We start from the raw sequence: 528,488 nt of genomic DNA on the forward strand, positions 1-528,488 counted from the left end.
AGAGAGTCTACTTATAAAGACTTAAAACACATGTAACAATAAAAAAAACACTTTTAAGAAAACATTGGAAGGCCATGCAAATTCAATTCAGGATAGAAGGGATTTTTACTCTATTGTTGTATTGGTTTGCACTATAGTATAGGAGCATGATTATATCAGACTGAATAGATTACTCAGTGAGTGAGCAGATGAAGTATGTATGATAAATCTGATGGAGGAAATGGGTAGGAAGTGGGGGATGAATAAGAAGAACAGAGTGGCAATCTCCAATAATCAAAAGATGAAAGGCCTCAGCATGAGCCTATGTAGAACGCAATCAACCCGTCCATCAGCGGGTCATCAGGAGGGTTTATGCAACTGATTCTATTATCCTCAGGAAACGTTTGCATAACCAAAAAATGAGGGTTTTGCAGCGTAATGACTTTCCACATTGAAACACATGATTTACAGCTGTCCTCCTACAATTCTACTTCAGCCTAAACTCAGAACACAAAACAGACAAACAGAAAAGAAACAAGACAGACACAATACAGCTGCGGCTGTGGCGTAGTGGAGAGCAAGGTAGTTCTCCAATCAGAGGATCGGTGGTTCGATACCCGGCCTCGGCAGTCGATGTGTCCTTGGGCAAGACACTTAACCCCAAGTTGCTCCTGAAGGCTTGCCATTGGTGTGGACTGGATGTTGCATGAATGTTAGTTAGAGTCTGATGGTGGCACCTTGCATGGTAGCCTGTCATCAGTGTGTGAATGGGTGAATGATATGTAATATACTACTGATTGTAAGTCGCTTTGGATAAAAGCGTCTGCTAAATGACTGTAATGTAATGTAATACATGTAAGCGGGGCTTATAGAATAACACAGGCACATTTGACATAACATGGTCCAAATAAGTGGACCTTATAACTTGGAGGTGTTTGTGTTAAAATGATTTATTTCTAGGAGCATTGGATAAGGTTTCTATGTTTCTTGGAAGAGAGAGAGAGAGACAGAGAGAGGTAGAGGGAGGTAGGGAGAGAGGTGATTGGCTCGTCCCCCGGTGGGCGGGGACACAGAGGGCTGCTACATATACAGACAATCCGCCACCGGATTATCACAGACCACAGGATTAACTACTGGGGGGGAAAAGAAAAGAAAAACCCCGGACGGACTTTACGTTGGTTTTTATTCTAAAGGTAATGTCGACTCTAATGAAACTTCATCGAGTTTTAGCGGCCACAGAAAGAGACCTGAGAGTTAAACTACTATGAAGCTGGTTAACAGCCTCGTGTAGCAGCTGATGACGTCGCGGGCTTTGTTTCATCATCTTTATAAGACAAATGACACAGTTTTTAGGGGCCGTTGATTGGGTCCGAGTCAGTTTCACTTTACTCAGCGGGGGACTTGGATACACACACACGTTGGACAGACAGTACAGTTGGATAGTTTTTGTAAAAAAAAAGAATATTAAATTTAACGTCCGAGAAGAAAACTATACTTCCGGGATGATGACGGCCGCTGTCCCATCAGTCACCTGTCACACGGACGTGTGTTAGAGCAAAGATGTAGAGTTAATAGTATAAAAGTACAAAGTGCAATATAAATTCCTAACATAACTTTCCAGTTATGATCATTACTTGCTCTAAAAAAACTAAGCCAGCTGGTTTAACCGGCTGTTTAATCAGCAACACACCCTTTTAGTTTCTGCTGTAGGATATTTAATTGTAGCATTTGTCTTCACACCTTAACTGGGAGGCTCTGGATGTAAAAGGTGTTGGACTAAACAGTTCAAGTGTCTGTTCTCCAGTGCAGTCTTGCTTCACTGGGGAAATGGTATGTGACTAAACATATGACCAAGAAAGAAAAGAGATCAATATATTAACCCCCCTCCCCCTCTTTCTGCTCTTCTTCCATCTCTAAAGAAATCATCAGATTTGAGAATATGAGTAAGGACACGGCGGTCGACATGAAGGAAGTGGAGCTCAATGAGCTGGACCCAGAGAAGCAGCCCATGACAGGTGATGGCCAGGCTGCAGGAGGGGAGAAAAATGGCAGCGTCAAGCTGAAGGTCCCAGAGGACGAGGTTACATTCACCGGCCTGTCCAAAGACGAGCTGATGAAGGTAGCTGGCACCCCAGGGTAAGAGCCACACCAGAAGAGTTGCTATAAACACCTTTTTTCTTCTTTTTTTAAATACAGGTCCTAGATTGGTTAGTGACTTAAGAAACAGGGGTCATCTTAACTTTTTTTTCTTTGTGTCTAGATGGGTGCGAACCCGTTGGGTGCTCCTCGTCCTGTTTTGGCTGGGCTGGTTGGGCATGCTGGCTGGAGCCATAGTGATCATAGTCCAGGCCCCTCGCTGCAAACCCATCCCTGAGATGAACTGGTGGAACGAAGGACCTCTGTACCAGATCTCTGATGTTAATGCTTTCTCTGACGGAATTGCAGGTAGAACACCTTTTCTTTTACTGAATGTGTATTTTCAGGGTTCATTTTAGACTTTTAATATAATGGTGGCACCCTTTCTTGTTGCTGTTTTTTTGCTTTTGGTGTCATCTGTACTCCAGAAATAAGGATATGAGACTATCTTTACAAAGGGTCTGGTCTGTGGTAACCCACGCTTATTCACATGGGAGAAGTCTTGTGACAAAGTCTTGGATTTCCTTATTTCGGCGTGGCTTATTTCAGCTGGCCAGATACCAAAACTGCTGACAAGGCTGACAATGTGTGACTCAAGGTCTAAAGGACTTACAAAGTCTACGAGTCACTTCTTTCATATCTCTCCTGCTCAGATTTGAAGTCAAAGTTGAGCAACCCTGTACAATTTTTTTTTTTTTTTTTTTTTTTTTTTCTCCCAGTAGTTTGCAGAATCCAATAGAAGTTTTTTCTTTCAGACATTTATTTTTTCCAAATGCCACTTAACACAGTTGTTACAATTATAAGCCTTCATTGTCCTATTTAGCTTTTAACCATATATGTTTTTCAAGAGGCAGACACGAAGGACAGGTTGTACTGCGGTTCTTAAAGTGAATTACTCGGGAGCACTCAGGTTTCCAACAGGCCTTGGGCAGAATTCCAACAACCACACGTGACTTGGTGCTGTTTTCACATGAAGGACCTCCTTGTGCTCAGACTTGAAATAACCAGCAGAGGGGGGAGGGGGGGAGTCATTCACAAGTTCTTGCCTTGAGTCAATGCCAAGCTAAAAGAGCAGCATTTCTTACTTCACTATCTCTAAACCATCAGTATGTCTCTCCAGCTGGTTGCCCTCTCTCTCCCTCCCCCTCTGACCATGTTACTTTTCAGACATCAACTCTCTGTTGTCTCTCACTGATGTGACATTTTACGCTGACACTGCCTCCCCCGTCTCTCCCTGTTTGTCTCTAGGTGTTGAAGCAAGGCTGGACGAAATCAACAAGCTGAAAGTTAAAGGCCTGGTACTGGGCCCTTTTCACACCGTTCAGGCCGGAAAACCGGACACCCTGAATCTTAAAGAGATCGACCCGACCCAGGGGAATGAGAAAGCCCTTGTCGCCGTGCTGGAAAAGGCCCACAAGAAGGGTAAGTCTTCATAGAACTCAGCCCAGTTATTTGGGTGTAAAAGCTCAAACCAGTGTTTTTATGAATCACAAATGTTGGGAAACATTCTCAGTATATAGTAAGAGAGTAGTATGTAAAGTTTAATGGTGTTATTTTGGACTGCTCAAGCCCAGATGTTGTTTGCTTACCATTTTTGTTTATTTCTCCTCTCAGGCATTTCTGTTGTGCTTGACCTGACTCCAAACTACCAGGAAGCTTCTTCCTGGTTCAACACTGGTGATGTTGGAGCTGTGATGGAGGAAGTCATGGTAGGACACATACACTTATGTTCTGTGATCCTTAATTAATTCACAAACTTTTAGTGGCTAAAGCGCTCATGTTCTCTTCCAGGCTGGAGCAGAGTATTGGATGGAACGGGATGTTGATGGCATCAAGGTGTCTGACATTACTGTTGCCACCAGCTCTGTGGATTGGTCAAAGCTGCAGTCTGCTGTCCAGATCAATAGTACTGAAAACCCCAAGAAGAGGTAACTATGGCTGAAGTTTTCTGACTTGCTTTTGTTCTGCATAAGTAGACACCTGTGCAGGATTTGCCAGGATTCTTAATATATGTAGCCATTGCCTGCAGATGTAGGGAAAGACATTGTTATGACATATGAATATTCATTCAAATGTATCTGAATATTTGTTTTTACCAGCTCAATTTGGCAAAAAAAGAATTACCAAAAGGGATTCCACCTCAAAATTTGGACAGACCAGATTTCTTTTTTAAGAAATGATCTTTTTTGGGAATGTAATTTTCAGTAAAATGTCAGGATAAATAACCGTCAATGTTTTCTGAGAGACGGGGGAGATTAAAAGCATTCCAGTGCTCCAGGGGGCTGTGGGTGGGGTCAGGGAAAGCAACAAGAAAGGCACCCAGGTTTATGGTACTTTTACAATGTCTCATGGTGAAGCGACATCTTGTGGAGAGGTTGAGGAAGGACACTATCAACTTTTTAAAAATTATAGTTTCAACATCTGAGGGAGAATTCCAAGATGCTGATCAGAATTCGATGCTATTCCCGAAACAACTCAATGTACTTCCAAAAGCTAAAACCAATGTCAGCAGAGTAATCCTACCACATTCTCTTTCTTTCAGGTTGCTGATGGGTGTGGTTGAAAGTACTTCTGCTCAGGCGGTGTCTCAGCTCGTGAACACAACGGGTGTCGATCTGATTCTGTCCAACCTGCTCAGCAGCGAAAAAGGAGGTAGGCTGATGTGCCCTGTAATTTTGCCATACTTGCATGTGCATTAGGTGTTTGCCTTCAGTTTTTTGGCTGTTTTCTATTATTTTGAACACAGTAGCAAAATATTTTGGACAGAATACATCCATTATTTTAAATTTTTACCTCATCCCTCCTTAGTCTGTGTTTATTCATCTTTACTTTCTAAGTGTCTAAATCTGGAGTCAACAATTGTCTATTCTTTTGTGAAAACTAACCAGTTGGTCCAAAACTGTGCATTGCATGACATTATTTTACTTGTATGTGCAGGTGTGGAGCGCATCATGGCCATGGACACCCTTAACTCTCAGCAGAGGAGCCTCGGCTGGGGTCTGGGCGCCGCCCAGCGCGACCAGCTGTCTAAACAGGCATCGACTCCAGCCCTGATCCGCCTCTACCAGCTCCTGCTGTTCACCATGCCCGGAACCCCTGTGTTTACCTACGGAGATGAAATCGGCCTTCAGGCAGTGGTAAGCTACGAAACTGATACAATTTTTCAAATGTTTCAGTGATCTCACAGCTGTTACAGAGTGTAACCGTTTGTCTCTACCCTGCTTTCTTTCCTTATCAGGGTTCAGAATCTCCTAAAATGGTTTGGGACATAGAGAAGGAACCTGAAGAAGGAGCTGCTGTCAACGAGACTGCTGAGGTAAGAGTGTGTCCACGGTAACTGTTAGTGTAGAAAAGGAGTCCTTGAGAAAAGGATAATGTTTTCTAAAATATATCCTTACATTTTCAGGCTGAGCGGACGGAGCGCGTCGCTGTAAAGAAGTGGTTCAAATCCCTCAGCGAACTGCGAGGAAAGGAGCGCTCCCTCCTTCACGGAGACTACTACTCTCTCTTCTCCTCCAACTCCTCCCTCTCTTTCCTCCGTGTGTGGGACCAGAGCGAAAGATACATAACAGCCGTAAACTGGGGATCAGCATCAGAGTTGCTCGCACTCAAACTGGCACCAACAGGCAAGTTGAAACAGACAGATGATGTTCACTAACAGTAGTTGGGTTGTTTTTTAACACCGTGATCTTTGTTCCTGCAGAAGGAGTAGAGCTTCCAGAGAAGGCCATAGTGAAGCTGTCAACTGATCCAGACCTGGTGGTGGAATCCAAAATCATCCTGGACAAAATCACCCTAAAACCGGGACAAGCAATCCTTCTGCAGTTCCCCTATTTAGGCTAAAGATGGAGCCAGAGTATAAGGAAAGCTACTTACAGATTAGACTTGGTTTTAATGCAAAGAAACTACAGTCAGTCCTAATCCTTAGGAATAAAGTGGCATATTCAAAAGATACAGGATTTATTTGAACAGAAAGGACTTTTCAGATTATTTAGTCAGAAAATAAATTAATTAGGTCGAATTAAATCTGCCATACAAATACAGAATGTTGGCCAGTACCATCTCCGTTCAATTCTTTTTTGGTTTACTTTTTGTTTAGTTTTTTTGTGCAAGAAAGAGACACAGCCACCTCAGACACACTTTCATGTTCATTTGTGATCTTTTATTGTTGACTATCTGTGCATTGTCCAAATATGTGAAAGACATTCCATTTTTATTTGTTGAGCATTTCATTAGCAGTCCTTATTCATTTTTTTTTTTTCATATGATTTTATTTATCATAACTTTTAAGGTTATGTTTTAGTGAAAATTTTACTCTCGCGTGGACTATTTTTTTTATTTTATTTTTTCCTCACTAAAAGACATTTCAGTTTTAATTTCAAGTTAACTCTGAAAATGTGTGTTGACTCAGTCTTTTGAGAAGTTTAGTAAACCAAAATAGTTGCGAATGGCATCAAGTCCGTCAGGTGAACTGGATTGGAAATGAATAAATGGAAAGTTCTGTACTGACTCCTGTGCTCGCCTCGTGTTTTTGTGTGTGACAACATTCTTATAAGAGTGGGTTCTGTGTTTAAGGATGTTCTGAAGATAATATCAGATGAGACATTCACTATTCTCAGTACGTACAGGTGTGTGTAAGTGTGTCACAGATGGTGACAGAGGAAGCACGTCTATATTTTATCAACGTTTTATCGGCTCATGATACTTGACTAAACTGTACGCTGTGCACATACCTACGAGTTTCTCTAAATGGGTCATACACTGTCTTGAAGTACCTACTATCATAAACCTCCATCATTATGTCACGTTTAAAAAAAAGAAAATGACAGAGGATGTGTTCATTTTTAACGCTTAGCGACCCCACCGCTTGTTTCACAGTGGTCCCTGAGAACGTTCTCGTTAATATAGTGATTTATAAAAACAAAACTTCCTGTAAGGTGAATCAGCATTGACAAAATCAGGTAGATGAATGTGCAATTTCAGACACATAAATATTTCCTCTCTGACGGTACTGAATTTCTCACAATTGCTTTTTAAATATCAATAATTTATCTTGTGTATAATGGGCGTAATTCACAGGGGCACTTTTTTTTTCCAGAGAAATTGCGTGCATCTGATTGAATACCTGCCATCTTTCCTCAACATTATTGTTGCTCTAAGATGCTTTAGTTGTTGGTTTAAGAGTTGGGTTCATATAGAGTAGACTTAATTGGACTGAAACATTGCCTTACATACGTCTTAAGAATTTTTTTCTGTATTGACATGTCAGAGTGGTACAGAAGGAGAGCAAATAAGGGAAACAAGAAAAGCACTTACTGTAAAGTATCACGTTTTTATCTTCATCAACCAACAGTCTGGGGTTTGCTCTTTACACTGGCTGGCAAACTTTGCTTGACCTGATTTTACAATTTTACTTTAGAAAAACGCCAGATTACAATATAACTCTTCCTTTTAATCCTGTATGAACTGGAGCTCAGATTGATGTCTTTGGCATGCCGTTGACATTAAACAGAAATTCTGCTTTTATTCAGCCAAGGAAAAAAGCAATTAAGTACATTTACTTAAGTATTGTATTTAAGGACAATTTTGAGGTACGTACTTGAGTTTTTTTTATGCTTCTTCTTATACTTCCACTGCATTTTAGAGAGTACTATACTAATGTACTTAATGTGGCCGCTGCAGTTACTATTTATTTTGTATATTATCATTTTTTGATAGAAATCCACTTTATTTAAACAACCTAACCGTATATAAATCAGGTAAAACTAGCTCCACCTCAACCAGCTACAACATTAAATTGTTAAGTAACACATTCAGTAATAAAAGATCCATAAATATGATGATAATATAACGCTCTAAAAGGAGCATTTCTGTCTAATGAGTACTTTTAATTTCAATATAGTATGTACGTAATTTACATATATTTCTATAATTTTCTTTTTTATGGTTTCTTTTGGTTGTAAAAATGTTCTTGTTTCATCTTTAATCGTGTCTTGTAATCCCATGTCGGATGGGATTTAAACGTTCAATCATGAAATGCTGAAATCTTATGCTGTATCTTTTCAGTTTATAAAGTGTTCATTTCGGAACCAGCTTTATTATACTGCAAATGTAATCTCAAGCAAACCTGGCAATTTCTCATTCAAGAACATTGATTCGCAAAATATTATTTTGATGAAAATGTCAAACGGTCCCCATCACAGCTGAAAGTCATGTTAATTCTCAGGGTCTTGGTACAATACAGAGCCGCTGTGGTATCACAGGGGAGGTTTGAAGTTGATGATACCGGGAATCAGAGCCCGTCTCAGCACCTCTCCTCACACCCCACGCCGCTGCGAAACCCAACCACCGTCTCACCCACCGCCATGCACACTCATGACTGACTCTCAGTCTGAGTCTGACACACACATAAGCGCCGTTTACATCTAGGAGACATGAAGCTACATGACCTTTTCATCAGCTTTCATAGAAATAAATGAAAAAATTGTTTTACACTGAGATACAGCAGTGTAATCTACTCAAACCTGACACTTTATAATGGAAAGCCCTGTGAGTTAAAGCAAGATACTACTCATCCACAAAGCGAATCCCTCCTCTCAATATACGGACATTAACTTAACCATCTAATATACCACCAGGTCTTTTTGATGAAGCGAATGAAAAATGCTAGTTTCTAAAGCTTATTTTGGTGAGCTTCATATTGAGGTTTTGTGAGTCAGTCAAGAGTATTTCAAGTCTATAGCTCTAAAGACATTGGAGAGTTAAATGTTGTTTTAGAACTTCCAGACCTCTCCTCTGTCAGTTACTCTCACTCTGTTTTAACAGGTTACCAAAACACTAAAGAAACGGGTATGCTCTGAAGGACAGACATGAGGATTTTAGAAAAAGTTGGAGTATTTTCTGTAAGAGGTTTGTATAAATTAGAATGATAATTCTCTTTTTCCACCAGACAGCTCTTAGAGGATCAGTCCAGAGTAGCAACTCGCTGTGTTTTCCTCTCCTGAATTCATCAAACATATAAACTTTTCTTTCTTTTTGTTTTGTCAGCTTGAGCACTCTTATGTTCATCATGTGTTCTTGTGGGTTTAACGTGTTCGGTGTTCTTTTTAATTGAGTACAGATTCATTATGCTTGAACACTATCTGGTGTCGGATTTGCTTTGTGGTTATTATAACGTCTATGTAAAATATAGGCATAAAACTGAAATAGCCTAATTAATGTCTTTCGACACAATAACTTGCTTCAGGTCAAGTCCTTAAATTCAGATGAAGCATTAATGCAGAAAACCTTCCTTGCAGCAATTGATACAATTGATAACATTTTGGGGTAAATTCTCATTTTCGTCCTCGTCAAAAGTAAGATCAGATCTGAAAGCACTCTCATCTCGAGGCTATAGCTTCCGGCTTTCTAGCTTAGCTTAGCATGAAGACTTGAAACAGGTGAAAATAGCTAGCCTGGGTCCGTACCTCCCACTAATAGACTGTTCCTTCTGTCCAAACATCTGTCCAATCCAGACATCCACCTCTCCTGCTAACTGCTTCTCCGACCTAGAGCCTAAGCTTACGGTATTTCCAACTTTAAATGAACTTTTCTTGCTGGGACATTGATGAGAAGCTTAGCATGAGAAGCTAACATCTTCAGCATAAAGACTGGATACAGTTTAACAGCTAGCCTGGCTCCATCCAAAGGAAACAGCATGTTCCTATCAGCACCACTGAGGCTCACTTATTAACATAGTTTGCTTGTGGAGGAAGCCAGGTTAGATTTGTGCTAAGCTAAACTACCCACCACCTTACTGTAGCTACATATTAACTGTATTAGCCACCACGAAAGTGGTTTCGATCTTCTCATCTAACTTTCAGCAAGGATTCAAATACGTGTTCAATTTTCCCCAAAGCTAGAACAGGACTCCACAACAACAGTGTCCGAGACTGCAAATGTACACTTTACATTCCAAATTTTCCAAATGATATGCTGGATATGAGCAATGTTCTGTGTGTGTGTGTGTGTGTGTGTGTGTGAATGTGCATGGCCCTTTAAATACAATCAGACCATAAGAGAAAATGAGGGATGAGAGGGGAGAAAAAACCCCACTCAAACTGAAAGTGTGTGTATATGTGCATGTACTGTATGTGTGTGTGAGCGTGAGGTTGAAGCCGCACACTAGGGTGTTTTTCTCTTGTTTCCAGCATCACTATGACACAGCTTGTAACACACACACACACACACACACACACACACACACACACACACACACACACACACACACACACACACACACACACACACACACACACACACACAGTGCCATTATGACAAAGTTGATGAAAGGCTGAAAGATCAACTGAAAGAGCGACAGCGGCCGATCATCTTTGGTGAAACTACATCTGTCCCTCTCTCTTGTTCACCGTCTCTCTCTCTCCTCCCCCTTTTCTCACACACATGTCTACCTACAAGCAGACCGTACCTACATGCACTTCACTGGCACATCTCTCATCGTAATGACAACTTAACAGGTAAAGAGACATTTCTGTTTGATTTTCTTTTTCTGTTCAAGACCACTATAAGGCAGGAGCTTTTTGAATGAGTTTAGAGAGGGTTTAACCCAACATTAGCATCATTTGCATACTCTCACACTTCTAAAACACACTTCTTTGTTGTTTTTATTCAACGGAGCTCACTTTTTGAGGGATTAAATGATTAGTTGCTTTGGATACAAATGTCTGCCAAATGAATAAATACAAATGTAGATATATCCAATCAAAGAAACCAAAGCTAGTTTAAGTCACACGTATCAAATCAATCTATTGAAGGTGTTATTTTGATTTGAAAATGTGCTCCCAATGAATATGTAATAAGTGGGATTGTTAAGTCCATGTACAGATGCATACTGTAATGCTTGTGAAGCTACAAAATCATGTTTTTGTCTATAGTGACAAACAATATTGAGTTCTGAGCCTCAGCGTTTCTTGTTGCATTACAGTCTTGTTACCCGCAACATGTTGGTGTTCACTTGCTCTTACACAGAGAGAGGCTTAAAACCACATGCTCGACTTTCTTCATTGCGAACACTTAAGATTTCATAATTTGATATGACAGGACCCGGGTACGCTTCAATATATTAAGGTGATTTGAAGTGTTGGCTGAAACGATGGAGGCCATTTATTTGCTGAGCTTTGATAGGAATGTAAATCTACACTAAGTTAGCGTTGTATCTGTGACTACTAACTAAAACTAATGTAACATCCCTGTACTTACTTATAAGGGTCAGTTTTTATCGAAATAGTCTGAGATGTTCATTCAAATTCACAGCCATTTTTAAAGCTTTAGTTTGTGCTGCAGTTGTAGTGTGTAAAAAAGAGGTGTTTTACGATATAGTCCATCCAAACATAAGAAGAAGATGTTGTATTGTTGTTGCTATTTTTGACCTCCTTCGAGTTTGTGACCTCCTTTGACATCTGCAGACAGAACGGGGGCAACGACCGCTTTTTTCGTTTTTTTGCCGTGTAGTAAAACTTCTGCTTCCGTGCCAACAAAGGCCCCGAATGAAAAGACATCTGTATTGAACATTTTCAACCTGAAAATCAAGGACCGAAGAAAGACAATGAAGTCCCTTTCTTGTTGCAGCTGAGTTCATCTTTACACGGCTTCAGCATTGTTCATGGATTTCCACTCTCTATGTGGAAGAAGAGGTGAGATGAGGAAACGGAAGAAGATTGCAGTACATTTCAGGAAGATCCAGAAACGTATTATGATCAAAGAAATATTCCACTGTTTATTGTTATATCAAGTTATTGGGCCTCTGATATACATTGCTTATAAGTGTTTAAAACACCGCAATGAAATTCACCCCACTTAAGTACTGCCTCAAGCAGTACAGGCGCCTTTGGCATCAATGACAGACTTCAGTCTTGATGCTGCAATCTTTCCCCTATCCATCTCTGCAGAAGTGCATAAGGTCTGGTAAACAGCATTAAGGCCGTTTCCATTTCCACATATTCTGGATTGGACTGAGGTGTGAATTAAGCTTTATGTTTCACAGGGCTTACTATAGAGAAGAATCGACCGCAGTATGATGCGATAAACCATGCGTCAGGGTGAAGATGGTGTCTTTCTGCTGACGTGCAGCGTTTCGTATTCAGTGTGATGGCCAAAAGCTACCTTTTAGTCCCATCAGGCCATGAATCTTTTTCCTGCTTCGTTTTCCCAACATGCTTTTTTTTTTTAAATGTCACATGACATTTTTTTCAACTATGCTTTTTGCTTTGCGAAGAATTAGTGTCTCCATTCTCAACCATGTAAAGCAGTTGTTTTCTCATAGTTGCTGTGGGCCTCTAAGTGGTCTCCCTCACTCCTTAGCTTGAATATGTTCTGATATTCTTCCCCTGAATGGGTAACGTCATTGCTGACGAGCCTAGAGTGTTCCTTCATCTTTATGGTGCAATTTTTGCAAGAACACTGAGTGTGTGTAAACTAAAATCGCTTCCTTTATTGACTACAAACATTTGATCGCCATTCAAATTACAATGCATTTCCGATCAATCGGATGCACCAGTGATGAATTAGACGTGACAAAGCAAAGGGGGTGGATATTTGTTGAATGTTGTGTTTTGTGCGTTATATTTGCATTTAATTAAGATCACTTTGTGCTACATCCAGTTTATCGCTGTATAAAAAATGTAGGCACTCTATATTAACTTAATATTTCTTTCTTTTTTGCCTTGTTCATATTTGCATTGTGGTGTTAGTCCCAGTCGACAGCAGGACAACTGTAGTGTAGAACGCTACAGTAAAGTGGAGGACAGGGGTCAATGATATATAATATAAGATATTCAAATAATTAGCAGCAGTGTAGAGGTGAGAATAGGGTGCTTAGCATCCAAACCGTTGATCTTATTCTTATTGATCAAATTTTTAAGAAATTCTTCTGGGCTGAATTTGTTGCAGTACATTTGGATGGATTAACTCTTTCAAATTAAGCATAATTTCCTCATTATAATAAAGAGATTAAGAGAGGCAAAAAAAAGTTTCCTCAAGTAAATCACTTTTTACATTTTTATTTTCTTTTATAGTAAAGTAGTATGGAATACATTTTTCCGACAGATTTTTGCTGCTTTTGTTAGTAGGAGTATTGTATGTGTTTGTGTGCATGTATGAAAGTGTTTCATATAAATCAATATATGAAAAACTGCGACAAGAGGAATGTGCAGATTGGTCTGAGGAGAAGGAGGAGGTATAAATAATAAATAAATAAATAAATAAATAAATAAATAAATAAATAAATAAATGGTAAAAATAATAATAAGTTCAATAACCGCATAAATACGTACAATAATAATAACAATGATACATAAAGTAAAACGACTATATAAATATTATCTTTTATCCTTTTTAAAAAAATATTTTATAGTATCTTATCTTTAGCTCATAGGTGTCATTGACTGTTGCCGCCCACAGACCCTTAGGAGGTAGATGGCCCACTGCAGGTTATGGAATAATGTTAAGGGTTTAGTTCATCTGCAGGTTTAGTGTAGCTGTCTTTTAACATTAAATAAAAAAACTTAATGATCCTTATGGGAAACTCGGTTATAAATATGTGATGGCCCCGCACGGTGAATATACTAATAATCGCATAAATCAGGATGTGTGCAGCTTCTTTTTACGTAAACTGTGATTTGGTTTATCTTTAAATAATATAATTTTATAAAGTTTTTCGAGTTGATACATCAAAACCAAAAGGACAAAAATGTGTTACAACTTTCAACACTGAAACTAGCGTTAAGTGTTGATCTCTGTTGTTTAGAAGTGCATCAGCGTCCAATTCATTTAGCATTAAGGAAATATGTTTTCTCGAGCGCAAAAACACCTAATACCGTTTCGATGACATACTGTACATCAAAATCCAAGAGAAGAAGAAACCCTCTAATGGTGATATCACATTCATCTGTTTATATTTTCTTAAAATGTGCTGATGACTTCTTTCGGTTCACCTTCGGTTGAACTCTTTGATCTAAATTGGAATAATGTATTTGGAATTCAGCACTTTGCGTTTATGAAATAGAATTACAATTGTTAGTATTTTCATCCTTATACGGAGAAAATAAAATAATGAAAAATATTATATTATCAGTATCACTGTAACTTTTTTGTATAACTTTACTAGCAGTCTGTGATTACAGACTTTAACCAAATAGATGGACGTGATCAGAAAGTTGCCATTCATTTGTACTATACTTATTCAGATAACAAGATGCTGCAGAAAATTTAAAGTTGCTTATGAATAGTATTATGTAGAGTTGTTTTGTCACCCTCAAACTGAGCTTGATAACTTTCTCAGGTGACTCGTGAGTCATGTGAGACTACAGTAAACAGCTTTGGACCATTTTAGTTGTTCAGTTACTTTTGAAGTTGCATCTTGAACACTGTTGTCTCTTTTGCACTAGGCTTCCATAGGAACGCATACCCAGCTTTTGGCACATTTTAACACGTGTTTTGATAAATAAAAGTCCATCATGTGAAATTGACACCATTAGAATGTCCTTTGATATCCACCGTGGAAGCACACATTTTATAACAAAACCAAAAAGTTACCGTATTTCATCATTTTTATAAAAATTTTTTTTTTTTACAAATGCTTTCAGGTGGGCCCTCCTGTGGTGAAGACTGTTGATTTTACATGAAAGAAGCCTGTAGCAGTCTTTAGAAGTGTAGCATTGCAGTCACATGTGTGCACAGCGGGGTCTCTGAACATTGTTTGGCCTGTGATCTTGTTTTAGATGCAATAGCTCTTGTCAAGCTGTCATGTGATTTTCAGGCCCGCATTTAGTCCTTTGTAAGAGCATCAAATGCACTGAAAGGCACGCTCCAAATATTTCCAAAGTCATTATTTCTTACACATCAAATATCAATATAGCCGTTTTAGAACTATTTTTGCATTCCATGTCTTTGCTTATGTTTGCATGTGTGCAGACTGAAATACTGATCCTAAATTACAAAAAAAGCACCAGATGCAGAATGAGATTTTTACTGCATTCAAGCTTTAGACAGATATAAATTCAGCAAGTGTACAAAAAACTTTTGGTCCACTATGAAGCTGGTATAGAATGTTACTAGACTGTCTGAAACAGTATCGTCCTGAACACACGTTTCATGACACGCTGTATTTGGAGAAAATCTTTTAGCTTCGAATGTTTGTACAAAAAAAGGCATTAAAGGGACAAACTACTTTTTGGGAACATGATTTATTTCACCTGCTTCTTGTGTGAAGAGCAGTTTCGTAGCAGCTTCACTTCTTTGTGTTCACATAAACCATCATGCTAACAGAGTTATTGTTATTTTAAGTCATATGCTGATAGCCAACGAGGCTAACCTTAGCAAATTAGCCTGTTTTTCGAAGTTTTTTACGATACACAATGATTCATATTGTTTCAAGGTTTAAATTTGTCCCTCTTCCATTCAGTTACTCTCTTCCCGCCAGTCATCACTTCTTTTCTCAGTGACGAAAGACAGACGGAGAGACTGTTCAGAGAAAAAAAAAAGTCCCGAAGCAAATCTCTCGTTCCCCCTCCTCTGCTCCCGTAACTTTTTATGGTGAATTTGAGAGAAAACTAGAGAAGCGTCTCCCCCGTACACACTCCTCCGCACTCCCCTTCCATCCTCTCGCATCCTTTCATTCACACATTTCTTCATTCGCCCGTTTTCTCAAGTTTTAGTGCACGCAAAACACGCATGTGGGAAAATGCGTACACGCAGGGGACACAGACAAATAAGCAGAGCATGTCTGAATCACTGGTAGAAAAAAGATTGGATGTGCTGAGTTTTAGATGTTTTACCAAAACGTCAAAAAACTGTAGACTTTTGAAGGGTAAACTGAACGCCTTATTGGTTGCAGAAGCCGTGCAAGAATGCATTTGAAGACTTTTTTTTGTCTTCCTTGCGTTTAATTATCAAATATCTTGAAAGGACAACATTTTTAACTAAATTATAATGAGAAGGATTAAAGCCAACATCAAATTCCATGTTTTTTGAATGACGTTAAAAGCGTCTAAGAAATATGCTGTGTTAATTCACTTTCACTGTACATTTTCTCAGGAATCTCACTTATTTTGGTAAAACTCAGGCTCAGCAGAATCTCACTCCACGCTGTCAGAAAACCACAGGTTGTTTGGCTTGAAGTGTAAGGATTGAAAATACAGAATAAACCATCTTCCTGGTTTTCGAGTCCTTCCGCAGAAATGTAAAGATGACTCAGATATTAACATTGATAATATTTCTTTATATTAATGTTGCTGAAAATCCTCGCATTGACCATGGACCCTTTAGATTTTAAAATATTTGCATGAGGTGTAATGTAACGTAGTGCGGTTATCTGTACGAGCATAAATCGGTCAATAGATTATTGCCAAAGTTATCCCGTATGCTAATGTTGAGGTTATTGGTTCAGGTTATATAGATATCACATTATTGTCTACTCTCCATGCTAATGCTGAGGTTTCCAGCTATGAGAAGTAGTCATACTGTATCAGTGACCTCAGCATTAACATGATCACCTACACACACCGACACACCGACACACTTCTCTTTGTACGATCTCTGGCAGGTGATGATAAAGCAAACTGATTCCATGCTCTACTTGTAACAGTTGTTGTTAATTTAACATCTATACATGATCTGTTGGAGGATTGTACACGTTTTTATATGCAAACAGGTCAGTTTCTCAAAAGCAGTTTGCGAGCACTGCTGGAACGCAGATCACTAATGATGGCAGATTCACGTTTCATAAATTGCATACACATTTGTGAGTCCTGCAGGGTCTTGCATGCATGGTGTTTGTTTCGATGAGACATGTGTCAAGAGGATAATGATCTCATGTTGCAGTTATAATCTGTTATCAGAGTTATAATCTGTTATCAGAAATATATGTACGTCCCTGAATTCACGCGTGATGCAATTATTTAGATGTTGTCATTTCAGGTATAATTTCATATAGTTTTTCAGATTTATAAAGTGATGAGGCAAATGAATTCAAGTGGTTTGCATGCAATTGGAAGGCAGTGGCAGTTTCTTTGAGTTGCTATTTTGTAAGATTTTATACATTTACCTTGTATATTTTAAAGTTGAACAGCATAGTATTATGATACTAAATAGAGAATTCATATTATAGATTTACTCCTCTACATTTCAGAGGGGAATAATGTTGTTTTGACTTCCTTGCATTTACTTTTTACTGATCTGATAACAATAAGTTTGCAGGTAATCTTCCAGATAAAGATGCTCATAAAATAGGCTGAATTGCTCACGTTTTTTAACTGCACAAGAAGAATGCTGCGTGAAGGAGTAATACCTAGCATCAAGATTACAAAATAAAAATACTGCCTTATGTAAATGAATAATTCATGTACCATTCTTTGGGGTGAGTTTTGATTTTCACGGATGGCATATATTACATTTAGATGCTGAATGTTGACGCGGAGAATTAGTCTTCTCTTTAATTTAGTACCACTAATGTTATTTTAAATGAATGATTACTTCCTGTCTTGTCTATACATAACAGCCGTGTGGGTTTGTGTGTGTGGCAGAGGTTATTGAAGTTACACACAGACTTGTGGACCTGCCAGCGAACGTGTTTGAGGTTACATATAAATGTGTGAGTAGGTGTTTTTAAATATATATGACATAGCAAAGGTAAAACAGGCCCGTTATAGGTGCATGCTATATGTGTGTGTGTGTGTGTGTGTGTGTGGGTGGGTGAGGAGGTGGGGCTGCAGGGTGATTAGAGGGTTCCCTGAACATCATCGCATGTCGCCGTTTTCCTTCCTGTTTCATTCTCTCTCATTTCCTGTCAGCTGACTCAGCCGGAGAATCTTGATCTGGTAAACATCTACGCTACCGCTTATGCAGTCGTACACACACACACACACACACACACACACACACACACACACACACACACACACACACACACACACACACACACACACACACACACACACACACACACACACACACACACACACACACACTTACTTACTTGTGCTCTAGCCATACAAGGATGTACGCATTTACATTCACACATTTAGCACTAATGCACAGGCACACATACAAAAGTATATATATTTCAACTCTTGATTGGAAAGTTTCTAAGATTTTAAATATCCCTAAGTGGTTTAGTAACTCAACATCAGCATAAATATATTTAAAAGGAAAGGAGCAGAAAAAGAAGTACAAAAAAGTAGGAGAGCACCACAAAGGCAGTAAGACCCTAGAAAATAAACCTAGATGTATACCTAAAAGCAGTGAGTGCACAAAGACTGGGGGAAGCAGAGAGATAAAAAGCAAGGAGGGGACATAAGAAGAAAGGTAGGACAAGAGAGAGACAGAAAGCAAAGTTCGGCGAATGATGAGAGAGAGACACACACAGAGTCAGACAAGGACGGGCAAAGAGACGGAAAGAGAGATTGGGGGGGGGCATAGAGATAAAGATAGCTGAAAGGAGGGAGATCCGTCAGCGTTTGTTTCCTCAGGATGTGGTTACCACGACGACGAAAAGGCAGAGAGGCAACATCACTCCTTGCTGGTCCCCACTGACACCTGCAAGAGTGTTTGTGTGCATGTGTGTGTGTGTGAAAGTCTGTGTGTGCGTGTGTGTGTGTTTGAAAGTCAGAGTGTGTGTGTTTGTGTGTGTGCGTGAAAAAGACAGTCTATCTGAGTGTTATTGGTTATGTGTGTGTGTGTGTGTGTGTGTGTGTGTGTGTGTGTGTGTGTGTGTGTCCATTTTGCTTAAGGTATGTACGAGAGACAGTGGGAGTATGTTTGTGAGTATGTGTGTGTGTGTGTGTGTGTTTGTGTGTGTTGTCAAAAGAGAGAGAAAGAGAGAGAGAGAGAGACAGATAGGAAGGACTAGGTAAGGGGCAGAAAATCTGAAAGGGGAAATAATTATACAAACACTTGAGATGAAGCAAAAGGAGCAAAATAGAAGTCAGAGAGAACGACGAAGACAAACAGAAGAACCAGGACCCGAAAACATGAACAACAGATGAGGAACATATGTGAAAAGGAAATTAAGCGCCAAGGACTGGTAAAAAAACTAAAAAAACAACCCTCAGAACGTATACAGTGTATTTGTCTCTTCATCTCGTCTTCCTCCGTGCTTTCTCTTTCTGACTCACTCGGCGTCTTATTTAGAGCGGAATGTGGTTTCAAGAAATAGAGAACGAGAAAACCAATGAAGATTTCAAGATTTGATGCAACACAATGTACAAGTCTGTACTTTAAGTGATTTTCTAACACGCTAACTTGTCTTTTAATCTGTTTTAATCCAACGGGAAACCAAAATGAAATGGCATAAATCGAGGCAGACTCTGCAAGCATGCTCTACAGGAATACGCATGCTAAAAACTGCTGATCGGAGCGTGATTCGGAATAAAAAAGGCGCCATTACTTTTGAACTACCTACTAGCCATCATTGTTAAATTCAGGTGAAGACATGACAGGATAATATGAAATACAAAGAAAAGTTAATAATAAGCACGGCTTATCCCCCAAACCCTGTACAAGGGCCCTGTACAAACTATTTGTGGACAGGGGATTTTGGAGACATGACAACTCTTGCCTACTCTCGTTACCTGAATCCGGTTTTCTGTCGGTATGTGCTCCCTATCAAGATGTGCTACTTAGCGGTTCTGCACACAGGTGGGCAGCGGTTTTTCGATTGGGCGTATTGTTCTGTCAGAATACAATAACTCGTAAAACCTTTGAAGGGTCTGGGGCTGCGGTAGCATTTTTCAATAAGGCTGCTTTAATGGTCAGCACACCGGCCTATGTTATGTTATGATCAACATAATTAACTACATCATATCCACAGCCATTAGCAAGTGGCCTTTCACAGTAAGGAGTTAGGTACTCAGAAGATCTAACATGCAAGTATTATTATTCACTTCCTGGGTCACTTATTCTTTGACCCAGTTAGACATTTTAGCTATACTACCACTGTGAACATGAGCACAAATATCGCACCTGTCAGGAACTGGTGGATGCTCTTTGTCACGTAGTTAATCCTCTACTGTCACAGAGTCTTATGGGTCATTTCCTTACACTGAAATCACAGCTGTGAAACTTTGTGAGCCCATCTAAACACTATGGAAGTGCTAATCTGTACTGTTGAGTAGATACTAGTTAAAGTGAAACTGCTAATGTTGTGCCCGGATTTAAATATTATTCATTTTTAATTACATTGTGTTTCTGTCTGTCACATTAAGGCACTCTAGCTACACCCAGCAAGCCATCATGGACGATCCTCCATCCACCCAATCCTTCCCAAACCTCAACCACCATCGCCACCGCCCGTCATTTTACCTCACCCTGCCCAGCCTCGAAAGCCCTGAAGTGGGATACCCGTCCTCTCAGCCTGCCCTGGACCCTCTGGAGCGATATGGAAGTAGAGGGGAAGAGTCCACAAACTCCTTCCCAACTTCAAGCACCTCCTCTGGGGGGAGGAGGGGGAGTAGTGGGGGTGACAGAGGCTTCCTAAACACAAGTGGTAGCTGCTTGGACGGAGATGCTAACTTGGGAGGCCATCTCGATGGAGAAAGCCGGTTGGGCAGCCATTTTTCCGACACTTGGTATGGCGGTAGCAAAAAAGAGGAAGTTTGGGAGGACGGGGAAAGCGTTGCAGACAATTTTTTTAGAAGAGATGATTGCTACAGCAACGCAAATGATGTCTTTTACACCATGAATTGTGGAAGCGAGGAGGGAGTCAGGCGTAAAGTCAGAGTGAACTACAATAACTATACCCATGTTAGCTGTGAAGCTAAAGGCGATACAGTTTACAATAGGGAGGCTAACGTTAGCCACCTTACTAATCAAACTACTTCCTACCCCAGAACTGCGGCGGGAAGCTTTAGCGACAGCAGTGTTGATTATTCAAGAGTGAGTGATAATTATTTGGGAAGAGAAGAAGATTATGGGTCCAGCTGTGGCTCAGGTGAGGATCAGCTTCAACCAGCAGAGGTGGAGGGACCCTGGCTCAGTGCCTCCCCCTCGAGTCAGACCGGAGAGGGCAGGTGGAGAGGAACAGTGGACGCCCTCAGTTTTGCCCCAGGTTGCCTACCGCAGAGATCACCTATCGGCCTCAGTGGTGGGACCTACACTCAGAAACTGGACTCTTTCTCTGAGGCTTTCTTCTCCCAGCGAAAAAGAAGATTCCCGATGATTCCAGGTGGAGATTCTTCTGGACAGATGCTTGAATTAGGCGTAGTAAAAAAGGAAAACCCATCGGTCAAGTCGAGGCACAGCTGCGCTTTTGATCAAGACTCCTACCTGCCTCCCTCCTCCTCTTCCCCACCCACTCACCCCTCTCTTGCATCCTTCCCGTCTCCCCCCACGTCATCTCACATCATGTCTTCAGTTCTTAGTCCTCCTCCCACGCCTCTACCTCCTCCTTCCCACTCGCCCTCCAAAATGGACTCCCCCAGTGCATATGGGGGCACCGGACATTCAGTGTCCCAGGGGGCAGAATCACATGGTGCGCTCCAGTTTTTCGCTTCGCACCTCCAGTCAGTCCCATCCATCCATTCCTCCGGGATGATATGGAAGTTTCCACTGCTGTCACACAGCTTTTCACAGTCGTCAGGCGACCCCAGCATGATCGAGGGCAACCTGAGACCTTCTCATGGCAGTGACTATGGCAACATCACAGGTAAGGCATAGTGTGCAGTTTTGTGAATGAAAATATGATAGAAAGAATTAAACTGATACAAGCTTATTCAGAGGCTGTCATGACTGTTTGAGAAAGAAGAAAACTACCTGAAATGGACTAGAGTAACATGTAAATGATTTAAATGAACTTAATTCCCCCCCCTTGCACAAAAAACCACAGGTTTAAACCCACATGTAAATTTACGGGACATGTGGGTTTTTTGTAGGTGAACTTGTGACATTTCCCATTTCCCGTATGCAAATTGCATTTTCACTGCTCACCTTTTGTATCAGACCTCCTTGCGCTATTGTACACCATGTGAAGAATGACATGTTCACATGTGACAACCAGCATACAATCCAGACTTTCCGTATGCTTTGAGTTTATATGTGGGTTTTCACGAGAATAAAAAGTGTTTCCAAAAAAATAACGATTATGTCAGTGTGTGGTGTAACACTTTCCTGTCTGCACAGATAAAGGGGACGTTTCTGTCTTGTTTTGTCTGACTGTCTGTTAGACTCAGAATGATCGAGCAGTTTAACAGTTCATCATGGAGCATTGACTCTCACTGTTTATTGTCCTTCCCCCTCTCATTTTTCCAGCCTCCCACGTTCAGTCTCCAGAAGCTACATTCCTCTCTTCCACATCCCATCCTTCATCTCTCCATCCATCCAGAGCCCAATGTTCCTCCAGCACTCCATCCCATCATCCCTCCTTCCATCTTCCCTCTCGTCCATCTCAACAACATTATGCGCCAGCTGAAAAGATAGTCCCTTACATTGTTACCCAGAATGTAAAGAATGGACTAACCGATCTGAACCAATCACAGCTACAGGTAAATAAATGTTTTTTCACCACTGGAAACAATTTGGGGATATCAGATTGTCTATTTCCTCCTGGTGAGTTTGGGTTAAGAAAAGTTATAGCAGGTTTGTGTTTATGCATCCAGGATAGTGAGGTCAACCTTCGGTTAAATTATAGATCGAGTTGCAACTTTAAAGAGTAGAAAACCTTTAGTTGATGCATTTTGTTGATTTTGATTTGATTTAAATGATTTTAGCCAAAAAAACAAAAAAAATCCTGTACTTTGGTTAATAATCAAATAACAATTTGGTATTTGGTGCTAATTAGGAAATATTTGCATGCTAATACGCTAAACTAAGATTGTGAATATGGTAAACAAAATAACTGTCAGAAGCCCTAAACAGACGTGATTCCAAAAAAAAATGTATCCGGCAAATTGATCTTCTTATGGACCTATCTCTGAATTTGATGCACAGAAATTAAATGGAAAAGTGGGTTTCAGTTTGGTTTTGGTTGGCTAAGAATACATTTTTGAGGACTTGCAACGTGTGCAAATTCAAAAGACCAATATTTTTTTAGGTCCCTGACTCAATACTTCAGCTTTGAGAACCTTAATTGTTCATACACCACATTTCGCTTTCTGACTTGTTTTCCTTGTTCACTTACAGCAACAAGCCTCTCCAAACTACACTGGAACTCCATTTTCCAGTCGCCTTCACTCCAGCAGAGGTCAGAAGAGGGGTCGGTACACTCCTCTACCTCTCCTCAATCCCGTTCGCAGGGGGGCGGGGCTCTACTCCTCCTTATCAGCTCTCCATCACAGAGAGGAGGAAAAGACATGTGGAAAAGAGGAAGATGAGTGTGTTGTGTTACCGTAAGTAAAATGTTGAAGCAAGAATTTCTTTACGGCTGGATTGTTTATTACCTTAGCATTACTTTTTATGGTATGGTACATGGTGAAGAGTTAAGCTATGGGCCAAGGAATTTTGTCAACATTTTTTTTGTTGTAAACCTAGATCCACGGTTGGTTATGACCCTTCCCTCCCTCCTCTCTCCTTCTCTCCAGGTATGTCAATGTGGGTCATGAGTTCCAGGCAGAGCTTCCTCCATGCTTTGTGAATTTGGAAGGGTCAAGGGTGTGTTCACCAGAGGAGGAATCTCCTAGGGAACAGTTGCTCTGGAAACCGTGGGACAAGCTGCAGGAGACTACCAACTTACAAGACCAAGGTAACCGGCATGCTAAAATATACTTTTCCAAACCCAAATCGCTTTTAACAAACCAGCTTTGGAGTAATAACTCCACCAAAAATGCCAGTGAATTCTAGGTTCATCAACATTACAATGGACTGATAAGTTTAAGAGTCAAAGCTTCAGCGACCTGATGGAAAATGAATCACATATTCTGGTGTAGCCTGCAATAAAGTGTATAATGGAGAAATTTGTAACCCAAGATTGAGGATAGACCCTGAAAATATAAATAAAAAATCAGTTCATTGTCTATAATGCTCCCTGCTTAAAATGCTCATGTGTTTTGTGTGTGTGTGTATGTGCATGCACAGTGGAGCGGCTGTTGTCCATGTGTAGTTCCAGCTGCGTACCAGGAGGGGGCAGTAACACAGAGCTGACTCTGCACTGTCTACACATCTGTCAGGGGAACACAATGGTAAGATTTGCAGAGGATATTTAGTATTGTCTTCCTTTCTTTCTTTAATCTTTACTAATGATTTTACTATGCACTCATTCAGTCACTTTTATCAATCCTCCATCCATCGCTACTCACTTCCATGCATCACTACTCACCGACTACTCACGTACTTTGTCATTTATTTCTACTTGCCCTTCTGTCTCACTCATCAATATCTAGTTAATTCTCTATAGAGCCATTGGATGCCTCATCTGTCTGTTCTGTGCCTCCTCCATCCCTCTCTCCTGCTCAGGTCACACTGGACATGCTGCTCTTCTCACAGCCCTCACCAGCAGGAGACTACCACTACTCTGGTAACCTTTCACCTTTGGCCTCACTCTAACTCTTTGGTTTCCTATGCATGTTTAGGGATCACTCCTTAAGAATCAACTGCAGTTCAGACAACTCTTTGGCTTGATTATGGTTATTCAAACTGAGTTAACACCACTAGCAACATTGTCAAATACAAACAGGACATAAATAGTAAGGGAAGTGAAATAAACTAAAATGTTCTGCAGTGGAGGCAGATTGGTGTTTCTCTACAACAGCAACAGTAGTATGAATCTTTAAATGTGAGTCAGCAAAGGAGGAGCCATTCCTTATGCTCTGTATGTACAATAGTAGCCTTTGTAGAAAGCCCAAACCACCTGCCACTTTCATCACATGCAAACTCTACTCACTCTCTCTCTCTCTCTCTCTCTCTCTCTCTCTCTCTCTCTCTCTCTCTCTCTCTCTCTCTCTCTTTGTTTCTTTGGTGCATTTAAGTCCACCAAGAACCATGTAAAGTACAGAGTAGACATTGTTCTGCATACAGTGTTCACTCAGATGGCTGTATTCCTGTAGACAGGGGTACTGTTAAAGGTCTTTGCCCTCCCGACAACTTTTTAACAACTTTCTAGATGTCTTAAGTCCTGGGTATGTCTTTGTAGTCCCCTCCAGCTATCGGCTCCCTAAATAAGTCCAGGTTGTTTGTCTGTTTGATGTTTGGGTGTCCTCAAACAACCTATGTATCTGTATTTATTAACTCTTCCCTTCACCCACCCTTTTCTCTCTATTTAGGAAGTGATTTTTGGACAGACAGTGAAAAGAGTCTCTTCAGTGCAGCTCTGGGAACTTATGGAAAAGACTTTTCCCTCATACGGAAAATGGTATATCTATCATTCACTGCTTGTTCTTACGCAGCATTCTTTTAATGGTGGTCAGCCATATAGCACGTTTTAAAAAACTTTTAAATCAACATATGAAATAGAAAATAGAAAGCCAAGCATTCACATACATTTGGTCCTCCACTGCACCACTTAGTGGTTGTTGTCTTTTTGTGTGCAGGATCATTACAGACAGTTTAAATAGTATCTTCCTAAGGCGCAGTGAGTGCAGGGTTCTTTGTTTTTTGCCTGCACCTCTTTGGTTTGTGATGACTAACGGTGCACTGTGACACATATAACTGCACAGTAAAAAGTTACTGTTTTGATTAAATCTTATGCAATTATGAGATTACCAAAAGTGCATGACAACCTCCATTGCACACGGTGCAGCTAACCCAGTGAAAAAGTCTGCATGTTGCAACCTGTTTTACGAAAATTTGCGCTGAAAACTCACTGCCTAAAAAATTCTGACATGTCAGATTATACTTGATATGTTAGTGCAACAGAACGTGTGAGCTTGATTATATTTTCTGAAATATGTTGGCTAATATATTTGGACTTAAGCTGAGGGAGACATGTGCAAAGTCAGGTCAGGTTGCTTTTTGAGTGCCAAGTATTCACTTTGTGTGTGTATGTTGCAGGTGAGGACTAAGACCGTGTGCCAGTGTGTTGAATTTTACTACCTGAGCAAAAAGCTCCAGGACAAGCAGAAGAAACAGAAGGAGGAAGAGAACAGAGATGCATTGATGGAGCAGCAGAAAAATGTAAGAAACATCTGAAAGAAGTGTTCAAATCGTTTTTGCCTCTTGTCAAGATGTTCCAGCTGATCCAGGGAGTCCGATTCCCCTGATGTTTCTTTTAGTTTGTGTTTTAATATCAGCCTTTTACTTTATCTCTCATCGTCTTTCTATCGGTCTCTTTTTTCCTGTTTGTTGTCCTGCAGTTATTTTTCTATTCCCATGATACTCTGTGGGTTCTACTGTGCTATACATCCGGATCTCTGACTTATACAGCTAATAGATCAGAAACAAGTGAAACAGAACAGTGTGCTATTGGGGTATTTGGGATCATGTGTAACCAGTTAAATGCTTTAAATGTTTATCCGGCGAGGAATGCAGCTCAGCAGCATAGATTCTTAAAGTTGGTCTTGTTCTCATAGATGACGCCCATCTGTCAGCCATTGGATAGACAGTTTGGCCTGGAGGAGGCGGTTCCTGTGCCCTCATTGGCCAGCTTCTTCCCCTGCAAGCTGTGTGGCAAGTGAGTATAGGACCAATGAGATAATATACTACGCTCCAACACAAACTCTGCGTTTGGCTTCAGAGCAAGTCAACAGATGGTTTAGGGTTATGGTTTAAGTCTTCTTTTCAAAACCAGTTTTTCCTCTCTCCTCGCTTCAGAATGTTCTATAAAATCAAGTCCCGTAACGCTCACATGAAGATCCACCGCCAGCCTCAGGAGGATTGGACCGACAGGCGGCTGCAGCACCAGCTCCTCACCCAGCGTCTGGCTCTGAGTCGACCCAACAACCTCATGCCCTCCCCAGGCAGTACCCTGCTCCTGCCCCAGGCAGCCGCTATGACCTTTCCCTCTTCTGGCCTTGCTGGAATGACAAGCAACAACACAAATGGAGACAATGTCCTCAACCTTGTAACCAATAGCAACGCCATCACTCCCAGTAATGCCAGTGTCCTAGATCCCAGCGCTGTGTTAACATATAGCAACCTCTCTGCTTCAAACTGTCGCGTAATCACCAATATCGATGGCGGTGACTCAAACGAAAGAGAGCCCACCACTGTCTTACCTCTCCACCAGTCATGGGGCTCATACGGACATGGCCCCGACCCCACTATCTTCTACTGCAACACAGAAGTGAAAGACACCGTGGGAGCTGGGACAGTGGGGGGAAAAGAGCCAATCAACTGGTAGTAGTGTTTAACTCTCCCAAAGGCATTACCACCAATGAGACTCACTAAAGATGTGTGTGGGTTGTTTTTTTTTTTTTTACTTCAAACTGAATATAAACTCAAACTTTTTTTAATATTTCAAGGAAACATCATCACAATTAACGGGTTTTGTTGTAAATTGTGTATTTAGATGTGTTGCATATTTAAGTGTTTCTTGTGCAAATGACATTTGAATAAAAACTGTAACCTCATGGTAGTTTTTGGTGTTTCTGACTTCTATAAAACAACAATAACAGGGATTAAACAAACAAGACATAACAGGTTAATTTGTGGGCTTTAGAGGTGCTGGTAGGCATGTTTTTTGGTTATGTTCGGAGAGAGACAGGCCCGGTTCCCAGTCTTTTTGCTAACCTAAGCTAACTATCTTCTGGGCCGTATAGCTTCAAACTGTTTTTTTGCATTTGCTAAATCACAATTCCTGAAATTACGGCTTTCTTTGTCAAAACTCTGCACACAAAATTCAAAAACATATGCAAAAATATATAACATCTCTAGCAAAAGCAAACACATCATTCAGACAAATATTAGAATGCTTCTCATCTATCTTTCAGGAAGAAGGTGAAAGCGTATTTTCCAAAACATGGAGGTATTCTTTAAACTGTCACACAGCCCTTTAGATATGTGAGGATGAGCCAAATTGTCCTCACTTTTCAGTCATGTCCTTGCTCGGAAAATGGCCCTCACAAAGGTAAAAAAACATGTGCACACACACCTTCACAAACACACTTACGTAGTTGGCACAGCGATTTCAACACACAGCTTGTTGAAAGCTTTTGATATAACACCATAATGGGCTAATATTGACCTTGGTAGACCATCTCCTCTCTTACAGCTGTCCGTGTACTCGTGTGCCCAGGATTGACCTGTTGATGGTTAACTACAGTGATTGTAGTTAACCATCAAGGCAATATTTTGGCAGCCTCTACAGCGTCTGCTCAGAGAGTAGGCCTGCTAAGTTCAGAGTTGAGGTTAATATAGAAAATACAGAAGATAAACAAAAGCACACCTAAGGATGATTTGTGAAGACAAAAAACAGAAACAAAACAATCCTAAAAGATGCATAAACTGCATCCTGTCCAATCATTATTTAGGTAGTTTCAATTTCCAGTACTGACTGCAGAGTATGTCCTCTGTTCTCTGTCATGTTTACTTGCAATTAACCTGCACTATTTATTCGGTTATACTTCCATCTGCCTGCTCAGGTGCATTTCTCAAGGCGGTGCAAACTCTTTTGTTCGATATCTTTATGAGTGTTACTGCCACTGTGATAGTGATAGCAGTGTTTGTATGTGTGTGTGTGTGTAGTGTATACGTCTCTTTGTTCATGCTCATAATGTGCCACATGTCCTTCAAGGTATCCTTTTTTCAAAACCTGTGAGTAAGCAGGTCTGTGAGGTCTGTGAGTGTATGCAGGTCGCTGATAAAAGTTCACAACGGCCTATAAATGGATCCTCCCTCTGACAAAAGTCCACCATGTCTGGAACAGTTTTTCAAAGGATTATTTTATTATATAGAGCCTGAGGTGTGTCTAGATAATAAACATGCTCAAAGAATATCAGATTTACCGTCTTTTCTTGTTCTGGCGTCCACATCCTCCTGTTTTACTAGTTTTAACTTCCCATAGCTATGATACACTTTTAAGATATTGTTTACATGCTTTAATTCGAAAGTTTTTGCTTTGCACTGAGCAGGAAGAAATCAGAGGGGGATTGGCAGCCAGCTCCAGCCCCGAATGCTGGGCTTTTTTCAGTGAGCACAAGCACGTAGATAAAGGGGGAGAGGGAGAACAGACCAATGGGGTGAGGGAAAGAGGGGAACGGCCAGAGAATAAACAGAGAAGTGACTGAGCAGTGGCCATTCACCTATTCATGGAGAGCAGCTCTTTGCCAGTTCACTGAGCTCATGCCCTCCACCACAACCCATCCCCACTTTCTCTCATTTGCTGCTTTTCCTTTTTTTCCCCCACAAGGCAAGAGTGGTACAATTAAACAAAAACAGCTTTTTCAGTTATTCCACTGTCGGACAAGAGTATAACGCTTAGGAAACAACACTTTTTACCGTCATAAGGGGAAGTATTGTTGACAATGACTGTGTCTAACTGGTTGGACAGCTAATGTAAATTCTAATCCAATATATTATCTTATTCCTTCCAGGAAACTCAAACTTAAGTAATACCAGACTGCATGTCCAATTTCAGGAATGTCCTCTTTTGGCACATTACTGCACAAATACGAGGCTAGCAGCACGTTTGTCCTCATCTCTCTGAGAGGTAGCCTACTATGTAAAGACTGCTAAGAGAACAAACTAGCGGTCATTTAGGGACACAAAGAAAAATTGCTGAACTGGAAAAGAAAGCAGTTCGGAGTGACATGAAATTACTGTGAGACTTGACGTAATGATTAACTCTCTTTTTACTTTTGGATGACAGGACTTCATCTCCCGGAGAAGAAAGTCGGATGATATGAGAACTCGCTTTGCCCTCCTTGGACAAATGAGTGTGTAAATGAGGTTTTGTCGCTCGTGAGATACTGTACATGGGGGCCCACTGCTGTCATTGACACAGTTGGAGGTTGGGCCCTGTTATGTAATAGTTGGCACAGCCGTTACATTATTATAGGAAACCTGGAACTTTAAAGTGTATTCACAATGCCTCTGCTGCGGACACTTGATGTCTTGTCGCGTGGATAGCATCTGCAGAGGCTATGCAAGGCTTAATATGTGGTAGTAGCTGCACTCATAGTTTGGTACATGCAGGAGCCTCTATGGTGGTGTTCTCAGCTGACTTATTTGCATTACCAGGTCAGGCACTGATTGCTTTTGTTTTAGTTTATATAGTGGCTTGTTTTGCATTTGTATTTCTTATTCAGGAACAGGCAGCAAAGCTACATTAGCTTTTTAGAAATCAGTGTCATAGGTGAACACTGTTTTAAGGGCCCCTGGAAGAGCGAAAGGTCACTTGGATGGTAAATATTGACCCTCACCAAATACCCTCTGACAATTGTGCACCCTTTTAAGTATGTGAAATGACAACGGTATTAATGTTGAGAGTCTGTTATGTGGGGAAGGTGCCCCATAAAAAATCTTATTAGCTGGGTCGATTGTGGCCTAGCTACACTCCCACTGGTGATGGGACACATGCTCATGGTGGTTGGCCCACTTGGCATGACTGAGAGCACATTCTGTGCTTCTACAGGAGGTGTGTGAGAAACTATGTGAGTATGGTAGTTATCACAACCTTTAAGAAAGAAGAGGTGTGTCAGCGGCAGGGAAGGAGAGAGAGAGCAGTATGATAAAACTTCACTGAAAGAGCGAGTGTGAGGTGATAGGAAAATAAATAGGTCAAAGTAAAGGGAAATCAAAGGACATTTGAACTTCTCCCAATCCTACTGCAACTAAGGTTAGGTGTACGTGTCCAACTAACTCTTTTGAATACACAACCGACCCCTGCAATAATTCTGCTTGATTTAAACACGTCCTCTTAGGAATGTCATTGACACAGACTCTGTTATCTCAAAGCGATAAGGGAACACACAAGGGTTGAGAAACAATGAGTGTGTACCTGTGTTGTGTGTGATTGCGTCTGCGCTTGTTATTAACTATTGTCAAAGAAAATTGATGTTCTGTTTTCCAGCTTCATGATGTGCAAATGTCTTCCTGACTTAACTGTCAACTTCATTGAAATATTATTCCTGATAATAAAGTGTTATAGGGTGTATTTCCCCTTTAAATGAGGGCAGGTTCGAGTGCTTATTTGCAGGTTAGAATCAGTATAAGAGTAAGGAGGTAATAAAATAATTGCTTTAATGCAATGTTCTCACAGTTTTGTCTGTGTAGTTGCATGGTTCTTGCGATGAAAGAACAGTAAACTATTGTCCACTTTACAAAGCAGGACTACAAAGAAGCATTTTGAGAGCCGGTAATCAAATCCCTTCCTTTTTAGCTGTTCCCTTTTTTTTTTCTTCCATACTGTGCACCACAATATTTACTTTAACCCCTCACTTCTCATCTCTCCTTTTCCTTTTCTTTTCATTGCGTTTCACTTTAAGTCTCTTAATGAGGAGTTTACACAGTCCAGGATAAATGTTTAGAATCAAGTTAATATCGGCCATTCTGTGCACAAAAGTATGAACTCAACAAATATAGTTTTATGAACCCCAAGTAAATATTAATTCATTATTCATCTGTTATTGTTAAATGTATGCTTCTTGTTTTGAACTGCATGCTTCTCTGTAGAAAAAAATCCACAGTATTGCATATTCAACTGACCTGATATGCACTGAATAAAAGACTCACTATTTAGCAATGGATTGAAATCATGGAAGGGTGCCAACTGAACACTGCCTTTCCCCCTTTAATCAATAGCAGACATTTAGACTCATCAAAACATAAAAAGCACAAGTTTGACTTACACTATTGATGGTGCTGTATACGAGATTTGAGCATTTCTTATGCCTTGCAATGGATCTCAACATGGCGACAGCTGAGCCAGCGGGTCTGAGTTAACAGTGCTAATCGGGCTAACAGTGCAAACCATGTCAACAGTGCTGACAGACCTAACAATGTTTACTTGGGGGTCAACCGGAGAATGGGTGCTATGCTTCGTCGCCAACGTCGTCTGTCGGGATGGCAGTATCAGCTGTAGTCGCCGAATGAGCGCAGGGTTGCGGTGGGGCAGTGGGGCATGCTGACATGCACTGACAATGTACACACAGCCTGCCCAGCTATGTCAATAATACAAGAAGGTTGGAATACGAAACACACAGAGGGAGAGTGACTTCATTCCCTGCTCAGGTTTACATTAGTCCACTATGTCTTTACATAGCTGATAGTTATTTGCTGCTATATCAATGCTCTCAATCTCATTTGCACCTTTAATGAATAATAATAATAATAATTCCAAAAGTCTTAAATGATAATTGTCAACAGTAAAAAACATCATTGTGGATATCTATTTTCTTTATCACTGAGGACAAATTTAATTACAGAAATCTGAAAGATATCAAGCTATTTAATGTTTAAGTTTATTTTTTAGTAGTACAATCAAAGTTGTAGATATCTTGATATGCAATAAAATGTCTAAGTAAGAATGTGGATATCTTTAAATACCATACTAGAGACACATTACATTACAGTCATTTAGCAGACGCTTTTATCCAAAGCGACTTACAATCAGTAGTATATTACATATCATTCACCCATTCACACACTGATGACAGGCTACCATGCAAGGTGCCACCATCAGACTCTAACTAACATTCATGCAACATCCAGTCCACACCGATGGCAAGCCTTCGGGAGCAACTTGGGGTTAAGTGTCTTGCCCAAGGACACATCGACTGCCGAAGCCAGGTATCGAACCACCAACCCTCTGATTGGAGAACTACCTTGCTCTCCACTACACCACAGCCGCCCCACAGACACAATGGAGCATACAAATATGACAGAAATACAAATATGACAGAAATGCTAGTATGGATATCTAAAATATAATTAGTGTGTATGGAATAAATGTTGGCCTAGCTCTCCCTAAATGGTGTGTTGTTGATTCTCCAGCTCTTTAAATAGTGGCGCTCTTTGCGCGCTGTCGTGCTCTCTTCTGTGATTGGCTGAGAGCAAAGGGGGGCGTGTCTGATTGCGTCATGTCAGAGAGAGGGATGAAAGCTTATGTGTGCGATAGAGAGAGAGAGAGAGATTATTAGGGAGTATGAGGCAGGCGCAGTAGAAGACTTCCATATCCACCAGACGGAGACAGACGGCGCCTGCTGCTAGCTCAGTTAGCCATAGTAGAAGACAGTTAGCAACTAGCTTCACAGTCCTAGCGCCTTTGCGTCATATGAGGGACTGAGCTAGTGCGTTTGACAGCGTGCGTGTCGACGCTTCCAGCTTCCGCTCGGCCGTCCCGAAGTCACTCCGTGTGTGTACCACTGTGTGTGTGTGTGTGTGTGTGTGTATATATAAACTCCCCTATCTCCCTCTTCGGAGCAGCAGCGTGTCCGTGTGTGTGGGGTTTTTAGCAAACGCACACATAAACACTCTGACAATCCACTGTTTACATTCGGTGTCCGGTTACCTGCCAGCGGATCCACAGCATTGACTGACCGCGACAGAGCACCAGCATGTGAGTATGTGATGGATGACATGTGTGCGTACGAGTATGAATGAGTCTTGTGTGTGTGTGTGTGTGTGTGTGTGGGGCTGTCATTGAGTGTCATTTGACTTAAAGACAAACTGTTCCCTTTTTCTTCCGGGACTGTCTGGATGGCTGCATGCGTGTTCTTACTTGTGTCTTTCTGTCAACGTGGTAGAAGATGTTCCTGGTGAGTCCTGTCATTGAAGCACCTTTTGCTACAGATAAAACAATCACAACATGTGTGTCTACCTGAACCAAATTGTGTGCATTGAAAACTTGTTAGGAAAGTGGTTTATTAACTTTGCTAGGTCCACTTTTGCTAAATTGTCCACATGAAAACTTTTTACTCCTCCATAGTAGAAGTAACCTAAGTGAGGTCAAAAGGCTCTTAGATTTATGATAAGCTTTTTCCAATGGAGTTTTGTATTAGTGTGAGCCTGCAGCGTGCTTCTGTCACGGATAACCTACTGTTACATTCACAACTTCGGAATGGATGATGAGGTAAAATCAAATGCAGATGTACATAGAAATCCTGGTATTTAAAAGAGTAGAAGGCACCGTAACAGGAACAACATTTCTCTTTTTATAGAAAGTCATAAATGTTTTTTTACATGTTGGAACTTGTACTTTGCTCAACAGGATTGTTTTATTGTAAGATTCACACCCAAGGAGCTTGTAACTGTGTGTGACATGGCCTGATTTCTCCCACGTGTTTTTCTGTATTGCAAAGATTCAGTCTTCACCTTTGAACTGCGCGCATGTGTATCTGTTGTGTCTGAATTTTTTGACTGTACAGTTTGTTCATCCTCAAAGCAACCTTTACTCTGCTTCAATGAGGGGTACATGCAGACCACCTGTACCATCCCGGAGCTGGTGGAGGCCAAGTGGGAGCGCTGAAGTGATGAAGCAAAGGACAGTTATTTACAGTTTGACACTAAATCCTACAGCAGGGATGTGATCAGCAGGTAGAAAGAGGCTGTAGTCTGCTTTTTGTTGTGGCCCCATTAAAGTGACTGTATTGGCCTTGGGTGCTTGATGGACATGTGCCATTCACTCATTCACCTTGATGTTATTACTTGTTGCAGAAGTGCCAAGGTAATGGACTGAAAATGTTCAAGGCAACTGGGACACATCCATCATAGTTTGATGACAATGATACAGAGGATTCGGTGCTCCCTTTTTCATGAACTTACATTCCACATCATAAATCTCTAAAGATGGCCTTTTGTGTTTTTTTCCCCCACAAATTTCTTACCTGAATACTTGGATTAAAAAAATGACAGCCTTAAATTCCGGAGAAGCAATCGGACAGTTGAGCTGTTGCGATCGCAACAAAGGAATAAGACAAAAAGTATGCATGCTGCAAAATGTATTACAGCCCCCTTTGAGGTTACAGATAGATATTTTGACATGGACTCGCCATCCTCTCTCAGCAGTTTTTGTTCCCTCAGGGCCGTCAGCTAATTGGTTACCTGACCCCTTGTTATGTTTACCATGAAATGAAGGGTTGAAAAAAGAATGAATGCTTCCTGGGAAACACTGGACCTTCTCCTTTTCATACTGCCAGGGCACCATCCAACAAATATCTGATGAGTGGTGTAAGAGTTAAGAGTTGAGCGGCAGGTGTTAAACACAGACAGGGGGTACCAGGGGTGAGAATTTATAGCTGTGTGCTTGGCACTTTCACTCCAAAATTTACTTTCTAAAGGGCACGACATAAAGATTTTTGTATACTTTGTCAGAGCTTTGCTGAAGTGTTCGGTCGTGTTTGGGTGAAGCACTGCCAGTAGTGCATCTTTCTATGCTTGTAGGCATGAATAAAATGACTTCTCCATTACATAAAACCTTCAGCTTCTGCTTCTCTCAAGGTTTTGTGAGGTCAAAGCAGTGATATGAAACTTGAGAAGCTCCCATGCTCTTTGCAGCCCCTCACCTACATTAGCATACAAGAACTACAACCTATACAAGAAATGTCCAAGTGTTTAAAACCAAGTACACATGACCCCTCTTGGTAACCTCCAGTTATCAAGAGAGCAAAAGTTTTCACAGGCAATTTCATATGCAGGCAGGTGAATCCAAAGCAAGCATTTTAATCAAAAATTGACATTTTAAGATTTTCCTTTTTTACAGAGGAAGTAGGATTTGGCAAAATGTAGCCCATAGACTGGTGTAAGGGTTTTATGGGACATTGCCCTCTCACCCTTTTCCTTTACAGTCAATAACTTTCTCCTTTACAAAATGTAAAGACTTTTCTTGAGCAGAGAATCTTTATATACATCACAAAAAAGACAAAGAAATGTCCACGTTAAAAAAAGAAATACTTTCCTGATTTCTGTTTTACTATGCAAAAGCACAGTAAATATGTGAAAAAGGCTCTAGGGCAACAGCATGCACTTTCAAATTCTGTAGGAAATCTTGTGTTTCTCCTAAAGGAGCAGCCTGCAGCAGCAGCAGCAGCAGGAGGCTGGGGCATCTTGTTGACGCAGCTGGTAAAGGGGCTGTGTGACAGTGAAAGTCAAGAGCAGGATGCAGCAAGTTCATTTGGCTCCAATAACCCTGTCAATGTACCAGGAATTGGAGTTTGTTACAATTATTGTTGTATTTGTTAATGTTGCTTGGTTCAAATAAGTAACATCTACTGTTTATTTCTATTGAGAGAGTTAAAACTTGGGAAATCAGGGAAATGTCTTTTGAATGATTGATGATTTAAGGAAACTTGGTGAGTTTCCCAGACTGCTTGTGAATTCGAACCCACGTTCTACCTTTCGACTAGCTCGATAGTCTAACCTCAATGCCACCGCTCCCACTATTTAGTCACAAGCATCTGTTTTGTCTACACCAACCTTGTTCCTGCTGTCTGAGCATGTCTTGTTGTTGATAACTGGCAGCTCAAACCAAACTCTTCTGTGCAAGTAATGCACAGAACAGATTTCTTGTTACTGACAATCTGGCTTGTACTATTTGACTCAGTCTATTACGGCATAGTCTTGGAAAGGCTGTGACTTAAGTCATTTTTAAATAGGACCTTTAAGAGAATGACATGAGAGCAGAAGCTGATCGTTGCTGATGTACCGTTTTGGTTTGTTAACATTTTAAACTTTTTAATGGAAACACTGGAAATGATTGCAAACAGCAGAGAAGGAATGATGCTGTTTGGCTGCAGTGAGTGTAAGGACAGTGATGGAGGTTAATGACAGTAAACTGTTTGATGAAACACTATAATTAGCTTAGTCCACAGCTTGGTGGACTACTGTTGTTTGCCCGCTCTTACAGTTTATGTTTACAACCCTGCCCATGCTATCTCTCCTGGCTGCCCCTCCCTGCCCTCAGGTGTCTTATCAAAGCAATCTGCACTGTATTTTCTGTATCCTGTATGTCTAACCTAACCTGAATATATGTCAAAATAGTAAAAATGCCTCGTCATTCAAACAGGAAATTTTGTGATGTTAAAAATTGTACTAGCTTTAAAGCAATTTTATTTATTTATTTTCCTGCATTTTTCCGTGTGGCAAAGCTTTTCTGTTTATCGTGATATATTCTTCTCCCGGCTCCAGTTTTAATGTTGGACAAGGAATACCAATTATCCCAGGGATAAAGTTTAAAGTGACAGATGCATCTCTAGAAAGCCATTGTGTGCTCCCTGCTCTTATGCATGATGCAGGGGACATCACAGCGAAGGGGCCACCTCGATAGAATATCAATGTACATTTATCTTAACTCCTTGACAGTCCTGTGTTTTCGGAAGGCTGTTCCGTGCCCAACACTATAATACTCACCCTTAGTCATAGAGATAGTGTCATACACTAAATGAAGGCTTTTCTCTGAATGATCCGACGGTTGCTGCAAAGGATGAGAAAAGGTAGATCCTCTGTTATTGCAAAAATACTGTCAGATAGCCATTTGCTGTTTTTGCCCCATGATCAGTCAATTAGGGCAAAGTTAATGCAAGACTTATGTGTGTCTGTGTGTCACAATATCAGCGGCCGTGTGCGTCAAAACAGAACAGAACTTTGATCTCCAGGTTAATGTATGAACCAGAAATCACTTCTGTTCTTTCAAGCCTCCCAACACACAGGCTGTGCTCAGTGACCTATGACCTTTAAGGTTAGACAGAGGATTGTCTGATGTGTGTTGTGATTTAGCTGTGCTGTCAGACAGATATACACGTGAGTGTGAGTGTGAGTGTGAGTGTGAGTGTGAGTGTGAGTGTGAGTGTGAGTGTGAGTGTGAGTGTGAGTGTGATTTAGAGACAGGACAACAGAGAGAGAGAGGGGTCAGAGAGTTAATTTGGCGTAAAACGTCTACATTCCATTTACCGGTAGTCTTCCCAACTATAATTTAATTCAGTGCTTGTTTTGTGTTCCAGCAGATTGGAAACTGATCGTAGTATTTAGGATTGAGACGGGGAGAGAGGTTGTACAGTAAAGTCACAGTGGTCTGCCCGTAAGAAGATAGTCAAACATAGTGTGGTTTGTGTCAAATAGCATATTGTTGAGAAACAGCCAAGCCTTGAACAGAAATTAAATTTAGTGTGCCTCTAGGACCAAAATATAGATTTTTGTCCTTCTGAGTTGATACAACAAATATGACAAATATTTGACTTTTTCTCACCGCTGAAAAGGAGATTTCAGATTAAGTCCTAAACATTTGCAACAATGAGGGGTCTGTAACTGCCTTCCAGCCTCCAGATTGAATCTTGTGTAACTAAATGTTACTGCTGAATAACTTCAACCAGACTTCTGCCCCCCTGGATTGAATAGTTTCTGTTTCCTGGGAAGCAGCCGGAGCTGTGGAGCTCCATGATCACAGCTACATAACTCTTTCAAAGAGATATTTTAGTACCTGTGTGGTATCTTCTGTGAAACTGAGGTGAATTATTGTCTGAATAGAGCAGGTTTGATGTGGGATGGATTGTTCATATCTGAAAAAGAAGACAACCCCTACTATCCCTATTTATTCTTTTTTAGACTCAGACAAAGACAAAGGTCACATTCTGTTACACAGACAATAGGGACCTTTTGTAGGGTCTGTTAGGGAAACTTTGCCACAAGGTTGTAGCTTTAACATATCAGATAGATGCTACTTGACAGATATTTATGCTTAGGATTAGTTTGTCCTTTTTTATCAGGAATTCTTGATGCTCGTCACGTAAAACAAGTGCCTTACATTCAGATAAGCTGCGATATTCATCTGATAAAACTGCTCAGTAAAACTGATGCCTTTCAAAATATATATATATATAAAAAAACCTTCTATAAAAGGGGATGTGTAAAGCATTTCTGATTATACCAAAATGAATAGGGACCTGCATGAATAATGCCCGTGTAGCTCACTGTGAAGCACGGGACCTGATCCCGATGTAATCCATCTGAGAGAGCTTTCCTTTGTGAGAGTTGTGTGTGGATAAAGCCAGAACAGTTATTTGGATGACTTTGATTTTCTGTTACTGTTGATGTAGCTTTTTTCTGCAAAAAAAAAAATACAGTGAACACAATAATGCAATCCATGAATCAATCACCTTTTGTATCTATGTATCAGTGAAGGTTACACTGCTGTTTGTGTATCAGCAGTTTGAACAGAGTGATTGAGTCATGTCGATCATCAACTGATATCCTCTCTGTGTGTTTGTCAACAGTCACAATTTAGAGCCGTAAACTTATCAGTCTTATCAGATAGCATATCAGGATTAAAATACATTGACTGGTCAAGCTGTGTCTGCTCAGCACTACATATTATAGCCACTGTCGTTGAAGTGGCAGTCACTAAAGCGGATGATAAGGTGGATATTGATGGCAGTAATTACTATCACTACTATCTTTTACAGTTGAAATGTGGCGCGTGATAACATAATGTTCATTCCTGCTTTATCAAGCAGAGCCACATGGATTGCAATTGATGCGTTATTGCATTTTTTTAAGTAATATTGAGTTTTCTTGTAGTAAAAATACGTGATGCTGATGTGGACTGTGACGTGATCATCTGAGAGCATGAGCACTGAACTGTGAGTGGAGCCTGTTATTGATTGTCCATAGTCGTCCCCACTTCTGTTTGCTTTGTCTTTGGGAAAGATGATAGGATCAAACCTTTTTTTTTGCTGTTCCCTCATCATGTGACTGTGCTTGCCATGAGTCAACAACAAATGGAGATGTTTCACTGATCACATGGTCATTTGTTGTGGCTTAGTCAGAATATTTAGCCAAACTTTTCATGTGAAGGCCAAGGTAGGAGGGTGTTATTATGAGAAGCGTTTATCTTCTTTACTTTATTTCTTAGGCTAAATCCTGATGAAGAACAGTTCTATTTCTGAAGCATTCACCAAATACACAAAAGGAGATGAACCAGCAAACTGACAATTTGGCGCAAAAACAAAATAGGCCACAAATTGTACTGCCACCGTGCAAATTTGACATTCCTTTCATTCCACAATTTAGACTCAAGTTTTGCCTCACTGCATTTTGGCAATGCGAGTCCGGTTAACAATTCTTATGGATAAGTAAGATGGGGATGAGATGACAGATACATATAGAGAGACGAAAGTGTTTGAAAAGGATGACCTCTGCTTTCTCTCTTTTCAAATCCAGTGATTTTAAACTGCTGTTTTTGTCTTATTCCTTTCTCGAAGTCTAACCTTTTACTATTTGGTACAGAAATTAGAGAGATAATTATCTGTCGCAATGACTTATTTGTAGTTAAAAAAACAACTATTAAATATTTTTTAAATATGATTCTTAGAATTTCTTATTTGTGGTCCTCTAGTCAGGATGTAACACCATTAGTGTAGCACCAAAGGTAGTATAAAGAGAAGTACAGAGAGTTTAATGTTAAGCTTCAAGTCGCCTGTTTGACATCATCACTGCAACTTTGCATAGAGAAATATCCCTGTCCCCAACATTCATTGAACTTTAGGAATGGCATCCTTCATGGTTTTGGGTTGTTTTTCAGTCTTCAGATCAGCTGTTTACAACATTGCACATGGATGGGACAATCATAACTGCCCACTATTTCAGGTCAGGAAGTTTCTCTCCACTGCAGGCCACAGTGTCTGGAAGATTTTCCATCTTTCAGGAGATCAAAGAGCATTTTAGATTACAGGCCACATCTTAAGTTAACCATCATCAGCCTCCATGCTGGTAATAGCTGAATTACATTTTCTGTAGATATCATTTATTACTTAAATCAACCCATGCTGGTGCTGTGACTTTATTTGTTATTGGACAGGTTTTTGCAAAATGTCACCTTTTTAAGGAAACGGATTAAAGGCTTGCTAGTTTCAATTTGACACCCAAAAATAATTTCTGCTTTATTGTAGTAAAGCAGATCAGCATTCATCTTGTGGTAGAACACAAGGTTATTGGCCAACATATCCACCTGCTTATACAGTATGTATTTATCAAAGACCATACCACTCATCCCCAGTTTAAAACAGATATACTTCACTGGTAAGAAGTTGTACCTCGGCTTTATTGGAGAGGTAAGTTTAATGTAGGACAAAGGTGTATGACCTGTTTTCCCCCTTTGTCTTGGCCTGCCCCTTTTCTGGTCTGCTGTTGTCTTCCTGTCTTATTCAGGCCTTGCGGAAACTGTATCTGTTTCAAAGAGTGACGCTGTTGCTTTTGTGTAGACGCAAGATACTGTTTCAGCCTGAGCTTCCACTGCACACAGTCTTCAGACGCTCATTAACAGTCTCAAAGAGGGTATTTGTTGCTTTTCGGTTCGCAGCTTATTCTTCATTCATTCAATTTACCAAGATGATAAGACACACATAATCATATAAAACTCACCTATCTACATTTTAGAAAGTTCTCACTGTAAAGGACATTTTGAGGAAAAAGATTACCTATGCCATCCAATCTGGGTGATCTGGTCTCTCATCAGTCTGTCCACATTCTTTACCCAAGTCCACCTATTCACCTGTTGCAATGTGAGGTATTGAAAATGCTTTGGCAGACATGTTTTTATTAGGTAATGAATAGTAGCTTTTTTAAAATTTTATTTATGCAGCTAAATTAGACTGAATTGTTTCACTTGTTGTTGTAATTAATTCCCCCATTATGCACTGAATAAACATTTAAAGCAGACCACCTGCTTCACACACATGAAACGGGTCAATTGAGCTATGCTGTTGTCTTTCGAATGCCATCATGTAGGTCATTGTATGGCTAGTTACTGTAACAGTTTGTACCGCACAGACATCACTGTTCATTATCTTTACATCTATTTAGGACACGTGTGGTAATTCACCTTGAAGTGAAACCCTGCAACCACAAGCAAGCAGGAAGTAGTTGTATAGAATGGGACTTCACTTTGGTCAAAGCATTATTCTTTTAGTTTGGTCCACTTTACCATGAAAAGTTCGGAGAAGACGCCGGCACTTGTTGTGATCAGATGCTCTTTAGATTAATGTCCAATTAAGTTCAAGTTTAGCATATGGCATTGGCAGTTAGTTGTGGTCACCATTGGCTGCACTGCTGTTGTTTGACCACAGTGTGGCAGCAAAGGACTGTCAGTGAGGTGTTGCCTCGTCATCAGACTAGAAGAAGAAGCCTCCACCTCTGCAGGCTCACTTATCAAACAGCTCCCACCAGTAAAGCTGTCTGTTTCCACAGAGTGAACGAGCCACTTGCCAGCTGGTTGGGAAGGAAGATAGGTGTGAATGTACGTGTGTACCTTTTGTGTTCTTGTGCCATTCACATGTGCTTATGGTGTTGGGAGCAGTCCATGTTTTGTTTGTGTGTTTTGTTGCCTCCGTCATGCGATATTTTGTTTGAGTGCAGTCCTTAAAATCAAGTGAGGGCACAGATTCTCAACTGAGACAGACTTTGGAGGATCTGGTTCAGTATGTAACATTAATACAGCCTGTTCCACTTTAATCACCATAGTTGCCGTCCCTGGTGACATTTATTTTGCGTTTTTGCATACATTTTTTTTTCTCTCTCCTACAATTGAATGTGCAAATGGGACTAATGGGGGCAGTCTGTATTTCTCAATCATAGTTTGTATGTTTGTATTTCTGTAGTAGTTATAAACTGTGCCTTCACTTCATTGTTTGAAGAAAAAAACCCCCACCACAAACACACCAGAAACTTGCTGTCTTTAATTGGACACAGCTGCAGCTGATTGTCAGCTGTTTAGCAGAGCAGCATGATTGGCTTTCTAACTCCCTCCTTCCATTAATGGAAATCATATCTTTTTTGGAATATGTTTTGATCTGACAGCTGTGAGCTGTTATTCCAAGATTTGTGTGACTTTACACTTTTTTTTGTTAGTTTCACTAAAATGGATATAAATGTGTGTTGAATGTGTAAACAAATCTATGTGCTATATTTATTATCAGAGACTACTTGTTTATCTTCTCCTTTTTATAATCAGATAATCATCATTGTTTTTTTATAAAAAATACAATATTTTACCAAAAGCTTGTATATCTAATAGCTTCTGACTCATATGTGGTTGAGTCATATTAATATATTGAACATCTTCTATACTCCCATTTTCCAAGTTACTAATCTGCAGATTTTATTTAAATTCTCTCTTTCCACACACTGTTATAGCAAAAGAAGTCAAGGACACAGTTCTCGAATTTTTCACTCATAATACATTTTCTTCCCGAGTACTGGAATTATCTAGGATTCCTACTAAATATCAGCAACCCCAATTAAACATTTCGAATAAAACCCCATGAAAGGTGCACGCAACCCACGGCAACAACTTAATGGGGCATGGCGCTTTAGTAGATTGAATCTCTCTAAACAGGGCTCACTCCTCTTGTTTAATCACTTTCAAAGCATTATCATCTTTTTCTAATTTTCCTTTAAGCGTTTTTCTTTTTTCACCTGAGAAACTAAACTAAGCAGATGGTTTCTTAACGGAGATATGAGTTTGAGGTTTTGGATGAGGCATTTTAGTTTAGTTTTTTTACTGGATTTAATGAGTTTAAGATAAATTGTTTACATATTTGACTGTTGGACATGATGTCACAAAAAAAATCTTTGTGTGTTTGTGCGAGTCTGTGAAAATTCACTTAAGTATTCCTCGCTCTGTCGCCTCTTCCCTTCTCTTAATGCTGTTGGGTGTATAAAGACATTGTGTATGTTTAACATTTTCTTTCTTTTTGGCTAGGATGTTGAGGTACACGGTAGTCCGAGGTGGCCTCGGCCTCCTGGCTGTGAGGAGGGCGTGTCTCTCCCCCCGCTTCAGCCACTCTGCCCCGCGGAGCGAGTATCGACCAATCAAGAAAGTCATGGTGGCCAATAGAGGTAAGACCACGTCCAGACAGAACTAATTCACCACTGAATAAGACGAGCAACTCTGACAGCACCATTAAACTCAAAACTGTTTCTTTTAATATGTTAGAAGAAAAAGTTAATACATTTACAATCTTCCCCAGGAAAAAGAAGAGACTCTCAGACTTTTTAATATTTAATGGCAATCATTTTACTTGGCACATGCTAATATTTAAGCACACATTGTATGTGGGTGGCTGCACAAGCTAGCTTTGTTTGCTTTGATCCTAAAGCACTCATTTCTTTTTTTAAATATTGGAATAAGAGGTGGAACTGCACCCACATCCTCACTGTATGCTAGGAAAATTTAGTTTAAGGCTGTATGTATTAATCAATTTAAATTTGTATGCATACATAACGTCACAGATGTTTTGTATTTATTTAAATATTACTTTTTTTGAAGGCTAAAAAAAAAATCATTGTGACCTGTTTTATTATTATAAAAAATATATAAAATTTTACCTCACAGAGCAAATTGAACTCACCAATATGCAAATATGTTTGTTTGTTCCTTTTCTAAGCTGCTAAAAAATGACCATCAGTTGGGTCTGGCATTGAGGTCTGAATGGAAGTTTAATTATAGAGAAGCAGAGTTTTCTAAACACTAAGCAGTCACCAGCACAGTTGTTACACGCCACGTCAGCATGACTAACGTGCTTTGGTAATCCATGTAATCAACAGAACACTGCCCATTAATGCTAATGCTGTCCAGAGAGGCTGTCAATGGGCAATTAAAGGGACTCTGCCAGGTGACGTCCAGGATTAGAGTTACAAATAAATGCATTGTATTTTAAATGCCTTTTCAGAGCCTCCCATTATGTTCATACCTGCGGACACATTGAAAGTAGTTGATTTGGTTCAGTGTTTCATTATTTCAGATTGATTGGTGCGTGGGTTTTCCAATACGATGCTAATTCTCCACACATGTGGTACTTCGTAGGTCTCCTGCTGCACACGAGTCCGCATTGTGAATAGGCATGCATACATTCATCTCTACCTTCCAATAAACGCTCTTTATAACTGCTTTCATCCATCAATGTGATTCAAATAGATTGTGTTCTATGACACACACACACACACACACACACACACACACACACACACACACACACACACACACACACACTCTGAGACACAGCAGGGCTTTCCGTCAATCTCCCTCCTTCACATCGGCGTGACGCGATATCAACACCACATTAGATTACATTCATCACACTGCAGGGCACTGGACCATGCTTGGCTTCAGTGCGTGCATGTATGCGCGTGTGTGTTCGTGTGTGTGTGTGTGTGATGAAAAGAGAGACTGGACCAGCACATCATATCAGCCCAGATTCCACTCCACCAAGCACATCTCCTCTCTTGCCACTGCTTCTCTGCTCTTCCACTAATATTCTCCTTTCCTTTCTGCTCTCCTCGTCTCCTCTTACCTCCTCTCCTCTCTTCTCATCTCCTCTCCTTCCTCCCTTTGCACTCCCTGTCTTTTTTAGCACTTGTCAGATGTGATTTTCCTCTGAGCCCCTTGCTGTCTTCCTTTTTGACTTGGCTCCTTTTTTGCATTCCTTACTTCGTATGACTTTTCTTTTTTTTTCTTTCCCTCTTCCTGTCTCCTCTCGACTTATGTCATGTTGTTAAACTTGCCAAACTGTGTTTATTTTGGTACCTCAATTCTTTAAAATGTCCTTTTTCTCTTCTTGCATTGTTTTTTTTCTAAACTTTTTGTTTTTCCTCACCTTCCATTCCCTAGATTTCTCACCTTTTAATCCATTACATTTTATCAGCATGGCGGCGTCCTCTCCTTTTCTGTCCTCTCCAACGATTCCATCCTTTTTATGTCACTACTGTCGTCTCCAGAATTCACTTTCCTTCTCGCTCGCTCTCTCTGTTTGCAACGCTCCTCAAATGTTTGAATGCTGTCCTCCCTTTCAAGCAACACATCTTACTAGTTTTCAGTGACAAAACTTTTTTTTTTTCTCTCTCCCCCGAAATGTGTGTCTCTTAATAAAACCAGTGTTTGGCTCCTGTGACAGCAAGATGAAAGGCATGCAGTGTTTTGGCTGTCTAGAGCTGAGATTTTACACTGTGTGTTCTCAAACTTTAGGAAAAAAACACTAGACTTATTGCAGTGTCTGTTGATATTTTGCACAGTGTGATGAAGCACACCAGATGAATTAGTCTTGTTTTCACATCTCGTGTTTGGCATGAAGAAAAATCAAAGTTTATTGTATTCTCTCAGCAGACACGTTTGTTGTGAAATGGGGCCAATGCCACAGGATGTTGATAACATCATGTAAAGTGTGCGTTTATGAAAAATAGATGAAAGAACTCCAACCTCCCACTACACACAATCTGTTAAACTGTGGATCAAAAGTAAAGATGCATTGGAACAATAAAGAGAATAAAAGTGAAAGAGAGGAAGAGCGACATTTAGGGAGGAAGGGAAAGAACAGAAACTGGTTGGCAAAATGAAGCAAAGCAAATTGGTAAAATAACCACATCCTGCACACTTCTCACACCACTTTTGTCCTCCTCTTTTCTTCCAGGTGAAATCGCCATCCGTGTGTTCAGAGCCTGCACTGAACTGGGGATTCGAACCGTGGCTGTCTACTCCGAGCAAGACATCGGACAAATGCACAGGTGCTAAGCTCTGCTACATTGGAGCCAAATGGGTCCGCACAGGTTTAAGTAAAGGAAGCGTAACCGACAGATGTCTCGGTAAACTGCTGCTGCTGCCACTGCAGGATATCGACCAGTTGATTAGAGCCGGCAGCAATTAACGGAAGCTTGGGGAGCATTTTCTCTCCTCTTTAGCTCTTTGGGCCGGTTCTCTGCTTTCATGCTCGGTATTAAGTAGGGACATAAGTATATTTGTATTGACATTCCAAACATTCAGGTAATCACGCTGCTTAGTTTACATGCACGACATCCTAATCTGCCTTGCTGTCGGCTTTCTCTATTCCAACCTGACTTTTTTTTTTAATGCCTCCGTCTTTTAAAATGGCTTTCATCGACTAATAAAGCCTGTTATACCACCTGTTCTGCCTACCCTTCCTTCTTCATATATATAACATAAGCCTAAAGAAGGCTGAATGGAGGACTCGTTTGAGTAATTAAAACAGGCTCCATTTCACTAAGTACCGGTGCCCACTCTCTACTGAGCTTGGATATGCTGCCGTAGAATACATAATGGTTGTGTGCTTGAGGGCTGGTGCACATCTGTGTGTTTTGTTTGCTTTGCCCCCCCCCCCCCCCCCATCACACTGAAATTAAATCCTTTGCCCTTGTCTTCACAGGCAGAAGGCGGACGAGGCTTACCTGATTGGAAAAGGTCTGCCACCTGTTGCGGCATACCTGGACATTCCCAACATCATCCAAGTAGCCAAGGTAACAGATGGTGAAAGATGGTATCAAGAAGTGTTTTTTTTTTTTTTTCCCAACTGAAGTATGACCTTTCCGCGTTTGCTTTACGGGCAAACTGATTCATCTTTTTTTTAAAGGGGAAACATGGATTTTACATTTCAACTTTAGCTTCCTTGTCATGGTTACTACTCGGCCTGTGCGAGTAGTTTTAATGCTTAATGACCTCTGCAGCCCTTGAAGAGCTTTCTAAAGTCTGAGAAAATATCCCTAGTGATGTCATTAGGGTTTTCCCCGGCTTGGGCTTTGAAGACTGCAAATTGTTATCGGACAGCCAGCGTTAAGAACTGGGGGTGTGCACTTTGAGACATGTGCATGGAACATCTAACCAAAAAGAATATATATATATTTTTGAATGCCCTTGCCACGTCCCCCAAGCCTTTTAACACTCATCTCTTGAATGGAAAAATGGGTTTCAAGTATTCAAGGGATTTATAATGCAATGCATTTTCATACAATGAGGAGCTTGTGCGTTGGCTGATCTCAGGACAACATATAGGCAGTGAGAGTCATGAGAGTAGCTTTCAGTCCATCATCGGCTCCATCTTGCACGTAAGTGGTGCCAATTGTAGCTTTCAGATGTGTTTCTCTCCAAATTCAAAAATTTAGCCAAGATAAAATATAATATGTCTTGAATTAGCATTAAAGGTCAACATTTTGCTAATTTGCTTTCTTTCGGCGAGAGAAATGAGAAAAAGATGTCAATAACTTGTCTGTGCACTAAGTGCAGAGCTGGTGGGCAATTAACTTAACTTCGCATAATCATACAATATATTAATAGGCTTTATTTACACAGCACTTTTCAAAACAGGCTTTTTAAGTGCTTTTATGTGGTTGAACTAGGAATATGGACTGGAATCAGGGGATAACAGCTTGCCTGAGTCTTTTTTTTCTCAAACTAGGTTTTTACAATAGGTAATTGAAAAATATATTCTCAGCTGGTTCAGCTTACGTTTGATCTTTAGGAAAACCCAGCTACCTTTGTAAAGTTGGAAGCTGTCATTGATGGGCAAAACTTTTTGTACTTCAACGGAATAGAAAGTAGACAGACAAGTGACAGGCAGGCCGCTTTTATTGCTTTCTGTTCACCCTATGTCTATATTTCACTTGGTAGGAAGGAAGGAAAAGAAAACGGCGTCCATCCCTCGAACATTGTTCATCTCTTCCTTGTTTCCTTCCCTTTGCCCATCGTTCCTTGGCCCCTCTTTTCCCTTTCCTCCTGTTCCTTGGTGCAAACTCCCTCTTCCCCCCTTCTTCCATCATTTAATCTCCATCAATCGCTCTCCTTCTCTTCCCTCTGCCTCTTTTCCCTGTGTTAAATCAGATTCTAGTCCCCTGTTACCTCCAGTACTTTACCTCCCATCTTCCCTCCATCCTCCAGGACCAGCTGCCAGTTGTTCATTATCATTTCTCAGATCGATTTCTCATGGTTTATCATTTTCTGCGTGGGCATGTGGTCAGCCAGCCAAGTCGGGAGCCATCCGCCATCCAACTCATTTCTCAAAAATCCTTCTGCCTATCTGGGAGCCCAGCCACCCCATGCCAGCAAAGTGTCTGGTGTGTGTGTGTGTGTGTGTGTGTGTGTGTGCGGTTTCTGTGTGTGTTCTATCTCTCCTGCTCTCACTCTTTCACATTCAGTGTATGTGTACCTCTTCTTCACACCGTCTATCATTCTGTAACTGTTGGACCAAAACATCCACCCATGCCTTTCCCACTACCTTCTGTGTGTGGCCTTGTATGTGAAAATGTGTGTGTCTGCCTGCAACTGTGAAAGCGCAAGGTGTATAATCTAGCTTCATATACTATCCGTGTCTCTTCGCATTCGTGTGTGTGACTGGGTGTACCTGCTTGTATGCATGCACTTGCTGCATTTTGTTGTGTGTGTGTGGCTCCATGCCTCCTCTGGCCTGCCAGTAACAGCTCCCCTAACAACGGGACAGCCCATAATTATAGTCCGCCTCGTATCCAAGAGCAGATGGCACATACTGATCTAGAGATGGCTCTATCTGTCAAGCTCGGCAGCTACTGTATCTGTCTGCTACCCCGTGTGTGTGTGTGTGTGTGTGTGTGTGTGTGTGTGTGTGTGTGTGTGTGTGTGTGTGTGTGTTCCTCTCACTACCTTCTCCCTGACCCTCCGATTATGTGTGCCTGTCTACTCGCTCAGTTTCCTGCTGGTGTCCATTGAGTAGATGATGATTAAGGCAATTGCAACAAAGATGAAATGAGAATAAAGCGTGTCATTAGCTCACAGTCCCCCTTTTTGCCGTGAGTGATGCATACATCCTTTTTACTGGGCAGCAGACAGCGTGTGGTAAAGCATGCAGGTTAGTGTATGTATGATGACTCCTCATTTCCCTCACCGGTAGTCAGCCAAGTGTTAACTGGGGTCCCGCGGTGGCTCTGTATTTAACAGAACTCCTGTTGCTTAGCTGGGCCACATTTCCTTTCTCTGGGTTCTGCTGGCAAATAGTTTTGCACAAGCCTGAGAATAAATGTGAATTAAAAAAATGATGTGTTAAAGCAAGTAGTTGGTGGATAAACGACTTGGTTCTTTCTCAGTTACATTAGCATCAGTGGGATGTGTTTATAAGCGGTAATGCCTAAGCCAAAAGGGACAAAGCAATAAAATGAATCTGAGTAACCTTCCCTACATGTATCCCTCTCTCACTTCTTAGGACAACAATGTGGACGCCATCCACCCAGGCTACGGTTTCCTCTCTGAGCGGGCAGACTTTGCCCAGGCCTGCTCGGACGCGGGGGTGAGGTTTATTGGACCAAGCCCAGAAACGGTGCGCAAGATGGGAGACAAGGTGGAGGCTCGGTCCCTGGCCATCAGTGCAGGTACAGTAGGGGGAATGAGAAGGGGAACACCTGCTACAATACTGGGTCGTATTTTGGAAACATAAAATAATTGTAGCACTGAGACCAAAGACAAGATGATTGCTGGAGTCGGATGCCTGAAGCCTTTTACTCTCCAAGCATTAATTATGTCTGTGGGGGGATGAACATTTTTAGAACATATTTTTTCATCCTTTTAACTCGTTCCATCTGCTACTGCAACCAACGGTGAAAAATAAAGCTCTCTTCATATTCACTGTTCAGTGTCCTCCTACTATTTTGTGCTATAAAGCATTTTCCTGCTCCCAGAAAGCATTTATCGCTATAAAGTACATCATTCAGTATCTTTAAAGTAAAATGTTTCTCACTTATGTTTCCTTTTACTTTGCCGTCATCTGTCTAGGTGTACCTGTGGTTCCTGGAACAAATGCCCCCATCTCCTGCCTGCAGGATGCGCAGGTGTTCGCCGAAACATACGGCTTCCCCATCATCTTTAAAGCAGCCTACGGAGGAGGCGGTCGTGGCATGAGGGTGGTCAAAGAGTACGAGGTGAGCCGGCACCATTATCACTTCTGTGAGAGATGTAATGTATCAGCTTGCTCTCATGACACAAATCCTGTCCTGACACGTGTCCAGCAAATGGAAAAGAAACCTAATTTGACGTCCTGCCGGCCTCGCGACAAGTCTTCCTTCCCATATTCATTAGTTTTCTGTTTATTTTGAGTGAACGTGAAATGTCTTGGAAATTTCCACCTGGTCATTTATCTATCTGGCTGCCAATCATCTTGTGTGTGTGTGTGTGTGTGTGTGTGTACTCTGGCTTCGCTGGATGACAGAAGCAATTTCAGAGTGATTTCTGTGTGATGGAGGCTCATTCTCAGAGGACGTTAAGAAAATAATGTCTTTCAATATTGTAGCTGTCCAGGGGCCACTTTTCTAATACGCGTCTCAATATAAATGATCATTAAAAACCCATCTGATGCAGCTTACATGTGCGTCAAGTATCCCGCATGAGCAATATTTATATGGTAAAAAAACCCTGACACACAAAATACATAGCACTGCATAAATAAATACAATCAGGAGATGGAAAGCAGTAGGGAGGAAAATCTCCATCACCATCCTCCTCATCTCCTTCCTCTCGGCCATGTAGCGATGCCATCACCCAGACAGCAATGATGGGCTGTCACAATAGCTGTCACAGTGATGACTGCAATGCACTCTGTGACTGGACTATAGGCCAAAACTGGACCTTTTGGGTCATGTTACTCTAGAATTGATGAAGTATTCATTTTGTTTTGGTGTTAAATGATGCTAATATGAAATTTGATGAATTCTCTGGTCCTCATGACACTTTTAATACCAACTTCTTAAGTCAAATTATCTTATTAATTTGCTAGTTATAGTTTGCATATGAAGTCTTGGTTTTCTAGTGAAAGTGTCTCATGGAAATACCGATTTAATGGCTGACTCACACACTCACAAACCTCCAGATTGTCTCTTTAAACTGAAAACACTGTTTAAGAGGCTACCTCATTTATTATATTATATCATTTTCGTAAGTGTGCTGATGTTCTGCACATAATGCTTTATGTTTCATCTATGTCAAGTGAGCTGTGCGTTGATATCTAATTCTAATGTATACAGACAGTTAGATAAATGGTGTGTTGGGGGAAGCTTGTGAAAAGTAAAGAATAGTGGAATACTTAAAACCCTGAAGGAAAACACTCTTTACCTCTGATTGTTATTGGGAAACCGGGCCAAGCATGTCCAATAATACTATTTTATTTTTTCTTTCTTTTTCCTATTACAAAATATTGTAAATTATTAATGGTAAAATAAAACCAACAGAAAGTCTCCCCTGAACACCAACACATGAGACGGGGTTTAATGTCCTTTTGGTGGATGATTTAATCCAAAATATGTGTCCCGGAGGTAAAATGAACTGCCGTAGGCTCAGAGACACCAGGATGTGGCAAGTTGTCACCTATGTTTATTTCAGCGGAGGCCTGGAGGCAGCTCTGCTACTCATGCCAGCAGTGGTGGAGGGTGTAAGTGTTTGGTCTCGGCCCCACGTGTTTGCGCACAGCTTCCTCCTATGTCGGCCTCTCAAGCTTGACCATGTCAAACTTTTTAGTCCAATCAGATGGAAGAGGGCACAGATCAGCGGTGAATCAGAGCTGCAGACAGCTTTGCCACCTCCTCATCCTTATGGCTGCTTGTATTTAAAAAAAAAAAAAAAAAAAAAAAAAAAAAAAAAAGAATAAATGAGGTCATGCAAATCATCACCGTAACCTTTTTCTGACACAAAATACCATATTCATATATTCAAGAATTTGGAGCACTAAGAAAAAGGCTGGATGTAGTGCTTTTTAATGCAATTACATACGTTTGCTCCTTATTGGAAGGATTGAAATAAAAGATGCTAATGCTCAGAAAAAAACCGCCATATGGACACGCCTTACTCACTGATCTACGCCAGGAATAGCTATGTTGTACTGTAGCCATTGAGCCACACAAGTCAGCAAACCATTGTAAAGTATGACCTTTTCCAAGTTGTACCCCAGTCTAATTAATTAGTTGTTGACATTTCTAGTTATTCAGTTGAGTCACAGGAGCCTCGGCGGCTCCAGATGATATGATGTGAGGAAATTGTAAAGAGGTTTCTCTGTACTGCTGGGACCCCGAGCAACAATGCGTAGGTTTCATTTTTTTAATCCATTACGGCCAGCTCGTGGGTCATTTGTATGCTGAACTAACAGAGTGAGCCTAACTATCCTCGCCATATTGTAGGATGGGATAAGTATGTTTACTGATAAGCAAGGCGTAATTAAAGTGCCAGATTTCTGTTTCACGTTTGACGTGATGTGCTTTCTCAAAGAGTAGGGGAACAAAAGAACAGCACGTATCAGAGCTCCAGTGGCCAAAGCTGACAGACGGCCTGAGCGGATGTGGAGGGAGTGCAAATGGAATTCAGCTAACTTTAGTCTTTCAAAAGTAAATTACAAAAATATAGAGGCGTCAATGCTTTGACAAGTTTGCTAGGTGTGTGACTTTAAATTCCTTCTCCAACACTTATAATGTTGAAGTTGTGAGTACTATTTTAAGTAGCTTATTATGCTTTTTACAAATGGGAATTTTGTTTATATGGTTTATTTCTTTAACAGTTGTAGAAGCCATTGTTTTCTGACCATAAACTGACAGTTCCAGACATTCTACTTCGTCAAGTACTTATGAAACTAATGTAGTTTATTTTGTTTTAGGTAGCACTTTGCAACTGATTCAACCATGAATCCAGACAATGGGAGAAAGGAACATAGGTGTTAAGATTGCATAGTTGGCAGGTTTATTTAGTATCTTCAAATGCATGACACATGATCAGAAAGAGGTTAAATATATAGAGAGCCCCGATGGACTGCTCTTCTTGTGTTAATAGACCTAGAATTATGATATAAAATCATGATTACTTACTATGAGCCAATGAATATACCCCTGTGAGTGGAATGCACGTTACATGGACTGCATTTTATGAGTTATACTTGGCAGAATGAAGCCAATGGGCCGACCCAGATGGCAAAACTCCTTCTTACTGGTATCCTTCATCTGGTCTGATAAGATGTATTGTTTAGGCATGGACTTTTTCTTTTTTTTCTTCTTTACAAAGTGGTAGAATTTCTGGTCAATCTGTGAGATCCACGCTTTCTTTTCACGCCAGTTTTTTGTAGAGTTCTGTAAGAAGCTTGTTTTGCCTCCAAGAGCGTCTTCTCTCAAGGCTCTGAGATGACAGATGAAGACGGACTCTTGTCTCCTCTCCTGGGGCATCGTGGTGACTCAGGCTTCCCCCAATAGAGGAGGCTGGATGGGCTTGCAGGACGTCGCAGGACGTCACAGACTGACAAAAACAGATTGTATCATGACCCCCAGCATGCTCGCTCGTGACCTCCGAAAACCTGGTCCCAGAGATGTCATGTAGAATGTTCCTCCCATAGGGGGTGTATACATTTGTGTCAAAAGAAAGGCGCAAAATAAAAACTAAAGGAACCTGCCAATATCATGAAATGGAATGGGGGAAAAAAAAAATATATATATATATATATATATGACAACAGAAGTGGAAATATAAGCTATAATAAATAAATGCAAATTTCCCCACTGCGGGACTAATAAAGGATTATCTTATCTTAAAACGAACTGACCTGATGCAGAGATTTTTAACGATCTTCAAATGCAGTCCGTGCTTCTCCAAAAAATCCCTTGAAAACCCTTCCAATCCTTTGCTGTGACACTCTTGCTTCTTGAATAGCAGCACTAACTCAGACATGTATGGATTTTCTCTCGTCCGTTTGTCAGGAACTTGAGGAGAATTACCAGCGGGCCTACTCTGAAGCCCTGACGGCTTTTGGGAATGGATCCCTGTTTGTTGAGAAGTTTATTGAGAAGCCAAGACACATTGAAGTACAGATCCTCGGTAAGTGCATTTACGACTTCCTTTGTGTTTGCTTTTAACTATACGTCCGTTTTGTTGTTGTTGTTTATGTGAATTGATCTAAGTTGTAAGGGGAAAGAAGGAAGAGAGACGGATGAACAATGAGAGTGAACGAGCTTCATTGGCCAGCAGAGGATTCTCCAGCCATTATTTCTTCTCAATAAAGCCAACGTAACTCTGATACCACTCAATATTCTAGGACTGAAATTCAACACTGACACTTAGAGGAAGTGTATCTGCACTTTGAACATTACTGTACAGGGCACGTGAATGCGTATTTGCACGTTCATGTTTGTTTGTTATTGAGCAAACATCTGTCCGTGGCTTCCCACGGATGTTTGTGTGTTTACGTCTGTGCATGGTTCAGCGTTTACCGTGTTGGAGTTCTCTGTGTGTGTGTTTACTGTGATGAATTACTGTCTTTAGGGCATATCATGGATTTTGTGAATTTTGTGAATTGCCTGTTTAAAAAGCCATGTCAATGCCAGCCTGCTGTGTTTTTTTCCCCCTCCCTCTTATCATTCCTCCCTCCTTCACATTCAGTTCAGTGTTTTTCAGTATTCCTCCCTTAAATCTTCCCACTTTTTCCTTTTGCCCTTCTCCTTTCTCGACCTCCAACTGTCTCATTTAGCCTCTTATACCTTTGGGTTTTCTCTCAACGTTCCCTCAGCCTCTTCTTCTTTTCAGGCCGTTAACCACAGTGCGATATAGGCGATCTTTCAGGTCACTCTGTGTGAGATGAGTCTAATAGGTTCCTGGTCGCAATCTGTGTTTGACTATATGATATCAATTTTGATGCATGTTAGATTGAGCGTTGAATTGTAGCGCTACAAAATAAAGGGGAAAAATGGACATGTCATTAACTCGCATAATCACTTTGCCATGCTCTCATATTCAAAATTCAGGATTTGGTTATAGTGCCGGCACTGTTTAAGTCATAAATGGGACTTGGCATGGTTTATAATTGTTAGTGCCTCTTCCAATGTGAGGTTTGGCTATTTTGGGGTTTTGGACTGTATTGATAAGAAAAAAAGCAGACATTTGGAGACATCATCTTGAAAATGTTTCAATTATTTTCTAATGTTTCATAGAGTAAACAATTAATTTATTAATTAACAGATTATATGACAACAAAAATAAATGTAAGTTGCAACCCACCTATAGATCACCTTTTGGCTGTGAGTTTTCATAAGAAGTTTTACAGTTTGCTGTAAAATGCTAAGAAGGTAATTTTAAATAAACACTATTTTGTGGGGGCTGTTTTTTTTTTTTTTTATAAAAAAAATAAAAATAAAGAATTATCACACATTTTACTACATCAAAGCACTTAAGGGAAACATCTATGATAGTAGAATAAATGTAGGTAGGCTATTGAAGGGAGCCTTAACTGTGACTTTTAAAACATGAAGAACATGTGGTCCAGCTAGCAAGAATGCTAACAAAAAGAAGCCTACCGATGCCTCTGTCTATCACATGAAAATTGCCTTGCAGGCCACAGCAGACCCCTGAGATTCTACCATCTGTCTTTTCACACTTAATGTGTCTTTTCATGCTCTATACAGATTGTTTGGTTTAAAGCTATCATTTGTGAATTGGTGATGCTGGCGGTCTTGATTTGACAAAGCTCTAAAGCGGCCATCGATTAGACGTGTATCAGAGTGATTTTAGCACCAAATAATGTTTATTTCACTCCCCCCCTTTCTTATATTTAACCACTCATTTTCTAAACACACCTGATTATCATCTAATAGTATTTGTTATTCTCATTTTCCTACCTACTTCTCTCTTTGTCTCCCTCCCTAGGCGATAAATACGGTAATGTCATCCACCTCTACGAGAGAGACTGCTCCATTCAGCGCAGGCATCAAAAGGTGAAGTCCCCGTTTTATTCATCCAACCCTACTTAATTTTTGAATTTACTTAAGATTATCTTCATGGCATTTCTGAAGTGTTGCGTAGATTAGCATGAAGTGGATGATTAAACAAAGGTCATAGGGAGGAATCACACCCTCAAGCACTGCAATCGACTGAATATACAAAGAGCCGTAGTGTTTATTTCCCTTTTCATATTTAGGGAAACAAGCCAATTAAGCAACACATTAATAAATACGCTAGTCCTGATTATAGCAATGATTATTATGGCACTGGTGGCCCTGGCTATCATAAATGTCCTCAGCAGCAGGGAGTGTTATGTCCCAATAACAATTAGCTACTGCTGTGGATTGGGAGTTTTAGCAAAAACTGCAGCAGCTAAATAATTCATCACCAAATCAACTTGGATCAACAAAAAATCTTTCTTTAATAGCATATAATATAAAATTGATTGTCATTTATTAGCTGGGGCTTTTTTGGGCTAGTAAAATGAAAAGAAATGAGGTATTACAGCATCACCTGATTGTCAAAATAACAAAAAGGTCTGAATACCAAATGAGAGGGGAAAATTGTCATCCTTGTCACTGAATATAACAATGCTTTCATCAGAGGAGGTTGATTAACATGTGTAATATTTCATTACATATTGTCACCTCAAAGCAGTTCCAATCATGTGTTTTCATCACTTTCTTCCTTTCCTTTTAATCAAATTATAGATGATAATCATATTAGCGGCTCTGTTCATGCCAGAGCTGCTGCTCTTTGATTCTGTGAGACTTAATCTGCCTTTGCCCTTAATCTAAGATCTTTTTGAATCTCAGAAACAAGAATAGTTGCCTGTTGAGATAGATTAGGGTTGGTAGAGAAAAGCTAAAAATATCTGCGCTCTATGTCTTGGAAGTGCTATTCATACTTGGAGAGGTTTTATTGGGGGGGAGATATGATTTGATAAAACTCTTAATGGAGTTATTGTGATTTATTATAAAAAAAAATGTAATCAGATCACATTGTTTTGAACTGGATTCAGTTATCTCCTTTTGGATGGGTTAACTTGTTTTGATGCAGTGGGATGAAACAGAGCTGCCTCCAACATGGCGAACCCCACCCACCCAGCAGCCGTGTCAAGACCAAATGAAAGCCTAAATGTGACTTCAGATGATTTACTCCATCTGTTTTTCTGAAGCTAAAGTGACACGTACTGTATCAAACTGATGGTTACTTTAGGGAAAATGAAAACAAATTATGGTAATTACTTAGTGTTAGTAGGAAGCCAACTGTAAGTCTGTGGTACTTTCTCTCTCAGTTTTAATGATCAGTTGTAAACTCTGAGACATTTTAAATAGTTTGCTATATATATGGTAAATATGGATTAAGTAATGCGCTGAAACAAAAAGAGAATTAGCACTTCACTCTGCAGTTCCCAGCAGATCTACACGGCAGTTTAGCTTCTTTCAGTTCATTGTTTTGGTTTTATGGCCTGCAACTTTATTCTTTTGGTTCAATCATTCATTGCTCACCCAAAAATCTCTAATACAGCCCCTCTACAGGAGCTGCCCAGTGCCAAATGGCAAACCGAGCAGGTGAACATAATGGATCATGTTCTTCTATGGAAGGGAAAATGCACTCTGTGATCATTTTCCAAATTGCAGTTACTAATGGCAGGGAGCCCTCAAAGAATGTCACATCAATTAAAGCAAAGGGATACAGGGAGTCTTAATACGCTGTCTATAAGTGATGCAGGTCGGGAGAGTTCCTTGCCAAGCTTGCTAGTAAATACTACAAGTTCAGACGAGCGGGTCAAGAATTGACAAAACTCGTCGGGTTTAGGTGGCTGATTAACGCTTATTTTGTGTGTTCTGTTCGGATTGGCTCTCATGAAGTGGGTGGGTGAGGGTAATAAAAAGCGCTGCCCACGCATCATTACTGTCCGTGCCTTTTTAAAATGAAAGTTTTCCTTCAATGATCGTTTGAGGTCTGATGTGTAAAAAGCAGTACTAACGTGTGCAAGTGCGAATAAAAACTGACAAAACTGTTTTACCCAGATGCTACCATTAAATATGGGTCTTGGCGTGGTTTATGATTGTTGTTGCCACGTCCAATGTGAGGTTTGGCTCGTCTTTCCTTTTTTATTAATTTTTTTTCTATCATTTAAAACCGAATATCTTTGGGTTCTAGACTTCTGTGTTGGTCAGACAAAACTAGAGATTTGGAGACATCACCTTGAAAGTGATACACTTTTTTCTAATGTTTTATAGATTAAACGATTAATAAAAGAAATTGTGATATGACAGCGAAAATAAATGTAATGTGTGTTTACAGTTTGAGTGTCAGAATGACTTAATAAAGCTGTCAAGGTGCAGCATTTGTAGGTGTTGAAATATGAACGTCTTTCTATTGTGTATTCTAAATAAAATCCTGTTGTTTGGAAGGTGGTGGAGATTGCACCGGCTTTCCAACTGGACCCTCATCTGAGAAATCGACTTCACGCTGATGCTGTCAACCTAGCCAAACAGGTACGTTTGTGTGTTGTTGTTTTTTTGTGTTGAGGCCAAAACCAGTCGGCCACAAAGCTCTTGTGATTTCTGCTGTCTCTCTTTTCCATTTTTCAAATTTCAATGTCAATCAGGCATTTCCACAAGGTTCAGGTTAACACCATTTCATTACATTAGGGAAAATGCTCCTAAATGAATAGAGTGGATTTTTTTTTTTTTTTTTTTTTTAGGACACAACCCCAACTTAATCACTTTTTTATCATTAAGCATACGAATGAATAGCTGTGTATTTAAATATTCATGTGGCTGCGGCATGATGTTAAGGGAGCTTTTTCACTAGGATGCAATCTTTCCACTAAGTTGTCGAGGCAGGTGTCAGCACGTTGACTTTGCAGTGTTGGTGTTTTGACCACTTGTTAAAAAAAAGTTGTCAGACTGGTGGAAAAATGGCTCACTGAAACTGAAAAAGGTTCTCTGGCGAGGATGCTCAAGCGTCGGGTTGTATTTAGTAAGTCTGAGCAAACTCCCCAATGTTATTCATTTTTCTGTTTGTAATTGGTCTGCAAAACAACTGGATTCTCCCCAAGAATTTTAATGTGCCATCTACCTGTGATCCAAATGAAGGAGACATTAGTGCTGTGCAAAACTGTGGAAATGAAAATGCAATTTGAGAATGGGTGGAAATAGATGTCAACAGGGCAGACAGTGATGCAATTCTGGAAATGAGTGTTTTAACAGTTTTTGAGTGCATCTGTTGGGACCAATTTTATGATTATTCTCACCAATTGTGCACTCCGCTTAGGTAAAAAAAGACAAAAAACATTCCCAGCAACATGAAAGCTCACCTTGTGTATATATAGCGTTCTGAAAACCGTTATATCACAGTTGGTCTGGCTTTGGTATTGCCGAAAAAGTTGGCTCAACTACCGTATGACAGCATCGCTTAAAAGTCAAGCCTCATCTCTCAGAGGAGATTTCAGGTAATGACCTTTTCAGGTAATTGCCCAGTTGAGGGATGGATAGAGGTAAAGAGGGAACAGTGGAAGAAGAGGAGGCTGGAGACAAAGATGGTACTTTGCTAAAGAAATGACCTTGAAGATACTGATGGTAATATGAGAGAAAGCGATACAGAAGCTTTATGTGACACTCATGATGTGACCTCCAATCTGTAGTTTACTTTGTTTCAGAGTGGCAGCAGCTTGCCATGACTTTTCTCCCTGCGTATTTTCATGTTGCTCCTTAGACGATGATGTGTGGATGACTGGTACGAACAAGAGTGAAGCATGCATGCACGCTCACGCACACACCTGTTTAGTATTCTTGAGAGGACCTCGATTGACTCGGTACAAGGACGCATTTCAGCTCCAACAAAACTCTACAACATGCTGTCTATGTGAGAGTGTTTACTGTTGATTGCAGGAGGAGGATTGTCTTCTGTTGATTTCAGATTCAAGCTCTATTTGTTGTCAGATTTCAGTGTTTACTTCATGTGTCATATGTATAAACCAGCCACAATTGCCTGTATCAGTAACGTATCTCGGCTTCTTTCAGGAAGCCTTGTTTCAGGAAGCCTTGTTTGCAATTACTAGAGTATTTATCAAAAATGTAAATGCACCCGCATTACCAAACAGATGATAAACAGAGGCTGGGATTAGACAGCAACATTTTTCAAGCTCATTGCTTTAATACAGAGGAAATGATAAAAGACCCTAAATACAAAGTGGGAGGAGAAAGTGTGAAAGATACTTGAAGTTACCTGCTACAGATCAATTCATAGATATAGATATACACCCGTCATTAGTAGTAAGAAGATGATAGTCTTATTAACAACCATAATTATAGAAAGTATTTTGATGGCATGATTATGAGCCTGTACCTTGTTTTATTGTCTGAGTTCAAATTTTATTAGGATTGAAGAACACAGACGGCAGTCAGTATCAGTCTCATCCTGTCCTTGTCCCTCTGCCAATGTGATTCACCGCCTGCAGGTAATGTTGTTAGAGTGAGGAGGGCTGCTTTGTCTCAGCCAGGAGAGAAGTTTACTAGAATTTTGCCAAATTTGAACATATGTGCCAACCCAGCTAAACAGTAAAACTACTTTCAGACCGCTATTGTTAGAGCTTGTTTGTAAAAATTCGCTATTGGCTGAGCTAGCGCGCTGTGGTTGTGTAAAACATTGGGATGGTGGATGAGAGACTGCGGGACAGTACAGATTAAAATATTGCTTTTTCTACATGTTTACATCATGTTTTTATTGTCGGAGCTCAGCCCCGACACAGAGAGCAGAGGAGATGCTGATAAAACAACTGATCATTTCACAGCTTATCAATACTCTTGTCTTTAATACCTGATTTCAGTACTCATCTCTTCTAACATTATAGCGTACACAGACATTTATAAGAAGTCAAAGACACAACTGAAGGATCAAACCTGCAACATTGGCAGATTATCACCAGGGGTCTCACTTTCTCACTGCCTCATCCTCACCCCCCCCCCTTTCCTCTCCACCCCCTCCCTCCCTCCTGTCCTTGCATTTCCCTGCTAGGTGTTGTGATTGCATTTCACATTGTGCCAGGCCACACAGTGAAGGCTTTCACTGCAGGTATAGAAACCTGCTCCCTAAGCAACGCTGAGGCTGAACTTTGGTACTTAGTTGGGTATTATTACTGCGTGTGTGTTTGTCACGGCCCGCCTGTTTATGCGTGTGAGAGTCAGAGACATCTATTTTTAATGTGTTCTGCGGCCCTTATAGAACAGGAAATGATGGAGAAGGTGCTGCGGTTATTCACTGTACACACACACACACACACACACACACACATATATTAACAGGAACATATTGTTTTTGTCTCTCAAGCGGGCCAGTTTCCCACAGTGTGCTATTCTTCTGAAGACACTCAGTTTCCAGCTCTTTCCATGCGCAACTCAAAGGTAGGCACTCCGACACCTTAATGCGTGGAGTCCGATTCGCGGTGTAATTAGAGCCTTTTAATTTTAATTAGCAGCTCATTGGAATGTAATGGCAAAGCGTTCCGGACATTAAACCCCTATTGTATCACGTACAGTCTGCACACATTCAGTCTCTCCTGCTTTTGCTTGCACCCACACAAAAAGTCTCCCACTCTTGTAAAAACACATTTGATGTACACATAGACAGATATTCTATTTAAGTAGAAAGACACACTGGATGATATACCGGCCCCACTCTGATCCCACAAACACACACACCCGTATATACACATCTTTCTCCTACACCCCCAAACGCACCTGCAATTTCTCGGCTCTTATGTGGCCTTAATAGGCGGCTCCGTAGTGCTGGCGCTCTGTCCCCCTTCATCTCGCCGTCTGCTGGTATCGCCCATCTTCCATTATCGGCAGCCCCCATCTGAGAAGCGGCACTGTCTTTGAACTCACCGCAGGCCGAAGCATTTCCTGATGGACTGTCCTAAAGATCAAAGTTGCCTGGCAACACTGACGGCTGCAGGAAGTTACTTCAGCTCATGGTTGAAAGGGTTTTAGCTCAGAGAGGCTATCAAGCCAGAGCTCACAGGCAATTCAGAGATATTGTCAAACTGCCACCTTATGTGCTATACGCTGCTCAAACAGCTGATTTTTGTAAACTCTGATTGTCTGGCTGCCATGTCTTTGCTTTGTTGTCCTTGTGTCTTCAGGAGAGAGGACTATGTCCGAAATTTCATTTAACCAACACATGCAATATCCCAGCCAGTCCTTGGTTCATTTAATTAATGATGCATCTTACTATTGCAGTGTGAAGCTCTCATAATCAGTGATTGGACCACTGATTGGGGCGCCTCATTGCCTGTTCATTCATCCATGATTTCAGCTTTTCTTAATGCCTCTGATATCTGTGCTGCTTTGCAGCAGTTGTATCGGATATTTTTGCATCTGCAGTGGTTTGAGAAGGTGTGACTGCAGATTAAGCTTCCGGTAGCAGAGGCCCCCCTGAGCTTTGTATTTGCTTTGAGAGCATTAGTTTTGATGAAGGGAAGTGAGGTTGAGTACGTACTCAAGGCATTAATCCCCCTTTCTCAACCATCAAGTTATCCATGCTGTCTATGAAGCATACAACATCTGTGCCCACATGGGCTGTGGCTTGCCCTCCCAACGCATATGCTGCACAATCCTATGATAGACTATAACCAGACAGTTATTAAATACCATGCCTCAGATATTATATTAGAAAAAATCCCAGGGCTCCACAGTAAGGGTTGCCAGGTTCCCAATTATTTACACTTGTTAACATAGAAAATGGGGACAGCAAACTGTAAATCATGCATCCCACAATAAACACATTTTTAAAATAAGAAGGGACATTATTTTTCCAGATTTTGCCAATAAGTGAAATCTACAACTACCCATAATGCCATTGTAGTTCTGTGCTGTAAAACTCAAGCCACCTGCTGCAGCTGTTATCATTCCATGCCATCAAACAGTGTTTACAGGTACTATTTTTTTCCGTAAGCAGAGAGTTTCAAGATGCATGTCTAAGAAATCGGTTTCATTCCACCCTGGGAGCAGGGACATTTAAATCACCAGGACGTCAGTTGCCTGATGATATTCAGATTTTTTTCAGTTGGACAATGTTTTTTCTTCCAGATGCTTTTATAGTTTATTTTGTGCATAAAATGTAAAGCGCTACATCATAATGTAGCCCTTTATGTTTTAGCTAGCTAATGCATTTGGGTCAGTTAGATCATTTGCTTAATTATTCACCCTTCTGTAGTAATGAGACAAACCGTATAATGGCAGCAGATTATGCAAAAGGGCTTTTTTTGGGGGCCAGATCAAACAAATGGGTCTGCCTAAGTGCTAGATCCGTTTCTTTCAATATGGTAGTGTGATTATGTCTTTAACTTGGTTGGTTCTTGTGGATTTCCTTTGTTGTGGAAACATTTTTTTTTTATACTCAATCTCAATGTCCAGATATAGTAATACAACCCTGCCTTTGGCCGTATTTATACCCTTAACATTTTCTTCCTGTGCTGTGTTTCACCGTCTCACCCACACTTTGGGCCTCTTCCAGTGAATCTTGGAGCTGTCTTTAATGTTGTCGTTTGGCAACAAGTTTCTGCAAAATGTCCAAGATATCATGATCGGGATTTGGCAGAGGTAGCTGCAGTGGAGGATTATAAGCAAGAAGGAAAACGTGAGTCTGTGATCCAAAATGATTTAGCTTTTTGAGCTGATGTAATGAATGTTGTTCTTTATGATGGTTTGAACATGCCTGAAGACGCACTGGCTCATTAGCATGTCTGAAGGACAAAAAGTGTTTCGCACAGGATGTCATCAGAATGAGATCAGCATTTAGCACACCTTGGAATGGTTGCAAGCATGCATGGTAGCTCACCTTAGTGATGGCCCTCTTCTCATTTTTCCAGTCCCTCGCTGTTTCTCCTCATGTCTCTCTCTCCCTCTCACCCTCTCTCTGTCATCGCCCTCTCTCTCTGTCATCTCTGTCATCGCTCTCTCTCTCTCTCTCTCATCGCCCTCTCTCTCTGTCATCTCTGTCATCGCTCTCTCTCTCTCTCTCTCTGTCTCTCTCTCTCTCTCTCTCTCTCTCTGTCTCTGTCTCTCTCTGTCTCTCTGTCTCTGTCTCTCTCTGTCTGTGTGTGTGTGTGCGCCCGCGCGCACATGCTTATAGGTGACTTTAAGCCTCACCTACTCAGTTTTGTCAGTGTTTTTTTTTTTTTTTTTGTGGGTGGGGAGGAGAAAGGTGTACTTTTCTTTTTTTTGTCAGAAATTAGCAGAGAACATTGAAGCTGGGCTAGAAAGCGACGCTTGTAGCCTTTTCTTCCGCGCTCTCGCAAAGCGAGCGGAGCGCAGAGGGCATGAAATTCAAATTATTGCTGCTGTGTTTTAAGTGTGGGATGGAGAGAGGAGAACAGGAGACGGAGGTTTGAAATCTGTGCGCCTGATGATTTGAGGGGAAGAATCATTTCTGGTTGAGTGTTTTTCGAGAACAGGGGAGAAATAATTTGTTGTACATTTTCAGTCCTTTGCTCGTGTGTCTGCCGGCTCTTTTTCCCCATCATCCCCTGAGAGCTGCTACTCAAAAGCGCCCTAATATGTCTGCAGCTCATCAGCACTCTCAACAAAGCAGGTGTGTGCATGTCTGTGTGCAAGTGGGCTTGCACAGTGCTGTACATTAACGTCACTCATTACTAAGCCTATTTATTCTTACTAAAGATGTAGATCTTTTTAAATCAGACACAAATATAAAGTTTGATATCTTAAAACTACTGGACATTGTAGTTTTTTTGTAAACATTGGTCAACGGGACTGAATTGAGTTCAGTTTGGCTGCACAAAAAGTACTTCATTAGAATTTAATTAATTAAACGTGGGTGTGGTTGGGTTTAGAAATCATTGTGAAATAAAAATCTAATTAAATATATCAAGTTGGGAATTGAGTGCTTACATAATGCATTTGTTGACGTAGATGTCGACAACCTTAGATGCAAAGTGCTTTCCTGTGACCTTGAAGCACTTGGAAAAAAGGGACTTACGAGAATATGGAAAGAGTCTGTCTTCTTGATGTGTATATTTATTCAAGAAAAATTGCATTGAAATTCGGGTGAAAGTGTCTCCAGCCTGACATTATTGAAATAGCACTTACTGTGTGTTTGTGAGTGTTTAAGGCAAAACGTTAGACATCAGACGCTGCTTTTGGGAGTATATCCGTCTTTGCTGCCGTCTTGTGTGGTGTTTCTGTAAGCTCTGTTTGTGTGTGTGTGCAACACACACATCTGTCAATCCACCAAGGGTGATAAACGTGGAATTAGTTCTGCTGTCAATCACCTTGGTAACGGTGAGTGCAGAGAGGACACGGTGAGCGCTCAGACGAGTCGTGTCCCCAGTAGACACACACACACACACACACACACACACACACACACACACACACACACACACACACACACACACACACACACACACACTATATATACACAGATTGACACTTGGTCCCTGGAGGTGGTCAGTGTACTGTAAACATTATTACTACTTACAGACTTATAAACACCCTGTGACTGTATGTGTGTTCCCATTGTTGACTTCGAAACTACACCATCACTTTTTGCCCTGAAAGCATATTTTAATATTCCATCAGGAAAACCAGCATTTGGAAATGGGCTAGACGAAAAATGTTCCTCTCCTTTTCTCATGAATCAGTCAGTTTTATTTTCTCTAATTTACTTATTTATTTTCTGCATCTCATGTTTTTCAATCCCTCACTATTTATCTTGACTTCTTTTTCGGTGTCTTCATCTTGTCTCTCTCTGTTCTGTCTCCTTCCGTGGTTCTTCTTTGTAATGTCTCCCTCTCCTCTTTCATATTCAGTACTTTTTAGTATCTAAACTTAAAATTGGCTCCTTTTTTTTGGTGTGCTCTGCTGATCAACTTGTATGTTCCCATTTGTCATCCATTTCCTCTGAAATATTTTAGTTACAATTAATATTGGAAGGTCAACCATTCCAAATTTTTTTTAATGTTAAGTGCAAACATTAAGTAATAATTGAATTCGTATACTGCCGTCTTATATAAAATGCAGCTCAAGGTGCTTTAGAGTATGGCAGTAAAAGCAACTTACACCAGAAATACAAAGAATAAAATAAGTTCATAAAAAGTGACTAAAGGCTCCAAAAAGAAGGCAGAGAAATAAAAGTAGAAATGATAGTAGTAGAAAAAAAGATTCAAAAGCACCACATAAACTAAATGCCTGCATGAATAAGTAGGTCTTCAGTTTTTTTTTTTCGTTGTGTCAGCAGAGCTTGCATATCTGACGTAGCTGGTCCACAGTCTGAGGGGAGAAGCTTAAAGCACCTCCCCATCTTATTTTGTGGGCTACTTCAGGAATAGTTTAAGTACCAGCATCAGAACCTATAAGGGCTATTGTTGGTTGATAAGGAGTTAAAAAATCAGAAATTTAAGAAGGTTGCAATATCATTAAAAGCTTTCTCTGAAATGGGGCGCCAGTGCAGGAAAGCTAAAACGGGCATCATGTGTGCTCTTTGTTAAAAGTCTATGTTCTTAACTAGTTCACATATTTCCTATCAGTTGGTAGGCCAGTGAAGAGGGCATTACAATAATCCAACCTGCCAGTAATGAATGCATTAATCAACTTCTCACCATCCTGCTTTACTTTGGTAACATTCCTCAGGTAGAAGACTGCTGTCTTGGTCACTGCTGATATCTTAGCTTAAGTCAAAATGACACCTGGGGCAGCATGATGTGTAACATCTCCACATCATTGAGATAGGGTTATTACCATTCTAATGAGTGCTTCCTTACCTCAGGTTTGTGTGCGTGTTTGTGTGTGCGTGTACGTTTGTCTGTCAAAAGCAAACAGAGAGATTCTGCTGTGACATGTGTAATGTAGGATGCATAAAGTAGTGCGGGAGTCTGGCATCTCAGGGTGACATTGGCGCTTGGTGATTGGATGGGTGCTATTTCGAGCATCCGTGGCATGTATCCTCATGCCTGCAGAATCCTCATGCCTGTGTGTGCTGCATGTGTTTGTCGATTCAAGCCCAGGACTAAGTGTGATATTGAAATTGGCAGTGCTGTTTTGACTAGTGCTGACTATGAGCTTGTAGAAGGGTATGTGAGGGAGTTTTAAGATGAGCATGTGAGGCATGTTGGGGATGGAATCCTCTTGGCACGAAAGGAAGCCATATGAGACTAGCTAAAAGGAAGGCAAAGATGGAGATATGGATGGAGGATGAGAGAGGAGAAGAACATAAAGCAGAGGGAAATGGATGGAGGGAGGAGAAAGCAAGTAAAGAAAAGAAGACCAACTTGCTGTTAATGAAATGAGACTTGAAGAAAGAGACTGAGTTTACAGAAACCAAGTGAGGTGGTCAGAGGATGCAGGAACCGAGACAAAAGAAAGTGAGGCAAAGACAAAAGAGAGAAAGGGGAGGTATTGATCCTTTCTGCCAGCTGGGGGGAAACTAAAGCCAACTGTGCTTTCTGAAATTAGAGCCAAGGGAAAGGTGGAAGGATGGAGGAGAAAATGGTGGGAGAGAGTGCAGCAAGCAAGCACAGCCACTGTTTGTATCACATTGTGCAGCAAAGAACAGTGAAAAGTGCACGCTTATGAATAATAAATGGTCACAGCGGTGGTTGGTACAGAAGCAGGATAACTGTACTCAAACTGCAAAAATGATCCAGCTCTTCAGACGTCGCTCTTTTGATTTTTGATGAGCTGTATTTTCACCGTGTTGTGTTACAGCATTGGGGGGGAAAAAATGCGATGTGAAAATGGTGATAAAACGAACAGATGTGCATAATTTATGCGGGCGAGATCAATGAAAACATCACGGCCGTGTAAACAATCGCAGCACGTCAGATGCCAGACAGAGACACAAATTATTTGGGTAACATTGTCTAAATCACCCACACAATAACAGCGGGAATAGAAATGGCGGGTTGAAATGGCCCTGAAGGCAATCATGGGTCAAATGATCGTAGTAACACGTTGGAGAGGGGTAAAAACAAACAAACTAAGTGCTTTAAACGGGGAAGGTAACATCATGCTTTATTTTGTAGTCCACTCCTTTTTTTTTTATAGTCCCCCTTTTCACGTCAGTAAAACACAGATGTGAATAATAATGGCTGTGTTTAAGTGAGCTTACTGGGAGACTTAATGAAACGGAGTCTTTGTAAATGTTATGAGCCACACCTGCACTTTCCAAGTAGCTTTGTTGCAATTTTTGGGGAACATATTTTTGGTTTTTGCTGTGCTTTCATATATATATATATATATATATATATATATATATATATATATATTGCAGTCTTAAGCTTAAGTTGTAAGTAAAATCACAAGCTTCCAATTTAGCCACATTGTTTTACTGAATATATTATAGTATTTTGAGATCTGTTCTTCCAGCACAGTGACCCATAATTTGACATTAAACTCTTCAGTCAGGGCGTCCGGCCTGTTTTTTTTTTTTTTTTTTTAAACTTCCAATTGGATTAATGAGTGATGGCTTCTGCTCTTTCTCTGAAATGTATGTCAAGATTTTTCTCTATTTTTTTTTTAGGGGAGAACTATAGCTTTGCTGCATCTTCCTAAAACAAGCTGTTTCAATTCAAATTACAAGTGTGAATGAAACAATCAAAACATGTTACGCCTGTATAATATATTCCAAATGGCGTGTGTGGTAGTTAATTAGACGCCTTCTGGATGATTTATTTTTCCCAGACTTAATGAAACAGAGTCTCTGTAAATGTTACGAGCCACACCTGTGCTTTTTTTAAATTTATTTTTGTTTCTGCTGCTCCATTGCTGCACTTTAGCCACGTACGCCAGACATGAACATTATTTTCATATGGTTGCAGTCTGTGAATATGGTTGCAGTCTCTGAATACTTTATTTTGAGATCTGTTATTCAAGCGTAGTGACCCATAATTTGACATTAAACTCTGCAGTCAGGGCGTCCGGTCCGTTTTGTTAATTTCTAATTGGATTAACGAGTGATGGCTTCTGCCCAAAAGACATTAGTCCCTGACTACTGACTGGCGCGCTGGGCTACTTTTTTGGCAGAAGGCTTACAAATTGCTCTGCAGCTTGTAATGAAATCATCGGCGTCACATCGGGGTGTTGATTCCCCGTCAGGCCTCATTTTGCAACGCTGACGAGCTTCCACTCCATTATTCCCTATATGGCGTCCTAATGATGTACAGTATATCTAGATGGGTCTGCTGTAGTTCACAAGTGCCCTGCTTCCTGCCAGCGGCTCTGCCTTCTGAGGACCGAGAGAAGATATGAGGAACACATATTTCCAAAGACATCCTCCAACGCTGGCAGAAGAATTGCGGGCCATAATGTGCTGCTGCATGCAGTAAAATGTGGAATCTCTCTGACGAGGAGAGATGGAAGAAAGACAATTTGCCCATGGGGAAATTAAATTGGAAAGATGGGCCTTTTTTTTTTTTGTGTGTGTGTGTGTTCTGACTGTACAAGCGGTTCACTGGAGCACTTTCTCTCTGTTCTCACCACAAAGTGTGAGCACTGAGTGAATGAAACCCAAAACGGCAACGCTTATGTTGCATCGAAGAGAAGGAAGAGAAGGATGGGAGATGCCCTTCCTCCCCCCCTACTTGCTCTCTCCTCCCTCACCCTATCCTTTTAACTTGTATAAGAAAGCAAGAGCTGTTAATGAAACTGGCTTGGACACACACGCACACGCACACACACACACACACACACACACACACACACACACACACACACACACACACACACACACACACACACAAGCATGCATTAACAGACTCACTGGCATCAGCATTTGGTGTAGCTCCCTGATTATGCACATGGGAGAAGACTTCAGTCAACGTACTTCACCTTCATCCCTCCCCTCTTGTCTCTCTCTTACCCCCTCTCTCTTGCCTGTCTTAAGTTAACCATCTCTGTATTATTCTATTTTTATCACCACATGTACACTCTTATTTCTTTCCTCAAGACATCTTTCATTCTTTCTGTCGCTTTTATGTAATTCTACCCCCCTATTTTTCTCTTATTTGCCCTTTTCAATTCTGTCTCAGTCTGAATGGCACTCTCTCTGTGCACACACAATACTCATCAGCGCTCCATCTTTCCCATCCAATCATCCACCCTCTCAGTCATTCTGTTGTGCTCTTTCTCTGAAATGTATGTCAAGATTTTTATTTATTTTTTTAGGGGAGAACTATAGCTTTGCTGCATTTTCCTAAAACAAGCTAACAAGCTATTTCAATTCAAATTATAAGTGTGAAAGAGTGTGAATAAAACAATCAAAACATGTTACGCCTGCAAATGTGTTCCAAATGGCGTGTGTGGTAGTTAATTAGACGCCTTCCGGATGATTTATTTTCCTATGAAACATTTAGGGAGCAAAATTGAAATGAATATTGGAAATAATTTAAATTCTAAACCATTAAAGACTTTCACTGTATATTGTGATTATATGATCATATGTGTTCATTGTTTCTCAAAATAACATTGTTTACATACATTGGCAATGTTGGGCTATTTAGCCTCCATAAAGTGTAGTGGAAAGAAATCCTCCGAAATACAAATTGACATGTTTATTTTTCTGCTGTTTCTATTTGTGTCTGAGGACTTTACTTAAATTCACCAATATTGTTTTTTAGATAATGCCCCATGTGCATACTAAACATAAAATCCCAGAAAACGTTTAATACAAAAAGTAATTATCCCAATGAAAGGAATCAACAGGAGGTTCGTGATGATATCTTTTAGTTTATTTTATACCCTTTTCACCTGAAGTGTCTTCAAAATGTATTTCATTTTACAATGTATATGTTTTAAGGCCATTTTCCTCAAAATATTTTTTTTTCTCAGACAGAGAGAGAGAGAGAGAAAGCTCCACTTCAGTAGTTCTTGCATACACCAAACTTTCCAGTCTTATTCCAATCTACATTCTGAAGTTTTTTTTTCTGAGGGGTTTGTTTATATATCCTTCTTAGACTGATTTATACAATATATTATTCCCAATGCATAGCCAAAAATGGATTTTGTTTTATGGCGGTTGACAGTATTTTATGACTTATGGATATCCCCTTAATAACAGATTTTTTTTGTGTGCAAAAATGCATAAGAGTGAAATACAATTAAATGCATCAAAGCACGTTGACATCACATAAACATTTATCCACATCTGAAAATATCTTTATCATAAATTTCATTAGTCATATTTTCCAGCCCTAATGGAATTTCAGTTATCATGGGCTTTAAAAACAAACACGCACGTATAGGGGACAAAAACTGATGCATTAATGCACATGTATTCGCACAACTGCTCTACCAAAGAGCTGGAGCATGAACGTATATTTACAGTCTGAGCTCGCCTAGGGGCACACAACGTGAATTCAGTGAACGACACAAATGCAAATGAACACATGCATTCTGTACACATGCAGGATACATTACGCTGATGTATTTTTAAGCGACACATTAAAAAAAAAAAGGATACACATTCTGACTTGGAAAGGGATTGAAACAAGGCAAACACACGTAGGTCACGTATGCATGAGGAACAAACACAATATCATCCCATGTTTTTTTATTTTGCCACTCTTGTGTGCTCTTGTCTCTCTCTCTCTCTCTCTCTCTCTCTCTCTCTCTCTCTCTCTCTCTCTCTCTTCCCCCCCCAGTTCCCTGCTCCCTCTGGCTGTGTCAAATGCTGCAGTGTGGGTGTCTTAGCTCAGAATACATCCAAATCTTAGTCTGACACACACTCTCACAAGCACACACCAAGCAATGTGCGGACACATGCACGCCACTGCAGTCTTATGAAGTAAAAAAAAAAAAAAAAACCCAAAACATTTCTACCCTGACTACCTTTTGGCAGGAGTGAGAACGAGGGAGTGAAACAGGGAGATAGAGAAGGGCGGGGGCGTGATGGAGGAAGGAGTGAGATGGAGGGAGGTGTGCTCGGAGTGAGGAAGCCTTGGCGAGAGCACGGGAAGAAAAATAGCATTTGGCCTGATTTTGGCTCCAAGTTACTAATCGTGTAGCTCCGCAGAGAAAAGATTCAAGTGCGTTTGAGTGTCTGTGATTCAGCAGATGACACCTCTGTGCGTGGGCCGACGTTAATCTTTATCTGTGTGTGTGTGTGTGTGTGTGTGTGTGTGTGTTGTCATAGCTTGTATTTGTGTATCGGCATGTTTGCACCCGCCTTTGTCCAGCTGTGTGTGTTTCTGGATGCTCTTTGATCATTAGGCAGCTGTATTCACTTCTGCTTCTCATCATTTCACAGACAACAAGCTCATTATGCTTCCATTAACTGCTGACAGAGCGAAGGGTGAAAGAGGGCGAGAGGGGACAGAGAAAGAGAGAGAGAGAAATGAAAGCAAAGTGGAAAAAGAAAGGGGAGGCATGACTGGCTGGCTTACCCAAAAAATGAGCAATAATGCCCTATATTAAGAGAGATTTGGAAGGAGGGATGAGCGGAGAATGGGAGAGGGTGGACGAGGTGAAAAGACGGATTTAAGATCAGGAGGAGCGTTGGAGAGAGGGGGGGCCTTAAAACGAAGCAGGGCCTAAGTGAGATGTGAAAAGAAGGGATTTAGGAACAGTAGGTGCAGTCAAATGGATTGCTAATGGGAAAAATGGCAGAATGAGACCTCCTGACAGAAGTAGTCTCGACGTTTTGACTGGCAGCTTGTGTGATTATTGAAATTCACCACACACTTATCAAGTCAAGGCCATATTTACTTTCACTCAACAGAATCAGCAATTGGCAAGCAATGTTTAGGATTTTTTTTTTTTTTTTTTTTTTTTTAAACGTAATTTACCACAGATTCTTGATTACGTGATGGTTAGAGCAATCACAAACTTAATTTGAACGGCCTCAGCATCCCTGAATGTGGAAGTTATTAGATTTAAGGACGCAACAGGAAAAGGTACACTCAGTGGAGTACAGATTTGATTGAATGAACACAACCCACAGTTGGCTGAGCTGTGGCGTTGCAGTCAGCTGTGTGTGTGTGTGTAGTTCCATTAGCTGTTAGCTGACACACTATCCAAAACAAAACAAAAAGTGTGCAAACTGTTATATCCATAGACATACAGTCCATGGATTTCCCCTACTGTGTCTTTGGGGGTCACTGATGCACTCGGCTCAGCAAGCAGACAATTGCAGTATAAAAACAGGCAAAAAAAGGTGTTTTGAGAAAGTGTGAGTCACAGCGACCACAAGATGTCCTTGAGTGAGCAGTAATAACTGGGCAACCCAAATATTGTGCAGTTTGCTGCAGCTGAATGTGACATTGGCTGTGGACGGACACACAGGTACCCCATCACTCACTGACGGAAAACGCACACGCCCGAGTGGCCGCAAGATTCTCCTGGCAGAGATTCTAAAGAAAGGGCATCTATACTAAGCAATAGACCTTGTTCACAGACATAATGGTGTGTCGGAGCACAAAAAGCCTCCTTCATAACATTAACGGTGGCTGCATACCATTTTCACTAGTTTTGATGGTATGGGGCCTTGAATTGTGCTTACTGGCCTGGCTTATTGGTTCCTCTTTTAGATCTGGTAGTTGGTTGATAACATAACAATAATAATGTCTTTTAATCTTTGTTGATTTAATAGATGTGGCAATAAGTCAGTTATACACTAATATATTCCCAGTGTTGGCTAATGTCAGCCACTGTACGCTACTTTTTATACCAGAACAAGTAAGAGGGTAGCGAGTAGAGTAAGTAAAGTTGTGTTACATAAGCTTTTCATTTAAAAAGAGGGACAATGTTTATTTTATTTTATTTCAAAAGCTTTATAGACTTTCTTTCAGAGGGTGCCAAAATATAGATGCCCTTTTCAGAGATTGTTCTCAGTTTACCCCAAAAAGCGTTTGTAATCCTTTTACCACGCACGTGTGGTTTAGTGTACCTGCACTGTAACAGAAATTAAATCAGATTACTGTAATACAATTATATGTAACCTTACACTGTGGGGCGTCCATAGTGGCACTTTGCCTCAGGAAAATTGGTAATACCAGCATGAAAGCACCACTTTTCAATGTAGGAAAAGAGAGGTGGCAGATTGAACAGTGGGCGGAGGAGTAGATTTGGGGATGGAGGCTGAGGCCAGCAGACGGAGAAGGAGAGAAGGCTTGTGCAGTAAAGGGGCAGAGAATCCCAAAGACTCTCAAAAAACATTGTGGTCTCAGATCGCAGAGGTGAGGGAGAGAGATGAGGAATAGGGCGGGAATGAAATATGGATGCTGGAGCTAGTTGGTAGAAATTTTAAAGCTGTAAAACTTGACGTGTAAGTGTCCTTTGTTAGTTGTCACTAGCTTTGATTAACTGGGGAGTGGAGTTGAAAGAAAATTCATAAAACAAAATATGATGGCACCCAACTTTTCCTGAACAGATTTGTTTTTTTTTTCAATTTTGACCTTTTGGGCCTGGTTGCAGGGATATAAACCCAACATTTTTCACACATGGAAGTCAGCTGTCAGTGACATTTCATTAAAGGCCAAAGTTGAGGACATGAGATTTCTGCAGGAAACTCAGGGGAAACTTGAAGGTAAAAGAGACGGGAAGCACAGACTTGATGGTAAAGGTTACGGGACCAAGGAAAAGTAAAGTAAAAGTAGAGAAACCACACATACACACACACTTATACTCTCACAGTATAGCAGTTTATTTCAAGTCATAAAATGTGACAGTCTGGGTTGCCTTGCTGACAGTGAATCAGCCAACAGAAACTTTCTCTGAACTGTGTGGTGTTATTTTGGGATGATTCTCGCTTTCTGTCCCTGTCCCTTCAGTACATCTAAAGTTATGGCTGCACTTTGCACTTGATGTCTCTCTTTTCTTTTCAAATTAATTGATAGTAAACATCAGATTTTATGAGCCCACAATTCCGCGTGTCCACGCGTGGACTGTAAATTCCCATTAGGTGTCTTCTGTGGCTGTATTGATTTAAAATCTGTCTGCGCTGCCTTACCTCTTTCTCTCCCTCTCCATCGCTCTCCCTTCTCTCTGTGTGTGCACTTTACGGCTGCACTGCTGTACAACTCCCATTACACTGCTGCCTGATGGCCTTGCAGCTTCCATTTGGTTCCCAGGATATCTCAGTAATGTGAGAAAAATCGACTGAACGATATATTCCTTTTTTGTGTCATTGTTGATGTGTCACACGCAGGTGTTTGTCTGCAGCGACAGATTTGTTTGTCATGCAAATGGCTGCTTGAAAGCACAGAAATAATGCCGCGCACAATAATGTTTATTGCAAATCTCCATCAGTGCATTTAAAATTCATTTTTATGGCCCTTTTTGTCTGATGCCAATTTTGATGGTCCATAGCAGCCCTCTTAAAAGAATATCGATTAGCTCTTAGTCCTTAAGATATCCTCAAGTAGAAAAAAACCATCCATGTCTATTTAGTATTTAGACAGACATGCACCTCGTTGCATAAATGTGATTTTCATTAGAACAGGAATACTGTGAGTTTGAAATCTTAAGTTTCATGTCTAAAGTAAGATAGATAGGAAAAAATACAACAATGGTAATCATCAGAAAGTCTGTCCACATTTTGTACAAATTATGAATATCCTTTATGTGCAGCATCTGAGCAAATAGTAATCAGACAAAATCCATCAGTTAAACAGATGAAAACAGTATGAAACCACCAGTGTCACATATTCAATGTCTCCAAATGGGCTATTGTTGCTCCGCACTGCCATCACTGTCTGCAGTCGGCTGACATCAGTCGTGTACTGTACCGCTTTTAAACCTTTCAACTCTGCTGCTTCTTATCGCTCGTCCTTTCATCACTCTTACATCAGTAGTTTCAGTCATTATTCATCCTCGGGCTCGCTACTAACACCCCGTCAGGTTCCCCTCGCTCTAAATCTTGATGTACTTTGATTTTGCTCGTAGCTCTTCTCGGCCATTCTCTATTTATCTCCATGTCTTTCTCTCAATCTCTTGCTCCATGTAGTTTCCCCTCGCTTTGTCTGCGTTCCCCTACAGCCATCTGCTCCATTCACCATCTACCTTCCATTCTTCTTTTTTCTTTTTCTTTCTGTCACTCTGTCCCATCGATGAATCGCGGCTCCTCCATCTGTGACCTTCGTCTCTTTTCTTTTTTTTAATTCCTTAATTTTTTCAGATAAAAGGACTTATTATCTAAAGGCTTGTCAAACCTGAAGGTAGAGAAAAAGTGTTGAAGTGTTGAATGTGGAGCAAAGGCCAACTGCCACTTACGGAAGAGATGGTGGTGGGGGGGGGGGGGGGGACTGTTTTGATATGTAGCTGTGTCGAGGAAGAGTGGGGGGGGAGGATGAAGGGAGAAAAAGCTGAGGGAAGGATCAGAGAGCACTGAAGAGAGAGGGAAGTGAACGGCTGTCACCTCAGAAAGAAGTGTTTTTTTTGTAGAATATAGGATTTTACCTTTTTATCGGTGGTCCAGACAGGGTTGCCATCTTTGCAAGCGAAGATGTACATCCTCATCGCCCACTGAAGGTTTCCAGACGGTGGTTGGTATTATATGATGTAATGAGTAAGGATGCATCTTTACAAGTGAAAGGCCGGGGTCTGACCTTCTGTGTTGGCATTGATTCAGGCCGCTAAAGTGCCCTTAGGAATAACGTTAAGTCTGCACAAGTGTTTGCTAAGTCTGACCTCTGACCTCTCAGTCTACGGGTAAACGCGACAACGCTACACTAAAACGAATAACTTTTTGAGGAGCTTGAGGAGGTGCTAAAATTGAAATGATCACCTATAGCTTTAGTAGTTCATATTTATGAGCCGCGCTCATTAGCATGGCTCTAGGGATGGCGATGATGCTAATGTCAATCTGCCACTTTGGTGCAGACTGAAATATCTAAGTAGAACCTAACAGATCTGCTATCCAAAAGATTCTGACGTCCTCCAATAAGACGTACCCATCTGTCAATCATTTTATCAGATTTGGCACGCTATCTTCTTTCCTCATCAGTATGTGTGCTGTGGTTGAGACCCTTTTTGACAGTTTAAGAAGCGAGGGGAAGAGTGCAAGATTCCCAGAATTTAAATATCACATAGGAAGGCCACAGCTGCAAACACATTTTAAGCAAAGCTTGGGTGTTCTGGTCCCCAAATTGAGAATCTGTGCATCATGTACTAATGACCATGCTCAGCACACACTTTTTTGGGCATCGATTCCGGAGGGAGTCTAATCCCGTCTCAATACTCCAGCAGAATTAACGGCATAATAAGCTATAATACAGGATCCTCTTGAGTAAAACCTCTCCTTTAAGAATAACACGTGGTAATGTATTGTTGATGCAGACTTTTATCACTGCATCTCTTCCTGAAGTATTTGCATGGGATTGCTTTCCTATTACAAATTTGATGACCAAGCATGTTGTCCTCAAATCATTCGGCATGAAAAGGAACCCCTAAGAGTAGAAAAACGGGAAATGGAGAAGGCGGTAGGATGACCTGAATCTTTAATTACAGAGGCAAAGGGTTGAAGTGAACAGTATGGAAAGGTAGGACGGTAGGGAAAAAAGAAATAAGTGATGGACTTAAAGCCTGGAGAAGAACTGAGATGAAGGGATAAATACATGAATCGGTAAACTGGTGGAGGGATTCCGGTCAAGCTCCTTTTCCCATTACAGCTGGGATGAATATGAACGTGTGGGCACCTACGGGCCTGCCAGTGTCTGTTTGTGTATGTGTGGGCGCTCACATGATTGTGTTTATTATGATCGTGTGTTTTTATTTTATTTTTGTTTGTTTTTTGTGCCTCTAGGCCCTTATGTGATATGTGTGCATTACTGCTTGTGCGTGCGTTGGTGCGTGTGTGTGTGTGTGTGTCGGTTTGTTTACAAAATGTGCGCAGTGTGCTCGGGTAGGTGAGCGCCGGTGCTTTGGCAGCTCCCTGCAGCAAAAGGATTACAGAGGTGGCGCCACGGAAAAGCCGATCTATTTGCGAGTGTGCGTGCGTGTTTGTGTTATTCTGAGGTTGTATCAGCAGTGAATCGGATGAGAGTTATGTGTGTGTGTTTTGTGTGTGTTTGTTGGGAGTCTGAAAGGGAATGGGATCAGATTGCAGAGCGTCTTGGGACCAGATTAACTCCAATCCCCACAAGAGAGGAAAGAAATGAAAGACTAGGGAAGAAATGAGCTGCAGTTAAAGGGAGGAAGCAACGGTGATGTCTAGATGGGGGGGGGGGTAAGATGTACTGTAGGATCTGGTTATGTAATAACTGCTGGATGATGGGACTATACACCTCTAAAGTTGCTGCACGAAGCACCTTTTTAAAACAGCTTTTCATTTTTAAGACCGTGATCCCCTTGTGTATTTTACCAAAAGAAAAGCAGAAATAAAAGAATCCGAGTTTATGTGATCAGCCTCGATCTCGTGGCAGCGACTGTTCTCAAAATGAAGGCCACATCTGCCATAAACTCTGTTTGTTGCTCCCATAAAGATGGAAGGACTACTCCCTCCCCTCCTCCCCCCCTTGTGACTGTGTGCAGTTTTCCCTTGGGCTTTACTGAAAATTTAGATGTAGTGATATTTCCCCCCATCTGTGTTTTTACTCATTCCAGCCCTTAGCTGTGTCAGAAGCTTTGTTTTGGCATATTTTGTTTGCGTGCTGTAAAGCAAACCAGTTGATTCCTTTACAAAAAAATATGTTGCATTTTTTTCTTTTTCAGTGTATGTATAGTACATGTGAGTATTGTATAATATTATATTTTCATGCAAAGAGGCAAAAAGATAAAGTGAAACCAGACTGGAGAGACAATGTGCCACATAACACAACAATACCATAACTTGTTTATTTCTTGTGAAACCTTGCTTACCTGGAGGCACAAATACCCATCATTCAATGTCCCATCATTAATGTGTATTTATAAACCTAGAGCTTTGACTATGTGTTCAAAACAATTAAGTTGACTAACAGAATAATTTAAACTCCTGGTGTCAGTCCACTGGTTCTTAATGTCACTCTGTAAACTGCCAAGCTTTGCTGTGACACACACACACACACACACACACACACACACACACACACACACACACACACACACACACACACACACACACACACACACTCTAATGTGACCACCAGACAAAGCCACTCAACAAGTCAGTACCATCGATAGAAGGATTGATTTGTTTGGTTCCCTCTCCTCTCTGATGCACATCACACCTCAAGCTGGGGAGCATGTACCACATTACTCTGACTGCCCCTGGACTTTTCATGACCCAGCATGCACTGCTTTCTGGCTGGCGGCTGTGGAGAATTCAGGGAATTGGCATTGGACTGGAGTAATTGGTAGGCTTTACGTGTGATATGCGATGAATCATCAATGTTGTATTTATTTTTTCCTCGCAGGATTTGCATGTAGTGATGGCAATCTGGCATCAACAACCTTGAGTAGAAATCTTTTCTTTTTTTTTTTTTTTTTAGAATCTGAGTGTAGTACGAGTGCCGGCCGTATGACCTCTGAGAGGGTGTGTGTGGTATTTTGGTAGAATTTGACTATTTCCCCGACAGTGCTGAATTGAAAATCTCAAAGAATATCTTGCAAGTGTCTATTTATTCTCTCCATGTCTAATCAAAGATTTTCTTTTTTTAATGTAATTACTGGTTTCTGTACTTAGAGTTCAAAGACTAAAATCATTGTTATGCTTAGCACCAAGCCTCTGCTAGGATTCTTTGTGTCCTTGCAGAGATGAAACTGCAGAAAGGCCGTCACATAAATAAGGTGCTCGACACAGAATGAAATCATTTTTGCAGTGTCAGACTCATGCAAACTTAGTCAGAGCTAACCTGATGCAATATTTTGCTGGCGTGAGCAAAACACGGTCTAATAATAATTAATATGTAGAACACCTGTGCACACCTTGGTGCTATTTTTTTTTTTTAATTTTCTATGATGCATCAAAGGAAGACTGTGTTCTAAAGTGGGGTGAAACAGTGTCATCTATGACATGCTTTCACATCATGTGTCTTTCTTGTGCACCATTAACATAGCGATGGGCTGACGTGGCACTCAGTCAAGACACATTGAGGCTAATCACAAATTGCTGATTCAACGATGCCGAGGCTCCAGAAGCCAAATGGGATCCCGTTGGTAGTGTTGCTGCACTTACAAGAGTCAGTGGAGCTTAAATCCCAAACATCACTCAGCTTAGGCGGAGAAGATAAAGATTAGACAACGCGCAGTGCCAGCAAGAAAACATGGCTACGCGCACACAAAACACACTATCGCAAACAAAAGGGAAGTGGGAGCGCTTCTCTAAACTGCCATGTTAAGTCTTTTCAGGGTTACAAGAAGGCGATTGTGAAAGTAGCCCTCGGCAATGGACGCAATGCAAGTACGCTTAGAAACTCAAATGCGCTCTGTCTCTATACTATCAGACACATTTATCAAGTGTGGAAAATGTCTTTTCTCAGGGCTGCTAATGTTACAATCATGTAAACATGACTGAAATGCTCCAGAATCAGATTTTGGTGGGAACATCGTTGTATTTTTTTCAACTAAAAATTCAAATGTATAAAGGTTGGAAGAGAATATCAAGCACAGACAGATACAGCTACTGTAAGGCAGCATCCTGTTTTTGCTTTCAGATAAGCTGAAACTCCTTGCCTGCTTGAAGGTTTCCACCGCAGTCTCTCCCAAAATGAATGACAGTGTTTTATTGTTGTATTTTTTTTGCATTGAAATGAAGTCACAATCATCCCATTCAACCTCTTGTCAGGGTAGCTGTTTTGTACGTTCCACCTCAGAGGTGTCAGTCTGTGTGGGCAGCTCGGCTGACCCAACCTCACTGAATCATCCTCTCTACTTTCTTCATGATAATTATCCTCAAGGAAATAATTACCTGACAAGCTTGTGGCTGTGAAAGAAGCTCTAGTCAGCAGCAGCATTTTCTGGCCTTAATATACAGTGGGTACGGAAAGTATTCAGACCCCTTTAAATTTTCCACCCTTTGTTTCATTGCAGCCATTTGCTAAAATCGAAAAAGTTCATTTTTTTTCGCATTAATGTACACTCAGCAACCCATCTTGACAGAAAAAAACAGAAATGTAGAAATTTTTGCAAATTTATTAAAAAAGAAAAACTGAAATATCACATGGTCATAAGTATTCAGACCCTTTGCTCAGTATTGAGTAGAAGCACCCTTTTGAGCTAGTACAGCCATGAGTCTTCTTGGGAATGATGCAACAAGTTTCTTCAAAAAAAAACCTCCCCTCCTCCACATCATCTCACTGCCTTTACCTTCCTTTGACTGTAAGTTCTGACCTTGCCATCAGAAACAACAGAGACTGCTATTGGATTTTTTTTTTAACATCAAGCAGAATTCTTATATTTTTCTGCCCAGTACTGTTTGTGTTCTTGCTGCAGCCTCACCTTGTATAGACAGGAGTAAAATCTGTTGTGTGCCGTCAAAGTGTCTCTCCCAAATGTCTTCTACTTTATGCGGACTGCCTCTTCACTGACCTGTTTCCTCCACTCCTCTTAACTGTCCTCCTTAGACATCAACAATGTGTTTTAGCCCTGAGGATTACAAGCAGCTTGGCGAGCACGCAAGAGGAGAAAAAAAAAAAAAAAATGACCACTCTTTGAAATCTGGGTCTTTATGCCGTCTCTTCTTTGCTCCATCGTGTTGATGAACATTGTCACCCAACCTCGCTCTACTATTATGAAGTCATTTTTGGCACTGTGAGGCGCTGTAGAGCAAAGGTAGGGAAAAAAAAACCTATCAAGAGTCTTTATTGAATTTTTGACATCCTGTAACAACATAGCATGCATTTGATTTCAAGCTGAAGTGCTTGGAGAGAGAGAGAGAGAACCAGAGAGAGTGACAGTCTCTCAATCATTGAAGCTCCCTTCTATTCTTCCCCTTCCTGATTTACTCCATCTAATCCTCTCTTTCACTCCCTACGTCTCTTTGTCCTCTCTCTCCACCCCTAACGAACACTGTGCTGCCTCACGTCTGTCCTCATGTGATTCATCTTCATGAGGACATATTCTATACTCACCCATTCCTTTTTCTCTTCCACTACTCTTGAGCTGTTCTTAATGCACTTTTTGTTTCACTCTCTCCGTGCCGCACAGTACCAGCTATCGGTCTCTGTCACTTCCTATTCAAAGCCATACACCGGTGCACATTCATCAGCGCTGGGATCGTTTAAGCACAATCACTCACCCACATTGTGATCCGCTGCAGGGAGCTAAATGTGTGAATGCACATTATGCTTTTTAAAAAAAATACTGTATAGTAGGGTATGATTTGTGACCTCACCCTGTGCTAATACAGCCCATTGACTCTGTCAGACCTTCCAAAACACTGACCACTCAATCTGTTACACTGGCTGCTACTTCACTCACTGACTGAATGTGTGTGACCGAGAGAGAGGGAGAGGGAGAGAGGGAGAGGGAGTGCAATATGGAGTGACACACATTTTGGTATCCGTGTGAATTTATGGGCGCTCATTAAAGTCTGTGTGTGCGTGTGCGTGTGCAGGAGCTGGCTTTCACTGCTACCAGTTCATCAATGAGGCCTTGGGTACCAGCTGCATGTGTTTGTCATCACACACATACGCACACACAAGCGTAAATGAAAAATGTGGCTGCACACAGAGAAGGTGAGGAGAGATGTGACCCAGGCTTAAAGTTAGGTGTGTGTGTGTGTGTGTGTCCGCTAATGAGTCTCTCTGGTAAAACCTGTGGGGAGCTACAGATGCCATAAATGGGATTAATCTCTCTCTGCAGAGGAAACTCTGCTGAGTGCTTCTGAATATTTTCACACAGATGATGTTTTACAAGGTTGCGGCAAATATGAATACATGTGTTGCATGTGGGTGTGTGCGCCTCGCTCAAGATCTGTCTTAATTCCCTCTCGCGAAGATTTTCTTTCCAACAAACTTAATTATACCAACTATGTGTTTTGATGAGTGGCTGACAAGCTCTGAGCAGGTGTAGCTTTACTCAGGTGAAACACTTTTATCTAACCTGTGTATTATGCATCATGGATTCTATGTGGTAATTACATCCTCAAAACAATTTTGAGCTTTTTTGAGGTTGTTTTGCTTTGGTTTAGTTGCCAAACTCTAATTGCTGCAGTTTAAGCTTAGGGCCATCTTTCTCTCTGCAATCCATCCCGCTCTCTTCGTCTGCCCATTTGATTGTCTTGACATTTATGCTCTCCAAATGTTGGAAATGAAAGCAACGCCGAAGGCACTCGGCTGATTTAACAATTGAAGAGTAAACATGCATTTTTCTCTTTTAAGACTGGTGTGAAGGAATTGGTTTAGATCGTTCATTTCCCTGTTTGTTCACTCGAATGCTCAGGACTAGAGAGGGAGGGAAAGAACATAGCAAAAACACACAAACTGTCCGTTCGACAAAGACATAGTTTGATATGTACAGACCTAGGTGGTGCTGTTGCCTTTTCTTGGGTTGTTCACATCTGTGCCTCCTGGGGAAATTAGATTTCCTGTTTTGCAGCTTGTGTTTGGGAGATTTGATTGCTTGCAGCCCTCTAATTTCATTGTAATGTTTGGATGTTATTTTCCTCACTCAAAATGGGTTGTATTTCATTTTATGGCAACTGATTATAGGAATAATCAGTGATTTGTCTGGGTCTGTTCTGAAGAACTTTAGCTGCTCTGATTGGTTAAATTGATGAAAATGGTTGGAGCACGAATCCGATTGCTTTGCTTGAATCATCTGTGTAACCTGTGTAAACTCGGCCAGTCTCAAAATTCTAATGATACATTTTATTTATATAGCTTTTACATGGCAATTACACTCCGCTTGCATCTCCCACTGGGCAAAATTAAACCGGAGCTGAGAAGAGCAAAAGTGGAGTTTTGAAGAATGAGAATGGAAAGTGCTGGCGTTGGTCTACTAACATGCTAATATTCCTCATAATTTACTCTGAATGGCATGTTCAACTTCTAACAGAAAATTAGAGAGAGAGACTATGACTGTAACAGCCCTATGTAAAAGCAAAAATGGAAATGTCCAGTTGTCGGTACATGATGAATAATGTAATATGTATAATTAAAACTGAAAGGAATATAGTCAGTTAAAAAGAAAGCATGCCTGAAGAGGGGACTAGGTATGCCATTATGTGTCGTTATAGCCTCTTAAAGGAAAAAATAAGTAATAAAGAAAGATATTGAATTGTTTTAAAAGGTATAAAGAACATTTCATTGCATTTTAAATGGTACATTTGCACATTGCGGTGCTGATTAAAATGAGAACATTTCTGTTCCAAAAATGAAAAAAACGTCTTTTGGCAGACGAAATGGAAGTCCTCCAACAAGGATTGAGAGTTGTTACAAACTGACAACAAAAATATATGCATTCTTCATATTTACCAGCTGCGACACCAACGCTGGTATTGTTTTCACCTTTTGTGAGTCTGTGTGTGAATCATCATGGCAGAATCTGGTCCTGGAGATGAGGTCCCGTTTTACGCCCCTGGCCCGATTTTGACGTTGTGGCTGGTGTGATTACAGTCTCATGATATGTAGTGTAATTTTACATTGCTATATGTAATATTTATTGCAAAATGACCTGCTGGGTGAGGGTCAAGACTGTGAAATGTGGTTGTAAGCTCAGAAAAAGTTGGAAGCTGTTGAGATTATTTTGTCATGCAATTTTTCCGATTCGTTCACAGGAAATATTTTCTGCTTCATGTTGATTTAGACACAGTGACACTTACAGTACAGTCATATCTCCATTGATGTGTGCTTGTTATTATGTGTAAATATAAGGCCCAGTCTTTAGAGGACATATCATAGTCTCAGTAACACGGACGAGACAAAATTTCTGAATATTTATTGAACCTGACACTGATTGTGATTCTGATTTGTGAAAATGGGCTTTTTATGAGGATGAGTTTTCAATAAATCCCCTCTGATTAATGATCCAATTATTGCAGTGCAGGAAACTGATGAGAAATGCCCTTTTCCCTCTATACAAATAAAACTTGAAGCTAATTTTTTTTTCACCTCATTTTATGTAGTCATATTTACACGGAGAGAAGACCGTTTTTTTTTTGTGCTTTCGGTTTCACGGCTCATTAAGATGAGTGAGTGCTCCTTCTTGAATGTTTACACAACTAACATCATTACTTAGATAATTCAGAGCTGTAAAACTGCTTTCCTAAAATGTTTTTTTTTTTTTTTTTTTTTTTGTTTTTTTGCTGCAGGTTGGCTACGAGAACGCGGGGACCGTGGAGTTCCTGGTTGACAGACACAACAAACACTACTTCATTGAGGTCAACTCTCGACTCCAGGTGGAGCACACGGTGACCGAAGAAATCACTGAGTAAGTAGCAGATGTTTACGTGTGCCGATGGGTTTCGGCCGGCGGGCAGCTGGATGGTCACAGCGGTTGTCATTTTGTGTGTGTGTTTGTTTCGTATCATCTCTTCGCAGACAGGTGGGCAGCTTCAAGGTGTTTTAGATGGTTCCCACTCTGTAAAGTTGCGGAAGTAGAGAGAGTTTTAGAGCATGATCGAGGCACAGAAAGGAGGGGACAAAAAGAAAGACAAAAAAAGAAAGAAACATGTTGAAATTGAGAGGGTGAAAAAGGAGGGGAAAGAAGGGGTTGATAGAAAGTACAAAGAGGCGGGTGTAGGAGAGGAAGATTGAGAAAGAAATTAGAGCCAGAACAGGTGGGATCAGTGAAGAGAAAAGCAGAGAGATGAGGTCAGAGCGAGGGCGAGAGACAATGGGGAGTGAAGGAGAGGGGTGAGAGAGAGAGAGAGAGGATAGTGAAAGGTATAAATAGCATTCCGCTTCACTGATGACCTGTGAGATTTTCTCGGGCTGAAACAACACAGATGGGTCTCAAACTAATACACACACAGGACATAAACACACAAAAAAACACACACAGGTACAAGTATGAAGGCCCTCCAGACACACCAGAAAGCTACAATTAAGCTAATTCATATTGGATTTCCTGCATAATTAACTCAATTAATGAATTAAGCTGACAGACTAACAAATCAGTGCAAGAAGTTATGAGCAGGGGGAGAGATTTGCATGGGGAAAAAAAAATTCCTCCTGTTCCTATGGCAACCAAACATGACTGATAATTTTGTTAGCTGCACTCGGCTCGCCGTCTCAATCATCAGTCTGCTGTTTGGCTTCTTTCGTCTCGTCTGTCTCTCCGTCTTTGTGTAAAAGAAAAAAACAAAACAAAGAGGCGCTTTATTCATCTTGCTGTATTTGCATTACATCAGAGTGAACTGAATCGGCTCGGGATGTGTGGAAAAACTCATCGGTAAACATTGACGTCCCCGGCGATCATTAAGTCAAACAACCACCGCTCACAACAAAAAGTCGATTTTTGTTTTTCCCAAACCGTTAATTTGTGTTATTTTGATTAAAGCGGTGTCCACTTTTTCAGTACACCCTGTCAGTTAAGGTCTTAAATCTTCATGCTTGCCTTAAAACGCGGGTAATGTGACTAGATAATAATGATCCAAAGGACAAATGTGACGCAATAAAATTTGTCTTCAATAGTTTAGGTCTTTTATTTCTTTCTTTTTCTTTGTAGGACTGTAGTTTTCCATGTTTTCTGATTTTTATAGGAGCTTGTACACCTGCCATATGTTCTTCATTTGAGTTTTAAAAGTTCTGCGTTCACACACTTGCTTCATACAGTGTACCCAGAGCTGAGCTCAGTTAAGGCAAGATGTTATTATCTTAATTGTTGGTGGATTAAAGCCCCTTGACACTCTTAGTTTAACCACACACGGTCACTTCCTTTGGCTGATACAACATCTTCCAATGACTGTGTGGGCTTGTATGGACCCTCTCTGACTCTCCTGATAGCTTTGTTTCTCCTGTTATGATGGGTCATATTTCACCTTTATGATTCCATAAAGAGTAAATGAAGCACCTCAGCAAATTCCCAGAATAGCTCCACCCAATTTTTAAGTAGCCTTAATAACTGGAAACACCTGTGTGTGGGTGTGCAGGGGCAGTGAGTGTGGAGTTTACTTGTAAACAAAGGTACGTGCACATCCAGTGCTTCTCATGAAAACATTGAGGCCTAAAACTATTCCATTTTCTTCCTCAAAACATTTATGCAATAATTGTCAGACATTAAAACGGTGAAAGTGGTATTTATATATATTTTTTGCTTTATGGGTATCATACAAGCAAATCAAGACTCCTGTCGCAAGGGCTCATGGGTGTTTGGCATGCAGGAAATGGTAAATCATTATTACCATTTAGCTTTAATTTATACATCACTATGTTCTCTCTCTTTTTAATCCATTCTTTTGATTCTATTTCTATTTTTCCAGCATGATTTTTGTGTCTTTCATTTTCCCTAGCTTTATTTTTATCTCGTGGTATATGAAACCTTAAAATGTGCTTAGCTCTTCTGTGTTTTTTGGGGAGCAACAATGTTGGAAGAAGATGGGATATTTAACTATCATAAATCATTTATTTCATGTCCACAGAGCAGATAATCTTAAATGTAAACCTCCCGGAATTGCTTTTTTTTTCTCTTTTTTTTTTCTAGCACTGCTATGAAATGCAATGTCATATTTAATACATTTAACAATGAAAAAAGGACTGAAATGGCTGATAAAGGACGCCGGAGAACTCGGGCAATATCCTACTCACATTTTCATCTTGCAACTCACTGAGGATGTCGTGCTTGATTATGCGTGAGGAGAAAATGAGATGGAAAATATCTTGACTTCACAACGTGTGTCAGTTGTCGTTTCTTTCTTCTGCCTTTGTAGCACCAGCACCTCCGCCCACCCTCCTTTTGTTCTTTTATAACTCTCCTCCTCCTCTTTATACACCTTTTATTCAACGTAAACAGCTTTTGTACCTGCGTGGTAACTCTCAGGGACACCCTTACCCTGCCTTGTTGTACTCCCATAAGTGAGACAATACGTTAATAGAAAGTCTTAATTTTTCGATCCCCTCCAGTTTAGCACCAGTTTGTCATTTTCCTCTTTGTCCTGCAGATTAAACCTTATACTACTAAGGAAATTTGACGTTTTGGGGAATTGGGGTCATTTGAATTGGCAGGGGTGCAGTAATTACTTAAATCTGGGCGGCGTCCTGCATGAAACTGCAAATGTTAAAAGTTTCAGCTGTCACAAGCAACACTTTTAATATGCGCAGCTTTCAATTCAAGCTGAGCTTGAGCTCTAAGCAGCAGCCACTGAAGTATATGATGGCTGCAAAGAGAACGAGTCTTTCCAGCCGAAACTCAACGTGCATCAATCTAAATTGTAGGGGACATGTACCCTTTTTACAAGGGGACATATTACATTTGAGTGTAAATGACTGTTGTGGTTTTATTGCGACATTATATCCATTAGTCTTTCAGCTTTCCCTCTTCACGCGGCTGCACTCCCAATCTCTGAGGTGTGAGCACATTCATTCTTGTTTTGTGGCGGGTTTGAAACTGACCGTGTTACTAATAGACTTGTCAGCCAGATATATTTCATACCGAGCTGTGAAACTCCCCTTTTTTTTTTTTTTTTTTTAAACTTGCCGTTCATTCCCCAAACTCTCCAACCCTCTCTGTCTTTCATCACTTTCATCTCTCCTGCCTAATTCCTTTCTCATAAATCATTCCCTATTCCATTTGCTAGCTTTCTCAACTCCGGCTGCCGTTGAGCCGTGGCTGCTTTGTATTTTATCTTCATTCCATCTTTCTCTTTGCATTCACTTTTTCTCCTCCTTTTGTGTCACATACATTTAAATGCAATTTCTTTATGTACGCATCTCCACTGGCTGCCATGACAGGAAGCCTGGCTATAGTGTACGTTTGAGTAACTGGATTTGAAATACCCATTCAGTCTCTTCAGCACTCCCTTAACTTGTTGTTTATTCTTCACTCCTCCTTTCTCTTTCACTCCCTCAGCCCTGCTTTGTGTTTGAGATCTGTCTTTTGGAATTTATTCCCGGCTCTCTCCCTTGCTATGGATGCATAATGTATTGTTCATTTCTTAGCCTCTCTCTCTTCTTATTCTTCTTGGTCTTTCCTTCTAACTCTTTATTTCTCACCTCTTGTTTTAAGCCACATTAGAAGTGTTACTCTTGGCGGGACAATGTTTGTGAGTCTGCCTGTTGGTCCCCCACTTTATTCTCTCTTTGAGTGTATTGAAATCTTTGAAACGTTTGGAGCAGACATTCCTGCTTCCCATATGATTAATCCCAAGGACGGTGGTGATCCCCTGACTTTTACATTAGCGCCACCAGCAGATTGACATTTTAGGTTCAGAGTAAAATGTCTGGACAACTATTCGATTGCCGTGACATTTAGTACAGATGTTCACGTTCCCCACAGGCTGAAATCATCATCGGCTCTATTGACTTTGTTGCATGCTTGCTAGGACTTGAAACGCAAAGCTTTGGACTTAACTTGGGTGGTGAATTGGGACTTGTTGGTCCTGACTCGAGGCTTGGGACTTTTTAGGCAAGACTTGACAAAAACAATGACTTTGTTCCACCTCCGTAAGAAGCGTAGGCAGCATTGTGAGAACGCTTGGAAACTACCACAAGGAACTTTCATTTTGTGTTGATTTTGCGGCCCCTGTGGAAAAACGCGGTAGTGTTTCCAAGCACCAGAGTCCCTTTACAAACCTCTCATTTTACTGCAGTAGAGTCTGACAATTTGCTTCAAGCAGTCCTGTTGCTGGAGAAACCTTTGAGCTGTAAATCTGTCGGAGGACTGTTTCATAATCAGTTAAAAGTTCCTTGTGGCTACTTTGATACCAGGTTTAAACGCAAAAGGGCTGTGATCAAATCTAATTATGCGGAAGAGATATCCGGATACAGTTTGCATGTTAGCACCACCGGTCAATGGGCTCTTAGCCTTGATTTCCCCTCAATTAGATGCTCTCTGGAACAGATTCCCTCACTTTGATATATATATATATGTGTGTGTGTGTGTGTGTGTGTGTGTGTGTGTGAGAGTCTGCTTGATATGCAGTTTGAACTAACTGTCACTAATAGGGTGCTGTCTGTACTGAGGGGTCAATGTACCACGCACCCGGATATCAAAGTCCCTTCTCTCTCTCCTTAATCCATCCCTTCTTCCCTCCCACCCACCTACACCCACATCTCATCCTTCATTTCTCCCTCAGGTTCTCCCCTTCATGCGTCTGTCCTCAGCTGACTCCCTGCATCCGTCTCTCCACCTCCGTCCACCCCCCCTCCTCCTCCGTTGCTCCCTCTCTCTTCCTCGCGCCATTGCCTCCTGTTCTGTCTCCCCCTTTTCTCTTCCGTCCTTTCAGCCCTGTCAGTTTTCTCCGTCTATGTGTCGACCGCTCTCTCCCATCACTCCGTCTGGGTCTCTCTCCTCTCTCCTCCCTCTAATCCGTCTCATCTTTGTCATATATTCCTCTCATTCACATTCATCCTCTCTTCTCCCCTTCCATCCCCCATCTTTGATATCTGTCTAATCATTCGTCTCTCCCTCTCTGCGTCCTTTACCTCACCTTTGCCTCATCCACTCCTCATCTTTACTTTGTCCCTTTATGAGCTTGCCCTTCTTAGTACTCGCTCCCTCCATCTGCCCTCTCTTATCCAGCTGTCTCGTCGCTCTCCACCTCCGTCTGTCTCTCTTGCTCCATCCTTTCATGCATTTGTACAATGTGGAAGGCAAAATGAAAGCAACCTCACAGAAGGACTTTGAGGACAGCTACACAGGAAAGCAATAAAGTTAAATTCTTGAACTATTTGCTTTGAATAGCGGCTTTATCAAAATCAAGGGGAGAGTTTTACATAATGAAAAAAACACACTTCAAATGGAATCTGGCAGATACTTGATTTTTGACTCAAGAAAGTCAGTATGTATACTAAATAAAAAAAAAAATGAAAGCAGTGTAGATTGATTAGTTGGCAATGACATGTTGAAGTTGCAGTTTGATAAACATCTGTTGGTGCAAGTATAATTTCATGATGGTTTGTAACAGTAAAGTATGTTTTCCTCCACGCCAGAGAACATTACTATAAAGACTAGTATGTCGTACATACTCTAGCCAATTGGCGTGCTTTGCAAAAATTGGGATGCAGCCACACATTGCTCCTCCTGGGTATGATTATGAGACACTGTGAGATCAGAGCTGACAGTCTGTTCAGATCGACTCAGGTGTAAGACATAGTGACAGAGTTATTGCAATGCAACTGGACCCCACCCGATTAGAGTCTATTTCTTTCTGATACTAGTTGGAGACATTTACTTCCGAGATTAGTTTGGTATTTACATACACCAATACTGATGAATCTGTGATAATGTTGCCAATACTGTTGTAGTCGAGCTCTAATTCCAAACACAACCTGCCTTTGTTAGAACTTACCACCTCAAACTTTACGCCAAAACCATCTTAACGTTTCTTTTTCTCTCTTTCATCAAATGTCCTCCCACCTCTCCCTCTCATCCTCTCCCCTGCCACTGTCCCTTACCCTCACCCCCACCCCCACCCTTCACTGGTACTGTTTCTTCTTCCTCTGCCACTCTCCTTCCTCCACCTTCTCTTAATATTTCTTTGATTGTTGTGTCATACCTCTCGCTTTTTCTTACTGTGCCTTGACAAGGTGGTATCTTTTTGACTGAGAAGGCATCCACTCACTCTTCTTTGCTTCTGTCGCTCCCAGCTGTGGTAATGGGTGCATATTCAAGTGTCAGTGAGGAGGCGGAATAGCACAATATATAATCAGAATGAATGCACCCACACACACCCGCACACATACTCTCATTCACAGACACATACAAAAATACGCCCCCAAAAATGTGATGTGCAAAGGCATCAACGCTGACACGTACACAGTTGCACAAAGACTATTATTCGAATACCTTTTCCTGCCTCACTGAATTCCTGCACAATAGTGGCAATTCTGTCTGACTGAATGTGTATGCAACAGGCACAATGTGAGATACATGTAAGATATATTTTGTCTGGGAGGCACACCCTGTGTGTGTGTGGGGGGGGGGTGCTTGTGTGTGAGACGCTCGGCTGTCTGAAAAAGGGATAAGAGTGAGTGTTTGTTTGAGACGGGGAGACTGCCTCAGCATTCAACTCCAGCTCTGCCTTTGAACTTCTCTTCTCTCAAGGTTCAATTTGTCCATAATTTAGCTGTAAACGATGCGTCCTTTGTGAGTAGAGTGTGTGACGCTCGGCAGCAGCGTGCATTTTCCCTAGTGTATGTGCGTCTGTTACCGACGGGGGACGTTGCAAATTTAGTTAGATTGGTGGACAGGAGTCCTTATGATCTGAAAGTGGAATAATTATACCCCTGGCTCATGGTGTGTGTGTGTGCGTGTCTCTGTGTGTGTGTGTGTGTGTGTGTGTCTCTGTGTGACTTTATGCTGAAAAAAAAGCGTTGGGCCAAATGTCAGGATGCAAACAGTTCCTCACTTGTGGATGTGTCAAAGTCAAAACTTACATATGTGGTCCACCAGGAAATCACAATGTATAAAACTGATTCCAACACATCTAAGATTATTTGCAGATCTTCCCAGTTTTTTTTTTTAACAATATTTTGTCAAAAACACAGAAAAAAACAAGTCTGACAAGCCAACCATTTTAACATCTAAGAAACATTTTCTTTTCCCTTCAGTCTATTCATTTCTCAGGCAGTGTTTTCTTCCAGGCTGTGCATCGCCCCATCAAATTCCATCAATTCAAATCTCAGCAAACAATTTCTAAGCGAACACCTAACCTGAACCATGTCTCGACTCTAGTACCTTAAACCGACTCCTAGATTTATGTATTTTTGGAAACACAGGAAGCACAGGCTGTTATGTTTAACATGGAAAAAACATTCCCACTTGTCCAGCTATTGTAGCTGCACAGACTTATGACTACTGACGAATACAGGAATGCTCAACAACTGCTCACATTCTTACCAAAAACTCAATTTTACAAGATTATATTTGATAGTGTTTTAATTTACTTCCGCCAAATAGTCATTTGAACTAATTAGAGCTTGAAACATCATAATGCAAGTCAATGCAATTTCTTTCAATCGTAATGGGTCATTGCTGATCAGTAGGAAAACTGGCCAGTATTAATGGTCAGCTATTCGATTGGTGCATCTCATTATTGCTCAGGTAATTACATTTTTGCATGGAATCTGATAAAATCTGCTTTACATGTTGACTGTTATTCGTGAGGAATCTACTAGTTGAAAGTTGATTTTCAAAGATCATTTAGTTTTTTGAGTGAGAGTTACTTTTTTGGAGTTAATAAAGAAAACTTTGACAAGGACAAATAACCTCTGCTAACTAGCCTTTTTTTAAATGCCACAGGCTTTGTCAATGGACTGCAAAATAGCCCTAAGCTGTTTTTGAGACCAGCTGCTACAAAGTCAGTCACTTTTGGTTGCAATAATCTAAAGAAATGCTGCAAGACTCTGCTGGGTCTGCTCACCAGTCCTTTGACGTTTTTTCCACTAAAACAACAAAAGCAAAGGCTCGCTCAGCTCGAACTGGCCCGTCCAATTAAAGGATTTGGCTCATGATTTTTGACATCAGATTCCATACCCTCCAGCAAACCAAAGCAGTGTACCTTTCAATACTGCATACACTTTATACAGCACAGTATAGAGGTTGTTTGCACTCTTAACTATACAGGGTATCAGGCACATGATGAGCTATAAAAGGTTGTCGGCACTTGTGTGTATTATATTTCAAATGAGAGTGACATGACATGATTTACTAACATACCCAGTCTTGGATAGCAGCAATACAATTTGACTGACCAGGGTTTTTGAGGAAAGATGATGAATTATGGATTGAAGCCATGATATTTTGTGCAGCATCTTTATCGCAGCACCAGTTTGTTTTCCATTCTTGGCAGGAAAATAAATTCCTCTGAAGCAGCTTTTAACCCACAGGAAAGACAATAATAACGCCCCCCCCCACACACACACACACACTGCACTAAATAACATGTTCCCATGGACAATCAGCACGGCATTGAAAACAAAACCACCAAGGTTATTATACAAAGTGCATCAAATCCATCATAGGGTGACAGTGTGACTGGGCGATGCTCATTTGAAAACAGAAATCCAATAGTGTGCAGATGCTGTATTGACGGACTGATGACAGACTTAACGCACAATAAAACAGTACCTCCGAAGAGCAGATAATAAACCTCTTTCATGTATGCCTGCATTGAATGTGATTAAATATCACATTTGAATCATTTCAGGTTAAGCGCTTCGTATTGACATCCAGTATTGATCGCTTTAACCGTGTAATATTGACCGTCTGAATGGTAATATTAGCAAATAAACTGCGTGTAATCCATCATAGTGAGGCTTTATCACACTTAACGCGTCATGTTTTTATTGTTTTGAAAGCCGACCCAGTACAATAGAATGGTTAATATCTGATTCAAATTTGTAATAAAAAAAAAAAGTCATTATCTCTGTTTTGGTTTTAGTGATGATAAACAAATTCCCCGAACTATTGCACAATGTTGGAACTGGAAGTGTGGAACACAATTTGGACTTGATATTGTCTTATACTTCATGTTTAATACTGTGATTTGATGCTGGTTAAGAAAAACATTCCTATCATTACATCCTTGGTATGAGGCAAGTGAATAGCCTGCCATGTAATATTGCTGTTTGGAAATGCGTTTGTGTGTGTTTGAGAGAGAGAGAAGCCGTTCTTTAGAGAGATGCCTTCATTGCATTTAGCTGTAATATGAAACAACCAGATGATCAGATAAACAAGCTGCCATAAAGTTCTGTGTCTTTCTAAAATGGAAAACAAGAGCATTCTCTTGCTTTTATTTTGACAACACTGCAGACAAAAGGCGAGAATTAGACATAGCGTGTGTGAATACATATTTCCATGTGTGTCAGAGAAACTGAAAGAGCATTGTTTTGGGCTTTATTGCTTTTGGTACGTGTGCACCCCTGTGTGTGTGTGTGTGTGCATCACCTATTTTCTTGCCTCTTTAGTGTGGCGCGTGCAGATGCATTAATATACAAGGGCCTGAGAGAAAATGGGTATGCTGCACCTGGTTATTTGTCTGTTTACGCTGCTAATTAGTCTTAAATGACCACTCTCCATCTTCATCAGGCTGGGAAAGAGTGACAGAGGGGGGAGCGGGAGTGAGAAAGACGGGGGAAAAAAAAAACAATGCCTCGCGTTAATTGGCAGAGTGTCTGACAAACGAGGGGGTGGAAATGGAGAGAGGGAAGGGACATGAGGTGAATAAAAGAAAAGAGAGAGTGGAGCGACCCAGAGCTGCAGGAGGAATAAAAGCAGCGCAGCCTGCCGGACCTAAGTTTCAGGCCTGCAGTGGTTAGATATGTTTGAGTCCATAGAGGATTCCTGCATTAATATATTTCACTGTGAAAACCATATGAGGTGCTGCATTGTCATGCTTTGTCTGGATCCCTCAATTTGTCATGGAGCGCCTCTCTCTTTTTTTTCTCTTTCCGCTTTCAATTCCTCCACCGTCTTTCATTCCTTCCTTTCTTAATCTTCCTTCCCTTTCGTTCCCTCCTCGTTGAACGTCGGATGCAGCAGCCAGCATCTCCCGCTCTGTTTCTGGCTTTTGATGTCCTTCTTTGAACGTGGGAGTTGCTGCCACATCAGCGATTATTCCCCCTCTCCAGTTTTTCCCTGACCCTTTCACACTTTATTCATGTTTCTTGGCAGCGCAGAGTATGAAAAGATACTCAAGAAAAAGGTCAAGTCTGTATTAATATACACTTGTTAATGATTAACATGCTAGAATCTACTTGTGTGCTTGTTTGAAAAATTGCCACTATGCTTTCTCTCCCTCCATACTATCTTCTCTCCCCCTCCTCCACCTTGTGCAGAAATTCTCTTCATCTTATTGTCTGGCATCCTTCCCTTTCATCCCTTCCTCCTTCTGCTCATCCTCCCTTAACCTCTCTCTCTCTCCTCCTGCTCTTTGCTCCTCTAGACTTTCCCCCCCTTATATTTTATTTATTTATTGTGCTCATTGGTTATTGAATTTGTTATCCCACTCCCCCCTCTCCTCCTCCTCCCTGCATGCTCCTGTCCATTTTCGTCAACTTCAAGGAAACGTATTGCGGCAGTAAACAATCCGCATCTTCTCCTCTGGCCAAATACATGTCTGTATAAGTGCGTGTGTGTGTTCATAGAATAACCATTGAGAAGGAAATGGTGCTGAGCTGCACAGACCTCATGCCTGGTCACTCTGCAATAAGCTAGATAATGCTTCTAATGACTGAATTGTGCGTAAAATAGTGATGACCTGAGTCAGCCTTTGTATTACAGTACGCTTTGATGTTTTTTTTTTGTGTATAAATTCTGATGAATGCGTGTCTGTAAGCACTGCGGTGTAGAACTGAGCACAGCATTAAAACCATTTTGTGTAGTTTGCCTGTTTGTGTGTGTTACAGTGTACACCTGGGCTTTGGTGTTTGTGTGCGTGCGGGCACTCTGAGGAGCTTTGTTTGGTTCTGTGAGCATGTCATAAAATCATTTTAAGGTGATTATAATTGTGCAGCGAAGCGTACAGTGAGTGAGTGATTGAGAAGTAAGCAGATGAATAAGAATGAGGGATGTAGCTTCGTGTGTATGTGTGTCAAGATAGCAGGGGAGCAGCTAATTTGTGTGTGTGCGTGCGTGCGCGTGAGAGAGAGAGTGTTGAGGCTATTTATGATAATGGGAAGGATGCTCATCATGATTATAATCACAGCAGTCATTGTTACTGGTTGTATGAAATGTGTTTATTTTTTTATTTAATTTTTTTTTAGGACACATGGCCAAACTTTACTCTCTTCTTCTTTATGACATTTACTTGACTCATACTGTACAATTAGATCCTACATACGCAGACAGGGACACATTACTCATCATTTCTGGATGGAGATGTTATTGGACATTTGCAGTGACGCAAGACAATGCAAACTCTTTTCCTTTTGACCACTACGCTTTTTTTGTTCCATTTTGACTCACCGTTTTTTCCGGCTGTTGGCAGGCACTACTTGTTTCGCTGTAGAATGGCATGTCACAAATTGTTATTTTTCAGAAAAAGGTAAGCTGCTCAGAAATTCCATCAATTTGCACCTTGGTGGTAAAGTATTAAACATGTGCTAGGACAGTTTTCCTCACATCACAAAAATCTGAATATGAATGGATAGAGGAGAATGTCAGTGTTCCAGGGATATATACAGTAGGAGACATTCTTAGTCTTCATAATATCAAAACAAGTCTTCTGCAGCCATGGTGAAGCACAGCAGCAGCTCTGTGAGACTGTATTATGCCCAGCGTTGCTTTGAGCTAAATGCTAACATGTTTCTATGGCGATGACCTTTTCTGTTGAGGTTTTCTATGAAATACTATATTTTCCTGTGACACCACACTGACGTGATCCTGACAGGACTGCGCACCCACCACAAGAGGACCACCATTTAAACCCAAGGCCGGAATTAATGAAATCCTAATTTGCATGAATTACCATGACCTAAATGATAAATTACAGTGTAATTTCCATACGTTCCGTCCAGTAATCCCCTTTGGACTCCTAAGCCTTTTTTCCCCGCAGGCCTTGGGGCTTCCCAGCTAAGTCGTATCAAAGACTTGACGAAAAGCAGAGGATTCAGCATCAAGAGGTGATGGATCACGGGGAAGGCCCTGGGACAGATATGCGTTTGGGGATAGCAACAGACAGGGGGATACATTAGTCTTCTCCCAAGCTGAAAACAGAAGAAGTGGATCGCTCTTTTTCTTTTTATTAACTTCAAATGTCAAGTCTGCCTCCAATGAGGAGGCGCAAAAGCAGCTTGGATCTAGCTGAAGAATCACTAATAGACATGTCAGTTTCATTTCTGACTTGAGTGCGCCTTCTTGCACCACAAGGGATTTGTCATGCGAGATCCCCTTTGCGTGATGACATTCTGTACATTCGAGCCACTGAAGCCTGCGAAAAGAAAAGGTGCTGGAGCACCGTCTGTTCCGATCGACCAATCGCAGGTCATGTTTGTCAATATTGTTAGGTTGTCACCCCCAACACAGCGACTGGATGCCAGTGTGCTGCTTGCATCAGAATGATTCACCAGCCTTTTTTTAGTCAGAGAGATGTGAGGGGAATACAATGGGGTGGAGTGACAGACGAAATCCCTCCCCGGCTAGACCGTAAGGAATCTTTGCATGTGCTGTCCCGCACTCAGCAGGGCCTGCCTGCCGGTGCTTCACGCTGGGAACCATGACGACAAAAACATTCTGAATATCTGTAAATGATATTGTGTGCCCCTCTTTCTCCCAGACTGTGTTTGGGATAAACTCTCACATGCTAACGCAAGCACACCTATACATTCATCATCAAAGACTCATCTGCAGTCTGCTGAGAGCAAAGGGTTTAATTAGGACGGTTTCCTGCTGAGTTTCTGTTTATGAAGAGGAAGACCCATTGACTCCATCCCGCTGCACGTACAGTTATGTTGCATTGTGCATTTGTGTAAAACCTGTAAATGAAAAAAATACAGTAGCGAGTTGCACGGCAATATATATGTTAATTTATCACTGTTTGTTTACATGTATAAGCAATCATTTGCACAGGTCCTTGAATGCATCAGTGTGTGCAAGCATTGTTTCCATGAAGCATTCAACTCTTTTTCTGCCAATGCTTGTGCAGAATTACAGAGCTGTGGAAGTGGAGGTCATGATGCCAGCAGTGTATTCCAAGTAAAGACTGTATATAACAGGTTGACGTAGTCATGGTGATGTCACCAATTGGTTTGTTGACTGCTGTTTTGAAGCCACAAGTACAATATTTTGGCAACGGCTGGATTTTATCAACAACAAATCCCATAAAAAGACCAGGACCAGTTGATTCTGCTAACATTTATTGCTTGTTTTATTTTTGCCAGACCTTACTATTAGTAAAACATCATGAGCCACACCGTAGCATTGGTTGACATATTACTTCATTATGATGATTATAGATGCTGCTTTTATTTTGTCAGTCCCACATCACTGTCCCCATACAATACACACTAGATCATCAAATATGCATTATTCTGCGGCTGAAAATAGTCTACAACAAATGCACTACTTACTCCTGTAGGACTAACATTTGCTAAAAACTGCAATCCCTAATGTATATAAAAATATATATTTGTGAGCTGTTTTTTAAGCCCACAGTTGGAACCAATGGGCTTGGGGCTATGTGCCTCAGAAAGGGTAGGTAAAGTTACAAAAAACATCAACGGACTAAGGACTTGTTGGTTTGGATCTTTTCATGTGATTTGTTTTTAACTCTAAGAATATAAAATAACACAAAGCCCTATCCTTTAACACTGCCGTTCAAACTTGTCAGTCACGATTTTTTTATTCATATTTCAGATTGATGACTTTTAATTTTTGTAATTACAAAATGTGTAATTGTAGACTATTGTTGAGACAAAGGGCTTCCCAATTAACTTGGCTTGTGTTTAATTGGTTTTCCCTGCAGTGCATGAGAAATTAGTATGCTTTATTCTTTAAAAAAAACGTTTTAAAAGGAGTTTCAATGTTAACGGAACATCTCTTTCTTATCCTCTTTTCTTTTATATCCTTTACTTCCTCTAACACGGCCCTCTTCTCTATCATCCTAGTTAACCCTGCTTCTACACAACTTTTAATTGCTCTACTCTAGTTTGCCTTTTGAAGTTTAATTTGTAAGAGCAAGAACATTCTCATACATATACATTGTCATACATATACATTGTCACACATACGCACATACTTAGCCTCATTCGCTAGTTATTTGTAGGGAGGCTGGATGAATTATCTCCTCCAGTTATCTGTTTCTCGTGTTCTTCCTCTCACAGTCTTCCTCTCTGCTCACTCCTGTACTTGTGCTCCCCTCTCATTCTTCTCTTTCACATTGTATTTATTGCATACCATCTCTCTTTCTCCCAGCTGTGCTCCCTCTTCATTGTTGCCTCCATTTTGTTCCGCCACAGCTCATATAGTCCACTTCATCATGTTATCTGGGCTGGTCTGTGACTCATACATAGGCTTGCGTCTTTATAAGTGCATATCTATCTTTATCTCCATGTTTGTATTTCTGTCTCTGCCCATGTATATAACAGGCATGTTGTGTTTTTTCACGCTTTACATATGTGCCCTGCTTGTTGGGTATGTTTTCTGTAGGTATGCCAAATGTGCAGTGTGTTTGCTGATGCATTTTTAACTTCATGTGTACCTATGTGTGTGGATGCACAAATGATTGTGTGTGTGTGTGTGTGTGTGTGTGTGTGTGTGTGTGTGTGTGTGTGTGTGTGTGTGTGTGTGTGTGTGTGTGTGTGTGTGTGTGTGTGTGTGTGTGTGTGTGTGTGTGTGTGTGTGTGTGTGTGTGTGTGTGTGTGTGTGTGTGTGTGTGTGTGTGTGTGTGGGCCTATTTATCTGGCTCCCTCTCTCTTTCTCTATTTGTGATTTCCACTGTGCAATTTTCCGAATGAGAGAACTTGGATTGCATTTTGCATCAGGCCTATATGGGCTTCTGCATTTTTTTTTTTTTTTGTGTGTGTGTATGTGTGTTTGTCTACTAGTGTGCATTTGAGAGTTTTGTTGAGTTGTTGTTGTATGTGGACCTTCTTGCAGACTTGTGCTACACATAAACGTCATCCTTTAAAATTCAAATCCTGATTTAAATAGTACGCCCCTCTAACTGAGCTGTAGATCACCTGATCTTGAGGGCCGGTGAATATATATATTTTTAATTAAGTTCCGCATGATTGCTGCAGTTTCATTCAAAACGTGTATATGTTTTTCTTAAATTTAAACAAATTCCTAAACCAGTTATCTTTTTTTTTTTTTTTTTTTTTTTAAAGGCAGACAAATCCTCCAGTAACAAATATTATGAAGTTTGAACATTACAGTTGATTATTAGTTAATGAGTGGTTATGCATTTTGTGTTGTAAAGGGCATTTCTGCTACAAGGAGAACTTGATTTTTTTTCAAGAACCCTCAACTACAGTGCAGTAGAATATACTCTGCAAGGTCACAAGAAAAACATACAAATGCTGTTATATGCTGGGCTTTTGCTCAGATACATTACCTGGAAAACACAGATAAGACTGAAGCACATAAAAAGAAGATACATTTATTAAGTGTAGTTGAGGGTTTGGTTATTTAGGGTTCAAGGGGACTTCTGGGACTTGACAGTTTATCACTGTGCTCACTGTAGATTCAGGCTTCCACTTTAATCGTACCATAAGAAAGCACTGTAATGTATCAAAACAGGTATGTGTCAATGCAGTTTTCTATTTTAAAGAGTTATAATCAAATGATTCTAAGAGTTTGAGGCCAGGTTTCGTTTTCAACCAGGCTCTGAATCGGGAACACCAACCCAGGTTAGTCAATAAGGAGCTGTTGAGACTGACATTGGGTCAACATCTTAAATTTAATCATCCAGCATGGTGTCTTCGAACGCACCCCGGCACATCAATTTTACACACCAATCTAGCCCTTTGTGTGCGAGAGTCCTCACTCAAGCTGGAACCCAAGATGGCCTTGAAACACGGTGCACTGCAGACGCAAGCCACGAGACACAAGTCAAACGTAAACGGAGGAGCGAATCACACGGGACGTATATCTGCTGCCGATATGCGGTTGAAACTTTAAAGGTCACACCTCAGGCGGTGATCTCGAATCGGGTGTTTAGCCTCCCACAGTTAATGATGAAAACACTGCTGATGTGTAGTCGCTAGATATAAACACACAACTGTGAAATAAATACAAACACACAACTGTGAAATAAATAGCGGAGAGGAGAGCAAGGCCCAATTTTATTGTTGTGTTGTAATCCCCGCCCGCCAGTCGCCCCCCAGATTTTTTAGCACCAGCCGCCACTGTCCAGCATGACACTAGTGTTAAGTTGATTTTCATTGATTACTCGATCGCCATAGAATCATTCCACAGTTTCAAATAATTGATTATTCCAACTGTGGCCAACCATGTGGCGTTGTAAACAGATGGAGAATGTTTTTCATTCCAACTCACCTCAGCAGGTCCTTTCACTCATGAGTTACTAGCCCTCTACTTGAAGGAGTGCTATTCAGCAGGTGGAGGCTTTGGTTGCATTGAAAACCCTCCAGACATGAATGGGAGTAATTGTCGGTTGTGGATGATTCATGATAGATCTGTATGAGGCAGTGGAATGAATGGACTGTTTTTTTTTATGTCTCGACTGGTACACGAAAGGTTATTTATTCTGCTGTACTTTTTCTAGTGGAGGACATGACGGAGAAGTTTTGAGAACCACTGGTATGAAGAATCTCGTCGCAGTGATTAGCAGTTCATGTCGTCCTTGCATTAGACGGGAGCTGTCAGAGAATCTCAGAAACTATATTAAGACTGCTCCAAATCTTTTGTTATGTTAATATTTGCTGTGCTTCCACGAGAAAGCCAAGATGGCACATCATTTAAAATGCAGCGCTAAAGAAACGTCTTAGCAAAGCTCTCGTTTGTTTGTGGCAATTATCTCTTTATGTCTCACAGTTGATGTGACAGTGACTTATTGATACTAGGTGATCATTAGTGATTATAGCATCACAATGATATGTTTAGAATATGTATTGTAAATATTGGAATTAGAGGGCTTTTTGTCTCATTGGAAATATGGTATGCATTTTTACTGTGATTATTTTATCTGTTCTTCTTCGTGTTTAATTCCTGTCTCCCTCTTCCTTCTGTCCGTCTCCTTCCTCCTCTTCTTATCTACACTCACTCACTTCTCTCTCGCGCGCTCCTTTCGGCCTTTCTCATCTCGTTTCTCGTTCCTGGACGCCGGAGTCACTTTGCATTCCTCTCCTCACTCTTCCATCTGCTTCATAACAAGGGAAGCAGGAATTAATTAATAGGCTGATAGTGAGGCCTGAGAAAATGAGGGGGGAAAGTGGGCTGAAAAGGAGAGGAAATCTAATCAAATCGGCTAGTGTGTGTTGTGTGCTGTGTGCTGTGCATATCCCCACCACACACACACTGCCTCCTTGACTTGTCTTTTTCCACTTATGCCCTCCAACTGTTTCTCTTCTGTTCATTTCTCTGTTTACCTAAAACAATTCTTTAAACACATATTAAACTCTAGCCATTTCCCACCCTAATTGGATTTTTTTTTTTTGAGTCTCTTATGCATCCTATTTCGACTTCCGTCCTCTCTCCTCTCCATCCATCCCTCCTCCTCACCATTCCTCACTCCCTTTTGATGAATTGTGATTAATACCTCCCCCTCTCTTCATCCCGTTCTCCCCCTCCATCTCCTCCTCTGTTTGCACTGGCGTATCCAACATGTAGCGTAGGCTTTTTTTGCGCTGGCAGCTAAATTGATGTCAAAATGCCATCCACATGCCACAATGATTCAAAATTCCTATTTCCTCCCCTCTCTCTCATGCAGACGACTCATCTGTCTCTCCATTCCTCACCAGGCTCGTTCTTTTTTCTTCTGTTTGCTGTCTAAAAGCGTCTAATGAAATTCATACAAAACAAGATGGGAGGCTCAACATCGTCCTCTCCGCCTCTCACTGCCCGTCTTCTGCGTCATATTCGTTTGTTTTTTGTTTCATATTTTCTCTCGCTCCATTTACCAGTCTTTATTGTCCTTTCCATCTGTCCTTGAAACTTTACTCCAACTCCATTTGCCTTCATATTTTACTCTCTGAGCCTCTTTTTCTTCCAGGTCTAAATCTTCCATCTATCCCTTTTGATTTCTACTGTTGTCTTTGTTTGTGTTTATCCTTCCTTCCTATTCCCTAGCCTTCCACCGCTAACACTTTCTCTGTTATCCTCCGTTTTTCTGCATTTCCATTCCTGCAGGCCCCACTTGGAAGCACGTTGGCTATATTTCCATTTGTTTAGGCAAGAGTTTGTGTGTGTGTGTGAGTGTGTGTGGTGTGTGTGAGTGTGTGTGTGGTACTTGCGCCCACATTTGGTGGACAAGAGTCTGCATTAGTTTGACTGAAATGAGAAAATACATTTCAGCCTTGCTCTTTACCACTAGCCCTGGAGCCATCTTGAAAAATGTATTTACCGGAGACGCGTTTTATGTGAACAAGAACAAACTTGAATGCCGAGGAAACACGCACGCACGCACGCACGCACGCACGCACACACCCTGATACTGTGCGGACTAACACTCAAATGAAGTAATACAATTGTGAAGTGTTCACTTCAAAAGGGGTAAATGTTTTGCATTTGGAGGCCACGGGGAGGGGGAGCTGGAGACAATGGAAGATGAAAGGAGAGAACATGGATGGAGAGGATGAGGAAGAGAAGCAATGCATGGAAGGAGGGTTTTTAGGAGAAGGTGGGAGTGAAATTAAAAGGCAATTTCGGGGAGTAGGATAGGATTGATCATATTTTTAATTTACGGGTTGTTTGTGCTCCTCTTTCCATCCCTCGCTGTATGAGTCATGTCTTCTTGGCTCTCACCTTTTCCTGCAATACACCCCCCTTCCTCTCTTCCTTCCCCATCTTCACTCATTCCATGTTGCCAGTCTCTATGCTAACCAAAGCTAACTGTCTCCAGGACAGGACAGAGTTTAAGCATATGTCCCTTGATGTTGAACTATTGCCTTAAGCTCCTCCTCCTCCTCCTCCCTAATGTCTCTCAAAAGTCCTTCCTAAAGATGAACCTGCTTCCTGCAGTCCCGCCTCCTCTCCTCCCTTTCTTCCCTCTGTTAGCATGTCATTCCAGTCTTACCCTGAGTCATGCCGTCTTCCTCACTCCCTCCTCAATTCATATCCCCTTCTGTCCCACTCTCCCGTTTATCTTTTCTCATCCTTCCATCCCTCCTTCCCACTCCCATCCCAACTCCCCCTCTTTGTCGTTGCCTCGGTTTCTTTTGTCCTTTTTAGCGAGGCCAAATCAAATCTCTTCCACGCTCTCACTTTTCCCACTCACCCTCTCACTTTTGGCATCCAGCTGTTTATCCACCTCCACACTCCCACTCCCTGTGCTTCCTCTCACATACAGCTGTCATCTTGTCTCTTCTCTTCACTTATCCCTCAATCTCCTCCATTCTTTAGGATCTCAATAGTTCCATATCATATGTACTTTAACTCGCTGCCTGTTAGTCATATTTCTTCATCTTTTGTAGCCATGACAAGCTGCCTTCCTCTCCTCCATCTATCCTTTTCTCACTCTTTCCTTCACTCTCCCCCTGTTAGTTCTGGGCGCACAGCCACCCTCTTCTCCCTTGCTAACGAGCTCTGAGTGAAACGACTGAAAATGATATGCAATTAGTACTCAGCCTTCATGGTCTCGGTGTGTGTGCGCGTACACACATGTGACAGATTGAGACAAAGTTTGTGTGCTTGCCTCTCAATGTGACTGTATGAGTCCTCAGGTTCTGGTGTGTATCGAGCTAATGTGTTTCCATGTTCTTTGATAATGTAGGGACGGCTCCAGTGAGCTCAATCTTGCGTGTCTGCGCATGCATGTGTGTAATTTGCAGATATCATGAGTGCTTTCTCAGGTATTTTTTTATATGCATATTATATTATGTATATTATGGATATACGTTTTTGTGAACATCTTTCAGAAGAGTCTGCAGGTGCTCAACCTTCTGTCAGAGGTCAGGACATTATACATCCTCCGCTCTGATCTCCTCAACCCTGGCAATCTCACCTCCTGCATAACTCGGGGTGGACATGATAATTCATTTTAATAGTTTTGAATTTTAATGAAACCTTCATTGTGTTCTTGACTCTGGAGATGACCTGAAGTAATTCTGCCATCCTCTTTTTTTTTTTTTTTTTTTTTTTTTTTTTTTTTTTTAAAGGGGAATGTACATTTTTGCTTTGAAGTGCATATGAGCCCTTTTGACATAAGCATACCATCTGTTTTGATTGACATATATTAACACCAATTACATTTTTTTTTTTTTTTTTTTGTCAGGAATATGCATGTTGGTTAAATACAATATATATTTTAGTGGGTTGGTCCAGACAGGCTAACTGCATTTTAATAATTAATAAACTGAAGCTGAACTCTTATTTTTCGTATAGAAGGCTTAGTTCATTTTTGTAAGTTTATTTGGTATATTCTTTAAACCAATGGTTCCCAAAGTAGGTGCTCTGACCCATTTGTTGCCCAAAAGACAAAGCCAAGGTGTGTTTTCATAAACCTTTCATCAAAATAAACGGGGAAAAATGGCAAATGGACTGTACTTGTATAGCGCCTTTGTAGTTTTCCAACCACTCAAAGCCCTTTAACACTACGTGTGATCATTCACCAATTCACACCCATTCATACACTGATGGCAGTGGCTACCATGCAAGGTGCCACCTGCCCATCATGACTATTTAATCATCCATACCCATTAGTACACGGATACACCAATTCGGGGTTAATTGCCCAAGGACACATAGGCATGGACTAACGGAACCGTCGATCCTCTGATTAAAGGATGACCCGCTCTACCACTGAGCCACAGTGAGTAAACAAAGAAGCCAACATTTACATAATGATGCTACATTTTATACATATCAGACAAATCAAAGCTAAAGAAATACACAATACATATTCATCACCATATTAAAACCCCAGCCCATGTTTGGTGGTTATTATAGAAACACAAATAATTTTTTTTGTGGTTTTCCTATTTGTTAGGCAGTTTGTGACATCAAATGGCATGGGTTAACTACAATTCCCTTGTTACCTCAACTGTACATGTTCAGGTTTAATGGTTTTCATAATATGGGTTAACATAGCCAAGCCTTACTCACATTTATAGAGATCGATGTCTTTATACAAAAGAGAGGCGGTTACATCGTCTTTGATGGTAATTTTTTATGTTATCTAACATGACATGTTGATAATAAGATGGTAATGTTGGGTCATAATGTGCTGCTCCGTCTGGCTTTAGAGTGTTATGCGTGGCGTTGACCTGGACTTCAGATGAAAGGGTTTCCCTCATCTTTGAAGCTTCTTAGAGGGGAAACCTGTTAAGTTCAATCGGCGTTTACACTTTTGCCAGGACCATGAGATCTGATTTGACTTGGTGTCCTTTTAAAGTGGTGCTTTAGTGCAGACGTTTTTTTCCAACCATGTCCTTTCTCCAAAAATATACCTCCAACTGAAGACAGACTTTGACATTTAAACTAGCTGTAATATAAGATGTGATGCAGAGGTGTGTGTATATACTTTATGCCCTAGCCTTACTTAGTTTCAGCTGTCTGTGGCGTCTATGGTAATATGTTTTATCAATGTAAGAAATATGTGTCAGTTGGGAAGGATTCAAGCTGCTTATTCCACAAAATACTTTTCAGGTGCTGCTATAAAATGTTGCTAATATAGTGCTCACGGAAATATAGCCAATGCCGAGCTGTAAATAATTTGAGCCTCCATGTGGTTCTGCCGTCAAATACATATGCATCTCTAGGCGGATTGGTGATTTCATCAGAGAGCAAATGCAAGAGATTCATAAGGTTGTTGCATAGACAGGAGCACCAAATGCAAAATGATGTACTCGGCACTGACAGAATTTCACACAACGGACTCAGTGTGTAGACTTATATTCTATGACACTTGCGAGGGTTTCTTTCCCTTTTTCTTTTAAATTGTCAGAGATCAAATATCAACTTGGCAGCTATTGAGAAGCCGAAAGAAAGGCAGAGGCAGGCAGGCAGTCAGATATGCCAGGCAGGAAAGTAGACATGCCATGTTATTATGCTTGGCATCTTAAAACAGTTGAGCATACTTTAGCATTGTCAGAAAAATAAAGAATAAGTTCACACCTTTGACACATCAGGACCTCTAAGTGAGCCAAAATGATGCCTCAGTAGGAGACATTAAAAAAAAAAGTTGAAGGAAAAGAATTGACACTATTTTGTCTGACATTTTTGGATGATTTATCTTTTTTAAGTGCAAAATGAAAGTTTGGAGAGATATGTAGGGATGCAGATGATGTGAATGTGTGAAAAGGACAAGCACTCGTGACAAATTACCAAACAATTTTTCCTGTAAATTAATTTAATGGTGCTATTAACAACAAGGAAAGCAAGGACTTATTACAATGTTTATTTCCTTGACTTTCTTGGACTCTGAACATACCAGAAAAAGGACTCTGTTTTTCATGTTCTTCCACCTGGCTTGCTGTAATGTGATTATTTGCTCATTTTGGTTAATATGCACTACTAAACCTCAATATCACCTGAAATGACATGGTCCTTAATGAAGGTCCTGCATTTGTACGTAATTGTAACCTAGAGGCCCTGTACTGTAGTGGGGGGCCTTATTTATAATCGAGTTTTAAGACCTTATTATTTCAGTTTATATTGTGCTTACGTGCTGCATATTCCCAAATAAATTTCTGTTTAATTAAATTTCCACAAACTAATTGACACGGAGCAAACCGCGGGCCAGTAGCCATGCAGCTCAGGAGGACTTCTTGGTTGTTGGGGCTCGAGGCAAAATATAATTAAACTGCCATGTAGTCTGCTGTGTGCCCAGTGCTTGATGCGTATTTACATGACCGGATAAGCACACAACAAGGACAGAGTTGAAAGACGTGGAGGCCAACAACTTTAAGATTAGATTTAAGAATCAGCAGGGGGGCAAGTTACATTTTGTTTTGGTCATGGGTAAATACTTTAGAATTAATCTGAAATTGTCCTATTTAAATGTTGAACGCACTTTTTGTGCATAGGGCACATTTTTTGATCAGTTAGTTGCACATTTAAAATAACCTTTAAAAACTATCTTTTTGGAACAGTTTCCCAGCATAATGTATATCTGTCTAAGATCTGTATAATAATAAATGTGAGAAAACTTTAGCTTGTAGTTTTTGGAATTTTATTTTTGTCTGTTTTTCATTACTTGTGAGTTTTTCACAGGTAGTGTGCATAAAAATATCAGTTTGCCTCCCAATCCAATAAAACTTTTCTTCACCTTCAGTTTTCATGATGGAATTCCTTTTTAAGTTTTGCCTTACCCCTCTATTTTATTCAAAATAGTTTACTTCAATAACTGCGCACATACCCAAAAAAACATGTTTTTAATATGGTGACTTCTTGTGTCTCCACCAAAATATCCAATTAAAATGCTGATTCTCAGACATGGTAATGTATTTGAAAGTATCCTCGCTGATGGCAATGTTGTCTGGCAGATGTTTCAGGTCAATACTCGATTAATTAATCCTCTCTGTTCTCTAACACACAGTTTCTGCAGCCTCTATACACTCGTATTGAGATTGTGAATGTGCTGTAGTACATGTTCCAACCCTTCCGCTGAAGGCATTCCACCCTCATCCTCTTCTTGTGCAGCTCGGCCTTTTTGTGGAACTTGCTAATGATACAAGGGACTTTTATTCTGTAGCTGGATGCACTGAGGGACATATGTTGCCGCAGGCTCTTTAATTTGTCTGAGTGAAATTAGTATACAATGAATTCCATAAACCCTCGAGGGTCCTCATTCAATCAGTGTTGCCTTATGTTTTCAAAGTAGAAGAATTATGCCAGGAAAAGAAAAAAAAACTAGGCCAAACTTGATTTATATGTAATAAAAACAAGTCCATGGATGGATGCAGAGTGTTCAGGAAATGTTCAGTTGGTCTCGTTTGCCACTGCAATGTGTTTATTTACAAAGTACTAAAGGAGTTCCATCTTTGGGAAAATGGAGCTTTTAGTGCACACCAATATGTCATCCCATAAGTTTGTGTTTTCAAATGTGTGGTTCAATATGCAAAGTCATGAAAGAGAAGTGTGACCCAAATTAATACTAAATTCAAGTGTTTAGTGTAAATGAAAACATCTTAAAGATGGCGTAAAAGCATAAGGGAATGATTGAGCCGAGCACATCAGGTTACTTGATCTTTAAACATTTAACTCTTGGAAACAGTACATTTCACTCAGGAGAGAAGTAGTGTCTTTTTCCTTGCGGTGTCCTTGAAGGGCTGTAGCCTCGGGGAGCTGACAATGTGTTGGACCCCACAAAGACAAGAAACTAATCTGGAAGTCTGGAAACAAGCTGGCGTCTTAATTAAACGATAAAGTGCTGGGAAACTGAGAATGATTCCCAGAACTGCTGTTGGGGACATCGCTCATAATGTGACTCATTTGGTCTCGTCCTTTTTTTATTCTTTAAAGGACGCGAGCAGAGCTGTCCAATTTCAAAAATACCAACATATTCATGAGAGTGTAACAGAAAACATGACGTTAGCGCCTCTCCAAGTTATCAAGATTGGGTCTGCTTATTCCACCAACACATTTCACACCAGGCTGATGCATAATTGTCCTTCTGTTTGGGCCAGAATGTGGATACCAGCTAATTGAGACATTAAGGAGACAGAAGCCAAGACGGCGGCCAAAATCCGAGCTTGATTACTAATGTGTGGGCCTCCTGTCTCTCGTTCACCCTTCAAGGCGCCGAGGCTTCCCATGTTGTCTTGAGTGCGTTTATGTTTGGCAGTGGATCGAGTGCAGGGACACAGCCATTTGAGGAAATATGTGTCCCCACCCACTTTGTCCGTCCACTGCTGCATTTAAAAATGTGCCCAAAAAACAATGATGACAAAGTACTTTCATACAGTTTTGGCTGTGCGTTTGATTCTGCAAGGTCATGAAACTTAACCCAGCATGTCTCATCTGAGCTTTACATTTAAATAAATACATACAGATGAGCTTACAACTCATGGAAATGGAAGAAAATAACTTCTCTATGTCCCTCTCACATTTGAATTCTTTCTTATATTGGGTAATTGCTGAATAAAAATTTGCGTAATGTCATCCTATTTGTGTGTGTGTTTGTGTGTGTGCGATGTGTTATATATGTGAATGAAATGTACCTGCACATATGTAACTATTGTGTATGTTAGTTGATTTGACAGCACAAATAATAGTGTATTTGTCATGTTTTCCACTTAGTCATGCTGAACCTTCATCACAGAGCTTATCAGTACCACACAAGCAGAGGTTTACTTGGTTCAACTGAGTCACACAATGTTGATTTATTTGCCCAGTCACATTTGCATGGTACTGACTGAAAACACTGGTCTACATATCCTTGGACCTTGTTTACTGAGCACAGGCACAAATCTCTAATGAAACAAATGCTGTGTTGTTCATGTATTCGTTGTTTTCTCCCTTATCGATGAGGTCTGGTACCTGAAAGATTTTTCAGGTCAGGTCCTCTTGCCCCTCACCCTAGACTGTACACCAACCACCTCTTCTTCTCTTGCTTTTTGATGCCTCTGTGCTGGCGAGAGACGCAAGATTTATGTTTTTAGGTTGTCCGTCCGTCCGAACATCCGTCTGTACATCCGTCCATCCGTCCATTCCTGTGAATGCCAGATCTGTCACAAATGTCCCTCTGGACTCAAGTATGACCCCATTCAATTTTTGTGGTCAAAGGTCAAGGTCACTGTGACTTCACGTGTGGTCCATTCCTGTAAACGTGATATAGATTTTGGTGTCCAAAGGCACCTGTGACCCCTTGGCTATACCAAATAAATTCATATGCTACTTATGACAATTTCATACCAACATCTATAGGATAAAATAATGACATTTTGTACTGACATGGATGCAAACTGCCACTTGACTGGTCTGCATACAACCGTGAGATGGTAATTCTAGTTTCTCCCCATCATCCTCTGTTCTCTGCCTTTTTTTTTTTTTTTTTTTTTTTTTTTTTTTTTTTTTTAAATGTGTTTATTTTTGCTTAATCTTTATTAGCTTTTTTTTAGCCCTTAATGGTGTCACAAAGTGCTTTACGAATAATTAAATGATAATGAAAGCCAGTTTAATTTAATTCAAGCAAAACTGTTAGTCATTGAGATCAGAAAACACAGGTCTTTGGCTTTGTTACATATCCTAGGAGCTTAATTGAGTTTCTCAATGCTGATGCACACTTTTCAATCTCTAATCAAACAACAATTATGTTGCTAATTAATTAGTTGTTTTATATATATATATATATATATGTAGAACTGTATTTTTGTATATTGCTCGTTTTCCCAGGAGCCATTGTTTCAGAAACATCAAATTACAACCCAAGTTTTGTTTTAATCGACTTTGTTTTTGCTATTAAGAGGTATCCATGAGGGATTGTTTTCTTGTCACGCATCGCAGATTCATTTGTTCAACTGAGTATTGCTGAATAAAAAAAAATCCTCACATCCACTGCAGACCCACAACCTGCTTATTCTGGTTTGAGGCCAAGAATAGCTCAAGATGTTTATATTGGATGAATGGCCTTGCTGATCTTTTACACATTTTTGTAAGCAGAAAAAGTATTCTCATCAAGGGAAATTAAGGGCTGATCACACCATGTTCAGGGCTTCAATCAATTTATTCACCTCATCGCCTCTCTCTCTCTCTCTCTCTCTAACAGTGTGGACCTGGTCCATGCCCAGCTGCATGTGTGTGAGGGCCGCAGCCTGCCAGAACTGGGCCTCAAGCAAGACAAGATCAGGGTGAACGGCTGCGCGATCCAGTGCAGAGTGACGACCGAAGATCCGGCCAGAGGCTTCCAACCAGACACAGGAAGGATTGAGGTAGGGTTCATCTTTAAATGATTTTAAGACCTTAGCTATACAGAGGTCAGGGAGACCACATGTGGACAGTAGAGACACTTCTCCTCTTCACATGCTGCGTACAAAGTCTGGAGAAAGTCTGCTGGCTGAGATGATGTGGCAAAAATATGTATTTACAAGTAGTTTTTGAGTTATATTTGATTGATGGGGGAGGGGGGGGAAGGAAACACAGAATAATCAAGCCTTGATACTTTATACAGTTTGTTTTTATTGCCGTGTCATGCCAAACATGTAGCCCATTCATATTGGAATGACAGGTCAAAGCTTCATGTCAAACATCAAAAATAGTAGAAATAATACCATCAAAAACACAATATAAGTGCAAACTTTTGAATTGTGCACATAATTAAGGGCTTTTCATTGTCTACCAAGTGACTTGCTAACTTCACTGCTTTTGTAAATGAATAGCCAAGCAATACATTTCTGACATAACTTACTAAACAACACACTGCTGTTCCCAGTGAAAATGACCATAATAACACCAAAGGCTCAAACCACTTTTTCACATCACTGAGAATGTTGCAATGAACACATTCTTGGCACACTCTTCCTCTAGACTGAGATACTGTCCAGTTTCAACATTGAGTGGTGAAATGCCACGTCCCAACTGGGCACATGAGGCTCTTTGCTTCCAAGATTATCTCTACAATGTAACTCTTCTCTTCACTTCTTCCATTGAGAGCTTGGTTTTGATTGGCTATGTATCAACCATCATACCAGGCAAATGAAAGCAACAAACTAAATAGTTTTAAAAAGCAAAGGATTTGATTTGTCAGTGCTATTTCTAGTACTATCACCTCCTTCACATCACAAACTGTTGTTTCATTCTGTGTTTATCACAAATATCAGTTATGGAGCTTTATGGTAATGAGAGATAACAGAGCGTCCTCATCAAAGTGTGGTTGCCCATGTGTTCACAGTCCCAGCTGCAGAGATCCACCAGTGCTTGAATTATAGCTCTGTCACACTGATCAATATAGTAGCTTTCATGGCTGTAATTAGAAACGCACATTTCCATGTGGGGTCTGCAACTGGGATGACATGATTTCCCTTTGTTCATGTGTGTGCATGACGGAATGAGTGTGTTCATCTTTATTTCTTGTGCGGAGATGTATATGTAAGGGCTAAACCTCGACAAGGTGTCCATTGTCGAGACTTAATGGACGACTTATGGTCCGTGAAGTCAATCATTTCTGATAACTGGACCCCATAGGGCATTATCCTGCTTATAACATGGTCACACAAAATAAGACTGTTCTTTTTTTATTTTTTTTATTTTTTGCAACCAAAATCAACACTTTCACTTTGTCTGATAACCCTGACGGTTGCTAATACCCAATATGTTTAACAACAAGACAAACTAGCTATCCAGCAATGTCCTTTTCTCCAAATCAATATCCATATTTTCACGAAATCTGGATTAATATAAGACTAGCATAAAGCTAACGTTATGCCAGCAAATTTCAAAGTCAATAAAATTGCGTACAGTTGACGAACAGTAAATATCATTTTATGTTTACCATCAAGACTAGCTAACTATCCAGTCATGTTATTGTCCCCAAATCCAGTTTCACAAACTCTGGATATTATGATAGGAGGCCATGTGAACTGTCGGCCACAGCCTGAAGTAGCGAGTTTAATAGCGAATGGGATGTGAGGTGATGCAAAGTATCAGTAATTTGAAATGGGCAGTGCAACTTACTACTTGCAGCTTGTGTGAGGCCCTGAAGGATGAAAATAAGAAATTATAAATAAAAAAAAAATGTATTTATTTCTGATTTAATACTGCTGGCACATTATTTGAGGATGGTGAACAGACAGTTTAACTGGAACAACTTAGCAGACAGCCTGCAGTCAATCGAACTTGAGTAATCACCCAGACCATGGTACAAGAACATTTATTTGTATTTAGTTTATAATTTTATATATCTTCAGGTTTTTTTTTTGAAAATGCTTTGTCTGGTGGGATTCAGAGCGTGTGTCCATGTGCCTTTGTGTGAGATGACCAGTGATTTTCTTTGACAGTGTTCACACATGAGAGGACACACTTCCTTATATGAGCGCTGTGTGTATCCATCCACAGGCACATGTCCTGTATATCTACACACCGTGTGCCATTTCTCATCGTGTCTCTACAAATCTCTCTTTCGTTGATGAGGTCTGATCCTTTGATGCTTTTTGCTGTCAAGTCCTTTTGCCCTTCACCCTGGACTGTACACACAGCCCCCCTTGTTCTCTTGCTTTTTTCCCACTCTACCCTCCTCCATCCTCCTTCTACTTAAGTGTGTTTCTTTTTCCCGAATCTCTATTAGCTTTTTTTGGGCCTTAACGGTGACAGAAAGTGCTTTACAAATAATTAAATGGAAATGAAAGGCAGTTTGAAACAATAAAAATGGCACATTAGTTAAAACAAGGTTAAACGAGAATTAAGCGGCCGTTTATCAGAAAGAATACGAATAAAAGCGTGTGTTGAAGATAATGTTAAGTTAATGGTGATTCTGACCTCAGCAGAGCACCGTGCTTAAAAAGCCTTGGGGGCTCAATGGCTATGGTTGAGTTATGTTTGGTCTGTAGCCTAGACTCAGTAGCTAAACGTGGGAGGATTCTGCTTGAGGGGAAAAAAAGTGAAATTAATTCTTTAACAGTGCAGATAAGCTTAAAAAAACATTTTTACGACGTTATGTGCACACTGTGTTCTTCAGTATCCTGTCAGAAATCTGCAATGAGCAGTGCACACAAGTAGACCAGGGAAGTTGATCAATGATATTATAAAAATTTACTGCAATTGGCAAACTATAAATTTCCAAGAGACCCTCTGGTTTCTCACCTTTTCTCGCCTTCTTATGGCTTGTGATGGATGCCGTGAGTAAAATACTGCCATCGCTGCCTGGTCGACGATGTTGTTTGAGTCCTTGGAGGTGATTGGATTCGAGGTGCACCGGTGACTTTTCCAATCAAACAAATCATCTGTCTGTTGGTTCTGAGCGAGGGAGAGAAAAACAAATGGTTGTGTTGTGCACACACATTAATTTCAATTGAATTTGAGTCCATTAATTTACCCCCCCTAGGGTATAGTTATTTTAGTTCATTAACAGTTTATGTGGCTCAGTGATCAGACCAAATGTTTTATTTGAACATTAACCTGATGAATTAGCATTATTCAGATGAAACATCTATGTTACAATTTAGCTTTTTGAGCTGTATTCAAGTCAGCAGCATACGTTTCAAATTCCAACCTGATTTGGAGATGCAAAAAAACATAAGGTATTCAGATAACATTCCCATTATGTGGCATTCTCACTTTCAGGGTGCATTATTAGTCACTGTGAAAATAGCTACTTGCACTCTATAGTCCTTTATCAACAAATCTGAGCAGTGCAGCGGTGGAATAGCTTGTGACCTTTCCATTTCAAGGAGTTTATGCCTCGTTTCCGCCCCACATTGTCTCACTTCAGCTCCGCCTGCATCACTCGACTCATCCCTCCCAATGTTACCACGCATATTAAAATAATATACTCCCCCCCCCCCCCCCCATCCTCCCCCCTGCTTCAAACCCTGCTTCTACCCTTCTTCCACACACTCCCATCTCACTTTACTCTTTTTAATCATCTCCTCCCATCTCTTTTCCCCATCTCTCTACCCCGGCTCCCTCTTTTTTTCTCTGCCCTCCCACACCATTTAGCCACGCAGTTGAGCTATGAAACATGTCAACAGAGCGATAAGCGCCCCCCACCACCACCACCACCACCACCATTACCATGCAATATGAATGAACCAAACACAATCAACACGGAAAAAGCCGGGATGGAAGAACGCAATGAGGGACAGATGAATAAATTATTACCCAAGGGCTGTGACAAGGTCGGCGACTGAGCGACGCGGTGAAAAGGTGAACGGCAGGAGGGTGGGATAGCCGTCACGCTACGGGCGTCTGGTCACTTGAGGTGCAACTTTTGATAATTCCCTTTGACGAGTGGAGATGGAGTCAATCCTCACATATCAGATACCCCGCAACAGGACGCCCACATGGGAAGCAAATAGCCCGGCTGGCTGCAGTTTGAAGGATGCTGCAGTGGCATCAACATTTTGACTAAAACTCAAGCGGTGACAGCGCTGTAGAGAACTGCTGTCACTTTACTCAGTGTGTTCAACACTCTGCTGTGTGTCAACAGGAGAGGGCAGGGAGTCGTACACTGAAGTAGAAAGGCTACTTTTTCCCCACAAAAGTCAGCTATCTTGCACATGGCACTATAGAGAGTATCAAAAGCTTTTCCATCCTCATGAAGACACAAGGAAGACAACAGAGCAGAAGGCGAGATGGGAAATGGGGTCTTAAGGTTAGAACTAAGGAGGAAGAAATGGACAGAAATGGAAGAGGAACACGTTTTAGACTGATGGCTGTTTGTGACCGAAACAGAAACAAAGATCCAACAGGTCCAACCAGTAATGGGTCCATCCTTATTTTGCATCTTCTTAACTTTATTTTCACCTCTGGGGAGAGAATATACAAAGGGAACATGGAAAATTAGAGCTTTTTATCTCTTTATTTCTCTTTTAATGGAGCTTCCAAAGCAGGTAAAAGAAATAAGCGAGGAGAGATACAGAGATACAGAGAGCAACAGAAGCAAACCAGACAGGATAGATTGTGTGCACTGAGAGAAGTAGAGCAGCATTAAAAACAACCATTATTCAGCTTTTATTTAAAGGTCTGACCCACAATTGCAGTGTCGCGCCCCCCCCTGCTGTTTCACTGTGTCAGTTCACACTCTGAAGGCACTGTGTTTAAGTAACATTAAGGTGGTGAAGAAAAGAAAACATAACTTTCAAATTAGGACTGAACCTGCTGCAGACAGATGGTTTGAGTATTGCCCTGTAACTGACATCAACATTTTTTGCATCTCCTCAATCATTCCAATGAGGGAACAATACTGGCACAGTTGAGGTGCCAACAAAGAGAACAGAGTTTTTAAAATAATACCATATTGTTTTATAAATCGCTGGGGGTGTTTGGCATCTGAAAGGTCCATAATGGAATTATGACTCAACCCTCTTTCCTGACTTGATCCTCCCACCAGGACAGAACCTGAACACACCCCTACCATTACAGTCCTTGGCACGCCCGTCTCCGCTGCCCCTAGTGGCGGACCAATCTGTCTGCCAAAGAATAATAGATATGCTGTTTTCAATCAATTTTTGCATAAAATACGGGCTACGAAGAAAAATGCTAGTCACATAATCACAACAAAAAGTTTTATTTTTAGGATTCTTTTCACTTAAGAATTACATTTAAAGATGACATGATAAATAATGAATGTATCTAAATTATCCATGCTCATATAAATATTAATCATACCTTCATGCAATACTGGGAAGTCTGAAGGAAGAGTAGTTTTTTTAATTGGCAGCTCGGTAACTGAAAGCTTTGCTGCTGCTGTGGGAGCAAAACAACGTCTGGTAAAACACTGGAGAAAGATTTGCAATTGGTGTAATCATATTTGAATATCTTGACTTATAAGTGACTAATATTTTTAATGTCTTCGCCGCTGTGAATGAAAAGTGTATTCAATTATTGCCTATTTTGTCTGCATTTTCCTTAAATTCAGACCTTTTTAAGTTGCAATTAAATTCAGGTGAAACTGCTATGAAACAGGCCCTATTTTGCTATTTTCCGGGTGCAAATTTTTATCTGAAGTTACAGTTACAACATGTTTACATGCGTTAATGCTCATAACCCGCCTTGTTTTTCTCATCCTTGCTGTCCTGCAGCACCTCTTCTCACCCTCTCTCTGAAACGCTCCATTATAACGCTTGCTCCTCCCTCCAGAAAGCAAAGTCTGCTCTGATTGGTCAGCTAGCCGCTCTGTTGTGATTGGTCAACGTTTCACATTTCCAAAAACTTCAGCTCCGTCTCTCTCTTTTGTTGTTTGAGGGCCAAACTAGCCGGAAGGAGTTTTACGTCACATCCGTAACATTATGACCTCATAAAGTTAAGGAGAGAATTCAATCGAGCCGTTTCAGGCAGCTCAGGAGCAGTGTTTCTGAGGGGGAGGGTAACTCCTTTAATGCGTGGACTTCAGGTTTTACACTCTACAGAATTTTTTCCTGTAAAAAAAGATATATAACACACTAAAGGAGAGGGGAAAAGCATAATAGGGCCACGTTAAAAAGCTGAAATGTGTGGCATCATACGTGTTTAGGTAAAGGAGAAAGGGTTCATAGAGGGAAAATAATAAGACTAAGGTGTGAAGCAAGGGACGAAGGGGGAGACGAGGATGAGGAGTGATGGATGTCATAGCATGTAGCGGCGGCTCTGTCGACAGAATGACAGGGAGGGATGGACTACGTGCTTTGGGATGAAGCAAGCAGGGAGTGAAGGAGAGGAGGAGGGAGGGGGGGGGGGGTATTAAAGCAGCACCGTGACATTTTGTATTTTGATCTATTTGTCTTCGGGACACACTCGCATTCAGTGTATCCGCCAACCTTTCAACACATAAGCTCTGTGATCAGTTTAGCCTGGTGAGGTGTGAAGCGGATGCCAACAAGCACGAGTGGAAAAAGCCTTTCCTCCCGTCGTGCGATAAGTGGATAATGAAGACAATTTGCCGAAGCCCAAAATCATGTTACCCCTGTAAAGTAAAGAGAGGGAAATATGGCTTTGTTGTACACTGCGAAAAAAACCCAAAAAAAACCGTGTAATCTGATACTCATACTAGAGAAGTAAAGGGATGAATGAAGAGGGCATGTGTGCGCTATTTGTCTTTGTCTATAACTGATAGCATCAACAAGCAGCGATCTCACTTTTTTCTTCTGCTGATCTACCCATCAATCTCTTTTCACACATCTGTCTGCAGTGAATCACTCGATCATGGCTGACCATTTCATCCATCCTCTGTCCGTCTCCTCTTCTCCTATCCATCCTACCAAACTTATCCTTTTTTTCTCCAAAGTCACTGCTGCTCTTTCCTCCTAACTTCTCCTTATTTATAACCTTTCAGATTATTTCTCTCCATCCTTTCGTCCATCTGTTGATCATGTCCTCTCAGCCTCTTTCAAACAATCCTACTATGTCTCCTTTCCTCCTCCTCACCTTCTGTTTCTCTTCCACCTTTTTTCTCTCACCCCCCTCCATCCCACCTTCTCAGTCTCCACAAAAGGACCGCAAGTAATAAGACCAAATCCTGCTGTTCCCCTCTCCTCCCCGTATTCCTATTATCCACCTCCTCCTGTTACCCAGCACCTCATTTCACTTCCTCCTTTTCCTCTTCCCCACTTTGCCATCTCGCTGTCCTCTGTCATGTACTATGCAGTGGATTTGTTTGAATAATCCAAAGCAACCCAGAAGGATTGAAACCCTTACCCAATAATATTTGTAGCCTGGAAGGAGCTACAAGTCTAAAGCTCATCACCCCCTTTTATTCCTTGTCAGTCTGGATTTGAATATCAGAAAAGGATTAAACTGTCATCCCATAATTCATCACATATATTAATTGTCTCTTTTCCACTTTGTGTCAACCAGTGGCACTCACATCAGCCTCTTTATTTCCTACCCCCATACTCCAACATGCAGCCTTCTCTTGTTTGTTTCTTTTATGGAATCCATTTGCATTCGTCACTCAGTGTATTAATAATTTGTTTTACAATGCCGCCGCGTGTGTGTATGGGTATGCAAGCTTGTCTGTTTCTTTGTTGGCGAATGTGTGCGTGTGTGCCACATCTTCAGCAGAACAACTTTGAGTTTGAAATGTCCCAATTAGTTCCAATTAAAGAAAGCGAGTTTGTCTTGCATCCCACATCATAAACACCTTTATTTTCACAGCATAAACACCCTGCTACCAAGTCCACAGTGTCATGATTTGTTGCCATTATCTTTCATTTTCTTCATTGCCAAGAACAAAGCAGCAAGTCGCCTATTTAATGGGTGGGAACATTTATGAGTTTATCTAACACAGCAAGATGGGTTGTTCTTTCATTCCAAATTTTGTTGCATATTGATTTTTTTTTTTTTTCATGTTTCCTTTCAGCAAAATCTGTAAAAAAAAGTTTGAATTTCTGCAACAATACCTCTTAATTATTACCTTACATTTTTATTTAATTTTCCTGTTCTCAGTGATGCAAGACCACCACAACTATCCAATGAATTAGTTTCCATGACTTTATTCAATCTCTTGGTTGGTTTGTAAAAAGCCAGTGTGCGCATGAACCAGACCAGAACGTAAAGGCAACAATATATATTTTATTCCCCCCTTGATCTGAACCAAATGAACCGAACTACAAGAGTGCAAGCACACTAAAACTTGTGACGTGTGACAAATAGGCAGAAATGAAAAATCTCGAGAGCATGAGGGACACACACACACACTGTTTCACACACACACCATGCTGCCTTGTTAACTCTACTGACACCCAAGACCCCTGACCAGGTGTTTGAACGCCAGAAACAAACACCTGTAGCAGGGCAAACCACCAGCGCTGCGGGTACAGACACACGCCGTGGTACAGGGTGTCATTTCCAAAGAAAACCACCTTTGACCTTGAGGGGTCATGCATGCAACAGCCTCAAACGTGAGCTGACTTACTCCAGCAGTGTTTGTGTGTCTCTGTATGTGTGTGTGTGTGTGTGTACATTGTGCTAGTGTGTGACAGAGAAAGAATCCGTCACCATGTGTCCTCCTGGTGGGTTTTTTTTTCCACATAATCTCTGGTCAAATCTCATATATTTCAGAGTGCGATACAATGTTCCCCTCTCCCCTCTGCCACTCATCGCCATGGTAATTATAGGCTCAAATTAGCCTGATATTTTATGGAGTGACATTTCTATTGCACCCTCCACTCACTTCTCTGCTCATGCATTTGGTGGTATTGTCCAATTACTGTCTCACTTTCTTTTCCCTCTACTCTGCCTCTCTGATGCCTCTCCACCCCCCCTCCCAGTGTGCAGTCCTGTCATTTGCAATTACATTTATCAAAATAGCCAGACAAAAATCATTACTAATAATATACAACCTGCACAGAAATCATGACTAATAAAATTGAGTCCAAAACATTTTAATCACAGTTTTTTACAATCGAAAGTGCAGAGGAATGTTTGTTGTCTGATTGCATTGTCTTTTTTTTAATTTTTTAAATAGCTTTGCACATATGTGTCAATACAGCAAGACTAGTTTTTCACCCTGTTCCTGCAGCTCATCCAGGTACATCTAATGTGCTGGAACGTTAAATCTATTGTCGTTCAAAGACAAAAGCTTATTGAGTATTGGGGAAACATGCATGAGCACACTCTCTGAAATGCTCTGTCACACTCTTAATTTTCAGATGAACCGCTCCTGGTTTCACACGTTGTAAGGGAAATCCTAAATCCATCACAGACAATCCATGCAATAGATTTTTGGGATCATTTCTGTTACTCAGTCTTTATTTGCTTACAGTGATACAGATCTCCCAATTCCGAGAGTTCTAATGGTTACCTGTTTCATTTTTTAGGTGGGAATAATTGAGAGAAGTTAAATAATTTCTGGAGAAATTGGTCTGTTGCAGAATGAATAGTGAATAGATGGCTGCATCTCACATTGGAATACAATAGAAAATCAAATAAAGCAAATGAGTTTCGTGACATTTTCAAACAAACTCCAAAACTTAAACATCATTAGTGTAAAAGGAAAGATAAGTTGGAAGACAAAGCATGAATTCAAAAATGAGCTCTCTGTGCAGAAAAGCAGCAAGACCATATTCTAACCTAGCTTAGTTAGCTTAGTACAAACCTGTTGCACCAGGCAGGTTAGTCGCAGTGTAGAGTTAAGTTTGATCTTCAAATTTACACCTTATCCCATTAGTTTAACTGGTGACGTTATGGAATGGTTAGAAATATTGCAGGGTCTAATAATAAAAATTGATTTATTTTTTTTATATTTGCAACCGGGGCGTATTGTTATGGTATACATATTTTACATTCATGATGACTCTGTTATGCAACTTGATTTTGGGCTATACATTTACCGTTATGCTGCTTTAACTTCACAAAATAGGAATTGCTGTTTTGCAGGTTGTTTGTAAAAGAAAAACTTTTGAAGACACTTTAGTTGCTGTTATAATTAATGGCCATTGTTATGTATGATACAGCCATCCTGGCCTTGAGTGAAAAAAACATCAAAGTACAAATGATCATTGAAGTATTAATAAGATCATGTTAGAAGAACAAACACGGTTTCTTAAATTGTGCATAAAGATACTTTGTCTAGTATTTTAGTTGGAAACTGTAAATCCAGAAATCTTCAGTGTTGCAACTTCACTGCTTATGACTAACAGCCTGAAGGTCATTTCTGCAGCACTTTGTATTTCCATATGTCCTCTTCAATTGTTCACAGGCAGACACAAATTTAAGCCCAGTTTTGAAAAAGCAAACAGCGTTTCCAACCTAATATACATCCTAAATATCAAAAAGAAGTGTGTTCCCATCCACTCCAGATCACCTTATCTTTTTTTGGGTTTCTCTCCTTGTGAATAATCTAAATCCGATCATACTACCGTTTCCGTTTGCCCTGGCCTGTATTTTTAAGATGCCACAGTAAAAGATGTCTCTTTACCTTCACACACTATCACTTTTCTGTCTGGCATTAAATTCAAAGGACACAACTTGCCCTATTCTCAGCCGCATAGAAAGTAGTGACACGTTGTTTTCATATACATCTCCCCAGGAACACCAACTACATCTCTGCTCGTATGTTATCCCAGTATAACTCCATGTTCTGTAATGGGTGACCTATTCTCGTCTCCCTCTACCCTACTATATCCTTCTTTTTCCTCCTATTATAGCTCTCACCCTTTCCTCCGGAGCCGTTTCCATCTGCCCTCCTCACTTCCTATGTTGTTGTGTGTCTGCATGCATACAGGTGTGTTTGTAATTGAATGTCCACGCCGTCGACGAGGCCTCCTCCAGTCTCATATTCCTGTCGTTTATGTTGTTTTCCCATCCGATCCGCTCCCCCCCCCCCAACTCTTCTCATTTATCATTCCTCCTCTGTTTTCACTTTCTGTCTGTTCCGTCGCTATCCCCTTTCCCATCTCACCTCTTCCATTTCATACTTCCCTCCGCTCTTTCTAGTTATTATTCACTCTTTTCTCTCTCTCCGTCATTTCTCATCTCTCCCCCGTGTGCCTTCGTCGCAGTTTTCTCCCTCCGCTCTGTTAGTTGATTTGTTTTTGCGGCTTCATATTTCTTGCCATGTCTACTTTCACCCTGTTCTCGCATTGTCTCCTTTTCTATTTTTTGCCCCTCGTACTCTCTCTCTCTCCTCCCCGACTCCTGCCTCTCTTGTTCTTTCTGCTCTTTTTTCCGCTTGCCTCTCTCTCGTGTTGCTGATGAGTTTTTTTTGCAGGTATCCCTTCACTTTCTGCTTTCTTTCCCCCTCATCTAATTTTCAGGTTGTTTTCTTGCTCGGTCCTTCCATCTCCATTTATTTGTGTATCTCCTATTGTCTTCCCTTCTTACTTCCTTCCCCTCTCTCTCATTCTCCCTCTTCCGTTGCTCTCTATGGAAATCTTCTTCTTATTTGTCGCTTCTTAGTCTCACATTCTCCCTGCTGCCCCTCCCTAACTCGTTTATTTTTAAATCGGATTCCTTCCTTTTCTTCCTCCTCCTCCTCCTCCTCCTCTTTATTTACACCTGGTCCCCTGTTTCCTCTTTTCACAATATGCCTCCCTCTTGCTTTTGCTAACGCTGTCTTATTTGTCATTCTCTCTCTCTCCTTTTCATACCTGGATGTCATTTCCTCCTTGGTTTGCCTCGTTTCTTCTTTCTCTTTTCTCTATATAAAGTCTCTTTTTGTCTGCACTGTCCTCATATCTTCAGGGTTCCTGTTTGTCTTTTCCAAGGTGTTTCACAGAGACACTCACTCTTTATTCTGTAATTATTTTCATTTCTCCAATCTCTCGGTTGGTTGTTTACCAATCTTATTGTGTGTGTGTGTGCGTGTGTGTGTGTGTGTGCGTGTGCGTGCGTTGCAGGTATGTGTTCACCTTTGAGTACTGTGTGTTTAAATTAGTGCGTTCCCATGTCTACACAGTCTGTCAGTTTTAATCAGGTCCCTTGTACATTAGCGAAGGCGACTCAGCGTTTTTTTGCGCACAGTGTGCAAAAAGTCTGTGCTTAATTTAGGAACATTTTCGTGTGTGTGCGCGTGCCACCCAATCGCTGGCTGGAGGGAGGGAGCCACTGCATTCCCTGCCTCCTGCATTCAATCCAGTGTGTTCTTAAAATGACTGTATATTCTTGGATGCATTTCTCCAAAAGTGTTTTAGTTTTTCTTAAAAAGAATCCTGGTCCCCCACATTTGCCGGTCTCTCAGCACAGAATTGTTTGAAAACCAACCTGATAACTTACAAAGTCTGAGGTCATGATTGAGTAACTGCAGTGTTTTATATGGGTTTCCTAATTTAGATCAAATAAAATAAAAATTAGAGATCTCTTCATGAATTTTTCAGAAACAGTTTTTCTACTCCACATACATGTTCGAGTTGGAGGGATTTAGCATAAAGAATAAAAAAACCATCATTTTGCAGCATTGTTTATGATCACACTCCTGCAAAGAGACAAAAAAGAGAGAGAGAATGAGTATGTGAGGATGAGACGAGGCTCGACAGAGAGAAAAAAGCATGAGATGAGAAATGACACCTCCACTTCAAAGGTTTAAAATTGACTGTATTAATTCCCTATATCAAATGAGCATTGCTCTCAGAATCATCTGGACTAGAATTTTCTGGTAAACATGTTGGATTTGAACAATATAAATCATGCTTGTAAACAAGGTCATACTGTTATAATTCAAATGAAATACTGTAGGATACTACTTTTGTAGAATCCCAATGCAGTATAGCACAGCTTGCCAAAACTGGCACATTGGTACTTTGTACAAGTAAACCGACCAAGTTGGCTCCTTTCAAGTCGTCCCTCTGGAGGTTGATTTTACAATCTGCGACCCTCCGTTGCCAAGGCAGCGCGGAGGAAAAAGCCCAATCACAAGATGTATCTGACCTCATCTTCTTAGGCAAAGTCATAACTTTTAATTGGTATGAGTGACAGCAGCCGCGCGTTTCCTCCGAGAGCGCGGCCACTCAGTTGGACTGGCAGACGAGCGATTCTCTGCATGTTAATGGGAAAAACAAAACGACTGAGCAAAGGCCTCCTGGCTGAATTTGCACTGGTAACCATTGTTAAAGTCCCGTCCCCCGTCCCCCAGCATTAGTATGACAGGAGCCACAGCAGGCCTTTGTTTCTCAAACTTTGAAATGAGCCGGCGTATTATAATGCAGAGCTGGTCTCTATCGGTGCACTCGCTTACACATCAGTCGGTGATCCTTTTTTGAGGGCGGAAAAGGAGAACCACCATGAATTAATGGAGCGTTTGACCTGTTTTAAGCGGGAATCCTCATGTTGGCAAAAAAAATGGGACTCAAGTTGACCACTGATTTCCCAAAACACATGACCTCCATAGATTTCAATTAGCTGCATTGTGCAGAATATATTATTAATTGATAGATGCGTGTATAGATACAGCGTTTGTACTGCTAATGAGCATTGTTCAGTTTTCTGACACCAAAGCAGTTAGTTCTTCTTTGTAATCAAATAATTCTGTGTTTTCACCAAAGACGTCATCTTCCAAACCAACTTGCAGACCAACCTTCCCTTCACCTCATCTCTCCTTCTAATCTCTCTCTCTCTCTCTTTGCATAATCTGTCCTTCAGGCATTTTCGTGTGCATCCCTCGTTTTCATCCTGCCTCTCCTCCCCTCTACATCTTCATCACCCACTCTTCTTCGCCGCCTTCCATCTCTCGCACATTTTTTATTTTCTCTCCCTCCTGACCTCCACGTTTCCTGAACTCTTTCCCCTGCTCATCTTTATTCCAGCTCTCATCTAGTTAATTTTACACTTTTTTTTGGCAACGCCTTTCATCTCAACTCCCTCTTTTTCTTTTATTTCTTTCCCTCTTGACATGCAGAAGAGGTTTCAGCGCGTGTGTCCTACATAACCACAGTTTGGCTGTAGTTGGTGTGTGTGTGTGTGTGTGTGTGTGTGTGTGTGTGTGTGTGTGTGTGTGTGTGTGTGTGTGTGTGTGTGTGTGTGTGTGTGTGTGTGTGTGTGTGTGTGTGTGTGTGTGTGTGTGTGTGTGTGTGTGTGTGTGTGTGTGATCACTGGAGTGCGTCCGCATCGTGTTGTGTTCTTGAACTGTGCGTGCGCTTACCGGTTTAGTGATGCATCTGCATCTCTGTATGCGTTTGTCTCCTTGTTTCTGCATCTGTATGTATGTCAGTATCTGCGAGTGTGTGTGTGTGTGAGGGTGGTTTTATCAGCTCTTGCAGATGGCCCCAGCCTCTCATCCATCGTTCCAGTGAAATGAAGAGCCCTCTGAAGAGTGAAGGCAGAGAAGAAAGGAATGGACAGACAGACATGGAGAGAGAGAGAGAGAGAGGGGGCGATGACAGAGAGAGAGGGTGAGAGGGAGAGAGAGACATGAGGAGAAACAGCGAGGGACTGGAAAAATGAGAAGAGGGCCATCAAAAGATGGAGAGATTGAGAGGAATGATGGGGGGGAGAGAGAGAGAGAGAGATACCACCAGAAGGGTCTGTTTACAAGAAACACTGTGGGGTGTGTGGAGTGTGTTTCACTGTGTGTGGGGGTCTTTACACGAGTGCTTCAGACCTGACGGCAATACGAATTTAAGTTTTTTGATATCGCACCAGTAAACATAACAGGCCTGTCAGCTTTAAGTGACACTTAATGTGTGTGTTTTTATCCCCGCAAGTGAATTCTTCTACGCCGATGTACAGCTCGCCGTAAAGGTTTGGTCACATAGCTGGAGGTGTGCGAGCGATTTGTGTGTGACAGTTGGCTTGCATTTAAAAAAGAGGCTCCTTGAGTCGCCGCGGGGTAGGAGGGAAAACAAAACAGAAAATAGACGAAGAGCGAGAGGAGAGAAAAGGTGAAGGAAGCAGTTGCAGCGGGCGTTTGGAGAGGTGAATGACGGACAAAGCGTAATTCTGAAAACGGCAAGGGAAAAAAGAAAATTGTCTCTGGGATGGTGGGGGGAAACGTAAGTGACAAAGGGAGGGATGAGGGGTTGCTGCCAGGTCGAAGTGGAAAGAAAGAAGGGTGACCAGGGGTAACAGAGAGGTTTTGGTTAACCGCTTAAGGGAGAGTTAGAGGGGAGAACAAAAGGAGGTCTGTGTTAGCATTTTGTCCTTTTTGATTATTTCTCCCTGTTGGGCTGTGAAATGTCACTTCCCACAGGCCTACTATTTTATTGTGGAAAAAAGACCGTCATTGAGATAAGATAAGATAATCCTTTATTAGTCCCGCAGCAGGGAAATTTGCAATGCATTGCATGCAGAGATAGATGAAAAAGTTGCAACAAAACAGAAATAGTCAACTTAAACCATGACGGTATTATCGAACCTGCTATTTCTTTTCAGTGTGCTAATGATTTTAACATTCTGTTACGGTCAATAAAAGTGGTAATTGTGAGAGAGAGCAGAGATTTATCTAAAAACTAGTTAAGTTTAGACAACACGGGATAAAAGGAAGGCTTAAAAAGCAAAATAATTACAAAAGGTTTGCTTATGTTAAAGGGTTTAGAAGAGGTGGACTTGATCTCTTCAGGTTGGTCATTCCAAAGTCCAGACAAGGCAATGGAAGGAAAGGAAAAAAGAGTAGATACATAGGAAACACCATATAATAGATGAAAATAAAATAAATGTAGTAGAGATGATAAAAAGCAAACATAAGAGTTTTAAGCCTTTTAGTCGTCTGGTGGACACCAATTTTCCTTTGTGTAGAATTTTGAACGCGCATAAAAGCAGCAGCCGAGGATTTCAGGGAAGTCAAGTGGTAAATAAATGAGACAGGAGAAGGAAGAAGAATAAACCGTGACCGGCTCGGTCCGTCAGGCGCTAGGACCAGCGTGAGCAGCACTGGGGGAGTACTGCCACTTCTTTCATGGCTGTGGATTAGAGCTGGTCTTACTGGTTCAACTGATTTTTCAGTGGTCATCACTGGGAAAAGGGCAATTAGAATACGATTAGAGGGAACATTAGCAATCGAGAGAGAATTGGATTTTGACTAAAGCTATCTAATCCATATGCTGCATGTGAAACCATGTGATTTATTGAGCTGTTCAGCAGATCCAGCTGTTCCCTCATCTTATTCACCACTTTGGACCCCATGTGAATGTGTGGGTGTGCGTGTTTGTTTGTTTACGCGCTGTTTGCAGACAACCAATGTAGAGTTAAGTCTCGCCTCTCTGCGCTCCAGCAGAACCATTGATCAAGCGTTTATAATGTCAGAACTATAATGAACTCACCTGTTGACACCAGATGAATCGAAGCTAGAAATCAATTGGCGCTTCTGTCCGTTGGTTGACTTAAGAATTATGAGGTCTACAAATAGCTTTCACAAACATAATCTATCATTTTTGTTAATTGTTTTCATTATTCAGTTAAATAATGGGGGAACTAAGTGATCTATTAAGTAGTGAAAGTCTTTAAGTTTCAAGTTCGCCCGACAGTCTGTGAACTAGACAGGATTTCAGCGCCGAAATAAAAACAGCGTATTCATCTTGTAATAGACAGCTAGGGTTTTTTGGGCTGCAGCCCTACAGCGGTACCATTTGTTTCTCATCTCCATATTATCCCCATTAGGTCCCATTCAAATTCTTGTCTCTATCTTTCCCTGTCTGCTCTGCCTGTGTAATGTACTCGCTTCAGGCTCACACAGGTTGCTGAGTGTCCATTCCTCATCACACAAATGCCTTTCCACTTCGGGGCGTGCCATGGAAAGATCCTTAGTCTAGTTTTTGGCCTTTCCTCTGCTAGAAATGTCCTGAGGTCACATATAATCTGAATGCATGGTATGACCCTTGGCCTTTTACCCCCAAAATGGTGCTTAATAATATTATCTTTTTTCCTTGAAATTCCTGAAAAGCTGTCTTTTTTTCCCTGTAGCAGCAATGGGATATTTCGTCCGGCTGTGTAGGTCAGAAGCTAGACGGTGTCCGGTGGCCTGATGTTGGGTCATGCTGAAGCCAGCCAGCTGTGCAGCAGAGCGTTATGGCCGATGTACAATAATAGCTCAGCTGAATGGTGATGTGGGAGTGATGTGGGAGTAATGTGATCGACGCTGCCTGGGACGAAGCCTCTAAACTGACAATATCCCAACATTCAGCACACGGTGGATTATTGACTGTTGGGCCCAGAAATGTCACACTAAGCCTAGTGTTGTCATTTAATAATATATTTTTCACCTTTGCAAATCCATAAGAAAAAACCCCAAATGCATTGCAGCAGAGTAGATGTTTTATTCACTATTTGATGGTTGTTAGCATGTTTTATGGCTCAAAATGCATAAAATCTTGTAAATAACTTTATTATTTCTTAGCAGATGTTGTCGTTTAGCTATAAATGGAAGTCTGGTATGTACCACCAACTTGTTTTTAATTGAAAATGAAGGGACTAAAAGGCACTCACTGATTTGGAGCCTTTAATTGTGCAAACGGGCTCAAGTGTCTTCATCTGAGTGGAGATAAACAAAGGCATAAAAGGCAAAGACGTATATTATTGACATACAACAGGTGAGCAATTCTCAATGGATAATTGGTTGTACAGGATTTCAAATCTATTGATGGAGATCAAAAAGTGGGAGTTGCCTTTGTCCAAGTGTCACTTCCCATACACCACAAACACATCAGGAACAACAGAACGCATAAAGTCAGTAACTTAAAGATCACAGAGATAGAAATACCAAAGGTACAGGTACTGTATCCATCACCTTTAACACCTTAAAGGAAACATGACAAATTCAGTTCTTTATTTAAGCCAAAGGGCAAGTTTTGATCAAATATGCCTTACTTTGAGTTGTTTGTGTCACCACCTCCAGGAGAGGGTGATTGTTTTTTTAATCCTCCAAAGAGTAAAGCAATACCATCACCCTCGTTATGTGTGCAAATGTAACTTTGTATATCTGTAAAGCTCTTTTAGTTTGTCCAACATACACCAAACCACAGGGACTTTTCAGCATGTATAGACAAACCTTGAGCTGCTGTAGTTTATAGAGGATTTAATGGTACGTGGATGTGTAAAGTACCTGATGTCTGCCCAGTTAGAACACAGTGCACAATAAGTTGTCTGTCCTCTGAGAGGCTCCTCATTCAGCTGCACTCTGCTGGAACACACGCGGGGAAACCTGTTTGAACTATTTTTCTACTTAGATCCTAAGACAAAACTATGTTTTGGATCTAATAATTAGATTGATTAGTTTAGCATGTAGAGGGCGTGTAATACCTTTTATTAAAAGACAGCATGAAACAGATGCCAGCATTAACCATAGGCCACCACGAAACCCTAATTGATACATCTAATAAGAAATCTATTATAAACTGATTGATGAAATTATGATTGAAATGATATTTAAAAAAGTGTAGGAAATACAAATTTCCAATGTACTGCACATTGATATTTCTATGGCCTTATTCCTTCTTTATATGATGATTTAAAACCAGATTTTTTTTAATTTGAATTATCGTTATTCAGTTCACAGACAGTACCTATAATAATATTCCATCTCACAATTAATTTGTTTGGCCCATGACATTTACAATTTCCATTTCTTGATGGCTCTATTTTGGAGTGGCTCTGTTAAATGGATAGATTGTGTATGCAGTCAGTATGCCACCATAAAAAGTAAATGAGTTTCAACCCGCCGAATGGCTGCACATATATACATTTAAATTGATTAATTAATTGATAACAACTACATACCGAAAAGGTTTATTATTACTTTTGGTATCATGCTCCAGACTCCATATGGTAGGGAAGGTGTCAAAACATGAATTATAAAAATGTTTCACCCCAGGTTATAAATATCCATGCTAGGGGCACAGTCCAGCTTTCAGCCAGCGCTGCACTAACAAGGTGGGTCTCTCTATCACAGACACTCGTGTTCTCTCTCCATGCACCTCTCCTCACTCTGGCGTCTTTGAAACCAGCTCAGTAGGGGGGCGAGGACCTCAGCAGTGGTATTACACTTCAATAAAATTCTCTTTGACCTGTCCTTTTTAATATAATGCAAAATCTCAATACGCCCGAGTTCTCTCAGTACCACGTAAGCCTAAAGCCAAGGTGAAGTCCGCTGGAGTTCTCAGTGGTGTGCTTTGACAGAGGATGTCTGGTGTTAGCCTGGGTTGGATGGTGGCGATTCATAGGACTGTGGAGAAAGGGATTTTCTTTTTCACAAAGCTAAGACAAATCTCCAACCAGTGTCCATAGCACTAAAGAATTTAGGTTTTCCTAGCATGTGCTGCACTTTCAATTTGGACTTTTAGGCTTTTAGTCTCTTAACAAAAATAACCTGCATTAAGCTTTAAAGAATACATTTCAAAAACCTGCAGTGCACCTTTTATTTCCTTCAATGTCTAAATGATGGAGTGCAGACGGGGGTGACTCAGCGTTAATGCAATTCATCGCTCCCTTTGGTGCCATCGCCATCATTATCCTGCTCAGGTTGGATACTCCGGGCTTTAGAGTCTCAGCAGGGTTGTGTGTGTAAAGGACAGGGCTGAATCATATGTAGTGCGCTTGTGATTACAAATATATAGAAGACTGTTTAACAATTTGTGGATGTGAGCATTGTTGGGTCTGAGACATTTGATTGGAAAGAGCCTGAGGGCCTGTGTGCAGGGGGTTTGTTAAAGAAATTCATCAAGAGACATTTTGTCGGGATGGAAAGACTGAATGTAATTAATGTGAGCCGTGTAGACACCTTGGCAGGACTCTCTGCCAGAGCCACTCATAAATCTAGCATGCTACAGAGAGGAGTAAGGGTCAGCCGAGACCAGTAGGGAGAGAGGGCTGTGAAAAAGAGGGACAGAGAGAGAGAGAGAGAGAGAGAGAGAGAGAGAGAGAATGCTCGACGGATGCTGAGAGACAGAGAGGGCAGCTTTCCTCTTCTCCCTTTCTCTCCCGGTGTGGCCATCTGTACAGAGTGCGATTAATCATCCCGTATCCCCAGACATGGCAAGCCGATGCTGCGACACTCAAAGCCTGTGCGTGTGTGTGTGTGTGTGTGTGTGTGTGTCCGAATTCTCCAGCCATTTATTTGTCTCTGTGTGTGCGTCTGTTTCTACAGCCATGTGTATGCTTGTCTGCTTGCCCCTGTGTGTATGTGTGTGTGTCAAGGGGGAAGAAGTACACAGAAAACATGTGCATTGGCATTCATGACACATTCTATTTGTTTACCGTTGTGCCGCCAACGTTTCCGTCCAGTCCCCGTAGCAACCAGGCATCGCTGATGGTGTTAATTAGCGACATGTGTCCCAAACGGTCTGCTTAGAGAGTGGTGTGTGTGTGTGTGTGTGTGTGTGTGTGTGTGTGTGTGTGTGTGTGTGTGTGTGTGTGTGTGTGTGTGTGTGTGTGTGTGTGTGTGTGTGTGTGTGTGTGTGTGTGTGTGTGTGTGTGTGTGTGTGTGTGTGTGTGTGTGTGTGTGTGTGTGTGTGTACAGACAACAGACAACTTTATCTCTTAAGAATGATGTGTATGTACAGATAATTTGCATGAGTAAATCAGTTTTGTGGGAAATGCAATGCAGCTCATTTACACTTTTTTAAATTACCATTTGTGTTGAATGTATCTGCAAATACTGTTTTACCCGTGTTCTGTTGTTTTTGTGCCTGTGTTAACGCAACTCAAGGCACTTGGTAAAGGTTACGGAAAGATATTGAAATGGTCAACTCTAACGTGAAGCATGAGATGGGACTCATTTTCTCCTGCAATATTTAACCAAACACCACAACCTCCTGTGCTTTGTGCGCCAATCTATTCAACTGACCTTTTCCCAGTGACTTCTGTGCAGTACAATAATGTCACACTTTCTAGACTGGAGGAAAAAAAGAAAAATGTTCCAAGTGCAGCATTTACTTTTCCTCCTCGACGTATCTGGCAAAAGCCAATTAGTAGTACATAAACGTATTTGGTAGGAGACGGGGCTGAGAGAGAGAGAGAGTAGAGAAGTGGAGAGGGGTAAATAGAGTAAGAGAATTAATTTTATAGTTGGTAAATGCCTGATTATTTTGCATGATGGGAATTGAAGGCAGAGATGAGGGATTAAGTAACTGATGATTCCCATTGAGGATTTGAGGGATGAAAGGGTAGGACAGAAAAGAGGAGGGTGAGAAGGAGAGATTTTGAGGAAGGAGGATGGACATTGAAAGGCTGACTGCATGGGAAATACTGCAAAACGCTTATCTTTCCCTAAACGATCACTTTAAAATGCTCCGTTTGTCCGACCAACAGTCCACCCTAAAGACATTCCAATTAAAACGATGAAAAGACGATAAAGCGCCAAATCCTCACGTTTGCCAATGCCCCTCTGTTATCACTTGGTTACATTCCTCCTTTAGGGCTTACTTTATTTTCTCACTTACTATTGTCCAAGAAGAGGAGAAGAGAAGGACGACAGATGGGAGGAGAAAAGGCAGTTAAAGGTCAAGTAAACATCAAGTGTTCAATTTCAGGTTTTGAGGCTTAATTCATGCACTAGTAACTAGTCACTGCAGATAACAAGGTTGAGCTTTTAGAGTAAAAGTGCTATTATAAAAGCATAACCATTGGGGTCTTTGGACAGTTATTGTTCCTTACTAGACAGTTGGAGGCCGATATGAGACAAGGAAGACGGTGATTCTGGATGCAACATATGAGACGCATAATGATAAGATGAAGAACTTTGACACACTTAGCTTTATTACTTTAAGAAAAACAAAGCAGCTGTGTGCAAATGGTTAAATCCCCTCTACTGTTGATCATCTAGTGATTAAAGAAAAAGGGTCACCATGTCAGTCAAACTTTTTTCATTAACTGAGAAGCAGGGAATACCTGAGAGGAATGAAGAAAGAGCTGAATCTAGAGAAAATGAGCTGTGCTGGGAACCAAAGGAAGGATGCAAGAAGGAAACACGGATTAGTGACTTGCAGGAAGCAGAGTAAAAATGAAGATAACAATGATAGAAAAAGGATATCAAGAGCCCAACAAAGAATCAAGAGAAGCAGGCAACTAAGGAAGGAGTCGAGCAAAAGGAGAAAAACATTTTTCCAGTTGTGTGTAACAAAGCGCTCATGATGGAGCGAGGGAGGAAGTTGGAGAGAGGGAAGAAAGGCAGAGAAGCCATAGAAGACATTTATAGATATTTTAGGGGTGAGTAGAGAATAGAAACACAGATGGGAGGGAGGGTGAAAAGTTTGCCCAAATGTCACAAAGACACCGTCGGGAGAAGGGAAAAAAGAAAACGGACGAGGGGGATGAAACAAGGGATAGAGAAGTGGCAGCGAGGACGGGCAGGAGGAAACTCACAAGGGTCGTAAAATGCTTTCCAGGAAAGAAATAGATCAGGTCGCTGGAGTTAAGATATTGGCAGAGGAAGAAGCATTAACAAGTACAGGAAAACTTCTGGTTCTACCAAACGAAAAAAGATAGCAGGGAGCAACTTTTTACTTTTTGGGAAAGATGGAGGAGTGGAACGAGGATGAAGGGAGCAGAAAATGAGGACAGCTGAGTGATCTTTGAGAGGTCGGCCGGAGTGGTACCCAGAGTGATAAAGAGTGATGGATGAGACCTGAGAATTAGGACAGATATTGGGGTTTCTGGCAAAACTATAGTTCTTCAGCTCTTCCACTTGAGTGGGTTGATTATAAGCTTTTTCAAAAAGTATGGCCTTCACCACTAGTAAACCTTTGGTAAGGGATAACACTGTCACTGGTGATGTTGCGTTTTGTCCTTTAGGCTTAAACAAAGAGCAACAAAGCAACGCAAAGCGATTGGCGGTAATAAGACTGGTGGAGAGGGATGATTTGAATGGACGGAGGAGAAATTGCTCCACAGGTAGAAGGTGGCGGTGTAGGGATGGGAGTGCTAATGTCACAAACACTCGTGGCAGGACCATGTCTCCCATCTTCACCCACTGGCAGAGAGAGACAAGGAAGAGGGGGGGAGAGGTTAGTAGTGAGGATGATCCAGAGATTTTGGGAGGGACTGGAAGCCAAAGTGGATGTTTGTCACTACGACAGGCTGATGCATGACGTGTCAACACGCAGCCATTTTTCCCAAGCCAAATTTATCACTTCCCCCTGCTGGCGATGCAGTTCGGGTTGAGGATGGGGAAGAAGGGATCAGACGCCTGTTTATGCTGGTGCCCCACATAATAGTGCTAATATGTTTTAATCAGTCTGAGCCCGCCGGTGTCGGCGAATACATTTAGTCATTTTGGGTTCCAATGTAAGAGGAATGCTAATATATTTTAAAGATCCTGAGCCTCGGGGTGTCGAGACTGGATTGACTCAGTTTGGGTCCTAACTTACCATATATTTAAAAGGAGACACCAGACGTTTAAATGTTCGTGGGAGGGTTGGTGGGTTGTTGGATGAGAGGAGATAATCTGCTGTTGCAGTAAACACTATGAAATGAGAGCAGGATCAACGGATAGTGTATTAAAGTGACTGTACATGCAACTAACTTACTCAAATATTTTACTCTTTTAATCAGTAGTCATGCAACAATACAATTAGAGGCATAATTACCTTCACAAGAAAGCACCACACCATCCAATTTTGTCCTCCGTCCCGTTGTGTGTGTGTTTGTGTGTGTGTGTGTGTGTGTGTGTGTGTGTGTGTGTGTGTGTGTGTGTGTGTGTGTGTGTGTGTGTGCGTGTGTGTGTGTGTGTGTGTGTGTGTGTGTGTGACCCTGAGCAAAAATGGAGTACCGGTCTTGTTTTTTAATTACACGGATTCATTAATAAAGGCTTTAAATATATTATTTTAATAAAGCAATGTGCCTTGAAGTTTTTAGGAATTTGCTAAATTTTTCTTGTGTATATAATTTAGAGGATCAATGCACCAGGTGAACGCTCTCATGCTGGATTCACATCTAAGGAGCAAAATAAATCTAAGTCCACAGTGAGACAGTGGCACAACATTCCACAGTACAAAGCAGCTCATTGGGACGCTGCAAGATGTAAACAGTCAGTTAGTGATAATAATTCATAATCATTTTCTAACCTGCTTTTTTTTTCATCCTTTCTATCTTCTGCCGTGTCCCTGTCGGATCCGACAGAAGAGTTTTTCAAAGGTGTTTAACTCCCCCCCCATCTAGAAATGGCAGCCATAACTTCCACCACTGTCAATAGCACAATCTTATTGGACTGACTTTGTGCAGTTCAGCCTATTTGGAGTCGAATCAATTGAATTGAATTTCAGCCTCAAAACCTGGCATTAGAAACCTCAGCGCAGTGCGTGCTGCTCGGGTTCGTTCGATGCCGGAGAGAGCACCGCCTCTCTCTCCATCGAGCTCACAGCCCGGCGCCGTTGTCCGTAAGTCGGCCATGATTTAGGTCTGTCCCCATCCGAAGCTGTCACGGACTAAATTGACTTGATGCTAGTTTTAATAAGACAAAAGTACTAATACATTTTTAAGCAACAGCAGTGTGTTTTATGAACCCGGCCCTCTGGGTGAGAGTCAACATTCACTCTGTGTGTGTGTGTCCATGTGAAAGCTGTATCATGTCTTAAATAGGCTGGCTCTCATAGTGTTGGAGACTCGCTGTATTAAGTTTAGTGTTTCCCAACGTAACATGAGCATTAGGTTTTAATTAGTCTGGGCTCCAGGGCAAAAGAGACACTCTATTTGCATTGTTTTGCCAGTCAGCTGATGTAAAACATGCTTTTAAAAATAAAAATTCTGGTAGGGCCTGCAAGCTAAAAACAACAGATTTAGAATTTCAAAGCAACATTTATGGCAACAACAACCACGATAGTCGCTGGCAGAAGATGGAGAGAGGGACACGAAGAAGGAAGGATGAATAATGGATAGCATACAGGGAGGTTGGGGTAATGAGGGCAACTGTGCTGTAGGGGAATTAAATCCACACATGATTTTGGAGTTTAATAGCACTCCTGGCAGTGACCATCTCATTGGTTGGGGTAAAGACACGGAGGGAGTCGTGGATGGAAGAATAGATGGGGACAAATTCTAGAGGAAGTTAAGAGGAGGTGATGGTGTCAGTGCTCTTCATGCGGCACATCAAAAATTCTACAAAACAGGAAGTAAATAATGAGGAATTGGAGTCAAACTATAATTTTAGAAATACACACACCAACAAAGGCCTGTTTCAGCTGGCGTCCTGCAGTGCTGCCGTCTAATGATGGTGGCTAACCTTCGTCAATAGCAATTTGTTGGAAACCTTGTTCCAAAATTTGGGATCAAGAACCATTTTTTGACTTGAAAATTAGTATAATGACGAATACTCTTCTCCGGCTCATCTACTGGTACAGTATATGTGAAACAACTACCATTTTTGTAGCCGAACAAAACATGGCTGCTTGACTTACTTGGGAATGCTGGACTCTGGGCAGGACAGAGATCAGACCTCTGTCCATCCAGAGTAAAGCTCTTTTTTGATGTGAGATTGAGGTTGGCCTTTGATGTGCTCAGTGCTCAGCAACAACCTGTGCCTGTCTGAGCGTACCTGCAGGCAGTCAAACAGACAGTACTGGCTGAATCTTTTATTTTTTTAATTATTTTTCTCCACTGCTGACCAACTGGGCATATTATCAGCCAAGAAACTGCATTCCTCTGGCAAGAATACTTTCCTAAACCTTAACAATTATTAAACAAGTCTTCAACTGTGAAAAGTTAATCTATTGATTGCTGTAATATTTAATATACCAACTGAGACGTTAGAAAATTATAAACCCGATACTCTTTGGTGCAAAAAATTAAGGTAATGAACTTGACTTCGTCATACAAACTCAAATTATTTTATTTAAAATATCATCAAAATCATTGTTTCTTTTATTAAGATCATAAACAAAAGGGAAACAGTGACAAAGAAGTGAGTGCCTATAAAGATACTTATAAATCAAGGCCCAGATTTCTTTGTTTATGCACACAGGAAATCAAAACATATACCTAACAAATACATCACACATTGTTGCTATGACTGTGAGAGCGAGAGAATGAGAAAAGAGGAAAACACTGAGATGAAAACAGGGTGAAATTGATCAGGGATGAAAAAAGGTATTGTGTTCTAGCAGATGTGCACAGCTGCACCTCTGGACGGATGTGCTTGTGGTTTTGATTAGAGAACAAAAATGAATATGGGCGGACACATGAAGTAAGAAGACTTGAGGAGGATGTGTGTGATGCATGATACATAACTGCAGTGGTAGATCAAGGCTCTGGCATGATGATCAAAGTGCTTTTGTCCTTGTTAGAAAATAAAGAGACTTGCGCACACACACACACACACACACACACACACACACTCATGCACAAGGACACACATTTACATCGCTGCAGATGCACACACATCCAGGGCTTTATTATTTTACGCTCACACGAACGCACTTATCCATCACATCATCCATATCCAGTTTCCTATTATTCCTCACAGGCTAATTCATTAGTTTCACTGATAAAAAATGTTGCTCATTAATTTACCGCTCTTTGTAGTGTGTGTGTTGGAGCGGGGGGGAGCCAGACGGAGGGGTCATGAGCAAAATTAGACAGATCGAAAATAAATTTTTGCGGTGTGCATAGGTATGAATATAACGCCGTGCAATTTTGTGTACAAGCGCACATGTAAAGTCATCCATTTTCAGGTGGATATGCTGCTTTGGCATCTTATAAAGAGGACAGATGGGTGGAGAGGAGATAGAGAATCATACTGTTGAAATGGAGCAGAGATGATTGATTAAAGAGTGTTTTGCAGTAGTATGTTTACACTATGAGCAGAATGCAAGTCGAGAGGGTTGAGGCAGAGTTCGAGCTGAAAAGGTTCCATGTGGTAACGCAGGAAGGCCAAGTTGGAGGCGAACTAGAGGCAACATGGCAAAGAAACGGCTAGAATTCACCAACATGTTGTGGATGCTAGACATAGTGAGGCAAAGAGTTAGATGAAAGAGGATTAAAGCAGTACCTGAGGACACGGGAGCATTGTTGAGGAGAATGGCAGACAAAGAGATATTTAAAAGTGGAGAAAGGTAAAGAGAGAGACCGAGGAACAGGAATACCTGACAAAAGGCTTAAACAGCAAGATTACCCCCTGTTTTTGTCCCAGTTTAATTATAGCATATCCATACCATGGTGAAAATGTGTTTCAATCTATTCTGATGATTCATCAGGTTATGTGACGTTTTTTTTTTTAAAAGTATTCCGAACTGACATAGGATGGGAAAATATATTTTTATGGGATCAGGAGTTCTATTGCAAGAAGAGCATTGTTATTAATAAAACAGAGAAAGGTGCTGAAGCTGCAAAATCACCCCTCCTTTTGTCAATGATGAATTATATTTCCATCCCACGGAAGAACTAGAAACTTTTGCCGATATTTGAACGATCAACTTTCAGTGGTGTTTTGTGCAGCTGAAATCCTTTTGTTTTAATAAAGTGTCTTTAAAAGTGAAGGACATTTTTGCACTGTTTGTCTGGCAGCTTTTTTCTTTCATTGTGACAGTTCCCTTGAAACATAATTGAATGTGCAGTTTAGTTGTATGCTAACCTAACTTTGCAGGAGAAAGGGTTGCTGGTAAACGCATGTAGACTTAAGGGAGCTTGGCCTTGTCATTTTGTATTGTCATCTGTCATTATCTGCCCTTTCCCTGACCTACTACCATGTCCTTTTACATTTTCCTTGACATACTAGTGAAACCCAAGGGTGGGCATTAATGTAGTCTTGTTAAAAATAGATCTAGAGGCTTACATGTTGGCTCAAAGCCCAACATTAATTCTTGGTATAGGCAGGGTGGAAGCATTTTCCTGCTCTCTCTCTCTCTCTCTCTCTCTCTCTCTCTCTCTCTCTCTCTCTCTCTCTCTCTCTCTCTCTCTACCTCTACCTACTTTTCCCACCTGTTCAATCCCACTGGGTGCTCTGATTTAATGAAGGGGATGGCAAGCAGTTGCATGGCTCGTACAGAAATTTCCCCCGAAACCGTACCAGTCCCGCCCATGCCTTACCCATTCTCTCTTAACCTGCTTTCTTTTCCTTGAAGTCCTCTTCCTTGACCTTCGCTTGTCAAACATCAGTTTTCACTCTCCTTTGTATGTCTCCTCTTCCACGCATGATTTGAATTCCTCCCTGAACTCAATCTTCTTGTATTTTTCTGCAGCTCCCATGTCACCCCCCTCTAAGTATCTCTTGCTCTCACCCCATTGCTTGTCAACTTCTATTGCTTTGGCTCCCACTATTTGAGTTCCAACTGGGCTGCATTGCATTCCGCCTCTGTGTGTTGTTTTTTTTGTCAATTCCCCACACGCCTCCCTCAACTTTGCTCTGTTTCTCTGTCTGTCATGTATTTTTTTTAATGCCTTTAAGACTCCAGAAGTCTTTGCCAGTTCAGCTTGGCTTGACAATAAAAAAACAGTTGAACTCTGCGTGTGGGGGGAGGGGGAGGGAGGGGGAGGAGGAGAAGAGGGGAGATAAGTGATGAGGTGACAAACGCAGGTTCAGTCGTGGAGGGAAAATGAAAAGCGATCACTTGGGATCAGGGGTGTTTTGGAAAGGGAGAATGAGACCAAAGATGGGGAGTGAATTTAAAATATGATAATGAAAAGGTAAAACCGGGACACACTAAGGACGTCAACAAACCTGAGTCGGGGAGTAAAGCCAACAGTAGATCTGCCAACACTTTTTTACCACAGATTGTAGAGCTACAATTTCATTCACAATGCTGCAAGATCATTTTACAACTGCATGTGGTAACTGCAGCCTTTCATCATTCATCAACTGAAGTACCCATACTTTAGTGGGGGAATAATGTCAATACATTGGCCTGATTTATAATGGTCAGCACCTGAACTTGGAGAAAAGTAAATCGTATTAAGATTAGCATGTACGGCGCAAAAAAACCCCTCCTCTGATATGTTCTTTTATCGCAGGCTTTATATGTAGCTACATAGGATTCAAATAATGATGGAATTGTAATAAGCAAAATGGCAAATAGGCAGAAAATGAAGTAGGTAGGAACGGGAGGCTGGCAGAGACGTGGAGGGCGAATAAAGATGGTGCAGTGGAGGAAGGGAAGTGAAACAAGGAGGGAGGGAGCAGTAGAGGTGTAGTGACCTACTTAGCAAGAAAGGGATGCTGTCTTTCGTATGTACTGTACAGAGAGGAGGAAGAGGAGGAGGAAAAGATGCATGGGGAGTGATGGCAGCCAGCAGAGGGACGAAGGATGGAAAGAGCTAGAGAGAGAGAGAGAGAGAGAAAATGATTGGCAGTCGGCCATGTTGTATTGTCCTGTTGCTATGAGGACACTAAACACCTAGAAAATGCTAAAACCACACACAACTCAAATCCATGTTTTCGTTTCCAAAACTATTTCATTTTCTCCGTTCTGCTGCAGTCATTCTGTCTGCTTCTCTAGTTCCTCACCCCTCCTCCCCTGCCACCTCCTCCCTCCCTCCCTCCCTAATTGTCTCACATTGGTATTACTTCTGCCTGCTTGGGCTAACGACAACATGAGTGTATTCCCGCAGGCCAAAGTTGGCAGGTGTACAACACGTTTCACTGACCACATGTCATCTCAGCTCTGTGAGTGTTTACGGTCCTATTTACCTCCTGTGATAGAGAGTATGTGACAGAAAATGAAGGCTGAGTTTGGGTGAAGTTACCTCAGATGTCCCATAAGAGATCATGATTAAATGATTAATGTGCATTCACATGGTTCAGAATGAATCCGTATCATGCAGCAGCCTCTGATCTTCAACTCCACTTGATTGTGTTGATTGAGTCTTTGATAGTTTCCCCCTTATCTGAAAATGTATCTTGACCTCTGGGTCTAGCTTTGGCAGTGTCTAATTTTAAGCACAGTTCAATCAAATAGAAAATGACGAGCTGCCCGTGTCCCTAGCATCGATTAAAGAGGAACACCCTTGAAATGTGGAATTTCAATATGTTCTTTCCATGGCCTAGGAAAGTTCAATATTTGCGTACACGAGCTACTTTTTCTCAAAGCCAAAAATCCAGAGAAGTGAGTCTCAAACTTGTGATGTCATCGAGTATAAAGTCTGGAGCTGCTCCGTAGACAATGGATTGGAGACAGATTATGTGGATCCACAGAATGTTTACTTTTGTACACCCATTTGAGCTTTATTCTGTCCAGGACTGCCCTCTGAAAGTCTGAGTCAAATCATCAGTAGGTGAACCCTCAGTCGACTTGAAATTCAAGCCGTCCTTTTCTTTTTGATGAGTTTATATAAGAGTTTACGCTTGTAAACAATTTAATCATTGGGCTGGATTACATTGTCACCCTTACCCAAGGCATTTCCAAGATTACATATTGTTGGTCGCGTTGCACGGCCACAGAGGAAGTTTGACTGGTAGGATGAGTGTGCCACGGAGGGGTCCCATGAAGGGATCCTCCCACAATAAAACAATATTTCTGATTCTTTATGAGATTGTGGTGGGCTGCTCATGATCGCATTTGACTTTTGATATGTTTCAAATCATCACTGAAAGTCATGTTAATGGTTTTCTGATTGACAGATAGTCTTTATGAAAAAAGACACAAATATTCTGATTGAACAGCCAAATCTGATTCAAATTCAGGGTTCAACCCTGATTCTGCTGCAGTGTTCTCAGTTCTGCAACCGAAATGTAGGCTTCCCATATACTCGTGGGTGCTCTCATTGTCATCTATCTTGTTTGTTTGTTTATTTGATTGTCACTTGTTATTTCATTTTGTTTCTTATGCACTGTTTTGCTGGCTTGTCTGTCGAAGCACTTTGTAAACCTTGTTTTTAAAAGGTGCTATATAAATATATATAGATATATATAAATTAAGTTATTATTATTATTATTATAACATCATTACCCAATTCATTTTCTCATGATCTCTTCTAGACTTTATACTCGATAAAGTCGCAAATGAGATATTTTAGCACTCAAATATTTGGAAAAAAATGGAGTTCATGTCAACAAATATTGTTCTTAGACTTTAGAAATAAAAGGTTTGAAGTCTGAAAATGGGCATAGTACCCCTTTTAAGTTTAGAAAATCCACCATCAGAAACGTCCGTCAAGCAATAAGTGTTTTAAAGTATTTTAAAATGGTAATACACAATGCAGTTGTATAACAAAAAACTACACAATGCACAGTAGTTGAAACCGTATTACCACTTCAAAGACTGTCAGTTTGCAGTTAAAAAATTGTATGTTGAATCATCAAAAATCATTGTTTATGGTATTTGTTATATGGAATTGGTATTGTTAATTAATGTTGTTATGAAAGTTGTCTTTTTGGGTCAGACCATTAAGCAATGTGATTTATAATTAAGGGGAAATGGCTTAACTTGTCTTTTATTCTGTCTGTTGACCTTTAGCCCTGCACTGTTATATTTTTTTATATTGTACCAACAACACCATGCCATTGATTTTTAATAAGCTTTTAACAAATTGCTGCAAATGAAAATATTCTGTTTACAGCCACTTTACAGTTTCATATTCATATTGAAAGACCTTGAGTAATGGCTTTGTGTTGAGTTTCATTGCCTGTGCCCTTTTTCAAGGCTGTATTCTATAGATTTATACATACACAAGGTTTATTTATAGATGATTTATATGAAAAGCAGATAAGAAGTAATAATTCCTTATGCTAAACATTCATTTCATAAATACCCTCAATGGTTTCACACATGAATATTGATCATGGAGTGTGGGCTGTTAATTAATCCAGGATCGCTGAAGCTCTATTCACCATCAAAAGGTGTTCTGCATCACATGTAATTATTTGATGTTACATTGTATATTGCATATTTAAATAAGGCATTTGGCAGCTGGATCCATATTTTGCAATTTACAACACACGGAAGCAACAGGTAGTTCAAAGAACTGAGAGGAAATGGTGATTTGAGAAAAAACGTTGGAATTAAAGAAGCAGCACTTCTGGAGTAAGGTGAGGAATAGTGGTAGCCTCGAGAAATGTTTGGCGTCACAGTGAGGAAGATAGGGAGTGACTTGGCAGCGTTGATGAAAGTTGGAAGATGGTTTGAACTTTCGGGTGAGCCAGAAGGGAGAGCGAGACGAGACGAGCCCGAGCAATGGCAAAGGTATCCACCGCGGGGGAAGAAATGCCAGGCACATGTTTTTTTTTGTAAAAAGAAAACATTTCTTCAATATCGCACTAGCAGTGAAAAATAAGGCACACTGCATGAAAGTCCAAATTACAGCCTCTGACATGTAACATTAATGCTGTGTATAATTTTGGGGATAACATAGTACTCAATGTATGATAGAGAATAATAGAGCCTTACACACAAGAATCTACAGCAATGCTAGAGCGCTGTGGCCATTTGACCTGAATTATGCACACAATGGCAATGCTTAGATATGCAGGTATAAAGCAAATTATGGGGCAAATTAAAAATTTCCTCCAGTAATGGAGCTGGATAATAGTCAGGGGAGATCCCAGTTACCATTCATCTTGTGGAGAGCATGAATGTCTCTACTACATTTTGTGGCAATCCATTGAGTGGTTGGCGATGCAATTCCCTCAAAACCACAAATGTCAACCTCCTGGAAGTGAGAGAAGGAATGTCAAGTAATAACAAGCCTCAGTAGGAGCCATCCTCTGGGGACCATGAATATATGAACAAGAGTTCATTGCAATAGCTGGTGAGATATTTCAACCTGGACAAAAGTGGTGGGTAATTTCCCCGCTGTGGGACTAATAAAGGATTATCTTATCTTAATAGACCGTAGACTGACTGGCTATCATGAAAATGTGTTATTATCTAACAGCTGTGAGTATGTTCTGCACAGGTTGTATTGCTGCTGTGGAATTTTAATATTGCAGTATTTATGCGTTAAATGCTAAAAGCTTATAAAGATGTAAAAAACAGAATGGAGGAGCAGTTATGAAGGTCGAATGCGGACATCACAGTACTTCTAAGGTTTTTTTTAAGCTCTATGAGGACACTCAACAAGCTTTCTATATTTAAAGATTGAGACAGCAGTCAAAATTCATCATTTTCCCCGAGGTGATGGAGCTTTGAGACCTTTCCTTAGATGTAGCGCTGTCATGTTTGAGGTTATCCTCTCACGACTGTACTCAGACTCTATTTAGACTGTTGAGAACATCACTAGTTGTCTTCCGAACCGTGTTCAAGTAGACATCTGGTGTGCGTTTAAACTGTCGAGACGTCTGTGAGTGGGATTTGTTTGTGCCCATTCATCCATATCTAGACATTTTGTACACTCAAACCACAAGTATGTATCTAATCTTGAATCAGGTGGTATGCGGCACGGATGGAGGTCTCTTTGAATTTGGACAGCTTGTTTATCGTGTGTGTGTGTGTGTGTGTGTGTGTGTGTGTGTGTGTGTGTGTGTGTGTGTGTGTGTGTGTGTGTGTGTGTGTGTGTGTGTGTGTGTGTGTGTGTGTGTGTGTGTGTGTGTGTGTGTGTGTGTGTGTGTGTGTGTGTGTCCCACCTCCAAAGCCCCAAACAGCTTGTACTGTGGTCACAGACATCTGGTTTCCACTGACTCTAATGGCTGCACTGTTGTTTGATACTGTATGAGAGATGATGGTGACTGTGTGTACTGCATGAAAGTGGACAGGCATGTATTTCTTCCAGAGTGTATGGTGGTTATTCTGTGTATGTGTGTTTTTGGCTCTGCTTAGTGTGCTAGACAAAACCTTAAGATCTTAGACTAACCTTTTTTTAGCAGCTGGGCACTTACAGCTGTGCTTTTTTTATTTTTTCTCATTTCTTAATTATGAACATGAGGGAGGGTAGAAGAGTGGAGTATATATGTAAGAAGGAAATTAGAAGGGAATGTGTAATGAGAGAAATTGCAGAAAAATGGGGAAATATATGAGATTTATGAAGGAAAAGAGAGGTTTCAAGCGATGGCAGGTGAAAAGCTCGGCGATGTGAGAGGGGAGGACTGGAGAGGAGACATGAGGAGGGAACGGGAGAGGAAATTAAAGGAGACGAGAGGATAAGCAAGGAGAGTGTGAACGGAGAGGAAGATTAGAGAGTGTTCAGAGAAGGAGTGGAGGCAAGGCAAAATTAACGATAATTGATAGAAAACTCAAAAAAAAGGGATAAAATGAAAAAGGGGGAAAAAAGGAGAGCAGCGGAGATCCTCTATCGCTCATTAGTGTCATTATACCTCCGTCTGGAACACACACATGCACACACTGAGGATTGAAAGGAGAAGCCAATTTAGTCGGGTATCAAAAAATGAGCCTTTTGATGAAAGCCGTCGAGGGACTGAAAGGAGGGCTTGTGTGCGTGTGTGTGTGTGTGTGTGTGTGTGTGTGTGTGTGTATGTATGTGTGTGTCTCTTACCCCCTTAGAGTGTCAAAGTAGTTAGTACTTAATCATGAATATGTTTTTGTTATGAAGGACGCACACATGCAAACATATTTTTGGCCTCGGCCTGTAATTGCACTAGTGGTGGTCTAAGATGCCAAAAAAAGATAATGATGAGAGGAGTCAGAAGGAGAAATAAACACTCAAGTCAGGTAACGGAAGGCAGACAGGAAGGAAATGGGTTTTAAATGAAGTAAGAATGAAGGGATAAATACAGTCAGGGATGCCCTAGGGACTCAGACAGAGGAAAAGGGGGGAGTGAGGTAGATAATGGTTTTGTCAAATGAAGAAAAAAAAAAATTGAGCCTGTATAGAGACAGGAAATGTGGGTGAAATTGAAAGGATAGGAGGAAAATTGAAAAAGAACGAGAGAGGGGTGGAGTGGTTGTATTTTGGATTCAGGTACTCGAGCGACGGATGTGGACTGCCGGGGGGAGCACACATCGAGTGCAGCCGCAGAGAATGAGGAGTCAGCAGAATTTGAGAGGTGCTGAAAACAGGGGCGACATGGCTCAAGTGTTGCAGTCTGAAAGTTTATTTGACCACGTCAATACATCCACATTCCCTTGTGATAGAAAGTGCATCATGTATAGATGGCGTGGTTGGGTTTTATTTTCCATAATAAAACCTAGGGCAGAAAAACATGACAAAATAAAACTAACTGAGCTAAAAAAGGCTCTAAAATCACACCTAAATTGAGTCCTTTTATTACACCACCAATACAAAACATCTCCTGTCTGTTAATGAAATCGGATTGGTCATGGCTCCCTTGTTTCTAGCTTTGCGAGCGACTTGGGGCTGGGTTAGAAGAGATAGAGAATGACTTTTAATTAAAGCGAGACCAATAAGCCCAGCTGTCAGTATATTGGTCACCAGTCAGGACGGTAACGATTCAAAACAAAGGGGGGAACTGCTTGGGTGTCCGTGCTCTGGTGAGGAGGTCACTGTAATGATCCACTATAGCCAGCGGTTCTCCAATCAATGTTATCAGTGTTCAATATAAAAGTGTATCAATCCAAGGCGCCCCTTGCTCAGATTCAATAGTATCACCTGGGTGACCCTTTGGCGTCCTGAATAATCCAGTAGGAATGGACGGATGATCAACATGAAGCACTAATGCAAATAAAAAATATGTATATATCCCATGCATACTGTATATTTATACTTTGTACACATTTCTAGCATTCTCACACTTTAAGAGAAGATAATTTATTTTAAATTTAAAAAAAAAACTATTAGTCCCACAGTGGGGAAATTTGCAGAATTACAGCAGCAGAGAGTATAGTGCAAACAAGAGTAAAAAAGTTAAAAAACAAGATCAAAACAAGTATTATAAATAAGTAATCACACAGTAAAGAATAATAAATAAGTAAAAACTCCACAGTAACTAAAATATTATATGAACAGACAGAGTAATTTTGGTATTGCACAGATTGTTTATATTGCAAAGATTTATATTGTCAGTTTTTTGGGATGACACTAGTTGATGGTCAAAATTCTAAATTCTCTCCCACCTATTGGTTAGATTTACAGTCACATGGGTTGAGCCAAGCCAATGCATGACTAAAAAAACTGACATCCAACCAGTTTATCTCCCCTGATAACAATCAACTTTCCGGATACAAAAGGATTCCACAGAACCCTTGTGTGAGTGGGCTGCTTCAGTAACATGTCAATTCCCAATGGCTGCAAAATGAGTCCTTATTCCAGCTCTTTTCACACAAGCCACTCTGGAAAAAAAACAAAAAAAAACACGCACACATTTTATTTGTGCAGTTGTCTAAAAAGTAGGTAATATCTGTCTCACAAGGACTCACAACACTGTAGAAATGCTGCCTTACCAGTCAAGAATAATCACCGTAAACAGTAAATTGCTAGAAAAGCAATCATATTTTGAAAGGTAGCATTCAGTGTTGTTAAATTGTTTCACTCATGCTGCATTGCGGATTTTCTATATGTTGTATACAATTGAGAGTAATTGCAATATCCAGCAGAAGAAAACTGCCTGTATAGCAATTACAGTGTTGTGTAACGTGCTGTTTCCTCTGCAGCTTTGTTGTACATGGATCCACTTTGGTTTGTCGGATATCAATGTTTTCTTTTCAATTCAATTCAGTTTATTTTGTATAGCCCAGAATTACAAATTTGCCTCAGAGGGCTTTACAATCTGTACACATGCGACATCCTCTGTCCTGGGACCCTCACATCGGCACAGGAAAAACTCCCCTAAAAAAACCCTTTAACAGGGAGTGTTAAAGGGGTTTTTCCCTTCACAATTTCCTTCATATACATTCAAGGAAATTGTGCTAATAGTGCACTGGTTTTTCAAAGCGCTTATGTGCCTGTTTTTGAGTAGCTGTGAGAGCGTGAAAAAGCAGATGTGAGAGACGGTATTCTTCGAAGACATCAGCCTGTTAAGCCATTTTGCATCCCCGTGCTGCATACAAACATTTCTGCTTCTCCTCACATTATCACAGATTTCCTTAAACCCTTGGGTTGTTTTCACTTTACTACCCTATTGGAAGCTTTAAGATTTTATTTTGCCAGACCATAAGTCTTATTTGTCATGAGGGCCAAATAATATTAAATTGTAATATGATTATTTGGAACATCAGTCCTATTAAGACCCCTTTTTTAATCCTGGATGAAATTAAATAGAATATCAATTACCTGATTGAAATTGCGGTGAACACACTGGCTCATGGGGCTTGTGACAACATACCCAAACATCAAATTCATTCAGCACGTTGTAGTTACATGCAGACGGACATCCTAGTCAACTGAGACGGCAAAACACCCAGTTTTGAAGGAATTTAATTCTGGAGATGGGCAGATTTTTCAGGGGCTGCCCATAAACTGTCACCAAATTCCTTGGGAGTCAACCCACTTACGCATTTAGCCGTGGAGGGAACTAGTGACCAAGTTGTGAAGTTTGCAACAGTTTCTGTGTCAAATGAGTAAAAATGTTATCAAGAGTGGGATTTTATTTTGGTGTGCTTTTCAACCCCTAAGACTCGTAAGACCAACAACATAAAAATTCCATGATGTTGATTCTGAAGCACTAGTTTTTCAAGCATCAGGTTGTTTTTCCCAAAAAACAAATACCAGCAATCAAACTTTATTCTCTCTGTCCTCCCGTCTGTCTTCCCCGTCTCGCTTCTCTTCCCTCACCTCTCACCTCACAATCACTCTCCCTGCCTCGACTCACCAACACAGCCCGACTCCAAACATTAACATGGCACTTATATTATTATATTATCTTCTCCCCTCATCTTCTGTCTCTTTCCCTTTATTACTCTCTTTACCTCTCCATGCCGCTGCCTCGCTGTCTGCTCCTCTGCCTCTCTAATTGGTACGCTATCAGTCGGCGCTCCAATATTGCTGTCACTTTCTGTCTCTGTGCTTCATACAGGCAGCGTATGTTGTCTCGCTCCTTCCTCTCCATACATTAGCATCAAGTGCAAAGCATGCTTTGTCTTTGCAGCTCAGTGCATAAACAACACCCGACAACAAGGGATGGAGAGGTGGAGATAAATGAGGCTTGGGGAGTCTATAAAGTGGACATTCAGAGCAAAGGGGATAGGAGAAATGAACTCAGTGGTAAATGGCTCGGATAGTGTCTTTGAGAGTGTCTCAGTGTTGTTACAAAAAGCAAACTAACTGTGAAATCTGGTCTTGGGTCCACTTAAGGTGCTGCTGGACTAGGGCCATTAATATCTAACGGCTCCTTTTATGAGTTTTTAAAAAGTAGCAAAGATCTTGCTCAGTGATTGCTGGAAACCACCGAAGACCCATATTCAAGGTTATTATACCTCCCTATTTTTCTAAGTTATTTAATTTAATGAATAAGCAAGCAGCAATGTGGTGAAATATTTAAGAACACATTTTATTTCCACAGCATGCTGCTGAGTTAGGCGAGGCAGCGAGTCTCTATCATCTAAACAGTCACTGATTGGTCCAGTACAAACCTGCCAGAGCTGAATCAATTTTCAATTGGATGTTTCCAAACTTCAATCTCGCAGTAAAAGCTGAGCCTGAGAGATTTATTCTGACCCTTTGAGATAAGTAAGAACAAACTATCTTATCACAGAAGGTAATACGATCTGTGATATGGATGTGGAGACATTCCATATCAGTCCTGAAAGGAGTGGAGATCTGAGAGAACCAAAAGTAATGTAAATCGACCAAAGAGCGAATCAGGAGGTAAGCGTTGTTTTTCAGTCGATGCCTTAGAGCAACAACACAATTGAGTCACCTTAAAGCTGCACTGATCAATATTTATATAATGACAATAGATAGAAAAAGGTTGCTCATTATGACGGACCCACAGAGAATTACCATCCATCCTCCAGCATGACTCCAAATGAATGCTAATGTTGCTCTCTGTCTGCTGGATGTGTAAGTAGGCTTTTGTTTGCTAACTGGTAAGCCATAACAACTCTATATGTAAAGTGAGGCTTTAAATGTGCTGACATGCTTGTATTTTAAATACTGTATGCATCCTTTCCTGTGAACTGGTATTGTAGTTGGTAAAAATGAAAGGAAGCCATGAACGATTATTGAAGCAATTTCAGGAGTTGAGCCCTTTGGATAAATGCACTGTAAGGAAATTCTACTCTTTTGGCTAAAGGTAGCCATTTATCTTGTTCTGATGTAAGTCACAGTGACGAGTGCGATATCTATCTCCACGATAAATAGCGAGGCACTGTGACAAATGCAAACACATTTCACATATCTAGTTATCTCACAAGTTTCCAACATGTCAAACGTTCTGACATCAGAATAAAGCTCTTACTTTCCTAAAATAAACGTTAAAATACACTTATAGGGCACTAACACTTTTTTTTGTCTTTCTTTTCTTATTATTTATCAAATGTTCTTTTGCCTTATAAGGCATATCAGTATTATCAGTTGGAACCATAAAACTCCATATTTCATGGCTCTGGCATTTTCTTTTTGTTGCGATTTTTCCCTTTTCCAACACACACTCTATGTTTTATAACTTTTGACATTTTTGAAAATACATGGGCATCAGTGGGTAAATGGATTTTTTTTCTAAATTTGAGATATATGTATAGTTTTTAAAATCACAATAGCAAGCTGGGCAGGGGAGAATTTATGTGCCCATGGCAGCCCAACGCTCTTTCATACAATAGCAGCGAAATACACCTCTGACCTTCTGAGTGATATGGTTCTGAGAAATGGAAGCAAGATGCTGAAGGATAAATAAAAAGTAGGAAAACAGTAGAAAGAAAGACTCACAATAAACTCTCAGCATGAGAAATGGACAAACTGCAGAGTCAAAGGGGAGAATCCAGTGAAAAGTCAAAACTGATGCATGCAAATGACTAGTTTATAATCATGGAAATTATTATAACAAGTAAGCAGGTAATGAGCTGGAAATCCTGACATGGGTTTGTGTTCTTGTGTTGGTGTGATGTTACTGATGAACAGGAAATAACAGAAAAACAGAGAGGATGATACTGCATTTTTTATCAACGAGGGCCAGGACACCATCATCTTGTGAGCCTGTATGACATTAGGGGGCTAAATCAGTGCAAGCAAGTGTCAGCGAGACCATTTCAATGCCTTTAAATTATTAGTATCCTCGGCTATCCAGAGAGCGTGAGAGAAAGGGAGCAAAGGAGGAGAGAGACAATGACACAGAGAGAGAGAGTGAGAGAAGAAAGTGAGGTTTTCATGCTAGACAGCGCCCTTGGCTGAATGAAGCTGACACCTTGACTTCAATTATTAACATGGTATTTGGCTCTTCATTCAATTCTGCCTGTACAGTATCTCTATCCTTCTGTCTTTATCTGGCAACAAGATCTTAGTGGCCCTGCTCTGGTGTGAGATGAAGGCACGTTCTCCTCTCTGTGGGGAGTTGTTGTGGCACCATTCATCTCCTATATCTATATCTATATATCTATATATATAGATATATATATATATATATCTAGATATATATATATATAGATATATATATATATCTAGATCTAGATATATATAGATATATCTATATATCTATAGAGATATAGATATAGATATATCTATATATAGATAGATAGAGATAGATATATAGATAATAATAATAATCAATCCTTTATTAGTCCCACAATGGGGAAATTATTTCTCTGCATTTAACCCATCCCGGAGGAGCAGTGGGCTGCAATGAAGCGCCCGGGGAGCAACTTGGGGTTAGGTGTCTTGCTCAAGGACACCTCGGCATGTTGCCGGTAGAGGGGTTTGAACCACCAACCTTGTGGTTACGGGACAAGCGCTCTACCTCATGTGCCACAGCCGCCCCATATATATATAGATATATATATATATATACACACACACACACACACACACACACACACACACACACACACACACACACACACACACACACACACTCCTGAGGCCAAAATTAATATGCTTAATATTCACAAAGGCACGTGCATAGAAGCGTAGCATAAAAGTGCATTGTCCCTCATAAGCAGATGGTTTAGAAAAGTAAATATGGAAAAAAGGTTCTGCACACAATATTTATTATATTAGATACAAATGTTGGAAATTCACTCACTTGACTGAGTTTCAGGTCATGCATGACACACTGAAAGCTCTCTGTAATAAAAATTCATCAGTTTTAATATTTTCCATTTGTTTATCCCTGCAAAACAACCTCCCTATGAGTGGTTCCAATAACCGAGGCTCCCACTGTGCTAGTTTTATGGTGTTCCAGTTGGAACACATATCCCCATTTATATATGTTTGTGCAGTGAAGTGGAACCCCAAACATCTGTCTTGCTGCATGTTTGATTAGTCTCCTGACACAAGCAGGGCAGGAACGTTTACAGTCAGGAATTCAATTAGGAATAATATTAGCCCATATTTAAGGGCAACGTGTTGTCAGCGTGGATATTTGTTTGTGCACGTGTAGTTACTGTACGTCTGCCTGACTTATTGCTGTCCCAATGCATTTTAAGAAATGTATGCTCATGCAAATGTATTCACTATATTGTTGTTTCTTTGTCTGGATCCAGTTCACTTAGACTCGGTCACTGTCAGAGTTTGCTTGTGGTCAGCTGACACTAAACAATATAATTAATCAGATCTGTTTTAAACAGTAGGACAAAATATTACAACACATTTCACTGTGTCTTCTGCCTTTTATACACAGATACATATTGGCAGTATTAGAACACAACACTTTACAGAATCTCATCTTCCAATTAATCACATTCACTGATTTAATGCCATCGCGATCATTGGTCCAATATCACTGTTTTTTTTTTTCTTCTATCTATTAGCTACTTAAACTGAGAGATTACACATAAAAGACCCTGCAAAATGCCACAATTTACCTCTATGACAACCCATTTAAGAGGTTATTCATTACATCTTACCTTTTGCGTTTCGGTTTCATTTGGCATTTTACCTTTTTAAAATTCCTGATGCGTCTTAAATTGCTTTGGTGTGCGGCTTGAACGAATAGATTAGAAAACACATTTCACCCTCACACCTGCTAAAAAATGCCTACCAGTACACAGAACAGGCAACTGCCGTTGTCACCGACCACCTGGCCTTGCCACAGGATGGCAGCCAGATTACAAGCCCTCTGTAGTTTGTTTTATGTGGTCACAAAAGAGGATGGGTGGCCAGGCAACAATCACCCGTTCAAAATCTGATTCTGACACGCTTGCTTGCAAACGCCTGCTTTTTAACTGTTCGGCTATTAGTTTGTTGCATGTAATCACAACTGACAGCATATGAAGCACAATCACCCTGTTGGGCTTTTAGGAAATAATCTCAAGAACACCAATCTGATTTGTTTAAATTCATTTTCTCCAATACAGATTGGCAACCAATCAGTCGACCCATCCCTAGTTGGCATGGAGCTCCCAGATCTGAAACTGAAACACTGTCAGGAAACTGTAATGATTTCAAAAACTTTACTGCCGCTCTACTGGGAACAGAAGTGCCTTTGAGCGACTCACTCATCCTCCATCTCCTCCTTTTATCACTGCAAATTGTTCTGGATGAAAGTGTTAGCCAAATGCCTAAACGGTGTGATTATTGAAGTAATGCTCATTCATCTTATGTGGATGAGCATTACTGAATAAGTTTAAGCTAAGAGCAGCATCAGTCTCAATGTGAGCAGTGTTTGGTGTTTCACCGTATATGTCCCCCGTCCCCCCCCCGGGGGATGTAGCAGTTTGATATGAAGCACAACAATGTGAAAAGAAACCCTGGGCAGCTGCCCGACAGCCACTCTGTCACTTTAACACAGTGGTCAATGCTAACAGCTGCATTGGTCTTGTGTGTGCAGTATGCTTGGCCTGCTGTGTTAACTGGAGATAGAGCGATGGTAAAAAAAATGGTTTGTTCACAGAAAGGAACGATTTAATGAATAGAGAGAAAAAACCAGTGTGGATTTTCCAAGGGGGCATTTTCACAGAGGAGGTTTGGCAACTGCCTCAATATTACTGTGGAAACAAAGTGCCCTAGAGTTGGCGCAGTATGGCTCAAAAGCTATGTTGGATGTTTCGGTCATGACTTCAAGCTTACAAAAGAGAAAAATCCAGGAGGAGGAGAAATTGGGTTGTTAGACGTAATGTCATTTCTTTCTTTTTTTTGCTCCATGCTTCAATAACTTTTTTTTATAACTCTTTTGTGTGTCAGATTTATTTGGATCCCTCTTTTAGAAAATGCACAATTTAAGTGTTGAAGTTTCATTTTTGGAAATCTCAATCATTCATCATTTTGTCATTATTTTTTTCACCATGGTAATTGCACAGACAATATTTGATATTCTGTGGAAAATGGCCTCCTGTGGAGATTGGGATTGCATTCGAGAATGCTATAAGTCTATTTTGAACAATTGTCCCCACCTTAACTGTAGTAGTCAATATGAAATAGAAAATCATTCTTTTGTGTAAGCACAGCTGTTGAAGCTCGTTAAATTACACACTGCAGTGGCATGAATGCAATATTTTCAAAACCATGTTCCTTATATATACTTACCTTAACCAACTCGTCTTTGAATTCAAAACAAATGCATTATATGCAGAACAGCTTGCAATGTTGTATGCAGAGTTATTTACGTGCACACCATAAATAGCGTGGAGTGCCTTGGTAGCCGAGTTGTTTTAGCCCATGCCATATATTGTGCAGGTTGATTCTGGCCTGGGGAACTTTGTTGCAAGCAGGCGGCCACCTCCAGGTATGAAAAGTTAAGCCAATGCGGAAGTGCTTTAAACTTGCATTCTTTCTAATGGCCAGTAGGGGGCAAGTCCTCTGGTTGCACAAAGAAGTCTGATTGTATTGAAGTCTATGAAAAAAATGACTCTGCTTCTCACTTGATTTATTACTTCAGTAAAGATTGTAAACATGAGTTTATAGTCTCAATTGCTAGTTTTAAGTGTTCTTCAACACAGCAAGATGTTCATTTAGTAAATGATGGTCCCATTTAGAGTAAAATAGGGGATAAAATATTTGGTTGCCAAAAAAAATAATTATATTCCGTGTTTGGTTGAAATTAGCACAACCCTCTTGGCTCACTTCTGGTTACTAAAAAAAACGAGATAGCGCTTGCCATAATGCCGAACTTGAGGCTTCAACACTGCAGTCTCCAAACAAATTGGTAACTTCCCTTCTATGGTTGCATGTCATAAATCTCGCTCCCTCTCCTCCCCATTTCTACACTGTCCTCTGTCAAGAAAAGGTGGAAAAAAAGTCCCCCAAAAAATAAGAGGAAAGTGCCAGTGTGGAACATTGAAATCTATTTCAGCATCACATGAAGTGCCAATGACCACCTCAAGCCTTTAAAATCAAAGGGTAGTGCTTTGCTTTATGAAAATCACAACCTGGAAATTTGGGCTCTGAACCTTGAAACAGCATATTGCACAGGTGTAGAGGCAGTGTGCGGGGGCAGTCATACTGGTGGCAATTCCCTCTGCCTCAGCATCTCATTCATTTACAGCTTTATAAAGGCAATCCCTTTCAACTCTGCCTCAATTTAATGTTAAAAAAGATCAAGACTCCTTCCTGTGAAGGACATTTCTGTGAATATTTTAAATATTAAATTCAAATTGAAAAATACATTAATATCCACTCATAGCAGTAATCTAGCATTCTGCTTCATGTTCAGGTATATTGATGTGTGAATTATAACAGCATTCCCTGCTGTCGCGCTACATTTTGTTTAGGTGTTGTATATAAGTGTTTGTTCATTTGGCTTCTGCTTCAATATAATATGGTTTTACAGCGACATAGTTATTAGTGGTCCATTCATTTTGGCTGCTTGTCAGTCAGCTATCTGCCATCATACAGCACTATTGTAGCACATTTCGCTTACAGGCTTTATGGGGGAAATGAAACATTTTTTTTGATGATTCTGAGCCATTGGAGGTGAAAAAAATTGCATTAAATTAAAAAAAAAAAACACTCAAGATAAAATGGTGAGTTGTAAAAAGGATAATGAAAAAATACTTAATATTGTTGGCAGCTCAGCATATCTACATTGTCTGAAAATATGACCAGCATATCATCAGTGTGGCCCAACATTGTTATAATTATAATTTCCACTCATCTTTCTCTTCCAGCCCTCGAGGGGCTCCATATGTTGTAGTGTTGGACAGTCCTCTCCTCCCTCTCTCTGCTCTTTTGCCAAGTGGTTTGGAACAGTCCACCATTTCCCTTTCTAACTCATCTCATGCTTGTCTTCGCCCCTCTCATCTCCTTATTTTGCTCTTCTCTTACGTCCGTCTGCCATCGTGTTCCAAGTGCAGGTTGATTTACGCTTGCGTTTTAAGCCTCTAACCGAGATGTTTTACATCCACATTACAATCCACTAACATGCCACCAACAAATTATGTTAATGGTGTTGCGATATTAGAACAATTAGGGAATACAAATAAATCTTTTCAGAATATTCAACCGACAGAAGCAAAGAAAACCGTTTGACGTTGCATCTTGCACGTTTGGGAAGGATGCAAAGTCAGCAATTTATTTTAGGCAGCTTCTGGTGTTTAAACCACTTTCTTTGACAAAGTGCTGGGTGATAGTAGTAACTGAGCTCTTTTGACTTCTGAAGCAGTGAGTGCCTGCACTTAACAGTTGATCTTATACCCTCCAGTTTGCTCAGGCAGTGGATTGCAATTACTGTTAGCATTATGTACGAAGTATTGTGAATAATACTGATAACTGAGGAGGAGCAGTTGCACGTACATGACACAAATATAAGTATTTTCTCCAAAAAGTATCTGAATATTGAGATTACTGGACCATGTAAGGTGAAACAATAATAACCCAAATGAAAACACTACATTTCATTTGACAAGTGTATTTCCAGTGCAAAACCCACCTGAATAAAATCCACAGGAATATTGTATATCTATCTATATATATATATTTTATTATATTCTTATTACCTCTGATTGAATTCACTCCGCGTTAATGAACAATTATTTACTGCAATTTGCAGAAGTTCTGTTTCGAATGTTAAATAAGTATTTTTGATAAATATTTTGCAGATCATCTGTAATCTTATTCTTAGAATTGTAACATATCATTTATATTTCTTTTCATATGAAGTCGTTCACTGTCCCCTCCTCTGCTCCGTTCCTGTCAGGTCTTCCGAAGCGGCGAGGGCATGGGCATCCGTCTGGACAGTGCCTCGGCCTTCCAGGGTGCCGTCATCTCGCCCCACTATGACTCCCTGTTGGTGAAAGTCATCGCCAGTGGGAAGGACCTGCAGACGGCAGCTTCCAAGATGAGTCGAGCCCTGGCCGAGTTCAGAGTGCGAGGGGTCAAGGTAGGACACTCCTCTGTGTGTGCTTGACGGAGCTGGTGCTTTTTGTGCAGCGTTCTTCCTCTAGTGCTCATTGTTTCCTGTTGCAGAGAGAAAATGATGACCCCGTGAGTTGGTGAAAAACTCAGTGGATAATTTACAAATTCGTCAAGCCATAGAAAAAGCAGTTGTCATAGACCCACAATGTTTGACATAAGGAGAAATAAGTGACAGCCTAGATGTAAATTAGATGGTCTCACTGTATTGGTCGGCTGTGAATGGATTCATAAGAGCCCTTCTCGACTACTCAAGCCAGTCGAGCATGGTTTATTCATGCAGTGAAAACTAGAATAGTAAGAGAAGGACCCTGTGTACTGAATCAGCTGCAGTGTACGAGTTACTGTGAAGTGGTGCTCCAGCGTTCTTGGAGACTTCTTGCATCTCTTTGTGAGTTATCTGCTCTATATATTCTTTATTTCTTGTTTTTTCAGACTGAAAACTTACACTCTGTGTCTTAAGCTACCTCATCAAACATCTCTGCAAAAAGACAGAGGCCTCTAGTTTTATCAGCAGGTGCAAAACGCTTTTTGACAAAAGGCAGCAATCTCAGCAAAAACAGAGAAGATAGGGGTTATTAAAAATAATGAGCTGCATGTACAAGTCATGTAGAGTATATTGGCACAGTCATAAACACCTTCCATACACCTTTTTAATGGGCTCATGTTCTGTGTTTTGCTTCTAAAATGGCTTATTTGATCAATTCAACTCTTGATTTACACCAGAAAGACAAGAAAAAAAGCATATCAATAAAATATTAGGTTTCTCTTATGGTTATTATTTAGATTCCTCCTTTCTTCTATTAACTCAAAGGTAATTTGTACGTTTGCATTCTAAATATTTGAACCCTGTATTTGAAGGGAAATGAACAATGTGCTATCTGGATGACTGAAGTAACACATGCAGGTGGCCCACAACATGTTAACTCATTTTTGCTCAGCACCTTGCGGCGCAATGTGTTATAGCTATTAAGTTGCAACGTGAAACAGTGCATGGGGTAGACAAATTCTTAGACTTTTTATTTTTTTTTAACTGTAGAAAATGAAGCATTTCATTTAAGCTTAGTCAGTTATCACGGGGAACATGTCTTCTTTGCTGTTATTTTTCTGTGCGGAACGGCTGTCGAGCTGAAAAGTCGAGTAAATCATTCTTATAAATACAACATTTTTGTTGCAGCAAAGTGAGACGACACATTCCAGTCATTAAGTCTAAGTACGGTGTAATTCAAAGCTGAAACGTCATTGATGACCTTTTAAAAGGTTTTCTTTATAAATCCGTTAGCAGTGTCAGAAAAGAAATACTGACGCTCGTTCGTCAAAAAAGCTTTTCATGTCTTCTTTTGTTCAACAACTAAGAATGTATGTCAGCAGTGGTGGAATTAACTTTCTTTTTGAGTAATTAATTAATACATTACCATTTGCGTTGCTGTTTTTCATACAGGGTTTCTGACCTGTAGCGAGGTGAAAAGGAGGTCCATGAGAATAAAGGGATTCCTTTTGCTCAGCAGCTCAGCTCATAGTCATTCCTCAATTTGTTTAGAATTAGTTTTGATGAGGTGAAATTGGTCTTATCAACTCTAATTTCTCATTTGCCTTGAAGTGCACTTTTGCAAACTATCACCACACATCTAATAGATTAATTGTCCCTTCTGATGGAGTGTTTGACGTTAGCCAGGACCTGATGAGCTTGTGGACACTGTCCTTTGTCCTCGTCTCGGTATGCCAGCAGTAAACACATACCGAGGCGAGTAGTTGACCTAATGTGCCTTTCTTACAGTCGCTGCAATTGAGGACAGTGTGCCGCAGACAAGCTACAGTGAGCAACCTTGGTGCTGACGTGCTGAGCAGACTTGAAATGGAGTACTTTCTACTCTGCATCAGCAATCTAATACAAAAAGCATTGTGGCGCATTTACACCGACAGAGAACTTTAAAGAACACAGTTTAACTCTCACACATTTTAATTAAACAAGTTTCTCTTAAGACTGCTGGTGGCAGACTGAAACCTTGGCAGAAGATCTAAGTACTTCTAAATCCAAGTACTTCTGTCCTTGCCAACACACATTAGGATATCAGGTTTTCTATCTCACCAGCTAGTTAACCCCAGCCACCTGGCATCACATGTTAAATCCATCAGTGATGAGCTTTCTGCAGTGAAAACCACATGGCCTTTGGTTCCCACGAAACTGGATCATATACCATAGACTAGAACTAATGAATATATAATCCACTCCTGGAGATACTTTGTTTTTTGTTGAAGTCATTAGTTTGTGTTGTCAGTTTGATGTGGGCACCTAATGCCAACTTGAGTCATTCCCAAATTCCTAGCCTCTTATCTGTCTTCAAAGCTAATTAATTTCATTTAGCTGATATATCTTTTGTATTAATCAGCATACACACTTGGCCAAATGGAGTCTTGATGACCCAGTGCAGCATATGTCTCATGCCACATAAGTCCACTCCCGTGGGTCCAAAAGTGACCAATTAAATGTGCAGAACAAGAATTTGGGTTCAGCCGTTCTTTGTGAGCTGACTTTGAGAGTGGCTTCTTACTGCTGGCATTCCAACTCAGCAATAGCAGCAGAGTGTTGGCAACAAATCCAAGGACTATTAATGCTTTGGTCGGCTCACAGATATAATGCTGAGGGCTGACATCCTCATAACTCCAAGGCTTTTTTTTTTTTTTTTTTTTTTTTTTTGTCTTCTTTCTCCCAGCGAAGAAAATGCGGCTAAAGTAAATCTGAGACACACTTAACTTTGATTTTCATGTCATGTTTTGAGTTTGGTGGCTCCTATAGACATGATTGTTCCTCACACCGTCAGGTGTAGTATAACCTTTAAATTCCAGTGAAAGCCAGAATGCACCAACTGCAGTTTGAATGACTCGGTTGACACTCAACAACATGCCGCTCTCCTCTGTTGTGTGGAATTATGTTTGACATTTCACAAAAGCTTTGTTTATCTCTTGCTTCTGTGTATGTTCGCGTGTCTGTCAGCATGTGCACACATTTGTGTGTTTGTGCGAAACGATGAGCCACGTGTTTTAAGCATTAAAATGTCACACATCCAGCAGGGAGAGAGATAGAGAGAGGGGGGAGAGAGTGATGGGCAGGAAAGTGAGGGGACATGTGGTAGGAGGGTAAATATAGATGGTAGAAGAGATGGAGGCAAATAGGCTAAAAGGGCTATCAAGATGGAGAGAGTGTAACATAAAACGACAAGGTGGTCCAACCCGTAGAGGCCAGTAGACCTGTGGCTGTTGTGTTTGTGTCTGCAATGCGTATAGCTGGTTAAATTTAGGACACGTGTTGAAGATTGAATTTGCATGAGTGTTCTTAAAGTGACAAAACAAACACACGAGGGTTCGTTAACTAGTCTTAAGGTAACTGACATTGGGTGATGAATTCCAATAATTCAGTTTGTCCTCAACACCAAGATCACAGCAAAAACTAAATGCAGTGCTCTTCAGGAATACACTTATATCCGCCTCCCTTAATTGCTAAAGTAGTCATGCTATCAGTTAGCAACTGTAACTAGGCATACAAAAGCTCATGCTGAGCTCATGCTGAGGTAATGTGCATGGGGCTGTGGTGGGAGCGATTGTAGACACTTAAAGAGTGAAGGCTGTTCTTTTATTTTGCTCTGGCTTATGCTTTGAGATGCTTGTTTAAGAAAGGAGATGCACTTATGACTTCTGGTGACTAGTAGTTCTCTTGAATACCTATGTTGAATACACTTCCTGTAAGTCGCTTTGGATAAAAGCGTCTGCTAAATGACTGTAATGTAATGTAATGTATTACATCGGCCAAGGAAGTTTCCCAAAACTGTATTTTTCCCGAAAAAATACTGGCCTGATTTTTAGGAAACTCAGAATAGTGTAGCATGGGCCAAGGACCCATTACATTTTGGAGCAGAGCCGAATCACAGAGCAGAAATGCACATTATTTTTCACTTCTGGAAGCGGCCTTGGTGGAGCTCTGACTGAGTACCGAATGCCTTTCTAGTTATTTATTTTGATCATTTCCAGAAAAAAAACTATAGCAAAAGTGTAAGAAATGGATCAAGCATAGCTGCAACTGTTTTTATACATCACCCCTGCAGAACTCCATAGGGTTGTCATTTTAAAATTAGACAACTGGAAGTTAGCTAAAGTCTTAATTTGTAACCAAATCATAGAGCTGACATTAGCTAGGTTAACTAGCTAGCTGTAGGTTAAAAATGTCTGCCAGTGACAGTTGTCATTTCAACTGACTATATTAACAGTTGGAAGGCTGTTTTTGCTACCTTTGTCTAAAACCAAGGGCTCAAACCACACAAGGACCTTTGTCTCCTCGCTAAATTATACACACTGATTTGTACAAGTGCTTCATGTCCATGCGAGTAAGGGAGCATCTGTCCTGTGCAGATTGCTCATCACACAGGTTGATGGTTTGTCATGTGAAACCCACTAATGACTGAATAACTAATGAGCTCGGGAACAGACACATACTCCCCTGCTGCAGAACATCAGATGGTCCGATTTTGAATCCTGGAACTGTTTGTGTGTGAGTGTGTGTATGAGACAGAGAGGGGATAGCTGATGCAAAAACAGAGAAGACACATGAAAAGTTGCCTGACCGAGCGAGACGTCAAAATAGAGACAACATGAAATAAATCAGGTTAGATGTTTCTCCTCATGGCACTTCCAGACTCAATATTCTGTCCAGTTTGGTGGATACTTCAACAAACTAAATTTGTGCGTGTGTTTGTGTGGGTGTGTATGTGGGACTCTACACAGTTTGTTTCTTCAGAAGTCATGTTTGAGTCACCGGGGGCTCTGCTTTGGGCGGTGTGGTTTCATCGCTGTTTATCTTGACACCTCGTCTGTAAGAGTGATCCAGTTTGATGCGACCTGAGGTTGTTTGACGTGTGTGTGTGTGTGTGTGTGTGTGTGTGTGTGTGTGTGTGTGTGTGTGTGTGTGTGTGTGTGTGTGTGTGTGTGTGTGTGTGTGTGTGTGTGTGGGTGATCCCCATCTAGGGAGGCTCTTTGAAGAATCTTTCGCTTCGTGATAGCCCGCCATATCACAGGCTAGTTTCCACCGTAAGGTAACGACGAACATGTCCTCCTGTTACCTCTCTAAATTTCAATCATAGATTAAGCTCTTTATTTATTTCATTTTTTAATTTAGCACTTCTGTCGTACACAATTTCACCAGGGTCACTTTGGACCACGTCACAGTGGCTTTGACCAGAGTTCATTTAACAAGTGTTCTTATTGCGCTGCCACACTGCTTCCCGCTAAATGGATCCTTTTATTGTTTACTCCCCTGTGCCTGTTTTTTTTCTTTTTTCACAATTCAATTCATGTTTGAATCATCACATGAATAACACTGGCAAAACATGTACATACAGCTGGAGTCATCATGTAGGAAACATTGTTGCATTTTCTTCTAGATAAAGGATCTGTGTGGCCGGTCATTCATTATAGGGGGAATAATGATCCAAATAAATCAACTCGCATATCTTTTCAATGCAATGACATTTTAGCGCACTCGGTTTTCCTTCATCTGGTGGCGGTTAAGATAGTGTAGTGTTGACTGGGCTGTATTTGGGACATCAGGACACCAGTAATCCATCCTCACTTTTTCTGTTTGCCTGTATGTCTAAAGTGTGTCTATGTGTTTGCTAACCTGTGTCAGGGTGTATTTGTGATTACGTCTGTCTGGCCAAGCTCTCCATTTCCCAGTGCCTGTACTGTCATGTCGAACTCTTTTCATTTCTGTTTCTACCTGCCGAGTAAACAACTCCCCTACTGTTTTTTCTTCTTCTGTCAAGCTTTCCTACTTTCTCACCCGTTTGGCCTCTGTCTCCTTTCATGAGAAAACTTGTCTTCTTGTTCTCTCATGTGTAGCTCTTTTTTTTTTTTTTTTTTTTTTCAGATCCCTGAACCTCCAGTTAATGGTTCACTGACTTGGTTACATGTGTTTTTTTTCCCAATATCTCAATATTTCATATCTGCATTCTGGATTTAGAACCCATATTTTTGGGGGGCATTTTTAAAGCTGTTATTCTTATTAATAAATTGTGATGTGTCAAATCAACAACGGTTATTGTTTAATCCGCGCACTGAATACTGCTTCATTTGCATCCAAATTGAGCTAAAACATAAATCACCCAAAACATTTTTTAGTACAAATAAATCAGCTGTTCGTGCATGCTTCATCAATCAAAGCTTTTCTTATTTTTTCTCAAATTCTCCTCTAATAAACGTTAGAGAAACAAAAAAAAAATGTAGGATGAATTAGATCAATTGTGCAGAGTGGTAAACATCAAGCAATTAGTTTGAGTACGGCAAAAGGCAACTGCATTGCAAATGGCTTTACAAGGTTTTTAAAAGCAACATGCACACAACACTGCCTTCCCTGAAGAATGGGTGTTATTGCAGAGCTCTCCATCATTTCAGACCAGACTATGCAACGTACAACAGCAGCATGAGGTAAAAGAATATAGCCTATAAAAGCATTGCTGAAAAGATTCATCCGGCCTTTTTTTTTCTCGGTTCTCACTGCCTTGCTTTCTTTCGTTATTGCCAGTCCCATCCCTATAGTCACAGCAATATCAGTGTTAACCTCATTTCATTTATTCACATCTTGGAAAGATCATTGACGGCAGGCAAAAAAAAAAAGGCAGCACAAAAGAGGTGGTAAAAACAAATAAAAGTCTAATAAACAAAACAAATGAATCCTTTAAACATTTAATATATTGATTAAACAATAAATTAACTTAAATAATTACACAGGGGCTAGTAACAGGATGAAGTAAAAGGATCAATCCTTCTTGCAGCTGATCTGGAGTTGGCCTCATGTGACATTTGCGTCATGTTCCAAGGCAGGAGGAGCCATAAGCACTGATCCAGGATCACTCACTCAGCATTAACAAAAAGGAGGGGAGAGAAGGGAAAATCCATCTCATCTCTGACTTATCAGCGGGAGGAATAAAGGGTTTAGACCCACTCTGACAACACACACTCTTTTTGTCACAAATAGTCACACGCACACACTAATATTATACGGGGAGGGGGCTGGGTTATCTGTCGATCTGTTCTTCATTTCACACCTTTAACAACCACTTGCATGGCACTTAATTACAAGAACAGTCTTGTAATTATCTCTCTCTGTGTCTCTCTGTGTGTGTGTGTGTGTGTGTGTGTGTGTGTGTGTGTGTGTGTGTGTGTGTGTGTGTGTGTGTGTGTGTGTGTGTGTGTGTGGTGATTGCGCGCATGTTTGTGTGTATACTAAAGTCCTGGAAAAGCCTTATTTCAGGACATCAAATAAATGATCAAGAACATGCTAATCCAATTGGTGAAAGTAAATAAATAAGAGAAGTTGTGTGAAAAGAAACCTGAGAAGGACAAAGGAGAAAGTAGTTGCTGCGCTGATAAAAAAACATTGTTTACACTAATGGGAAAAGAAAAATAACTGGCAGCAAAACAGAGGAAATGACAGGCGGACTTGTTTACCACTTGTTTAGTGGTGTGGGCAGAGAGACAGGCGGACTCCTAAAAAGTCTGAGGAGACGCACGCAGTCCGACGTAAAATGACTTAATTTAATGGCCCTAAAGGCATTAAAATTTCAGATACACTCAGGAGAAGTCTGTTTTTCACCCTGCACTGACAGGTGTATGTACTGCATGACTGCTCAACACAGAATGGATGTGCGTCGAACAAAATGTGAAAAAAGCATCTTTCATTATCAATTTATAATAAGCAGGTACCTGTCCTTTAACAATAAATGACATGTTTTTTTGGCGGCCCATTTGAAGCGTCACAACTTTTAACAACTGTAATCACTTGGGAAGAGGCAGAATGTGTCTTTTATGTGAGTTGAAAGGTGTGCTATTTGTTTGTCAGTACAGTAATCCAACGTTGTATGTAAAAACAGTGCTTTAATATCAAAAACCACTGCTTCAAAACATACCATAGAGTATAGGAGCATTATCAGATTTTCCATTGGATTGGTTTAGACTATACAGGTGTTTGTGTTATGTAGTCAACCTCCTTTTCTATTCTGGAAATGGAAGTTTGAACTCTCCTCAGAGTTAGGACATATAAAGTGTATTGATACTGCATATTTTCCCCTGTTTCAAATAGGATAAAAACATGTTGGGACATATTTGGGGGAAAACTGTCTAACCTCCAAGCCTTTAGGTGTAAGCGCTTCTCATTGCATCAGTTGACTGACATCTGAGAGACGGCCTGCTGGACGCACGTCAACAGCGCCACGCTGCACTTTGATTGGAGCACTTCATAGCCCTGTAGCCTACAAACGCCCCCCCCTTCAATTTTCAACAACTCAACAAAGTGCTAGTTATGTCACTCCATTTACTCCAGTTATTTACTGCTAGCACTTTAAGACGTCTTTCCCTCTACAACATTGAATGTCTGTGAGGTCCAATTGTGCTCTTAAGTTTGTATCTTACTCTCAAAGTTAAAGTTTGTTAGCTTAGCTTGCGAACTTTATCACTCATTTCCATTAGATCAAGATAAATGTACTGATCTCTTGGTGAATTGGTGCAACCAAAAAACTGCATTAATGCTGTGTTCTTAAAGGATTTTACAACAAAGGTGAGTTTCATGAACTCAGGAAAAAAAAAAGGTTTTGGCAGGTGAAATCAGGACAGAGATTCATGAGAAGGTAAGACAGGAAAAGAGGCGAAGTCGTTGAGATGACGGCGCCAATTGAGCCTAGGAGAATAAAGCCACTCAGCACTAAGCTATTTACTTCAACACATAAGCCTGATACACAAACAATCACTCAGAAAACAGCTGTTTCATGGGGGAAAACAATGTCACACAAGCATATTCACCCAAACATGACTTACCGACTGAAACTGCCACTCCAGCTTAAGAGCCTGCTATCATGTAGCAAACACACGCACGCTCGCAGTGTGTTGCAGCCAAGGAGGAGACAGACACGCGACAGATGTACTCAATGTTGGAACCGGCATCTCGCCGCCGTTTGTGCACATGTTCACACACAGCAAGTTGGAGCTGCTTGGTGTCAACTGGGACTTTGAAGCCATAATCGGGATTAAACGGCTGTAAATCTGCTGTGACAAAGCTAAGGGGTGGGGGACGGGAGGCAGAGACGGAGGGAAGGGAGGGAGGGAGGAAGTGTGGATGGAGAAATGATGGTAGTTGGATGATGCTGGAGAAGAAAATTTGACCTAAAGTAAAGACAAACGTGCAAAGAGGGAGATGAAGTTCCCATTCGTATGGGATTTAGTAAAACTTTGCGAAATAAACGTGTGAATCAGTTGCTTTCATCACCTACTCTTAATCCAATCCTCTCAAGACAAACCAAAACAGTTACCAAGTGTTGTTACTTCCTGTCTGATTTGGCACCTTTGTCAGCAGTGGGTGGGCAGAAGAGGGCACTCATCCCCTCTTCTGGATTCAGATAATGTGAGACGTTTTTTCTCTGCCACGTTTTTTCGCCATCCTTGAATCCAGCGTGTCGTAAATTATTCAGGGACTCGAAAACCTTTTTTGTAATATTTTCTTTTCAGGCTCGGGTTGAACACTTTGACATTCTCATTCTGTTTTTTTTTCCATTATCACAAAAATTCAAAGTACATGGCATATCGCAGAATTGACACCTGGAAGATGTGGATATAATATATAAGTATCACTAAAATGATATTTCCTATGAATAGATGTACCTTTTTTCAGTTGTTTCAGCAGGGTTTTCACCATATAACATATAGCCATCTTCAAAGCACAAGGACACAATGTTTCCACAGCAGCTACTTGCCCCCACCCCACCCCATCTTTTCTCTCAATCTGCCATCTCGTCTGCCGTAACAACAGGGCTTGTGTTCAAAAGAACTCAACACACTCTCCCCCCAGTAGCTGCCTGGACGTCTGTGTGAATATTAATTTATAATCAGAATGAGAGCTGGAGATGGAGGAGATACGGGGTGAGGAGAAGGCGATGACCTTGCTGGTGTAAAATCTGATTAGTTGGGTGAGTGATTTACTTTCCTCAGACGGCCTATCTGTCATGGTGTCTAAGGTTTGGGTCACCTGCAGTTCACTTCCTGATCGTGAAGTATGTGTGTTCAGTTGACTGTAAGGGGATAACAAAAGAAATACTCCTGAAGTTCTGTGTTTAGTTGCAGATAATGTAGGCGAGGAATAAAAAAAATTAAAAAAGCCTGGCTTTTATCCCTTTTTAATATCACACCTTGAATGGTTGGGAAAGTAGTCGAGGCTGAGTAAGAATGGGAACTGCAGAATTCAAAAGACCAGGTGTGGGCAGCAAGTACGAATGAAAACCAAAGAGAGCAATAAAGGGTTGAGAGTAGGCGGCAGAACATCCAATGTAGAGATGAAACATCGTTAACATGTGGACACTACGTGTCATTTATGTTAGTCATCATCTCTGGTATGTTGCCTTGAAGCACAACCCAAAATATGTTTAGCGTAAATGACCATTGCACTCTCAGGAAACCACATTGACCTCAGGCTCGGTCGGGAAAACAGGTTACTCTGGGAAAAGAACAGCATGTTAATTAAGATTAAACCCACGCTGTCACTTCCTGTAGAGCAGTACGTCTACAGTGATACCCGAGGGCAGCAAAAAAAAAGCAGATGATTACCTGTTTCTGAAATCACAGCAGGACGTGTTTGTTAAAAAGCGGAGGAAGAAGAAAAAAATACCACGGTTAAATGTGCCTTTTGAGTTTGAGAAGTGGTGTTGTGCGAGTTCCAATGCACTGCTGTGTTTTTATGTATGTGCATGTGCTGTTTTCTTCTCACACAGCAGCCCCTTTGATCAAAGGATGTATTTGCTGAAAAGTTAGCTGCTTCCTGGAGCCTCGGAGGAGAAATGCTATGCTAAAGGAAATGTGACACTGTAGCACAGGGTTTGCGAGTTCCAATGCAGCACGCATAGTCATGAATATTGAGATTCAGCGGTGGCGGCGTGCATACCAATGCGGACATACTTCCTCACGCATTTTGCACACAGGAGTAGTGCTGGGGTCCAGGGGAGGTGGGAGTTTTTTTAATTAAGGGTTGGTACACATGCTGATTAATTGATGTGTTCTAATACTCTCTCACACGTGCACACAGAGATTAATGCAATCTGCCTACAGGACAATTAAGACACACTCAAACACGCTCATTGTAATAGCTTAAACAACAAACATTATAAAAGGCTTTAGCACCGTGTTGGAATGAATAGTTCTATTCATGTCCCCATCATGGTTTCTTAGGTCTCTGGTAGATTGTGTGATTGAAAATTAACTAATTGGGGAATTAATATCTGAGCTTTGGGTGTTAGATGTTTATTCCCTTTGTGCTATAATTAAGAGTTTTTAGAGGACAGGAGGGCTTTGATTGGCTCTAAACCTGCTTTTTATTGAATCAGGATTCCTGAAATGTGATCGAACATCCAGCGGCTTGCTAATCATGTAGCTCACCATGTGAACACAAGTCAGGCTGTCTTCGTGGCAACAGTATCATCGGTATACAAGTTGAACTGCGGTGGCTGTGCATCCGTCACGCAGGCCTCCGTTTCTTTTTCTCAGACGTTTTCGAGTCTAATTGAACGGGCATGATTGTACTGCCGAACTCGATTCCTCCCGAACCGGCTGGTCGCCTCATTATTCCAGTCACACTCGCAGAGAGAACAGAATGCTTTCCAAACAGTTCATCTCCAGGGCAGCGTTAACTGCGGCGGTGGTTTATTGTTATGTGCAGTAAAATGTGGACGACTACACCTGTGTATGAATCTGTTTTTTCCCAATGTTTTACTAAAGGCGTGGATACCTTGAAGGCTAATCCGATCACTCATATCTGCCAATTTTGCTCATTAAAAGCAGAGCAGTTTTCCTATTTGTTATGTACCAGCAATACTGGAGCTGGAGGTTGTTTCATTTACACAAAAAATGCCATCAAATACCTCCTTATGAGTTGTTCTGGCTATTTGACAGCTGGCTTTGAGTTTTTTTTCCGTTGCAACATCTGGCAACCCAGTAGCACTGACAGTTTTAAGGATTTCTTATTTTTTGTCTCAGAGCCTTAGGTTAACTTGCTCACTGTGCTCTTCTTAATAAACATTGCAACGCTGCACTCTTTCAGCCTTGGTCTGGAAGTGTCTGTTTAGCTCGTAAGGCTAAATGATGTGCTTTCATCAATACGTTAATTTTGACTCTAGACACTCATCCCCTTCTCTTCTGCTTGTTCTTCCTCTTGTTCTCTCCTCCATAATACCTCCAAATGCCAAGCTCAGTTCCACAGTACAATTACTGTACAGTGAGTATGCACACATAAGCATGTATGAACACATGTATCATAGGGGGTTCTAGCCGTACTCTACAAGTACACATAAATGGGTTTGATGGAAAAAGTGGACAGTGAAGTGGAGGTACACTTAATTGTAATTTTTGAGCCAAAGTAGAGTTCTTGTTGGCTATAAAACCAACCCATAATAGCCCTCTAGTTTAGACATTTACAAAGACCTCGTTGAAGCCCTGCAGAAAGGCAGAAAGCCGGCAGAGGTGACATGTTTACAGCCGTGTTGGACAAAGCCTTTCAGAGTGGCATTTCATCTCAAAGTCTAGACCGCTAGATCGATATGGAGAGAGAAAAAAACAAAAACAAGACTAAAAAGTCTTAAGTTCTGTTAGTGGCCCCTCGAGGCTGCATTATTCATTGAGCTTCCAGTCTGAAAGTGTTGGACTGCACAAACAAAATGCTGAATAATATCCTGTTTTTAAACCAAATACATGCTGAATATGTAAAGTCTGACTTCACTATGTTGAGGTGGAACATGCTCAGCAAATGTCATGATGGTCTGTCAGCAAATCTCTCTGCAGTTCTTCCATTAGATAAGTTGAATTTCAAAATGTTTTGTTCACAAGTGGATCATTTTGCCTGGTTACAGGGTCACAAAAAACAAGTAACAAGTTGTTTTTTTTAGCAAAAATCAATACCTACAGTAATATATTCTACAGTACTGCTGTGTTTTTATGTATGTGCATGTGCTGTTTTAAGTGGAGGAAATGAGTACCAGTCTTCTTCTCACACAGCAGCCCCTTTGATCAAAGGATGTATTTGCTGAAAAGTTAGCTGCTTCCTGGAGCCTCGGAGGAGAAATGCTATGCTAAAGGAAATGTGACACTGTAGCACAGGGTTTGGCATGGGATTATTTACAATTATGAGTGTTTTTTTGCCCGTGGGGCACAATGAATCAGACTGGTCAGAAAAGGCAGAGTCATTCCCCGTCCTCAGTTATAAGCTGAAGCCCCATTGCTTCAAGAATCACCTTCTCTACGCTGACTCATGTTCCTCTCCACGTCATCCACCTCAGCTCACTCTAATTCGCTCTTGACTTTTTCAAATGTTCTCCCTTCTACCTCCAATTTTTTTAAAAATATATATATTTATATAGTTTTTCGAGTAGTGTGGTAGATCTAGGAACTAAAGCTCATTCTACCACGTCCTTCACTCTAAGTGGCTCTGCATAAAATATGAAATGAAAAACGGTCCCGAAATGTTCTGCGATATCTTTTTTTTTTTTTTTTTTTCGTAGCTGTCAAGCAACTGTCTGTCAAAAGAACTTAAATCATCCTAACAGATATAATTGGATAAGTACTTTGCTCTCCTGTCAGCGGACTGGAAGAAAATAATTTAAACGGATTGATATGATCTCATTAAATCACAGCGAGTCTGGCGGCAATGCTGGACTTAAAGTATTTGACTGAGCAACAATAGTTTAAGACGCGTGGCAGTTTGGGAAACAAATACGCCATGTGCCTGATTTATTCATCAGGAATCAACTGTTCTGCCTGAACAATCAAAGATTTCTTTGCCAGACTCTTCAGAAAAAAAAATGCTCATCTGTTGATTGGGTTTGCATTGGGCTCTCTGCTATTTCAACAAATCAAACAAGGCAATTCCATTCAGATTAACGGATAGAAACAATACAAACATGTCCAGCATTAGAATCAATGATTATGTCCAAAGATTTGCACTTGTTTACTTCTGGAGAGGCGGCCAATGATTTGAGATACTTGGACAACTTGGACAATAGGAAAAAAGCACAGAGATAGAAGAACAAATGGAGTGATTAGGGGGAAATAAAGTGTTTAAAGATGGAGGAAAACAAAGGAAAGAGTTCCATTAAGAGGGTTGGTAAAATATTTAAAAGAACAGGGGGGATGAGGAGAAAGACAGACATTACTTTGGTAGAGTGCCTCCTGTTTTAGCTGCTTTAATGGCTGATTGAGAACAAAAGTCTCTTTTCTAATTCTAATGAGTTTAATTATGGCCTGCCCTTTGCCAGGTGTCTGGATCAGCTAATGTCTGGATTCATTAATTGTCAATTAAAACCGCATCAGGTGCAGGCTCCCCATCTCAGCCAGCTCTCAGTGCAAACATTAAAAAAAATAAAAAAAGCAGAATAACAGTTTATTGTGTTCAGTCGTTTGATGACAGTCCACATACAGAATGAGATAAGCGCGGGTGGTAAAGTTTTAATAAGAACTGAAGATGGATTTAGGATAAGACACTCAAGGCAAAAGCTGCATTTTTCTTATCTGTGCTTTTCTGTGACAGGATTGGCAGTTTGCATTTTCGTTCTGTAATGCGGCGCCTGCTATCGAAGCAAAGTGGAGCGAGAGTGGGGATGAGTGAACGACGGCGGGAGAGAAAGAGAGGATGCATAAACAGTGCTCAGATCGATAGCAAAGCGAGGGCGTGTTGTTCAGAGGACCCAGACTTTTTATTCCCAAAGATTTAAGTAATAAGGTGTGTGTTTCCATGTCTGTGTGCACCAGCCCAAGAGTGTTTTTTGAGAGAAAAAGGGGGATTTGTCTCATTTTAAGTTGACAATGAATTTGAGCTTAATACTCGACTCAGACGGGTGAGGACAAGGGAGGGGTTGTTGACTGCCATCTCTACCTTTCTTTTCTCATTCTCTGTTCTCTCATCTTCTTCTTCTTCATGTTTGATTATCTTCTTCTAATCAGCAGAAAAAGGACTGTACGACTACTTTTGGGGCCACATAATGATCTCATTTTATTGATGACACTGTCATTTTTATTTTTCATTAATTACTTTATCTATCACTCATAACCGTGCTACAATATTATTAATATTAGGATAACGATGATGATTGAAATTACCGCCACAACTTTTTTTTTCACCGCCATTTAAAGCCAGTGCTAAGTTTGACATTTGGGCTTTTACCATGAAGATGTCCAGATGAAGGATAAAAGGTAAATGAGTACTTATCAGGCCACATTCAGCTCAAGGGGTTCAGCTTTTGTGATCCTTAAGTCTAGTTACTTTGGCATTTTGCCCTCAGACACAAGTGGTTTTAAACGATATGGCTGCCATGAAAAATACTTACTGTACTCATCCTTTGTTCAGTTCCACAGAGGGGTCTTATTATTTTAAAGACACATTTTTTTTTGTTTATTAGTGCTTATTTTACTATATGATGTTGTCTAGTGGTTGGTTATTGTATCTTAATCTCTCTCTAGACAACATTTAAGATATATCTCAGTATTACAAAAACAAAACAGGACAATATTGACTCTTATGCACAGCTCTACGGTTGGAACGATTAAATTGGCAGCCATTGCTTGGCACATATCAGTAATTGTATGCCTCTACTGACGGATTGTCATATGTCTAAAAGTCGGTGCCAGAGAGAATAATGTGGAGGCAGAAGCAGCAGTGTGGTCTGTAAAGTTTTAGAGGAGGCAGACACGCTTAAAGGTCCTCCGTACAAATGTTCTCTTTTTGTTCGTTCCTTTGGGGCTCTTTAAGGGGAAAATTATGTTCAGTCAGGACTTTTAAAGACTACAATGAGCATCCCAGTATAGTGCCGGACTGTGTAATGAAATTGGTCAAGCGGCGATATTTGGGTGGTGTGCAGCACCAACTTACCAATACCGCTGGGGTTTATTCTATTTAAAACACACTTGAACTACCAGAATGGTGACTGTGTGCATGCAGATAAAGGGCTGTGCAATTTAACTGTCATTCCGCTGTTTCTCCTTTCTACTCCTATGCTCATTTTATTGTCCTGTCATTCACTGTCTTCTTCTAAAGGTATTATTTATTTTTGGTTTGTTCTTTTTAATTCATTGGCTCTCCTTTTGTCTGTTCTTAAATCTCAGCAGAATTGTATTTCTTGGTTACCAGTCACGACAGCGTTGTTTTCATGTCTGATGCCCATTGACCTCCATGTTTGTGTGTTGGTGTTTGTGTGGGTGTCCAGGCGATTGGGAGGCTGATCTTGGCTCACCTTGTGTAAAACTCACATAAGCTAACGTTGTTTGCATCCCTTCACATGTGTGTATAGTTTCATTATGCATCTATTTGTGTGCATACATACATTTACACTTCTCTGAATGATTGCACACAGCTGCAGCGCATCCACTTCTGAGCCTCTGTGTGGTCGGAAGGTTCAATTATATTCACTATAACTCAATGATGCGAGTGCTGCAAGAGCAAACCCCAGGTGCATAAAGGGGACAGGGTCAACGGCTTTGTGGGCGTACAGTATAGCTTGCAAGGTTACGAAGGTTGTGTGTGTGTGTGTGTGTGTGTGTGTGTGTGTGTGTGTGTGTGTGTGTGTGTGTGTGTGTGTGGTGTGTGTGTGTGTGTGTGTGTGTGTGTGTGTGTGTGTGTGTGTGTGTGTGTGTGTGTGTGCGTGTGAACCTTGTTGCTGTCCTTTTAGTAGAATGAAACACCCTGCAGGTGTTTGTTGACCCACAGTTCACTGGAGTTTTTTTAATGATAGGATTACTTGCAGTAGACCAGCAGGCGAGTGACATGCTAGTATTGAATCTTACTATTATACATTCATCAAATCGCTCATGCTTTAGTTACAAATGCAACCCTTACTGTTGTGTGTGTGTGTGTGTGTGTGTAGGAGTTGCTGCCTTTTATATGGCAATGGCGGTAGAATTGTTTGTTTTTAACACCATCTCATTTTTATTTGTTGTTCCTGGCACAAACGCTGCTGTGCTTAAGGGTTTGATTCCCTCTAGAGACAATCTTTAAGATGTTTTGGCTAAATATCCACCAACTGTCTCCACAAATACACACAGCAGAAGTCTCTCTTATCAAACTGCGAGCATCTTTCAGCCGAGGTGACGCTTTGTGGTAGTCGCTGTGACCCCCTTCCACAGATCGGAGCGAGCTGTGACATCTGTTTTCAGTCACAGAATAAATATTTCATAATTCATTTCTAGTACAAGCGGCGGCACACAAAAGGACGCTGATTAAACCTCACCTTGTATTGAACCCTGCATAGATTTTAGAGACTAATCAGTTATTGCCCATGTAGGTGACTGACCTAAACACTGGGTGTATGATATTATGTTGGGAGCCTTTATCACATGCGAACAACTAAGAACCAATAAGATCACTGCAAAATTAGTTAGTGATTCATTATTTCATCGCCTGTTGATTTGAGCTGAGTCATCATTGACAAATTGCTGTCTGAGGCTGCTGCCATTTTCTCCAAAATAAAACCAGTCAGGGACCTGAAATTTGTTTTTGAATATCTTTAGAGTGTACTGACATCTTTAAATGCAATCTTTTTTTGAATAGGTAGGTCTTTCACAGTAGCAAATGGGTCCGATTGTTGATAGAACGCTGTGCTGCATGTTTTTAAGGAGCGGACGTGCAGCATCCAAGATTTTTCTTTCCCTCTCTGTGGCGTTATCATTTTCACAGAGATTTGAAGTTTGTGGCTGAAGAAGATTAGAATGTGTTTTGTGCAATGATAGCAAGAGACCTCATTTAATTTATTGAACTCTACCAGCTCCTAGTTGAGTGGTATTCTTTCCTTACATTGCAAATGAATTTTATTGCAGCAAGTGGCAGTGATCGTCCTGGAAAGAGAGTGCTATGATCAGTGCTGAGCAACGTGCCAAGGTCTGACATCTGTGTGCAGTCAAACTCTGAATATTTCATGGAAGTTAAAGTAAAACATTAGCTTCAGCGTGGTTGAGCTGGTGCTGAGAAGCAACAGGACATTTTTAAAGCTTCACTGTTCCCCTCGTAGTCCCAATGCTGCGGCTGTTTGACAGCACTTTGATCTTAAGCAACTATGAGCTAAGTTGCGGCTTAATATGCAACGTATAATAATAATAATAGTAATAATAACTTTATTTCTATAGCACAATAGAAGAAACATTAAGAACAATCGTTAGGATAAAACTAAACAAAGAAACTAAATGAAATAACAAGTGACAATCAAAGAAACGAACAAAATAAATAAAATCAAGTGAAATAGGTCAAATATAGTAAACCAATATAAGATAAAATACTAAAACCAAATGAAAACGAAACATTAAAACGACGACATCACATAAAAGCTATTCTGTAAAAATGTGTTTTAAGAAGTGATTTAAAAGAGATTACTGATTTTGCAAGCCGAGGGGCCCTTATGGCGGAAGCACAGTCGCCTTTGGTTTTCAGTCTTGACTTTGGAACAGCCAGAAGGGCCCCACCTGAGGATCTAAGGCTGCGAGCTGGCTCATACGGGGTCAACATTTCTCCTATGTATGTCGGGGCCAGACACAGACGTGCTTTAAAAGTGATCAGCAAAATCTTAAAATCAATTCTAAAACGAACAGGGAGCCAGTGAAGAGAAGCCAGGATTGGGGTGATGTGATGTCTGTTACAACCAGTAAGAAGCCTAGCTGCGGAGTTCTGAACCAGTTGGAGGCGAGAGAGTGACTTGTGGTTAATGCCAGAGAAGGAGTTACAGTAGTCCAGTCTTGAAAAGACAAATGCATGTATGATTTTTTCCAGGTCTGTCGGAGTGAGGATAGGTTTTATTTTGGAGATGGTTCTGATTTGGAGGAAACAGGACTGGACTATTTTTGTGATGTGGGGTCTGAAAGTGAAGTCAGAATCAAATGGAACTCCTAAGTTCCTTGCAGTGGATTTTATATCCACTGCATAGGACCAAGTGCATTTACAATAGGAGTGATGGGGTTTGGGGACTAAATAAAATGATCTCAGATTTCGAATTATTGAGTTGAAGAAAGTTTTGTGCCATCCAACAGTTGATATCCTTAAGACAGTCCATAATAGCAGCTAGGCTTCTTGGGTCGTCGGGTTTCGGTGCAATGAAAAGAGACATTATGACGTTGGATGATTTGACCTAGGGGGAGCATGTATATGGAAAATAAAATTGGACCTAAAATAGAACCTTGGGGTACACCACAGGTAATGTTGGAAGTAGAAGATAAGTAATTACCTATGGTGACCGAGTGGGTTCTGTCAGTGAGGTAAGAATAAAACCAACTAAGTGCAGAGTCCTTGATGCCAACCCAGTTCTTAAGACGGTTGATTAAAATGGCATGGTCTACCGTGTCAAAGGCCGCACTTAGGTCAAAAAGGATTAAAATCGAGCTCTCCCCCCGTCAGCTGTTAAAAGGAGGTCATTGGATACCTTGAGGAGGGCGGCTTCTGTACTTTGTAAAGCTCTAAAACCTGACTGAAACTTCTCAAACACATCATTAAGACACATAAAAGCTAGAAGTTGGGTTGAAACAACTTTATCTAAAACTTTTGATAAAAACGGAAGTTTAGAAATAGGCCTGAAATTGTTAAGAACCGAGGGATCAAGATTCGGTTTCTTTAAAAGAGGTTGGACCTCAGCATGTTTAAGACTGGATGGAATAGTTCCTGTTGCTACGTATGACAATATGCAGCCCACAAAGCTGCAGATATTTTATATGCAGTCCTCATCTCGAGAGACGTGAGTGACAGGACGTTGTGTCAGACATCAATTCTATTTTATCTAACCATTTGCTTTTTATGATAAGTTCTTCCCCCAAACATCTGCAAAGTTTCTCTGCTGTAGAATTTCTGCTTGTATGGTTTGTTTTCCACAAGTCTTACATTATTAAATGAATCCATTACACCTTCTGCTTGCAATTTCACATGAAAATTGGGTCTTATATTAGATCTAATTGTTGCCAGCTGCCTAAACAAACATTTTTGACTGCCTCATTTTTTATCATACCTTATGGGATCTCTTCTCACATTTATCTAGAAAAAGTCATGCACACGTCCACAAAACCTCATTGTGATAAAGTGCTGGATACCAAAACAAATTGGGGAAAAAAAAATCAACCAGCATTCTGAGTACCGACACTGGAATCAGAGCTTGTCTATCTTTTATTTACCACGTTTCAACCCAACACAGGTATTCCTCAGGCCAAGGAGCAATGCAGCTAAATGTTTTTGAATCATAGTAATAGGGCCAGGGGCAAAGTTGTACTGGTAGACAAGCAGCTGAACCATATTTACTTTCAGTAATAAGTATGACAATCATCTTTTCCCTCCAGAAGGACGGAATGGAAGCATTGAGCGATTCATTGAAACATTGCTGAGGCTGTTGGTATAACTCATTTTGTGTAGGTATTTAGGAGATTTACACACAACTCTTTTAGGTTTTTGGTGATGTTAAGTGGTGTTGGTTCAGAGATGGGAGTGGATTTGTGGGGCTTTAGCCTCCCTAATTTAGCATCCACAAAAGGCTAATGTAAGCTGCTTGTTTACAATTTTGTTTATTTACAAAGTGAGCTTGTGTTTGTCGCAGTCATTCAGCAAGAATGAGCTGAACAATAGAGATGCCGAGGGGTGTAAGGCAAGCATTTATGGAAGCTATGAAACCTCTCATTGACATGTGACTTTCTCCTTTTCTTTTATTTCGTCTCTCTCTTCTCCTCTCTCGCTCCCTATTCTTGTCTCCCCCATGTTGCTTCCTCTCTAGAAAGATGACACCCCATTGTATCCGTCTCTTATTCCCTGCCAAGTCTCTCACACACAAGCACACACACTCCAAGATCTCCTGCCGTCGCCCTCTCGGAAAAGTGAAACCGCCGAACCTCTCAAGATGAGAAGAGTTACAAAATTCCACTCCCTCCCTCTGATCAGGGGTCTGTAGGGAGCCCGCGGGGAAGATGAGTCCGAGGAGTAGGTGGTAGCATCGCCACATGGAGGATGGAAGGAGGGAGTGAGAAATGATGAAAAGAGGGCAAGCAGGGGAAAAGTGAAGAAGATGGGCAGTGGGCGGGAATGGTTAAAGAGAGGCACTGATGAGCAGTGGAGGCCCTGCGGTGCAGTAAGAAAGAACAGTTGGGAAAAGGCAAAATTGCATCTGGGACAAAATACGATAAAAAGAAAAGATGCCAGGTCTAAAATAAGTGAGGGTGGAAAAAAAATAGAGCATACTGAAAGGAAATGGGGAAGAAAACATGAGTGGTGGAGAGGTGGAGGGGTGAGCGGAAAAGACACGGAGTGAAAGTTTTCTGAGAGAACCTGTCAGTGAAGTGACGTGCTCCCCCAGTTGCAACGGAAGACACGAGTTAAACGAGGGAGGTTGGCAGAGGTGAAAGAGATCGAGGGAGGGGGAGTGAGAAGAAACAACCGCAAACAATCACAGGACCATAGACAGCGAGCCACTGAAAGAGCAGAACGGGGAGAGGGTCGGAAATTGGATAAACGGCAAGACGGAGAGAGGTTTTAGAGTGGCGGCCAAGAGAGGCCAAGATGCAAGTACCTCTGTGCTGTTGCAGTTTTGAAATGTTACTTTAAAAATATTATTTGGTTTATTGCACTAATGGGAATCTTGATCCTAAATTGAACGTATGCTACCCTTCTATACTGCTCTCTAACAAATACAGTTCATATTCTTTCAATGGTAGACTCCACAGCTCCCTCTGAGCCCGTCCCTTTCAGCCGTGTGGAAAACGGATCACCTCATGCCGCTCGATCGGTAAAACATTTACTGACACTGCCAATAGCTAGGTTAAAAGGGTAAGGGGACACCAATACTGCTGGAGGGCTTCTGCTCCCACTGGGATAAAAGGCGTCCAACTAAAGTCACATCTTTTGTTCCTGAATCTTCTTGTTCTTTTTTGCTGGCAAACTAACTAAAATACCATTTAGATTTTTTTTATGCCTCTTAGACTGATCACAGAAACATGTTTAAACACTATACAGAGACAGAGAGAGAAAGCTGGAGAGGATAAGGAGGGAAGATAATCGGCTGAATGAGGAGTGGGCTGAAGAGGGAGAAGAAAAATATTGTGCGGAGTGAGGGCAGAGGTGAAGGAGAGAGCTGCTGAATGGAAAATATTTAGTTTTTTCAGCATGTTTGAAAGCAAATTACCTCATTAGGTTTGTGCGATAGGATTTTTGCATTAAAATCTGAATTTTGTATACATTCTGAATCAGATATCTGCCCCACATTTACCATCTCATGCATATATCCATTTACGTAGTCAAACCAAATAATTACAGCCAAGGATGTAGGTTTTCGTTTCAGCGTGGGGAAATATTGAGGGTCAAACACGTTCATTTCCTGCATTCTGAATAATATGTTTGCACCAATTTATGGTGGAAACATGTTTATTAAGGTGAAGAAAACACAAAATTCAGGTACCAGTTGACGATTTAAAATATAATGCAGTAAGGCTTTCAGGGTTAGGTTAGGGTCGTTTTGTTTTCAAATATTTATTCTTTTGTAGAACAACTTCTCTCATTTGATATTCTCCCTGCTGGGTAAACACACTTTTAGTTAAGATTTACTTTTACCTCCTCTTTGTGTCTTTTCTTTGGGGAAAGTAACCCCTTTAAATGCGCTTGTAGCACTCATTCACCTCAATGATTCATTCATTCATCTTAATTCATTTATAAACCTCTGGAATTGTATAGCGCATATGTGTTTCTGCACGATTTTAGCTTGTGTTCAAAACATCTTGCTCATTCCAAAACATTTCAACATAACTTTGGAGGCTTAAGTCGTAATATTTTGAGACAAAGGTTGTAATATTTTCCAGAAAGTCCCAATTTAATGAGAATTCGGTCATAATATTCCAACAAATAATCTACATGCCCTAGAAAACGGAAACTAATTTATGGAAAACACTTATGATCAGGCATAAATATCATCACCGTGTGTCTTAAAGTTCACAAAATTGTGCTCGAGAGCCATAGCTATTCTATAAGCACCTGTTCAACTGTAAAAGATATGTCATGTCAAATCTCTGGCACGCAGCACAGCTGATGAAATTACCTGAAATCCAAGATTACCTTAAACAGAGCGTCAAAAGTTTTCAATAATATCTTCTAAAATCGCTGCACTGAACACGTCTGTGTGATCATCACGGCTGCGGCCAAAGATAATTAAAAGTAGTTCACTCAAATATCAGTATGGACAATTCTGTCCTCCTGAAATATTGGTAGGTCCTTATGCAATCCTGCGCCCTTCATTACAGACAGACTCTGGGAAGTCAGTCTAAAAACTTTTTTCAATATGCAGCTGTTTAGCGAGAGAAATGAAAGGGGAACTAAGGTAGAGGCACTAGTGGGGGGAGTAAGGAGGAGATATACCAAAGAATGAAATAGAGAAGGACAAGGTCAGAGGAACAAAGATGAAATGCCAAAATATATTTGGGTGAAACAACGAAAGTGGAGAGAGGAATTTTAATATTAAAGTGTATGAGTGGGTAGGTGGGGCAGCACTGATATGGGAAGCAAAAGAGGGAGTGACAGGCAAAGACATTAAATTATAGAGAAAAAGGAAACGAATCAGGGAGAAAGCGAAGAATGTTAATATTCTGCAAGTGGGAGAATGATACAGAGAGACAACCAATATTTTCTTACAGTCATAAAATGGAGAATGAAATGAGTGAAAGAGGGTGAAAGCAAAACTGGCAAAACAATGAGATATTGAAGCAAAAGTTCAGGTCAGGGAGAGGTGTAGATTAGGAGCGAATGCAGTTAACAATGGATTGAATGAGGAGTCAGTGGAGGAGAAGGAGAGATCAAATTAGACGGTGAATGGAAGGAAAAAGGGAGGAAATGATGCGTTAAGGAGACTAAGTTTGAGCATTGTTACTCCTCCTCCATAGTCCCTCTTTGTCGGCTTTATTTTTCTTCAATTTCCCTTCACATCTGTTCCTTTTTTTAAGGTGCTCCTTGTAGCATGTCATTATGAAATTAACTCCGCTACCTTGCCATAATTAAACACACTGAGACTGATTGTGTCTGTGGTATTGCTAATGCTAGTGTATTGAAATTCAGCACATTTCCAATAAATCCTAACTTCAGGGTCTAAATCTTTACACAAATTGAACACAGGTTTCCTTTTACCAATGTCTGTCAGCAGTTCTGAGAACCCCAAAAAACCAACAAAGTGGATCGTGATAAGAAGCTGGTTATCATGGATTGAGATGAGGCAAGCGATAATTTCCCTATTTTCTGCTGCCGTTGTACTCCAGCTCTCTTCCGCCGCTTCCTCCATCGACCTTTCACTTTGCAGCTTCTCCCGTCTCTCCTCCTTCTCTTTGCTCTTCTGGATCCAATCAATCTTTTTCTTTACTGTCTCTCTACTGTATCTCCTCATCTTTCAATCCCTCTCTCTCACATCGTCTCCATCCTATGCTGAGTCGCCGAGGAGTCGAGTTGAAGAGTCACTGCCAGCATATGATGAAGTGGTGTAGAGAGAAACAGCTTTTGTATGTCTTTAAGTGAAAAATGCTTTGAATTAGCACATCAAATCTGAAAGTAAGGTAATATCCCCACATAGACTGGCATTGTAACACATGCTGCATATGTATAAATGTTCATCATTAGCTGTACAGACGATCCGTAGTCATCATCCAAGCCTCATTTCACCTGAGCCCGGTTAACCAGATTAAAGCAGTCAGTAACAGTGATTAGTGTCTGGGTATTCATGGATCTACATGTTCCAAGATGGCTAATTAATTTGAAGTATCCTGTCAAAATGGCACCATTACCATCAGAATTTCCAACAATAGAGGTGCACAATGGTTAATTAGCTCATACAGGGGAAACGGAGCTGTCAACTCAGAAAGAACAGTGTAGTTAAAAGTGGTGAAATGGTATTTTATCACACAGGTAATATCTGAAAATGGAATCTCTGGAATTCAGGAACATGGCAAAAAAAATCTTCAGAGTGAACTTAAAGTGACAGCGGTGCAGCTGTAATGTACTCGTAGCCAGACGACACGCACATATGGTAGAAGAAGCATCTTGTATTAGCGCGAGTCTGTTGTGGTACAGAAGGTCACATGTGAAATAGCTTCATTACATTTTACACAAGTAGAGGAAAATATTGTTTTTTAGCCTCTCGGATAAAAACAGTTCTTAAGTTTTGTATATCATTAGCTGCCGTTGATTTAACAATAGCCATCTAGCTCCCTCACACTACTTCATATTCATTAAATCTTGATGAAAATTTTGGTTAAAGCATCCATTTAGATGTGAAGCATTGTGTGACTCCCACTGCCGCTCCGTCTCTGGAGGGGTTGTAATCACTCCAAATGCTAAACGCTAACTCTTAGCTTCACATTTCTAATCTGTTGCTTACAGTTGCTAATGCACTTTTAATTTGAGGTAGTTGATGCAAGCGAGTTTACAATAGATCTGTCTAAGTATTGTCCAAGATGATTAAGTTATTAAAAAACTGTCAATGTTAAATATCCAAGTGGTATCGCTGTCACAATATCAGGTTTTCACTACAACAATATAAATATTAATAATAATAATGCTAACAGCCAAATACATCTTGAACTTTATTTATTGTGAATGTTGTCTCTTTTTTTTTTGGCGAATGAGTTAGTCAAAATACGAGTGTAGGGAGGTAGAGAGAGAGAGTCTGTCTCCATAACTGTGCAAAAGAGCGATTTCAGAGGCTCTGCAGACATATCAACATATGAGTATTAAAAACATGATATCGAAGTTTCATTTTTGGTTACAACCATACCAAGTTGATATGGAGCTTAATTTACACTAGGGCTGGGCCATAATTCAATGTGAGCATTTATTCTCTTTCAATAGAATCATTTGGTGATGAAATCAAAGCTGCGAAGATGAATTGAGTAGTTTTCAACTATTAAATTAATTGCCAACTATATTTGAATTATTTAAGATTAAAAAGTCTTAATTATCTAATTCCAGCATCTTAGATGTGAATATTTTCTGCTTTCTTTACTCTGACAGTAAACTGTAAACCTTTTGTGATGTGGACAAAACAAGACGTTTGAAGACATCATCCGGGGCTTTGGGAATCACGTTTTTCCCTTTTTAAAGACCAAACAACTAATCAATTCATAGAGAAAATATTCAATGGATTAGTTGTCAATGAAAATAATCCTAGATTTAATGACGTTGTCTAAATTGATTACAGCAAGCACAGACTAACTCAAATCCCTAACCCGAACGTTGCTAATTAAATGAGATAATACAAAACCATTCGGTTATTTCATTTGGACTGTTTATTTATTGAATGCAGAGAAAACATCCCATGTTGTGATATATATACAGCTATCGAGAAATATGAAATGACCTATATCGGGATAGAAGATTTTGTCCATACAGCCCAGCCCTAATTACCATGATTTAAGTTAACAACACACTAGTAATAATTAACTCTATATTCAACTGAAAGCTACATTTATTCTTTTGGGATGTCAGAGCATTAAACATGAGAGCTTAAATATCATCTTCTTTCTTCTACCAGATATGCACATTAATTCATACAAATCTGTTTTTTGGTGTCAGATTATTACTTCTACAATAATACTCATCTCTCCTCTCAGCTAAATCGTGTCCCTGAAAGTTACCATGTCTTCACTTATTAAATCAGTTTGTGCCTCGGCCAAGTTTTAAAGGGTTGAGTCATGTTTTAAAGGAACTCTGGGATTATCTGTTAGACCTTTATTCAGCTGTTCTGCATTTTTCATCAAAGAGTACCACTAATATTTCCACACTGTATTGGCGACACTGCTGCATAGTTGCCATGGAAATGTCATTGGTTCGTAACCGTAATGGGATGTGACGATAGTGGCACCTTTTTGACTGTGCAACAGAGCTGTTAACACTGAGGTCTGCCCAGTTTCTATCAGCGTGCTGCAGAACTGGTCCAAATGGTTCTATAGTGCAAGACGGTGCTGAGTCTTGATGCACCCTGAGTCAGCAGTTACCCAGCATGACTGCAGGGGAAATGCATCATACCTTGATCATGACTGCAAATGTCAGGCCAAGTTTGACTACAGGCAGCCATGGCCTTTCAGGACACACACACGTGCATGCGTACACAACATGAGACACCACTGCCACAAGGTTATCTCGTAGTGCTTGTATACGCACATTTGTGTATGCTTGTGTTCAAAGGTGAGTTTGTGTGGGTCTGTTACTCAGCATTTTTTTAATTAGTCAAATTGGGTCAGGGTTCTGCCTTGGGCACAGGGAGCAAGGGGGGAGGGGTCGGTGTTGTTGGTGCACTGTGTTGTTCTTGCCCGTCACGCATAAGTACACACACACACACACACACACACACACACACACACACACACACACACACACACACACACACACACACTCACATTGACTCTAATTTTTAAAAGGTGACTGAAGCACAGACTCAGCTCTGCTTTTAATGTGGCCACTTATGAGCTTCAAATCAAATTGTCCTCTAACCTGATGTCCTGGGACACGCACTCGTTCCCTCCCCTCTCGCTTCTTTATTTCCTCTGGTGTCACAGTTGATGGCCTTGAATTAGGACACATAGTCTACCGCTCTGGTGATGTCTGGCGTCTAAAGCTCAAGAGAGCACGTTAACCTTTTTTTTTTTTTTTTTGCACATTCAACACCACAGACACACCAGTTTACCCCCCCCCCCCGTCTCATTTGATCCTCTCGTGGTTAAAGGATCTTTTATCTTCCTGGTAATAAATTGTGGCAAAGTACTTACATTACAAAAATAACAGCCACTCACAGGCAGTGGCGAGCGCACTCAGCCGCAAAAACACACACACACACACACACACACACACACACACACACACACACACACACACACTGAAAACACAATGAAACACAATGACCTTCCTTCACTTCCCTCCCTCTCTCCCCTCGCTCATCATCGTCTATTTGTCCATTTATAGTCGTGTCAGCATTCTCATGTTTCTCTCTCTCTCTCTCTCTCTCTCTCTCTCTCTCTCTCTCTCCCCCCCACATATTTTACACACTCCAATTTGGGCAGCGGTCTGCAGAGGGCTTCATTGGAAATGAAAACATGCGAGAGGCGAGGTGCATGAAAACAGTTTGGCCAATTTCCATTCCATCTCTTTTTATGCCTCCCTCTCTCTCTCTCTCTCTCTCTCTCTCTCCCTCTCCACAGATGTGACCCTTAATTTTCCATAAGCGCTACTTTTGATATTTAAATGAAATGACTCTCCGTAACGCTGATACAGCTGATCCCACTGAGAATAAACAGCAGCTCTGCAGCATTCAGCCAGCCTTTCAGCTCCCTGTTTTTTGGTTCCTGCCTCCCAGTCACATCCCTGTGGGACACACCCACTTGGATGGGAACCAGAGTCAAACTGTGAACATGCTGGTGGGATTACATTTCCTATCTAGATATGGAAAATCCCAGGAATCCCCCAGTGAGCGGTTGATGACGTGGCTGTGCTACCATGTTTCACCTGTTACAACCCTGACCTTGAGAAAATGAATAAATGTGTGGATGTTTTCTTCTGCTAGTTCATGTTTTCAAATTTACTGCTGTCTCTCCTTCTGCTCATCTATATTTTTAGAAGTTTAATTAGCTCTGTTTAGTTGCAGATTGCTGCCAGCGCATGCCTTTGCTGTGCTGCTAAATTAGAGTTTAACTCTAAGGCCCTTGTAATGTTTTACATTAGAAACCAGCAGATATGGTCCGTAATAACAAAGCATCACGATCCATTATCTGACAGCTTTTAGTTCTCCCTCTATCTGTTTGTTGTCACTTCAGCTCTCTTTCCTATTCTGTGTCTCATATCAAATCTGTTCCGTTTTTAGTCTTTTGTTTACTCGCGCCTTTTTCTCTTTTCTAAATGTGTTTCCATCTGTTCCTGGAACTATTGATCTTCCTCTTCCCCTCAGTTTGCTTCTCCTTTATCCTCTGTTTTTACCATGCCGTCTTTCTTCTATCGTGCTGCTTTTAATTACCTCAAGGGGGTTTATTTCACCCTTACCTTCTAATCAACTCTATTGACTGACAAGTAAACAACAACTCACAAGTTTGACTCACAAGTTTGCCTTGGGCTCAAAACATTTTCATCACGACTGAGTCATCCTCACATTTCTCTCCTAATTCAAACCAAACCAAGGAGCTAGCTTTTTTTTGTTCATCTATATCAAAGTAAACTAGTAAATAGCAATAAAATGTCTTTAAAACTGGCTTAGGCACTTGCTCATAAACTAAACTACAATGACTCATACGAATAATGTGATACTGTTAATTATTTTTACACACACAGTATTCTTTTGTGCCAAATGCATGTAAAGTATACATCTGTGAACACACACACATGAAACACAACTTACTCTATTGTGTTAATGAGTCCATCTCTGTTCCATACATGTCATTTTTATTATTTATATCAAGTCCAGAGAACAATATTGACTTTGGCAAAATGAAATCAAAACAGAAAGGAAACAACAGTAATGGTTAAAAGTCATTATTATTATTATTATTAACTATGTAGTTTGCTCTGTTTTGTAGGCATCTGCGTGTGTGTGTGTGTGTGTAGGTGCGTGTATGTGTCTTTTTGGGTGTTTGTGCTTCCCGGTTTGTGTGTTTTGTGCTGTGTGTGCTTCTTCAATAGGTCTTTTTCAGTCTTGTTATGATCACATTTTTTTTTTGTTCTAATCTGGAAGATTTTTTGTCTAAAACAAAAAAATCACACATTTGATTGGTTTTGATCCTAACATCATTCCCCAGAAAACTTTTGAAAAACAGAAACACATGGTGCGACAAGTAACATCGTTTTATATATATACTATATATATATGTACTTTCAAGTTTTTCTCTTTTTGTATTTTCTCTTTAATAGACATTTTTAAGAGTCTCTGTCTGTGCCATTGGATCAGTTGTCCCATAATGAGTCTTGAAGAAGAGTTTATATCATGAGTGGCTTCCATGATGTTTCTGTCATTTTTTTTTATATATATATATATCTGCTTCCTTTCTGAAAACATTCACTGTTTGGATTTAAAGTGAATCCATGTGGCACAAAGGAGTCTGAAGTCACAAAAAATGAATTTAAAATCCCACCCCTTAACGTTTGCCGCTTTCTGACCATGCTACATTGCTGGAAATAATGATTTATTCCGGTTTTGGTGAAAACGTCTTCAAACATTTTGCTCTTCCTTCCCTTTGGGTGGACGGCCGCTAATCTTAATTTTTTCTTTAAACATTTATTCCGTTCACAGCATTACCAGAAAGCGCTAAACATTCTTAAAACACAAATGGAGTCTGGTTGACTGGATTTCCCCCTCACAAACATTCATATACATGTGCGCACATGAACACACACACACACACACACACACACACACACACACACACACACACACACACACACACACACACACACACACACACACATCCTGTCCCTGATCCGTCAATGCATGCATACTTATGCATCCATTAGCATTGTTCATTTGTTTGGTCCATTATGATTCGACATCCAATACGATCTGGCCTTTCAGAAATGCACACGTGTAGATGTTCCATCATGCACCCCTGTCGCCTCCACTTTGTAATCCATATCGACTCCATTGTAATCCCAATGTCTTTCTTTTAATAATGTCTGTGCTGCACACGCTTTTTTCCAGCCAGTATCGATTGATCATGTCCAATGCACCCAGGCTCTGTATTTATGCTCCCATAATCCACAGGCACGGCAAGCCAAAAAATCATTGCCCAGCCACAGAGGACACATAAAAGTCACAATCATTGTGTTTTGGAAAAGAGTTTCAAAATGGCCGTCAGTGTCGGAATCAAAAAAACATGACAAAGCGGGGCGATGTCGTCTAAATCTCTATCACTGTTGTCTTTTTTGTCAGAGAAGAGCGTTTCTCCCTTAGCACTGGTTGTGTTGTTGTTTTTGATCCAGTTTAAACCCGTGTGCTGTTGATGGGGGTGCTGAAGGCCCTGGAGAGTTGAAGTGTTAGCAAGAGTATGTTTCTATTAGTGTTTAGGCTTTACTGAGATCCACGCTGAGCTCACGCCATCTCTGTCGCTGCTATATAACCTTTGTTCTGTTGCTCGACTGATGTGTTCCTCTGTTTGATTGTGTCTCACTCTGTGACTATATATATCACTCCCATTGTCTGTTCTAACATCTGTCACTCTCTTTGTCTAGATTTCTCTCAGATTTGTTTTTGTGTTCCTGCTTTCTTTTCGATCTTGTATCACTTCATTTTTAATGATACAGCTTGAGCTCGGCCTTAAGTACTGAAAGACCATTTTGAAGCCGTTCTTTGTCTCCCGCTCTCCCTTTTTTCTTGTCACAGCTCTCTCCCCACTTATTTTTTTCCACCCATCAATCTTCAGATCAGCTCAAAATAGCCTCTTAAAAAGTCTTCAACTGACACCCAGGTACACTTTCCCCTCTCCTTTTTAACTTCTTCCTTGGCTAATCAAGTGGCTGCACAAGTGAGACTCAGTGTTACTCGTCTCCCTTCCATCTTAACTCACGACCCTCCCCTCCTCATCCGCAATCACTTCATCTTACCTGTCCCGCTCTCTCAATTCCAACTATTTGCCCCCCTCAAATCAAAATCCCATTCAGAGTGTCTCACAGACCCTTTATCCCTCTTAGCTTTTTTTATTTTTTATTATTACATTCCACAACCACCTACACAACACTTTCCTCCAGTTCCTCAGCACTCCTTCCATCCTTTCCAGTTTGCTTCCCCCTGTCTTTGACACTGCTTGCTTTCCCAGTATTGATCCCAGTGTTAGAGTTGGAGTTGGTGGTGTTATAGGCGTGGATGTATCCCCGTTTGAACTCGCAGCGGGCCCCAAAGACACCGCTACTTTCCTCGTCGCTGGTCGTCGAAGACGTTGTGCTTGTCGTCGAGGCGCACTGCACCAGCATTCCATGGAGAGACTGGCTCCGCCTCGTCCAGATCACGCTCAGCCGCTTGGCGTAATTGACAGCACCGTAGCGCTTGGCAACAGTGGTGGCTGCATCGGTCGCTAGGGCGACAGAGGAGCCCATATCCAGCGAGTGCCGCCGTTTGCTAACGGTCCCACTAGCGGTCCCACTAGCGGGGCTTAGAGGGGACAGAGGGCTCTGATAAGCCTGTGACGAGTTCCATTTGTCCCTGCCTCGGGGAGTCATTCTCCAGTCCAACAGTTCTGGGTCACCCAGGGGTGCCGCCAGAGAGAAACTGGCACGATTGGTCAGTTCTCGCTCCAGACGGGGTCTCGGGCGCTCCCTGGAGTGTGATTGACGGGGTAGGGTGGATGAAGGGGAGTAGTAGAGGGGAGTTCTGTCACTTTCAGGGGAGTACGCCAACGCCTTTTCCAACTTTCTTTGCCTCACCACTAATGCCATCTCACATCCTGCCCCTGTTGTCGTGGAAACAACCCCCCCAGCTGAAAGAAACTGCTCCAGGTTGACTTTAGGCTTGGGCCTGGGCTTAGGAGGGAGTTTTGGAGGCAAAGAAGAAGCAGGATCCACTTCATCCTTCTCCTTGTCCTTGTCTTTCTCCTTCTCCTTCTCCTTTTCCTTCTCCCCTCCTCTCTTGGACGGCAGGCCATTGGGCAGGACCACCATCATCACGTCCCCAGCACCATTCGACTGGTAGCACCCGCTGCCGTTTCCCCCTTTGTCCCCGCCCCCTCCACCTCCACTCTGACAGCAGGCCCCGCCTCCTGCCTCAGTGTTGCCGTTGTGGCATATCATGTGGTCGCCGTGGTTGCAAACACGGTGGCGAACCATGAGCGCAACGGTGAACACGAGTAGGGTGACGACAACAACACCGCCAACCAATATGGTGAGTGTCCCGCCCAGGAAATGGGCTTGGAGAGAGCGGCAAGCTGGGTATACATCCTTGGTGGAGAACGTGGCACAGCCCAGGACTTTTGTTGCCGCTAGCGATGTGATTGTGTCATCAAAAATGGCCAGCACACACAGGTTATAGTCTGCCCCGGAAACCAAGTTCTTCAACAGGAAACGGTCACTGGTCGATGGTAGGATTCTAGAGGGGGATAACAGACAAAACAGTAATGGTCAGTTAAATAAAAGTGAAATTTAATAAATCTGTAGTAATTCGAAGCCTAGCCTGAATATTCTGACAATTTCGGAACTCAGGAGTAAGGGTTGAATATTGGAAAAAGAAGCAGAGGAAAGGAGGGGTGAAAAGATGGCTAGAAACAGCGCAGGAGAGGATACTGCATGAAGGGGGGAGAGAGGGAAAATGAGGCTATTGATGGAGAGCGCGCCCAGGGAACATGAAAAGAGAACTCTGTCTTCTCATTCCGACTGCAGGGCTGTGTGTGCATGTGTGCGTGCGCATACTTGAATCCCTGCGAGAAGCAATCGTCGAGCCATTTTGTGGGACCTCACATTTGTAAAAAAAAATAAATAAGAAAGAGGCCATTTTAGGTTTTAACGGTCAAGGCTAGGATTCCACTCAAGCTTGGACATTTTGTGGTTTTGATTAGAGAACATAATGTGGCGTTGTATTGTCATCACAAGTGAGGGTGTGATTGTTATATTTTGAGTGGCAATGAGTTCCTGCGTGTCGTCTGCAAAGAGTGAGTGCTCGCGTGGGATAATAAAGAGAGGAGTGCTTTGAATGTGTCCTCATTTGAAGTGTTCCAGCAGCGGTTACAACCAACTACCAGGGGAGAGGTGAACAATGGAGAGACGGAGAGAAAAACAGTGGCGGGAGGTGGTGATGGGAACGGAGGGGTGCAAGCTTTTTTTTATGTAACTTGTATGTGCTCGCCTCAGTGTGGGCTTGTTTGTATTTAGGACACGCTAGAAAAAGTGTGCGTGCGCGTGCGCGTGCGCGTGTGTGTGTGTGTGTGTGTGTGTGTGTGTGTGTGTGTGTGTGTGTGTGTGTGTGTGTGTGTGTGTGTGTGTGTGTGTGTGTGTGTGTGTGTGTGTGTGTGTGTGTGTGTGTGTGTGTGTGTGTGTGTGACTGAAGCACAACTCAAACTCAAGTGTCTGTAGCTGATGGGTATGACTTTGCCCTCTGTTGTCCAATCCTCTTGTGTGGGCAAGTGTGTTTGTGCGTTTTTGTGTCGCTACCATGAATATTTTGGCAGTTATTTTTATTTTGTTGTTCTCCGTTTTCTCCTCTCCCTCCTCTCTCTACATCAAAGGGCTTATTTGTATCTTCTGTTGCTAACCGTTCCAGCTCCCTTCAGTCTTGAGCTACATCCTATAAATGCCATATAGTGTGACTCAGACACCAGGGGAGCCACTACAGATGTCCCTAACCTTAATCTGTTTAAAATGGGCTCAAAATAAAGAGACCAAGGACGGCAACAAGTCAGCCTAGTTTTGTTTTCTTAAGTTTTGAATTGGGTATAATTTGGCTGCTATTTCTTAAGCAAGTAATGTTGAAGAAATAATGGGATTAGGTATCTTGAATAATGCTAAATTATCTGGGAAAAGAAAGAGGCGGCGTACTCATGGATTTGGGTTACGGTACAGCCAAGTGGGAATATTGATCGCTAATTTTCAAGGCCTTCTCGAGGCTTACACGTGAACTAACTCCAAATTTTCTGAACAAAAGCCAAGTATTTCAACTGTTGCACAGGTATGATTTAGGATTAAAAGGGATTTGGCTTTTTTGCAAAGACCAGCGTGTTGGGAAAACAAATTTGTGCTATTTAGCAAGCACTGGCACAGAGATGCCTCCAAACTCCTAATTTCCAACAGAGGCTCAGTATGTTTTGATAAGGAATTTCAATGCACTGTCTGAAAATTCAAGTACCAATATAATCAGAGCGGACACATGGAGTTTTCTCATTAATATCATCCAGTGGTCGTTAGCTGGCCATAGATTGCTTCCTAACACTGTCACAAATTTGCGATACAAACTCATTCTGAGTGCTGCAGCCCTTTATGAACCAGGTGTGTGTGTTGCCATGGCAAAGGCTGGCTAAACTGTACCAAGCATCTCACCCTGCAATATCCACACATTAAAACATTATTCTTCCAAGACGAGACCGCTTCCCTGAATTAACTTTTTGAAGAGTAAACCCTGACATGAAAATCGTCTCATTGGATTAAAGCAAACTCCAAGCAAGAGTAAAGAATTGAGAAATAAACTATTGGGCATGCTGCTATCCTTTCTTACCATACTTAAATATAGTTGAATAAGTCTCCTTCAACTAATATCTTCACTCAAAGAACTGTAATTCTTCAAAGTGTCACGTCGCTTTGTGAAATGATGGACCGACTGTTTTTCAAAGCCTGAAACTTCAGAGCAATGACTAAAATTGGCAAAGAAAGAAGCAAAAAATTAAGTTAATTGAGTAAGGTCTTTTTTTATGCATCATAGAAGCATTATTACTAAATATCTCAGGAATGAAAACCCCAAAATGAAAGCCTGTCTTGGACAATCGGTCACACGGGGAGATATTGAAATGCCCCTGTAAAGTCCAATTAGTCCTCAATCAGATTTCCTGCAAGAAATATGCAAGAAGCAGCCCTTCTAATGCTGCCTCTGTTTCTGAATTAAAGGCCATGGTCATATTCTAGGCTTGTAAAAGGGCCCTGGTGTCAGTTCATCCAGAGCCTTTATGTGTCTGTGTATAATTGATGGAACCCGCCAAGTGGATAGACCATCAGTAGGGGGTGGTGCGTTAGACTGAGGGGCCGATTCCTGTAACAAAGGTTACATTACAATGGGGTTCTGATTCACTGTCGTATTGACGTGCACCTGTTTCTCTCGTCTTTTTTCTCTTTTCTCCTCTTTACCCATGACGCCCAGTGTCTCAGTTTGATTAATAGCACCGATATACTATTGCAAGCTTTATTGGATTCAGAGCTGAGAAAGAAAATGTATTGCCAAAGCCTTATGCAAGCAATAATCGCGCTGATTCCCTTTCGACTTCCACATATATAGGGTTGCATTATGAATTTCACTGCACCAAATGAATCGGTGTGTATATGCGGATTCAAACAACTGAAAGCTCTTTTTTTAAGTCAATTCTAGGGCTGGCAATATGGAAAAAATCTAATATCAATATATTTTTCACCATATACCTCAATGTCGATATTGTGGGGTTGACCAACAAAATATTTACACTATATCTCGTCTCATATCAAAATATCAATATGATAATGATATATTACCCAGTCCTAGTCTATAGTACTGTATGTATGATAAACTGGTGCACAGAATCAAGCTATTCAATTGGTTCTCCTTTGTGACCATGAAACACACACACACACACACACACACACACACACACACACACACACACACACACACACACACACACACACACACACACACACACACACACACACACACACCTTGTGGGAAGCCTTGAGTCATTTTTCTAATCCTGCCATTCAATACCACTTCTTTTATTCACTGTATCCTCCATCCCTCCCTCTATCCGTCTTTTCAGCTCCTTTTCGGTCCTCCCTCCCTCGATCTATCCATCTTTCCATACTTCTTTTATGAACAGATTTCCCCATTTTCGCTGATCAGTCCCTCACTCTTATCTCCCCAGATCCTCTGCCCTTTTCAACGCTTTGTAATCGCCCATCCTGTCTTTCCCTCCACCTAAATCTGCAGTTGGTGCACTCCTTTTTCTTTTTTCTTTTCATTCCATTTCCGACCTCTTTCTTTGCACCTTACATTTTCAGTCGTGTTCGCTCCCTCTGCACCTCCTCTCCTTCTTTTGTCTCTCTCTCTCTCTCTCTCTCTCTTTCTGTGTCTTACCTTCGCTGTAGTTCAGCAGCCAATCAGCTTTGCTCACTGCAAATCCCTCTGCTATTCTCACAGGCTCCACCTGACCCCCTAGCCTCTCTCATCTTGCAGTCTCTGTATTATGTCTCTATTAGCCACAGCTATAACCATGTACCATTATTTAGCATCCAAGGTCACTCCTCCTCTCCTCTCCAACATTTCCTCTTTAGCTGCCTCTGCTCCTCCCGCCTCCTCATCCTCTCCCCTCCTCGCTTCCTTCATCGCTGCCACCTCTCCATTTGCCCACATCTTATATTTCTCCCTTCTTCCCTTCCTCACCCCCTCTTCCTATATCACCACTCTTCCTCTTCACCGCCACACCATGAGATTAAGAATCACCTCTCTAGTTGTTTTGTTTTTTTGCAGAAGAAACATTCAAGCAAATCTGCTGAAATATACATGGCATTGACAAACAAATGCATCTTTGATATGCTGATTCTCTCCCACACCCTGCATTATGCATTTTTAACTATGTTAACCTCCCCGTTGTCACACGTGCATGCGAATGTGCAGCCCTGTGGTGCGCCGCACGCATTGTGGGCACATGGAAAAATAGTCCCCCTAAATCCTCAGCACTCTCGATACAGATACGTTCATGAATATAAAGTGCTCCCCTTATGACTTGGAATACTGCTCCAGAATAAAATGAGTTGATTGAACGGTGATGTCGAAGGAGGCAGGGCTGTTGTTCTCATCAGCAATCCCTTTATTTGCAGACACTGGCGTTGCGCTCCGTAAACCCAACATGCCAAATGTGTGTGTGTGTGTGTGTCGTCTGTCTCTGTGCTTCTAATTATGGATAAAACCCCTGCATAGGCACGCACGCACACACAGATGCAGGGAGAAAGTGGAGGAGACAAGGGAGTGCTTTGTTCAAGCTGGTGACACAGAAACGAGTAATTATTAGTACCCGGGAGAGAGGGAGAGAGGGAGAAAGAAAAGAGTGATAGCAAGGGGATAAAGGAGTGCTAGAATCATGTCCCCTTTTCCCTCATCTTTTTCTTCCACTTCTTTCCTCTCTCGTCTTTCTTTCTTTTCTTTTTTTTCTGCTTTACCAAGTCTGGTGGTCTGATAACAGACAAGAATTGGCACAGAGAGCAAGAGAGACAGAGGGTGAGAGAGAGAGAGAGAGAGAGACGGAATGAAAGACGAGGAGGAACAACAAAGCAATTATCTCCTCTTCTGGCTGACATCTATACTGCTCTCATTTCCTTATTTCACCCGTGTCATGTCTTTTGTTCGTTCACCCTTTCTGATATTTTTTGGTCTTGATTCGTTGGACTGTTTACTCTCTCATCGGCCGTCTCCCTCAATTTTATCTGATCTCTCCTTCTGTTTTCCTTGATCGGTCTTTCCGTCAATCTCTTTTTTTTTTTTTTTTTTTTTTCCCCTCCCCTTCGCATTTTATTTCATCCCTCCTTCGCTTTCCTTAATCTATCCTTCTCACTTGGCCCTCCCTCATTTGGCATGACTTTCCCGCGCAGCTTCATTCACTTCTCTCTCGTTCCCACTACTTTTTTTGTTTTTTTGATGAACTCCTTCTCCCAAATCCCCCCATGTTCCTCATTTCTAACATAATCAAAGGTAGTATCTCCCGGTCTCTCTCTCTCTCCCCCTTCCTCTGACCCTACAGTATAATATAGGTTGACATATGTATTGAGTGCTGACCCTTTTCTCTTATCCTTCCCTCCTCCTCCTCTGATGTGAGCTGACACGTGTATTGACACAGTAGTTTAACACTTAATTACATTTTCCCCTTGGGGTACATCCTTCAACCCCATTCCGTCCCTCCCCTATCCTCGCCTCCATCTGTAGGGCCTTCCTTTATCTGCCTTCCTTTTCTCTCCCTCTTTCCACATCTGTGTCTCTGCGTGCCTCCCTGATGCCCCGCTGTTACATCTCTCCTTACATCCTTATCCATTCCCTGCCTCGGCAGATGCACTTATCTTCTTTGTTGTATGATGTATTGTAATGGTTACCAGGCACATACAGGGCTAAAATAGCATGCTGCTATTAGTTTCCTCAGCAATATCATATTTTGCAACACAAAGAGCCATATGCAGCATGGCAGAAACTCAGAGCATCTCTGGATGTTTGATTTCTCCAGTGGAGGAAACTAGTTCATACATTATACAGCATATAGTGCAGCTAGTCTCTGTGTATTTTCAAATATATTTAGAGATCTGCATTCCGTTTGAAATATTACTCAAACACGCAGCGTAATTGATTGGTATTGCAATGTGCGATTTCCAGGTTCTATGTCCTTAATCTTTTCATTCCCCTCCTTCATTCTCTTTGTTGCTCATTAACAATGTTCTCATCTGTCCGTGTCCCAGCATGCTCCTTTCCTATGTCTGTCAGACTCTCAGCCCGGTGTCATTTTGAACTGTGGGTCTCATTTTCAGAGGCTTTTACTCTCATTATGCTCATTATTTCTTAAACTCTGCATGATTTTCGCTCCAACTTCCTCCTCTCTCTGTCCCCGTGATCGTTTCTGTTCTCATTAAATTTTGTGTCAAACTTGGCACAAAATTGCCAAGCCAAGCCGGTTGGGCCTGTGGTGATTTGGGGGCAGAAATTGTGAAGATTGTCAAAGCCCCTAACACTCCTGCCTGCACACTTAAAAGCCTCCTAAACTCAATAAGAAACTTTTGGCTCCGACATATACAAGTGTCATACAAGTACCCCCGCCGACATACCTTATGTACCAGTGATTCATAAGGTATTGCCAACTTCGAACCCAACAGATTACCAATGCGTGTAAAAGGTTGGTAGCACAATAGAGAGCAACAGACTGCATCTTTTGTAGTTCAGAGAATAATGCATGTCAGATTCTCCCAGTTACACCTGAACAGATAATATTGATGCAAAGCTTTGAGCGGTATTATGAGCTATTTACTTCATGCCAGATGGTTTGGGAAGTATTTGTATTTGTAGTTAGGCTTTCGGATTGTGTCCACCCCTGTATGTTATGTGGTGGTTTACAACTGAACTTCAGCTAGCGCCCTTATTTGTGGCCCTGGAAAAGGAGAAATTTCTGCACAGAAACTAAAAATCCTGCTGAAAAAAGACACCGAATCTGCTAACAGATGGTACCAGAGGTCGCTGCCTCATTAACATGATGGGACATTCTTCTCCTGTTCTTTGTCCTTCAGGTAGGCTGTGCCCATGTGGTGGCCAAAGAAACGCATGCCAATTTGATAATTGCCCACATTCAACCGGCAACCGTGGTAAATCCTTGGCTATTGTATTGCCGGCCTTTTTTTTTTTTTTTTTTTTTACACCATGTCTGAACGCCATCAAAGGACATTTCCTCGCGATGGAATCGAAGTGTGGCACTGTAACATTGTGGAAAAGCTCCAGTAGAGGCGGCTGAGCTGACGGTGTCGGGAGCTGAGGGTGACGGGGTTAGCGGTGCCCAGCGGACGCCACGTGGACGACATCCCACCTGGCACTGTCGCACAGATGCCATTGGAATTAGACAAGCCATGCTAAAATGGAGGCTGGTGTTGTATAGCATGTGGCTGACCTTTTTAAAGACGATTAAGTCTGGCAGCCACACAACGCGCTCTACTTTTTCTGTAATGAATATTTAGGTATAAACCTTTTTGTTCCCTATCTTTCCTTGCTTTTCTTTCCTAAATCCTCTCTGCTTTCTTCTCGTTCTGTCTCGATCCGTCCCCCTTCCTCAATTCAACTCAGCTGGGCCGGCGTGTATTATTTTTTTTTTTTTTTGGCTTATTCACAACAGCAGCAACAACAATGACGACAACAAAATACGAAGACAAATCCCCGATAGAAAGCATGAATCTGACTTGTCCATTCTCTCTTTTTGAATTCAAAAGCCAGACTCCCTTTGGCCGACTCCTCTCTTCTCTCAGTCTCCCTAGCTGGTGTGATATATTGTGGCTGGCACTGGCACGTTGATGGCATGATAGAATCTAAGCAGTGTGGTATGCTTCCTTTTCAAATGCCGCTCCCCCCCCTTCCATTTTCTCTTTATCTTTCCTTTGAGACCGATATCCCTGCTTCCTCCCTTAAAGCCCTCAGACTTCTCGTCTCTTCTTTCAACCCCTTTCTCTTCTCTCTTTTTCTAATCCGTTCAAATTTATATCTCAATTTCACCTTTAAGATAGCCGCTACCTTCTCTATCTCTCCTCTGAGACAGTTATCCCCTTCCCCCCTGTTTTGTTTGGGCAGCGTGATTTGTTTAGGGTTTAGTCAAACTTCAGATCGCTTACTCCCTTCCCCGCTGAATTTCGGCATCTCTCCTATGACGCCGCTTTCCCTTGGCTCGGCCGTTCGCGCTTATCTCCCCTCTATTTTGCTTCTGTGTGAGTCTCTGTGTCTATCAGCATTTTCTTGTCTGGAGCTGCACAGCTGAGCCCTCACCTCTATCGATGCTGCCGCTCCATTATTTCTTAAAAGTTAGTTTCCTCTGAGAAGGACATTTTTGACTTTTTGTTTGCAAGAGCTAAATTCAACCAGGGCAACTGGGAATTTAAAGTAATATCATAAACGGCTGTACAACTGACAGCAATCCAATACTACCTTTTATCAATCTCAATGTTCAGTTTTTATTTAAATGTGTCAAAGGTGGTCCCATCCCTGTTTGTCTCTCTATTAAAGAGATGCTTTGCTTGCTACTTAGAGACACCTTTACTTGATGTTAAGTAGCAAGACAGCTCTCCTATTAAAAGAGTATTTTCCTTGGAGTTAATGCAGCTGATCAGCGAGGGAGCTAAGATCTCATTCGGTTCATTCAATTCAATCTAGTAATTAGTTCTCCATGTGTAATTGCCACAAATGTGTCATGGGACTGCACAGAATCTGCACTTGTCTGTTTTGATATGGCATTTTGGTTTGATACCTCTTCGCTACAGGACTTTCACTGCACCGTGCCGTCTCCATTTCTTTTTTGATTCCTACTCACTTGTGACATTATTCCTTTGTGTTCTTTTTTCTATTTGTTTTTTAAGGGATCCTGTCCATCTCTGTCTTTTATCCCAAATTTCTGAGGGCTATTTACCCATTTGCTACATTGGTCCTCCCACTTCTTCACTCTTTCTTCCCCATTTTCACACCTGGGTGTATTTCGATTTTCTCTCTTACTCTATTTCAGTGATGGATTTAAATACTTCCCCTTCCTTTCTCCACCCTTGTGTCATTGCTTCTTTCCTTGAGGGTCATTTTATCCCACCCCTCTCTCTTCTCCCCCTCATTGTCTTGTCATTCTCTCTCCTCACACCCATCCTTCTTTCATCTCAATCTCTCCCAAGGTGATTGGGGTAGAGCCCATCTCCTATCTTCCCCTTTCTCCCTCAATCTCTTTCTTCCTCCTTCTGAAATCTCCTAGGCCTCATTCCTACCTTAAAATTTGCCTGCTCCTCCCTTCTGGCTCGATTCATCACTCAAACTATTAGTTCCTCCTACCCATCCATCTTTTTTTTCTCCCCCATTCACCCATGGCCGCTTTCTTCCTCAATCCTTCAGATTACACCCGCACACAGTTTTTCATATTTCCAATCATCCATCTGCCTGTCTTCCCTGTTCTCATCCTGTCATACGGCTGGCTCCCTTCACCCCTTCTCAATACCACTTACAGCTTAATACCATCTTATTTGAGGCCAACAACATTCCGACCCTGCATTACTTCAGAGTGTAAAACAAACAAATAGTGCCATGATGGCAGTCGGCCCCCAACATCTGCTCCCCTTCTCTTATTCCCTCTTACTGACACTATTTCACGCAATGCTTTGCTGCAGCAACCTCACCCAGCAACACATGCATGTTTCATCAGCATATGCTGCTAAATAGAGAGACAGTAAACTTTGGATTCATGTCGGCATCATTCGGGAACAGCACAGTAGTATTGTACATGCAAGTACACCAAGTAGCCTAAACCCAAGCCATACTGTCATATTAACAAAAAACACAAGACTCCATTTTTGAATCCATCGATCTCAGACTCATTCCCTCCTTGGTTTCTTTCATACTTCCTGTCTCTGGTCCTTTAGACCGAAAGCTAAAATAAAGTGTTCTCTGCATAGATTTAAGTGTGCGGATGTCTATTCTACCAGTTTGCGCTTTTTTGATACTTGCAGCACCTTATCTAAGATAAAGCTGGGTGAGGCGGTGGTTTTCCTGAATTATACTTCCTGTCTCTACCCTTGTTTCTGTTGATGTTTTAGTAGTTTCACAGTACTAGCAAAAACTTTAAAACTTGTCAAACAATGAGGGTTGTTTAAAAGGAACTCTGTGCTTTGACTTGTTTCTCCTCCTACCTTTTTTTGGCTGTTCCAAGTGTACTGTTACAGTAGTACTCCTTTTTCTTTTTGCTAGGCCTGCAGCTACTGCTTACAAATAGAAACAGTGAGCAAAGATTGGGCAGCTCTTCACCTCTGTTCACCTCATTTTCTAATTTATAAGCTAGGGCGTGGTAGTGTTCTCCTGAATAATTTGTGATTACTAGAACACCATTGCAGCCCTTAACCTCCAGTCCTGGCTTCATAAAAGTTTGATTATGTTTCTTCGTCCTCGAGTGTGGTGAGTTAACACAGACAGCCAAGTGTGAAGGGATCTCATCATAAATGCAAAATAACATGGCTTACTGAAGGTATAAAAGCTTCAAATTAAAAATGACAAATCCCATCAAGATGTTGTGGTACTTTATCAGACGTGTACATTAATGCTGAACACAATGCTGTGTTCAGAGTCAAACACTATTTACTAGATGTGTTTTTTGAAAGCTCCCCTCCCACAAAACCCGCTGTATCTCCCCAATGTTCATCCGCTCGTCCTCCTGTGTGCGCTGACTGTACACCTGTTGGATTTAAGTGTCATACTAGAGATGGAGATAAATTATTAACTACCCTCGCCCCTCTACCCCTTCATCCGTCTCCCCATTCATCCTTCCCTTGAGCTATCTACCCGTCCATGTACAAGGTGAACAGTTACACTACTGAAGTCTTATGCTGTAAAGGATAAATATTTAAGCAGTTTTGCATAAAAAACAGCATATCCACCTTTTGAGTGAAGAAATGAAATGACTTGCGGTTGAATTTAGAGGAGAAGATAAGAGATACTAACTGACAAGTATCTAGGGTACTGTAAAAGTATAATTTCCTCACATTGGTTCCTAATGAGAAATGTGTATTACATAGGAAAAGATGAACTGACCTGTAGATGAGGGTCTCGTCGGCGGTGCAGTTGTACTGTATCTGATACATCCAGACGACGTAAGCTGCAGACAAACGCCCCAAATCCCATCGGACCTGAGCTGAGGTCGAAGTAACACCTTGTACTCCAACCATCCTCTCTTCCTCCTCGTCGTCCTCCATGCTCCCTCCATCGGTTCTCTCCCCTTCGGAGGCCCTGCCACTGTCGCCCCGTCGTCCTCGCCTTCTCTTCTCCCATCCTCCGCCTCTCCTCCACGTCCCGCTCCGTTGTTAATCCCTCCGTTTTTCCCCGTGCTGATATCAGAGGAGCCCGGATCGGTCCGTAAAATCCCATTGGTCACGTTCCTGTTGTTTTTGGTGTTCACGTTGTTATTCCCTGTGTTTCCGCCTGCTCCTCCCCGATGAGGCAGGGGGATTATTTTCAAGTCCACAGTGGCAGTCGCTTCGCCCGCCGCGTTTATTGCAATACAAGTGTACGCCCCGTCGTCCCGGGCCACTGTCACCAAGATATCCAAGGTCCCGTTGCTGAAGGAGCTGGTCCGGGATGAATTGGCAATGATGCGGTCGTCTGGTGAAACCCAGTGGACGACTGGCTCAGGGTCGCCAATGGAACGGCATTTTAGCGTGGCCCGCTGGCCCTCCAGCACCCACAGCTTGTGAGTGTGACGGGTGATGAGAGGGGGTTCACAGGTGAACTCCTCCTCAGGAATCGACCAGAAATATCTGAGAGACAAAGAGGGATGGAGCCAATGAGTCAGAGAGAGAGAGAGCAGGATCACCTTTTTGGCTCAGTACAGGAATCTGTCTTCCTTTATCCCTCCGAGGTTGGTTTGGCAGATTAATGTGGTACATTAACCTAAAGATCTATGTGCTCTTGTCTATCAATTTGAGGGTAAAGTTCAGTAACGCACAACACTCTGTACAATTTCCCATGCTGCTCCGCACAAAAGACCACCAAGCAAAGAGTAATTAATTGTGACAGCGATGACCGACGACAACAACAGATGCTCATTTTCTTCCTGAATCCTTTGTTTTCACGCCATAATGTTAGTTACAGGTTTAGACCGGAAAATTCTGGCAGGGTGGAGAGTATGAGGTAAATCACTTATTGTTTCAAAGCTCACACCTTAAGGCCTACCTATTCTTGCACACATGACGATCAAAGGACAGATTGACCCTGAGACAAGGTTGGACAGCATTGATGAATGATGTTCAGTTAGTCATAGTCGGTTAGACAGACAATACGTTGACCAAATGATGGCGCTTACCTTGCAGCCAAGTGAGGAGGAGTGGCACACGTCTCCATGTCGTCCCCACGGATAAGCCGCCGTAACCATAGCAGTTCACAGTTGCAGTGCAGCGGGTTCCCACCAAAGTTCAAGCTTATGACGGCATTGTAGGGGGTGGGACTTATTGCACCTGTCTGGGACCTGAAGTCGATAGAAGAAAGGGCCATCAGTTCACTTTCACAAATTGGAAGCATTAAGTTAAAATGAAATAGTATATTCTTGATCAGTTTGACTTGTAGAGGGACACCAATCTATTTTGAACTAACTCTATAAGCGTATCTTATCTCATGCTTTACAATTAAAAAATGTGAGTGTCAATCAGTTTGCGCAACAGATCCATATGGCAGATATAGCTTGAGATTTTAATCAACTTTTTTTCCCCACCTCATCAAGGTTTAGCTTCTTCGTCATGTTTCCCTTGATTTATTAAATTGCATATTTTTTTTGCTTCATTGCTATTTAATTAAGGATTCAAATGAGGAGTTTATAGGAAAGTAAATCATTTTACCACTGAGTGGGTTCTTGGATTTAGCAAGTTAACAAGAGCTTGCTGCTCAATATGAGGGAAACAAGCAATTTTGAAAATGAATCCAAATTAGGCGGTCCAATCCTACCCATGAGCAGTACTAAGCAGCAGTGCTGCTATAAGCTACTAGCATTTGGCCTGTGCAAATAAAAAATAGAATAATTTGCAAAAACCAGGGAAGAAAACAGGACTTGGTTAAGATACTTCCTAAGTAGGTTTCTAAAGACTATGGTTGTATTAAAGTATCACTGTATAATAGCTTGAAGTCTGTATAATTTAGTGAGCAAAGGCACATTGTTTGTAAATACAGCAGAAGTGTAATGCTGCAGTATTTTCCATGGCTACATACGGAGATAAAAAGCACAGACAGGTAAATGTAGATAACAGTGTTTTGTGAAACTCTCTTTAGCACAGTCAGTGTAAACTGTAATGAAAAACCAAATCGAAAGAGAAGGAGAAAGCAATCTGAACTGAAGAATAGCACACTTAAGAAGCTTTCTTTTAGAAGTAGTCAGGTTTGAATTTAAATTAGAATGCTTTGAGCTGTGTGGGAAAGAGTAAAAAATAAAAAACAAAGACGATGAAAGAATACATTTTTTTTTAACAGCAGGCCTTATTGGAAAAAAAAACCTCATTATGGTACAGTGTTGATCTTCACTATATGCGTCAACATATTCACTGGACATGTACTGTACAAGTAACACTGTACAACCCTTAGCAATGTGATTTAAATCTGAGGTGTGCTGAAGTCGTGTCACAGCTGGACTCTCTACTTGTGAGATCTTCTGAGTTAGCTGGAGCTTAGTTGGCACCTCCATGACCTCTGTGATTTTCTTTACTTTGCCTCCCTCATTACTTGCTATCACTCTGTTTCAAAAGTTTAAAATGTACTGTATGACTAGCCGGTAAGTGGCCACTAGAGATCTGTTATGGCCTTATTATTTCACTTTGCAGCCACTTGCCCTTGTGGCTTCTTTGCCACTGCCTAGTTTTTATATAACAGAATAAAAATAGGTAATAATAGCTAACACACTGTTAGGCTTCCTTACATTTCCCAGTCTGTGGACTGTACATGTTTGGTTAAATAGCATAAAGAAAAGTGAATGGAGTCACTAAAGATTTTACAGGATGTCTGAAGTGTCATCTGCCATAGAATATTTCCACAAAGCCACGTCTTAGAGAAGCATAAAAGAAAAAGCTTATGAGCTACCTTGCAAAGAATGGATCAGGAGGCAGAGTTCGGAGCCTGTTGGAGGTCATATCCAGCCTTGCAAGCTTGTACAGCTCTCCAAAGACTCCCTCTGCTATGTGATCTATCAGGTTATGGTCAAGGTTGAGAGTGTGCAGACTGGCCATGTTCTGAATGGACTCCCATGGTACCCTGCAGCAATGAAATAAAGGATTTGTTTTAGAGATTCATTGAATAAAAAGACTTTGTGCCAAGATGGGTTATTAATTCTTGGATGTGGATACATTGACACTCAATGAGAAATCAACCCGATTAAAGTATTTATGCGTCACTATTATCAGTCAAAGGTACTCTGCAGCAAATACAGATGAGCAAAGACTGATTATCGGTGACATCAATGACAGACTACAACAACAGATGCTCATTTTCCTTCTCAATCTTTCTCTCTTTCTGGATGTCACTAGTCCCATCTGTGACCCAGTGCTGTTGTCATTCAGTTTTCCCTTTTGTGCAGGCATTCACTGAAGCACTGCTTTGGTCAAAACCACCGGCTGAGAACCAGCGACATAGGGTAAATGTGAAGGGATGCATTTATTTTGGGGCGGTGGGGGTCATAGCTACACTGTTGATTTCATCTTGTGGCCTGTCTTTGTAGATGTAACCCTTCATTTTGAACACAGTATATGTTTGGCAGAGTATACATTTGCTTGGCGTTATCTGATAAACATCTATCAGTGCTGAGTGCAAAGTAAACCTGCTAGCACTCGATATCCCACAAGCAAGTCGAATTTAAAGCTCATTTGGGCAGAATTGAATGCTTTGTGTATTGAAATAGATGGAATTGATTAGTTAAATCACTTTAAGGGGAGAGGAAAAGTTTCTCAATTATTGACTGCTATAGCGAGTAACGGATGGTCAATATCTTTGCATATGAAGTAAAATGTCACTGCACAATAGGCATGTGAGAAGGAAGTACTAAGCTTGAAAGAATGTAATAATCTTGTGAGTGGTGTAGACTAGAGAGAAAAAGAAAAATGCCTTGTTGGTATGGTCTAAACTATTGCCCACAAACACTTTCATATTGTACTAGAGGAGAAAACGCAGGGAAAAACATGGCAATATCGATTAGTTACATACTGTACCCTAGTCAACTGGAGTGTCCCTTAAACTTTTCTCACAAACAGATCTTGATACATAACAGGTGTCAGATGAAGGTAGTGCAGAAGCCAACCAAGTTTTAGGTCAAAATGTCTCTAGTTGGCAGTTGCCATCCTTGCTGCATTGTTTAACACTAGTGTTCCAGAAAGTTAACACCATGTTCAGTTCAAGCTCCAGAGTTGCTCTATAAAAGCCTTCTAAAAGCAGTATTTGAACAAATCTAAGCTGCAGGAGACACCAAGCATACAGAAGTTCCCTCCGCAGTTTAATTGCGTAGTTGGGCCTCCCCTACTGGATAAGCTCTTCCCCTGCATAAGAAGAGCTTTCATATGAAATTATGAGTCTTTTTAAACTCAATAAGAAAGAATCAGCAATGGAGGCTCACAACAAAGGGCAAACAGCAGCTACTAATGTATATATCATTACAACTCTTTGCACTTTTCTTTATGGTCGGTGGAGGTTGGAGAGAGGCCAGAGATCTCCAGTAGAGGAGACAAACGAAAAATCCTAATCAGAACTGACAGCCAAAAGCTGCTGAATTCAACAATGCAGTAAGGGGATGTGAAGAGAGTGAATAGGGGTTTGCTAGAGAATATCATCATTGTTCTGACTTATTATTTAGTGCAGAGGAATACATAGTGATGGTGTCTCCATTGTGCTAGCTAGACGAGTGGAATATTACACAATACACTAGGACGAACCGTATAGAGTAGCTGAAGAAATGCACTCTGATACACATTGGAGTGAGCTCAGGCGTGCGCTCATCAAATCTTAACAAAATCGAAGTCAAAAGAAAATAAGGACCTCATCAAAATTGATTCGCTTTCAATTTCCTGAGCTTTTAGTCCTCACCGCCCAGCCTCAGCAGTTTGAGCTGGTTCCTCTTCATTGTGTTTGCTGACTCTTGCAAGATCATACACAGGGTTTACACTCTGTCTTAAAAATGTTTTGTAGCTGAGCTGTGCGTCCGCAGTACACGCTTGAGACCGACACCCGAGTATTACAGTGCGTTTCTACTTAACGAAGCAGGTCGGAGTACATTCTGTGATCACAATAGAGGCAAGAGCTTACTTCCTGAGGTTATTGTAGGACATGTCGAGGTCTTCCAGTGTGAGCAGGAAGTCGTCAAACGCCTGGACAGAGACTTTGACCAGCTGGTTGTTGTTGACGATCAGGTGTTGCAGATTGACCAAACCTGCCAGGTCCCTGGGTCCAAGTGTTGTCAAGCGATTACCTGGACACACAAATATGAATATTACAATTTAAAGGTTTTATTTCAGTGTTTGGATTGTCAAATCCAAGTACTTTATACCAGCAGGATTGCAGTTATTTTAGAATGGGATTACTGTCTCGGCTCACCATCCAGATGCAGCGAGCGCAAACTCTCCAGGTCACCAAAGGTCATTGGGCGGATCAGGTTGATGGTGTTCCTGGACAGAGTCAGATCGACCAGTCCGCTCATGTTGACAAAGTCGATCCCTCCCACTTCCGTGATGAAGTTGTCGGCCAGCCGCAGCTCCACGGTGCGGCGGTCGACGTGCGGGGGGACGAACAGGAGGCCCTTGTCGGCGCAGAGCGTGCTGAGCGACTCGGAGAGGTTCCGACACACGCAGTGGAAGGGACAGGCCGAGACCATGCCCCACGTCTCCCCTGCTCCAATCAGAGAGGGCAGCAGGCAGCATGTGACCAGAGTCAGCCAGTGGAACGCCGGGAAAGGGGCCGAGCTGGGAAGGGTTCTTTTGGTAGCCCTGGGGCATGCGCAGTGGACGAGATGGGATGAGGAGGGCAAAGATGAGATGAGGAGAGGAGGGGGAAGAGGGAGAGAGAGGATGGATGGAGGGAAGAGGGAGGGGGAGGCGGACCGTTCTGCCCTCTGTTCGGGGTGGAGGTGCGTGTGGGGCAGGTGTCTTTGTCTACGGGGATTGGAGAATGGGGGGACAGGCATGGTAGAACGCCTGGCGATCCACAGACCTGGAGAGAGACAAAAAAAAGAGCAGAAATGTGTTTAAGACTCGTTCCCTGGTCAGAGATTGTTGTATAAGAGATGTCTGAAGTGTGTTTTTTGTCTCTGCTTTGCTGTCTTCCACCCACTCTGACTAGACAGAGCTGGAACGAGAGCCTGTTCTACACACATGTATCCTTGTGTGGGCTAAGGCCTCCTCTTAAATAAGTACCACTCTGCACCAAAGCCCACTTTGTGCTTCATAGCATAAAAAGAATCCATATTGAGAAATGGTGGACGCCCCTGCAACAAAATACTTTCTTGCTGTACCTCTTATATTATACACTTCGCCAGCACCTCTTCACCACTACAGCTTATCGCCTAGCAACAACATGTCAAAGGGACCGAACACAGCCAGTCCCCATAGTAACAGCTACCTAGAAACCCATAGGAGCGGATTATTGTTATATCATCGAAACCCTCTTGAGACTGTGGGTCAGAGAATCAAATTGGGTCACCAGCCTATCAGCCTTCATTCCGCAGGACAACATAAGTCCAGCACATTGTAGGTTTCAGTAGGCTCAGTGGAGTACAACACACACACACACACCCTCACTCACACACACACACACACACACACACACACACACACACACACACACACACACACACACACACACACACACACACACACACACACACAGGGGCCCCTTTGTAATCTCAAACATGCAGAAAATCTCCCAATAAACACATGGCTAAATCCAGCTACACGTCGGTGAGGTATCGAGATGAGTCACCGCCACTGATTGGCATGCATAGTAGTTGTCATAGTAACTGTAACATAGATACAGAGAGAGTGACAGGGGAGAGTTGATAACAGTCACAGGCACGGTGACTAGGGAGAGGAGACGGAGAATGAGACGGTGAGTCAGAGACAGACAGACAGAGACACCAGCATCATGGGAGGAGGACGGGTGTAGCTCTATGTGGAGCTCTCTGGAAACTTGTGGAGTGGAGGCTGGAGCGTGGTGATTACACAGAGGTATATAATGCATGCAACCCAATACTTTGAGTAACGTGAAGACAAGACCGTACATCATGCTGACTTTACAGGTTGACGCAAATTGCCGGCTCAATATTTTCCATTAGGTGTTAGCTTTGGCCTTTCTGCGTGGAACCAGAAGAGGGGTTTTATAACGTTTAGCTCACATATTGAAGCGGTGTGGATATCAAAGCGCGGGGGGAATTCCGCCAGTGTTTTGCACTCTCCTCCCTACTACATGGTTTGCTTTGGTCTACATCCAAAAATGTGAGCTCTATTAAGCAGACTACAGCGTCCCAATTTTTGAAAGCTTCAGTCATGATGAAGAAACCCGGTGCTTGAAATTATGTATTTCAGCTCAGCCTATAAATGTTTTCACCGTTAAAGCAAAGAGAAGGAAGGAAATAAGCAGTATCGCTCTCAGATGATGGGAATACATTACTTATGGATTACTATACACTCCAATGAATGGTATCATTACTTCCTTAATGCCGTGCATTTCCTTGTGGAACAGGATCTTTGGGCAGAACATAAAAGCAATGGGCTATTAGTTAAGGAGAGAACGGCAGTTTGACTGCAGAAAGGCAAGTTCGTGCCCGCGCATATGATCTTTAATAGGCTACAATGACTGAAGTGTTAGGAAACACTGCTGTAGTTGTCGATTTTTTTCCTACTTAGCTCTCAATACTTGAGCGGCGCTTGGTCTCTCTAGGGAGCTGTAATGACTACCAGGAACCTGTTACCCTTTTTCAAACCAAACTTTAAAAAAATAAATAAAAAAAAAACTAACTCCAACTTATGTCTGGTCTCATCGGTTCCCCCCCCAAAAAATCGCTTACAGCAGGAGAAAGTTGGTGTGTGTGTGGGTGGAGGGTGGGGGGGGACGGACGACAAAGTCACGAATGCCTGCAGTGACAGCCAGTCCCCAGGGCAGTCGACTCTGGAAGTCGCCAGCTCCTGAGCTCCCATGGAGTCGTGCATACTAAAATGTAAAAAAAAAAAAAAATGCTCTCGAAAGGGCGCTTTAAAATGTGTCTACTCTGCGGCGGCCCTGAATAAAACCCCTAACGTCAGGTCCAGCACGGCGCTCCGGTCCTGGCTCCACTGACTCAACCCCCCCCTCCCCTTGCTCCCCTTAATGCCCGCTCCACAGACAGCTTACTTTAGCCCTGCGGCTTGCTGAATGTCAATACGCTCACACGCTCTCCTGTTGCGGCGGCCATTGTCTCTCCACTCCTACGTTTGACCTTTATCGTTCCTTCACCCCCCCCCCATTTCTTTCCTCTTTCCCCCTTCTTTACTCCGCTGCCCTCCTGCTCTTTCTCACTCTCGTATTAACTTCCTCTCCTCTCTCTTTCATTTTCACCTTCTCTTTCTCTTTGGAAAAAGCCTTCACATCATTTTCCTCGTGTCATGCCTACCCACACCATAACCCTCCCCCCCCCACTGCTCTCTTACCTACCTCTCCTCTTCATCCTCGGACTCTATTGCTAGGGATTGCTCTTTTTGTTTCCCTCCCATCCATCCCCTACCATTCATCTCTTGCCGTCGTTCTCCTCCCCGTGCTTTCTATCCGTTTCCAACCGGCCTCTCCATCCTTGCTCACCTACACTCTTAGAAACCTTTCCGCCTCTGGGTGCACTGTAAATTTCCCCATTTTCTTTCTTTATGTCTCATTCCCTCTCTTTCTCTCTCTCTCTCTCTGTCTTGTCTGCCCTTGAGGCAACCTGAGTACGACAATATTATCAGTCACAGCTCTACCCCACCACCCCCCCCCCACTCCTCCACCCCCCCCCCCCCCACTCCTCCACCTCCTCTGCCGTCTTTTTCGTCTTGTCTCTCTATCGCTTGCTGACTCTGCTGCCCTCCATGACACCTTGCCTCTCCTGCTCAGTAGCAAAGTATGCACACACACACACACACACACACACACACACACACACACACACACACACACACACACACACACACACACACACACACGCTCAGATCCTACGTGCCGCACACATGTTTTTGTTTAAACTTCTACATCTCCCTCCCTTCTTGCTCTCCTTTCCACTTCTACATCTCCCTCTCCCCTTCATGTCTTGCTCTTCCTCTATTAGGGAGCCGATCTCATTTGCAACTGGAGCTCTCTGACACACACACACACACACACACACACACACACACACACACACACACACATACTGATTAGTCGTGTGTAACCGATCCGTCCACTTGGTGATCGATCTGACCCAGAGAGATGGATAGCGCCCTGTCCCATTCATTTACACTCCTCCTCGTGCTCTTTCTCTTCTCTAAACCTTGTCTTCATGCACTCTCGAGTAATTGATTTGTACAGGTATGTGGAATATTTGTTAGGGGGTTTTCACTTTGTACACTGAGGCCTTGGTGTGTGTGTGTTCCCTCATTTGGACACAGTATTTACTTGCTAGCTGCTCAGCTATTGCAGTAGCTTCCACTAAACTGTCGTACACATGTTAATCAAAAGTTGAAATTGTGGAAAAACAAAATGTGAATCGGCTCGTTTTATGGAAATGTATTCAAGAGGATGTGACACTGATATCTACAGGAGTAGATACCTCAACATCAAATATTTATTTTTCAATTTGGGTGTACGTATCTGTTGTTTTCTATTATTCTTTCATCTTATAAAATGTCAAAAATAGAAAAAACATTCCAAGGTGATGTCTTCACATATCTTGGTTTGAAATATTCAGTTTGCCTTGATATAAAACAGAAGAAATTTAGATTACTCAACTAACTGACTATTTTATATACTGGATATTGGATATTAGTACATCAGATGACTTAAAGTAACACATTGCTGCTTTCAATTTTCTCAGGCATCTATGGAACTGCGCTACTACTTTGCACATAGTACTTATGTGCTGTAAAATAGGGTGTTGATTATATATTTTTAATTCAGATTTTATCTTGAATAAGTTTTTCTTTTCCTTATCTTTCCTGCCTTTTTGGCCTGTTTTTTGTTTTACTGCGTTGAATTTCCCCTCTGGGGATCAATAAGTCTTACACATTGCACTGATGCAGATACAGGTGTATGTGTATGTGTGAGTTAACCATCAGCTTGTATCTACGACTGCTGTATATGGTTAGCTCCACCATGCCTCTCTAGTGTGTGTGTGTTCCTGTTTGTGAATTATGTGACTTTCCTTCTGCACTTAAGAAGCCTCCACTTGCTCTTAAGAGTTGGCTGCTGAATTTGCAAGAAAGGGATCCACACACACACACACACCATTACGCACACACGCACACACACACACACACACACACACACACACACACACACACACACACACACACACACACACACACACACACACACACACACACACACAGCCTAGAGCAATAAGGCCAATAACGCTTTGGTATCAAGTCTGACTGACTTTTTGGGAAGGATAGAATAAAGAGAGCCTGTCAATGAAAGATAGATGATAGAGAGACAATTCACAAAGGAGGAGAGGACAGAAAGATGACGTGAAAGGAGATCAGACAAAGAACAGATGAAACTTACGAAGAGAGTGTGTTTGAGAGGGAGAAAATCCCATCACATAAAAATACATGTGCATTTGGCTTGATGTATGTGTATTGAGACTGCTCTTAGGCACAGGTTATGTATAACTGTTGGCAACCGCTTAGCTTTTTTTGTATGTTATTGTTCTTCTCTTTGCTCCCTCTATTTTGGGAAGCCGCTTGCTTGGCTACCCTGCTTGAACCCCTCCACCCTCCAGAGAGCAAGAAAAACAGACGGGTGGAGAGAGCAGAGAGGCTGCATGGAGTGAGAGTGAGAACATGAGCTAAAAGCATCCGTGGAAGGTACTACTCAGTGTGGCCCCAGTGTTGGAGCACGACTCCGAGCTGCAGGGCTGGACCTAACCTCACCTTAGCTGGCAGAGGATTCAGTTTGAACGCCCACCACAGAAGGTGGAGGGCGCTGCTTCCTTTTTTCAGGCTATGCTCTGCTTAATATGACTCTGCTAAATAGCTTTGAAAAGATGAATATACATTAACTGTGTGTTTTTTTTTTTTTTTTCTTCGTTGTTACTTTTTTGAACCTGTAACCTGTGCAATTAATAGAAGCTTCAGGCGTGACTTAAAAGCTCTGTGTCTGTTTTGAAGTATCTCCGTTATTTCACGGGGAAGATCTATTGCACTCAAAGGCTTAATTCCCTTTTTTGGTCTCAGTCTTTAATTCTCTGTGGACTATTATAAATGTCAGGGCCTCTTAAATGCCAGCCACAATGATGGTGATAAATAGTGTGTGTGTGTGTGTTTGTATGTATATATCCAAATCTGCATATCGCCGTATGTGCTTGTGCATTCTCTCCGGCATGTGCAAAATGCCATTAGCCCGTAATCGACTTAAATCGACTTAGGTAATGTTGCAGTGTTTATAAACAAGGGGATTTGCATTAGCTCTCAAAAGCCACTTATCACAAGCACAGTAATCCACCGATCTGATTGGAGTGCGAAGAGGCGCACATCAAGGCCCTCTGTCAAAATCACTGCCAGCCAGTTGCCGCGGCGACATGAAGGGGTTAAAGTTTGACTAGCTGGCGTGCGAAAAAGTTGCAGGCAAAAATGAATGAAAACGAATGGACATTTTTAAGAGCGAGAACGTCATTTGACTAAAAATACGTATTGCTCCGCTGCATTGTTTGATGTGAAAATACACACGAGCTCTACTGGTACAAATGCAAGGATCAAATATGGAGGCAGATACGCACACACACACACACACACACACACACACACACACACACACACACACACACACACACACAGAAATTCTTTCATTCGCTTCCTAGTATGCACTCTTACTCATAATCCAGGCCCTTGATATTAGGTGAGCTCTTGCATCCAGAAACAACTGCCAGCATACCAAAACAGTCTTCCCACACAATCATAATTATAGGGAGGCCGACAAATACACACACTCTCTCTATGTCTCTCTCTCTGTCTCTCTCGCTCTCTCTCGCTCTCTCTCTAGGCAAGGAAGAAAAGAACGCCCACATAGCCGCTCCGTGCGGCAGTCGTGTGTACTGTAAGCCCACTCATCCTTTTGATACCAACACTCCTCTGTCATTCCTCTGTCGTATTCGGTCCTCTTCAGTCATCCAGCATATAGAAAGCACAGGGAGAGGGGTACAACATTGGATATGGAAACTAACAGCAAATGAAGGACGCCGATAGATACTAACTGCGTGAAATACATTGAGAGGTGTGGAGGCATAAAATAAAGAAAGTGGGAGTAGGGTGCACAAGATGGTGAAGTGGAGTGGAAGACGAAGGAGGGAATATGAAGGAGTTTGAGGGAGATGGAAAGAAAGGGGGATGGAGAGTCGGTGTGTATGAATGTGTGGCGTTAAGCGGATGGGCAGAGAAATATGTAAAGGCGATAAACGGGTGAAGGCCGCCATCCATCACTGTCGGAGAGAGGGATGAGGGAGGGAGGAGTGGATTTGATTAGGGAAAGGCAGAGCTGTGTTAAAACTGAGTTTGTAAGGCAGCAGAGGGAAGAAGGCATGGCTGAAAGATGGGAGTGAAAAGGTGAAAGGGTTTAAAGTGAGAGGAGAAGGAAAGAGGTCACCGGTCAAAAGAATGAGTTAAGTTCATAAGAATTGGCTTGGGACATATTATACACCACTGAAACTGCCACCATTTGGCCGTCATAATGGTCTAAAATCTTTTGTCTAGGCATTAAACTCTTATCAGAGGTCAGACATTAAAAGTTAGAGTTAAGTAATTCTACAAGTCTGGGTTAGAGCATGTCTAGCTGCTGTACTGTGAGTTTTCCCCAATGAAATGGAATATTTGAGAGTTGTACAGTTCCATCTGGGGTTTAAATCAAATCCTTCCCACATGATTGGACTGCTAAAAAGTGGGCGGGCTTACAATGAAGCATAGCGACAGAGGATTGTGACACACACACACCTTCATTGAAGCTAAAAGCAGATTGGTTAATGGATAATATTATGATGTTATTGGTTGGTACTAGTTTATGTTAGCCCACTTCATAAATGGTTTTGCAAATAAATAAGTGCACTATATGACCGGGAATAGTTTAAAAAAAAAGGCTCTCAACTTTAATGACAAACCGTACCCATAGTTCAATTTAGATGTATTCTCCTGACCATCAGGTGTATAATTTGAATATCCTCAGTATGAGTGGCAATATGATACCAGCGTTTCAGGACAAATACAAAAATTGTGTTGCAAAAAACATTGGCTTGATAGGTTACAACCTGGAATTTGTGAGATTTTGAGTTAGACCAGGATCTAGCTGGTTAAAGAATAAGTAAACAAGACTCAAAAACTAAGCAGATGTTCAATGCCAATTTGGGTTGAATAATCCCTGCACTGACAAGCACCTTAGCAGGAAGTCTTCAAAGAGAACTATTCAATCCTCATATCTGATTTGGGTCTTTGGTTGTAAAAGTCATGGCTGAAGATCGATAGCTTTTAGACACGGATAGCTTGTAGTCCTAGTCTTCTTGTTGAGTCTTTGCCTCTCGAAAAAGAAAAGATCTGCAAATGTCAGGCTTTAGGTGTTTGATGTCTTGTTCTTTTTTCAATCTCTACAGTCATAGTGGATTTTTTTCCCTGTCTATATAGGTAGGGGATATTGATGGAAAAAGCCCACAGAACCCCTGAGGTAAATGGTAGGAGTGAAGCAAGAAAAATGGGAAATCGGAGAAAAGAACTGAAGTGTATTCTCTTTAAAAATAAGAGGACTGCAGTCTCCTCACAGCAGGGCTCCAAAATAATAGTTCTTGTGAAATACTCCACTCAACTAATTCCTCCCAAACCTCTATGTTGTCTTTGAGAGAGAAAAAGAAACAGCCTGTGTGTGGAGAGCACAGTATACCCATCTGTATGCACGACCCTCTCTGACTAAATCCTGTTGGAATCCATCCTATTTGGAAGATTTTGATAATTGTTTCTATTCTTGGAACATTGCACCGTCAGGTTTTTAAAATGTTTTTGTTTGGGCTGTTTTTTAACATCTTTGGAAAAGTTCCACCTCTGCATCAGTTTAGGAATTACATGCTTATGTAAAGACCTTGTTTTTGTCTCGCTGATGCACATTTCACAGCTCTTGCAAGGAGACTGTAACTGCTCAAGTTCTGGTGATTTTCTTTCTTTTTTCAGCAGTCTGAAAATCACACGTTTGCGCCTTTATGTCCAGAAAATTCACTTTTTTGGGGACATGAGAGTTTCATCAGAACCGAGGGAAATTGAGAAGAGTGCTTTTGATTACAGCACCTTATCTTAAGTAAGGAGTTCTTAAAAGTATCTATAATCTTTTAACATGGCAATACTTCAGAGGGGGTGCAAGCCACTCTGCTGTTTGGAGTAAAAACATCATAATAGTATTGGTGAAAGCTTTAAAGTTCTGCTTTATAAAGGCTGCCTACTTATCAACTTTGCACAGATAAGCAACCCAGCCTTTAATAACATTGAAGTTTAAAAGGTCAAAAAAAAGTTGAGAACCCAGTGCAACCTTGGATTCTTTGAAGGTATTTCTGTTTAAGATGTCAGACCTCCCCTCTCTGATGCGTAGAAGAAACGCAACACTGCCAGAAGATTCTGTTCTTGTGAAAAACCCGGATCCAATAGTTCCACCCTCGTACCCAATCCACATTTGTCTCTAATTATTTGTGGAGATCACTAGTGCTTCAGCTGAGGAACGTACAAGTGCGGTCTGGTACTGTCCATCCATTTTCTTGCAAATATTTTATGTAACAATGGGGACCAAGTAAGTAAGAGCAGCCAAACAAAGGCTATGATTTATTTTGCAGTTTTGGCAAAGTCATGAGTCAATTTCTAATAGTTGTCTATCATGAAGCTAAAACAAGATTTAAAAAAAACAAAAAAACTCAATATCTTAAAACCCCATCTAACTATTACTAAAACAACCTAGGCTCATGTTTCCTCCACCTCCGCGACCGAACAGCTCAGAAACTTTTTCTCAGCAATTCTGTTGCAGTGTTGTGTTGTATCTGTGGCAGCCAATCTCCCACTCCTTGCTGAGCTTTTTGTAATTTTGTTTCCTCCACTTGAAAAACCCGCACGACTGCACAGCTTGGGGATCAAATTTTCTGGGAGGTAAATTGAATTGGCAAACCATGGAGGTGACAATGATTTTCCTTGGCACTTCATTGGCTCAGATTGTGCCAGGGAGCGGTCTTAACATAATCTGTTATGAATCTCTATGAAAGTTTTATCCAATATCTAGTCTTTAACTGCTTGAAAATCAGTATTTTTGTACGTATTTATAAAAGTATACTGTACTGGCACAGAATTGCTTGGTTAGCATTTTCTTTCACAGGATTTTTCTTTTTCTTTCCCTTGTAATGCTTCAATGCCACTCCAAACGGACTGCAAATTGACATCTCAGCATTATTTGTTTTGAAAGTCCCTCTGTTAACTGTAGCAAAGCTTCCATTCTATACATCTGCATCAGTCTTATAGATGGATCCAGTTGAGCAGCTGAAATGGCCGGTGAGCTGAGCAAATAAGGGACATAAAGTGCTTTAAAAAAGCTCCGGCAGCTCTGTCTCACTGCTCTACCGAGATGCCTTTTTTAACTTGGAGAGGACTCGTGTTTCATTGGTGGGAGAGCTGTCACGGTGGTGCCAGAGCGACGGCTCAATACCCCTCTGTTGTGATGCTCCCTTACTCCAGATGGCAATAGCACAGTTGCATCTAATTAAATTGCAAAGTAACATGGTTTAAGATGGGGGCTGATAAAGCCTTTAATTAATAGTTGACAGTCTTTGTTTGCCACATGCTCATATTTTGATGCACATTCCACACTGTGCTGAATATGAAGGGGGAAATTAATCATGGAATCTGTATGGATTGGCATCCTCTATGTGCACGCAAGCTTTTTATTTGAAAGCGGCCATTAACAGGATTTTAACAACGCAAAGAACGAAAATGTGAGAGGGGTCACTGATCCTACTAAGATAATTTCCTCTCAAGTTGATAAAGGCTAAATATTGGACGTGTATCACGCTATACTTTCAATCTGCAATTTATTACGAATGCATGTCGTCAAACTCAAGTCAGACTTCCGTGGAAACGGCTATGGACTCGGTCCAAACTCATGACAGTCTCACCTGTAAGAGCTTGGTGTCTGTCCCACTCTCTGCAGCAGCCTGTGTCTGATTAGAAAAATGAACGCTGCTCAGATTTTTGTAATTATGTCCCCGTCCCGGAAAATGTGATGTGCCATAGCCTGCAGTTTGGGCCCGGCTCCAAACACTTGGAGTATAAAGCTTCCAATCTATTTGAGTTCAGTCTCACTAAATATTCTTATGCAGTTTGATGCTTCAGGATTATGTTGGCTTTATGTGAAAGGGGTGGTTGTGTGTCTGATTTTGTGTCTGTGTGTGTGTGTGTGGGTGCGCTGCAGTCAACCAAGGGTCAATGCTTCAACTTGAACTCACTTTCTAATCCTCATTCACAAACTTGCGCACATTCAAGTACTTAAACACAGTTCTGCTCACACACACAGATTTGCCTTTGCATAATGCACACTATAACAAGCAAAATAACCAACCTGCCACTCACCCTGAACATCATGCGCTTGTACTTTCCTCTGTAACTCTCATACTCCGCTCATCCCTTCTGTTTCTACCTCGCTCTCTCTGTGTCTTCCTAGCTAAACATTTTTGTCCATACATTTCTTTCCAATTCCATCCTGTCCCTCATCATTCTCACGTATCAGCCTGTCCTGCATCGCTGCCATATTTCGTGTGTGTGTGTGTGTGTGTGTGTGTGTGTGTGTGTGTGTGTGTGTGTGTGTGTGTGTGTGTGTGTGTGTGTGTGTGTGTGTGTGTGTGTGTGTGTGTGTGTGTGTGTGTGTGTGTGTGTGTGTGTGTGTGTGTGTGTGTGTGTGTGTGTGTGTGTGTGTGTGTGTGTGCACCTGTCTATGTTTACATAGCTGAGAATAATCAACAACCCCCCCAAAAAACATTGCAATCCACCGCAAACGCCGGTCGAAGAAGCCACACACAAAAACATCACTTCTGAGCTGTCAACATCTCCCGCCCAATCAGAAACCCTGCAGCATCAATTATATTTACCCCGATTGGCTGACACCGCAGGATGTATCCGTACGTGTGTGTGTGTGTGTGTTGGCATGTGGCAGATTGATGATCCAGCAGGGCTCCTAGCTTTCTATGGGGGAATCCTGAGTAATAGAACAGTTGGCCAATCAGCGCTCTGCATCCGGCACAGTGGGAAAAGGACATTCCAACCTGGCCTCTGAATCAAAGCGATGGATGTTGATTAATGCTAAACAAGCGTACACAAATACAAATCTTTACACATATCTTTAATTTCTGCATTGCATTCCATCCCTCTATCTCTCCCCCTCTAAGGGTGTAGGGTGGTCTAGGGATAAGAACTAATAATAGCGTGGTAAGGCCTATTAGTATCAGGCATGTTTGATCACAGAGGCTTACTCTCAACCGTAATGAATCACAAACTGCTCTGTAACTCACCACAAAGAGCTTTCCCCCCCCCTGACGTGAGACGCCAATAAAGGCTGCACAGCGCTGCAATGAGCCTGCAAGGGGAAAACCGCTTTCCCTTGAGTTTGTTGCTACATCTCATATTCTAAAGCTAAGCACTGCTGATACAGGCGGGGACGCTCTGTGCTTCGCTGTCAAACTTAGACTTCTACATGTTGCAGACGAGGTACAAGCCGCTTTTTCTTTTTTTTCTTCCGACAGCCGTCGCCCACGCAGTATTCTGCATCATGATTCACTCGTACATCTACAACCTACTGCATCTGTTGAGCATAGTTGTAATGCAGACAAACACCTGTGAGTTTGCAGAGTCACAGAAGTGGTAGGTTTGTCTGCTGGTACGCAGCTGTCGGTGAGGTGTTGCCGACATGCGTAGCAAAGGGTCTTACAAACCACCTTTGGAAGCTTTCTTGCAAATGTTCCGAAATTGACTCTTGACGGTTTTATATCTAAATAACTCTATTAACTCTTTCGTGCCTCTCTCAATGCATGATTTGCTGCTTTTCTCCGTTTTATGTAATTAGAAACTAAATATGTTTGTTAAGGACTGTTGGTCCAGAAAATATTGATTTGAACGCATCATATTGTTAATTTGTCACAATTCTCTGACATTTTATTGATTCAGAATGACAAATGATTCAGAAAAAAAATGATTAACAGATCAATGAATAATGAAGCTAATCGGGTTGTACAGTCTTGAGTGTGATAAAAGCTCCTCCATCTGCTCCCCCATCCAGATTAAAATAAATCCATTGCATGATACATTTCACATGTAGAATGGCAAAGCTGTGAGTGTGTAGTTGGTGCTCGGATAGGGCACATGGCTGCTGGTGTTCACTTTCTCTGATATGACTGAACACATCAAAGTTTAGTGTAAATCCATTTCCTCTTTTCCCCCTCCATCTCCAGAGGCGGGTTTTCACAAAGCAGGATTAGGAAGTTAGCCAGATAACTTTAAAAGTACTTTGGATTTTGTGAGCGCACACTCTTTCACAGTTGGCTCTACCCCATTTCCCCCTCCATCCCCAAAACCATCCCTCCATCTGTCTCCAGCGGTTGCCGTGGTTACAGTTTGTTCTGCTCATCAGGCGCCCGCTGTGCCTAAACAGACTGTCAACAGTTTAATTACTCATCCTTTCATCCTTCCATCTTTCCATACTTCTGTACTACGCCTGTGCTTGTTGCTTCCACCTCTTAGTCACTCCTCCCCTCCGCGACAAACGCTTTATCTCTCCTTTCATCATTTTCTTCCTCTCATCCTTTCGCTTATCATTCCTCTCCCGTCCATCTTTGCCACTATGTCTGAGTACTAACTGTCTAATTACTCATCCTTTCAACATTCAATCGCTTTGCAGTTTTATTCCATTCAGTCATCCATCTCTCTATCCGTCAGCGTGCCAGTGCTTTATTAGGGTAGTTTTCTCTTTCAGACATTGTTATTCTTCTATTCCCTGATCCCCACCCCCTCTTATCATCCACCTCTCAAGTGTCATCGCTTGGCTTTTCATTCTTCATTACTCAGTCTCTGTCCTCCGAGTGTTCCTCCCTATCTTAAGCAGCCGTCTTGTAATTACTCCTCTTCATGATGCCATCGTTCCATATCCCTCTGTCCATCATGCACCATACGGTTCCTTAGCTGTTGACAGCAGGCTGATGTCTCATCCTTATAGCCTCCCTCCTTCTCACTTCTCTCCCTCCACCGTTTCTCTTTCATCCATCAAGTGCCACCTTTCTGACAGTGACCACGTCTTCCTTGTTTCTGGGTTTTCAAATCTTGCGCTCCTCGCCCTGATTGAGAGCTGGTTGAATCAGAAGGGTGAGTGACAACGTACATCTATCATTCATCATCGTCTTTGATGTCTTTTCATGTGTCTGTCTTTCTCTGTTTCATTCATCCTTAATCCCAGCAGCTATCGCTCTTGGGATTCGGTTGATCACCATTTTCTGAACACTTCATGAATCTGTCTCTCTCTCATCTGTTCATTTTAACTTTTTATTCCTTAACTGGCCTTCGCTAAACCCCCTGACCCAAGAGCTAATGGTCAATCAGAGCTTAGCAACCGTAAGTAGGTGAACCAGGTCTGTCAAGCCTTTTCTGATCTCTGCATGTTGGATCTCCAGTAAGAGCAGTACTTTGCATTTTTTGAAGGTTTGTTTGATGTTTTTTTTAAAACCTTCAAAAACTAGAGCAAAAGTAGTTTGATGGATTCTGTTTGTCTGCAAAACTTAGTTTGTCGGACTAACTAGTTTATTATGGTAGCAACCAGACTTACTTCCATGGCCAGAATCAGGAAGTAACATTTTTTTTGCGGTTAACATGTTTCATAGGCGTCTGAAGAGAGGGTTTACAACCAACACTGGGAGCTAACCTAATTAGTTCACCAATTCTGAAAGAATATGCCAATGACAGTTGTGAAAGCTGCAAAACCGGCAAGAAATGAGAAGCCTTCCTGTGACTGAAATCAAGGACCGATTATTTCCAAAGAAAGTCCATGATAAATTTGCTCTCTGCCTAACAAGCGTTAGCGACAGTAACTAGGGAGGGAGGGGCTTAGAGAAGGGTCAACTCATTGATCTGCAATCTTGTTTACTGACTTTCAATACGTAGTTCATTGTCTGCTTTTCTTTCTTAAGTCCTTCATTCAATGCCAGTCTGCTCCTTCTGGCAAGGCCCCTTCTTTGAACAGTGATCATCCCATCTGTTCATGCATCTCCCTCACTGTAGCCTCAGAATGACAACACACCCGTGCTAACAACAACATGATTAGGAGACTGTTGTTTTATTCTTGCATTTGTTTCACTGTTTGAACCATTTGACATTCACTTGCTCTGTATTGTTTTGACTATCACTAGCAGGAGAGCAAATCCAATTATAGAATTCTGATTTGGTTAATGGATTTCAAAAGGCCCTCTTTGTTGCACTTTAAAAAAAAAGAAAAAAAATCAGTTGTCATTTTTTGCGTGTTTTTTTTCCTCAGAAATAGAGCTGCCCCTGTTCAAAGCCAGAGTCAAAACTGCTCTTAACGATCAACAGAGCAAGTAATGAGCCCCGTCTCAATTATTTAAAAACACTAATTGTTCATAGAAATAGTTTCACGTGGTGTATTGTTTTTAAGCTGAATACCTCTCGTTTCCAGGGTAATTAATGTTCCTCTAAGGTAAAATTTCACTTTTCCCCCAAGTTGGGCCTCATAATTGGCAAGTCTATTACATGAAAAAAGCCCAGTGGTACACCATAGTCCCTCTTGTAGTTCTATCTCTAAATAGCTCATTACTGATGTTGGTGATCTTTTACAGAGTTTTTTGGGGTCATGTAAGACTAATTGTAGCCAATGGTAACAGTAGAAGGCTACATAATGATGGCCATCTGTCATTTTTAATTATTTCCTCCTCATCCAAGTTTCTATTTTTATCCCCCTATTGTAAATCACCATTCATTTATCATGTCAACCTCTTTCCAACCTAGATTTTTATCATTTTTTCACCACTCTGAATTTCTATCTGGCTTATCATTTAATCAATCAAACCTTCAGTCTTTTTTATTTTCTTCTCAATGTTATTTCTTGCTCTTCAAACTCTATGACTAAATATTTTCTATGTAATCCTCTGCTCCTCCTTATCTCTCCATTTTTCTAAATCCTGTCGCCTTGTTATTCCTCCCCAAACTCTCTTTTTTTTGCCCCCAGTCTATATGACTTTTCCTGGTTCTTCCATTAACCTGTCTCTCTTTTCCTCATCACTTGAAGAAGTCAATCAATGCTTCTCACTTCACGTCTTCTTTCTACAATCCCTTCATCTGACCTCTCTAAGCCCTCGGTGCCCATCACTGTGTCACGTGTCACCCATCCCTCCCCTTCTCCCCTTTCCATTTCCTCCTCCCTCTTCCTCCCTACTTGCACTTTCCCTCTCCTCCCGTCTCCATTTCCTTATCATCGCCCTCTTATCCTCCCATATATCCACTCAGTCAGTCTGATCTCCTGTGTCAGTGTGCCAAATCTGTGTATGTGTGCACGCTCAGGCACAGCTTACGTAAAAAGCCTCAAACGATGGGAGGTTAGCACTGTTCTTTGCTGCTGCTGCTGCTGCTGCTGCCACACAAACACTCGCAGCCCTGCATCCACACACACACAGTCTCACAGTGATGCGCACATAGACACACACTCACTCACACACGCACACACGCACACACACGACACGCCAGGTGAGATTACATAAAGGCGAGGTGATGAAAGCCAAGCTAAAACGCACCTCGCGAGTAATCTGATACGGGACAGCTGGCTGACACTCACACACAGAAACACTCTCGGAAAGAGAGATTCTAAGTAGGAGAGGGGAATGTAGAGCAAAAAGAAGAAATGGGGACTTGGAGGGTTAGAAGGATTAGACTAGAGGGATAAGAAAAGAAAATCATACAATCGTGTAGGAGGTTTGAGTGTGTGCGTTCTTCTCTGTGTGAACTCTGACAGTTGCCTCCTATGTTTTGTTGTCATGAATGGTCATCTGTATATTATTTATAGGCCTGAGAGTGTGTGTGTGTGTGTGTATGTGTGTGTGTGTGTGTGTGTGTGTGTGTGTGTGTGTGTGTGTGTGTGTGTGTGTGTGTGAGTGTGTGTGTGTGTGTGTGAGAGAGAACACAGAGTTCCCAGTCCAATGGGTGCTGGTGTTCACTGCACTGATGTGCTAAATGATTCAGCACAAGAGAGCTAACCATGCAAACATGGAATCACCTTTACTGTCGACGTATGCCAACTGTGTTAGTGTGTTGTGTGTGTGTGTGTGTGTGTGTGTGTGTGTGTGTGTGTGTGTGTGTGTGTGTGTGTGTGTGTGTGTGTGTGTGTGTGTGTGTGTGTGTGTGTGTTACCTTTTCCGTCTGTGCGGCTCTATAATCCGAATCAGCTCCACATGTTATCCAGGTATTTTTTATGTGTGGGTGCGTTTTGTGTGTGTGTGTCAGTGTTTAGCACAGATCTCGCCCCAGGTGTTTTTTCTCCTTGTGTTGGGCCAACAGGAGAGGGGTGAGGGTTTGGGGGGTTGGGGGCGGGGGAGATTGTGTGTTTGTACTGAAACCTGTCCTACTCCCCTTCAGACACACACGCCCCCACACACATCAAAAGGAGGGGGATGTAGGTCAGTGTCAGAGGGAAAAAGAAAACCAGAGAGTTGCAGGAATTCCAATCCGACAATATCCTCTTAGGCTTCTATAGATGAAGAAAACCTGGAAAATCCAGAATTACTCGCTCGATCCCGGTGTGGTATTCCGAAGTAGAGACCTCAGTTTGAGAATAAAAAAGATATCCAAGGATCCACTTGGCCTGAAATCCTATTTATGGTGTTTTGTGATGATTTCCGCATGGCTGTATTGAACTTCCCCTTCATAAGTGGAGCAGTTCAATCAACGGAGAATAGGGAATCCTGGAGTCGGCGTTGATCCTCACCTCCCCCTGCTCACCTTCTCTCCTTTTTGTGCCTCCCCCACCTCACACATACAGCTCTATCTCTTCTTATTTGTTCATCTAGTTGTCTAGCTTCCTCCCCTATTGCTTCATTCTTTCACACAGTTTCTCCCCCCCCCTCCCCCCATCCTCTTTCTCTCTCTCTCTCATCCCTCACCTCCCGGAGTGATTTCCAGGGTGTGTCACTGTCGATCACGGTGCGATCTGTGTTCGTCCCCCCACCCCCTTAGATTGAATTAGTTGTTCATTGGTGACCTTGGAGGGAGGTGCAGAGAGTGGAGGTTTTGTAGAGTAAGCTGCAGAGATGGAGGGATGGCTAGAAACCTGCAAAAGAGGAGAAACAAGGCGAGTGTGAAGAGAACGAAGTCACTGCACTGTACATGTGTCCCTCTAATGTCGTCTTTACCCTCTGACGGTGCACTCACATGAATCACACAAACATTGGATGGAGTCCATTATCACTTTTATGTCCCATCCCTCTTTCTCTCCTCCACCCATCTGACCTTCTCTTCCCCGACATATCTACCGGTACATCCATCCGCCTTTTCACCACTTACGTTGTATCATTCACTCCTCCCATATGGCTTTTTTTTTTTTTTTTTTTTTTTTAAACCCACCCCACCTTGCTTTTTTTCACCTCTCTTTCTCCCCCCTGCCTCCCTCCCTCTCACCTGTCTGTCAAAGAGAATCAATAGTTCTGAGACCCTCTTATTGATCACAGCAGGCTGAATTGTCTTGTTCATGCACACATACACAAACAATCTCAGGACCACCAAGCACACACACACACACACACACACACACACACACACACACACACACACACACACACACACACACACACACACACACACACACACACATTTTGCATGTGCTTGAACACACACACCACCTCCACCGTTGCTGCCACCACCACCACACACACACACACACACACACACACACACATCCACTAAGTAGTCATGCAGTGATACTCTCCTGCGAGCGCACACAGCCTCTGCATCCCTCTCTCGCTCTCTTTTCCAGTCACACACACACACACACACACACACACACACACACACACACACACACACACACACACACACACACACACACACACACACACACAGTCTAATGAAACAACTGGGCTATTGATCAGCGCAATGAATGTCAGACAGTTCAAAAGTCTAACCCACACACACACACTACACTCGCTGGCCTGTCAATCAAACTCCAAAAGCCGACACCTTTAAGAAGACAATCTCATTATCTTGCTCTAAAGCTGTGCACTCGCTGTGTGTCTGTGTGTGTTTCTTTGCGAGAGCGTTCTTCTGAGTGTGTATATGTGCATTAGTGCAGCAGCTACATATATGCAGCCTCTCTGCCCAATTTTTTTTTTTCTTCCTGAAAATCCGTGATTACATTTTTTTCTTCTGTTCATTCCTGTTTCTCTGCCTCTCCTCCTCCGGTGTTCACTTTGCCACTTCAAAAAGCCCAATACAGCTACTTGGTGTCCTTTTATTCATTTTTTAAAGTCTCCCTCTGGTTCTTTTATCATTACATTTTTTTTATTTGCCCTTCGCTACATGAAAAGATGGAATTACTAACCTTGTTTTGTGGAGCACTCCATCGCGACTCCTGGAACCGTCACATCTCCCTGTCTACGCGTCTCTCTCTATCTCAGCTCTGTGGAAAAACACCCATCTCTCTCTCTCTGTCTCTCTCTGTCTCTCTCCCTCTATCGCACACTGTCTATCCCCCTTTCTACCTCTCTCTCTCTCTCTCTCCTCCTGCCGGTCGTCCCCTTGCTCGGTCTCGACAGCTGCAGCGCTCTGTCTGCCTCCTCTGTCGCTCTTCCGTCAGGCTGTAGGCTGATTGAATTTTAAGTCATGTTAATCCCACAGAACAGGTACTGAATGAAGGAGGGGACGCTACAAAAAAGAGAAGGGAGAAAGAGAGAAAATAGCAGAACGCAGGGAGTAAGCTGCCTTGTATTTTTAGAAATCTCCTCCCGCCTTAAGGGTGGTTTTTCTCCAGTTTTCTTTTTTCACCCTCTACTTGTCCTGCCTCCACCCAGTCACTTCACTTCATTTATCCATGTCATCCTCTTGCTATTCCCTTGATTGTCTTGGCTTTTTTTGTCCTTTTCTTGTGGAGAAGAGTGGTGTGATTCCCGCCAAGGAGCATAAGAGAGGATTGTGATCCGGCTCTGTCCGTGGCAAGAAACGGACTGAAAGAGAGGGAGCGAGAGAGAGAGAGAGAGACATGAAGATGAGGAGCCGGATAGAGAAAAAGGGGTGGGAGCGGAGGGGGGGGTTTGATGTAGGAGAGAGCGCTTTACTCAAGTGCTTTACTTGAGCATTTCCATCTTATACAAATACATAATTACTAACCCCTTCTTACAAATTCAACCTGAAACATTTTGGCCAGCTTTTAATGATTGATGTCTGCAGTAGGGCCAAATTGGCTCGTGGTCGAATGCCAAAATCAAAGTAGGAAAGGCGCAAAGCATCGAGAGGCAGACAAAGATATTCAAGTATCCCGGGGTCTTGTTCAGGGGTGAGGGTCAAATGGAGCGGGAGATGGACAGGCGGTTTGGTGCGGCGCCAGCAGTGATGCAGGACCGTTTTGGCTCGAGAAGGAGCTGAGCCGGAAGGCAAAGCTCTCGATTTACCAGTCCATTTTGTCCCGACCCTCACCAATGGTCATGAGCTCTGGGTAGTGACTGAAAGAATTACATCTCGGCTACAAGCGGCCAAAATGAGCTTCCTTGGTAGACCGGCTGGGTTCAGCGTTAGTGATAGGGTGAGGAGCTCAGGCATCCAGAGGGAGCTCAGAGTAGAGCCGATGTTCATTCACGTCTAAAGGGGCCAGTTGAGGTAGTTCAGGCACCTGATCAAGATCCTCCTGATCACCTACCTTTAGAGGTTTTCGGGCATCCCCAGGTTGGTAAGAGACATTGGGGAACAAAGTGGAGATATTATACATCTCATCTGAGATGGGAACTTTTTGGGGGTTCCCCGGAAAGAGCCCCTGAAAAGACAAAATCTTTCTGGAGAGAAGGATGTGTTGAATCCCCTGCTTAGTCTGCTGTTCCCACGATGATTATGATAAGTGGATGAAAATGGATATAAAATGAGTTGTGTGAAAAGAGCTTGAGAAAGAAGTAGTATAAAATAATGTAACCCTCTTTAAGGGGCCATTCTGCATATTGAATACTGTTACTTTTGATACATTAAGAACATTTTTGTGGTAATGCTTCTTTTAACTTTTGAATTCAGAATTTTACTTGTAAGAGTATTTTTACTCTGTGAAAATACCTCTCTTGCTTCAGTAAAGGATGTAATCACGTCTTCACCACAGATGGAGGGTCGGGTGCGGGGGGAGGGCAGAAGGAAGGAGAGATGTAGGAAGAGGAGGAGATAAAAGTCTGCTGGTGTGACAAGGGGAAGCGAAGCTCTCGGTGCCTCGGGCGACTCTGGGGCGGGGGGGAGCAAAAAGGGTTGATTAAGAGAGAGCGTGTGAGCACATGAGTGGCAACGTGTGAGGAACGGGAGGCCAAGGATCTCTGCGGCGTGAGGGAGATAAGTGAGGAAGAGAGGGGGACAGAGGGGAGGAGTGGATGGAGTGATAGCGCGGTGATAGGGACGAGTGTAGCTGATACGACTTCAAACAGTGGTCGAGCACTTGATTCCCCCCAACGCGCCGATGGCTGCTGGGAAATAGGCGTTTAATGGGAACCGAGTGCGTGTGCGTGCGCGTGCGTCCCGTTACTGAGGCGGAACCTCTGGCGTTGGAGATATTGGATGTTGGAATTAAGTCGTTTCCTACATTCACATATGTGCAGGTCCATTTCTGTCAACACAACCACACACCAGAGATGAAAGATCGGAGAGAAAAGAGGGCCGGGACGGGGATTTGCTTGTGTTATGGATGAATTGGTTTTTCATGTATCACAATTTCCACCCAGGAGTTCATTTTTGTCTTTCTATCACTCCTTGATCTTCTCACTCCCTATTTATCCCTCCCTGAAGCATCCCATGCCTTGCTTTCTCTCTCTTAACTCTCACTCCATTTTTCCACTGCTGTTGGCCAGCGTATTTTTTTTAACCTAGCCAGAGCCAGACCTCCCTAATAGCAAGGTCCAGCAGGGAGAAGTTTGATATATCCTTTCACCCAAACGTATTCCGTTTAACAGCGCATGGCTTTATGGATCGTTGCTTCACGATTAATCAAACGTCTAGTGGTTTGGAGCCCACTCCTCTCGTCAGGGAGAGTGACCTTGCTGAATGGAATAAACTAACATGACCTACCGCTGGGTGATGGATGAAGTGAGTTCACCAGTGAGGAGAAAATGTCATTACTGACTTGCTCGTTAAGGAGTGCATCTGCCACTTTAATTTAGGTCAACTCACAATCAGTTTATCTGAAGATATGATTATAATTAGATCAATTAAGCAACCATGAATCCATAGGGCAAAGGTCAAAGATTTTGTGTCCTTTAAAACATTTCCTGTGACCACAGATCAATCGTGTTTAAGTAAAAAAAAAAAAAAAAAAAAAAAAAAAAAAAAAAAAATCCTGAGTCCTGCTGCAAAAAAGTTAAAACACTCAGACTGAGAACTAAGCAGGGAGACTGGCAGGATCTTTTTTAGTTCATCCTGAGTCCTGCTGCACTTCAGAAGGAGGGCAGACCTGTTCTGGTTTGGTCAGGCCAAATTAGCCCTCAAAGTGAAAACAGTTGCAGGGGAGTCGGCCTACTGACCCTGGGCTGAACGAATCTATATTATATTTATATTCTGTTGCAAATTGGTTCACTGGTCAACCCACTGGTATTATAGCAAATTTACAAATACCTCAATAATAAGTCCTGCTTCTCCCACTTAAAACTTCAGAAATGGAGGGCAGACCTGTTCTGGGCACCTGTTTGAACTTGTTATCAGGCCAAATTCAAACAGTCACTCAAAGTGAAAACAGTTGCACCAGGCTGGGAAGACTGAATCTGCAATACTGACCAACTGGGCAATTATTAGAAAATGGAAGACATCAAGACCATATTATATTTATATTCTGATTGCAAATTGGTTCACTGGTCAACCCACTGGTATTATAGCAAATTTACAAATACCTCAATAATAAGTATGTACAGTGGGATGAAACAAAAAACTTTTTGTATTTAGTCAGCCACACAATTGTGCAAGTTCTCCCACTTAAAAAGATGAGAGACTAAATACTTTTTGCCCCACTGTATGTGAGTGTGTGTATATAAATAAGTTGCATTGGGTTTGTTGGACACGGTGGCTAAACATCAGCAACCCTAGAACACACAAGAACAAACACAGACTCAAAAAGCACCTGACCCGTGCGCACAAACCTGTCACACATAATGACCGGTGTGTCAAAGGCTTCCATTAACACACACCCAGAACCACACGGGGGACCTAGTGAATGACCACACACATTGGTTTCACACGTGCAACATACACTCCCCATAAATCTCTCTGACGAGCCACACATGGCTAGCTCACACACAGAGCATGATTGCACACACACACACCATAATTTGCACAGATGTGATTTTCTTCTCATTTTGTCTCTCATAGTTTAGGTATACACATGAAAATTACAGGCGTCTCATCTTTTTAAGTGGGAGAACTTGCACAATTGGTGGCTGACTAAATACTTTTTTGCCCCACTGTATGTGAGTGTGTGTATATAAATAAGTTGCATTGGGTTTGTTGGACACAAACATCAGCAACCCTAGAACACACAAGAACAAACACAGACTCTCCCTAAAGAGATTGGCATGATCACATGAGTGCACATGCAATAATATCGCACAAATCAGGACTTGGCGGGCGCACCCTGCAGTTAGACACACACACACACCTCTTACAAGGCTAAGTGAAACACGCACACACAGACGCACACTTGCTCAGCTGTGATGTCAGGGCTAAATGGCGCGGAGGTTTAGATGGAAGGGCAGATCCCCCTCTATTTGTCTCAATCTGGGGATAATGAGAGACAAGGACAGACGCACACGGTCACACACACAGCAGCTACATGACCCCGCCTCCTCATTTTGCTCTTGAAGCCATTAACATGTCATTGTGCTTTTATTTCTTTCCTCTGCATGAGTGTGTCCACAACAATGATTTCCCTGTAACTGCTGGCAGGCCGTTACGTCAACCATCGTCGGCAGTCAATGACGTACGAGGAAAGCGTGCTGGGCCTCATTTGTCCATATTGCTTTAAGTGTAAAACCTTGACATATACACTTAAAGACGTACAGTGAAGACACGGGGCTGAAATTACTTCAGGGATATGTTTGTTAAAGAAAATAAGCAAACATGCAAGCTTAATGTTTCTGAGGATGAGTTCCTTTAATGCATTGTGTTCTGCTGGAATTTCCAGTGGAAATTACGAGCAATGTATAAGAGAAAACTAATAAAATGTTCTCTTTCTGTGTGGGGGCTGGAACCTAAATGAATCCATACATAAATGCAATGGGCTGTGCAGGAGAGAAAAAAAAAAAGGCTGTTTAATGTCGGAAATAGAAAGCTGGGAGGTGCAAATGAAAAGATTGCAAATTAGATTTGCTTGTTTGATTGTTTTGCCTTAAACAAGCAGAAGTTTCTTGGCATTAGTTCTCTGTGTTTCTTGGCATTAGTTAGAGTTGCGTGCGTGCGTGTGCGTGTGTGTGTGTGTGTGTGTGTGTGTGTGTGTGTATTTAACAGTACACTGATGAATTTACATGCACATAATTATCAGATTATAGGCTATAATCTGCTTGAAGAACTACTCCAATGAAGATCCTTTTATGGCTTGCATATTGAAGTGTTCCATTAATACCACTGTCTCTGTTCTACAATGCACATTTTTAATTCTAGGCATTGTAGTGCCTTGGTTTACCTTTGCCATCTTTGTGTGAACATTGCACTTAAACATGCTTTGAGTCGTTCTTTTAACATTATTGAGCACGTTCACTTTGAATTGAACTCTGAGCAAAGAAATGTTTTCTTTGTAGCCTGGAGATTGCTCTTCAAGACAATGCTTTGGAGGAGCGCACTCAAGTGTCTCACCAGCTGACATCTTTGGCTTGTGACAACAAGCAGTTGGAGCGCCATGTGTCGAGAAATGCTGCTAAAATTTCAAAAGAGAGTCATGGCTGGATTAAGGTGTTTACACTGACTGAAAACCCCTTAAATAATACATCTAAAATTGCACTGCTCTTTTCTATTATTAAGCTCATTCTGATTATGAGAAGAATTGCATTATCAGAATGCTGTTGACATGGGCGCCACCTCAGTCACATTGCCACTGTAATCGCATTATGATTGGATTATTGGCTGGGGGAGTAAACACAGCTAATAGACATTTCTCACAGTGGGACACTTTGACTTGTTAAATCCAGGTGTAACTAATAACATTAATAAATGACTGCGTTCAGTTTAGGTGTGCCAGCGCCAGAGCCTCGGTGTCGCTCACAACCGGCTCACTGCCATGGCTTACTGGTAAACCAGACTGGATTGTCATTAGATGGAAGGACCATTTCAGCACCACGGACAGCGCACATGATAAGAACACACATACAGAGTAGCAGGTGGAGGATCAGGAGCCAGGATCACACAGCATTAAAGAATGAAATGTGAAAACCTGTAAGAAAAGTCAACAGGCAACCAAGATAAGGCTGTGAAACATTCAAATAAATAATGCATGATGTTCTGTGCTGACAAAATCCAGATGGTTATAGTACATTCTGTAAATAAGTGGCGGATATTAGTCATTTGGTGTCGTGGGCTCAGCCCTGGTCCCTGAAAATAGGTACTATGGATGTTTTGGGATTAAAGGCATCATGCTGAGCCATAGATGGAACGGAAGGATTAAATATGGTCCTGTTGGTCGAGTCAACAGGTCTATATTGGTTTAGCTTTTTATAGCTGGAGTCCAGCTATCACTGCTCAATACCTATTAGTGCGGCGTGGATGAATCACCTTCTGACAGGAGTCATAGATACAAAGAGCCAATTAGATGAGATGCATTACTTTGATGATGATGGCAAATGGAGGCTGTTTTGAATTGAATGCGATATGGGTGCTGCGTCACTTTGATCTCTAATTTAAATCATAATTCTCTGAATCCTGTTTTGCGTTCCCTCGTAGCCAGTCACCTAAAGTAATGACATGCGAGGCAGATGCTTGTTTTAATGCACATGAAATATTAACTAAGATGAAGGATATATGAGCAGAACCTGGTGAAACTACTTTTTCAAAATGGAAAATGACATTTTTACTGAAAATTACAACAATTTGCTTAAAGTCCACAAAAAAATGTAGGCTATTGTGTCATGGAAATTATGAGAAAGTATTAACTGTAAAAAAAAAAAAAAAAAAAAAAAAAAAGTAGCCTTATTATCTATGAATAATATTACCCATTTTAAGATATTTATCTTCTGGTTTTAGCTCTATTTGTTTTGTAACTGTTTTTACCAGAAAAATATTCCACCCGACCTTTAACCTATTTAGCTGCCGTCATCATGATGCTCAACTAGGTCTTTGTTTTTCCTTTGTTTCATTAACACCCCTATCTGCTCTAGTGTGGAAAAGTAATTGTGACTGAGCTACTTCGCAAACATTTTGTAACAGTCGCAGCTCAAACCCGACACAAAAATGTGTTTGGAGTGATACACTGTATAGTTTTCGAGTGTGCAGTCTGTACTTGCTAATTAGACTGGCAAAGGCTTGTTCAGTGTGCAGCTGCAGTTCTTCTATAGGGCTTGAAATTGAAGGTCACACCTTGAGTGTTCATCTCCAGCGCGATGGTTACCTTCATGTGACTCTGGAACCAAAATGAGTCACAGGCATTGTTGGGAGGATGCCAAGTCGAAGTAATTACATGTCAAAGGGAAGCAGTCAGATAACGAATGGTAACATTATGTCGATTATTTACCTGAAGTGAGATAAAAATAAGGTTTTAGGCTAAAATGTCCATAACATCCTATAGTTTGTGTATGTTGTAACACAGTGATTATAGGTGATGGTTAATTGAAGTAGTATTTAAATTAGGAATTACCACTGCTTTAATTTTGTGTCATGTCATTAGTAATGAGCTTCATGTTGGTGTTGTTCAACCCTGTGTTTACACACAATGTGGGGTCTCACAGCAAGAGTTTCCTGAGTTTAAAACATTTTTCCCAAAACTTTATCATGCTGTGAGTCTGGTCATTATAAATAACCCAACGACTCTCGTCGGGGGAGTTAGCATTCATAGCACATCAATGCAACCCGCTGCTGAGCTGTTGGTAGATAAAATATAAAACTACGCATCAGCCCTGAAACAAAAAGATTATGTCTCACTTTTGACAGGTCAACAAGTATCCAGTGACATGAGTAACAGTCGACCAAAAGAGCTGCCATTAGAAACTGCTGTCATCAAAAGCCATTGCCTGAAGCTTATCTGCTGGCGATGATCTGAAACAGTGGACTAAAACCACTCGGCATGATCGTCCAAATTAAATCAATCGTACTGCCGATGGTTTGGAGCACGAGAGATGCTCTCATCCCTGTTTAAAGGACAATCTGTCTAGCAGATCTTCTGTTTTTGTTGAAGAAAACCAGCAATATTAATATTTTTTGCCCAAATCCGCTCCAGCTCTGCTTCTGGTGTGAATCTATGTGGTAGCTGTAGTAATAGGGTTTATTGAGCTGGGACCCCGGAGTGATACTATGAATTCCCAATGTTTTCCTCAGGCTCTAAAAGGTTGAAGATCTCCTGCTGCTTTATGCTATCTCAAACCTCTCTGCAGGAGCCCTGGTTCAGTTTATATTTTTCAGCAGGGAGTTGTTGATTTTTCAGAAATATGTAAACTTAACGATGGAAGATCTGTTGGTGCATCGAAGAAATAAGGTGTCTGTATAGATCAAAAAATTTCAACATTAGATGTAAAAGCATTACGGTGTCCCATATGGTCTCAGCACTGAATGAGAAATGATATGAATAGTGAGTAGTGATATGAAACATACAAAGGGTGAGATGATCATTCACAAGTACAAGTATAATTAACACACAGGACCAACCACCCGCTAACAGAGTCTGAGACGACTCCCGCTGTGGTTTTGGAGTTCATCACGAGCAGTTTAATGCGTCACAGTCCTACTGCTTAAGGATTCCCAAAATACCACTAAGTAGCTATCTGTTTTAATAAGCCTGCGTCTCAGGGTCCCTGAAAGAGGCCTCCTTTTAGCTGGTTCAGCACAGTCTGAGTCACTCTGTTTAAAAGATGACACAGCACACTCTGGTTTTGATTCCTTGTGAAAGCATCTCCCCAGGTAGTAAAGAATCCGTCATCTCGCAAAGTCAATTATGTTTAGTCATTCTGTGACATGAAAAACTTTCAGTGGCGTATTTTGTGTATGAATCTACCTTTTATCCACTTTCCTTTACCCTGCTTCTCCTTCTGCTTCAAGTTGTAATTCCCTACATTACTTTTAGCAGTTTGAACTTAGCAACATCTTTGAATCGGCTGGGACATGGAAGTTGTTAGAGCTATAGTCATATTTAAGAGATCTTGAGGAAAAAAACATCAGTCAAAACAGAACTATTTTGTAGCTCCAAGCATTTGCTTTTTAGACCGCTGACACATTGACTAGTGCTTTTACTGTAGATGTGTTCTCTCTAAGATGTTGAACATCAGGTCAAATTGGTGAGTTTAGAGATGTGCAGCTCACTCCAAAAAACATTTACTGTTCATTCTTTAGATCTTTAAATTTAGTTTTCTTATTGAAAACTAGAGTTATCTTAGAAATTTCTTGACAACACTGCGATAGTTGGTGCATTTCCCCTTTGACATCCATATTCTAGGATGTCTGGCAAGTTCAGCACCATGGACAGCGCCCTATTCAACTCAGTGAGGCAACTTTAAGTACGTTAAGCAGGTCCTCCTATTACTGAGTTTTAAAGTCTGTTTCTGACAGATTCTCAAAGCTTCCTCCTTTTGTTCCTTTACATTTTTGTAGTCCTTTTGAAATAAAATAGGGAATCATAACTGGACTGTAGCTATATTTTGGCAGATTTCTTCATACCCTATGACCTTATTTAAAATGGAAATATGTCTGGCCAAAGCTCCCCTGAGTAACTCCAGGGCTTAACACTTCTCTGCTGTGAGCGGTGATAGGAGTTATTACCGGAAAGATCACCAATCAGATTTTTCATTTCACAGAGGAAAAAGCCCCCTGGCAAATGTCAAATACTGATGCTAGATTTTTTAAGGCGCAGCCATGAAATAGTCCTGCACGAATCTGTTATCTGTGTAATGGGACAGGTTGTGAGACAGGGTTGAGATGAGAGGTATTCAGACTGCTGCTTTTCCTTTGGCATTAAAAACATTTTCCCTTATTTCATGGTTGTAAAGGATTGGATGAAGATGGTTGTCATGGTGAATAGTCATTGGTTGCTTACTGAGGAAGCAGGGAAGAGGTGAGGAATAAAGAGCAAATTAGTGAGCAACGAAACCAAGCGGAGAATTAAAAGCATGACCTTGGGAGTTAGAGGAGGAGAGGAAATCAAAAAGACGCACACAGGTGAGAAGTGTTAACAGTTTTATTTTGTCACATTAGCACAGTGAGTGATCATCGGTGCTGTCACCTTCCCTTTTTCATTCTTCCTCGGGACACAAAAACAGATTCAATAGCGCGCGGATACGCATGCAAAGACGAGAGTTGCAACTAATTTTGTCACTGTGTGCTTGTTTCTCTATGCGTGTTGCCTTAGGTTCCTTAGAGTCCCCAAATTTAATATTTGCTTTAGTGTGTATGTGCGTGTGTGGGTGGGTGGTTGGGTGGGCGGGGGGGGGGGCATGCCTTGTCTGCTTGAGTAAACGTGTAGCTGATATAAGTGCGAGAGGCCCACACGTGTCTATGCGAGTGTACATTCAGTGTGTTGATCTTGTTTATGTGCCCGGCCCAGTGGTTAAGCCGTGACAGATGGGGATAGGGGGAGACAGAGGAGGAGAGCAGAGAGAAGACGAATGACCTGACAGCTCCCCTATTCAACTCCTAATCACTGAGGGAGCGTGGAGGTTCTGTGTGACAGAGAGACGCTGTGTTTGTGTTGGGAAGAGAAGGAGATCAGGCGTGTGTTGTGCATTTGTGTGCAAAGCCGAGCACTGCTTGAAATTTTGCAAAAAAATCCAAACTCAAAATCTGCACCTGTAACCATCTCTGATGCTTTTTGCATCCAGTTTTGTATAAAGCAACTCTATATGTGTCTCTATAAATGTACAAAATACAACTGACAAAACAGTCTGTTTTCATTGAGGCAATAGAAAGCAGAATGTGCTTATGTGATAAAGAGAAAGGAAAATGTTTGACATCTATTGATGACTGAGAAATTCTAAGAAAACATGACACATTTAGTCCAGATGCTTTTTTGAAGAGGTGGGGTCTATTGTCTGCATTTGAAGATGGAAAAAACACACTGATCTCTACCAGGAGCGAGAACAGAGCAGACTTGTTTACAACGGACCTTTGGGTGTGGGTGGATCCAGGTGAGCTGTGGATCAGAGACACCCCGCCAACACAGGATTTCACCAAGCATGCTCTTGGCTTTCGAGGCAAGAATCCGGATTTGTAACGTGACGTAAACCAATCCAAGGAGACACTGGAGGGGAGTGCAGGAGTACAATGCCATCCATTTCTGGGTTCAGTTAGACAAGACTGATGACAAGTCTGTGTTCCTGGGCTGCCACAAATCAATGGTCTGTCAGTTAAAGGTCTGTGTTACGACCATGGTCTTATATATGTCAGCTCATAGGCCTCTGCGGTGTCAACAGTGGCCAGAGGCTTTATGTTTTCAGGTTGTCAGTCCATCTGGTCCATTCTCCTTGTTGTTTTCTAGTTCACTCTGTTTGATTATGTTGTGCTCAGCCAATCCCAGTTTATCTATTATGTCGCATTTAAATCAACACGCAAAAAAACACAGCTGTTAAAATTCAACAATCTGTCTTGGTGGTTTCTTGGTCAGCATTCGTCTTTTCATGTTATGCCAGACATAGTGAACATTAATGGATGGGTCTTGCCAGCTCTGTGATCCCCTTGGTGGTTAGTAAGTAGCCCACACTGAAGACATTCCTTTATTCTAGTGACTATTTACAGTCATCTGAAGGCTGCAGGTATCTGGTCCATCTGCGGTCTCTAATTGGAGTGATGTTGCACGTCAGTAACGTCAGAGAAACAGCTGTGCTACATTCTATTCCTCAGTTCCTAAACTGTAAATCAACATGTATGTAGGTGGCTGAGGCATTGGAAACAGTTCACACAGTCCCATAAAAATATTAAATTAAATCTTCTCTCTCCACTAATAACTCCTCAGGGCCATGTGTCTCTATCAAAACCAGTGGGTAACCAGGGCAACAACTGTGAGCATGACCTTCTTTATAACGAGCCTGGCCAAAGTGTTACCTGGAGCTCTCCTTTTTTTATTTTATTTCACAATATAGGTAGAAGTGTTATCAGCATGATGTGTCAGAGAGAGCCCTGTGTTTAAAGAATAAGAGTATAAAATGTGACTGATAATGTATTGTTTCTGGCACCACCTTGGTTCCATGTGCTCCACAGGAAAACAAAAGTGTTTGGCACGCCCCCACACACACTAGGCAGTGAGCACTTGACTGCGATGTGTTCCACACTTTGTTGTTCACAAAAATCTTCAACTTTCCTATTACCACAGTTCTTCTTTTATGTCACATTTGCAGGAAGCTGTGGGGCTCCAATGAACGTGATTCAGGGCTTTGACCGGGCCCCTGGCCTTGATCATGACCAGGGAGTCCCATGTGTGCATTTTAACTCCCAGAGTCAGCCCAAAGGTTTCTTAAAAACAACTTACTGTTGTGAAAAAAAAAGCACAATATGTGAGTATGTGTGGGAAAATATGTCTGAAATGATGGAGGTCTTTCTATTTTTGCTCCTCTACCTCAGGTTGTTGTCCTTACAGTATTTTGGTGCATACAATTGCAGGAGTACAGGGGGTCCAGAAGACGTGGAGTACAGATTAGTGTTGGTAAAGGGGCAGACTTGACCTCAGGCTTGAATATGAAATATAACAGGTTTATATCGGCGCCCTCAAAGCAAAGGCAAAGAGTAGAGTGTAGCTATTAACATCATGTTTTTTTAATTATATTTATTAGGAAAAACATGGCATGTGCAAATATACACATTACAGTCAGAATTTGAAATGATCTGGTCAACCACCGTCACATTTTAATTGATTTTCAGCCATGTTTAAACCTCTTCTGTCTTAGCATCAGGGACAGAGATTATTGTACGATGACCACATGCTGAGCAGCTCCAACATGACTCTAATTTAAATTTCCCTGCTACTTGAGAGTATTTAAAAGTTATATACATGGAAAAGTTAGGAGCAGTCTGGACAGTAACACCTGGTTGTTGTTTGTTCCGTTCATCCCACCTACTCCTCTGCTTTGCGTAATGAAAATATGGCATCCAATCTCAGTGCAAACAGATTGCAGACAACGAGAAGGACATTTTTTTTAGACTTTTTAGTGGCAGTTGTAAATTCAGTCTATATTAAAACATTTGGATGTTGGTAGATATTTTTTGCATGTCTTCTTAAGCAAACAGTTGCAAGAAGTAATGTTAGCTATGCAGTACATTGCTATTTTCTTAATGTCAAACTTAAAGGGACAGTTCACCCCCAAATTAAAAATATACATAGGTTCCTCCTAACTGCAGTTCTATTAATCAATGTTTTTAATTTAATTAATCAACTTGTTTTTCAACCATAGTTCTTACTTGAAGCTGCTCACAACAAGGTCTCTGGATTATCTTGAGTTACAGGGTCAGGATTGAGAGGAGACATTGCTGTTGAGTTTTTCAAATGTAATATGTTGGCACGTTGAGCACCACAAGTCCCATTATGTTTGATACAACTAGGCAACTTACACCAAAATAATCTAGATTGAAAAATAGCACTGCAGGTATGAGGGAAAACACAAGAAAAACAAAAGAAAATATTAGCCAACAAGCCAAACGCCCTGCAACCAAAGTCAGGGTGTTTTTAAGGTGGTGTTTTGCTGAGCTGACTTTTGTTTGCAGTCAAGCCAGCGGCCCGGGACATCAATACTCACCTCACTACGTGGCTTTGGAAATCAAAGAGCGATAACGACCGTCTGTGAGAGAAGTAGCATTAAAACCGACTAGCTGTTTGATAAACGGAACACTGTGAGAATAAAAGGGAGGTTATCCGAATCCAGTGTCATTTGTCTGGGAGGAAAGAAGAGTACAGAGTGTATTCTTTTGCACCAAATAAGGAAGTGACTGTGTGTGTATGTATGTTCATGTGCATGAGTGTGTGTGAGTTAAATTGCTAAGGCGTGGGTGTCTGTAAAGGTATTCCTGTGCAGGCATTAATTACCATTTAGACATGTTAACTTTCCCTCTGAAACTAATGTAGTTCTCAAAGGTGTGTGTAGATGCTTGTGTTTGCAATCTGAAAAGCATCGGGGCCCGAAATCATTACTGCCGAGAGAGCATGTGCACATGTGCGTTTTGCATGCTGTGCGCATAGCTCCGAGAGCTTCAGCCAAGTGGTTGTTACAGAGCATCTAAATCTCTGTGTGTGTGTGTGTGTGTGTGTGTGTGTGTGTGTGTGTGTGTGTGTGTGTGTGTGTGTGTGTGTGTGTGTGTGTGTGTGTGTGTGTGTGTGTGTGTGTGTGTGTGTGTGTGTGTGTGTGTGTGTGTGTGTGTGTGTTATCGCCGAGAGCTAGGTGAAGAGTGAGAGAAAAAATGCCGCATAGATACTGAGCTGGGTGAAGAGAAGGACGTGTGTCATTTCTAGGGAGTGTGTTTCTCATCATTAGGGGAAACATGGAGGAAGAGTGAAGGGACTGTGTGTTGTGTGTGTGGTAGCCACAGGCTCTCAGAGCAGTCTGATAATGAACACATTGGTCTGCTACAGCAGAGAGGGGAAGGACAAACCTCCATGTATTAACAGAGTCTGTCGTCCCTCTCCATTATTTTTAGAGTCCTTGGTTAATAGCGACTGTTTGTGTTATTTATCTCTCTGTCTCTGCGACTCCATGTTGTTTTATTTTATTCATACATTCTTTTGATCACACACCCACCCCCAATGCCCACTTATTAGGTTTGCTTACATGTATAAATAATAGATGAAGTTTACATCAAACATTCAAAAATGAGGGGAAATTCCAAACAGGTGAAACTTCAAAATGTCCCAAGGCCAATAAAAAAAAAAAACTCTCATCCTCAGAAATTTATAACAAATAAAAACAGAACTTTTACCTCTTCCTCTTTTCCATTTTTCTACTTTTTTCTTTTTGTTGATCTTTTGCAATTGGACCTTGTCTGAATTGGGAAAATATTTGCCATCATATTGGGTTTTTTCCTTTCTTGCCAAGAGTTTGATTACGATGTTGATACTTCTCTCAAGCCTGTACAGTGAATATGATGCCACTGCCAGTAGCTGGTTAGCTTAGCTTAGCACAAAGTCTTGAAATGACAATGCGCAACATTCCCCTCCCGGCACTTTTCACTAAAGTATGGATTAATCGAGCAATATATATAGTGTTAATTCGTTAGCTTGGATCTGCTGCTTGTAGGCACATTTATTACTTTTTGGATGGGTTTTATTACCAGTCTTGATGCTAAGCTAAACCTAACAAGTTTGCTTTTACCAGTCTACATTTGGCTGAAGTCCACGCTTCAATTTTGATTGTATAGCAATGTAAAATATAACAACATCCAGATTTAATATTTTCCCCAAGTACAAGGGAATGTATGGCAGCTGCATATATTGTATTACGGTTATCCTCTCAGATGCTATAAATGGATGAAAATATGACATCCACTGGTCTCTGAAGTCATATTGCAGTTACTGTGTTGGTCCGCAGCCCAAAGCACGGTATTGTGCAGTATGGCTGTACAAATCCCTCGGCTCTCCTCTGTTTCTGCTGTCCAGCTCCCCTCCCTGTAGCAGGACGCTGAAGATACAGTGCCATTTTGTGTGTGTTTGCCTGTTTACAGTTTTGTTTTCTCAATATTAATGGTACTTTATTGGCTCTAAACATTGACAAAGTGGAGGATGTCTCCTTCTTCTGCTGTATATTCCTCTCTCTGGAATTAGACTATTCTTTGTCAGCTGAAATATAGATGTTGCTGTTGTCTCTTTGTTCTCTGTCTCTTTCTCCTCTCTACTCCTTATAAAAGGCATAGATGTAAAGACCTCAGGCCCTCTGTTACTAAACATCTCATTTTGACTCTATCTGTATGACCAACATGCTCTTTATCCACCCGGGCACATTGATCTTTCCACTAAATATCCCTCTCTCTCAGTGCTGGTAATGAGGTATGTGTAAGTGCGGTTTGTTTATTGCTCAACTAGCCTCACCCAATTGAGGGATTCCTGAGTGACTGAGCTGCAACAATTATTTCAAGCCACTCTGGGTTCGAGTGGGTGGGCTAAACATCCAAATTGTTGTTGTGAATTCTGTCCGTCTGTGGGTTATACTCAATGAGTGCCCTTTGTATCCTTACATCTATTTGTGGACTATACATATGTAGATAGTGAGGCAAATGTTGCATTTTGTGGGCTTAGAAGGAGCTGCTTTAAACCAAATACCCAGGAGGTCCTTGGGGATTCTGCTTCTCTCTTGTTTCTAAGCTCTGCTTGTGTGTGTTTTATAAATAAAAAGGATACTTGGATGCAGGGTCATGTGGCAAAGGTTTACTTCTTTTTAAACGCCGCTTGAGACTCTGATGACATTTTGGGTCTCTGCAAAGACACTCTTGGCAAACTTAAAAAAGAAACGGGGCAATAATCTTTCCACCCAGTTTACATTCCTTCACTCTCCACCTTCCCTTGGGGACATTAAACAGCGATAAACACATCTAAAGACCATATTACCATATGCTCCTTTCACTGAATCCTTCCAACCAGCATTTCTGCTTTTCTCTCTACTACTCTCTCCCCCTTCCCTTTTTTTTTTCTGTCAATCTCCCCCCTCTTTTACCTCCCCCTTTTCACTGTCTTCGCCTTACAACTAGTCAAAGCAGTGTACTCGTATTATAAAGATGGGCTTACAAAATTGGAAAAAAATAAGCAACAAATGTAGTAATGAAATTAACTCCTAACAATTACATCTCTTCTCTCTCATCCACTCCCCCCTCCTCTGTTAATTTAGCGAGCTTAATTGGCGTGATAATACTTTTGAGGCAAACAAACAACAACAAAATAGAAGCGGAATGTAATTACTTTCAACAGTTGACTTTCTCGCTCTGTGTGTGTGTGTGTGTGCGTGTGCGTGTGTGTGTGTGTGTGTGTGTGTGTGTGCGTGTGTGTGGCTGAGATTGTGCAGCGTTTAGCGTTCTCTGTTATTTGAATGTGGCTCTTTAGCAGAATCTTGTCTTCAAAAGAGCTGCTCTCTTTTCTTTCATGTGATTCATTTGCAGAACAGGACTTGAGCTGAGCGATTGCTTTCTAGACTTTCTTGTCTCTCTAGACTATGCATTTTGTTTTTGTGTGTGGTTTCATCTATCTTAGCACACTCACAAAGCCTTTGTGTAAAACGCTCAAATAAAGACGGCAAGGAATTGAAAACCTCCCCCCCTCTTCTTCATCCATTTGTCTCTCCATCTCTAGACCAACATCCCGTTCCTCCAGAATGTTTTCAACAACCACCAGTTCCTCCACTCCACCGTGGACACCCAGTTCATCGACGAGAACCAGGAACTCTTCAACCTCAAACCCACCCAGAACCGAGCCCAGAAGCTACTGCACTACCTTGGTGAGTGTGTACGCAGCACGCACACACACATTCAATTGTTGTGACGTTAAAGCTGTGTTTCTGACTGCCTTGTATATATAATGGTGTGTTCAGATTGTTTGAAACTGTTACGTTTCATTCAACTAGATAGCCTACATAGAATCAGCAGTGATTATAGGGTTAACAGCTCTGAAATATCCTATGAGCTATTGTGTCATGATTGATCTAACAGTACTTTATCAATTGTTTAACCAGGAGGTTACACTGTAATTAGGAAGTAACTATATATTAACTGGGCTGATTGTGGTAAGGGCTGCATGATGGTGTGGTGGCTAGCACTGTCGCCTCACAGCAAGAGGGGCCCGGGTTAGTTTGGCCTTCTGTGTGGGTTCTGTCCGGGTTCTCCAGGTGTACCCTGTCTTCTCCCCAATGACAGGAAAAGGTGTCATGCTCTACTGTGTACACTGTATCAGCTTTTGAGACCTTAAGGTGAAACGTGGTCTGGAAAATCCAGATTTCTTTAGTAACATACATTTAAGGGACTATTTTGTCAGAGAGGTGAGGACGGGCCTACACATTGATATGAATTATATAATTAAAATGACTGTGTCTGCACAGTATAACCAGGGGAAGCAGTGGAAGGTCAATGCGAATAAACAAAGTGGCAAATCGTGGATGAAGAAATGGTAAAAGATGTAATTCAACAATGTTTCTCTTCAGTTCAGCTTGAGGATTGGTGTGAAAGATTTGTTGGTACAGCCCGTGTACTAAATACCTCTAAATCACAAATATAAGATACAAAGGAGGAAAAACATGTTCTATAAACATGTGACCATGATTCTTACTCGGCTCAGTGCTGTTGTTTTATAACCCTCATTGATTTTTTTCTCCCTTTTCTTTCTTTTCTTCACTGGATGTTAGAAATGTTACAGAACTGCATCTGACTTGTAATCCCCTTTTCTTTTTCTTTTTTTTTTTCATACTTCAGGTCATGTGATGGTAAATGGACCAACCACACCCATCCCCGTCAAGGCCAAGCCCTCCTCCATAGACCCTGTCATCCCTCCTGGCACCATGGGTATGTCAATCACATGCAGTTCAGCCAATCGCAATGCAGAATTCACACTCTATCACATTCTATCACAGATTACTATACCAACCCAGTTATAACACCTAAATCAATTTGTCAACAAGAACAGCAACTGATCATTTAATACTGTCTTTACTCAATTTTTTTGACTGTCACTGGACAATGTTACCATAAAAATGCCAAAATGCATCACCCTTATTGCATGTATTACATTTGGACTAATTTAGCAAGGCACTGCCAATTCAAGGGTTAGGGGTTTCATTTCTCCTGGGACCCCCATTCTAAAGCCGTAAACACTTGTGGATCCGTAGGGCACTTTGGATGAAAGCCCCTGCCCGAATGACAAATGAGCTGTCGAACAGGCCGATAGCTGTAGGCGGAAAGGCCTTCCTAAATGGCTCAGTTCAGCACTCAGGGAGGAAAAGGGTTTCAGCCCAGAGTGCTCTGCTGAGCTGTGAGTACAGTGATGAGAGGGTGCAGTTCATTGTTGGTGAAGGCAGAAGTTCTTTGCTTCTCACCCTGCTCTGCACCAGCACCCCTGGAGTCACGCAAGAAAGGCCCAAGGCCAAGCTGGGCTCTTTGACGAGCTTGTTGAGCCACTTAGAGTCTCTAGAGTCGAGCTCTGTTGGTTTTTTCTTCTTTTTTTTTTTTTTTTTTGTTGCTCCTTTCACTAACTAGTGTCTGCATGAGTTTTGAAAGAAATCTAAAAATACTCATTTTGTAATAATGATTAGAAGAACTCGTTTTTGTACAAGTAAATAGGCTTGTGAAGAAAATATGTCTTCTCCGTGGCAATTCTGCAAAGAAGCCCTTTTTGTCCTTTTCCACTGCGCTCCTAGGTATTTTTTTTGTGAGGGGTACAAACTTGAATACATTTCTGCAGCTGCTCCTTTTGACAGCAACTAAATAGTGAGCTGTATCAATCTGACATGTTTATCAGCACCCTGTATTGCCTCGGCGCATACCCCAGCGTGCCCAGTAAACACGAATTTATAACAAAATAATGTGAATAATATGAATCCTAATCGCGCATAACTAATCATATCTGACATCTAAAAACCACGCACAGTGGAACGGAGTGGAGTAGAATAGGACAATAAAATCTGCCGTGTTTGTGTAAGTCTGCCACTTGTCTACTTATGGAAATCTTGTGTTGACGCCTATCATTACCCGTCCCTCTTCTTTTACCAAGCACCCATGCATTTACTCTTTAAAATCACACTCTTGCACATACATGTGCTGTACTGAGCAGGTACTCTATATCCATAGACTTACTGTAAGCAGCTGATGAAGTAGTTGTATGCAGTACAGGCACGCACCGAGGCATACCTAAAGCCTAGTAATGAGATTTGTAACGTGCTTATATCCTTTCTTTTATTCGGCGGAGGGATTGGGAGAAGAGAGGGATTAGGCCTGCATTATCACACTCTGTGGATGGAGGGAGGGAGGGAGGGAGAAAGGGGTTATGAAAGGAGAGGAGGGGGTTTGGGCAGTGTATAATCCCTATAGGTAGAGAAAATCATCATAGTTATAGGTAGGGGAGATATGGATAGATACACTGACATGAGATAAATACATGGGGAAAGAGAGGGAGGAAGAGGAATAAGGTAGTGAGGAGTATTACTGTGGACCACCCGCAGAAAAAAAGAGAGGGGCAAAGATCAGAACTTTGTCAAATCTCAAAACATCACACCTACAGATAAGGAGAAAGCGAGAAATCTAATCTCGAGGTGTTCCCTCCACACCGAGGAGAAAAGGAGTAAAAGATGTTCCTGAAAGACGGGTCGAGGGTGTCCTGACACAACATGTTAAGTACTGAAAGGCCATTATTTTCTAATTAGGATTCGTAGTCTAAAACGTTCCCTGTGCTGGCTGATTGCTGGTGCTTCATCGATGGTGTAGAAGTACACCTTGTTCCAATTATTGTCTGGATTTATTTAATGGAGGACATCTAGAGGTTAATCACCAGATGCCTGTGAGCTAGCTTTAGGAAGTATGACTAATAAAAATGACGGACTGCGTTCCTCCTCCCAGTTGTGCGTTGTATTTCCTCTCTTAGGGATTACAGTAGAAGGGTAGTTTGTAGCACCATATGCAAGATTTGTGCACAAATGGACTTAATGTCTTAAATCATTTCCCGTTTCTATTTTTTTGATGCTTTCATTAGCCATCTTCAAACAGAAAGGGCTGTGTTTATTTCTTTGTTTTGCTTTTGTGTAGCTCCAAAACTAATTTCCAGGTAGCTTAAAAGGAATCATAAAGAGTTTTGAATGTGGATTTCTGAAACCTCAAGATACTCTGCACGTGTGTACTGCAAGGTAACTTTTTTCTTCTTCTTTGTTCTTAAAACATTTCTTTCAGTTTGTTTGTTTCCCACCTCCCATAGAGCTATTTTGAGGAAAACAAATCATGTTCTTGAAGCTTGTGTCAGTCAAAAGTTTTCCAACAGGCAGTATTTTAAAAGTTATGGCAAATGGGGAACAATAAATAAATGCAAATTTAACCTAAATATTTGGTTACAGTATAAAGAAGGGTATATTTTGTGAAACCAGAACTATTAAACCATGAACAAGTCCGCTTTTAACATTTTCCGGCTTTATTGATTGGACACCTGACTGTAATAAAGCACTGATTAGCACTCCCACCAGGATGTGCCAATTAAAAGTTTCCTAAACACAAAGATACAAGACACTTAACAGTCTTCTCGGGAGGCAGATGCCAGCACAGGAAGACGACCACTCAAGTTTTTATTACACTGAGATTATCTTCTACACAAATTGCAAATAAAGAAGTTCCTCTGTGCATTGTAGCTCGCTCTGCCTGGTCATATCAGCTGGTGTTGAGTTGAGTTTGAAGATAGGGCCAGACAAGTGAAGAGGTAAGAGGGTGGCTGTGGCGTAGTGGAGAGCAAGGTAGTTCTCCAATCAGAGGGTCGGTGGTTCGATACCCGGCTTCGGCAGTCGATGTGTCCTTGGGCAAGACACTTAACCCCAAGTTGCTCCCGAAGGACTGGATGTTGCATGAATGTTAGTTAGAGTCTGATGGTGGCACCTTGCATGGTAGCCTGTCATCAGTGTGTGAATAAAAGCGTCTGCTAAATGACTGTAATGTAATGTAATGTAAGAAATGACACCAGCCTGGGATAAAGAGGAGAGAAGTGAGGGCAGTGGAAGCCGGGTGTTTTCAATGCAAAGAAAAGTGTGTGTGTGTGTGTGTGTGTGTGTGTGTGTGTGTGTGTGTGTGTGTGTGTAAGTGGGTCAATTGTCAAGCACAGCATCCACTTGGGACTTATATCTCTTTACTCCTTTTTGTTTCTGCAGTGTACCAACGACACACCCACACAAATCCACTCAAACACTGTGACTACCTCTCTCTTGGAGACTTATCACATGCAGAGACCATTGTATGGTCACAGTAGTCCCAGTACACAAGCCTATAATTTCCTCTCTGTTATGTCGAAGAGTGGTAAAAAACATAGAAAGCATGTTTCTGTGAGAAATGGAAGGAGGACTTTTAGCATGAATAATTTCTTTCTGTTTGTGTAGGTGTGTGGGGTGTTCTCCAGTCAGCCGTATTATACGCAGATCTTGATGAGTTCAAAGTGTCTGTATCTATTTGCTACGGCAGCGTGATTTCACAGAGCTCATCTAGTCCTGCGAATATTAAGCGGCGCAGAGATAGAGAGAAAGTAAGATTGGGTAGAGAGAGGGACAGAGGGTTGGAGGACAACTAAGCCGGCAGATAGTACCTCATTAACTAATCTAATTGATTGATTATCGTACACACTGCTGCAAAAATAGATCCCGATTCCACCTCCAATATTTGATTGCTTCTGGCTGTGCTTGTGTTAAATTGCAAGGCATGGAGAGGAAAGAGTAGGATTAGAATAAGAGGGTTAGTTAAGGCAGAGCCCATAGGGCGAGGTTTCTGCACTGTTTAACTTGTTTGTTTTGAGAACTATTTCGTTTTTATGAACTGGAAATTACAGCATTTGTCTTGGGGATTCCACAGCGATAGATTATATTCCTCCTTTGTGGAAGCTTATAGCAGCGGATAGCGGTTAGATGAGAAACAACTCATCTAATGCCAACATGTCCGGCAGTCTTCATCCTGGGTTTAGTGGATACTAAAAGGTTTCTGAAAACCTCTAATTGGATATTGCGTCATGTGATATACCTGTTTCTAGCTCATTTACAAGCTTGCATGGCTATCGTCTTTTTTTTTTCTTTAAGCAACGCCAGCAGCATGGCTCACTGGATGGCAATATTGATCCACCACTTTGGTCCAGGCTATAGGATCGATTACTATGGAATTATGCATAAGACATTAATGGTCTACAGGGGAAAAACCTGACATTGTATATAATGACAACCAGCAGGTCAACATTTTCACTTGCACATTAAAATATTTCAACATCAATGGGATGGATTGGCAGTTATTCTTGTACTGACATTCATGGTCTCCAGAAGATGGATCATAATAACTTTCATGTTTACCTGACTTTTTGTGCTATTGTGAGTTTTACTTTTGTGGTTTTGAGTGTAATATCTCGACAACTATTGGATGGATTGCCATGACATTTGATAAATACAAGCGTGCCCCTCGGCAAGAATCCTAATGACTTTTCCTCTAGTGCCATCATCAGGTCTAAATGTTATTTGTGCGATTCCAAGTACCTGCAAAGCTAATGACCACCCCATGTATACTTTGTGTTAAGTGCCAATAACGAGCTCTTGGCGTGCATTAACTAAGATGGTGAACATGGTATACCTTAGGCTGGCCAAACATCAGCATGTTTGCGTTTGTCATTGTGATCATATTAGCATCCTGACGTTAGCATTTAGCTCAAAGTACAGCCTCACCGGGCCCTAGCATTGCTGTAGACTTTCGGTCTGGGGAAATTATGTCTGTTGGATAAGCAGACATAATTGTTAAAGAGTTGATATAATTGTTAAAGAGCTGATATGTTTTATATAAAACATAGCAGTATGCCAAAGAACATTGATTCAAAAAGGGTAAAAATATAGAATTCTAATCTAATCCATGTGAAGCTGCCTCCACACTTAAAAAATAGAACATAAACATATGACATGCTCAGTTATGGTCATCATGGCAGCTCACTGAATGCTGGTAAATTTTAGGACCTGAAGACAGGGACACAGGCCTGATAAGGCTTAAAAAATTAGAGATGCATGAAAAGTGCAATAGCAGCCATTCTGGATCCAGTTTGCCTTCGGGTGGCAACCATACAGTACAGAGCTCAGTCACTGGGATCTCTTGTTTCACTCAACAGTGGCTGCTTACTTTATATAGAAAATCATGGCCGAATGAGTCACTGTCAGCAGGAGGAATCCATTTTTACAAATCGGTGGGTAGTGTGTCTAATAAGATGGCTGCTGGGCTTAAATTATTGTTTTCTTTTCTAGTTGACCTACTTGAGCTGAGGGCGATTGGAGCAGCTATGAGAGGAGGCCACATCCAACTCATTAGCAGAAGTTATGAAAAGTGGCAAACTTCTTAAAAAAGCAAAACTTAAGAGAGAACACTGTGTAAATACCATCAGCTTAGCTGCTCGCCTGGTGTTTGGTTGTATTGGTATTTCTTTGTCTGATCTCACTGAAATTGGAAAACAAAGGGATGCTCGAACATCTGGTGCACTTAATCAGAAAATGTATTCACAAAATCTTGTAGAATTTGGTTTAACATTTTTTAAGTATTCCCCCAGCATCGCATAAGCCTATTGATTTCTCACAAGCTGCTATTTCACATATAACCTATTTCCCTTCCTTACCCCCTGTATCATCCATCTCTACATGAATTCTTCTTTCTCTCCCTCCTTCACCAACAGGCGACCCTCCAATAGGTTTCCGGGATGTGTTGCTGCGTGACGGTCCTGAGGGATTTGCCAAGGCCGTCCGTGCCCACCAAGGCCTGTTGCTAATGGATACCACCTTCAGGGATGCCCACCAATCGCTCCTGGCAACTAGGGTTCGGACCCACGACCTGAAGAAGATCTCGCCGTTCGTCAGTCACAACTTCAGCAACCTTTTCAGCCTGGAGAACTGGGGAGGTGAGTGTCTTTGTGCTCAATGACTATATATGGAATCTTTTCATTACTGTAAAATAGTCCCACAAATTATTGTTTTGGTACTGATAAAACAGATATAAATTAATAACGTGCTGGTTTTTAGGCTAGGCTAACTGTCTCCTTGTTCCAGCTTTATTTTTTGTGAAGAAACATAAGAGTGATATAAGACTTGCATATATCCAAAATACTACATTAACCACTATTTGGCACTCTGAAGATTCATAGTAATGAGGAAATACCCATAATATGTGATCTCATCCAAGCAGTCATGTAAGATAGGCCTGAATTTCCCTTTTCTGATGGTTATCATTTTAATTAAACTCTTTCTGTACAGCCATGGCGGTTCTCTCCTTTCTCTTGCCGCTCTTGCTGTAGATCCTTTCCGTGTTTCGTTGATGATAGTGATTGTACCTCTTTGTTTTTCTTGCTTGAGCTATGCAAATCATGTGCCATTGAAAACGTATGTCATGCCCCCATCTCCTCTCCCACAAGTCAGTCTTCAGTGAGTTCCCTCAATAGACAATGAAGGTACTTTTTGCCTGCTCTCGAATGAATGGAGGAAAATTATCCGTTATTGAAACTTCTTGAGGCATGAACAGTCCAATAGTGTCCCTTGATAATACGCAATTACTCTGAAATTGGCTGGAGAACAAAAACTACGTGCCTCACGTTTGAACAGTCGGCGACAAGACCAATTATTAACACTCCTTGATAATAGTCCTATGCGGAGTGCAATCGTTACGAACTGGTTTCAAAGAGTAAATTCTGTTTTCCTGTTTGAACATTTAGGATATGCACATTTGTGAGAGAGTTATGCCCAGTGAACCTCTTGAGGTTGAAACATTTCATTTAATGCTCAATTATAGCAAACCACTCAGAGTGATTATGCTTATTTTACTTGGAGTGCTTTCAGTAGATCACAAGAACAAACATAAAAAATGAACAACAAAGGCCTGAAGTAAAAAGGGTTTCTGTTTCAGTGACTGTGCTCATCGTTAGAGCAAAATGAGAAAACAATTAAATGCACCAACACAGACTCTCCAGTGATCCTTTTTGGGTGCATTAAACCATTTATAAGATTAAACTCCTCCTGGGAGCTGATCATGGTGCACCAATTGGGGTAAAACACTATTTCATTGCTGTGGGAGAGCACTTTGAGCTCTCCCACATCAAGTAACTGTCTACTTATCTCATGTTTGAACAGATAAAAGGTTCTTGCAAAAGTAAAACATTGAGGAGATATTTGGATAGACGGGGCTTAAACTCTCCCCTGACTGCCATCTTTCAGTTTATCGTGATGTGATTACGACAGTGACCAGAGAAAGATAACACAAGTTTTGCTTAGCCATGTTTGAGGAGTTACATTAAAAGTAAATCTTTGAAGAGAGCCTGTGAAACCTCTCAGTGAACTCAGTTCTTCACACTGCAGGATATTGTTAAAAAGGTGCCAGGGAAGCCCCTTCTCTACTCTCTTTGTCTCATTAGACTGTGTGAGCCAGTTCTGAAAGGGGAAAGGGCTTTCATTAAGGGACATACATTCCTTTTTAACAGTCCGTTATCTTATATGTGAAGACTTTAAAAAAGACTTGCGTCCAGCATTCTTCAGCACACTTTAAAATGTTGTTTACCATCATTCCGCAATAACAGAACCGCTCTGATGGCTTTACTCCTTAGGATCCTACCACTCTCCTACAGCGTCTCACTGGGTCTATACACAGTCCAATGGGGCGATACTTAAGGCCTTGAAATTATAGTGATAAATCTCCTTTTTAGGGAACGGGAAGCTCATTACACAGTCAGACATGTCTACATGTTTAACTAATGAAAGAGCACAAACTGAGCTTTCGATCAGGTTTTTCATCTGTGTGAGAAACAGGAAGCTGTGCAAAACAGTCAACAAAAACCTGATAGAAAGCATGCTTTCAGACCCTTCAATGGTTGAGCGTTCAAGATGTTAGTTTAGTATGAGCTTCCTGTTTTCTAAACTGAGCCTTCTCATGGTTTTTGAAAGCCTAAACCATTGGCACATTAAACTGTCTAAAAGCCAGAGAGAAGCAGTGGGGTAGGATTTTTCTAAATGAAAACTATTGCTGGGGTTCTATTATACTTCAATAACATTGTATAGATATACATTTAATATGTTTGGCCAAAAACAGTGAACTTTTCCTTTTTAAATAATTTATAGTAACATGACATAATGTCATCACTTCCCTGTACTGACGATTTTCTTCTTTAAAACACATGACTATTCTAAGCTGAGCTGACAATATGGTAAGCACTCCTAATGTGGGCTTTTGCTGCAGTAAAAGCTCAAAGTAAACACCCTAGAAGAGTCTGGCCTCTGAATCAAATCCAGTTATGATAAAACAACAAGAGAAAGGTGAATGCATCTTTCTTCGTGTCTTTTTCCTAAACTCTCTCATAAAGCGTGGATGTATGAATTGCAGTGGGAGTAGAGTTTCGAAAATCTCTTGTCGATTAAAGCTCTTGAAGTTCAAACAGTGTTCTGTCTACATAAAAAAGAGTCGGGGCAAGTGAATATATGCGTGTCTCTCTCCTATTTATGCAACGACAGCAATAGTACATCATTTAAATCAAATGAGGAACAGGACTGAGACGTTTTAACACCTCCTGACATGATGGTTCTGTAAATGAGCTGATGTTGTGAGCTGAGGAGATTGTCTCTCTCTGTTAAGAAAAGTTGCAGAGAAAGAATGTGTGAATAAGCCAAGAGAAATGTATTACGCTAGAGGATCCTCTTGAGATGTCAGTAGTTCCTGCATGATATGATTATGAGTCAGAGAGCACAGAATAGTATTTTTCATAATTATTTAAACACTGAAAGGCAGAATAAATTCTTGATATAGATATCATCCCCCTGAATCTCTCCTGCAACTTAACCGTATGATAATTTGCTTCCTGTGCATGTTAATTTGACTTGTGAAGCAGGAACTACAAAGCATTTCGAAAACAGAGGGATGCATCTGCCAACAAACCTTTTAACACAAAGTGTCATCTCTCATGACACTGAAAGTTCAATTCAGTTGGCTGTTTTTGCTTTTCTTACACACAAACATAATCTGTATTGTAACTTATTTTATTACAGCAGTTCTTCAACTCTGAAAGAGCCAAACCAGTGTTCCTTTTTTACAAAATACACTGTTTCTTTGCAGGTTATTTCTTTATTTTATATATTGCCTTTTCTGACTCTTCTATCTACTTCTTTCTCTGTTTATATTTGAAGTCTCAGTCCCAATCGGACACACCATCATGTGTTATTTTCTTACACTTTATGAGGCTCCTCCAGAGCCACACACGGCATTATAATACTGTTTTCACAGGATGAGTAGTACTCTCCTTGAGAAGTGTACTTTGTGAGGAAAATGATAGGAGAGCCTCTTTGATAAGACAATGTTGAAATATTTTACAATATGTCAAGATAATGTGTGAATATCAGACAGTTTGTTTTCCCATCCCCGCTGTTAAATGTCCTTCATTCACTCAGCTTTCAGTGCCCAAAAGTTCCAAGAGTCACTAGTTGCCAGCCTCGCTCTCGCCTGATATTGATTTAGGCTGTGAAACACAAATCACACTCGTATGATGCCGCAGTAAAAAAAGTTCAGCTCTAGCACACACTGTCCCACAAGGACAGCTTGTAATTGTACCTTTAAACAGCTCCTCATAAATCACTCAAAGGCCATAGGAGGAATAACTACCGTGCCTCTCTTGATATGAAGTCCCTATACAATACACTTTTATTACAAAGTGATCAGAGATAGAGAATATTACACTCCGCTGTGCTTGAATCACTTCACCGAAATAAATCGCTAAGGCAGATGACCATGCGAGTATTGAACACAGTTACCCTGACACATTGTACCTATGCAAGCACGTTTTTCTTCTTTTTAATATGAAATACAGTATTACTTTCACATGTTTCAGCTGCTTAGAAGCAGAATGAATCATTGGAGGTATTAAGCCTGCGAAAGCCCTTTTAGAAATTAAGTCCCTTCCTGATATAGTGATCCTCCCTACATGATAGAAGATACAGTAAAATTAATTGGGTCACATAATGGATCTATAGGGTTCCTAACATCTATATTCCAGTTGGCAAATTTATCTGATGGTAATGCGGCAGATTCCTAATTACATGTTGGTGTGTGCCCTGCCGTTGTATAACCAGTTTTTCAGAGAACCTTTGCATGATTTAAGAAATATGTGCTGTTTCCTGGTAAGGCAGAGGCAGTAGACACACACACACACACACACACACACACACACACACACACACACACACACACACACACACACACACACACACACACACACACACACACACACACACACACGAAGCCCGACCAGCATAGGCAGCAACGGCAAATCAACCAATCCAGAGCGATTGACTGGGATCGCAGAGACATAAAAATTGATCTGACAGGATAAACTGTCTGATGCACCAGGGCCATACTTGCAGACTTAAGCGAAAAATGCTGATAACTGCAGCGTGTGTGTGCAACTCAATTATTCAAATGATAGATATTAATCATTTTTATTCATCATGGGCTTTCCTTTATTGGCTCAAGAGATGTATTATAGAACTTTATTTTTCCACTAGGGGGAATCTGGATGAAGTAAAGAGTTTGTCAATATGACAGCAGAGTGTTTATGATTATTGAGTTCTGTATCAAGTCTACTCTTAGCTACCATACCTACAGAATATGTTACAGGCCCAAATAAGTATTTTTTTCTTTTCTTTCTTTAAAGATTTCATTGGGTGTTGAATACATTGCAATTGTGGGCATTGAGTAACAAGCTTTTTTCCATCTTTCTCCCTGATTAATTACAGCTCATCTCCATATTTGGGGCCAGCTGTCGGTCCTTATTCCTCTTATCAAATTATTAGTCAATTCTGCTGTCCCCAATGAATTCCTCATTCAGCATCACGTTTTGATATCTCACATGCTATAATACATTAAAAGTTATATGTTTCACATCAGATAGGATAGCTTGGAGTCATTTCTGCTCCAAATCGGTATTTTAACAGAGGCTGACGCAGGCTAAAGTCCAAATCAGGGGGAAGGAAATGATAATTGATTAGGGGGAGGGTATCCAGGCTAGGGCATTCCTGCTCCTCCCAGAGAAGGGAAAAAGCAACTGCGCTTAGTATTCTCCCTGTGTCCAAATGTATGAGTGCACAGAAAATGAAATTTAATGATGACAGTGTTGGATCAGCAGAAAACCACCGGAGGCTTCAATATTTCTGGCTGATATGATAAACTGGTATGAGATTCGCTAATCTACTCCCCCTAGAAAGGGAAATGAGAGATTGCTATCTCCTTTTTTTTCGTCTCTCCCACTGAAAGATTTCCTAGATTTTAAAGTGACTTTAGAATAAAATGATAAAAGTGCTAGAATGAACAATGAATGTGCAAGTATCATCAGACATTTCATCTGAGCACCCATTAGTGTGGATTAGGTGTGCCATCTGTGTGTGTGTGTGTGTGTGTGTGTGTGTGTGTGTGTGTGTGTGTGTGTGTGTGTGTGTGTGTGTGTGTGTGTGTGTGTGTGTGTGTGTGTGTGTGTGTGTGTGTGTGTGTGTGTGTGTGTGTGTGTGTGTTGGTAACGTGATCGGTTTGAAATATTCTTTTTGAAGTCTAACATTTAGATCAGAGTTGGGAAGACAGATGAGACTTCACATGACAGCTGATAATAAACTGCTACCCGTTTGTGTGTCTGTGTGTGTGTGTAGGTGCTACCTTTGATGTGGCCATGCGTTTCCTGTCAGAATGTCCATGGAAGAGACTTCAGGAGCTGAGAGCTTTGGTACCAAATGTTCCTTTCCAGATGCTGCTGCGAGGGGCCAACGCTGTGGGCTACACCAACTACCCTGACAACGCTGTCTTTAAGTGAGTCATTCATACACACACATTTCATACTTCCATTTTTTTCAATCTTAATTCAGTTATTAAACAATCAAATGTTTAAGGTGCTAACAGGCATCATACCAAAAGTCATATCATGAATAGGTACACATTCTTTTGTATTTGCTTTCAAATCCACTATCTCCAATAATGCTACTGAAGTCAACACGCTGACACACACAAAGCAGGGCTGTAAATATAGGTCGATGCACACTATGTATGCATTGCATACTATGTACACTGAGTGTAGTGTTTATTATGTATTATGTATTATCATATAACTTCATCATTCTTTATTACTATTATTTAACCTTTATTTAACTAGGATAGTTACCTTTGAGATTAAAAACATCTTTGTCAAATAACAAACAAAAGACTTAAAACAAAACAGCAAAAAAGTTTATTTAAGTTTGTAATTTTCCGATTTAACAATTTTTTGGTTGTAAAGCATCTATTTAATAAAATGTTATTGAAGGCAGCTTCTGCAAATTGTTAACCCTCCTGCATTCACCTGTATTATCTTGACAGTCCAGCAGCAATCTAACAGCACCAAATATAACATTTACATAAGCTCAGTAACACAAAATCACTTTTTCTCCATTGTTTTAGGGTAATACTGTCATAAAATACTATGACAGATATTCAAAGCTTCATTCAAAAACTTCCACAGAAGCTTTGCATGTAAAAACATGACATTTAATGAAGCCCTAATGTGAATAATGTACACATTTGTTCCTTGAAATAACTGTGGTCTGAAGGTAATACGTGGAGTTGTTGTTTTGATGAGGTGATTTGGCAAAATGCATTTAAAAAGCCATTTATGGAGAGTAATAATGATGTACACATTATCATAATGGTGTTTGTTGTTGTCTATTGATGTGATGTAAGCTCATATGTGCTGGACACCATGTGGTATAGGATACTTCAATCAGTCAATCCTGATATTGACTCTAGTAAATGAAGTACTTATTTCCCCTCTCCCTTCCATTCCAACTATGTTTTAATGATAAATGTTCTATTCATACAAAGCATGAAGCTCACACGGCTGCTTTGTCTTTAAATATATCTAAATGGATGTTCTGAAAAGCAGCTACCCACAAACCACACATTTAGTCAGGTCAATTTGGTTGATGTTTTCCTGTTGCCTCTCACCACGCTCAGTGAGTTCCACACATTTCACACACACACAAGCACACACAAATAATTGATACAGATGTACACCAATACATGTCTTTGGGGCCATAAATACTCCTGTGCCGACACACATGCATACACACGCCTCTAACACTTTTCCAAATGGATTCACAAGTTACCTCGATGATGTGGATGACTCACGATACAAAAGCACACGCACCTGCATGCAGTTCCACAGTCAAGCACACAACACACATGCACAGTGCAATTCCCCTCACCTCAAATAAATTAGGAGTGGCTTAATGACTTATTCAGCTGTCCCCTTCTCCCTCTTTCTCATTGAATCACACACATGCACACAGGCCTCCCCCATCCTCCCTATTTTGTTATTCCCCCTCTCCTATCATATAGTCATTATTTATCCCACTCTTATAACTCCCTTTTTATGCCTCCATTCATCTCTCCGCATTACGAACTACCTCCCCTCTTTTTAACTCCCTCTCTCTAACCCGACTGCTCTTCATCACCCTGCCCCCCCCCCCCCCCCAATCTCACTCTCAGTGTCCCGTTGGGGGCGTGCCATTGAAAATGTGCACATGATTGTGATTAATGGCTTTGATCTGCTGGCCCGGCCCTCTCTCTCTCCCTCCTCCCTTTTTTCCGTCACTCTCTCACCCTCGACGTTTTCAGTGCAGCAACCAAGTGGCCCAAGTGTCTTCATTAACTAAATCAAGTCAAAGTGTAATTTCATTTATTTTTATTGATTTAAAATGCATGTCACAGGGTCACAGTACAGTATACTCTACAGCAAGGGGGGTCAAACGTCTAAAACGACTGGTCGATTGCTAACTATATCATCTTGTCACTTAATTTGACAGAAAAACATCTTTATGATAAACATGATTCACATAATGATTACATCAGCTCTGAGTCAGATATGTAGATTTGGTGCCAAACAGCATCCACTAGACACCACTTGCATTGTAGTGCTAAATAAATAAATACAGGACACGCAAACGTTGGACTGGTAATCCTCTCGTGGCAGATTATTAAGTGTGTCTGTATATTTGCCAAAACAAAAGCTCTGTGTGTGGGTAAATATTGTATTCACAGTAACACAGCTACAGTAAGCACTCACCCCAGTTATGAAAAACCTGATTAAGATACCAAGGCCAAGGCAATAATAGCAGGGATTTACCACTAGCAGCTTGGATAATGAGGCGGGTATACATTTATCTCCAGTCATTGTGGGCTCCTGCAGGCTGCTGTTAGCTCACTTTTCATGGAAAATAGCGAGGATGTTGTATTAACGCAGGTACAGCGATATTCATGAGTGGCGATATGGAGATGGATATAAACCGCTTATCCCAACCCCGGATATACGCTATTATCAGGGATACACTGTGCATGGAGACAAACTCATTATATGTGTGAGAGTGAGAGAGATTATGTGACTATCTTGCCGTGTACATTACGTCTCAGCATTCTCACTAACCTATTTCTGTCTCTGATTTGAGTGTGGATTTTATGAACACAACTTTTTCTTGCTTTTGGCCAACATCGTTTTGCTCTCACTCCAACCCCTCCTCCAGGTTCTGCGAGGTGGCCAAGGAGAACGGCATGGACATCTTCCGCGTGTTCGATTCCCTGAACTACCTGCCGAACATGCTGCTGGGCATGGAGGCTGCTGGAGCAGCAGGTGGCGTGGTGGAGGCTGCCATCTCGTACACAGGCGACGTCTCTGACCCAATGAGGCAGAAGTACTCTCTGGACTACTACATGAACCTGGCAGACGAGCTTGTCAAAGCCGGAACCCACATCCTCTGTATCAAGGTTAGGACATGAAGATAGGACCCAGTGTTTTTAGTGTCTGCTCTGAGAGTTGTTTACTACGAGTTCTACATTAAGCCAATGTTTTCCTTCCCCTGTGATAATCTAAAGATTCTGGCACTTATTGTTTGCTTCTGAAATCCCTGCCCATCTGCCACCAGAATAACATAGAACCAGCTGGAAGCGATCTTTGCAAGTGTTTTTTCGCTCAGGCTTGAATATGCAGTCTTCTACTCATGTATGTCATCAGAATCAGGGCCTGCACTGACAGACTGGCTGTCTGACTTTTTGGCTGTGTACACTCTTATGTGGCATACGGAAGCAACTTTCTTGTTTGAGGTTGGTTTAATCTAAGGTGAAACATTATTGAAAGGTAGGACATTCAAATTGACTAATGAAATTCCTGATGCAATCAAGGGTATTTAATCATGTAAGAAGGCTGCAGTGTGTGGCTACTCGTACTGCAACAACTAGTACTTGTTCTTTTTCTGTTTAAATTATCACCTTATTTGCTACTGCTGTTGAAATGCCAGAGTGTTAGCTGATGTTCAGGTATAAAGACAAACACAAAGCACATAGTATTTTGATAAGCATTTTAATTATAAACCTCAGGTTTTAACTGTTGAACAGGGAGGGAAAGGTTAATTAAATATTCTATTAATATATATAAATATACATATGCATATATATATATATATATATATATATATATGCATATATATATATATATATTCTTTGTAAGGTCCTTCATAAGAGGCAGTTTCTGATAGGGCTGTGAACCACTCAGAGTAGGTCTGGTTGTTCCCTGTATCGAGTGCCTCAGTATGACCCTCTTAGCTGTGGCAAAAGCTACCTTTAAGCCTTCTTCCCACCTATTCTCTCATTTCCTTTTAGGCTCTTAAGAAGCATAGAGCAGGGAGCAACACCAATACCCAACATTTATTTCATGCCAACAGGTGTCTAGGCTTTGACAGTTGAGGAACATGAACAGTGTCACCTTGTTCCATTTGTTATGACTAGCAGAGGTTTCAGTGACTCAGTCCTGCCCTGTTCTTTCTCACAGGTCTCCAGCAGAGTATTTTAAATTGAATAAGTTTAGACCTAGGCATTGCTCATTGGACGAACACCGCCAAAGTTTCTGGACCTGCTCCCATCGAAATAACTTGGATACTTGAGCCTCTTATCTAAATGAATAGACTGATAATACTCACATTGAATTAATTTCCCTATTCAAGCATGGCAGCATATTTTCAAACGTGAAATGATAAACTCCCGCTCTACAGCGGTTGGAACCATCGCACACACAGCAGTTGCAATCTCATAAAAGGCCTGCACAGCTAATGAGGTTAACATTTTAAAGAGGAAATGAGCATGAATTATAACTTCATGGAGTGCAATGATCACCAAAGGGAGCGCAACTAAACATCTAAGCTCTCTCTGTGAATTTCTGTTGATATCGTTTAAGCTTTATTTTCCTAATCATCCTCACACAAGTGTGTCTGCAAAAAACCTCCATTTGTGACATTATTTTGTTGTTCTAAGTTATCTATTCCCAGTAGACATAAGGTAAGTTTTAGTAACATTTTTGTACGATTTGATTAAACGTATTTTCAGAAAGAAGATTTTAGTTACTAGGGCTAAACCGCTTCAAAATAAAACAAAAAGGCGGGAGTTTAACTTCATGTTTATGCTTTTATAAGCAGACACATACTGATTATTTGAAGCTTTTTTCAATAGTAAGTAGTCCTTTACAAGTTCTCATCACTTAAATGAATTTGGTGTTGTATCTGTGAACATGTTCCTTTCTGCTTCCACTGTTTTGGCTGTTTGTACTCCAAATTATCGGTACACTGTGGTCTGTTCCAGCTTTCATGAGGAGGCCTCAGGCCAGTGCAGTGTGCGCTCTGTCTCACTAATGCACACTAAGACAGGTGGTTGAAATCAATCTTGTTCAACTAAGTCCAGGACTCCATATCTGAAATTTAGATGAGTTATGGAAACCCACTTATAACAAGAATAAGGCATCTGGATAAAGGTCTACTCCTGGGTTAAATTATTATTATTGTGTTTTAACATGTTTAAATAATGGGAAAGAGAAAATACTTGGTAACTCATAACAGTCATATGTTAGGATATTAAGCTAAATAGGAACCACTAGCATATGTATGTAACAAATCATGTCAAATGTCAATGTCAAACTTCTCATTTAATTTTTCCTTCAATACTCCCCCCCCCCCACCCCGTTATGTCTCCCCCTCAATCTCTCTGGATGATCAGGATATGGCCGGTCTTCTGAAGCCACAGTCCAGCAAGCTACTGATTGGCTCTCTGAGGGACCGTTTCCCAGATGTGCCCATCCATGTTCACACCCACGACACAGCTGGCGCTGGTGTAGCCGCCATGTTGGCCTGTGCTGAGGCTGGAGCTGACGTAGTGGATGTGGCGGTGAGTACTCACTGTTTTGTTCTACAGATGCCTTGCAATACTACCAGACAAGGTTGCTTAAGATGTCTTGATGATAAAGTTTTGTATAATATGTGTGTATACAACATTATTTTAAAGGCTCTGAGAGGTTTAATGTTTATTCATCATCATAAAACTATCAAAAGTAATGCAAAGTGAGACCTAGCTGCTATGTGATCAGTACAAACAACCATATACGTTCACAAGTTATCCTGACAACATAAACAGATATTTTCAACCAGTTGCTGCAGTTTGCATTGTGAAATGTCACTGAAACTAAGACGGAACAACTGTTGAAGCCAGGAACAATTCTCTTACTGTGTTCACTGACGCATGCAGCCGGCATTAGGAGTTCATTAAAACAATTGGCTGCTGTTTGCAGTTTGGGGCCATTTTGCTGTTCATTTCTTTGTAGTCCAGCATTGATCAGACACCAAAAATATATTTGTGTATCAGCCCCATTTGTTGTCTTTTCACTCCGTCAAGTTATAAAACATTTATGCTTAAATACAAAATCACAAGGCTTTTTTCCCATTAATCATCATCAACCATGTATATAATATTGATCCACCGAGCTGTGGACCCACATAACTCAGGTTTATAATGATTAAGGCTCTTGGTCAAACAGTATGCATATTGAATATCACCCTCTAGGTCGACTCTATGGCCGGGATGACCTCTCAGCCCAGCATGGGAGCCATGGTGGCCTGCACCAAGGGGACCAAGCTTGACACCGGTAAGCAACGTGTTCACCATCCTTTCAGCATCAACAGTCACAACAGACATGTTTGTTTCAAAAGTATTACAAGGCCTCATTGACGAAAGGATTTGTATTAGCGTACGCATAAATGGAATTTGACTCCGGTTACTTACACTCACTAATACACAGAAACAGACAGAGAATAAACAAAAAAATCAAGGAGGTCCAAGAAGAAAAAAGGATAAACAATAACTATTTTGTACACAGAAATATAAAAATGCAATAGTATATATAAGAACATAAAAACACAAAAAACAACGACAATGAAGTATAGATAAAAGTGCAAATATGCAGAGTGCAAGGCTGCTTGAATAAATATGTAAACAATTTGAATTTAAAGTTACCGGGTTATATGGATTTGTACCATACAGAGGATGAATGAGTAATTGTTCATGAGAGTGATAGGAAGAAAGCTGTTCCGGTGTCTGGTTGTTTTGGCGTACAGTGCTCTGTAGCGCCTACCAGGGGGGAGGAGTTGGAAATGGTTGTGTCCAGGGTGTGATGGGTCTGCAGAGATGTTTCCTGCCCGTTTCCTGACTCTGGAAATGTACAAGTCCTGTATGGAGGGCAGGCTGGCACCAATGAGTCTGAGTCATGAGTCAGAGTATTGGATACATTGTTGGTACTTAAGGGGCTAAAGAATGCTATGAAGTGTTATTTCATTAGCCTCATCAGTTTAATTTAGTAAACACAATAGTAAAGAGCAGATTCGAAAGACTTGTTGGAATAAACACCTTCATATATCCTCTGTGAAAGTAAAGTAAGAATCAATATGCAAGTTGATCAATTGGCACAACACCACACAGTGATTTTATTGCAGTATCTAACTGTTAATGAGACAGAACATCTCTTAAATCACAAGATCTCCTGCTTAACATGAGAAAGAAAAAAAAAATCAATAAACAAATCAATAAATGACAGAGCGCAATCACTAATTATGGCCCTCAGTCAGAAAGGCCGGCGCATTCTGCTCAGTGATAATGTACACAGCCAATTATGAGAGGAAGATGAAAACTGGAGGGAGACAGACCAAAAAAACAGAGGCCGGCGTGGTCAATAAAATCTGATGCTATGTTAAACAAAACATTCTTGATCTATTAAATGATGAACATTTCAGATAGTGGTGAGGGAGAGGTGGGATTCATTTAATGCTTACAAACCCATAAAAATATTGGTTGTTGCCATGAATAATGTGGTCTTATGATCATCAAAGCATGCTAAAAAACACATTTTGACTAATGAGCAGTTCTTCCTGGAGCATTTAGGGTCTTTTCCCAAGGCATCCTTGACATGGTTGTTGGTTATTCAATTGCTTCCCCAACCCACATTCCTGTCAGCTCTGCTCCTCCACAGCTTTATTCTATCTTCATAGGAGGTCGACAGATAAGTGGGAGATTGATTCATAATATGTGCATCCCCCTTTGGGTTTTCTGTTGTCCAGTGTGTTCTGCTCAATGTAATTTTCAAGGACCGCCTCTCCCACCTCTGATAGCCAACTGGGCTTAGGGTGCAAACTATATTAAAGCAGCCTGATGAAAAAACGCTGTTAGAAATTGAAGGAACATGAAATGGGCTAAAGGAATTAAAACTGATATGAGGTTTGCTTCATAGTTATGTAGAGTAATACTTTTGGGAAAACCGACTCAGCTCTACTAACTAGGTCTGATAGCTCATTTACATTACTCGGGAATAGCATCCTGCTAATTTTGTGCACGCTATATGCACACTGCACAGCTAATGCACAGTCTGCTGCTGTAGTGCAGGACACTGTTTGTATTATAAGCTGTTTGTTATCATCTAAATGCAGATGATTTTTTTTAATGGACAATGCAGTGTGTGCCAAGTCCTCCTTGTGTTCCGATTTGATGATGTACTCACAGACAGTTTCCTGCCTCTGGGCATCAGAGAGACATTATTTTACATCGGCTCGGTTTTTGATTATCATGTGGTCTTCAGAGAAAACCCTCACTAATGCCTATCAATGATTGGCTGTGTCCCATGGTAAAATGATTAGCCCTGATGCTTATGTGCTGTGACACAGAACGATCACTCTGTAGGGAAACTCATGCTCACATTCTCTTTACACCCTCTGCATGTTTATTCATGCATACTCATAGAAGCCACGTCACATGGTCTGCAGTGCTTTCTGCAGGTCCTGTATTAAATGGGAAAATTGGTGTCCGTCATTGTTAAACTGCTTTGAAAGGGAGCATGCTTTTTGTTAAGCTGTGTCTGCAAGCTTGCATGTAGTGCTGTAAAGTACATGCTCTAACTTTGAGATTGTTTCTGCATCTTTATGGAAAATTCCACCTTAGAATATTTAAACAGTTTAAATACCAGGATGATGTGATGAAATGGAGTCAAAAGTTTCTCCTGTTGCACCACCTGTAACCACACCCAACATTGTTGTCATAGTGCCCTGACTAACTCCGTAGTACAATTCTACCTCACCGGAACCAACACATTCTCACTCCCGACTTTTCAAATAGTGATGCTTGGTCAGCGGCCCTACGCTTCAAACTATGACCTCTAGTGACAGTTTTGGACGTGTCAGTTTAAGCTCCTTACACTCTAGTCTCTTTTCAAAATAAACTTCCAATATGGGTGTACTAAGTTTTTACATATGCAACAAAACTATTGGTTAGGTTTTAGGTAACAAAAGTTACTGACGCATATGGTTTTACATTAGAGTAAGTTGAGAACCTTGTGCATCTCATCAAGAAGCTAAGGGGTGCGTCTGTATCAGGAGATGTGAAGTTAATCCGCTGGTCAACAAAAACAAGATTTCTCAGCAGGTGTTTCTCTTTAAAAAAATTATTTATAAATGTATTTTTGGGTCAGTTTAGTTGTGAGCACCTAATATTCATAGATGAGGGGCCAAACAGACATGACGTCAAACAGTGCAGCTACAGTGGTGTTGGAAAAGCAGAGGATGACAGTAAACATCAGTGTTGATAGCTTCTCAGCGCATCCTTAAGAGCGATTTGGTTTCTTCTCTAGGCTCATTGTTAAATACTTCTGCAGAAACAATCATACAGGGGGAAATGTGGCATTGAGGAGAAAGACAATTCAACACAACAAGGAAGCCAAAAAGACATGTTGTGTTTTGAGTATGATGTGTGAGGTGTGCTATGAAATCTAAACTACTTCACTGCTGCTCTCTTTACGTCTAAACATTTAACCCACAGGTGAATGCAGCACGTTAACGTCCACTCTCTCGAGCTGGCGAATATTGTTCTGGGCAATGTATGAAGTAACTAGGAAGCATCAAAGTAACAGAGGGAGAGAAACTCCCCAATCATTTAACCGCTGTCCAAGTTAGTGACAGAATATCAATTTGTGAGCATACAGTTCTCCGTGAAAAAAACAAAACAGTAGAGAGTGAGAGAAAGACAAGGTCATTACTCAAGAGCGAGAGGTTTTCAAGTGTCAGTTTATTCATGGAATTTCAATTTAACTCACTTGAGACTGAGATTGGGATTCAGAATGTCTCTCAAACACACTCACACACATGTTTGCATATTTATAGTGTATCTTGTTGTGACCTTGGTACACGGATTATGTATACACATGCAGACAAACTCCTTCTCACTTCCAAATTTTTTTCCACCTGTAACTTTGTGCTCGTCTCTTCTTTCCATCTCTGCCTGTCTTTATGCCCCCCCCCCCTTTCCATCTCCGTCTGCCTGTTGCACTACTATTGCAATCAAGCACAGCACTAGGATACTTCCCAACCTTCCTGACCTTAGTCCGTTTACTGCTTTCCCTCCCAACTTTCTCCCATCTCTGTTACAAAGCAGTAATCAGTGCTGTGCAGTGTGCTCTGCCTTCTCCTATCACCCCCGCTTCTCTCCCATTGTCTCTCCGTCCTCCTCCTCTTCCCTCCCTCTCACTCAGAGACAAAGCAATTAACAGCACTTTACATGCCTATTTCACTCCCTCCCTCGTTGCTCTTTCCCTTCCACTCCCTCAGTGTCTCCCACAATACCCCTTTGTCCCGAAGAAACGTCGCCTCTCCCGTTAAGTCATTTATCTTTAAGCTGTCGTTTTTATTTATTCAGTCAGCCCCAGTGTGCGTGCACACAATCATGCATTTTAAAAGCCATACATATTCACAATCACTCATGCTCTTGAATGATGACACACATTTAATTGGTCCTTCTGTTTATTTGAGACAGCGTTTACTGCCTTTTCTCATGCATCATGAATGGATTCAATTTAGGAGGAATTTTCAGCTGACACAACGATGTAGCAGTCTGAGATGCAGCGGTCATCAGACACCCAGAAGGCTGTACAAACACCACACAAAGCATAGATATTACTATATGTAGGCGCACAGGCACTGAACCCAGACAGCGGGGCAGGCCAACAAACTAAGCTTCTTGTTCACCTCCCTCATCTCTCCCTTTTCTTCATCTGTCTGCGTTCAATTTTCCCTTATTTTCCCCCTGAATCCTACCGTGCTCATCTGTCTTCATCTATTCGTCTTGGTTAGCTCTCATCGTCTCATCAACCACAAACTGTCTGTCTCTCTCTCTCTCTCTCTCTGTGTGTGTGTGTGTGTGTGTGTGTGTGTGTGTGTGTGTGTGTGTGTGTGTGTGTGTGTGTGTGTGTGTGTGTGTGTGTGTGTGTGTGTGTGTGTGTGTGTGTGTGTGTGTGTGTGTGTGTGTGTGTGCTGTCTTTCTACAACTGTGTGCATCTGTGTCGGTGTAAAGAATGCAAGATAGCACTTTGTTACTGCCAAGCAGCCATCTAAATTACTGATATATGTGTGTGCTTCTGTGTCTGTGGTGTATATACACATGGTATAGTGGTGTAGTGCTTGATGTTTATTGGAGCATGACCAGCAGTCCAGAAAAAACAATGCTGTATTTACCTCCAGCGTGATTTAGCAAAGGCCAAATCCACAGCTTTTGTAGCTGTTCTCCATATTTATAGGATACAGGGTGAAATAAACCTTTAAATTGCAGAAGGCAAGTTAGGTCATCACAATAACAGAAATTATGTCGATAAAATACAGTGTTGTTGTGTTCCCTTCAAATTATGGCCAACTTTCCGGTTGGTTGAAAAAGATGCACTTCCTATCAATTCTCGCCAAAGCACTTTCCTGATAATTGAGGTTTGTTGATTCAACTTCACTTTATGCTTTTGCTTTTTGCTTGAGAAAAGTCTTCAGACAGATGTTGTAGGCCAGCTGCCTCCCCACCAGAAGGCCTGGGTTCCAAACCACATTCTAGGATACATTTACAAGCAGGATCTGAAATAATGTTTTTTTTCCTTACCTGCCACTGTGGCAGGTCACTGAACATTTCTGCCGCCCACTCAGTTTTTTTGTCTGCCGCTTCTGAAATCTCTGTAAATCGCTTTAGAAAGGTAAACATTGAGTCAGTGGTAGCAGACAGTAGAAATATGGAACATATCATGTAAGCTTAATATCCAACTCATTTTAATTAAGGGATGACTTTAAAAAAGAAAAGTATTCTTCATATAAGGAAAACATATCTACATCTATCATGTAGGCACAAACCTGAAAGTTTTACCTGCCACAGCCAACATTCACCCTTTATTTTGCAGGGGTTCATTCCCTGTTTACAACTCCTTTACCACAGTAAAAGTATCAATACGACAATCTAAATATACTCAGTTACAAGAAAAAGTTCTGCATTAAAATGTTACCTAAGTAAATGTACAGCAGAAAGCACTTTAAGTAAAGGTACATCTACTGCTAAAAAATGGCCCCTTTGACTGACATATGACATTATTATATAATAAAATTTAAAAACGTTTTTTTTTGTTTAACTTAAGACATTTTAAAGGGAATATCTCATAGTCTAATTACGGTCACAGTAATTATTGCTTTGCACTGTGGGGCAATTAGAGAGATATGAGGAGACTGCAGGTCACACTAAACAGGGCAAGAATGGTCTTAAGGTGTGTGGAAGACGGATGGTCTCTACTCAGGCTTCATCCAGCTGTACAGCTTTAGAGGACAGACTGCTGTCTCTGCATGTTACAGACAAAAACTGTAACCCACAAGGTTCAGCTTTTCAGTTCAACAATTTTAATGTCACCAGAAATGTGGTGGTGAAATGTCTTGCAGATATATCAAATATGAAAAGGGTCCTCAAATAGAAATTTCTGTTTTGTAAGAGGGCACAAGCCAAAATGTTTGTGAACCACCGGTTTAATCTTTAACAATTTATTGTATATTATAAGTTTAGCAATTTTTTTTAATGTAAAATCCCCTGCCACATAAATGTGAGAAAGTAAAAAGTACATTTTACTTTGAAATGTAGCAAAGTAAAAGTAAAAAGTAGCATAAAATGGATATACTAGAGTAAAATAGAAGTTTTTCAAACCTGTACTTGAGTACAGTACTTGAGAAAACTTGAAGTAAACGAGAGTAACCTTCCACCACTGACAAATATTGTGCACTGTGATATGCTGTTAAGTACCGTCGTTCAGCATAAGCTAAAAGACAGAAAAGCTACAGTATGTCTTATTTAAATGAATTTCTAACTTTACACATGTATTTACCAATCCATCACAAAACAATCCCACATTAGCATTTTGTTTTACAAGTCAGTGACAGTTGTTGTCAGCTGAGAGAACTCAGTCACTGCTGCGACTACATACTTCATAGAAGCTTGCAAATATTTGTTTTGTCCACAAACTCAAAGCTATTGGTAAAGGAAGTGAAGTACAAGGTGGTCAGCTGGTACTGGAAAGGGGTGACACTTCATCAAAGCTGATATTTGAATCAACAGTGGATGCTGTCACATTGAATATGCCATCACTTCCCATGGTAAATTGAGGCTATAATTTCACAATGGACACATAAATGAAAGCTGCAAAATTGGTTCTCAAACAGAGAAGGAAATGGACCTAATTACTGACTTTGCTTGGCAGGCAGCTGAGTTTGAGGAGCAACAACATGCACATTAGTTTCACATTAATATCACAGTAGCTCCATTTCCCCGGCAAGATCACAGTGGAAGCACACAAACACTTTTTGGAGTGCGTACTTTCTTTGAATCTCTGGAAATTCATGCTTGTCACACTGTTGTTGTGGATGTAAGGAGCTAAGTCAGTCTCATTAACATGGCTGATTTTGTTGTCATCACTAGCCAAAAGCTCAGTGTACTGCCATTTCTGTCATGGCTTTGAAACAGATTTTTCCTTTGAAGGTAATGCGCTTTAGCACACCTTAACTGGCTGCAGCAGAATGTCATAAATATGAGCAAAATATGTTTTTTTTTTGTTGTCTTTAGGATCACAAAATATCAGAGGGTTTTAATAAGTGCCAAAGGCAAGATGTCAATGCACTCTTACAGGCTAATAAGTGAGCTTTACACTTTACCAACTCTGCATCTCAGGCTTGTTCAAGCTTTTCTGTCCTGTAACCCATTTATAGTCCCACATTTTTACTGACTTAATGCAATTTTTATGAGTTGTCAAAAAGTGAGCTCCTGGCAGATTATGAATGTCTCTGCTGACAAGTTTGATAAATAGGACCCTGGTATAGTAGAACATAAAAAGACCCATATGTAGGACTTGTTCTCGTGGACAAAGTAGTGTGTGTTTATAAAAAAATATATAAAAAATCAGGAAACTGTGACAAGTTTCACATCATGTTTATATTTCCATACATCAAAATCATCAGCATAAACCTGCTGTCACAATTTTCTTGCTGGCACAAGGTCTGAGACAACTAATTTGGATAAATGGCAGGTTGCCACATGAACTGCCAAAACAATTCCACTAAGTTTGTATTGAATATCACATCAATACACTCTTTTCAATAGAAGGGGCAAACATTATCAGAGAATTACAGACTTTGGCTTCAAGGCTAATTGGGCAATGAGTCATTTCTATCCAGACATAAATCGCGGCCACTCCAGTATATTATTAAATTCCCACAATAATCTGTCTCCCCATATCCCATGCTTTACATTCCTATTCAGAAAACAAAAAAATGTTACCAAAATGAATTTGCACTGTATTTTGCACCTTGCTAAATTGTTGTCTTCAGACAAATAAGAAGCTCTGTAGATCAGTGATGGCAAGTCTAATTTAAATAAAATGTGCATTGTGGCCATTGATGTTATGTCATTGTGCTCTGCTCTGCTGCAGGCATTGCTCTGGAGAAGGTATTTGACTACAGTGAATATTGGGAAGTAGCCAGAGGCCTGTACGCTCCATTCGACTGCACTGCCACCATGAAATCTGGCAACGCTGATGTCTATGAGAACGAGATACCCGGAGGACAGTACACCAACCTTCACTTCCAGGTACAGTGACCTTTTGTGGACATTTTTATTGTATTTTATTTAAGTGATTGATTTTGCAACTTAACAAGCTAAATGCATTTCACAAAGCTCTTTTTGCTACATTTTAGCTCCTTAGGGACGAAATGATGTAAACAGATTAGCTCAGTGAAACATTACATTTATGTTTACTGTTGCGTCAAACTCCGCCTCAGTGCAATTCTGATATGACTGTTTCATCTATGGACTGTTGACATAAAAAATGTGGTTTATTCAGATGTGTACAAGTCATATTCTGGTGAAAAATACTTATTTTCCCTTACTTCTGTCAAGAGTATGTATAAAACATTATTTTTAGACATATTTGCAAGAAATGTGACTAATAACTGAGGAAGTGCAGTCATCAGATGCCCTGTTTTAGAAACTAGTTTGTTAATGCTGTATCATACATTAAGTAGTAATAGAATCCACAGTGCATTGTGCAGCTTTGCACTCTTGAAAAGTGTCATGGACTATTTAAAAGTGACACAGTGCTGTTTACCCATTGGAATAAAAGTGAGTCATCATCCCGAACCCAGTGGTGACCCGTTGATATTAACGAGTTTTAAACAAATGCACTATGTGCTAAGTAAGAGTTAGCAGTGGCTCATCATACTGGCCCATTCTGGCCTTTGCTTGACAAGCCTTGGCCATAAATTATAGCCTTAAATCCCAGGTTGACACTCAATGACTCAAAATGCCTTGACTCTTGCCTTGAATGGAGTAATAAAAAGGCAATTTATACTGTTATTTCTTTCACCGTGGCTCATTGCAGGCTCACAGCATGGGACTCGGAAACAAGTTCAAAGAGGTGAAGAAGGCCTATACGGAAGCCAACAAACTACTAGGGGACCTCATTAAGGTGAGACATGAAGATAAAGCGCCTTTGTTCATGTTCAGGTGTGTATCCAAGTCTGCAAATTAGCTGCTTGCATTAGATAACATCAGTTCGTTTTACCAATATTCACTGCTGGTGTGTACTACAGGCTGAAGTACAAAGCTGTGTCTGGCATGTATTTGATATCCATCCATTAGCATCTCTCAAACTGACTGTTTCTGCTTAGCTGGTCCTCTTTCTTTGCTTGGCGGAGTCAAACAATCCCATACTAAGGTTTGGTGCATTCACCATTCGGTGCTGTCTAGATTCACTTTCAGCCTCACTGTCTGTTTGACCTTCCCTGGATTCCTCAACCTCTGTGGGTAATTTCTTATCCACATATGGTTTCACAGTTTTGCCCTTTCCTTATACATTTTTACTGTAAGTTGGCAATTTTTTACACATTTTGTATTAGGTTTTTTCCCTGGTGATTTACTGTGGAGTTGTAACTTGACTTTTGTTTCAGCAGGATATTTTTATTCAGCACTGATACTGGGTTTCATTCTTTGTATTACCCTACTCTATGTAAATTTTGGATAGAAACTCCAGTGGACTACTTTTGGGTTGATTTCCTGAAGGGCACATTAATCGTGCTCGTGGAGAGGAAGCTCTATTGGCAATTTTGCAGTCAACAATTTCATTCTCAGCCCAAATTCACCTGCATCCTGCTTCTTTGTTTTTCATTATCTTTCATTAATTCCTATGTTTTTCTCCCTTCATTATTTACCATCACAGCTTAGTAATAGATTCATCCCTCTTTCACCGTGTTCACACTCACTTCGTAATTATTTTGCTCTCTACTTTGCATTCTCCTCCTTTATCAAGCCGCTTTTTCATTCCATTGCTACTTTACACACATCTGTTCCCCAGCCATTTTTCTTATTTTGCTATCTCTGGATTGGGATTTTCTATTACTCTATACCGTCTCCTTCTCTATCCTTCTCATTTTTAAAATTCCCTTTTGTGTCTCTTTCTCATTTTTCCTTCCCTGGTCCCCTCTCCCTTATTTTCTTTGCCCCTCTCAGTTTTCCCCCATCAATTCCTGTCCCCAAACTCTATCAATTCAATTAACACTCACTCGGTGGGCTTCACTGCACAAGCCAATGTTAGTTTAATGTGCCTACGGGTCCTGCTATGCTCTCTGTTGTATCCTTTTAGCTTGACAATGGCTGCCTCTCTCACACAGCTGGCTTGTTGATAAGGGAGAGGGGGTGTGCTCGTCAGATAGAGATATAAAGTCGACACGCCACTCACTGCGCAAGCGCTAAGCAGAGCAACCAAGATATATACATTAACCATGCTCTCCCTCACATGCACGCACGCATCCACAGCACTGCAAAGGCTCAATCTTTGAAGCTCAGAGCTGTGGGTGAAGGACATTGCATTGCTTTGCAGCCAGTGCAAATCCACCCGATCTGCTAGAATCCAGGAACAAGATGCACAATTGTTCAGAGAAATGAAGGGATAAAAAAAACAATCCATAGTCTCTGGAGTTTTCCTCAGCATTGATGCTAATTTGATATGAAAGAAAGTTTGAGGTCAGAAAACGGTCCTGTGTGCCTCTCACCTATCATGTAGACATGAAGTGTGCATGTACTGTAGCTGTGCAAAATGACTGGTGACTGTGAATGTTTGTCACACTGCTACAGTAAATAAGGTACAGATGTACAGGGCTATGTGTGGCTAGAAGAATTTGGGATGAGAAAGTTTACGGCTATATTATATTATAGAACTCTATTATGATAATATAGCAAAAATAATTGTTAAATATAACATATTTTAATCCTAAATGTGTCAATGTAATATTAGGCTTATTCTGTATTCTATCCCATCCCAGATCTCTATTTAAAATGGATGAGTGGGGGGAAATGCAGCACTATTCACTGGATGAGTGGAATGCTAAATACAAAAAGAAAACATTGAATAGTCTCTCCGGTAAAGGAACTTTTGAAAATTAGAAGTGAGCCACTGAAAGTGGTGAGCTACAGACAGGGACGGGATTCGATTTCGTCTTCATACAAATGTTCTGTAACACCACGTTGTGTATTCTGCACCCATCGGCTGATGCACACCTCCCAGTCCTTTTTTCCCCTTCATCGTCCTCCTGGTCACGTCGTGATGCTCTTGCACAGACATACACTGTTGTTATATCAACCAGTATGACCCCCAATCTGATGAACTCTTTTCAAGATGAAAATCATAATAAGTCATCCCTTCTAATTCTAAAAGTGACTTATTATTTCTCTCTGATGTTCTTGATGGCTATCTGTCCTTCCGGTGATGCCATCTCCCCTTGATTGCTACACAAAACTTCTGCAGCCACTCTCAATATGCGCACATATATATATATATGTGTATATATATATTTTATTTTTAGTTTAGTGCCGCAAGCAATGATTATTTTCCCTATTTTGATATCTGTTTCATCATCAGGTAGTCTACAGATTATTTTCGTCATCATCGTTAGCTCTATAAAATGTCAGCATATAGTGAAAAATATCTCACAAGCCCATGATGATATCTTTAAAGGAATAGTTCGACATTTTGGGATATGCGCTTATTCGCCACCCTGCTGTGAGTAAGATAAGAACATTGATACCACTCTCTTATGTGTCAGAAGTTTAGCTGCCTCGAGATTGCCAGGCAAACAGGGAAGTCACCAGCCAAGAAATGATCCGGCACTTAACGTCCCATAAAACCATCATTTGTTATTTTTCACTTTTCACAACGGTCTTTTTTATGAATTAACAAACTAGATATGAAGTGTAAATTATTCAGTTTTAGAGGTGCTGGTAAGGGGATTTTGTTTTTCTTGGATAGAGCCAAGCTGTTTCCCCATGTGTTCAGTCTTTGCTAATTGATGTTGTTGATGTGTGAGGGTTGAAGCAGCAGCTCAAATTCCAAAGATATTCAGTTTACCTTCATTTAAGACTGAGGAAACAAAAAAAGATTCAAGTTTGAGGGGCTGGAAACTGACTTTTGGCCGTTTTTGCTAAAAAGAAATTACTTCAATCAAAATGTTCCATTTTAATTTGATACCGATTGACTTATTGGACTCATCTATATGTATTTGACCAGTCTAATCTTAAGGAGGCAGTGTAGTTTAGTAAAAGAAAAGACCTGAAACCTTCATTGACTCGCTCACAGCTGGAACTGAAGCTTTTCTGACTCTCCAATGCCTCTTTCTCTCTCTTTCGCATTTATCTCATGCTCCTTTTTGTTTTCCTTCCCTCTTCTCTCTCGCCCCGTTACATCTGTCGCAAAATGCTCTTTGATATAAGGACAAGTTGTATTTGTGTGTGTATTCTGTCTCTCTCCATTACCTAACTCACTCTGTCACTTTGCTTTTGCAATTACAGACACGTACTCACTCACCTCCACAGTCCTAACACACACACACTCTGTGTCTCTTACTTGGAGGTGGAGCACCTCCTTGTATTGCCTGTGGGGCTGCAGATGTCCATTCCTCTTGTCGGTTCGCCTCTATCCATCCTCCCCTCGGTTCATCTGTCCATTCCTTTCTCTCTCATTCTCTCTCACTCTTCCTGTCTTTCTCTTAATCACCCTGTCTGCTTTCTCCCCCCTGCTCTCCCTCTTCACTTTAATTTTGTGTCTTCTCCTCCTTCATCACTCCCTCCCACCATCCATCCCTCGTTTCGATTAGCCTTCCTTCGTGTATCCCTAATCTTCTATCGTGTCTCCACTCCTCCTCCCCCCTCTCTGAGCCTCTTGTTATCGCTCCTCTCTCCTGTCTCCTCCTCTCCTGACAGGTACCATTCTTCACTCTGCTCCTGGCTTTGCTGGCTAGCATTATAGAGTGTGTACATGTGTGTCTTTATTGTATTTGCCTTCTCTCTCACACACACACACACACACACACACACACACACACACACACACACACACACACACACACACACACACACACACACACACACACACACTCACACAGATGCACACACACTGTTCCAGATGATATAATCCTTTGCCCATTAGGGGTGTTCAGGTTTGGATAGGGTTGCATTTTCAAAGCAAATTCAAGCAAAGTACACAGACAAATGACAAACGCAAGCATACGAGCACACATAGAAACACTGGCATGCTTTCACACACACACACACACACACACACACACACACACACACACACACACACACACACACACACACACACACACACACACACACACACACACTCCAGTGTACCAGATTTCTGTTGCCAGGAGTATGGAGTTATGCAGGACCACTTAGCTAAAGCTTTACATTAGTGAAAGTGAGAAAGATGGACAGAAGGCAGAAGAAGAGTAGTGTGATAGAGCTAAAGAACATGAAGGGAGTAAGAATAGAAAGAGCCGGTCAAAGTGGGGAGATGGAGCTGGAAGAGGCACGAACAGGTCTTGTGTGTCAAGTGTGATAATATGAGCCTGTGTGAGGAACCACATAAGGTTACAGATGAGTTTAAGTGGTGGTGAGAGAGACACAGAGAGATCAGAGTGCTCAGTGCTGCTGCACGCTGAGGGGAACAAGCAACATCACTGATCCTAAAAAGGTATTTGATGATTCTGTCCTGTATTCATACGTGAATTATGTCATATCAAATTAGTAAAGCTGAGTTGAAATGAGACATTTTGATAAATTACTCAGTATCTTTGTCTTCTTCAACGATGATTTGTCCATTCATTTTTTTTTGAGAAACAGATAATGACACTGAGTAGTTTAATGTTATTATTTTAGAAATTCAAAAGTAGCTTTGAATATTCTATATTAATGAAAAAATATTTATTGTCTCCCACCAGGAAGTGAAAATGTTCTCTCATTTGGTCAAATATCCCTTCATCTATGGATTTGCACAAACTTTGGTAAAGAAATTCACGTTCCCCAGAGGATGAACCCTACTAAAGTCGGGGTTCCCTTGACTCTTCCTCTAGTGCCATCACCAGGTCAAAATGTCAAGTTGTACAATAGTTTGATGAAAAAACACTGATATTTTACATTTTATAACTAGTTTAGTATTGTAAGTAATGTATTTATGACATTTCTCATTTTCTCTCACATCTTTGCTAACACAACACTACATAAAAAGATCTAACAAGTTATATCTTTACCTTTCTGCTTACATCATCTTCACGCAAATTAACCACCTCACCCAGCCCGATCTCATGAGAAGGCGAATAAATAGAGCAACATTTCTGCATGTTATTGTTACACATTTTATGCTTTCGGCGGGTCATTTAACTCCACATTGTTGTTGTGAAAATATCAGGGTAACATTTAAGTTGTACGTCTACTAAGTAAAATACATAATGTAACAACGTAAGAATACAAGTCACAAAAAAGTCACCTACCTCCTACTATAGGCATAGCACATTCATACACATATATTTACAATGCAATCACTACAAACTCCATGCAAAAAGCAAGAAGCGTGTTCTTATTGCAGGCCAAAATTACTTACAAATTGTGGTGTAATTCATGCGCAAAGTGGAAAAGTGGACTGAACACAATCGAGAAGGATATGGGTTGCCGAAACCTCTATTCTGACACTGACCTCAAGCCAATTATTTCTCTTCACTGTGTCTGCTAAAGAGCAGACGGTATTGGTTTTGTTCAAGAAGCAGCTTACTTTGTCCGACTGATGAAAACACACCAAATTGAGCAATTATTTTGTGCTGCACCAATATTTACAAGCATCGCTGTTGTAGAGATAAAAAGCATCTACATCACACATTTCCAGAGCTTAACTTCAAAACTTCAAAGTGTAATTACATGATTAACAGTGTGTTCTGTGTATAAAAGACAGAGGTGTGAACTTCTGACATAATGACACTATCTGCGTGGTTAGACTGAGAGGGATCAGCAGGTAAGAGTGAAGAGTCTGAGCTCAGCTACACACGGGAACAGAGAAAATCTGATTTTCTAACCCTTCGCGACCAGGATGTGATTTACCTCACTCCTCGTCTAAAAATATAGAAAAGCTCACTCATCATGTACCGCTCACACATTGTGGGAAATGAGATTTCCTTCCTTTCTTGAGTGTGAGGCATCCAGAGAAAGTTGGTGGTGGGAGATTCATCAACTTAGATTGATAATGAGAGTAGCACTCTTGATGCTACCCTGGATCAAGGAAAAAATAAATATTGGCAGAGGATAAGAGAGATGGTCACAGGATAGAGGTAATTCATGAGGAACGAGTGAGGGCTCAGCACCTTATCTGTTAGTATGAAGACAGAAGATAGAAGTTACGCAAATTAGAGTGGGATGGAGTAAGAAGAATCGTTCATGAAGATAGATGATAAAGAGAAAAGTAACTATCTTAATTTTGCAGCAAAAAGTTGAAAAATGTACTTTGGAGACAGAGGAAACAATAGAGATCAGGAGACAGGCTAAAGGTAGACAAGGAATGCACAGTCATGCTGCTTTCTTGTGTTTAAGATAGATTTCGGGTAACTCAGCAGTGAGCTTTTGTTCCACCGCTATCCCAAGTTAATGTTCTCTCCAGGGATTCCAACAGCCGATTCAAATCCCTTAAGCTTTTCTGTAAACAGTCATTCTGTTAAAGCAATGGATCATTATCGCCCCTTTCCACAAAGCCAATCAAACTGAGCTTTGGGTGTTGTGGCAGGGACATGCTGAAGGGAAGTGCTCACTTGTTTCAATCAGCAGGGATGCATTCCTGTCTTGAATCTTGCTGCTCATTTGCTTGTAAGGCCCCTTTGAAAATTAGTGGTTGTGGACTTTAACACGTACCCTGGGCTGTTTTTAAAAGCCTGCTTGAATGGTTCTGAAATCCTCCCTGTTACGTCATCAGTGCACATATCAGATTTTTTTGATTTAAGAAACAGAAATAAAGGAAGGCACACCTCCTTAGGTGCATTTGGTGAGACAAATTGAATCATCAAACTTAAAACTCAGTTTTGGCTGACTGGAAGCTAAAGATTGTGACATTGAGAATTGTTAAAAATAATCTACAGCTTAAACAATTCAGTTTTGACTTCTGGGTCAATGTCAGATGAATGCAGAAACTATGGCACAGTGTTTCATACACACTATGCTCATGCCAAGGTTCATGGGCGGTTCAATGGAGAAGCAAAAATGCAGTAAAATGTGTCCCCCTTATAGACCTGCTGACCTGCCCCTAGTAGCAGAGAGAGTGTTCGCAGAGGGGTTGAAGCCTAACTGTGCTGTGTATCACTACATCTGTGGTGCTGAAGTAGTAGATGGATTTGGAATTGTGACTTTTTCTCTGAGTCTGTCCTTCTCTAAATTACGTCTTAGATCTATGATATTCTCTAAACTCTTTAGATGGGGAAGGTTATGAACAAGGTCTGTCCCCCCTGTAAAAAAAAAAAGGCCTACTGCTCACGGGTAATTTAGTAGTTACAGCTGTCCACAATGCCAAAGTGACAGAGATAATTTGATTTTTTCAGAAACAAAATAATTCAAACTGGAGACCATAACATACCTAGATGTTACCTACCCATCCAAGTAGTCTTGTGTTATTATGTCATTAGTGAGATTCTTTTCCTCTGGAATGATCAAAACAAGGGGAAGTAATAAAATCTGATGAGTTTAAGGAACACAATGTTGACGTCAGCATTAAAGGCCAAGTGATCGGTCACATCCTCTGGAAATCCCTGCACCAAAAATTGCTTTGTTCATGGGCAGCCGCCAGTATTCAATATAGAATCAGTTTCCCAGGTCTACAAGGGAACACAAATCTCTACAGTCCTTCCAAATTAAAGTATGGACACAAGTACACAAACATTTCTGAATGAATAAAGTTTTTATCATTCGAAAAAAAATAAACTTCACGCACTAATAGCTTATGTTCTCTTTTAGTGGATTAAGAGGGGCAGTATGCTGCACTTTTACTTTCATGACAAATCACAATAATATACTATATATAGAAAATGCTTTAGTACACACTTTATCTTACAGGGTAGCATTAAACTAATTATTACTTAAGTGTTAGCACTGATGGCACTTACAGTTTACAACGGGGACAGAAGGAGGTGGTTGGTAGTCCTGTCATCTTTAAAGACCAAAGGAACTTACAAGAACACACACACAAGTTAGACTGCGCTTGTTCAAAGACTAAAGTGATCTCAGGAGATCAGCCTCACCAACATCCAAGCCCCAGGGGGGGTTTTGGTAGTCTCAGAGTGGTGTTTGTGAATGAGCACATGTGTGTGTGCGTCCTGTCCCATGCTTTTTTTTTGCATCATATCTCTTAGAAATATGTGTCAAGTTCTGTGTTGGGAAATTCTGTGGGGAATATAAATTTGATCTATATTTTTTTAGCAGAGTGCACTAACTGCCACATAAATAGGTGTCTTGTAGTATGGGCCCACTCTTTGTTTTCTCTAGCGCTTTAGCTGTCAATGCTTAAGTTTACAGCTCCTTCAAACCATGAGTCAGGCTAATATACCAAACATGGGACTCTCAATGGGTCATGTTTCTTGACCTCTCTCACTTTAATGGTCTGAATAGCAACTTGAGTTGAACAGGAAGCCTTAAATCTGTGTCTCCATTCATTAAAAATCAAAGACTAATGTGTGCAATTTGATATTCGCTTCAGTGTCCTGTTCACAGTCAAAAAAAGACTCAACTTATCACCATTATGCTAAAAGGGATCGCCTTTTCCATAATTATGTGCCATTATAAATAATGAAAGAATGATTATCTGTGACTTAAATAAATGTTTTCCGCATTTCTACTTCTTCCTTATTCATTTTTCCGGTTCACTATGTTTTCACAGAGAAAACCTGTGTGGTTCAATTCATGGCTGCCAAATCAAATGATTAAAGAGACTGTATAGATTCAAACATCTAATCATTTCTCATTTTGCTGTCCAAACCCCCTTTCTTCACTGGGTCAGTCTGTACTTAATCTTCACAGACAGCATATTCATTAAAACAACGACTTTGTCACCACTCGTCTCTGTTGGTGAAATCATTGTGGAGGTGCATTCCTACCTGCACGCTGCTGACATGAAACAACACAGCAGGACTTTATAGAGAATAATGGTGCAGCCTGTCAAACAGCTACTGCAACTTTATTTTTTTAATTAAAAGCAAGATTACACCATGAAAAACTGTAATATTATCTTGAATATATTTTCTGTCTGCTTGTTTGATGTTGGTTGGATTAAAAGGCCAGTGGTCATGTTCGAGAGAGAAACAAAAAAAAAACTCTCCTCCACCAAACCAAACTGAGATATCATCTGCATGCAGAAGCTTCACTCTAATATCTTCTGCTGAATCTGAGGTGAAATACAAATAGATTAGCTGTTCTATTTATCCTCCACTTCCTTCCTTTTCCTAAACAAAAGTAAGGATTTAACAAGTTTGGTACTCACACTTCTATCTCTTTCTCTTTTAGGTGACACCATCCTCAAAGATTGTGGGTGACTTGGCCCAGTTCATGGTGCAGAACAACCTGACCAGGGCAGAAGTGGAGGAACGGGCGGATGAGTTGTCCTTCCCCCTGTCTGTGGTCGAGTTCCTGCAGGGATACATTGGGATACCACATGGAGGATTCCCAGAGCCGTTCAGATCTAAGGTACAGTAGTGTGTCCTCTATACACACATACATGCCATTCTTTTCCTCCTGTAGTTAAATTGCTCACATGGATTTCTGATGATTTTCATTCAGGTTTTTATGAGCATCAATTTGACTTTTAAGGGTAGTTTAAGACCCCTTAAATTGGTTTAACACCTAGAAAGGTTAATACAACCACAACATTCATTTAGAACCAACTCTTTCACAATTCCGTGAACTTGTACTTTTCATCTCACCAACACATTAAACATGCAGGAGAGCCCATTTAACCTTTGTGCTTCCTTTAAAACGTTGCTCTGATGTGACAAAAATGTCTTTGTCAGAAAACCTGCCATAATATTAATTATCGATATTATTTTACACTTTCTGAGTTATGTTTATACCAAGATCATTCCTGACCATAACTATGAAATATTTATTAATTTTCTACATAATTCCACTGTGATTATAAAGGGAAAATTATATTTTGTATAATATTATACTAATAATACTAAATGCTAGAGGAAATTATCTTTTTTTTTTGCAGTCTGTGATATTTCAGAATAAGCAACAGCATTGAATTTGATGCTGGGTTTTTTTTTTAACTGGAAACCTGAAAGAAATGTGTTTTTGCCCCGGTGGTAAACATGAGAAGATATATCAATTTTGAGGAAATGAGTCAAAACTATAATTTTGAAGCCAGGGCTCTAGACTGAAACCTGATATAATAGAATGCATGCTGTAATGGCCGTGGGTTCAATGTGGTTTTGATGGATCTCAATAGGGGCATTTTTGTCCTTAAGGGCCTGAGTGCCTCTATTTTGGCTACAGAGTTTATTATAGACTTATTAAAGGAGCTGGTGTCAAAGCCATATGCATGACCTCAGCCAAAATGATCCATTTTTAAATAAAAAAGGCAAACATGTCCCTCTAGGGGCACAGTGGTTAAAGGCACAAGTGGATGCAAGTGAGCGTGCACACACACTTAAACTCTGTCAAATGCTTGGTTACATCTGACAGTTGCAAACGGGGAAGAAAACCGTGATATTGCTCTGTCCTCTCATCTCCTGGCTCTTCTCTTGACGACTGCAGAGAGAGACTCTCCTCTGCATCATGGGCCAACACCTTCAAGTCTCCTAGAGAGAGGCGCACAAACACATACACACACGCTTGACTGAAGGCAAATTTGCCACATTCTCCCCAAAAACCTGCTGACATATTGGCATACTTGACATTTCTGCCCAAAAGTGTTTTTTTCCCTTTAAAGAAGGAAAAAAAAACTCAAGGACTTTTTTCCCCCTAGTCACAGCCACAGATTTTTCATAATGTATTAACACTGAGCTGGCAGGTGCCCAAAAATGTGAAACATTCGGCGTGAAACCCTATTTGCACTTTGCCACAGGACACTCATTATGTCACCATGTGTGGCTGAGAATGTAACACTTTGTGTCTGCGTGTGCACTCATGCAGCTACAGAGCATTTGCTAACATTGCAGAGCCTGAAATATAATCAAAGGATGGATCGAATACATTAGGCATCTATTTTCTGCCCTATTATTTTGATCAACTAATAAAATTTATCTCATGTTCATTTTCTCCTGCTCTGTCAAGTTCATCTTTTTTTTTTTACTTTCTGCTCCTTTCATAACTTAGTTGTTGGTTTCTGAAATGATCCTTCTATTTACTCTCTAAATAGAAAGACAGGTTTCAATCTTTCCTCTAATTTAGCTTCCCAGTGCAGGCCCAACCTTGCCAATTAATGTTAGATTTCATTTTCGACATACACTATACAACCGCTGTGACCACTACCTCTCTATTAGTGTCTCGATCTGTATCTGTGTTTCTCAAAACTGTGGCATGGGTGTCAGTCTTATTAAACAAAAAGCAGTGTGGATAACTTCTGCCTTTATTCAAATGATCTTCTTTTATTTTCAGTCAGCACTGGAATACTTTATGCAGAGAGAGGCTCGTTTCTTCTGCAACCCACCCTCGATATTTAATGCACAAACACCAAGAGGCTTTTCACACACAATTTACCGAATAACTCATTCTCTCCATCACTTTAATTCAGTTAAATCCAGATCTCAGCTTTGGTCCAAATGGTTTTTGCTTTCCTTTCACAATGTTTTTATTCTTGCTTATTGTGTGCGCCTCTGTTTACATGCAAGCTGTGAGCTTGAGATGAATCTGATACATTTAACTGTCACCCACTGAATATCTCAGAGTACTTTCAGAGTGTAAATCAAAGTAATTGGTGTCAAGCTCATGTGAGTTGGTTGAAGAAAATGTTGTTTAAAGGGAAGAAAGTAAACCACTGCTTTATTCATTGAATTATTTTCCTAAAACAGAGCTGTGTTTGTTGGAGTAGTTTGCCTTATGTCAGGCATTGACCATCCTTTGCTGTTACTTCAATGATCAGTTCATCTCAGCCATGGTGGATTGTTTGTGTGTGTATGCGGCTATAATTGCAACTCCCTGAGTAATTAGCTTATTAGTTAGCTGCTGTAAATGTTCTTGCATGCAAGCATAGACGTATACATCCTATTGCAGTGCTGCATGCAAGACCCATGAGATATATGTGTTCTGTAGCTGAAGCTTATTTTTTGCCTGCTAGCAGCATGGAAGCAGTCACGATTCTTTGATGGAGCTTTTGGTGGCATTAATTAGTTAGAACGCATTATATCACATGCTCTCAAATGCATTCATTGCAGTCCCATACTGGTTTAAATGCACATTTGTATGCATGGGGAAAACGTTTTCTCGTCTAAGTTCTGTCACACTCAGTTCATTTGCAGTTTGGTTGGACAGAGTGGAGGAAAACAAGGAAGACAGGAGGGAAAAGGAGGGAAAGAGGGAGACTGTGGGAGGATAGATTGGGAGACGCTGCTAGAGGGAGAAGATAAGGAGGCCATCAGAAACAAAGTGAATTTGAGAAATACGATTGTCAAAAAATCCAGCACATCCCTCAGAGGCAGTGCACTCGCAAAGAAAAGAAGTGAAAAAAATCAGTAACAGTAAAAAAAAAAAAAGAGTGGGAGTGTGTTTTTGAGAGAAATGTGGAGAAAGAGCAAATAACCTTGAACCTTGTCTTTCCTTCATTCCTTAATGCAGACACACTCTCTCTCACGCACGCACACACAAACACACACAGAGTCACTATTTGTCCGTGTCTCACACTTAAACAATGAAGCAGTTTAAGTGTAAGATATCCTCAGAGGAAGCAATGTTAATGAGCGGGGGACTCAAATGAGCCTGCCATCTTTGAAGTGCCTCTCTCTAACACACAAGTGAGTCAGCTATCTTTGAACTGTTAGCTCTGTGACTAATAGCATTGCACCGGGCCCTTTGTCTGGAGATTTCCGCAAGGCACACATGCACCCATCAATGTGCCGATGTGTTACACATACACATAGACTAGAATACGGTAGGGCACACACATATTTGCAGACAGTATGCACAGTATGTTTGCAAACAGGAGACATGATCAACTGAATATTAATTTGGTTCACACAGTGCTTGTGTTAGAGACAAAAAATGGGCAGATTACCTAAAAGAATCAAAGGAACACACACTCAGAGGTAGGTAACACAAGAAGCTTTGTTATTCACTTTTTCTGTTTGTATACTTCCAAGAAACACTTGCTGAAGCAGACTACAAAGGCTAATTGTGTAGACTACGCCTGTGTAGACTGTGTCATCAAAAGCGGAAGAAAATCAGGGAATATTAAAAACAGAGCCGCAGCCCTGAGGTGAAATGCCAGTCTTGACATCATCATGGCCGCACCTCGACGTGTCTACAAGTTGTGTCAGATACCAACAACTGTGTGGGCAGATATAATGTCATATCATTGGCGATATAGCGGCCTCTAGGATGATGTGTCACATGTGCGGCAACACTGCAGTCATCTGTGATGACACTTAAATTAAGAGAAATAGAGGAGTTGTATAAAAATGGATATAACTGCGGATCTTAATCCAATAGCGTTTACACTTTTATGCAAATTTTGATATAAATATAACTTGCATTAGGTTTGATATTCTCTCCAAATCAAGTGTTTCTCTCCCTCCCTTTCTCCCTCCCCCACAACAGCTCCCCATGTATCTTTATCTTCCTCCTCCTCTCAGCCAAAGTCTCTGTCACTTTAGTGCCTTGACAGTTTACAGCTTTTATCCAGACCTAGAGTTGTGAAGGTTTTACCAGCACTTTAAACATCCCATATGGTTCAGAGTCCCATGGGGAAACTAAGACTGGTGAAACATTCATGAAGATATGAAGACTTTTAGTAATCTGTTTGTTTCCCCCTTCTCTCGCACCCACATACATCTTCTTTTCTCCTATTCTCTCTCCTTTCTCACTTCTTTTCTCTTTTTACCTCCTGTCCCAGGTGCTGAAGTCCCTCTCTCGTATCGAGGGTCGTCCCGGCGCTTCTCTGCCACCCATGGACTTCAAAGCCCTGGAAGAGGGGCTCCGATCTGCACACGGTGATGAGATCACCCCTGAGGATGTGATGTCAGCAGCCATGTACCCGAAGGTGTTCCAGGAGTTCAAGGACTTCACTGGTGAGTGGGCAGACTCCATAATGGATATTTGTTTTCAGATACTTGGATTAAGAAGAGGTATCAAGAAATTGTTTATTAGAATTTTGTTGTTTTGCATTTGATCTAATTGTATCTGTTATTTTTTCGTTCTCACACACACAGACTCACATTCTCATTTGTGTTATTACTGGGGCTTCAAATTAGCAGCAAATCTTAACTCAAGAACATTCAAGTTCAACCATCAAGTAGAAAAAGTTTTCAGTTGCTGTATTTGGCAGTTCGGGGGGAGGGGGGCGGCAACACACTCACCTGTCTCGGGTGGTGAATTTGCATAATGCACATGTAAGAAACCAGAACAGCAAGAGCTGGAGCCAGGGGGAGAAATCAGCATAAGCAGTAACAGCATTTTTCAACAGGTTTGAAGTAAATGCAGTCAGCAGCACAGCATGAATCAGGAGGAGGCTGTGATGTTGGAAGTTTAATAGGAATGTTTCTAGAGGAGTCACATTTTAAAACTTGACTGGGAGTTGTTTAAAGGAGCTACAGTAACATTCAGCTGCCTGGATTTACAAAGGCTTAATTGCTGCTGACTGAGGAAATTTCTCAGGAGCTTTAATTGTGTACAGCTGTTCCTTCACTACTTCAGCTTAAGAGTGAACAAACCCCTGAACCCAGTTAATCCTCAGTCTTATTTTCTATTTCTTTTAATAAATATTGGTCCAAAGCTATCCCCCTTTTAAAGCTGGCTGACCCTGATGTGTCCAGGTCTTAGTTTTGTTTCCATGCACTTTCATATACAGTGTCATAACCATAAAGTAACATTTGCTGATATTTAGACCATCTCTGTTTCTCTTCCACCAGCTAACTTTGGTCCGGTGGACTGTCTCAGCACCAGGCTGTTCCTAGATGGACCCAAGATCGCCGAGGAGTTTGAGGTACACATCTAAATATTACACACCATTTAACATCATTAGAACAGAATTTAAGATGGAATCTCTGCTGCTTTCTTCGATCAGTGACGTTTCTAACAGAAATGACTTAGATGAAAAACATGGGCATCTACCAGACAGAGAGGGTCACTTAAAAAGCTGTTGCATTATTATTTTTTTGCTCCAGAAAGATGAAAAAACTGATTGAACAGTGTCCAGCAGTTCATACATGTACTGCAGAATATCTGCACTTTTACAGTGCAGATTTGTAATTATGTAAATCGGGTTTTAAAAAGTAATTAGATTATTCTTTTTTTATAAAAAAATAATAATCTAATTATAAAATAGAATAAAATATTCAACAATACTATGACAGAAAAAAAACTTGGACAATAGGGGATCTGTAAATCACAATCAATGGTGTGATAACCTGTGTGTATCAGTCAAAAACTTTCACAAATACTATGAAATTATAATTTATAATATTAATAATGTAATAATCCATTTGCTGCTTTATTAGCTGTGATATAACAACAGTTCCATAAAGAACAGACTTTATGAGCAGGAAATTATTTTTCCGTCACTGCAGGTGGATGAGGTTTGATGCAGTGTGGTGCAGAGTCACATTGAAGTGGGGAGAACAGAGATATTAACACTGTATCAAGGGAACAACAAAGTGCATTTCTAATCCCTCCGGCCATCATATTGGCCTTCCCGCACAGAAATAACAGATTCATTTTGTCGTATGATGTTTGAGAGCTGGCCAGTGAAAGGCACCGAGGGCCCGTATCTCGGACCAAATATAACCATTACACATTTCTGAAGCTTGTAGCATTTTTTATTTCCCAACAGGGAGGCAACTGAACATGCAGTCCAATGACAGAATAAAACAAAAAAGTTGAATTGCTTTGCATGCAATCAAATTGGTGGGACACAGAAATGTAACAATCTGTTGGTGAGAGGATATGATAATTGGCTCCCACTTGTAACTGCAAAGTCACAGAACCCGAAAGTGAAATATTCCTGTGTAAAATTGACGTTTAAGTAGCAAACCATTTTCTTTCAACTTTTACATATGTGAATAAACAGAAAGCAGAAATCGTTCAAGATGTCTGCTGTGCTACTTAAAAGTTTCTCTCAGAACATGAGACAGAAGGTTTGGAAACCCTGTTTTTATTGACAAAGCGAGCACGAACAAAATATTTCAGGAGGATGACAGCAGTTGCCACTTTGATGAACAGAACTCATTATTATAGTTATTGTTCAAGTCCAGATTGAATTCCAAAGAGATTGTTGAAACTACTGACGGTAACCTTTGCGACAGATGTCAGAATCCAACGTCGGATCAAAGAGACATTTTTCTTTGCTACTGAAGAAGCTGTTGGAAGAGTCTGTCACTATACTGTATATGTGATCAGGTAAAGACATGTGTCTTAGTAAATACTTAAGTAGTTATCTTAAAGGGTCTTCCAGTTTTTTTGTAGATTTGAGCTTTATTTGTCCCTGGATTGGTAAGATGTTTTTTTTAACCCGACAAATGTTTGTCTGTTTGTTTGTGAGAAACACCTGGTAGTGTTCTTGGTGGAAACATGCAGAATGTGAGGTAATGATGATGGGTATGGTGGTGACATTCTGTTTTGTAACTGAGTTGAACTTTATTCACCTTGGTGAATTGAAGCTGAGGATAAATTGAAGTTAGCTTAACGGAAAATGGGTCACATCCATTTGCACTTAACACTCATTTCTGCTGTTAAACCCCTTCAATTAGTTGTTGTAGCTAACTGCACAATAATTAATTGGCCTTAGAGGCAGCTGAATGTGTGCCAACTAGCAAACTACCTACAGTATTCATCCACAGTATATACTGGAATTTATCTGTAAATCAATTTTCATTTATATGAAATCGCATTTATGAAAAGCAAGGAAAGCAAGTATGGAATACATAATTGAAGTTGAAACTGTGGTACATCATGTGCCTGAAACCGTTTTCCTTTCCAGAGAGGGAAAAACCTTCATGGTTACTGTCCATAGAGGATTTCAGCTTTGTAGTAATTGTCAAGACCATAGGAGCGTTTTTAGACAAAATTCAACCTTTGTAAAGCCCTCTCCCTGACAGTAGAACTCAATACTTTCAAGGTGTTTTGAAATCCACTTCCACAAAGACATTTCAAGTTCTGTATTGAAAGATAAACAGTGTTGTGCTTTTACAGGGACAGCTGATTCATCGCTTTAGTATCCCCTAAGCTTTCATTTATCTTCAATAATGTTTTTTTGCGTAGCTTCAATTAAACAATTCCCTCGAGCCCTTTTGTGCATTAATGAAATAAACCATTTGTATGACAACATGAAAGGGAATCTCAATTTCCTCCAGCCATCTGTTACCTTCAACATTTTCACTAAAGCTATACACTCCGCATTAGGAATGTATGTCACAATAGCAATTTTTTACTACACTATTCAAGTCGGCAAAAGAACTCATGATAACAATATTTTTGTAAAAAATTATAATGACAACAGTCAAACTCAAGTCAAATTTTCATTTTTGTCTCTTTTTTTAACAAATAATTTATAATCACAATACAAGCGTAGGGAGGTGGAAATAGTCTGTTACCAAAACTGTATAAATACAATGATTTAAGAGTCGCTAGATTAATTACCCGCCAATATCATGTGTATAATTAACATGGTATCAATATTTGATTTTTAAAAATCACAATTATTGTCAATATGAATATATTTTGTGACACCCCTACCCTGAATCATTCACTCTCCTCCTTCCACCAGTTTAAATTATAATCCCAGTAAAACCCTAATGCACATCATCTATTGTAAATTAGCTTTTCATTCTACATCCCTCTTCCTTTGATCCTTTCAATACTTTCTCCTGATTCTCTCATTACGAGAAACACACAGATTTAAATGACAGTGATTCAGAGCAGTCAAAGGCAAACATGTTTAATTACTGTTTCATTTCACTGCAGCAAAATGGTTCGAGGCTGTTGTTAATTGATTTTATATTACGAGGGACATGGGGAGCACTACTACTCTGCTGTTGTATTATTATCAAAGAATCAGGAGCTGCATCGATTGTGCTGATCTAGTATTGACCCCAAGACAGGCAGACCCCCCCACTCTCCTTTCTAGTTAATCACCCTAGTGGTGTATAATTTGATGCAGTAGTCAGTAATGTGGCAGGAAAACCTTCAGTCAGTCCACAAGCCACTGATTTTAAATAAGTCCTTTATATATTTTGATTAAGACTCATGGCAGCTTCAGCAGTTTGTTTTAGCATATTTATTTGTTTAGAAGCCAACGTTTGGTCTGTGCTGCTCTTTTCTTATTCCTTCAACATACTAAATTGTTTACTCCGAAAAAATCGTTCTTGATTTCTAGTCCAAACAATATTTATCAACAAAAATGGCTAAATAACCAACAAAACACTGAATCGTAGAGCAGGATAAATAGATTTAATATCCATCTTCCAATATGGCAGTAGAAGCTTTTCTTGCAGTAAAGTAGATTTCACTTATTTAAAATGAGTAACCTTGTATTTAACCCGGCTTTCAGTGACTCAATTTTCTTTTTTCTCTCTAAGTGGAAAACTCATCATTCAACCATTTCCCAAATGCAGAACAGTTGTTTTGTTTTCCCACCTTCACTATTCCCCTCCCTCACTGCTCTTTATCTAATCTACACTCCATCAGAACTGTTGTCATTTTAAGAACTTTCAGACTCTCTGATTCATGCTCAACATCATTCATCCCCACAGAAACAAACTCCCCCCTGTTGTCATGACGATGGGTACTCCCACCAGATCAGTGCGATTAGCGGGACCAAGCGAGAGATGGAATGAAAACACGTCAAAAAAATGACCTGTCACATGCAGCATGAGGTTTCTGTTGGATGTCATTTTTCTTTTACTGAGTAGAATTCCTCAAGGGAAAAAAGAAGCTGCTGTATTAATATAAAAATACATATTATATTAAACTATATTCATCCATCACTTTGAAAGACTGCAATGAGGCAAATTAAATCTGAAAAAAATAATATTTATGAAATGGAATAAAATATCCAACAATACTATGAGATAAAAAACAACAATTAAACCAGTTAAAATAGTGTTCCAGCACTAGTACAAAGCCTTTATTTTCAAAGATACGTTTTGAGAAGTGATCTGCCTCCTCAGATCTTCAGGCAGTGAGTTCCACAGTCCTGACTGCAAAGCCCAGTCTCCTTTAGTCTTTGGGACTAAGGAACAGCCAGCAGAGCCCTTCTTGAGGATTTGAGGCTGTGCTCTGGCTCATAGTGGAGCAGCAATACAGCTATTTATCTTGGAGATACGCCACAAAGTGCTTTTAAGGGTGATCTGTAAAATCTGAAAATCAATTGTGAAACTTACTGGTAACCAGTGAAATGAGACTAAAACAGGGCTGATACCTTGTCTTCTAGTATTTGTTAAAAGCTGAGCATCTGTGTTTTGTATCTTAACCTTGAATACAATGAATTAGAATAATACAACCGAGACGATATAATGGCATGAATGACATTCTTTACATCAGGCTGAGATAGAAAAGATTGATCGAGATGCTACTCGATTGATTAAAAAATGATTGACTGACTTCGTTTTTCAAATGAAAGGTCAAATATAACACCTAGGTTTCTGGCTGCATGATTGACATTTGTACAAAATGTTAGTTTTTTTACATTTGTAGGGAAACATTTTGTGTAAAGTTTGTCTGGACTTTGGATGACCAAAAAGAATGATTTCAGATTTGTTTTCATTTAGCTGGAGAAGGTTTAAGGACATCCGGCACTTTATTTCTGACAGACAAGATGCTAACTGATTGCCTAATTCACTGATTTATTTAATAGAGAGAAATGTGTGTGCCATCCACATAATAATAGTGCTGAATTTTGTGTTTATGTATTACGTGTCCCAGTGGCAGCTGTATACACAGATGAACAGGATGCCGCCTATTACTGTAGGAGCAATGATTGATTTTGCTGTTGTCATTTCTATTCCAATTTATTTTTAATAGTGATGTTCATGAAAGTAAGCTGAGGCAGAAGCATTTATTTCATTGTAGTTTATATAATTAAGGAGCATGGCATGTTTGAATCAGTATTTATTTCTAATCAAAGAAGCAATTTATATAACTGTATTGTGGTAATTACTTATTTTGTATTAATAGAGAGATGACCCACAGAACATATGGGAACACTCCCACACATAATCACAGCATAAAGGCTCACAACAGTTCAGATCTGAGGCCTTTAATGTTTGACTCGGAATCAATACTTTATTTTGTAGGTATAGACAGTGTTGAGAAATGTTGCTTTCTTAAAACTAATAATGTCTCTGCCCACAATAAGAAAACACAATGGGATGCATGTTGCATCATTGTCCTCGGGTCTTACATTTTCTTTGTATTTGATAACTGAGTTTTTAAAACATCACTGGGGGAAATTGAGTTGCCTCAATTCCCGACAAGTTGACTTTTTGGTGATATGAGGTGTGGGCTTGTGATACCCAGGCCAATTTGATGTAAAATATGAAAGATGCAGGTTGACTGTTGGCCAGATGAGTGACAGCTGCTGCAAGGCTTTGAGATATAATTCACAAGGAAACTGCTGTTATCAAATATATGGACAGATAGTGCGGGTGTTGTAGGGTGTTGTAGGGTGTCGGCCTGTCTCAGGACCTTCACAAATGGTAATTAGTTGGTGATCATAGGAAGTGTTTATTGTTGTGCTCATTCTGATTGCTTTGTAGAATAATAGTCAACACTGTTAAGGCAAAGAAGAGCCCTGAGGTAAATAGCGAGTGCAATTTGGTGAGTTTTAAACTCAGGGAAGTCTCACGCAGTCCATCATGCATACCCCACCCCAGGCAGCTAGAAAGCTCTGGTACACCTTTGTTTGCAGAATGCAAGTGTATGGAGGTATACAAGTGGCCACTTTATAGACACATACCTGTTAAAAGCCCTAAATAAACAGAAAATATTAATTAACCAGGTTTTGTAAAGGACGGATGCAACATATAGATGAGCACTCCATAGTTTTAGAAAAAAGTAAATGTACTTTTTTATGTTAGATTAGCTACAATAAAAGAATAATCGGCCATCAGATGATAAGGCAAAATAAAAGCCTTTAAGCTTGTGGTTGTGAGCGTTTGTGGCGACAACAGTGACAGCAGCAGTTGACGGCCAGTGTCCAATACAGATGACTTTGGCATCCCCACTATTACCTTAATGTTTGGAACAAAATCTGTTTATGAGCTCTTGGCAGCTATTGTGTGAAGCACACATCGGAAATCTTTATCAAAACCGATTTGACCACCAAATCTTTTTGAGCGCTGACTTAGACCTAAAGCCCTAAGTTGTTGATGTTGTGGGAAGTAGATATTAAGTCTGTCACAGTAATCATTTGGTTTTGTTAAGCTCTTCATTTCAAGCCTCTTGCAAATCCAGTTGGAGTGCCTTATTAGCCAAAAAGGGAACAGCGAGCCTGGAAGATCTCTTTGTGCAGTGAATGTGGTGGGAGGACACATTTTGTTTTTTCACACTTTTTTTTATTTGGTATCATTTCATTTTTATTTATTATATCAGTCCTATATAATTGTTTTTGAGCTTTTTTAAATCAAAAGACCACTTTGGTAAAAAGCATCTGAAGACTTTTTAGAGTGCATTCATATACACAAATATACACTTAGGCCTACACATGGGTGACGGCTCCGTCCATAGCCCATGTCCTACACCCACACATGAATACTGTTCAGCACAAACGAGGCAAAAAAAGACATCGACCTTTATGGCATGTGCTGATGACTCAGTTTGGTATTAATCATGTTTGATGGAAATATAAACACAGATTTACACAAACATGGAGCCAGTCATCCACACACCCTGTCAGAGCTAATGTGCACAGACACCAACACACGGAGCTGTGTTCACCGCAGTAATCTCATTACTGTCATTAATAAAGTCATATCTGAGACATGATGTGAAGCATACTGTGAAACCTGTTTCTGTGTCAGAGATAATTTTGCACCAAATGCGTTAGCAGTTCAATTTTACACAAGAAGCTCTGTCCTTGAGGGTGCTGTGTGAATAAATGTGAGTTAATGTTCAACCAGGCAGTGCTTTGGCATAAATATATTTCATAGTGGATGCAGCGGGACAGCTTGAGGAAGATCTCCGAGAACAAAAAAAATAATTCTTGAGAAAAACTTTAAGCTCTTTTTTGTGAAATTGAATTGACATTCAATCCAAAATCATAATTTGATTATTGTATCACAGTGCATGTATTGCATAATTTTCAGTAATTACAAAACAGTATAGTACAAGTTTTTATACACTTACTGTAACAATATGCAATGAGAATATATAGTTCATACTGTACTGTATAAAATCGGGGTGGTAGTGTGGAATTGGGACAAGTGTTGGAAACAAAGATAATAAGCTCTGGTATATTACCTGGAATTGGATTAACAATGAAAGCAAATAATCGAAGCCCGTCGGTGAGGAGGTCAGTGTGTAGCAGGTAGGAGTTAGCAGTGTGTGAGCTTGTCTGATTAATCTGTGAACGTCTTAATGCACTTCTAGTGTTTCCGATATCGACCCAGTGCACTGAATCCTAACATCTGTATCAAACTGGCAAACACACGCAGTTACATTTTAGTCAAAATCCTCTTCAAAAGGTTCTATAAAAATCTCGTGCAACTCTTCAAAAAGACGGATACTATATTTTTCATGGGAACAGTTGTGAGGAGATGTAGTGTTGGGGTCAGTTAGAAAGGGGAAGGCAATTGTTTATTGCAAAGTGCTGCCAAGAGCCTGACAAAATGGCACAAGCAGGAGAGAAGTTCACCGTATAGGAGGGTGGAGGGAGAAACGGAGAGGTGAAGATTGAGTGCCTGGGAGAAGCAAAGGCATGCAAAGAAAGGGAGTGAGGGAAATAGATGAAGAGTCAGAACAGCCGGAGAAAGACAGAGGCAGAATGAAATTGAGATCAATACATACCTGCAGCCGCGCATATTTCCGTCTTCCTACTGACTTAGTTTGAAATATCAATGGAGGCTCAACAGTCGAGATGGTAATGAGAGGAACAAAAAGGATGAGAGGGGAAGGGTCGAGTAAAAGCGGTGGATAGACACGGAAGAGGAAAGACTCAGAGCCATGGATAAATTAAAGGGAATATAAAAGAGGCAGATGAGGGATATTTACAACGACATGAGAGACGGAGCTAGGCCCCAGGAATGGGTTGCAAAAATAACAATACAAAATTTAAAGCTGTGACACATGGGAAGACTGACAAAGAGAGAGATTGAAAACCAGACAGAGGAAGTTGGACAAATGGAAAGAAGGGGGGGAAAAAAAAAATTCTGACCGGTGAGATGAGATATTTCAGAAGAGGCGTGATATAAATGAAGAAGTACAGTTTGCCGGTGTCGAGGGAAGGACTAGAGAGAGAGAACGCAGCAGTGACCAGAATGGATATGAGAAGGAAAGAGTACGTCTGGAGATAAAGTGAGATAGAGTAATGTCTTTGTCTTAAAGTGACACTTAACAGGTAGTAGGTAAGCCACAGAGTGTACAGTTATGCTAAAGGTGCACTTTATATCCAACATTATCATTCTGTCTATGCTGCTTCTCTGTTTGATGGAAACACACAGATAGAGATACAGCATAGACCCATACGTGTCTTGTTTTTTAGTCCTCTGAGGTAGTACCCTGGTGCTTACACATATAGTACAGTCAGAGTGTTTGTCCGAGTATTTACACATATTTCCTTCTTGTGTTTTTATTTCTTTCCTCAATATCCATTTTGAGCCAATAACGTGTCAAAATAAATGTCAAATGCCCGTTTAGCGGGACTTTGCAGCCCCTGAAGTCATGTCTTAAAAATCAAGGGCTAGTGTTAGGTGACACTATTAGGCCGCTTTCATCCCCCGACCTGTTTGGTGTGTTTCAAACGAACTCTGCTTCATTTGTCCGTTAAGTTTGGTTTGTTTAGGCTGGTGTGAAAGCCGTCGGTCGAACTCTGGTGGTCTTGATCCATTTCCAACCTGACTGGTGACGTTTGTTTGTGGCATGTAGGCTAAACAGGTCATTTAAGGGCATTAGTAAGATCAGGTGCATGTCACCACGGAGTGTCTGGATTTTCCCAGATACACTAGAAGACGCATCACAGTAGAAAAGGCACATTTGTAAATAATGAAATGATAATGATTCGCTGAATTCCAATTGGCTACTTCAGTATCAGGATCTTGGTGTTGTTCATGCTGGTTTATTCTGAGTTCATGTCATATCAGAGTTATTGTAATTAAAAGTCGGAAGACTTGTATGTTGCATTTATATCAACCTATCCAAGTCATAATTGCAACTGGGAGACACTGATATATCAGACTTGGCACTTCTGTATGCAGAAGCCTGAAACCAAACATGTATTGAAGCCTCACGGCAGCCAAAATACTGTTGTTTATGTTTTTAAACCCAAATAAATGGATATGTAGTCATATTGTTAATGCACAGTACATCTTCTCCATCTCTGCCATCAATCTCATATGAAAGCAGCATCACAGTCAGGTCTTACTAATGTTATGTTAACACCAATGCTTTTCCTACTCTGAGAAGTAAATATGTCTGCTGTGACATTTAACACATTACAGTCGCATAAAATAAATTATATTTGCAAACACAGTAAAACACAAATGTACACTGCTTACAGTTGCTAATGTAGATAGATGTAGAGTATATGAAATAGTTGTATATTGGTGTAAAATACAAAGTTCACAAGATTAAGCCACGCTATTTGATTTATCTTTTAAGCTGTTTGATTACAATGAGGCTTAATGAGTCTCCTCTCATGAATCTCTCCATGTGTCTCTGCCCTCCACCAAGTGCATGCTTAGAAAAATTCCAGCTCGGCGTGGGCTAAAAAAAATCAAGGAAGAGAGAGAAACATGGTGCATTTTTCGCTCCACTAACTTTTTACTTTTTTACATTAAACCAAGCTCTGCAAATTTATTTTATGCTTAAGCTGGATTTGTGAGCTAGGCACCCATGTATAAATTTCAATTTTCTAGCATAACCTTAATTTCTGTCCCATCCTCCTTCACATTTTCCCTCCAATTCCATTCTTTCTCTTCTGTCCTTCCCTCTTGTTTCAATCCTCTACTTGTCTCTGGCTTTGATTCTTCTCAGGTGGAGCTGGAGAGGGGGAAGATCCTCCACATCAAGGCGCTGGCACTGGGTGACCTGAACAAGGCAGGCCAGAGAGAGGTGTTCTTTGAGCTGAATGGGCAGCTGAGATCGGTCCTGGTTAAAGACACCGTCGCCATGAAGGTACACAGAAGGGAATGAGGGAGGTGTAGATCAATTATGGATAAGGGATAGATGGGATGGTGAGAGAGAGAGAGATATGTCTGCAGGTTAACAATGAATAGATGGATAATGGGAAAGTTCCTGAAAAACTGATGTTGGATCTAAGGGTAAAAAAAAATGCGGATGACTTGCATCGATGATCGACTAAACAGATGGATGCATGAAATTTCTCTTTTTTCCTTCCACACAGGAAATGAAGTTCCATCCTAAGGCTCAGAAGTCTATCAAGGGTCAGGTGGGAGCACCCATGCCTGGAAAAGTCCTGGAGGTCAAAGTGGAAGTGGGATCCAAGGTCAATTTACTGTTAACCTGTTAACCTTTTTTTCCTAATCAGATTTGATTACCTTACACTGCAGATAGTTTTGCTTTTATGTGACCTCTATTCTTTGATCAAATTTCCTTATTTAGATAATGTTGCCACTTTATGAATAAAAGGTGTTTCTATTCAGGAAAAACCTGTTCATAGTAGCACTAAAATAGAAAGATATCTACACCATTGCAGTGGAGGTGTGGGCTGGCTATTATTTCAAAAAGTATGTATATAAATATACAAGAACTCTGCCTAAACAAAATGCTAATGTTTGAATCAGAAACTGTCTGATAGATTCATTCTCTTCTCTACTTTGATCAGTCATATTTTAAATTGAAACTCACATTGACAGTTAGTGTTATTGTCTGTATTAGTTACTCTGTTAATTAAGCTCTTGCCTAACAAGCTTTTATGTCCTATGCTTTGGGTGTAGTTTTTCTGTTATCCTTTGACTACAGTGCTTGTTCAGTGGTCTGCACATTTGACTCCTGTTTTTAATGCTCTGTGAACTCTCTCTATAATCATGAAAGGTGGAGAAGGGCCAGCCGCTGTGTGTCCTTTCGGCCATGAAGATGGAGACGGTGGTCAACTCCCCGGTGGCCGGTACCATTAAGGCTGTTCATGTCACGGCTGACTCCTCCCTGGAGGGAGATGACCTGATACTGGAAATCGAGGAGTAGAGTGAGAGGGCGGAGGGAGGGAGGGGGGAGTAGTAGTCATAGTAGGGAGTTAAATCATCTGATTCTGTAAATGGTGAGTTGGAGGAGTAGGGAAGGTTAAAAGAGGAGGAAAAAAACAGGAATCCTTTTCGTTAAAGACGACTCCTATTTTTGGCAAGACATGTTTGCCCCTGATTTGTACATACTGATGGTTACAGAGGGGAAACATTATGAAGCACAGCTCCACACATATCCAGACACCAGAGGGTGTAAATAGAAGTTAATGTGATAATCCTCAATAATGTGTTCATTTGATGGTAATCCTTATTGAATTGTACCACTAATCTCCCAAAAGGGAAGTTATTCCCATAGATCTGGTGATTAGGTCTAAAATCAGTACATCTCAATACATATCTTAATGTCCTGTCAACTTGTGAAAAATAAGATTTTTTAGAAAGACATTATACATATTAATGGTGATACATTCCATTACTTAAGTGCTAGTCTTAAATGTGATGTACTACAAAATAACAATGTGTAACAGTAACAGGGCCCTAACATCTACTTGCAATTAAATGCCACAATTTCCATTTCTATGCTGTTGATGTTGCCTCATATATTCAAAGTGAGTAGGTGAGACTTTATATTAATGACTACTAAATGTTTTTCCTAGGAGCCAGTGGGAGCTCAGACAAAGAAGGATAGATTTGATGTCTTACCAAATCATTTTATCATATAGGAGAAATATTTTCATTTTTTAGAATGCTCGCCTTTCCATACATTATCGATCTGACATTAGTCACAGGGGAGTGGTAGCAATTTCGTTAGTAAAAAAAATATATATATTGTTTTTGGAAAGACAGCAAAGCACACTGGGGTTTACAGAGGGGCTGAAGGAAAGAAATCACACTATTTTGTCCAACCTCTTTTAGATATGTATGTGATAAAACTTTTCACAATAAGAGAAGCACAACAAAGCAAGTGGCACTGTTTGAGGGTTGACGGGAACACAAATATTCACGCCAGAGACGTCCAATGTTGCACCAAAGTGAAAGATGTCTTCTGTTACTGTATCAGTAAAAGTAGATGGTTTATTTTTTTAAAGATCTGTCCTGATGTTGAAAATGTTTTCCCATGCACACCTTTCTTTAAAATCCCAAAGCCATAAGCAGGCTATAGAGAAGCTTTAGGCCAGGTTGGAAACACCCAAATAGGATTAGGGATGTGATTTTTGCCCGACCAAACAATTGAGCTCTATCCGCTAAATCTTTTTAGAGGCCTAAAGCCAATAGAGTCTTAAGACGGCATTTTAGGCCTTTTTTTAGTCTCTGGTTTAATATTGTAATGTTGGAAAAATTGTCAGAGGAGCATCTCCACCCCTCCTTTTCTAAACCAGGCATAGCTTATGGCGAATGGTCTTCTTGACTTCATGGGGATTTTAATGCTAGGTGTAAATGGGATTACATGAAGGCATGTGGTGTTATTTTCTAAGTCTCTGCTGATTAAATATATGAATTAATTATCTGTCAAATGATGTGAAATTAGCCGGACTAATAAGAGACTCTGGAGACTCCCAGTAGCAGCACTCGGCTTTGTTTCTAATGCGCGTGTGTGTTTGCATAAATGAGTCATAAGTGTGTGGGTGTGTGTGCCAGTGTGTATGTGTGTGTTAGCAAATTTTAAGACCAAGAGTCAACCAGTATCCATAATGTTGCACCTCCTGAGCTGAAACCACATTCTAAAAGAAATGATGTATTCATACACACGCATTGATGCAAAAAATATTCACGCTAACACTCCCAGCCCCCGAGTGCCGCCAGGATAAAAAGAAAAACCAAGTACAACTCACAGTGGTATGGCTACATCTCCATAGTAACGCTGTATACTAAAAATTGAACAGCGATGCAGCAACGAGGGTACTCAGCTACCAGATGATGTGAGTGAATTAAACTTACAAGATTCAACTGTGTTTTAACTCAGTTTTCCACTAATGTCTGGCCTTTTAATGATTTGAAGGTCTTGAACCTGAAAGTGATCTATGCTGAATTGAATGTTTACCCCGACCAGTGAAAGTAGACAGTGGACCGAAAAAAAGAGACCACAAATCAATTACAGTAGGAAAAGTGTCACAGCATTAAATGGTTGGGACAGCGAGCCAGAAAAGACACTGAAACAGCTTACTATTCCAAAACACCTGTGTAGCTTTGGCGGAAAACATCTATCGGAACACAGAAATGAAGTTTGTACTTGCATCTTTGTCCAATCACTTCTGAGAATTAGTCCCCTTTTGAACTATGCGTCAATACTGAGCAGTGATGCTGTCGTTAATTAGAACACCGATAAGTCTCTTCACTCTCCCCAACCCACTGCCATGCCTCTATGCACCTCTTGGCTTTATCAATCTGTATCTGAAATCTTTTAAAAGAGATGGAGACGAAATGGTGAAAATGAATGAATGAGTGTTTTCGACAAGCTGTTGCACACTAATGTAAAGTTCCCTCCTCCTCTCTTTACGACTCCCCTCGTTTATCTGCTTTTCCTGCGCTAATCCATCTATTCAACCATCTTTCATCATGTTTTCCACTCCATCCCCCTCTTCCTCCTCTCAACAGTGTACATTTTCACATGTAAGATGATGGCATCTAATCATGCAATAATGTAAACTTTATCGCAGTGTTTCTCTGTCTTTTCTCTGTCTTAGCCAGCACTAATCTACCATATTTATGACAATGTACTACTGTTTAGTGTCAGGGGAAGTAAACATAGCGGGAAAATGTTATTTGTTTCAGAAAAGGGGATAAAACATTGACCTATTCTTGAGCTCACAATATCAAAATGTGAACTATTGCAGAGTATGAAAATAGGATCTGTTTAATTTCTTTTTTCATTCAATTGCTTTCCATTGTGTATTTTTATGAAACCAAACAAACTGTTTATTTACTCCCTCAGTAGAGCAGGCATGACAGATTCAGAATGTCTCCCTAGAATTTCTATCAAAATGTTCACTAGTGGTACATTTTTTTTTTTTATTTCCTTATTTCTAAATCATCCTAGTTGTGAATTCTACATTTAGGTTCATCGTTTTCGTTTATTAAAGTAATTTACATGTTTCTGAGAATGTATGTTTAAGTCCTAGGAAAGACTGAGCTGGAGCGCACAAAAAGGGAAACCAATAATATAACAGCGATAATTGTTCTTGTTCTGTCTGTACTTACAAATAAAGTTAACTATAGCTGAATCTGCATTGTGTTGGTGTGTATTAAATATTCTACACAGTAGACAAGAGATCAACCCTGAGCATCCCCAAAATAAGGGCAGAAGAAAGTCTGAAGGCCAGCTTAGGTTAATGGTGTTCAATAGAATATGTTACAAGCACAACATATGACGTACATATGATCCTCTCTGTCAGGGTCTGACAGTGTCTGAACAGTCAGACAGATCATCTTAGTACTGACCAAAGTAAATTATATATTGGTATACATCACAATATAGTATGTCGTATATAATTCTCGAACTAAATTATGACATTTAAGTGTAATAAAAAGTCAAATCATAAAAGACACATAAAATACCATAGTCTAATATGTGACCAAATATAGTATGTCCTTGAATATGTAATTTTATAGTTTACCATAAAAATGTAATAGTATAGTGTGTCAGAAAAATATTGTTTGTCATGACATATATTGCAGGAATTCTCAGGTCCAGTCCAGATGAAGATTTAACATAGTGTCCCCTGGTCGATAGGGGGAGCCCGTGAGGCAGGTGGCTGCTTAGACAGGTGACGAGGAAGAATGGCCAGGAACAGGTGCAGATCACGTTAACCATGTGAGGAGCTTGTCTGCTAGTTTGAAAGATGTCCGCTGACAGTGCACGCCTGTCCCTAAAGCTGGTTTGGATTATTTATTTTAAAGGACCACCAGAAGAAGTTTAAATCTCTGGTCAGGTGTGGAGGGGTTCACCCCGCTGAAAGTGACCGCAGAAAAAAGCAATCAGAAACTGAAAGGCAGTGGGTCTGCTTCGTGATGAAGGGGCTGTCCCATCTGGGGAAAGATCACGATCAACACCTGGTGGAGAAGCTCTGCTGCTGTCCGGCAGCTTCCTACGGCGACCAGTGGAAGAATTAGTCCGCTAAGGCTGGTTGGAGGAGGAGGAGGAGGAGGAGGAGGAGGAGGAGGAGGAGGGTGGATTGTCTGTCCAGTGGTGGAGACGTCTTCAGGACCAGGATGGCGTACCTGTTGGCCAGAAGGATATCCCGAGGTGGAAGAGGGTGAGATAAAAGCTTTGTATCTGTGTGTAAATAAACGTCATAGTAAAGTATGCCATACAAATATCATAGTACAGTACAATGTCAAAACGTGTAAAATATAATGGTAAAGTATGTCATAAAATTGTCATAAATGCATAAAATATATTACAGTATAGCATGCCATAAGTCATGAAAATGTCACAAAGTATGCCATAAACAACATTATAGCCTGCAGTATTTCATACAAAAATGTCATGAAAATATAATTGTATACGAGCCATAAAAACGTCATTACAAATATCATAGAATAGAAATGTCATTAAAAATGTCAGTATACTATGTACGGAGTAAAATTGATCTCAAATGTGTATTGCATGGTAAACAAATGAAAAAATATTGATTTTAAAAATGAGTACAACAATTTTTGCGTTATTTAGGGGAAATTCACTCATGTGGAAAGGGGCCAGCTGAGGTGGTTCTAACATCAGAACAGGACGCCTCCCTTTAGAGATTTTTCAGGCAAGTCCAACTGGTAAGAGGCCCTGAGGTAGACCCAAAACACGCTGGAGAGATTACATATCTCGTCTGGCCTGGGAACTCCTTTGGGTTGCCCAAGAGGGGCTGGAATGTGTTGCTGGGGAGAGGGAAGTCTGGAACACCGTCCTGAGCCTGCTGCCCCATATATGGTTGGTAATGTATGTCTTCTAATTGAGGGGCAACAAGCTATTCTGTCTATTCAGAAGTCTTTCCCACTTTGAAATTACACAAGCTATCACTGAGAGCCCAGATGTCCAGGTTTTCCACTAGCAGCATGCATTTATGGATCTGTGTGGGGCTGAGGATTGTGAAAATAGTATTAAAACTCAAGATGCGAATCTAACCTGATCCGTGCGTATCAGGCAACTCGTGTGCACACATTTACCAATCTGAAAATGAATACAATAGCCGGTAGCTAATGCACGTCCCATTATAACTCAATGACCAGCAAAGCCCCGCCTTGGGAAGAGGTGAGTGGTATAGACACTGTGCAACTGAGATCGGAATGGCGTGCGGACAACAAGGACTCCTGAAAAGCTGCTAAAAAATGGAGACTTAAGAGGCAGCAAAACCCCATGATGTGTAGGCCAATTTCTGTTTAATTTGTTAAAAGAGTTTTCTAGTAATGTACTTCTTTGTTGGTGTCTTATTAAACGATGAAAAGCATAATTAAAACTTTGTTCGAACCCCCCATTCATGTTGTCTCTGCTAGCCTGCTGTGTGACCACAAACATGTTTAATGTTTTGGTAGAAAAAAAAACATTAGGAAAACAGTTTATCAACTTTACAATATGTTTGAGCAAGCAGCATTAATGAAACACAGTCAATCTCCTTTGTCCCACCGGTCCTGTAGTTAGAATCTTGACTTTGAGAACATGTTGGTTATATTTGTTACTTGTATTTACAGCAGTTTCACCGTACTTTATTCTGTTAGAACTGAAAAATGTTTACATTTTAAGGGAATATTTAACTGATAGTTTAAATGTAATCAACATCTTGGGTAACAGTATTTGGGAGAAGTGAAGCCGAGGCCATTTGTCAATCTACATCATTCCACCTCTGAGATGGGATCCAATTAGTTCTGAATATTGGCATCAAGTTGATCCAGATTAATAAACAGGATTGGTTAACCAACTCTGGATCCAAATCTAAGGGTTAGAACGATTTGGCTCTGCTTTGATATACCCAATTTTCAGATTAGAATTAAAACCAACATAATCCTGAAAAATGATTTTGAAATACCGGCCCCACGACATCAAAGATAATTATATTCTTCGAAGTGTAAAATCTCACTGCCTGTCCAACACCATATCCTATAATTTCATACATTTTCTTGTAGTCCATAACATAGTTTAACAGACTACTGAAATGAAAACATTGTGTACACTTCCAATACTCAACATTACAGATAAATGCAGCTGGTTAAGAGAAATATATTCTAGTTCAGAGCTTCAGCACAGTGAAGATGTTTTATCAGTTGGTCTGTAAAACGTTCCTTGTCACAAGAACAAGCACTCGTCATGACATGCAAAAAACATGAAACAATAATACACTTTTATAAACTTCATATTTATATAATTAACATCAACACTGGAAAGTGGAGAATTGCATAAAGTTTGTGAAAAAGACAAAGATACATAGGATTTGGACAAACCTGAAGACTCCCTTGGTGTAAACAGGAGCCCAACTGCAATTGCTATACAAGGAAACAAAAAAAAAGTATTTTGAGTAGCAGTTTTTTTCAAGTTGACCATGTTGCACACATTTAAACCAGACGGGAGTATGAAATAAAAAGTCGATATTTGCATTAATAAATTGCCAATCTGTGTATTTTGTCTTTCATATTTTTAATACAACTAAGCTTGTATGAAAGTGTGTTTTCATGAATCACTAAGTGATGGAGGTGAAACGGACCACTGTTGAATCATGATGCGTACAGAAAGGACGTTACTCTGGTTACCATCGTTACACACCAACGCTTTTCAGGGACCGAGCCCAATAGTCACTGTGTCAGTGCGAAAGGAAAACAACACAGAAAAGACAAATAACATAACAGCTGGTATTGAAGTGCTGACTATGGCGAATTATGTCCTTACACTTTTCTGAGGAGATGGACATCTGGAATACCCTGCTTAGCCTGCTGCTCCTGTGACCTGGCCCTGGATAAGCGTATGAAAATGGATCGATGGGTGGAGAGCCCGCTACAACCCTAACCTAACCAGAACCAATCTCACTCCTCATGCCTAAACCTCACCAATAAAGGCAACACATACCAGCCCATCCTGAACAGATTAGGGAGAGTCCTGCCTTTGCCTTGATATGATTTGTAATTCAGCAAGCTGGCACAAACGGATGTTTAAGAGCGTTTCCACGTCCATTCATAGCTACCTGTGGGAGTGGAAACGAGGCTCATGCACGTGTGCCCAGATCCACAATGACTGGGATATATAAAAGTGAACCACTTTGTAAACTGGGTTATCTTAAAATGACCAGAGATAAAATGCTGCTATGGTGCTAGAATTAAATAATAGCTTGATAATTAATTGTCATCAGATTAAGTCACGGGGGCAATGTGGCACGATGGATTTTATGACCCACTTGTCATCTCACTCGAGTTGTGAGTGACAGCTTTGATTAATAACATAATCAGATTTGCATTTGTGAATAGAGAAGTGGAAGATAACAGTCTGCCTGCTATGACCTTGATTGGTTTGTTGCTCTTAGAGGTGGTAGCATATGTCACTGAACTTTAAAAGCAACAGAGGATGTAAATCAAGAGGAAATCTTATTTTTTATTAAAAGGATCCATTTTGCTGGAGATTATCAACGCTTTTTCCTTAAATCATCCACTTGATGTTTTCTTCAGTTTATATTTTTCAATCAGAATACTGAATATCAGATTTGTTATCATACATGATCAAATACATAATACAAATGAAAAATAGGATCTGTGCGTAATTTTGCCTATTCACAGATGTGTGTATTTCAATCTACACACAAATACCAAGCAATTAGAATATGTGTGATACTGTTTAACAAATGCACACACCCTGAATATATTTATTAATTTACACAGATTATTCTATAGCATCACACATCTGATAATTTTCACCTTTACAAAAAGGTGCTTGTGTATATAAATGTCTAAAAATGTTTTAACACTTTTGTATTTATTTACAAATTGATAAATGTGTGCGCACAGATCCCCTGAGACGCAGAAACCAGGCAAAAATGCATGCTGCATTTAAGTGCTGGTGGAAACCTGTACATTCATAGTACCAAATATTACATTACATTACAGTCATTTAGCAGACGCCTTTATCCAAAGTGACTTACAATCAGTAGCTCAAAGCTCATATTACATATCATTACATATCATTCACACACTGATGACAGGCTACCATGCAAGGTGCCACCTGCCCATCAGACTCTATCTAACATTCATACAACATCCAGTCCACACCAAAACTTGGGGTTAAGTGTCTTGCCCAAGGACACAGCAACATGGACTGCCGAAGCCGGGTATCGAACCGCCGATACTCTGATTGGAGAACTACCCCGCTCTCCACTGCGCCACGGCCGCAAAATATGTTTTTTTAAATAGACAGAATAGCTAGAACATACATTTACCAACTACATTACTTACTCTACAAGGCAGCCTATGAATATGAATGTAAATATACATGCTTCTGCTAGGAGGTGACATTGGCTAATAGCAAATGACGCCTTATAACCGTTACCACTGAAGGGGGCGCTACGCTACGGGGAACACTATTCAATCAGGAGGGAAGCGCATTGCAGCTATTGCAAGCTGTTTTAACACAATAGGGTGGATATGTTTTTCAGATATCCATAATTAAGTTCTTCCTAGTCAACATTTCCGATATCAACAATGTCATTCTTTCTAGGAACCTTTGCCATTCTTGAGGTTTGGGCTTTCAATTTCAGATACCCACAATTACATTTTTGATATCCAGTATTAAATTCTGGATAAAATTGAAATTATTACTATTAACAGCTGGATTATAAAAATGGCATTTTTCCCTGGTAAAAATTATATTGCAGAAATACATGTTGATTCTAGATATCAATAATGCAATGGTGGATATCTGAAATAAAATGGCCGATATACATCAATGGCAAAACTGCCCTGTGTTCTCGGAAGAATGTCATTCTGAGATGTTCTTTAATAGTCTAGCTATTAAGTGTTAAAACAGCTTGCCACAGTTGAAATGTTTTTCTCTCCCGTTAGAATGTGTTTACCACAGCATAGCGCCCACCCTATTCATTTAAGGTTTCCCAGCAGAAGACCAAGTACACCACCTAGCAGTAGCTTATTTAAAACTATATATTCCCATTTATATGCAACGGTTAAGATTACATCGTTGATACATATCCATGTTGTAATGGAGGGCTGATACATTTTCAAAAACTTTCAATAACTTTCAATTTAGAAAAGTATCTTTCTCACTTTTAAATTTCACACGATTTCATGGAAAGCCCAGATGTCTCAGGTTTCCCCTAGCACTTAAACAACAATGTGTTAATAAAAACAAAAGAATGTAACAATATTTGTAGACTTTTTAAAATGTTATTTGTCATTTGTGACCATTTTTCTATTAATTTGACTCTGTACAAATATCACAGTTTCCTGTTCTGACATTGCAAACATTTTTCAAGTGTCTCAACTAAACGGTTTTATGAACATATTGTACAACATATTGCTGTGCCCTTACTTCAATTACTACTTAAAGGTCAAGTGAAATATTAAATCCAAGCACTCAACAGATTCCTGTGGCTTTCACATGCCGTCAAGCAATGTGCAAGATGCAGACTATCAATGATCGCTGTGCAATAAACACATACTTTCAACAACAAGAGAGTCCTCAGTTCTCTCTTAATGAGGCCTCTTGTGGCATCTTTGTGGTCAAAGCAATACTTTGGGTTTCAGTTGACTATTTATGCTGTAGTAATGATCACATGGAAGGCCTACTAATCTACAAAAACAGATCAGTCTGCTTCTGTGTCAATGGAGCCATAAAGTATGTCATATTGGGATAAAATACAATTGTTGTTCACGTTCAATTCCATCAGTTGATATGTGGGACTCTCAGTTTAAAGTATGGGACATTCACCTAAAATCTTAAGAAGGCACAAACTGGAATAGGCTTTTATCACAAGGCTCAGCTATCTCACACTGTATCTGTATCCCATTTGGTCCACTATAGGCTTCAGTAATCACCCTTTGTTGTACCTAATCGGGTGCTTAGCAGCTTAATGATGGTGCCTGCTCTTGTTAAAAGTACCCTGTGGAGTGTTCAATGAAAACAATCTTTTTTTATTTATTTTTTTACATTTAATTAAAGCCTTACAAACAGGTATAATACATTTTCAACCTTCAAAACAAGGGCTGCAACTAACAGTTATTTCGAATATTGATTAACTTTTTTTGAAATATGATGGATTAATGGTTTTAGATATGAAATGCATTGCATACTGGAAAAATGTCATAACACTATCCTACTCCCCAAAGTGGCGTCTTCATATCAACAGGTCAAACCCCAAAGTCTCGCAAGTAATGAGTTACATCAATAATTGTGCAGATTATTTTCTCAACAATCAGTAATTTATTTAGTCTAAAATATTTCCTACAGACCAGGTTAATATCAAAATGCTTATTTTGTTTAAATCAACCGTCCAAAACCTAAATATTCTTTTTCAACATTTCAACAATTGACAAACTGACTAGTTAAAAAAAAAATAATCTGCAAGAATTCTCTTTGTTAATCCATTTATCAATTAATTGACTAATCATGTGCTTCATCTTATTTTAAATGAGTTTAGAGAAAAGCAATAACATCTGAGATGATTGAGAACTTTGCCGTCATTGCTTGATAAATGACTTCAATGAGCTGTATTTAACATTGGGAACATTGATATAGCAGCAAACAACTATTTGCTATGTAAATATATGTTGTTCTTCAAGATTTTACTCGCTTTGTTTAAATACATGGGCCTAACAGCTCTTTTACTGGGTCACATTACCTTGCAAGACTATTGAGTTACATTAAAAGTCAACATCCAGTCGGCTACTCAGAGGAAAAATGTCTTTTTTGTGTGTACATTTTGCCAAAACCAACCTCTGTAGCTTTTACCTCCTTCAACTGACTCTCCGCCCTAAAATAGGTCAAGGACCTGGTTTGATTAAGTCTCAACATCACAAGAGAAGCAAACGTGTTCATTTCCCTGGGTCATCAAGTCACAGACCAAATTTCTCATTTGGATCCAAGGCAGAAGCTGCTTGATAACTCTTGCCTCTAATCCATATGAGTGCCAGAGTTCAAATCCCCTTTGTGGCTTTCTCTTTGGTCATCCATTTGTCCGCTTTTCCTCTGTCCAAATGAACAGCAAAAATACCCACTGGGGAGAGCCGTGAAGTCTTGGCAACTCTGTGTGTCAAACACCTACTGAAGAAGCTCTGGAATTTTGGCAACGGTGTGCGAGAGCAGCTAGCCGAGGAGCAACATTTTCTAACCTGTGACTGAGTCTCTTCCATGGGCCACAGGGGTCCTCTGCTCTATTGAGGTGCGACTTTCCCCTCTAATCCCTTTGCTGCTTTCTTTGCTGTAAGCCTGCCTCAATAAAGACAGAATAAACAAGGAGGATGGTCTCCATATTGTGTCAGACAGACAAGATGGACGACTCTGTCACTCTCTAAGCTTCCCGTCAATCAGCACAACCAGGATCTGACGCATCCAGACAGACACACTCACTGCCATTTCACTGCTATTCTGAACTCTCCACAAAAAATGCTTTAGATATCCAACTGAATGATTCCAATCATTGAAAATAACACAGAGCCATGAAATGGATGCTAAATAATGCTGAGCAAACGCAATAGTCAGATGTTTAAAAATAAATAAAGAGAAACTGAGCATTTTCTTGTAAAAGCAGGTATTAAATGAAATACTACTATGTCAAAAACACTCAGTGAAACAGCTGCACAGCATCAAACACACATCCCTTTCAAAGGAGGGATTTTGAGCACTTGCTCGGCAGGTGTGGTCCACTGCCGTCTCCATTCCTTTTCCATTACTCCCTCTTCAAAGATTGCTTGTGGGGACAATTTTCCACCTGTCTGAGAATCAGAGACCAGGGGCTTGCAGGGGCAGTAAAACCCTCCACCCTGCATGTCCACACAAAAAACGTCCCTGACGGCGCATCTCGTGTGATGCTAGCATCTGGCTTTGCTCAGTTTCTTGATGTGATGATCTCACAACTTGAAAGGGCGCATGCCACCAAGGGTTTGGAATACTGAGTTTTTCGCAGTTATGAACCCGTTAAAGGACGAGAAGTGAGAAACAGGAAACTCCCCCAGATTCAACTTCATTATTAAACACTATTAATAGAACAGCGCATCAGCGAGCCACTGGCAACGTCACGAGTAATGAGTTAACAATTCACACATCAATTATCCAGACAGATCAATGCTGCGTGCTGACCACGCTGACAAATTCAATTTCAAATGAATGCATCAAATGATGGCCAGTAGCTAGCCGGGACATGGGTAATTTCCTAGCACCCCTTCAGAGCATCTCAAGCACTTTTGATGCTACAGCCACTGACACTCTATTGATGCAGGTATGCCTGTGTCAATGTCTGAGAGAAGGACTTGGAAGGAAGAGAGAAATAAAGAGTGTTTATACCTCATGCGTGTATGTGATGAGACATCTCATTAAATACTGAATATGCTGGTTTAGCCCCGGGTGTCAGAAAGGGCAAAAACACACACAGCTGTGGCACTTTGTTTCTTCTTTTAACAGACAGACGCTTTAAAGCATGTGTTCGAGTGTGTGTGTGTGTGTGTGTGTGTGTGTGTGTGTGTGTGTGTGTGTGTGTGTGTGTGTGTGTGTGTGTGTGTGTGTGTCTAAAAGTGTGACCTCTCCTTGCCACTGTGAGCTTAAAGCGTTCCCGTTCGAATCAAAGCACTGCAGCAAATATAAGAGGGAAGCTGAAGAGCAGAAACAGAGACACACACACAGTCAGGCAGGGAGGATTCAATGCGACAGAGGCAGAGCGAGCTAACAGAGAGGAAAGGAGAGAAGAGGGGCTCAGACTGCGACACACAGCCCAAACAGGATTTAAGGAATTAGAAAGCAAACAGAGGGAGAGGATCAAAGAAGGAGAGCAAAATCACTGTTTTTTTTCATGTGCGTCAGAGACGTGATGCCAATCATCAGATTTTTTTTTGTGCATATACATTCTCTACCTTGCTGTCAGAATATTGCACTGTTACCGTGGCAACAGGCGTGTTCGAGACAAAATAGTATGTTGTTTCAAATGAATAAACAGTCCGAGCAGAATCTTTATAACTCAGAATCTTTATAACTCTAATCTTCACGCCAATGCACCCACCGGGTGACTGAGGGAAAATAGGGATATGTCCAGGGTTGAAAGTCTCTTGCTGAGATGATTAAAGTCGAGCACAGACGTCGTCTTTATCTGCGTTAAAATAAGTGATGCACAGTAGCTGTGTAACACCTGGTAATCTGAGCATTTGAGAAGGCAGCCTGAGAGCTCCACCTGTGGCAAATATCAGCTTGTACAATCACAGCCCTGAAAGATCAGACTAAAAGGCCTGGGAGCTGCAACACTATCTACCTACCAGCCTTGTCCAGTGCTAGCATTTATCTGTATATGATTATATCTTGAAATAAATATCCATTCATTGTTTAGTTGCAATAAAATCACTGTTTTATATGCATGCACTTATGGGTAAACACAAACGGAACTATAAAGAGGAATTGTGAGTTCAGCTAGGATAGTTTGTAATTATAGAGGGAAGGTGGTGTTTTCTGTATCGAATTTAATCGCAATGTTGAACAACAGCTCATGCAGGCTATACACACACCTTATATACATTGATTCAGACCAAGATGTGCATGTATAAATTATTATGGACTTTAATGTCTGCCACCTGTCCTGTAAAATGTATCCATCGGCTGTTTTTGAATCATATTGTACATTTGCAGTTCCCTACCTCTATTTTTTTTTTTCTCTATATTTTTTCACTTGAAACTGTAACATGCATTTTGCACTTTAGTAAAATAAATAAATAAAATGATAAAATACACGGTTCTCAACTAAATGCATTTTCCGCAAATTTGTTCTAGCAAAAATGTTAGTAAGGATTTACAGATTGTTGACATGTATGATAGTACTGAATATCCTTGGGTTTTGGACTGTTGGTTGGAAAAAATATTTTCAAGCTTCATTCAATGAGCTACAGCAATCAGGTATAAACAATGGTGCCTTCCTTCCACCTGGCCGTGCATCTGAGGACTAACGCTCAATATTTGCTGGTAATGATGTCAAAACACAGCAGGAGATTGAGACAGGAGAAAGAAATGATGAGAAACGCGTGACCTTTGAAAACATGATTTTGTCTAAAGCAATCTCTAAAAATGTCATGTCCTGTTGACAGTATGAGTTTGCTGTGAAAAACATCCATAGTAAAAATTGGATTTGGTTTCGGTGCAAGTATAACGGCACAAGTTCTTATTTTCTACATTCTTCTTTTACATACAGATATTCAACAATCAAGAGCTTCTGTACCAGTTATGAGTGCAGCAACTCTTTAGTTAGACTGGAAAATCTCTTGAGCTATCACTGTACTATTCATCCACAGCTGGATAGGAGAAAGTTCACAACTGTTCTCTGAGAGCTGAAAGAAGTCATACTGGGAAATCAACAACTTGAGTAGAAGCAGGTGAGACTCAAGAGGATCCAAAAATAACTGTAAATTACAACACTTCATCTACAAATGACTTCCAAGAAGGCATCATCATCATCATCATCACAGATGTGTGAGATGTTACACTTCACTGAAAGAACTGGACAAAAAACAAATGGGCAAAAATCACTTATGTTTTCAAAAAAGTGGTACTAGACCTAAATGGTTGGTCATCATTACTGCTATTAAGTGCAATTTTTCGGCTCCAGCTTTATTGCTCCTTATAAAAAAGGACTGGAGATGCACTATTAGCCTACTCTTATCAAGATGAGCTTAATTTCATTTTAATGGCTGCCTTATTGGCACATCATTCTCTGACAGCAACACCTTCCCGTTATGGAACATTGCAGTAAATATTAATCTCTGGGCCCTTGACACGTGTATTTTATGATTGCATTCTGCTTCGTTTAAAAGGAGCGGGGCATTTTAATAGGTCTCACACTGCCCTTATTATATGATCGTGTTGACTCGGGGTCATAGAAAAAGACTGGCATTTTCCTGTGGTAAGTATGTAAAGTGGAGCTGGTTTCTAGGGCTGGGCTGTGTAATCTAAAATCTGTCATGATACAATTTATCATATCTTTATGACGATAAATGAATACATCAGTACATGACTTGATGTATTTTTTTTTCAAACTGAGACGTGAGTAAATTCAATGCAGCTGCTAAATCAATGTATTGTAATACTTTGCTGCATTGTTTTCCGAGGCGAACAGGCAGAATATTAATTTCATGTGATTTCTTTTTTTTTTTTTGCATTATAAGATAAGTCTGATTTTGCGTCTTAATGTGTCACAGTTCCTTTGTATTTTATTGGATTATGGGATTTAAGTCAAATCTAACAGAAGAGATTTGTACAGTTCTGATTATCTAACCTGATAAGGGAGAAATTGAGTCTTTCAGGTACAGTGAATATAGCGACGCAAATGACTGTAGTGTATTTCATGTTATCCGCACAGCATGGCCACTGGTGTCTCCTGTGATTTTTCAGAATAGCAACAGTATATTTAGAGCTTCTGCCTGCACGGTCTCAATATTTGAAGATGTAACCACACATCATACATGTTGAGAAACTGTGACCTATCAAACAATGCCAGTCAATGAAAGATATTGATTCATCCCCTGTAAATGATTGCTTTGAGATTTAAAATCCAATTTTGACTTTGAGTAAACTGATACCTCCACCTCTTCCAAGGAATCTAATTAGAGATTTCTTGTCGTGCATAATATTATTATCGTTTGCCTCACACTGTGGAATGATATTGCGACTACTTGTAGTATGCAATATCATTGATAAAATCACAGGGATAGCATAAGATAACACTCATTTTAAGAGAAAGTTGTGACAGCTCTGATTAACAGGTTCAATGTGAAGTATCTCTGCCAGAAGAGGAAAAAGTTGCTGCTAAAACTGGAAAAGGAGAATAGTGAGTCATTTCCCCCTACGACACTGAGTCCTATTAGCCGCAACAACATGCTAACACCTTCAGTGCAGACAGACACAAGAAATAAATAGCATGGTATTAGTGTGAAAACACACATGCTGTTGGAGTATTGACTGTCAAACAAAGTCCACTAATAACCTATTAGAAAGCTTTAAGTGTGATAAACTATCCGTTAAACTTCAAATTATGAAACACTTCAACACAAAGTAAATTTAGTAAGCTATGGTATCATGTCCTAACTCCCTATCTGAATTAAATACAATAAGATAAATTAAACCACCCATTCTGCCAACAGAGCTGCACGGCTATCACGACGATTAGATAGATCGGAGTTCTACAGCTCTTTCTGGAATCGGCTAGATGTTTAAATGCAGCCTATGCCTCAGAAGCATACAAGGATGTTTTCTTTACTGGGAAATTAGCATTTTACAATGATAATAAATAATTTGGTGGTTTTCATTATGCATTAGCTGACAAAGATGCAACCCACCAATGAAGTAGAGAGGATAACTTTCAGGAGGACTGAAAAAGTCGTCCTTCTCACAGGAACGGTCTTCAGTCATGACGGTGGATCAAAGACATCAGGGTGCTTTTTGGCTCGAAGGGGGTTAGAGGGTTAGAAATGTAGCCAGTGGCAAAACCATGTTGAACCCTCAGAATAAGCTATAAAATCAGTTCCAACACTAACAACCAGTGGGGGCCAGATCTGACACCGGACACAACCTATCCTGCGGCACACTGAACAAGGACATAGTTTAGAGTATGACAGGGGCATATAAAAGGGTTCACTCTTTTTTTTTTTTTCAAATCTTTGCACAACCCTTAAAACCTGAAAGTCAAAAATTCCATAAGTGTTGGAAGAACACAACATGCTCCAGGCCACAGTGTGAGGAAACTTTTTAGATAGTTGACAGCACACTCAATGACATTAGGCAGGGTCGGTTTACTTAACCAATTCCATTTTTGTTTACTTTCCCTTTTTACCATTAAGGAAAGATTGGTCCCCACTGTACCTCCAGGTGTCCATCAGCCCTGTATCTCCAAATCCTTCCACATAACAGATTATCTCTCCTGTTTCTCCAAATCCCCATCTTCTATTATGGACTGCAAACTATGTTTATTGTTCACCATCTTCCTGCCAAATCATATCTATCTTTTTGACCCTTGTGCTCCTTTGTATTTCAGCATTTGCAATCTTGAAATTAATCATTTTCTACTGTTGCACTGGCTGAATTTCTAGAGATTTAAAAAGTTAAAAACCTGTGACCATGGTGGTCAAGTATTTAACGTGAAGGACTTGGCATAATTCAGGTGGACCAGTCTTTCATAGGCTGGCTTTAGGCGTTCTCTGTTGAAAGAAATGATTTAATTTGCCAGCTGACGGTCAATGTTGGAAATCTGATTTTATATCACTGATTCACTGCAATAGCTCAAGATAACTTGGGAGGGCCTGAACGCCAACAAATGCCAATTACTTCTGCTTGCACTTAACTCTGAATTTCACACACTTGTTGCGAGCTCACGTGTTCAATTACTGGCAACAGCACATATAGACATGGATGGTTGCAGGATAGTATTGACTCTGGTAAATTAAACACCCTCGTTAAGATAACCTCATGACCAAGCAAATAAGGGTGTAGGGAGCAGGATGTGCGAGTGTGGTGCACAAAGCAGTCCCTGTAACAGTCTGGTATTACTCCCACTCTGAGACAAAAGATCCCATTCTAGCAAAGACCTAAATGAGTAGCTGATGCATTATTAATGAATAAAATGGCTCTGTGTTATGGGAAAGGTTCACTTGTATTGAACCCACAGATAATTTAGTTTCAACTCCACTGGAGCTGTACGCAGCTTTTAGCTACATGTATCCCTTTGTTGTGTATTTCTGGCTGGCACATAGACCATATGGTCTCACCAACCCCGTGAATAAAAACATAAGCAGACATTTACAGAATAAAATATGACAACTTGACAGAATTTGTGGACTGCGTTTCTTTGATGCCGTCTGTTCTGCCAACCATGCTTTCAGAAATTGCTTAATGCAGAAGCAAATTATTCAAGTTAACGGTCACCGCTATTGACATGTGTTTTACAATAACACTGTAAAATCATGCATTCTTTATAACTTCCATTCAGCTGACACAGAAGCGTTTTCTGATCTATAACAACCTCATTTTATTTCCCGCGGCTTTGTCACTTGAACATAAACATATGTTGTTTTGGGGCATTTTCGGAAACAACTCATGCTGTCATTTTCTTGGCAGGACAGACTGAAATGTAGGTTTTTGATGACGGACGCAGAAACAGTCCTCTTCTGGTTGAATGACCAGGAGTCACTGTGCCTCACCGCAAAACGCTTCAACCTGCCGCTGTGCCGGAAAAACCCTATAACTACTTGAATTGCCCAAAAAGACCTTTGTGAAAATACCTTTCAAGGAGAAGTAAGGGAAAAAAATGCCTTTATTTCTCGGGTTAATCTAAAAACAATCCTATGCTCTGCTTTTCTGTTTCACTGTACGATTCGAAAGATGATGCTCGTGCATTTGAAAACCCTTGCATCATAAATTGTGTGCGTTAAATTTTTCACTGCGTCTGACCTTCTCTTTCTTTACACCTACTCAAAAACGTATCTGAATGCACACAATAATCACTCATTGAGCAATTATCCAGCCATATTTCTGGTTTTTGGATATACAAAAAAAATACTTTTTCAATTTCAATGGATCCTTTTTTTCTTCCCCTGGGATCATATATTATAATGAGGAATAACGTTAAAAATATTAACTTGCACACTGAGATGAGAAGTTTACAAACAGTTGAAGGACATTTTACGCAAAAACACAGTCTAAAAAAGCGTTGATTGAACCTTGAAATGTTTTCTGCTCTTAATGTTTAAAAAGGTATAACGGCTTCTTAATGAGGTTCTGCTAATGTCATCTATTAGTACTGCATTTCCATAAGGTTGTGAATTCACAAGAAAATGATTTTAAAAAGAATGGTGAAAATAAAATGACCAGACCCTAAACCTTTCTTCCCTTTTAGTCACTAGTAGGTCTAAGGTCCAACAGGTCCCATCATGCAACTCAATCTCATCTTTTTGTTCAGCCCGGCATGCCTTGTAAAAGCCAACAAATTAGGAACTCAATGACTCCAGTTTTTTAACACAGGATTTCTGTATACTGCTAAATGTAGTCAGAATAATTTGAAGGTCACATGAATAGTGGACATATGAGGGCAAAAATGCCATTAGGACAGCACAATGCTCTGTGACAACAGCAACATTTTCTAAGGGGCATTAAAGCAATTTGGAGTTTACTATTTGGATTAAAATCAGCATAATTTAAAGCCAGGAGTCTCTCCTTGAAACGATTCACAATCTTACCTAAACCTTAAGAGACATGTATTCAATAAGATATAAATGCATTTCAGAATTCTTAATCTGTCAAACCCCATCCGTGGGAAGAGTGACTGGTATTGTTTATAGGAAAGGATCGTTCATACAAAACATTATTCAACATGTCTCTCTGGGTTCATGGACTCCAACCAACCAAAGACTCATCTTAATAGCTCCCAGAATACAGAAAAGAGAATCAATCTGTTAGACGCACCGACTGTCAAAACAAGACAATTGAACTGCGGTGCAAGAGGCCACAAATCTTAAAGCGCCAAACTGAGTCATAAAAACCTGACATGTATTACTATTGAAGACACATGCGCAGAAAAAGTAAAGGCTGAATTCCAAAGCATTTACAGTGGCACTCAAGATAATAATTCTAGTCTAACACTTCAGGGAAATAACTGCTCTGAAAGTGAACAGGGAACACTGTTTTCTCAGAAACCGCATCACATACTCAGACAATGAAGGTGGCAGTGTTACATGGTCCTAGCTTATCAGTATTTCACTGAGAAGGCTTTCTATGCTGCTTCAACACATGAAAACCAAATGCCATATCTTGACTTTCCTCAACCCTTTTACATTTTAGAGGATTACATTTGAATTTAGTGGTGAATTTATTTTGCTGTTGAATTAAGAAGCCCTGTAGCAAACAGCATTAATATTGAAGCAGTGTTGCTTGGCCATGTTCATTTTTGATTGCTAGTGTACCTCAGGGAGTCTGGCACTTACCCAAAACAAAACATGCGTCGCTAATGTCTAACGAATTATTGAAGTGTTCTATTCACCTCGCAAGCGTTAAGTATTTTCTCTTTTTCTCTGGAATTGACAAAAGTTTGTCATCGCTGCTATAAACAGAGACCTCTAATGGGTGTTAAGTTTAAAATCTTTCTTACATTCTGCACATATTTGTACATTGTACGTTAGCAAAAATAGATTCCCGAACAAGGGAAACAATTGATTTAATGATAACAGAGTTGATCTTTGTTTTTAATTAACTCTACGTTCTGATATCTGGTTGTCTCTAATCTCTGTTTATATCTATATCCACCAAATATTTTCCCTTGAATTGTTCGGCCTATCTGCAGCTCATGTGTGTATTGGATACAATACTCTCAACTCCTTGAAGATAGATTGCCATGAGAGCCAGGCGTTTCATGAAGGTGGAGAAGAGAGCTGGGGCTAGATGAAGGGAAGTGTAAAGGGGGAGAAAGAGGGGAAGGAGACTACAATGTGAAGAGTAGGGAGTGAGATTGATGAGTTGTGGGAGGAGGAGATTTGATGAGGCCATCTTGAGGATGTCCTGTATACCAAAGATGCTCTATAAACAAAGATGGTTTACATTTCCTGCCTCGTCACCTCTTCCCCCGATCCCCCAACCTCGTATGGAAGTGTGGTTCGATTTATGATATATGACATTACGAAAATTTGTTAGCTAAGGCGTTTAAGTTACCGTCAGTTGACGTTAACTTAACATTTAGCACAGTTTAGCTGAGGTTTTTAAATACTAGAATAGTGACGTCAGATGGACAGTATCTTTGTTGCCCGATCTCGTGTTTGTTGCTTTCATGGAGAAAGGTGTCAAGTTAATTGTCTCCTGATTTATCTTTATGAAAAAATGCCATTTTTGTGCTCACGTTAACTTTAGATTGAATAGACTCAGGACCTGCCCCTAGACTCCTAAAGGGGCGGGGCAGGGCAAAACCCACATGACACGCATACAGGAAATGCTGTCTCCTTTCTGAACTGTCTCAGATGTTTCCATCTCTGTCACATAAGATGGCACACACACACATTTTCTTGCTTAATAAAGTATGACCAAAAATGTTCTCCCTCACTGTTTATTAAAAGTTTTACACACACACACACACACACACACGCATGCACACCCTCCCTAAAATGCCTTTTCGTGGCCAGCTGTTCCTTGGTAACTAGCAAGGCCACTGCTAGCACATTGCACCCACGCCTCCACCTACCAGGCCCCATCTCAGACACAAATAAACATTTTCTCTCTCTCCGCTGCCCTAAAATTTCTTCCTGTAGCCAGATGTCCATTCACATATAACACAATCACTAAGGGCATCAAAGGCAAATGGAAGAAAATAGCGTGTGTGTGTGTTTGAGAGAGAAAAAAATAAAAAAATAAATTTTAGGATTATGGGTTGTAAAAGGATAATAAACATTATTCATGGATATCATAAAGCAAGGAGCTCATTGCTTTAGAAATCAATCTGCAATCACAATATCGTATTCTATTTCCATTTTAACTCATGGCGAGCATGGAATTTTTCACATCTGCCATGTAATATTAAAAACAACATGAAGCAGTGCAGCTGTAAATTTCAACTTCTCTGCAGAAAACTTTTATTTTACCGAAATTACAAACAAGTAGACTGACAATTGTATTGCCTGAACTGATCAGACTGGCAGTTAAGGCTTACCTAACAAAAAACTCATCTTTTGCGTCCACTAACACAAAAACATGCAGTCTGCCTTGTGGTGCATTGCCTTGGGAATATTTAAACAATAAATCACAGCTACAAAAAAAAGCCTTCATCTCACTGGATTTACATAGTGACTGGGACTCATCTTCCCCTGCTTCTTTTTCCTGGTCTGTACTCAAACTTTGAAAACTTCTTTCCGAGATCAGCTCAGAGGTTTGCCTGCCAGAAACGCCACACGAGAGTGGTTATCCTGTCCGTTGGCTTTCCAATTCCTGGGAATAACAGCAGAGCACAGATAAGTGCTATCGATGTTGAATTACACCCAGCTGGAAAACAAACCTAACACGAGTCCCTTTTCAACCACAGAGGGAGGAGGAGAACAGCAGAGGATGTGAGATAAAGCTCCTGGAATCCAGGCTGGAGCCATGCAACAGCCATATTAGACGTTTGTCAATGAAGGCAATCCACTGATGCAGAATACATCCAGTTAGAATGGAAGCAGGCATGAAGCCCTGGTCGGCCACTGGGGTGGAAGTGATACAAAAGCTACCATTAAAGCCTCAGTCTGGGAATTTTCTTGACATGGATACTTAAATGTTTTAAGCCCATGACCCAGATTCTTCAACCGGCGACCTGGAAAGTTTCCTGCCCTGCAGTGGGTCTCAGTTTACCCTACTGCTGCTGCTGCTATTGGCCAGTACGCTTTTTTTCACGAGTGTTACTAATCAATGTTTAAAAACCAAGAGATGTGGTGTAAATAGATTAATTTGTTGCAGACAGGTTGCATCAGTCTGTGTCAGTATCGATTACAATTTATTTCAGGAAGGAAAATGTCTTATCTCAACGGTCTCAAACGCCATGCCTTTAGCTCAAGGTTGTACGCTGGATCAGGTAACGGATTATACCATAGAAACATTTATTTCTGGCTGTCGCCCTTTTCAAAAAGAAATTTGAGCACCTTTCTCCACATGCTGTTATCCATTGTATCGGAGTCTGTTTGAACAGCTTGTCCCTGATGTGCAGGTCTATTGGCAGGCAGGTGCATTCATGTTGGATGCAAAAAACTAAACATCAGCATGCCAACTTAATTAGGAAAATACACAGGGTAGGAAAGAAAATGTCATTTTTTTATTAAATCTTAAATCCAGTAATAGTTACGTATGATGACATTTTAGCCCTTTGCAGGTATTCTGATATTATAAATGTGTTTTATCAAAACAAAGGGATTTATGTTTACAACCTGTAGCTACAACATGAAAATTAGATGTGCAGCTGACACTCTGATATTTTGTTTTTCATTAAATACTGGATGCAGAATTATCAAGTCGGTGATCATGAAGTATTGTTTTTATGAATAACTGTTTAACTAGGATATTTTTCCTGAAATTGACATGACATCAATTGGATAATTGTTCTATGAAAGAGTACCCAGCTGGTCCTGTAATAGTGTCTAAATGTTTTTCTTTTCCCTTACAAATGATCTTTAGATGAATAAAGAAACATGCTTTCAGAGTGCACAGTAACTAATCATGCAGGCGTTCAAGAATCAACGTCTGCCTCAAGTGACGATCAATTTAAACAACAACCTTGACGATCAATGCCTGCTACAGATGAAAAGCCGGCTGCCTAATAATGTTTTCTATATTGGTCTTTGTCGATTTAAAAAAAAAAAGGGAGGAGACATCAGATATTTGTTTGTGTAACTTAAGATATCACGATATTTAAAAAAACAGGAAAATGACCTAAATCTGAACCTGCTATTGGACCACAACGCTATAGAACAGAGGTGGCAAGCACATGCATGAATGAATCTTAGCACTTAAATGTTCAAAGTGACTTCCCCTCACTGGCGACTGAATGAGTTACTATGAAAACTGCTTCCTAAACCAAAGCGTAGACTCTAAACACATGTGGTACTAAGTTGAGGATCTGGTGACTGAAGACCATAGCATGTTACTCACATAATTTCCATACAAACTATTCAACGACCCCTTGTGCCCTGTGTGGATGCATGTATACATCTCCATTCATATATTCAGGTTGCTGCTGTAATTTGTCACCCGTCTGTATGTTGCACACTTCGTATAGCCTCGTGTTTGTCATGGTGGACCTGGCATTTTCCAATCTGAGCCTTAAGGGGAGTCACTCTAGCCCTTCATAAATGAGATGCAGGGGGGTGATTTAAGGGAGCCTTAGCTCCCCTGACAGCCCGCTTGTTACAGTTGTCAGCCAGCTGAGGTAGTTTGACACCTGTAATCTCGGTTGCTACGGTTTCCAGCCAATTTCCGTTGGCAGGGCTCATACTGCCCAGCCAAGCAAGAAGTTAAAAAGTGACAACTGACTTGACCACTGAGTTGTATAAAAGTGGTATCATCAACTTAATACACACCTTGAAGGAGTTTCTCCTCCTCCAGAAAAAACACAACAGTTAAAGACAACGCTACTGGTATCATCATAATTAGTGACTTCTTAAGTTTTGTTAGTTTGTATTTGCTAATTCATCGGCATGCATACATACAGTTAAAAACTTGTCACATCAACTTCAAGAATTTAATTTATAAGATATTTCACACAAGTCTATGATACATTGACAGCTCAGAATCACAGCAAACAAAAGGGACTCTACTCGGTTGTCTTTGATTGACAGATTACATTTTTACATATTGCATTCTCTGTATACAGATCATTCTCAATGTCAAACATTATGGGTTTGTTTTTTCTTACACTACTTGAAACAAACAAAAAGAACAATAAGTGGCTCATGCTCTTGTGTGTTTTGCCTGCCGTGTGAGGGCTGCTTTAGCATGTGGGTAGGCATCGGATTGTGCCTTTAGTTTAGACTCAGCAGTGCATGCTGTGTGTAGCGTTTGTTGAGGCTCTAGCCAGGCAGTGAAGTGCACTTAATGCTGTTAAGTTGAACCCAGTAGTGTGTGTCCTGCAGTATGTTGAATGACTAACACACTGGAGGAGGTGCCCCCAAGTTTAATATGGCCAGGTAATTATAGAGCAAGTTCATTTTCATGTTTGAGTCTAACCATCACTCTTTTGTCTGTTTTTTAAATTATGTCTGTGTGTGTGTGTTCGCATGAGAGTGTGGGCATCCAATGATCTATTCTCTCCCTCTGCAAGTAACCATGGCTGTGTGTTTATGGGTGTGTGCTTAATGTATGTTGTCCCTGCTATTTCAACTCTCTGCGACTGCACGCTCATATGTGCATGTGGCATTAATAAGCTCTGTAATGAAAGGGGACAGTTTCCTGTTGCCGTGGTAATGAAGCAGCGGAGCGTTGCCATGCACGACAACAGAGATGGAGCATAACTGTATTAGGGCATCGTCTTGGAAACACAATCAGCACAGAGGGATGTGTTTGGGTTGAGGCCGACAGAGACAGATGGACGGACAGATAGATGGATAGTCAGAAAAAAAAAAAAAAGAGTAATGCAGGAGACAGATACAAGAGACAAGTGGACAGAAGCAGTGCAAAACACTTTTGTATGTCAAAATAAGAGGTCTTTGTGTATGTGTGTGAGAGACAATGAGAGAGCCTGATGGATGGTCTTGTCTACACAGCCAGAGGTGTACAAGGAGAAGGGGGAGAGATGGGGGGGAGAGAGAGAGATAGAAAGATAGAGAGATCTGTGTGTCGCGAGGGGGACATGGATGGGGTGATGTGATCGATTTGACTGGGCCCATGTCCCCTTAAGAGAGAGAGAGAGAGAGAGATTCAGATAGATGGATAGAAACAGAGATGTAGCAAAGGAATGGTTGCCTTGACAGACAGATAGATAGATCAAGAGAGGAATGCAGGGAGGCGACAGACGGCTAGAGTGAGACGATAAGGAGTGATGGGAAAGACAGCAAGATTAATACAGAGGTAGATGTCGAAATAATGAGTGAGGAGCGGTCGGGCTGGGTCGATGGAGAGAGATCTACCCAGAGCTCCTTGGTTCAATGTTTATGCTTTTGCGAAACAAAAAGGCAGAGGGAACAAATGATTGACTTAAGCAGTGTGGTTAAAATGTAGGAGTGAGTCTCTCCCGTAGGCCAGGAACAATTTAGGGAGTCTGTTCTCGAAGCATGTCATGTCGTGCAGAGCTGTCCACTAACACTGAAAAAGACGGAGGGTCACATTTCATGGTTCAGATGTGTTTGCACTACAAGAAGAGGAGAGAGAGAGCATTTGGGTGTAAACACTATTACGACAGGGACAGAGTACCATGCACCATTACATAATACCTATTTGGCTGCCAGTTTTTGGAAGTATTTTTATATTTTATTGATGCCAGTCTCGTACTTTTCTGCTAAAGTTTTGGTAACTTCTCTCAACCTTTCTTTACATCTTTATCTCAATCTTCCGCATGCATTGCCTTCAAAGCTGTATTTTATTCTTTTGACATTTCTCAGTCCAAAAGTATTGCTTACATTTCCATTAGCAATACCAATGTATCTATATGCATTATGTTTTCATCAACAAAAATGATTATTCTGAGACAAATGTATAATCTGGTGATGAAACAATCCGTAAATGAATAGATTAGGCTACATTACATTACATTACAGTCATTTAGCAGACACTTTTATCCAAAGCGACTTACAATCCGTAGCTCAAAGCTTATATTACATATCATTCACCCATTCACACACTGATGACAGGCTACCATGCAAGGTGCCACCTGCCCATCAGACTCTAACTAACATTCATGCAACATCCAGTCCACACCGATGGCAAAGCCTTCGGGAACAATTTGGGGTTAAGTGTCTTGCCCAAGGACACATCGACTGCCGAAGCCGGGTATCGAACCGCCGGTCCTCTGATTGGAGAACTACCCTGTTCTCCACTACGCCACAGTCGCTAGGTCAACAGAATTCAAACAACAATTCCGATAATCACTTAATTGTTTAAGTCATTCATTGTAGGAAAATGCCTTGCATTATCCAATTCCAGCTGTTCAGATTTTCTACCTTTCTCCATTTCATATCATTGTAAATTCAAATGTCACAACTGTTGTTTGGACAGGAAGCAATTTGAAGATGTCATCTTGACCCCTGGGAACCTGTGATTGGCATCCGTCACTATACTGACATTTCATGGGCTAAATTTAATCAATGAATCCCAAAAAAAGATTGATTTGAAAGAAACTAATTGTTAGTCAGAGCCTTAATTTCAACCAAGACAAAGAAAAAGAAATGACCTGCCATGACCGAAACTTTGACATATTCAAACAGGGGTCTTCGGTTACTTCAGCTCATTCCGTTTTCCTGGCACCAAAATCAATTGGCCAGAAAAGTTACCACTTAAAGTACTTTTGCTTTAACAGCCAAGGTGATTGGCCAAGGAAAGCACTTCTCACCGTTACAGACAAAAATGTGGTTTATGGGAAATAAGGTTGTATTTCTGAGAATCATAAGGCTACCAATTACCCTTTCTTCTGCCCCAGCTGGTTATTAAATACAGACTATGTACACACTGCACATCTCCTAAGACCGTTAACCTGAATACAAGTGTATCTGTGGAGGAATTGAAACAAAATACACCGCTACTCTATGAAATATTCAACAATTATCTTGCTGTGCAGCACAAGCCAACACGTCACTAATGAATTTTCAAAATTTGTACGAATAAATTCTCAATATCTTTTAACTGCTGGGGTCAAATCAGAGTGAACTAGTTGGCCGAAGTCCAACACATAAAACATTGAGTAAGGCCATTCCACTCCCATAAGCTTGCTGACATGTGTATTACTGTGCAGTGAGCTGCAGGGTATGTGTGTCAGTGTGTGTTAGTGAGTGTGTGCACAACTTCTGTGGTGCTGTGAGGGAATGCGTGTGCATATCTCAGTGGGAGCTGTGTGTATGCACATGCTAATTTATGTGCATGTCTGCTGATTTCAGTGTGTGTGTGTGTGTGTGTGTGTGTGTGTGTGTGTGTGTGTGTGTGTGTGTGTGTGTGTGTGTGTGTGTGAGTGTGTGTGAGTGAGTGACTGTGTTGGATTTCTCTGATATCGTAGGTCTGTGTTGCTTCAGCTGTATGGTGTCTGTCAGCAATGTGTGTTTGTCCTGCTTGAAGGGTAGCTTGTTTTCTCTGGCTCATTTGCCGTGTGTATGTAGCATCCCCGTAACTTCATCTATTCATCCCATCATGAAAAGTGTGTGTGTGTGTATCTGTCTATGTGTGTGTGTGTGTGTGTGTGTGTGTGTGTGTGTGTGTGTGTGTGTGTGTGTGTGTGTGTGTGTGTGTGTGTGTGTGTGTATCTGTGTTTCCTCTATAGTCTTGTACAAGTGTGTAGCATGTGTTCATGTATGTGTGCATATTGCATGTATCCTCTTGAACAATTTTGCCCAGGGGAATGTGTGTATGTGTGAGACTGCTTTACTGATATTACTCACACTACACTATTTATCTAATGAAAATGCAAAACTGGCATTCACCCTGGCATCACAGGCCTCATCTAGCACTATAAACTGCCTCATACACCCACACCCACACACACACACACACACACACACACACACACACACACACACACACACACACACACACACAAAAAGGGAGATTACTTCTCTACACACTTATTAGGTGCCAGACTTCTCCCACTCTGCCCTGACGACATCTATTCACAGCAAAAGATAACATGAATCAATGGGAAGAAAAGAAAAATAAATCACTATAAGTTCACGCTTTACTGACTCTACTACAACTTGATGCCTGACTGTACCATTCAGCGACCCAAATGGAGCACATGACCACTTGAAGGAGACAAACGGAATGTAAAGTGAAAAAGAAAAGGAATGCTTGGTTTGGTCTGTTTGTTTTTCCGCTCTCCCTGCAACACTTTGCTCTCAGCTCCGTCACTCACACACTGGTTGGAAATCAGAAAATAAAATAACATAACATCGTGCAAAGTCACACATCCACCAACTTGACCAAAGTCTAGTTTATAGAGGACTTTCTTGCGCCGGATTGTGCCACTGAGGCCGTGTCTACTCCCACCAGACTGGTGATCACCTGCTAACTAGGCAGAATTTATAACCGAACTGAAAGGAGGTGCTGTCTGGAAGGCTGAGCTCAAGGCTGCCAAGTCCAAAATTGTTTCATCAAGCCAGCTGTCAGGTTCATCACAGTACCTTTCTGGTTATTTTTTAGCAGGGACAAGGTTGCATCAAAGTACTTCAAACTAACTTATTATACATTAGGGCATACATTCATACATTTTGATTGATTGATTATATAAAACCATTCAAACAGCTACTTACTATAATTAAAAGATAACAAGCGTGTGTAAACCTTGTTCAGGATTGTTAATGTAGTATAACTATTATGGCATCATCATTTCCAAATGTCCCAGTTAATCATACAACTTTACAAATATATCTCATGCAAGTCCAAACAGTAGCTGCAACTGTTCACACAAACAAACACACACAGAGAGACAGAGGAGGGAACAGGTGGCTGTAACTGTCTGCATTTCACACCACAATGGCACACATTGTATTAGCATCCTCAAACTCTGGTCCTTTAACTGACAATAAAATCTGCAAGAATTGCTCTCTTACACCTGCAAGAACTGAATGGCATCTTGGGTTATCATTTGAAACATTGTTATTGTAAGTATAGTAAAATATCAGTTATAGCCCCTTTAAAAACTGCATCTTTTAAATGACTCCATCTCCACCAATGTGCATTTAGACATAATATTCAGTCGTCTGAAGATACACACAAATATCTGAAGCACCGGACAGGTCATTAAAACCATCAACAATTCCGGAGAACCACTTTGAGAAGATAGTATTGAAACATGTAAGGCAGCATGAGTGGGAGTTTGTTTTACAATAATATGCTCAATTTTTGCCTGTCTACTTTACTTTTCCACAGAAAAAACTCTTTCCTGGAATGTGTAGACATTATTCATGCCTCATCATTAATCTGCGTTGCTAGACTTCACTGCACCTACAAGCGTTATACTTATGGGATTTAAAAATAAGAGAAGAGATAATGATTTGTGCCAATAGTCCTCTTTAATTTAGTCAGTTTCTATGCTCAAAAATCCCAAACGATTGCAGCGATTCAGTGCTTCCCAAAGCATTGTATTTCCATCAGAGTGGATCCAGACAATCAGGACACTCACAGCCTTCACCAAATCTGAGAATAACTCTGAGTTCCCAGAGACATTTTCAACATGAAAACGTATCGATGACGACCACCTGAATGCAACATTTCTGTACTTCACTTCACTGACAAGACAATCCAGCTGTCTACATAGGCTACGTAACGGCTCATGTTTTACTCAATCTTCACACACACTGCCAAAACACAGGGGACCTACTCTTCAATGGTGTGCCTGAATGGCATCATGTGCAGAAACAAACGGGACTGCTTCTCTGCTAATGTGCTGCTCACACTACACCTCCTGTGTAGACAGGGTGTAAAAGGAAAGGTGAAGTCATTTCCTCACCTTCATTATTACACTACGTTGCACCATCTTGACGGAATATTGCTGCAAGGTCAATTATTCATTATGGGCTCTTGTTATTTTTCCTCTTGTGTTGCACTTCAGTTTCACAAAGTAAGCTTAATCTCTAATGTATCAGCGGTATCAACGATTACTGAGAGTAAAGAAAAAATAAAGTTCAGCATTCACCTTCTGGAGCTGCAGGGCCAAAACTTAAGCACAGAAGCATACTGTATGTGAGATTGGGCACATGGAATCAAATCCTCTTTCCTGTGCATTTTATTATGTTGCAACTTATGCAGATGCTTACTTCAGTACACAGTAGGTTATTTAGTGTAACAACACGTTTCTTATTGTGTGCGTATGATAAAAAATAAAAAAAGTTTATTCTCAACTGGCTCAGCAGTGCGGCTCATTAAAAGGAAAGAAACAGCTGAACTATGAACACTGGCCTTTGAAGCAGCACTTTGTAACGGAGGGGTGTCTGATGATTTAACATTAAAAAGAAACGCATGCCAGTTCTGATGTCTCCACTTGAATCCATAGATTGCCATGTCAGGAAACAAAACATTACAGCACTGTAGGAGGAATTATTTCCATTTGAGAAGTTTTTTTTTTCCCCAGGTCACTTAAAGGCTGTGATACATCACTCCTTTCTGAATCAGTGAGGCCTTGAGCTCAGGGCTCCTGTAGTTCTGTTTACCTGGGGAGGTCTGACTCTCTCTGTGTTGACGTGTTATAGGGCCTGCAGCCCTCCCTCTCCTCATATCTCCTGTGGTTCATAAGGGCAAGAAGAGAGGAAAGGAGAGAAGGAGGAAACTTGGTAAATGGGAGAAAACAGCATATATTTCTGCAGTATTTGATGTTTTTGTTGCAGCCTTTCGCACATCTTCGCCTATACTCTACTCATAGTCTTCCTTGAAAACAATCCACCTCGTTTCCCTTTGTGCACCCTTTCACTTTTTCTTTTTTTTTTCTTACTCTTACAGAAGCAGCTTCAAATTTTGTATATGTATCTATCTATCTATCTATCTATCTATCTATCTATCTATCTCAGTAAATGCTGAACATATATGAACCACCTACACAAACTCTGTTCTCACATATAAAGCGCACATTTATACAGAGTTACTTATAGTATTGTTTCATTCCTCTAAAGCCATAACTAAAAATGAGGATATAAATGCTGCATGGCCCATTTTGGAGGAGATATGCACCCATACATAAAGACACACAAACATTTTCTCCAAAGTATCTGTAGTTTTATATTGTGTAAGACATGATGAAATCTTGCTTTTATTTACTATTTCTCATCTTGGGGAAGGGAGCAGTGAGGGTGGAAGACAAATGAAATAATGACTGCAGGAGTGAGAAAACAAATATTAGCAGGAGAGGCTTTGGTTGGATGAAAGTTGACATTTGGGTGCCTATGGATGATGAAATTATTAAGTTGAAAAAGCATCTGCTAACAGGGAGGAGGAATACGTGTCAAACAGTGAAATTGTGTCTTAACAGTATTACACCATCCAGATATCTTCAGTTTAACATTATAGATGTAGTCTGGTTGTGTAAATATTGACTACTCTCTAGCCGAATCGCTATTGTACCCCTACATTTTTTTTTTTTAAAACGGACCATTTTCATCTTAAACTCTGAAGACGGGGTAAATAAGCTTTCTAAAATATAGTTCACAATAGCAGCAGTTTATTTCCTACATTGTTCATGTACATTGATATGGAAACTGTTTTAGATTAGTCATATAAACACTCTTTGTAGTGTACTGTGAAAGAAAAGAAAATCCTAAATTGCACAATCTGTTAAGGATGCTACATTTTCCCATGTTAACTTCACATTTTGGTTTAAAAGTATAAAGACACTGCAAGGCCACGCTGTCGTGCATACACAGTGTAGTTCTCCAAAGGGCATATGCAAGGTGTTTTCAATTGCAAATACAGAGTGTGTGGGAGGGTCGGCATAGTGAGGAATGAAAATGTGAAGACAAAGAGGGCAGTAAATAAGAAAGGACTTAAGAGATAGGTGAGGAGAAGGAAAGAGGACAAAAAGTGGAGTGCACTGCCAAGAGAGGCCATGGCATGTGAGTTGTTTATAAAGAGATTCTGGGGCCCAAATCTAGCTCCGGACTATCATTAGCTCCAATACACAAAATAAAATGTTAACAGAAAATATCAAGGGTTACACACAGTGCATTTGTTTCCTCTCTGGCCGTGGTGTAATCCTCTGAATAGCTACGGTGACACATGGACGCTCTGCTTTCTGTTTGTCATCCTGTCCCCTCTTTTGTTATCCATCTCTTTGTCTCTCTGCTCACCTCTCTGCTGCTGTTTTTTAATCACTTTCCATTCGTCTTTTCTTCCTGCAAGGCTCTGCGTAACGACATGCTGCTCCAGCAAGTGCTACTTCACAAAAGAACACAACAGGCACCTTCAGATGTTCGGCCATGTATCAGTTGTGTATAAAGTGTATGTGAATGGTTTAAATGGAGATATTTAAGATTAAGCAACAAAGCAATATTGGTTTTCAGAGCTACATTTAACTGCATTACTTTTGACCATTATAGGATCAATATGAGAGTCTTATGCCATCGAGTGGTGCTCCAAAATCCCATATCATCAGCAAAACAGATTAGCAGTTGTATGATCTTAAAACATAGAACATTTGCATGAAATTCAAAAAAGAAAAGAAAATCCATGTGAATATGCATCAGAACATCACCTGATTGGCCACATTATCAGATGTAAATGGGAAGCATTTGCACACATATTGCAACTGCATTATGGAAATGCACCGCAGACCGCTTCCCATTACTACAGCCACATAACACTGTCAATGTTGTTTTCTCCTGGCGACTGCTGGGCGTAGCTGAGAATGATGCAATTGTGTTGAACAGGGAAGACAGAATTTATAATCATTCATCTGCTCTGAAAAGTAACTTCATATGAAATAATACACAGACGCCGGACTCCAAGGATGCATTGATGCTGTTTGGTGTTGCTGTGTTTGTACTGGCTCTCTCTGAGGATCAAGCAGACATAGATTGATATTCGTCCCCTGCTACAGAGGATTTCCAAAACCTTCCAAGAAATTCACAGGTTTGAATCAGACTGGATCAAATACTCTCCCAGGCTATGACTTCATAATTATTAGCTATCATCACCATCAGCCACCTTAATATATATAATCAAATCAATAAATAAAGCAGACATAGCTGTTGGACTGTAACATCTACCAGACTGGAAGCAACACTTTGATGAAGAATAAGCTGCTTTAAGCAATTATAGAATGTTTAACAACTTGCTTTCATTTCTTCATAAAAGTTTGAAATAAAGTTTGTGATTTGTATAGTTTCTCCAATTTTACTAGCAACCTTGTCAGTGTTTACTTTGGTTGCTTTATATGATGTTACAGCTGCATGAATTAAACAAATAGACCTATATCTTAGATATAGATTAAGATTAACAAAAAGAAAATGAACATGCAAGGAGCACAAGAGCAGCCTGCAGCTACAGATTTCTGATAGAGACAAGAAACAAAAAACATAAAAGAAAAAGGACTGAATAATAAAGACGCGATGTCTTCTTTTTAATCAAATGTCTGTAGTGGAATTTAAAGATCATCCTTGCTTTGTGCACATTGCATTGTAAGAAAAAAATAAAGAATATAGTGCTTTTGTGGGTACGGTCGCCTGGTTAGGCCAGTGCGTCCTTTTTCTACTTGATGAGTCTCTCTTATTTGCTATGCATGAATACTGATGCATTCAGTGTGGATTGCAAAGTGTCAAACCAATCACAGAAACAGAAGCAAACAGCAGAAAGAGGGCACATGGTAATTACAAAAGACTGTAAGCATAAATGCCGCTCCAGAGCCCTAACAAATGATCAGTCGGTAATTGACTTCCAGCATTTACTCGGTTACAACAAGGGTCCAAGAACAGCATTATCTGCTGATAGTCAGACATCCCAGGAGACACTAAAGTAAACTGCTTGGGTAAAGCTTGTTGCTAGAGTAACCTATGAGCTAATAAAAGGATAGATGGATGTGTAGTCTGACTTACTCTATATATTTTCTGAAAATCCCATGCATAATCCCATTATAAAATAATGATTCATATTAGTCTATCCACAATTAGAATTAGAGCGTTAACCTGCCTGACAAATTGCAGGTATGTAAACCATTTCTCTGAAAATAAAGATAAAAAATATTCAGTTTTGCCCGACTTTATCTTTATACTGCATACTGTTGCGTAGGTCAAATGATTTGATACCACCTATATCTTGAAATTATTTTTCAACTCCACTGGCACTCTCAGGTGACTTAACCCCTGCCAGCAGGGAAACTGCTGAATTTTGACACCTGACCCACAACAACACTTACACTAAATGACATATTTGTGCTTCTCCTTTAGCATGGTCAAGGATTTTTGTTGCTTACATACATGAATTAAATATGGTCGATGTATACTGTGCAATGATCACAGCGAGTTAATGGATGCATAGAAATTTCAATGGATTAGATGCTGACATTACGACATTAGATGGCTGCAACCCTCTGATTTTGACAAAAAAAAAAAATCTGTGACCTTTTAGCAGAAAGATTGCAATGCAAATCAGTGTAATACATGCAACTGGGGGAAAACAACAAAAGCATGTCAACCCCAACATTATCCAAAAAGTTTTATTAATCTCTTTGAATGCCAGGAAAGCACAGCAAACTCCAGTGAGCTACAGAACCCCGTGGTCACCTTAGAAATACTTCAGACCAACTGTTTGAATCACTTCATCCCTTGTTTGATCTGAGCCCAATCAGAGTGTCTTTATATTGAGTTCCCTCATGCCATGGCATTACCTTTGCATCACATGTCCCGCTGTTAGAAAGACCATATGGAAAGCAAACTATCTCTATCCTTGAGAAAATGAAGTCTGTTTAAAAAGCAGGAAAGGACTCAACTTATTCCTCTAGGGGAAAACAGCTCATATTAAAAATGATGGCCATACCAGAGCTGCTTAGTATATCCAGCTGATTCCTGGAAATTACCATAAGAAAGTGATTGAACCCATACATAATGGGATATTTAATAGCGCTGCAAACAATGCAAAGACCAAGGAGTGTTTAATCTGCCCAATATCCAATTAGGCATTCACTCTGAATAAAATCAATACTTTCCAGCACCTTATGCCCTCCAGCTTAATGATGCTTTATTTGTCAAATGGCAAGGGGGACCAAGCCTCGAGCCTGTCTGAGTTTTTTGGTATCTTTAGATGTTTGGATTGAGGCTATTCAAACTGGCTGACTGCGATAATACAATGAAAAGAAAATATCTGAAATCTTCCCTGTAAAAAACATAAAATCATCTAAAAATACATATGTATTTTTTTTTTTAAATAAGTCAGTAAGTGGGAGGTTATGGTCTTTGCTGCTGCTAAAATATTGACTCTAAATTATACACTTTAAATTGACAAACAGTACCACTCAACCAAATAATGATCAAGCAAATGAAGATAGAGCTTTCCCTTTTTTGGCAGCCATGTCTTCAGTGTTCAACAACTTTTAATTCTTTGCATGGAAAACATAACTTATGTTTGTGACTGTCTCTCTCTCTCAAACATATCAATATGCAATTAATGTTCACAGCCCATCACCTGACCAGTTATCTCCCAGTTCCCCAATAGTCCCAGTAGGTATACTGCTGCATGTACTGACCTTTGCCAAATTTTTGAAGTTACCTAGTCCACTTAGTTCTACAGTTTTGTTACCGTCTTGCCTCCATGGCTTAGTTTTGTTGACCCTTCACCTCTTTATTACCCGCCGCTTGCCTGCCTTTGCCCATTCTGTCTGTTATTCTGATGAAGACTAACCCTGATTACCAACAAAGTAAAGTGTTTTACCTTTAATTGCCTTCTCTCCAGAGTCTGCTCCTCAGTCCCGTTGTGCCTACAATGCAGTTCTACAAACAAGGGTGCACACAGACATCTTGACGGACAGTGGCTAAACTACAAAAAAGTACAGTGCAACAACAATAACAACCTACCGACTACTTGACCATATTACCATGCAGAGCACACTACGCTAATTAACGGATTAATAACAACCAATTAACAACAAAACGGTCATGCCGGGCAAGGATCAAGTAAACATACCGATCATAACTGCTGAGTGCACTGCTAACATTACGAAAACAAACAACTTACATCGTGTTCATTCATGCACACAGACAGAAAGGTGGAGGGGGAATAAGGAATGAGCTCTTGTTCGAGCCAGTCGTCTATAGTCTGAACTCAACACTGCCTGCGAGAATACAAGTAGAGCACAGCAAAGATTGGAAACTGATGATAATAACACTCCCCCCCCCCACAGGGAAACTTCTAGATCCTGCAGGCAGATGCTCAGAGGATACAGGTGTGGGGTGGACTTTATGACACTCTATAAAGCCCTGCAAAGTTTGCAGGTGAGGAGCTCAGCAGCAAGTATGATAGATTAAAAAAAAAAAAAAAAATCTACGTTACTCAGTAGGCCTACATTATAAATACATGTAGCAAAGTTGACTGCCTTAACCAGGTCAAAGTAGGTCGTGCAGAAAAACCCTCAGAATGTATAACTTATTTATCCACTCATGCACAACTTGCTCATCACACCTCCTCAAGGATGCACCAAGGTTGGCACAGCATTGCTTCGGGAGTGGAAATAACCCACTTGACATAGCATCAGGCGAAGATGGCGAAGATGATACGCGTTCAGCTTTGCAGCAGATAATACACACAAATCCTGCAGAAGAAGATGCCTTTGTAATAATAATAATACAAAAATAGACAGCCATATACATATGGATATGATCTTGGACAATAAATAAGATAAGATAAGATAATAATCCTTTATTAGTCCCGCAAAATTTGCAGGCTTACAGCAGCATAGAGTTAAAGTGCACACAAGAGACATAGTAAAGAAAGACAAGATAAAAATAAAAATGAAAATAAAAAATAAAAATAAAATAAAAAAACAAGTATTATAAATAAGCAATAAAAACAGTAGAAAAACACAATAACTGAAATATAATATTTACAGACAGAAAAAAAAACTATATTAACTATTATTGCAAAAATTGGGCTAAACATATGCATACCAGTATGAAGCGTACAACCAGAGCCAAGCAGACACATAAACCCATAGCTTCAAATGGATCTGTTCTGTTATGTTTAGCTGAATATGAGGTTATGTGGAGAAATGTTAATGGTACTACTGTATGCTATTGGGTTCCCCCATTAGGCCAATATTACAGGGAAATGGCCTGTGCTCGATATGTTGTCACCCCTACAGCCAATAATCTGGGACAATATTAACCCTAAACAGTTCTTACCTGCTCGGGTGAAGCAATGGTTCGTCATTAAACGTCACATTTGGGACATCAAACGCAACACAACAGCAGCCACGGGACTCCTGCAGCAGCAACGAAAGTGTGGTTATTTAATGTGGTTATACCTTCTGACATGTTGATTACTGCAGCTGGGACAAGAGACAGTGACGATTCAAATAAACCGCAAGATTGCAAAGGGTGCGTTTGATATACGATGCAAAGGGAAAGGTATGTCACGTGTTTTTCGCTCCATTTGTCTACTTTATTAGAGTCCTTGAGTTGGTCCAAAAACACTCCTTACTACAAAGTGTGCTGAAAATCAGAGTTAATTGTGTTCTTCATAACGTTTTCAACATCAATTCTAGTTTCATAATCGGGATGAGGAAAATAGAACCGGAACTAAAAGTGTGTTTATTCATGGGATTGAACTAAAGTGGGATTACACATTACAAGGTCAGATCAATTGTGCTTTTCCATAATCACCATACATTGTAAGACAGGGTCATTTTGGGGGGTTAATTGAAAATGAATTTGTTATTCAAACTATTTTAACAGCCTCTACGTTTTTTTTTTGTTTTTTTTGTGCAAATTTAGCACCTTCTAATTGTACTCATTTCAAAGGTTATTCTGAGCTCAGTTGTGTTCATTTGAATAAATTGTCTGCTTGTTGGTGTTTGGTCTGCATCTCCAAAATGTCAGTGAGTAATATGTTCTCACGAATATCTCCTTACATTAAAAACAAATGCATTTAGAAAAGGCTAATTTCATCAGCCATTGATGAGAGGCAGGCCCCAGCCTCATATATGGTACTCACAGTTTTATGTCTTACTGGCTTCAGTTTTATGTCTTACTGTTTTTGGGGTTCCAGACTATCACACTGCGCCTGTGTCTGTCTAAGAGCACATCTGTCTGTCTGCATGCCTGTCTGATTGTGTGAAAAAGAAGACATCCCGCCTCCCTTCCGCTGTGGGTCTGCTCTCTTCTTTTATATACTATCTGGGTGCAGTAATGAGGTTCACACAGTAACACTGAGAATTTAACCAGAAAATGTCTTTGCTTTCATCTCTGTGTCTGCCTCTGTGTGTGTGTGTGTGTGTGTGTGTGTGTGTGTGTGTGTGTGTGTGTGTGTGTGTGTGTGTGTGTGTTTGTGTGTCAAAGCGGTGGAGCTTTGGAGAAGCTGATTACAGGTAGAAGGAACAAAACGTTCCCTGGCTTTTGGTTTAATACATCTATACTGTATATATATATGTATGTGCTTCTCGGTGTTGATTGGTGGCAATTACATTAACATTTCAGAAACAAAAAAAGCAGATGGGCAAGTTAAGGCTAGGTAAAAGTGCACACACACACACACTTCCAAAAAAGAATGCACACATCAGCAGATACATGCATGGACACAAATACAACACATGCAGAAATATAATGACACAGGCTTGCAAAAGCTCAGAGAGCGAGAAAGAGACACAGCAAGAACAGCCTGCACAGTACACATTCCTGCAGAAAACCATCAGAGAAAGGGAGGGTGCACACGCTGGGAATGTGTATGTGTGATAGAGACTGAACAACAGAGAGAAAATAGATGGATAGAGGTTCGGTGGGGAGTTGAATACCACATACTTGCACGGCTAAAAGAGCCGGCCCACGCAAGCAGGAGAAGAGGAAGAAGAAGAAGAAGAATCAGGATGAAAGAGACAAAGAGGTAAAAGATGCCAAAGAGTGGGAGAGGTGAGGAAGAAGACATATGTTCACACCATGTCCATGCTACATACGGAAGTGAGGAGATGTGGAGGGTAAGTGGAAACCGGGGGGAACCAAAGGGAAAGGGGGTGCAATGACACCAACACATTGAAAAAGACAAGGGAGGGAGAAATGTGAGAGGAGGGAGATGGAGTGGAGGCGAGAAAGACAGCATACCAGCTGTGGGAGTGAAAAAGGTGGGGGGGGGAGAAGGAGGGAGGAATGGAGAGGTGCAGAGCTGCTGCAAACCAGACAGACCGCATGCTCATAACACATTATGGCTATTATTAGACAGAGAGGAGAGGTAGACCAAGGGGGGAATGGAAAGAGGAGGAGGAGAGGAGAGAGATGGAGGTGAGGGGGGGTAGTACCACTACCAAGCTTGAGGATAACAATAAATGCATGAATGTCTTTATGGATACATGCAAACTACTGTTCGATGGAGAGATGATATGAAAGGGAAAAAAATGTTGAGGCAGGAAAAGAAATGAAAAGAGGTTTCCAGTTCAAGAAAAAAAACTTGAGTAAAAAAATAGTAACAGACAGATGGGATAAAAAGGAGGAGAGAGATCAGTGTGTTATTTTGTGGCGAGCCAAAGCATGTCCAGTTAGGCCATTTCGGATTTGTTATGTATTCCTCACTTTTTCACTCCCTCAACGCTCGGTCCTTCCCTCCTTCCTTCCACCTCATCCTTCGCTCCACTGACTTCAGCCCCACTCAGCAAGAGACTCCACAGCAGGCTGCTGCTGCTGCCGCCAGTCTGTCTATGTGTGTGTGTGTGTGTGTGTGTGTGTGTGTGCGAAGCTAAAAGTACAATTCTCCATCCAACCCCACTTTTCCTCTCCATTGCCTCACCTTTCGCTTCTATTTCAGGATTGACTGCTGTTTCTTTGACTCCAGACTAATTCCACTGCTACCTAATGCTTTGAATGCATTTTGAAGTTCAGAGTAAAGAAGTATAGGATGAATGTATCCATACAACAAAGCTGAATGTGTCTGAAAATCCCTTTGACTGTCTTTTCAACATGGCCTTAAATTCAGGAGCCATTTGTGTCAATTACGTTTTTTCTGCAAAGTTAAACGTCCCTGGAAATTGAACATTCCCCAAACTCTAAATGCTCCTCTTAACATTCACCACCAAGAGATTTAATGCAATTAATTCAGGGTTTTTTTTTATTGAAAACTCTCCAAGGCTCTGTGCTATAACTTTCAGACATATATATTCTGATCCCCCACTGCCAAATTCTATAAATGACATTATTCACAGAGGATACTGTAGGTGAGATTTTGACACACACACACACACTTTCCCCCCATTTACTGAGTAGTGTAAGGGATCCAGGCCTGTAAAGCGGGGCTTAATTTTGCCAATTATAAGTGAGCTTTACTCAAATCAACTTTTCCAAATGTCTGCTAATCCGTTTTGTCTTTTGGGTGTTTCTGAGAAATCAAGAGCCGTAGCCTTGATGTGGAACTCCACTGATTTTCTTGTTTTTGTCTAAGGGTTTGATTTGAACTGAGTAAGAAGGGTTTTGTTTCGAGCTGCGGAACAACTGTGCCACCAAGTGGTCAAAGGAGTCCAAGCTGGTAAAAACAGTAGACCATCATGCAAAGCTAATTTTGTCCTGCTCAGTCTTATTATGAGAACTAGAACTGATCCCTGGTTAAAGGAAAAGTGTGTTCAGTTTAGGGGGATCTATTGGCAGGAATGGAGTATATTATTAATAACTATGTTTTATTTATTGTTTAATATCCTAATAATATGAATTGTGTTTCTGTTACCTTAAAATGAGCCGGTAATATATACACACACAGCGAGTCCTCTTCACAGAGCCTTTTAATGCCTATTTCAATAAAAATGTGATCTAACATTTTACAAGAGGGGACAGCAAATTACGATTAATCAGTACAATTGTATCTGAAAATCATGCCTTTTTTCCACATCCCATCCCCTCCAGAATGCTCTACCTCCCCCTGTTTCCTCAGGTGTCTCCCCCACCGTCTCCTCCCGGTCCAGGAGAAGAAGCAGTGTAAACGGCCGCAGGTGTAGCCAGGAGCTCAGCGAGACAGAGACAACAAAGCCAGATCTGTGGAGGAACATCAAGCATCGGGAAGACTGTCAACACCGGCAGCTGATAGCATTGAAAGGAGGGGGGGATGTTGTCTGAACACAGACTCTGATATCAGAGCCAACACAGATTGAGAAAGTGTTTGTTTATGCTGCTGCCATGATGGATGGCAGGAAGATAGATCTGCCTCTGTTGAAGCCAATCACACAGATAGTCTATTATTCTGATTAAATAAATAAGAATAACTTATTCAATATTATTTTAACAGTTGCCTTTAATTATTTTTGTTCAGAATATCACTGCTGGGCAGCTAGCTTGCCATAGATACTGTACAATGTGTTTCCAATGATTTCCTAACTTCAAAGTTTTTGTGAAGTTGAATGTATTTATACAGTTTAAATGTCAAATTGAGTAGCTTGATATAAAATAAGAGCTTCGTTACTGTTTAAACTTTGAGCCGGGTAGTTAACCCAAGGTGGACATAAGCTAAATTCACTGAATTGGATGAAGCATTCTAGGTTAACATGAATGCTACATAAACAGTCTTATTTACACAATAAATATGATTATTCTGCAGATAAGATACAGGCACAATTAACTAGTACAAACTGCTACCCAAAGGCATACATAAACTTATTTAAGCTTGTGGTCCAATTGAGGCCCGAAAACACATCAACCCAATTAGGATCTATCTGTAGCAGGAAATCTCATAATATTTCATTACTAGAACATAATTAAAGGCTTCATAGTATAAAACTACCACCCCAGATATTAAGACATATAAAATCCTTTGCTCTGAATCCTAATGTATCTGATACTTTTATATTCATTTGATTTTTGACTGATCCACAACACAAAATTCAATAAACTACTTACAAATTCTTAAAAGCACATCCACTCCTTCTGCCTCTTTGAAAAACTCCAGAATCTCTGAATATGCAAATGTCTTCAATTTCAAACGTTCAAATGCTAAATGCAAGACATTTTGAAGTGAAAAGCCCCGTCTCAGTGTACGTGATGTGGAAGTTTCAAGTTTGCAAGTTGTGTGAAGTTGGTGAAGTCACAAAGGCTCGCTGGGGAACACACGCTTTAAAGGCGCAGAATTTTTTTTGAAAAACAGACCTCTAATCTATGCACGTTCATCATCATGCATAGTGACAGTCCAATAATCTATGTCAAGCAACAATAAGCAAAAACACATTTTTCTATAACGGAGGGGGACTTTAAATTCACCTCATTTAGAAACAAGCAGTGATGCAAAGGCTCTGCTGCCCTCTGGTGTCTAACATACCAGCCTGCAAACTTTCCCTGCAACAGTCATACATGAAGCAGCAGAACATTTGATTTTGGACTACAGAGGACGCAAAGTTTGAAACAAGTCGTGTCTGATTAGTACTGCTCTACGTCTCACCTCCTGACTTCAATAAACATGACACAGAGCGGGTCTATTGATTAATCATTTCTATTGACAGTCCCATGGGATGAGTCAAATCTATTAAAATCTTCTACCTTCTGACTTTGCACCTAATTCAGTTGACAAACGCTTTTGTTTTTTTACTATTGTGTTGTCAATACCTATAGAATACAAATCGGAACACAAATGCATAGCAAGAAGAGCGCGGATGTACAGTGATGGGGTAAACAGATGGTGCTTTGAACTCCTCTCCCTCCTGAATTACTGTTCTACTATAGTGTGCACAGTTCTAGGAAGATGATAGAGGGGGCAAACAAATAGAGAAGCTTGTGTGGGAAGACACAATCTAACTCAAATCAGTTAAAAAGGATTAAAATGTATCTTTAAACAACCATACACAGACAAAGAGAGAAATAAAACCGAGCTGCAGATGCATGAACAATATACAGTGGGTACGGAAAGTATTCAGACCCCTTTAAATTTTTCACCCTTTGTTTCATTGCAGCCATTTGCTAAAATCGAAAAAGTTCATTTTTTTTCTCATTAATGTACACTCAGCAACCCATCTTGACAGAAAAAAACTGAAATGTAGAACTTTTTGCAAATTTATAAAAAAAAACAACTGAAATATCACATGGTCATAAGTATTCAGACCCTTTGCTCAGTATTGAGTAGAAGCACCCTTTTGAGCTAGTACAGCCATGAGTCTTCTTGGGAATGATGCAACAAGTTTCTCACACCTGGATTTGGGGATCCTCTGCCATTCTTCCTTGCAGATCCTCTCCAGTTCTGTCAGGTTGGATGGTGAACGTTGGTGGACAGCCATTTTCAGGTCTCTCCAGAGATGCTCAATTGGGTTTAGGTCAGGGCTCTGGCTGGGCCAGTCAAGAATGGTCACAGACTTGTTCCGAAGCCACTCCTTTGTTATTTTAGCTGTGTGCTTCGGGTCATTGTCTTGTTGGAAGGTGAACCTTCGGCCCAGTCTGAGGTCCTGAGCACTCTGCCATAAAGCCTTCCAGGATATGGTGGAGGCTGCATTGATCTTTGACTTTTGGAACTTTCTCCCTGTCTCCCAGCTGAAAAACACCCCCATAGCTGATGCTGCCACACCATCTGGATGCTGCCTGCCACAGTGATTTGGGAATTTATTTCTAGTTTGGGAGTCCTCCATGTGTGGGTCTTGCTCTTCTCCCACGATTGCTCAGTTTGGCTGGACGGCCAGGTCTAGGAAGAGTTCTGGTCATCCCATACTTCTTCCATTTAAGGATTATGGAGGCCACTGTGCTCTTAGGAACCTTGAGTGCTGCAGAAATTCTTTTGTAACCTTGGCCAGATCTGTGCCTTGCCACAATTCTGTCTCTGAGCTCCTTGGGCAGTTCCTTCGACCTCATGATTCTCATTTGTTCTGACATGCACTGTGAGCTGTAAGGTCTTATATAGACAGGTGTGTGCCTTTCCTAATCAAGTCCAATCAGTTTAATTAAACACAGCTGGACTCCAATGAAGGAGTAGAACCATCTCAAGGAGGATCAGAAGAAATGGACAGCATGTGAGTTAAATATGAGTGTCACAGCAAAGGGTCTGAATACTTATGACCATGTGATATTTCAGTTTTTCTTTTTTAATAAATTTGCAAAAAGTTCTACATTTCTGTTTTTTTCTGTCAAGATGGGTTGCTGAGTGTACATTAATGAGAAAAAAAATGAACTTTTTCGATTTTAGCAAATGGCTGCAATGAAACAAAGAGTGAAAAATTTAAAGGGGTCTGAATACTTTCCGTACCCACTGTATATTAAATATTGGCATACCACAGCCTGTGAATGGCACAGACAATGTAATAATCTTTATGAATATTGCATGTGCAGTAGTACATTCTGAGTTTGATGCCTGACAATATACGAGACACCGAAAGCTACAAAGACAAGGACAAGCTGATGTCACACTACTGGGCCGGGCACATCAGTGGCACAAATATAACAACCTTGCAGATGATCCATTACGCAGCAGATGAACTCACTGGACTGAGAAAGGTTGAGCAAGAAGCTTTAGCACCTAATAATCATTTACACTCAATATGATTAAGTCAAACGCCAACATATTACTGGATCCTACATTTCCCATAGTGCAAATTTATAGTGTCGTTTATTGTTACAATATAGGACAGTATATAGAGAAATATAAATATGGGAATCTTTTTAAGTCACATTAGAAATTACATCCAAGAATTCAAAGTGTGTGAAGGTTGCTGTAAGTTACTAAACTCTACAAGATATGTTTTTAGTCCCAACATGGATGTTGTGGCAGAAATGATACTGAATGAACCAGTGATCATGATTTATTTAAATCAGTACTTACAGTTTCCCACCCTGCTTTGATTTTATATGCAGTCATAACCCATATCTCCCATGACATTTTTTACACAAACAAAAATGGCTCTCCTAAATAAGCCTGTCTAGTTAATGGCCACGTTGTAACGGAGGCTTTCGGTTAAAAGATCTGTAGCCTTAAAGCCAAAGCCGAGGTGACATAAATAGAATCTATTTTTTTAATCTTTGGAGCGCTCTCTCCATTAGTCCTCCATATGACAAGTACAAGTTATATTTGTAAAATCTGTTGAGTTCCCTTTTAAGGTCTGAAGTAACAGAAAGAACGATCTATTTAATAATCTTGTTTCTAACAGTAGTCGACAACGCTCTAGCTGTCTAGTGTATCTCTTATGAACACATACAGCAGAATTGCAGGGATCACATAGTAGATCAGTTCTGTACTTAAACTATTTTATAAATATCCTGTTTTCAAAAAAAATAAAAGCAACCCATCTGCTTCAGCAAGCAACACATAAGTCACACATCGAATGGTTAACCACATTTTGACAAGAGCTGGAGAAGCCAAACAAAACAAGAAGATTCTGTATGTATAACCATAATATCTTGAAAAATATTAAGAAATCACTGGCTTAAAAAAATCCCACAAGACCAAACCCTGGTATACCAAGCAAATTGACTTTATTAGTATCTTCCATGATAATTAATTGTCGCCATCATCGCCAGGAACGCATCAGTTAACAGTGTTATTGCCACCAGCTCCATTACCTTCACTGTCATCATCCGCTCAAATTAAATAATTACACTATCTTAAATAGGCCAGTGTCAACAGCTATAATCTGGTGTGATATTGACAATCTCATTATCTGTTACATATTAATTAGCTTAAATACTGAGGACATTTTGCTCGACGGTGCTTGAACGGAAAAGCCCGTTCCCGGCTTTACACGTCCCTGTGTGTAAGACAATAATGCATTTGTATGTGACATTATTGTTTGAACTCCATAGAGGCTGCATGTACATAACAATTACAATGTGGCAACGGTTTATTTGTTTGACAGCTCACAGGAGATCCAGCAGCATTAAATATTAAGCAGGAAAGAAAAAAACGAGTATCCGGAAATGTCGTGTGACGCGATCACCTCTGGAACTGAGCGAGCTCGGGCTCAAGGTTTTAACATGAATTTATATATCTTTATTGTTTTACTGTCCAATGGGGATACTCAACAGTCAGGTGACACAGCAAATATGTTAGCAGGGTGTGACAGGATTAGTTTCTGCATCTCTAACTCTTAACGACAATAATTTGACCCAGATAATACAATTAGTCTTGACCCAGACACTGAGCATCAGTAGGCTAATTATACTTCGGATATTGTATTGGTTTAAACTCAGAAGAGTTCCTACTGATAAATTACAGTCATATAGAATAAGGTCAATGTCAAAAGAACACCCTGAATTCTGCTTTTGGTCAATTTTTACATAGTGACATAGTGAACGGATCACACGTTTCTATTTGTTACCTGATAGTTTGTAGTATCCACATTAGACTAAGTCTAAGTCCAAGACCAAGTGCTTCTGAAAATCTAAACTGGAAAATGCAGCTGGAATTCATGTGATTTCACGTCAAACCAACACTTAACATGTTTTTTACAGTGTCGGACAAACTCGGCATGACTACTCCACTCATCCCATGACCACAAGAGAAACAGTAACAGTATTGACAACAATACATCGGTCATAATTGCTTTAAGCATTTTATAAGATAGTCAAGTGATGATGTTGATAAAAAGGTGGGAAACGAGAGCCCACAAAGAAAAAAAAACAAAGAAACTGCATGTGGGCACAAGAAAAGGATGTGTATTTTAGAGTGGTCTTTTCAAAATAGCAAATGTTGATCACAAACCAAACACCGTCCTCTCCATCAATTTGTGGTTTGTAGAGAATGAGTTATGCAGTGAAAATGGAGGCTCAGTCACAAAATGCATATCACCTTTATCTAACGTGCTGTCATTTTCAACGTCTGAAGCTCCCGTTGCTTGTGGTTATAAGTTCAGAAAGCTGCTTAGCAACGTCTACATGTCCAGCCACAAAGCAGGGGATATGGGCAATATTGCTTTGCAAAACATTCAGTCACAGTTAAAGGAAATTAAAATTGATCAGTGAAGATAAATGCACAATCACATAGAACTGCACTGCTCGCTGCGGGTTCAAGGTTACACCTCTGCACAGGCCTCCCATCAGTGATGTCATCATCTGCTAAAGACAAATGACCTTTAACATCACTGACCGGGTTGAGTGCAGATGTGGAACGTGCTAACCCCACAGAGAGGAGGTCTGCAGCTGCTTTCTACCCTGTTTGATTCACCCTCTAAATACAGCACCACACAGCTCTGTGCTGTCACCATACATAAGGCTTTGTTGCCACCTAGTGGACAAAAACCCATCCTGCAAGGTTAAGCCAAACACGCCACAATGTAGAAGAAACATTCTGGGTGGATTTACACGAGCTCTACCTGTGCATTTAGCCGACCTTTTATTTCTGCTCCTTAGTAAACCCACCCTTTTGTCACCTTGTGTAAATGTTGCCCCCCCACCCCACCCCACCCCAGCACAGATCATATGATTGTACATTGTGTGGACCACCTGTCTCAGCTGCTATTGTCTATGTGCATGTGTGTGAGGTCAGGCATCTTTTTTTTTTTTTTTTTTTTTTTTGCTTTGGCATGATGGATGTTATGTGAGAAAGACAGCTTGTGTTGACACAGGAATGCAGCATGAACTGAAATCCTGAGCAGATTAGTTGGCAACGTCGGACACAAAGGCAACATAGCAGGACGGCTCCATGCTCTCAGTGGGTGTGCATGTTTGTGTTGTGGGGCTACTATGGGTATTGGATTAATGTCTAGTGTAAAGTAAGCTGTTACAATGGCTGCTTTACTGCTGTGAATAAGCATGCAAGCGCGCGTATGAGTGTGTGTTCGTGTAAGACATCATGGGCACAAAGTTCTCTTGGCACACCGGAAGCGGCTGAGGACACACTTTTGACACACTCTGAGATATAATAAAACACAGTATAAATATCCAGTCACAACACATATGAGTGAAATTCGCTTGTCTGTTTCAAATAAATAAATAAATAAATAAATAAATAAGTAAGTAAGTAAGTAAAACTGGGTCCAAGCACCCTACGCAATATAGAACCGGAGGCTCGCTGATCAAAGCTCATGGAGAAGCCAAGAGCGTTGTTTGTTTTACAAAAAAATAAAAATAATAACTACAAAAAAGACAGCTACAAGAATTTACTGAAGCTTACAAAGCCATTTGGATTTTAGACATTACTTAAACAACCTGAAATAATGTCTACTCAAGTATGCAGATGATATAAAAGTAGCAAATTACAGACTGAACAGTAGTTTCTATTTCTATTTAGACAGAAATGTAAAAGCAATCAGAGTTTAAATTGGATCTCACTACATGTGATTTCAAATTCAAGTGACTGACTGGCAAAATGAACAAAAAAAACATATATACAAAACACAAACAGTGATTGGAAATTTGTGAAAGCAACACAATGAAATTAACCCAAAAGTGTGGTCAGTGCATTTTAGTGCTTCTTTTTGTGAAGGGACATTAATGGAGACAGTTTTATCCACAAGTCTGAGACAATGATAAATAGCTGTAAAAATAATTGTCTTTTAAATCTCACATTTTCTTCCTTTCGTCAGCTGTTTAAGCAAGTCATTTGCCAGTTCTCCAGTCGTTTAGAAACACTCGTCCTTGTTGCTGTTTATTTTCTGCCAGCTTTCTTCCATTAATTAGCCCCTCCATTCGTTAACTTGTGCCCACTTCAGCTTGTCCCCAAAGACAGCGAAGATCCGTGTGCCAGAATCGGTGTGTGCGTGTGTGTATGTGTGTCAGTGTTGCGTGTGTGTGTGTGTGTCCCGTACACCGAACCAGGTCAGCACTCGTGCTCTATTTTATCCTGCTGTCTCTGCTGAATCCGGGTTGGATGTTTTCTGTTACATTATCCAGATCTGTGGTTATGTTCGTCTACGTGTCGATCTCATCATCATTTTTTGCTCTGTTTTGCAGGAAATCTCCAGATTTCTGTCCAAACTCATTTTGTAAGTGTGCTTTTCAGTATCGTGTCCGGAGTAAAGCAGATAGAGAACGAGTAAGACCCGCCCAACATCCAACATGTGACTGGAGTGACCTCTGAAGGGCACAATGCAGGAAAGGTTAAGAAAAGATCAGCTGACTACTGTTAACTGCTTGGTGCTACTGTAGCAGGTTAAGTGTGCTTTGGTAAATATATGCACTGATGCTTGTGTTGTCTATGCCAATTGTCTCTCCCTGGACTGATCCTCCACCAAAACATACCAACTCACAAAGCAGGATGGAGAGGTAATCTCTATGGACTCTTGTCTAAATGTTTCTAACGCATCTAAATTTATGTTGATCGATCATGGATCACTGCTTTTTGCAATGGCAACACATATTTGCTACACAGCTATTCGTGGCTCCTGCACAATACTTGTTATTAAGTTACATGCTTCTCTATGCAAGCTAACTTTTACACGTTTCTCAGTGAGGCGATGTTTCAGAGGGTTACTTATTTGCCGGTGACTCTTCAAGAGGAGGAGGAGGTAGCAGCACGGCACAGTCTGGCCAGGCTTATTCACAGGGCTGATCGTTGTGATCATACCGTCGGCTTTATTTTAACATTAGAAATTATCATCAGCTATTTTGTCGTCTGCACAAAGCAATCAAAAGTCTGATTTGTTCTCGCGTGTGTTGTGTTTTTATTTATTGGGAGGATTCCAGCATAGCTTGGCAGCTTTAAGTTTTACTTCCCATGCAGTCCAATATAATGGACATAAATGAGATAAAGAGGTGGTTTTTCATGCCTAAACACATACAGTATGGGGATATATAGTATATTGGTATTGGATGAAGGTTTACTGGTTATTCCAACTTTTTGTTCTTTGTGCAAGCCTATCTTTGGGTACAAATGTTTAAAACTAGAGCACAACTACACAGGCATAACTGGTGGAAATTGGCTTAACATTTGACTTACTTTGTGTGAAAATCCCTCCCTGTGTTAGCAACCTTTCAGTATCTCTGTTATATTTAAAAGGTCAATCGTGTCTACATCTTGTTTTACATTGGGGGAATTCATTGATGAAAGTAATCATATTATATGTTCGTTCTGTTTCTTTGAAAATATTCAGACATTGCAAAAGGTCATAAAAAGAACTTCTTATAAGTGAGGAAATATCTGATTCATAAAATCGGATCCTGGATGAGAAACCTGCGTCTAGAGGGGATGGGCTCTGTGGAGTGAGCCGAGATGAAATCTGAGAGAGGTGTATCACATAACTACCACTTTAAAAAGTGGAAAGGGAGGAGTGGAAGAGAGAAGATGGCAGAGAAATAGAGGAGGGAGGAGTGAATGATGGATGCAGTGAATCTATTTTGGTACATTAACACAAAATGTGCTAGTTGCTAAATAAAAATGTTGCGTCTAACAAGTAGCGCTTATTAAAAAGAAGATGTGTCAGAATTACACCTCTGCACTTTTACTTTCTGGTTTTCAGTGCAGAGAGAAGTGAGAATAGGAGGAGAGGAACAGAAGATGCGGCAAAATGGAGACAGGAGAGCAGATAGGAGCCTGGGAAAAGAGGAGCCGAGAAGAGGAAGCAATCGCCCTTCATCTTGCAGTTTTTTCTTTTAACTCCATATCAGTAATGGATAGAGTGGTGTGGAAGCTAATGGTGAAGTGAGGAGCAATACGGCATGAAGAAGAGGAAGGAAATCAATGAATATCCTTTTTTATTATACGGTTACGGTTGCTGGCCAGACGCTGGGAGAAGTTGTACAGTAAATCTAAAGAAACCTGAGAAACACCTCGTTGGGACCGGTCTGAAAAAGTTACTTTGGGAAACTTTTTAAATGTTTTTTTGATTCCCTGATTAGATTTTAAGGTCAGGATTACTGCTCAGAGAGTGTTTTGTCTTATTTTTTTCTCCTCTTGAGTTGATCTTTTTGATAACTTTGTTTTGTTTTCTTTTAAGAAATGCATGAATTTCCCCGTCAGATGGAAAACAAGATTTTGTGTAATCTGGTCCATCATTGTCATTTTTGAGTTCTACTTTTCTTTGTGTATTGTGTGCTGTGCTCCAATATACTTGGATTTCCTCCTCTTTTTTTTTTTACATTAGCTTGCCAAAAGCTTGGCTTTGTTTCTATCCCTCCTTTTCTCTACATTGCATTTTGTCATAATTTGTGATCTGATCGGTTTCTTCCTTCATCTGAAAGATCCAGGAATTCTCCCTTCGTTTTTTTTAAATAATCCATATTTTTTTACTTCTGATTTTATCAAAACCAAAGCTTCACACATTCAAAAAACATTTTTTTTTTTGCAATTCCTCCACCTGTTTCTTTAGAAAAAAATATCCACTCCCACTCAGCTGGTTTGGAGTCTCTCTACTGCTCTCCAATCTGCTATCTTTAGACTTGTTGTACCTCCCACTCCTGCTCTTGCATAGATATATCTGGAAATAAACATTCCCGTGTTTTCAGTCTTTCAGTTCCTCCTAAGCCTCCGATCGGTCCCCTCCCTCTCCCAGTCTCTGTGTACCAAAGTCTACAATTTCAAGGACTTTCTTGACTTCACTCATATTATCAGACTCGTGTTATCTTGCTGTCTCACTCCCTATCAGCTCTCATCTATTTCTGAACCAGTGTGTTTCCTGTTTTTATTACAGTATGCACTCCTGCCCTCTCTTCCCTTTTGACTCTATCATACCTCCATCCATCACTACTGCCTTTTCCCCTCTTCCCTTGGTAATCCTGTCACACAGCTGTTCTTACCTCCTATGCTTTGGTATAACCATCAACAAACGCTTTTCTTTCAATCATTCCATCATATCTCATTTCCCCCTCAGCCACTTCTTCTCTGATCCACTCTTTTCTTTGTGTTCGGTGCCTTCTTTCATCTCCGCACAGACTGTCTTGCTCTTGATGTTTGCTTTTTTTCTGATCGTCACATGTCGTCTCCGGCATGACAGCTCTCCTCTCCGTGTATGATGAGGACGGGAAAGAAGAATGCGTCCTGGTAGGATGGAGGACGTTCCCTCCCTCCTCCATCACCCTCCCTCACCTCGCCACCCCCTCCACTGTCTTGCTCCGCTTCTTCGTCCCTCTCTCTGCCTCCACTTCCCTGTTCCCTTCTCCTCACCTCCTCCTCCTCCTGCTGCTGCTGCTGCTCCTGTTCCTCCTCCTCCTCCTCGTCATCCCCTTCCCCCTCAAGCACTCCTCTTGTCTCCTCGTTGTCCTGTCTTGAACCTAAACCAAGAAATCCTCCGCCTCCTCCTCCGCCTCCACCTCCACTTCCTCCTCCATCTTCCCTACTTCCTCCCAGCCCTCCTCCCATGCTTCTTGAATGAAACAGGCTGTTCTGGCGACCTCCTGCAAGTCTCCCCAGAGAGAATCCACTCCGACTGAGCACCAACCTTCCTCCGATACCCCCGCCTCCCTGCCCTGCTGCCCTGATTCCTGCCACGGTAGCGTTCAGGAGGGCTGTGGTTCCCATGGGGGCCCTTAGCCTGGAGGGAAGACTGGAACTCGACGTGGTCCTCCTGCATCGGGGGCAGCTCTGGAGGAGGTAAGCCGAGTTGAACACAACAGGCAGAGCAAGAGTTGGTGGGTTGGTCCCCTGGCTGGGAGTGGAGCTTGTTGGCCCAGAGATGGGCGTAGAGGCGGTCGGGTTTGTCCCCCCACTTATGTCCAAGTCCATAAGGAGGGCTTCAGAGTAGCTCGGGACCATCTGTTGGTTACAGCGAATGTGCCACTCCAATTCTGTCATGTCCACCGTGTTGACCCGAGAGATGGCTCTGTAACTCGTCCCATTAAGACCAACTCCCAGGTGGATTCCGTTCTCAGTCCCTCCTTCAACGCCATCCCCTCTTCCCCCTCCACCTGGCCCTCCTCCACCACCACCTCCTCCTCCGCCACCATCCTCGTCCTCCCCGAACAGCTTCTCCACATGGTAGTGGACATATGCTGTGCGGTGTTCGGACACAACCCGCAGCGGCCACGACAGAAGGAAGGCAGAAGCCAGCCAGAACACCCTGTGCCGAGAAAACCAGGGCTGGTGAGCCGGATCGGGGAATGCCAGGATGTGTTCGCGGAAATCCACGTTCTTCAGGTGCATTCCCTCCCTGGCCTCCATGTAGTCGTCAAGACCCTCGTTTTCCCCGAAGAAGCGTGCTCGCTTGGAATAACAGAAAGACAATATGTTGATGAATTAGGAAAAAAAAACAAATCGACAGAGCGGGACTTCCAAAGCCAAGGAGCATCTCTTTATCGACCTACATTTGTTTGTGGGGTTACAGTTTAGGTAAAAAAATAAAATCATGTGTTCCATTTTACAGAGTTCTCAAAAAATATTTGGCTCTAAACATCAAAGTACTTATGTAGGTCATATTTTAGTATTAAATTAAGTATGTTTCACAACAAGTAAATATTTTCTCACAGTAACTTAACAAATGTGTATTAATCAGCTGGTTAGCTACAGCTCAATCTGCCTGCTAAGGTTGTTATTTCAGATGGAACAATAAGTGGTTGCTTTTGTACATGTCTGCCTATAATCAAGTACTGATTGTTTTGAAAAGGGGGAAAATAACACCTTTTAATCTGGAAACTTGGGTTGGGCATTCGTCCTTATTTTTTCACATTTTATATAAAACGTTAAATTGATAAAATTGATAGAATGGAATAAACTATATGAAATATGTTAATGTATTAAAATCATATCTTACCTGGGTGAGGTAGGCAGCTTCTGCACGTGCACTGGAGAAGCTAAAGAGCACAAAACATTTTTAATAACTCATTTACCCCCCCAAAAGAATAATCTTCCCCACCATGTCTTTAGGTTAGGTTAGTGGAGGGTGTCTAACCTGAAACACTTGGTGAAACGGAGGCGAACAGCAGGGTGCCGTCGCAGGTCCAGCAGCTCCTTTGATACGTCTTTGACACCGTAGCGGGCGTAGTCAAACTCTGAACTGGACGCATGAGTGTTCACCCGCTCATGGTAGACCTGAGGAGGTAGGAAGGAGCAGGGCATAGATGGAGTGTGATGGAGGGGGAAATGGGAGAGGAGGAAGGAGAACAGATGGGATGTTGGAGAAAGAAAGAATAGAAAGTTATTCAGAAGACGTATTTCTAAACATTTTAAGACATGTCATACGTTTCATCATCAATAAAAGCATGGTTACTTAATAGAATTATATTTGTCTTACTGCACACAGCTGTTTGCGCACAGCCCCGCAATATTTCACTAGGAGAAATTAAGATTTGCATAGCAGTCATTTTAAAAGGTTAAGAAATTTCGACTTATGGTTTTGCAGTGTAGTTACGAAGAACATTAAAAGAAACGAGTAAACGTGACACAAAGTGTAAGTATGTATGTCAAGGAGAGTTCCCCTCACCTGTGTGGTCGTATATGCATCTCCGTTGCGGTATCTTGTCACCTGTCTGGTCCTCCTCACGTAGTGATAGCTGATGGCCTTCCACCAAATGCAGGGTGTGGCCTGCTGAAGTCTCTGCACACGCTCGTACACTTCCTGTGTCAAAGAATGAAGGAATAATAAAAAATGAAGTGTATTTTCTTTTTTTGCAGATTCTTTTTTAAATATGTATTTTGTGGCTATTTTTGGAAAGACTTCTTTAAACAAAAAAACCTGTTAAATACGAGGACTAACAATCTTCAATATAAAAGAGGCAACATTGCCCGGGCAGTTCTTGCAATATTGATAGCAGCAGAACAATTAAGTTCCTATTATTTGCACACAGCAAAGTTAAGTCTGTGAAATCTGGTGCAAGGCAGACCCTGCCAAGGTTTGTTTTGCATACGTGTCCCTGGCAGTCTTGACTAATGTAAAAAAATATTTTGTTTTTGGCAGTGGCACATGGCAAAGGCAAAGAGTAACAGCTGTGCATTTGGAGCAATATGCTCCTGGAATTCCTGATAACAGAACAAGCAGACTGGAATAGACAAAAGAAAGACTGATGCCCCCAGGTCAGCACATTTCTCTATGAGTGCATAAGTGTTATTTTGGGAAAGTAGGAAACTGAGAGTAAAAAAAGAGTTCTCTCTTTGTGAAATGCTAAAATTTAAACTGCATGAAACATTTCGCTTATTTTCCTAAATGGCAACGGTCTGTGCAGACATTTAATACATCACAATCATTATATTTATTCAACCTTTACATTTTAAAGCATTTTGCTGACACCATCATGCTGAACAAGCCTAAATGAGTAAACAGATTCTCCTGTTTAGCTCAAGGTCGTACACCTATTTCTAGACTCCTACTGCAGCAGTGGACTCCACAGTCTGTTAGGGGTTGGGTTAAGGCAATTTTCCCTTGTTATACACTAAACTCAATGCTAAAAACGGGTTCACACAGACCTGGAATTCAGCATGAGCCAACATTGCCGTCTTAGAGAAGCAGTGCCAACACTCCACCAAGTAAACCACATACAGCATTGCCAGGAAGGCCAGGGGGATGTAGACGTAGCCGCTGGAGCACGGACTCTCCAGGTGTAGGATGTCATTGTAGTAGGCTGCAGAGGTGGCATCGTCGTCAGCACCGAGATGTACGGAGGAGGAGGAGCCGAGAACGGGGACGCGACAGAGAGCGCACCAGGCAAGCGTGGCGAAGCAGCCGTACATGAGGAGGGTCAGGAGGAGGCACTTCCAATGGGACTCCCGACACAGGGAGGAGGCCAGAGACTGCTGGACTGGCCGTTGCTGTGGAAACAGACGGAGAGGAGAGAACGGATGTTAGGATGCTACTGACCGCACACTGAGGAAGCCATTCAAGAATATACGCTGTTAGATTCACTGACATTAAAGTTCCTATTGACTTAGTTGATCCCCTGACTCTCTTTCAAGCCTTTTGGGTTTGAGCGAAATATCATAACAAATATTGGATGGATTGCCATGACATTTGGTACAGACAAAAACATGCCTCACAGGATGAATCCTGATGACTTTGGTCTAACGCCATCAGAAGTCAAAGTATCAGTTTATCCAATGATTTCGTCAAAATACCGTCAAAACTAATCACATTCCCATAGTTCTACTACTTATTTAGCACCACTAGGCTAATTACGCTTTGTATTTAGCGACTATTAACAAATGTCAGCCTGCTAACATGCGCTAAAATGGTAAACATTACACCTGCTTGGCATCATCATGTTACATTATCATTGTGAGCATATTAGTATGCGATTGTTAGAGTGTTGTTTATTCTGTGTCCTGAAAAATTATGGAAGTGCAATTTTGAGCATTAACCAGTTAGCCTCAGTTTGAATGATTATTTTTGGGTTACTTGTGTACAGGTTATTATTATTACTTTAAACTTTGACTTCCAATTACAGTTTTGTTTTAAGCTCCATGATTAAATGTAGTTTAAAGTGACTCCTTACTCATTCTATCCTAAGGCTCTGAGAGATGTGTAACATGTATGGCTGGCTGTTTTAACACTAAAATAAGCCACAAATGTGGTGAAACCAGTCTGAGCTGTAACACTAGATTTGTCATATATTTCTCATGTTGAAAGTCAAGAGAATAACAAATAATGCAGTATGCTTCACAGCGTTAACATTTAATAATGTCTGACAGGTGTAAACGACTGCAGCTATGGTCGTAACAGAAGATGTTTGTCATAGAGGCAACACAGATATGGTAAACCTGGTGACACCCAAGTGAGTTTTTAATAATCATAATCTTCCCGTCTGGTAAACAGTGATGTATTTTAGAGCAAGTGTGTGTAAGTTGAGGTCTTGAACTAAGGAGTGCATTAAACTACCCCTCACCCATCATAGGATAAGTGCTGCATATTACACACACATTAGACACACACACACACACACACACACACACACACACACACACACACACACACACACACACACACACACACACACACACACACACACACACACACACACACACACACACACACACACACACACACTTTATGCCTCTCTCTAAGTGCACACTTTGACACAGCCTCATTTGCACTGTGAAGACATCATATTACAGTGCACTCAAACATGCACATATGCATTAGATGCACAGACATAGATGGTCTAATGTGCCCCTCTTCTCCTCTCGAACCACGCACACGACATCATGCACGTTCTCAGCATTGTAATGCAGCCAGCGGAGAGTTTGTGAATAATTTAGATGAGAACGATACTTCTAGACTGTTCTGTAGGTAGGTGTAAGGACTCCAACATCAGCCGTGTAACGCTGCTGCTTCAATATGTGTGTGTGAACGAGGGAGGGACAGAGGGCAGCGAGAGATCGAGGTGTTGTGCCAAAAGACAAAAGCTTGTGTATTATGTATGTTGTATATCATACGAACATAAAAAGAGGGAGGGGAAACACAGTTAAGATATATTTGTACTGTTTCGTGTGTGGTTAGTCGTGTTTATTGTGTCTATCCTTGTACATGTCCTCTCCATGCGGTTATACTTGGCCTCGCAATGAATGCGACAAGGAAAAAGAGCAAGCAGATGACAAAAAAAAAGATGAGATGACACCGGTGTCCTCTCCTCCACTTGGCCAAGTCTGCCTGTCCTGTCAGCACATAGCTATACCCCCCCCTCCCCTTATCTCACTCCTTCAATACAGCCGCAATTTGCAATCTACTAGCAAATTTGGCAGGCTGCGACACACACACACTGACTTTCTTTTCTTTTTCTCTTTTTTTTTTACCCACTGTACGTCAAGGGCAAGCAGTGAAAGGCAGTGTGAAGGGAGCTTTCACTCCACCAGTCCATCATCTCTCTGCAAAAGCCCCTCTAAAACATCCAACTGCACACAACAGCCAAAACACCGCCTTCTGTTTGCCTTTTTTCTCCACATCCTCCTCCTCCTTCTTCTTCTTACGTAATCCTCCTTCTCCTTCCCCGAATCTTCCCTCCCACCTCCTAAGCAAAAACCCAACCTCACTCTCTCCTCGTCTTTCGTCCTCACCCCCAACCTCTCCTGTGTTACATCCTCTCTGAGAGTCTGTCTCTAAGTGGATTGATTGGGATAACAGAGTAGTGCAGCGGGAGAGGGAGAGAGGGTGCGAGGAGCGTGAGAGAGACGGAGAAAACCGTCATGAACTTTTCATGAATTCACATATGAAAGGAGCCAAAATGACAGACAGAGAGAGAGAGAGTGAAGGGGAGAGACTAAAGAGAAAGGCAGCAGTGACCGACTGCACCTTTCTCCAAGGAACTCCACTGCCAAAATTCATCCTTCTCGTTCCTCTCCTGCCCTTCCTCTCTGTCGGTCTCATTTTGTCTTGCTAGCCCCATTTCTCTCCTGTCCTTTTCTTCTTACCTTGTGAAAATAAATGTTGCCAAAAAGAGAGGATTTTCGAGCAATAAAAAAAAAAAAAAGAACCTGAATGGGTCTCGGCTGACATTTTAATCAAGTCCCTGCAGCTGGTGTGAGGCCCAGTGAGAGGAAAATCACCCACTAGGCAGGAGTCAAATTATTCCTGTATGCACTTATGCCAATCACTATTTGTCAATGAGAGCAGTTCTCTCTCTCCCACAGGTACAGATTTACCTACTAAAGATAGTTAATGAGTCTGGAGATGCTCATAAACTAGTGGGCCTACAGGGATACCACACAAAGTAGAGTAGAGTAAAGTAAAGTCCAGGGTAAACTGATTTTTTTTACTGTTGTGCACTTTTACTGTTGTCTACTTCAAATTATGTTGGGCAGTTTACAGTAATAGGACTTTGCTAATTGAGTGACACCAGATGGCCCATTTTGGTTATTGCATGGTAGCTAATAGAAGGTCACGTTCCACATCCAATAACATTGCACACATACAGCATTATCAAATGGTATAGTTAAGAGCAGACTGAGCTGTCTTGTACGACGGACTGACTCTCTATCATGGAGCAGAGGCAACCCATGAATAACAAAACTCCTTCTATGGCCTTTTGGCCGTGTAATAATTATTTTTAGGGATGCGCTAGTCCAACTTTTTTCATCCCGATACCCGTTCTGAAACTTCAATTCTTGTAACGGCTTAATTTGTATAATTAATAATTATTCATTATTCATAATTATAATTATTATATATATTCATTTTAATGTAAGGCATAATCTAAGTTTTGAGTGCAACAGCAATCCCTGAATTGGCAGCCTGCTCTGACTGAATGATAGTAAATGAAAATAAAACATTTCTATGATGGATTTACTGTGGATTGGTCATGGTATGGCCATGACCGTATACATGGTCTGCTTAATGAGGTCAGTACTCTTAAATAGTACAAGAAGTTTGAGAAAGAATACTTAGCACCTTGCGGTTGTAAGCCTCTGCAAACCAGTCAAGTAGCAGTTTATATCCATGTCCGAGCAAAATGTACTCACTTCATTATTATGAAGTCATAATTGACATATCAATTCTTGAGTTATGGCCAAAAAATTGTTTTGTGAGATCTCAGGGACCTTTGAACACCAAAATCTAACAAGTTCTTCCTTGAGTCCAGTTGGACATTTGTGACCAAATTGAAGAAATTTGCTCTAGGTGTTCCTAAGATATCGCGTTCACGAAGGTGGGACCGACGTGAGATGACAGTGACCTTGACTTTTGATCAATAAAATCCAATTAGTTCAATCTTGAGTCCAAGTGGACGATTGTGCAAAATGTTAGGAAATTCCCACCAGCGTTCCTGAGACGTCGCGTTCACGAAGATGGACCGGACAACCAATGTCTTGACACATTTTTAAGTGAGTTTTGAAGCATCAACAGGGGGGCACAACAGAGGTTTGTGGTATCTTCCCATTAGAAACAGTCTCTTGTCAAGGTGACCCACTAGTGTCAGTTCCTGGCTCTTGACTCCCTCATGTAGTAGTGGCCAATGGGGGACGCACTTTGGGCCAAATCAGTACTTTTTTAACGAACTCAGCACCTCCTGATGCAAAACTCTGCAGCTTTTTGGTTTTGTCGTGATGCATTTCTTTTTCAGCTGCGTCCGTTAAGCTTCAGCTCTTGTGTCAGGCTGTAACAGATCAAAGGGAAAGCTCAGTCTCCCTGAAATCATTATGAAAAGAAATCTATATAGCCTAGTCTGGAGGGTGTCGGCTTTCATTTTTGTCATACTTGAAGTTTGCACTGCCTTTCTTACAAGCTCTTTTGAAGAGGGTTGTTACAGGGTGGTATTTACATGACAAATTCTTCATTTATGTTTAATTAATAACTTAACTTCAGTGCCTGCATTTCCATAAAAGCTTTCATAATATGACAAGATTTAGCTGGATGCTATTCCTTAGCATGCACAGTCTGTAGAGCCTACCGTCTGTAGAGCCCACCGTCTGTAGAGCCCACATAGCTGGCATGGATCATTGACGACAGGTTTAGGTTTTTGGACATGTATCATGCGCACATTTGTTTTCACAAAAGCATTTCAGAGCATTGCGTGGACTCTGAAGCTCCTGTGCACGCTGTAGTTTATTTGCTGCCTCTACTGAAACTGCAATTGGCAGAGCTTGGTCATTAATAGGATTTGCTTCGGCCAGTAAATGTCTCTGAATTCAATCATTGTTCTATAATCTGGTCTTGTAGCATTCGCCTTAATGTGGTGCTGTAACTGAACAACTACGCCACATATTTGGTTACTGGCTCGTTTGAACAGGTCACACTTGAATCTCTTATAACTCTTACCATTTCACTCCACTTAGGGTCTAAATTATGCTTAAATAGTAGAAATCGCTTAGGCTATGTTTTGTCTACAGTATTATTTACTGTATGTGAAGATAATCTTCCCACCAATCTTACTAACCCATAAGAACGTTCTAATAAACAGAAAATTACAACGAGACACTGTGCAGGAGTGTTTTTAATGTATTTAAGTTTCTAGTTGAAAATGTGTATCCCTGTCTCTCTCTCTCTCTCTCTCTCTCTCCGTGTCTCTGCTCATACTGATTCAGCTGGTTAGGTGTGACTGGAGCAGCTATAATTAGCAACCCTTGCATGTGGGTGGTAAATTAAGTAAGGAAGTGAGGGCAGGAAAATGTGCCGTTGGTGCCGGCAGTACACTGTTCAAAATTATGTCATTTCAACACAATTTGAGTTATCTAGAAAGTCAGGATTCTACTACCTATGCTGCAACAACACATAACACTGTAATCACTTGGTGTTTAAGAGTCAGCCTACACGTCAGGTTGAATTCATGCCAGTTACATTACTGTAGATGCCAAAGTGGAATAAAGCATCCAAACGTCCATGGAAACCACAGAATTATCTACAATTGTACTTATCTTCAGCATGATCAGTATTTTCCAAACTGTCTTTGGGCTTTATTCACCAAATATTTTTTATAAGAACCCACTTTTGCAGTTTTCAAGCAGATTCTGACATTCATACTATGTTTTCTTATTCATGATTTATGTTTAGGGAAAAACTGAATCTTTCACTCAAGAACAAATGTTCGTGCATAGGAATTTTTGCATTTTCTTTGGTTCTACAGTTGCAAAATGTAGGATTTAAATTTAAATTATTTTTTTAATCACATTTATAATATATATTTTTATAATTATTTTCACTCCATTTAACTGGGGAATCGACACAGTACCGAAGATAAAGATGCTCCAACTTCTTGTTAATTGGGACTTTAAGAACACGTCATGAATCTAACATAGACTTTTCTTAGAACCTGTCTCGAGAAAAAAATTGATTGAAAAAAGATTAAACTTAGATATGTGATATTAGACAATGATTAGAAGATAATGGTGAATTAGGTCAATACTTTTGGCAATGTATGGCAAAAAAGTCTCAGGTAGACATTTGTTTTCCTCAAAAACAGAATCATAACAATGCAAAATAAAATTCAAGAGCATATTAAGAGCTAGAATTAGGAGCTAAATTTAAGAATTACGAGAAAATAAAGCATATCTCATACTGATGTTAGATAATACTTTCAGGTTAGTATCCATTTGACAATGCTGCAAAAGTGCAATCTGCAGGTGTAAACTAAGTTTAAATTGAATGTAATCAAAAATAAATTCAGAACATCTGTAAATCAGAGTGATCCATTAATTGCAACTTTTAAGTTTTGTTATACTGAATATCAGCACTTGTGAATTATCAAATATATTACAAAAATAGTTTCAAAGAGTTGGATACATCTATTTCCTCTTACATCACAAGATATTATTTTATTTTTTATTCTTGTTATTCTTTTAAAACTTTCATCATGTGTCTCTCACACACATTAGATTGATGTTAGATGTTTTTTCTTCCATCTGTCTGTTCAGAGTTTGCTAATGAATGCAGAATTGCCATTTGTTGATAAAACATGCAAAAGAAAAGTGGCTCTACTTCACTTGTGATAATGCTTGAGTGTGTGTACATGCAGACCATGTGGGCCAAAGAGTGAATAAAGTTGAATGAGACATGAGTGTGCAAATGTTAGAGAGAGGGAGAGTAAGAGAGAGAGGGAGGGTATGAAGCTGTATACTCCATGACAGGCAAATCTAAAACAGGAAGGAGACACAGGGGGCAAGATGAGAGATTAATGGAGGCAGAGAACAGATGACTGAATTCATTGCATTACATTGCACTGTCTGCACTGAAGGCATGGAAGTGAAACGAGACTGGTGGGATAAAGTTAAAGGCATCATTTAACAGGCGTGCAACCTACACATTATGTGCCTATATCTTTAAATTACCAGTAACCTACTGCAAAATGCTTAATTATGTAAGTTTATTAGACATTTTTGGGAAAGCCAGTCTTATGTTGTTAAAAAAAAGTAGTTGGATGATAATGATAAAAATAACTCCTCTTAGTGGTAAGAGTCTGTTAAAGAAAATGGGGGTTTCATGCCCTTGAAGCAACTCATGCAAGATATTTAATGCTCATTAGAGCTCAAACTATAGTCAAATAATCAATCAAATAGACAGAGAATTAATGGCTACCAGAACAAAATGCCTATGATTTGCTGGCTCCACATTTTCAAATGTGAGGGTTTGCTGCTTCTTGCGGCTCAAGGCAATTGTGATGGACATTTCGCACAATTTTCTGACATTTCGGACAAGAAATTAATTAAATATTAATAGAATAATAAATAGTCTGATAAAACGATAATGAAAACGATATTGAGTTGCACCCCTAAAGCTCACATTTAGTTAGTTTATGTTAAGGTGTAACAAAACAGATACCTAGTGTGACACCAACCCATCGCCACTGGTACCTACATAGCAACACGGACAGTTCTGCTCAAAATAACTAAATAAACTCCACTAGAAAATATATTGGTCACTTCCGTCTTTGCAGTATAGCCACATTCTTAAACCATTAGACCACATTCATACACAACTCTGCTCTTCCTCTAATGGTATAGATTGTCATCATATTGAGTAGTGCAGCTGGGAATGGTGGTGAGAATACAGCCTGCCCACATCCTTAGTTATCCTCAGTTATTTTGCGTAATGTTTTGTCATGCATCGCCTACTCAATTTCCCTTTGTTTTTCATCATAAAGATGACGTGTCTGAATAAATGATGCTGCTTCCCATGCTGCGTATTGGAGTTGTAGTAGAGGAGGTGGTGAATTGCTAAGTAGGAGAGGTCACGTACTAAAGCTTGTGTGAGTGTGGTGGCGGGGAAGCAAGGTGGTGTACTGGAAACTGTCTTTCAAACAGGGAGACAGATACACGGCGTCGTACTGTATGTGTAAACATGAATATTTGTCCAAGATGCCATTTCCCTGCATGTGTAGGGAAGGAGGAAGGAGATGGTATAGTTGATGTACTGCTGGGTAGATGTGTATAAAGACGGTGATATCTGCTTGGTGGCTGGAATAGGATAATATCAAGAAAACATACTGATAAGTGAGTATATCCAACTATTAAAATGAGTAAATCCCGTCAGCACTTTATGGTGAAAATAAATGAGCTTACTTCTCTGTGTTGTTCTGTGTTCACACCACTCACATCGTGTCAGTGTAATTTGGGCTGAAAAGTGGGTGTGTGTGTGTGTGTGTGTGGCTAAACTGTGATGTCACCCTCTACTGTATTTCAGTGTCAGCTGGTAAATGAACATAAAACGACTAAAGCCATCCCTCCCAGGAGTGACACAACATACAACGTTGAGAGACGCATCACTGCTGTGGTTCTATTTCTTGACAGGGACTTAGAACCCCCTCCCCTCTGTTTACCTAAACCACAGCCTCCTTCCTCTCCATTCATAGAAAAGCCAAGGTCCCGTCCCGTTGTCCTTGCTCTTGTGCAATGCATGAAGGACTCGGGAGAATAACGTGGCTTCTTACGGTGACAGCAGGTGCATGATTGTCAATGAATAAGCAGGAGTTGCACTGACGTAAAAAAATACAAGGTGGTTCTTGTAGGTGCAAAATATGCGCAACTTTAAGCTTACTGGACTCTTCTGTAGCGCCGCAGTAACAGCCGTGCAGAGAAGCAGCCAGAACAAAATAACACAGAAAATGTCCTTACCTGCTCTCGTCCTGACCCTTCCTCCAAAATGGGCTCTTCTGCGGTGGCCGTCTCCTCCTCCGTCTGCATTTTCCCCTCTTGCCACTCCTTCCTTCCCTTAGAACCGGGCACAGGCAGCTCCCACCCCGGTAACGTCCGAAGGCAGGGACCTCCCCGGCGGAGCAGCGAGCTCGGTCACCCCATCCGCCGCAAGTCGGTATCCAGTTTCACGATGGCGGGGCCTGCAGCAAATAAGCATCATCTACTCCAGACTGAACGGTCGCCCCTGCTTGCTTTCTTCCCGTGTCCCACCCCGCTGAACCCGCTCAGTGCTTCTCTTCTACCCGCGCCATCCTTCAGCCTCTCCGGTCACGGCAAAAATGTGACTAAGCACCCGAAGTCAGAGCCCGTCGCCCGTCTCCCTCCCTTGTCCGACCCGTTTTTCCGCTGCTGCCGCTGCTTCTGCCTCTCTCGTGATGCTCGGATACTAGTGTGCGTATGCGCACGTGGGCGCGCGCGACCGACAGCGCAGGGGAGCCAACCGAGAGCAAAGCTGCAGCTCCACGGACGGAGGAAGACGGAGGAAGACGGTCGTCAGCACAGACCTGATGTGATACCAGGTTTGAGCGAGGACCGTCGAGGATGACCAAACGGCACCGACATACGACGACAGCGAGGGTGACTGTCATTGTTCAACTTTGTTCGGCCATGGTCTGCACCTTGCATTGGGTCTCCGTTGACGTCATATACCAACATCCCCCACCCCCATCTATACACCTGAGCACACGCACGGGCGCGAGACTCCCCCGTGGAGATAAGACACGCGCGCACACTCAGGCACGCATCCAAATCCTGCCAAATTAAAATGGTATTTATAAAGTCTGGTTTGATGTATTTAGGACACACACGAGATATGTTTTTTTTTTTACAAAAGCTTCAAAATTCACTTGCTACAATTACTTCAGTGTTGATTTTTTTTTTTTATTTTGGAACAGAGAGATCTCCATTAAAATATTTCATTTGTGTGTGGTAGGATGATGATGGTGCGAAATCTGATGGGAGACTGGTGATGTGTATCCTGTTGCTCACAGAGGAGTGGTGCAATTAAGATGTCCTGAAATTGACAAACAAAACATTGTTTTAGATATTGTGACTGTTTTTCTATCCACATGTGAATGGAATTGAAATGTGTATTTCTGTTTATTGACCACAAAATACTGACCCCCGTTTGCTGAAGGACTGGTCTGATGGGATACGGGTTGTCTGTGGATATGTGCGGCTCCCCCGGACCCTGGAGCCTTTCTTGTTGTGTGTACCGATGTGGTCCTTAAGCCAGATGTCATATAACCTCTCAGGAAGGATGGGTGATATTATTAAAGACCAACCTCAATGTATGTTCCCATGTACAGACCTGGCCACTCAAACTTGATGAATCTCACAACAAATGCACTTTGTCTTCAATTACACGTTAATGAATTCACTGTTTCTTTCCTCTGAGGAAATTTCATTATCTCTATTATGTCACCAGTTGTTAATGTGGCAGAATATTTACCCACAGGTCATTATTTAAATGAATAGAAATAATAGAAAAAAAGAAGCAAGGCTGGAAAATGAGCCAGACTACATGAAGGTATGCTAAAATTTGATTTCATAACGGTTTTCACCTCACTATTTCGTCTTCCTCGTATTCGGCTTAATAGTGGATCTCTGTCATATCCAAATAATTTATTATTAAGATTACTTGCTTCTATATACTAGGACTATAAATCAAAATGTTTTTTCAAGGTTAAAAACTTCTTGATGTGTTCAAAGGATATTGGCAGTGACAGGCAGGTAGAGGATGTCTGTCTCAGTGTGGATGGTGATTTCCTGGGAGATGTACTTCTTTGGCTCTACCTCTCCTGCTTGGACTGTACACATGGCAAACAGCTGAACCAGCAGTTCAACATGCAATCCTGCAGCCACCTAGACAGATAACAGAACACTGCATTTGTAGTTTTTCAACACTTATGGGGCAATGATAGCTTTTCCTAACTGAATTAAGATATGAATTTAATAATTACATCAAGCTGGGAACTTACAGGCCCAGGATTGTAGATGACCCGGAGTCCTGTGGCAGGAGGAGGCTGTTTCACACGGAACCTTTCAGCAAGGCAGATCGAAAAAAAAAAAATAAAAAAAAAAGTTACAGGTCATAGTTTTCCCTTTGGACTTGAAGGTGACCCACAAATCGACTGCACCTAGCCACAGAACTCTTTTCTTTCTGACATACTAAACAAAACAATATTTTCCTTATTTCCTGGTTTCAAAGCCTACATTTGTATCGGTGCATTTATTTAATGCACACTTTCATGTTTTACCTGCAGGTGTCAACACCCACATTCTTCATCACCACAGTAATGGCAGAGGAGGTGCCCTCCTGCAGTGTGCCAAAGTCAACACTGGACGGAAGCAGCTGGAATCCCCTGGCTATGACACTTGGATCAGTCAGAGAAACAGTTCGACACTTCCTTCTCACTGGCTCTTCCACTGACAGGAACTAGAATAGGTTACACAGACAAAGTGATGTGAGAATACATGTGTGAACAGACTGTGTGTGACAGAGTGGTAGGGAAAGAGGCATGTGTACAGGGAGGTGTTTGTAATGGGAAAGGGAACTTTTTTTTTTTTTTTTTTTTTTTTTTTTTTGCACGATTACAGTATATTTAGGGCAAAATGGGTCACATAACTGATCATGGGATGCACAGCAGAAACACAGTGAAGTCACTGAATTCTTACAACATGTTCTACAGTGGCATATCACCACCTCTAGATGTCACTTTAGGACACTTTTTAATAATCATAAATAACATTTCAAGCCAAGGCAAATTACAACAGTATACAGAAATATCAGCTTTAGACAGAAAGCTCAAATAAAGCCTACACTGCACAGATCTAAGTGTGCTGATAACTCTTTTTACAGTATACAGCAACAGAAGTTGACGTTAAAAAATGCAAACCTATCCTTTAATGTAGTTACAGTTTGTATAATGTTAATAACTTGAATTCAAAGCAATCTTTTTTGTTGGGGGAGTTTTTACATGCAATGATATACTGCAGAACAATTGTATAATGCGAATGTTCGGCTACCTGTTGATTTGGTACGCTGCAAGGTTTAGAGCTGAGGATAGAGGTTGGGAGTCTGACTTTAGTCCTCCTGGGCTTTCCAGTCACATCCACCTGGATTGACTTACATTGCCCAGATGACCTCCTCAGACTGCTTTCACCTGGCATGGACACATACACACACAAAGACATCGTCATTCATCCATTTATGCCGTGTAAATGCAGGTTCGGTGCTCACCTCAACACATGGAAATCCTCTGTAAATCATGACTGTAAATCATGTACATTCTCAAATGAAACCAGAAATATAGGTTTTGTTAGTATTATTGGCTGTGCACCATGTGTCCATGAAATGGGACATGTTAATGTGCTTACTTGCCTGATGGTGCTTTAAATAGAATCCAGACTATGCCCTTAAAATGTCCCTGCAATATTCAGATGTACTTCCTGATTAGGGAATTCCTTTTAATATAAAACAACAGAGGAAGGAGAGGAACAAACCGGCAGTCTGAGGCGTTGGGTTGGTCGGCCTTTTTTCAAGCTTCCTGTCACTTCCTCCTGCATGACTAAGAGCAGAACACCTGGAGATGTCAGGATGTGTTGCAACAACAAATGTAAACTTAATTTAGACGAGCAAATTATGTTAACATCTTTATTACCTTGCCGATTGAGAGGGTGTTGGGTTTAAGGGTCGTGGGGCTGCAGTTGCAAACACATATGGTATATTATGTAGGATGCATGTTATTGAATCAACAGTTCATGTTTTTTATTCACCCCTACAGTTGCTTTAATATAAAATAACATTCTGTTTCATTTATCCCTTGGTTTCTCGGTACAGATTCCCAACAGCACGCCTTTAAAATTGATTTTCCTCTTATTAACTCCTTGTGAATCTTGACAGTATAATAACTTACTCTTCTCTTGTGGGGCATCTTTCAGGAAAGCCTCAGTGCTGCCTGACTTGGGGATCGGAGGGAGATCCATGGACAAACACCTCATGTCTGGCATGTCGTGTAGCAGATTCTTGAAAACAAGCAACAGTGCGGTGTCTCTTTTGGTACATTGTGTATATTTTCTATGTAATGTCAGAAATGGTGAATCAATGTGGTAATGTGTTTTTTCATAATGATGCTGAGTGAATAATTTACAAAAATATATCTTAATATATTCATAGTAAATTGAAGTGAATACATTCAGTACCTGGTATAATGGAATATTTTCTAGGTGGAAAAAAGGAACGATGTTCTTCTTCCTTAGAGCCTCTTTACAAGCCTGTTCTTCACACATCTCCTGTCTGAGACACACAAGCACACAAATGATAAGTTGATCGCTACTAGTGCAAATGTACTGGTAGCCATGGTAGTACCATCATTTCCCACTAGTCTCCTTTATCTACCAACACCCTTTTAGTCATACTGCAGAAGCTGCTGTATTTTCGCTCCAAACACTTCCCTTCAAATGAGACTCATTATAGCTGCCATACAGAAAATGACAGCTAAAAGCCATTTACACCATTAACTCACATACATGTGACTGACAAATGTGTGGTGTGACTAGTGAACATAGGTGTAGGTTACAGTCAGGATGCAGGAAACACGGCACCCTCAATATTTAGTACACATACATTTGTCCCCCTAAATAAACTTCACCCAACAAAATACACAAAAGAGAACAGAGGAGTAAATCATGCCTGCACGTGTGTTGACTCAGCAGGGAGAACATTAAATGAGAGAAGTTGCTCTACATGAGAGTGAATATTTGAAAGCATTACAGAATGACTGAGAGCCTTAATGCATTTCATTCCATTATATTATGAATTATTACCTGCTGCCTGAATTTTGTGTTTTCCTTTACATAAACTAAGACATTTCCATCATAAATTAGTGCACGAAATTCACCAGATTTGCAGGAAATTAAGTGTTTAATGCTGAAAACTGAAGACCCACAGACCCCCCCATTAACAAGTGTCCCCATTGCTGCTAAAATTAATCCTAGATCCTTATTAAATGAGTTTAACTCATAAAACACCAGTTCAAATTTAATCTAGGTGCAATAAAGGGTACAAGTAAAACTAGTTTGTCTCTACTGATGAAGCTACTTAATGTTAAGAGGAGACGTTAGGTCTTCACACAGAATCACAAAATAGTGCAAGGAACCTGCAAATATTTACCTGTACTGTGTCAGCCTTTCATTCCATTTTGACTCCTTTCCATGAGTAAAACTGGATAAGAGAATAGTTTAAGATGATATGAATACATTATTCACTTATAGAAATACATGAAACAGTCGATTTAGAGAGCGTTACATTATCTATTCATGCATGACATTTTGATCTCCCAAACCTGTCACTCGCTACAGTGGCTGTGTCTTCTGAAACATCAGACTGCTCTATTGGGTCTCCAACTCCTTGGCTGTACAGATTGGCTATGTTCACTGTGGATACATACAGAAGGAATTAGAAGAAATTAATATTTGTCAGAGTGTTTTGAGCCTGTAACACCAAACCAAAACTAAATTACATGTACTACTGTGCTCAACTCTAACTACTAAACACTTAACTTGAAACCTTCACTATTATCTTCATTCAGTTTAACAGTAATCAAACAATTCATTGCATGTTAATTGAGTATCTGATACATAGTTTTTTGAACGATATATTACTCATCCAGCCCTCCAACACATAATTATTTATTTGATATTGCTCAGTTTTCTCTCCTTAATAGAGCCCATTTTTCCCACAAATGGTCACTGGAAACATCCCCACAAACTGATTTAATTTTTAATTGTTTACTAATTAAAAGTAGTCACAACTAAATAGGTATGCTTATTTAGTTAAAATTGAATAAAGGAAACCAGGGAACTGCAAATGGAACTTTAATGCCAGTAGACTCTTAACACATTACATTGTTCAAACACAGCTTACAAAACTACAAAAAGCAGTCACCCACCTGAAGTCCTCTTGTCAAAGATTTGAGCTGCTTCCTCTTTTTCTGCAAAAGACTTTAAAGAATACAAAATTAATAATTAACATTAATATTGTACAACGTTATTGTATTTGTTATTTGTAGGGTTTTCTATTTCAGTATGCAGTGGGGAAAGCCCATTCTGATAACATCTTCCTGTCCGTTGTAATACACCAGTCAAAGTAAAGGCATCTGGTAATGTACCAACTGTGCATAATACTGTGTGTGTGTGTGTGTGTGTGTGTGTGTGTGTGTGTGTGTGTGTGTGTGTGTGTGTGTGTGTGTGTGTGTGTGTGTGTGTGTGTGCGCTGACCAGGACCAGATTGAGCAGATCACTGGCATGACCACTCTCCACCTCAGTGCGAGGGTCTTTGACTTTCATCTCCTCTGATCGCTGTTCCCTCTCCATCAAACTCTCTATGTATTCCTGCAGTGAAAGCCACATTTCAACATTTGTCAGTATCCTGCAAAATGTGATGTTATGCTCAACGACTACAGACTACACAACACAGTGTATTGGCCTTTCACAGCAGAAGTATGGCATGACGTAAGGATGTTTCATTGCCAAAAATCACATAACCAACACAAACGAGGCCTTGTTACGTGACGTGCTGGTTTGAATACGAAATGTTTCTGTCAATCTGCTTCAGTATTTAAAAACAGAGCTGAAATACATGCTTTATAAAAAGATAAATAGGAATAATGAAAGCAGTAAAAACACTTGTATTCTGACTAACTGTTTCATCACTGTATTGGGTCAATACCAAGTGTTTGGCCCTGTAGCAGACTATTTTCAACACAATGGCTTCATAGTGATTCAGTGATTCTAAAAGCGTTGTTTCTCCATTATATCTAGTATGAGAGATCATGGTGCAACTATATAATTTGTACCTACTTATTTTAGCAAAAAATTGACATATGACTGCATGACACAGTGAGCCATAAGACTACAGACATGGGCTTGTTTTTACCTTCAGTCGTGTGTCTACAGTATTTTTGAATATTGTGGTGAATGGTCGGTGCTGATACAGCTCCCTCATCTCCAAGACTTTAGGGCAGCTTCTGAGAGGTTGCCGCTGTGCTGCAGAACCACCGGAACTATCTTTCAGAGTCAAACCTCGTCCCATGTCAGCACCAAATGGAGGACCAGGGCTCTTCTTCTGGAACAGAGAGAAAGGCAGTAGCTAGAAAATGTCAGCGTTTGGCCCTGAGTGTACTTGTACAATACGTGTTTGTGTTCACACCTGTACCTCTATTCTGGGGAAGTCTTGCCAGCTGCGGTTTCTGAGGTTGGGCGGGGTAATGTCAGGGTTCTGTTTCCCTAGCAACCACTGGGACCACACGCTCTGGTGGCTGGGCTTCAAGATGGTAATGCCAAACTCATCTGAAAGGGTCAAAAATGTCACATTATTTTCTGGGGATTCAGATGGCTTTCCCTGCCTTTGTTCCTCCTTCGATAGATAATAGAAAGAGGAAAATGTGCTCAACTCAAGAGTCAGTTAATTAACTACATATAATGCAAAATGATTATGCTTTTAATTTAAATATGTCTGGATCAAATAATGAAACCGTTGTAATTGAGTCAGGCCTTCTACAATCCTATTTTCTTAGTTTATTTATTTATTAGTTGAGTATAATGTGTCTTGATTATGGAGATATTCAACAGGGCACCTTGTGTGTCTGGCAGTGGTTCCTTCAGCAGTGCTATGGCTGGGTCAGAATATGCCTGGTAAAGCAGTTCCTCTACAGTTTCAGAGCTCAGTAGTTCAGTACCGGAGCCATCCTCATGCACCAGAAACAGCCTGGAACACAAGATGATGTTTACAGTGTTTCTGCAACGGCAGTACAACGATAGTGTTTAAATGTTGTTCTCATTTCTAGTGACTTTGTATTCATGCAAACACATAAGTATAACTATAAGACAGAAAAAAACAGCTCAAAAAAAATGTTCAGTTTCCTAATCAATCAATAACAAATAAATAGTGGAATAATGGATATAGGCCCACCTGTGACAATGTTCTCTCTGTTTTACATTCATCTTGGCCATTTCTCTGTCCTCCCTCATCCTCCTCTGTCTCCTCCTCATCCTGTTTCAGAGTGCTCGGAGCAGGGCTACAGTTCAGCACTGATAACTGTCCATCTTCCATCACCTGTGACATACACACACATAATATTTTAAGACTCATATGATCTATTCATCACCAGAGAATCTGACACTGATGGGTTTAAATATTTCATAGTGACTAACATAACAGGCTCTCTCAAAAACTCCTTGTGCACTTGCTTCTCTGAGACTATCAAGGACTGTCACTTTAAATTTTGCTGTCTCTCAATGCTCGCCACAAAAACCTACAACACCAACCCTTCTTATAATCCAAACCTGGAAGTGGGTCCCATCGGGGTCTGTAATGTCACAAGCCACTATGTCTGTGTGACTCATGGTGTAGCTTCCTGGTTGGTTTGTGGGAGTGCAACCATTTGGACTGGGGGTTACAAGTGGGTCAGACGAGTACACACACTTCCCGTCACTTTGGATGTGTAGGAGTCCCTCACTGGATGGGAACACCTTAAATGCACAGGGATACACACACAAACAAACAAACAAATTTGTATTTATCTACAAATAACCAAAAACACAGATATGACTCTTGCTGTTAACCACCCACCTGATAGGCTCCTTGGTTGTTCCCAGTGACGACAGTTCCATCAGCTAAAAAGACGTGAGCCATGTGTTGCTCTGGATACATCACCACTGTGGCGCAGCCCTCCTTCTCCACCAACACCACCCGCTCCTTGGTAGACACACTCCCCTTATCGCTCTCACATGCACTACTCTTCGCATTCACATCCACAGTTTCTGCTGCAAACACGCTCTCCTCACCACTCTTATAAATAGTACTTTCTCTTTCATCACACACAAGCTCACGCTCACGGAACTCTGAACAAGCAAGTCCAGCACCCTCCTTGTCACCAGTATCCTGGAAGTGCACGTTCTCATTAATGCTGTCCGCACAGCGCGTGACACACACACACTCAGTGCAGCCGCATGCACATTTAAAAGTTGATTTAGGGGTCACACTCTCAGGCTGCTCCCCTGGAAAGTTAACAGACACACAGGTCGGTTAAAATAATTAAACCTATGTCAAAGATTAAGTGCATGTTTGTGCTACATCACTACATGTTCAGATATGACTGATTGCTGTATGTTCATGTGAGCCAAATATTTGCCATAATGTGTATGCACTGTATGCTGGTCACCTGTATGAAGCAGTATATGTTGCGGTGTACTTGGTGGTCTGTCTTGGTAGAGACTGGTGATCCTGGTTCCATCTGCATGTTCTACACTTATAGATCCGTCTGGGTTCCGGACAGAAACCACCAGATCCTCCCGGCTCAGCATCACCTGACACAGCAACACATCAAGATAAAGATGGCTGGTTACACCCAGCAATGAGCATTTTGAGACTCTGTTTCAAATGTTAAGATGCTCAGACAATGAAAAAAATATTGAAACATTAACATCAAAAGAAAATTGTCAAATTCATTGTAAATCCTCAAAAACAATTTGAAAAACTCTATAGTGGAGACAACTGGTAACCTTTTTACAGTCAGAAGTAACACTCCACTCTTACCTCTTTGGTGATGGGGTCTGTAGCCTTGAAGGCCAGAAGAGTCGTGGTGGGTATGTGTTTGTGTGTGGTCCCCACAGTGTGGATGCGAGCTCCAGATGGAGTCGTAGTTAACCAACACCCTCTCTGATTATCAAGCTCCTTCTCTAAGCTCTGCTCTGTGTAGACACACACACACTGCTCTGTGTAGACACACACACACACACACACACACACACACAAGACAGTTTGACATTGTGTCATTAATAAGTGATACTTAATTGTCCTCACAGCACGGGGCTCATTGTGTTCATTAGAAGGTGTTTTATATTGACTGGTGCTGCACTCTAACCTTTCTTGTTATCCTCAGATTCTTGAGAGGGGTCTTCCTCCTCAACCTCAGAGTCAGGAACCCACACCGGACCAGAATCCTGGCTGAAACTGACTGAGCCATCTGCAAACAGAACCTGCAGTACACATATGATTTGTCTGCTTGTGCGTGCCATAAGAGCCTCTTTTTTCAGTCATACACTTGCTGGGACTTGTGCCTCTATATATGAACATGTGTGTACAGAATGTTTACCTCTGTGGACCCGTCTCTCATGTTTCGGATCACAGCTCCCTGGTAAGTTACAATGCGGGACAGTTCTTTGGAGAGGGAGGGGTCCTGAAGCTGCCCCACAGCTCCCCTACCATGAAGAGGGAAGCCCTGTTTCACCAACATACCCTGCTCTTCTGAGGACACTCCTGGACACAAAAGCACACACAATTTATGTAATAAATGTTTGAGAATGAGTCATACATGGGAATATAGCTCTAATGGAATATCATGCTCAAATATCGAAGAGGGCACATTAATTTCTTCCTGCCTAGATTCTAAACAACTTCTGCCAAAGTGTTTGTGCAGGTAAATCTGAGTGTGGGAGATGTACAGTTGTAAATCCATTTCAGTTGATTGTTATTCTCACCTCATAGTAACACAGGAAGCTTTGTAAGACTACATTTGTGAAGATACACTTAACTGTGGATGAGTGTGTATAGGCATTCATGAGAAAATGCATCACTGACCTTGTGAATCCTCTCGCAGAAATTGCAGCAGCAGTCCATTAGGAACAGACAGGTGGAGACTGTTGAATGGACTTGATATCAATGCTGGCTGGCCGTCACACACCTTAGACTACACACAAAAAAGAACATGTACATGCTGTATGAGCAACACTCTAATAACAGGAATTTAATCATCACAAGAAGCACAAGATAAAAACACAGGTATCTTTGACCAAAGATGATTTTCACTATTTCATATTGAGGTTTAAGAGCAATTTAACAATACTTTTTATGATTAAAATGTTGTGTATGTACACGTGTACAGCAAGGGAAATAAGTATCCAACACTTGGTTTTGCAGCTTTTCAAATGAAATTTCGACCAGACATTGATATCGATCCAATAAAACTACACAGATAAAGCAATCCAAACATCCCAATCCGTAAAACAAGTTATGTACAATAAAGTGAAATCACACAAGAACAAAGTGTTGAACCTGGTAACTAATGTTTGTTTAATACTTGGTGGAGAAATCTTTGTTTGAATATTCATTTCCCCTACTGTATTCTTTAGTTCATCCATGTTCATACGTGGAACCTGGGACTCTGGAGGTCTGGTGTGGCCGGCTGGGCTGTGAGTCTTGGAAGGAATTGAATCCAGGTCTGTCACTCTGGAGCGGTGGGTGGAGGAGGAGTGAGGGATGGGGACAACGGTAGAGGTCTCTGGGGCCCCACGCGCTGTTTCCTGGGGACTCACTAGAACATCACAAAACAGAACTACAGTTAAAGGTGCCTGCACTGTGAAGAATTTTTAATATTGTTTGATCCAGACATAATAAGAATATTCAGATTACTGAGATAGACTAGTCTATATGCATTTTTTAAACGGTTTCCAAATTTAAGTAAAGATTGAAACATTTAAAAACAAGACAAAATTCAAAAAGTGTTTTAAGCACAAAACCTCTGTATTCTCCTGTGGGACCATAGAAACTGTACGAGAGGTGGATTCCATTGTCCAACACTGCCGAGAGGGAGCCCTGCTTCACTCTTTTCATCTCCACAGGCTCCGACACTGAAAAGGACACACACATACACACACAGAAACACTCTCAGGTATGGGGTGTAACGATTCTTTATATCCACGCATCGGTTCATGTCTCAGGTTTTCGTGTGTTTTCTTGTTTTTTTCTGAGACGAAATAGTGACATAAGACTGGAGATGTTTGTGTCGCGATCACAGTCATGGTTTCGGAACCATTACAGCTTTACTCTCAGATCTTTGTTTGTTCATTAGTATTCAGTTTTATCTATTTAATTTTGATCAAATACTCAATATCGATAATCCAACAATATTGTAGGGTTGACCATTGTTGCTTTTTGACAAAACATTAAACAATGAGTTTTTAGATAATCATCTGTAATGTGCATATAATGACTAAGTTGGAAAAGGCAAATAATAAAGCAGCTAGAACAGTCTGGTAAAATGACACCTCTTTAGTGTAATGCCCCCTTCAAAACTAGGAAAAGACACTTAGATGTTATCTAGTCTTATATCAAAATGTTGATATTATATCAATATATTGCCCAGTTCACAGGTCGTTGCTTAATGTCTGTTGTATGATCAGCATCTTTACCATTGAAATCTTCTTTTCTACCTTTGGTTTCTTTGTCTTGGGGCTGAGGGAGAGGATTTGCTGGCTCAACAACAACTTGATTGATGTGGGTGTAAAAATTATGCCCATCCTTCTTCACCGCCACTTTCATGAGGCTGGAACCTGGAGGGATAACAGTACAAAATGCATGGGCTTATGTGGAAAATCACCACTAGGTATCAGTGAGGAACAACCTTATTTACAGTGACTGACTCCCAGTGACGCAGCACACCAAATACATGTTGTGCTTGAGATGCGCATGCAGATTTTGAGCTTTTTCTACAACCTTATCTTTGTGTCAATACCTTCAACATAGCTGACATTCTCCACAGTGATTTGTCCTCCATCTGAAGGGAAAAGGTACTGGCAGCGACCTGACACATGGATCAACCTTCTATCCATGCTGTAGCCAGTGAAACCCTTCACATCACAAGAACAGACACAAGACTGGTTACTATGATTATTTTTCAGCATTTCTCTTTGATTAAATGTGCAGATATTAATGGTATTAATTTATGTTAAACCTCCTACACTGGCCTTTACACAGGCTAATTGGTGGTGTTGGAAACGAAATACTGTTAGAGAGAGCTGATGCAAAAATAAAGTTTGCTCACATTGAAGGGCTCCTCCATCAAATGCAGTTCTTTGTTTTCCTCCGCAGGGTGTGCTGTGTTAGTAATGGACTCTGTGGGAGTCTTGGTTGAGCTCGCGGCTGTCTCGGCTCTGGTCTTCTTGCCACTAGACAAAGTTTTACTTTTCTTGTCGTCCGTCAACATAGGCTCCTCCTTTTGCTGCTTGTTTTTCGGTGTATTCTCCTTCTTTGATTTCTTGGACATCTCCTCCTCTTTAAGCTGCTCTTGCTCCACCTTCCAGGCCTGTAACATCATTCACATATTAATATACACACTGAATTATTGCTAACCAGTCCAGGGTGTACCTCCTGCACGAGGTCAGCTGGGATCAACTACAGCCCTCAACAACCATCTAAGGATAAGTAGTTATAGATGATGGTTGGATGCATTTACTGGTTAGCTCTATAAATCATTCTTTGGTATGAGATGCTTAAACTACGGACAATGAAAATCTCCCCAGCTCTTTGAGGAAACTAAATCACCAGATGGGGTCAGGTTTAATTAAGCCGTCCCAGCAGATTTCTGTAAAGGGTCTAAAGAGTTACTGTACTACTGCTGAAAGGCCAGAACGGAGCAAACTGTAAAGGCTCATGTGTTAGTCGGTACTGACTTTAAGGGAGCCTTTTCTGATGACTGGCTCCAGGGCGTCCTCCTCCTCTGCGGAATCTGTCGCTTCGTCTAGTCCAAGAACAAAACAAACATTGTAAATGTGTGTTGGTAGGTATAGTCACATTGCCAGAGATTTATGTTGACAAGCTACAGTACCTTTTGGAGACTCAGCAGGGCTGAGATCTCTGAGTAGCATTGCCTCTCTCTTTAATTCTTCTTCTTTGGTCCAATCTGATATGCTATCTGCCACGTGCTCCAAATACTTCCTATCCGAAGATAACATTGACATTTAAAGTCTATGTTACATTCCACATATACACTATTCCACTAGTCAGATAAAAAAAGCCTTCTTTTGCTTTCTCACATAGAAAAAAAGCAGACTACTATTCATATCCTGTGAGTAGAAAACATCTCAAAACGTGGACTTGCATGCTGACCTGAACTTGACATCAGTGTGAAGGGCCACATCCCAGAACTCCTTGCACTGGTGATAAGGGCTCATTGGATTGTGACAAAAAATGTACAGGATGTTGTTATGACTTCCTCTGAAAGTGTCCAAGTAGCGGTATTCTTCTGATGCTAACTGGAGAACCTACACATAAAAAAGAAATGGAATTTGTATGTGTAGAATTAAAAGAAATATGATGGGTTCGAATTAAACAATTTGCATTTTTATGTGAAATAAGATTGTAATGGGGTTTTAAACTTGAAAGACAAGATTAAACAGGTCACCTGTGGGAAGATGGAGGCACTGTGGTGTTCAGTGTAGTGCCAGTCAAACAAAGATCTCAGCCTACAACTCTGAATGTCATGTAGGTTCAGCTGGCAACACACTCTACCACTGATCTGAAAACATTAACATTATTGAAAGAAAAATATGAACAAATGTTCCTAAATCTTTTTTTATTATGGCATTAAAAATGTTGAGCAGCTACAGGAGTATGAACAAACATACCTCTGTGTTAACAGGATCTTCAGTGAGGAATGTCGGTCCTGCAATTTAAATAATTATTAGGTATGTCACTTAAGTTAAGAAAAGCAATTTAGTTTCTTAAGTCATTTTTACTGTGTAATATACTATATGAGAGCAAAAGTCATAACATTAGAGTAATTTAATTATTCAATGTAGTAAGAGACCTTTCGTCCGTAGGTTATCAAGCTGCTGTTTAGCGTAGGATAGTGGGTTATCCCAGGGGATGATTGTGGGTGTCTGTTGCTCTGCTGGGTCCAGTGTTCCCAGTGGTCCAGAAGCATTCTTTAGAACACCGTTTTGGTTGGGCCTGGTCAGTGGCATACTCTCAAACACACTCTGATGAATCAAACTCTCCACCTCCGGCCATGACACGACATCTGTGGGATTTCATAACATCATGATATAATAAAACTCTGAGATAGAGCAACAAGTTCATTAACATCATGATGAAACTGAACTAAGGTCTAAAGTAGCTGCTTTCTGACCATCTGTGCAGTAGTGTTGTAGCTGCTGTTTGATTGCCATCCAGCAGGAGTTGCTGTCTCTCGGCCGAGCTACAGATTGGATCAGCTCCCACACTGAAGACCTCCTCGTCACGGACAGCTCCACTTCTGCTGGATCAAAACCCTGGACCGCCTATGAGGGACACATGTACACACACAAAGTATATAAACACATTTCTAATAACAATAAGGTTAGAATGGGGCCAAGATAACATTAACTATACAGAAAATTTGAAACAATAATGGCAAATTCCACATGAACAATTATAAAGAATCAATTATACACAACTGTAAACAAAAAAAATCTACTTGCACTAATATCCCTCAAGCGCAGGGCTATCTCATTATGGTGTCTGATGACCAGAGGTTGCTCAGACTTATTCTGCGTCTCCTCTGCTCCAAATTTCTCCTCTAGCCTCTATCAAAAAAGAGAATAGAACAGAGACAAATGAGTGTGTCCGAACACTCTGTAGTCAGTAAGTGCACACACATTACACACACCATACCTCCTGGTTTAAGACAAGACAGACAAGTGAAAGAGAGGAAAATATATCAAACAACATAACTTGTCCTAGTGACCACAGTTGTCTGTGTCAGAGGGTTTCACTATTGTAAATGTTGAATTTTTCTGTGATAATCCATCATTGTAAAGAGGTTACATATTTAAAGAAATCCCATTCAGGGGTTCACATGAGAACCAGTGTTCCCTATAAGCCGATGGCGTGGATACCAACATCTACGGTACTCTATTTTGACATTTTGCAGCACTTTACTGCACACTATGAACCTACTGTTTGTAGGTTAGCTACTCTACTGTGATTATAGCACCATCTGCTGGACTTACATGTATTTGTGGCCCAGCCATTCCACACAATATTTGTAAGTAATGTGGTAGTATGCAATGAAAACACTATTTATCTTAAAATTAACGCTACAAACCCCAAAAAAGGTGAGGAAAAAAAAGGATTACAATGTATTTATCATTCTTGTGTATGTACATCTAAACGTCTTAGACAACAAAATATCAAAGGTAGTCGTCTCAACAATGTCCTATGCACAGGCCACCAAGATGTTCCACAAATAATAAACAGCTGTAGCTTATTACACGGGATGGAGGTTTCTGTCACATCTGGGGGGGTCAGTTCACTTTTTATTAAACACAATAGGAAACTTTTCTGTCCTTGTAATGTTGGTGCTGATGTATTCACAACTCATACTTGACTGTCAAATTCAACTTCACTTGGTTAGCGATTGTTCGTGGTTCTGGCTGCTTGCATTGCAGTGACGGGCCAAATGTAAGATCTCTACCTCAACAAAAGTGTGTGTTAAATTACATCATGTTCGGAAAAGCAGCAGTTTGTTAGCTGCTCACCCTTTGCAGCTTTTGATTTGTTTAAGAAAAAAAATAGAAAAATCTCTTTAAAAAGAAGGTCTGTAATATCAGATGACCAATATTCAAACATTGAATCCCAGTCTGTTTCTGTTCTAACAACATTTAAGACTCTATCTTGACACATAGTCTAAGCTGGTTTTAGCTTCTAAACCAACTACCTGCCAACTTGACCCTCTTCCAGCTAAACTTTTTAAAGATCTCTAACCATTACTGGGACCATTGCTAGACCATGAGCCATCCTAGGACCTCTCATGTTAAAAACGCAAAAAGCATATAAAGGGATCTTAATGTCAATCAGGAACTTTATCACAAAAATATACAGCATGTTTCATGTTTAATAAGCATGCTCTTTATGGTGGAAGCATTTGTAAAATGTAAATCAACTTTTTTTGTCTCACAGCACACAGTGAAATTTAGCCTCTGCATTAATCCTATCCCAGTATATGGAGCAGTAGGGGGAGCCATGCTCAAGGGCACATTAGCAGAGCTCAGGAGGTGAACTTGGCACCGCTATAGCTACCAGTCCATGCTCCGTACTTGGTTTGGTGGTGACCTTAACCAGTGACCCTCTGCTGACCAAGCCAAGTCTCCATGGACTACATCGCCCTCTAGTGTTGTTTGATGAAATAAAAAACCTCATAGACAGAGCCGACTCATTTTCTCCAACATGCTTGCTCCAAGCCCATAGAAGCTAGTATGACACCCTCCCTCCGGCAGTGGCAGGTGAAAATTCTACCACTGAACCACCAATGCTGCATATATGTTTGATTTTTAGTACATGTATTATTCTGATCGTCTACCTGCATAGGGCCACTGTACCTTCTTGTGTTCTTCATTCTGTGTTGTTGCCAGCAAACTATTTAACATCTGGCTTCTCTCTGCGTTTGTGTGTACGAGAGGCAAGAAGCTTTGGAGCATGAAGCTGACCAGCTGATAGTCTAACCCAAGACTGTTGGGAGATTTGGGCTCCTCAGCAATACAGGACAGGGTGGACAAAGACTGCTCTGTTGAAATCAGAACCTAAAACACACAAATCCACAGAAGTGTGAAAAAAAAAAAAAAAAAAAAAAAAAAAAAGAGTTCAACGACCCAAGCAATGCCATCCATACAGACTTTAAAAGGTAAATATGGACCCATCTACTCATCTTACATCAAACATAGGCAGCAACACTGAACACGTTAAATTACATCTGGCTATCTAATTTCAGAGTAAAAAGAGAACAAATAAGGTTTAAGGTAAGACATTGTTGATCACAAAAACACTTACCTGCTGAAGATATATCACACAAATTGCTGATGTCACACACAGATAATGAAGGACCACTTTCAAACCTTATAAATCTTTGTCCGACCACACACTTCCCATCCACACACACAATACACAGACCTGTTCCAGCATACAGTGCATTATTAGAGGCACAGAGCAGGCTTCGGGGGGAATCATGTCGAGTAGGTCGCAATAGTAACGCATGTCCACTTCTGTAGAGAGAGGAGGCTGCTGGGTCTCTGTCCACAAAGTAGAGAAGAGAGAAAGAAAGGGAGTTAGTTTGTCATCATAGTCTATTGTTTTAAATTAAAAAACACACACAAGCATGTGCCAAAAATACAAAAAAATAAAAAAGGTTATACCTGGTGGTGTTTCCTCACGCACCAATTTCTTTTTGGAGCGTGGAGTCAGGGGGAGAGGGGTCGGCACAACCTGGCACAAACACACAACAAAGTATTACTTTTTACATCAATATCAAGCCACTTAATTACTGTTTAAATTACTGGGTTCTGTGGAGGTCCACTTTAAATTCTGCTGGTTGAGGCGGCCAATAAAGACATGATTCAAGTAAAAGAATCAGGCTCCAGAGAGGGAACGCTGTTTTATTGGTTTGCTTATTTGGGTCAGTGTGTGTGTGTGTGTGTGTGTGTGTGTGTGTGTGTGTGTGTGTGTGTGTGTGTGTGTGTGTGTGTGTGTGTGTGTTATTTGTAGAGTTTTCTATTACAGTATGCAGTGGGGAAAGCCCATTCTGATAACATCTTCCTGTCCGTTGTAATACACCAGTCAAAGTAAAGGCATCTGGTAATGTACCAACTGTGCATAATACTGTGTGTGTGTGTGTGTGTGTGTGTGTGTGTGTGTGTGTGTGTGTGTGTGTGTGTGTGTGTGTGTGTGTGTGTGTGTGTGTCTGTGGATAGTCAGACATATAGGAAGACATTAGCTAAGATAAGCAATACTGTCATTTCTACAGAGAACATAAGAATAACTAGTAAGTTACAGATTTTCATGATGCATAATAGTTACAATTAGCAACAGGTGATTCAATACAGTATCAAAATGGCAAAACACATGTTGTTTTTGCCATAAAACATAAGCAAACACATAAATAATGTTTCAACAACACCTGAACTGAAGACATGGCTTTGGCAGTGGGTCAGCTAATTAGCTGTTGCATCGTACCAATTTATACCACAAACGGCTAAAACCCGACAAAATCTCAACAATGAACTTAGAATTCAAACCTGAGATGTCTTTAGCAGGTAAAGAACCAGTACTTACATAGTTTTATCAATGCACAACAAGAAAATAGTCCACATGGAAAGCTGCCCCCTTAATTGTCCACTCTACCCACTCCTAGTTCTAACTTTGTTGTCACTATGTCATATAGAAGATGTTGGTAAGGTGAGCCCAAGCTTTAAGACCTCCTATTTAACAATTAATACCAGATGTAGTTGCTTATCTTAATTTGCAATCACCACAGATAGTCCAGTAAGAACTGGAGAATAAGGAAAAGTCAGCATATGGTTCTCCACACACATATAATGCAAGCCACATATGTCTTATACTGTGTTCAGATTTATTTCAGTGAACTGACGTGTGGTCTCTGCAATATAGTAAAAAACAATTATCATAAAAATTATGCAATTTGCCACTATTCCAAATGGGCAAACTACAAAATATAGATACATTTATAGAAATATTTATTTAACTGACGTATAATATAAAGCAAACAGGGAGCTTAGCTGAGTTAATTATGAAAGCAAAGTTACTGCAGTAAGGTCTTCGAGGTTTAGTTGAGCTGAGCTACATATGACACATGGTCTGTTTGGCCAGGCCTTAACTGGCACTAAAGACTACATGGTGGTGCAAAAACGAAACTGGACTATTTTATTTGTCCACAAGGGGGTGTTCAAGGACTATGTAAAGGCCCTAATGCTGACCTTTTGAACACACTGTGTCAACATATGCTGGGGGATACTTCATGTTATTCCATGCTGTATGAAAATGAATACAGTTAGCAATAATTTCATATACCAATCCCTATGATGGTGAAGAATAAAATGCCACACCCTCAATGATTCTGACTTCTCATATGAATGTTTTCTGTTTTTCCTTAGTAAAACTGAGTATCATTCATTTTTCACTAATTTCTGACATTTTATGAACCAAAGAATTAGTTGATTAATTCAGAAAATAACCAGCAGATTAATCAATAATAAAAATAGACCTTATTTTCAGCCCTGTTGTTAAGTTATACTGACTGTCATGCATGCATGCGTGTATATGTGTACCTCTACAGGCTGTGGATCAAACCCAACAACAGCAGGTACACTGATGAGTTTGATGTTGTTCAGGTAGTGCTGGTGTTGCCTGCGCCAGTCCAGACAGTCATAGATGAGATTGGCCACACCCTCAAAGATTTGACTTCCCGTCTCCAGCTGGACATACAGTGCACCCACACACACACAGATTAGGATTCATTTTCAAAATCAAATCAAAGGAAATGTAATACTGACTGATAAGCAAGCACAAGAGGGCAAAGCCAGTGAGAAAGAGAGACAAAGAAAGACCTTGAGAATGTTCAAAAAGGTAAAAGCAAAAGGTGAGACAAAATGTACTAACAGAAGAAAAAGAATAATACCCTATACAAGAAACTCAATAATGATGGCCAAATTTCAAACCTTCTAAATCTTGATCTGAAATCCGCCACACTCAAAATACACACACAGACCTATTCAAGCATTCAGTGCACGATTGGAGGTGCAGAGCAAGCTTCATGAGAATAGATCCAAGAGACAAATATCTGTCAACTCACCTCAGCCTCAGGGTCCTGTGTGTGAAGGGGAGGCTGGAGGTCTGGGACAGTGAAGCTAAGCTGAACCACATCATTGAGCCTGGAGTTTGGTGGACCGCTGTCCAAAACTGCTCTCACACCTGACCAGAATAGATCCAACTTCCTGGCCTGAGCAGCCAGCTCTACACTCCCATGAACCTCTGCTTCTGGCACACACAAAGGAAGAGATGCTGTAATGTTGATGACAATATACAAATAAGCAGTATGTTGGGGAGTATGAATACACATAAAAGCTATTATATTGTTTGGATGTACTGTATAAAGTGCATACTGCATACTGGGGGCTCTTTACCTGCATCCAACGCCAGAGAGGCCCTCGGACTCTGCTCATTGCCCTCACAGGGTCGTTGTTCCTGCTGCTGTCCCTCAGAAGTTTGTGGGTGCTCAGAACACAGTTTAATGACATTGGCTACATGTACACCTATGGCATCAAGCTGACCAACCAGGTGGGGCTGGTAGAAGCCCAGCAGCAAGATGTAGTGTTGAGGACCATCCTGTGGTTCGTCATCTATGCCCGGGAGTACATAACACAACACATAGAGTGAGTTATCGCTCTCTCACACACAATTCTATAAATATACTGTAGAAGTAGGTGATAGCCAAAGGAGTTTTGTGCATTTACAGTGTTTTCTCACTATATGAGCTTTTTGTACTCCATAGCCCACACACAATTTTTTATTTTTTACCAATCAGCTTTGGTGGCTCAAAATCATCCCTGCGTTTGAGCTTGGTGTTCTCCTTAGAAGGTCCCACAGATGAAGGCGGACTCTTTCCCTTTTTGTCCGAGACCTTGGCCCCTCCTTTGTCCTTGCCAGCAGAGGGAGGACAGGTGTTTGTCTTCTCCTTCACAGCAAATACAAACAGATGTGGACAAAAATTAATAAAACAAAAAAACAAGAGCAAACCTGATAAAATCTGATTAACCTTTCCTCTAGTGACATCCTAACCTATATTACATTGGTTCAAAAGTTCACTTCAATGCAAAAAATCTCGTAACTGAAACCTGAGTGAAAGTCACCCTTCTTCTGTTGCTAAATTTACACTAAGGATCACATTTATGAAGAGTCCCTCACTTGCTCAGCTTCCCTCCTCTGCTGATCGTTGGCTTTGATCTGTAGCAGCTGGAACTTCAGTATTTTTGCCATCAAGTCACAAGGAATTTCCTCTCCTGCATCAAGCAGCACCTTAGCAGACTCTGTAACCTACACAAGAAACATCACAGAGAACAAGCCGGCACAAAGACACACGTGCACACGAAGAACAAAGTACAGGGGTTCTTTTAGACAATCATAAAAGACTGATAGACTAATACACAACATCTTAGAAACCCTCGTTCCCAAGCCTACCTCATAGAACGTGGGGACGTCATCAGGTTTTTTTGCTTTGGGATTCCCCAGTTCATGGATCTGTAATGAGGTCGGACAAGAAAACATTTTCATTTGATAAAATACAAGGTATTAGAGGTGCACCAACAGCATTTGTTGGTACCTCATTCAGTAGATCTGCTGACTACAAATAATGTATTTAGCATTCATTAAATTAGCCATTCATGCTATCGTCAATACAGTGAGAAGGGCATATGTAAATTATTTCATAAAAACTACGATCTAAGAGAAACAGTTAATTGTGGAACACTGAATATACAGTATGGAGATGTAGAGTGACTAAATTACTTTCAATCTAGAACTATTGATTGTAGAAGAATTTGACTCCTGTTTATACAAGAGCTCAAAGATGTGAAAGAAGCGTAGACACACAAGAGGTTAGAGCAATAACAACTTAATGATAGTGCCAAGTTCAGTTCAGTTTATTTCATATGAATTAGTAAACTACATTAGTTTTCAGTTTAGCAACAGGTCAAGTACTGTAGTGACAGTATGAAGAGCTGTATTAAAATACAGGAGACATTGTTAGAAAAAATAAATAAACTTGAACCAAACTAAAAATACCTTTTCAAGGGTGCTGTCCCAGGTCAACAGGTTGAAAAGTTTGCGTATTGGTTTCTTTACAGCCAAAGACAGCACCTGGGTCAGTTCCTCATCCTCTGGACTTTCCCCAACCACCAAAGACACACAGGCTTGCCATGACTCCTGGAAAGGGCATTAGAAAACCAGGATAATAATGCTATATACTAACACAAGTACACCAGCCAAGTCAATAACCACAGGTTCACATCACGAGTCTCCCTATTCCATAACAGTTAATTTAATTTACGCCAACTAAACATTTGCTTGGGGATGCCGAACATTACATGACTTCTACAAATAGAAGAAAGCTAAATGTTACTCACCACATCATGGCGTGACCTAGGGCTCTGAAAAGTGATGCCAATTCATAAGTGCTTTACACTTGCATTCTTTCTAATAGCCAACAGAGGGCGACTCCTCTGGTTACAAAAAAGTCTGATAGTATAGAGAGAGAAAACTACCCTTCTACTCACATGATTTATAACCCCAACATTGTAAACATAAGCCTATGGACTCAATCACATGTTTTCAGTTTTCTTCAACACATCATGTTTGTTCGTAAATTATGTTGTAGAGTAAAATAGAGATAAAACAGGGCATGCTTTAGGGCGTGGCTAAACGTGCAATTGACAGGTCCATAACAGCCTCGTTAGGTCTGTAAGTTGACCGTGTTTTAAATTTACAAATTCTACCCTTTCACATTGAGTTTCTGTTTATTAAAGTTTATTGCAACATGTCTTATTTAGCGGTCATTTAAAACAAGATGGCAACGACCAAAAACCAAGATGGCGACGGCCAAAAACCAAGATGGCGACGGCCAAAATGCCAAACTCAAGGGTCAATGCCTTTGTTCCACACTCTTGTACTTTGAGGCAAGTTTCTGCAAAGTTAGGCTTTGGGTCTGTCTCACCAACTGTCTAATTGTTATGGCCACCTACTGGCACATGGAGCATTAAATTATCAGGAAAAAATATATATCAAAAATATGATTCCTGTTTCTTTTAAGTCATTGATTTCGCCTTTCCTAACAGATTCCCCAATATAATATTGTATTTCCCATCGATCAGTAAGTTCATGATATTAATACCCTTGTTTTTTTCGTCATACCTATTACAATCAATAAGTAAATGTTTGAAAGGTTTCTTTGGGAACACATCCCGTCCATATTTCTTTGCTTATATACTTATTCTGTTTTAAATCACATTTTATTATTGTAGCTGTACAATAACTACAACAATAACTGCATTTTTTACACGTCTAGTTATGGTAACTAACTAACTAACTCACGTGACCATGGTTAGCCAGGTAATAAGACCTCTACACGTTTCGCATTGTGATGTGTTAATTAGTTAAATTAGATACCAAACCTCCTCAAACTGAGCACTGGTGAGAGCAGCCTCCCAGTTCCTGTTGCCAGCTGCGGCCCCAGAGGCATTGGGCTTTTTGGCTGAGCCCTTTTTAGCTGCTTTTGGTGGCATTTACACTCAGTGACGAATACCTATATTCATAAAAACATAGGAGATTTAAAATAGTCTTAAAGTTATCCGGTTAAACACCACATGGAGCGAGTTCAACCCAAAAGTTAAGTCATCGGCCAGCGCCTCCTTGTGCTTGTGTTGCCCCTGGCAACCGAATCGACACTAGTGTTTCCCAAAGTGATTTCATGTAAGCTTTCAAAACAAAAGCATTTAAATAATCTTTGCTTTAAAAAATGTCACATTTTTATTTGGGTACAGAATATCCCTTATCAACAATTAAATGATTTAGTTTAAATATAAATATATATTTTAGGTAACATATCAAGTCTTTCTTTTCTCCACTAGATGGCATAGTGATCTCTGGACTGTGTGAGACTGGGATTATCCTGGGCCGAAATGTTTGTCCCCAAATGTTGGTAACAGTTTGCACATCATTTCACTATTTCCCCAAAAATAGTAATTATTGTCTATCCATATAATAGTATACTGTACAGCAATTCCAAAACTGAGTAATCAATAAATTGCAAACATTTGTAATCCAAAAATGAACCTTTTCTGGTTGGTCCAGTCATTGAATGAAGCATTTGAGCCACAACACTGTGAATTACATTATGATAGACAGTTAGTCTGATTTCAGTGCCGAAAAAAGACCAAAAACATCCTAAGAATGTGAATGATGCAACCGTTGTTCCACAGGATGAGCCAAGCAAAAAGAGAGAAGTTAAATTATAGCATCACCAAGAAGAAGAACCTCTTATCCTACTTTGTCAAACTGTATGAATCTTGAGTAGAATACAAATCCAATTTTAACCATAATAGTTATGACGGAGATTTACCTTGGCCAATTTTTTTCAAAGAGAGTGACATTTTGAATGCTAATCAGCTGAATACTGAGGTGGAATAAATATAAAGATACTTTTGTTAAATTAATGATAATGAAGAAAGAAGTGTGAAAGGGGTCGTGGCCACTTCAGCACTCCTACACACTCTCAGGCAACAATTAAATGAGTTACAACATATCCTAATAATCCTAATTTGAATAATTTTTTATTAGGTGTGCAATTATAATTCAGTTATTGAAATGGAAAAGAAAACTGTGTTTGTGAAAGACCATCATTTGAGAGTCTCTGTGCAACCCAGCTGAAAGATTTGACATCAAAGATGTACATCAAGGGTCAAGCTTGCTGATTATTTTATGTTTTCCAAAGGGATTATTCTTGGCACATACATTTACTACAGTAGTTACGCAAAATATACCATTTGCATGATAGAAGTATTTTTGGACTGTGCAGAGCTGCCTTAATGAGGTCTATTTGAGCAAGAGAACTCAATGACAAAACAGACACTGGGCTTCTGTTGACAAAGACTCATTGGCACTGAATTTGTGGAATGCTTCTTGCTCTATTCATCAGAGCTTATTAATAAGAATTTCACGCACAACATCTCTGTATATAATGATTCGATTTCCAATCGAACCCATAGGAGACGTTTTTTCAATACAAGGGGCCATTGTCATGAAGGTGATTTCGCCAAGGCAGCATCCTTCTTCCAGCAGCTCCCCATCAAAGGTCAAAAGGGAAAACAAACGCCCACTTGTAAGATGCCAGAGAGTTTCAGGTTTGAAGCCAGCAGTGCATTAGTTATGGGGGAGTTGTCAGCTCCAACCCTTCCAGAGGCAGCGTCCTACAAAGGTCATACTATAAGCCAGATAAAAACTGTAGTGACACTTAAATAACACTCCACACAAACTGCTGCAAATAGCATAGCAACATCTCAGAATATCTTTATTTTTTTAGGAATACACTGCTGTTAAACATGTGCATCATGTGTCTGTTAGGGCTATTGTGTTTCATTTCAGTCGTAATGGTTTATTTAAGAACTTCTTCCCCTTTTTACTTAGTAACTAATAATAATAATATGTCTTACTCAAGTTATTTAAATAAGAAAGGCTACACAAAAAAAAGTTTTTAACAATTAGCCAGAAGGAAATGGCTGAATCATGATTATTCCTGTTGTTCATCATCACATGTAAAATCAAAAAAAACTTGAGCCACTAAAATAGAGAAATAAAATGAGACGCCAAGTTCTCTAGAGGTCACTGCCTGTATGTCACACGATGTTCCACTCCGGACCTCAAGGTATCTATGACCACTTGAGCAATCAATTCTGAATCATGTGCTCACAAATGCTGAACTTAGATGATGTGGAGTCACACTTATTTCAATAATCAAGGTGATCAACAGCCCATAAAGGATACAATTCTGAAAATAACTGTGAAGGGCAATAGGCTATGAGGAAAACACACAGCATGACCAGACAAATCCTCTGTGCATTTGAATGCAACCCATTACATGAGACACATGTAAGTTACTAAATTATTATTAGTCCGGTTTAACACCACCACAAGTCCAGCCTCAGACTGGAAATGTCATGGAGCCATGTCAACACACAGACTGTTACAAAAATGTAAATAACTGTTAAAAATGTATTGCAATAGTAGCCTATTTTGCTGTATTGCATAACATCACGTGTTTTTATTGTTTTGGTTATTCATGGAGAGTATACAAGCAGAATATGAACATTTCCCCGTCAGACCAATAACCAAATGGCATGGACCACGGCTCATGGAATGGCATCACGCTAGCTGCCTTAGGCATCATGCCAATGTAGGCATGCTAACAGGCTATGCTATTACCTGATATTTAGTAAGTGTATTTACAATCTTAGTTTAGTGTGTTGTTTGTAATTATGCTATGCCAACATTAACACAATGAACAAAAAATATCTAAACTTAAATTGAAATCCTACAATGTTCTACTTTTGCCTTTGTTCCTGTAGGATTAAATTCAAAACTTGATGCATATAATGATGAGGAATAAACTATTTCTACTGTATCAGACTGCCACCAGCGCTAAGATGTTTACTGCTACTGCTTGTTACTTGGCAATGCAAAGTTCCACTCACCAACATTGCCTGGAGCCAGCTCAAACTGCAGCAGTGTTAGAATAAGAAAGACTTGAATTTCAATACCAAGAAATCATGTGATATAACGCCAGCAAAGAGCAAAGAGCGAGCTCATGTTTACCAGCCCTACCATTTTAGGAGTTCAGCGTTTTCTGGATGTGTATTTGTCACAGTGGCTTGAGACCACTGTAAAGTGACCACACCTGACAGGGAAAGTATATTTGAATTTTGACTGTAATTCCATCAAAATGTTGGCCTCCTTTTTCTCTGGTGTATATGTGAGCATATGGCCTACAGTCTCACAGGGCAGCAAGAACTGTTCAAAATCAGTCCCTATTCGCCACTGGATGCCAAATGGAAAGAGTTAATGAGTAAACAAGGATATATTTCTATACTATACATGTATATCCACTTTACTTTTTACTATATATATATATATACATCAACAGATATTTGAAAAGGTAGATACACAACCCAACTAGGTCTGATGAGATTGGCTGGGAATATCATGTATATTAACAAAAAGAAAAAACATGATAATGCAAAGCTAAAAAGCATTGTTTTGCATATTGTAATCAAACACTAAGAAGACGGATAAACAAGTCTGGATCACACCGGTGGGGTAGAAGGACACATGGAATCACGCCCAGATGGTCGGGGGAACAAACAGGCCTATCCAGTGACTCGAACACACCCTTGGCAATGGAGAGGGACTCAAAGCAGGTAAACGTCTGTAGGTTGTCAAAGCACCAAAATGTGCTGTTTTAGTAGTGGTCAGGTACGATCATTCTGATCAGTGTGATTGACTCTGCAGCTGTGCTAGGCAAGCAACCATTCCACAACAACTGAAAACCTACACTGTGAGGAGTGAGATTAATCATGTCCACACTGAGATTCTCAAGTAACACCAATAAATTCATGAGCTTCAGTGAATGAGCTGCCCAGCCAGTATAGTGGCTCAGATTATTTTAGTTGCAGCAGCTTGCAAAGACCTTCAGTACTTTTCCATGGGGGGGGCCAGAGGGTAGAATTTTTTTTTTTTTTTTTCATGTTGGTGTGTTTCCCTTGGTAGGAGCGTTTGCTGCCTCTGCCTTCTTTTGTACACACAGCATTACCCAAGGATGTAATATGATGTAAATGAAAAATAAACAAAGATCCTCACATGAATCTACACCAATGTTTCTAATCTGGCTGCATATATATAGGCTATACATTTGAAGACTAGCTAAACACTCGAGTACTTTTAAAAGCTATAGTCTGACAAGTATTCTCAGCTATATATCGTGGAGGTAACACATTTTGCACAACTTAGTTTTTGATATTCAGTATAGTATAGTAGTATATTTACCATTGATTCTCCAAAAACAGACTTTATACTCATATACTAAGGGCCACCAATGCCAACTTGTGTTGCTGACCCACACTCGCACAGCAAGAGCAAGGGGTCGAGCGAGGCTGGGTGCATGTGACACCGAGTAAATGATCACTGGTGCTTTGTCCCTTCACAATGACGTTGATGCATCTTGCACCAGATCATGTGCTTCTGTCGTTAACCTACTGTAACCATGGGGCCCCAGTTCAATTGTTTGTGCATGAATGACCCGACCGTAGAACTGGTAAAACCTTTATGCAATCAACATGCAATACACCACTATATAATTACTTAACTCACAAATGTCATTACTACAAATGTCCTACATAGGTGCAACAATCTTCAGTTCATCAGAAGATCATTTGTACAGCTGACAAATTGAGGCCCCCCACAAAATCCCTATCGAGACACTTCCATTAAAGACCGTGAGAGAAATGCCACACAGACTTGCATATTTGGACCACGAGCAGATGAAGTGCTCATACAAACCGCTACGGCAGTGGCTCAGCACAAACGGCTACAGATATGCGATCTTACCTGACAATGTTTCTCAGCCTTGTAGCAGATGGGATAAATAAAATATGAACACTCAAAAAATACAAATAAATAGTGCCAAGAGCAGAAATTTAATCAGACTCTATAGCTGGAGATGTTAATGTGATGGCCAAAGTGGGTTATTTTCTATGAATATAATAATGATTACAATAAAGTTGTTCTACAGTGACTGCTAGTGGCTTCTATGATGTCAAGATAAAATTTATTTTAATCATACTAGCCAGGAGGACGCATGACAAACGCATCACATTCTTTTAGAGATCTTGTCCCAGTTTAGAAACCCTGCATTGTACCACTGTTGCCTGCCCACTCCTGGCTTGTAGGCTCAGTCGTGGCTCCAGAATACACACAGTAATGTTCTGTGACCGAACAAACAAAACTAGTCTGACTTTTAGGTTGAGGTTTTTTTTTTTTTTTGTTTTTTAAATTGTCTAAAAGACAAGACCTAGTTTCCTCCAACAGGAAGTTCAAATGGTATTTAAAAAAAAATAAGGAATCTACCAAAAAAAAAAAAAAAAAAAAAAAAAAAAAAAAAAAAAAAAAAAAAAAAAAAAGACTCAAATTACTAGCTGGACCTCCAGAAATTTCTTTGCATGTCCGAGTAAACAAGTTCCATAAAAATCAAATAAGCTTTCACATTTGTGTGAACCACATTTTTAATAGTCTGTAAAGGCTCTCCATTGAAAAGTGTTTCTTGGGGAGGGGGTATGAAAATAAAAAGGCAATAAAACATTTACATTAATACACACAGCTCCGAGTGAAAAAAAAAAAAAGTACATTTCTATGACATTTAAGGCATCCACATTCCCCTAGTGTGAGGAGCATACACCATGACAGCATCTCCAAAAGACATTCAGTCTTAAAACATCCACAGCCCCAAATACAGCATTACACAACAAGCTACATATGGCCCCCAAAGACTAGATTTCAGTCTCCTATTCAAGCCCAGGTGTGTTTACCGCTGCAGAACACATTCAATGTATCTGGAAACACGCAGATGCATCAACAAAGTGGCTAGTGTCTGTAAATAAAGTGTACACACAGTATGTCCCTCTCAAACATGTTGATGTGAACATGGTTTTACATTCATCTGCAAAATGTACAATTTAAAATTGCGTTTGATCAACAAATGATCGAGTTAGATAAACAAAAACAAAAAATCCAGAATATTACAATTGTGCTGATAAAAAAAAAAAAGAATACTTGGACTTAGAAACACTGAAGCCAAACCCAGAACTATCAGGCTCATGTATGCATATAAGCTTTTAACTATACATCCCAAGTTCCAAACTGAACTGACTGGCTACTTGGAGTTAAACTGACAAATTGTATTGTACAAAAACACTAGAAAATATGACACCACCAGAGTGCCATTTCCATTTGGGCAGATGTGCGTTGACCCACAGGAAACCTGATATCCCACTCTAACCCGACCCATAGTTCAGCACTCCTCTACCACGGTACCAGCCGAGGAGGAGTACAGTTTTTTCTTGACCAGCCGGAAACCTGGACTTAGTTTAAGTACGTGCCTAAAAGTCGGGGCAAAACAGGTTCCCATAAAAAGGAAGTCCCGTAGGCTGGGCCAGGCGGTGCCATCCTGCTTGAACACAAGAGTCAGCTCAAATGTGGGCACCACAGTGGCATCGTAGACAATGCGCTCCAGCCGCTTGCAGCCCTTGTCCAGCTCCAGGTCCACGTAGAGGACACAGCCGCGCAGGCCGCAGGGCTCGCAAGACGCCAGCCGCAGGACCTCGCGAGCTATTCTCCGTGTGAGCTGCTCTGGTACCAGCACAGAGGAGCAGTGCAGCGTTGTCTTCTTGGCTCGAGACAGGCAGTTCTCAAACATCTTGGCCAGCTGTTGACAGCTCCTGTCTTCAGTGACATCTGCATTCGTCTGGGGTTCAGCCAAGCAGTGATCCCAGAAATCCAGTTCTGGGAAAACAATGCAAGCTTAACATTAAGGGACCTATGCACAATGTATTATTTAAACATTGGGTTAGCCTGCCAATAAACAGCTATTTCAAGATGCCAACATGCATAAATCACATAAGGTTTTTATTTAATTTTGACTGCTTCTAAGCTACAAATGAATAAGTCATGTTGGAGTAGGGATTTGATCTGTTTTTTTTTTACATCCACTCTGGTTGCAGTGTGTGGATTATGAGACAGCACATGAGAAAAAGAAGGACACACATCCCAGACAGACTGCTAAACCGTTGTAAACCTAGAGATACGAATCAAACCAATCACAATACAAGTTTAACAATACAATAATTTAGCTTTGGACAGAAAGAAATGCGTTCAGATTGGCTATTATACACACACAAACACACACACAGGTTGCTGTTGTGAAGACAGGCTGAAAGGATGACTTCATCCTCTGTTGACTTCCCTCTCTCCCTCCCTCCCTCCCTCTCTCTCTCCCCCTCCCCTCCACTGCTGCAGCCATGCACCACACAGGGATAAACAAGCACACAACTGGAAGTATCCAGCAACGTCAAAAAAAAAAAAACGACAAAAGAAAAAGCTAGTACGCTTACCTTTCTCAATGCAAGCCTGGTCATATCTTCGGTCTACCAGTTCTGAGATGCATTCGCTGCTTTTGGTTTTTAGGGTGCTTGTGGCAACCATGCTGACAGTCTTTGTGTCTCCAGGAGTGGGCTGTTGTCAAAGCAACCTGCAAAAAGACGGGAAAGGTAGATATTCTCATGTGAACACAAAGAAGTTAACTTAACCCTCCCCCACTAAACAAAGTTAACTACTTTAGCTGTTCATTTAAAGCTAGCAGTCATTTGTTGGGAATAGTAAATGACTTACCTTAAATATGATTTAGTGCAAAAATAATTTAGTTCAGACGGTTTCTCATAAATAAATTCACACACCGTGTTTTTCTCCCACACTGACACATACACACTGACACACATAGACTGCAGCTGACAAAAGTTCGGAGGAATATTTATACCTTACCCAACTCAGCTGACCCGAGGGTTGGACCAATCAGAGAACGCCTCTCGATGTACAACGTAGCCCTTCTCTGATTGGCTGCGAAAAAGCGCTTGAAATAAATGATTGACCAATACTTGGGGAGAGTGTTTGTGTTGCTACATGGATGAGGTAACCTTCTAGATGAAGTTTGATAAATTCAATTTCTGGGATTAATCTGCCTCAACCTTACTTTTTATTTCCAAACAGGGCTTCTCCCACCTGTTTGGAAGGATTTACAATAAAATAAGAATGACAAACACACAACTTATATTTCATACTGAAATACAGAATGACATCCAATCTTTTTATGATTGCATCACATGGGTTTTATGAAAAGTCTTAGGGTCAGTATTTATTGTCAATATTAAAAATAGTACATTCAGACACATCACTTCACCTTAGATAGCTTATTTCAGACACAATTAACCTAAACATTTTGGGATTTTGTGTAATGATGGCCAAAGAAAATATTTGTATGCTGTGTTTATCATCGGAGTTGTGTTGGTTGATCAATAAAGATTATTAAAATAGTTCCTATGCAAAGACAAAACAATTTTGTCTTGTGCAGCATTCAACAACTACCATATTTCCCATGAGGCTTTGACACTATGCCATGGTGTTGTCAAATGCTAAGGAAATAATATATTCTTTAAAAAAATCTTTGTTAAAAAGATGATGAGTTCTTTTTTAATACCAAGTATTGTGTTAGCTACGTACTGGTTTTCATTATAGACAGAACAATAATCTACAGCATTTTCAGCATTACATCATTTTCAGTAACATGGTTCTGGTCTTGAACTAAGAGGCCCAAGCATGAACATGGAGTTTGACCAGAAGGTCCGGGGTTTTCTGTAGCAAGCCGAGGCATTATGAGTGGTTGAAACTACCCCCAAAAAATAGAATCCTAGAGAATGAACTATATACTCGTTGGCTTTCACATCAGGCAGGCATGTAATTATTTAAAAAAATAAGCAAAACGCTGTCCCAAATGGATGTCTAAAACAAATCAAGACAGACATATGTAGCCTGTTTTACATAAAGAAGGAGGAAGCAGCTGCTTGAGCAGCTTAATTTACATCATACTGTATTTGTATGTGTATGCTTTTGTAATTTGGCAGGTAAACACTGAGCACAGTTGTTCAGCTCATCAGCAGATTATCCCTCATCAACAGAGGTTTTCTCCCAGTAACTGGATCTGCCCCTCTCACCCCAGCAGCTCTGCTGGCTAAAGGGTAATGGAATCCAGTGAACGAGGGAGCGAGAGAGAGTGCTTTCCTGCAGTCACATGGGGAGAACTAGATATGCCTCAGAAAAAAAGTCACATGCTTAAGCTAGTGTTACTGCCTTTGTTGATGCAGGCATATGCTGTGTAAAGTGCTGGATAAGCAAGGCTTTTGTTTTTTAAATTATGTACAAAAGGCTTTTATATTAGTTTGATACATTTCATCATGGAGTGGGAATCTGAGCAGTTTTAATGTGAATATATTTATTTATCTTAACAGTTTATTTGGGACAAAGGTTTAAATATGAAAAATACAAAGATAAAGTTTGTTGAGGTATACTGGAACATTTTGTCAAAAAACTGTGTTCAAATATGTGTTACATTTATTTAAAATGCATTCCCATACAGTTTTCTTGATAGTATTCTTTTGAAATACTAAAATAATTATTAAGAACAATATTTGCTACTTGATCTTCCATCAGCCTCAAGAAATTCATGTCATACAAGGTCACTACAGTTGCTGAGAAAGCTGTCATTCGGACCCAGTAGCCCACTTTTTTTGTACATATTAATTATATATAAAGCAGTTAATTCACGGCAATGAAATGTTCATATTTAGATTTGAAAGCAACATTAGAAGTGAAAAGACTGCAGCAGATTCATGCAACTGAAAAATAATTTGGGAGCGGATCAACATGATATCTTGAGAATACATCAAACAAAGCAGAATTAGAAAGATATAGTTCAGATACAGAGATCCGTATAGTCTGAGGTCCCACATTTTTCACTGAAAGAGAGCCCTGCTGATCTCTGAACTCATGCATGGAATAAAACTCTGCACCTAAAAGCTCAGGAGACCTACAGTGTTAACAGCAACTGTCAGATCTCTGGAAGATCAATCCATTTGTTGTTGCCAGTGCTTAAGACGTTTCCCATTCCTCAGTATTACATTCTGCCTGCATTTTAACTTTGCTTTTCTATGTGCAGCCCCATCTGCCTGGAGCTTCCTGTGCTCAGCTGGATTTCAATTGTTAATAAGGGTAAAATAAATTGTTGCCATGACAATAAAATATAGGGTAAAAGAGCAGAGACCAGGTCAGATCAGGTCATGTGAAGCACCTCTGCTTTTGACCTTCACTCTCGTGTTGGTAAGGCGAGTCAACCAGAATCTGCTTGTGAATTTCTTCCACTTGTCAACTCCTGTTTCCCTTATTAAAGCAAAAGATGAAACGAGTTGTGTTTCAGGTTACTAATCCATCCATGACCCCTTTGTTATCCCCGTCAAGACGCCCGGTATGCCAGGCTGACACCAACGTGCTCCTTGCTGCACCCTCCTCCCTCCAGCATAAAATGTAACAACAGGATCCTTTTTGCTGTGTTGCACTTCTCCACCACAGGAGATAGCTGGTTGCATGTGCAGGAGTATTCTCTGTGCATATCAGAGCTGTGCACACAGCTTAAGTGTCTTAAGTAAAGAAGAAAGTTTCCTCAAGTGAAAGTAGTTGAGAACATGTAATATGATATGTGTTTCTTTGTTAGAGCCAGTGCACGGAATATTCACTTATTCATCATTTATTCATAATGCAAGTTTAATTGTGGAAAGGAGCATCTACTGTTACGTGATTGTGCATAGATGGTCTCAACACCACAACAAAAACCCTGCTACAGTTCATTTGTGGGGAAAAAAGCTTTTATGCAACGTTCGCCAGTTGGAGTATTTGACTTAGATATTCCTACATGTTCATTGGTAGCTGAGAAAGATGTGGAGTTTTGGCACAAATGAGCACCATGTTGCAATAGAATAGACCCAAGGCCACCTGAAGCCAACACTACACTTAAAAAATAAACAAACTAAAATATACATTTTCAGATTTCATTTGGTCTCATTGCTCTGTCACTTATGAATTAAAGATAATCTAAGGATAATCCATAGAAACACTCTTAACGGTCTATCTGTAATGTTTGCTGCGCTGCAAGCAATACAGATCAAGAGATTGAATATGTGGGAATTAGTTTAAAATATAGTTTAAAATCAATAAGACTGCTGTCTTACAAAGGCAATATTCAGCAATGAAGGCACTCTATTAAAATGACTTCAAACATTGATTTTTCCCTTTCAGACACGTTAGAGATACACTTTAAGATTGAAAGTGAAAATGAAGATGTATTCATGGCCTAAAGAGGGAGAATGCACACAATCAGTGGTCGACAGAAACTGAAGGAGCCTGGCATGACACCCTGAATGTAACCGGGTCCAGCCACACAGCCACAGCTGGCATTGTAGTTGTGTGTGATGGGCCTTCTGCCCATCTGCTCACTGTCTCTCTGAGGGAAATGTGCCCACAGTCGAAGCTGTTGCCCAGTCTCATCTTACAAAGGCCACTGATAGAGCCGGAGCTTATAACCCTGGTGTGAATCAAATTAAAAATGGAGGTCATGACTACAAAAGCCATTTGAATTTATAGGCTACTATGACATTTAATTAGTTCCATGAAAATCGCTAAAAATCGTAAAGAGCTTGATTATGAGCGTATCTGTGCTGCACTGTGTGAGAAGATCAAGCAGAGTGTGATTTTTACACCGGCAGAACTACATCTCACTTCTCTGTCAACTGCCTCATGAAACCGCTCTGTAATAAACACCAGCGTCTAAACTGGGGCAGAACCAAGGCTGCTGTCTTTGTTTTGTGTTGACCGTCTGCTCCCTCTAGTGGCAAATCACTGAACTGACACTGTGGGCGGTTAAGTAAAGTACATTAAACTCATTTACAAGCAAAACAGAGAACATTATGTCAGATTTGTCTCAGTCTAATCTGGAAGAATTACTGAACTCAATGAGTTCCAATAAGAAAAGCTAATAATGATTTTTAGCAATATAAGGCTGAATATGACTTTTGATGATTTTGAAGCGCAATGTAAGTTGTTGAAAGGTGAAGCAAAGCTTTCAAAATTCAAATAACTATTTTGAGTCATTCACCATATGTGATCTTAAACCAAAAAAAAAATACAAATAACCAAAAGTAAGTTCAAAAGTTAATTTAAAGAACTGAATCTGCACAACCCAACTGTTTCCTAGTGATTTATTGAGGAAATTGAGCTTGAGAGCAACAAAATCCAGCCATAAAGCAGTTACAGTGTCTTTAAAAACAACCCCCTGCATCTGCTTTACTTATTTATTGTGCTTGAATATTTATTGGAGGAACACAAATCTTAAAACCCCCATAATTGCGAATCCTTCGCAGGCATGAATGTACAGCACTTACTTGCGAGGAAAGGTTGATGGCTTAAAATACGTTTGCAGTGAAGAAGCATGGTAGAATATTTAACAACCTATTAAGAAATACCTCACTGATACATATGAAAAATAAAAAATATTACACCTCAAATGAGCCAGTTCCAATGCCATCGTTTGGTGAAATTAAATGACACACAAAAAAACCACAACCCCCAAAACATGACAATCGATAAAAACAGTTGAAGGCACATACATGATGAAACAACACAACCAAAAGACAATTCTAAAACTATGAAACTGACAGTGATTCATTACATCAAACGTGATGGATCTGAGGTCAGTGCACTGTATAGAAGATGTGTGACGTGGCCCATCATGTAGACAAAAATTAGCTGTATTTAGGTTTGTCTTTGTCAACAGTATACTGAAATAAAGGGTGCATAGATTAACTTAATTTACTCAATTCCACAGGCAATGATTAATCTGTTTAAAGTGTTTAGCCTATATTTTCAATTCAAGTCCATGGGAACATATTATGGTTGAAACTAAGTTCCCTTACTCTGAGATTTATTATCACAGTCTCAAACAGAGCTGCTTTCAACACACAGAATAATGCATATTTTTCTGCTTCCCAAAATGTTTCTAAATATTTCACTAAATCAAACATCCAAATGGTTCCTCAAGACAATCGCTGTGTGGGCAGCAGGTGTGACTCATCCACTGGCCGATCTTCATGTTGCTGCCCTTCTTAATTTTTTTTTCTTATCTTGAGGCAGCTGAAACAGACATAACAACAGAGGCAAGTGAGGAAATCACACAATAATAAAACCATATATGTGTGATCAAAAAAAGAACACCTTCATCCAACCCGAAAAAGGATAACAAATAAAGCTCTGAATTGTGTTTTGAGAAAATCAATTGTGCCTTTTTGTCAAGGCAGCACAAGGCGGCAGTGCTGCATTGACTACATTATGTCACCATGGTTAGGAAGTGGTACCTACATTTTCCCTTTTGCTCTCTGATCCAAAAGTTGAAAAAAAAAAAAGATCTGAACCAGTTGTACATTTCTCCTCAAGGCACACTGCCTATACATTTTTTAAATCATTGTGTATCATTAAATGTAGGACTTTTACGGAAAGAGGCTTTTTTATGGTGATATCTGCTGAAAAAAGTTAATTAAAGTAGTGATACTCAAAGTAAGGGTCCAAGGCACCTTCACAGGGTCCACGAAATAATTTGCTATAAATGATTAAATAATGCTGTCTCATTTGAGCCACTCAAATGAGACAGCATAATCTAGACAAGCGTACGTGTAGATTTATTAGGAATATGCCAGTTTTTCAGTTTCCAAGAAGAATACAAAGAGTTTCAAAAGCATTTAAGAGTAAAAATGGTAGCAAGCATTATGCTTAATTGGTATTGTGATGAAGAGGGATTTTTTCTCGAAGATGCATTCCGTAAGAGGTCCCAGGCCTACTAATAGTTTAAGAACCCCTGCATTAAAGGTCTAATGTGTAGGATTTGGCGGCATCTAGCGGGGAGGTTGCAGATTGCAACCAACTGAAATTACTCCAGTGTGCTAAGCATGTAGGAGAACTACGGTGGCTGACGCAAAAACCCTATCTAGAGCTATCTAGGTGATTATACACTAAAGAAAACATACTAACTAATATGATATTCCGTCTCTGCCAATGGTTCCCCCTGAATGCAGCAAACTGACCCTTTAAGTCAGTAAAAACTGTTTTTGTTAATGAGCTTTGAGCGTGGGATTATAAGGTTTTATGTGCGCGGAGTGCAGTATGTATGAGTTTCCCAGTCAGATAAGAATTTAAAAAGCTACAATTCCAAAGACGTAACAACATAAACACGTTCTTCCTCAGCAAAATTCCTAAAGCATGACTCCATTTCCCTCCGAAGCTCGCAGCCAAGGCATGTAGGCCGGATTGTATTAGGGAAGGAAAGTAGGACATGCAGTGCCCAGATTTCTTTTTTATTTCATGGGTGGGATGAAGGGGTACTGAGTCTGTGTACAAGCCACATATGACCCATCCGCCCTGGTTAATGTGCACTATGCATCCCCCCCCCCACTAACAAACATGCACACGCCTGTCAGCATCTGGGCTGCACTGACATTTACTGACTGCACAATAGCTCCCTTCCAAAATAATCTGTGTTTATGTTAGGAAGTCCCTATCTTTCAAGCCCCGCTGCTTGTTCGAGGGTGGGGGCGCAGAATCACAGGAAACACCTTCTGTTGCACAGCAAAGCCCCAAAAGCCCGTACAGTACAATGAGATATTAAAAGCCTGTAACTTCCCTGGATTCACTGCAAGTCTGCGTCTGGAGAAAACAGCTCTGCCACGAGATGGAATGACGAACAAACAGAATGAACTTGGAAGCAACTCTTGAAGGTGATACACTGAAGGGAGCTCACCATTTTCTTCTCCAAACGAGGACTTCATTCCGAGGAGCAAGACAGCATCTTTGGTGCTTTCGGGTCTGCTCTGGAAAGATGCGCTGCAGAGAGTTTGAGAGAGAGAGAGAGACAAAGGGACAGATGATTGAGTGGTTTGCAAGCTTTTTTCAAAGACAGTCCATAACTACAAAGTTCAAACTTACTTCTCAGTTCCAGTATCAATGGTCTCTGTTGAAAAGAAGACAAGAGGAACCTCATTTTATGTCCAAAAAACACTTCAATTCAAAATCAATCAATAACACACTTCACAGTTGACAGTTTAGATGCACTGTTTGGTACATGTGAGTTCATTGTGCAGCATACTTCTATACATACCCGAGTGATCGTGGATCTTCTTGCATGTGAATCTGAGGACAATGATGGCGGCAGCTCCAACCAAGAGGACAGGCAACAGAATCCACCACAGCCTGTTGTCTGATGGGGAAATATTGACAGACAATCCTCTCACTGAATCTACTCTGACTTGCCTCTGAAATATTAGAGTCCAACCAAATGATGGCAGGCTGGTGATTTAGCAGCTGCAGCACCTCAGTCATTAGTCATTATAACTTTAAAACCTCCACATTGTAGTGCCAAAACCATCAAACGTCTTTAAATCACCAAGAAGTGTTTTTGGGGCATGATGAATGAGTTAAGCAGAGTACAGTTTAGTACAGTTTATTACATTACCTGATTTGGAGAACTGAGTTATTCCCAGATTGCCAGACAGAGGATCTTTCAAAATAAAGCGTTTATGATTTAAAGTGGGACATGAATGGACATGATTTCATTTATTCATGACTTCATATGCGGCATAACCAAATACATGGAAGTGTGAAGCTGTTTGAGTGAAAGTATCCACCTCACAGACAGCGTATTATAAAAATATGTAAAAAAAATATGTATGTCATATCATGTTGGCATTACATTTTTATTTATGAACGTAAATAAATATAATGAATAAAAGAAGAAGAAAGAGAAGTGCTTGTTCTATACATGGCAAAGTGTGTACAAAGTGATATACAGTACCTTTGGCAGGAAGAGTTGTACCTGCAGAAAACAAAGATAATTTGAGTCAAAATTGACTCTATTTACATTTACATTTCATTTCTTGAAAACAACTTTTTTTAAACAGTTGATGTGTTTTTGAGATAATGGTTTTCATTTGATACATATATTTGTCTGGGTTTGGTTTTTCAGTGCTGTCACCGGTTTCTAACAAAATTCAAACAGACAAAAGGAAAGGAATGTAAATACAAAAAATCTCGTATTACTTTTTTTGTCATTTTGGACAATACTTCCTGTTGCAACATTTATTTATTATTATAACATCCATTTTGCATCTTTTGTAGTTGTTTCAGTCTCTTTGTCGTCTTTTTGTTTGTCATTGTAGACATTTTATGTTTCTTTTTGGTCATTTTGAGTCTCTTCCTGGTTGGTAGTATCTTTTTGAGTGTCATTTTGTAGGTGAAGGCTAATAGACATAGGCCTTAGACACAATCCTTACATGTATGTGTGTGTGTGTGTGTGTGTGTGTGTGTGTGTGTGTGTGTGTGTGTGTGTGTGTGTGTGTGTGTGTGTGTGTGTGTGTGTGTGTGTGTGTGTGTGTGTGTGTGTGTGTGTGTGTGTGTTAACCCCTTTTAAAATTGTGATATACAGGTGTGTGTCATCCCCGAACCAATAAATTAAAAGAAAGTCTATCTTTTACTGTTAATCTGGAGGACAACGGTGGCTGTAGGGGCCACAGTCTTGCGGTCTGCAGATGCTGTGGCAGCTGAAGTCATGGCCTTCTTAGCTGCTTCGGTTACATCAGTTGTTGCTGGAATTAAAGGAAAATTTAAGATTTTTTTTTTTAAGGAGCATGGTCAAACAGGTATACAAGGAGTATTGTATCAATCTATCTTCAGTCTCACCATTCTCAGGAGTTTTGCTGATGGCACTATGAGGAGAAGTGGAAACTGCTGTGGCTGGTGTTGTTGGTGCTGCCTTTGGGGTTCCTGTTGCTGCCTTTGGTGCTACTGGTGTTGTTGCCTTTGGTGTTACTGGTGTTGTTGCCTTTGGTGTTACTGGTGTTGTTGCCTTTGGTGTTACTGGTGTTGTTGCCTTTGGTGTTACTGGTGTTGTTGCCTTTGGTGTTACTGGTGTTGTTGCCTTTGGTGTTACTGGTGTTGTTGCCTTTGGTGTTATTGGTGTTGTTGCCTTTGTGGTTACTGCCATTGCTACCGTTGGTCTTACTGGTGTTGCTGCCTTTGGGGTTGTTGCTGGTATTGTTGCTATATTTGGAACTGCTGCTGTGGCATCTGGTGATGCTGCCAGAGCTGTAGATACACAAAAACAAGGTTGATGAAATTGACGTATAAATAGTTTCTTAGGATCTGTAGCCAAGCCAGCTGTCTTTGTGCTAAGCTAAGTGGCTGCTGACTGTAGCCTTACACTTGCATATGAGAGTGGTATTGATCTTCTCATCTTACTCTCCCCCAGAGAGCAAATAAATGTATTTCCCAAATGTAACGATTGCATTTATGCTGGGGCGGCTGTGGCACACGAGGTAGAGCGCTCGTCCCGTAACCCCTCTACAGTCAACATGCCGAGGTGTCCTTGAGCGAGACACCTAACCCCCAGTTGCTCCCCCGGCGCTTCTTAGCAGCCCACTGCTCCTCCGGGATGGGTCAAATGCAGAGAATTGTAATTTCCCCATTGTGGGACTAATAAAGGCTTAATTATTATTATTATTATTACTTTGTAAAGCATAGGTTATCTTTGTTGCTGGTAGCCGTTGCCGGTTGTTGTTTCTTTTTGTCATCTGTCTCAGCTGATTTATCTGATGAAACTTTAAAGCAAAAACACAACCATTTGAGCGTTTTTTTTTGTTTTTTTTTGCGACAGGTGAAATCACTAACCAGAAGTTATTGTCCAGTAATCAGCAAAACACCATGCTGGCTCTTCTGCTTTATATCATCCCTGTTTTAGGTCAGAGTGCAATATTATCAACTAATGAGCTATCAAGGAATTCAGAAGGCCGGCATTACAAAAAAATAAAACACCAGACACAATTTATCTGTGTTCACACATTTTCTCTGACAGATTCTCTATTTTAGGTTCACAGTTGTATATTTACATCGTTCCTGTTTGGCACGGCTTTAAAGCCCAGCATCCGCTCAAAGTGTCAGATAAGGGATGAGAAGTCAAGATAGTGGTGGAGGTTGCGGCGTGTTAAGGTGGATATCCTCCGCTCCAAGCTCTTCAGCAGTGTGAAGCTGCATCCTGTCAAACACACACTATTGTTGTCCCCTGACCTAAGCAGCCAAGCATCCTGTCTTCACTGCTGTCAGTTATGATCACATTCAACATATTTTGTCACCAGACATATTTTGTCACCAGATTCCCTGAAGCAGCGACGGCATCCTGCTCTGTCTCAGTTCATGAGGCTCATCATGAAAAAGTAGCTCTTCTTGCCAGAGCTGTTTTCTCAGACTTTGTAGGCAAGTCCAAGTCAAGTCTCCATTTTTTGTTGCAGGTCTCAAGTCAAGTGTAAAAGTCCTTAAATCTTACTGTCATTTAAATTTTTTAGGGAGATATCCAAGTGAATTTCAAATCCTTCAAGTCCAACTCTAAATCAAGGTTGGTTTCACGTATTTTAGAGCAAGCCTCAAGTCAGGTCTCAAGTACTTTAATACATTTAGAGACAAATCCACATCTCAAGTAGGCCTATTTTTGGATTGTGTGTTAAGTCTCAATTTTCAAATCTGGAGTTTTAAGCCATTGCTGACAAGTTTAAAACAAAGTCCTAAATATGTCAGATCGAGTCCCAATTCCTTTTAATCATTCGAGTAATGATCAAGTCCAAGTCAAGTCCTAAGTATTTTGGTGCATATCTTGAGTGAGGTCACAAGTGCCATAAATCATCCAGACAAGTCTTCCTGAAGTATTTCAGGGCAAGTAACAAGTTAAGTCCTTTAAGGAATTTGATAGTGAAGCCTTAAAGCAAATCTCAAGTCAGTAACAGGTCCTGTAAGTCATTTGTGATAAGTTCAAGTCAACTCAAGTCTATTTATCTGCTATTTATGTGTTAATTAAAGTCTTAAGTCCTTTAAGTAAATCCTCAAGTCATGTCTAATGTTCTCTTCATTTCTTTACTTTATGTGCTTTGGAAAAAAAAGCTCACAAAGGTGAGTAATGCCTCCGCCGGGTGAGTAGTAGACATGCCCAGGGTGTTTCCTCCAGATGTTTACTGCTGAACGCTGGAAGGAGATATGTTGCCAGCTGGGACATTTTGGTCTCTGGACAATGATCTGTTGTATCTGTGAGAGAGGGAGTTTGGTTCCCACTGCCAATCTGCTCTGAGATCACCTATCTGCACAGCGCAGGACAGATTAAGGTCCTTTTGGCTCCGCACAAGGAAAACAAACAAATCCAGAGCCACCCTCTTTTTCCTTTCCTTCAACTAAGAGACACTCATCTGGCACTCAACAACTCATTCCTGAGGTGTTGATTTGGGCTGGTATCTTATGCTTATATATAAAATATATTCTACCTTCTCTTTGACTAAATATGCCAAATAATGAACTACTTTTTCTTTCTTGTTAGTACAAAGAACAACTAAAAGTCACGCACACACACAGCTTATCTCAGCCTTAATTAACGGATATACACTCTTTGAGTGTCTCTGAGGTACCGTTCAAAGTGTGAGTGTCTTTTGAACAACACTGTGATCTTTATCTTTGCACATACCATAACAAAATTACATCAGTATAAAAACATGAGTAAAACATTATCCATCAGAACAACTACTGCTGCCCATCACAACAAAATACATGTTCTTCATTTCTCACAATGGGGCCAATCAACTTGATAGGAAAACATAATTGTGGAAATGTTTTGACAAAATTTGAAATTTGTTTCACACATCAGTAAAGAAGGCTATTTTGTTTATCATCCCCACAATGATAATGCAGAGAAACAAGGCTGGATCTAACTCATCTTGATGAAACAGAAATTAAGATTTTTAAGGGCCCTCAAGACTGATTCTGAGAGATCTAACAGCATGTGTCTCAGGAAAAGCAGTTTGAATGGTTCCCTTACCTGGTGTTAAGACATGGATGGATGCTAGCAGGACAAGGACAAGAACACTGATGGTCTTCATGGTGATTCTGCGGTCGTAAACTCCTCCGACTTCTTCCTCGGACACCGACTCAGTGACCAGTGGGAAAGGTGCTCAGGCGCTCCGCTGCTGATGCTTATTTTGGCACTTCCTTTAGATAAAGAAGGGGAGGAAATACACTGGCTTCCCTTCCTGTCGTAAAAGTGGGTGGCTGTGGAGATCAGCACAAGGCAGTCAGTGGGCTCAGACCTATGTCCATTTAACAGGGACGCTCAGGTTTGAGTAATGGGTTTGAATGCATTGCCAACTCCCATCACTTGGTTTTTTTCCTGCGCTGACACCACTTGACCAGTTGGGAGGAGACTGGGAATTACTGGTGCACTTAACAATTACATTTGTGATCACTCGGGTAAACAAGGTCCTCAAAATGTGAAATAAACAACATGGGATCCAAGAAGTGTATGTGCACTTATTGAATTTGTATTCGTTTACTGCACTTATCCTATTCGTAGTAGTTTGTAGCACTTATTATATTCGTATTAGTCTGTTGCAATTATTGTTTTCGTAGTAATTTGCCTCTGCACTATACTTTTGCTCTGGTTTATGCTTTTAGATGCTTGTTTAAGAAAGGAGATGCACTTATGACTTCTGGTGACTAGTAGTTCTCTTGAATACCTATGTTGAATACACTTCCTGTAAGTCGCTTTGGATAAAAGCGTCTGCTAAATGACTGTAATGTAATGTAATGTAATGAAGAAAAACAAAGTACTTTAAACACACTGTCACAAATTTCAGATTCATACCAAGTGTCACATGCAACAACACAGACAAATAAAACTATTGTAAAATAGCAGTTTGTTTTTGTTAAATAATGATTGAAACGAATGACAAAGAGGTAAGTCTTGACAGCCCTGGGGAGCTGCTCAAATACCAGCCGTGACGTCTTCAATATTTTTTTATTGTTTATGCTACTGTGCCTCTAGAAACATGGAGATGACCTTAGATGGCTCCCCATTCAGACTGTTGCACTGACCATTAACAAATTCTAGTTTCTGCTTGTGAGATAAGTGGATAGCTAGACTCCCAGATATTTTTGGGGTAAAAACCATGTTATCATTTCATATGATTATCATGGCAAGTTACACATGCTTTGGTTTCCTTCTACTGAACATTATCCGTACACTACCACTCTTACGTTACCATCATTTTCCCCTTTGAAAACTTCTACGTCTTGTTGATTTTCAGATTGTCCCTCCAAGGCTGCAAAATCTAGCTCCTGTGTTTTGGCCCTCCCGAAAAAACAGGATGCCAGAGTTTACTTCCTTTCATTTGAGCATTGTTTGATTTCAGCTGAAGAGACCAAAGATAAACACTTCAGAAACCAAGGACAAGAAGATGTAGGCTGCTTGGCTCAATTGTGTTATTTTGGAGAATTTTATATATTTAGACAACTGCGGAAAATAATTGCTTTGATGTTTTCTGATAGCTTGATTGATCTTTAAGGACGCTCATGTGCCTGAATATTGGAGGTTTAATTTCTAACATACCATTTCTATGAGGCTGTCATAGAAATCCTGTCCTGAAATAAAAAATGTTTTATGAATAGATAGAATGGTTTTACGAGTAAAACTAATAAAAAGAAATCTTGCCACATATGAATATGCCACATTTTCTCTTTGTATGAAAGAGGAAGCCTGCAGATCTTTGTCTCCTGTGTACACAGGTATGCTTGCGTAATCTTGGCTTCGTCTTCGTTGTTTAATCAAAGAAGTCACTAAGGTTGATTATGAGGAAACACGGATCTACCGGCCAGGCAACGCCAAAATCTCGAGAGGAACTGGAACCAGCAGAGGAAAACTTAAAACACTATTTGAACTCACAGAAGTTTAAAAATGATAGCTCCATGTGGAATAGAGCATGTTTAGAGTGTGTTTTTCTTGCAAGTTGGAATTGGCGTGTTTTCTTTAACCTTGTTGGAAAACACAAACCATCACATAGCTCTATAAAAGAGCTCTGTTCTCTTGTGATCCAAAAAAACGCCCATAGGACTATGTGTATTATGTATTTGATTTGATATTACACAGGTGCTTATTCATTTTGCGGAGGACTGTAGGACAGCCGGAGTCACACACAGGAGAAGCAAGTTTCGTTTCAAGTTGAAATTCATGCACAGTTTTATTGAACAGTTATATAAAATACTTTTCATAGTTGCAAGTGCATGCCTCATCTGCCAACAGTTTTGAAGTTAAATTACAAAAGCAAGGCTTCATGTCGTGTAGTGAATTACTTGGGCACTTAAGCAGTTTTTAAAAAAGATTGAAGTAAATTTTTTTTCGGTTTCATCTTAAAGTATTGAGCAGTATCAAACCTGTAACTGATATACAAAGCAGAGTTCCAAATAATAATAATAGTAATAATAATAATAATAATCAAATTACACTTTCTGTGGCACATTTACAAAACAGAACAAAACTGATTTACCTGGTATATGACACAAACAGCTAATCATGCATTTTTGAGTTACACATGTAACTACACACCTCACAAGAATTGTCAAACATGCGTAATTGGACTGTGTGCACTTACAAGCGCAGGTTAAAAATATGATTTCTTTCTGATAATTAAATGCTTCAATTACAAAAGAAGTTGAAGGCATAGAGCATCATGGTGTTAATTGAAAGTATGCAGGTATACGTTTCCAGTATATGTTCACTAAAGCGCAGTATATTTCAAAACAGGCCTCCACAGCCAAGGTATTCAGATTTTCTATTTCCTTTGTTTGATTTTTATAAAACATGCATAGGCAGACACTTTAAGTTTATTGTATTCTTTTTTTTTACACAATATAGGTTCTCTATTTTTACTTTGTTCGCAATACTTAAAAAGAGAAAAATGAACACTCAATTCCAGCAAGCCACGATAAATCTACCCCCCAACCCCTTCCAAAAGAGACAAAAAATAAACATATTTGCAAATGATAGATAGGTAAATGTAAATTCCAGTTATGAAACTCAAGAAAATAGGTATTCATTACCGAGTTATTTAGCCATTATACAGAAAAATCAGGTCAAAGCACACACCAAAAGAACCTGAGGTAAGCATAATATGTACAAAACCATAAAACGTTCCATTATTTGGCATTTCGACAACATTGCAACATTCTTTTTTTAAGACTGCCTAATTAATTTCAGAGCTAGTTTATAAGAGTAGCAAAAAAAAGTTATCAATAAATAGTCCTTATTTAGTTTGTACACCCCTTATATGTTAAAAACATTATCTCATGTTCTGTCCTTTTTAGTGCTGTATTTTTGTAAACGTACAATAGTTAGTAAGAAGTTACACGACTTTCCGTTTCGGCGTAAATGAGCGAGGGTCTTTCAAGAAAACAAAAGAAAATAAATCACCTTTTAAGATCTCTCTATCCTTCTCTTTCTCTTTCTCTCCGACATACTGCGGTGTGGTGGAGAATCAAGCACAACAGAGGCCCGACTTAACTTAACTTAGCAGGTTTGACTATGAACTAATATTTTGAAGGCATATCCAAAAAGACTAGAAAGTGAGATGTTCCCCCCCAGTTTCAGCCACAGATGCCTCCAACCCCCCCTCCACACTCCAACACTCCTCCCTCCTTTCCACACCTTCACCCGTTGCCCCTTTTTCTGCGGTGGCGGACCGTGATGACAGGGCTGCCCGCTGCCGGCCTTCACTGGATGTTCTCTCCGCTGCTGGTGCTGCCTTTGGCGTCCGTGCCGTTGGTCTCCGAGGACAGGGCCTTATTGAGGGAGTTGAGGCTGGCGTCGGAGGGCAAGCCGTCTCGCCGTGGCGGCATCCTCTCGTTGATGCGGTCCAGGCCCTTTGCCTCCGCGAAGCTGGTGATCTTGTGCTGGGGCGAGAAGCCTTTGATGGCTGTTGAGATGCAAGAGAGAGAGAGAGAGAGAGAGGAAAACAGTGGGGGAGAGATCAGGAGCCATTTCAGAGGGGGGGATTAAATGATTAAGAGGATGGGGTCTCACTTGCTCACATTCACTCACACATCACCAGATTTGGCTTATATTTGGTTTGGTCTTGGATCATGGAATTGTTGTAACAAAAAACTTGTTTGACTGAGAAAACGACGACATACAGACGGCATCTGAGGAGCTAATAACTGCAGGTCATCCATGAGAAATAAGTATCTGAAGGTCTCATGATACCTGCATCATATTGATCCTTAAAGACCCTACTTTAAAGGAATAGTCTGTCATTCTGGAAAATATGCTTATTTACTTTCTTCCACTCTGCATACATATTTAAAACGGGAACACAGCTAACCTGGCTCTGAAGGTACCACAAGTAGCCTTTCAGCACCTCCAAAGCCCTCATGTTAACATGTTAAATTACTTTGTTTAATACCTTAGAAAAACTAAGTATAACAACAAATATGTGTGACATTATGTGGAATTAAATATGGCAGGATGCGGTAAAGAGTATATTTAACACTTTGCTGGTAGTTAGTTAAGCAAAGAAAGCGGCTGCTGACTGTGGCATTATATTGAACGCACACAGGTTTGATCCTCTCATCTAACTCTATGCAAAGAAGAGAATAAGCACATTTCCCCAAAATGTACACCTATTCCTATGTGTTAAATATATTCCTATATGTTTGATGCAACACATATCTGTGCTATTTATAAGGCTGAACTAAATCTCCAACCGCTGATATAAATGTTGTTTATGAACCACAGCATATATTGCACAGCATATTTACTAATTCATCATTTAAAGTGTTTAGTAGTTTAATAACATGGGAGCAATTCATATAAAAAGGGCATAACTAATTTTTTATGAAATGACAACACATTAACACCATTTATCAGTGTTTTAAAATGATATAACTGCACAGACAAAAGGATTAAACAATCCTTCTAGATCTATAGAGGGCACTCCTGGAATCAGGGTCGACAGGTTTTCACTGTGCCATCAATCAACGCTTTACTCAGTATCTGTGAAAAGGACTTCGACAGTACTGGACCATCTAATGATCATCTTGTACTGCCAAATTTTGTGAATCTTAAACAGTGTATGGTAACTAAAATATGTCTAAAATTAAATAATATCTTGATTCGGGCACATTCCAGAACACCTGAGGACCCCAAACATCCAGATTGCCCTGTCACGTCACAGATTAAAGAACGACATAAAAAGGGAAGAAGGAGAAAGTTCAAACAGAGAAAAAAATAAAGAACAGGGGGAGGAAAATAAAAATAAAAACACTAGAGTGGAGCCCACTGAGACATTCACGTCCACAAAATAGAACCACGTTGAGACTGAGCTCACGTACAAAGACACTACAGAGGTACTCGGGGTGCTAACGACTTGTTAAGTCTGCTTGGAGCATGCAGCAATTTAAGGGATCACTGGAGGTTATGAGGGGTGGAGGTCACAATAGCGTTTGGACTGGAGTTAAATAAAAACAAGATTCAATTGAACTGAATAATGGAAAGAAACAGCAGCTGGTACTACTTTGTGGAATAAACCCAGTGTTATACACACACATAATGATACAAAAACACGACATTTGTTAACTCAAAATAGTATTATTTAATTATATGGGGTTGTAGGTTTTGCCTTATTACTGCACTATTCAGCTTGATCAAGTTTCATTTCAGCCCATTTTAACGGCAACAAGTTGAAATTGTGTTACTTCCACCTCTCATAACGGCTGGGGGGGGTCGTATTAATGGTAGTAACAGGTATAATTGCAAAGACCCTGTACTAGAATGAGGAAGGGAGTGGGGGGTGGGGGGGGGGGGGTGGGGGTGGGCATAATTTTAGACGACAAATTGGGGGGAGCGTGGAGCGGGGCATGATGGGTAGCGTAGTTGTGTTGCTGCATAGCACAGGTCAGACACAGGTTATTAGCAGCTCACAGGAAAAGAACACGACACAGCAGGGCCACAGAGGAATCCACATGGAGAGAGAAGCAGAGACGTTTCTCGACACTACAATGGACTCTCCTCTATTGGGCTAAAGAGGAAATACTGGACAATTCCAACGTAAATAGCAGCTGGCAAACTACTATTTAGCCCGCAGTTGAGGTTGTTCTTGCGCCAGAGGCGATGTAAGTAAAACATTTATTAGGGAGAATCCAATTTGGATTTCAAAGCCTCCTGTGGAGCATTTTTTTTTTTTTTTTTTTTTTACTTTTTCAGATTCAGCTCTAAAGAAAACTGTGGTATTATTATATTAATACAACAGCAACAACAACTGCTTCAGTTGTTTCAAAGGGGAAATGCCATTATAAGCTTTCATAGCAAGACTTCACTGTATTGCGTGAGGGCAGAGCAGGTGGTACACTATCTAGCACGGTACAATTACCATGCCGAGTGATTTAAATGAAATAATAATTTGTTTAAGGCTCTCCAGAACTTTACCAGCTTTAGATAAGAAAAAAGTGTAACCTTTCACAAGACTTTATTAACATAGTTTACACAAATCTGCTGAAGCCTTCTGTGTCTGCATTCTACACAACATCAAACATGTTGAGAAAAGATCTACCAATCACTGTATGAGTTATAGAAACTGTAGTGCTCTAGCTCTACTGGATACAGTATGCTAGCCAGCCGGTGCCTCTGGTATCTGGTTGAAGCTCATTATAACAGCCAGATGACCTGATGATGCCCATTTATAAACACCTCCCACATTATGTGAGTGTGAATGTGCATTTCCTCAAAAATGCAACCTCCATCCTAAACCAGGATGGTCTGATAATCATCCGTGAAACATAAACAGTTATATTTCAACTTCTGAAATGAAAAGCAAAGTATTGCCATAATGATATAATAGCACGTTGCCTAGCAAACACTTAGAACCTTTCTAGGAAATGCAAAAGCACATTAAAAGCTCGTACACATTATTTGTGTGTTAACTAAGAATAACCTGCAGAAAAGTACTTGCTTTGCACTCACTCAAAATCAGTGTGACTTTAAAATCTGTGCTATGAAATCCATTCCCCTTTAAAACCCTTGTGTGACCACAGGATTTCCTAATGACTTACTTCTTTTTCCTCTGTTAATACAATGCCACATCTTGTTAGCCCAAACACCCAACACACTCTATTCAAGCACCAGCGAGATGAATGAAAACCCAGCAGAGCCCCCTGTCTATTGCCACGAAAAAGCAACAGAAGAGGGCAGCCAGACCCATTTACCTTCGTCAGCCTCAATAGCTTCAATAGTAGCTGAAGAGAAGAAGAGGGGGGTTGCAAAACGAATGAGAGAAGTGAGCAGAGGAGTTCATTTTGTCCTAGGTACAAGTCAATGAGCAGCAAAGACAGCCAATGCCGACAACAGAGGTTAACGTCATCTCCACATTTTCATGACAAAGGACACATGGATGTTAGCAGAGAGGAGGAGGGAGAGAGGAGAGGAATGAGCCTTAGCTTTAAGATGAATTCCAGATCTGTGAAAAGGGAAGGTGACCCATGTGACCTCATGGAGAGGATTGCGTCTTTGAGGTACTTTTTTGAAAAGTCCGACAAGGTCTGACAAACGAATCAATGCGGTGATAAAAAATAAATAAATAAAAGATGAATACGGCAGGGACGAACATCGATAGCAAATACAACAGGTTAAAGCTTGAAATAGATTAGTTCTTAACCATTACGCAAGTCAGGCCATACATGGAGAAAGGAGAGTTGAAGTAGGACGGATGGAAAACAAGAATAAGGTTTAAGTGCATGTGTGGTTGTGGGTTTTCATGGCTGCGGCTTAGTTGTTAATGTAAAATCGAAGCGCTGGAGACACATGGAGCGGCGTTACTGTTGTGTTGTGCGACATGAAGCAGCATCTGGAACTGCAGGATTAGCATCTTTTGATATGAAATATCAAAAATGCTGGCTTACTTGTGTGAGGTGTGAGGTGCGAGGGTGGGGGGGGGGCGGGGGGGGGGGGGGAGGGAGGAGAGAAAACCTTTTGGCGTTTTAACCACTTACCAATTTCTTACGGTCGTCCTTGAGATAATAAATTTACATACAGTACAACGTTTTATATATCATCTTACACAAAGACAAGGATGAGGCAGAAAGTGAAAGTAAAGTGACGGCTATACAGTACTGAAGACTACAGGACACACTACCATGGGGATGAGATTACCAAAAGGCACGAGAGCCACACAGTGTCAACGGTAATGGCTGATGGAGTCAACATTACAGTAGAAGCACACTGGTTAAATGAGCGGAGCAATGTGATTCTACCAATGTTGCAACAGGAATCTCTGAACATCACTCTACCTTCACTGGATTCTCTTTAGTGTCAGCTGCTTCCAAATGGCTTAAATAAAGATACTCTGCAACTTCCATAGTCATATGTTAATCCTAAAGACCACCATTGTTATACAGGTAATCCGCAGAAACACAATTCTAGGGATGCAAATGTGTTTAGTGGTTTCAAAGTCTTTATGAAACTTTAAAAATACAGTTACTGTTGGGTTAAAAGCCATCTATTAAAGACGGTGTTTGTGTCTACTACACATTTGCATAGGCTATGCTCCATTCTCTGAATATTGAGCTTCCTTTATTACTTAAATATACATCCATAGAGGAAAGCATCCTATCCTTTGAAACGCGCAGAATTTCCATCTCTGTCCAGATGTTATTTCCTTCCAATTTGGTCACTTCTCCTCCCACAGGAGGTCACAATGCAATTTAAAGCGGGCCCAGCTCAGAATCTATGCTCCGTTTGTAGTTTCTGCTACAATATTTGTGGAAACAACAAGACGTTCTTTTGCCGTTTGCAGCTAAGAATTCCATTATTCTATCTGCTACGTGCAACTTCCAAAAATGTTAAAGCTTAAACTGAGTGCTATTGTGCTTTTAAGTGAAACTATGGAACTTTAGAAATAAAAAATAAATGAAAAGTAGGATTCTACATTAAAGTGGGGCTTTTGCTGCTTTAGACTCGCTTGACCAGAAGCTTTTAGTAGATAATGATGGCAAACACGAGTTGTTTTTCTGGTGTATAGTAGAGTACACCCTCCTGTAAAACGAAGTGTAACATACTAACACTCTCATTTTAGATTTCACCATTATCCCATGATAGCTACTTGTTTCCATTCGTTACATAGGCTCACTTTAAAGTAAAGAAGTTCCTATTCTTATGAAGATAAGGGATTTTGCTTTTAATGCAAATACTGCTACATGTGACATTTGTCTTTGCAACGAAACATTGCGTGTTTAGGAAAGTGCTAGCTGATGTGTGAGAACCTGTGAGAGGAGAGGGAAGTTGTCTGGATTTCTGCTTCATTTTGTAAAGGAAAGGCAGACAGCAGTTATCCCCCTTTCATTCACAGTTGCTTGTGTCAATTCCAATTCATCCTTTCGGATCACAGAGAGTCCCGCGTCTGTCCCGACGGAGCGCTGCTGAGATCCACGACTAGCACTCAAATTTGGACAATGAAGTGACCATTTCTGTCAGGAGTTCAGAGTAAATTTGAAGTGTTTGTAAAGGCGCTTTTCCAGAAAGCCTTTACTTCCTTGCTGCAGCAGCTTGTCAAACTCATTTAGGGAGTGTTTGGAATTCAACATAAGAGGGTGGACTGAACTCTAAACTTGTCTCACAATAAAAAAAGAAAAGAAAGAAAACAACACAACAGAATACTTGCACAACCGATTATACCTGCAGTTTCTAGAAAGAAAGGAGAAAGAAAAAGATACAGGTAATATTTGAGATAAAACCAGTGGAATACAGAAAGAGACGGGGACGGGGAGACAGAGTATTAATGTGAGACATCAGGAGGGAGACACACTAGAGAAGACAAAGGGACAAAGAAAAGTCTGAAAGGAGGAGACTATGGGCAGGAAATATAACTTGATATGCTATCGTCATATATCCAGGAAAGAATACTTAAATGAAGTACATTAAAGTTGAAAGAAAGCGTCATAGAGCAGCTGCTACTGCTTTGAAGTACTTAACTAAAACATGCAGTATAGAAAGGATACTACCGAGGGAAGCTAAATATTTAACTTCTCTTACAGTATTACTTCGAGGCAGCAATTTTAAATTCCTGGACTATCACTGAGGGAAAAGGGAAGGAGTCTATATATACAGTATCCCCTAAACACTGAGCTAGCACTTTATTCAGGGTATCGCTGCGTAAGGGGGATTTATGTGGAAGAGAGAATCCGTTCTGGGGGCCAAAGCTGGGGGTCTCGTGGTACTTGGTGACAGTCTTACCATTCTGCAGCTTTTCTTTGCCACCGGACAACACTCCGCTTGGTAGCATGCCTGTCGGGGTCAGTCCCTTCAGCGTCAGCACGCTCTCACTCTCCTCTCTGGAATATCAACACAGAAATGACATTATTATTTTTATTCCCACATTTTGTGTTTTGAATAATGTACTGTAATATTGACTCAATAAAACAATAAAACATTTTTTGGCCAGTTGGGGGCAGTGGAATAAGCTTAAACCACAGCTTTGACATTAAGTTAATTACCTTGTAAACAAAATGTTGCCTTTTTTATGCATCCAGCAGACATTTTGCAACATTAACATTCATTTAAAGTCGTGTTTTCAGCCACTGAAGGAATGCAAGTCCAATATTCACATTTATTTTAGCTTTCTTTTGGTCTCCACCAACTCCTGAAGGGAATTACTCGGTTCTTCAGCCTCTAAAGACTCCACTTTGTTCACAAGCTAGTTGCTAACTTAGTTTGTCTGTTGTTTGGTGCTTGGCAGGCCGTGTGAAGTGGATTTATCTGAGCATGAGAGCATTGAGACTGAACCAATTTAGTAAAGTTGCGGATGAAAAACCAAAAACAATGAGCTGAAAGACGCTAAAACAATCCGTAGAGCTGAGGGGAACTGCAGAGTTGGGTGATTATTCTCTGTGGGTTCGTCACAACAAATTATACCTTTCACATTACACATGATAAGGTATTGGGACAATGGTAGAATAAACAAGACATAAGGGAGTTTTTTCATGTTTGCATACCTGAGCACAGAAAATACCCTGGCCATCTTGCCGATGGCCCGAATCTTGTTGCGGATGACCTCCTTACGAGCAGAAGCTGTGGCACCTGGAGGGGTCAGAGGTCATACAAGCTGTGACTCATGCATAATAAACCATGTCCTGTGGAAGTGTAACAAAGACTTCATTGTCTGTTGTTCTGTGTGTCCTATAACATTTACTAAATGTGGTAGGACGGAGCGAGTATTTTGGACAATTAAGTTTATCCAGAAGTGCATCATATGAACAAAATGCAATCATAGTGAGGTTACTAAAGTTCAGCTCATACGACATAGTTTAGATCTATCAACACATGAAAACAACTGAGTATTCTCAGCATTCAGAACACTCACGCTGGCTGTCTGTACTGTACCATTAGTGGTGTTCAGTTGAAGTCCCTTTTACTCCTACACACTATTTCAGCAGGTAGTACTTGGAACCACTACACTTGTTTAATCATCTGTAAATGGCCTGGTCCTTGTCCAAAACATGTCTTATCAGCACGTTAGATGATCACACTCTATATGGATTTTCCTGTGCTGTGTTTTGGTTGTGGGGACTCAAACAGGATTTTTCCTGTACTGGAAAACAAAACTTTGTTTAAAGATACCCTTTTTCTTTTTTGCAGAATAACAGTTTTAAGGCCCCAGGGAGCCAGCTTGGAAAATGCATGAAGGATGGAAATGAAGCTGATGTGTGGCGAAAGGCTGAGCAAAGCAAAGAGCAGTCTGATGTCTAGTTTAAGACTCTTCCCCTCATCCTCTATCATATGAACCCTTGTTACTTTGAAACAGGTTTCTCCACAGGATGTGTACAGCAAATATATTACTTAAGCTAATGATAATGTATCTTCCTGTAAAACTCTTTCTTTGTTCATGTGTCAGATTTGGCTTTACCCAAAGCAGGAGCATGTAACTGTAACATTACAGACATGTCTTTCTGGTAAACAATTAAAGAGAGATCAATAGAAGGACTCAGTAGTAATGTTAGTAGGGGTTTTAAACAGTGCTGTTAGTTGACAGACTTCTGAAACGCAGAGAGCAAGCACTGGACAAAAGTCTATCTACCTCTGCACACACCACTACAGCTAATGTTTGTACCTTTTTTGGGGGGATATATTAGCTGTCCTTCTCATGAAAAACCCCCAGAAGAGAAGACAAGAGAAAGGACAGAGAGATCAGTGGATGGCTGTAGAATGAAAGATGAGGTGGCGGACAGGAGGCACAGATGGCGAAATAAGAGGCAAGGAAGCAAAACAAGTGTAAAGTAAAGCGCTGCCTTGAACACAAAACTCTGGAAAACATAGAAAAGAGAGATTAGATGAGGCAAACCAAGGTAGTGACAATATCACAGCATGAGAGAGAGAGAGAAAGGAGGAGAATGCAAAGGAAATGTGTGAAAAAGAAGTGATGTTTAACATATCGACAAAATGGCAATTGGAAACCATGGAAACAATAGTAGATAAAGGGCAGTGCAATAAAAGGATTGTACTGGCACATAAAAAAAAAAAAGATCGTGAGTGAGAAAGACAAAGGAAAGAACACATCCAAATGTCAACGTAGTGAAAATATATGAGAGATCTGGAAAATAAATTAGCTTGAGACGAAAGTGAGGGCAGGGAAACATGGAAATAAAGTGGCTCAACTAAAAGCACTGAGTGAATGAGTTGGTGGAATATGATTAGATGTTCAAGGACGGCTAATTTTCTGAGGGACTAATGCGACTTATGCCACAGTCCAAATCTACCGAAACGTATTGCTGCAATGCCAGAAAAAGAAAAAAGGGGTCAGTATCCCTTTATAATGTGAAAAGTGTTTTTCGAGCTATTACGACATACAAACTTTTGTGTGTTGTCTTAATCACGTGAAAAACAAACTTTTCGTGTTACAATGTGACGCTGATCTGTTTTTCTTTTCCTGGCGTGGCAGTTACACGCTTCTGTTTGCATATCAATATCATTTTTTGTTTATTTATATTCCCTGATTGTTCATGAGCCAATCATATGAGCTTAATTATAAATCAGCTGGAGGAACAGGTAGCATTTATGTTATAAAAATGTTTATTTTGCTGCATCCCTGGGTATTGTTGACAGAGTCGAACTGCGTGCATCAGTAAACACAAAAAGAGAGAGGGAGGAGGTGGAAGGACTGGTGAGATCATTTCCTGTTTGGCGGTAAGGGGTGGGGCAGGCACAGGGGAAACTAGTCATCTCATTGTAGATGTGACCGAAAATATTTCCAAAACTTGCCACTATTATATGGTTATAAAAAGCATGATTGCTGTATGACTAACTGTGCTGTTTGAACCCAAGTAGACCTAAACCACAGAGAGCTTTAGTAAAACAAAACACCTACAATATATAATAATAATTACATATAATATATATCTGTAGTTAAGGCATTTCCACACTTTCAAGGTCTTTCATTTATATTTTTGTATTCAGACTTTGTAAGGATTCACTGGGTATTAAAAGGAAGTATTTTCAAGCCGCTGAAGGCAGTACAATAATGGATATTGATTAAAATGTGTCATGTGTCAAATTGTTTCTGGATGGTCTCTCTGTTGCTGAGATGTTGAAGAACGTTGTAAAAAAATCAATATAATTAAACTGAATGTTCTGAAAATGGGGCAGAGCGATGGTATCTGCAAAAACACAAGGAATGTGTATGATATTTTGAATGTGTGTGTGTCTATTGCTCCCACTAGCAGAGGACTCCCTCTAGTGGAGCCGAGGCAAACTGCAGTGGGAACTGTCCTGGTTGCCATTTGTCTGCCTTGCTTACCATCCAGCTCCTCGTCAGTCGTCAGCTCGTCGTTGGAGCAGATGCTCAATACGTTCACAAGCATCTCAGTCACTGTAAAGAAATCCGAAAAACAGATATTTTACAACATCAACCGTATTTTTATTTTTTTAACATACCACCTCATGAGTATTTGTCAAATCTGAGTATGCTTTCCACATGGTAAGCGTCTCTGGGGGAAGGTGTCTAACTTCAACAGGTCATGCCAACATTCGACCCTCCGCACACACCCGGTGAGCAGTGTCCATCAGTGACCTTGCAAACATTGCTAGGAATGGCCCTGTGCGGAAGGGTCACACCCAAAATAGGCTTCCTGGAGCGTGTGTGCGTCAGTCATAGTAATGTGTGATTCACTGACACAGATGTGTCACAGATTTGACGGTGGGGTGCTCTAAAAACCAAACGCCTGGAACAATCTTCGAGGCCGAGAGAGAACGCAACCCTCTGCTAATGTTGCTAGCCATTTTTAAACTTTTACTGACTTGCACTTATTGCAGGATTGTGCTTTGTGTGTTTCTGGTTCATAAATCATTTGTAGTAAGTATTGTTTTTATGAACTATAAAGTGTCCGTTCCGTGAGGCTGGGCCATTTTCATTACTGACTCAGGAAACTAAATATGCATTAGAACTTAATGGTGCATTTGGTTCAAACTGCTTGTACTCAATGTTCTCATTTGGTGTATGTTACATCAAAAGCGTACTTAGAATGTGTGTGTGTGTGTGTGTGTGTGTGTGTGTGTGTGTGTGTGTGTGTGTGTGTGTGTGTGTGTGTGTGTGTGTGTGTGTGTGTGTGCTCACCCTTCTCCCCGACAAAGGGCAGGGACCAGGTGAAAACGTCCATGAAGTTGGGCAGCCAGTAAGGGTGAGGTGAGCAGTTGAACTGTCGGATGTTCATTACGTTGTTCTCGTACTTCAGCACTGCCGCTGGGGGAAGGTAAGAAAAGACGGGACATGTGGTTGTTAGCATATGTCCAAATGTGTAAAGGCAGATATGACACATTAATACAAGATTAATCATAACCACGGAAAGCTATGATGTGTCCGTCAACATCCACATGTCCCATGGTCTGATTATTTTAACATGTGTTTGTATACATGTTGAAGCTTACGCCATCTCCCTTTTCTTCTTCTATAGTCTCCAACAGTACACAGCGGTCTGAAATCAATACTTGAGTCCATACTTCAACGGACCATGAGCAAGCATCAGATCTTATTAAGGTCCAGGTCCATTATCAGCCGCCATCCTGTTCCTAACCACCACTTAGAAACACTTTGTGGTCTCGGCAGCTTCACATATCAGGGTACATATCCCCTCTGACGGACCGGCAGACATGTTATTAGCTCGGAGAAAGTTACCCACAAAGTACCCTGCCTAAAGTGCCAAGAAACAAGACGGTTGTAGGAAAATATCACCATTTGAGGAGCTAACAGGATGGACATTAAACATATCCAAAGAATGGTAAGATGGATTGTTTTGGACATAAAATTTGAACAACAAAAAGAAGAGAAGAGATTCTGTCTAGAAGTATTCTGCCTTGTAAATAATATTATTTTTTAATTAGCTGTCATTTCATTTCTTTATGTGGTTTATTAAGCCATTCCCCGAGGGGGCTGAAGCGTTTCTTCTTAAATTATTAAATAAAACAATGCCACATTAACGAATATTTTGAGGTTTAATTTGAAGGGTTCTTGGCTGTTTTTGCTGTTAACCTTTCCCGGTTAATGATTCATTAGATGATGTGCAGACTTGTGATTAAAGAAAATCACGACTCGATACAGAGCTCCATTTGGCTAAAAAACTATTGAGAAAAGTGTAAAGTGGCCCAAACGTTGTCAACACCAAGCCTGGATGTAACGCAACATTTTGTCAGATGCTGTCAGTCATCCTCTGGGTGATGACAGTGAATAAAAGGCTTCCGTATAAAACTACCGACACAAAGACATTTTAGGGTGAGGTCTTAACGTCAGTGTTGTCAACCTCTCACTCTGACAGAAGAACTAATATATCTGCACAATTGCAAACTGAACTGTGTAAACTGAGGCTTTAAAAACGCATCAAAATGAAGGTAACCAGAGTTTGTGTGTGTGGGGGCGGGAGAAGAAAAATCAATCCCCGTTTTTCCCCCTTTGGAACATTTCCTCTGTGTATTGATTACCGCCCCCAGTTGGTGAAGCGTGTCTGTCATTCACAGGATTGGATACGTGAATAACATCACAGAAACACACGGCTCAGCATTTAGGCTCCGGAGGCTGAGCACTTTTCATTAGTTAACAGAAAACTGTCAATTCCTGGCGAGGAGGAGGAGGTGATGAAAGAAAAGCCAGCGACAGCGAGGATAATCGTTACGGACACTTTATGATCATTTTCCAGGGAATCTGACACCGACATGGAACCGTGAAACCTGCTTTTGCCATCATGAAAGTGTTCCTTTGTACACTGCTTCAAATGCTAAATATATTAAAATCTATGTGTTGCATAATTTCAAGAATTTATATGACTATGTTTGCTTTAAAGAATTAGTCCAACAGTTGGGAAATGCGCTTATTTGCTTTCTTGTCATGAGTTAAAAGAAAAGATTCAGCAAGCAACTTAATCTATTCCCCCGTAATTATGTTTATTTTTTTCTACAAACTGAAATGGATCCCATCAGAACAATTAAAATACTACAATCAGAAACAAATCTACACATAGTAGCTTTTGATTATTCAAGCAGTTATATTGATCATGTCTCAGTGGAGACTCCCAGTGGGTGTGGTTAGGTTTGTGTGCATAAACAAAATCAAGCTGTTTGCCTGCTGACTTTAAATAAGAAAGGGTGAATATTGAGTATTTCTCTCTGTGTGCCATATTCAGTATATATTAACAGAATGACTTATCATAGTCACATGGTCTCTGTGCCCCGCTGACATAGAAACCACCTCCCAAATACTGAGCACAGCTTGCCCCGTGTGACCTCAGCCATGATTAAGGCACGGTGTGAACGTGGGTGCCGAGGAAAACCTGAGAGCCACCCGGCATAAATATATCCACGCTGTATATAGAAAGCCCCAGCCTCTTGCATACACAAGGCCAGTCTGGTGGCCCAGATCTTGGGGAAAGCGGACACCGTGGCTGGGTCACCGTGGGGGACTTTCCTGCCTCGGTCTCTCTCTCTCTCCCTCTCTCTCTCTCTCTGGTCGGGAATAGCAAGTCATCAAACCTGCTATCCCAAGCAGCTATAACCTTGGTCGTAACACAAATGGGGTCAGAAAACATCCTGCTAGGCTGGAGTTTGCCTCAGTGTGTGTGTGTGTGTGTGTGTGTGTGTGTGTGTGTGTGCGTGTATGGAATCAATGAGGCATGGTAATGCATATAGTGCAGTAACTATGCAATCAAAATGGTCCCTTAAGTATTGCAAAGCATTACATTCAACTGCCGTCACCTCTTTATCCCCGGCTGCACAGACAAACACACACACACACACACACACATACTCCAACACAAACAGACTAATCTCCTGTAGGGGGACATCCATGTACTGTGTAATTATTTTACCATTATTACCAATAGCAGCAAAACACATCTACTCAGTCCAATCAGAAAAAGCTCTGAATTACACACCACTCGGACGGGGCAGTGGGTATTCATGCGTGTGTGTCGGCGTGCGTTCGAGAAGTCGCACGCATGGGCAGGCCTTGCGTAAACATCACGTACTGCATAAACATGGACGAGGCACTTGATTGAATGCAGCCACGGAAGCCCCGGAGGGAAAAAGGCAGAGCGGGGGGAGAAGGTCAGCTCCCCTGCCGTCCCCCCCTTCAAATCATATTCCCTTTAAAGGAACAGACACACCCGACAACCCCCCTGCAAAACAAACAGAGAGCAGGTCAAGGCCCACAATATTCCATTTAACATGCAGATAAGTGCGACAAGAACAACACTTTGCTGCTTCCCCATTATCCGTACACACTTTACAACAAATGCACGATTATATGCTGAAAAGCTATTTCTCATACAGCGGGAGGGCACTGCCTTATGTGACGACCAGCTGTGAGTTCAGCGTCCAACACTGCATGACAGCCACTAGATGTCTCTGCTGCTCCGGTGGTGGTTAGCAGGGTAGCTGAGGCCAAAGCCTGCTGCCACGGTAACACAGATATTGCGAGGCGGCACACGCTCATTAATTATTCAAAAGGGAGTGCCTCGAGTCGGTTTCCCCGGTAACGAGGACTGTTAAAGCCTGCTTTGATATGAGGGGGGAGATTCCCACTGTCCTGCCCTGACGCTTAATGCTGACTGCATATCTGTCTCTAAGGCCTCCTGTATCAAGTTCCCCTGGATTAGTATTCCAGGCCGACCGTTTTTAGACCGTCTTGGTCCATTACATTCAGTGCTCTCCTCCATTTCATGTCAGACACACGGTTGGTAGGGACTGAATGTACATTTGAACAATGCATGAATGGTTTCTAATTCATTTTCAGTTAATAAATCAATTAGACCATTTGTAGTAGCACAGCAGATTGCAGCTCCCATGTTCACAAGTAAAGGGTTGGGACAAAACACCTTGTCATGTTTGGCAAAGGATGAGACGGCAACAGGTAGATGATCATTTCAAAATGATGATGGTTTGAAAATAACATCCGAACTCAAGGTCCTTTTAATAGCTTTTTCTGGTGATTTCAACCGCGTCTCATGGTCTTCTCCAGTGGACAGAGTTTGCACAGTAGTCGTGGTTATGCCACAGCTCAATATAACGTTTTTTTGCTCAAAAATATGAAGAGAATGGGAAACATGAGTCTAGTAAACGAGCACAACTTGAATCAGAATCGATGAAACCTCAACAATACCCAATCCTAAACAATACACTCTCCATTGACCCATAACTGGGTATAAATTATACTGTCATGACTTTAAGATCCCGCTTAGTGTGGACCAAGAAGAGCCTGTCCTGCATTATGTTGCGATTATTTCTCTTTTGATGCTGCATGTTTACAGGAAACTGAAGGGAAGCCCAGTAATGACCAGAGTGATAACAGATGGGTGGGCATCTGCAGCCGGGGATACTCTTCTTGCTGGCACCCGTGACGAAGGGGGAAAAATGAATTCCCCGCTGCGCTGGCGTCATCACCGCCTTAGCTTCCATTCAGCTATTTATTCCAGTGGCAGGGCCAGGAGCCAATCATGCCACTCCATTTCCTTTTCTCTTCAAATCACCCATCCTTTCTACCTACCAATCAGCACATGATCGCGGGCAGGAAACAGTCTAAAAGTGAACTCTGTCCAGTCTGACCTGCAAGTGAACCAGAGGGGATGTCCTGACTGTTGGCGACCGCTCAATCGCCTTTGAAAAAAAAAAAATGCATTTAAGTTTCCACTCAATCAGTCCATTCCCGTTTCAACATCCTCATCAAACAACAACACAAGACATTTATTTGGTTATATAAGGTTTAACAGGTGTGGGATGAATCCAACCCAACTAATCCTTCAGTGTCTCAGGGCTGAAATGAAAAAAAAATTAGTCATTTAGCTTTTATTCCATCAAAGCACCGTAACCATTAGGATTCAGTTGTTGGCTTTAGGGCGGCCAGTCAATAATGATGCAGCAGAAAACATTCCATTAATACAAAACTGCAAGCAATCTCCAAAGTGTGCAACTGCCAACGACCCGCCCCCCACACCTCCTTTCCCTCCCTCTCTCTCTCTCTCCACTGCAGCGGCTTCAGAACCTCAAAGCTCAAACAGTAAAAACTGCTAAATCACTGCTGCTGTGTTTCCATTTAACACAGCTCCCCTATGCCGGCGCTGGAGGGCCGGGGTGCAGTGTGCAGGGGTCAACGCTGCGATGGACAGCTGGTCAGCGCCCTGACACTAACTGCAAAGCCAACAGTTTGCCACAAATGACAAAGGATTGATGGGTGGCGTCCCTGAAGCTGGGCTTTATCTTTTATAGAATCACGTCCTGGGCATGATTCACGTGTTGATCGACCTGACTCAGCCACAAGTCCAATTTACTTCTTGTGGAGGAGTTGTTCCTTGTCTCTCCGTGGTGCCTCATAGATATCCTCCGCCTCCTCCTCTCTGACGGGGAGGAGGAGGAGGCGCCCCGCACCTCGTAGAGACCTCTCATTGGTTAATCTGGTCAACTCCCTGGACTAAATTGATGGGACCCGCTGATGCCTCCCTCCCTACCCTTTCGAGATTTATGTGCGCACTCGATTGGCCATCAATCACGGGACATGCTCAGTGGGCTCCCAGCTCTGCCAAGAAGCTAAGAGTAGACCAATTCATTACAGAGGCTCTGGTTCTACCAGTGAACCCCGCCCACATGACTGATTAGAAGAGCATCAACAGGACTGATAGGACTATATTGGCCAGCTGTGCCTGTTCCGTGGAATTGTGCAACTGTGGAGGGGGAAAATACATCGGCAGACGGTTTGATAAAGTGGATAGGGAACCGAGTAATTACATAACCACAACTTGTTGAAGTTTTAAGAGCTTTGACATGAAATCTCTGGATAGACATTTAGCTTGAGGGATGTTTATTTGCTTTCCCTCCTGTATTTGCCATTTAAGCTAAAAGTCTTGCCACTTTGTGACAGATTTAGCCGAAAAGAGAAGAAAGAGCGCATCAAATTTAAGCGGACAGTGAATGACGAGATAAATAAAGAGCTTGTAGCCCTGCCGGTGGATGCATGTGTGTGCCTGATTGAAGTCAGTTCTAAAATCAAACACGGGGTAATCTTTTTTTCTTTCTGATAACCACTCTTGCTCTGGCACGCATTGTATCAACTGAAGGTCAGCCAGTTGCAGCGGTAAGAACACGGTGCAGACCAAATCATTTTCCATATTCAATATTGAGCTCGAGAGGTGTAAATGATTTGCCAGGCAATTGGCTGCCAAAACTAAAAACAACATGCGCTTCAGATCACTCTGTTTGTTTGTTCATATCGTGTTGTGCTGACTATGAGCCCCGGGAAGATTAGTTGGCATGGTAGAGATGGGGTCCTAACAATAAACAACAATACAGACAGGCAAACTGCTGCTTCTACACTATCCTTATTGTGCAGTGAAGGAGGCACATGGGGAAAAGAGTAAACAAATGTGACCTAATCTTACCAAATACACCTGCAAATGGGGCACAAGAAAATAGAAAAAGGACAGCCCCTCCCTGCCTTGTGCGATATACTCAAACCAAAAGCACTGCATTATGAAGCAGGCATTTTTGTTATGGCATTTCATCACGAGAGGAATTGCAAAACAGCGTGCACCAGCACCATCGCTCTTTCCTTCCCATTTCCATTTCCTGTGGTTTGCCCATCACCGCCCCCATCCAAAACATGCCCCCACAGCCAAAGCAATATACTGTCTGTTCTCCGGGGAAAAGTGCTGACTCACAGCACAGATGCAAGCCTATCTTGCTGCGTAGGCACCGTAGCACAGCATAGGCCGCCACCGGGTGCCAAGTCAACCGGCACCAGGCCATTTCATTTCTCACCGGCTTCGTCCCTGAACTGACCTGATCAAAATCAATGTTGCAGAGATTTTTGTCACTAAAAAATATACTGTAACCCAAATATTGTGTACAACAGATATGGGGTAGGATGGTTGTCCAACAACGGCATACACTGTATACGTGAAACTTTGCATTACTTAGCGTTTCTTGAAGGATAGCAAAAAATATATAAAATTATTTATTTTCTAAGGTGGAATGCTTTTATTAACTTCACTGTAAATGTGTCAGTGTTAGCCATTTGGCTAATTTTCAACTGTTGATACAAACAGTAAAACAAGAGTCTCCTATAATGTAAGAAGGTTGTTAGTACTAACGATCCCAATCAGAATCAACACAGTCTGCAACCTTGTGCAGCTTCCACTCCTCAAGGTCACTTTTATTTGGTTTACTGGTTTTGTGGTTGAGTCCTCAAACACTCTTAATGCCCCGAATATAAGAGCCTGGTTAACAATTCCCAAAAAACTCATTTGTGTGCCGCTTGACCAGTGCAAAATTGGGAAGAGCTGAAGCATACGAGTGAAGGCAGGGTAAAACTCGCAAAAAAGGGAGCCAGATAATTTTCCTAGTTGTAAGTGGACTAAACCAGAGATAAAACAGGTGAGCCCCAGTAAGCAATGTCATAGATGGAAAAAGCCATTCATAGTGTTCTTCATTTTTTCATGTTGTGTTGTCAAAATGGCATAATAAAAGCCTTTAGAAAAGTCCCATTACCGCCATTAAATGCACAACTCTTAATGTAATGAGCCACTAAAGATGGACAATGAAATACTCCTTACCTTTGTTGTTGTAGACATCTAGGTAGTTGGGTGCAGAGAAGATGGTGATAAGTGAAGGGAAGCCAGTGGTCTGACTCTTTCTGTACATGCGATATCTGTTCAAACATCCAAAAGAGAGGTAAGCATTAGTAAACATTACAACCATGTACTCATGGATTAATCACTGGTGTTCACCCCTTTGGGATATGATTAGCAGCGACAGTTTTCATGTTTTCACAGTGCCTGTGTGTTTGTCTTGTAAGCTGATGCATCAGCAAGGGGGGGGCCAACTCGTCGTAGCCTTAAGAGAGTAAATCCCTGTGTTGCAGGTTAAACATGCCCTTAAGTAGTCATCATCGCTCTGAACCAACTCAGCATTCAAACCCACCTCCTCTGATCTCCCAGGAACGCCTGTGCTGTGTTTGGTGGTTTGGATATTTGGAATGGGATCAAGCTTTAGGTAAACAGAGTACTAACTCAGAGGATATGTTTGCTGCACCGCAACTTTCAGCAACTATTTACGGAGATTTAAAAAAAAAAAATTGGACAAACAAAACATATATGTAACTCAATAACAGTATTACATGTGTGGTCTGAATTGGCTTGGGGCTGCAACCTCATCTGAGACGTGTCCAGGTGTCCCATGTGACCACGCTGTGGGAGGGAATGGTAAACAACTGTGCGCTTCGCATCCCACCGCCCTAACCTCGCTTAAAGGGAGATCAGGCTGACACATCCACCCACCTGCCGGTTTAAAAATCCTACATTTCAAAGAGGCTTTTGTAAGAAATGTGTCTCAATGTGTCTGAATGAGAAGTAAACAAGTTATTGACAAGGTCTGCATGAATCACACTTGTCCCATCACACCTGGCCGATTTACTCCTCATGCTGGATTCATTTTCAATTCTTGGATTAACTACGAATTCTCTCAAAGTTCAGACTCCACCGAAACCAGCCCTTCCAGACGGGCTCGAGTAAAGCCCTAGAGCACCCGGGTAGCTTTTCATTTAGTACCCTGGTCTGACTCACTCTGCTGTGTGACGGTGTGAAGGGGAGACAATGAAATGCCACAACACTCACCCAGCATCCTGCGCTTCATGGGCCCGGATGATAGATAATAAGTTATTGTGTTGTAGAAAGTCACAGACTGCAGGGTAGCTGTTAAATAAATAGACAAACATTTGGTTTAGTCATACATCAAGAAAAAAATCCCAGTAAGATCAAGAAGAACAATCAATAGAATATAATGAAATAAGTCCTAGGTATTATTGATTGTGCTCAGAGAAACTGTGGATATACAACACTGGATTCAGGCTAAATTTGTTCTGAAACCAGCTCTGGCTTATAAAAGCGGTATATTGCCTTGAAAGGTCCCCTGTAAGTGAAGGCTTTCATACCAATTTTTAAATTTGCCTTTAATTCGAAACAGGCCCTTTTATGTGTCTAAAACACTTTTGCAGGCAAAGGTATCATAATCTACATAATAACCCATAATATTCTTAACTTTTAAACAAGCTTTCATACTGCAAGCGAAGTTGGTGTGATCTTTCTCAAAACGGTGGATTTTTATTTGAGAATGAAACTCAAAAAATGTCAAGTATGACACATGATTCATAGCAGACTGTTTCTTCCAGAGAAAAAAAGGCGATCGCTGGGGAGTGTTAAAGCATGTTTTATGCTCACGCTGATCAGTTCAGTCTGTGAGCACGGAGAACAAAAATCTTCCTGCCAACTATCAAACTACGGTGTGGTTTCTGGGTTTTCCGTGCTACAACCTTTCATTTCTCAGCACCAGCTTCCACTGGAAATTTCCTTTCCTCGCAATGAGAAAGGCAGAAGACTTCTTATGTAAAATCTCTTGACCTGAAAATAATTTGCCATTAAAACTGCAGTACCACAATGCTTTTTGAGCGTCGCTTCTAACAAACATGATTAAAACAACAGTGGATTTGTGAATCGTGGGATGCCTTGTAATGAACAAAGTGAGTGACAGCTCACATTGAATGAGTGACACCTTTGCATTACATCTGAACCACTTAGTGAATGTGGGACGACTCTTTTCAACAATAATAAAGGGGCTAAATTAAAGTTGTTTTTTTGCGGTATCATCTCTAGAATTTTTGGCTGATTAACATAAAAGTCATTCCACAGCTTCTTCGGCAATCGGGGTAATATTTTAGGGTATGTCCACTACCATGTTTAATATGAAACTTTTATCAAGGGATAACTTGCATCAGTAGATATTCTAACGCAAAAAAAAAGGACAAAAAAAGTCATATCAGAGTCCATAAACAATCTCAAAATAGGCAAACCTTTTTTGTTCAATGAAAAATGATACTGTGTTTGTTCAAAAACAGGTTATTAAGTTCTGTAATCCTAGCTCAACGCACCTGTAAAAATCTAAGCACAGCAATGAACAACGCCCACATAGAGCAATCAAAACCAAACTTTACATTTTGGCTTTCGACCTTTCGGGAAAAGTACCAAGAGATTTTTTTATTTTTGCAAATGCTGCACAAAAAAACAGTAGGGGGTTTTAAGTCGAGTTTGACTGACAGACTATACTATTATGGCATCTTTATTGCATCTCTTAATGTAAAGTCCTTTGGGGCAGGCTAGTAAAAGTGTTATATAAGTTAATTAACTTTAATTAGACTGGCTTGCTTTTGTTTACATGCTCAGATACCATGCTTGGTGCAGAGGTAAAATATTCTAAATTTAAATTGTGTGAAAACCCATTATGGGAGACTGAAATTGAATGAGTTTGGAAAGTTCCTTAACAATCGTGTTTCATGGAGACATGACAGCACATGCATTCCTGACATACACAACAAACATCTGCTGGGAGGGATGTGAAAAGGACGGAGCAGTTGCCGAGAGGGAATTAAAAACGTAATGAGTTTTGAGGGGGGGATTTGGAATGAATGTTTTATTTCTCACTTGATTTCCTGCAACAGATGTAGATACATGCCATATGGAGCCGTTCAGCAAGCAAGATACATTTTGGCCTCGTTTTTTGTTTTTTTTTCAGTTTGCTTTTTGAGTTTCCAGCATCTCCCAGCTGTCCAACAACAGGGCACAGATGTGAATAAGCTCCTTGGACAACATGAGGAGTCGTGCAAGAAATGACTTCAACGTGTGCAATATTAGTATCACTTTGCATGTCCGCCATGATTCAATTTAACCTTTTAAATGTTGTTTTAAAATCAATGGTTTAGATTAATGGCAATAAAAAAAGATGTAAGGAAAATCACATCAGGCTGATTTGTCTGTGCAGCTGAGAGGCGGCTAAAATGAAAGCGACCCTATTCAAAACATGTGCAATTTCATGCCTGAATTGCGTTTGTAAAAGAGTTACGAGCGTTCCTACGGCGCTGGGGGAGAATTATTGGTTGCTGCAAGACAGAAGCAACAAAGAAGCTGATGGTTTTTTGGGGAGGGGTGTAGAGGAAGGGCTCTCTCTCCGTCTGGCTTAAACTGTCTCATAAATCCTGAATGCCAGCGTGATGCCAATTAGCGACCGTGCCCTGGGCAGATGACGCGAGGGACTGATGAAAACAAGACTGCAGAGGAATTTCGAACAAAAATGGCAGCAGGCTGACCAGGGTACTGGTACAACACAGTCAGATCAGTGGTTTGAGGTGAAAAGGCCATATACCTGACATTACATTACATTTCCGTTGGGTGTCTCTGCAGTAAAGTGATGACATTAGTGGGCAAAGACCCAAGCGTGGATCTGCAGCGTAATGGCTCCCATAAAGATGTTAAAACCATCAGGCAAAAATATGTCCTCATGACTCCACAACAAGAGCAGCACTGGGAGTTCATTTCCAGGCATGGACATTAAAACACTATTAAGTCAGTGGTTATGAAACACCTGTTATTAAGAAAAAAGAAAATGCAAATCAGGAGCCTCAGAACATTTCGGAGTACTTCTGCCGGCTTGCCCGAGGCACTCCGGGGCCAAGTAAGCATTGCTTAGGTCCGTAATGATTGGAGGGAGCGCCGAACGCATTTAGAAACAGCACTGTGCCTTGTGGTAATGTGCCAGTTCATTACATTTTGTGACGGTGAGAACTGCCTACTCCGTGTATATCCTCTGTTTGTTCAGTCACTGGGCTCAATTGAAGGTAATGGGAGTTACATAAACCCTGGCGACTGTCTAAGGAGGAGAGTTTGGGACTTCTCTAATGCACTCCATGTTCTAACAAATGTTAGTCTCCTGCTCCAAGTTGTGGAATAGCAGGTTGAAGAAAATGAACGATTGAGAAATGGAAATTTGAAAGCAGGGTTTCTTAATTTATCAATTGTTTCCAGTTTTTGTTTTAAAACATTTGTTTATGATTACTTAAGTACTTCAGCAACTTCCATATCTAAGTTCAAGTGTTCTATTTTGGAAAATGTTCATTGTATTGTCTTTGGCAATAAGGTATCTACAGATAGTGCAGCCAAAATAAATCAGTAGATGATTTATTTTTCCTAAAAAAAAGTCAGAACACTAATAAACAAAATCTGCTTTTTGATTACAGTTACTAAGAACATGTTTTTAATTCCACCATCTAATACAAAACAAAGTATTAGCTTAATACGAGTCTTATAGACTGAACGTTGCAGATGCTATTTAATGATAGTAGTGAATCAAAGCTGTTATCTATCTGGCTGTTGACTGGAATCCTTTATGGAATTTTCCAAATTAGCCAAAAAAAAGACCAATCAAATTACACTCTAACTGTAAGAAACAGAATGCTCACCTGTAGAAGTAGGAACAGCCTCGCACTGTGTTGTGTGTGAAATGCTCTTGGCTCTTCTCATTCCCAAAGTCCTCCAGGGGGTCGGACCACAGCAGATCGCACATCGGTCCGTATGCCGGGGGCTCTTTGAATCTGTCTAACTGTGGAAGAAAAATTGGGACTTGTGTCAGCTGTGTTTGACTGGAAAAAAATGCACATGGAGTGTGCATGCTGCTGCAGAGAAAATACTTATGCTGTCTCTGTGAGAGCGGCTGCTGCTGATCGTAATCGTGATCGTAATTAAAATGTGACTCCATCATTTGCTGAAGTGATTTCAAATTCTATTCAGGGTAGAAAGGAGTGGAATATTTAGAATATACAGTGTGGATGACGTATTCAAAGACAGCGCTCACCTTTCTGTACCTAGAAGGCTTTTTTTGGAAAGACATGAAAAATACTGGATGGCAGCCATTCTTTTGGAGCAATGAATATAAACGACTTTGCTTTCAGCCAAAGATAGCTCTTTCTCTAACAAAAAGCTTGTGGATTACTGGATGGGTAGCATGATGGACACTTCAATAGAGCAAATTCTATTATGCATGGCCTCTGATTGCAGCCATAAAATCCATTTGGAATTATTGAATTAGTTTGAAAGCAGGATCAGAGTCTTCAACATTTTTTAAGTCGTACTGAGGACCAGACCCGGTGCTTACATTCCCCTTGTGTCCAAGTCCTGAGCAGTACTTGAGACACATCTGGGAGAATCACTTCATGCATTGCAACTACGGTTGTTATTTTCACAGCCCATCATACTAAAACGAAATACGGTTATTTCCTCATTAACTTTGAATGAATGCAGAAAGCACATGAGGCGTACAGGAAGCTTCAATTGTATTTTTAAAGCCATTAAGAGCCACCTGCTGTTAAAAACACACACACAGACTGTAGCTTTATGAAATGATGGAGAAAATGGTCTCGAAATCAGACACATACTTTCCTGATGTCGTCAAGATTTGTGATTTCTGGAGACAGTCCTCCGTGTACACACAGGAACTGCTGGTTCATAAGTGCAGCCAGGGGAAGGCAGTCGAAGGCGTCCATACATGCGTCATACACCCTCTCTGAATACTTAATTCTACCTGTCATGGGTGGGGGGGGAGGGAGAGACAGGGCAGGGAAAGGTAAGCATGCCAAGTAAAACAACACAGCTCTCATACACTGGGGCTCACAGTGTGCTAGACCGGGGCGGAAAGGCTTTCCAAAGTGCCAAAAACTTCCCAAACCCCCTTTTTTTTTTTTTAAACAGCACAATTTCACAGCTTTTTGGTATTATTTTTTTCCCTTCTCTGTCCGAGTCCAACAGAAATAGTTCGGACTTGTGTAAATATCGAGAAGGGCAAAAAAATCGGAGTGAATCCTGCACCATGCTGGAGGGCACTTTTAAGTGAGAGTTTGAGGTCGATGGCTGAACTGGATGCATAATAAACAGCTTTTTAGAAAGAATAACTCAGTCCTCCTTCCACTCTGCACAGAGATTCACAGACCAGACAGCTTGGACTCAATTTAGATCAAAGGTAGAAAAAAAATGAAGTGCAAAAGCATTACTTACATTCCTGCTTAAATGTGAAATACTCTGTTAAATGTCTACATTCATGATTCCCACGCAGCAAAAACAGTGTTTTGGGGTAAAGGATCTTTAAGGCCCACAAGTACAGCACACACTGAAACAAAGAAGCAGAAAAAAAGGTTGGGGAACAGTTAGCTTGTCATCTTTAAATAACAGTGGAAACATGAACCGTCAAGTCAGACATTGTCAATATCACAGAGTGGCATAATACAAGCAATTCTGCTTATAATGAAACATTCATGAAGTACATTTTGTGGCACAGTTCAGGCTTTGCTGGAGGAGATGACAATCCTTCAGAGGAACCATCAGAGGACAGGCATGGCACACTCCATTACAATATATTTTATTAATAAAAGTAGAATGTTTCAGGCGATGAGATGGCAGGAAATACAGATCTAAGTTAATTCCAACCCGCAGTCGCAGATTAAATACGTGTATTTTGCTTCATATTAAAAATCTCTTTCTACATAGCCCTGAGATGCACAGTGACATTTGCTATCCGGGCTATATTTGAAGTTATTACAAAGGCCTATCACCGCTCCAATATCTGCAGCCTGATTTGATCTACGCTCAAAGAAAGCTATTAATAAACACAGCGTGTCATACTTGATTAGGCCCTCGTGAGGTCCAAAACAAATACACAGACTTACTTCAATACTGAAATACCCTCTGTCAACGTAATCCCCCAGGAAAAGGTAGCGCGTGGATGCTGGCGATCCTCCGACTTCAAACAGCTTCATCAGGTCAAAGAACTGCCCATGGATGTCTCCACACACTGGAAATAAGGCAGAGAGAGGAACAAAGGCACATCAGGATAACTGCGGTTTTTACAGCTTAGGAACAACGGATGAAAGCCTCTATAAACACTGTGCGAGGCTATTTGCTTATTTCCATATTTTCTGTCAGATGTGAAGAGCTCAGACTATGTATTATACCCCACAGAAGATTTCATACATGTGTAAAACCCTGGAAAAACCTACTTTGGTGGCTTTTCATAATTATAGCGACAACGTTCTATCTGGTAGTTCCCTATATCATTTTTAATACAGTTTCTTTTGTTAAACAATGGGAAACGTTTTATTTTTTTATGAACATAAACTGCTCATTTGTAACCGACAAAAGCCTCATTATACAGGAGCCACTGTCGGATCCAAAGCCCACGCTTACTGGAGGAAATTATGCAAAGAATAAAACTGAAAACAACATAAAAACAATACTGGCTAGCACCAAATAGTACAAATAACAGAAGCTTTTCCAAACTCATCGTTCACTAAAATGAGGCTTGTGAGCTGAATCCATTCCATTCGAGGAAAAAAAAAAAAAAAAAAAAACATGAGCATAATTACAAATCACAGTCTGTACTATGAATTTAGACTCGACTCTCTATGGCAGCAGACACATGTTAGAATTTCTCTATGGTTAGATGCAATTAATTTCAAATCGCAAACAAGATCCGTCAAGCTTGTTGTTAGAGTGTTATTGCCATCTTCCTAAAAGCTCCACTCTCACAATGAGTCAATACTTCAGTGCCCACTATTTTCATTATTGAAGACGTTGTCCAATATGGAAAGGAAACACAAGAACTGGCTGCAGCTTGCTTTTCCACCACATCCTCCCTCGGCCTGTTCATAACCTTGAGGTGTTTCAGCTGGCTCGTAATTTGAACACATCCTTGCCAAACGCACGAGAACTTCATTGGCTGAAAAAACTGGAAAGCTTTCAGTTGTCTCCATTTCTTAACATGTATTGTTAACTGTGTTTGCAAATCTAGATTTTCAAAGCAATTACAAACACAGAATTCCTCAGAACAATTTCACTTCCTTCTAATAGCGCTGACAGTCTCTTACTCCACTGCTGTTACCAGGAATCCCAGTGTATTCAGCACATGGTTAACTCCACGATATCACTAGTGTCATATCCTTCCTGCACAGCCTCTAACAGCACTGCAGGCAGTTGTTAAACAGCGTCAGGGGAGCGTTCTGGGACAAAAACCCTTCCGCGTCAGAAATCAGGGACCGCAAATCACTCAACCTGGATTGGTATACGTGACCATATACTCTATCACTCTCTAGGGAGAAGAGGGGAGCAGAGGCCACAGAAGATTTGCTGCTTAGCTGCCATTGACTGACAGGGTGCGTGTGAGGTCGTCTGATTTAAGGGCCTCTGGTCAATTTTTTAAGCTACTCTAAAGGTTGGTTCAAAGGGTCGTTACACCGAAACATATTATTTATTATTGATCAATTTCATCCGCGGTACACATCTGGTCTATCGTCCACTGTTGGACCGCAGGTGATAAAAACATAAATGCAATTTGAGTATTTTACCACAGGGTATAAACAATTTTTTTTTACAATAAAATAAGCATTATAGTAAAATGTATTCAAGTAGATTGTCAGGTTTCCTGCTGAAAAAGAAGCTCAAGGCTAGCTTTTAAAAACCTGCACAAATTTTCATCAAGTGGCTTTCTCTTATTTGGCATTAGCCTGAAAGCTCGACCTCGGATCCTGAACAGTATTTAACCACACAACAGGTCTGTAAGCTGCCAGCTGAAACCTGCAGCTGGAAAGTAGATCCAAAGCTAAAGCACCATAAATACGCGGTAGCTTTAATGAGGCTTGTAGAAGGTGTCTTTCTTTCAGTACATAGTCTTCAGCGCACACGCACACGCACACACACACACACACACACACCAAAATTTCTGGCATTAAACCTCGCTGTCTTGGTCTTGCCCTGAGGAGAAGCTAGTGTACTCCACTAAATTACTAAAAAACTAAATTGACACATAACATGTAAAATCGGTTCTACTGAAGAAAAAAGGTATTATACTAACCTGGGTAAAAAACTGAGCTTGAAAACATCTTTTATTCTCTAATCATTTTTAGCTTACTTCCATTCTGTTTATCGGGCCAATTTACTGAATAAGTAACTACTACTGAAATGCTTTTAATGCTTTGTTATTTGCTTGATGCAGCACTTCATATTTCATTTAAAGGCTGACAAGTGGTGTCTAATATAGGTTCACCCTCATGACCTCTGTGGTGTCATATGCACTGGCACTGTGGGCAACAAATGCCAAGACATTTAAATCACAGATTGAAATCTACAGCTGGTCTAATCAAAAGAGCAATTAACACTGACTTAAAGCTTTTCCACTTCGGTAAACAACTTGAAAAAGTCACCTTCTTCACCTGAGAGCAGTGATAAACAAATGACACAAAGACAACAATCGGCGATAACGAATGTGAGCGGTATGGCGGTGACGGAAACGACGAAAGTGCCGCAATTCATCTATTCTTCAAGCCAGTTAAGTAATTAACAAAACGGTGAATAGATTGAAATCTAAATTTGAAAAGGACACGGGCTTCCTTTTCGTGAGTTTGTTTATCGCTTTATAAACTGTATCTCGCAGGAGGAATTACAATAGGAGTCAGTGAAAAAAAGTCTTTCAGAGAGATAGCCAATTAGTGGGAGCTGGAGGACAACGTTGGAGAGCAATTATCTCGAGTTACGAGCCTCATGAGACAGCTCTGAGAATCAGCTCTCCTTGACTGTATCGTAAACCTCCGCTTTAACGTTACTATTTTATTAAACCCACACTGTGTACCTGTTTAAATCCACAGTGGGGACCAACTTCAGAAAGGAGCCTTGTTAGTTGTGTCCGATTTTTGAAGATGCCCGTATTCCTTCTTGCATTCAACAGCCAACACTACTACAGTGCATACACGTAGCGCAGGTTTATTTTAGATTGGTTGCTCGGTACCTGGAAGATTGATTCATCAGAACAATAATGGCCAAAACAATGCTTAAGGGAGATTAAATTGTAGCAATTTTATTAACATTAAATGTGCTTGCCTTTATTTAATTTTATGATTCAAATACCAGGTTCACCTGGATAGTAAAGTAAAATACTTATGTAACCTTTAAATTAAGTTTAAATTGGGGTAAACCATGTATTTGTCTGACACTCGAAGGACATTAAAGCCTTCATCGACCCTGCATCGGTTTAATGCAGCCAATTGAAAACCAAATGTATAACTACAAAACCAAACTGCAATTAAGCAAGAAAGTAATTATCTACTTTCCTGAAAAAATTAAAAGGAACCCTTTGCAGATATTCTTTGTAATATCTTGTTTGTTTTTTTGCATCCTGGGCACCATTAAAGCCTCACTTTAAGAGCTAATGTACTACTTAACGGAAAAAAAAACTAGGCAATCAACCCCATTCATCTGTTTTTATCCAGAAAGTGCCTGATGATACGGATGGTTATTGCTATGGGATTGAATGCTCAAATCTGTTTAAAAATGGCAGTTTGTATCACTGAGAAAAATAACAACAACAAACGAAGTACCACCAATGGAAACAATTCAATGTATCCACGGGGTAGAAACACAGAGATGGATGCAACAGACAGCCATCCCCTCTGGTAAGCCTTATATCTAAAAACACTTGAATGTCTCTGAGCCCTAGAGTACAATGCTGTCTAAATGGATGACCACCTAGAGAGCAATTATTGTGAAAATGTCGTGCTCACAGGGAAAATTAATAATATTTTCCTGTTTCTAGAAGTCAGCTCTGCAGGAGGGAGTCGGTTGTTAAGGGAGAGGAGAGGCTGCAATTTCACCTGAAGCACACGTCAAACACAGTGTGTGTGGGAGGACTGCACCTCCAGCTGACCTTTTGGAAAGCTGTCACTTTCCGGCGAAGAAAAACAGCGGGGAAATGCGGACGATGGCGAGAGTTTAATAACTGGCCAAAAGGACCAAATGTGATGGTCACTGTGAATTGTAGGCACCTCAACTGTGTGCGAGCGTGGAAAAGGCTGCTCGATGAAAGAAAAAAAAAAAACCAAACGGCACAATAGCTCACTCCTCCAGCTCAGGGCCCTGCGTTATCACAGCAAACACACAATCCATCCATCGCTCTGCTCCGCTACACCTACAGACATGCTTTGCCTCCCTCCCTCTTGTCACACAAAGCACAAAAAAAATAAAACGAGGTGGGAACTGGAGCCCACATAAGAAGAGCAGGTGGGAGTACATTATCTGGAGTGAGAAACAATTCGTTCTGGCCATCTCCTGCTTGTGCACTGAAGTGATCTACCCGAGTAGCAGCATATCAGCGGGCAGCAGCTATTGAGTGGGTGGTGGGCATTACACAACCTGGCCTCAGAACCTACACAGGCCACTCCACAAGGCCCGGCTCATTGAGCGAGCGAAATCCACGGCGAGAAAGACTGTGCCCGATCATGTTTTGATTGAGGCTGGATGAAAACAGTACCCCCCGGGTTTTATGATGGCACTCGCTGAGAGCTTCCATCCTGCAGGGCATGCATTTATGCAAAGGGTGAGGTGGAGTTTGCAATCTTTTATGAGCATCAAACTGTACGTGATTTTTAAACGAGCTGCTATCTCCAGGACAGTAAATTTTACATGGTCTGATTTAGATTTGGATATTGATGAGCTCAACAAACTTCATATTACTGTGTTGGTGTGAACCAGTGGTTATTTCATTTTGAGAGGCGTGAAAAGGCAACACTTACTAGCTTTTAAAAAAAAAATTGAATTAGAGAAAAGATTCTCATAGATCGATTGCAAACTCCTATGATTTATAGGTTTGGAAGCAGTGGTGTAAAACATGATGGGAATATACATTTAAGCCCGACCGATATTGGATTTGTTGGCCTGATACCAATCCATATTTGAGGGTGTAAAAAAAAAAACACATCTGCCAATAGTCCTTTAACCCATACTGCTAAATCTGCAATTAGCTAATATCAGCCCAGTCGGTTTTTCCTTCTGGCTCTAATATCAACATTGTACTTCTCATTGGAAAACTGTTGCGTAACTACCTAAAGGAAAGGTTAAGTGGCCTTGAAATGCTGCACAGAGCAAACACAATTCACATTCAACTCATTCAACAAAAATTCCAATGCTAATCAAGACCTTTTGAAAGTGTACACATGATACTCCACAACCAAGGTCTTTGCGATTTATTCACTTAGATGAATCAGAATTTCATAAGAAATATCTCATATTGTGAAATGCAAACAGCTGCTGCTAAAAACCTGAACCTTGGTTTAATAAGAACATTTCAAATTCTACTGGTTACCTCAACATGTCGTGGAAAAAAGGCACTTTTAGCTTGAGTATAACATGATGTTTGGTGTTGAAGTATGTTAGAGACTGCAAACAGGTGTATGAACAGTGTAAAAGCTCGCCGTTGCCTGGTGATGTGGCTGTAGGGGCTCGATCGACGAGGGTGTGTGAAGGCCATGGGAACAGCTTGTTATCGGTGGCCTAAGCCAGCTCCGTTCGTCACACGCACCCCTCCCCTTCACGAAAACAAAAAAAAAAAAAACCCCACCTGCCATCTGGCCCGACCAGGAAGTGACTATGTGAATGCGAGAAGCCGAGAGGGATAGAGATGGCTGATATTGTCACGGTGCTTTACATCGATGATAAATATTTACTTACTAATTTGCTGACCGTGTGTGTCATGTTGGAATAACAGTTGTGCTGGCGGGGGAAATTAGACGGAGGGAAAAAGAAGCAGTCTCTGAGCATGACACAGAGGGATAAAAACATGGCAGACAGAGGGAACAGGAGAGAAACAAAGAAGTGTTTATAGAGAGCAGTGTGTGAGTTTGGGAGCACGCATGAGAGGGAAACAGCAGGATCACGAGCACGCGCAGCAGAGAAATCCTTGTTGAAAAGGGACTAGTGAGTGGGAGAGGGGTTGAGGTAGGGGTGTTGAGTGGGAGGGAAAGAAGTGCTTCATTGCTGCGCTCGTGAACACAAGTGCACGCACACAAACACACACACACACACACACAAAAAGCTCCTCAGGATCCACGGCTTGCACACAGAACAGGAGCTGTCCACTGTTTCTATGTAACACAACAAAGGAAGGAGGTTTACTGGCCGAGACCATCGTATGAACAGTTCTCAAATATGAAATCAAGACACGTTAGCTTGTGAAAGAGCTTCTAAGAATTTAAATGACAATCTCACCGTACCGGAAGGTCAGAGTTGGAGTTGTGTTTACACATAAGAAAAACCAGATTGTCATCAGGTAAAGGCTGAAATTCATAACACATGTTTACATGTCGGATTAACTCCCTCGTTGACATCATACCGACGGATGGCAGGTCGAATTTTGAATCCAGTGCGAACACATTGTAGGTGTATTCAAATGAACGTCTTATATAATAACCACTGTCACTTTAAGAGATTTCTTTATTTGCTCTGAGCTCCAGCATAGTGAGAGGACAGGCTCTGAGAAAGATCACAGCTTTGCCTTATTGCACATATGTGTTTAAGTTGTATAAATAGCACGCAGTTTCTCTGTGGAAATTAACTTATTTAGTAGTGTTAACATTAAACTGGAGGTCAATACAATTTTGTTCAGTCCGAGTTAGAATTGAATTCGTTTGGATACACTTGTGTGTGGCTACAAGTGCAGGTTTTTCCTTTCATCCCTCTACATCTGGTCCACAGTGGTACTTTGCCATGCACATGAATCACTCAATTTTTTTAACGAAAGCCAGTTACACTTGTACATTGCTGAAAAAAAATCAAATCAGAAATCTAATTATGTTTAACAGGATTTCTGCTAATCCCCTTGCTTGTGTGCCTGCAAATAATGAAGACAGAGGCAGCAAATAAGGCTTTTGTACAACCTTTTTGTGAAGCTTCATTCTCTTTAACAGCCAGACAAAATATTCTATTATTATAATGGCCTCAGTGAACATATGAGACCCACACTTTTGTTCAAAAAAGCGCTGTGCATTCATGAATTTAAGTAAGTACGATGCCTGCCAAATATGAGCATAGGCCACTCTGGACTGTATTTTGAGAACAATCTCGTATTTGGAAATGATGATGGGTTGCCATAGATCCTTTGAGTAGGTCTGTGCCTCTTGTTGCAACGACATCAAAGAAGCCTCATCAGAAAGTCTAATGGAGGAACAGGGCACTTGACCAGGAAGAAAGACAACAATAGATGTACTGGTTCTGTGCATATGCATCAGCGAGCCTCCTACTACAGTGTGTTCTTTCAGCGAGGCAGGCATGAACGAGTTGGACTTTAGCTCCAGGGCGCTTTTCAGACTGAATAACAGCTCAACTGTAAAATAAATAAATATTGTGAAATTTATTTAGCCACAAATGACAGAAAAATGTTCAGCTTATCATGCTGTTTTTATATTTTTACAACACTGGTTAGTAACAGTGATAGAAACAGATAAATAGTCATATTACTGTTTTTCAAGGCTAGCAGGTGTTTTCAAAGTCAGCTGAGTATCTAAACAGTCTGTTGAGCTTTTCTGTGTCAGAACTGTGTTTTAATGCAGGAAGCAGTAATCTGAGTGAGTGTCACCAAGCTAGTTAGTTTTAGCAAATAGGATGAACTCAACCTGTGTGTTTCCTAAAATAAAATACACTGCTATGGTTGGCCACATGGCCCATTTGTGGCCCTCGGGCACAATGACTCACTTAATTAACAAAATTAAGTTTTCATTTGAGTGTAAGCATGCAGTCCTCTCTTAAAATAACCCAGAGAGGGCATTTTAAATCTAAAACACAAGTGTAGTTCGCATAAAACAAACCATTCTGGCTGAGCAAGTTATACAAGGGTTAATAGGTAGGGCAATTTTGAAGGTGATTTGGAGTTATGTATTGTCGTCATGGCAGACATACTAATGACTTTGATAAAAACACAGTGACAAATAAGGAAGGAAACAGCTGGATAGTAGAGAGTAGGAAAATTATTTACTTCTTCTGCCACGTCTGCATGCAAACACTATTTTCATCTTTTAAAGTGGATCCTCATCACTGATTTGTTGAGTCATAAAAAACAAGCTCAATTGCAGGTCAGGGTTTTTTTCATAGAGCTGTTAAGCAGCCCTGACGTTTGGCGATTATCATTGCCTATTAATTAAAATGTTCTGTCAAGCACAAAGTGACGTCTCATATGTCTTGTTTTGTCCAACTATAAATAAGTATTCATTTGCTGCCACATAAGACGAAGAAAAGTAGTAAATTATCACAATGTGAAGGGTTGAACCGGTAAATAATCTGTATTTTGACTAGAAATAATGAATCGAATTAATAATTGATGATCAAAATATTTACAGATAAACTTACAGTCAATTGTCTAACCGATGAATTGTTTAAGCTCATCTCTAGTGACGACATACAATGTGCTGAATCTGACCACTGACCTGTCACAGGGGCTTCGATGTCCAGCAGGTTCTTCTCTGCACGCAAGATTGTGGCGCCCTCTCCGATGAGCCTCAGGGCCACCGCCTCCTCCACGCGGCCTTCCTTGGTTAGGTGGGCTTTCAGCACGTCCACTTTGGGCTTCCCATCGCTGTCAAACACCTCTTTAGCCGTCAGCCGGTGACTTGGGGGGAACGGGACAGCTGCCAGGGAAGAAAAAAAGAAAAGAAAAAGATAAAGCATCATTACGGCTGCTTGCATTACATATTTACATTGCTTTAACATACTTTTTATTGACAAAAGGCTTATGAGGATACGCAGTTGATTCCACATCACTGAGCAAAAGGCATTTAAGCTGTTTGATTAGCAGGTGCTTTGTACCTTCCAGGGGATCTGGTCCCTACAGGAGAGGGAGTTGGTGTTCACTCCCATGCTTCCAGCCCTCCCTCTGAGACAATTTACCAGATAGCTGCTATGATCCGTGAGTCATTCAGTTACCAATATTTATAACAGACCTACACAACTGATAGTGTGCTTGGCAATATTCATGGCAAAAGAAATGACACTTTGAAAACGAAGCACAGAATAAAAAAATGTTTTTAGCCTTTCATGTGAGTATTATCTTGCAGTGTTTAATATGTAAAAAATTCTATATTTAAACATGCTCAGTCGTATGTGTATGATTAGAAGAGAGACGTTATCTTCAGTCTGACGTGCATTTACTTATTTGTCAGTCACAATTATTTAAAATAATAGAATTATGCTTATTTATGAGAGTCTTGAAGGCATCAGGAAAATTAGACTAACCAAATCCACAACAAGTTATCGTCAATGTAAAGGCAAGATGAGAAAAAACAATGTATAGACTCGCACAGAAATAATCCCTCTAAATCATCACGTAGGACACACCAACTCCAAGTGAGTAGGGGTGTCTGTATTTGCAGTGGCCCTGTCCTCTGCCTGTATTTTTTCTTCTATTTTTCTTTTCATTTAGTTGCCTTTCCCTCCGGCTGTCACTCCTCGGCCTCTCCTCCTCCGGCACTTTGTCGTGCCCTGGCTGACACTGTAACCGGTGACGACTGAGTCTGAAGCTCCGATTAATTCTCCTGTCTGACTCAAATAATATGCCCGTTAGCTCGCTAGACTGAATATCGCTAAACCCGCTGCTAAGGATGCACCGATCCCATCTTTTCAGTTCTGATTGCAGATAGCAATACCTGGGCTTCTAGTATCGGCCAAGACCGAGTACCAATGGCATATCAGTGTGTAATTAATGAGCTATATGCCTCATTATTTATTTAAAATAGAAAAAAATCCAGAGATATAGTAAATAAACATATGATTGAATTGACTAGATCAGCCCAATAGTATCAGATACTGGATCTGATCAGTATTGGTCCATCTCTACTGGCTAGAGCGATGACCGTGGGAGGGGCCATCTTTGAATGTTGCGTTTACAACCCGCAACACACAAATCCTCCTCACCTGGCCTTTAATTAGTGGCTCATAAAAGATAGCTTTTCGCACCATTATAATGTGCTCTAGCAATTTTGCATAAAACAGATTGAATCAAAAGACTGAATCCTGTTTGCATGAATTTTAATTCCAAAGTGAACCTTCCAATCTAATCACAGCACTTAACAAATACATGAAGCACATTTTCTATGCAAATAGCCCAATGAGTTTTCAGGCAGACTTTAAATGGAAAGCGTGGTCTTTTAACAAAGGAACGGAAACCCTACTAGGTAATTTGTTTTTTAAAAAGGACCTAATGTCAGTGCAATTTTAGTAGTTGACATCAAACAGGTAAAAAGGAACTTAAGGTGTCTTTAATGAAATCATTATTTAAAAGTACTTTAAGTGGCCTCCCAAACACAAAAGCCTAGTCTGTTAATATTTCCTTTATTACAACCCCCTGATGATGAGCACATTACTTACTGACAGGTACAAAAAGGACAAAATGAAAGGCCGCACCCTTTGGACTGTTTAAACTCAGCAGCTTAAAAAATAAGACTTGCTCTTAATTAATGTCAACTTGCCGACATTGCACATAGCATACGGGTGTGACTAATGCACTAAGCCGGTAGCAAATACTGATGAGTTGGTGGTTGTGTGCGTGTGTGAGTATTTGTGTTAACATCCATCCTTCCCAAAGGTGACATCAGTGGTAATCAGACCTGCATTTTATCTGTGTCACACTGTGCTTAGTGACAGACGATATCTGGGATCTCGACTGCAGTATTTAAAGTTGACTAACAGGTGTATGTTGAAAGTGCATATTTACGGGACTTGCATATTTGTACGTTGAATATTTTCAGTATGACTATGGTTTAAATCGCCAAGGTACAAGAGGCAGGCTATCTCACTGATGATAAGTTACACATTTCTCTGCATATTTAAAACTGGATCATCTTAAAAAAAAAAAAAAAAAAAAATACATTGCCTAAAGCCAACTAATGAAGTAAGAATCTATTTCAGACATCTGAGGGTCGACATTAAGATGGTGGGATGCTATTTTTCTTCTTTCCAGTAACCACCATCTGCATGCTTAAGACCAAAATGTTCTAAATAGACTCAAGCCAAATAAATACTCAAAGTGCTTTAAACAATCTTTTAAAAACAATATCAGCCTAATGTCTTCAGTCTTTATCTTAAGGATTCAGAAATAGAAAGATAGAATTACCCAAAACCCCAAGTTGGCCTCGACAGAGCACCTGCTATGCAACTCTAACCCGAGGCCAGAGGCCAGGGCATTGGGGCTTTGGACTTAGAAGACTAAACAAGATCGGTCCCTGAGACGTTGGGGACATACAGTGTGAACATTGGTGTGAACTGTAATGGACTTGTTTGGAGGCAATTTCTTTCCTGAATAGAATGACATGACAAGCAAGGTCAAGAATCTGCAACGTTATATGGCACAAATATTTCTTGGATGATAAGGAGCACAAGTATGAACTGGATAACTGTCAGAGGGTACGGACTTAACAGTATGTTCTCGAGCCCACATTTTCAGCTAATTAAGAATTACTGCAGTGACGGGTAAACTCTTGAGGCAGTCTACCGCAACCACTCTGTTCTTGAATCTCAACTTTAAGAGAGGAAACCAAAATTTTATGATATGAAACCAAGTTATTTTCAACTCTCTCTATAGAAATAACATATCGTGCCTGTATGGAGAGGTAACTGGTAACAACATTGAGGTTTATGAGGAGGATGCATTGGAACACCGCAAGTCGAACGGTTGGAGCAGTTATTTGATTTTGTTTCCATAAAGATAAACAATAACCATCACTCAAACTGTTATTTAATCTCCAAGACTACACTGGAACTGAACATTCGTAGGTGAAGCGACACAATTAGTTGAGACGATGTTGACCACATCTGCTTGGCTGACGGAAGTGACCAAAACAGAACACATCCCTAAAAATTCAAACACCTAAGATAGACATTATTCTTTAATAGAAATAACCGGAGTGAAAGCTGTAGTTGTTGGCGCACTGGCATCCTTTCAACACATCACCCTTCCATTTCCCACACTCGTGACAATGGAAACACTGTGAACTTTCCCCCTGTGGAATTTCTAACAGCCCTCTTATTACAAGGAGCAACACCCACCTCTGCCAAAACATTACATGACACATTGTAATGGTGGGTTCTACGCTCCAAAGTAAAAGGCGTTACCCTAATGGCATAAATCTAGGCACTGAGCTGGAGAAAAAGGCACTCTGTGGATTAACAAATCATTGAAGCAAGACAAAAAAAATCATCAAACTGTTGTGCTCAGTTATTGAACAAGAAAATAAATGGTGATGTAGAAGATAGCTTTAAAATATGCACCAAATTCTTCTCATCACAGTTATGAACCATTCTAATATGAGCTAGAAACAAATGGTCTCCCAAACAACAGTATTAGAACATCCCCACACAGCAAGACTGAAATCAGTATGAAGTACTGGCGTATGACTCAAAAATGGTCTCCATTAGCCGGTTGCTTTTGCCTTCATTCATTTCACCATTTCCCTGTTCCTCTCTGTTATGTAACTGGGAAATTGCACTGCAGCCTTTGAATCTCGAAAGAGAGTGAAAGTGACAAGAGCGTGAGTGAGCGAGGGTCAGAGAGGATGAAAAAACTAAACAAATCTGCAGTCTGAATTAACTTTCCCTGGTAATTTGTCTCAGATTAGCATTGTAATTTGCAAAATTACAAATTGAAGCCATACATCAGCCTGTAGGTTTGAAAACTACTAGACCACTAAACCTCTGAATGTCTTGATGTTGTGCTAAATAAACTTTAAAGTTAATATAATAAAAGTAAACTATCTTGTGTCGGTCAGCAAGCTTTATAGTAACATTTAATGATTTCCTTTATCAGTGGATAAAGGCCGAGGTTTAGGTCTTGAACTAACAAAGCTTTAGATCATCAATTGCGGCAGCCACCTTGTTCATGCAACAGTCGTGAGCAGAATAATTATTATTATAGCAGGCGTTCAGGTTTGATTATTGAGCAATCTGAATCACGTCGAGCGCGGTGCATCTGAGACTGCTGTGAAGCAGTGGGAAAACGGCAGCTTGAAATGTTCAGGTTGGTGTAGTTCAGAGCTAATGCGATCTCTCGCAGGAATGAAACAGTGGGAGGTGAGCAGTCATATGGTGCTGGACAGATCAGCTTAATTGGAGAAAGTGAGACAGACTGTTGCAGAGCTCGCCGAGCAGCGCCTGGCTTCATTTAGTGAAGAACATGGAGTGCAACCGTGATTGACTGAACTGACAGCCCAGATGTCTACAATTCCTGTATATTATCTTCCTTCTTGACCTTGTCAGCCGTCTGAAAGGTGTGTGTGTGTGTGTGTGTGTGTGTGTGTGTGTGTGTGTGTGTGTGTGTGTGTGTGTGTGTGTGTGTGTGTGTGTGTGTGTGTGTGTGTGAATCAACTGTACAGAACTGCTACACCTTGCATTACGAATACAGAATCAACTGTACAGAACATAACAGTACGGTCACACTCAGTGATTTTCAGGAGATTTTTCTAGAATTCAGAAGACAACCACTGAGCCAAAGAATGCCCAAACTTTGTGTTATATAGCATCAGAAATCTATTGATATAATACAGCACGGCTCACACAATATGGTCAGTCAATCAATATCTAACTAGTGCCACTACTGGCAGCCATAGTGCCAGTTTATTTTCATCGACTGCACAGCAATACCTATAGCAAACAATGACTGTGCCCCAGACGGTCATGAAGAGCAAGCTATCTGCCTCTCTATTAAGTCAGCAGTGCCGAAGCTGTGTTGGGATTGTGGCCAATGAGTGGGCATTGATCAAACAAATATATTATAAAAAAAACGTACAGATAAAGCAGACTGCTTGCCGAGAAAACTAACAACTTATGATACATTCTTACAATTCCAGGGCCAGAAACCCAAATGCAGCATCTTTCCGTCAGATGCCGAATGACCCCCCAAGTAATTGCTGACGGTGTGTGATGCAGCGGGAGCCCTCGTGGAGCATGGGCTAGACCCGGGTTGTCACTGCCCATGTCAAACCCCGCCGCCCCCTTCCACCAGACAAGCCACCACACCAGCAATTTTCCTCCCCTAAGACTCAGCATGACCAGTGGAAATCTCAGCATGACCAACGGGGAGCTAAGGCAGAACAAAGACTCCAGAACTATGTGCGAGTGCAACAAAGGTCAGTTCATACAAAGCATAGAATACCAGAAGTGATTTGACTGCATGAACAAATGTTATTATGCAAAGGCAGGGCAGTGTCTGATCTTAATCGTGATACTGATCTATAACTTCCTTACTTGCTCTTCATCCTCAGGCAAGGTTAGTGGCTCCTACAATTCACACAAGACACCAAGAGTGAAAGAGACACAAAGCAATTACAAATACGTTGGCGTGTTGTTTGTGGTCATTCTGTTTATCTATGTGGTCATTTTGACCCTCCGTGTTGTTGTTCTATGCCTCCGTAGGGTCGTTCTGCATCTCCATGTGGTGGTTCTGTGTCTCCATGTGGTCCTTCTGTGTCTCTTTGTGGTAATTTAGAGTCTTTTTGAGGATCTTTTGTGTCTCTTTGCGGTCAATTTGGGCCTCCATGTGGTCATTCTGTCTCTTCGTGGTCATTAAGCGTCTTTTGAGGATGTTTTGTGGTCGTTCTGGTCCTCCATGAGGTCCTTATGTGTCTCTCTGTGGTCATTCTTTGTCTCTTTGTGGTCGTTTTGTGTCTCTTTGTTGTCATTTAGTGTCTAATTGTAGACGTTTTGTGCTTCTTTGTGGTCATTTTGTGTCTCTTTGAAGATGTTTTGTGTCCCTTTGTGGTCATTCTTTGACTCTTTGTGGTTGTTTTGTGTCTCTTTGTCGACATTTAGTGTCTAATTGTAGATGTTTTGTGCTTCTTTGTGGTCATTTTGTGTCTCTTTCTGGTACGTTTTGCAGGTGAGGACTAGAGGCCCCTGAGCGTATGTCTGGTAGGCCCTTTCAGTATTGCATCCATAGGTTAGACAGCAAAACCACAGTGCCGTAGCATGCAGCAGTATGTGTTTGCAATAGGCAACACACCCAGCAGCACATCGACAAATGTGGGATTAGCCTTCAGAATAAGAGTATAATGGAGCTGCACTACATGCATGAGATGAATCTGCTATTGACAAAAAGAAATCAATCACAGATCGCAGACTTTTCTTTCCAGTTGGAAGCCTTTTAGTGATGAAGCCTTCACTGCGTGCGGTGGAAGCACAGAAGAACGACTGCCAAGTGTCGAATGGGGCACCAAGAGTGTGCAAGTCACTCTCCACTCATAGCCGGGGTTTGTTAATTAAATTACACAACAGCATTCAATTAGAGCGAGATATGTTTAGGAGTCCAGGATGAAAAGAATGCATGAGCTTCTGTAGGCGGTAGGAAACAAAGGACATACTGTACATCAGGAAGCACCTCAACATCAAATGTCATCCGGCAGTGGTTGCACGGCTTCATTATTACACTACCGCAAAGTCCATTCAGAAGCTGATTATCTGACATGCATAATGCAGAAGATAGGGATATCATTACTGACGAAAAAGAACCTGCAATAGCTGAAACATATAACGCAATATACTCATAAAAGGTGATAAATTATTTGCAATATGGTCTACCTCACATGTCTATGTGTCAGGTCTGAAATCAGCCCCTCAAGTTTTTTCTACAACTCCACCCTCCCCCTCCAACCCATCTAGAAAGCATGGTCAATCAATAATTCATAAGTCCATAGAAATAATGCATTCTTGACGTCCAATTAACACAATATAAATTCCAGTTGCAAAATGACACCCAGAGTCCACCGTAGAAATGGTGGAGCAAATAACTCATAAAAACAGAAATGACTAGTAGGTTAATCCAACAAAAGCAACCTGCTCCTACTATTCTACTGTGGACAAAACTGCTGAGTTAGCATAGACTACATCATTCTCAACATTTAGAAGGATTCAGAAAAGCAATATTGTGTGCTTAATGGATTTAAAAAGAAATGCAATTGAAGACCACAATGATATTTGTTTTTTCAGGTACCCCTTTAATATTGATCCTAAACTGGAGCAGTTGTCTGGATGAAACTGACTGGATTCCATCACTGCACTTGTATTTGCAATGTGACTCAGTACAGCAAAGTTATATTATGATATATGAAGATGTATTCAAATAGAAGTCAACATATGAAACATATAAGCCTCCCATCTGGCCACCGATGACAGACCCAAGGTTTAAAAGGCCGGCAGGAATTAGGCCTAACGGAGAAAAGGTCACCTATAAATTGGCGCAAACCTCTTTACCATGCATTAGTAGGGATAGAAGCCGGCCCTGAACGAGTCGCTTAACAGAGCGCAGCTTTGAAGCTCCGTGCTTTTGAGTCTGCCGAATATATCAGTGCGGTATGGGAGTGGAGTTGTTACCTCTGTGGTTGAGGCAGGAAGGGGAGCAGAGCCAATGGCACTCATCTTCCCAGGGACAAGCAGACAGAAAGAGAGAGAAATAAAAAAAGGCAGGGAAAAGAACCTATGGCTGCGACAGAGGAAACAAAAATGCAAAAAGGGGACTGAGCAGAACAGTCAACAAAGACTCAGGGGGCTTGTATCAGAGATGTAATGCTACAGAGACCAACAGGTATTAATCATTTTTGCACACAAATTATCAATCTTTCCCTCGCATTAATAATTTAATCTGGCACTATTTAATTTGCCTCCTGTAATTATTAATTCATGCCCTAAAATTACAAAATTGAGCCTTCAAATGACTATTAATTCCCTTAAATTCACAGAACACTCTGCTTATACGTCCGTGGAGCTACATTGGATGGTCTTTCAGCTCTGCTTGCACTGTATGCTGGTCAGCTTTGGTTACATGGAGCACAAATGCCGCTGCTGTGTACTGCATTAAAAATGTACAAAGTGTACAAGTGTTCAAATAAATAAATAACAACCTTAATAGGCCAATTGGGTTAAACAGTATTATTCTGAAATATTCTTATACTGGAAATATCTGTAAATTCTGTAAATTCATGTCCACAAATCTCAGTTTTTAAGCTATTTACACATGCATGCAATTTTTAAATTGTTTTACCTCTGACAGTTGCTCAAAAAAAAAAAAGAAACACTACAAATATTTGTTTGTGCTGGCATGTACACACTGCAAGCTTTGAAAACATATATTAAATTGTTCTAACTGCTTATTTTCACGACTTTAGGCAATACCCTGTGGTGAGTATAGCTAATTGCATCTGTAACGACCATGGCTTGCATTTAACGCTACCTGTGGACTATTACTGGACTTGAAAGAGTTGCTGACCATCATCTGCTGCAGCGGTAAAAGCTTTTACATTCCATCAACAAACAGGAGAGATATTAGATACAAGTGAGTAAAAAAGGGGTTGCCAGGGAAACAGCGCTGTAGAGTCTCAGTCTTAATCTTTCATCCATCAAAATATTGGCTTAAAAAAACGAGTAGCCGGCAGCATGTTAGATTCTTCACCAACGTGGTCCAAGGCTGGAAATCTGAGCGGGAGCCTTATCATAAATATTCCGCTGGTAGGTGCTTAAAAGATTAGATATTAGCAGAACGCGGTGAACACAAACTAAAGGCGTGTGATGGTGCATCCGACGCCGCAGCTGTTCGCCGCAATAACATGTGTGTCTGTCTCCACAGAGGTACCCATCCATGACAGCATAGGGATCCTCATTATTAAGATAGACAGGTCGTACAGGAAACAAACCAACAATTCACCCAAGACCCTGCATCCATCCTGCCATGGCTCTTGGGGTTATCAAAGACCATCAAGCTCTGACAGACAATAGCCCGTAGCAGAGTTTAAGAGACCGGGGCGAGAGCAATATGAGAGTGAGTGACAAGCAAACGTTAATCCCACTGCTGGCTCAACGGATTTCAGATGAGAGATGTAAGAAAGCGTTTGCAGCAGCAGGTGATCAAAATGCGCCGCTGCTCAGACAGCACTCTGAGTAAGTCCCTGATTAATTAGTGAGGTTAGGGCTGAAGCGTGGGAGGCTGGCGTGGGTGAATGGAGAGATGGATAAATGTATGTAGGGATGGATGGAAGGATGGATGGATGTGAGTAGGCGGCGAATGCTGTAGTGGGGGGTGGGTGGATGGGCCTTTTTCTAAAAGGGATGTCCCTGCGCTGGTTTTCTGGGGTTGTTGGGGCATGTGGCGAGCCCATCAATGTAGCAGCCGATCAATGACACAGTGAAAAGGCCGGCAGGGGCCTGGATCACGGCTGGCAAATGACTACAGTGATTTGGAGCCGGAGTGGGGGAGGTGCATGAGTCAGGGAGAGTGAAAAAGATCGGTCAGTGAAATGAGAATGCATCAAAGGGTCAAGATGAAACCATAAACTAAAAGTTTGCTGGGGAAAGGGCACCCGTCAATCTCTCAAAACGATACGCCCTCTTACTCTCAGTCCGCTGATGGGATGTCCCTACAGATTTATTATTTGTAGGGACATCCACTCCAGCCATTTTAAATATCAGCACCAGTAAGGACCTATCATTTCTTGTCGAAAGAAAAAGGGGGGGAGTATTAAGCTTTTACACTCTTTGGATGGAATCTATAGGATCCACTTTTCTTGGACCAAGGCACTCAGCAACATGGGTGCCTTTTGTTTCATTCAGCGATGTTAGATTCGGAAATATTATGGAAATGGGAAATATTGGAGCATTTTATCATATTGCCACATTTCTGCCTTAGCGCGTTTTAAATTAACATAATCAAAAGCCATGTTCAGATATGTGTTGATGATGATACTGGCCTTCATACCTTACATTGAAATTAATTTTAATGGCACAAATGTTTTTTGGGGGAAAAGAGAGTACTGGTATCGGCTAAGGTACCTGGTATTGACAGAAACCCTGAGTTGAAGTAACAGCATTGATATTGGGAGAGAAAGTTGGATTAATGTATCCTTAAAAGCTAATTAGATGCCACATGCATTGAAACAAAACTCTAGCTAAGGATGACGAACTATGCTAATAAATCCAAGATCTATGAAGACTTTGGCAAATTCAAATGATTGGAAATAGGAAACAAAAAAGCAAGGGATAAATAGAAAGTTTGATTGATTTGACTTTCACTACGTAGAATGTGTGAGACAAAAAAGGGCCTCAACACAAGTCATGGTAACAGAACAGCAAACTCTAGGCACCACTATTGAAGTATTAGACGCGTTTATTCCAACTATTAAGCAGCTATGATGAATGGCTAGATTGAACATGGTTAAAGTGAATCATGCAGGCTTCTAGAAAGTTGGTCGGTGCCGTGTGTCAGGTGTTGAGGGGCAAAAGACCAGCGCACACACAAAAAAAAAAAAAAAAAAGCTCAATCTCAACGTAAAACACTGCAGATTTCCAGGTCTGCCGAGACGTTAACACTGTCTGGCATTTCCTCTGAAAGCCACTCTGACAGGCCCTGAAGAAGACATTCCCTGCTAGCTTTGCCGTGCTGAGGCCTGCTTCCCCCCCCCCCATCCACTTCCTCCACAATGCCGTGACACAGGATTAGCTTTCATTAGAGAAGGCGCTGTAATCAGCTTTGGAGCATAGCAGAGACGGAACAATGGAGGAGGCTGAAAGGATCTGGAAGACGGGGTGCTTTGGGTCCATGCTCGGCGGTGTGCGAGCTATTCCCACAAATGAAACCTGTGGCACAGAATAGCCAGACGGTTTCACAGCCACACTTATCTGCATATTCCCCGGTGTTATGTACGACTCTTAAAACACTGCTATCATGACAAACACAGCATGAATGCAACATGCTTAATTGCGTGACTCTAGCCACACTGTATTAGCATTGTTATTATATTATGGCACACATTAGGAGCTAGCTAGGTGACTGGCTGTTTGGACCAGTACTTTCACCTATTTAGTCTGGTTTATCCTTAGCAAGACCATGAGCTAACACCAACGCAAAGCAAAGCAATGTGCAGAACTTATGCTCACAATGGCTGTCAGATTTAGTTTTTGTTCTGTTATATTGTACCAAATGAGATCAAGAATTTTCCCTGCCAATGACAAAACACACACAGAGGCATAAATCCAATAGTCTCATATCGCAAATATGACAACTGATCACAACTCTAAACTGTCACTCATAGATCAAATTAAAGTAAATCCGGCTACCCAAAAGGTCTGTGCTATCATGTGTCAGGTCTTGGTCTCAAATGATGGCAAGTTTTCTGCAGGGCTTCAAGGCTACAATTTCAAGCTTTTCTTCAGATTGCAAACAGAAAGGTCAGGCATCGCTGGGTGTGTTTGGATTGCAATCTGGACAAAAGCCTGGCCCTACACGTGCACAGAACCACCTTTGTGCGAGTCCTTCACCGCTCTCCATCACGCTGTCAACTGGCGCTTGTATTGGGAAGGACTGACACAGGTCTAGCGAGAACATGCGTCCCCACTAACCCTGGAGAGCTTCTACATAGCGCGGGCAGCAGCTTTACAAAGTGTTCTTGTTGGTTGGTGCTCTAGGAGTGTGCAGCGACATGCAGATGAGTGGCTGGACGCGATACAGATCCGCTGTGTGCAGCTCGGCTAGGGTTGTAGTGGTTGTCCCAAAACCAAAGAAATTTGACTTCAAAAGCTTCACCGCCACGTTGAACATCTGAAACTCAATACTATAACGATACCATGATAGAGAAGTAAAAAAAAAAAATATATATATATATATATTTTTTTTTTTTTTTTATAGGGATTCATTTTTTATTTTTTTTACCCTTTTCACCTCCTGCTATAGTCAACTGTCAAGAGCCATATTGTAGCTTCTTCTTTTCCAGCCCCTTTTAAATATTTCAATCCACACATGTAAACCCCTCTGGAGAGAACACGGTAAAAGGAATTTCAGCTGGTAGAAGACATTTGCTGCAAGCATCAAGACATAGCCTCTCTCATTCATGGAGTAGAAAAAAAACTCAATCTAGGGTGGCGTACACACAGGTTGCCTTGAGCATTTTGTATTTCTGGCTGGCACCTGCTGGAGGTGAAGCACTGACCCAAGTTGCATTACCAAATCCTAACTCACAAATAAGACATCTAGACTGATGACACAACATGACTCAATCCTATATTATCTAATACAACAATATGGCATGCAAATTAATAGAAAAATGTGGCTACGTTGCAGAAACTCCAACTGACTTCAGTGTTTTCTGTACTCATTCGCAGCTTGCCTCTGAGATAATATGCCTCAACAGGCGTGATCGCACCTCCCAAGGAGGGCTCGTTGGCAGCCGAGATGTTGGCATTTCTAGAATGCAATTACTAGACGCATACAGAGGGGATGAGGCCGGTCTATATTTGCACCCGCACTCGGTAAACAGCGCATAAGAGACTCGAGGCTGACCCAAATAAAAACGCGCCCTGAATATTGATAACATCCCTAATCATTAATTAACTCACCTCACGCTACTCCTCTCAGCTGGGGAGGTTACCTGCTTGACTTGAAAGTGAATACCGCCCGGCCACTATCACAGTGATCTGTGAACTGGGGCAAACCCTCCCAACCGTACGAGAATAGCCCCATCACATATGTGAAATGGCATTCCTCCATGATGTGTCAAAGGGACAAGGGAGGGTCAGAAATGGCAAGAACAAATCTAATAAAAAGACATAAATTAAGCTATAATACCGCATTAGAAACCGTACACTGGGATTGGGATTCAAGAGATCCATGGTTGAGTTTTCATTTCTGGCTGACTGACTGTGGTTTTTCTGATGAACAGGTGGTGAGGCAATGGGATGGCGCAGCCAGCCACCTCCTCCCACCTTTTGCCAAGACAACAAGGCCCCTAACAGCCCCCTTCCTTTGCAATCGCTTCCTCCCCCCCCCTTGCCCAGCCCACCTCTCAAGTCCATCTCTGAATCTAGGCCATGACTGTGCGGGTGTGGTGGGTTCTCCTGCCAGCAGGGGCACCTGACTGCCAAGAAAGAAAATCGAAAAAACGACATCGAGGGAGGGAGGGAGGGAGGGAGGGATACAAAGGGATTACTTCCCTAAAAGACCAAAAGAATTCTGAGTCAGCAAAGGATATAACTCCACACCAACCACACACACACACACTCCCTGTCTCGCCATTCCCAACCCCCCTGGAGGAGCTCCATATATCAGGAGAAGCTGTGACGGAACCCCTGAAGTAGCTGCTATTATGCAACCCCTTCTGGGCTTAAAGTGACTGTAAAGTAAATCATCCTTCTCTGCTGCCAGCCTGACCTCTATACTGCAGGGAAAGCACTTTCAAAATTCACTAGCAGAGTATTACGCTGAAGGCACCATCTGTGCAGGCTTTACTAGGAGCCGCGAGATTAAAGGCAGTTAAAGCATCACATTTGAAAGCCATCTCTGCGGTCAGCGTCCAATCAAAGACAAGAAGTGTAAGTGAGGGCCAGGGCCTCTATAAAACACTAGCTGCTGCCGGGTGGTGTGGGTCAAGCAGTAGTGGGCTGCCGGGGTCACGCCCTTGATCCATTCTGGGCAAACAGGCCCGCTGCAAGGTTCATGTGTCCTTGAGGATCTGGTCAGTGGGTATGTTCAGGACTCAGAAAGGGACACTTGACAGCTTGACTGCCTGAAGGGAGTCTCGACTCCCAGACTCTTCTGTGGCCAAAGGCCTGCTTCATTTTTACATTTACAGACCAAATACTGTAGCTGAGCTTATTTTTTTTTAAATGTCTTCACTTCTGTTAACTTTCAAAGACATTGGTATGTCCCTATGTAGAGCTACCCTTAGCTTCAGATGGTTCCTCTCATTTATTAACACTACATTAGAGTGACTATTGCACCTTCACTGCGGTTCAAAAGTTTGGGATCGGCTTCCACAAAAGCTTGACTCGTTACAATCAGACAGCTGAGAGGACTACTCTTTATTTGTGAATTGTCTTTCATGTTTTTAGGTTCAAGAGAGTCCTCTTTACAAACAGATGTTATTTTGTAAAATGCAGGATTTGCAAAAAAATATCTTGTTTTGTACATGGAAAGCAAAACGCTGTACAATGGTTCAACCAGACATCTGTAAAACATGGTGTTAGTTATACAATACACTTGAGAACATGACTGCTACATATACTACTGATAAAAAGCAAATCATTGAAATTAGGAGATAAAATAATATAAAGATTATAAAAAGGAAGGCTGTCTTTCAAGTGTCTTGTAAAAGTACGTCAGAGGATACAACTTCAAATACAACTCATTTACAAATGCTTCAAAAAAAGGAGGCAATCTAGCTTTGTGGAAATAATATTTTGCCAGAAGAATCAAAATATTTTACCATTTGTGGTATATCAGTATTTGCGGTCATATTTTCAATCTCTCAACTGTGTCATGTGATATGCTACTTCACTACACTCTAGGAGCAAATAATACTGGGACCAGAACATTGCAGATGAACCTCTTATATCGGGGGATTCACTGACTATCCCTATAACGACAACTATCCCTGACGTTTGGTGTTTATACCCATTTTCTTCACTAAATACAAACAGAGACACAAAAGCATACGCTGCCATACATCCTGGCAGTTTGCTACTTCTAAAACAGACACTATATTTACTTTTATCAAACGCAAATAGGCTTTAAAGAGATATCCCATGCAGGGCTGCAGGCTGATATTGCTCAAGTGCATGGCTCCGTACCACATACACCATCTGTTGGACTGAAAAGAAGTCTCTGCCCTCTTAACTTCTGTCTACAAAACAGACTGCACTCTACAACTGTTTAATGCAGCTTACAACTCCTGTCTGCCAATGTTACTCTGTTGAAGTGTTTGAGATGAAGAAAAAAAAAAATGAATTTGGGGCTGGTTGAGGGCGAATGCTCAACTGATTTGACTCTTGCCAATTGCTGCCGAAAGTGCTGGCTTAAAATCACTTGGAGACACACTATCTGACGGCTGACCGGCAGATTTGTACCTCGATTTGGCCGTCCCCGAGGCTTGCCACATTCCTCCAGGGGGGCTCGGATTACGTTCTATACAGGGAGACGGGCCTGAAGCATTATGGGTGTTTTGGTCTTACAACCTGGGTCTGGCACAGTTCAGAAGCGGTGTGAAAGTGTGCAAAAAAGGAACGCAAAAAGAAACGCTGAATGAATGGCAGATGGTGGCCTAGAGAGTAAGCATTGTAGTCATGGTTGAAAGCAGGGATGAGGAAAAAAAATACAATAAATACATTGTTGGAGGGGAGCGAGGATACATGACAGACAGAAAACAGTTGAGCCAGTGAGAAAAAGAAATCTTCCCCTGTACAGTATGTCTCACATTTTTAAAAGGAGAGAAAAAAAAAAGAAGGACAGTGCTGACTGTAAGTAGCTGTCAGCCCCGGTAGAAAAGCTGTCAGAGACGTTGTACTCTTTAGTATTCTTGAGGCTGTGTGTCATGGACATACCCGTACTTGTGCTCACAGCAGTAACTGTGCGCCAGAGAGCTTGTGTGTCATTCCTCAAACTCACCAGTTTCTGTGTGGGGGCTGGGCCACTATTAAAGGCTAGCATGATATAGCGAAGCAACAAACAAGCTGCCAACAAAATAAAAATAAAAAACAGCTAGCGAACGTGTGCGTGCGTGCGTGCGACTGGGATGTGACAATGGCCTTAATTACCAGCAATAGGCCCACATCTTGGGCTCAGGAGTCAAGATAAGCTGGTTGAAACAACGTCTCCAACGGTTTCATGATTCAGTTTTCATAAGCTTCACACAAACAAAAAGTAAAAACAGTTGAATGGGAGCCTCCTACTACTTCCTCGAGTTTGACATTCTTCAGAGTCTTCCCCACACGTATGAAAACACACGGCTGCGTGTACGGACATGCACAACAATGACAGCTAACTAGCGCATCGGAGTCCACGGAGGAACAGGATCTCACTGCGTGCAGTCAATAAAGCGAAATGCTGCAGCTCATAAGCGGCGGGCCCACTTGACAGCAGAAAGATACGACGAGAGCCCTCCCTCCACCCCTAATGGTCCGATGGGGAGAGGGACGCCATTAAAGCTCAAATGATTGGTCATTGTAATGCATGGCTCCCCGGCGTGGTTTGGACAGGCACAAAATCAATCGGAGCCCTGGGACACACTAACCTCTCTGCAATCTGGCTAACAGAGGCCCACTGTGAGCTCAGACTGATGAGATATCAAGTTTGCACTATCACCGCCCCCCCCCCCCGCCCCCCGGCCCGGCAACTGTGGGCGGCCAACTCCAAGTCGGCTTTACTTCCAGGGGGTGGTGACTGTCTGTGACCGGCCTTGTGTTGCTGAGATACAGTCTGTTAGGGACAAACTAATGTAAATGAAATCTAACTTTAACCAAGATGAATTTACCTTCCAATTACTAGCAGACTATTCCCAGAAGAATGGTGAATTACTGAAGGACCAACTGCCAGTAATGAAATGTCACCTGGTGGTCCTTTCTGAATTGACCCTGGGGCCTGATTCAGACCAAACAGCAAGGGCAAGGTAACAAATATAAGCCACCGCCACGGGAAGTCCACCAGTCACGACTCTGACTCGGGTCGGCCTCTGCAGAGAGTGTGTTTTGTGTGGGCCAGGCAGCAGGCCTCTTCCCTCTCCATGTCCACGTGGGCAGGAATGACTGAGTGGCCTGCCATCATCAGAACTGGGCCAAATTTAACCCCTGTTTGCCAATTTTTCCCATGTCCTATTTTTAGACATTCAGGTTTTAGGCTTGTAAACTCATGCAAAAATGTATTTAAAAAAATGTATAATAATAATTTGAAAATTTGGGGGAAAATAAATACATGAATATGTAGATGAGAAGCTTGTTAGTCAACATCAGGAAGCACAGTCTAGTTACACAAATGCCAATCTCCCAAAACAACATCCTGTCAGGTTAAATATAGAACAAGCTGACATCTAATGAAAGATTCTTTTTTTCCTATGTTAAACTCAGACAAGCAGACACCATGCAAGCTCACCAGCACACGGAATATGGGGGTTAATTTTCAGCCAGGTGGTCTATAATAAACGCGTGTGAAAGTGTGTAAATAAACCTTGGGGGCCTCGACTCACCTCCAGCTGTATTTGTATAGCTGGAGTTTCTCTCTGGTCCACACACTGGGTGCTTTGGCTAGTTAGCTTACAACACCTGAAAGAAAGGAAAAGTTACCCCCGGGGGTTGTCTTTCCACAGATCAACAGTGAATGAACAGAGGAAAAACTAAACGTGGCATATAATGGCTTATTTACCCATCTGTAATTAGGGTTTTCCTCAATTAAGCTAAATTTTGTTCATTTGCTTAATGGAGCTAAGATATATAAAAAAAAAACTTTCAGTTAAAAAGGTCCATGCGGAACCTGAAAATAGTCTTTTTAGACTAAATGTACAAGAAAACAAAAAGTCAAAGTGGTTCTATTGCTCTCAATCTTGCAACCACCATTACTCAAGGCTTCAATGAACATCCATAACACTTGATTGAAAGTATTGATTGCTCTGATAATTAAAAGGAACTGCATACACCCAACATGATCTCTCTCCTTGTCTGATAAAATCTGTCCGGCAAAGGCTTCATTTTCTCGAGCCGCAGTTGAAATGATGATGATGAAAAGTGGTTAATGAAGAGGTGAGGGAGTGAGATTAACCCTCGGCTGCATTCTTCCATAGAGCAGCAAACAGCCGGCAAACAGGTACACATGACATTCACTACAAATCCCACAGGTGCTTTACTCCAAAGGGTCTGCTGGTGTATAGTCAAAAAGCGCTAGTGCTGAAAAAGCCCTTAAAAATGTCAAAGTGCATGTGAAGCCAGAAAGCACAGGGCCAACTGTCTGAATGCACAGCTCTGATGCCATCCGCTACTATGCTTCAGCGATCAGCCAAACCAACCCCCCCCCCCACCACCGAAATAAAGCTGCAGTGGACTTCAGCACTCCAACCTGAAATGAGAATAGGCCTTACTGGTCGTCATTCCCCCAGGATGTGCTCCAACGGGTGCAATGGTTCCGAAGCAAACCGCTGTACGTGTTGTCAGGTGTGGTAAAATAAATTTTAAAAAACCACATTAAGGTCATCATAACAAACTCCCTCATAGCTAAGGTTTCACCAGTCCAGACATAATACCGGATAAAGTGTTCAGGGTGTATATTGCCTGCTTCGTTTCTTGTATGTCACCTCGCGCACATGCCCACGTACTGAAAAATGAAAGAAAATCTGCATAGGAACAGGTCGCATTTACATCAGCTTCAATTCCTGTGTGTGTGGGTGTGGGTGTCAACAAGTAGCGGTGCCTACGAGACAGCAGAGAAGAGGCAATCTCGCATCGATAGTTACCCATGAGATATTGCACACCTTTACCATGTCACCCCCCCCACCACCACCACATGCACCGAGTCGATGAGCCAACACAAGAGTTACAACACCCCTTTCCGCTGTGGTGACTTTCCTCTGCTTACTAATCTACCATTTACAAGCAGCCCGCAGACGGCTTTACTCATTTTACCCACATTTAAATACAAACCAGCTCCTGGCACAACACAGGAGTGTGTGTCTACGTTTGCATCTGTCGCACAGGAGCACGCCAGGGCCCGATCCAAGAACACAAGTCTCCCATTTAGCATACAGGTATGTTTTCACCACAAGGAACCTCCTCCCGCTAATGGAGATACAAGAACGGCAGGAGAAATGAGGCCAAAATACAGTGCGTGTTCAAACTGAAGAGGTTTGTCCTCAATAAAAATAAAGCCCATAACTGTGTTTTATTCCGAGGTACAAAATGGTTTCTCATTTAGCATGCGGTTTGAGGTGGCTGTGTGTGTGCATACCTGTGGGCTGGAATTAAATAAATATGCAGGCATTTCAAAATGTAAACAGACTGCAATTCTGTGCTAATGACACAGCTAGGGGTGTAGGGATGCATTCAATACACCGATGTAGATGTAACTGCATCGATGTGGTAACAGAAAAAATAACAAATCAGTGTGGCTTCAGCAATGATACTTTTACTGTGTCGTTGGATCAACTCCTTCCACCGCATCCCTGAGATTACTACTACTGACACTTTATTTCACTAACAAGCTCTGCAGACAAACAGGAGATCCTTAAATTTAGAGATCTCTACACTTTCCTGGTCCTGAAATGAATGAGACAGGAAAGATAAAAAAAACTGTAAGCTTTGCGAAAACAATGAAATGCTCCAAGAACACTAAAACTAATTACTAACCACTATTCAACATTTCATAAGGCATTTTCTTAGTACGGAAAATGAGTTGATTTTATTTATACAGTTAAAAAAAAAAAAAAAAGGCCTTTAGATATTAAATGTTTCAGCATGACTGAAGGGAAAAAGCCAGCTCAAATCTGTTTTGTAAACTTATTGAAATACTTTTTTTATCAGAACAGTATTTTTAAATGTAATTCTGCTGTCTTTTTTCCGATTCACCGTGGAAAACATTATTGCCAGCCTCCCTTGTTTTACTACACATTTGGTGTTGCCGATTTTAACCAACAGTTAACAAATCCAACTATAATTTACTAAATCAAATTATGCAACAACAAAAACAAAACCACACACACTCACAAAAACTCTCCTGAACCAAAATAAACATCCACTGAATTGTTAATTGAATGAATCGCTGTTCAGCTAATGAGTCACAGCCCTTGACAAAGCATTTGCTCTCAATTTTTGCTAAACAGCATTTGGCAACAGTCCCGTGACAGATGGTTTTTCTATATCTGAATCCCAAATCAACTAAAAGTGACCCATCTTGTGACTCATGTGCATGCATGAATACATGAGTGTCGTCACTCTACTCCCTTTAAAATCCAATTGCTCGGGACATGAGGTGAGGAAGCAGATTCACTAATCCACTGGCCTCTAATATTTCCCAGCAACCCAGTGGCTCCCATTTCCCTGATTGAGCCCATCCTTCCCCACACTCGCTGTACTGGGTGCCCAACATGTAGTTACATGTGTTGTAGACACTGTATTGATTGATTCGTGACTGTGCTGTGACCAGCTCCAGGGAGGGATCCAATGACACACGACTCCTGTCCCCGTTCCAAATCGCTTTTGTTTGCCGCTGTAGCTGACAAAAGGACCATGTGCTGGTGTCGGCCAGCCGTGAAATGGGAAATGCTGAGTGTTTGTTTATATGGAGGCTGATTTTCACCAAATACGATAGCGCAACATCATGATGTACGGCTCGCGGATGCCAATGTGGGTACAAGCAATCAAGAGTGGAATATTTGTTTCTTTGCTCCTCTGCGAAATGGTACTTTGGTGGTTAAAGAGGAGAATGTAGCTCATATGATGAGTGGTAATGTAAGCTATAAAAATGCTTATTATAACTGTACAGGGGGAGTTCAAAAGGCTTGCAAATCCCCGAACTGTACTCACAGGCTTAGCAACAATCTAAAAAATGCAAAGGTAGGTAAACAGTTTTTTCTTCCCCTATTGCTTTATCAAGACCCAACATCCATTTGTTCACATGAATTAGCAAGAGCAGCAGCTCTAATGCATGGAGTCAGATTACAACCTCCGAGCAGAGCCGCCTTTATCCCCCTATATGGAGCTTAATCTGCCCAAATCCGCCGCTTTGCTGTGCCCTAAATCCACAACAGAGCCTAATTCCTCTTTAATCTAATGAGCGGTAAAGGTGCACTTACTCAGGTTCAGAAAAACCACAGACTGTCTATCGGAGCATCAGTTCACATCAGAGGTAGTTCAAGTCTTCCCTACTAAAACACCATGATGCAATACACGGTTATTAAAAAGAAAAACAAAAAAAAACGGCCAAAATAATCTTTTACTTTACAGCGGCCTGGGCAAGCCGATACATGACAGGCTCTGGTCGCTTGTTTGGTTATCTTCTTGTCACACACAGTTTCTGCTGTATACGACATTTCCAGGTCGAGCTGTTTGAGTGGACTGCTGTCAAAAGATGCTGAGGAGGAGGAGGAGGAGGAGGTGCCCCCCCCCCCCCCATCCACCAGGACCCAGGCTTATTCACATGCCAAGGAGACATGACAGCAAGCACGGAGGGGGCGTCCCTAAAGACTATGATACTGACTTACTCGGACTAAACTCTTTCTTATTCAAAAGGGTTTCAAACTTCCAGAGAACAGCCTGGCATGTCCATTCTAATTTGTGCAGGGCTTTTGTTCATAACGAGGTTGAAGCCTGGAGAGAAAACACTGAAAATCTGTTGAGGCCCGCAGCTGAACGTTTGACCAATCAGCAAACTATGTTGCACAAATTATAATAATTGGGATGATGATTTTTTCCTTCCATAAATATTAAAACCATGATATTGACAGTTTTTGCTATTTACGCTCCTGCTCCAGGCAGCAGATCAAGCACTCACTGTTCATAGGTCAGCTGTCCAATCTGACCAATCACAGGCTGTAATTAACTACTCAGCTGCTTAAAACGGATGCCAGCAAGATTATTTTCACGCTTTCACCTGTATGTGCTCTGTTGAGGGCTTAATGCTTTGTATTGAGCTGCATGCTATGGTAGTATAATAATATTCATAATCAGTATTGGTACATATAAGGGCTCAAACCAATGATTATGTTTATTATCAATTAATTTGTTTGTCTATATGTCAAAAATGGCCATAACAATTTTCTAAAACCCGAAAAGACATCTTTAAAATACTACAAGAAATGCACAATTTAGAAGCTTTTGGCGTTTTTTGCTAGAAAAAAGACAGACGGTAATCACAAATAGTGTCTAAAATAATTACCCTAACTATGTTTGCCATAATCACACTCAACAAAAGAGGCTCAATCAGTGCCTCTTTTTATTTATCACAATCTTGTCGAGTCAATAAATGCTGAGCAGCTACCATGAATGAATCAAATTCTTAGGCAACTCTCACAGAGAAGATCAATTCAATCCATTAGAGGAAAAGCAGTCTAATAAAATGAATATATTGCGTTGCAGTGTCTTTGAATCCGCACAATAAATACTTACATTTTTGGGCAGCCAGTCAAATAACAGTGCAACTACTCTTGAGAAATTGGAAAGCAAAAAGGTAGAAGGCAGTTTGATGTCTCCATCCCACAGAGCAGCAAACAAACGTCTTAAATCACTCTCCATTAAAAGTGACGGTCTTGCAATAACTTATGCTACAAAAGCAAAAAAAGGGGGGTTGTTACTGACAATTTGATTCGCCCATGATTGGAAACGCCAAAGAACTTCTGACTCGACCAAAATGGCAGGCCATTTCTACTGAAATTTGAACCTTACAAATAACAGACAAAGCAGACTGGGACAGGATTAAAAATCACAAAAAGCTGCAGCAGTTATTATAAATCACTTAACTTTCAGATTGTAAACTTATTGCCATGCAAATAAAGCTAATGACGAGGTTTATGAATGCTAATGAGAAAATATTACTGAGAATGGCGACACCCAGAGGGAAAATCCTGACAAATGATAAATTAATACCTCCGTATTACACTTTGTTTGTACCTTTTGAGAAAGAAACACTGCACAATGATGGCAAGCATGCCCGATTATGAAAACGAAGCAGAATCGTATGCAGGTGTTCACATGCGAGGCAAGGATCAAGTATGTGTTATTACTTAATGTTCTGTTCTATAAATGACTCGGCTATCCAGCTGGGATCAGTGGCTGGCATTGCGCCGCTGTCACCACCACCACCGTTTCTCCAACCTACGCATGTCTGAGCATGGGGGCCTCTCCTCAAAAGTCAAATGTTAGATGTTATCCATCCCCAGTCATGGAGAAGGACCCACCATCGGGGGCTCGGAGGCCCTGCTTCTTAGCTGGTGACGGAAAAACACCATTAGTGAGCTTGTTTTGCTACAACCCATGGTGGTTGTCATGATTGCACGATGACGACCATATTACAAACAGTTTATTTATTTGATATCTAACCAAGGGTAGCTCTGGTACAAACTTTCATTCAGTACACAAATGAAGAGTACATTTTGTTTCCATATTCAAAGTTTCAATTTCAAGTTAATTGGTATAATTATACATAAAAAAAAATAAAAAAAACTGTAGTAGCTGCAAATGCTGACGTTGATTTAAAAAGTTCAATGAATGGTGCATTATAATGGTCAATTTCAGCTGGAAAAAATGTTGATTGTTTTTTTTTTTTAAAGTAAAAGTGCCAAAAGAATTACTGGAATCATGTTCTCTAATGTGAATATTTAGTTTACCTACTCCATGATAATAAACTAAACATCCTTGGGTTTTGGAATGTTGCAGGTCATACAAAACAAGCAATTTGATAGGCCTCTGCAACAAGGAGAAAATCTAATATCTTGATATTTTGGACCGTATACTTTAATAGTGATATTGCGCCCATATTGTACGGTTGACCATTGGCGCTTTCACAAAATGTTCACACAATGATATTATTGATAAATAATCATTAGGAAGGTGGATATAATGACTAAGTGGGTAAATGCAAATAATAGCAGCTAGAACAGTCGGGAAAATTATCTTTACTGTAATGCAGCCTTTAAAAACAACACTTGTCATCTAGTCTCATATCACAATATCGATATAATATTGTTATATTGCCCAGCCCTAAGATTTAAGTATGTCAACTTTGGTTTTGGAAAAGTGTAATTCTTGGAACGGTCAACCAACAAACACAAATTCTATACAACAACAATATCAAACAACTGACAAACTTAGAAGTAACGGAGCTCATTAAATGTAACGGTGGAAATTGCTCATATAATTTACTTTAATTCGGTCTGGGATGAAAACATGTTGGAAATTATGCAACTTCTCCTGCCTCAGCTGATCAAACTCTTATGAGTAATTGCCATGCATGCTGCAGTGGCTTTCAGGAGCATTATGATAATGCATTTGGAAAACAGGTGGATGCAAAGCACTTATGATAAGTTGGACTGGCACCTTTAGCTGGGCAAACTAGGCAGCTGAAAACAAATTACTTCACACCTATAGCCTGCAGTTATTTTGGAGATGTGCTTTGTACACAGCCGGCGTCGGTGTTGTCATAATACTGATGCATTACCAAAACACTGACTTCTCCAAACTTGAATGGATAATGAGTTAAATAACTTTCATCCCACTGAAGAGCGAGCCCAAGATACTGGGCTCTCTGATTCCCTGAGACGAATCAATGCATTTTAACCTGATTAAGACCAAAGCAGACCTTTGCTAAGCATAGAACCGTAAAATACAGTGTTTCGACGTGCAATACGTTGCCGTCTCCGCAGCAAAAAGTAGCTTCAGATCTGTATAACACGACTGGCGAAGTATCCCACTGATAACGTTAAATCTCTTCAAAACCCCGTACTTGTCGTATCTATTTTTCATTAGCCTTCAACTTGGTGGAGACTGTAGTGGGATGATCTCTTGAAATATTCATCACAAAAGCACCAAAGACATGCAGCGACTCTCTCTTTTAACATTGAACCCCCATTTTCTGAGCGAAATGTGTCCAAAACACAACGGGGTTAGCCCTGTACTGAAAAGACCTTGTTGCAGTTATCATTTTGTTAAACTATTTTTTTTTTTCCTGTTTCAAATGGCACAAGCTAAGCCTCAGAAAGCAATCAAGTGGGACTATATTTGCGATAGAGCTCAGCGATGCCAGAGCTCAGGCTTGTCTTTAATATAATCACTGACTCCAGTCATGGTGTTTTGAACAATATAGCATTGCATTTCTTCCTTTCTCAGCAAAAATGGTAACGTTTAATGCTCACCAATGATCCAATCATTTCAAGCGGTTGAATAAAAATGACTCAACGTGTCCCGCCTGTGCTTGTGCACACTGTGATCACTGCACATGCCTGTTTGGGATGTTCTGGAGCTGGAGAGGATAATGGTTGCAACTGGTGCTGGAGCTCAACCAGCCAGCACAAAACAAACACATTCTGCCATGTTAGTTTTGAGGGAAAGGCTTTGCATTTGTCTTCCAACAAGAGAAATTTCCCTTCAAAACAACATTAGGTGCTCATTTTTAAACAGAAATTGCCTTTTAAACTGCAACTTCGGTGGAGTGCTGCCTCTAAGTCAACATAAGATGTCAACTGACATGAAACTGGACAGGCTGCATTGCTCCTACTGTGTTTTCAAGGGTTAGGTCGACTTGATAATGATCTTTATGGCATTCTTATGGTAGACTGCAAAGGTGGAATGTCAGACCTGTAAAAATGCACAGAAGGCAGGGAAGCACCTCCCCATATGGCATGAACACCAAAGGCACACGATCATCACCCTCAGATGAGAGATTACAAAACATAGGCGACATCAAGTAGTATTATGCAATGGTGAAAAAAGAAAAAGAGAGCCTTGGTTGAAAACTATGCTTGGTGATGCATGCAAAATGAGGGGAAATCGCCCGTGGGTAGAATGCACTGGTTGTGCAATACCTGCATGCATACTGTAAAAAAAAAAAAAAAAAAAAAAAAAAAGCTGTGCACTGTGTATATGAATCAGATGGTCATGCATCTGGCACACTGCTGGCTGTAGTCGTTGCTGATGAAAACAGTGCACGTACAGACAAAAAAAACAAAACATTCATGCTCTGGTTCTACAAACTGGACTTGCCCTCACTTCCTAGTTTACTGCTGCTGTCATAGCTCGGCTAACACCCTTCTTCCTCCATAGCAGCAAACAATTTTGCTGCTGCTTGCTGCTGCGATCGTGAATTCTTCCAGTCTGCTACTGCTGATCAGAGGCAGAGCCGTGGTAGCTTCTCGTTTCAGCAAGGCATGCGAGACAAACACACTTACATTTCACCACCCTGTCCGTCGTAGATAACTTCGGTTCATCATTCGGCTTGTTTTCGGACATTTCCAGTGTGATATAATATTGAGATATAGCAGAAATGAGACTGAAAACGGTCCCTGCGTTGCTCCCCGCCGAACAACTCTGGAGTCTCTCCGAGAAAAGAGACCGCGGTGATCTCACTCGGTCCTATCAGCGGCCAAAAATACTTGCAACAGGGTTACAGTTTCACCGCTGGTGCTGTAGGAGCTGCTCCGTCTGATTTACTGTTACTCTGTATCAAGTTGTCTGACTGAGCGCAGTGCGCAGTCTAAAGTGCTAACCCGCAGGGCCCGCCCCCAACTCGCAGCGCCTCTTCCTATTGGCGGAGAGCGGCAGGCTGTCACTCTACATGTCCATTGACTTTTTATTAAAGGACTGTTTCTGTGTCAATCTGGTGTGGTATGAATAACTGGTATGAATAAGTTATGATACATTTGTGGCAGGGTGTGCACAATAAGTACTTGAATGAAGAGATATAAAAAATAAAAAAACACCATTATATTACACAATATATTAGATATTAGCACAACAACGGATTTATCTTTTGGAAAAGTAATTGGACCCTAGAAATACATTCTCAGCACATAAGCCTATTTACACCTGAAAAAGACATTTCCAAAAAATGGAAGAATTTTTAAATAAACAAATGATAAAAATGTGCCTGGTGAGTCTTTATTTAATTTCTCTATTTGTAAAGATAACATGGATTAATCAACATAAAGGTGCAGTGTTAACCCACTGGCTAATTTTCAACTGCAGTTCTTTGAAGGTTAATAGTCTTGACTGCTGAGTCAAGTTAATAAGATATACAGGAAAAAATTACGAGATAGTAAGGCTAAAATTATGAGACATAGGTCAATGTATCAAGATAGAGAGAAAGATATTATAAATCCAAATTTTGAGATAGTAAGTCAAAATGATTATATTATAAGTCAAAATGATTAGATACTAAATGGAAATTATGAGAAGGTAAGTCAAACATTATGAGTTGGTAAGTAAAGGTTTTGAAATAAACTGTCAAAACGATGAGATAGTAATTAAAGTTGTCTATATTTTTTATTTCGTCACAACTAACATTTTTTTTATTTCGTCACAACTAACATTTCATCTTTTTTCTTTTACTGGGCGAAATGGGCTTCCGTAGATCAGGGCCTTCTTATCTGCATAATTTTAATATTTACTCAACGACAATAGGATAAAAAAGATATCTGGAACATTAAATAAGGTTATAAATAAATACATTTTGATTAAATTTGCACTGGATGCATAGTTCCCTGATGATGAACCCCTCATAGTTTTAGTGAAATGCTGATCTTTCTATTTTGGATGCTTGAATACTTTTCCTCCAGTGCCACCCTCAGGACAAGAGTTGCAGCTCCAGTCTTGTTTGTTTACAGTGATAATAACATAGCTCTCCGAGGTCACGGTTAACCTGACATTTTATTTGCCTACATGTTACTATAGAAAAGTAGCTGGCTTTATAGTCTGCTAGTGGACATCTTCTGCTCAGTTAAACTCACTTCAGATCTTGTTTTTGTGGTTAGTAGGCATACAGAACATGTGAGTGAGTTGAAGTGTGTGGATCTGCATGGAACAGAACGATCTTTCATTGGTGAGTCATCAGCTACACGGCACCTGAAGGAGACCCTCAGCACTCACCTGCTCATTTTCTCAGCACCACTTTTCTTCTACACCACTGCTGCCCAAAGGGAATAAATGGTGGCAAACTGCTATTAGTGAGACACTGGTGTGGTATGAGTCAGTTGTTTGGCAGGTGGAGGCAGTTAATGAAGCCCTGGGTTTAACATTTCTCTCAATGATGGACTCTGTGTGTGTGTGTGTGTGTGTGTGTGTGTGTGTGTGTGTGTGTGTGTGTGTGTGTGTGTGTGTGTGTGTGTGTGTGTGTGTGTGTGTGTGTGTGTGTGTGTGTGTGTGTGTGTGTATAGCAGGTCAGAACATCCCACTGCCTTTTTATTTCTGCCTGTAGTGGAGACATTCACACCAGATCATTAGTTTTAACACGCCTCGTGGCTCTATTGCTCTGCTTTGCACCCGTGGCTCTGTAGACTTAATTAAACGCTGGTCAGGTCGGAGACTCAGGTTTTTCTCTTTCTGATTCCCTGTTATCTCCTTGACAGCAACCTTTGGGCTTATTATTTGCTGTTTTCTGCTAATAGTCGTGCTTTGTCCTTTTAGTGGCATTTCATAGAATAGAAAGTTCTGGTTTTCTTTATTTTGTGTTTTGTTTTTTTTGTATTTCAGTTTCAATTTAGACTTCTTCCACTGTTGGTTTGTGTGGTTTTTATTCCATGACGATATATAAAATTATATAATGAGACAAAAAAAATCCAATTTCAAACTGAAAAACATATAATTGTACAGTAAACTTCTTAATTTCACTTCAGCCAATAAAACATTATCTAAACTTTAACTTTTCATGACAACACATTCCTTTTTGTGTTTCGGTTTTGGTAGTGTCAGTACCAGTTACATGTTGACAGCAAAAACATACTTGGATGACAAGACCTTTGATGTCCAAACCACATAATCAGTTTTGGGATTTTTTTCCATCACATGGATGACGTACATTTAATTCCACTGATTAAATTACGTAATTACTTAGAATTTCTGCCATGGAGCTAGTGCTGTAGTAAATCACATGGAGCAAACCCCTTGTCACCAGACCAGAGAACAGGCTATATGTTCATTTAAAAAAAATCTCTTCTCTTTGTCAATGTTAATTTAGGAGGAAATTCGCTCTTATCTAAGCTCCTCCTGACAATAGCAGTGCTGTTTTCCATGTCACTGGGAAGTAAGACCTGCAGACAGACAGACCTGTAGCCATGAGCCAGACAGGTAAGCTGCCGTTTGTGTTGATTATTTATTCATTCATTGCATTTTTACTGGGGTAACGAAAATGATCGTTTTAATATACAAGTGTTGCTGATTCATGATTATTTGCAATGCTCTGAGCAACATTTTGATTAATATTGGCACACTATATCTCAAAAAGATATTGAAAAGTGTTGGTTGTTTTTGTACATGACAATGTAAAAAAGCAACATCAACAGCATGATTTGTGATTATAGTTAAACCATTTCTTTGCATGCTCTACAAACATGTACTTTACATTTCAAAAAGCTACACTCAGTGTAGCAGCAAAGATATTACAGATGCACAAACGTTTGGAGTCTTTGGAGATTATGTAGCCTAAATGCGTGTATAAGGTAGGGGGAATATTGTGGTTTTTTTCCAAAGAATACTTTTTCTTGTAGCTGGGCAGCTGTTAATCATCTATGAGATGGAGGCAGAGCAATGGGCAACCTATCTGCATTCAGTCTTCACTGGTCCAATCTCAGAGGCCGGGATCTACTGCTATGACATCGCTACAGTGTCCAGTCCGCAGGACGACTTCCTCAGGCTGGTCCAGTATACCTGCAAGCTCCTGATCCTTTCCAAGGGAATGCTGGAGGGTCTGTGCCCGAAGCGGCGCTTCTTCCTGTCCCAAGTGTTGCGTCCTGCAGCTCATGTGGTGGTGCTGCTGTGTGGGGTGGAGAGTCTGACCCCACTGCTGGAGCTGGTGCCCCTGAACGGTGACGAGTGCCTGCAGGTCTCCAGTGAACAAGATGCTCATGAGTACCTTACCACTGTGATTGACATTGTGGGAAAAGGTAGGGAAACCAAAAAGTTTGTTATTTAAATTTTTTTGTGAACCATGAAATATAATTGACCACCTGTTTTGTCTGGATTCTGACTTGGTATTGGCTGCACTACAACAAAAGAAGATACAAGTGAAAAATGTATTCTCTTTCACATTATTCCACCTATATCAAACTCTGCAGAAACAGTTTATTGTGAAATGGAATTATGTGTAGCATTTACTGCGGACCTCCTAGGATGAAATCAAAGATGCCTGGAGGTCGCTGACCTAATTTCAGAAACCAAATAGGTATGAAATCCAACCTCAGTCTTGTGCTAATATTTAATATATTTGAATCTAAGAAGTGGTATTGCAATACGAACACTGCCATTTCCAACATCATTTTTTACCCACTGAAACTTTAATAAAATGATCATTAGAATAATATGAATCAAAGAATAGTGAGCAAAAATATATTAATGCGTGACAGTAAAACAGATTGCAATTTAGTCACAGCGTACATCCCATTCTGCAAACCCAGAACACAATCACCCTCTTCAACATGCCCTTCCTTCAGGAAAAAATTCACATAGCCTCGCTGTTTCCCTGCCATAAATGTGAGGGGAAAAGAATGCTCATTATTTGTGTGAATGGCTGAGCAGCAGCTCGGAAACCTGTTTACTGACTTTTTTTTCTTCCTGTGAATTGTGTGTGCTGAAGATTGACATCCAATATTTTTTAGGCACCAGCCACAGAGATCTGTTTGTGACACTGTGTGTTATATACAATTACCCCAAGCCTCCTTGCCTGTTTTTCTACTTTATGATTTAGAAAATCATAAAGCAAACGAGGGGGCTTGTATTCAGACAGTTGTGAGTGCAGGACGAACATCTGATGCAAATAGCCAGTCTTTCCTCTTTGGCTACCGCTGACTAAACTCTTTGTGAGCCATGCAAATTCAAGTGCACTCTGCGTCACTTTATTGCACTTATATTGTGAAGCGCTATGGGCCAGGGTCCCACAAACAGTTATATTTTAACCCAGAAGTACTTTCCCCTATTCATGGGATGATGATGTTTGTTTGTTAGCACATGCAACAGACATGTGGGTGTTTGACAAGTTAAAGTGTAAACTGGTGAATAAAGGGCACTTCATGATTAGTTTCTCTGATCACAGCATGAAAAGCTAAATTAACAGAAATTTCATGGCAATGCATCTTTTAGTTTCCCAAATAGTTTAGACTGGACCAAAGTGGCAACTGGTACAGTACATGTTACACTACTATCTTTTTTTGGTGTGTTAGCAGCGTCAACCGTCAACCTCTTTACACATCAACTATCGGGATCAAAGCAAAAGCCGGAACAATGGCACTCAAGGGTCAAATCCAGCATTGTGGTCGTTCCCTCCAGAGTTCCATGCAGGGTGAGACAGTCAGTAGGAGCAGTTTTAATTTTTTTCATAAAGTGTCCTTTACATTTACTGCATTGCAGTTCACCTTTCTGTCTCTTTGGTAGAGCTCTACGGAAGTGTTCATTCTGTTGAAAAATGAGTCGCCTGGCAGCGACGCTGAGGTTGAGTTCACTGGTGAGAATCAGATGCTGAGAGTGAAACCTGCGTGCTGGAATGAGCGGATCCTGTGTGTCAATGCACCAGGTGAACAAAATAACAAGAAACAATGAGTGTGATTAAAATACTATTAAATATTAAGTCATTCTGTTAAGTCCGGCCTGTGTGCAGTATCTGTATGCTTTTTATTACAGATTTTCCAGCAGGAAATGTAGGAGTGACCGTGTATAGCAAAGGGGTGCCATTGGGCAAGGCACAGCTGCAGTACTACAGCAACATGGAGGAAATAACCTCCCTTCTCGCGAGGGCAACAGACCCTTTAGATTTCATGTGTCAGGTAAAGTTGTTAAAGGATGGTTTCAAATGTGGGCATTTACCAGGAAGGCTAACAAATACATGCTATGAGTTGCTGTATGGGAAATGTAGGAAAAATAAAATGTTCAAGCTTGACCCATGCCAGGGACAAGAAGTCAGGGCATCAGCTCTTCTTCAGTGTGTTTATCTGTTCCACTACTTCTTTATGGCAGTCCAATACTATTAGGAGAAGCCCTTTAATTGATGGTAGTAGGGTTTGTATTTTTTTTCTGTGTATGAAATCATAACCTGGAGACCATCCAACAGCAGTTGGCAACGTGGCAAAAAAAAGAAAAAGTGGCAACGCTGTAATAAAGATGTACATTAATATTTTTTATTAAATGTTACTTTCTGTAAAAAGAAAGTAAACAGAATACTACACTATTCAGTTGTTTGTACAAGCAGGGGGCATACCTCAAACTTTTAACCTCCACAACTTGCAAATATATTCAAATAACTCTATTAATCATTGGAAACCCATGTGAATGCTGTTCTATTCTCTCCCCCGTCAATAAAAGCGACTCTTCCCAGGCTCTATGAATGTGTTATGTTACTTAGTGACTCATCGTTATGTAACACAGTTATAGGAATTTAGTCAATCGCAGCCCCAAAGCACTGCTGATAATCGATCCACTTCAAGTCATTAGAAAGCCGCAGAAAAACAGAAGATTAATTTAATCTGCATATTTCTGCTGATGTGTGTGTGTGCGCACCACTGTTTCCCGTCTCCTCTCTGGAAATGAAGAGACTGCAGGTTTTCAGCCTTCTCACTGCCATGAACACTTGATTCAATTAGGTCTCTTTTGCTGAAGAGGCAAACTTGGGCAGTGCCAAAAGAAGAATTTGCCAAGAGAATTTGACACAAATGGCCTCTGATGCATTTGGTAATGTTCAACTTGGCATCTTTATTGTGCCTCTATAGCGTGTTTTTCAATATTAAATCCATTGTTTTAAATGCTGCTTTTGTCGGACTTTTAGTTAGTAATTTGCGTGTGCTGACTTGCCTTGCCTCAATAAATTGTTTCAATATGTGTCCAGCTTGTGAACAGTCTGTCTCTTTGGATTTCAGGCTCTTCAGGAGTCCTCGGTGGAGAAACTGGACCAGAAGTTGTCCTCCATGTTGTTGGCGGGCATGCCCAGTGGAGGATTTCAGGGACTGCAGTGTGAAAACACACCTGGAAGAGGTACAGCACTGTGGGATTGCTTACAAAGAGCTTTACATTAAATAACATCTGCTGCTCAGTATCAGTAAGAAAAAAACAACAACGAGGGAGAACTTTATTTAAATTGTATTTTGATGTTCAGGGATACAAAGATCTCAATCCATCTGCTGACAGCATAGTTTATCACAAATTAGTTAAGCTCTTTGTATTCTGTAAAATATTTGTTTGCAGTGATACATGATATATCCCCAAAACCCAGTAGTAAACAGTCCATAATTGTGTGGAAAACTTTTTCACAAAGAAAAAAAAAAAAAAAAAAAAAGGGGTACAGAGAAATGTTCCCCATGACAAACAGGTCAATAAGTGCCTCCAAGCTGTCTTCCTTCGACACTCCTAATTGTGTTAGAATACACACATTGGGCTTCAAGTTATGGATGTAAGTGGTGAGTGGGCATATCTTTGCTGTAGGGGAATACCATGTGTACAAATGCTATTTTTTAGGCCTAACTGGACTTGTAAGTGCTGTCAATTTTGAATTATTTTTTATTAATAATAAAAATTACAAACCTTATCAAAACTGGCACATATCCACATCAGAGCTACACCATGCAGACGCTCCATCACTCCTCCACTTTGCTGCCGAGTATGGATTCAAGGGTCTCTCCAGCCTACTCCTGCAGTGTCCAGGTGCTGAGCGAGCACTGTACACGGCCAATCGCCATGGACAGACGCCCACTGAGATCGCCAAGAGTCACGGCCATACAGAGCTTCACGTCTTATTGAAGGAAACACTGGTAACTACTTCCATATTAACTATTCGCAACTCTTTTATTCATTTTTTTCCCCCAGATGATTTTCACCTTGCGCCAGTTGTAAGGCATCCTTACAGCATGCTAGTAAATATTAAATTAGTTTTATTGACCCTACTTACAATGAAAACATTTCTCAAAATGCCAATATCTAATGACAGCTTCCCATGTTCAGTGCTTTGTGAGCTAATTAAATCCACCCGATGACATTATTTATCATCTAGTGCTGGTTGGATGTAATGTCACCTAAGTGGGATTCCATAGCTTTTAGTTACCTGCTGACAGCTGAGGATAAAAACACAAGCACCTTGGTTCTTGAGATCTGAAAGCCAGGGCTCAGGAACACTCTTACTAACACAAATACAGCATTAGGACTATGAGTGAGTGGTTATTAATAATAAACAGAATGGAGAGGATAGAAAGGTGGAAAGCAGGGAGAGAGACTTGTATGTCAGGGGCGACCAACCGGTGTCTTTACATCCAGCTCATGGCCCATTTAGTGGGTTTATGGTAACCCCCCTCTCCATCTCATCCTGAATATGTTTGGCCTATGAGGTTCCTAATGGAACACCCCCACAGATAATCGAAAGGCTGTGTTTGTTCATGCGTGCACAATGGCTCAGAGCGCAGGTCGTCTGCATACATTCAGACAATTAATGCGGCCACTAACGTTGAGATTTTCTTGCGTAATGGCTGCCATTTCCCCGTGTTAATATGAAGAGCCTATTCCTTTTCAAGCTCCCATTTCATTGTGTGGAGAGTAACATAAAAGCAGCAATCCAAATTTAATAGATCCTTTGCATGCATGCACATCTCTTTATTAGATAAATCTGAAGGACACTAGGAACATAATGTTTTTTTTCCAATGCTAATTTCATTAGGCGGTGAGGACATTATCATTAAAAGAAAGACATGATGTGCCCAGTGGTGTAACGTTAGCAAAGAAGGCAGGCTGAAAAGACAACACATCATTTCTGGTCTGCAAATACTACACACAGTGCAAGAAGCAAACTAACATTTTCACTTGTGCGAGATCCCTTTAATTGAAAAGAAATTATACAGTTCCTCAGATCCTGCCTGTATGTATTTGAAAAGAGATTAAACAGCTAGCCTGGAACTGTCCAAAGGTAAACACAGACAAAATCCACCAAGCATCACTTCTAATGCTCACTATTAAACTTAACATTTTACATCTCATTTGTTTAATCTGTACAAAACCTGAAATGTAAACGACTTGAGGTTGAGGTGTCATGGGAGCTTATGTGCCAGACTATTTCTTCACCATGCAGGTGCAGTAACTTCCTTGAGTCTGGTCATCATCGTGAGGTTGCCAGGCAATCAGGGTTGACTCCATGAAGTCACTGGTCCCGCCCAGGAAATAGTGGGGCACATAACAGTCATGTAAAACACATTTCTTGAAAAAACATGTTAATTAGTGAGCTGTATAAGTGCTGCAGGAAAGATTTTTGATATCTTTGGACTGAAACAGGACAGCTGTTTCCCCCTTTTTTTCCATTTATTTGCAAAGCTAAGCTAACTGGTTTGCTAATACGAAAGCAGCATTTAAATGAATTAGGAAGTCAATGTGGAGCTATTTTTGACAACTACTGTTGCGTAGTTTCATCTAAAGCACCGCGTTAGTTGCACGCAATATACGTATATACGTATATATATATATATATATATATACATATATATATATATATATATATATATATATATATATATATATATATATATATATATATATATATATATATATATATATATATATATATATATATATATATATATATATATATATATATATATATATATACATATATACATATATATATATATATATATATACATATATATATATACATATATATATATATATATATATATATATATATATATATATATATATATATATATATATATATATATATATATATATATATATATATATACATATATATATATATATATATATATATACATATACATATATATACATACATACATACATACATACATACATACATACATATATATACATACATATATATATATATATATATATATATAAGCTATTCTTATGTTTTGCAATCACAATCGTAATCCTCTAAGTAACTAGTAACTATATGTACCTGTCATAGAAAAAAAGGTACTGGATTTGAAATAACACTCCAAATATTTCAAGTTCAAGTAACTCAAAAATTGCACAAAATATTTCCTCTAAAAGCTTGTATCAGCAGTTGAATCAGCTACTTGTCATATGGTAACAGACATCAATATCTCAATCAAATCCCTGCTACCGTCTTCCCTTAATAATACTGACAACTTTTAACTTTCTCTGATGGCTTGAATCAACGTATAGAGCATCGCCCCTCGGGGGAAATTTAGACACTCCAACAGCTGTTGCAAATGTATTTATCCCCCTAGCAACGCTGCTAATTGAGAGTGACTGCAGATGGTGTGAGGTTTGATCAGATCGCTCTAGTGAGTCAAAGTGCTCGCTGTGAGTCTGCAGTGAGTCGGCTGAGCTGACAGGGGAGTGGTAGAGTCAAACAGAGGTCTCCCCACAGGGACTTCAACAAGCCTATAGATGTAACATAATAGACAGATAAGACATGCACAAGAAACTGACATTTGCGGTCTCCTTGGAGGGTAATTAAAATTCATCTTAACAGCAAAAACTACATGCATACTGTGCTTGTGTGGCGTGGAAGTATAAGAGAGGAAGTATGTGGCATGGGGTTTTGTTCGCGCTCTTTTTTGTTGTTGTTGCACGGCAGTTTCATTAACTCGTATGCAGTGTTTCCCCCACCTCCAATTAATCAAGCCACGATGCATCAGTGATTTGGGCGTCAGTGTAGCAGAACTCTGTCAATAAATCCAAGACTGATCGGTCCCCTGCTTCATGCACAGGCTGAATCACTCGTCAGGTCCACGAGTCTGCCCTGGCACGTCACTTCTTTGTTAATTAGCTGTGAACCGCCCCAGAGGGGAAGGCTGAATTATTCAGGGAGAGCATAACTAGAATATAAATATAGAAAATGCTATTATCTAGGATGTTTATGTACACAGACCGCAATCTGCCTGCTCATCGTAATTACTAACACAAACACACATTGTCCTTATTTAATATTTTAATACTGGGTCACTTGGCATTAAGATGGACTCTGCGCTCCTACCAAGATTCCACTGTTTGCTCTCACGCAGAGCAGGGTTGATAAACACAAATTTGCTTGCAACTGTATGGTCATCAAAAGAGCTATTTACATTCTGCAAGCCGTGTTTTTCTACTCAAATTAAGTGACTGCACACACTAATCCAGGGATTTGTTGAGTCCACAACCCCATTTTGCATGTTATGTTAGTTCGGTCAGTGACTGCACATTATTACAGGCAAACTTTGCAGATTTGTTTATCATTTGAATTATACAGTTGGCTACTTTCTAAAAAAGAAACAGTCTTCGTCCCTCAAGCTATATGTTGCACGTGTATGGCAGAACTAGGCTGCTAGAAAATAAACATTTATGCAACCACTTTGAGTCCGTCTTTAGCTATGCTAGCAGAGTTGCTTTGTGAATGGCAATGTCAGTCTACCTTTTATGTCCAGACTTAAAAAATCTAGTCAATGGATTGTCTCAAAAAATGATACAGACATTCATGGTTCCTAGATGATGAATCCTACTAAGTATGGTGATCCCCTGACTTTTCTTTTAGTGGAACCATGAGGTTGACAATGTTAGCATGCTAAATAAAAATTGGGTAACATCATACCTGCTAAACACCAGCAGGTTAGCATTACCATTGTGAGCATATTGACAGTAGCATTTTACTTAAAGCATCACTGTGTTTAAGTGCGGTCTCAAGGAGCTGCTAGAATGGCGGTAGTCTTGTTAGAATAGCCTACTATGATACATGGTTTCAAATAAATTCATAAAGATAACACTTTAAAAAGTAAACCTAGTCTGAAGTGTTTCTTTGCCTGCTGAGCTGACCACTTCTTAATTTACTAAGCCAAAAAATAAGATGTTGTCTGCACGTCACTGAAGGGATTGGTTAAGCGTTACACTCTACAATCTGCCATAAACCCAACACTCTTATCCTGAAAACCACTATGTCAAAAGACAACCAGCATGCTGCCACTGAGAGCCGAGCCTAGCCAGTTGTGAATTGGCCATTTCAGCTGCTGAAAACAGATTAACGCTCCTTATCTTACGCTGGATTCACTTGAGATTTGCTCTCTCTCTAACAAAATCATGCCTGCTGTTTTGTCTGAAGCACTGCTGCTTGAATTGCGGCAGTGAAAGTGAATTTGTCTGGAATGCCCATTGCTCCAGCAGTTTCAGACATCTGTAAAATGATTCAGCATTCGTGGTTAGTAAATAAATTCCTCTCCCTGTCTAGAAATTACCTCTGAAAATACCACATTGTGCTCACAGCATCAAACTATTATAATTCAATGTTCAAGCTGCGATGGTCATTAACCCATCCATTCTACCTGTTGGGCTTAATATGAACGTCCACTGTTCAGTAATGCATTCATGGCAACCAATCAGTAATTTGCAGTAGTACGAATTGTGTAATATTGTAATTGAGTCATGAGTGGCTGTGTTGCTTGGAAACTGCACACAGAGCTTGGGTTACATGGAGGACATCTTGATCAAAGTGAGCTGTATCTCATACTGTATGTTCTTATGTATATTACTGACCGATATTGTGATTGAATTCAGAATATATACATACATACATGTATGTATATACACATAAATATTCATATTGTATATAACTATTATGATAGTCTTCATTATCATAATCTGTTTTGAAGTAATGAGAGGAGGGGCGATATATTAATGAGTCTGCATGTGACATATGAAGGGGAGCCAAATCTGAATGGCTTGTAGAATCACATGTTTCTGATCAAGGCAGTCCACAAAAAGCTGAATGGGTTGTCTTGTTTCACAGTTTGTGGATTGGTAGACACTCCAGATACCCAAATGTATGTGCACCAGCACTGAAAAAGTAAATTTTTCACAATATGTCCCCATTATTACATTGTTATTATTCATAGGTGCAAACTCGTCACCTTTCGGCAAAATTCGCCGTTTTTGATCCAAAATAGGTCATTTGTGTGATTCGTGTAGATCTGCAATAAAGATTTTTTTTTGGGGGGGGGGTCCTCCAAGTAATCTGCGAACGCAAGCTGTCATGAATCTAATATTTTTTTCAAGCTTGTTTGTTTGGCCAACCCATGTCATCTTTTTTTTCCGAGTCTTCGGGTCTGTTCGAAATGGAAGGTGTATTACTGACGTCGATTACCGTAATAGACAGGTGTATTACAGGTGACGTAATAGACAGGTGTATTACAGGTGACGTAATAGACAGGTGTATTACAGGTGACGTAATAGACAGGTGTATTACAGGTGACGTTATAGACAGGTGTATTACAGGTGACGTAATAGACAGGTGTATTACAGGTGACGTAATAGACAGGTGTATTACAGGTGACGTTATAGACAGGTGTATTACAGGTGTATTACAGGTGACAGGTGACGTTATAGACAGGTGTATTACAGGTGACGTTATAGACAGGTGTATTACAGGTGACTTAATAGACAGGTGTATTACAGGTGACGTAATAGACAGGTGTATTACAGGTGACGTAATAGACACAGGTGTATTACAGGTGACGTACAGGTGTATTACAGGTGACAGACAGGTGTATTACAGGTGACGTAATAGACAGGTGTATTACAGGTGACGTAATAGACAGGTGTATTACAAGACATGTCTTTCGGGTGAAGGCATTTTCAAAAACCGTTGGTTTCGAGCGGCCTTTTTAAGATAGCATTGACGGTAACGTGTGACGTTGGTACGCTGCAAGAACGTTAGGCTCTCTAACGTAGGCCAACGTGCTAATGTTAGACAGTTGGCTGACAGACGCCTCGCAAATCACATCAACCATTATTGCTGGTTACAATAACGGTGTTATCGGATAGTACAGTGTCTATTTCTCGGTAACTTTTGAAAAATCTAAGCGGAAAACGCCGAAAAATGTACATTTACATAAAAGACACGGCCGTCAGCGGAGTTTGGTCCGGAGTTTAGCTGCTAATAAGTTACATATAACGTTAACATGCTGATATGAATTATATGGTGTGTCTGTAGAACATGAGTTGTTGTCAACATAAACAATTGATTGTTGTTTACTTTGCACATGAACATATTTGGGCCAAATAACCCACTGTGTATGTAGTGACGTGCGGTGAGGTTCGTGGCTGGTGAGGCACTGACTCTTTCAGAGTCAGATTTACAAATATATAAACCCAATAGAGTAGCTTAAAGCACCATTAAATTGGCAGCTTGCACATTGACAGCACCCTGAGGGTTTCTACCTTTTCCCATTATAATTTTATGAGTTAAATCGCAGAGACTATAACATCAGCTAGATAACTAGCTATCATTTATTTATTTATATTTCAAATGTTGATTCTGTGAGTTATCCATGTAAAATTCCATGTAAACAGAAGTAAAAAAAAAAAAAGAAAGAAGTTAACAAGTTAAAGGGGTTGTGAAAGTTGAAAACCATCCAAGCTGAATAGCCGCAGCTTATTTGTGTTTTACTGGAATAACATTGAAGCATATGAATATATATATATATATATATATATATATATATATATTTTAAATATATATTCCCCGGGGAGCATGCCCCGGACCCCCCTAGGGGGTTCGGATCCTTGTCACCTTTTTCATCCCTGATGAGTTTGCACCCCTGATTATAGTTAACTTGATTTAGAATACATACAGTGTAAACTGTTGTGATTAGTGCAAAAAGTGGTATGCACATTGTAAAATAGCATTTTTAAATTGGATTTCCTTAATGGTTCCTCTGTCAAAAAAAATCTCTAAGAAAGCAGCTTTTCACTGAGTCATTTCAAAATGAATGATGCAACTCTTCGGTTATTCACATCTCTATCAGAAGTTGAAATACAGCAGATAATTGATAGCCGTATCTCAATCTAATTACAGATGCAGTCTAAATATCAAGCCAAGGGTCTTGAATTATTCACTAAATGATATGTTTGGACTGAAAGGGGAAGATTGTCTGATTTCATAATTACCCTGATCATAGCCCCGTCTGTCCCTCAGCATGCCATTAGCAAATAGGCCGACTCTGCAACAGCTTTGCTGTCAGAGGAAAACTGCTCTGTTATCCAGCAGCAGGCAGGATAACTTACAGCACACCTCTCCCATTCCTGCGATGGCCCTGAAATTGCTTTTCCACAAGTGATGTCCGAGCAGATGCGCTGAGAAAGCTCAATTAATAGTCTTGACATTTGTCACATCTGACATGAAAACACTGCATATTAAAGCATGGCATGGAGGAAGATATCAGCCAATGGTGTGACCGAGCTTAATGGTTCTATTATTGTACATCGAGAGGAGGATACAGGTGCCAATGAGCTGGATTTAGTGAGCCAACCAAGGAGAGATTTACATTAAAAAAAAAATGAATACATAGCCAAAAATAATATCCACCCTTACATAGCAAATGCCCAGCTTCAACATAAGAGATTAGACATTTATTTCCTTGAAAATTGCCTCTATTGAGCTGCTTCTTTGTGATTTGGACAAGGCATAAAATGCATCTTTTCATGCTCTGTTATTGCAGAATATGTTGAGCTCAGGCGGGGACAATTGTGATGCCGGTGTGTACGAAATGATGTGCGCTGCAGGTGAGTGAAGGACTGATTGGAAGCCGGTAATGGCATTGTTTTTTTAATTCATCCCATCACATCCGTATGCGTTGCTGTTCATTTCCGAGCAATGGAATATTCTCCCCCCTTGCTGATGGGCACAGCATGCAGCCTTGCTTCCGATTAGCTGTGAACAGTAGCAAAAGCAGCATGCAAAACTCCACCGTCACACTCAATAGTGGAGTAAACATTTTTGTGCATGTCCTTCCACCACAGATGTACAAAAAGAGCAAGGAGGAGAGCATAAAGAGGGGAAGGATGAGGACATCTATGCACCGCTGGGGGTGAGTGATGAATATGACACCTTCCTGAACTCGACAAAAGCAGTGGACATTGCCAACCGCCCACCAGCGCCCACACCTCGCCCTGAGATCACCCACGTGAAGAAGGACAAAATCCCTTTCATCACTAAAGGTAACTTATGAGTCCTCTGTTGCATCCTTTGCCCCCGTTTTCTTCCAAATCACAGCCACGATGGAGCTGATTCGGAGAGTTAAAACAACACTGAGTCATGCACAGTTTTTGAAGGGGGGAGCTTTGGGAGAGCATGTGGGAGGGAGGAAGTGCCTGGAATGTGCATTGCCATAGTCAGTAGACATGAGTAGAGATTTTTTGGGGGAATCCATTAACCACAACAACATGCAAAACAAACAAAAGTTAGGAAAGAGAAAGCCCACAGTCTCTAACTGTTCAATTTCAGCTGCATGAATATTTCATGAAGATGGAACATTCAAAAGTGACTGGTATTATTGAGGCTTATGAATCATTAAAACAGCTGCGACTCCTCTCTTACATCTTGCAAAATACAAACATACGCACATGCTTCAATTAATTGCTGTTCCCACAGATAATATTACACTCGTCCCCCACTAGCACATTCAAAAACACACAAACATGACTTTTACTATGCAACAGGCGCCCTGTCTCCATTAAGCCTTTTATTCTTCCCGATGGGGCCTACAAAGCAAGAAAAAAGAAACTGAGTGCACCACTGAACTCCCTGCATCCCAAACATCCCCTCAGTAACAGAGAGGGAACTACCGTACTGCCATCTGCAACCAATCTTGGCCAGACCAAGGCCAAGTCAGCCAGAATAAGTCATTACACATGTTTTCCATCGTCCTTGTCCCCAGAGCGCACGAGAGAAAAAGGAGAGGGATTTTGAGGTTTCCATCTATTGAGACAGCGGAGCTTCAAAACTGCACAAGGATCTAATTTTGCTGCTCACTCCCGCCGCCACGGTGAAAGATGTGAGAGTAGAGATGAGGCTTGGTGGAGGATTAGGCGAGGAGCCAGTCATTGGAGACCACTGCGCAAGTGGAAATAATGAGGAGGGGTTTTCTGTTGGTAGCAGCGTCTCGAGCTCAATGAGACAAAAATGCTGAAATGTGAATGAAAATTCAATATTAGAGCGGAATTACTAGGCATGTAAACTACACAGAGAGTAATGTACACAGTCAGTAAACACTAAGGTCATGTGGATCTGCCCCTCAGATGTGCTCCACTAGCAGTTATATTCTGACTGAAGCCATAAAGCCAGGCTTGTGTTGTGCGAGCAAGCTGTGTTTGAACATGAAGTGGAAAAGAGAGACGCTGTCATGGAGTAAATGGTCAGAGGTGGGATTATCTTTCAGGGTGTGGATGTTGAATTTTAATCCAGTGTTGGTCACACAGCCGCAGCTCCTCCGCCCTCTGACAGCTAAACAGTGTAGCCTTTCATTCTGAGAGCTCACTACCAAACCAAAAGCATCGTTCAGGGTGTTTAACTGGATCCAGAGCTGAATGTGTCTTTCTCTGAGGAAAAAAAACCATTTAAGCTCTAGAATGAAAAACAAAAAAGAATGTAATTTCACACGTATTTAGATTCAATAATATTGGTATTTTTCTGAAACATGTACATTGATAGGATGTCTGTTTTCTGCCTGCTGTTTATATTTAGCAATCCACTCAATAGTTTGTAAGTTTAGGCTATGGCGCCATCTTGTGGAAGGATTGTTAAAATAAAAGGCATAAAAACCTGATGTAGAAATCTATAAAATCAGCTCCCGCTTGAGCCTTGCAATGTGTTCAGTGAAGGAAATATCACAAAGGTAGAAAATTGTACATGATATGCTTACTAAATACAGTACATGTTATGTCATATTAATAATTGTAAGCTGCTCTGTGTTGTACAGTGTTCCAGAAGAAGAAGACACCTCAGGGTGATGCTGATCTGTATTCACTTCCCACTAAACAAGGTGAGTGTCTGGCAATATGGGGGGGGGGACATTTTTAAGAGTCACTCCAGCAATAAAGTATTGCAGCTCCATTAAATGGAAGAGCTCAAAAGAGACAGATTACAAAAAGAATAGTTGATATCACAGCAGCAGAGACATGTCATGACTTTTAGTCTCTAAAACGACTAAAGCTTCAGAAACAATCAATATAATCTTTTTGTTAGAACTTCAAAAGAGATATTTACTCTGACTTTTTAAAGATCAGTATTGGGCAATTATACATCATAAATACCTTTATAAGACAGGGTACAGTTGAGAGGTAGTGGGATATGACAGCAACAAAAGGTCCAAGTCAGAGTCATTGTGGTCATTACAGTATGTGTCTTAACCACTACGAGTTTTAATCTGCATATTGATACACAGATACTTTGATCACCACTCTCTGGGTGTCCAGGTTTATCATTCACTCCCAAAAGGACAGTTGCAGCCATTATTTTGGAGCAAAACTACAAGGCCCCTTCAGCTACAGTACAGTAGGCAGTTGCCATGTATTTCTGTTTGCACGGTCTCCAAAATGTAATTAATTAATTTCTCCTTTCTGGGCAGAATTGGTATTATGATTTTGAGGTGTGCAGATTGTAAGTGTTATACTCATGACAGCAGGACTTTTACTATGCCAAGGATTTTAGCTAACTTCTTATGATTGACAACCTGGAGGAGTTACCTGCTGGGTTCTTAGATAATATGTGCTTTGTCAAATGACTTATTCAAATACATGTGGGTTCCAACGATGCCAAAAAAAATAAAAATCAAAGCGTAAAAGAGCTGCTTCTGCTATTGAGCACCTACAGATATACAAAGCCAATGTTCTGCTTTGCTGTAATGTTGGTGGCACTGAGTGACAGATCCAAAGATCATCACAGTCACCCAGAAAATTACCTTCCATCGCCATGACTCCCTGACATTACAGATGTGGAGAGCAAAATCACATTATCAGCCAGGCCCCACTATGAATGCCATCTGGAGTGGCTTTATGCCCTGTCTTGTCTTATTTCTGTCACAGAAATTAACTGTTTAATATGTGATGTTACATATGAGATCCTGCTTGTTGATTTGTCCTCACTTGTTTGGTTATTATTCTGTGTTTCAAACTTTTCTCTTTCGGTCAGATTTTTTTATGATGTTTTTATTGAGCTGATGTTCATTGCAGCACGCGGGCGGGAGGACAGCCTCTCCTCCACCTATGATACCTTTGTGCCAAACCAGACAAATGGGCTGCAGCAGCTGATGGAGTTCCAGCAGAGGGTGAAGGCAGGTTCAGTCTCTGTGGACGATGTCGTCCAGGTACAGACTATCACACACTGTGATCGCACCCGCACTGGACTTGGAATAAATTAGCATCCACCTAAGTCTAATAAAACTATAACCATCCGTTGCTCATGCCATGCCAAGCTGCAAAGAAATCTTCTCACAGGAGAGAATGAGGGTTCAGGAAAACATCTAGCTTGAAGGAAAAGAAAATGGCTGTACATGAAAACACTGTGATGGCTCCACAGAGAGGAGAGATAGTGATGAAGAGACACTTACCACTGGTTGTCTTGCACCTAACACTTACACAGTACAAGAAGGGAAAATGTGTTTGAAGGTGTGGGCGGTGTGGCAGTGTTTTAAGCTTCTGACTAGTGATTAGTCAACTTATTTGTCTGACAAACACAGCCAAGCTTAAAGTGGGCCAGTACATACACCAAGTGGCTGATTGGGGGAATGAGAGTCCGGTGAGCAGGTAGGTGATAATCAGGTGGTTTGGGAATGAGCTGAGGACACCTGCTGGGTAGAGGAGGAATGACAGGAGTTGTGAGAACAGACAGACATGGCAAATGACAGAAGAAGGTACAAACTTATACTAAAACAATGCTGTCGCCATGACAACAGACTGAAATGAATGTTTAATTACAGTAAAGTCCGGGACCTCCTGCTGTCGTAGCAGACCTTTTTCATGGAACACATCTTGTAGGAGAAACACAGGTGTAAATATTGAAATTAATGATGGCTGAATTTCCCACTATCAAAATGACAAAGGTTGTGAAACAATAGCAAATGTAGAAGAGGCAGTTCTGTATTTTATGTGTGTCTTTCCTACATTATGAATGATAACATTAAAGTCACAATAAATGTAATGTGAGATTAGTGGTGGAATAAGTATTCATATCTTTTACTTGAGTTACTTACCAATGATACTATTTCAAAAATACTAAAAGTTATTAATATTATTATCTGTTACATTATTACATTATTATTGTGACAGTATCATACTGTTGTTGGTGGTTGATGTGGGGAATTTTACCACTTTATCTACAGTAAGAGTTTGGGAGTTTTATCCATTGGTTCCAAATTTAGGGATCCTAGGAGTCACAAGATGAAGATAAAATATGATTAACGGAGAGGAAAGAGGAACAAGTTTCAAGGGGAAATGTCTCTTTGGCATCTAAATGTGACAATGTAAAATTGATTCTGATAAGTCACAGGATCTATTACTGTATCAAAATAATATTTTGTAAATATTTCATGCGTCTGTGGTTGGTGCATATTTAGACATTATTTGCAGTTTTCCGGCGAACCTCCATGAAGTCACCAAAAGATTCATGAGCAAACTGCAAAACTTTGATCTATTGCTTTTCCAGCCAGTGGAAACATAACATCATGTATGGAAATCTCATAATTTGTAAATAAGTGGATGTCTTCGGGCTAACGGTCTAATACTAAAGCACTGATCTTTGTTTCTGCAGGAGAAGTTGAGTCATCTGAGAGCCAGAATCGGCAGCAGCAGCAAGGTTGATGACAGTGTCTATGGTAAATATTCCTCCATCCTGGATGTCAGGGTTAAGCTGTGCTGTCATCACAGTGAGGCTCCACAGAGCTCAGCTTTCCTGGAACTTCAACTTCAAAATAAATAATATGCAGTGCCGTTAATGCTGGAACAAGTAGCCGCCTCATAGTATTAAACTGTTTACTGTAAGTAGCTCAGAAACTCTTCTCTCCCCATCAGATAAAATCAACACCGTCCATCAGGCGCCAAGTGAGTCTTTAAAAAACTTACCTCAGTGTGCATGGAGAAAACCTGTGCTTGCATGCCTTTGTAGTTTCTCCAGTCCCAGTTGCAGTGGTGGGGAATTAATCCCCAGTGCTCTGTTTTAATCATGAGAGTTTCAGTTGCACTAAATGGGAGTCTTTTATTTTACTGAACAGTTCTCTGTTCAACTGTGCATATTGGATCATTTCCCCCCAGGTGTTACAGGGAGTGAAAGTCGAAGAGGAAGCCAGGCAGAAGAGTCTGAATTTTACAGCAAGCCAGTCAAAGGACAGCATGTGAGTTTGCTTTAGCTCTGCAGAAGGTATCATTAATGTGTTAAGTTTACATGATACTGAATGTCATTGGTGTTGAAACAGTCATAAAGTTACAGTCAACAAACATTAATGCCCAACAAACCAGTAACAAGTGTCCATCTGAATTGTTTCGTAGTCATGTTTCTTCTGGAAAGGTGGCAAACAGTGAAGGTAAGACTGAAATCAATGAATCTAGTTTTCCATTAATATTTTCAACTAAACTTCATATTCAGATTTATTAGAGCTCATTAATTGTGTCACATTTTCCATATTTGCAGGCTTCATCATCACTCTACAGAGATTCTATTCTCCCACCAGTTGTCTCACCAGTTTAATCTGTTTGAACACATGTCTATCATTTAATTAAGTTTTGAATTTTAAAGTAATAAGAAGAGTAATGACAGATTTTTATATATATTTCTTACTGCTAGCTTTTATTGCCTCTTACAAGGTTACATACAGTAAAGTGCAATATGTGTGATGTTACCTTTGTAAGAAAATGTATATCTTCAGTATCATTTTATCATCATTTTGTAAATTACTCATGCAAGTTTTCCATGTCAACAACAATCTTGTTAATTTTGAAAGTTACATTTCTCAATTAAAGACTATTTCTTACAGATTTAATTCAATGTCACCATATTGGCCATGATTCAGCAACAAAAAAATGTATTACATTTTGTTAATTAATTTTTCACACAGTGAGCAAGTGAATTAAATAAAAATCTAAAAAAGTAAAAAAGTGTAATGTGTTTTCATGGGTCTATGGTTCAAATATCACAGCAAGCATTGGGCTGAAAACAACTTCCAACATTTGCCCCTAGAGGGTGCTGCATCTCTAAATATATCCATCACACTCACCATGTGAAGCAATCAAAGACATCTGTCAAGCCCAGAAACACCTGCTGACCTCCTGATGGCTTCGGGACAAGCTATGTTAACAAAAAAAAAACAAGTATCCATACATGTTTATGAATGTTAACAGATCATAAAAATACTCATGCAGCAGGTGAGAACATCAACGCAGTGCATATCGCTGAGCCTGGTTGCAAACAGGAAACGTGTTTAATATTGCTTTGCATTAGCCAAGACATGTCAAATCGAATCTGCTAATGAAGGATCATTTAAATAAAATGAAAACTGTAAAGCTATTATAACTCAGCTCACTGGGATGAATAGAAATGTGCACAGAGGAGGTGCTGTAACAGTGACTGTAAAATGAAAAGGTCAAAGGCTTCATTTTCCTGGGAAACTCATTCTGTTCAGCTGCCACAGTGCAGGCATCTGTGTGTGAAGAACAGCTTTAGAATAATCTAATACATAAAGCGTAAAGAGGCCATTTTAAATCACATCCATTGAATTACTGAATAATACACACTTCCTGTATATACTTGTCAAAAGTCAGAATTTGCTGTGATTTACCGAACTATTCAGGCATTGGCACAAATGCACGCAGTCTGTCACACACACACACACACACACACGCACTTGCACACACAAACACACACTCACAAACACACACAAAGATACCAGTTTGTTGGTGCAGCCCAGCCTGTGCCTGAATGAATGAATAAGAGCTGCATGGGGAATTCAGTGAATGCATGGCTAAATCCAAGCTCAGTCTTGAAGCCCAGGCAGAGTACGTGCCAACAAAGCAGCTGGGTACACGCCGGGCACATTTTTCTGTTCAATCATGCTCTTTGTGAATAATATGTATTAATGCCGTCCCTACTTAGACCTGCCAGTTAGCCTTTGGAGATGATCCGGCTTCAGGACCCCATGGCATTTGAGGCATATGTTTGCCTGTCACCTGCTGAGTACATTTCAGCCCGTGCATCAGGCATGGCCACCGAGATAGGCCTCGATTCATCCTGTATACAAACATCTGAGCGTCGCCACAAGGAATGATTTCCCCAGTCGCAGAGAGGCAGGCAGATAGAGAGCTTCGTGGGCATGTGTCGCCCCCACACAAAACATGCTTCTATATGTGGGCAGCACCACATCAAAGACGAGGGATCAAAGATTCACGGTTTTTCAAAACCCTGTTCTGTACATCCAAACCATAATAATGATAGAATACGGTTGACCAAACGGACTCTTTCTACCCGGTAAATTTGTTTGCATGTTCAGCAGCGAAAACATACTGCAGGTACAATATTTTAATTTTGTGAGACTTTTTTACTAACTATATTTTGTAACATTGTACAACAAATAAATCTTAAAGGTTATGGTAATAAGCAATGTGTGATTAAGTACATTTTTAAATGCGGGACGTTAATGATGATGATTTGATTATTTGGCAAACATTTTAATACTTTCCAATGTCTTGATTACGAATCACTCAGTTTAGTGCTCGATTATATATTTTTTTATTTTAACCCAGTTTAAAACACATTAACTGAGTTTTTGGCATTTGAAGGAAGAAGACCAAGCTGTAAGCAAAATATTGACATATCATATCACTTTATAATGTTGATATGGAGAATAATTTAGAAAGGAGTTGCCTATTTACATACATAGAATTAGCCTGGCTACGATAGCATTCATTTGAAGTTGTGTCTATTACCCACACGAAATTAAGTCCAATATATACTCTCCATTTAGCTTTAGTTTCTTGGTCTCCACTAACTCATCAAACAGTTAAATGCTCACCAATGTTAACGAGCTGGTCGGTAACTTCGTCTGTCTACCGTTCAGTGTGCCGGCTGTGCCTGTAACATAAAGTAGTAGAGTTTTGGCCCTCTAAATCCAAAATAATAAGCTGCAAGATGCTAAAACCTGAGGATAACTGGAGATGTGGGTGATAATTGTCTGTGGTTTGTTCACTATGAATTACCCCTTTCATATTGCACATTTGAAAAAAAAACAAAAAAACATAAGTGCAGCTTTTAGTTTCCCTTCAATAGTGAATGGAAGAATTGAAAATTCTGTTTAAACCTTCACAAACTTTCCTGTTGGATTTCTTCTTCCTCTTTATTCCAGCAGCAGGCTTGGTCAGATAGTGGAGAAACAGGATTATACAGTCAACGCATCAATAATACCGTTATGACACAGTTCTTAACTGGTGATGGCCTCTACCAATTGAAACATGAAAAGCCGAGCTTTCGCCTCAGTCATCTGCTGAATCCTCACTGCATCGCAGCGACGCCCGCTGGTTCCACACTGCTGCAGAAACACTCATGAGAGTACAAACACTGGGATAACCTATCAGGGATAACTAGTCTATTGAAGGAGCATGCATAAACACAACCATTCAGAACTTCTCCATTATACACCTTGGTATGCATGCAACACACACAGGGGAGGCAATACACACACACACACACACACACACACACACACACACACACACACACACACACACACACACACACACACACACACACACACACACACACACACACACACACACTCACACACACACTCCCCTTCCTGCTCGGTCCTTTCTCCGACCCCAGGATTAGGGCAGAGGATTGTGCACAGCTGCTCCCCAACATCCCCCGATAAAAATCAGGCAATTTCACAGTCAGTGGCATTCTTTCATCCACTAATCCACAACGCCGCGTACAGTACGGATGAGCCTCACTGCGATGAGAACAAGCTGTTCTGAGCTGACCCCCCTGGTCAATGTGGACACCTTCGATTGGCTATAGAGTCATGGAGCGGCCAGACTGTAGGATACCGGAGCAAGAAAGAAGTGTCCGGTCCAATGCAGCATATTGACCTTCACTTCCTTTTTAGCCGCTAATTGGATGATTAATTATGTGTCGACTAGCAGCAAGCATGGATTACAGCTAATGCAGGAGTAAAAAAAGCAAAAATAGTTTCTGAGACTCAACTAATAAGTTAGATTTTCAAAAATGTCAATTAAAACAAAATTTCCAGACTCATAATCAATTGTTGCAATTCAAATCATTGTAAACCTTTAAGTGTGAGTTTCTATTTGCTCTTATGTGGACAGTCCACTACTTGTAACAGGAGCAGCCCCTTGTTAATAGACTTTATTTAATGTGTTTCCTTAATCCTTGCATGCCATTATTCTTCATAGTTTTCCCTCTTTCTCAAGTTATTCTCTTCACCCATTTAGTCTGACCCCAACCTCCATTTGCGGAGTAATTCTTCACCGAAGTTCAAACAGGGGACAAAAAGGTACTTCACAGCAAAAAGAGAGAAGGGGAAAAAAACAAGTATGAATCAAAAGGCTAGGAAATGGAATTCACTGTACAAACGTTGGGGGAATTTCAATGTCCGCCGAGGCACAGTAGAGCTCTGTTCGGTCCTCGCAGGCTGTGGGGTGAAAAGAGCAGCAGCCACAGCAGGGTATATCCATTCTGACAAGTCCTTACACACAGTGAAAGAGCCGGAGCGAGGTCTATTTGTTTAAGAGGCAATAGACCCAGCGGAAGGATGCTGAAGCTTTAACACGATAACAGGATCATTTTATGGTTTTGCTTTTGGACGATGTGATGGTTAAAGTTTGCTGCTGCTGTTTGAGCATTAACAGTTCAGGAAACCAAATCATTGTTTTTGATTTAAAAAACATTTGCTTGTGGCAAAAAACATACTAAACACAAACTTTTTAAAGACTATATAACTGTAACAAACTTCAGTCAATAGTTTAGAATGAGACCTTAAGTAAACTAGAGAGATAGGAGCAAACCTCTGTTTACATCCCGGGAGTACAATGTTAAAACACAAGATTTTAAATCACAGTTTTCTGTTGATAAACGACGTGAGAGCACAGAGTTGCCGTCTTCTCGCTTCTTTTAATTCTGATTTATGCAGACGGTTTGGAAATCTTTCTCAAGGAGGGCAGCACCTTGCCTATGTTTCCGACAGTGACTCTTTTATACACACACATTGCTTTGAAATGGTTAATGGATGTAGATAATATTAACAATCCGATTTTTTTTTTTATATCCGAGGTGAAACTCTGGTTTCCTGTGACCTCCTCCACAAAGGTCAAAGGTCTGTGATTACAGTTACCCTTGCGACTGATAGAAAAATGGTATTTCTCCTCAAAAGAAAGCTTTTTAGTACCAGGGCTTGAAAATAATCACATAATATTACTATTATGTTACTAATTGTTGAGTGTATAAAGGAGTGCAATAGGTTTATGGGATGAATTATATTTAAAAATAAACCTTTTGAACGATGCATATGTGTTCGTATAATTGCATAAATTAAATACATTTTAGAGCTGTATTAGAATTAAGCCTCGCTCAGTACCAGCCTCCAATGATTTTGAGATTCTGTGCACTCTGTGAATCGTGTCCAGATGGTGTTGCTGTACCTTCTGCTATGTTATATATTGACCGTGTCATTTATTGCTGACTAATGTTAACACAAACTTTATCGTCTCTACACGACAACTGTGGTCTCAATCTACCTGTTCCTGTTTGTGTTATTATCAAATATGAGTTTCATAAAGGCTTAAAATACTATTCATATTATATGAACATGTAAAGAATAAAGTTGGTGTTATTCTATATGTTTTTGACAACAAATCCCATGAAAAGACCTGCAAAGAATCTGGTTCTAAGTACTTTTGACTGGCCCTGGCTAACTGTTTCCTGCTGAATGTGTAATTATTTTTTTTCCTTTTTATTTTAAGGCTCACAAATATTTAGTTTAATTTATTTGAAAAGGGCTCCTTAGTTTCTTAAGACAGCTGGGCATTTAAGTTTTTAGCAAACCTTACTCAAACCGAAGTAAAGAACATTTGTTTGGGGGCTATTTTCCTCTGCGGATGAATACACATTTGTTTTTTAGGAGCAGGCTGGTGTATGTTGGTTTGACAAATAGACTAAAGTGCCCCTGTTCATTATAGTGAAGGAACGTGTCACTCAGTGCCACAGTGTGGCTCATTGATGTGTTTTTAATAGTTTTTGTAAAACAGTGGTGGAGACATTTATTGTCTGACCAATCACTATGCCACTAAGGGAAATGTCCTCACCACCCAAATCTCCGCTTATAAATAGAGCGCTATGTTACAGAGGAATAAGATATGAGGCTTTCGATTCATAGACACTTTTTCAATAGAGACACATTTCAATGAAAGTCTGCCAATGTGTAGCAGATGAGCTATTCCATTACATCGATCCAAATTGTCCTTGAAATGTTGATGTACACCTAATAGTACAACTACCACCTGAAAGGCATTAGGGTTGTAATGTCATGTAAAGTATGTAATAAACACTGTTGGGAAGAGATCAATTTGTCCTGTTGATATTCTACAAAATCCTGAAAAATACAAACAAACCTATTGTGCTTCAATATTTTCTCATTTACCAGCAAACACCCACAGTGTTTTTGTTGTGCTGTCAGGTGTTGTCGCTTCATGTATCAAGAGATCAAACTGCTAGTCAAAAGTATGTCTCTACATGATAATTTGAACAACAAAGACAACAGTCTAGGCAAAAGTGGTGCCACAGGCGTTGCTTATTCACTCAAGTGTTTATTCCACATCGGGCCTGCAACACCAGAGAGAAACGCTGCACACTTCTTTCAGATTACGTTCCATCTATCTCCTCTTTAATGACGGAGAAACAGCAGCCTCGTCCTGATTGATGTTGGTGAAGGCCAGCAGCACCAGGACTGATCCGCTCACCTCTCCCCGGAGCACGCCTCAGCCCGGCATCTGCTAAAGGGCACAGGTACACCGTCCTGTGCCCTTGTCCCGCCCCCGCTTATTTGATCCAGGGCCAAGAGTGACCCCGCAGAGCCTGCCAAGGGCCCCTGTCTGCGGGCCCCAGGCACCAGACTCAGGGGCCCACGCTGGCTCCTCTGCTTTTTGAGGCTTTGGGAAGATTAATAGGCCTCCTCTGTCGAGCGCCTTTGTGAGGCAGCGCCCAGGCGTGTTCAAGCTGTTGGGTTTGCAGGAGACGAAAGGAGCAGCGGCTAATTCCTCTGCAGGTCAGTTTGTCTTTTACTACTCTGGATTTTCAATGACTCAGAAAGGTCACATCCGCACTGGATAAGCTAGTGCAAGAGCCCCGCAGATAGCAACAACTTAAATAGACATCTTGAGATCAGAATGGTTTACATTTGAACTTTTGCCAGAATTTCTTGAATTTGTCTCCATCGGTGCTTTATCGATGCACCTTTTTGCACATTTCAACCCACCGGATGATCCTGCAGACTACAGCTGAACAATCAAACACACATCCACACAATGCTGTTTACCACCAGTTTAATTTGGATTATGGATTAATGGTCAAACAAATGACAACAAACATGCAAATGTACATATCATATTTGCACAGCCGTTTTCAGCAGAGGCTGCTAATCAGAGGCAAATACGTGGGTCGCCATGGCAAGTGATGAGCATCACTGCAGCTTTTATCGGTCTCCTACAAACTCAAGCCCTGCAAATCTTAGACGGGGAGGTTTTCCTTCTTACATATTTCCTCACACACCTGCTACAAATACCCACGCTAAAGCCAAGAATTTCCTTCAATGTACTTTGAACTTTGAATTTAAGGAGATTTTTCTTAAAGCTAAAAGTTTCTGGATTTTATGCAAAGGCTTTTGGCCTGAAACCATTTTAATGATTTTTCTTCTCACTTGGTTGCAGGTGAGGGCCTTGTCACGCCTCCAATAGTGCAGCCACCAATAACAATCTCGCCCTCAACCCCACCTCCCTCCCTCCCACACACACACACACACACACACACACACGCACACACACACACACACACACACACACACACGCACACCAACGCACACTTCTGGCTTCTCCAGGTGCCAGAGTGTGAAGGGATCAGCCAATCCCAGCACTCGTCTGAAGCTGGATGGTGGCCATCGTGTTATTAAAAACTACGGGTGAGCTTTGCTGCTCGCCTCTCCTCTGCACTCCAAACACTTTATGAAAAAATAAACTTATGAAACAAAACAGCACTGAGTGGTGGGTAAGCTTCCCAGAGGAAAATAAATAAATGTGAGTTTTCTCTCTGATAAGCCAACGCACTGAATCCCTCTTACCATCCATTTGCATGCGCTGATAAGGAATCAATTTATGGGTCATCATTACATTGATGTCTCTATCTCGCTGCTCTCTGTGTCCAATGATAATCTTCACTGATATTATTTCCATAAACATCATTATCAGATCGAGATGTACTATGTCCTCACTCAGGACTACTGGGAGAGCTGAAGTGCCTTTGATGAGATGAGATCACATTTTAGAGGGAGCTGGCTGCTCTTTGCCTGTAGCCAAAAACAGCCTAATTGTGTTTTGTCCCATATGTGAATTATTATTAACGACGATTCATTTACTACACTTCCTTTGCCAATTTCCTAAATTAAAAAAATACCATGTTGTGATTTACAGCGCAACCCACCCCCATTTTCAGCGCCGGCTTCCAGCGTCACCATGGCAACTTCCAATCAGCAAGGATGGTGGAGCCTGCCGGCCGTGTGTTTGGCGCGAGGCTCTGAGAGGCGCAGGTGGAGCACATATGGAACAATGGCCCTAGCAAAAAATAAATAAATAAAGAAAAAGAAACACTCTGCCCGCCTCTATGTGCCAGCAGTGCCCATTTTAATCCCACCGTTACCTTCTAGTGCTCTCTGATGGAGACGTTCTGCTGCAATCACAGCCTCAGACTGCTGCTGGGCCCGTGCCAGACTTCCCTTGACAAAGCCAGAGCCAGTGTGCTTTTGTAAAACAAGAGTCGTGGATCCACCATCTCTTAATCATTTAGTGTAATTGCTCCTTGCCGTCCTTCACTGAGAAGTCACTGACCTTGGCTGAACTTGATGCACGGAGATGTTTCCTCCTGATTCCGGTTTCATGAAGCGTTGTCATGTTTTTGGTCGCTAATATCCACTGTAATGGATGTTTTACTGCATTTTGGTCCATTCATGCCCATACATACATTGAGGCTGGCTGTTAATGACGTTTGTGCCTCATATGGCTAGTAATTGGGGTAGTAATGTTATGGAAATCACTTGCATGTGCAGTAAATAAATCAATCATCCAAGGGGCCTTATCTATCACTGCACATTTAAGCAGTCAGCTCCTATGTAGGTTAATTAAAGCACAATGGCCGAGGAGAGGACCTGGCACCCGTCCTGCTTATGTTTAAGCCTTCTCTGGGCCCGCTGGGCTGCAGCTTTCTACAGCCAGATGAAATTTGCCCATTTTATCCACCCCCATCCCCAGCTGAATACATAAATCATCTGTAAGGGCCTCAGCTTCGACCCTAAATTCCATGAACAATGGTGTTTGTCCGCAAATACCACACATAATTGCTGGATACTCTTCAAAGCAGAAATCGCGTTTCTTTGCACTTATCTAGGGGCATATAGAGCAGATTTTTGTGACTCACTTCATCTGGTTTTGGAACAAATCAATTAACATGTGGTGCCACATCCAGCATGGATATAGGATAAAGTGCGCCACCACTGATTCGCTTTTATGTTCGGCCTGAGCTGTGAGATAAGAATGAATGGCATCTGTGTGTAGGGGGAGGTTGGTTTGGTAACAGAAATGTCAAAGTTCAAACAAACGTTGGCTATATTTCAAATCAAAACTTCTCAGTGCTGGTAAGTAACATATTAACACACTACCGTAATGTGGATGCTTTTTTTAGCAACGAGCAGGGAAAGGGATTATATTTAGAAATTACAGTTATTTACCTTAATCATGCTTCAATACGCTTTTTAACAATTTCTGGGTTGAATTGTTTGTTGTCTTACAAGGAGTTTGAAGGACAGTTGATATGATCTTTTGGTACGCGTTAGCTTAGCACAGGGGCTGGAGGTCTAAGGAAGCCAAAGAGAAGGTAAATAGACCTCCCAGTAACTTAAAAGTTGTCTTATTTACAAATATTTATTAATTTACTACTAAGACAACAAATGTTGTTTAGGCATCAAAACTACCCGGTAGGCTTAGAAGAAACATAATGGGTTCCGTGTTCAAATAGGTACACCTTTTACGTAACTTAAGCTACCGTTTTAACGTCATGTGTCATTTTAATGACGACGTTATGTCATTAAAAAAGAGTTATTGGTAATTAACTACCAATAACTCTTTTGGTAGCTAACTTTTGGTTTCACCCACAACACTTATGCCAAACCCCATGGGTGATCCCAACCCTCCCTTCCGCCGTTATCGGACTTTCTAGCTCTTAACGTCCATTGCTATGGGTTTTCATTAGTTAGTTAAGCACAGTGCATCTCATTCAGACGCTACAGGGGGACTTGTGCTTTGGTGCCAAGACGCATGGGGATTTGATGCCCTTGGAGTGAGACCAGGCTGTACATTTGGTTGTGAGCCTGCAGTCACCTGGTTTTGTTCACAAGGGCCAAGCTAACATTAGCTTTTGAGGGTAGAAAAAGTGTTTTCTATTTCTGCACTCGTTAAATGGAGGACAAGAGAGTTTTTAAAAGGCACTTTTGACGAAGTGTTCCAAGTTATAAAATTAATGAACTAATTACTTTTGCACGGTAGTAATTGGTAAAGTGATACATCTATTTTTTATTTACTTTACCAACCCTGCTTATCCTCTCCATTAAGAGTCAACAGATCCTATTAGTATTACTGTAGGCCCCTTTAATTAACAAAGGACCCCATTACTTCTTCCTTGGGGAACTGATTAATTACAATCTGAAATTCATATCATATCTCCTGCTCAGAAACATTTTTATGTGTGGTTTCTACCATGGAGCAATTCTACATCAGTGTCATCCCAATCGTCTCCCTCACCCTGGGAGGATCAGAGCGGAGAGACCGGGTCCGATAGGACTCCTCGTGGCCCTCGGCTGTCACTGATAACAACTGTGTCTCATTATCCGCCTTGTGGGGGCCACGGAGGCAGCGGCGACCGTAAACACCATCCTCCCATCCTTCCACAATGGGCCGATCACAGACAAAAGGCCCTCTCCAAAGCTTGAACTCAAGCCAACAGCTCTATTGACGTTGCCGTGCATGGCAGATGTCTCGGTGAGCCTATGGAAGGTTTCTGATCTATGTTGCTCATACAGACGGACGACTGCAACGCAACTTGGTGTCTTTAGGCATCTGCAGTATATGAGAAGTGGAGGTATTTTTTTTTTTTTTTTCATATTGATGTGGTTGATTTTTCTGTCCATTTAATCAGCAAATATGTTTTTTGAGTTGGGGCAAGAAGAGTGCATTAATGACAGTAAACACCTGCATTTCGGTGCACTATACTCATCATTAATTATCCTTTTTTCAACATCCATCGATGTCCTTAGCACGTTATCTGGTCACTCTGTGGTCAAAGATTGTAAGAGTAAATGTTTGCTGGTTCTGGTATCATTTTGGCAGCACCTGGTGGTTGCCCACTGGTTCCCCGGGTTCTTCATATGTTTTTGTACCCTAATATTGTCATCTGTTTTTCTCGTGGTGTAATTATTGTAATTTATGTCTACTCAATACAGCACATACAACATCTGTTGCATCCTGGAAGAGGGATTCCTCCTCTTTTGCCCTCCTGAGGTTTCCTCCTCCACCCTGTTAAAGACTCAAGTGTAAGAATAGGGGTTGTCATGCGCTGCACAGATTGAGCTAAATTAGATTTTGAGCCTTTTTGACTTGATTCGACTTGACTATGTTTCATTATTTTCTGACATTTTGTTGACTAAACAGATAATTAACAAATCACAAAAATAATCAAGGGACTAACTAATATTGTAAATTCTCATTTGATACAATCTCAGTGGAGCTTTTTTTTGTTGTTGCAAAAAGCAAGCGTGTGAATCTTTGAATCCTTGCTCATCCCCGCATGCACAGGGTGACTGGAAGGGAAACACAGTTCACCAATCTATTGCAATGCACATACTATATTTTCATCCAAAAAGCTTTGACTGTCCGGAGCATCTGAAGGGAACCTACACACAACGAACAAACAAACTTAATGATTGAAATATAGATTATCAAAAGCCAAACTCCAAAAAGTGACATTGTTGTCATTCTCTTTTATCCGACGACAATAATAACCACAATGCTCAACAACAGAAATTCACACTAAGAAGTAGCACTTTGTGAAATTCAGAAAAAACAATGGCATCATAATCAGCGCACAGTTTAACATCTCCCTCAACAACCAGAGCCATTATTAAAAAAGCGAACAAATCAATCATTACTGAGTGTGGCACCCCGCTCTCATTAGAAAATCATATAGATTAAATGTTAATCATAGCTAACTCCATAGCAGTGGGTTTCTGCCAAGATGACAGATGGACCATTAATGAGAATAACTAGAGGATCTTAGTCTATACACGGATATGGAGATGCAACAACAATCATAACACCGCACTTGGCTTCCAAAAAACTGTTATTTAGACAGAAATAGAAGAAGATAATCAGTATGCATATGCAGAGTAGCTTCTTTACCAAAGTCAAGGAGTATGTGTTAAAAATGTGCGAGATGTAGACGTGTTTTAAGATGTTTTCATAGTGGCCCCTGCCACAGGAGACTAAGGGAAATTGGTGGTAACACCTGTCACACACATTCAGTGTCAGATATTAGCATCCATCTCTTTTACTGGTCTGTGAGAGACGAATAATTACTCTTGTTTAAAAACCGGCCTATTAGCGCTAAGCAGGTTATATTGGACATCTGTCTCAGAGAGCTGACTGATATAATTGGCTGCCATCATATCGCGCTTCATTCTATGGCAAAGCACACTGGCATGACAGGCGTGCAGAAGCGTTGCTGCCACTCCGTGGCGTAGACTCCAACATGTCAGTTGGAGTGAGTCAGATGAAATTGTACGAGATGAAAGTTGCGGCGAAAAACAGAACACATATGTCCATGTGTGGCGCTCAGTGGCATGTTATTGGCACAGTGTTTTCATCAGGTCTGACAACATATGTTTAGAACTCAGGAGGCTTTGGGGCAGGAGGGAATAGCGCGGCGTTTGAAGTCAACTGCCGCATTAAGCAGAGGAGCGGCACAGTTGTGTGGAGATGCTCTCTTGTTCAAAGGGATGGAAGGAACCGCTCCGGGGAGCGTCCAACATCAAGAGCTGACCCCGGCACCGTTTCCCGCTACCTTCTGCCATGCGTCCCGCCGCCGTATGCTGTGATTCCCAAAGACCGGCAGGCCTGTGCCATCTGGCCTCACTTCGGATTCCCCGGACACATATTGGGAATCCAAACTATGCCACCTCCCCGTCTCTCCCTACCCTCTGTGCTCTCTCCCTCTGGGTCGTCTCTGCGCCTCCACTTCATCCCTGCTTGAGTGTTGGCTCAAGTGGAAAGGGGTCTGCTCTCCAAGTGATCCCAGTTGCCCTTTTCCTCTTTAATCCCCTTGTGATGGGATCCAGTATGAGCCCTTTAAATTCAGAGGGAAACGGTCAATATTTTTTAAGATGAAGGAAAAATCCCCGGAGGGTTCTCCACCAAATGTAGTCTGCCTCTGATGAAGGGTGATTGGTTCATTACATGACCTTCAGACTGCTTTTTTCTGATTTGCTTCTCATTAAACAACCCAAAATGTCACTCTCTCAGCCACAAAGCCCAGATTCATACAATTCGACGCCTCAGTTCCAGAACCCGATGCTACACATTGGTTTTCTGCGACATCTTTGCCATCCTTCCAGTTTTAGAGTGCCGATTGTGGCGTTAACATGTTTATAGAGAAACTAAGAAAAAACTGGCTCCAGGAAGAGAGTGGTGGTGGGCTGTACAATATGTTCTGTAGCACTGCCACGGATTTCACACTCTTTTTGTGTGTCTCATTCTCTTCCTCTCCTCTGGGCGTAGTCTCAGTGGGGAATTCGATTCCCTAATAACTGGGGAATCAAAGTTGGACAGCGCCACTGCTGAGATTCATAAAGGAAGCAGTGGAGTGGCTGGCCATTCATTCATCCAGCCCCATTACAACATGTACCAGATGGACACTGCACGTCACCGGGTGACATCTCAAGACAGCCGCGGCCGCCTGCCTGCCCGGCTTGAAAAAGATGAAAGTTATGAGGGAGACGGGAGGCAGGTTGCGTCAAACAGAGACAGATCTGATCAACAACTGCACGGAGATGAAATCAAAGTGGTTGAAGCATGTGGCGTGAGGCATCTGGTATTCCAGCAAACAGAAACTACCGTAGCTGCCAACGGTTTTCGGGGGAGAGTAGCCTCCCCCGCTCAGCGGCCTCAAGCCAGTGGAAATGCTACTGGGTTGTGTTTTAAATCCACAAGAGGTGTGTTGTTTATCTGTGTTGTCCTAAGGTTGTTGTTTTTTTTTAAAGGGGTTTTTTGCTGGTAGTGGAGACACAAGACAGGCATGTGACAATGGTCATGGGCTGGTTTCAAACGTGGAATTCATGTTTACATGGTACACAGAGACCACCAAGCTGCCAGGACGCCCCCTGTGCAAAGTTCCTAACACAACAAGTCTAAACAGTAGCTTATTTATTCAAAGTAAATCAATAGCAAAGGTGACATTAGGAATTTGTGCTTGCTGGAATAACGCCAGTACATCTGCTTAAATCCTGGGCCACTTTTCTTATCTGCAGCGGGAGCCAAGATCTGATAACAGATTTTAAAATTGTCCATGTTTGTTTTATATCAGCAAATATATTCAAAAAGCTAGTAACAGTATCCCAACAAATTAAAACAGAATTGATGTAATGTGGGTTTATGTGTGTATAACAATATTATGTACGGTGTATCTGTGTACATCTGTACGTCGAGTGTAAAAGACCTGTCAAGCCCCCCCGGCATTGATTTTACATTTCATACTACTTCCTGCAAAGAGCACTGTGAGCATCTGATCCCCTAATCTCAGAATGCCAGCTTTCACTCAATGTCATCTGCCAATGAGCTGCAACCAGGCGCCCATCCTGCCTCTGGCACCAGAACTGCATCCATCCAGCTTGTGTGCGCTAATACCCACCGTTGCTAGGCTACAACAAGAGGAATCAAATTTAGGTGGCTTCCACAGCTGCGCTGTACTGTTGTGCACCGGGGGATATACATGGCAGCGTTCCCAGTATGCACCTGGATGGAATGAAACAGGAAGAAGTGGAGAAGTCTAATCTGCTAGGTACAGTTGTGGCTGTCTGCCCTGTGTTTGTACCGAAAGTATGTCCGGAAACAGTAGGAAATCACATTTCACGTTATAGATTTAAATTTGTATTTTAAGCAGCCGAGCACTGTTGACCAAGTAAATGTTGTGTTTTACTGACAGGAAGGTCAGCGGGGGGACTGAAAGTATTTGATTGGGGAAAATGGGGTTTTATCTGGAAACTGTTAGCTTCTGGTCTGATTGCAAGCACTTTCTAAAATGGTGCCCACAAGGTGTTTAACTGAGCCACGGGATAAATAGAAACATATGTGATTTAGTGAAACTTGGAAGAATCAGGTGATAACACAAATCTAAAGCAGTCCAGTTTTCTCTACGGTGTCATAATGCTGCTACTTTTAAGCTTTCATGTATCATACATTACAACTATGCCAGGGCTATGATCTAGTCCTCTTTTCATCAGTTCATTGCATCACAAAATGCTTTTGCTCAGATCTGAGAAACAACTGAGTTTTGAACAATTGGCCTGCAAACAGTCTCTCCAGCACGCCAAAATCCATAACAGGCTTCTCCACAGCTGACTTCCTACATCTTAGTTTCAATGTAATCAGTGAGTCGCGCTGCTCAGACATTGTTAATCACAAGGTTCACACAACTGTAACAACATCTTAACAATCATATTTCCAGAGAGTTGTGTGCCAAAGGCTGAATTATTAGATCTTGTAACACATGCCAGGCTGACATTAACAAGACAATGGCCAAACAGTCAACAAAAAGAAGGCCTTAGTTGAGAGGGAACGGTTAAACATCTTGTATTTCTGGGCTTAACTTGCAGAACAGTGGACCCTGGGTAGTCATAAGGCTGAAAAAGACCATTAGCAATATAGGATGTATCTTTTAGATACTATGTGCCCCTAGACACTAAAAGCAGCCAGTTAGCTTCGCATAATGACCAGAAACCGGCGTGAGCAGCTCATTAACAAGAGCTGTAAAACCCCAATGTGTCAATTTTACACTCGTTTTTGAATGTATTAATCAAAAATGTAATAACATGTTCACTGCTTGAAGGGAATTTGGTTACCTCTGAACACAGCCAGAGTAGTCTTTTCCCCCTTACAGTCCTTATGCTAAGCTAAGTCATCCTGCTGCTGCGTGTAACTTCGTATTTAGATTACAGACATAGAAATGATATCCGTCTTCTCGTCTAACCCATAGCAGGAAAGTCAATAAGCTTATTTCTAAATTTAAAAAGTTCAAATTTTTTAAAACCAATTCCTTGTAAACGCCAACGTCACTCAAGTTTCACTCAGAAAAAGAATGAAAGTGAATGCAATCATTGAGAGTGTTTTCCTATTTGTAATACTTCAAAGCAGGACTTAATCAGTGGGTGGAGTACAGGCTGTGAATGCACACTAATAAATGCACAAATACTAGTTCATTTGAAAAAGGGCCAAGTTCCTGGACTTTGTGGATCCACCCCCTCTTAGAAAGACAAACGCCTCATCTCCTACAAATATTGCAGCCTCACACAATTTACCAAAAATCTCACCCTGGATCTGTATTCTGTTACCATCTTCCCTCATCTATAAAGTACATCAGGAGCCAATAGAAGCTGCATATTTGACCAATATTTTGTTGGTTTATCCCAAAAGTGCTAAATAAATCCTTTCCCTCCTCTAGCTCCTAACAGATGCTGGTGCCACCATGTTGCCAGCTCTCCCAATGGCAGTGAAGATGACAGGAGCTGCCAAAAACTCAGTCTCCTTCAATGATGGAGGCTCAAGTGATGTTCAAGTGCATCCTCTCAAGGAAGAAATGAATTGTAAATATGTGAAATAACTGGAAAATGATGATATATATAACGTACATCTGATCTATTTCCTGTCTTGTTCCTTTCTCTCTTTTCTTTAACTTTCTTCAAGGTAGGAGATGAGTTGTCGTGACCAAGAGGAAGAAAGTACGTTCACACAGTTCAGACCAGCATGAGACCTTTTCTCTCATCTGTGGGCCTACTTGTATGTAGGAGTGTATTTTTTGGGCATTTTGAACTGGAAAGGTGAAATGGTCAGGTGAAGAAGAGCTGGCAGAGGGAGGCAGTGGGCTGTTTTTTTTTTTTTGTTCTATTGAAATGTTAAAAATTAGATTTCTGATAGGTATCATGAAATCAGTTACTTTTCAAATGTCATTTTTAGACCCCAGCACATTCATCCACACTGGTGTCCAAAACCAATTCCCTTACATTCATGCAAACACTATGTGGGAGTAAAATATCCTCATTACCCCATTTAATACCACTTGAAACATATACACCGCTATGTTTTAAAGGGAAATACTGAACTTTTGACCCCACCACATTTATTCCACATGTATGCTCCTTACATGTTGATGTATCAGCACTAATTATCCAATATTATAATGCATGCTGTCTAATGAGTACATTTCTGATAGTGGTGCGTTTAGCTCCTCATACTTAGAATCTGTATTTAAGTAAAATATTTTTGCAGGGCTTTTAGTTTTAATGGAGTATTTTTACAATTTGATATTAATGCTTTTATAAAGAGGGAAAGATCTCAATATATCTTCCAACTCAGCTGATGAGTACCTCAGAAAGGATTCCGGTCAACCAGGTCACATAACCGTGTCAATTTTTCGTAAATTTATTTTTCTGCTTTGAAATGTGTTGATGATGTTTTAACCTTTAATTAAGAATATATTTATTATATGACTTTGCAAATATTACCTGTCTATTATTCATAAAATCTTACATAACTAAACAATATGCATTCAAATTAGACATAACTAATGTCCAATTTGAATGCATATTGTCTAATGGCATGTCTTCCAAGTCAAGTTAAAAAAGTGTTTATAGAAAAAAATATTTTATAATAAATTGATAAAGACAATTGATTACCAATAAAAACAACTCAAACTTGATGAAACCTGTATCATGGGGATTACCATTGTTATAAAAGAGTTATTAAAATCGATCTATATTGGAATAACAAGGATAAGTCATTAAATATGTAAATTAAAATAAATAAATAAAATAAAATATGCATCACACTAGACTGAATACTATAGGATGGATGGAGACATCTTTGCAATGACTGCTGTTGGAGAGCTTATGAAATCAAATACTGCCTATGGGAACTGGCATATCTGAAGACCTACAAGCTTCTCTTTCTCACACACATACACACACGCACACGCACACACACAGACTCAGTCTCACGCCCCATGTGAACACTCATCTTTAACGAGGGGAGAGCTGCAACCGTGCGTGATTGTTTTAGAGGCTGCCCTAAAGGCACGTTATCGCTCAATGTGGGACTGCTTCTCCCAGTCATACGTCCCCTCTTGTTGATTGTGCAGCGTGGATCAGCGTCAACAAAGGCATCATTAGTGGAGCTTTGGTCCCCACCAGGCCTGGGCTAATTATGAATGGGGGGCCCGGTAATAATTTAAGGGCCCATCGGTGCAGCTTGAAACTGAAGAGAGAACTTCACAGATTCAGTGGCGGCGTGCTCGCCCCATCTGCCTCCATTTCCCAGCCACCTGCCTGAAGATCTGACCCACGTCAGCCGCGAGGATGGAGCACCATTATACACAAGAGAGAGGCGCAGGAAGCATATGGGATTTATACATCGCTTTAATGAATGATTTGCAGTGGTCATTAAAGCTTTGGACAATTACCTGGTTAGAGCACTATGGCCTGCCTGGTTAATTGTCTAACAATTGTTAATTTTGCATTTTATTTCTGGATTTCCAGAGCTGAATTATTTCAATTTTTACATGATGGAGATAGGAAAGTAGGAACCACTGATCATACCAGTTACCACATATGCATACATACACACACATATTTGCAATTAGAACTATGAATTTAAGGGAAATATTCTAAATAGAATAGTCTAAATATAATAGTTGTGTTCTCTGTAAACCGTGGAAAATCTGAAAAATTCTCAAATTTGTACAGTCGTGGTTATGCATTGCTCTGATTGCTGTAGTCATTTTGTAATTGCTATAAATTCATAGAGAAGTGATCATTGTTTCCGCCAGAAGAGGGCAGTATCCATTTTCTTAATCACATATCAAGTGATTCCCCCTCTTTGCCAAAGCAAGCACAAACATTGCTCCAATTCCAAACCACACAAAAGAGGGAATTTGAAAGTAAACAAATGAGCCCGATGGGATGATCAGCATTCTCAGATTTGCAGCATAAACTCTTTTCCCATGGAGCGGGCTCATAATTTCAACACAGGCCTTGGCTTATCTCTCGGCAGTTGATTCAATTGGTGACGAAGCTCTGATTTACAAGCTCTTGGATTTGACATCTTTAAAAAAAAAAAAAAAAAAAGACAGACAGACTCCAAGGGGAGACAGGGTGAGAATAAAATGCAATTTAGGGAGGTTCTGCAAGGCTGTGAGGAGCCACAATACATCACATTATATAAAGATGTTGAGTGGTATCTTTTTACTTTCAGGTCAGACACTGTAGTAAAATGAACAAATTTAAAATGTGAGCCATTTGGACAAACTTTAGCAATAAAGTATTCATGAAATTATGAGCTGTAGCATAAAGCTGGAATGCAAATCAAGAATATGGTTTTCTTTCCAGATGCTGATGAATAACATGGTCAATCGTAGAGTATGTTCTGTGACTCTGTAGCATGCTGATATGAGACCTGAAACTCAAGACCTTACTTTTCTTCAAGTTAACATCCACCGAGTTTGGTGATTCTACCCGTTAATGGAAAGACGTCCAGCTCAGTTTGAAGTATATTCCCTAAATCAAATGTGAATGTTAAGTATTACCAGTCTGCCCAGGTCACTCATTAATATTCAAGCTCTAATTTGGGCCTAAACATATAAGAGTCTTTTCTGAATGGAGCAGCTAATTTGAAAATAATCTAGAGTGGCACACAGCTTTTGTGGGCGATGACATCACCCTGTGGATTATTCACGCAGCTTGCAAAGAGGTTCCCAACGATGGGTTCATTACTAGTTATAAGTGTTGCCTTGGGGCAGTCGTTTTGTTTGTGGTTTTCTTTTCTGTCTTTTTTTCACCAAAATTCTCACGCTGAGCCACATGCTGCAGGGTTTTCTTTAAGTGCTCAAATGCAACATTTTACAAGACCGTGTGCGACAAAAGACCCTGAACACACACTGTTGGGATGTCTCCCTCCAGAGAGCTGGTCATATTTGTGGCTTATAATGCATAGCTGCGGTGAGGATCTGCCTCCCTTCTCAGTTCCAGAAGCAGTACGCTACTGATTGTGAAGAAAAGGGGAGCTGAACACTGAGTCACAAAAACACAGGGGCTGGTTTTGATCTGGATTCAATGGCCTGGAATAACTGGCCCCTGAAGAGCTCTTGTGTCAAATGGTATCTGTGACAGGGAACAGAGAAGGGGGATAAACATGCTGCATTTAACATGTGGACATAACACCTCCCCCTCACACCATCTGGAGGAAAACAACCCTCATCTTCAACTACGAAAAAATATATTTTTTTGTTCGCATTTCATAAACTCTCACTAGTCACAGATTCTGATGCAACAACTAATTCTGAATAATCTAATTTTCTTAAGGAATTGTTGCAAAGATAGCTGGCGAAGCTGGAATAGAAGCATTAAAATGTTCCCTTTTAACAAAAGGCAGACTACTGTGCTAGCAGTGAAGACGCATCGACAAGTTGGCTGACTCCTCTCTCCCTTTGAATCGTCCTCTGCTTTGTAATGTGAGGGTGTTTGGAGGCAGGTCAAAAGGCCCCTTTCAACCCGAGTCCTCACCTACTTCCTAATGAATTCCCAGGGTCCATCAACCTGCAGGCGCTCCCATACAAGCTAACCAATGATTACACCTTGAGGGGGAGAGGGGGCGGGTGGATGAGGAGGAGGAAGAGAGACTGGTGAGAGACCATCCACAGTACACACACACACACACACACACACACACACACACACACACACACACACACACACACACACACACACACACACACACACACACACACACACACACACACACACACACACACACACACACACACACACACACACCACCACCACTACCATCACCCCCAGATTGGAGGCAGGTGCAGCAGCAAATCAAGCCTCATTAGCTGCACCTTCTGCTAGCGTATACCGTGGACAGATGGAAGCTCGCCCTCACATGTTACCTCACATCAGATGGCAGTTGGAGGAGGGTGGCTAGGGGGTAACAGGGAGGTACACTTGCCCCCTTCTACCGGCGCAACTTCCTCCGAGCTACAAGGTGCCCCTAAGCGCTGATCCAGCTCCGGAATGCTCCTTAACCTTAATCCTGCTGGCAACTACCAGTTTCCAGAGAATATCTTACATCAGATCAGCTGTAACTTATTCCCCGTCAGGCCTGGCCCTGGTTAGAGAGGTGCATTCCTGGCCCAAGGAGGAGTCGTGGACCTGCAGAGGCCCCCGTGGCTGCCTTTCTGCCGAATCCATGTAAAAAGAGCTGGGAGCGTGTATGCGTTAGCGTGCGCGGGTATATGATATGCTAAAACACACTATGTGGCCACCAGGTACGCGACAGGGCCTCGAGTGCAGAGTATCACATCACCCCCCTGTCCTCATGGTACTGACACAAGATCCTGAGCAGCTAATTGAGGCAACAGTGCAATTCATTGGTGAGGGGCCCAGTTTCAACACCTTCTTCAAGGTAATAGTGGATTTATCCCCGTCCCACCAGGGACATGAACAAAAAGTGTCAAGAGGAGGCCATGTGCAAATTGATTGTGTCTGTGTGACAAGAAATACTGTGCTTTTCGACACAGAAAATGTAGGATGCCAATGTGGATGCTGGAGTTTATGGTTGAGCCCCTCGAGGTGCCGTGGGTCGAATTCAGTTAATCATCTGTGCAGAAAGATGCCAATTTGAGAGACAGCAACCCAATCGAACACCAGTTTTCCCTCAAACCTCAAGTAAAAAGTTTTTTGTTTCGAAAGAAACAGTCCAACAAAACTAAATACATCATTTACAGAATCCTCATCAAATTAAAGCCCAAGGAGAAAAAGGTCACAGGACTGAACATCTATTGGAAAGCAAAATGCATCGACATCACAGGTAACTTTTAAGTGATTAATCCCGATAAATACCCAATTTATGACTCAGAAAAGTGGTGTTTTGGCAAGTCATTATGTATAATAAATCAAAAATCTACATTCTCATAATAAGATTTCAGCATATATGATACAATTTAGGTTTAGGTTTGCAGGGGTGGAGAAAGTGGAATTCTTAAAAGGGTGTTGGTGGTGTTGCAGGAAGAATGAGGACAGTGCCACAATGGGTACTTTGTCTAGACTTGGTAGCTAGAGGAGGGAGGGAGGAGGGGTCACTGCGGTGGGAATGGAGCAGCGGCATTAATGGATTGAACTGAAGTAGTTGGCTGGAATCCTCAAGTTTTGGGTCTTCTGCCGTACAATCCACAGCGGGCTATGCATTCCTTAAACACAGAGAATGGCTCCTGTATGGCAGAATTGTGTCTCACAGCTGCTCAGATCAATACTTATGTGTAAAAGAGCTTCCGCTACTCATTATATTTAATATTTATTAATCTGCCAATATTTTTTTTAATTAAGCGATAATCATTTAGTCTATGATGCGACAAAAAATAATTAGTCAAAAAATGGCGTTCATAACTTCACAGAGCCAAGCTAGACATCTTCAAATGTGTTGATTTGTCTGACCAAATTCCAAAACATTTAGTTTAATGATATGAAATTGAAATGATTAAAATCATCTCATTTGAAACGCTGGAATTATTTTAATTATCAAAACAGTTGCCAGTCATTTTTCTGTCAATTGACATTTCCATTAATCGACAAATCCTTTCAGCTCTAATGTGTATTGCTTTAGGTTTCTATTGCAGAAAAAAAAATTACGCATCTTTTAGCTCATTTTTTGTAGGTTTACAGCTTGTTGTGCTGTCCCATAGATGCAAAAAACGGAAATGTCTCAACAAATGCTGTTCAAAATGGATTTAAATTCCAGGATTAATCTGTACTAAATTGTAACTTGCGGTATAAATCATGTCAGGGTCATCTCATGTTTCTCACCTCCAGTATGACTGGAACTTCCAACTGGAAGCCGTGTATTTTGACTGGTCTTAGAACTTCTTCCTTCCTCCTTCCTTTACCAACAGCAGTGTCAGGTGGGCGGGAAATCAAGGTGAATGTTTTAAACGCAACTTAAGCATATATGTGTCATAAATTGAAACCTTCTTTCGAGGCAATGTCAAAATCTCTGGGAACATTTGTGTTTGTGATGTCAAGTCCTTGTGTTAATGAACTGCGTCCGTCTTGACATTTTTAGCAACATTCATTTCAATCAAGCTGCTGAGGAGGTACTTCTGTTTGGCTGGGAGCTAATGAAAAGAAACAGACACACATATGGGACACTTTTTTTTTTTCCTTCTTCTTTTTCCTGTCTTATCCTTCCATCTACTCCCAGATCCATATGCCATATGGGAACGGATGGATGAGAAGATCCAAGGGCTCAGTGCATGTTCGGTCTCTCTCCAAATGCAGCTGAAAGAATCAAAAAGTCTCCCACTCTTGTCGCACTCACTCCCATGGGCACATGAAAGTGAAGGTTACACTTGCAGCCCTTTTAATGATGGGCCTTTTTTGATGGGTTTTGTTTCATTTAGACGGAAATCTTCATTGTTCATCCGTTGCCCGTTGCCAGGTTTGAACACGCAGCGCCATATGTTGTATGCTGCCTCGCTACCGTACATCTAAACCAAGGATTTAAAATTTGTCATTTTGATATGCCTCATACAGACAGCCTGTTTTAGGTGGACTGATGGTCTTTGTTAATGTTAAGCTGCAAACAGTTGCAGCTCTAATTTGAAAAAAACTAGATGCAAAGCAGAAAACAGTTGGAGAACCCCCGATGAATGATTTAAACCCTCGGACTTACAACCTTAACCTTGAAAGTAAAAGCCACAAGAAGGGTTTAAACCAAGAATACTCCTATTGTATCGGTCTCACAATACAAACATCTTAGAAGAAGTCGGTCACAGTTTCCAGATTCGAAGGAGGATTCTCGCTCAATAACATCGATGTGCTTCTGCCAATATGAAGTCTGGAAGCTATTAACTGAGAGTATAATAGTGCTTCAGCCAGAAATACAGTAAATGTTAAGCAGGTGAAGGATTCCAACGCTATAATGATGTGAATTTTACTCATCAATCTTCCACAGAAAAGAAATATATATTTTCAAGGCCGTTATTTCAAAACTTCCTTTCTCACACTTGAAATCCTCTTAATGTCACTTTTTAAATGAAAACTGAAATGTGCTGCAGGGATCATATCTTTCTAGAATAAATATATATATAGCAAGGTTACATGAGGCAGATGTTTAGAGATACCATGCTTAAGATACCAACACAACCCTGCCTGCATTATGTACATAGAGTAGCTTCCCTCCAACATAAACAATTATTCCAGCCAGTGTTTTCACAGGTGGGAGTGCAATATTACTCTGCCACAGTCTATACATTGCACCATTCATCACATAATTAGATTTTCATGAAGTAGATTGCCTCCTTATTGGTTGTCACTTCAACTCGATGCTGTCAATGAGAGAAGCCCCTTCTGTGGTCCGTTCCATCAGCCCATCTTTACTTTGCATACCTGCCAACACAGCTATGAAGAAATTACCCTAATCATCCTGGTAATTAACATCAATAATTATTGACAGTGCCTTAGACCGGAAGGAATGGTGGACAAAAGATTTTGGTCTCTTTGTTGAGCGCTTTGAAGCCAATTTTCTGGAAGATGTGTTGTTTCCAGTGCTTAAAAGTCTGTCAATGCGCTGTTCAGACTGAGGTATAGGAGCCAGAGTGATGTCATATACTTGCTAAAGTAGAGTGCCACCAGCAACAGCAGGTGATCCCCCCCACACACTGACACACACACACACTCCAGCACTGCCACCCCCTGCATCTCCACTCCGTTTGCCAGGAGTGCACCTGCAGCCTATTATCCAAGCCTTTAGGTTTATAATGTAGCACAGGTGCTAAAGTGCCACAGCACCATTGTCACACACACACACACACACACACACACACACACACACACACACACACACACACACACACACACACACACACACACACACACACACACACACACACACACACACACTCACACTCACACTCTCACACACACACACACACGATGCTTAATTAATGCTATGGTAGGTAAATCCTAACCATTGTTCTCCGCCAGTGTTGGGAAAACATAGGGAGCACGTATTCGAAGAGTGAGATTAAAGCTGAATACCACTTATTTTGTATGTGTTGATACATCAGCCTTAAATTTCTTGGATTTCTTTCTCAGACATGATGCTGTAGTGTGCTATGTAAAAGGTAGAGTTACTATGATGTTTTCATATCCATATCAGTTTTTTTGGGGTGCAAAGTTGCTTTTCAAAAAGCAAATCAAGCTTTTTAAATCACATGTTGGCACTTTTTATATGTCCAAAGAAGGAATACCATAAAACTCACAACAAAGATAAAAGGCCCGCTCCTTGCCTCTGTTGATGACGGAGGTGTTGGTGCACACTACTGACAAACTGCAAATGTAATGTGGTTTAATGTGATATATGCTAATCTGGTACAGTGTAAAGTGATGTCATAAAAAAAACTGAGGGGAAACACTTACCTATTCTAGTGAGGTGCTGTCTCGCTGGCAGACATTAAAAAAAGAGAGAGCGAAAAGTCCCACCCGCATAACTCACAGAGACAGACGGTTCAGCGAGCAGTCTTCTTCAGGATGAGAAAAACAGTCACCTGACTGGCATTTACGCTAACGAGGACAGGTGTTTCAAATCAAGGCAATCAACTCGAGGACAGTCGAAAGCCAGACACATGTCCACATTATTGACTAAGCGCTAACCAAAGAGAAGCAAGACAAAAGTCAAAACAGACAATGTCTTACATTCATGCAGTGAATATTAATATAAATGTCTCGTTAGTATGAATGCCAGTCAGGGGGACTGTTCCTGAACAAGGCTGATTGCGCGAAGATTGATTTTTATAAGTTAAAATAAAATCATTAGAGTTATGAGTGTGAGGAGTGATGTAATAAAATGTGGCGTAATATGGAAACCGTTTATTTGCTCTCCTTAAAATAGAGGTCAAAGGTCAGACTGACATTCAGACCAGCAGCCCTGGAGCTGGTAGGGATGTAGGGTGTCTCATCAGTAGTGTAGTAGCTGTATCGTTACTCTCCTCCCCATATGACAATTAGCTGAAAAACATATGAACATATGAACATCTGTCAGGATTTTTTGTCAGGATTTTTTAGCACACTGAAGGCTGATGTTGTCCATGTTCATGGTAAAAGAAACAACTTTGTTGTTCTTTATTTTTACTCACTCTGGTTGGTGATGATTTTGTGTGCTCAATTGTTGGGAAACCACAGGGAGCTACAAGCGGGCTGAGACACTGACCACAGGCAGCCCGATCCAGACTCAGTGACAGACCTTGTGGTGACATCTGCTTTTACTCAGGGAGAGCACTTCAGCACTTAATAAAGCATGTAATCACATGGTTGTAACTTGGGAGTGGACAAAGCAACACAGTGAATGCTTCATATACTGTTTTTCACAAATGTCTGCTTCTGTTTATCAGATTTCAGGTTATCAGCAATTCTACATTTAGACCCAAATGAAGAAAAACAGCTACTTGAAGCCTTTATGATTGATTGCAGGTCTTTACCGCACAAGCAAGAAAGCCCTTTTCAACAAAATACTACATTAAAGTTGATCTTTTTCCTTCATACACCCTGCATGTCATTTTTGTTAAGTGTAAGTGGACAGGAAAAGGCCCAGAGTTGCAGTCAACATATTTAATCCTGATGTTATTTAGGGGGCTAAAAGCTGCATGTCTCAACCGACAACAAGGGTCTTATGGGCTTCATGACAGCTGGGTTACAGTTCTTCTTTTTGTTATCAACCAACACCACATCCTGATGAGGCGGACAGACCGTGCCACATTGCTGAAATATTTTTCCCTCTACAGATTTATATGTAAAAAAATCTCCCAAGCTGTCTCTCAGGTTTTGCAGGAACAAAATTGTACGGCTGCACCAGCTTCCTAGTGCACAGGCAGGCTAAACTGAAACACACTTTGAGTGTGTTCTCTGCATCTCTTCTCATATTTCAGCTAAACTGCCTCCACGCCAGGGCCAAGGAATGCATCAAGCGCCATAAATCAGGGGCTTGATAGGAACTTGGCGGCCGGACAGCAGTGCAGAGAGCTGTGCTATGTAGCTACAGTACTGTAAAGATGTTTTAAGGTGAACATTACCATCTTGGAGGAAGAGAAAAACGAGGGGGAGGATACTTTGATTAAGGGGAGTTTTGTCCAAATGACAGAGCAATGAAAGCCCCTCTCACCTCCTTAAACCCTTTGCTTTGCTTCTCATGTGAATCACTATGATCACCGGCAGGAAAACAGGCCTCAAACCCTGGTTTAATTCTATATACGCTGTACAGTTTGAACTCAGGAACCAGTTTATGGTACAAAGTGTACGCAGGTGGGTTTGCTTGAGCTCTATCTTGTGTCTCTTTCTTGTCGTCGAGATAGAACCAGGGAAAGGGTTCATGTAAAGGAGGCAGCCGGCGCTGTGTGTGCCAGGTTTGTTTGTCACATCTCCGCCTGTCTGCGCCTTATGCAAATGGCCAGGGGGCTGGGAGGGACGGCTCCATGGGAAACTGCTGGTGCTAATCCAGCATGTTGAACAGGGGAGGAGAGGAGCACTTTTCAATAAAGCACCCCCACCCCTCTGTCAAGTTATACACACACAAACACACACATGTACACACACACACACATGAACGGCGCGTTCTCATCCCATGTGCGTGTATGCTTACGAACAAACATCACGAGGGGGGTGGGCAACACAAAGACGCACACATGAGTTTGCTTCCTCTCTCTCTCTCTCTCCCACACACACACACACACACACACACACACATACAAGCACTGAACACCTGTTTCTTTTCTGCGCATCCAAACAGACATGCTTTAATATGTGAACAAATCCCACGATCTTAAGACCCACTCTCAATCCGCCGGGTGTAATACCAGGGTGCTTTCAATGAGATAACAACAACCCTCAGTGTGATCGGCCTGTACTACCACGTCGAGATAGACTAATAACACGCTCCAGCCACAGTCCATGACTTAGACTATGAAATTTATGCAAATTTGTGTGGGAATACACAGAGCTGAGAGTACTATTTAGGACCAGTGCATTTTCAGACAGCCCTCTTTTATTCCCAGAGCTCTCTTCAACTACATTTTTGCAAACAGACTCAGGCTGTTGTCTGATGTCATGAGTGTTCCTTCACAAAGGCCAAAGTTCTTCTTCCAAAGTAATGCGATCAGATGAAATATTTTTCCCTTTGGATATCTCCAAATATCAGTTAGTTAAGAAACATACTTTGACTGGGAAATATGGGAAATATGCTTATTCACTTGTAGGTGTCTGTAAAATATGAAGCTGCAACTGGGATGGTTAGCTTAGCTTAGCATAAATACTGGACCCATGGGGAAACAACTAGCTTCAACTAGCTACTGTTGCCCCCTTAAAACCACAACTTGCTTTATTTCCCAAGATGTTGAAATAGTCCTTTAACTGGAGTCATGGTTACTGAAACCTCTTAATATATTTCAAACAAGTTATTGTTTTGTTTCCTTTTTGTATCGAAACCATGTGCTCCGCATAGTCGGCACTAAACACTAAAAACATAAATCTTTCCCTCAGTCATAGACCAATAAAAAAATCTGCACAAATTTTGCCTTAATGACTTCCTGCTAGATAAAGTGCATTACATTCTTACTTTGATGCCAAAAGACGAAAGGATCAGATAAATTAATTACCTTATTCCAACAGCACACAAGATGAATATTATATTCATCCCATAAAACTTGGGGATGTGACAGAGGTCTTTGTGCTGGCATTGGCTCCTGTCCAACAGCCCAGTCCAGCCTCTGCACTCACAGGGTTGTGTGAGAGTACTCGCTGTGCTCCCCCCCCTCCCCCACCCCTCTATCCTCTCTTTGGTACGCAGTCAGAAGCATGTCGGAGAACCGCAAGGCGCCGTTACCTCTCCTGGATCCATGAGGGTATGGAGGAAGGGGGAAAAAAACTGGACAAACACAAAGGCAATCAACAATCCCCTTGCTTGAGCCCTGCGAAACATAATAGGGCCAAATCATCATCTATTTAGCTTCGTCAAATCACTGACAGCAGGCCTTGATAAAAGAGAGTGGAAAATATGTAGGGTACAAGTCGCTGCCAAGACCCTCACCGACTAGAGAACCCCTATTGAAGCCAGATGTTGACTCAACTGGCCAATTTTGATAAATGGCATGATGATTACCATTATAGATCGGGTAATTTTATATCAGCGTGCCACATAGTTGGTCCTCTTTAATGATAGCCAAATGAACTCCGGTTCGTGCCCCGGGCTAGGTGGGCTTTTCCTGTGCTCAATATTTTGCATGCACTGCCTCAACCAGCCAGTAGGAGGGCGGCACTGCTGAGGACAGGGCGCCTGGTCTCGTGGGCGCCTGGACTCGTGGGCACCACTGACAGTGTCGGTTGTTGTCATCAAGTGTCCAGCTGAGCACCGAGCCCATCACACAGGCCCGTCATGAGACTTAATTGGCGCTTTAGACAGACTTTTGCTTCTTCCAATGTCCTCAATCCCATTAGTAAAGGCTTACCAGATCAGAGCTTCATGTACTTGACACAGTGACCCAGATGGATGTTACCTTGCATGACCCTCTGAGGCTCAAGCAGACTGCCGTGGTCCAAACACTGTAGTCTGTCTCCCATTCCTTGGGGATTGGGGTATTACAGTAGATTAGCTGGAGTAATACCATGGTGGAGCATGGGTATGTGGGGTCATGGGATCGCTTCAGGACATGAAAACCAATGTTTACTTTCAGGGAAAACTGTCACAGACACACTTCTGAGAATCAACCAAATCCAATTAGTTTAATACTTAAAGTCAAATAGTCGTCTTTCCTGATTTGGCACTGTCCTCATTCCACCCCTGCAGCATTTACTCACCTTGTTTTGCTCTCTTAGAGACTTTTTTGAGTGAGGTGATCCTGAACGTTGCCAGTTATCACTCTAATACAGATAGTCAGTTCCTCTCGTCTGTTTTAGGCACTGTACGGAAATGACTGGGTTGAATCTAAAAAGAAAAAGGCAAGACCCAGCTCATGCCTAAAAGTTCTTAATATTCTTAACTTAGAAGAAAAACTATAAATATTTTATAGCCAGACTCTGTTTCAAAGAAAGAGCTGCTAACTTAAAGTTTATTTCAGCCACAGATTGAATAGCACAGGTGGCAGCTCTGTTGCTTCAGATGGACCTGAGTACCACACAATTCCACTAAATAAACTAATAAAAATGAGATAGGATGATATTGTGGCCTGGTATAGTCTAATCAATTACATGACGCCTGAATCTCAAGGCAGAATGAGTTGGAGACCATTCTTCCAACGAGCTTCCAAAAAGCGTTAAATATCAAAACCTTTGTGATGTATGTTTTTGGCCTTTTTATTTTGATGTTTCTATTTTAAATAAATTTCACATGGGAGGAATGAATCTTGGATTAGGCAAAAGACCTACTCGCCCGATACAAATTTGAATACAGTCCCTAAATTACAAATAGCAATCAATGCTTTTTAGATTTCCCCACAACTGGCTGGAACACAGAAATGTGGCAGTTTAACTGAACATCACACATAGACTAAATCTGATGTCAGACCTCAAAAATGAACTTTTATATTTATGTCTTCAATTGCAATCATTCAAAATCATATATAATAAAACAAACACAAGAAAGAGCCATGGCAGAAAAGTCATTTTTGTAGCATAGCTCATTTTATTGTTTAAACAGTTTTGCATAGGAAATATATCCACTTCCAGTAATTGACTGCAGTAAAAACAGCTGCTAGCAGTATAGGCTGGATATAACAGTAACAATCACAAAAAGTTGAGCCTTTATTTACACTGATTTTAATCTTGTGGCAATTTTAGCCCCTGCACCAAATGTAACCAGCTTGAAGGCATCGCCTAATGCTCGGCGTTTCTAAAATCAATAAAAAAAGGGATATCAAGGCCTTCGCTATACAGTTCACAATGGACACCTGTGGCTCCTAAACTGTCAATGAAAAGATAAAAAACAAAAAAGGTTTCCAAAAAGTCCTCTAAAACGTACATTCAGATACATACATAGACCTTTGCACACACTTGCAGTGTAACTACGATCACTACTGGACACTGTTTACATATTGTTTTGTTGGTGTTGTTGTTGTTGTTTGTTATATATAACTCCACCATGATTCATCAAGTCAAAATGTGTGCGCGGAGGGACGTAAAAGTGCCACAAGACCCAAAAATAAACCAGCCCTGCAGAGAAAACTGGTAAGTTATCTTAAGAAAAGACATTAGTTCATCCTTTCACTGCTCTTAATGTAGCACTCCCCCCAAAAAAAAAAGAAAAAAAAAAGAAGAAAAGAAAAAGAGGAATTAACATTTCCTCTCAAATTTTGAACAAGCTTGATGTGGGCATTGTGTGCTGACATAATTAATAAATCGCAACAGAAAAGACCATCAAAGAAGTAATAAAGAGCATATTTTTCTAGATGAGTTTGCCACATTCGGTTCTGTGAGATGGTGTTTTTCTTGTCAAATATGAAAGTAAGTCTATCACATTTTACAATTATATACAATAGACACTTGGACAGCTTGAACAGGCACTGCATTGCTATCTTTTTGTCTACTTTTGGTGAATGTTACATCCCGTAAAAATGCTGGTTTTCATGTTTTATAACAATAAGTGAGTAGCAGCTAGCCAATGTATGGAAGGTGTGTATTGCTCATGTAGGATGAAAATGAAGTTCTAATCTTTTCCTGTAAGTCTGCAAGTATTCGCCCTCTCAGTCCCTCCAGAGTGCGTGACATTCTGATAAAAGGAAAATCGCACATATTGCCTGAGAGCCAAAGGTCGTCCCGCATAAAGTTGTCCTGTTTCTCGATGATCGTAGTAATCAATGACAAATAACTTTCTAAAATAAGGTGCTGTGGGTGTCAAATCTGCCTTATATATATATATATATATATATATATATATATATATATATATACGGCTCTTTCGGATGGGAGGAACACTGATTCAAATTTCGTAAAGAGCTTTCTAACTGACTACAATCACACCCTGCGTAGCAATAGAAAAACGTAACCATGCGCCATTACACTAGCTATTATCAGCTGGAAGGTACAGTACCTTGTTCTGAAGCACCTGCAGTTAAAATAGTGTTTGTTTGTAGTGTGTATGAAGTGTTTCCCAAATCACATCAGGCATTGACAGCATGTGGAATGTGCAAAATGAGCGATACCTAGATGTTCTTACTGATTTTTAAAGAGATATTTGAGAGAGTCGTCTGCATATTAACAAAGTAGACGCCTAAAAATTGTCCGCCCGAATCCGATCTATGTGGTCTTGCAACATTTCCTCTGAAAAGAAACAAAAGAGGCTATATGATGAATTAATAGAGGACGTTTATCACTGCAGAGTTTACCCTGCTTCTCGCTTTAGGTCAGGTGCAATCTGGGGCCCTTTTCTACTGGTTAAGTGAAGTCACCCCCAGCTGCTACAAGAAAACACACTCACACCAAGATCTTGTTGGACAAGAATTCACACCCAAAATAATGAGATAAATCACATCACACTTGCTATGGCCACACTATATTCAAATATTCATGAACTGTTTCCCAAATGGAAATATCAAAGCACTAACCAATATCAGAAATAATAATAGTAATAATAATTAAAAAAGCCTTCATTGTTTTTTTTTATATTTATGGATCTGTATAGAATATTTCCCCCCCTTTTTCACTTTACATAAAGGAATACAACTGATGAAAGCACATTAGATTTTACTAATCTGGCAAAAACTGGAGAGTTGTAACTCAGATTCAGCCTCCAAAACAAAAACCCAAATTAAATTTGCTTTTTTTTTCCTAAAATGGAATTGACTTACTTTTCCCCAGAATTGAAGATTTACAAATAAGGGCTAAAGAGGAGAACTCTTGAGAAAGTTTACAGTGTACAAACTCCTGTCCCACGGCAGGCTTTTTTTTTTTCAATAGAAAGACCCTCATTTTCTCTCATTGTGTAGTATCAGAGGCACTCGATCACACATCCAGCTCACAGAGTCACACACACACACACACACGTGCGCGCATGCGCACGAACGCTCAAGCTGCCAAAGCAGAGTTCAGGCCCACAGACTACTGCTATCGACGCAATCAGGATATTTACCTTTATGTACATTCTCCTATTCAAATAAACACCAACAGCACAGTGACCCTGACACATTTTTAACACACGCACACAGGCAAACACATCCACTCACAAACACACTTGGGGACAATGCACGTCAGTGGGGTCTCCAATGGCCAAAGGCTGCAAAGCACTTGTAGTTTTTCTTTTAAAATAAAAAACAGAACAGTGCACATAGAACGGGGTGACTTTAAAAAAAAAAAATTCTGCATAAGATATCTGGGTGAAGACGGAGAGACTGAGCTTGACTTGAGGATTATTTTCAAAACGTTTTCTGCTTCTTAGCAGACTACAGCAGGAGAGCTCCCATTACTACCGTCTCTCTGAGGAGAACATTTCTTTCACGATTGTAGGGAAAGAGTGCAAAAGGTGTCATAGCCGCATCGGAGGCGCTGCTCTCACTTTGAGAAAAGTTGTATTCATTTTTTTTACATTTAAAATGGTAAGATAATGATCATATAAATAATGCCCTGTAATACGCCTGAGAGATTTAGTTTAAGACTCGGTTCAAAACACTGTACGGGGGAAGAAAGACGATTGCCTATGTGCTAGTTAAGTGCTATATTTTTCTTCTAGTGGATTCTATTTAAGTTTCTACTGGGCCACTGGACATGAAGTTAGAAAACACCACGCTTCTGTGGCACCAATATTTACTTCAACATACTGTACTGGGCTCTCTGCTGGGAAAGTATCTCAGGAATTGACATATGTGCATATATCGTATATACATTTATACAAATCTACTACTTATAAAATACTTTCTAAAGGCGTGCTTGAGCCTGTCTGGGACTGATTTGGACAGGGCTCACTAGCATTAGTCGGTGTGTGATTGTTGCGCAGGTCACAGGCCACTTCACTGATGTGTTTAAGGCATCTACATGGGAATTGCATTCGGCGACGTCTAGAATAGTACGGCAAAGTATTCGATACGAGCGCGCAACAGTAACCGTCGTCCGTCGCGGCTTCAAGGGATCTATGAGAGAATGGGATTCTACGTAAAAAATGATTTCTTAAAATGATTGTCATACTCAAGTCAAGCCGTCTCTCCTGTGAAAAAAAATAAGCTCCTTTAAGGTCACATGCTAGCACCCCAGGTGGAAAGTTGAAAGAGTCACAGTAGACCAATCAGTGACTTTGCAGCCGTAGAAAGACCAAAGGGTGCATTTTTATATATATATATAAGTACTTCTAGAAAAATACCGCCCCTCCCCCTAAAATTCCCGAATTCAAAATACACTGGAACACGTCTCACCGTCATTCGGTAGGCCTATATGCTAAAGAAAGAAAGAAAAAAAAAAAAGACCTTGTCATACACTGCATAGAAAGCAGTCCCCACTTTGGTCAATAAAAAAGGAAAACACCCACAACAACAACAACATCATCAACAACAACAACGACAAACAACGATATCAACAAAATAAATGCAGTACAATATTGTCTATCTCCAAACTAGCCTCTAATAATTGACGCATCTATAAGCACTACCTACATAGGCAAAACTTGGTATTGCATAATTTTCATAATTCTGAATTCCACCCTCCACAATAGTAATTGGAAGATGAACAAAATGAGCATTGAAAAAATAAGGAAAAACAAAAGATGACAGGTTATTAGAAAAACCACCAAAATACTGAAAGAAAAAAAACAAACGCTGGTTGATTACAA

The 528,488-nt window shown here is 40.8% G+C and overlaps 10 protein-coding genes across 13 annotated transcripts; 4 read left to right on the plus strand and 6 right to left on the minus strand.

The window, feature by feature from the left end:
- Positions 1-1,050: 1,050 nt before the first annotated feature.
- On the plus strand, positions 1,051-6,624 carry slc3a2a (solute carrier family 3 member 2a). The gene is made up of 11 exons (XM_054601263.1): positions 1,051-1,172; positions 1,899-2,115; positions 2,240-2,424; positions 3,364-3,537; positions 3,730-3,824; positions 3,907-4,043; positions 4,658-4,767; positions 5,053-5,252; positions 5,354-5,431; positions 5,522-5,741; positions 5,819-6,624. The coding sequence occupies exons 2-11, from the start codon at positions 1,919-1,921 to the stop codon at positions 5,956-5,958; spliced, it is 1,536 nt and encodes a 511-aa protein (XP_054457238.1). The 5' UTR covers positions 1,051-1,172; positions 1,899-1,918; the 3' UTR covers positions 5,959-6,624.
- A 13,915-nt stretch (positions 6,625-20,539) lies between these two features.
- On the plus strand, positions 20,540-27,487 carry LOC129093579 (uncharacterized). The gene is made up of 10 exons (XM_054601637.1): positions 20,540-21,811; positions 22,414-22,646; positions 23,284-23,489; positions 23,682-23,842; positions 24,175-24,278; positions 24,553-24,613; positions 25,359-25,447; positions 26,086-26,208; positions 26,604-26,704; positions 26,845-27,487. Exons 1-10 carry the CDS (start codon positions 20,845-20,847, stop codon positions 27,371-27,373), a joined length of 2,574 nt encoding a protein of 857 aa, XP_054457612.1. The 5' UTR covers positions 20,540-20,844; the 3' UTR covers positions 27,374-27,487.
- A 5,864-nt stretch (positions 27,488-33,351) lies between these two features.
- pcxb (pyruvate carboxylase b) lies at positions 33,352-303,209 on the plus strand. Of its 3 annotated transcripts, none has more exons than XM_054600910.1 (27): positions 33,352-33,529; positions 43,661-43,797; positions 46,365-46,458; positions 47,115-47,205; positions 49,914-50,079; positions 50,480-50,625; positions 54,427-54,544; positions 56,366-56,433; positions 58,864-58,947; positions 85,637-85,755; positions 112,754-112,916; positions 158,975-159,157; positions 245,022-245,166; positions 246,134-246,223; positions 252,084-252,305; positions 258,073-258,229; positions 260,971-261,211; positions 263,486-263,653; positions 264,326-264,407; positions 272,565-272,722; positions 273,513-273,599; positions 282,995-283,174; positions 287,538-287,712; positions 288,553-288,626; positions 298,826-298,966; positions 299,196-299,297; positions 299,846-303,209. In XM_054600910.1, coding segments are annotated over exons 1-27 (3,543 nt in total). In that variant the 5' UTR covers positions 33,352-33,527; the 3' UTR covers positions 299,996-303,209. The 3 variants fall into 3 exon arrangements, with proteins under 3 accessions (XP_054456885.1, XP_054456884.1, XP_054456887.1); XM_054600909.1 differs by lacking the exon at positions 33,352-33,529 and adding an exon at positions 42,108-42,196; XM_054600912.1 differs by lacking the exon at positions 33,352-33,529 and adding an exon at positions 42,138-42,188.
- LOC129093041 (leucine-rich repeat and fibronectin type-III domain-containing protein 4) lies at positions 190,934-225,862 on the minus strand. Its single transcript, XM_054600913.1, is given in 8 exon segments — positions 190,934-192,284; positions 203,205-203,415; positions 203,418-203,926; positions 204,472-204,633; positions 206,229-206,399; positions 208,437-208,599; positions 208,725-209,336; positions 225,776-225,862. Coding segments are annotated over 7 exon segments (3,153 nt in total). The 5' UTR covers positions 209,311-209,336; positions 225,776-225,862.
- Positions 303,210-352,113: 48,904 nt separating the features above from the next.
- Positions 352,114-364,804, minus strand: LOC129093170 (transmembrane protein 151A). The gene is made up of 7 exons (XM_054601089.1): positions 364,736-364,804; positions 355,673-356,014; positions 354,693-354,827; positions 354,162-354,301; positions 354,024-354,063; positions 353,218-353,476; positions 352,114-353,175 (listed from the first exon to the last, which is right to left on the minus strand). Exons 1-7 carry the CDS (start codon positions 364,802-364,804, stop codon positions 352,247-352,249), a joined length of 1,914 nt encoding a protein of 637 aa, XP_054457064.1. The 3' UTR covers positions 352,114-352,246.
- Positions 364,805-365,737: 933 nt separating this feature from the next.
- On the minus strand, positions 365,738-388,878 carry spag17 (sperm associated antigen 17). The gene is given in 50 exon segments (XM_054601208.1): positions 365,738-365,828; positions 365,937-366,078; positions 366,532-366,679; positions 366,796-366,856; positions 367,075-367,253; positions 367,844-367,980; positions 368,321-368,385; positions 368,479-368,518; positions 368,734-368,842; positions 369,020-369,113; positions 369,990-370,040; positions 370,162-370,252; positions 370,768-370,819; positions 371,096-371,209; positions 371,754-371,942; positions 372,033-372,166; positions 372,454-372,584; positions 372,789-372,841; positions 372,843-372,932; positions 373,163-373,348; positions 373,449-373,876; positions 374,041-374,185; positions 374,415-374,569; positions 374,743-374,857; positions 374,974-375,137; positions 375,459-375,567; positions 375,998-376,191; positions 376,397-376,507; positions 377,090-377,209; positions 377,392-377,506; positions 377,701-377,961; positions 378,329-378,396; positions 378,484-378,593; positions 378,765-378,919; positions 379,060-379,173; positions 379,283-379,320; positions 379,465-379,677; positions 379,786-379,936; positions 380,117-380,221; positions 382,016-382,216; positions 382,584-382,702; positions 382,826-382,895; positions 384,755-384,901; positions 385,279-385,463; positions 385,610-385,825; positions 386,004-386,160; positions 386,391-386,519; positions 386,664-386,723; positions 387,267-387,407; positions 388,652-388,878. Coding segments are annotated over 50 exon segments (6,483 nt in total). The 5' UTR covers positions 388,763-388,878; the 3' UTR covers positions 365,738-365,818.
- A 5,422-nt stretch (positions 388,879-394,300) lies between these two features.
- LOC129093673 (DNA damage-inducible transcript 4-like protein) lies at positions 394,301-396,578 on the minus strand. Its single transcript, XM_054601758.1, has 3 exons — positions 396,471-396,578; positions 396,194-396,330; positions 394,301-395,585 (listed from the first exon to the last, which is right to left on the minus strand). Exons 2-3 carry the CDS (start codon positions 396,282-396,284, stop codon positions 395,095-395,097), a joined length of 582 nt encoding a protein of 193 aa, XP_054457733.1. The 5' UTR covers positions 396,285-396,330; positions 396,471-396,578; the 3' UTR covers positions 394,301-395,094.
- A 4,353-nt stretch (positions 396,579-400,931) lies between these two features.
- On the minus strand, positions 400,932-408,824 carry LOC129093504 (proteoglycan 4-like). Of its 2 annotated transcripts, XM_054601541.1 has the most exons (9): positions 408,631-408,821; positions 405,462-405,866; positions 405,257-405,367; positions 404,578-404,598; positions 404,239-404,283; positions 403,885-403,983; positions 403,713-403,737; positions 403,528-403,610; positions 400,932-401,870 (listed from the first exon to the last, which is right to left on the minus strand). In XM_054601541.1, exons 1-9 carry the CDS (start codon positions 408,689-408,691, stop codon positions 401,857-401,859), a joined length of 864 nt encoding a protein of 287 aa, XP_054457516.1. In that variant the 5' UTR covers positions 408,692-408,821; the 3' UTR covers positions 400,932-401,856. The 2 variants fall into 2 exon arrangements, with proteins under 2 accessions (XP_054457516.1, XP_054457517.1); XM_054601542.1 differs by lacking the exon at positions 404,239-404,283 and having other exon boundaries at positions 408,631-408,824.
- A 1,986-nt stretch (positions 408,825-410,810) lies between these two features.
- On the minus strand, positions 410,811-472,780 carry LOC129093100 (protein phosphatase 3 catalytic subunit alpha). The gene is made up of 13 exons (XM_054601011.1): positions 472,487-472,780; positions 446,261-446,461; positions 437,690-437,814; positions 437,022-437,133; positions 436,406-436,551; positions 435,434-435,573; positions 431,763-431,840; positions 430,704-430,798; positions 423,233-423,358; positions 422,417-422,488; positions 419,619-419,703; positions 418,861-418,958; positions 410,811-412,555 (listed from the first exon to the last, which is right to left on the minus strand). The coding sequence occupies exons 1-13, from the start codon at positions 472,545-472,547 to the stop codon at positions 412,353-412,355; spliced, it is 1,542 nt and encodes a 513-aa protein (XP_054456986.1). The 5' UTR covers positions 472,548-472,780; the 3' UTR covers positions 410,811-412,352.
- Positions 472,781-475,366: 2,586 nt separating this feature from the next.
- LOC129093171 (B-cell scaffold protein with ankyrin repeats-like) lies at positions 475,367-506,625 on the plus strand. Its single transcript, XM_054601090.1, has 16 exons — positions 475,367-475,379; positions 475,799-476,194; positions 477,467-477,585; positions 477,678-477,816; positions 477,924-478,066; positions 479,153-479,267; positions 479,844-480,040; positions 487,727-487,794; positions 487,996-488,225; positions 489,986-490,048; positions 491,238-491,371; positions 491,989-492,054; positions 492,814-492,877; positions 493,074-493,103; positions 493,314-493,393; positions 506,263-506,625. Exons 1-16 carry the CDS (start codon positions 475,367-475,369, stop codon positions 506,623-506,625), a joined length of 2,220 nt encoding a protein of 739 aa, XP_054457065.1.
- The last annotated feature ends 21,863 nt before the right edge of the window (positions 506,626-528,488 follow it).

The sequence above is a fragment of the Anoplopoma fimbria genome, chromosome 7 (genome assembly GCF_027596085.1).
Source record: "Anoplopoma fimbria isolate UVic2021 breed Golden Eagle Sablefish chromosome 7, Afim_UVic_2022, whole genome shotgun sequence".
Taxonomy (NCBI): Eukaryota; Metazoa; Chordata; class Actinopteri; order Perciformes; family Anoplopomatidae; genus Anoplopoma; species Anoplopoma fimbria.

Bases quoted from the DNA above. Each gene is read 5' to 3' on its own strand.
- pcxb (XM_054600910.1), top strand. The intron at 264,408-272,564 runs GTAAGCAACGTG...GCTCTGCTGCAG, and splicing joins GGGGACCAAGCTTGACACCG to GCATTGCTCTGGAGAAGGTA. The intron at 288,627-298,825 runs GTACACATCTAA...GATTCTTCTCAG, and splicing joins AGATCGCCGAGGAGTTTGAG to GTGGAGCTGGAGAGGGGGAA.
- LOC129093673 (XM_054601758.1), bottom strand. From the start codon at position 396,284: ATGGTTGCCACAAGCACCCTAAAAACCAAAAGCAGCGAATGCATCTCA. The intron at 395,586-396,193 runs GTAAGCGTACTA...TTGTTTTCCCAG, and splicing joins CCAGGCTTGCATTGAGAAAG to AACTGGATTTCTGGGATCAC.
- LOC129093100 (XM_054601011.1), bottom strand. From the start codon at position 472,547: ATGTCCGAAAACAAGCCGAATGATGAACCGAAGTTATCTACGACGGAC. The intron at 431,841-435,433 runs GTGAGCATTCTG...TTTATTTAACAG, and splicing joins GGCTGTTCCTACTTCTACAG to CTACCCTGCAGTCTGTGACT. The intron at 418,959-419,618 runs GTATGCAAACAT...TTGATATTCCAG, and splicing joins AGGGTATTTTCTGTGCTCAG to AGAGGAGAGTGAGAGCGTGC.
- slc3a2a (XM_054601263.1), top strand. From the start codon at position 1,919: ATGAGTAAGGACACGGCGGTCGACATGAAGGAAGTGGAGCTCAATGAG. The intron at 3,538-3,729 runs GTAAGTCTTCAT...TTCTCCTCTCAG, and splicing joins GGAAAAGGCCCACAAGAAGG to GCATTTCTGTTGTGCTTGAC. The intron at 5,432-5,521 runs GTAAGAGTGTGT...TTACATTTTCAG, and splicing joins CTGTCAACGAGACTGCTGAG to GCTGAGCGGACGGAGCGCGT.
- LOC129093171 (XM_054601090.1), top strand. The intron at 478,067-479,152 runs GTAAAGTTGTTA...TTTGGATTTCAG, and splicing joins CTTTAGATTTCATGTGTCAG to GCTCTTCAGGAGTCCTCGGT. The intron at 493,394-506,262 runs GTGAGTTTGCTT...ACATATGTTTAG, and splicing joins AGCCAGTCAAAGGACAGCAT to AACTCAGGAGGCTTTGGGGC.
- LOC129093170 (XM_054601089.1), bottom strand. From the start codon at position 364,804: ATGCAGACGGAGGAGGAGACGGCCACCGCAGAAGAGCCCATTTTGGAG. The intron at 354,064-354,161 runs GTTAGACACCCT...TGTGCTCTTTAG, and splicing joins CGTTTCACCAAGTGTTTCAG to CTTCTCCAGTGCACGTGCAG. The intron at 353,477-354,023 runs GTAAGATATGAT...TGTTATTCCAAG, and splicing joins AAGCTGCCTACCTCACCCAG to CGAGCACGCTTCTTCGGGGA.
- LOC129093504 (XM_054601541.1), bottom strand. From the start codon at position 408,691: ATGAAGACCATCAGTGTTCTTGTCCTTGTCCTGCTAGCATCCATCCAT. The intron at 403,984-404,238 runs GTAATGTAATAA...TTTCCCCATCAG, and splicing joins AACTCAGTTCTCCAAATCAG to ACAACAGGCTGTGGTGGATT. The intron at 403,738-403,884 runs GTATGTATAGAA...TCTTTTCAACAG, and splicing joins GAAGATCCACGATCACTCGG to AGACCATTGATACTGGAACT.
- LOC129093579 (XM_054601637.1), top strand. From the start codon at position 20,845: ATGAATTGTGGAAGCGAGGAGGGAGTCAGGCGTAAAGTCAGAGTGAAC. The intron at 24,279-24,552 runs GTAAGATTTGCA...TCTCCTGCTCAG, and splicing joins TCTGTCAGGGGAACACAATG to GTCACACTGGACATGCTGCT. The intron at 26,209-26,603 runs GTAAGAAACATC...TTGTTCTCATAG, and splicing joins TGATGGAGCAGCAGAAAAAT to ATGACGCCCATCTGTCAGCC.